The sequence below is a fragment of the Aedes albopictus genome, chromosome 2 (genome assembly GCF_035046485.1).
Source record: "Aedes albopictus strain Foshan chromosome 2, AalbF5, whole genome shotgun sequence".
Classification (NCBI taxonomy): domain Eukaryota; kingdom Metazoa; phylum Arthropoda; class Insecta; order Diptera; family Culicidae; genus Aedes; species Aedes albopictus.
Genome location: NC_085137.1, coordinates 221,276,873 through 221,791,634, shown reverse-complemented (window position 1 = coordinate 221,791,634; position 514,762 = coordinate 221,276,873). Strand labels below are relative to the sequence as shown.

Sequence of the window (514,762 nt, the reverse complement as noted above, 5' to 3'; positions counted from 1 at the left end):
ATTCGGGAACCCGTGTAAAAAAAAAACTAAGGGAAATCTGATAATATTTGAAATGTCCTCACCTTCAGATATCCGAGGATTGTTTTAGAGTTAATAAGGAAAGGGAGGGGGGTAGTAGTAAGGGTTGAATCTAGGGGTTAGTGGGGAAGAGGACAAGGAAGATCGCAGAGGATATTTTGAGGTGTTAAGGACTGTTTAGACGGACGAAGTGAAGGATCAAGTTTTACAGTCTCTTACAGGTCCGTGGAGCAAGGTGGTGTAGAGAAAGATGTTCCAGAACACCCAAGAACTTTTGCGAGTAAAGGCTTTAATATCTATGAGCGTAATCGATTGATTGTTGTTACATTACTGATACTGTGCAACATCCTACAGGTCTACGGAGCGGAGCATTGGTCTGTAAATAAATAATTTTCAAACACGACCTCCAATTTTGATCTCGAATAACTTCCGCTAGTAAAGGCCTGAAGATCTACAAACATAGCTAATGGTTTCTTGCTACATTACCGATGCGTTGTAACATCCCAGAGGTCCATTGAGCATTGTAGTCCAGAGTGTTCATTTCTAAAGATATGCTAACCCAAGTAACACCACTTGTTATATAATAGTAAAAATTCAACGTTTAATACATACTCTGCTGTATTTTTCTTGCATTATTAACTTGATTTTAGACACTTATAACATCAAAACAGCGCAAAAAATGGCGGCTTATAAAACATCTTACAAGTTATATAAGTTGTATTGTGATACACTTATAATACTATTTATGTCGTTCACACCTGACGCATCATCAATCATCAGTTACAATCAAGTTATTTGTCTGTCGTCAAAACTGACAAAATACTCAGATAATACAATCACATTCTTTAGTTAAAAATAAGCTAATTTTAGATAAATCAACTAGCAGAAAATACTTATATTACATAACATACTCATATGTTACAATTAAGGCAATTAAAAGCGATATAGCTTGTAGAATATCTTTTTGTAACAAATCGATATCTTATTTAAGAACCTCAATATTTGAAGCGAAGAAATTTTCCGAAAAAAAATCTAATAATAATATAATCTACACTTGCCAAGTGCACCAAAAAAAAAATGATTCATAAGTGATACTGATGACGTTAATGGCCATTTACTTTTCGGAAAATAAATTCTGAAATGCTTAGGCACAGAGGTGGTTATCATGTTTCACCATGCTGTTGAAGATTTATTGTGAAACCAATGATTTTACTTTTGTATAATTTGAGCGCCATTGAAAGGATTAAAAAATATATCAAAAATCAACGAAATAATCCTGGTTTGAAGATTTTTTTTAATCCGCGTGAAGGAAAAAAATATGGCGGACACTTCGTGAAGCTCACAGTGCCGATCAAAGATGTTGATAATAATTTAAATTTTGATTATACGCGTATGAATTGAAGATATGACGTAAAACTCTTGGAATTACTAATTATCGCTCATTTAAGATTTTCATATTTACATTAAAAAAAACAATTATTCATAGTTCTCACCAAGCAAGAAAATGAATGTCAACTTGCTTGACTTGAATTTTGCATCTACATATTTTTAGCCAGCACTGTAATCAACATTATTTATCATAGAAACAAAAACATTTCCACTAATCTTGTTCTTGGATTGTAAAAACGTAGTTAAAATAGCGTTAAGATTACATTCAGAGAGAATCCCAGAAATTAAATGCTATAGATCTTTAATCAACGTTAATAATACGTCTTGATAGCTTCTTTCCAACATAAACACAAATATGTTATTATTTGGATTTGCAGTAATCAACGCAACAGCTAAAAAACTGTATTACAACATATTTGTGTAGCGACTCTCAAATCTATCAAAACGTCAAAATGTGTTTTGTCAACAACCGCGCTGCTGCCTCGTCAGATTTTTTTTTTTAGTTTCTGTGAAATTTCTAGTGAGTAACCGCAAATAATTAGTCAATTAATCATTGGTATTATCCGTCCAATCACGAAAGTCCACCCGAATAAAATACTAAAATACTGAGGGAAGTTGGTAGTGCTCATTAAAAGAGCTCTTCGTGTGTAGAATCTGGGATCAATGAATGACGGCTCCGCTCATATTGATCCCAGTGCAGTTCAAATTTGAAGGGTTACTTCTATAGCTTGAAAGCTGCCGGGACAATTTGCGTTTACCGTTTCAATATAAGCAATACTTCACTGGAGTCGGAAGGTCATCAAAACACTGCCGGCAGAACACCGCATATGCAGTGGTATCCGATATAGTAGGCACATTTGGGATAAAAGTACGGAGCTGGCTTGCAGTGTTCCTGGTCACCTGGTCTTTTGGGAGGTACAGAATGTCGCTGGACCAGCTCAATGGACTACGTTGGCTGACTTGATCTTACGGAGATCAAAAGGCTGGGTGCATTGGCAGATTACTAAGTCAAAGTGTGTTTTTTTTTCAAAGTGATCAAAAGTGATGATTGATAATGAAACCGCTAAATGTGAAAACGTACATATTTTTAGAACTTGTATGCCTGTTGCTTAAGTTGTGTTGCATAATTGTATAACGAACATATTCCATACGTTTATAGATCCCATGAGCAAGACTGCGGTTGGGTTTTGTGTTTGTTATCGAATAACACAATTAGAGCTTGTTTATAACATTGATTGTTTGAGAATCCACTTATAGTACATTTATAAAACATCTTTGAGAATTTTTATTTCCAAAGATGTTTTCTGTGTTACTTGGGAAGTCTTCCATGAGCTTCCGCGAGTTAAGGCCTTAAGATCTACAAGCGTACTCAATGGATTATTCTTACATGACGATACGATGTAACATCCTACAGATCCATGGAGCATGGTTCTGTAGAGAACTACTTTACAAAGATAATCTAGGTCCTCCAAGAACTCCCACGAGTAAAGGCCTTAAGATCTATATACGTAATCAATGGTTTGTTGTTATATTAACGATACGTTGTAACATCCTACAGGTCCATGAACTATTTTTCTGTAAGGAACTAATTTCCAAAGATGTTCTAGATCCTCCAATAACTTCCACGAGTAAAGACCTGAAGATCTACAAGCGTTATCAATGTTTTGTTGTCACATTACTGATACAATGTAGCGTCCTGCAGGTCCAGGGAGCATAGTTCTGTAGAGACATAATTTCCAATGATAATCTAGGACCTCCAAGAATTTCCACGAGTAAAGGCCTTAAGATCTACAAGCGTAATCAATGCATTGTTGTTACATTACTAATACAGTATAGCATCCTACAGGTCCAGGGAGCATAGTTCTGTAGAGAAATAATTTTTCAAAGATGATCGAGGTTTTCCAAGAACTTCCACGAATGAAGACCTGAAAATCTACAAGCGTTATCAATGGTTTGTTGTCACACTACTAATACAGTGTAGCGTCATACAGGTCCAGGGAGCATAATATAAAATAACTTCTCTTCAGAGCTATGCTCCATGGACCTGCAGGATGTTACACCGAATCAGTAATGTAACTACGATCCATCGATTACGCTTATAGATCTTAATTTAATTTTTTTTAATTTATTTAATTGTATTGTATTTCTTCATCTGACCTCTGGAGTCTTAATGAAGTGTGGTTGGGAAAAGCCTTTTTAGGCATAAAAACCCACATCTTAACATATAACACATTAAAAATACAAATCTTAAGGCCTGTACTCGCGGAAGCTTTTGGATGCCTTAGAATATCCTTGAAATAACTTCTCATTCAGAACTATGCTCCATGGACCTGTAGGATCTTACACCGTATCAGTAACGTAACAAAAATCCATTTATTATGCTTGTAGATCTTTAATTATTTATTCGCGAAAATTCTTAGATGATCTAGAGCATATTTGGGAAGTAGTTTTCCACAGAACCATGCTCCATGGATCTGTAGGATGTTACACCATATCAGTAATATAGCAGCAATTAATTGATTACGCTCGTAGATTTTCAGGCCTGCACTCGCGGAAGCTCTTGGAGGTCCTAGAATATCTTTGAAAACTACGTTATTACAGAACTATGCTCTAATGACCTGTAGGATGTTGCACCATACTAGTAATGTAACTACAATCCATCGATTACGTTTGTAGATCTTAAGGCCTTTACTCGCGGAAGTTCTTAGATGCCCTATAATATTCTTAATAACTTCTCTTCAGAGCTACACTCCATGGGCCTGCAGGATGATACACCGTATCAGTAATGTAACGTCAATCAATCGATTACGCTTATAGATCTTAAGGTCTTTACTCGCGGAAGTTCTTGGATGCTCTAGAATAACATCTCTTCAGAACTATGCTCCTTGGACCTGTAGGATCTTACACTGTATCACTAATGTAACAAAGAATCCATTTATTATGCTTGTAGATCTAAGATTATTTATTCGCGGAAATTCTTGGATGACCTAGAGCATATTTGGAAAGTAGTTTTCTACAGAACTATGCTCCATGGTAGGCTACGGAAGGGGCCGGCAGGGACACAGGAAGGAAGGGAGCTTTGGTTCAGCTTAAAAAAGTTCGTTTAAGTAGGGTGGATCAAGGTAGGCTGGTGCGTGTTGTTGTCGTTCAAACTCGTGTTTGAACAAGAAAACTGAAAAAAAAAATCGAGGGTGGAAGCTCAGGTAAAATATTATCTCCTGGGCGCCCATTAAAAACACCACCCCCGGCGAAGATTGGCGCTCGAGCCTAGCTATTTAGCACTGTAGTTGGAGGAAATGCCAATGCAGAACCCGTAGCTTCCGGGAAGGTAAGCCCAGCTCCCTGGGTTAGTGGGTTGGTGTCAGGCCCTGCGAGCCAGCCGTAAAAAAGACTAGCACCGGAAAATCAACAAGAGAAGAATGCGAACCGATACCAATGGCGACGACCACAGCGACGAAAAGGGACTTGCGATTGGAAGCTCGGTACGTGGAACTGCAGATCTCTCAACTTCATCGGGAGCACCCGCATACTCGCCGATATACTGAAGGACCGCGGGTTCGGAATCGTAGCGCTGCAGGAGGTGTGTTGGACAGGATCTATGGTGCGAACGTTTAGAGGTAATCATACCATCTACCAGAGTTGCGGCAACACACGTGAGCTGGGAACAGCTTTTATAGTGATGGGCGACATGCAGAGGCACGTGATCGGTTGGTGGCCGATCGACGAAAGAATGTGCAGGTTGAGGATCAAGGGCCGATTCTTCAACATTAGCATAATAAACGTGCACAGCCCTCACTCCGGAAGCACTGATGATGACAAAGACGCATTTTACGCGCAGCTCGAACGCGAGTACGACCGCTGCCCAAACCACGACGTCAAGATCATCATAGGGGATGATCTAAACGCTCAGGTAGGCCAGAAGGAGGAATTCAGACCGACGATTGGAAAGTTCAGCGCCCACCAGCTGAAGAACGAAAATGGCCTACGCCTCATCGATTTCGCCGCCTCCAAGAACATGGCCATTCGTAGCACCTTTTTCCAACACAGCCTCCCGTATCGTTACACCTGGAGATCACCACAACAAACGGAATCGCAAATCGACCACGTTCTGATAGATGGACAGCACTTCTCCGACATTATCGACGTCAGGACCTATCGTGGCGCTAATATCGACTCTGATCACTACCTGGTGATGGTTAAACTGCGCCCAAAACTCTCCGTTATTAACAACGTACATTACCGGCGGCCGCCCCGGTACGATCTAGAGCGACTGAAGCAACCGGATGTCGCCACCGCATACGCGCAGAATCTCGAGGCAGCGTTGCCGGACGAGGGTGTGCTCGATGTGGCCCCTCTAGAGGACTGCTGGAGTACAGTCAAAGCAGCCATCAACAACGCAGCCGAGAGCACTATCGGGTACGTAGAACGGAGTCGACGAAATGATTGGTTCGACGAGGAGTGCAGAGCGGTTCTGGAGGAGAAGGATGCAGCGCGGGCGGTAATGCTGCAGCATGGAACCCGACAGAATGTGGAGCGATACAGACAGAAGCGGAAGCAGCAGACCCGTCTCTTCCGGGAGAAAAAGCGCCGCCTGGAAGAAGCGGAGTGCGAGGAAATGGAACTGCTGTGCCGTTCACAGGAAACACGCAAGTTCTACCAGAAGCTCAACGCATCCCGCAAAGGCTACGTGCCGCAAGCCGAAATCTGCAGGGATAAGGACGGGAGCCTCCTGACGGACAAACGTGAGGTGATCGAAAGGTGGAAGCAGCACTTCGACGAGCACCTGAATGGCGAAGAGAATGTAGGCACGGAGGACCAAGGCAGCGGAGGAAATGACTATGTTGGTGCAGCAGAGGGCGGGAACGAACCAACTCCCACGCTGAGGGAAGTTAAGGATACCATCCACCAGCTCAAAAACAACAAAGCGGCTGGTAAGGACGGTATCGCAGCAGAACTCATCAAGATGGGCCCGGAAAAGTTGGCCACCTGTCTGCACCAGTTAGTAGTCAAGATCTGGGAAACCGAACAGCTACCGGAGGAGTGGAAGGAAGGGATAATCTGTCCCGTCCATAAGAAAGGCGACAAGTTAATGTGTGAGAACTTTCGAGCGATCACCATTTTGAATGCCGCCTACAAAGTACTATCCCAGATCATCTTCCGTCGTCTTTCACCTAAAGTAAGTTACCAAGCCGGTTTCATCGAGAGTTCACGTATATCGGAACGGATTTTTTTGCGTGTGGACCGTGGAATGGGGAAGACGTTTCACGAACCAGCGGGATCAGATCCTGCTAGAGACACTGGCCATATTAGATGTCGACCTGGCTAATGTCGGTACCAAGATTATAGATAGTTGGATAGGCGCCATGGGGAAGTAACATTCCACCTGACTCTGGTCCTTTCAGACCGTGGTTGCTTCCGACAGTATCAACAACGTTTCGGTCATGCGGTTTCTCCTGCATGTCCGGTTTGTGCTGGTTTAGAGGCAATTTCGGAACACGTTCTGTTCGTGTGCCCACGTTTTCGCACAATGCATGACCACATGCTTGCCACTTTCGAGGAGGACACAACTCTGGACAATCTTGTCCAGAAATGTGTAGGGATGAGTTTGGCTAGAATGCCGTTTCATCGGCTATCATCCACATAGTCTTTGAGCTACAAAGGAGATGGCGCGTAGACTCGGAGAATGGCTAGTGTATACAAGATACAAGAGGTGGTCCAAGGGTTCGGAGTCGGCTACGTAGGTCATACCGGTGCCCTACAGTCGAAATCAACCCTTGCAGCGATTAAGCGGCCGCGGGGAGAACATCCTGGTAGCATTGCTGCAATGGCGTCGTTCTACTGGCTTTGATCCAAGCCCGCGGTTGGAAAGGGATCCTCGGCAAGGTCGGGGTTGTTGAAGGCCCCATGTCGGCACGTCCTTCTGTGTGCTGGCTGGTAGAGCCTTACTTACGGAAATATCAAATCGCTGTGCACGCGGTATCACTTCTTGATACTTGCTGTGCAATTGGAAACAGGCGTGGTGTCGACCCTGCCTGCCTTCCAAGGACAAAGGGAGTGGTAAGGGCCACTCGAGAAATTGGCTAAGCGTTAGCATGCTAACTACCTTGGTGGACTCCCCAAAGCGAGTCATCGATGTTCATTGCTACAGGTTACGCAGCTAACCTTGAGGGTGTGATATGCACTAGCCCCTCTCTGAAGCAATGCCTAATTTGTGATTCCGGTGAGACGAAAGTTTTGACGACCATTAGAATGTTGTTTAGTGGGTCGAGAAAACAGTAGTCCTGACTTTCACTTTTTTGTATAAGACGGTCCTTAACCCCACACTAGCTGAATCTTCTGTTCGGGTGTCTGTTGAACAGATAAACCTTTCTTGTACATGTACCCGAGTATCCCCAGACGCAGGAATACATACGGCACGTTTGAACGTGTTCCTTACATTTAGAGTCACTACTGCAGCGTAGCAATCTTACGCTGGAGTGAGATAGGCGGTCTTTGTAGCCAACAAGAAGCGACCTCCCTTTCCGGAGGTCGAACTGGTTAAACCCTCGATGTGCCTCAACAGTCTGTTGAGCACCTTCCCCGTCCTGTCGATCAAACATATTGGTCTATATGCCGACGGGACAGCGGGTGGTTTCACCGACTGTGGTAATATCACCAGGATTTCCGCTTCCAAACCTCTCTCTGGGAAGACTCCCTTGTCCAAACTTTTTTGCATAGCGTGATGATCCCCTCATAAGACCCTTTATTGGGCACAGGTACCTCTCAGCTCAGTTTCTGAGGGAAACCAGCCCAAAACTCCAGTCTGCTGGTCTAAGCCGACGGCAGCCTCCAGGGTGGGCACTCACGGCCTCGTTTGGAACCGGGTTTCAGGGCGACCGGATGGAGGGGAAGCTTTCGTAGGCGGGAACCTAACTTTTAACAAGATAACTTATGGTCAACCCGACTAGAAAATTGTAACAAAAATATAACATAATCCTAACAAACTATGATATTTATAACTCATTGTGATTTAATCATGTTCAACATTCTTGGTGGTTTCAAAACTATAACTCAATTATATCACATTATGTTATAAATATTGTTTGATAATTTATTGTATTATCATTTAGTTTGAAGTCTAGGACATTTGGAAAAAAATGTTACAAAATTGTACCAAATTTTGATAGAAACTAGTAATCCTGAGGCTAAATGTCATATCACATTTTGTTATAATTTTGATATGATTGTAACAAAATAGGTTATAATCTTGTTCAGGCTAATGTACTTTTTGTTACAATTTCAGTTATTTTAACATCATCCTGCATCTAGTTTATAATTAAATAAGTTATGAAAAAAATATTATAACATCATAACACAATATGATATAAACTTGATATAATTTTCTAGTCGGGAAACTTTGTTTGGCGCAAAATACGTCCTACGGTACTCTTCCTCTTAAACCATGCTTCTGAATTTAAAAAATGTTATAACTCTTAACATTTCAGCTGTCAAACTTCACACCCGCCAGTACAGACAAGACCATAACAGCGGATAACATAACATACGTAATACGATCTCAACGTCGAGTAAGCTGAGCACGTGGACAATGTTTACGAAGAAGGGAAATCCAAAAACACAATTTGTTCGCCGTTTCACTATAGAGTGTATTGTCGGATCTCGGGAAAGGATAACGAATTGCGTGGCCGACTACAGTCTAGGTAGAGGTAGGGGAACCTAATTTGCATTTTTCGTCGGTTTGTTTTTCCTGACAGGGAAGTGATATTGTATGATTTTCACATTCCTTTATAATACAAAGATGATGTTTGCTATGCGTTCTATAAACGGATTGTACCCGTGTCCAGGATAGGAACAATTTGCTGCCCGTTCGGACACAGGAAAACATTCGAGGGTTCCCATTTGTCGAAGTCGAAAAAGTGGGACGTCCCAAAGCGGCACGGCGTAATTTTTTCTCCGTCGTCGAGATTCTTATAGGAATCATAGCAAAAACTATTTAAAATATTCACGAAACTTTAAAACAAGTCTTTCGCGGGACAGAATCAGCTGTCCTGTCTAGAAATTTTGGCGGCCAAAACCAGTCACGCTAATTTGGTTCCGAAAAAATCCCTCATTCCCGCCGCCGACCAAACGATGATGACCAACAGCCAAGAAACTGGTCCAACTGGTTATCTAAGCATGCGAACGGCAGTCAGCAGCATCCTTCCCATTTTTCATCTTGGTCTGGCGTGTCCTGTGGCACACGATGCATTCGAATCCTGGCACGGATGGTTATGAACATTATCGTTACATACAGACGACGGCCGGATGAATTTAAATCTCCTCGATGCGCATGGGAACCGGTCCTATGAAAGTAAATTTGGAATTCAATTTGCCGGACGAAAGGATGTTCGATGATGATCGATGTTTAAAATCTGAGTGGAAATTAACGCTGAGCGACGTTCGGGATTTTTAATATGAAATGAATAAGCGCCAGGTAAAAGCACATTTGCCTTATATTACATGCGACGTATTCCCGAAAACAATCGTTTCATTAATTGTTTTTTTGTTTCTATTGTAATCGTGTTTTTGCGCCAACTCATATATTAAAAGTGTTCACAATTGGGTATGCTTCTATTTCTTCTCTTCTCCTGCTTCTCAGCTTAGTGTTCTATGAGCACTTTCACAGTTATTAACTGTGAGCTTCCTCGGCAGATGATCATTTTGCATGTGTATATCGTGTGCAAACAAAAAGATACTCTTAGTCCAAGGAAATGAGGGCAATTTCCATAACGAAGTTCCTAGACCGACTGGTAACATTTCTCTGGTATCAAAGACTTTGATAGTTTATTATATCATAGTTTTTGTAGGATATACAGTAGTATGGTACACGCTTGTATGGAAAAAAAATAAATCCTCGCTCCAGTCGACTTTTTAGATCCCACTTCCCGATCAGAAAGGCATAACAAAAATGTAACAAAATTATATCAACGGTTGATATATATATCAACGTTTGTTATATTTAGATATATTTGACAGAATTGATCTGAAAACCTGATATAATTATATCAGAATTATAACAAGATCAGTTATAATCAAAATAAATTCATGTTGATCATCTTTATATCAACATTATAACAAACTCAGTTATAGTTTTGAAAATGAAGTGTATGTCAAATGAATATGTTACAGGTGGTGTTTGGTGCGCAATTTCGCCGCTCTGTGGTGTACAGCCATACTCTTCACTCCCATACTAATTCTTCGTCTTGACGTAACGTCCCCACTGGGTCAAATCCAGCTTCTCAGCTTAAGTTATTAACTGAGAGCTGCCGCTGCCAATGACCATTTTGCATGTGTGCATCGTGCAGCAGGCACGAAGATACTCTATGCCCAAGGAAGGCAAGAAAATTTCCTTTATGCAAAGTTCCTGGACCCACCGGAAATCGAACTCTTCACACCCAGCGTGGTCTTGCTGGATACCCTACCCACGCCCTTACAGCTGTGGCTATATGGGCCAGCCACTACTCCTCACGGAGAACCAAAGTTTACACTTTTGCATGGCATTCATTGAACGATTAACATTTACACAAATTTCAAAATTACTCGTACGCTCCCATTTGACGACAAACATGCCTATAGGGGTTATCTGGAGATGAGAGACTCTCTTTAAGTCTCCTCTATTTTGATTACAACGTACTTGTATTTATGAATTTGGATTTTTCTCATGTCAGATGGTAGATAAAGCAACCCTTTTTTGATCTACACATAACAAATTGTAAAAATGTGACATCGTGATAATTTAATGAGAATCAGAACAAAGAGAGCCTCTCTTTTGCAGATTGGACCTTTAGGCATGTTTGTCGTAAATTTTTGTCAAATACCAACATGTTTTGGTATTCCAAGGTGATTTGTAAACCAAACGTGGTTCCCATGCCGAAATTATTGCAAAATATTCGCGTAAGTGGTTGCACGAGCTGATTTTCGATCTATGTAAGTCTTAGTCACTCGTTGAGCGCCACGGATTTGGTCTATTAGGGTTACACATATATTAGTGCTAAAAAAATTAAGCGTGCTCCACTGATATTGGCTACCTTTATTCAGGACACGAGTGCTACTAGTAGTACTAGAGTATCTAGACACATCTCAAACAATTATATGCAGCTACAGAAGCGTTTAATATTGATTCTAATCTATATGATAAGTGAGGCATCAAAAGGGATTTGAAAAGGATGATTGTCAACATTCCTGTAATAAGTTTTAAGTGTCACAATCCTCCACTGATCATGTTTGAATGATTTCGTTTAACATCCACTTACAATTTGAGAGCGGTATTCAAATAGGATTAAAGCAATGATACAAAATCTCTACTGAAATCAAACTGATGTAATAATTTTTGCAATCGTTTACCATTAGAAACTTTGATAGAGTAGTGTGCGGTGGTTCGGCAGCAGCAAAGCCATATTCGCATAAATGGGTGAGCTGGTTTCATGCTATTATTTTATCGTGAATGTTCGTTGTAAAATAACATGACTTAAATATATGCCATACAATTAACGTTCATAATAATTCAGTAGAAATACAGCTGCTGATCATCTGCAAACATGTAGATTAGCGTGGTTCAAAAAATCGATTTTGCTCCACACCGCTTATTCGATTTGTAACCAGAATCTATGTCTCCTCCCAAAATTTGAGCTAATTTGGTTGAAAATTGAGACTGCACAAGCCCTTCAAAGTTTATATGGGAATTACTACGGGAAAACGACGTTTTTCATTCAATCGACCGTAACATTTTCTCAACTGTCTAAGATGATTAATTGAACCCTGATACTCATAGGCAACTTTATTAGCTACAACTTTGCCGAAGACCGCTTTGAAATCGGACGGCTAATTAATTAGTTATCGATTTTCATCGAACTGGAGAAACTTTAACAGTGATCCTCCAGCTTCCCAGCAGGCAACATTGCTGCTGTATATGGGTCCAAAGATAGAACACAGAAATCATGGCTACTATGTTTCACTGCTAATTGCAGTGATGCCCATCAAATAGTTCAATCAGGGCGTCGCAACTGGTGATTTTTACGTGACTCCAATTTCATCATATTTCAACGACCCTGTTCCCCCAGTAAGCGGTGTGGAGCAAAAACGATTTTTTGAGCTAATATAGATATTACATACTTTCAAAGATGATGGAAGGCCGTTGGCACATATGGCTAACAGCAATGGTTCTGAAACCGATCCTTGTAGCACTCCCGATGGAATACCGATCGGGCTAGAATGATTTGCTTTAACTTCCTCTATTTGAAAGCGGTTATTCAAATAGGATTTACTCAGTGACACAGAATCTCAACGGAAATCAAATAGATGTGATAATCTCTGCAGCAGTTCAAAATGAGAAACCCTGTTAAAAGCTTTTGAAAAACCAATCAATAGCAGAATATTATCGATATGTTGATGGACATCGTCATGCATATTGAGCAAATGCCAAGGCAAATACCGAAGTTCGAAGTTGGAATACTTAGTATTTAGTGAAGTACCTAGTAGCTTGGAATACTTGAGGAAATTGCTAGTTGTGAGTATTTTTGCTGAAAATAAAAACATTATATGAGATCACGAGGCAAAGCAAAACTCACAAAGTTGCTTTAGTATGTCAATTCTTGTACCATATAATGTTTAAATTGGGCTTTAAACACTTATTTTTTTATTTCACAAGCCACCTAAATCTGACAATCTCCAGGAATGCATACTAACGCCACGAAGTGATGTAATTTCCAATCACAAGACTACTGCATAACTTTGCTAGGCAGGAACTTCCTTTATGGTGAGAAACATTAGATAATTATCTCGCTAGCGCCAAGAAAAGGTGAAATTGTATACAGTTATGTTCCGACTTTATCACCACCTCCACGCGTCAGACCTTCATTTTTTATTAATGCCCTGTTACATTTTAGGGAAAATCTCCTCCCTCTTCTTCAGGATGAAGTTTGTATGCATGCTTTCCAACGTTCAAAATATTGAAAACGCATATAGATTTTTACAGTGTTTGAAAACATTTATGGAAAGGGGGTGATAAAATCGGAACATTACTGTACCACTCTTTTCAATGTCTGAGAGCGATTGACTATCTTTACCACTTTAAAGAAGATACGACATTGATTTCTGGTCTGAATCACGAGACAAAACATGCTAAAATGCAGAGCACATTCTTGAGTTACAATTGTAACTAAATTATATCCACTTTTGTTATTATATCCTAAGATGACGTAATTGCGATCAATTGTATCAAGAATACTTTTATGTGACGTCATAGTTTCCCTCGCCTGTGCGTTGGACAAACGAGTCTATTTATAGACCAGCCACCAAAACGAAGAACCACTTGATCTTAAACCTTCCCTCACTTCAAGTGCTGCAATGGCCTCATGGATAAAGGCGCCGGATTGTAGTTGAAGGCTGGCGTCCTAGGTTCGATTCCCGTCTGGGTGTGGGTTTTTTACATACTAAGTGGGGCAAGTTTTTTATACAAAAAAAAACTTTTCGCTAAAAATAAATAACACTCTTAATAAAAATTAACCAAAAAATGAGTTAAAATTTACCCAACTCAATTTTTACCCAATATATTTATATCTAATTTATAACAACATGTGTTATAATTTTTCGATCATTCCAAGATTTATTATATCTCACGTTGTTATAAATTTGTTAAAATTGTATCAAGACCTGTTATAATTATGTTATGGCTAGAGCAATTTTTGTTATAATTTTTGTTATTTTAACACCTAACCGGCGAATTTTATAACTCATTCTGTTATGAAAATTTTTTGAAATAAATAACTCAATCGGTTATAATTTTGTTATGCCTTTCTGATCGGGTTAGGTCCCATATGAACTGTACAAAATTTCAGCGCAATCGGTGAAACTATAATTTAGCGCAAGCGGTTCAAAGTTTTCATAGGATTTACTATGGGAAAAGCTACACATTCAGATAAAAAATCCCAGAGGTCGTCCCTTGTCTCCTTAATTTCAATCGATCAATGTTTCTTGTAGAAAAATCAATTATGAAACTTTCCTTCCAAGACTGCAAAACAATTGGATGCTTGTGGAAAAGTTATTGATTTATTACCGATTAGTGATCCAACGAACAGCTTTTTATTTTGTTTTATCAGCAGCACTGCTGCTGCCGTTGTTGCATGGGGTGGCGGGAGGCATCACCACCCCCAGAAACAGCAGCAGCCAAGGCAGCAGATACAGTGCTGCTAATAAAACAAAACAAAAAGCCGTTCATTGGATCACTAATCGGTAATAAATCAATAACTTTTTTCACAAGCATCCAATTGTTTTGCGGTCTTCGAAGAAAAGTTTTATAATTGATTTTTCTACAAGAAACATCGATCGATTTGAATTAAGGAGACAAGGGACGACCTCTGGGATTTTTTATCTGAAAGTGTAACTTTTCCCATAGTAAATCCTATGAAAACTTTGAACCGCTTGCGCTATATTATAGTTTCACCGACTGCGCTGAAATTTTGCACAGTTCATATGGGAGCTAAATGGGATCTAAAAAGTCGACTGGAGCGAGGATTTGATATTTGTCCCATACTGTATATTATACAGTGGGCCTGGCCATTTTATTTCTTGTATCATATCATCAATATGCTGCAAATATGAATGTTGACAAGAAAATACCAGAAGAAATTTTGGTATTTCCAGGATGCTTTTCAATACTGGCTGTGCAAGTGCTTAGATTAGATTGTTTTTGTGGTATATTGGCTAATGCTGCTAGTTTTTACCGTTTCAGTGCGCGTTAATATTTTAGTCGCAATATTTACACTATATCGAGGTATGCTCACTTGTGTGTCAAGGTTAGTATAATTCAGCAAGGTCTAAGAATTCTATTGCAGGGCACCATCAGGATGTATCCTTTGTCTCCATTTGTAAAAAATTTTATTGTAAAAGAACAGAAGCCTTATTTTTCAATCTTTCAAGCACTGAATAAAATTTCAACCATCGCACAATGGGAAAAAATAGATATAAAACGCGAATAAATTCAATATCGGAGTGCTCGGAGTGGATGGATTCTAATGAAATTTTGACACAAACTGCAAAAATCCTTACAGTTTCAGATAAGCATGGTGTCATTCGCCGCACGATGCTGAAAAACGCTGTATCGGCCCCGTTTTACCCCACTCTCACACTTTTTCACCTTTTTGGAAAAATCTTGAAGTGCAAAATTAATGTTTTATTTAATTCGTGTTTGTGTAAAAACTTCCGTAGTATCGAATGGAGCAGGTTTGGAACACCGCACGGTCCTAAAAATTGAAATATCTGCAAATAACCCCGATTTCCCCTATTTCTTTAAACTTTCACATGCATCTCCGATCAGAGTGGAACGCAATCGATAGAAGCAGGACCAACCCTATGTCAAATTCCCGATATTATGGAAGGTTTTACACATATACGAGTTAAATATGGCATTTATTTTGCACACCAGTCCAGCATCGTGCGGTGTATGACACAATCCTTATCTGAAACTATAGAAATTTTTGCAGTTTGAGTCAAAATTTTATTCGAATCCATCCACTCCGAGCAGAGATATTGAATTTATTCGCGTTTTATACTTATTTTTTCCCACTGTGCATCGCGCAACCATAATGACAATGTCGCGTATCATCTCACTTCATCCGTTTTAACTTTCCCTGGTGTAGTGTATTTTAGCCAATAGAAGACCCTTATCAGAGTACCCCCAGCTCAAATCTGTTTCTACCGGTAAAATTGCACCAGGAGACCATGTCTTATGTTCCTAGACAGCAGTTTCATGTGGCTAAAATATAAACGACTCATAAGAAAGTGATCATTCGTCATAAATAATTCCAAAAGTCCCAGTGAAGAAACAGGGGTGTAAGCAGTAATAAATAACAAAAGTTCCATAAACAAATAGAAAAGTGCATAAATAAATCAAAAGTTTCCATAAATAATTGATTTTTGAGCAATTAAAAACGTCAAAAATGCAATGAATAATTCAACTGTTGCAATAAAAAAAGCCAATTTTCCCACCAAAAAACTTCGAATTTTCCATAAATAAATCCGATTTTTCCATAATAAATTGGGAAATTCACAATAAAAAATATCTAAAAAGCAATAAATAATTCAAAAATTGCAATAACAAAAAAATAAATTATCAATAAATGTCAAAAAAACGAGCAATAAACGTAAATGCATTTTGAGCCAAAAATTACATAGACCATGCGGCGAAGCCGCATAGAGGATTGAGGAACTGAGGCGGCAGAAGGCCGCCGAAGTTTCCGATATCCGATGCACCGCAACTGCATCGATTCGGTTCTAGGCAAACCACAGACTCAAGAATATGCCCGGTATAATGCAAACATAGGGATAACATCTACCTTTTTTTAGGTCCGACGACCGATAGCGAGTTCGGACAGCAAGCAATTGCTTGGTAAATTGCAATCATAGTTACGCAAGCTTTTCAGTCGATTCAATCATATAAGTGCGATTCAGCATTTCACTGTCTCATACTTTTCTGCATTTGTTTTTCATGGGCAATTTCGTCATTTTTTATTGCATTTTTTGAATTTTTTATTGCTTTTTCGATATTTTTTTATTGTGAACTTTCTAATTTATTATGGAAAAATCGGATTTATTTATGGAAAATTCGAAGTTATTTGGTGGGAAAATTGGCTTTTTTTATTGCAACAATTGATTTATTCATTGCATTTTTGACGTTTTTAATTGCTCAAAAATCAATTATTTATGGAAACTTTTGATTTATTTATGCATTTTTCTATGGAAATTTTGTTATTTATTACTGCTTACACCCCTGTTTCTTCACTGGGACTTTTCGAATTATTTATGGGAAATTTTGTATTTATTATGGAACGTTTAATTGCCTGCCGTTTCATGTGGTGAAACTTGGCTGGAAAGCGATGATTATGTAGATTAATGAAGTGAATTTGTAAATGAAAACAAATCTAGGGGACCGCTATTGGTAAAATCTAATGGGATTCACTGTCCACTACCCAATAGCGGACCCCAACAACCCAATAGTGGACCCCAACGATCCAATAGTGGACCCCGTGGGGTGCAATGAGGCATGCCGTATGGAGCTTGAGATCCTAGGTCTGAGGGTGACGGGTTCGATTCCCGGTCGGTCCAGGATCTTTTCGTAAAGGAAATTTCCTTGACTTCCTTGGGCATAGAGTATCTTCGTGCCTGCCACACGATATACGCATGTAAAATGGTCATTGGCAGAGGAAGCTCTCAGTTGTTAACTGTGGAAGTGCTCATAGAACACTCAAGCTGAGAAGCAGGCTTTGTCCCAATGAGGACGTTACGCCAAGAAGAGAGAGAGAGATCCTAGGACTGAGCGAAGCCCGTTGGCTGAACTTTAGAGAACACAGATTGACATCGGGCCAAATTCTCCTATACTCTGGCTTCCCAGACAACCAGTCATCGTATAAGATGTTGCATAAGATGATAAAGTGGAGGCCATATGCGTACATGCCTCCATTCAGGCGCATGTAAAATATACGCATATCGCCTCCACTTTTACATCCTATACAACATCTTATACGATGACTGGTTGACTGGGTTACGAGGTAAACACGCTTCTCGCCACCGTGAAGTTGGTTTCCTGCTCAGCGCTCACGTTCAAGCAGCGCTCATGAAGTGGGAACCTAATAATGATAGGATAACTGTAGCCAGATTCAGATCACGGGTTCGAAACCTTACCATGATCCAATGTTACGCGCACATCGATGCTGCCGAAATACAAGACCAAGAGAACTTTTATATCCAACTGAATACAGTCGTGGATATGATTCCGAAAAGTGATATCAAGATCCTCATGGGCAACTTTAACGCGAAGCTGGGTTCCGACAACTCGGACTATGAGCACGTCATGGGACGCCATGGTCTCAGAGAAATAAGCGATAACAGAGAGCTGTTTGCAGAGTTGTTTGCATCAGCCGAAAATGAAGATGGAGCCTTCTTGATGTGCGGAACAAACGTAGCGCCGACGTTCATCCGACAGCGTCCGACTATCATCTCCTACTCGGTGAGATTCGGCTGCGCATTGCGAGGATCTATCGACAGGAGGAGAAAATCGGGCGCCAGTTCAACACACGCCGACTGGAAGACGCTGAGGTGAAAAGGTCGTCCTTCGTCGAGGAGCTAGAGAACCGTGCTGCGGATATTCCAGAAAGTGGAAGCATAGAAGATAAATGGAGCGCCATCAAGAACGCCTTCATTGCCACAGGCGAGAATAATTTGGGTGAGCTATGCATCCGGAGATAGCAGTAGATCACATATGATACCTGGAGGAAGATAGAGGAGCGAGGAAGCGCCAAAGCCGTGATACAGCGAGCAAAAACACGAGGAGCCAAAGCTGTAGCCCACCAGATCTATTCTGCTCCCGAGAAGGAAGTGAAACGCTCATATAGACGGGACAAAAAGTATGGGCAGACTCCCTAGCTGACGAAGGCGATAAAGCCGCAAACCCAACAACCCAATAGTGGATCCGCCTCCTCTACGATGCCTCACGTCACCTAAGTGGACTAAGCTGTATGCTACGATGCCCGCAAAAGACACGTCTGATCAGTTGAAACGCTGGTCCGAGCACTTTGGACACCTTTTCCAAGTATCGACCACGCTATCAACACCCCGGCATGATCCGCCAAGGGTTCAACGTATTACCCGTGTCAACACCGAACCTTCATCAGTGCAGGATGATAGGCACGCCAGCCGTAGTATGAAATCTAACAGAGTCCCGGGGTCGATCGCATATCAGCCGAGATGCTCAAAGCTGACCCCGTAGTATCTGCACAACTGCTGCATCAATTATTCTGCAACAAATGGGGAACCATGACAATACCGGTCAAGGGGAAGGCATGACAATACCGGTCGATGGAAGACGTTTTAGTTAAGGTACCCAAAAAGAGCGACCTGACTGTATGCGATAATTGGCGGGGTATCATGTTGCTGTGCCTCGTTCTTAAAGTCCTTTGCAAAAGGATTTTAATCAAAAACAGATGCCACAATGTGGCTTAAATCCCAACAAAAAAAAATCAAAAACAGAAGAAGATTGACGCAACTCGCCTGCAGCAGCAAGCAGGATTCCGTGTCAGACGATCCTGTGTGGACCATATTGTCACGCTCCAAATCATCCTGGAGCAAATAAATGAATTCCAAGAGTCTCTCAACCTGGTGTTCATTGATTTCGATAATGCTTTCGCCAGTCTCAATCACGAAAATATGTGAGAAACCTTCAGGCGCAAGAGTGTCCCTAAGCAAATTATCAGCCTCATTGAAGCACAGTAAGTACGAGGCATTTTTGTGCAGAGTACTGCACACAACGATGTTTTGTCCGACCCCATCCGAGTCGTCGCTGGAGTGAGGCAAGGGTGTTTACTATCACCAGAGCCGTAGCGTGCGGTTGACCAGGTTGGCCCCCGCCAAGAACGAAAGTTTATTTCTAAAAATTGCTAAGCTCCCGAGCAGAGGATAATATCGAAATAATAACAACGGAATCACAAAACCTGTTTTATATCTTGGTTTGTTATTACAGTGGCGTTTCGGTTTTATCACTAGTCGTTTTAATCACTACTCGCCCGGTTTTCTATTCGATTTTAACACGATTTTCGTTTCGTTTTTATCACACTTGTTCTAAAACATTCCGAAATCAATATAAAACCAATACAGCATTGCCTACTCCACCAAAACTGTTAAAAATGTGAACTACGACTCATATATTTTGCAGCTGAATGACTTTGAATAAAAAATTTACATTTTTTTCTCGTTTCATCAAATTCACGGTTTCGTTTATATCACGGTAATTTTTTTTTTTTGATCGTGATAAAACCGAAAAACCACTGTATTAACTTATTGAGGCATCACCGTTATGATCGTGCTATAGGTATATTTTCTTTAAATTACATTTCAATAGCATGTTTTGTTGTAGCACAAATTCAGTTGTTATTGTGTTATTGTGACTGTACAAATATTTGATCATTAATAGTACAACCTAGAGTACAACATACAAGCTTTGCAATCAAAACAACACCATTCGAGATTTACGTTGTTCACAGCATTCCGTGAGGAAATATTATTCTCTCATCAGTTCCTCTTGTTCTCCTTTCTGACATTGAATTCTAGCTGTGACAGAGCCAACTTGTAAGCCTTTTGTTTTGTAAGCACTTTGAAAATATTCCTGTTTTTTGTCCCAGTTTCAGATAGGTACGAGTATAGAAGGTGTAATAGAGATATAGCCATTTTATGAAACGTATTGGATCAACTTGTAAAATTCCAGTCATCCAGTGAAAGTCATCAAGAAGAAGAACTCCATTGATTATTTTAAGACATTTTATTTTTATTGATTTCACTGCATTGAAGCCACTTAGATTCACTTGTGTTAATTTGGCTATCAGTGAGGTAATAATGTATATTAATTTAATAAACAATGATTGTACCACCTAATAAGGGGATTCAAAAAATTAGTCGTTAGTTTTTTATCTTAATTTGTTTGAAAAATATATGAAAACTATTGTTTCTCTCTGTTTTTGATAATAAATAGCTTGTGGCAACAGTAGGCACGCTGTTCCTATGATAGATTAAAAATTCAATTGTTGCGTATCCCATTGAATTCATATGGGACTTTGGAGGATAGGAACTCTACCGCAACAGTAGGTACAAAGCAAATTTTGTTTTCAGATTGTTATCAATAACTTATTCATAGCAAAATTTGTTATTGACATATTTTACAAATTCGCTATTTATTATTGAGTTGTTATTGAAACTAACAAAACGTGTTATTGAACGGGTCTTCCAGGAACATTTTTTTTTGTTCTTTTGCCGCTTATGACAGACAAGTTTATAACATGATATGTTATGTAAATAACATGACAATAACTCTTTCCGTCACTCAGTTATTTTGCCAAAACAACATATTTTGTTATGCTGTTGCTATTCCCTTCTGCTCGGATTGAGACTACTTCCAAGATTTTCTTTGCATTTATTGAAAAATAAAAAGATAACCCTTATTCCTTTCAAAATTCAGGGAGTTATCTAGGAATTTATTCCAAAGAACGTCAATGGATTCTTTGATGGATTCCTCCTGATACTTTTCTAAGGGTTTTATAAGATAATTTTCCATAGCATCGTCAAGGAGTTTAAGCAGATATTCTTCAAAATATCTTTCAGGGATTAATTTGTAAATGTTCTTTCAGGATACTTTATAAAATTGCTCTACAGATTCCTTCACAAATTCTTCATGCTTGTATTTTTCAATACTTCAATTTCATTTTTTTTCTTTGTTTTTTTTCCTGGAAAATCATCATTGAATTTCTTTAGAAATTGTCCAGAGTTTCCTTCAACAATTATTCTAGAGATTTCTCAAAAATATCTTCAAGGATTACTTTTAAACCCTTCAATAGATCATTTCAGTAATCCCGCCAAGGAATTCTATAGAACATCCTGCAGAGATTCTTTTAGAAAACCCTCCAGAGACTCCTTTAGCAATTCTCCCAGATTTTTTTTTTCTTGAAAATTGTCTATAGATTACTTTAGCATTTTGATTAAAGTATCCTTAAAAAAGTCTTCTACAGAATCTTTTAAAAAGAAGAAAGCTTTTAAATCGCTTAGGTTTTTTAAGTATTGAAAAAAAGATTCCTATGCAACATTATTATTATTTTTTTTTTGTCTTTATTATAGAGACTTTCAGCCTGGGGCTGGTTCGTCTCTTATGCAACATTAAATTAGAACGAGAGGAAATCTGTGTTCGAAGTGTTGTTCAGAATTCTTCGAAGTTCCTCAGATTTCCTCCCATTTATAACAAATTATGATCTGGCACCAATGTCAAACTGCAAAGTGTTGCGTGTACTGAATGAAAACTGCAGTTTTGGGGATGTCTCTCAACAAATTTTGTCGATCATCGATAAAAAGAATAACTCCGAAATTCTCAGAGTTGCTTTCGTTTGCATAGTCAGTCACAGTGTCTTGCCCAAAGGTACACATTAAGATCAGCTCTGTATTTCCTTCATCTTTTTTTGAGTTCTCAACAGAAGATTTAACTCAGTACGCTTGGTTATCCCTTTTGTTGAATACTCTATAAATGAGTTAACTAGTTCTGCAAATGAATTGTAAAAAAATACAGATGAACGATATATATCGTCACTGATGAATGGTTAATATTGATTCCCGATTGTATTCCGAGTGAACTCAGTAAAAAGAAGGAAAAAATACTGAGATAAGTAAAAAAAAATACTGAGCTGGAAAATCTGAATCTTATGCATATTTTAAGTAAGGAATCTGAAATGTCATTTCTTATTATTGTGCTGGCGTTAGTGAGATTCTTGAAATGCAAAATGTGTTCGTATAACAGAAATATAATTTGGAAGATTTTTGAACGATACCCATTGAAATTCCTAAAGAAAAAATGGACAAAAAAATAAAGAAAACAAAAAAACGGGGAATTTGTTATTTCAAAACACTGAAATCCAACTTTGAAAAAAAAATAATAACTACATTTTTTTGCAAATTTGCAAAGTCCAATTGTCGTGGGGCGCCAATCTGGATGCTTGCCAAGGGCACCATGGGACAACGCTACGGCTCTGACTATCACCGTTACTGTTCGTCATCGTAATCGACGAGATCCTGGTAGGTGCGATTGATCGTGAACCAAATCGTGGGTTGCTGTGGCAGCCCATTGCCATCGAGCACGTAAATGACTTCGAGCTGGCTGATTACATTGCTCTCTTAGCTCAACGTCGCTCTGGAATGCAGAGCAAACTCAATGATCTCGCGATCGCTTCTCAACGGCACGTCTTACCTGCAACGTCAACAATACCAAATCGTTGGATGTAAACACGGCCAACCCTTCCAGCTTTACGGTAGCTGAGCAAGCAGTGGAGAACGTTGAAAGCTTCCAATATTTTGGTAGCCAAATGGCGACCGATGGTAGCATCAAGATTGACATAGGTGCACGGATCAAGAAGGCGAGGGTTGCCTTTGTGAATTAAAGAAATGTATGGAAAAACAATCAGATTAATCGGCGCATCAAAATCCGAAGTTTCAACTCGAACGTGAAATCTGTGCTATTGTACGCCTGTGAAACTTGGTGCGTATCAGCGGAGAACACTCAACGGCTGCAGGTCTTCATCAATAGATTCCTTCGGTTCATAGTTCGTACATGGTGGCCTCATAATTGGATCGGAGCTCCATCGTCGATGTCATCAAAGGCCGAATGCGACAAAAAATCGGGAGCGAAAGTGGAGATGGCTCTGAGAAGCGGCGAGAACGAAATCTGCCAGGTTGGAACCTAGCAGGACATCGCAGCAGAGGCTCGTGGTGGCGTAGTCTCAACAAGTGAATAAAGGAAGTCGACAGAAATTTGACCTGGCCACAGGTCAAGGCGATGACGAGCAATCGCCCAGGATGGAAATCTTTTAGTTCAGCCCTCTGCACCACCACGGATGCCCAGGACTGAAAGTAAAGTAAGTAGTAAGAAACCGATGCTTGTTAGTAAAAAAAAATAACTGCAATCTGTATTTTATTTTCGGTGCGTACCCATTAAACTGTTTATGTTGTACGATTAAAAAATTACTATAAAAACTAATGAACTATAAGACATTTTTAAATGTCTGGACTTCGGCTAAATAAAGGTCTTCCAATGTATTATTGTACAGGCTATTATCAAGGATTCAATTGAGGATCATAAATATTTCGTAGGGAAAACTTTTCAAGTGTTTATGTTTAATGTTGCGCTGATTATTTTAGATCATTGCCATGCTGAGGGTGACGGGTTCGATTCCCGGTCGGTCCAGGATCTTTTCGTAAAGCAAATTTCCTTGACTTCCTTGGGCATAGAGTATCTTCGTGCCTGCCACACGATATACACATGCAAAATGGTCATTAGCAGAGAAAGCTCTCAGTTAATAACTGTGAAAGTGCTCATAGAACACTAAGCTGAGAAGCAGGCTTTGTCCCAGTGAGGACGTTACGCCAAGAAAAGGAGGAGGCTTTTTCTCTTTTTTTAATTTTTATTTTTTTCTATGTATCTTTTTTTATTTTATATCATTCCCAAGCAACACGACTTGTTGCTAACCCAGTAACAGCAACCTTAGTGCAATTTATACACTGTCCGTATTTCGAACACAATTGCTTCTTCTTTGAAACCCAAAAAGCGCAGATTCTGAATTCTTATGCAACATAAACGAGGAGGAATGATAAAAAAAGTTGGGAAAAGATTTTGTCCAGACTCGAACCATGGACACCAGGAGTATTATCTACTCACTTTGCATACTACACCAAAAGCTCTGTGAGAGAATTGATGCTCAACACACCATAAAAGCTACTGAAGTTACTTGTTACTTTATTGCACCTTCTTTGTCACAAGTTTGAGAACTGTCAAAATGAAAAGACGCTCAAGTTTTCTGTAACGCATATGAAACCTAATCTGAACAAACAAACCAGAGTTAGATGTTTCACGCATGTTACATAACACATTGAATGTAAGCTGACTGTATTATCACTTGCGAGCAATACGTAAGCTCCGCCTCCACAGATCGATGTCAAACATGTGGTAATTTGTGATTTGTATGAAACAAAGCCGCAACTTTACGGATTTCGGAGTTTAAATGCAACTCAATTGACAAGATGGAAGTTTCGTGTGCTTCTAGTGCAACTCATTTAGACCAATGCATAGAAAGCCACAATCTGCATGATGTTGCAGGTTCTGCTTGGGTTGCTAACGTTTCGATCCTGTGGTTGGGATCTTCATCAGGGCCTATTTATTTTGAAAAAGAAGGGGGTGGGGTTGTAGAATTATGTTGTTTTCATGATCAATATAACTACTCACTCGATGTGAATCAACTTGTTTTAGATTCGTGTTGATCACACGGCGAAGTGACGTTTTCTGTTCTGCACCGTACTTGTTTCACTGCGATTGGAAAATTTGATTATTATAGATATGGTTTTCGAATTACATTCGATCATATTTGGACCCTAGCACCTCGATTTAAATGGTGGGTGGGTACACAATTCGAGTCACAACACTTGGCACTTTGGAAACACTACTGTTCGTGCTGGCCTGCATGGAATTACTGTGGGGTATTAATAGTTGATGATGTGTTAATCAACGCTTTTCTGTGACTGAAAGCCGAAAATACCAAGTTTATGTTTAAGCTTGTTTTCATTGAAACCCCGTTTACTCCATTTTCCTTGTTATGTTAGGTCAGAGTGTTAATGTCAACCTAATCTTTTACTTATAAAAACAAATATTGATTCATCACTAACCGTTGGTCAATTCGTCTATAACAGTTTTGTCTTTTGTTTTTTTAAATTCCAATAAATTTGATCTCACCAAAGATAAGTTCCAGCTACTCGCCAATAAAAGGGGTAACGCTGGGCATTGGCAACAACCATCGCAAGTTCCGTTCTGCAGCCGGTCATTCGATCATCGTACACATTTTTCTTCGTCCCCTATCGGAGTGGTTATTGCGTTCTCTTCATACGCCGAAAGGCACACCGTCTTCCACTGTTTAGGCAGGGGTTTAACCATACACAAAGCAGACAAATTTCGGCACTATTGTAACTCTATCGCACCCGACTGGACAGTGGACATCCTCACGCGATGCGGTGCTTCTTGGGAAATTCACTCATCTCCTCTCGGACTAGGAAGATGCGTACGAGCAGCAGCAGCAGCAGCGGTGGGCCCAGCAGCAATCGGGGACGACGACAACGCTAGACAAGCAGCGGGATGATGATGGGTGATGGTGATGATGCATGCGCAGGCACAGAATCCAGTTTGGCGACTTCTTATTTTCGGATGTTTGGTCGCTTTTTTCGGTGCGAGGATGATGGGGAGATTTCGGTGCAATATGTGCGGCATAAGTGGACGTAATGAGCACTGAAGAGTTGATACGATGGGAAAATTTTTCATCTCCGGCTGACGGCTCCGTCCGAAGCTGAAAACCCGTCCGATTGACCGCTGAGGTCATCGAATATATTACGGAACGTTCGTCGTTGCCGCCGCCGTTGATCGAAGCTGGAAGATGCTGGTCCGGATGACGGTTATCTCGGGAAACTGGTTCTAACGGTGTGGTGCTGGTTGGCAATTGCCAAATTCTGGATTAAAAAAAAAACAGACTCTTTTCAGGAGAAAACTGGTGGTCATTAAAAATTCCGTTATTGGACAGTTGTACGGTTGTATAGTCCATTTAATACAAGTTTTCATAAAATGGGCAAACGCGACCTTCAAATTACTTTTCTAGCCCAGATAAACAGCTATGTTTAAAGACGGTGGTTCAAAAATCAACGATTATTGGTCTTTCATACATGTCCCATCTAAATATTGGACAATCATATAAAAAACTCACATAACGATCTTCTTTTTCTTCTTTATGGCTCTACGTCCCCACTGGGACTTAGCCTGCCCCGCTTCAACTTAGTGTTCTTTGAGCACTTCGAAGGGCTTTCTTTGCCTGCCATTGTATGAATTTGTATATTGCGCACTTCCCACCCCACTCGACCCCTTTCGCAGTTAGTATAAGTGCGGGATTTTAATAAAACTGCGATTTTGCATCGAATCGTGTCGGTGTCTTCTGCGCACTTATGCTTTGCAATTCGCAAACGGCGGGTTCGATTCCCTCTCCGCACATAGGCGTAAATGGGCCAAATTCCTGGCCATAAGTCGAAAAATTTTTTTCGGGGTTTTCCAGAGCTTAATATTTTTTTAAGATAAATGAAGTAATGCTTCATCATGTGGCAATCAATAAAATACTTTGGGATGCATATTTTTTTAAGAACAAAAGCCAGAATTTGACTATTTTCTCTACTGTTTTTTTTTTCATTTGCTTCATAACTCATCGGAAGTACTTCAATAATCGAAATATCGACAGTTTGAAAAAATAACTGAGTATGTAACACAGTTCTCCTGATAAGGGTGTATCACCTGGTTTTATTTATTTTGCTCTCTTACAGAAGAGTTTTCAAAATAATGTTTTTTTGTTAATTTTTAATCATTTTCAGCTTTCAAAAATTTGTTAGATTCTGCAGCATTCCGCGATCTGGACAAAATTACAATAAAATATTAGGCGTATCCTTTGTGAATCGTAAGAGAACGGGTACCAGAAAGCACCAGACGAGAAAATTAATCATTTTGAAATATACACCTTTTGACTAGTTTTTAGTAAAGCATTAATTTCGAAAAAGCAACTTAGTTTCGACAACTTATTCAATTAATGGCCACTTATTCTCGGTAGATAGATCATAGCAGAATACAAATCTGGTATTGTATCCCTTAACAAAATGTGTCAAATGGAATCAATTTAGTAAATTTAGGCAGAAACCTCCATCCACCGATAAACGCCTAAATGTATGCAATACAGTAGTAATCTAATGCAGCTAGAACTGTTATGTTCAAAATTTGGTATAAAAAATAACTTTTATGTAGGGTGCCTGTACCAGTTATCGCACTACCTAAGAAAAACTATTTCTACAAAAAATAAGAAGAAGACCGACGAATGTAAACAATAAGTCAAATGATTGATTTGTTTCAATACTTTACAGGAAAAATATAGAAACGGAGCCAAAACTACTTTTAGTATTTATTACGGCGTGTGCCAATGATAGGAACCCTGTACCAGTTATGGATACATTTGTTAATTTGGGTTCCACTTCGCACTATTTACATGCATTCCTTATGGAAGTTGCCATAACTGGTACACTATGGCGAAATAGGGTGCAAGGAGGCCGAAAAGTTAAGGAAAATGATTTATTTCTACCATAATTTGAGCAAATTGTGAAGTTTGAATGATTGCAATCATCTTTTGTGATCGTGATCTGTTGTTCACGATTTTTTTCTTGTTGATTTGTATCTTCAAAGGTTGAAAATCAACTATGGCGAATTTGAGGTACTATAGCCATAACTGGTACACTGAGCCTATATAATTTTAACATAATTCTATTTTTTATTCATTGTGGAGCCTCGTAGCCGTGCGGTTAGGGTCACCAAGCTTCTAATCGCACCATGCTAAGGGGTGAGGGTTCGATTCCCGCTCCGGGCGATGAAACTTTTCATGAGGATAGTTTCTTCTCCGTATCCACTGGTGCATGCTCTGTGTGTCCCTGGTCTAGTGTTAAGTTTCATTCAGTCTGTGCAGCCTCTGGCTGAAGACGGTGTCCGCGTCTTTTTATAATTCTATTTTTTAATCATGTTCATACTCCTAAAATTTCAATCCATGATAAATTTTTGAGTTTTGATGTGTTTTCCAGGGCACTATAAAAATTGCCCAAAAATAAAAATGTGATTCCCTAAATCTCTAGAAAAAGGTACAACATTTAAACTGAGTTTAAGGGACCGTTAAAAAATAATGGCCCATATTTCCAAAAATTGAGCAATTGAGAATTGTTCAATAAGTTTCCCAATTGTGACACTCCTTACAACTTTGCTGAAGACATAAACACGTTATCTACATTTATAAAAAAATTGAATTTCTCTAACACTTCTAGGAGAATTTATATGAAATGAGGTAGCCCTTGTTTCCAAACATTTTTTTATGGAAATATAATCATTTTTCAGTTTTCTGTTGTCGAATAAAAATGCTCAACGCTCAAAGCGTTTTTTGGGGGTGAAACGTTGTCCTTAGATAGGTTACAAGGAATCATTTCTAACCTTTACGTGGATTAATGAGGCTATTTATATTCCAAAATGTATCCTAACTATATAAATTCACAATTTGTTCGCTAGTACATACCTAATACACCATAAAAACGTGTTAAAACTTGTTGGCCATGAAATGGACCCTGCTACTCCAGTGTGGCTCCGGCTGGGAACTTTTCTCAAATTCCTCGACATTCCCAGAGGAATTTGTGATGCATTCCCTAGAGAAATTCCGAGAAGAAACTTTGGGAGAATTCCTTGTGGTAATTCCTGGAGGAATATCAGAAAGTTTTTTTTGTATCTGTATGAACGAGATTGAAAGCTCTTCTAGTATGTAAATACTGACATATTTAAAGTAAGCCACCTGCACTGCCGTGACTCTTCTGTGACATGTGTGTTGCTTGGAAAAATCCCTGTAGGACTTATTGTAAGAATTTCTGATGGTATCCTTGAGCAAACTCCTGAAGAAATTGTTGGAAAGATGCCTGAGCCCCTGGAAAATTTTTAGGCAATTTCTTGGAGAAATTCCAAGAGAAACGTAAAGAAGGAAGGAAATTCTTGGTGAAAGTCCTGTAGGAATCCTAGGATAAGTCCAGAAACAATCGTTGGAGAAAACCCATGAGGCATTCCCGGAGAATTTCTGAAGAAGCCCCTTGATTAATTTTTGGTATGAATAGTGAATAGATGAAATTACTCACACGAGTTATTTTATTAGATCGTTAATACTTTGTTGTTAAGCATCTACTAAATATGAGCACATCTTGATGATTTTGTGGCTATATCGGTCTCTTTCTACTCATAAGTATAAGGGAGTAGAGATCCAAGTGGATAATGAAATGATAGATATGATAGAATTCGCTAGGTAGCGAACAAGTGTGAAAATTTTATAGAAGGTGAAATTAGGCAAGTAGGCCATGTATTGAACGAATACATCGAATGCGTGAAACTTCTGCCGTGCGACCTGTGCTTTTAAACAGATCGGCTTGGTTGGTAGTTCATACCACCTTACCAAGACTGGCAAAAGTTTCAGGCACCCGACTGCCTAATGTATTGTTCTGTTTTCATCACAAATTCTATCGATCGGTAGCTTTTTCGGAATTCGCACTCCGTTCATAGAGGTATGTCTATATCGCGGCGTGTTCTTCCTATTAGCTTTTTCGATCTTATAGGATAGAACACTTTTCTTTTTGAGCCAAACTTTTCATATCATGTACTGATTTATCGACCGTATTCTATAATTAACTTGATGATTTTGTGGCTATATCGGTCTCTTTCTACTCATAAGTATAAGGGAGTAGAGATCCAAGTGGATAATGAAATAATAGATATGATAGAATTCGCTAGGTAGCGAACAAGTGTGAAAATTTTATAGAAGGTGAAATTAGGCAAGTAGGCCATGTATTGAACGAATACATATAGCGAATTCTATCATATCTATCATTTCATTATCCACTTGGATCTCTACTCCCTTATACTTATGAGTAGAAAGAGACCGATATAGCCACAAAATCATCAAGTTAATTATAGAATACGGTCGATAAATCAGTACATGATATGAAAAGTTTGGCTCAAAAAGAAAAGTGTTCTATCCTATAAGATCGAAAAAGCTAATAGGAAGAACACGCCGCGATATAGACATACCTCTATGAACGGAGTGCGAATTCCGAAAAAGCTACCGATCGATAGAATTTGTGATGAAAACAGAACAATACATTAGGCAGTCGGGTGCCTGAAACTTTTGCCAGTCTTGGTAAGGTGGTATGAACTACCAACCAAGCCGATCTGTTTAAAAGCACAGGTCGCACGGCAGAAGTTTCACGCATTCGATGTATTCGTTCAATACATGGCCTACTTGCCTAATTTCACCTTCTATAAAATTTTCACACTTGTTCGCTACCTAGCGAATTCTATCATATCTATCATTTCATTATCCACTTGGATCTCTACTCCCTTATACTTATGAGTAGAAAGAGACCGATATAGCCACAAAATCATCAAGATGTGCTCATATTTAGTAGATGCTTAACAACAAAGTATTAACGATCTAATAAAATAACTCGTGTGAGTAATTTCATCTATTCACTATTCATACCAAAAATTAATCAAGGGGCTTCTTCAGAAATTCTCCGGGAATGCCTCATGGGTTTTCTCCAACGATTGTTTCTGGACTTATCCTAGGATTCCTACAGGACTTTCACCAAGAATTTCCTTCCTTCTTTACGTTTCTCTTGGAATTTCTCCAAGAAATTGCCTAAAAATTTTCCAGGGGCTCAGGCATCTTTCCAACAATTTCTTCAGGAGTTTGCTCAAGGATACCATCAGAAATTCTTACAATAAGTCCTACAGGGATTTTTCCAAGCAACACACATGTCACAGAAGAGTCACGGCAGTGCAGGTGGCTTACTTTAAATATGTCAGTATTTACATACTAGAAGAGCTTTCAATCTCGTTCATACAGATACAAAAAAAACTTTCTGATATTCCTCCAGGAATTACCACAAGGAATTCTCCCAAAGTTTCTTCTCGGAATTTCTCTAGGGAATGCATCACAAATTCCTCTGGGAATGTCGAGGAATTTGAGAAAAGTTCCCAGCCGGAGCCACACTGGAGTAGCAGGGTCCATTTCATGGCCAACAAGTTTTAACACGTTTTTATGGTGTATTAGGTATGTACTAGCGAACAAATTGTGAATTTATATAGTTAGGATACATTTTGGAATATAAATAGCCTCATTAATCCACGTAAAGGTTAGAAATGATTCCTTGTAACCTATCTAAGGACAACGTTTCACCCCCAAAAAACGCTTTGAGCGTTGAGCATTTTTATTCGACAACAGAAAACTGAAAAATGATTATATTTCCATAAAAAAATGTTTGGAAACAAGGGCTACCTCATTTCATATAAATTCTCCTAGAAGTGTTAGAGAAATTCAATTTTTTTATAAATGTAGATAACGTGTTTATGTCTTCAGCAAAGTTGTAAGGAGTGTCACAATTGGGAAACTTATTGAACAATTCTCAATTGCTCAATTTTTGGAAATATGGGCCATTATTTTTTAACGGTCCCTTAAACTCAGTTTAAATGTTGTACCTTTTTCTAGAGATTTAGGGAATCACATTTTTATTTTTGGGCAATTTTTATAGTGCCCTGGAAAACACATCAAAACTCAAAAATTTATCATGGATTGAAATTTTAGGAGTATGAACATGATTAAAAAATAGAATTATAAAAAGACGCGGACACCGTCTTCAGCCAGAGGCTGCACAGACTGAATGAAACTTAACACTAGACCAGGGACACACAGAGCATGCACCAGTGGATACGGAGAAGAAACTATCCTCATGAAAAGTTTCATCGCCCGGAGCGGGAATCGAACCCTCACCCCTTAGCATGGTGCGATTAGAAGCTTGGTGACCCTAACCGCACGGCTACGAGGCTCCACAATGAATAAAAAATAGAATTATGTTAAAATTATATAGGCTCAGTGTACCAGTTATGGCTATAGTACCTCAAATTCGCCATAGTTGATTTTCAACCTTTGAAGATACAAATCAACAAGAAAAAAATCGTGAACAACAGATCACGATCACAAAAGATGATTGCAATCATTCAAACTTCACAATTTGCTCAAATTATGGTAGAAATAAATCATTTTCCTTAACTTTTCGGCCTCCTTGCACCCTATTTCGCCATAGTGTACCAGTTATGGCAACTTCCATAAGGAATGCATGTAAATAGTGCGAAGTGGAACCCAAATTAACAAATGTATCCATAACTGGTACAGGGTTCCTATCATTGGCACACGCCGTAATAAATACTAAAAGTAGTTTTGGCTCCGTTTCTATATTTTTCCTGTAAAGTATTGAAACAAATCAATCATTTGACTTATTGTTTACATTCGTCGGTCTTCTTCTTATTTTTTGTAGAAATAGTTTTTCTTAGGTAGTGCGATAACTGGTACAGGCACCCTACATAAAAGTTATTTTTTATACCAAATTTTGAACATAACAGTTCTAGCTGCATTAGATTACTACTGTATTGCATACATTTAGGCGTTTATCGGTGGATGGAGGTTTCTGCCTAAATTTACTAAATTGATTCCATTTGACACATTTTGTTAAGGGATACAATACCAGATTTGTATTCTGCTATGATCTATCTACCGAGAATAAGTGGCCATTAATTGAATAAGTTGTCGAAACTAAGTTGCTTTTTCGAAATTAATGCTTTACTAAAAACTAGTCAAAAGGTGTATATTTCAAAATGATTAATTTTCTCGTCTGGTGCTTTCTGGTACCCGTTCTCTTACGATTCACAAAGGATACGCCTAATATTTTATTGTAATTTTGTCCAGATCGCGGAATGCTGCAGAATCTAACAAATTTTTGAAAGCTGAAAATGATTAAAAATTAACAAAAAAACATTATTTTGAAAACTCTTCTGTAAGAGAGCAAAATAAATAAAACCAGGTGATACACCCTTATCAGGAGAACTGTGTTACATACTCAGTTATTTTTTCAAACTGTCGATATTTCGATTATTGAAGTACTTCCGATGAGTTATGAAGCAAATGAAAAAAAAAAACAGTAGAGAAAATAGTCAAATTCTGGCTTTTGTTCTTAAAAAAATATGCATCCCAAAGTATTTTATTGATTGCCACATGATGAAGCATTACTTCATTTATCTTAAAAAAATATTAAGCTCTGGAAAACCCCGAAAAAAATTTTTCGACTTATGGCCAGGAATTTGGCCCATTTACGCCTATGTGCGGAGAGGGAATCGAACCCGCCGTTTGCGAATTGCAAAGCATAAGTGCGCAGAAGACACCGACACGATTCGATGCAAAATCGCAGTTTTATTAAAATCCCGCACTTATACTAACTGCGAAAGGGGTCGAGTGGGGTGGGAAGTGCGCAATATAGATATGATAGATATGATAGAATTCGCTAGGTAGCGAACAAGTGTGAAAATTTTATAGAAGGTGAAATTAGGCAAGTAGGCCATGTATTGAACGAATACATATAGCGAATTCTATCATATCTATCATTTCATTATCCACTTGGATCTCTACTCCCTTATACTTATGAGTAGAAAGAGACCGATATAGCCACAAAATCATCAAGTTAATTATAGAATACGGTCGATAAATCAGTACATGATATGAGCACATCTACTTTTTCAACTAGAATTAACTTGCTTGATTACTTGAAGTTCATAACAATCTGTATATGCAAAGCCATGACACTTCCCGACTGGATTAATTCTTTTTAGTGTTCTCATATCTGCCATCAGTTGTTGAATCGGTAATTAGCTTCGATTGTATTTACCTATACCCACCACCGCTTATCCTCGTGAGTTACTGTTTTACCGATAAAAAAAGCACAAAACAAACCTTTTAATTTTGTTAAAGGTTGAATTATCATATCTACTACTAATGTTTATTCTTTCAGCGGTAACCAGGTGAATGATGGAACTAAATTTAACCTTCACGTACCCGACCCCTGACATCTCATTTTCAAAATGCAGACATTACGTCAATTTTCATCCGATTTTTTTTTTTTAAGTCGCCCTTAATTGATCATAAATTGGTGATATTTTATTACACTCAAGTGGCCATGTAATATCCGGAACCATTCCGGAGATATTCCGGATTGTACTAGGGTCAGGAGGTGAGGGAGGGGTCTGTTTTGCCAAATGGCTAAAAGTGATTCTTTCGTGTGTTATTTTGTTTGAGAGGCCCCCGCGGAACCTGTTCAAAGTGCTCAGGAATGGCCACATCAGTTGATACATACTACAGTCAATATTGTCTACCCCTCTCCTCTTCTCCTCTTCTTGGCGTAACGTCCTGACTGGGACAAAGCCTGCTTCTCAGCTTAGTGTTCTATGAGCACTTCCACAGTTATTAACTGAGAGCTTCCTCTGCCAATGACCATTTTGCATGTGTATATCGTGTGGCAGGCACGAAGATACTCTATGCCCAAGGAAGTCAAGGAAATTTCCTTTACGAAAAGATCCTGGACCGACCGGGAATCGAACCCGTCACCCTCAGCATGGCCATGCTGAATACCCGTGCGTTTACCGCCTCGGCTATATGGGTCTACCCCATTCTCTCGAAATCATGAAGGTTGGTACGTCGCACTGCATGTTTTGGTTTCAAACCAGAAGTGTCCTCGATGACACCCCCGTGGAACCTGTGCTAGATGTTCCGGGGTGATAAGACTTCAGGGTATCGTTTCTGACTCAGTCATTCAAAATTATGAAGTTTGATATGTCGCACGACATGTTTTGGATGAAAACCAGTAGTGACCCCAATGAGGCCCCCGTGGAACCTGTCATGGTGATCCGGATGGGTCAACTAATTCAAATCTGGTTATCGAAGTTGTGTTTTATTGTTCGCAATAAAAATTTAGCTAAAAACCAATGATTCAAGCACAATAACACACGAAATAATCACTTTTAGCCATTTCGGCAACCTCCCCCCCCCGATCACAGTACATTTCGGAATATCTCCGGAATGGTTCCGGATATTGCATGGCCACTTGGGTGTAATAAACATGCACCAATTTATGATCGATTGAGGGTGATTTAAAAAAAATTGGATGAAAATTGACGAAATGTCAGTATTTTGAAAATGAGATGTTGGAGGTCGGGTACGTGAAGGTTAAAAGCATTTGCCGTACGCTTTTTCGCCAAGGAAAGCATCCCTTAAAACCCCATCCAACTTCCAACTCCAGATATCTATGAAGTGGCCCAAGTTCTTGGACATATTCTGAATAGATATCTAATCAAAAGTTCCTCCCCATCCCGCTAATTGTAAGGAGCTGGCCATGCTATGCTATGGTATGCTATGCTATGTTAAGCCCCTTGAAGAATTTTTGGTTGAATCCCTGAAGTACTTTCTAAAGGAACACTTTTAAAACATCCCTGGAAAAACTCCTATAGGAACCTCTGGAGGAGTTCCTTAAAAATCGATGGATAACTTCTTGAAGGGTTTCTTCGAGAAAGTAAAGAATCTCAGGATGTATTCCTGAAAGATAGGATATATTCTTTACAGGAGCTGCAGGAGTGTATTCTTGAAGAAATTCATGAACGGATTACTGAACAAATCGGGTGGATGAACATTTAAAAAATATCCAGAAGATAATTATAAAAAAAATTCTGGATAACTTCTTGGAGAATTTTCTGGCTCCTGTATGCATCCTTCTGAAATTTTCTTAAACAATTCTAATACAATTCACTGAATGAATTCCCTTGAAAATGCTTGAATTAATTCAAAGAAAACGTTATTTTCAAATGACATGAAACACAAAATGTTATCCAATTATTGATTACAGCCGTCATTGAAGACATCTTAAGCCCATCTGCTATCATTTTAACACTGTTCAAAATTCCTGGATAACCCGGTATTATTTGTATAGCCAGCCAACCAATTTAGTAGAACTAGAGGACTAGAGGCCCCTACAGCCACAGCTGTAAATGCGTGGGCATTCAACATGACCATGCTGAGAGTGACGAGTTCGATTCTTGGTCGATCTAGGAACTTTTCATAAAGGAAATTTCCTTGACTTTCTTCTGAATAGAGTATATTTGTGCTGCCACACGATGTACACAATGCACAATGGTCATTGGCCGCGGAAACTCTCAGTTAATAGCTATGGAAGTGGAAATGTTCATAGAGCACTAAGCTGAAAAGCTGACTTTGCCTCAGTATTGGGGACTTTACTGCCCATAACTGCATATTTGTAACATTTGCAGTTTTTGTCAATATTGAGTTAATACCGGGGATCATCTCCAAATCATCATTACTTTCATTCACCCAAATGAACTTGACAAGTTTGTTCTACGAAATGTGGAAAAAATACCAAGTCGTTTTGTCTCATTATCAAATATTCACGAATGTAACCGCATAACAGTCACACTGGGAATACACACTGGTCTCATAGCGTACCACCAATCATATTTTGGTCTAATTATTTTTTCAACTATTCGCCCAGCATAGAAAAAGAGCTGTACAAGATTTCATTTCATAGAGATTCATTTTGAATTTTTGGCAAATTTTTGAAATTTTGATCCTTTTCCATACTAACGCAAATTGCAAACTTTGGGCTTCATTTTCTCCCATGCCTACTTTTGTCGAATGTGACTGTTATGCAGTTATGGGCAGTTTACGCAAAGAAGAAAAACAAGAAGAACTCTTGGACCGCAATCAGGATATCATTTCAGTAAAAAAAAATATCGTAAGCTCTGTTGAATAAAATGATTGTTCTATTTATTGGGTATGGACTTCGATTAAAAACGATGTCTCATCATTAAACCAACCAATAGCTACTGCGAAGAGCCCTACGATCTACCACAACACCACAATTTTGATGAATTGCATAACATTTTACTCGCAAAACACCCGTTTATTGTAAACATTCTTCTAACGGTAGCTCAACAGTGATAAGGAGTGCATCGGAAAGTAGTTGAAAATGTTCAGGATGCTCTATCTCGAAGCTGGGTTGGTCGACCATGGTTTTCATCAGACAACGAGGTTAAAAATTCTACTGCAAATTATTTTGTTACAAAAATAGCATTTGAAATAAAAAATCAAAAATTTTGATTTCCGGGTGAAATTGATCAGTCAGTCAAATGTTTTTGTGAGTGCTGATTTTTTTCTTTCTGAAATAACCCCGGAAAGCGAAAATCTATGCAATTTTTTTACAAAGTTGCTTAATTTTTGGTTATTTAAGTTTGAAGTTTAATAAATCTTAATAAAACGCCTGAAAGTATGCAATTTGTATACCAAATATGTTATAACTTCCGGAAAAGTACAATTTTAAGCATAAATTTAAATATTTATGGAACTTTTGATTACGAAATTGGGTTAAGCGAATAATTGGCAGCTAGAAACATTCATTCGAATATTCATTACATTTGCGCTACAGCAACGGTAACAAAAGTTTGAAAGTGTCTTTGAAGTTCGCCTGACAGGTAGTTTCGGAAAATATTGAATTTTATACAGAAATATGTGACTAATTGGCTGTTAAACATGTAAACTCATCATTCAATAACTCTTGAGCCATCAGATGAACATTTTTTACAAATCGTTTTAAGTTTAAAGCGTTATTTTTAACAAATAAAAATGGCGCTCTCGTCGATCATTTTTACCCCACCCAAGTAACATTGTTTAGTCAAATAGACTAGAAGAAGTTTATGAAATCATCATAAAACCAAACTAAAAGGTATTATGTTTTATAACGGTTCTGAAACCCGCTACAAGGCTTGTAAGCAATCAAAATGCTACTTCGGCACTGATCAATTTCACCCGAAATCACGGTACGGTAAAAAATCTGGAAACAGTCGACATCCGACGTGTCTCGTCCATCGTAGTCTGTGCACATAATAGGGTATGTTACCATCAGTAATCTCACGCTCCCATATTCATCCTATTCGAAAACAAGCGATTGCGGCACCGATTGAATCCATTATTTTTGTTTTCATGGGTGCTCACTTCTAACAAAAAAACACAAAAATAAGAAGAAAAAAAAACAAACATCGCTTCAATCCTTTGCTTTTCGTAGGATGAAAATGGGAACCACATGCTTAATAAGGGAACCAATACCCTATAATTATTAGGGGAACAAAGTCCAAAATTCCAAGAAGGGGTAAATTGGCCCAACTCATAAAATCATTCCTGAATAAGATTTGATCATTACTACTACGCAGGTGAATGGTGTCAAGATATGTCAAAACATTCTTCTACAAGCTAGTGCCGTCAAACCCACGGAAAATCTTTTGATTTCCCAGTGAAAATTGGCAACTTCCGGTTTTTCGTGCTTGCAATTAAGCTTTCTGGTGATTTTATTACCAGCCATGGGTTTCTAAAGAGATTGAGAAACACATGGAGGCGCATGGTTGGGGGTCATTCAAATATGACGACCATCGTTTAACGGTGAGGAGGATGACAGTCCTTGTATTGAATATACGGATAAAAGCGGGGCAGAGAAGGAAAAGGGAGTTGAAAATGCCCGAAAATATGGACGTAGTTTTTGAATGTTTTCATGAATTCGCATCTTACCCCATGTCAGATGGCCTTTTTGCACCACTTCCGTTTTACGAACCAGTTTATAAAATCGCTAAAAAAAACAATGAAAATGCATTAGTTTAGTGAATGTTTTTGCTGAAGTATCAAGCTCATATCGCTGCAACAATTGGTGAAATTCAAGGTGTGCAACAATTGGCGATTTACTCTATATATTAGAAGAAAAAAGAAATTGAAAAGCGGCCTACTGGTTCAAAAATCACGGTTGTTTTTTTTAATTTGAGATTTTGGAAAACTTGATTTGAACAACTACCCATCAAGTATCAAGATATTCGGAGTTCTACTGTTCCGATTTACTATGGAATGGCTGTGTATGCATGTACTTCGCTTGGCTGTTTGAAAATATTATCAATACAATTTTTCATATTAAGAAAACTTAAGAACTAAAGTTACACTCGAAAATATCGCTCCCTTGGAGCAGAGTGTGTCAATAATTTATCAATGATCATATAGAACTTCAAAATTACAACAGTCAAACGACGAGCTTTACCTTCATGTAGCGTTAGCTAGTATGAACGTCATTCCCCTTCTTTTATCGAAAGCGCAGTGCCGTTAGTACAAAGCAAGCTTTATCCGACAGCTTTTAGCGGTAAACAGAGCGCTTTTTCATAAACGGTTTGCTCTTGAGTCTTGAATAGTCGAATCGGTAAATCTGTAATATTTGCGTGCCACTGTAAACAAGTAGATATGTAGTTTAAATTTCACGTCTGAAGTTCAAAACATTATTTTCAAACATGTGAATGGAGAAATTGTGAGGATCTACAGTTCCTTAGTCTGTAAGTTCCATAGGAATATGACGATTGACAATACATTACGTACATACTATTTACTTCATTTCAGCCCTCACCATGTTTGGAAGATAATGAATCATACACTGTTGTGCATAATTGATCGAAGAAACGCTGATTTTCATACAAAATGGCCAAGCTTGCGTTGCTGTAACTGCCTATTACTTTCTTGGACGGGTTGAGCTCAATTTTTGACACGAAACTAAAAATATGTTGAATTTTACGTGTACGAAGTACAACATGTTTTCGTTCACAGGTCTGGGCGTGACAAGGCGTTTAAAATGTGAAAAAGTGGTCGGACAGCGGCACGCGTGTAAATCAAAGAGGTACCGTTGTCCGATCACTTTTGCGTTTTTTCAATTCAGCATATTTGTAGTTCCGTGTCAAAAATTGAGCTCAATCCGTCAAAGCGAACCGGAACCATAGTTACAGCATTGCAAATTTGGCAATTTTGTATGAAAATCGGTGTTTGTCCGATCAATTTATCAAACATAAGATGCAATGATACGGCAGCCTATTTATTGCACCCATAAATTAATAGAAACGCTCCATAGAAAATCAAAAAGCGCTCCATAAAGAATGAACATATGTACTTATACTTATGGAGTATTTGTCTATTTTCTATGGTGCAATTTCAATTTATTATGGTGCAATTTAATTTTTCCATGGAGCAGTATTCAATTTTCTATGGGTAGAATTTTAATTATTTATAGAGCATTTGCATTTTTCTATGGAGCATTTGTATTTTATTATGGAGCATTTCAGTATTTTTTATGGGTGCAAAATTTCACTTTTAATGAGAAAATTTTATGTTATACCGGTACATTTTTTATAAAGTATGGAACGTTTTCAATTATTTATGGGTAACATTGCACATTTTCATGGAACATATGTTCATTCTTTATGGAGCGCTTTTTGATTTTCTATGGAGCATTTGCAATTTGTTATGGTTGCAATAACCTTTTGCCGCAACGATACTATGGAATAGCTTTTCACGAAAATAATACAAGCTTCAAGATGAGCATGGGCATATCAATTGATGCGGGACTTGAAATTGTTTGAAATACTAACCAAGATCGGATAACTAACTATACTAACCAAGGCTGATCGAAATCAGCCATTTTCAGTCAAGCAATATTTTCAAAGTCGGTTTTCATACACATTTAGAGGAAAGATCAAGGTATCTTCTATTTCTCTCCTGGTGAAAAATGTTTTTCGTCTTTTTTAAAGAAACCATTTTGTTGAAAATTTTTGTTTAAAAATGTTTTTGTAAAAACGAAAAACATTTTCACCATGAAAAAAGGAGATACCTTGATCCTTCTTCTAAATGTGTATGAGAACCGATTTTGAAAATATTACTTCATTATTTAATAAAAAATCTAAAACCAAAAAACGAGGAAATGCATCAAGTTTCGCCTTAAGAAAATGCAGGCGTGCGTTTTATTAGGAAAGTGGGATCTTCTGGTCATTTGGTCTCCAGTTAGCCTAGTGGTTAAGGCTATGGATCGCCAATCCGGAGACGGCGGGTTCGATTCCCGTTCTGGTCGGGACATTTTTCTCGACTTTCTGGGCAAAGCTTACCATTGTACTTTTGCCACACAATATACAAATTCATGCAATAATGGCAGGCAAAGAAAGCCCTTCAATTTAATAACTGTGGAAGTGCTCAAAGAACACTAAATTGAAGCGAGGCAAGCCAAGTCCCAGTAGAGACGTAGAGCCGTAAAGAAGAGGAAGAAGGGATCATTTAGGCAGGGCTTCTATTCCCAAGCAGAAGATAATATCAACATCATAATAAAATATGTTGTTTTTTCATAATAACTGAATAATGTTATCAGTAAATCTATTCAGTAAATTAATCAACATAATAAATTAATAACATGTCTGTCATAAGCGGTAAAACAACAAATATCATAACTGAAGAATGTTCCTGGAAGACCAATTTCTTAACATGTTTTGTTAGATTCAAAAACAACTTAATGAGAGTGAATTTGAAAACTTGTTATTTTGTGATTGTTCATGACATATTTGTACATTCTCAATAGGAGAGTAATAACTAAACTTGTTCTATAACAAAATATGTTGTTGAAATGTTATGAAGGGGATGTATCCAAATAACGTGACTTGATCATAATCTTATTTTGTAGTTTTTTGTGTTTTGCCCAACAAAACATGTTATAGAAAAGTTATACATTGATAAATAAATAATAACAAATTATGTTATAAAAACAGGCTACGTGATTCTGTGTCATCATCAATTTGCTATTCTCCACTGCTCTGCTATCCCGCATAGTGAAATACAATTGACACATTCTACGGGCCCCGTATCATCAATACCAATTTTTCAAAGTTGAGCTATGGTATATTTGACATTTTTATCACATTCTACATTACTTTTGCCATCCAAAAATGTATTCGACATGATATTAGTATAACAATAAATATAAATTGAACGACGATTAAGATTAACATTAAAATCGTGATTTTAAGTCATTTAGGCACACTTTTCATCCAAACTATCGCATTTTAAACACCAACAAACTGATTTTTCAAAAGTCTTCCATCACTTGTAGATAAATGTATGTAGATTTTATAGCATAAAAAGATTTTTAATTGGAAGACTTTACAACTCTGAAATATGGCTGATCATAGTATGGGTTTTTATTGCGTTGTAACGTCACGAAAAATCAACATTTTTAAATTTTATTCAAATACGGAAAACGCTACAAACATGGAATTTTGTATGCTCTTTGTACTCAAAAAGATCTTTCAAGTGAGACTAAAAGAAAGAAAATCGGTTCACGGAAGCCTGAGTTTCACCTGGTTGAAGTTTGCGTTGTAACGTCACGAAAAAAAGTTCTGTGGAAAAGACCAAATCTTTCTGGCTTGGGCAGCTTCTGAATTGGACAAACGTAGTTCTATATTCAAAACAGTTTCGTTCTCGTTGTGTATGAGCTCTTTTTCAAGATATCGTTTATAATCTGCGTACCATTGCCCGTTCCTGAACTACGTAGACTTTTGAAGGACGGGGGGGGCAAAATCTACGATGTAATTGTACTGTGATATTGTAAATTTTTTTAATCGTAATCAAATACCACTCAAACCGAAAATTTCTGTGATATCAGTAGCCAACAGACGAAACACTGACGAAATAACAAAGTAATTAGTTGGTCAAAGACTTACAGTTGATGGATAGTTGGATTTAAAGTTCCACCCACAGGCGGCACTACAGAACTTACAAATTTTAAATTTCATACATATCAGGATCCCTATTACATAGAAATACGATTTCTTCGGCAAAGTTGTTTGGTAAGTAAAGGACTTGCAGTTGATTTACCAATAGATGCGAGATATTGCCACCAGAAGACGTTAGTTTCCATTTTGCAAAAGCAGTAAAGGGATTAGAATTTTTTGAAAAGTATTTTACAAGCTGCAACTTTTTTCACTTTAGACACATTGTATTCAAATCAAATAGTAATCAAAGATCAATATATAATTCTTAACTTTCAAAATTTAATTTGATTTGATTCACTTATTCCAAAGATATAAGAGTTAATAGAACAACAGTCAAAAATATGATTCTGCTTAAAGCGCTCTATATTTGTGTAGAGTCAACCAATCAAGTCCAAATTTGTAGAAATTACAGATAACAAGATGAGGAACTATCAGTCAAAATTTTTGATATATTTTATAAAAAGTTACGGCTTGTTGAATGTGTTTTGGGTAATTGAAAAAATTGGCATACTTTTGAAAATTTGCAACTACCACCACTGTGTGGCAGACATTTATACCATACGGCTATTAACCCTTATGTGGCCGGCAGGGAACCCGGGTACCCAGCACCCATTTAAAATACACGGTGTAGAAAAAAGCAAAAAGTTTGCCGGCCACATAACGGTTAAACTGAAAGTCCTTGATCTACAAAACAACTTTAATGGAGCAACCATCTTTCCAATTAATCACCATCCTGAGATAAGTAAAACTAAAAATGTGTATGCCCTCTAGCGCCTCCTAGTGGAAGGATTTGAAATCATACGGCCCATCAATTGAAAGTTCTTGACCAGCCAATTTTGTCGAGGACACCAACTGTCTAAATAGTTAGATCTTGAAATATATGGAATGGATATTACGTCAGTGTTACATCTTTTTTTGATATAACAAGAATTACCGACAAACAGACGTAACACCTACGAAATTAAAACTCATATATCTCAGGACTCTAATTACTTAGACTTTAGACTTTTAGAATGTTGATGTCTTTGGAAAAGTTGTTTACTTTGTCAAGAATTTTCAGTTTGAAAGCCGTTTGGTTCAAGTTTCTAACTGACTAGTAGTAGTCGAAATTTTGAAAAATAATGCACTTTATATTTATTCAAAAAATATTCAACATGTTGTAACTTTTTATAAAGTGCCCAAAAATTTTGCCAAAAAATAGTTTCTCAATTAGCCAAAATTTGTTTAAAACTTTTTGAGAAATTCTAATCGTTTGTAAACTATTGTAAACTTTTAGTTAGCGTCGCCCAGTTTGTCAGAATCCCACATCCAATAGTAAATCAGCTGTAAGTTTTTGACATATTAAACAACTTTGCCGCCAAAGACACTAACTCTCTAAGTAATTATGACTCTGATATATATAGTATGGGTTTTTTTGTCTATTTGTCTCTGGAATCACAGAAATTGATGCCCCTAAGTGGTATGCAGACCCTCAGGTATGTCTTTGGTTCAATAACTGCTCGCACATCTTAAAGCGTTTTTAATTGAATCAATGACATTGCATAAATTATTGAAAAAATGTTTCATTCGACGACGTGATTAGTTTTATGCTGCAAAATCTAAATATCTGGCGGTGCGAAGTAATGAATATCAACGGTTTAGTCTTTGGGACAAAATTAGATGAATATGGGTATTAGGCCGAAGATGGGTACCATTAACCTGCATGATGGAGTTTTCATACTGCTGATAGCAATAACTTGGCGCTCCGAGCCATTTATCACAAAACGGATTTTCAATAGAATAAATTTGCTCTTGGAGCAGTGAAAATAATGCAATAATATATTCACAAATTCGGGCAATTTTGTCTGATTATTCTGATTCTAAAACGATGTGCATTTTCATGACGTTATAACGCGAGCAGAACCCTGTTTGAAACTGAACGAACGTTCTAACGTCACGAAATGTAAAAATCCAAAAACGAATCCGAAATGTATATGTTTTATTTCACTGCATTGAAGAACAAACCAATAAATTTCAATGGTGGGAGAAATTTTCAGTTTAAAATAGTAATACTACCGATACTAAAGTGAAGATGGGTGCCGGTGTCATTAACCTTCATGAAGGAGTATTCATAATATTGATAGCAATAACTTGGCCCTCCGAGCCCCCAAGTAACAATGGTAGCTGAATAGTGAGAGTCAATGCTGAACAATGGTTGGTTGATGGTGCCAATAGCTGAATAAGCCGGAAGCTGAACATCTAGTTGAAAAGTAGCTTGTTGAGTTTACAAAGCATCTTTTGTTCAGCTTATCAAAGTATGCTGAATATGATACTCAATAGAAGATTATCCAACTTCTCTATATCCATTTATCCAGCCTTTCTACAATATTGAAAGTTATGCGTTAGGACTCTTTTATTCAGCCTTTAATGATAATAACAAACCATCAGTGAGAAAGTTGTGCGGATCATAATAATTCACAAAAATGGATTGTAAATCAAAAATAACATTCAAAATGAATGATACGTATTACCGCAATTAAGTAAAAAGACGTGAGAAATATAAAAAAGTGTTGAAGACCATATTTTCAGGGTGTGAAGAATTAGCCTAAGTTAAAATTCACAAATAAAAAGAAATTTAAAAAAATATATATTTTCTGAAAATAAAGAATGGGGTTTTGTCAAGGACTTTGTCGTCTCCAATTCTCCAATTTTGAAATTACCTGGTTTCGACATGATTAAGGATTTTGGGGTAGCAGATTCCCTTCATTTGCTTGAGCTTGGAATTATGAAACGGTGTCTAATTGGATGGCGAGATGGAAGTCTCGGATACGAAGGAAAACTGTGTGCTCGGGACATTGAAAAATTAACAACTTCCCTCATAAATACCCAACTTCCATCAGAAATTCATCGATCTATGAGAGGAATGAAGTGCTTATCATTTTGGAAGGGAGTAGAATGGAGAAATTTTCTTAATAACGTAGGAATTGTTGTCTTGAAAGATATTCTAAATGAGCGTGTTTAAAAGCATTTCTTGTTGTTATTTGTTGCAGTAACTATTTGTTCAACTGATGCTCATTAACAACATCGAAAAACTGCTCAACTGATTTTTTTGCTCAACTGATGTTTGAGAAGTATATTGAGGATTTCAAAACTATCTATGGGGTTGAGTTACAAGTAGCATTCATAATTTAGAGCATGTCGTCGGTTTTTCCGCGTTCTACCTTTTCGACAACGGCGAAACAACCAGCGTTCTCTAAAAATAGATAACAGATACTTGTTATCCACACCGTGGAATATTAATTATGACTATTTACCTGTATTTCTGTTCATTTCCTCTGACTGCAGCGGTGTTTTGTGATAAGCGAAGCGAGGAGCACTGAATTGTAAACAAAACAATGATGATTTGACAGCTAGTCCATGCATTCGTAACAAAGCACTTTCACCGCTTATTCAACCTCAACACAGCCTTTGTTCAAAATTGTTCAACCTTTATTCAGACATGACGGTATAGCTTGTTCTTTCACAAATCACTAAGCTCGTACCATTTCAGGTAGAGCAGATGCTAAGGTAAGTGACTATGAATCAGTGCACCGAAGTTCGATTCTCAATTATAATCAACATTTATATATTTCAATTTCAGCAGCTATGAACTACTATTCTACATCTAGAACAAGAGTCCTGGCAATTCTGGCTTAAATTCTGTGGGACTTATTTTTTTTATTTGTAGTGCTGCATAAGTGATGATGAATTGCTGAACTGAAGATGAATAAGCGACTCTAAAGCTTCGACTGATCCTTATCTGTTCTATAAATAGAATCATAAATCATTCCCATTTGCTGAATAAAGGCTGAAAAGCGTTCTTCGCTCGGATATGAGCGCTTCTTCAACCTTAATCCAGCTTCATGGAGAGCTCAAATCAACCTATGGTTGGATAAAATCACCAAAATTGGATGTATAAGAGCTGAACAAATGTTTACAGTTCTTTTGCTCAGCTTTTGTTCAAATTAAGGCTGATTAGCATAAGTTAGAGAAGCGCTTAATCAACATCAAATTGTTACCTGGGCCATTTATCACAAAACGGATTTTCAATAGAATCAAGTCCCCCTTGAAGCAGTGAAGATAATGCAACGATGTATTCACAAATTCGAGTAAATTTGGCTGATTATTCTGATTCCAACATGATGTGCATTTTCGTGACGTTACAACGCGAGCAGAACCCTGTTTGAAACTGAACGGACGTTGTAACGTCACGAAATGTAAAAGTCGATTATCAAAAAACATGTCCGAAATTAAAATGTTTTATTCCATTGAATTGAAGAACAATCCAATAAATTTCAATGGTGGAAAAAAAATTCAGAGTATCATTAAAATCCGAGCAGATTTTTTAAGATGTTGGTAACGCGTTAGAGAGGGTCGGATTCTAGCGCGTTGTAACGTCACGCTACAAATACGCATTTTGAACACGTTTTTCTAATGAAAACTAAATGTTCAATAGGTCAAATATATCAGAAATTTTACAAGGAATCCGAATATGAAAAAATATTTTATGGTTTACGCTCGTTTTCATGAGTTATAGTGGAAAATCTCACTACGAATGCGTCAAAACGTTGTAACGTCACGGTAGAATGTGTCAATTTGACATACATTTCAAACAGTAAGTTTGTTCTATGCGGTAAGGTTAATGTGTCACGAATGGTGGCTTTTATGTTCAACAACATGACACCCAAAGCTAGATACAGTAAATAACAGTTTGAATGCCCCATACCAAACTTTAACCATTTATTATAGTGTGCACACATTGTCAAAGTATATGAACATGGAAACTCGTATTAAATGGTTGCAATGAGCAATCACACTATGTCAAACGGTTGATTATTATGCTCGGGCAACACACTAACACAGCCTAGAACACAGCTATATTTCACAATGCATAACTCTTGCTTAACAGCATGGCAAACAGTTCCGCATATTCGTGTTTGTGAACGACATGATCCAGGAAGCGCATCGTTTCTTTGCAGCTTGTTTCTTAATTTCTCGCCAAATAATTTACGAAGATCTGTTATCTCAAAACTGCAAACTTCAAAATAATGTCATATATTTTCCCTATTTTCGAGTATATGTTTTAAAATTGTTTCGCGTTACTTTTTAATGTAGGTGGTTGATTCACCATTGATTGACATTGAAATTTGTGAATGAAAATTACAAACTTATTAATATTTATTTATACTTATTTTTATCGGCACTGGACTGGAGCTTGTATTTTAGCAAAAACTTAAACAAAATGCATGACAAAATGGCGAAAAAAATATTTATTCGAAACTTGATTATAAATTTTGAGAGTAGGACCTTTTTAAATGTTACGCGAGATTCGCTCCCTTTGAGTTTACAAAAAAAAGAAACACAAACATCCCATCGCCGTCGTCGCAGGAACACCGGGAGAACCAAATAAATCAGTAACACATTTTGAAAACGACGTATAATCAATGGTGTAGCATTGATTATACGTCGTTTTCAAAATTTGTTACTGAAATGATCTCTTTGTGGGGATCAGAATCTGGTCTGCTGAATTTATCACCTGCAGTGAACCTGAACAACAAAATAGCAAATCTATTGTCCAACCAGAAGTATAAACATCTTAGAGGTAAGTTTTGTGCATCGGATGATTTCAACCAAAATCTTATCTAGGTATAAATATCTGATTGCAGATCGATTCTTGGATTGACCGACGGGTATTTGGATGTTTGGTGCGGGACAGGGTGCGGGAGGAGAAGATGCTAGAGGATCTCCACTGACCTCCCAAGGGCAACTCACAATCCAACCGCTCATTGCACCGTCGTTCTGGCAGTACCTAGGGAATCGCGCCACTTGGGCGGTGGCTTCTATATTCGTCTGTTTTCCACTATAACTCAATCAAATTTGAACCAATTGACACAACTTTTGGAATGTGGTGAGATAGGTATAGTTTCTACTCGTGTACAACATTTCAAGTCAATTGGTTCAAAATTGACTGAGTTATAGTGGAAAACAGACGAATATAGAAGCTACCACATTCGAGTAATCGGGCTACGTGGTATATCAACACGCGCGCGCTACTCATAGTTATTTTTTCGAGTTTTCGGCGAGTAACCTTTTCTTTAAATCACCAAATTGGTGACTACGGGATCGTCTTCGCGTGTGCTTTCATAAACATAGTGAAGTTTTGCTGAATTACTTCGTGCCTATCGATAAAACTAAATTAAAGTTTAGTGCAACGAGCATACGGTGGTGCTACGAACAATAACACTACCAATACAAGCATCGCGGCAACTGCGTGGATCGTGTGAATTACCTGCAGTGTCCCGAACGAAAGTTGGTGTTAAAACATAATATAATTTAGCTCAGCTTGTGTAGTTAATAAAAGTGAAACTCCAAAGTGGATCCGAAAAAGTGGTGCAATAATCCGGTCAAATGACCGGTAAACCTCCCGCCCCCCCCGAAGGGACCACCAGATAATCCACCCGGATACCATGGCTGCGGAAGAACTCCGGAATGGATGCGACAGAAGGACGATATGGGTCAAACGGTAGTGCTACGGTGCAAAATCGACGACGACGGGACAACCACGAAGAGAGAAGTACGGCTCCCAGAACCATTCATCATCGGATCATCAGTCCAAGTAGCTATTGGAGAGAAAGAAGCCCGAAGTGTAGCTGCATCTCGAGAAGGTCGTGGGTCACGTTATCTCCTACGCACCAGCTCCAGGAGTATTGTTGACAAGCTGACTAAACTAACGGAGCTTATCGACGGCACGCAGATAGAAATCTTTCTGCACCCGACACTCAACACGGTTCAGGGTCTTGTTTTCGAACCAGACTCTATAGATACTGACGAGAAGGTAATCGAAAAAAATCTGAGGTCTGAAGGAGTACAAGCAGTACGACGAATTAAAAAGCGCGTAAATGGCAAACTGCAAAATACACCTCTGTTGGTCTTGTCATTTAGCGGAACTGTTCTACCTAGCTACGTTTTCTTCGGATTACTGCGGATCTCTGTGAAGCAGTACTACCCTTCACCTATGCTCTGTTTCAAATGCGGAATGTACGGCCATTCACAAAAAATGTGCCAACAGCCAGGTATCTGTTTGCGATGCTCACAACCGTTGCACGTGGCCGATGGAGAGCAGTGCAACAATACGCCCTATTGCTTTCACTGCAAGAACGGGCATTCTGTAAAGTCACGAGACTGTGCTAAATTCAAGGAGGAGGACAAAATAGTGCATCTGAAAGTCGACCAAGGTATCTCGTACACCGAAGCAAGACGTCGGTACAACGATGACAATAAACGAGAAACCATCGCTCGCATCATTCAAGACCAACTAAAACAGGAGATTGCCACCAAAGATCAACTGATAGCATCGCTACAACAACAAGTTGCTACCTTAGCAAAAGAACTCGAGTCGCAGAAATCATCGCTCAACCTTCGAACGCCGTGTTTATCCCCTGCTGCATCGAATGTACAAAGATCATCAAAGCACCACTCATCGCAAAAACCACCAGCCACTACCACCCAGTCAATCCCGACCACAAAGCATGCCGAAACCCGTGAATCGAGAAAAGACGGTGCCTTCTTGGAGCCACCGCTTGATAAAGCCGACCACATTCGCGTCCTTAGATCTGGTATCGTCCGTAGTCGAAGCCGAAGTGGTAAACGTCAAAGCGAAACGTCGCCACACGACACAAACAGCAGTAGAGGTAAACGTTCGCTGACTCAGCCCACAGCAAGCCAGAACACAATCGACATAGACGAATAATGGCTGCCCACACCCTATCAGGTATCAGGTATCAGAAGGCCGGCTCCAGAGGCACGTTATCCTCCATTTGGGACATTTGTGCCATCGCCATACATATAAGCCTATTTCATCATTTACCTGAGGGAGAAGGGGACAAGGGATGGAATGGGATTAGGAAAGGGAAAGGTGATGAAATAGGAAGGGGTACCCTAGAAGAGGGAATGAACGCATAAGCGCAATGAGAGCTCATAGCCCATACCACAATGGGTTTATTAAGTGCCCTGAAAAGGACACTGTAAAACGCATAAGCGTAAAAAGAGCCTATAGCTCATTGGAGGTAGCTTGTGACATCATGCGACTTTCAATATGACATTGAAAGGCACGTCATCGAAAGCATCCTCAATATTCAAGAAATTACCGCCAAACCTACGTTTGAGCGAGTACTTTCTTGAAAACATATACAACTTTGTGTATAAGAGTCACTGTGGACATCCTAAATTGGGAGGCATGTGAGTTCACATGAGTAGGCATGTCAGCCAGACGAACATCACAGATGTGATATTCGACAATGCGTTTCAAGCATTTCAGAAAGAACGAGGTAACCATATAAATCTGAAACTCATTCCATTTTTATACACCGCACGCACCCTTTCGGGGTGAAACTACAAAGTAAATTCACGCCATGAAAATACCCCATAGAAAACTACAAGAGTTCAAAACATGTTTGAAATACTCAAATCCATCTGCAGAAAAATAGGACAAACCCCCATTTCCTCCTGAAGATTTGAATTAAGCAGAGCTTTTTAGGGCCCAGTAAGTCGATTATACAGCTATAATTCTCAAGCGGAAGCTAGAGATTCGTAACTATACAAAAGAATGGTTTATCCGAAGATATTTTGAACTTGAACAGATTAGAGTTCCATTCAGGAATACCTCTTGCAGTCCACACAGACCGTAGAGGACAAGCTTCTTTCAAAGCAATAGTTATGGTATACCACAATGGAGGGCGTTGTAGGTACAAAACCACAATGAAACTCTCTTGGAGTAGCAATGGAAGCGAGTTATCCACAAAATGAGGTCGCAACCAATTAGTACAGGTTTCCTAGTTCGTTAAACAGGGACGCCTGAATACGCAAGTTTTGCGAAGGAACACTTAAAAGTGCAAAGAAGGTCAAATGGAGACTCCTCATCTGACACATTCCAATCAGTCAACTCATGACAAATTCTGCTCATGCAGAGATTGGTTAGGTGCAATTCTATGTTAAGTTATCCATGAACTGTACTACCTAAGTAATCCATCAAACTGAAGCATCTCAAATTAATGTTTGAGCTAATTCAGATGATGTAATCATCGTAGCAATACTGCCAAATATCAACGAAAAATTGCTGAATACAAGAGCTTGCTTGAAGGCATCCATAAAGAAAGGTTGAAACATACTGTTAAATGAACTTTTTGAAGTAGAGCCACTTGGGCCACGCACGCTTTTTACGCTGAAAATTGATCTGAGGTTTCCTAGCCGTAGCCACTACCCAAACTAGACTGGATTGCACTCTTCACAATCACAGCACCAAAAGGGAACATCAGCGACAAACCAAATCGGTGTCAATTGATAAAACGCCAATGGCGAAAACGCATTAAGCGAACCCATATAGGTAGGACTAACGCAAAGTTTTGGTACTGACCCAGCTACCGACCCTGACATGACAACGGAAGAACGAAGCATACCAAATAACACAAGCATTGACCCCCGCAATACCCAAGCTGGACCTGACCCTGGACATCGATTATACACTACGCCAAATGATCGCGAGCGGTTTGAAGGAGGGGAATGTGCAGTACCCCCTTCACTTCCAAAAGAGGAAGCGTGGCTGTTGAGTGAGGAGATCCGGGACGCATTCCTCCAACCTGTTGATCACCAAACTCCCAGCCCGGCCGCTTTGCCACCTACAGTACTATCCAACTCTGAAGAATACGACAGATATAGAAACATAAACTGTGTTTCTTCGCGCAGCAGAGCAGTATATGATTCGCCAAGTGCGAGGCCTCACACGTCGACCCTGACCAGGGATGTCCCGGATCACTCCGATGAGCCTCTGGCGGCAGTCGGCGTGTGTAACTCCAGCTCCCCGGCAAGTATCACTAAACATTTGTTTAACAAAACCCAGTCAAATTCCTCAAGCGCTTTCTACAACTTAGGCCCATACATCGGCGACACAAATCCCCGCACCTCTGCCTCAACAATCGGACGTTCTCGACTAGGGGAGGGAGAGCGTGTAGTAACCTCCCCCCTCCCAAACCCGGGAGTGGATGTCCGGGGGGAAAGGAATGGGGCCAGTCACGAGCGCCTTACATTCCTTCCATCCTCCTGGAATACAGTCGAGTTGGCCGAAAACTGCACCGAGAGACTGACGGAAACCCGAAACCAACAACCGCTAACAACACCCGTGCGACTAAACGTACCAACTGCAAGATCAACCTCTATGTCATCCAGTGTCTCCAACAATGGAAGAGTAATGCTTTCGCCAGCCTTCGCCATACAGTGGAACGTATGCGGTCTACGATCGCACCTTAACGAACTGCAAATACTGACATCGAAATACCGTCCAGCTGTGATCTGCGTACAGGAAACGAACTTGGATTACCGCAAATCAGTGGAAGGGCTCCTTGGATCAAATTACCAGCTATTCGTCAGTAAGGGATCTGCACATGGTAGACAAGGTGCTGGTCTCGCCATCAGATGTGGAACTCCCTTCCAACGAATTTCAATACAATCCGACGTACAAGCTGTTGCGGTACAACTTTTTGTGCCTGTGAAGATTACTGTCGTCTCATTATACCTACCTCCGAAGGATAAGGAGGCTACGAGGCTACTTGCAGAACTACTACAAGAAATACCCAAGCCTGCCCTACTTCTGGGAGACCTCAATTCACACCATACAGCATGGGGTAGCAGGATATGTGCTTCTTCTTCCGAAGCTAAGAAAAGGGGAGACCAAATCCTAGAACTTGCTGTCGACAACGATATGGTGGTTCTCAACGATGGCTCTCACACCAGAATTGATCCAGCTACTGGGAACTCGCATGCTCTGGATATATCCATATGCTCTTCATCTGCTGCCGCCAAATTCACGTGGAGCACAGAAGCGGACTGCTCGGACAATGATCATCTACCCATAATAATCAACACACCAAGCTATTCGGATGAAACACGTCATCGAAAAAGATGGACATTTGACCAAACCAACTGGAATCTCTTCGAAGATCTCACAAGGACAACCCTGTATCCAGGACACTCACTGTCAGTACAAGAGTTCACTGACAAAATCATCTCTGCCGCGGAATCCAGCATTCCGCGAACTTCTGACAAAAACGGGCCAAAGTCAGTAGTATGGTGGAACGAAAATGTAAAAGCGGCTGTTAAACTTAGACGTAAATGTCTCCGCGCTCTTCGCCGGCTCGATGCTGAAAACCCTAATAGAGCATTGGCACTTGAACAATTCCACAAGGCGCGTTCGGCATGCCGGAAGCAAATCAACGAAGCAAAGATGAGTTGTTGGGAAGATTTCGTTGAAAGCATCTGCCCATCGAGCCAATCAAGTCAAATCTGGAACAAAATCAACAGGCTCCAAGGGAAAAGAAAAAGCTCTACAATCACGCTTAATCTTTCAGAAGGAATGACCAATGATGGACAAAAAGTAGCAGAAGCCCTAGCGGATGAATACGAAAGCAAATCCTCCAACTCAAATTACCCTGAAAAGTTCCGGAAACAGCACTGTAAGGATAATAAGCCGTCCACTAGAAATCAACGCCCAAATCTGTACAAGCGCTATAATGTAGATTTTTCAGTGGAAGAGCTCATGTGGGCTCTAGATCGAAGAGGAGGATGTTCAACCGGAGCAGATAACATAAGTTACGTAATGCTGCTGCGTCTCCCATTTACTTCGAAAATCGCGCTACTAGAACTGTTCAATCGAATTTGGAGTAACGGAATTTACCCAGCTATATGGAAATTAGGTACAATAATACCCATACCGAAGCCTGAAGCAAATCGAAGTAAACCAGAGGGCTATAGACCCATAACATTACTCAGTTGTCTAGGAAAACTATTTGAAAGAATGGTTAACCGCCGCCTTGTCACTGAACTGGAGACTACAGGAAAGCTAGATCCACGACAGCATGCCTTCAGAGCAGGTAAAGGCGTCGACACACATCTCGCCAGATTAGAATCCCTCCTTCAACTTGGACAGGACGACCACGCGGAAATAGTTGCCCTTGATATTGCCAAGGCATACGACACAACTTGGAGACCCGGAATTCTGCGTAACCTCACGAACTGGAAGATAACAGGTCGGATAATGAACATGGTCTCCAGTTTCTTATCCGATAGATACTTCCAAGTAGCTTCCAACGGACATCTTTCAAGCATCAGAAAAGCGGAAAATGGAGTACCACAAAGATCCGTGTTGTCTGTGACACTGTTTTTAGTGGCTATGCAGCCAATTTTCGATAAGATACCTCCCGGAGCAGATATCCTGCTATACGCTGACGATGTAATCATTATAGTTAAAGGAGAAAACTATTCTGCAGTCAGAAAAAAGTTACGACAAGCCGTCAACACAGTGAACGACTGGGCTGTAAGCGTTGGTTTCTCCATAGCACCAGCTAAATCGAAATTACTCCACGTTTGCTGCACACTGCACAGAAAACGAGGACGTGCCATCATGATAAACAACATTCCGATTCCCATGGTAAGGAGAATGAGAATCCTTGGCATTACAGTAGATTCAAAGCTTCAGTTGACATCCTTTGCTCTAATCGATCGGACGCGTACACTTTTCGCTCGCACTCTTCGTTTCGAATAAAATGAGTATTGTTAGGAAAAATACTCTCGTGATCGACCTCAGCGTTCTTCCAGCGAGGCCTGACGCTGGGCAGGTTCATCAATTCCTGGAAAACGAGATCAAGCTACAACTCTCGGATGTTAGAAGTATACAGCTTCACAATTCCCGTAAATGTGTCTATATAGAAATGGTGGACCATGATACCGCGATGCGTTATCAAAAGGCACACAATATTAGGCGAATTTTTGTTTTTAACAACAAAAGGTTCAAGATTCCCGTCTACGTCGACAGTGAGGCAGTGACAGTGCGGGTACATGATCTCCCATCATCCGTGCTTCACGCCACCGTTGCTGCTTTTATGACTCGGTTTGGAGAAGTGATCTCTATCCAAAACGAGCGTTGGAGACAGTTCTTCCCTGGGATACCCAACGGGGTAAGACTACTACAGATGCGGCTTAAGGCTCAATTGAGAATGGCAAATGTTCCAGAACTAAAAAAGCACTTTTTCCCAAAATGATACACAAATCGAAGAAAATAAGAATGTCCGATTGTTTATTTAGTCAATTACGACAATCGGACACGCTGGTTTTGTTCGCTTTTTCGTCATTCTGGAGAAAAGTGCTTTCTCAGTTTTGGATAATATGCGATTCTCATTTGAGCCTTAAAGGCTCCATTCCATCGTACGTCACAATCGAAAACGAGATCTGTTTCGTTGAGCACAAAAATCAGCTCAAAACCTGCAAATGGTGCTCCAGGGCTGTTCATCCCAAGCAGAAATGTCAGGAGATAGCTGCAGCAGAAAAAGCGAATACAACGACCGAACACGAAACAGCGAAGGCATCCAAATCAACCAATCCATCAGCACAAACCGAAAAAATATTCAGTGACAGTGATTTCCCACCGATGAGCAGCAAACCGTGTTCCTCCAATAAACACATAACGGAGACGCGCAACAATGAGGCAAGCGACAAAACACAGGCTGAGTCAAGATCAGTAAGCGTACCTACGGAAACAATACAGAGCAGAGACGATGAGAGCTATGACGATGACGACGACGACGATGACGGCGGCAGCGGCGGCGGCGGCAGCTCTTCCTCGCCGTATGAAGCTGACGATACCACCACCAAACGAAGGATGTTAACTCGAAGCATGAAGGAGTACAAAAAAAGGTGTATTAATCAGGGTTCGCAGAACGATTGTGAATCCTAATGGTATTATCGGCCCAGTTAAGCTTTCGGGCGTAGTGGCCTATAAAATAAACGATTTGAATAAAGATTCAAAGCTTAACTTCACCCACCATTGCATGGACGTTAAGAAAAGTTGTGGTAGTAGAATGCGTATATTGAGGATCTTGGGTTGCCGATTGAAAAGAAGTAGTCGAACTACCCTGCTAAATGTAAGTTCAGCGCTAATCTTTTCGAAACTATTCTTTGGACTAGGTTTTTCCACTATTGAAACTATTTAGCAAATATTATGCCCAATATACAACGACGTCGTTCGCAGAGCATCAGGTGCATTCGTGACCAGCCCAATTACCTCAATAATGGCTGAGTCTGGTTGTCTCCCTTTCCGCTTATCCTTAATCCAGCGGTTGTCACAGATAGCTGTGCGACTCTTAGAAAAAAACCCTGAAGCAACCGACTATCCGGTAGTAAGACGAGCAAATTATCTGCTTCAACAAACTACTGGAACCACACTTCCGAAAATCAGCAGCATAATAAGGTCTTCCGACAGACTATGGTACGCTACGACTCCAAATATAGACAACAAATTAAGAAACACCGTCAAGGCAGGTTCCAGCCAAAATGTAGTCGTGCCGGTCTTCCAAGAGCTGATTGCTGAAAAGTATCACTCCCATCTACAAGTTTTCACCGACGGCTCCAAAGGCAATGGCTCTTGTGGCGCTGGGGTAGCGATGCCCCACGAAAAGCACTATTTCCATCTACCAAGCGTCTGCAGTGTATTTTCCGCAGAAGCTTTCGCCCTCAAAATGGCAGTGTCGAATATCAGCGAACATGAAAACGTTGTTATTTTCACAGACTCAGCAAGTTGTCTCGACGCCCTACGAAGTGGCCGCTCCAAACATCCTTGGGTGCAATTCATAGAAAAAAACATCGGAAACAAGAAAGTAACCTTTTGCTGGATCCCAGGTCATGCCGGTATTGCTGGCAACGAACTAGCAGACAAACTTGCCAAAGATGCCAGAGATCAACCGCTTCTCGATACCTCCATTCCAGCGCAGGACGCCGTTCTTGCTATAAAAAAGGATATTTGGGCAACATGGGAAGCACAATGGTATCAATGTCGAACACAACTTAGACAGATCAAACAGACGCCAAGGAAGTACACGGATTGCGCAAACGCCTCGGATCAACGCATACTAACGCGTCTCAGGATATGACACACTCGATTGACCCATTCGTACATCTTGAAAAACAATTCTCCCCCAAAATGCACCTGGTGTGGCGTCCAACCGTCAATCGCGCACATTCTCATCGACTGCAGAGGATACACTCAAACCCGGTCCAACTGTAGAATCAACGGATCAATTACGGATATTCTAGAGAATAACGCTGAAAAAGAAAAATCAATCTTGAAATTTATTAAGGAAAGTAATTTGTATAGTGAAATTTGAAAAATAATGTTCTAACAATGTAATATGCACTATATATTCCCTCATGACACGAATGCCACAATAATGGTAAAGTGTCGTTAATAAATAGTAATAATAATAATAATAATAATAAGAAGCTACCGCCCAAGTGGCGCGATACCCTATCCTCAAAGAATTCCACCTGAGAAGCATCCAACGCATGTAGGCCAACACGTACGTTCCGACTAATGCAATCTTCCGATTCAATGCACACCAGATGACTCGCCAGAGGAGCATGAATTCGTATTTGATGTCGAATATGATCGCTGGTGTCGATAACAACTTGAAGTATGTCCACTTTGAGCACGTTAGCATTGTATCATCATACGGACGGATTGGAGGCTAAGAAATGTTCGAGAGAAAGCTAGCTTAAACAGAACCACCAAGAAGAGAACTTATTCATTTGTGAATGTGATAATGTTATTTTTTAAAGCTGTAAGTCTGGCCGACCTTAATTTCTTCTTTTGTTTTTATGAAAATTCTTTTTAATTATCTGTATGAGAGAGGGATAGAACAACCACAGGAACAACAATTCCATGTAAATGTATTGTAACTACCTTTTCATTATAAATTGGTTCATATTTAATTATCAATAAAAGTATGTTAAAAATTACAACTTTTAAACAGAACTGTCGTCTTGATTTATTATATTAATTTATTTTAATAAAACAAAAGTATTAGTTTTTAACGGTTTGAATAAAGCAGAACCATAGAGCATACGTTTAAAATACCATGAAAGACCATACATCAATCATAACACATACATTGTTCGTTTTCTTCCAAATTTATTGTAAAACTGTTCTCTAACCATTTGCTAAGCAGTGAATTGTCTGAAAAACTGGATAATATATTGATCATATCCTTTACTGGTTTGCGAGAAATTTGTTCGAGAAAACGAGCGATTTTTTATGGTAACCTATCTTAACCGCCTATTCCACATACTGTAATTTGGCGGATTACCATTTGCCATACTGGCAAATCTGTACATGGAATGGTTATCTTACTGTAATCTAGGATAGTTTGAGAAATGGTTCAAGGACAATTGCAAATAGTCACCTACAGTATGAGAAACGTTGCATTTACAGTTAGTGATTATGCGGGATAACAATTGGTTTGAATTTTGAGAGACAATAACACCGTCTTCGGCCAATGGAGAATTTACCGTTTGACGAAAAGTTTTCCCCGACTGGAGCGGGAATCGAACCCACACTCCGTGTCTTACGAGTTACCTAAACGACTGACGCCACTAACCGCTCGGCCGCCGAGCCCACTAAATTTATGGAGTTATTGCGGAAAGTACCCAAAATTAAAAGTTCGGACAATACACATGAATATCCCTTTCGAGACAGAGCGCAAAAAAGTGATATCTCCATACAAATGACTCTCCAGAACTCTTAGATTTTCCAACAAAACGACAATTATTATTGATTGAAAGAACTACTCTCTGTCTTTCGATTTCTAGCTTTGACTACCTAGATAAATCGGAAATAAAAAAAAATGCGACAGATAAAACTTTTTCATGTTTTACGGTTTTTGTCTTGGTTTTTGTCCACTTTTTATTTACCTTGTTTTGGCAAATCTCACAGGCAACGTAAACAAAAGTTTGTTTGCACACATACATGTATAAGTAATGGCTGAATTATTGAAAAAGTTTACATCATATTAAACAAAATCCAAACAGACGAAAAAAATATGCAAACTGTTACCGCTCAACAGCACAATTTTGCTGGTTCGTCACGAAAGGGATATGGAAAATTTAGCTAAAAAGATTATTTTAGGTACTAACAAACGGGAAAGCAGCCTAATAACTTCACTATTAGGTATTAACAAAAACTAGCCAATTTCGTTGAATAACTCATGATTGTCAGTCATAAAAATGTGCTTTCATGCGAATGACAATAAAAGACGATATGCAATCATTTTTCTCGAGAATCAAGGGCCAAGTGTCACCCAGTTAAGCTCAGCTGTACGGACTGCTGCTGCACATATTTTATAATCACTCATTGACCATCGCCACCGCCGTAGCCACGGTGGTATCGGAAATCACATTTGGGATGGGGGTTAATTGATTGAACTCCACTCCGCGCCGACACATTCACACTGGATCATTGAATTACTCGGTCATCTCATCTGTAACAACTGGATTCGTCACATCGTCACTGCATCGGAAGAAATGGTGTGCTTCGAGGCACTGGGTACATTTTTTTTCGGTCTTGATTAATTTAATCGAGTCTTCCACTTGGTGTAGGTCACGCAACATTAATTGGTGATTCAGTTGGAGAACATGCTAGCTGTCTTACTAACGGTTGCATGGTCTAAGGTTTGATACTGAGATAAACACATTCACTTAGTTAAGCATTACAAGTGTAACGAACTGACACATGAGTAAGTATATTATGCAAGTACCCATCATAGACTGTATTTGTTTCAACGTCGCTTTGACACCTTTCTTCTTGTTTATTGGAAATAGCATACCATAATCAGACAGTCTGGTGTCAGATCAACAGGTTCTTCGATTTAGTTCCCAACTGCTGGCACTGGCATTATATCAACATTTGCAGGCACCTTTGCCTTTACATCGAAGACTATCATCTCGGCAATCAGTACACGGTTACTACACACGGTATTCTCAGTAATAGAGCCACACTAGTGGCGAGTGTATCGATTTAGACAAATCTGATGATGGCTGAAGAAGAGTAAGCCAAAACGCAATAAATCGAGGCGTTAGTGTGTAGCAATCACCGAAAAATATCAACAACCGATAAATATACCATTGGACGGTGACTAAAATCATACAGAAGGATGGTAAAAGCTTTAAACCTTTAAACAATAGCTTGACAGTTTGTGTAACTTGTAGAAATTTTGAGTGACAGGCAAAAGTCTTAAAATGTTGTCTTAAAATAGTTCCTTGAGTTAATTTTTTAATATAAAATCAAGAAGGAAATTATTGAGTTAAAAGTTATAAAACATGGTTTTCATTTACGCGGATTTTCGAATTAACGTGGTTTTCATTTAAGCGGATTTTTTAATTGACGCGGTTTATTTTTACTCGGATTTTTGAAAAAACGCGGTTTTTTAACGCGGTATGTGTACCCCGCGTAAAAAAACCTGACTGTACCTACGTTATTTTAGTGTTGACACGCAACAAACTAGCAATTATAAAAATGATTGAAAAATACTGAAAAATATCTCAAAAATAAAAAATAAATTGTATGGTTCAATATTTAGATTATTCAACAACAAATTGAATATAGGGTGACGAAAGGTATTATCAGCAGGTTTGTTCTTTTCGTCATGGGGGGTTTTTGTGGGCCGAATTGCCTGAAATTTGGGCATATAACTCAGCTTGGTTGGGAAGGATTTGAGGCCAACTCTGAGACCTACAGGTTTCAAAAAACCCACCTTGACGAAGAGAACAAAACTGCCGAGAATAAGTAAGTTCCCCTATTCCTGTTATCAATGAAAGCAAAATAATAACAGTTTTTGATATCAGTAAAAATCGTAAAATGTAGAGTTTTTCGATTGATATCAGAACATAAATACGAAAAATAATTGCACTATTAGTATATCTTAGAATTATTATACATGATTAGCTGAAAGTTTAAAACATACATAAAACTAAATATTCATGATATTTTGACTTAAGAGGTACCTGTAATAATATGATATAATGTTGCTGTTAACTTTTAGTCAAGTTTCCTATTGTTTATCATTTTATTGTTGGACGTAGCTCGTGATGTTTTAGCAGTGGTTTTTAAAAATCTGCAAATTTCATGAAAAAAAGTCTGATTTTTAAGCTCCTAAGAGCTTAACAGATACTTATATAATGCTGTTGTTATATACAGCTGTGAATTGGGTGCCAACATTTCCAATGGGCGTAACTGCTTTTGGAAATATTAGTTCCTTTAAAGCTGTGGATCGTTAAGCTTGTCATGCATTCAAAATTAGTACTAGACAGGAAAAATGCTTGACTTGCCGGTAGTGATGATGGACGGATGGATGAAACATGGACGAAATAAATACCCCATCCAGAAGTTGGTGCCTACTACCGATGAGGGCTTCGTGGTCGTCAAAGTGAACGGGGCCTTCTTCTGTAGCTGTTATGCACAGTGGTCGATCGAACAGTTTACGCAAATGGTGGACTGTATGATGACTGTGTTAACAGGGTGAAAGCCGTAATAGCGGGGGACTTCAATGTCTGGGCCATTGAATGGGAATACTAGTTTTCGCAGCAAGGTGCAGAATGAAGATTTTTACAGCAGGAGTCGTAAATTTATCCAACGAGGCTTACCGAGTTGGATAATTACGACAAGTGCTGTAAAAATCGAGTTCTGCACTAAGTTGTGTACAGCGTTTTTTGCATTTTTTTAAATTATGGCTTGAGGATAGTTTTCAACAAAACTCTTTCATCAAACTGCACACTGATGTTGATGGTCATTAGGACTGTCGAATTTTTCAAAAATAGTCTCTGATTCTCAAGTCCACCCCCATATTTTGATTGGCATCGTAAAAGAAGTAACTGGTCAAAATTTCAGCCAAATCCATTGAAATTAAAAGTTGCATCAAATCAATTTTGTGTTTTTCGACTATTTTTGAACTTCAAAAAATCATAACTATACTAAAACAACGTAATCAGAAAAACCAGGAAAGGTTGATTTTTTGATAACGTTTGGTATACGTTGTTTGAAAAACTTGTAGCGAACAAGTATATCTTTCAATTTCTGCCAAAAGAATTAATTTTTGACAAGTCTTAGTATAGTTCTGATTTTTTGAAGTTCGAAAATAGTCGAAAAACACAAAACCGATTTGATGCACCTCTTAATTTCAATGGATTTGGCTGAAATTTTGACCAGCAACTTCTTTTAGGATGCCAATCACTTGAGAATCAGAGAACCTTTTTGAAAAAGTGGACAGGCTTAATGGTCATGTTTAAGAGAGCATTCGATCACAGCAAGTTATATCGTGCAGTTGTCAAAATTTTTCAAGACGGCGTCCAGAAAGCATCAAGAAGTTGATCGAAATTGAAAACAGTGCCGTAATGGTTCATTACGCAACGCAAATCAGTGCTGTAATGAACCATTACAGCACTGTTAATTTGGTGTGGGAAAGTAGGCCTTTTCCGGGCAGATTTGCGTGAGGTAAAATGGCATATTACAATGAGTAATTGCAAAAAGCATTTTTACGAACCAGCGGGTCAGATGCTGCAAGAGGCACTGGTCATGCTAGATGTCGATCTGGCTGATGTTGGTACCAAGAGTACGTTTAGTCGGAACGATGCGGAGTCAATTATTGACGTTACATTTTGTAGTCCTGGCGATGGTTACACTCACAGCGATCACCAGGCGGTTCGCTACAGCATCGACTACAAGAATAGCAGGCAGTGGGTAGAGGAAGAAGTGGCTAGGCCAAGGCCAAGTCCTCGAAGGTAGAAGACATCATACATAAGGCAATCTACCGTTCATCATCCTTCTCTCTCAAGCACATCCAGTAGATAGCCATTTTTTGTTTAATATTTTCATACGGAAACGTTTCCGTATGAAAACAAACCTATCCTCATGGGGAGAGAAACAGAGAAAGGTGATCAAAAATCAAATAGCCTTGTACGCTCCGCCGTGAGTGAAACCTACTTGATTTAACCGGTGACGAGCTAATAGCGGTACTCTCACGTGCGTGCGATATGATCATGCTTAGGCAAGTCCACCTTACCCCACGTCTCCACTAGACAGAAATGTCTTGCCATTTTGCTGCCAGAAAGAGAAAACGTAACAGAAATGATCAACACCGCTGCTTTCCATGCAAACAGCGAGAGAACATTTCTGTCATGACACATCTGTCCAGCAAAATGGCAAGACATTTCTGTCTAGTGGAGATGTGGGGCAAATGGGAGACCACTGGCCTACTGGTGGACTCAAGCGATTGCGGACCTGCGCCGCGCCTGCGTATATTTCAGGCCATAGCTGTTCCCTACAGTATCTGCATCGTTTCGGTCATGCGGGTTCTCCCGAATGTCCAGTTTGTGCCGGTTCAGAGGAAACGGCGAAACACGTTTTGTTCGTGTGCCCGCATTTTCGCAGAATGCGTGACCGCATGCTTCCCAGCTTACACTAACAAGGGAAGGTTATGTGGGTGTCCTCCGGAATTTCAACTGGTCTATTTTTGTTGGATTTTAATTATGGAAAAATGAATAAATCCAAAACCTTTCGGGTGATGGACCAGTGGTGTAGTCAGGAAGTTCGGAGTCGACTACATAGGTTATGTCGGTGCCTGCGGTCAAAATCGACCCTTACAGCGATTAAGTTGCCGCGGGGAGAACATCCTGGTAAGGTTGCTGTGGTGGCGTCGGTCTACTGGGTTGGAACCGAGCCTGTGATATGAAAGTGGTTTCCGGTAAGGGCCGTGGCAGATGGAGGCCCCACTGTCAGCAACTCCTTCTGGTGCTAGCTGATAGGGCCTAAGCTTTCAGCAGGTCAAATCGCATTGAACGCATGCATCAGTTCTTGGTGCTTGCAAAACAGTTGGGTGTGGGCGTGATGGTTAATCCGTTCACTAAAAACGTTATATCTCAGCTCCCAGACATGATATTTCAAATCTTTTTTTCTCAGAATTATCTCATATAGGGGAACTTACGTATTCTCGGCAGTTTTGTTTTCTTCGTCATGGGGGCTTTTTGAAACCTGTGGGTCTCAAAGTTAACCTCAAATCATTTCCAACCAAGCTGAGTTATATGCCCCAATTTCAGACAATTCGGCCCACAAAAACCCCCCATGACGAAGAGAACAAACCTGCCGATAATACCCATCGTCACCCTATATCAGATAAAATTTTCATAAGGCTGACATAAATTTCGATTTTCTCTTATGTCATCCCGTCGTTCTGAAATCGATTCAAAAACTATGAGTTTTCAATCGGAAGTTTTAAGATAAGGGTAAAATTTTAGATTTTACGTATGTTCTGAAAAAAAAAGAGTTCAAGTTGTTGCTTGCAGTTATCATTTTCTGTTAGACTTACACGCCAGTTTCAGCAATTAAAATATAAATAAGAAACAAAATCAGAAAAAAATATACCAAACTTCAACAAGAAGCCTAACAATTCCCGAACATTAGTAAAGCTCAACTTCTGTGAAAATCAGATGAATGTCGATAATCTGAACTTTAACAGAACAACTAAAAAGGGATTTAAACATAATTGGAAATAAAAAGTGTGTATGCATCTTTTTACATTTCAAAAGGACTCATCTGACCATCCAGCAGTACTAAAATTTTGAAATCTACTAGATGCTCACCCACTCGCTGTGAATATATATAGCATTTACAATCGATATTTAGTTTTAAAGTAGATTTTAAAGTTCTGCAGGAGCATCAAATTACCACTATATCTGGAGCCTGGTTAAATATATTAGAAACTTGGAATCTCAATTTTTTAAGACTACTTTACTTAGACTTTTTCAAAAAACTTAAAGAGCACTATAAATAAACAAAAAAAAACCTTTTTTTTAAGTTCGAGGGCTGCGTAACCTAAGTTTATCACAATCTATGAAAGTAATAGAATGTTTTTATTTAAAAAGGCAGTTAAAATTTACAAATAATGACTTATTTTATAAATTTTCGTGCTGGTGGGTCGCCAAATTTTTTGAAAATAAAAAGTGGGTTAGAGAACCCCTGCTCTAGAGGGGCCACACGTAACGCTGCTCGAGATTCTGTGCGTATGCGGTGGCGACATCCGGTTGCTTCAGTCGCTCTAGATCATACCGAGGCGGCCGCCGGTACTGTACATTGTTAATAACGGAGAGTTTTGGGAGCAGTTTTACCATCACCAGATAGTGATCAGAGTCGATATTAGCGCCACGATAGGTCCTGACGTCGATAATGTCGGAGATGTGCCGTCCATCAATCAGAACGTGGTCGGTTTTCGATTCCGTTTGTTGTGGTGATCTCCAGGCAGGCATGGGAATGAGACTTTTTTCTGTTTACCGTTCATCGATACTGGCAGTAAAATAAAAACAAAACAACGGCAGCACCAATACCATCAGACGCCGCGCCGACGGCAGTCGAGCAGACGCTTGACGGTTTTTGGCTTCCCCACGAAATTTTTTATGAGCAGTCATGCTGAGGCGGGTGATCGCGAAAAATGTCAAATATTTTCAACTGCTAATAACTCACTTGTTTTAACAAATAACTTAATTCAATTTGCACAAATAGCTAGAGCACACTCCTAGCCTTGTGATGCATGTAAAGAAGTTTGTCTAGAAGCGGTTTGAAACGCAGAAAAATGCGAAAATGGGAAAGACAGAAATTTCTGTCGTCGTTGTGCTCGAGTACTGGCGTTCTCACACTTGGAAACCGTTTCGAGGAAGAAGGCTGCAGGAAAAAAAATGTTATGACATTTATTTTTCGAACAGTTTGAGTTTGGCTGGGCCTGTGATGTTCGTGTGGAAAAATGTCAAATGTACAGCCGGTAATTGTTTTTTCCAGTACATTTCTCATCCCTGTCTCCAGGTGTAACGATACGGGAGGCTGTGCTGGAAGAAGGTGCTACGAATAGCCATGTTCTTGGAGGCGGCGAAATCGATGAGGCGTAGGCCATTTTCGTTTTTTCAGCTGGTGGGCGCTGAACTTTCCAATCGTCGGTCTGAATTCCTCCTCCTGGCCTACCTGAGCGTTTAGATCTCCTATGATGATCTTGACGTCGTGGTTTTGGCAGCAGTCGTACTCGCGTTCGAGTTGCGCGTAAAATGCGTCCTTGTCATCATCAGTGCTTCCGGAGTGAGGGCTGTGCACGTTTATTATGCTGATGTTGAAGAATCGGCCCTTGATCCTCAACCTGCACATTCTTTCGTCGATTGGCCACCAACCGATCACGCGCCTCTGCATGTCGCCCATCATTATAAAAGCTGTTCCCAGCTCACGTGTGTTGCCGCAACTCTGGTAGATAGTATGATTACCTCTAAACGTTCGCACCATGCATCCTGTCCAACACACCTCCTGTAGCGCTTCGATTCGGAACCCGCGGTCCATCAGTATGTCGGCGAGTATGCGGGTGCTCCCGATGAAGTTGAGAGATCGGCACTTCCACGTACCGAGCTTCCAATCGCAAGTCCCTTTTCGTCGCTATGGTCGTCGCCATTGGTATCGGTTCGCATTCTTCTCTTGTTGATTTTAAGGTGCTATTCTTTTTTACGGCTGGCTCGCAGGGCCTGACATCAACCCACTAACCCAGGGAGCTGGGCTTACCTTCCCGGAAGCTACGGGTTCTGCATTGGAATTTCCTCCAACTACAGTGCTAAATAGCTAGGCTCAAGCACCAGTCTTCGCCGGGGGTGGTGTTTTTAATGGGCGCCCAAGAGATAATATTTTACCTGAGCTTCCACTCCCGTTCAAAAATGTCTAATGAAAATGATCCAGAAAAATACAAAATTTAAAAAAAATGAGAATTTTTATGAAAAATTGTATTTTTTTAAAAATTGCCTTAGTTTTAAATAATATCTCAATAAAATCGAAATTTTTTGCAAAGTGCTTTACACATGCATATTAATTAGACTGGGTAAAAAGGTCGATTTTTTGGAACAAAGCTTTTTTGACTCTATTAAATGTCCAAAACTTGTTTGTATTTTTCGCATAAGGTACACCGGGGCAAGTTGAAACGGGTGGGGCAAGATGAAACAGCGGGTTAACATGATGTTTCCTATTGATGATAAACAATTTGATCGCCATAAAACATGGTTTTTGATTCAAGCAATCTTTTAGCGAAGGATAAATTTCAAAACTGTATTGAAATCTATATCAAAACTTCGCGTTTCATCTTGCCCCACCCGTTTCAACTTGCCCCGGTGTACCTTAAGTTGAAAAATTTTGTCTGAAACCATGTAACTAATGACGTCAAACTATACTTTCTCGCTCTTTTTTCATAAGATGATTAATTGTTTTCTTTTGGATATGCCGAAAAACTTTGTCGAAGACCTATTGTGAAAAAGTTATACAATTGGTAATTTGAGCCAAAAAATGAGATTTTATTATTGATGTGATCCTACGTCATTAAAGAAATTTAAAAAGTTTATGGTGGAATTAGTGTCACCCAAAAAAAATCTACACAAATCCGATGAGTTTAACGAGTTTGTCTAATTGTTTGTTTGAGTGTTTTTTCACCAAATTATTATTTATAAAATCTCCCCCCCCCCTCCTAAACGAGTCAGCGAGCACTGTCACAGAAGAAGAAAAAGATAGGTACTTGTTCTGGCCTAATTTATCAGACATTTGTCAGCGTCAAGGAAACGATTAGTTTTTGCACATTTGTATTCTTTGTTTTGCCCTATTCATCTCATGCTTTTGACATGGTGATCATATTATCCCTTTTTCCTCTATCGCTACGCAAATGATTCATCAATGGCTGCCTGTTCGCGTATTCCACCGCGTTCGGACCATTCAAGCCACCCTCGCGTATAAGTCTGTAAGTAGGTAAGCGCCCAACTCGGCGGCACTCAGCACGCGAACCCATCCCCCATACAACCACGCTTAATGACTGTGTAGCGCTTATTGCGGTTGGTGTTGACTTCGGTCCGTTGCCAGGCTTCGCCCGTCAGTCGTGAAGTTCATCGTTCAACCTGCAGACGTGTTTTCTCGTTACGCGCGCCTATACGTTCAATCCCGCGAAGTGCTCGGCTCAATCATTACTGAGACTGGGACCTGGGGGCCAGTTAGCGGTAGCGCTGGCCGTTGTTGCGTTGTGTTGTATGGTAGCCGTAGCAGCTCCGAGTAAGTCAGTCAATGGTAGCACAGGGCGTTGGCAATACAAGCACCTCAGTATAGTGTGGTATGGTGGAAGTGACCGACATTTGCTGGGGGTTCGAAGCCCAGGGAGAAAAGAAGACCAGGGCCCTTTCGCGTTTTCACGGCCCTATTAGGCGCAAGTTTTAACCAATGTTGGCGAAATGGAGCAGAATCTTATCGGAGACGGCTGAGATAGATAGCGAAACTTGCTGATAAGCTGGCTGGTGTGTGTATAGTTCCAAGTGGAATAACGTAAAAAATCAATAAAATACAGGTGAATGAATAAGCATTGACCGTGCTGTTGGGCGCAGACTGGCTTGCATTGTGAATTTCAACACGCACTCCCGCGGAAATTGTGCAACAGTGATTTGAGAAAATAGTTTAGAAAATAAAAGTTTATTGTTAGGTGCATGGCTAGCAGTTTTTTCAAGTTTACGCATGGAAAACTTCGGAAGAAAAGTGAATGGAAGGTCTGATTCAAGTCCGTTATATCCCACGATGAATAATGCAACAAAAGCCAGCAAACCGTGAGAGTAGGGCTGGAAATTAATCCACTGGTTCAACGAATAGATTCATAATCGCAGAAGGTAAGTCCCCACAAGGTATGGGAAAATCAAACACGTTTTAAAAAATGGTGACGTCACGTAAACCCATCAATGCAGTAGCCTACATGAAAACTTCATCTCTCGAAGCATTTTAATCTTAATCGAACGTGAAACGTTATTAAGTCTGGAAGAAAGGTAAAGACGGACAGCGAAAAGGTTCATACAAAGAGCTCTTTTTTATTGGTGATGGAAGTCAAAAACCTGTTTTTCACCTTTTTGCGCTTGGTTGCGGCGAGGCATCAGTATGAGTGCTATCCTCTATAACCCACGCCATCGCAGCCAACAAGCATTGCTTTATTCGGTTCACTGTTCAGGTATTTATTTATCTTTGTGTACAGATGGAACGTTACGTTAAACCAGGTTGACTTCTTGTGGAATCAAATGTAGGCAAACAAAAAAACCGGTGCGAACCAGAGTAAAACAACTCAGCAGGTTGCTCCGGGGAACCAAAACACCGTGCTGAGGTTTGTTTTCAATTATGATGGCATCTGCTTTATCATTTGCGCAAGTGTAGATCCCAATGCCATCTAATTCAACAATTATTTATCAGTAGAAATATGTATCAACCGCAAGACTGTTAAAAGTCAACTTTCGGGGAGACTTTCCTCAGTGCAACTGAAATATCAACTAATATTCGAAAATTATTTATTAATGCAAAAAAAAAAGAAACCAGTATGTTTTAGGCAAACATAATGAGATTTAAAGGTTATGAAGTTTCGAATAATAAGAAGATGCTTTCACTTTAAGTGTCATAGTTTTCTTAATTTACAAAGATTTTCAATATTTTATAAACTTGTTGAGCATTTTTTTTTTCTAAAATCACGCGAAAGGTGAGTTTTTTAAGATTTCTTTTATTTTTTCCTTCTTTTTACTCAAAACTTCAACTGCAGGGCACGATATTTTTGCAATTGCTTGATTATTTTAAAATATTTTAGAGTGCCTTTGAAGATATGTTTGTTGCCTTAAAATGTCATGAATAATCTGTACCTATAGAAAATTGTTTTAACGTGGATGATTATCAAAAACCGTACAAAAACACGCATTTTACAATAAAATGATAATTTCGTCTAAATGTTGATAGTTTCAGTTTCAGTCTCAAGTGAGTGAATTATGATAAAAGATATGGAATTTCGAGCAGTTTTTCAACCGGAATCCGAAGTTAAAATTTTGAGTAAAAATAAGAAAAAAAATTCTTAAAAAACTCATGTTTTGCGTGATTTTGGAAAAATGCAAGTTTACACAATACAAATAAAGTTTAGAGTGATTCATGTAAAAAAAAATTGAAAGTATTTTGAAAATTGAGAAAGTTATGACAATTGAAAAAAAGCATCTTTGCCATTTTTTCTCGATATTTTTCATTTCGAATGAGATTTTGTTCAAGCGCTTCGTGAATCATATACTTTTGCATAAACACATAACCTTTTTTTCTCACCTAACTTTCGAAAAGGGCATATGAAAAATACCTAATGTTCTGCTTCAAAAAAATTTAACTCAAAACCGATTTGTTGGATTGAAATAGTGTTTTCGAAGATGTTTGATAATACAGGTAATCTTCGATATAACGTACTCTCGATATAGCGTACCCTCGATATAGCGAATTCGATATAACGTACATTTTGCTTCGATATAACGTACAGCATTGATTTTTTTTTATTTTTCCGAGGAATAGCCCTTAAATAAACTACGAAATCACTCAAATCAATGCAGCATTAGCCTTGTTACCCAGAATAGGCGAAATTTGGGGAAAAAATTAGTGTACGTTATATCGAAGCAAAATGTACGTTATATCGAAGCACAAAAAATTTATGAATCTCACCGAAATCATTATTTGGGATTAATTTCACGTCGAATACATCAATACTAGCATAAAAAGTATTGCATTTTTCTCTGCTTCGATATAACGTACACTTCGATATAACGTACAAAGAGAAAACTTTTTTTACGTTATGTCGAAGAATACCTGTAATTTGATATAATATCATTTTTCCAGAAACCTTACCCTTCGATTTATCTATTTTTCTGTAGAATGCTGACTTCCATCCTCAAAATTTACTTAGCCTAGAATAGTCAAACGCTTCAAACTGTTTTTTCTCGAATTTTCATTTCTCATCGATTTGCAAAATAAGCTAAAGCAAACAGTCCTTGAGATTTTTTTTTATATCATAAATAGATTCTACGTACAGGTTTCAATAAAAAAAAACTATTTCACATCATTTCGATCGAACAATTCGTTTTCGAGTTATATTTTTTAAGAATAGTACCATAAGCCGGGGTCAAATTGATATCCGGGTCGAAATTGATCGGACGTGTTTCCATTAGATCAAGCATACTTTCAATAGTTTTCTTCCAAGTATCGTGATGTACTGCCGCAATTCTGCAAAGTGACGTAAGCGACATTGATAGTTTTGCCCATTTTTTGGTTATTATGCATAAAACTCTTGCTCATTCTCTAAGTTTCTTTCCGTAGATGATAGATTACGACTAGATCTTGCATTCTAAAACAGCAGACATACCGCAGTGTTATTTTTACATCAGATAGTATATATAATATACCAAAAAATATCGACATTTTGAATGGCGCTTACGTCACTTTGCAGAATTACGGCAGTGTAGGAATCAGATACTAAAATCAATATTTGATCCCTTGATTTAAGCCCTTAATATTTCGGGAGCTCCCGGGCCCTAGTAACCCCAAAAGACTTCTCTAAAACTTTTCTGAGCTCCCCTGAAATACCCTGAAACCCACTGAAACACCTTAAAGCGCATCCGAAACCACCATGAAGTTTCAAGCCTAAAGACTCTGAAAACCCCAAGGATACTCCCTCCAACCTCCTGAAATGCCTTTAAGATATCTGTAACAACCTGACACACGCTTCTTTTTTTGCTACTTTTTCCCCACTACTGGGAAGAAGGGTGCTCCAAAGCTTAGTGTTCCATGAGAACTCCATAGTTAAGATTTAAACTTTTTTTTTCTGACAATGACTATTGTTATGGATTTTTTTAGTTTTTTACTTACCATCATCTATAGTTTTTTTTTGCTTCGGAATGTTGGCTTTGCAGTCTTTTGGGGGAATCGAAAACACTAGTTTATGATTTTTCCCGACGTTTCGGTCCGTATGGGACCTTTTTCAAGGGTTCAATCGGTCAAGGTTTCCTAGTCAAGATGGCTTTGCTAAACTCAAAAATGTCATGCGGAAGTTTTGGTATAGATTGAGTCCGTTCGGTTTTCAAGAGTGGTGCTACGCCATCCGGCAGGGATTCAATGACAAGTGCGTGAAAAGTGTTTAGAAATCTGAATTGGCATTTTCTCGGGGCCATAATTACTTCGATTTCGCTGGTGTTCCGGTCAGGATAATGTGATGTGATGTATCGCGAAGTTGCGTGATTCGGTTTTGCAACCAGTGCAGTGTTTTTTAGCAGATATAATCTGATTTCCCTTGTGTCGCCATTTTGCTTACATTTTTTACGTTTAGCAATTGTAGATGTGTTTTGAGATGCTCGTGACATTTTTTCGCATCCGCCCGTTTGTTACGCTGACGATTCAGATTGGTGCTACGCCATCCGGATGGTTTATCCCGCGAATGAATGGTTGTGTTACGTGTAATTGCTACGCCATCCGGAGGTGTTTTACGCGTGATTGCATGCCATTGCTCGAAATTGGTGCCGACGTTCGTATCGAGAGTGCCGACATTTATACTCAGATTCGCGTTTTACCATCTGGTACTTGATTCGGTAGTTTTTCGGTTTTAAAAAGTTTGTAGTGTGACTCATTGACAAGCTCCTGATTTGCGTTGTGTACGTCTATGGCTGTGATATGCCAAGCTATCAGTGATTCACGTGTGTAGCCAGATCAACCGAGTAGCTGCATATCCGATGAAGCGACGATTATTCTAATGATGACGGATAGTGCGACGGAGGCAAGACGACGAGCAAACTTGACAGAGCTGTTAAAACGTTTCCATGGTGATGGAAGCGCTACCTGGATGTTTTCTGGTGAGATTGTTCTAATTACATTTTATTACCACAAAAATTGAACTAAATACGCGCCAGATTCAAAGATTATCTTTGAAACAGGAAGTGTGTTTGCAATATCATTATCCATTTGATAACGGTACTGCACACATGCACACATACTGCACATATTCATCTAATTTAACTTGTTTTGAGTTCGACGAAAAACGTTGATGCTTAATAATATAAACAAAACATAATATATCAATTCTGGTGGGATCATTTGGTACTGTAATGTTAATTTTAATGTTATAATTTTTGATAATTTTGAAATATGTATTGCTGTAATAGGGGGGGGGGGTGTTGATTAGTATTTTCTTTTCGTTTCAGAGAGCGAGTAAAGGCGCTTAAGCCTAAGCATAAGGGCCAGGGCATCAGGGGTAAATACCTGTGTCCCATCCCAGGATTCCAAGGACCAAGGAGTGACATTAACCTTCTTAGCAACTTCACTCCCACCGTTAATATTTCATATTCATGCTTCGTATACGGAACGGTTGGTACGAGATGTCCCCGTTCTTTGATTTCAATAACAATAACAACGCTGCACAGTAGGCCTGGCCGCTTTAATGTTCATAATAAATCTCAGATGTGCTGCAAGGATTAATAATGACAAGAAAAATGATGGAATTAGTCGATTCCACCATTTTCCAGGATTCTTTCAATGAATGGCTGTGTATGTGTAGACTAGACTAGACTAGACATTGAGTCCGTTCGGTTTTCAACCGTCGTGATGCGGACAATCTCACCATTGCTTGGTGGAAGATTCCAAAAACAGGGACCGAATTCTAGACCGCCCAATAGGTAGGAGATTGTCCGCATCACGACGGTTGAAACCCGAACGGACTCAATCTATACCAAAACTTCCGCATGACATTTTTGAGTTTAGCAAAGCCATCTTGACTAGGAAACCTTGACCGATTGAACCCTTGAAAAAGGTCCCATACGGTGTTTGTGTTTTTTTTTTTACGGAAATTCTCTGTAGAGCCTAAAAGCAGCAAGCTGTTAGGTTGAAGAAGTTGATGGGCACTCAGCAGCGATGTGCGTAGACATTTTTTATGTTTTCATTTATGTGTATTTTAACTTATACACTTCCGATCAAAAGTTCGGGGTCACCCCCACAAAAACATGTCATTTTTTTAGGCCCATATCTCCGCCAATTTGCGTCCGATTTCAAAACCCTAGGTTTCATTCAAAAGATAATAAGTCAAAGAAACTTTGAACATGATTTAAAAGAAACTTTTTAAAAACATTTTGTATGTAAACTTAACCCAAAGTTACCAAATTTTCTAAAAAATGAAAACAAACTTTCGGCAGTGTCGCTGGAAATTGAGTCGACCAAATTTTAAGATGAGGGCGGTAATATAACCCATTTTCTATTAGCTTTCAACTGCTTTTTACAGAACTTAGCTAAAAAATCTAGAAAAAAAGTTATTGAGTAAATTAACTTTTCATGTCATTGACCAAAAGTTTGGGGTTACCACTCAATATGATGTATCGGCCAAAAGTTTGGGGTCACTTTCGTAAAACATGGAAAAGTGATTTGGTGATATCTTCGTCATCTATAGTTCAATTTTAATTCTTTTTGGCTCATTTCAAAGATAATTAACTAAATTTACGTTTGATGTCGTTAACTTAACGTATTTAACGATTTTTGTTTATAAAAATGTTATGATAAGTTAACACATTTCACCACACTTTAAAAAATGAGGCAACTTTACGTTAAGTATTAGTATGCGAATTTCAACAAATATGTGTGGTTCAATGTCTATGCAGTAAGTATCATTTATTTTGTTTCAAATAAGCCAAGAAGAATTAAAATTTAATGAAAGATGACAAAGATATCAACAAATCACTTTTCCATGTTTAACTATAGTGACCTCAAACTTTTGGCCGATACATCATTTTGAGGGATGACCCCAAACTTTTGGTCGATGACATGAAGAGTTAATTTACTCAATAACTTTTTTTCTAGATTTTTTAGCTAAGCTCTGTAAAAAGCAGTTGAAAGCTAATAGAAAATGGGTTATATTACCGCTCTCATAATAAAATTTGGTCGACCCAATTTCCAGCGGCACTGCTGAAAGTTTATATTCATTTTTTAGAAAATTTGACAACTTTGAGTTAAGTTTACATACAAAATTTTTTGAACAAGTTTCTTTTAAATCATGTTCAAAGTTTCTTTGACTTATTATCTTTTGAATGAGACCGAGGGTCCGAGGGCCCATATAGCCGAGGCGGTAAACGCACGGGTATTCAGCATGACCATGCTGAGGGTGACGGGTTCGATTCCCGGTCGGTCCAGGATCTTTTCGTAAAGGAAATATCCTTGACTTCCTAGGGCATAGAGTATCTTCGTGCCTGCCACACGATATACACATGCAAAATGGTCATTGGCAGAGGAAGCTCTCAGTTAATAACTGTGGTAGTGCTCATAGAACACTAAGCTGAGAAGCAGGCTTTGTCCCAGTGAGGACGTTACGCCAAGAAGAGGAGAGGAGAGGAGGAGACCGAGGGTTTTGAAATCGGAGGCAAATTGGCGAAGATATGGGCCTGAAAAAATGACATATGTTTTAGGGGGTGACCCCAAACTTTTGATCGGGAGTGTAATTCTACACTTGTGCGAAGTCATTGTTTACCAATGCTTACATGCCCTTTCCAAATGTTGCTCCAGAAATCACAACTACACAGTAAAACCGCTCAGCACTAAAATGTGTAAGCCCTACTCGTAAGTGCATGATTTCCAGACCACACAAAAATGTATAACAGTTACACATTCTCAAAAACAGCTCGTACACTCGTCTAGATGCGAAATTTCGATATTTTTTTTCGATGATCCACATCATTTTTTTCCAATTTTCGAAAAAGTTCCTGCAACAAATGTCGATACACAGATAAAAATAATGAGGATTACACGTCATGTAATCGTCATTGAAGTCATTTAAACTTCATGCTATGATGGTTTACATGATATATCATGTAAATTTGTGTTATATGTCATGTAATAACTCTGAGTCATGCTGAATTTACATGCTTTACATGCTTTACATGAATTTACAACTTCATGGAAGTTTACATGATATTCTAAGACATTTACATAATGACTGTTTCAGCAATTATAAATACACTTTGTTTTTCTAATAAAAAGATGTGTTTTGATGATTTCAACCAATTGTTCTCAAAAAACAGTATATTGCATTCCACATTTTTACGTTTCATGTAAACTGTCATAATATTTTGAAACACAATCGAGTTCTTCAATTATATACTGCATGCTTGAAAAATTAATTTGCACAAGGGTGTTTTCAACAATATTCCTTACTAAATTTAAAAAATATCTTACAGTTTATCACATTCGCTACCTCAATAGCGTGTTTAAGAAATGCCGTCATCAAAACCTGGGAAAAATCATGAGGCCATTTCCATTTCATTGGTTTACAGATCTCGATTTTCTATCTTTTGCACGAAATGATAACAAAGTTGGTACTATTTGTATCCTTAGAGTGTTTACTACATGACCTATTAGAAACTTTGCTGTATATCACTCTAAAATTAAAAGGACAGTCAATCGTTAGTGTATTAATAATTTCTGAAACAGTCTATATGTCATGTAATCTATTGTGATATCCCACGCTCACATTATGTGCATTATATGTCGCAGAATTTTACACTCTTTTTTCGATCTGTATAGATCGTATAGATTTCTTAACCTTCCGTAACTCGCGTTAACTACCTGCGTCAGCACCACGCTAATGATGAATACAAAAAGCGAGATTTTTTCAACGTGTTGTACAAAATACAACAGCGCGATTGCTCGAGGGTTAAGCTAATAAAACGTCTTTAGTGATGTTTTGAATTACCTGGCAATCGATTGACTCATTTGTCCACAATTCATTTCTGCTGCTTAATATCAAAATGTGGTATTCAACCAACTTGTAGGGTAGTGTTTTCCTACAATTATCACCATCACATCGTAGCAATAAGCTTCTAAACTTAGTTATAGGCGAATGAGCCAAAGATTGCAAGAAGACATCCTTGAACGTCTTACTTAGTGAAATTCCCCAGAAAGAAAGATATTGTAAGATTGCTTCACAAATTTCCTAACCACCAAAAAATTCCTTCGATGATTCATCCATAAATACGGAAATTCTGTATTAAAATCATAAGGAGATTCATATATTTCGTTTGATCTCAATATCTATCAGAAACCTCGAAAAATTAAGAAGTTCCAACGTATCCCTACAATAATTAAAGGAAGCTCTTCAAACATGTTTTCCAAAGTTCAATCAAAACAGCTTTTGAGGGTATACTTAATTGCACTCTAGACATTTCACAATTATTTATCAAATTTAATTTAGTTAAAGAGCTACCTGAATTCCTTGTTAAAAATTTGGTAGATTTGGAAATTTTTCAATTATTTATGGATAACAATACACATTTTCATGGAACATATGTTCAATTTTATAGATCATTTATTGATTTTTTACAGAGCGTTTCTAGTTTTTTTTTATGGGTGCGATAAATAGGCTGCCTCTAGATACTGTACGTATCTCACCGAGTTCCAAAAATTAAGTTATTAGGTATGAAACTGACTTAGTTATAACGGCAAGGTACACCTGCCCAAATGGTTCAAGACCCTATGCCCAATGGTTTTGCCTACACAGCAAGTGTTATGTAAGCCGGTACGACTCATTTCTTCAAAACAGTTTCGCTTTTACCTGCCCGTTGCAATCTCTTTCCAAAATATGCTAACGACATACAAACCTCGCCGCTGCTTCCTTATTCAATATTTACTTTGCACCGTACGCTTTGCACTTTTTGCAGAGTAGCAGCGCGCAGCGTCCCGAAGCGAATGATGATTGCAACGCCTAGGTATCTGTATTGGAACGGTATGCCACACGGGCCGATCGACTACGTCCGACCGACCACGAGTAACATTTCCGATTTCTTTCACAGAATAAACACCTCACTAGGTAAACAGCACCGCTGCTAACCTACATTCCCCCTTCAGACTCGAATAACATTCTACCATCGTCGTCGTCGGCAAGGTAAACAGGGCCTTACATCAGAATGCAGTTTACTGTGCGCGCCGCGCAGGTTGTTGTGAGAAATCACACAGGTGCTTTTGCTAGCCACCACGCTACCGGGTTGCATTGGATGAATCACAACCTTCCGATGAGGAAGTTTAGTTTCGATACTGTCTCTCTAGGTCACAAAAATATCGGCAAAGCCGATTACAGACCTTGGCCTAGTTCAATTTTGCGGAGTCGATCAACTACACGGGCAAGTTTAATGTTGTTTGATGGATGTTTTCAATTGCGGAGCTAAGGTTAGCCTTTTCAGTGGCCATTGATAAGAGGAAAGCGGACTTTCTTTATCGTTATAAAACTTGACCGAGAAAGTTCTGATAACGGAACCAAAGCATAGATAACGAAAACCTACAAAAACTATCGCTACATAACCTTGCAGCCTGCAAGTTGCAGGTAGCCATGAAACTGCATGTTGTGCTATGTTCGCGCCTTACTTATCTTACCGATCAGGCTAAGGCCGGGGTGGCCTCTGCTGCACATAGTAGCCGTCTCCATTCCACTCGGTCCATGGCTGCTTGTCTCCAGTTCCGCACTCTGCGTAGGGTCCGCAGATTGTCCTGCACTTGGTCGACCCACCTAGCTCGCTGCGCTCCACGTCTTCTTGTACCGGTTGGATGACTCTCGAGAACCATTTTAATCGGGTTGCTATCCGACATCCTGATGACGTGACCTGCCCACCGTAGCCTCCCGATTTTCGCGGTATGGACGATGGTTGGTTCTCCCAGCAGCTGATGCAACTCGTGGTTCATTCGCCTTCTCCAAGTCCCGTCTTCCATCTGCACTCCGCCGTAGATGGTACGCAACACCTTCCGTTCGAAAACTCCAAGGGCGCGTTGGTCCTCTGCACGTAGGGTCCATGTTTCGTGCCCATAGAGGACGACTGGTCTAATAAGCGTTTTGTAGATTTTTTTCTGTTCGGGCGAGCCACTGTGACCAGTATTTAGATCTTTTGTGGCATTACCCGTATCCTTAGTATTACGTGCATGTCGTACTACTCCATTGTCATTGAGAGGCAATGAAGCATCGATTTCTGTACAGTTCCTGTTTTGTTATCCCAGAGGTGCAAGAAATCGATTGCGATGAAAAGGTCCCGTCATCATTGAGATTTAAATCCCTGTGAAAAAGCGCCCCTAATCAAACACAATCTATTCCAATTCTGAGAAAAACAAAACGGTGGTACTGATATTTATCCATGCATTGGAACTCTAGCCCATCCATGTCTTGCTTCTAGTTTAGTCCCAGGACAACAAAGAAAAACCCGAGACTTTAGGCTAGTTGCAAAACTCTGTCAAATTAGAGAATGTGCTCTGCAATAAGAATGCACGTGAGTCCTTGAATTACCACAACTTAACAGTCCTTGATAGGTTAGTACGCAATCAGATACGTAAAGTATGTTTGTTTTCCTAACATCAAGTGTAGTCTCGGGTGGGCAAAGTCCGATTCTTTAACTATCAGCAAGGCAGAAACTGTCACCAGTAACAAGGACTTTGTACCATGAATCCATATTACCAAAACACATTACCCTAACTTGACAAACCGGATGTCACTAGGGTTCGGTTTGGTAGATCTTGAACCGTAACGCAACACATAAAGGCGATCTACCTACGTTACGGGCTCCGTTAAAGATCGAGCATATTTTAAACCCCCTCAACCATTCATCCATCAGCACGGGTCGCCTGACACCTTGGATTGGGGTTCCCTGTTTAGTGGACTTTTACCCCTGGAATAGGTGATCCGTAGTGTTATTCTTAGCCAATTGAGACAACCGCTACCGACACTACACAGCTATCTAGGCTGATCGGGAAAAGAAGTTAACATTGATGGTTAACTTCATATGGACCCGAACAGCCGGCAAGATAGTTAACTTCGTGTTACGGCGAACTTTATTCGATCGTAGGGTTCTGCGGAGTCCAAAGTAAGCACGATTTCCTGCCACAATGCGCCTCTGAATTTTTCTGCTGGTGTCGTTGTCGGCGGTCACCAGTGTGCTCAATTACACGAATTCTTCAACCGCCTCGATTTCATCACCGTCGATATAAATTCGGGGTGGCGGGCGCGGGGATTCCTCCTTGGTGCCCTTTGCCATCATGTACTTTGTCTTCGACACATTAATGACTAATCCGATTCGCCTGGTTTCACTCTTTAGTCGGATGTATGTTTCCACCATCGTCTAAAATTTACGAGCAATAATATCAATATCGTCAGCGAAACCAAGCAGCTGAACGGACTTCGTGAAAATCGGCTCACTCTTGTTTATCCCCGCTCTCCTTATTGCACCCTCTAAAGCAATGTTGAACAGCAAGCACGAAAGACCATCACCTTGCCGTAATCCTCTGCGAGATTCGAAGGGACTCGAGAGTGTCCCTGATACTCGAACAACGCACATCACTCGATCCATCGTTGCCTTGATCAATCGTATCAGTTTATCCGGGAATCCGTTTTCGTGCATAATCTGCCATAGCTGTTCTCGATCGATTGTATCATACGCCGATTTGAAATCGGTGAACAAGTGATGTGTGGGCACGTTGTATTCGCGGCATTTTTGCAACAGCTGGCGGATGGCGAACATCTGGTCCGTTGTAGCGCGTTCACCCATAAATCCAGCCTCGTGGGGCAATACGAACTCTCTTGCAATCGGTCATAGACGGCGGCATACAATTTGAGAGAGTATCTTGTAGGCAGCGCTCAGTAGTGTGATCGCGCGACAGCTCCCGCAATCCAACTTGTCGCCCTTTTTGTAGATGGGATACACGATACCTTCCATCCATTCCTCCGGTAATACTTCCTCCTCCCAAATCTTGGTAATGACCCAGTGTAGTGCTCTAACCGGTGATCTGCTCCAGCAGCTTTGTTGTTTTTCAACTGACCAACCTCCTCCTCAATCTCTTGAAGGTCAGGGGCCGGAAATCTTTCGTCCTGTGCACATACTCCTAGCTCTGTTACTACGCCACCTTCAGTACTTGCAACATCGCCATTGAGGTGCTCATCGTAATGCTGGCACCACCTTTCGACCACCTAACGCGCGCTCGTGAGAATATGTATTTCCGTGATTATCTCGGCACATGTCGGCTTGTGGCACGGAGCCTCTGCGCGAGCGGTTCAGCTTCTCGTAGAACTTTCGTGTGTCCTTAGCGCGGTACAGCTCTTCCATCGCTTCGCGATCTCGTTCTTCCTGCTGGCGCTTCTTCATCCGAAAGACTAAGTTCTGCCTGTTCCGCGCCTGTCTGTAGCGTACCTCATTCGCTCTCGTACGGTGTTGCAGCATTCTCGCCCATGCTGCATTCTTCTCGTTTTTCAACTGTTCACATTCGCCGTCGTACCAGTCGTTTCTGTGATTCGGAGTCGCGAAGCCTGGTGCTGTAGCCGAGATACTATCTATGGCGGATCGAATATCCCTCCAGCCATCTTCAAGCTGCGCCAAGCTGCTCTTCCGTTGGTAGGGCCACTGCTAACTGCTGCGCGTAGTCATGAGCAGTGTTGGTAAAAACTCAAAATCTCGAAACTCATGGTTGAGTTTTTTCACGCGCGATTCTTGACTCGCCAAACTCACTGCCGTAAAAATCAAGCATGATTTGACTCATGATTTCACTCATTGCTTTATTTCTCGGTTTGTTTATTATTTGCAACGAAGTGTTGACGGTTGTATGACAGAAAGAGACCATATCTTGCATGTAAAAACATTAAGTGTCGTTTAAATTGATTTGGATTCGTTTTACAAGCGAACGAGTTTTCGGCGCTTGACTCGCGAGAGCGAGATTTTGCATGAAAATCTCGCGCGTGAGAAAATGATTCAGAATCGCGCGCGAGTTTGCTCACGCAGGAGCGGTTCATGAGTGAGACTTGAGTGTGATTTTACCAACACTGGTCATGAGCCACTTCTACGTTACGCAGCTGCTCGATGTTGAGCAGTGGTGATAACTGTCAAAAGTTTTGAGCGCATGCATACAGCGACTCAGTAATGATCCGAATCTATATTCGCACTGCGGTATGCGCGGACATTGATTATATCCGAGAAGAATTTAACGTCGATTAGAACGTGGTAGATTTGGTTTTCTGTTTGATGGTCGGGTGATCTCCAGGTGGCTTTGTGGATATCTTTGTGGGGGAAGAAATGCCCGCTTTTCCACACTTTCTGTCCAGTCCAACAAAGTGCCTGTAACGCCACGATGTCGAAATTGCGGGGATGTAGTTCGTCGTAAATTATCCTGTCACATCCTGTGAAACCTAGTGACTTGCAATTCCATGTTCCAAGTTTCCAATCGTAGTCCTTGTTTCGTCGCGTGGGTCTTTGCCGATTGTATCGAGTCATATCTTCTCCTATGTTATTCGCAATGAAGATTTTTACGGGTTGCTTATTAAGCCTACGCCAACACTCCTGCCTCGCCGGAGGGCCATCGTGCCAGTTCTGTTTAACGTCCCAACCAACACTGAGATGACCATGCTGATGGGGCTACCACCTTGGATCTAGCTGGGCGTGTGTATAGTGTTGTTCAAATTTGACATTAAAGCTTTACATAATTAATTAGTTGTGATGGTATACGGTGCTTCCGGGGAAATCTTGTAAAGAATTCCGGGGAAAACCTGACATAAATTCCAGGGGAAATCTTGTCAAAAATGGCAAGGGAATCATGACAGGTATTGCAAGAGAATCCTGACAGAGATAACAAGAAAAAACCAAAAGGAATTCTGGAGAAATCTTAACAGAAATTCCGAAGGAAACCTAACAAGAGTTCTGGAGGAATCCTAACACGAATTCCAGAGGAATCCTGACAGAGATTCCGAGGGAATCCTGACAGGGTTTCCAGGAGAATCGTGTCAGGGATTCCTGGGGAATCGTGACTGGGATTCCGGGGTGTGGGAATTTGGATCTCGATGAGAATCGCCCAGCGTAAAGACACGATGCACTGCAGCACGTCTGACGTGGTCGAACGCTGATCGAAGAAAGAGGCAGAACCGTGGCCTGCTATGATCTCGTCAGCAGTTGTCAGTCGACTGCGTGGGCGTTACCCCGGATGGGCAATGTGCGTGCATTATCAATTGTCTGTTAACATATTGAGGGAAAAGACTCTAAACACACTGAGAGATGATCATTGTCGGACATATATCACACACGGGGGAATTTTGGCAGGGATTCCGGGGAAATCCTGGCAGTGATTCCGGGGGAAACCTGCTTGGGATTCCGGGGCAATCCTGCCTGGGATTCTGGGGAATTCCTGGCAGAGATTCCGGAGAAATCCTGGCAGGGATTCCGGGGAAAGCAATGCTAAACATGGGTTTAGTTCCGCTATATAGACTGTTTCAGAAATTATAAATACACTTTGTTTATTAAATAGAATGAACTGTGTAGATGATTTCCACCCACTTCTTTCAGAATACAACATATTGTACTCCACATTTTGTATTTTCAGTTGTCATGATATGTATTTTGAAGAACAGTCGAATTATTTAACTTACAAGTAACATTATTCTCCAAGTTTGATTTTCACAATAGTTATTTATGTGAACTGGTAATTGAACGACTGTAGGGTTAATTTAGAGTTTTCCGGCTACGCAGTCTTTAATAAGCTAACGACGTTTGTTGTTATCCCACCAAGCGTCGAAACGTTGGGATAACAACAAACGTCGTTAGCTTATTAAAGACTGCGTAGCCGGAAAACTCTAAAGTTATTTATGTGACGAGTTGCAAAAAGTTGTTTTTTTTTTTCAGCACGAGTCGTACATTTATCCAGCGAGGCTTGCCGAGTCAATCGGTGCCGTAATCGCTTGTTTTCGAATAGGATGAAAATAGGAGCATGAGATTATTGATGGCACACATACCCTATTATGCTATATTATTTTACCACTGTGTGCAACTTCAAATTTTAATCATCTAGTTTTCAGAGCCCTATTTTCTAGCTTTTACAAGAAACATCGACAGAATTAGTATTATTTGCTTCGTTAGAATGTTTACTATAAGAGCTTGAAGATGCATTGTTCAATGCTACTTCATTTAGAAATACTCCCTTACGTGTCGCTCTACATAAAATTCCTCCAAGCATTCAAATTTCATTCAAAATCAATTAACATGATTGTTCAATTTTCAGATTACTCATCGATGTCCATCGTACACTACCGAGAATTTTATGAATGAGCTAGCCAACCCAGAGAACGACCTCAATTAACGCTCACTTCTATGCATCAGAATCTTCGTAGTGACACATGCGTCACACCTGACGGGGGGCAATAAGGCAATACGTGATAACGTGACAGTGGAATCCGAAGTGGTGTTGAATTAGTGAACCGATACCTGCGCTCTCGTAGAACGACCGGAATGTGACTAATAGATTCACCGTTGTGTTATCGTTGCTTGTTTTAAATATCTAAGTTAGTGTTCTGTCGCGCATTCAATAGCCAGCTGCCCGTAGCTGCCGAGTTACTATTGTTGCGAAACATAAACAGTGATATCACCTTGAAACTTGTTATAAGAATAGTAGTGCGCCAAGTAATAACAACGTGAGAAAATACTACGAATACTCATTGCTCCATCGTCGTCGCTGGGGCGCGCACCTAAACACGCAAAGTGGGCTAAACGGGGGTGAATCATACCGCACAATTACGTTCCAACCACACCGGCAATAACAGTTTATAGTGTAGTGAGTCGCAAACACCCAGTCTTGTGGATGGTGCCATCGAATCGACAAATGTGTTGCACTGCTGTTACTGCTGCAACCCGTTTCGCGCATTTCAAGAATGGCTTTAAATACCGGCTGCGAGGCAGCAAAGCGTTACCAACAATCGAACCATTCGGCTAAGGCTACCAACAGCAGTTGGTACGCCCAAGGTGGTTGTAGTGTTCGGAAAAAATGTGTTCATCTGAGTTCCAACATCGGTGGTGCGGGGGTTCACGGGAAGACTTACGTGCTTTTGCTATGCGCTACGGTGTACGTGAGTTTAGCCAGCGGACAGTACCACACGACTCGCGATCCACGATGGTATTCTCGTGAAGGAGACTACAGCTACCATCTACCTAACCCAGGAGATCCGGATTACAGGTATGACTTTTACTTGAGAATATATTTAGTAACAGATAATTGTTTGATCCTACTAACAATGCTGCCCATGGCAAGGAGTTTGTTTGGGACTAGCTATGGGTAAGTTTGAAAATATAAGTGGAACTAGAACGACGACATCAGACATTTGCGCTGATGTGGTTTAACAAGTCTTATATTATGTCGAACATTTTCCAATTGAGCTTTCGCTTATTAGAGCTTCGTTGAACAACCGGTATGAAATATTTCGTGACTTTTGATCTAGGATATTCCAATAAAGGCACCTGAACCCATACATACTTCAAAATTGTCAACAGAGGATTAGGGGTGGTATCAACATAAAAAAACAAACTATTACGTTTAGTTAGAAGAGAAATAAAAACCTTGTAAAGTGTTCACACAACTTTGCGATTTTTTGTAAAACATAACAAATGTTCAAAATAGATGTAAAATCTGTAAATATGCTTCATCTGATACTCATCTGAAATTCATAAACACATTAAAACTATACCTAGCATAAACCTACACGATAGAAAAGTAAAGCAGGTGTGAGTAACATTCAATTAAAACTGAGCTATTCTGACACAACACATAAACTGTATTAAATGCTTAGATCTTAAATATAAATACAGTTATCTAGGCTGTAGTTGATCGTCACTATTAGACTCTAATTTAATAAACGCTACGGAAAGTATAATTTCAGGTCTCGACGTAATTCGATAGTTTGAAAATTATTGATGATTTTGTGATAATTTGTTTGCCAATGAGAGCTTTTATGGAATTGGAGGTTTTGAGTCCTAACGCATGAATTCTTTTAGATAGACATACGATTTCAAATAATAATGAAAATTTCTCTAAGAGTTCAATGGAAGTTCTACATGTCCTCTGATCAGGCAATATAGTGGTTTAATAGTACCAGCCAGCTTATTTTGGATGACGACAAAGTGCTACACCCATCACAGAATATCCAATTGTGCGCATATAAAGCCTGTATCCGCAATAATCGGGACACAAAAGTACGGCAGTAACTCTGTACTGAATCAATAAAAATTGGTCAAAAATTAACTGAGAACTCTTTGGTGTATGTTTATTATTTGTGTAAAATTTCATAAAAATCGATGCATTACTTTTAACTGTGGATGAGAAACAAACAGACGACGTTTTTAAGATTTTGTACAATCATCACCAATTTTCATTCGCATACTAGATGGTTCTTTTCCGCTACAATTCAAAGTTCTGTGAGGATAATTATGAAACTTCGTGAGCAGTCATGATACTTATAGAGACAATTTCTTGCAAAATTTCATCAACTTTAATCAATTGGATTGAAAGTTACTAGTGTTGATAGGGGATAGTGTTAGTGAAAATGTTTCATGTTTTTTATGTGCGATGTTTGCCCATTCATAACTTTTGAATATCTCTGTCAATTTTCATGAAATTTTCACAGAAGGTAGTTGATTATGTGTATATTATGCCTGCAAAATTTGATGATTATTGGTGTAGTACTTTCAACAATACAATCGAAACAATAATGGGTGCTCACTAATTGTTGTCTGAGGGGCTAAAATCACGGTCAGCCCCAATATATGTTTCGACTATAAAATTGTTAATAGTGCATCGATTTTTTTGAAATTTTGCCTGTGTAAGTAAAGTAAATTCAGAGGTTTGTGTGCAAAATTTCAGTCATTTTCTTTATCAAATTCAAAAGTTACAGCGCTGACAAGCTAAACCAGGGGCTGTACAAAATTCAATTGCTCGCGTTCTACTGTTTCATTGCTACAACAAAAGGTACTTCACCGATTCACATTAAATTTTGCAGGTGAAATGAACACATCTTAAGATATTATCAGGCAAAATTTGAGCAATTTAAATGTATCTATTGCAGAGTTACAGCCATATTTCTATGTCCCGATTATTGCGGATACAGGCTTTATTTCAATATAACTCTTTATGAATTCCTCTAGGATTTTTTTCGAATTTTTTTTCAAGGATTCCTTTAGGAATTTCTCAAGGGGTTTCTCCAGGAATTTCTGCTTCGTGAATTCCTCCATGAACGTCTTGTAGGATTACGATAGTGATTGTGTCAGAGCTTGTTCAAACAAAAGCTTTGGGAATTACTTCCACGATTCCTTCAAAAATTCCGCAAGAATACATCGAAGAATTCCTCCAGCATTTTTCCCATAGCTCCATTCAGTAGTTCCGTCATGGATTCTTCCAGAGATTCCTTTAGGAATTCCTCTTGGGATTTCACCAGACATTCCTTCGGAAATTTATCCTGTGATATCTTTAGAGGCTCCTCCAGTGATGGCTCCAGTGCGTTTTACGAGGATTCATTTAAGAATTTCCCCCAGGGATGCCTGAAGGAAATTCACCAGAGATCTTTTGAACTATTTCTGCAAGTATTCCTTCACAGATTTTGTCATGGATTTCTCCATATATGTCTTCAAGAATTCCACTAGAGATTACTCCAATAATTCCATCTGGAATCATTCGAAGCATTTCTGAAGGAATTTCTTCCAAGATTTTGTTCATAAAATTCTACCATAGATTATTCAGAAATGAATCCAGGAATTCCTTCTACAAAAAAAACCTTTGGAAGTTCATCCATGGATTCTAGTCGTCCAAAAATTACTGCAAATACAATGGATTCCTCAGAAAAAGGACCAATAAAGGTCCGAAACGTCGGATCAGAGTAAAAAAATACGTTTTAGCTGGTCTTCCGACTGCAAATGCCGAAAACAATTCTAATACATGGATTAGGGTAATTTTTTATCCAAGCCATACACTACGCCAGCAAGCTGATCCCAACGTGATGCAAAAGGAAGGCTTAAAATCTCTCCTTGAATTTCCATAAGATTGCTTCCAGGATTCCTCCTTGGATTGCTTCAAAAAATTCTCCATGAATTCCTTTACTAACTGCTACATGGATTTCCGCAGAAGTTTTTTCACGAACTCTTCTTGCGATTTCTGCAGGATTTTTTCAAGAATTCCTTCTGCGATTTCTTCTGTACTACCTCCTTCCTTTTTATTCTTTCAGTACCGTCAGGAATTCTTCTTGGGATTCATCCATGAATTCCTGCAGGCATACCACCAGGGAATCATCCAGGAGTTCATGCAGGGATTCCTGTAGGCAATCGTCCAGGAATTTCTCTAGGATTTCCTTCAGAAATTGCTCCAGGAATTCCTCCATCGGTTCTTCCAGGAATTTCTCTTGAGAGTCCTCAAGGAGTTATCCAAGGATTCCTCCATGAATTCTTTCAGGAATTATTCCAGGCATTCTTGCAGGTTTTTCTTCAGGCATTCCTTCAGAGATTCCTCCAAAAATACCTCAAAACATTCCTCCATGAATTCTTCCAGAAATTTATACAGGAATATCTCTAGGGATTTCTCTTGGGATTCTGGCAGGAGTTCCTCCTAAAATTTATCCAGAAATTCCTCCAGGATTTAACCCAGAAATTTCTCCAGTGATTCCTTCATGAATTTCTGCAGGAATTTCTTCAAGAATTCCTCCAAGAATTACTCCAGGAATTCCTTCAGGAATTTCTCCAAGAAATGATTCAGGAATTCTTCCTGGTATTCCTCCCGAAATTCCAGAGATTCCTTCAGAAATTCTTCCAGGTCCTCGAGGATTCCATCTAGGGATTTCTATCGGAATTTCGCCAGGGATTCTTCCAGAAATTTATCCCAGAATTCCTTTAGGGATTCCTCCAGGAATTCCTCCAGGCATTTCTCCACGAATTCCTCCAGTAATTCTTCCAGTAATTCTTCCAGGAATTCCTCCAGAGATTCCTTCAGAAATGTCTCCCGAGATTCCAGGAATTCTTCCAGTAATTCTTAGAATTCCTCTAGCGCTTCCGCCAGGAATTTGTCTAGGTATTCCTTCAGGGATTCCTGTTGGCATTCCTCCAGGGATTGCTCCAGGCATTCCTCCAAGCATTCCTCCAAGAATTCCTCCAAGCATTCCTCCAGGGATTCCTCCAAAGATTCCTCCAGGAATTTATCCAGGGATTCCTCTAATAATTCTTCCAAGGATTCCTCCAGGACTTCTGCCAAGGATTCCTTCAGAAATTCCTCTAGAGATTCCAAGAATTATTCCAAAAAGTCCTGAAAGAATCCTACCAGCGATTTCGCCGGGAATTTGTCTAGGAATTTCTTCAGGGATTCGTGCAAGCATTCCTTCAGGAATTCCTCCACGGATTGCTTCAAAAATTCATCCGAGCATTTCTCCAGGGATTCCTCCTCCAGGAATTCCTCCAGCAATTCCACCTGGCATTTCTACAGGAATTCCTGCAAGATTTCCTCCAGTAATTTCTTCAGGAATTTCTCCAGTGATTCCTCCAAGAATTCCTAAAGGTATTGCTCCAGGAATTCCCTTTATGATTCCTTCAGAAATTCACTTCGGGATCTCTTAAAAAGAATATTCAGGGGTTTCTTTCCAAGGATGCTCTTTACAATTTTTCCCCAGGGGTGCCTCCAGGAATACTTTCAGATATTTTGATTTACTTCAAGGATTTCTAGAGGAATTCTTCCAGCGTTTTGAATAGAAATTCTTCAATATAATTTTAGAGGGATGTATACAGGAGCCAGGTAACTCTTGAAAAAGTTATCCAGGAATTCTTCTATATTGTTTTATCCAAGAAAGAAGTTGATCCGCGAATTTGTTCAGGAATCCTTCTATTTTTCAAGAATACTCCATGCAGCCTCTGCAGAAGAATTCGTTCAGAAATTCTTCCTGCTATTCTTTCAAGTATACATCCTGAAATTCTTTTTTTTTCTAAAAATCCTTCAAGAAGTCATCCTTGGAAGTTTTTAGAAGTTTTTCCAGGGATGTTATGAAGGTGTTCCTGTAGAAAGTCATTGTCAAGGGATTCCTTCACAAGTTCTCCCGGGAATTCCTCGAAAAGTTCCTTCAACGATTATTCAAGGATTTATCATGGATTTTATCCTAGGATTCCATCAGGAATTCCACCAGGGATTTATTTTCGAAATTTGTGCAGAGATTTCTCCAGAATTTTCTCTTGGAATGTCTCCAAAAAGTTTCCTAATATTTTTCCAGGGATTGCTTCGGGAATCTTTCCAGCAGTTTATTCAGGAATTCCATCAGTTTGGAGATGAACCAGCCTCGTGCTGAAAATTTCCCTAATAAAGCTAATAATAATATTTCCATCAGGAATCCTTACAATAATTCCTCCAAGGATTCTTTCAGAAATTCTGTTGGAATACGTCCAGGGATTCCTGCTGGTATTTATCTAGGGAATGCACCAGAAACTTCCCTAGGAATTCAATCTTGAATTCCTCCAAATTTTTTTGTTTGAATACATTCCAGCGATTCGTTAAGGAAATCTTCAGGTGGATTCTTTTTTTTTTTCAAGGATTCCCTTATTTGAGTTTTTCGGAAATACCCCAGTAGACTGTCCCAAAAAAAATCGATGTTCGAAAAGTCAAGGTGCTCAACCCTTAAATCAAATATACTATATTAATAATATAACCCACTTCCAGCTTTTTCTGGCGACCCTTCATCCTGTTCTTGTGGCGCCGCTTGTGACGAACGTGGCAACTAAATATTACACTCTAAAAACGTATGCCCTTCAGAATTACACACGCTATCAAAATTAATGAACTAGGGATGTCAATAATCTCTTTAGGGTCTGTGTCAATTGGCGAATTAAAATTAATTTTCACTTAAATTTGACAGTTCGATTATTATTTCCTTAGGAAAACTGTCAAGTTTAAGTGTTGAACTGTCAAATTTAAGTAAAAATTAATTTTAATTCGCCAATTGACACAGACCCTTAGTTATCGATAAATAATATCAAAATGATCAGGGTTTGAATAAACAAATCATATTCTTTGCGTAATAGTTTCTGAACACAACATACCTTTAGTCAAAATGAATCAACAAGTATCCCCATTAGCTATAGCAAACTTCCAAAACAAATAAGCCTCTGGAAAAAGATGACAATTGCGAAACGTCAAATTGTGTATGTTCCATCACTGATATACAACAATATAAACTTAATATTTGCTTTGTCTTCAGTATCGCAAAAACAGACTAACCCTAAAAGAACATGTTCTGATTAGCGTTATATCCACTTTTCCAGGAAATAGAATATGTGAATTACACGCTAAGAAAAAGTTACTCTAAAATGAGTAAGATTCGCACAAAACTGAGCAAAACTGGAACAGCTCAAAAAATGAGTAAATTGCATTTCCAGCGATGTGAATTTTCTGACCGTGTATATCTAAATTTTTCGCTCGAGATCCAAGTTATTACTCAACGAGATATACGGATCTAGTATCATGTAGATACTTTCAGACGATTTTGTTTGTTCAAATTGAATCTTGTACATTTTACAATTGAATCTAAATATGAATGACGACCTTAACAAAAGGAAATATCATGTGGTTTAATTTAAGGTTGATTGCCACGTTTGGCGCTAGATGGTGCTGTAAGCTGTTCGCCAATTCAATGTATGGGGAATGCAGAAGTGAATCATATTGTTTACATAATATATTTGCTTAAATGAAAGATATGCAGATTTAAAGCATTTTTGTAGAATATTTCGATTTTCTAAAAAAATCGTTTAGATGTTTCGCCAGGGCAATTTTTGAAAAATGATCTTTTTTATGAAAATTTTCAAAAAATATGTTTTACGTAATTGATTTGATTTTTTGTAAATATTTTTGTATTTTTCTATGTACTTATAGCCATTCTTTATGAGTATTAGTTTTTGAAATATTATGTTTATATTGACGGTAGAACCTTTTTTGTGCTGATAAAAGGTCTATTTTTAAGCATTCTCTTCAAAATTTGCTCAAAAATACAAGTACTATTTTTTTATTTTCAACCATGGAAATTTCACCTGATAGTACTATTCATATGCGCCATTTCTCTAGAAAAAAGATTTAAAATATCTTGTCTAGAAGCTGAGATATTACGCTTTTAGTGAATGAACAATATTTCAAATATTTGAAAAACTTTGTAAGTTGGTCTTTGTGCCACTTTAATGTATGTATATCAAAAAGATTGGAAGTAAGTGGATTTTTCATCCTGAACATTGCAGGTAGAATCAATTCTTTTTTTTTTAATTTCAACAAAAATTGAGAATGCAAACGGTATGGGAGGAATATGCATACATTTAAATCACAAAAAAATATGTGTAATTTGTGAAAAATGCTGTTTCTCTGTTAAATTTTAGACTATTCAAAGCAAAACAAAACTTCATACAAGTCAATGCATCAGTAAGTGTCAAGGTAAATGTCCGACATTGTGGTGCATAGTTGATTGGACAAACGCCGTTTGTCATACAAAATTGCCAACTTTGAGATGCTATAACTATATTTTCTTCAATGAAATGAGTTCAAATTTTGACACGAAACTACAAATAATGCTTAATTTCGCGTATGAGAAATACTAAACGTTTCTGATCACATATATTGGCGCTGCAAGGCAACTAAAATGTACAGTGACCCCACACCGATGCATCACCTTAAATTTTGTACACTATTTATGAATCACCATGTTGATCAAACGGAGTGATCCATAAACTGTGGTCATTTTTGCCGATTCATAAATTGTGGGGTCACTGTACAAAACTGATCGGACAGCAACACACGTGTATATTAAAGAGCTGCGTTGTCCGATCACTTCTTCATATTTTGGTTGCCTTGCCACGCCCAAACTTTTGATCAAAAATTACAGTTGACTCTCTACATCTCGATATCGAAGGGATCATCGAGATCAAGGATCGGTATATTCGCCTCACTCCATTCATATTCACTCCTCTTTGCTGAAGCGAATCGAGAAAGATGCAGCAAACGGATCGTCGGGATCAAACACGCAACCCCATCACCAGTGGGAAGCGATGAGCCAGCTGCTTGACATGAATATTCGTTGCCATTTGTCGCAGTTTGGATCGCAAGCGAATGAATGAATGACGAATGGTGAAGAATGCTGGTGAGCGATCGAAGCGGCTATTATCATAAGTAGAAGAGAATTTCTGCATGTAATGCATACATTTTTACTGTATTGTTGCTGAAATGCTAGATTAGCAAAGAAAATAATTCGAAAACATCAATAATTATAATTATAATTATAATATAATTATAATTATAATTATAATTCGTATGATTCGTATGCACAATATCAATCGCATCACTCACGAATCGCATTCGCTTGCGATGCGAATGTGGACGAATGAATAATTTCCAAGTGTGGCTTCCCACCGTTCGCCGGAGTTTGCTGTCGTCGCTGACAAGCACACACACAAATTCAAGCGACAACCGTTCGCTGCTGACTGTCTTCGAATGTGGAAGAAGATGAAAAGTGGAAATCAGGAACCCTGATCGAGATAGGGAGAGATCGAATAGTAGGATTTATTTGTAATGCACACTACATTGAAAAAGCCTTCATTACTAGGAAAAACCGTCAACAAACAGATGTCACCTCGCCTTTTCATAATGTTTTGCACCTAGAAAAAATGGTCTAGCAACCTGTGAAAATGGCCATATCGACATATGGAGAAAAAATCTATAACAAAACCAAATTAGATCGCATCGATATAGGGAGATATCGAGATAAGGAGGTATCGTCATACAGAGAGGTTAAATGTATGCAGATTGAAGGGACCGATCAGATCATCGAGATAGGGAGAGATATCGAGATGTAGAACATCGACATGTGGAGAGTCGACTGTATTTGTATTTTGTATCAGCATATTTGAAGTTTCACGTGAAAATTTGAGATCCTTAAGCATTGAGGAATCAATGTTTAAACATCAGAAAACTAAGTATTTCCAAAAAAATAATTTATATGGTCTTTAACATTATAAATTTATTTAGAATCAATTTTAACTTTATTAGGGTTTTTATATTAATACCACTGAATAGAATGATCATTCCTATTCAAAAAAAAAGGGCGCAGTAGTCGGGGATTCCATGAAATAATCTTGAATTAAATACGTTGCTATCAGTAATCACGACACCCGTCAATGTTGTAGTTATTCACATAAAAGCTTTTCATGAATCTACTGCCAACCATCCCAGAATAAAAAACAATCCATGTTTGAACCATATACCAAGTAAAGCTTTTATTTTGAGCCTAACCTTGTTTAATATACATACATTAAAGTGGCACAAAGACCAATTTACAAAGTTTTTCAAATATTTGAAATATTGTCCATTCGCTAAAAGCGTTATAGCTCAGCTTCTAGACAAGATATTTTACATCTTTTTTAAAAGAAATGACGCATATGAATAGTACTATCAGATAAAATTTCCATGGTTGAAAATAAAAAATAGTACTTGTATTTTTCTAGCAAAATTATTTCAAAAACTAATACCCATAAAGAATACCTATAGGTCCATTCTAAGAATGAACTCTACAACTAAATTGGGATTTTTCAACAAAATTTCAAAAGGACTTACGACTTCCTTGTTGAAATATTGTCTTCTATGCACAATTAATACTGGACAGTCACATAATAAATGTTTTGAGGTTTCAATTTCACAGTTACAAAAACGACAGATATCAATTTGAAACCGGTTAATCTTTTTTAAACGATATCTGGCCGGGCAATGTCCTGTGAAGAGCCTAGTGATTATGCTCAGAGATTTTTTATTTAGATTTAGTATTTTTTCTGTAATTTTACGCTTTATAAACAGTTTTGACTGCTTTGCATTTTCCATTGTGATCTAATTCGACTGTATCATTTATTGTTCCCATTTATTTAATTTCCAACTGTATTTCACATTTAGAAACACCACAGAAAGGTTCAGGCCCCATGAAATGAACACCTGAACCTTCTCTAGCAAGTGAATCATCTTTTTCATTACCATGTATTCCACAATGACCTGGAACCCAGTACAGATTAACCTGGTCATAACGGACAACTTTTTCAGCAGTCCTATACATTCCCACAGTTTGGACTGGCATACATACATTTCAAAATCATTCTTTATGAATTCCTACAGGATTGTTTTTTTTTAGGAATTCCTCAAGGCAAGGGGTTTTGTCAGGAATTTCTGCTTCGAAAATTCCTTCATGGACGTCTTGTAAGATTCTGATAGTGATTGTTTCAGGGTTTGTTCTAACAAAAGCTTCAGGAATTCCTCCAGTGATTGTTTCAGTGATTTTTGAGGATTCATCCAGAAATTTCTCCAGAGATGCTCAAAGGAATTTCATCAGAGATATTTTGGAGTATTTCTGCAGGTATTCCTTTACAGATTTTTTCATGGATTTCTCCATATGTTCCTTCTAGAATTTCGCTAGAGATTGCTCCAATAATTCCATCTGGAGTCATTTGAAACAGTTCTGCAGGAATTTCTTCTGAGAATTCTTAAAGAAAATTCTACCAGAGATAATTCAAAAATGAATCTAGGAATCCCTTCATCCTAAGATTTCATCAATATTTCGTCCAAAAGTTATTGGTTTCCTTCTGATTTTTTTTTTTCAGAGATTCCTACTAAAATTCTTCCCAAAAATTTATTTAAAAATCTCTCCTGGGATTTTCTAAGGAATTACTCATGGGGTTGTTTCCTTGGGTTTCTTCATGAATTCTTGTAGTAACTGCTACAGGGATGTCTCCAGAAGTTTTTTCACGAACTGATCTTGGGATTTCTGCAAGATGTTTTCAAGAATTCTTTCTGCGATTTCTTCAGTACTACATCTATCCTTATTGTTCCTTCAGTACTACCTCCTGGAATTTCTTCAAGAATTCCAACGAGATTTCTTCTGGAATTCTTCTTGGAATTCATTCATGAATACCTTCTGGAATTCCTCTACAGATGCTAACAGAAATTCCTCCAGAAATCCCTCAGGCATTCCTTCAGGATTTTATCCAGGGAGACCTTCGGAAGTTCATGCAGAGATTCCTCTAGGTAATCCTCCAGGAATATCTTTATGGATTCCTACAGGAGTTCCTCGAGAGATTCCTCCAGGAGTTCTCCAGGGATTCCTCCATTAATTTCTCCAGGAATTATTCCTGGCATTTCTCCAGGACTTCCTCCACGAATAAATCCAGGCATTCTTGCAGGGATTCTTTCAGAGATTTCTACAAGAATACCTCAAAGGATTCCTCCAGGAATTCCTCCAGGCATTCTTCCAGAAATTCCTCCAGGGATGACTGGAATTCATTCTGTCATTCCTCAAAATATTTCTCCAGGAATTCCTGGAGAGGCTCCTGCAGAAATTACCTCAGGAATTTCTCCAAGAAATGATCCAGGAATTCTTCCTGGCATTCCTCCCGGAATTTCTACAGAAATTTCTCCAGGAAATCCTCTAGAGATTCCTTCAAAAATTTCTCCAAATTCTCCAGGAATTTCTCCAGTGATTCATCTAGGAATTCCTCCAGGGATTTCTCCAGACATCCCGGAATTTCTTCCCCAGGAAGATCTCCATGAATTCTTCTAGTGATCCCTTTAGTGATTCCTCCAGGAATTTCTTCTCTAGGAATTCTGCCAGGGATTCTTCCAGGAATTCATCCAGGTATTTCTCCCTGAATGTATCCTAGGGATTCCTCCAAGAGTTCAAAAAATCTTCCAGAGATTCCTCTAGGAATTCCTCCAGGGATTCCTTCAGAAATTCCTCCAGAGATTCAAGGAATTCTTCCAGTATTTTTTTCAAGAATTCCTCCAGGGATTCCTCCAGGAATTCCTCCAGCGATTCCGACAGGAATTTGTCTAGGAATTTCTGCAGGGATTGCTGCAGGCATTCTTTCAGGAATTCCTCCAGGGCAGTTCTTCTGGGATTCCAAGTATTCCTCCAAGGACTCCTTAATGATTTCCTCCAGGAATTCATCCAGGAATTCTTTCAGTAATTCTTCCAGAGATTCCTTCAGAAATTCCTCCAGAAAATTTAGGAATTCCTCCAAGAACTCCTTCAGTGATTCCGCCCGTATTTTATCTAGGAATTTCTCCAAGGGTTTCCGCAGACATTGCTTCAGGAATTCCACCAGGGATTCCTCCAAGCAGATCTCCAGAGATTCCTCCAAGCATTCCTCCGGCCATTTCTCCAAAGATTTCTCTAGGATTCCTCCAGGTATTCCACCAGGCATTTCTACAGGAATTCCTCCAAGAATTCTTCCTACATACATTCCTCCAAGAGTTCGCCCAGAGAATCATCCAGGAATTCCTCCATGCATTGCTCCGGGAATTCCTCCAGTGATTGCTCCCGGAGCTACCCATGATTCCATCAGAAATGCATCTCGAGATCCCTTCAAAAATTTATTCACGGGTTTCTTTCCAAGGATGCTCCTGAGAATTTCTCCAGGAGTGACTTCAGGTATACCTGCAGATTTTTTGGATTACTTCAAGGATTTCTAAAATAATTCCTCTAGCGATTTGAATAAAAATTCTTCAAGATAATTTTACGGGGATGCATACAAAAACCAGGAAACGTTCCAAAATGTTATCCAGGAATTCTTTTGCAATTTTTCCAAGAAAGTAGTTCATCAACGGATTTGTTCAGGAATCCATCCATGAATTATTCTAAGAATACCCCTGCAGCTACTGCACAGTAATTTCTTCAGAAATTGGTCCTGCGACTCTTTCAAGAATAGGTATATCCTGGTATTCTTTTTTTCTCCAAAAATCATTTAAGAACTTATCCGTGGATTCCTTCAGGCAATCGCCCAAAGATTTTTTTCTTTTAGAAGCTTTTCCAGGGATGTTTTGAGGGTGTTCCGTTAGAAAGTCCTTCTGGAATTGTTCCAAAAAAATTTCAGTGGGTTCTTTCAAAAGTCCTTCCGGGAATTCCTCGAAGGAACGATTCCACCAGGAATTTCACCAGGGATTTCTTTTCGAAATTTGTGCAGGGATTTCTCCAAGAAATTTCCTAAAAAAAATTCCAGGGATTGCTTCGGGCATTTTTCCAGCAGTTTCTTCAGGGATTCCATCAGAAATTCTTACACTAGTTCCTCCGAAGATTCTTTCAGAAATTTCTTCAGGTGGTTCTTCAGGAAATCATCCAGGGAAGACTCCTTTCGAATTCTTCTAGGGATTCCTGTCGGAATTTCTCTAATGAATGCACCAGCAATTCCTTCAGAAATGTCTGTTTGAATACATTCCAGTGATTCGTTCTGGAATACTTTTAGGTGAATTCATGAATTTTTCCAAGGATTTTATTATTTGAGAGTTCTCCGGGAATACCTCTAGGAAATAATTCAAGAATTTTTCAAGGCATTCCCTTTAGGAGTTCCTTCAGAGATACCTCGATGGTTTCCTCCATTGATAGTTATAAGAGCCATATAGCATTTATAGGAATGCCTTCAAGAATTCTTACAAGCTTCCTTCCGGGAATACGTCAATTGATATTTCTATAGGATTATGCTCTGAGCTGAGTACATGCAGTATATGAGTTTGCAATACAACTGAAGGTCTATTGTTAGAGAAACATAAATCTAAGACATTTCAAAATTTTCAATAGGCATTAGGCATCCCTGGACGCTGTTGATTTTTAGCATTTGATTATGTATATACAAAACACTGATTGGTCATTTTGCCCCACCCCCAAAACGCAATTTGAAAACTTTAAGTTTTGCAATATTTATAGCTCTATTCGGCTTTCAACGATTAGGTTTTGTTAGTTAAAGTTCAAATGAAGATTACGAATTGAAATTACACATTAATTTCGCTTAATGTACTAGATTTGGTGACAAAATGGTTAAGCTGCTCACTATGCACCGCCTACCCCTATGTTCTTTTCTACACCTAGTAATCAATCAAACTCTACCCGTTTCATTATTACAGAACCTACACCTATAACAATCGACGGTATGGATACTACCAACCGAATGGATACGGTCAACAGTATCCAGGCCAAAACTTACCGGGTCAGTATCCGCAAAACACTGGCCTCGGAGAAGATCGATTCAAGTATGATCCGGTAAGTACAACCATAAAATGCCTACAAAAAAGTTATTTATCATTGACCTAGTTGCACATCCCAAGAACGTTGAGAATGAATGTATTCTATGTAAAGGCTGGTCGACCAAGCGCCGCGTTGCAAATGACCCATGCATAATTAGCAATCTGTACAAATGATTCATTTTCTCATTCATCTTCAGTCATAATAAGCTAAAGCAGATGTATAGTAAGTCCTACAGCTGCAATAAACTGCCCATAAACGTACTTACAGTAGATTGCATTCATCTACTGACGACGTGGGTGTAAAATTACATCTTTAGCATCGTTTTGCATTACCTTTCGATCCGTCGGCGGAACAAGCTGTTCGCCATTCTGAATGATTGTTTTACATCCTATATACATCATACTTTCCATCTCAATCGTCGTTGAAAGTAAAAACTAGTAATCTGCGATAACAATGCTCCTCATTCTTATCGCACCAACGCATCACGTTTGAGATAATTTGCTGATTTCCCAACGGACGGCCGCATTAAACGATGCCGCGCATACGTTCAGTTTTCACACCGACAATGGTATTCAATGCTACCTCAGACGAGTTTTTTTTTTTTCGTTTTTCTTCCATCTATGTATGCTCTCGATGATGAACCATCATAATTATCGTCATGTAGTATGAGTTGTTTGCATTCTGATTAATTCCACATGTGCGCAACCACCCGCGCAAGACTCGATTGCGAAGCAGTAAAGCGGTGTTTTGTCGGGTGCTTACATTAATGGCACACTCATGTTTTCCCCATTTCAGACCAACCCAAACAACGTCCAGACGCCGTTCCCGGGTGTGCTCGGTGGTTGGCGCGACGATCTGCAGGGTAAACTGCGTCGGGACTCCATCCAACTGGATCGAGATGTATTTGTGACGACTAACTACGGTCAGGTGCAGGGCTTCAAGGTGCATATGTACGACAGTCCCGATCCGAAGTCGTTCTTTCGACCTTGGCACAGCCCTGTCGATCGGGTTATGGGCACCTGTTCGACGTTCTTGGGTATCCCGTATGCACTGCCTCCGACATTTGAGGGACGGTTTAAGCCTCCGCGACCACACAGGGGATGGCAGTTGCTGCAAGCGGTAGACTATGGACCGGCGTGTCCACAACCTGTCCAGTACACCGGAGCTACCAAGGGAATCCGCGATATGGATGAAGACTGCCTGTATCTGAATGTGTTCTCACCGAACGTAAGTATTCAGGAGAGCTTTAGGTCAGAATAGTAGAACTAACCTTTGGTTTCACCACGCAGACTCAATCCGGTGTTGCTCAACGGTTTCCTGTGATGATCTACATCCACGGCGGTGAGTTCGTTCGCGGGGCTTCGAATGTGTTTCCAGGGCACATGCTGGCCGCATTTTACGAAGTCGTGGTCGTCACGTTTAACTACCGTCTAGGTGCACTCGGATTTCTCTCCACGGGTGATGAGAATTCTCCGGGCAACTACGGTATCCTAGACCAGATCATGGCGGTTCGCTGGGTGTACGACAACATAGAGGCCTTCAATGGGGACCGGAATTCGATAACATTGTTCGGACCGGGTGCGGGAGCTGCGTCCTCCGGATTGCTGATGGTGGCGCCCCAAACTAAGGACATTGTTACTCGCGTCATAGCACAATCCGGAGCTGCAGTTGCTGACTGGGCACTGATCGTGGATAAGTATCGAGCGCAGAATACGAGTCGAGTTTTCGGTCAAATGGTTGGATGCTCGATCGAAACTTCGTGGAAATTGGTCAACTGTATGCGACAAGGACGAAGCTTCTTTGAGCTGGGGAACGCAGAGTTTGCTCCACATGTTGGACTGTTCCCGTGGGGACCGGTTCTGGACATCAATTTCACCTTCCCGGGCGACGAATGGTACGAGGGATGGAGGGAAAGAGATTGGCATTTCCTGGCTCAAACTCCTGAAGAGCTCATCAAAAAAGGACACTACAATCGTGGGTTACACTACATGAGTGGTGTGACCTTACAGGAGGCTGCTTTCGTCATCTCTCAGAATGAGTCGTTGGCTCCATACTACGAAGTTGATCAAAAGTTTTTCGAGCAGAAAGTGTGGGAGCTGGTCTACCGGTATAACTACACATTGAATCTGAATGGCACGTACGAAGCCATTAAATATATGTACACCCATTGGCCAGATCCTAGAAACACAACCTACATAAGAGAGCAATACATCAATGTAAGTGTGATTGAACCTCCACTATGATCAGCACATCTAACCTCTCATTATTTCTAGCTTCTCTCGGATTTCCTCTACCGTGCTCCGGCAGACAAGATGACCAAACTCCTGGTTGAGCGACGTGTTCCAGTCTACAGCTACGTTATGAATACCACCATCGAAGGACTTAAGCTTCCCGAATGGCGAAAGGTCCCTCATGACATCGAGCATTACCTGCTAACGGGAGCACCATTTATGGACGTGGAGTTCTTCCCCCGGAAGGCTCGTCTCGATAGACTACAGTGGACCGATAACGACCGCAACATGAGCCACTTCTTCATGAAAACGTTTTCGGACTTTGCACGCTACGGTAATCCAACGCCTCAACAAGTCCTTGGACTGTTTTTCGAGCCGGCCAGGAATGGTGAGCTAAAGTATTTGAACTTGAACACCACGTATAACTCTTCGATTAGAATGAACTTCCGGCAAACGGAAAGTGCCTTCTGGACGCAGGTAAGTTCTTTCGACTTGAATGTTCAGGCCTTTAGAAATTCATAGCATTTTTTATCCCTAACAGTACATTCCAACGGTGGTCGGAGTAATGGTGCCAACGTATCCACCCACCACGGAGTTCTGGTGGGAACCGAAGGAACCGCTGCAGATCGCCTTCTGGAGTATGTCCGCTGCGTGTCTGCTGTTGATCGTCCTGGTAGTTATATGCTGCATACTGTGGCGAAACGCAAAGAGGTACGGATAGGTAGGAGATCTTAAAGTTCTATTAGGCTTGCGCCCCGCAGATGAATGGTAGTTACTGCACGCATCTCACAACTCGTTCGCTATGGGTTCCGTAGGTTGGCAAACTAATGGTTTTGCTATTTTTGTTGTAGATGTAGATGATATTGAGTTTGATAAATGCTTTTATTTTTAGTGCATGGTTTGATCACGAATTCCCAGAATAATCAACTAATGACTTCTATTCTTTTCTACTGCTAGACAATCTGACCGTTTCTACGACGATGGTGTTTTCGTGGTAGACAATCCAGAATCTGAACGTGACGTGGGTATCGACAACAACGTCCTGCAAGCCCAGCCTCTTCGAACGCGGGACAACATCTACGAGTACCGTGATTCTCCGACGAAATACAAATATCCACCAACCGACGCTTCTTCGATACGGGCACCCAGCTCCCTCGCGATGACCCAAACCACTGCCAAGTCGATCTCCGGAAGTCAAAGCTCGCTGCGTAGTGCCATTTCGATGAAGGAATCGACCAACATTAGCCCCATTCCCAGGTCCGAGTCGAACTTTGACCGGAATATCAAGTACGCCGAACGGGGAGTGGACACCGAAATCAACAAAAATGGCAGATATCCCCGCACGGATTCCAGGGGAGCCCTTAGTGATACGAAATCGAGGGAGTTTTCCGCCAGCACACCGATCGAGCCGGCTCCGAGATCTCAACAACCGACGTCGCAACCGGCCAGCCGGGGTGCCAGCCGAGCCGGGTACGATCGCAGCAACAATGCAAGTCGAACGAATTTAATCGAAGGAATTCCACAGACCGAAGTTTAGGTGGTAAGAAATGGTGAGATGATATACGTAAGGTTAACGTTAAGTTTAGAATAGTTCAAGTGTAACGAAGTTTACCAGTTACAAAATGCCACGCGTCCCCATCACAAAACAAAACGACCTTGATAATCGCAACATATCAGGTTAGGTACGTTATTAAAAAGAGCAGACAACGCTGCTCTAGTTTTAAGACAATCGAAGCCGTACTGTAGTAAGTTTACAACAAAAAAATCTACAATAGATTGAAGTAGTCGGATAAGTGAAACGAAAGCACCAAGTGCCTTGAATTTTAGGTTAGGTTTAGGAAACGATCAATTCATCGATGCTCGTTGAGGCTGGGTTACAATTGATTTCTATATTCAGGGTGACCAGTATGGTGCGGCTTACTTTTTAAAAAGTTGTTGAAGCCTGGAATTCGTATGCTCCTCTGGATTCAATTCACATAAAAAGAGAAACCTCTGAGTTTCAGCCAAATAGGGTGGGGCGGGGCAAGATGGGTCACCTAAGGATGGATCACCATAACTTAGTAAATACAAATCCTATTGGTTTGTATTCGTCCGCTACTATTTAATACACTAGTAAGCTATGCTAAAAGTCGATAAAAAGTTCATTAAATACAAAAAATGATGTTGAACAAGCAGTTTTAAAAAGTGATCGATTTTGAGCCGTGAAAAAAATGCGGGGCAAGATGGGTCACTCTCTCTCTCTCTCTTATTGGCGTAACGTCCTCATTGGGACAAAGCCTGCATCTCAGCTTAGTGTTCTATGAGAACTTCCACAGTTATTAACTGAGAGCTTCCTCTGCCAATGACCATTTTGCATGCGTATATCGTATGGCAGGCACGAAGATACTCTATGTCCATGGAAGTCAAGGAAATTTTCTTTACGAAAAGATCCTGGACCGACCGGGAATCGAACCCGTCATCCTCAGCATGGTCATGCTGAATACCCGTGCGTTTACCGCCTCGGCTATATGGATCACCTTTTAAGTAATTCACATTTTCTCAACGAAAAATGTCAAAATATAAGTTTTGTTCCGCATTCATATATGCTCCATATCCATACTGAGTGAACAAGAGCTACTAGTAAACATTTTATAAATTTATTTGGAATATAAAAAACTTTACGATTTGAGTGGTCCTAAGGCGACTTGAAAATCGATGTTTTCAATCAAAAATTATCATAATTTTATGTTATAATTTTGAGCGTTCATTCCGCTTGATTGAAGTCATTTATGAGATAGTCTTGTAAGACCAAGCCCACTCGTGGGCTTAATACTACACACGCAACAGCACGTCGTTAACGATTTTTAATTTCGTTATCAACCCATTTTCGCACCGGTCGTTCGTTTCCATGTGAGTAAAATAATGATCGGTCGCCTTTGCGCACCGGTGGTCTCTATTCTCTCCGTACCATCGGTTTTTTGCACTTCTGTAAATCATCGCAATATTTTGTGTATTTCTATGGGGTTATTGCAAATTTTATTCAGTATAATAATTTGTGCTCATATTATGAAAGATGGGGTTTTGGATAAGACTGAAAACTGTTAGTAAAAATTGAATTCAAATAAATAATTCCCTTGGAGATTTGTATCAGTATTGGTGCGTTTAAAGATATCATTTTCTCAATAATTTATGATTGTATTTAATCCCGGAATTCAAGAAATCTTTTTTTAAATTATATGTTTGTTGCTTACTGTATGACTGGTAGGTTAAATTTTTATCTAAAATAATATCCATCTCTTCAATATTCATGTTGCCTTTGTCGCAAGAAATTTATCTGAATTTGAGATTATGAGCATCTTTTTTATTAATTAGGTTTATTGAATAATTACATCCCTTGCATTTCCAACACATTTATAACGTAGTTGCCTCTTTTACAACTTCGCGTAGGTCAAGATTCTTGAATCCTGGTCATAGTAGAAGCTGTCTTCTAACAGTCTGCGATAAGTTTTCGCAACCTTTTTTCATTAACGTGTATTTTAACATCAGCTAATTCTATACTCAGTCACAACCTTTTAGTTACAAAGCATCACTCGCAAATCTTAATATATATTGCGATCTTTTGGATGCTGTATATGAATATTTTGTTGGAAGCAGATTCTATGCGCTTGCAGTAGACTGCGTATTTGTCAAAGTACATAATGGGCCTACTCTCCTTTTTGGCACTTCATACAACAATTGTTGTATTTTAACCGTTATGTGGCCGGCAAACTTTTTGCTTTTTTCTACACCGTGTATTTTAAATGGGTGCTAGGTACCCGGGTACCCTGCTGGCCACATAAGGGTTAACATCCAACGCCTTGCTTTTTCTATAACGAGGAACCTACAATATGGCAGTCCTGCACACCGCCTATTTTAATTGGTGAAACTTGGCAGCTCGACTACATTTTTTAAGATTTTTATCGGTATGATTTAGTTTTTACAAAAAGAAATAACTGTAGTGTTTCTATGATATCTGAGTTGAGTTAGGTACAGTCAATGCATCTTTGAAAAATCGTAACTACTCTTATCTAATCTCATACATACGCGGAATCACCCTGGAAAGCAATCGTGTTACTTTTCTTGTCAATACTGATGCTTGCAGCATATCAGAGATATGACGCCATCCACAAATTACGTAACGCTCTAGGGGGAGGGGGGGAGTAGGACCAAGCGTTACGGTCCATACAAAAAATTCAGGATTTTCATACAAAAATGCGTTACGGTGGGGGGAGGGGGGTCAAAAATTGTAGATTTTAGCGTTACGTAATAAATGGACGCTGCCTATGACACATGCATCAAAGCGGTCTGGTCTACTGCGTTGTATTTACACGCAAAGATGATTCTTCGAAATACTTGGAGTACAGAATATTTTATTTCGGCAAGGTACTTCTCGAATTTACAGGGGAGGAAGGATGCGTGGACGGTGAAGTTACCCATTTCGCACACTTTCTTCCTAATGTCTCGTTTATTTAATTTATATTTTTAAATTTATATTTAATAAATCACCCACTGACGACCACCATTTTCAAAAACAGCAATCAAACCAAAACTCTTATGCCTTTTTGAAATATACACGACAAAACGAAGCGCGAGGCACAGCTCTTTCAAAGCGGAGGATCTCAGCCCGGAAAGTGAAGAAAGAAAACCTTGTGGTCACTTAATACCGTCAAATAGTTTCTTTTCGGGTTAGAAAATACGCACATCTTTTCACCGGAATATGCGTCGGATGACGATAATTTTGAAACTTGTCGGAACGAACTTCGCGAGTTATTTATTTGGACATTTTTCTAAATGTGCGAAACTAAGCTTTACTTGCTGCGTAGAAAACCCGGCTCAAACATGTACGTGTTAAAACAGCAAAACTCACTGAATCACTATACATTTCTTTAAATATTAGTTTCGAAACGATCGGCCGAATCAAAAACTAAAGGTGCGATTATGAGCAATCGTAACTATTTTTAAGAGAAAATCAATACATTTTCGATATGCATGATCCTAAAATTGGCGAAGAAGCGAATTCATAACATACTTAAGCAAAGCTTGTCAATTTAAACCTATTATTTTTCTGCGTTTGTATTGTCACTCTATCACAATTCTTTGTCAGACAATTTGTTGTGTTATTCGTGTAACGATCTATGATATTGATTGGTTGAAAATTTCAAATATTTGATGCAAACTAAAATAAATTCCTACCTATACAAAACAAGAAAATCATTCTCTAGAAACTATATACCGGGCAAGAAATTTATACTCATGTTCTTTCGTCTCCTCTTTACGCTACCCAGAGAGCTAAACGCGAGAGAGCGCACGAGCCTACGGATAGAGACCGTACTTTGCGTGTCTCTATATTCTAAGCCCTGCTACGAACCGTACGTAAAATTTTCGCTTTCGAGCCCTACTTAGCAGCGACCGGTGCGGTTCGCTTCTTTGTTCGGGGCTCTACTTAACGTTAAAACGCTTGATTGAGCCCATGAGTGGGCTTGGTCTAATAAAAAATAATTATCTTTTGAATGCTCCAAAAATACATTCAAAATTAAAGGTGACCCATATTGCCCCGCGGCCGTTTATATGGAGATTATATGGAATGTATCGCATAAGAAAAATGGCTAAAAACCATTTTATTTTTTATTTCCAATGAGAGTGAATTTTTTTTAATCAATGCCCTAAACTTTTGTATATTCATGCTGGTCATCTAACAAAATTATTAACATAATCAAAACATGAGTAATGAGCCAGAAAATGGCACTGACCCATCTTGCCCCGCGACCCATCTTGCCCCGCCCCACCCTACATTAAGATTTGAAGGTATACAGTTGATTATTCGGGAAATAAATAAATGCTTTCATTTTAAGTGTCAAAAGTTTCTCAATTTTCAACCGATTTTCAATATTTTTTTCAAAAATCTCTTTTATATTGAATTTCGAACAAACTTGTAGAACTTTTTGAGCATGCCAAATATGAGTTTTTTTTAGATTTCTTTTATTGTTACTTATTTTTATTGAAAATATCAACATTAGGGCTCGATAACTGTTCAACTGTTTGACCAATTTCAAATCTTTTAGCGTGCATTTGCAGATGCCTACTTGGATGCCTACAAATGTTGTGAATGTATAACATGGACACATGCACGATATATGCACGTAAACACGTATTTTACAATGAAAATAAGAATTCCGGTAAAATTTTGTTTTCATGCAAAGTTTCAGTCTTAAAACTTAAAAAAATATTCTAGATTAAAATATGGATACCTAAAACTTCAATGTTTGGGGTGTTCTGAATTGAATCTGATGCAAGGTATCTAATTTTCAGCAAAAGCTGCCAAAAATTGTCCTATAGGAAACTTAAAACTTAATTTTACATGAAAAAACATGTTTTAGGCATGCTTTGGCTGTTTTTTGGTGAAAATTATCAATAATGTGTGACACTTAAATTAGAAGCACCCTTGGTATGTTCCGTTTTTTGTCAACACGGTCCGCGATTTTCAGTTGATAAAATCGGAATACCTAGTGACAAAATGGAATAATTTTCATTGACAATATATTTTGCAACATTTCAATAAGAACTGAATGTTATACTCTAAAAACACATTCCTAAAGTAAAGTCATGCTGTTTTTTAATAAAGCTTGATTGTTCTTTGATATGAAACTTTCAGAACGTATTGGTTACACTGTTCAGATTACAGGTTTTATACGACGTCGACAAGACATTTTTAACACCACATTTGTGACAACATTTTTGGGAATCTAAGAAACCAAAATTAATATATCTGTCTATTATCGTTAAATTTAAGAGTGACGCATATAATAGTTCCAGTATCCGAATCGATGTTTTCAAAAATGACACTTCCTGGAATGAACGGAACGTCCCTCTTCCGAAAGGCATTTCTACATGAGTGGGTATCTTCTGAGATTCCTCCAACTATTTCTTCACAGATTCCTGTAGAAGTTTATTTTGGGTTACTTTTATGAAATCTCAAGGAATGTTTCTTTGCAATCACTTTGGAACTTCTCTAGAACTAAGGATTCCCAAAGAAGTTCCTTCTGGAATTTCTTTAAGTTATCTCTTACTATTCCGCTTACTATCCAGATGTTCCTTTTTATTTTTTTTCTGGAGCTTCATCTGGAATTCTTTCAGGGTTTAACCAAGACATCTGAATTTCATCTAAGAATCTTTCAAAAATCCTACACACGCTCAGAAAACCGTTCTGATAAACGTGAACAAACAAACGCAAATATGAGAACAAGCAAATATACACCGTAAACTGGAACTAGTTCCAGCTGTCAATATGGGCGTTCTAGAAACCGTGATATCTAGTTCACGGTGTACATTTCTTATTGTTGTTATCGTTGCTATGCATAGTTCCCGTTTGTTCCCGTTGCCGTGACTGAGAGTTCACGTATACCGGAACGGATTTTTTTTGCGTGCAGGAGTTCCTCTGTTTATTCAGAATGTCCTACGAAAATACCTCTGTAATCCCTCCAGAAATGCTTTCTGATATTCTTCCAGGAGTTATTATAAGGTTGCTCAAGAATTTCTTTCTTGGATTCATTTGAAAGTTTTTCTATGATTTCATCCGAAGCTCTTTAAAAAGTTTCTTTTGTTATTTTTTCAGGAAATCCTTCTTGGACTCATCTAATAATTTTTACATTAGTTTTTTGAAAAATTCCTGCAGGGGTTCTATTTGATACTTGTGTGCAGCATAAGTTACTTCTGGAATTTTGATTTTGAATACTTCCAAAAAAAAATACCGGATTCTGTCTTTCTTCTTGGTAACTTCTCCTGGGTTTCTTACTGCTTTTTCTCCAAGAGTTCCTCCAACAGTAGAACCCTCCTGGAGTTTATTCTGGGAATTCTCCAAGAATTTCTGCCTCAAATTTTCCAGAAATATCTTCTGGATGGCCTCCTGATGTTCCTTATAAAAATCTCCGGGAAGTTATTTTGTTTTAAATCTTCAAGATTTTTTTGTGGAAATCCATCAGAAATTCCTTGTAGGAATACAGTAGAAGTTCTTTCGTGAAATCCTCAAAGAAATACTCTTGGGAAATCTTCGGAATTGATGGAATTCCTTTAACAATTTGTTCTGAAAATCCACAATTTCTTTTGGAAACTTTCAAGGGTTCCTGGAAAACCTTTAAATCGGTAGAGCTTCTGGCAATAAATATGGTGAAATTTCGAAAAAAAAATGGCATTTCGCAATATGACGGGATTCTCGAAGTAATTCATGCATAGTTTGCAGAAGGAACATTCTGTAGAATACAATGGATATACGAGAGTTCGACTGTTGGATCTATGTTCTAGGTTAGGGAATTCGGCTTATCTCGGCTTTTCTTAACTTAATTAACAAACACGTATTATAATATTATAATACGTGTTTGTTAATTAAGTGCTTTGTGTCGGAAGTTTTTTGTTCGGATGTTTGTATGTTCTGTGACTACTGCTCAGCAACTAGAGCCACCTGACAAAAAAGCTAAAGTTTCTAATCCTTGAAAAAGATGTTAAATATATCGAAACGTCGGACATAGAAACAAATTAGTTTTTGATTTGTGGAAAGACTGCTACGCCGCCAACATATCATTGAAAAAAAGGAATGATAAGCCGAATTCCCTAACCTAGAACGTAGAATACAATGTTTGTAAGTCAGCTAAGCATTTATTTATGAAAAGTGAACCGCTCAGTAGCTCAAGATTAGAAATACGTTTAAAAAAGTTTGCAAATCGATCAACTACTTCTCAAGACATCGTGATCACCGTAACGGCACTTTTTTAAAAACGTAATTTCGAGATAGCATAACAAAGAAGAGAAGATAAACCTCTGCTGTCGCTATATATTCCATAAAAATGTTGAATGCTATAGTAGATGTTATTATGATTGAAGTTGAACATTGTTGCACTGTCTAGATCACTCTAATGCCCTATTTTGCCCCATACTACTTATCAATTATGTAAAATTTGTTTTTTTTTTTTTAAATAGATTTTCAAGCTGTTTTCGATGTTTCCATGCTAACCATAGGAATCATGAGGCAAATACTGTTGAAAACGACATAAAATTGATTTTCATCATGGATGGTGCTCAGGCTGTGGCCTATTTTGCCCCAATTCTTCCCAATTTTATGTTTCGGTACAAAATTTGACCAAAAAGCATGTGCACATCGCCACTGAAGATCTGCCATGAGATCTGCGTTAATGAAAAACTTTCAATATTTTAGAAAAGATAATTCACAGATCGGGTGGATCATTTTCTTGTTGCCCAGATCACAACAATGTACTATTTTGCCCCATATTACTTAAAAGCTATGCTCTTTTTTATAAGTTTTCAAGCTATTTTAGATGTTTCCATGTAAATTACAGCAATCACGCTTAGGAAACAAGATGAAATTGATTTACACCATAGAAAAGCACGAGATGTGCTCTGTTTTGCCCCAATTGGGTTTTTAAATTAAGAAAAATTCAATGATTTTTTTTATTTTTGAACAAAAGAGCACCTTTTTCTGAGCCGCTATGATTTTTTTCAGATTTTTAGAACTTTATTTTGGTATCTAAAATCAATTTCAAAGAGATTTTTCGAAATCGCCTTTCGATAGCTGGGCAACTGCTTGACAGCTCCGCTCAGCACAAAATGCGACAAATCGCTCCCATACAAATTTCAGATTGATTCTTAAATAGGTTCCCGGGCACCAAAATTGATGAAAATTTGGATTTCGGCTCAGTTTGGCATGCAGATTTAGAATATGGAATTATCGCAACACCACTAAAGAAGCCAATTCGCCTTTATTTTCATGTTTTTGTGTAAAACTTGACCAGAAAGCATATGAAGATCTCCGCTGATGATCTACATCCATTTTCAGCAAAAAAAAAAATAACAAAGATAATTTACAACGAGGGTGGAATATTTTCATGTTGCCCATATCACGCTGATGTACCATTTTGCTCCATTTTCCTTGAATACTATGAAAAATTTGCTTTTCCATAGGTTTTCAATCTGTTTTCGATGTTTCCATATAAATCATAGCCATCACGATGCAAATACTCTTAAGAAACGAAATAAAATTGAGTCCACCATGAATGAGCACGGGATGTGACCTATTTTGCCCCATTCTCCCTAATTTCCGTGTTTCGGTGCAAAATTTGACCAAAAAGCATATGGAGAACTCTGCTGATGATCATGAAAAACATCCATGAAAAACTTCAATATTTCAACAAAGATGATCCACAACGAGGGTGGGATATTTTCATGTTGCTCATATCACGATAATGTCCCATTTTGCCCCATATTCATTAAAAAGTTTAAGAATTAGTTTTTTTCATGAGTTTTCAAGCTGTGTTTGAAGTTTCTATGCAAATTATAGTAATCATGACTCTAAAGAAACAAGATAGAGTTCCACCATAACAGAGCACGGAATGTGACCTAAATTGCTCCAATTGAGTTTTTAAATTAAGAAAAATGTATTGATTTTTTGATTTTATACAAAACAGCACCTTTTTCTGAACCACCATGATTTTTTTCAGATTTTTAGAACTTCATTTTGATACCTAAAATCGCTTTCGAACAGATTTTTCGAAATCACCTTTTGACAGCTGGCCAACTGCTTGACAGCTCCGCTCAGTACAAAATGCGACAAGGGGTGATTCGACAAATCGCTCCCATACAAACTTCAAACTGATTTTTAAATAGGTTCCCCCAATTTAAATAGGTTCACCCCAATTTTCATGTTTCGGTGCACAATTTGAGCATATGAATATGAAGGCACCTGCTAATGATTTACATCACTGGATTGAAATTTTGCTGTCAATTAAAATTCTGAATTTTGAAAAATTTATTGATTTTTTAATTTAATATAAAAGAGCCCTTTTTTCGTTTTTCTCAGATTTTTAGATCTTTATTTTGATACTTTCAATCAATTTCAAAGAGATTTTCTAAAAACACCATCTGACAGCCGGACAACTGCTTAACAGCTCCACCCAGTACAAAATCCGGCGAGGGGTGATTCAACAAATTTCTCCCATACAAACTTCAAATTGATTTTTAAATAGGTTCCCGGGCACCAAAATTCATGAAAATTTGAATTTCGGCTCAGTTTGGCCGAAGAAGCCAATTAGATAATCTGGAAGATTTTTTTTTTTATTCTAAGACAACTGAAAAATGTCTGACCACAGTCTCGTCTGGACAGAATAGATGGAAGAGGAGAAAGAACTCCGAAGAAAATTGTAGCGGATTTCAAGATTTAATTCAACGCAGAATTTTAGACCGAAAACCTGCACGAATTGTTGATGGAGTTTATTTTCAACTTGAAACCGTGAAGGAATTTTGAAAATTGCTTAACAAATTTGTATAGGTAATTCGTCAAACAGTTTCTGGAAATTTTGCTGAAGTCGCCTTACCGAAGTAGTCTTGCAAGCTTTTTAAATTTCTGATTTTTTTATTGTTTGGGATTCTACTAATAAATACTAAAAGTAGTTTTGGCTTCATTTCTATATTTTTTCCGCAAAGTATGGAAACTAAACTATATTTTAACATATTGATGACATTCTTTGGTCTTCTCGTTATTTTAGTACAAATAGTTTTTCTCAGGTAGTGCCATAATAGGTACAGGCACCCTATTAAGTTTTGGCAAACTTCGTTTTGAGAGAAATTGTAAGTAATTTAAAAAATCCTGACAAAATTAACGAAAAAAGAAACGTTGATTTTTTTTAAAGTATTTTTGAAGAATAATTACAAATTATTCTTAGAGGAGCAATTTTAGCAATTGGATGTTTTCGTTCGCTTTTTTCTCTTCGTCATGAGTTATTTTCTAAAATCTATTGAAACAAAACTGGCCTTGAATATGCATGTTTAGCAAAACGCTTGGAAATTACGACTGATGATTAAACAATGTAACTGATCAACGGTAGAAAAATGGTAACCCTACTTCAGCGAGTATTATTTACTAACTATTTTTAAGTTCAACAAAAAAAGACTCTCAAACACACACCTACGGCAGCGAAATGCGTTTGGAGTCAACTACGTACTGAATGTTATATGTTTAGCGTATAGTAATTAGGGAAAGTCAGTTTTAGCCAATTTTATTAGCAGTAGTATCCGTTCCGTGTAAATAAATGTGCTGTGCATGTCCATATGTTTCAGTGTCTCCGTCCAATTTTCGTTTTAAGTGTACCGTGTCAACGTGATTCCCTGTTCTGTTGTCCACGTTCAATTAAGTTTTATTCTCTAGTTTTTTTTTTAGTTAGTTGATTCACGTCTTATTCAATTTTGTTCTACTTAGCTCCTAGGTACTTATTTCACACTTATGTGTTCTTTCGCTTTCGCATGAATCAAAGCAGAACAAATTTAGGCCAATCCGTGCAAATATTCTTGTTAAGCCCACTTTGCGTTAGAATTGTGTACATATTCGTTTATGGTTGTCTTCCATTTCAATACATTCCCGAGCAACTTCAGCTTACACTTTCATTTACTCCTAAGCTGTCCATTTGTTTCATTAGACTAACTTACTTCGTTTATCATTTAGGTTTATAATGAAAAGCATTTAAAAGAACATACTGTACATATAGTGATGACTATTTTCGATTGATTACCATTTAAGTATTAATGATCATAAGTTTCGCTGCACAATTATTTGTGAGATAGCTACGAAAGTAATTATTTTTTAAGAGATTTAATGATAATGTAGTATTTACAATCGATGAATATTGAAATAAAGTGCTCTTTTATACATTTTTTGTATTGTTTTTTTTTAACGAAATCCGTTTGGGGAAAGGGCTGCAATTACTTCAAGCTCAATTTTTGCTACTACTAAGGGGCATTCAAATATGCCGCCCATCACTTAGGAGGGAGGGGGGTGTCAGAGAGAAAGAGAGTGACACTCCAAGTAATAGAAATACGATGAAGTTCATCCGGGAATCCGTATTCGTGTATAATCTGCCATAGCTGTTCTCGATCGATTGTATCATACGCAGATTTGAAATCGACGAACAAGTGATGTGTGGGCACGTTTTATACGCGACATTTCTGCAATACCTGGCGGATGGCGAACTTCTGGTCCGTTGTAGCACGTTCACCCATGAATCCAGCCTGATATTGCCCCACGAACTCTCTTGCAATCGGTGATAGACGGCGGCATAAAATTTGAGAGAGTACCTTGTAGGCAGCGCTAAGTAGTGTGATCGCGCGAAAGTTCCCGCAATCCAACTTATCGCCCTTTTTGTAGATGAGACACACGATACCTTCCATCCACTCCTCAGGTAATAGGGGAACCAACATATTTTGGACACAGCAACGCGCCAATATTTTTTGGACACTTACGGCAAAAACAAATGGAAGTTTCCAAAATATATTGGCGTAACGCTGTGTCCAAAATACGTTGATTCCCCTACTTCCTCCTCCCAAATCTTGGTAATGACCCAGTGTAGTGCTCTCACCAGTGCTTCTCCATCGTGTTTTAGTAAATCGCTTGGTAGTTGATCTGCTCCAGCGGCTTTGTTGTTTTTCAACCGGCTAACATCATCTGCAATCTCTTGGAGGTTAGGGACTGGACATCTATCGTCCTGCGCACGTACTCCCAGACCTGTTACCGCGCCACCTTCGGTGCTTGCAACGTCGCCATTGAGGTGCTCATCGTAATGCTGCCGCCACCTCTCGACCACCTCACACTCGCTCGTGAGAATATTCCCGTGATTATCTCGGCTCATGTCGGCTTGTGGCACAAAGCCTCTGCGCGAGCGGTTCAGCTTCTTGTAAAACTTCCGTGTGTCCTTAGCGCGGTATCGCTCTTCCATCGCTTCGCGATCTCGTTCTTCCTGCTGGCGCTTCTTTATCCGAAAGACTGAGTTCTGCCTGTTCCGCGCCTGTTTGTAACGTGCCTCATTCGCTCTCGTACGATGTTGCAGCATTCTCGCCCATGCTGCAGTCTTCTCGTTTTACAACTGTTCACATTCGCCGTCGTACCTACCAGTCGTTTCTGGCTGTAGCCGAGGTACTACCTATGGCGGATCGGATGTCGCTCCAGCCATTTTCAAGTGTAGCTGCGCCAAGCTGCTCTTCCGTTGGTAGGACCACTGCTAGCAGTTGTGCGTAGTGTTGAGCCACTTCTACACTCAGGCAAATAAACCTAAGATTATCATAAGGTCTAACTTATGAAATGGCCTTTAAAAAATCATAACGGCTAGAACGATTTTCATAAGGTTGGTCTATGACGCAGAATCGACTCACAGTTTGGCTTTTATACACATTTAGCAACACGATATTCTCAAGCGTCGATAGCCGCGTGGGTTGGGCACGGAGCTCAGTGATCTCGACGTTCATGGATCGATTCCAGTCTGCATCATTTTGTGATTTTTCTGCTCTTTTCATAAGTTTATCTTATGTAATTAGGTCATAATAAGCATGTTCAATTTTTATAAGGTATTCTTTTGGCATCCATACTTTACAGTTATGGCTAAATTTCATAAGGTATTTTGATGAATTTCGGTAGTTTACTTCGCTGAGTGTACGTTACGCAGCTGCTCGATGTTGAGCCGCGGTGTTCGACTTCGACGCGTGGTGATAACTGTCGAAAGTTTTGAGTCGCATGCATACAGCGACTAAGTAGTGATCCAATCTATATTCGCACTGCGGTATGTGCGGACATTGCACAATGGGTCCAGAGCCGTGTTTACGAAGACAAAAATGTTTGTGCCTAAACCATAAGTTTTTGATACATGGTGTCTTTGGGAAACTTTCTTCTTATTTTTCGACCTTTTTTCTCATTATTGTGAAATTAGGGTGGTCCCTCTAGTTTCGCGGATCCAAACATCTGCTTTTTAATAGTTTTATGTACGTTCACAAAATGTTCTACAAACTTGTAAAAAAACTTATTTAGAGCAAGTTTGCCGAAGAAACCATTATTCTATCTCTTATGGTTCCTAACTTATAATTTTTTTAAAGATTCATGTTAAAGTGATCCATAAATTTCAGTTTTCCTGTAATAACTTTTAATTCATTTGTTTCTCGTAAATACTTTGTTTCGAGCACTTTTAGAACTATCAACGACGTATATTTTTTCCAAAGAGCTCAAAGTTCTAACTCTCATAGTTAAAAAGATATTGGCATTTTTCTTCAAAAAATCACTTTTTTTTCAAAATGTCATATCTCAAAAAAGAGCAAATGGATTTTCTATCTACCGGTTGCATTGGAAAGACCGTACTCTGTTCTATTTATGGTGAAAAAACTGTAGGTACCTTTTTTGTTTAAAGCTTTTTATTGAATTTTGAAAATACGATTTTTTTAATGGAAAAGCAGTTGTAACTTTGAAAATCGATGAGATACAAACTTGGCGTCTTCGACAAAATTGTGAGTTTTTGGCTGCTGTAAAAGTGCCCAGAACAAAGTATTGCGAAAAAATCAACACATAAAATTATATTGAGTAAAAACAGATTTTCATATGGAAAGCGGAACAATTTCAGCAAACTCGACTAGTCTTTGTTAGATAGATCGAAGTAACCATGTCGAAAATATTTAAATTTGCTTATAATCCATAATTCGTCAATGAACTAAACTTAAAATGTGATTTTGAGCTGATTTCCGTCAATTTAATTTCAATTTCATCACTTCAATGTATGGATAGTGAAAATGTCAATCACTAGTATATGCTTAGGTTAACGTAAAAGCCTATCAAAGTTACATGATCTACAATATCTTATCAACATTGTGCCTAAATGGTGATGACAGTATAAATAAACATTGGTTCTACAATGAAATGGATGACCATTTACCAAGCTACTTTGATCTATCTAACAAAGACGAGTTGAACTTGCTTGAAATGTGTCATTTTTCATATGAAAATCTGTTTTTACTCAATATAATTTTATGTGTTGATTTTTTCGCAATACTTTGTTCTGGGCACTTTTATAGCAGCCAAAAACTCACAATTTTGTCGAAGACGCCAAGTTTGTATCTCATCGATTTTCAAAGTTACAACTGCTTTTCCATGAAAAAAATCGTATTTTCAAAATTCAATAAAAAGCTTTAAACAAAAAAGGTACCTACAGTTTTTTCACCATAAATAGAACAGAGTACGATCTTCCCAATGCAACCGGGAGATTGAAAATCCATTTGCTCCTTTTTGAGATATGACATTTTGAAAAAAAAAGTGATTTTCCGAAGAAAAATGCCAATATCTTCTTAACTATGAGAGTTAGAACTTTGAGCTCTTTGGAAAAAATATACGTCGTTGATAGTTCTAAAAGTGCTCGGAACAAAGTATTTACGAGAAACGAATGAATTAAAAGTTATTTCAGGAAAACTGAAATTCATGGATCACCCTAACATGAATCTGTTAAAAAATTATAAGTAACCATAGGAGATAGAATAATGGTTTCTTCGGCAAATTTGCTCTAAATAAATTCTTTTACAACTTTGTAGAACATTTTGTGAACGTACATAAAACTATTAAAAAGCAGATGTTTGGATCAGCGAAACTAGAGGGACCACCCTAATTTCACAATAATGAGAAAAAAGGTCGAAAAATAAGAAGAAAGTTTCCCAAAGACACCATGTATCTAAAACTTATGGTTTGGGCACAAACATTTTTGTCTTCGTAAATACGGCTCTGGACCCATTGTGCATTTGTTATATCCGAGAAGAATTTACCGTCGATTAGAACGTGGTCGATTTGGTTTTCTGTTTGGTGGTCGGGTGATCTCCAGGTGGCTTTGTGGATATCTTTGCGGGGGAGGAAGGTGCTTCGGACTACCATACCACGGGAGACTGCAAAGTTTACGCATCGCTGGCCGTTATCATTCGATACGGCGTGCAGACTGGTTCGCCCGATTACCGGTCTGTACATTTCCTCCCTTCCTACTTGCGCGTTCATGTCGCCGACAACGATTTTCACGTCACGTGGCGAGCAACAATCGTATGTTTGCTCTAATAGCGCGTAGAACGTTTCTTTCTCGTCATCAGGTCGCCCTTCGTGTGGGCAGTGGATGTTGATGATACTGCAGTTGAAGAAACGGCCCTTAACTCTTAACATGCACAGCCTTGCGTTGATCGGCTGCCATCCGATCACACGTTGTCGTATCTTGCCTGTAGAGAATAACGAATAATAAAACGACCATGAATATCAGTACGGAAATTGTCAGAGTATAATCCTTTAAATATTTCGGAGAAATTATCCCATCCACCTTGTCATAAAATTCCGCTGCGTTAGTTAAATGATGTGACTTATTTCCGCCTAAGAATCGCAAAAAAAAACGTCAATAGGGATTCTGTAAAAGTAAGCTACCAACATCTGTCTGATGACATGCTATATGGAGAGCCAGTTGAAAAGACGAATATCTTCCCGACGACGTGCAAGCGACAGCGCAGCGAAACAAACATACCCTAACCATGTGAGAAAAGGCGGGGTTGTCGCTTCGGGACGATCATTCCCCGACAACGTGCAAGCAACAGCACGACAAGGCAAACATCCCCCGACCGTGTCAGAGGGGGCGTGGTTGCTGCTTCGGAACGAACATTTCCCGAAAAATCCCAACTCCTTCACATCAGCCATAGTTTAAAAGGTATCTCCAAACTACCAGACCTCACCCTGAACAACACAATCATAAAACCCCAACAGTCTCTTAAAATTCTTGGCATTCATCTCGACCGGACTCTCAAATTTAGATATCACCTCGACACCGTCCGCAGAACCACCGAAAAACGCATGAACCTCATCAAAGTCATTGGATCCAGAATACCTTGTGCCCATAGATCATCCATAACCCAAATAATCCACAGTTGGCTTTTGCCTAAAATACTCTACGGCATTGGGCTATATAGCAGAGGGGGTGACTTGGTCAACAAAAAGCTCAGTCCCTTGTACAATAAAGCTTTCCGCCTGGCTTCGAGCGCATTCGTGACCAGTCCCATCTCTGCTATTATGGCCGAAAGCGGCCAACTGCCTTTCGCTCACTTTGTGACAGCAACCCTGATGACTAAAGCCATCCGGTGGCTGAGCCTAGGCGGTCGAGATGATGTGCCACTGATTAATAGAGCTAAACACCAATTTAAATCCCTTACTAACCACGATCTCACCACCATTGCTGTTCTACCCCGATCCAAAACAAGACCATGGAACCAATCACCCCCTCAAATAGACCTCTCACTCCTTGATCAGATAAAAGCTGGCGATCCTCCGTCTACCATACAACCACATTTCCTCAAACTCCGTACCGATAAATACTCAAACTACCAACATTTCTATACTGACGGCTCTGTCGCTAATGGTAAAGTTGGCTATGGTATTACAAGTAACTCCACACTCCCTGGTATCAGCTCTGCTCTCCCATCCCCCTGTTCCATTTTCAGTGCTGAAGCATATGCCCTACTGAAAGCTACAAACCTTTGTTCGTACTCCCCCAACCAACCCACCGTTATTTTTACCGACTCTGCCAGTTGTCTCCAGGACATGAAGTCTCTCTCCTTGGGACACCCCTGGCTTCAAGAAGCCGAAGGACTTGCACTGGCCAATGGGGTCGCTTTCTGTTGGATTCCGGGTCACTCCGGTATCCATGGCAACGAGGAAGCGGACCGGTTGGCTGGTGTAGGTCGTGGCGAGAACCCAGAGGATGTTCCAATTCCATCTATTGACGCTGTTAGATGGACCAGGGAGAGAATTCGTGAATCCTGGGACACCGAATGGTTCAACAGCCGAAACCTTGCCTTACGCATAATCAAACCTTCCACCCTCCCTTGGCCTGACAATAGAAACCCTAAACTCCGCCGAGCCATAACCCGGTTACGCATTGGTCATACCCGCCTTACCCATAGATACCGCCTAAAAAAAGAAGATCCACCTGATTGCTCCGTTTGTGGTTCCCCGTTATCCGTTCACCATATACCAATTGACTGTCGAAAATATGCCTTGGAACGCTTGGACTCAAACTTGGGCAGCACGCTTGAGGATGTATTGTCGCCACCAAATGAAAAACAACTAGTTGCCTTCCTAGAAGCTACCGATCTGCACAACCAACTCTGAACACCTGGGACAAGGGACGAATGACCGAAAGGTTAAAGTCCCTCTAAAAATCAAATACACACACACCGACACCGCACCAAGCCAAACGTTCCTCGACCGTGTGGAAAAGGGCGTGGTCGCAGCACGGTACAAACATTCGCTGACTATGCGCAAGAAAGGAGAATAAATAAGCAGTGCCATTGCGAGCACAGCTCATTCGTGTTTCTGACGGCTTTACGAACGGGTCTCCAACAGAAGAGAAGCAGCTTCGGGACGACTTTTCCCCGACATTGACGAGCACAGCGGCACAGCAGCAGCACCCGGGACGACCATTCCCCGGCCGTGCAAGAAAGAGCACGGTGGCAGCATCGGGAGGAGTATCACCCGACTTCGTAATAAAAAGCGGTGCTATTCCGAGCACAATTCATTCGTTTTCCGGACGGCGTAGCGAACGGGTCTCCAGCAGCAGAAAAGCAGCATCGGGTCGATCATTCCCCGACATCGGCAAGCGCAGCGATAGCAATCGGGACGATTATTCCCCGACAGTGCGAGAGGACGCGGCGCATCGGACTCTAGCAGACATAGCAGCAGCAACATCGAGTCGATTTTCCCCAACTTGGTGACTGTCTGCATTTCCTAAAGCTACTTGCTTTCAAGGTAGTGTTGCAGTTAAAAAGATTGAGGGGCTAATCGACATTCATGGCCCGTTTACATATTTGCTAATTCAGCGCGACAATTCATTTTCGAGCAGTATTGGCGCCAATTTAGCGTAATGTAAACACTTTTTAGCTGACAATAAAATTAGCATGACAAATTCAGAAGCTTCTGAATTCGGTGCTAAAACTAGTGGACAATAATGAGGATATTAGATTGTCCGACACAATTGGCATCATGTAAACGGTCTGCTAGACGAATTGTCAGCTAATTATGCCATCACGACAATTTTATTCGCAGATAGGGAAGTGTTTACATTACGATAGTTTGGTACCAACACAGTCGGACAATTTATTGTCCCAGATTTAGCAGCTAAATTTTTAGCGGCGATGTAAACGATACTAGCGTGGAATAAATTGTCCGACAGAATATTGTCACGTATTATTATCACAAATGTAAACGGGCCATCAAAGAGTCATTCTACTGTTCCTAAAAAAGTTATTCGATTTTCATAAAGAGTTATTTAGGTGTTCATCCTAAAAGAAATTATTTTCCTCTAATAGAGTTATTCGGAAATCTTTCCGTTCACACCACAAGTGCAGTTTGGCCGTGATGGACGATCACAGATTCGTCAGACCACCGACCGACCAATCATCCGAAAATCACGACATTGCCCAACACTATAAATCCTGTTCTCAGTTCATTGGTGCTGCCACAGCTTTGGTAGAAAGTAGCCGTTCGATGCCCGCTTTTCCACACTTTCTGTCCAGTCCAACAAAGTTCCTGAAAGGCCACTATGTCGAAGTTTCGGGGATGTAGTTCGTCGTAAATTATCCTGTCACATCCTGCGAAACCTAGTGACTTGCAATTCCATGTTCCAAGTTTCATGTTCCAAGACAGGACGCCAACAGTCCTGTCTCGCCGGAGGGCCATCATGCCAGTTCTGTTGAACGTCCCAACCAACACTGGCACGACCACGGGGGGTGGGGCTACCACCTTGGATCTAGCTGGGTGTGATGCAGCATTTCTTACTCAGCCGCTGGATGCCAGAACAGACGCTGTTTGAGTCGCATCTCTTTTGTGAACAGACGCTCGACTCGTACCTCCTCAATCTAGCTGAAGTCAGAAGGACAGCAGTGCCAACCAGAGCTATGTTGGACGCTCTCCTTATCGACTCACCGTTTTGCAGCTTAATTCAAACAATAGTGCATTTCATACTTCTGTTATTGTTCACTTGTAATAAGCTTCAAATTAGAAGCTCAGGTGTGCTGGTGTTGTTTTCGAAGAGATTTGTGCTTTCCAAATCGTGAGTAGGTGCCAAAGCCGGACATTTTGAGATTCTAACAAGTCTGTGCTTAATAGCAGCCTGGCTATCTGAACAGAAATATATTACTTTGCCCATTACGTGCTGCTGAAGTGCTGATTGCAATTCGCAAATAAGAGCAAAGATTTCGGCCTGAAAAACGGTGCAGTTTCTACCGAGTGAGTAAGACTGATGTAGCCTTAGCTCACGAGAGTAGACACCAGCACCTACTCGACTTTCGAGATGGGAGCCATCAGTGTAACATATGCGATGCCGTCTGAAATATTTCTCTCCAGATATCCAGATGTCTTCTCTTCCTGGGAAGGGAATTTCGTGGAAAATGTCTTATATGGGAAATTACAAGCAATTGTAAGATTACTTGGAGCAAGGACAACTTTGTACCAATTCACTAAACACACAACGATCTGTAGTTCACAAGAGTAAATCGAATACCCATAAACGGTAAGTGCAAGAAAGTGTAATCGTCGGCAAAACCATAAGTAGGAAAACCGCTATTATTGAGTTGCCTCAATAGCGTATCTGCTACGAGATTCCACAAAAGTGGTGACAAGACTCCCCCTTGAGGGCATCCACAAACACTCAATTTTATGTAGGGTGGGGCGGGGCAAGATGGGTCAGTGCCATTTTCGGGCGCATTACTTATGTTTTGATTATGTTAATAATTTTGTTAGATGACCAGCATGAATATACAAAAGTTTGGGGCATTGATTGAAAAATTATTCATTCTCATTGGAAATAAAAAATAAAATGGTTTTAGCCATTTTTCTTATGCGATACATTCCATATAATCTCCATATAAACGGCCGCGGGGCAAGATGGGTCACCTTCAATTTTGAACGTATTTTTGGAGCATTCAAAAGTTATTTTTTTTTATTACAAGACTATCTCATAAATGACTTCAATCAAGCGGAATGAACGCTCAAAATTATAACATAAAATTATGATAATTTTTTAGTGAAAACATCGATTTTCTAGTCGCCTTAGGACCACTCAAATCGTAAAGTTTTTTATATTCCAAATAAATTTATAAAATTTTTACTAGTAGCTCTTGTTTACTCAGTATGGATATGGAGCATATATGAATGCGGAACAAATCTTATATTTTGACGTTTTTCGTTGGGAAAATGTGAATTACTTAAAAGGGGTCACCTTGCCCGCACTTTTTTCACGGCGCAAAATCGGTCACTTTTTAAAACTGCTTGTTTAACATCATATTTTGTATTTAATAAACTTTTTATCGACTTTTAGCATAGCTAACTAGTGTATTAAAGAGTAGCGGACGAATACAAACCAATACGATTTGTATTTATAAAGTTATGGTGATCCATCCTTAGGCGACCCATCTTGCCCCGCCCCACCCTACTAATCGATGCTTGGCGCAAAGTCGAGAAGAGATATCGGTTTTTGAGCATTTGACCCCGTGCGGCTTCCAAGGCATCGCAAAGCACCCTCGATATCTAAGAAAACACCCAACAGCAGAACAATAGCAAAAACTTAGACAACATGAGACTCAGAGGACACTCCTCTCTAGACAATATTGGTCCAAAGCCAAGAGTGTTGCTACCAAAGATCGTATTGTGATGTCCGAGTTAGGACAAACTCTACTGTTATGTGAAAAAAAATGTCTTTGGTTGCTAACTTGGTGTTTTGTGAACAAATTGTCAAAACACAGCAGAGCTTGTACTAACTCGGACATCACAAAACGATAACGAGGAAAATGGCTGTTCTCTTTATGAACAAATCACAATTCAAATTCATAATTTAACATTTTTATTTTCATTTTCTTTTTGTTCGGCCTTAAACTTATGTTATGCTAAATAAAAGAGATGTATGGTTTATATTTATGTATTAACAAGTATAATAGCTTATCTAAAGTATCGATGTTTCACTGACCTAGGCTTGCTAAGAGTCTGACTAACTAGTTTCGGATAACAGTTTTAATTTATTTAATAAGCGTCTTCATTCTCTGCATAGAACATTCGAAAATCTACTTCACTTGGCTTCAACGTGGCCGCACTTCCACATCATATGTACACAAATTTATCACCCTACCAGGCTGTCAGGCTGAACAGAACAGAGATTATTGTCGTTATTGGGAGCAATAGTGCATCATTCTCTAGATGGTTCAATATCACTTTAACCCATCATTGTTCCACTCACGTTGATAATTTTCCAAACGTAGGAAAAATGGAGTGTTAGTTGTTAGTTGTGATGGAGGGTTCCATTTGTTACTTGATTATTGGGATAAGCGTGGAGATGGTTAAATTCACTTGGTCAGTTGGAGGAGGAATGCACTTTGGTTGAGGGAGCTTGACGTTAAATTGTTAGAAGCATTTTTCGGAGGTGTTAGCTTTTAGTGGGATCTTGTTGGACAGTTAGACGTTTTAGTTTGGATAAGGATTGTTGTTGTTGTTGTTGGAAATATCAACGTACGAGTTTTTGTACTAAATTGGATTTGCAAGGCAGTATGAATTGTAATACTTCGATGAATTATTGCTGCAATAAATATGTACATTTAAAGTCAACGATTTATATTACGAACTATCATGAATTTAAACATATACCTGCTCTAAAGTATGTGAATCGACGGTAGATTGCTAAAAAATAGTGTTACGGCTCTTATCAATCTATCGTCGATACAGTTCCGTACAATGTATCTCGCACTAGTGGAACGTTTATAAGAAAATTTGGTACTGTTTAAAATATCAATAGAACTTAACTGTACTTGAAACCTACAATCTATTAAGTCTTGTTAACCAGTTTATTTGTCCCCTCGAGTGGATTGTTTGCGTCGAGCGGTTTCCGGCTGGATGCCGGTGGAGTTAGCAGACCCTCGGGGTCCAGTAGTGGCGCAGGTGATGCTTCCTGTTGTATGATACAGGCTACAACCTCGAGATGTTCCCGGCGAAGAGACGCCCGATCCTAGAATGGAGAAGCAAACACATTTCGGTGATTAAGGTATGTTATTGATGCTGATTTACTAATTTTAGTTGTGCTCTTTTTGGCACTCCCACCAAGCAATGTACGTGTTTCAACGTAAAAAAAATGTAGATGGTTAATTTACTGCACTGAATTACGAAAACCACCAACAAAAGGCCACAAGGCGAAACAACATGGATAATCGCCTGGAGTTAGTGAAGCTGAAGTTTACACGGATTGTTTCGTCCTGTTCCTATATTATTATAGATTCGTCATTCCACATAGTTGAATAAGCCGGTGATTTTATTTTTTTTTTGCCGTTTGATAATAGCAGTCAGTCTTGAGGCTTCTTGAATGTTAGATTCTTTATTTACTTTATGAACAAAAGTGAGCATAACTGGTGAGCCCTTTTCATGTTATTTTTCTTTTGTTTTATTCAATTAGCAAATATTGTTCCAAATAAAAGTTATCACATATCGAGGAGACATGTAGGTACCTAGGCATTAACTTATGATCATGCTATCGAATCAACTTGTCGAAGTAAATCCTAGTCTCGTTTTGATAATATTTTTTATTCCCTAATCTCATAAACGGGGAAAGTCAAAACTTGAAGCTAATGAAGCGTTGCAAAATCAGACTGAAAAACAAAAAATGGAACCTACAACTACCCGAAAAAGTATTGAACCATGTGTGCAAACTTATCATCATCATTTATAATAAGCACTTACAAACATATCCAGCGAGGTACTGTGCGTTTGAATGATGTGGGAGCTGTCCGCCACCAGGTTGGGGCAAACGTGCGCCAGACCATAGCTGCCCTTCACCTGTTCGTTGGATTCGAGCAGCGCGAGCGGCGATACTTCGTTCTCGTCGCAAATCACTAGAAAGTACGGTTCCATCCACTTGGCGCACGGGGCAATCACGTCCCAGTCCAACCCGGACACACTGGTAGCGGTTTTCCTGCGGAAAAAACAATACTAGGTGGTTAGCGATTCCGGGTTAATGGAATAGTTCAGCGTTGAGTTTACCTATCGAAAGTATGACTAACGGCAGCCGCTGCAATCACAGAGTAGGGGAAGTTCGCCAGCCCAACGTCCAGCGAGCAAAGATCAATAAGTTGAGCGGTTTGTGCAAATTCCATTCCGGAAAATTGCGGATACACGAAGGCTTCATCCGGCTGAGGTTTCGCCGACGAAGGAACGCTGCTGTGCTGCTTCCGACAGGGATGCATCATCTCCATCTGCCGGCCGGTCACATTGACTTGCATGTACGTTCCGAGCCAACCCATCACCGTTACCGGGTTGATACTCCACTGGAGTTCACTGAGCAGTAGCAGTTCTTCCCGAAGGATGTCCTCTTCGGAGCAGGCACCGTCTGTGACGTAGGCGAATTCGCCAATTTTCGGCGGATAGATTTCTTCGACCTGTTTCGTAAGGTAGAGGAGAAGTAGTATGCACAGTTATAGCTGTATCGGGTTTTAATTACCTTTGCAGCAACGAACAGAGCCGTTATTCCCAGGAGCTGAAGATGGGTCTTCTTCTGTTCCTTCTTTCTGCTGAGAAACCGATCGATGTAATCAACCGCCAGATAGTACGTTTCCCGGTGTAGTTTGTACACTTCACACACCTCAATCAGCCAGTCTAGTAGGATTGCACGCATTCGTGGTTGGAGACCTGATGGAGCGGAAATGAAGGAAATAGGACGTTAAATGAGTAAAAGTTCTTCAATAGATAGCTTAACATGAAACGATAGGAACTAATCAACAAGAATACAATTGTTCAAAACGTTAATTTAAAACCATTTAACCCCGCACTATAATAATAATAAATCCTACCTGGATGCTGGTCGAACATGTTGGGCTCTCGCTCGAGCGATGCCTTTTCGTCCTTCCGGCACATCAGTTTCCACACCTGATTGGAGTCCGCCCACGCGAACCGTGGCAACGGGCAGGATCGCAAGTCCGACGACGGAGTAACACAACACGAAAGGGCGGGTACATGGGACGATGATTTGCTAGTACTATTGGTGCTATTTTCGCTGCTGCGCCGCTGGTTGCTGTGCTGCGAGGAGGACTTCCTGTTGGCATGTGGCGTGGTGTCACCCTTGGTGTGCCAACTGCCGTGGGACGCTTCACACGATGGACTGAGGATAATGCTGTTGGCCGAGGCAGGGCTAACCAACGGATAGAGTTCGAACTCTGCCGTCGTCGAGTAGCAATCCGATGAACTTTGCGTGTCGGACGTGTACTCACTGCTGCCAATGCTGATGCTTGGGACACTATTGCTGGATGCTGCCGAACTGGCCACGCTCGGAATCGGCACCGACGGAGCCGACGAGGCCGCAATCGGGGAAAGCCGTCGATCGCCCACATGTCTTTTGCTTGGCCGCTTATTTTCTATATCCTGTTTAGAAATTAAAAGCAAAATCATATAATTGAAAACTGTTTCGCCAGAATTACGAAGATCCTAACCAGATAGTAATCGACCACAAACAACCAAGTGAGCCACATTTCCTTCGACAACGTACAAGCTATACTAAACGATGGAGACTACTGGCAGAAGGATGCGTCGCCGGCCAAATCAGCTGATTGCAAAACTCCGGAAGCATATATTTGTACTCTTTTTCCCCGCAAACCGGTTCCAAAAATATTTACCAAATTTAAAGGGCTAAAACGAACTTCCTAGTTTCGTTGACGAAAGAACATCCTGAGCTCGACCACGATAACGAACATCATTGTGTTCCCCTGTCGCGTAAGGGGTGTTTCTTGGGAATCGTGGCGACCGACGACGGGCACAGGTAAAGCAGAACAAACAAAAGGACATCGCCGTCTCGTCAACGTTGCGCTGTGTGGAGAGTGCAGGAGCGCGCACATGGGTAACGGCATTTTTGAGGAGCGAACGTCGAAAAGGCAGCTGCCTTGATGTATATGTTGGCAGTAAACCTCCTATCGTTATTAGTCGGTAATAGAATGTTGGTTGAATAGGCATTTCTAGACATATTGTAAAGTTGGAGCCTGCTGGGAAAGGGCAGATGATATGCAAAACCGACGACAATAAGGTGTGAGTGATTGTTTGTCAATCAACCTATAACGGTAAAAGATGGTTTTCAGGTTTCTGAAGAAAAGGATAAAGGCGACATGCATCACCTTATTCGTAATTGAACTTAGCATGGTCTCGAGTCAACGATGTTAATCAATTTGTGAAACAGTGGTTGACACTTGGATTGACAGCAAGAACATTTTGAAGTATCGTCGATGTTTATCATGTCGCCTTACAAAACATGTTTCCGCTCATAAATGAAAACATAATAAAGTTTTTTGGCCTTAGCTCATTTCACGCTGAAATTGTTTGAAGATTTTGTTATAAATTGTCCCATGCTTAGTCACAAGTTGCCTCCCAAGAGAAGTTGCCACAGGAGATTCTTCAGAAGCTACGAGTTCTACAAAGCTATTTATGCAGCTGGAGCTCTTCTAGAAATCACTCAAGAACGAATCTTCAGGAACATCTTTACTCTTTTTTTTTTTCTTTCTAACAGTTTCGCAGCATTGAAAAATTACGCATTCCTTCAGTAATCTTTGCGGGAATTCCTTCGAGTACTTTAACAGGAGTTTGTTGGCGGATTGACTCCAGGGAGAACTTCTACAATAATTTCTGAAATAATTGCAGGAAGATTTTCTTAGAAGAGCAGCTAATCATTGGCGTAGAGTAAAGCCTTGAGGAATTGTTCCAGAGACGCCAAAAAATATACAGGAGCTCTTGGAGGGAGTTCTGGAGAAACTCCTACAAGAATTTCTAGCAGAAATGTTAGAGCAATTCCTGACATATTTGACTGTCCATAATAATGGTTGCTCCTCTGCGATTGATCTGATCTGGAATCAACCCAAGTAAAAATGATAGCTGAAAAACAGCTTATTAACCAAAATTTTCAAAATCAAGTTTAAAAGCGGCTTATTTATTTGCTGTACAACAATAATGTTTGTTGAGAATTGCACTGAGATCCAAATGAATAAGAACTGGGGCACCCAACGTGCAAGTTCTCAAAGTGCAAGTTAAGCAGCTTATATATTTATGATCAATAATTCCTCACAGTCAGTTGGGAAAGGAAAGGAAAAAAGTGTGGTTGTTGCTATAAACCGAGAGCACTCTGCGTCCCCATAACAAGCAAGGACAGTGTGTTTGTTACCCGACGTCTCCACTAGACAAAAATGTCTTGCCATTTTGCTGGACAGATGTGTCATGACAGAAATGTTCTCTCGCTGTTTGCATGAAAAGCAGCGGTGTTGATAATTTCTATTACGTTTTCTCTTTCTGGCAGCAAAATGGCAAGACATTCCTGTATAGTGGAGACGTGTGGTTAGAGGGAAAGGATGGGAGATCTGGGAGTCACCTTTAGTCGGTGATGCGATCTATGGATGGAGGGTATCGGTGTATGATGTGGACGTCAATCGTAAAGTGATAGATTTTGTGCTGATTACTATGACAGTGAAGAGGAACAGTTTTTTAACCGTTTCTGGTTCTATGTAGTGTTCGCTATGAACATATGAATATGAGTGGTAAATCACGCATATAATCCCATATTACATTAGTGGTAACATATTTTTTCGTGATTTAGACTTTTATGATACAACGTTTCGTTACTTTCGGCATGTCGATATGTTCGACCTTATGTGTGTTTGGCTTTTCGTAGTAGTCCCATTTCTGAGATGTTACAAGTTGTGTAGACCAACGGTTCATAATACCACAAGTCTTTTTGCTGATACTTTCACTTAGTCTTGCTTATCTTCTTCTTCCCAACATAACGGCTCTAATAATACAAGGCCTGCATCTTATTTTGTGTTCTGTGAATATTTCCACAGTTCTTGAACGTAAGCTTTCTCAATCAATCAAATTGTTGAATTCATATCTCATGTAGCATACGCAGTAATTCCAGAAAAGTTCTACAGTGTGAGTCACCAACGCCTGAGAGTTTATTGGTACCGTAATTCAGTAACAAGCCAATATCGCTAGCATATAAAATAACCATGTAAAATAACTATTGACAAATAGAAAAGAAGTTATATAAAACTGGGAGGTGATGTTATGGTGTACTAGAAAGATTCCAAGCAGACGCAAGCGTTCATCTCTTTGTTTTATCATCTGTTCCTCCTTCATAATCTTTTTCATTAGGGGCCTCGCAGAAAATCATGAAGTAATTCTTGACGGAATCCCTAGATAACACGCTTAAATTTTCAAACTGTTCTATGCCGAAAACATTCTATTGCCGCGTGTCCATGACACACACTTTATACTGGGAGCGGTTATGCCAGTAGCGGCAAAGAACTCTTAATCAGTGCGAGAGAATCCTTAGAGAAACCTCTTAAAAATGCCAGGAAAAAAACCATGATAAAATTCCAGTTGGAATTTTCGGAGGAATCCCTGGAAGAAAACATGTAGAAATTACCCGAGCAACTACAGAGAGGAAACTCTACATGAATTTCTGTAGAAATCTCTGGAGGCATCTCTGGAGAAATATTTATCTAAAAAATTCTGGAGTAATTCCCAACCCCTCCTTTGGCATTAGGTCACACCGTACACTAGGTCAGCGAGCTGCTCCCAGCGTGATGCAAAAGGAAGGTTACTGAATCATTGGAAAAAAACCTGTTCAAATATTTGAAGAATCTTTGAAATTGAGCATGAGCATGAGCATGAGCATGATTGACCGCCCGCGGTTGCTCCTCTGTTATTGCAAGGACAACTGCATTTACACAAAGAACCAACAAATGATGCTTGGGATTAGCTTTCTCTTCATTGTGTAAATGCTGGAATCCCAATACTTTTCAATAAGCAATACCAGCGCCGGCCGCGTCCGAATGCAGGTCAATTGAGGATAGGGAAGGAAGTGATGACATGATTCTCGCTTAGGCCAATAACCGAGGAATTCTCTGCGTTACTACGAGAAATCACTAGGAGTTTGGACAGGGGAAATGGAGATGTGTTGAGGATTTTGTCGTGGTAAACGAGTGTAATGTTTTGATTCGCGATTAATAATGCGCTCGCGAAGAAATACTCTTCTAAACCTTGGACGACGAACGCGATCTTTTGTGCCTCAAAACTCACCCTACATAAGTTATTCATTCGCAACTAAGGAGAACACAGTGCTAAACACCGACGCATCTGTAGTTTGCGTTTCCGCGCGAGACAATGCTGAAGGCGATCAATTCACAAGTATTAACAAAATAACACGTGATAAATAAATCAGAAAGATCTTACCGCATGGTTCGCCGTCTATCTTTTACCGACCCTCTCTTTTTCCAGAAATTCATGCAACCTTTATTTGAGTCAAAACATTTATTCATTTGGACTAAAATATTACAAATGTCGACACCGAAGATGACGAACCATTCAAATTTTTGTATTCATGCAAAAAACGAAAGGAAATATTTATTATCAACTAAATGTGCATTTGGAACTAGCGCCAACACATGATGTGACGAACTTTTCAATATTTGTTAGATAAATACACAAAAACCAGAGCTGCAGCATCTTCCAATAACTGGCCTCGAAATTACACTGAACTGCTACAACAACACACGGGTACGACGATGTGCACATTCAAATTGTCGACGACAACGCGCCCGATCCGAATGAAAAAAAACGGCACTTCATTTGCCTCCAAAAACACACTAAACCGCCTCGTACGAAGATGAGTACGCACACAGGGCGACGACGCGATGCAACGACGAACCAAGACGGGCTGAAATGTCATCCGCTGCTGGCATCACACGACCGACTCGCACAAAAACTAGTTTTTTTTTTTCTCTAAAAGCACGCACACAGAACGACGACGCGATGCGACGACGAACCAAGACGGACTCTCATGCAACCTTTACTATTGAGTCAAAACATTTATTCATTTTGACTAAAAAATTACAAATGTCGACACCGAAGAAGACAAACCATTCAAATTTTTGTGTAAATGCAAAAAATTAAAGAAACATATTTATTATCAACTGAATGTGCATTGGGGCCGACACATGACGTGACGAACTTTTCAATATTTGTTAGATGAATACACAAAAACCAGAGCAGAATTGTATAAATCCTTCAGCATTAATTATTATTATTATTATTATTATTATTATTATTATTATTATTATTATTATGATAAAATGGAAAGAGCTCACCAATAAACATCCTTCGAAGTGTCCAGTGCGTATGTGCTGCAGCATCTTCCACTAACTGACCTCTTCTCCGGAACCACACTGAACCGCTACAACTATATACGGGTACGACGATGTGCACATTCAAATTGACGACGATGACGACGCGGCCGGTCCGAATGAAAAAAGCGGCCTCTTCACTTCGCCACACAAATCACACTCGCGCGCGGGAATTTTCGTCACCACCGAGAAAGTAAAGTAAATGCACGACCAAACAGACACACACGACCCGACCGAACGACTTTGCGAGACCGACTTGAGTTGGAGCGCGCGGGAATTTTCGACACCACCGAGAAAGCAAAGTAAATGCTGGACCAAGCACACACACGACCCTGAAGAATCTTTGAAATTCTTGAAGAAATCCACGGAGGAACACCGGAAAAAAGTTGTGCGGAACTAGTTGAAACAATTCCTGGAGAAATACAAGCAGAGAAGACTTGAGAAGTTCTAGCATGAAATTCGGGAGAATTCTCAGCAGGAAACTCTAGGATAATTTCTGCAGGAATTCCGGAATAAATTACAAGAGAAATTCCTTAAGCAATAGCAAGAGATATTCCTGTAGGAATACCACGAGGAAATCCTATTGGAATCCCAAGACGAATTCCCGAGAAATCCATAGAAGAAACCCTATATGAAAATTTATATAGGAATCATGAATAAATTCCCTGAGATAAATTGTTTGATTATTTGCGTAAAAATAATGGAAGACATCCATAGATTTTTTTCAAAGAAATCCCTGGTTAGCGGACCTGGTTGGATGGTTTGAACACGTGACTATCACGCCGAGGACCTGGGATCGAATCCCACTCGCAACTAACTCACAAAATGTGAGTTCCTCCTTCGGAAGGCAAGTTAGAGGGTGGGTCCCGACATGAACTAACCTAGGGCTAAAGATCTCGTTAATACAGCCAAAAACAAATCCCTAGAGGGATACCCAGAGAAATCTCTTGAAGAATCCCAAGTAGAATTTCTGGAGAAATATCAGCAGGAATTCCTAAGGGATAACACGAGAAAATTCGGAAAAAAAAATCCTAGACAAATTCCTGGATGTATCCACGGTGTCATTCTAGGACAAGAGGACCAAGATGAGGATTTCCTGTAGAAATTACTGGGAAAAGTCCTGCAAGAATACCAGCAAGAATTTCTGGAGGAATCCCAGCAAGAGTTTCTAAAGCACCTTCTAACCCTCTGGACGCACCACAGGAGGATTGCATAGAAAAGTTCTGAGTGATATATCTGAAGGGATTCTTATGAAAATCTTTGGAAACATTCCTGGAGAAATTCTCGCAGGTAATCCTTGAGGAACACCAGCAGAAATTTCTAGTTGAACCGCAGCAAGAATTTCTGGAGGAATCCCACCACGAATTCCTAAAGAGTTTCGAATAGGATTTTTGTAGAAACTCCTGGAAGAACGCCAACAGCAACAAGCAATCCCAGCAAGGGGCCGTTCATCAGCCACATTGAACAAATTCTGGTCATCCCAGACTCCCCCTCCCCTGGATCGTGGACTTTCGTTCATACAAGAAGTTGAAAATTTGTGTGGAGCATAGTCTATGGCTGGACCCCCGATCTACGTGGTTTATGAACGGCCCACAAGTATTCATAGAGGCATGTCTGGAAAAAATATGCAAATTTTGCTTTTTTTTTAAATTTGAACGAGATTCAGTTATAAAATTATATTTGACTGTTTTCAAAAGTTAAGCGAGATTTGATCGTTTCGTAATTTCTATTTATATGACGCCAAAAGATATCAAATGAATTTATATTGATTTTAAAATGGCAGTGGTGAATCAAACACACTTTTATTTTTCTTGCTCAAAAAAGGGTGACACAAAATCGGTTAAAAAAGCTGACAAAATCGGATCACCACAGTATTCAAAAACCTCTCTTAAGAAAATTCTCGACTGCGCATCCTTGAAGGGCTACCGGGAGGAAGTTCTGCCCGAACCCGAAAAAAAGAAGAATACCTAAAGGATTTTGGGGAAATTTTTGAAATATTTAGAATTCTGGAGAAATCTCTGAAAGAATCAGGGAAAATCCCTGATGAAATCACAGAATTAACTCTTGCAGGAATTCTAAAAAAAACTCCGGAGAATGTTCGGGAAGAATTATTGAAGAGAATTCGGAAATAATCCATACAGTAATCTCCTACGAAATATCTGGAAGATTTAAGGGGGATTTCTGGGCGTACCACGGGAAGCCCTTCGAAAGGAGTGATGCTTCGAAGAATCCTGAAAGAACATTCCTGATGGATTCCCAAGAATATTTATCTAGACATCTCAATATGAGAAGAATCTTTGAAGGAATTTTGAGTAGAACCTATGGAGGAATCCCTGCAGGAATGCTGTGAAATTTTGGAAATAATCTAGAAGAATTCTGAAAGAAATCCCTGGAAGATTTCCGGGCGGAATCCATCAAAAAACCTCTAGATAAATTCTGGATAGGATCTCGGAAGAAATCCCGACAGAAATAACTGGAAGAGAACCTGAATAGATTTGTGGAAGTATCGTGGGATGAATCCGTAGAAAAACCTCGGGAGAAATTTCTGTGCAGAGGCAATGCCTGGATACCCCACTAGGCATATGGATTATTTGTGTGTCTGCCACACAAAATGCAGATGCATTGTCAGAGAGACCAGATCATATGATATTTTTCAGGCTCATCTCAAGAAACATTTTATAGTGAAATAGGCTAGAAGGGGTTCAAAGAACCTTCACAGAACCAAAACGAAAGGTAAAACCTCTTCAGGAGTAATAAGTCATCAAAATATTACTTGGGATATCTCCGCCAACTTGCGTTCGATATCCGCCAGTTAGCGGGAATTATGGGTTCGAAAAAGTACAATGTTCAACCTCGAACTTTTGAGCGGGAGTGTATTTAAAGAGTAAACAATTGAATTTTCAAAGACAGCAAAAATAATGGGTTCCAAAAACAGCACAACAAAAGCGGAACACTATATCATTAAATAAGAGCTAGCATTTAGCTCTACCACACAGTAAAACCGCTCAGCACTAAAATGTGTAAGACCTACTCATGAAAGCATAATTTCCATACCATTCATAAAATGTGTAAGAGATACACATTAACAAAATCTGCTCCTGCGTCCACAAAATCGCTAATGTTACCAATTTTTTTTGTATGGCAATCTAGCTAGGTTTACTAGTGACCTTGGCGAGCCAAAAAATATAGCCATTTCATATCTAGAATAGTGTACTAGCAGATTTTGTGAATGTGTAACTCTTACACATTTTATGAGTGGTGTGGAAATTATGCATTTATGAGTACGTCTAACACATTTTAGTGCTGAGCAGTTTCAGCGTGCAGTAGATAGTTGTTAAGAATAATATAATAATTCCAGGAAAAATCATAAGAGATAATATGTAAGACGATTTACAGTTCACGAAAGAAAAGCCAACAGCCTAATGAGCCATATTTCACATTCAACTCATAGAACCGGTAAACGTCAACCCCTCTGTAAGCGGTCGTTACGCAGCTCTACTATGGAGAGTACGGCACACTTTTTGGCGGGAAACTCCTGCGGAACGCCTCAAGGTTCGCGCCAACTTCAGCTTTCTCCCTCGACCGGCAGACCATATGCCGGTCTGTGCGCTTCCATAGCAGCACATAGCATTTAAGCCAACAACACTTTCGCGCAACAGCAACGACAACAACAACATCATGGGAGAGAACCCTCCGCATTCCGATGCAGCAGCACATTCATAATCATGCTAACGCGACGCGACGGCTTGCTACACTTATATAAATGCATTTAGGAAAATGTGTAAATGAGCAATGCATAAAAGCTAGCGGGTATCTGAACTAGCTCGCACTCCCTTGATAATATCCTTTCGAAGGTAATGGCATCGAACAACTACGACCAAAGTCAATTTGTTGTTCACTGTCTTTCGTGCCAATTTCTTTTAATATTGAAAACTAAATACCCGTACATAGACCAGTTTGGTAGGTGCAAACCAAGTAGATAGGGAAAAAGGTGGTAAAATGAACAACCATAAAAACAATCAAACTCTGAGAACTACTAAGGGTACAACAACCTATGATATATTTTTTACTTATTTTTCATTCTGTGTGAGGTCACTACATATCAGCTTGTTTTGGCAGTTTTACGGTATGCCCTGTTTTTTTTAAATAAGTACGAAGTGTTTGTTCTTACTTTATCACTAAGTACACAAATTGAAAGAGTACGAAGTTTATTTCGATCTTGGAGCCTGAACTTTATGAGATTTGTTTACATTCTCGACGGCAAAACGAGAAGCGTGAGTATTGTAGAAATAATCATTAAATTACGCTTGTTTTAAATATACGTAGTATGGATTTAACAGTTTGCCTGTTTCTCGAAGAAATGTATATAGTAATTCAAATGAACAACATTTTCATACGTGTTAATTTGCAAAAATGCGATCAAAACTAGCAAATTCATCTAGTCAAATTGCTATTATTGCCAACTTATTTCAAATTTCAACAGTTAATCCTTACATACGTGCTTAGCTTATGTTACCACATCTTTCCCCATTGTATAGCTCTGAGACTAGTCAGGATGCCTGACTGACTGCTGTATGGGTGCGCTTGTAATTCGAACTACACAATCTAAACTACCAAGAATAAAGTAAATAAACGGTGAATGGCGAACGACGAACGAAGGAAGGCGATGAAAGGAACGATCCCGGACTGCGGACAGACAGGATGCCCGCGCGCGCCGACGAACGATGGTAAAGTGCGATAGCGCGATAGTGTAGTGGATTGACGCGAATAAAACAACAAATCGCTCGCGCAAGGCGCAAGAACGCAGAACTGGAACTACCGCAGACAAAACCCAAATTCAACGACCTCTTTACATAATAATTCGGCTGGCTATGGGACCGCTTTTTATAAATAAATGATGGTGGGTGAAAGAAGGAAACGAATGAGTGGCGAGGAATGTACCTTTAGAGAGGAGCGGGTGTGTTGGCGGTATCCGGGACGCGTGCCTTGTGTTACGCGTTAGAATCGAAGGTGTGTTAGAAGGATTTAGGTCTAGGTTATTCGTCAGAGCCTTAACGTTACTATCGCAAGTTCAAAGTTATGCAATTTGAAACCAATACAAAACAACAAAAACAAAATAAAATTACAAGTAGAAGGCAGAATTGACGATGTTACGGAAGATCATTGTTTTGAAGATAATACTACGCAATTTGAACCAAGGTCAACTAACTAAATAACAGCCTTTGCAAGTATGTCTACACTTTAGCTCGAAAATCGTGCAAAGTTTTCACACAAACGATGAACACCCTATAGGATAGAGGGAAGATGCAATTTGGAATGTTCAATATAACAAAAAAAATCTAAAATAATTTTCGATAACACCACTAGTTATGACTAAAATAGATACTGCTAATAAGCGCTATTCAATGGTAAATACATAGGAGCCAGTATAAAAATATCGAGCATTTTTCATAATTTATTGAATTTCTTTGGCAACATTTAGCATCACTGAAAGATGTTCCACTTCCACGCATGAACATCCCCACCGACAAAACGATTCGGCCATCCAAAATACCGGTTCTCTATCTTCTTCATCAACTCGCAACAAAACGAGCCTTCTCGACGTTTTTATTTTGGTTCCTCATTCGTCTCAAGTTCTGATGGTACAGTCAGGTTTTTTTTTACGCGGGGGATACATACCGCGTAAAAAAAAACCGCGTAAAAATAAACCGCGTTAATTCAAAAATCCGCGTAAAAATAAACCGCGTTAATTCAAAAATCCGCGTAAAAATAAACCGCGTTAATTCAAAAATCCGCGTAAATGAAAACCATGTTTTATAACTTTTAACTCAATAATTTCCTTCTTGATTTTATATTAAAAAATGAACTCAACGAATTATTTTAAGACAACATTTTAGGATTTTTGCCTGTCACTCACAATTTCTACAAGTTACACAAACTCCCAAGGTATTGTTTAAAGGTTTAAAGCTTTTACCATCATTGATGACGTCAAACCTGACATCAACCTATCATTCACCTATTTTTATTTTGGTCACCAAACCCAACATGGACCCAATACTTGTTCGATGTTGGTCCAACAGTGGCCCAACATTCGATACAAATTGACCCGACTTTGACCCGACATTCGATATTTTTTCAGTCTGGCGGAATTTTGCAGGGTTTTCTCGTGTTTCGTGCCAAGCTACTCATTTTAGTGACAATGTATTCAATTGACAATGATTCGCTTCTCATTTGGCAGGTGCTCTGTTTGAATGAAATCGTTTTGAACATTAATAGAAGGAAAGATGACTAAAGCGATTTCAGGCCGAACATGTCTAAAGGTCCTATCTGCAGAAGAGCGGCTCTCTTTGGTTTCCCTCTCTTTCGTTAATATCTCAGCTGTTTATTTGTATTATGATTGTCTCCTGGCATTGAACGATGGTCAAAGCAATCGTCTTTTGATTTGTACTGCAAAAGTAGTTGAAAAGTGCACCATTACATTGCAATTATTGAAAGAGATAGTGAACAAAGAGAGCCTCTCAAATGCAGATAGGACCTATTGAAATGTTTGGCCTGATTTGTTGGTTAGTGTTCGAATGAATGAGATGAAGTTTTGCAACACTGGTTTAAACCGGTTCGTTGTAAAGGCTCCATCTCACAATTGTCGCATAACTATCGAAGTACAGACAGTAAATCATGTTCACTTAACCTTCCGTAACTCGCGCGGTTGCCCACCACCGTCAGCACCAGAAGACTTTCTTAGAAGAATTCTTAGAAAATTTTGGGATATTCCAGGTAATCCTAAGTGTTCTGGAACTCAGTTTTTAAAGTAGCCATAGACAGTTTTTTCTCAAGATAAAAAATAGTAACTATATATAATTAGACAGGGTTTAAATCAATAATTATTCCAAAATAGTTTGAAAATATTCCACATCAGCCAATTGAACAGCCAGAAATGGACATAATAGACATAATAGATATAATTATCTGATAAATAGATACAATAATAGATATAATAATAATCTCTGCACATTACAAATCGTAGATTTGTACAATGAAAAAAGTTCATGTATCTCAATCATCTCAAGAATGGATTGGATGTCCTTAGACATCTCAACAGATCTGATGCTGTCTATTAAACTTTGAGATGTTCAGTAAGTCATGAAAGATTACAAGTCGTAGTTTTATATTATGAATGAAGTTACCGGTACACCCGTAGACTTTAGGTTCTAAACTCCAGAATAGTTTGGATGACCTAGGATATCCCGACTGATCTGAAACTGTCTATTGAACTTTAAAAAGACTTACTGGGCATAATAGATTACAAATCATTGATTTGTATAATGCAAGAAGTTACCGTTACAGACGTAGACTTTAGGATCTAAACTCAAGAACAGTTTGGATGTCCTTGGATATCCAAAAAATTACTCTGCATCATATTCTACCTTTTTAACTCTGTTGAGCACCAAAACTACAGAAATATGTAGAAAAACTCTATAATAATGTTTGGAAAAATTCCGGCTTTAAATTAAAAATACACGTAAATGAAAACCGCGTAAATTTGAAAATCCGCGTAAAAATAAACCGCGTTAATTCAAAAATCCGCGTAAAAAAAACCGCGTTAATTCAAAAATCCGCGTAAAAAAAACCGCGTTAATTCAAAAATCCGCGTAAAAAAAACCTCGTAAATGAAAACCGCGTAAAAAAAAACCGCGTAAAAAAAAACCTGACTGTACCTTCATCGTTCCATTATGTTTTAAATTTCCTGCTGAGAGTCCAGAAGAAATCCAGAGCTCACACGTCCTCGTCCTCGTCGCCTCCGCCTGGTAATTTTGACCTCCTCTCCTACCTATTTATGTTCTTTCCAGTCCCACTGACAGTGCTCCTTGCCTGCTGTTAGCCTTTTAAAACTACCAAAGGCGAGCTACTACAGCACGGATACAGGGAGAAAGATTGAGCAAAGCACCGCAACGGGAGAAAAAAAAATCTGGAGGGAAAGCCTCGCCATAAACCAACGTCTTCTTCCCTATTATTGCTGTTAGGTACAGTCAGGTTTTTTTTTACGCGGTTTTTTTTTACGCGGTTTTCATTTACGAGGTTTTTTTTACGCGGATTTTTGAATTAACGCGGTTTTTTTTACGCGGATTTTTGAATTAACGCGGTTTTTTTTACGCGGATTTTTGAATTAACGCGGTTTATTTTTACGCGGATTTTCAAATTTACGCGGTTTTCATTTACGTGTATTTTTAATTTAAAGCCGGAATTTTTCCAAACATTATTATAGAGTTTTTCTACATATTTCTGTAGTTTTGGTGCTCAACAGAGTTAAAAAGGTAGAATATGATGCAGAGTAATTTTTTGGATATCCAAGGACATCCAAACTGTTCTTGAGTTTAGATCCTAAAGTCTACGTCTGTAACGGTAACTTCTTGCATTATACAAATCAATGATTTGTAATCTATTATGCCCAGTAAGTCTTTTTAAAGTTCAATAGACAGTTTCAGATCAGTCGGGATATCCTAGGTCATCCAAACTATTCTGGAGTTTAGAACCTAAAGTCTACGGGTGTACCGGTAACTTCATTCATAATATAAAACTACGACTTGTAATCTTTCATGACTTACTGAACATCTCAAAGTTTAATAGACAGCATCAGATCTGTTGAGATGTCTAAGGACATCCAATCCATTCTTGAGATGATTGAGATACATGAACTTTTTTCATTGTACAAATCTACGATTTGTAATGTGCAGAGATTATTATTATATCTATTATTGTATCTATTTATCAGATAATTATATCTATTATGTCTATTATGTCCATTTCTGGCTGTTCAATTGGCTGATGTGGAATATTTTCAAACTATTTTGGAATAATTATTGATTTAAACCCTGTCTAATTATATATAGTTACTATTTTTTATCTTGAGAAAAAACTGTCTATGGCTACTTTAAAAACTGAGTTCCAGAACACTTAGGATTACCTGGAATATCCCAAAATTTTCTAAGAATTCTTCTAAGAAAGTCTTCTGGTGCTGACGGTGGTGGGCAACCGCGCGAGTTACGGAAGGTTAAGTGAACATGATTTACTGTCTGTACTTCGATAGTTATGCGACAATTGTGAGATGGAGCCTTTACAACGAACCGGTTTAAACCAGTGTTGCAAAACTTCATCTCATTCATTCGAACACTAACCAACAAATCAGGCCAAACATTTCAATAGGTCCTATCTGCATTTGAGAGGCTCTCTTTGTTCACTATCTCTTTCAATAATTGCAATGTAATGGTGCACTTTTCAACTACTTTTGCAGTACAAATCAAAAGACGATTGCTTTGACCATCGTTCAATGCCAGGAGACAATCATAATACAAATAAACAGCTGAGATATTAACGAAAGAGAGGGAAACCAAAGAGAGCCGCTCTTCTGCAGATAGGACCTTTAGACATGTTCGGCCTGAAATCGCTTTAGTCATCTTTCCTTCTATTAATGTTCAAAACGATTTCATTCAAACAGAGCACCTGCCAAATGAGAAGCGAATCATTGTCAATTGAATACATTGTCACTAAAATGAGTAGCTTGGCACGAAACACGAGAAAACCCTGCAAAATTCCGCCAGACTGAAAAAATATCGAATGTCGGGTCAAAGTCGGGTCAATTTGTATCGAATGTTGGGCCACTGTTGGACCAACATCGAACAAGTATTGGGTCCATGTTGGGTTTGGTGACCAAAATAAAAATAGGTGAATGATAGGTTGATGTCAGGTTTGACGTCATCAATGATGGTAAAAGCTTTAAACCTTTAAACAATACCTTGGGAGTTTGTGTAACTTGTAGAAATTGTGAGTGACAGGCAAAAATCCTAAAATGTTGTCTTAAAATAATTCGTTGAGTTCATTTTTTAATATAAAATCAAGAAGGAAATTATTGAGTTAAAAGTTATAAAACATGGTTTTCATTTACGCGGATTTTTGAATTAACGCGGTTTATTTTTACGCGGATTTTTGAATTAACGCGGTTTATTTTTACGCGGATTTTTGAATTAACGCGGTTTATTTTTACGCGGTTTTTTTTTACGCGGTATGTATCCCCCGCGTAAAAAAAAACCTGACTGTATAGTTAGTACATTATATTCATAAAAGTGGCTTTCATCAATCTCTAAACGCTACGGTAAAGACCGCCAAATTTCAGCTGAGCGACGCTTCTTCCTCCTATACACCGGCTTACATTGAGATAGACGACATGGGAACAGCAAATAAATTCCTGATTTACATGCAGGTTGAAGCGATTCAACATCAATTCCGGGATTGATTACCTATGATATAGTGCTCGTACAGCTCTGTTCGTTATCTGTCCCAAAATCAAACAAACCATTTTTGATAGATAGGTCTCTGAATGGAACTTTTTAACCCGCGCAAATGCTACCACCTCGTGCCACATAAAATCTAAGTCATGGACACTCGCTTCAATTTAGACGGCTGGAATCGCCAAACTTTACGAAGCAACAACAAGCTATAGTTCAAGTTCAGTGATTCGCAAAGATCGACGAATCGTAGGTATGAGTGGCGAAAACGAAAACTTCTTCACCACTACCGATTGGAGTCAGTCCACTTAATACAAATACCTATACTTGAAGGGTAAATTATTCCACGTGGATATGGTGTGTGTTGCATATACCTAGGAACAACTTCTCCAAAATTATTCACCCCGCGACGCAAACTGGAAACTGTTACATCGCCCATCAGTAAGTATAGGCTCTTTAACTAGCGCAACATCTGCACTTTTCGGTTGGGCATCGGTAATTTTGTATTCTTTTTTCTTACGCACATCCTTCTGTCGTGCAAGGCGCAAGCAAGGACTCGCAAGGATGCAGTGTTGTGGTGTAACGGATTTCCCTTCCCATTTGGTGTCCTCGCACCCATCCACCCGAGGAATAATCCTGGATCAAATGGGAAACGTGAGCTCTGTCGGTTGTTTGTAGCAATTTGGATTCGATTGACGCCAAGAAAAGGGACCGCAACAAGGACTTACCGCATCGTCCGAAGTGTATTTCCGCTTCCGGCTGTTTCTGCTACGGGTTTCTGTAATCTCCGACGTTGACGATCTGCTGGCATCTTCGGAACTGCGAAAGATGGGAGAAGAATAATGCAAACAGTTATGTCGTTTTTCTTTATTATCCAGTTCCAACCTGGGTTGGAACTGGATCAGATCACAGTTTCAACCCCAGCCCGACTTCGGTTTCGCTTGTACTAAAGTATGTTTGACGTTGTTTGTTTACACATTTTCCGCCAATCCAGTTCCAACCCAGGTTAAAAAAGAAAAACGGCATTAGAAATTTTCAACAGTGGAAACATTGGAATTTAACAATGTCAATGGAATTATTCCCACCACAGTAATTCACTGGTTATCGTATTGGATTACATAATGCTGTCAACTTTAGTAGGGTAGGTAATCAAAAGTTGAACCAAATTGCGGCTTTCCGAAGTAGCGCAAATTTTGAGTGATGTTTTCTCCCACATGGAAATAAATTACTACGGCAAAATCTTATGTACATGAAAGCCACGGGTATAAGCTTTCTGTTAAGTGGCAAAAAGTTTGTATTTGCACCGAATTTCATTGAAAAATTCAATTATTCGTCAACAATGATTTTAATCTTAATTTGAACCATCGTAATCATAATTTGAACCAATTTTAATCTTAATTTGAACTACTGGCGGCAGCAGCTCGAGCACCTCCCACAACAGCCAATTTTGTGCTGAACAATAGAAAAACACATGGATCTGCTAATTTCCATAACTATTTTTCATTAGACAGTGGAATTTAAACTAAGAATGTTCTATCTAAACTCTTCAGGAACTTGGAACCTAAATTTGGAATTTTTCATCCCCCAAGAGTAAACAAAACAACCACTAGCGCAGTTTGCCGGCCAACACTGGAAGCTCGCCCCCGTTTACTAGTTCAAATTTAGATTACAAATGGTTCAACTTAAGATAACATTCTCCAAGTAAGAATTACTTTTTTTTTCCTGTTCGGGTGAGCCACTGCGACCAGTATTTAGATCTTTTGTGGCATTACCCGTATCCTTAGTATTTAGTGCATGTCGTACTACTCCATTGTCATTGAGAGGCAAGGAAGCATCGATTTCTGTACAGTTCCTGTTTTGTTATCCCAGAGGTGCAAGAAATAGATTGCGATAAAAAGGTCCCGTTATCATAGAGATTTAAATCCCAGTGAAAGAGCGCCCCTAATCAAACACAATCTATTTGAATCCCGAGAAAAACAAAACGGTGGTACTGATATTTATCCATGCATCGAAACTCTAGCCCCATCCATGTCTTGCTTCTAGTTTAGTCCCAGGACAACAAAGAAAAACCCGGGACTTTAGGCTACTTGCAAAACTCTGTCAAATTAAAGAATGTGTTCTACAATAAGAATGCACGTGAGTCCTTGAATTACCAGAACTTAACAGTCCTTGATAGGTTGGTACGCATTTAGATACGTAAAGCATGTTTGTTTTCCTAACATAAAGTGACCAGACGTCCCGGATTGTGCGGGACAGTCCCGGATTCAAGCAGCCTGTCCCGCATTTACAAGCGTCCCGGAAACGTCCCGGATTTAAACAATTAGGCAATTCATTTTTAAAATAAACTTCTATCTTTCAGCTGATTGAAAAAAGAAGTTGATTTATAGAATTCTGCTTAAGATAATATACAATTATGCTTTTTTGATTTTCCATGTAAAAAATCATTCCCATTGCAATTTGTTTAATATATTTTTTAGAGTTTTCGTCATTTCAAAGTCCTTCCTGCCTGATCATAAGCATTGTTATGGGAATTTTGAAAAATCTGAAACTTATGATATTTTTGGGATTTTTTTAAAAATTGGTGCAATGTTGTTGGGATCCCGCGTAATGTTGCAACATTTACTCCTGAGAAGACATCAAAAGGCTGTGCAAAAGGTGTACTGGAATTATTGGAAATACACAACTGCTACGATATTTATGAATAGTATTTGTAAAAAAATATTTTAAATATTCTGAGTCGCAATAAATATGGAACAGGTACTCCAATTGTTGGTTTTGTACATTGTCTTTTTTCATTATTTCTTTGTAGCCAGAGGGAGGGAATTTCGGGCTATGTCTCTCTAAGAACCCAAATTTGTGGAACAAATTTTTAGATTAAAACCCTTTCCGACTAAAAAAATTTTCGGCTGCGCCGCTTTCTCGCGATATCACTGTTGTATATGGCTGCATTCTTCGTTGCTGTTTACGAAATGTAAGTATTAAATTAAAAAAAAAATGTTATATTAGACATCGAAAACCAGCCCCAAATTTAGTCCTTACTGGAAAAAACTTACGTAAGTTTTAATGATTAACATGTTGTCCCGCATTTGAGAAAAATATATCTGGTCACTTTATCCTAACATGAAGTGTAGTCTCGGGTGGGCAAAGTCCGATTCTCTAACTATCAGCAAGGCAGAATAAATGCAATTTTAGAAACTGTCACCAGTAACAAGGACTTTGTACTATGCATCCTTATTACTAAAACACATTACCCCAACTTGACAAAACGGATGTCACTAGGGTTCGGTTTGGTAGATCTTGATCCGTAACGCAACACATAAAGGCGATCTACCTACGTTACAGGCTCCGTAAAAGATCGAGCATATTTAAAACCCCCTCAACCATTCATCCATCAGCACGGGTCGCCTGACACCTTGGATTGGGGTTCCCTGTCTAGTGGACTTTCACCCCCGGAACAGGTGGTCCGTAGTGTTATTCTTAGCCAGTTGAGACAACCGCTACCGACACTACACAGCTATCTAGGCTGATCCGGAGAAGAAGTTAACATTGATGGTTAACTTCTAAACGAGCCCGTTCAGCCATGAAGAATTACTTAAATTTGATAATTTTATGTCAAATAATGCGGAAAATTATTCGGTTGGTCGATTCTACGATAAATAAGCTTTCATTTGACGTGTTCACATATTGCATGTGATACAATGCATGAGCTGAACGAGTGCACCGAAAATGTGCTTTCTCTGGGGGGAAATGGGTGAAATCGCTGTGATTTTTCAATTGCCTGTTTTCCATGACAAAAACGCTTTTTTCAATGCTTTTAAAGTCCATGTTATCAGGTTATAATACGGAAAGCTGTTTAACATCTTTTTCGGGACAATATTTGCCTAAAAAGTACGTCGTTTTAATGAATTACAAAATGGTTCAAATTAAGATTACAATTTGACTAGTTCAAAGTTTGATTTCTTACCCTATTTTAAAACAACCATTTTTTTAAATCTTCTGTGCGTTATTGCGCTTATCGGAACCGAGTATGTACTAGGAATTTGTAGTTGATTCATAAAAATTTAGAAGATCTTTCTTTTAAAGTATTTCATAATTTCAAAAATATATTTACAGTTCTACACGTTACTCGTGGAGGGACGTATAAATTAGAAAGTAGCGAATTTTACTTCTTGTAGAGTTTATTACATTGTTGGTATGAATAAAATATTCAAGAATATGTAGTGTAGTACTTCTTTCGAACACGAGCTTTGAATATGTAGTACGCCAATGATTTCGATGAAAAGCTGTAAATTCCACGTAGACGCGAATAAATCTGGAAGTTTAAATACATCCAGAAATTTTCCAAGGAACTTCTTCAAAAATACCTCTTGGAATGCCTTTCAGAATTTCACACAGGTATTTCTTTTTTCACAGTATTTACAATTCCTTCTTGAATTAATCTCGGAAGTTCTTGCGTATTTCAACCGGCATTTTACCAAGATTCTAACATTTTTTTTCGAAGAGGAATCCCGCCTTGATAATTTTCCAGGATTACTGAATTCTCCTGCGGTTTTTAATGGGGATCCTGCAGAATGGCTTTCGAGAATTCTTCCGAGGTTTTCTCTGCATTGCTCCCAGAGTCCCTCGCGAGATTTTCTCGAAGTTCCTAATACGTTTTCTTAAAGAAATGTTCATGGGGTTTCTCTCAGGATTCATTCCGACATCTCTATAGAAGTTTCTCTCAGGATATTTCTCAGATTTTGTCACGGAATGTCTGCTAGAGTTCCTCTCGGGATTCATCTTGTACAATTTTATCGCGGTACCGTTCGAGATTTCTCCGGAATTCTTCTCTTGATTTCTCCAAGAGCTTCTATAGGGATGCATTCCTGGGATTTGTACTAGAGATCCTCCAAAGACTTTGCGCTTTCTGTAGTTGCTCGTCCGGAACCGTTTTCTCAAATCAAAGCTTTTTTGATTCCAATTTGGGTCCTGAGTATGTGTGCAAAATTTAAGCACGATCGGTTGCGTCTACACTTTGCGTATTGCAATTGAAATTTGTATGGGAAAGCAATTCTTTCTAGTTTCATTGTTAAAATAGTTTTTTTCAATAATTGTTGAAACAAGTAAGCACAACAAATTCGTTTCCAGTTTCATAAAAGCTGAATGGCAATTCATCCTGATAACCATTCGGCCTAATGACCATTCGGTCTAATGACCTTCGGCCTAATGACCCTGCATCGATAGCTTCCTATCCAAATTAGCTTGGACAAATATGAAAACTATCGTTTCTCTCTTTTAAATTAAAAATAAATCGCTTGCCACAATATTAGGCACATTGTGTCTCCAGTTAGTCTAATGGTTAAGGCTATGGATCGCAAATCCAAAGACGGCGGGTTCGATTCCCGTTTTGCTCGACTCCCTGGAAAATTTGCTCGACTTCCTGGACATTGTGTATTATTGTACTTGCCACACAATGTACAAATTCATGCAATGGCAGGCAAATAAAGCCCATCAATTAATAACTGTGAAGGTGCTCTAAGACCAAGCCCACCCGTGGGCTTAATACTACACACGCAACAGCACGTCGTTAACGATTTTTAATTTCGTTATCAACCCATTTTCACACCGGTCGTTCGTTTCCATGTGAGTAAAATAATGATAGGTCGCCTTTGCGCACCGGTGGTCTCTATTCTCTCCGTACCATCGGTTTTTTGCACTTCTGTAAATCATCGTAATATTTTGTGTATTTCTATGGGGTTATTGCAAATCTTATTCAGTATAATAATTTGTGCTCATATTATGAAAGATGGGGTTTTGGATAAGACTGAAAACTGTTAGTAAAAATTTAATACAAATAAATAATTCCCTTGGAGATTTGTACCAGTTTTGGTGCGTTTAAAGATATCATTTTCTCAATAATTTATGATTGTATTTAATCCCGGAATTCAAGCAATCTTTTTTTTTTTTAATTATATGTTTGTTGCTTACTGTATGATAATTTTTATCTAAAATAATATCCATCTTTTCAATATTCATGTTACCTTTCTCGCAAGAAATTTATCTGAATTTGAGATTATGAGCATCTTTTTTAATAATTCGGTTTATTGAATAATTACATCCCTTGCATTTCCAACACATTTATAACGTAGTTGTCTCCTTTACAACTTCGCGTAGGTCAAGAGTCTTGAATCCTGGTCATAATAGAAGCTGTCTTCTAACAGTCTGCGATAAGTTTGCGCAACCTTTTTTCATTAACGTGTATTTTAACATCAGCTAATTCTATACTCAGTCACAACCTTTTAGTTACAAAGCATCACTCGCAAATCTCAATATATATTGCGATCTTTTGGATGCTGGTATTTAAATATTTTGTTGGAAGCAGATTCGCTTGAAGTAGACTGCGTATTTGTCAAAGTACATAATGAGCCCACTCTCCTTTTTGGCACTTCATACAACAATTGTTGTATTTTAATATCCAACGCCTTGCTTTTTCTATAACGAGGAACCTACAATATGGCAGTCCTGCACACCGCCTATTTTAATTGGTGAAACTTTGCAGCTCGACTACATTTTTTAAGATTTTTATCGGTATGATTTAGTTTTACAAAAAGAAATAACTGTAGTGTTTCTATGATATCTGAGTTGAGTTAGGTACAGTCAATGCATCTTTGAAAAATCGTAACTACTCTTATGTAATCTCATACATACGCGGAATCACACTGGAAAGCAACCGTGTTACTTTTCTTGTCAATACTGATGCTTGCAGCATATCAGAGACATGACACATGCATCAAAGCGACCTGGTCTACTGCGTTGTATTTACGCGCAAAGATGATTCTTCGAAATACTTGGAGTACAGAATATTTTATTTCGGCAAGGTACTTCTCGAATTTACAGGGGAGGAAGCATGCGTGGACGGTGAAGTTACCAATTTCGCACACTTTCTTCCTAATGTCTCGTTTATTTAATTTATATTTTTAAATTTATATTTAATAAACCACCCACTGACGACCACCATTTTCAAAAACAGCAATCAAACCAAAACTCTTTTGCCTTTTTGAAATATACACGACAAACCGAAACGCGAGGCTTTCAAAGCGGATGATCTCAGCCCGGAAAGTGAAGAAAGAAAACCTTGTGGTCACTTATTACCGTCAAATAGTTTCTTTTCGGGTTAGAAAATACGCACATCTTCTCACCGGAATCTGCGTCGGATGACGATAATTTTGAAACTTGTCGGAACGAACTTCGCGAGTTATTTATTTGGACATTTTTCTAAATGTGCGAAACTAAGCTTTACTTGCTGCGTAGAAAACCCGGCTCAAACATGTACGTGTTAAAACAGCAAAACTCACTGAATCACTATACATTTCTTCATATATTAGTTTCGAAACGATCGGCCGAATAAAAAACTAAAAGTGCGATTATGAACAATCGTTACTATTTTAAAGAGAAAATCAATACATTTTCGTTATGCATGATCCTAAAATTGTCGAAGAAGGGAAAACTTTATTCATAACATACTTAAGCAAAGCTTGTCAATTTAAACCTATTATTTTTCTGCGTTTGTATTGTCACTTTATCACAATTGTATGTCAGACAATTTGTTGTGTTATTCGTGTAACGATTTATGACATTATTTGGTTGAAAATTTCAAAGCAAGTAAAAAAAAATTATAAATGTTTGATGCAAACTACAATAAATTCCTACCTATACAATACAAGAAAATCATTTTCTAGAAACGATATACCTGGCAACAAATCCATACTCATGTTCTTTCGTCTCCTCTTTACACTACCCAGAGAGCTAAACGCGAGAGAGCGCACGAGCCTACGGATAGAGACCGTACTTTGCGTGTCTCTATATTCTAAGCCCTGCTACGAACCGTACGTAAACTTTTCGCTTTCGAGCCCTACTTAGCAGCGACCGGTGCGGTTCGCTTCTTTGTTCGGGGCTCTACTTAATGTTAACACGCTTGATTGAGCCCATGAGTGGGCTTGGTCTAAGAACACTAAGTTGAAGATAGGCAGGTCAAGTTCCAATGCGAACGTCGAACCATAAAGAAGAAGACATTGAAACAATTTATTGGTGAAGGTCATTAATGACTTGAATATGATATAACAATAACTTCAATGTACACACTTAGCACAGATTACCGACTTCGGTAAATTATTTACCGAAATCTCAACAGCTGATCTTTCGGTAACGCGTTCGGTAAACTGAAAATTTACCGAACGATCTGTAAATAACAACCTGGAGCACAGCTGTCAAATTTACTGATCTTTCGGTAATCGTTTACCGAAGAAACTGTAATTTAGTCCATGAATATTGCTTTCCTGATATTCAATTCTAAAACAATCACAAAATAAATCAGCAACTTCACTAAGCTCAAGAATCATAGAAATTTATTGTACAAAGTCAATGGCAATAACAACTAATTAGATTGAAGTGTTGGATCGCGAATCAGGCCAACCGTGGAAGATGGTGTTGCATCTACGTGCAGAGATTGAAGGTGGAGATGGATCCATCGACGACAATCGCCCAACTTCAAAAGTGATGATGACGACGTACCGCAAGAGGATATCGGAAGCAAACAGCTACAATTTTTTATTGTTAATTATAATAACTCACGTTTTACTTACCTTTTTCCGAAGAATGAAGTGAAATAATACACGAAATCTTCTGAAAACTGATGACTGATGTTCACTGCAGCACAAGAAAACGCAAACACGATGATTCAATACTGCCAGCTGTCAAAGTTACCGATTTCGGTAACATAGTTCGTCCGTTACCGAAGTTTTGGTAAAATAATTTACTGAATTCGGTGATTTCGACGCTTTACAGACTTTTCGGTAATTTTTCTGACATGCACCAGGAAGTTTACCGAAATTCAGCAATTTTTGACGTAATGAGCTGTCAAAAACTGGTCGATTACTGAAACTTCGGTGAACTCACATATTACCGATCGATTTCGGTGAATTCCATTACCGAACGCATGAAGTCTGTTTAACTGTGTACGAAAATTGTAGTATTGCCTGACGATGAATAAATTAATGTTCGAAACGTCGGCTTAACTCAAAGGAATTGTGTTAAAATTTACATGCGGGCCGAAAACTCGCCAAAAGTTCCTTATGATCCCTTAAAACGGTTGGTAATATTCCATTAGCATTTCCGGGTGTTTCTCAAGGTTTTTTGTTCAGAATTTACTTCCATTATTTCCCCCGGGTTGCATCTTCTGGGATAACGTACAAAATTCATCAAAAGAAATACCCGGATTAATATGAGAAGGAATCCTGATGAAATCTGAAAATGAAAATTGATTGATCGGCCGTAGATGGTACGGAGTTTACTAGGATATATTGGAAAAATCTCCAGGGATTTCTCTTAGTAATTTTTCAGAATAGTTTCAAAAAGTTTCTTCCGGGATTTTCCGAGACTTCTGCTGAAGGTTTTTAAGAGACTTTTCTTCCGTATTTCCCCTTAAAAGCTTTCGAAGATCTTCCAGGAATTTTCCTACTATTTTCACTCGGGATTACGCACAAAAATGTTTCCGAGATGTCTCAGATTTCGCCCGAAATACCATGCGAGATTTTTCCGACTGTTCAGCCTGGAGTTGCTCGCAAGATTCCAGCAGGCCTAAGTCATATCTACGAGAATGTCTTACAAGCAATCTCGTAGCGTCAGAGGTATTCAGAGAAACAAAAATTCCTGGAGGAATGTCGACAAGAGCTCCCGGAGGAACTATTGGAGATATCGAAAAAAAAACAGCCACAGGAATACCGGAACAATTTTTTTTTATTCTTATTCACTTAACCTAATTTACAGCTCTATTGTCCACTGGGGCACTACGTGAGCAATTTCAATTGACAGCTGCACTTACATTTTGTATAGCGCCTAGATTCTATTCTACTTTATCGAACTGGTTTGCCTTTCTGCTGCTTTCACTTTTTCTACTTTATACCTAGTAGAATGATGAGCACAAGGATGATGATGGATGGCCGTTGTTCCTTTCCAGTCCGATTGGGGGTCCATTATGAGTAGCAGTTCGCCGATGTCCAGGTATCCGGGTTCGTTTGATCCATGAGGCTCAGAAGAGGGTCAGTGTCAGTTGCTCTCGGGGGAAAAGCAACTGACGAAAAATTGCAAGTGCCGGGGCTGGGAATCAAACCCATGACCATCCGCATATGAAGCGAACGTGTTAGTAACTTTTTTCCTAGATGTCCTATTGTTCGGCAGTTGAAAGCTAATAGAAAATAGATTATATTACCGCTTTCATCTTAAAATTTGGTCGACCCAATTCCTACACGGAAAATTCAAACTACCTAATATTTGGGTCGATTTTACCCAAAATTAGGTTGTTTTCCCTCTCTGGCTCACCGATGTTGTCAAAAACAAACAGAGATGCATCTAACCAATCCTTCTAACTAATCCTTGACCCCAATAAGCCAATTTTGGGTAAATGTCGGTTTCCTCAAAATTGAGTTGAATGAGGGGGGTCTTAGGTTGAATTTATCTACTCTTGAGTATATTTTTTAGCTGGGGGTAAAGGCAATCTACCCAGCGTGAGTTCGATTTACTCAAATTTTGGCTTATTGGGCCGAATCATGGAATTGCGTCAAAAGAACTCAATTTTGGGTAGTTTGGCGGTTCCGTGTAGCGACACTGCCGTAAGTTTATACATCGACAATGATTTTTCTTAAGGGCCTAACTGACTTGATCGATTTCTCTTCGTCGACTCTCTCTTTCGCTAATAACTTGATCAAAACAAACAAAATCATTATTCTTTTTGTTTCTAGAGCAAGATGTAGTCGTTGTCTTTGCATTCCAACCAAAAAATCTTTGGAAAACTTAATACACTTTCCGTATTAACACAAAGAGAGGATCGATGAAGAGAAATTGAAAATGTCAGTTAGGCCCTAATGAAGAATCAGTGTCGACATATTCATTTTTTAGAAAAATTGGCAACTTTAGCTTAAGTTTACATATGTACTAACATTTTTGAAAAATTTTCATTCAAATCATGTTTAAAGTTTCTTTGACTTATTATCTTTCGAATGATACCTGGGGTTTTGAAGTCGGACGCAAATTGGCGGAGATATGGGCCTAAAAAATTACATGTTTTTGAGGGGGTGACCCCAAACTTTTGATCGGGAGTGTAAACAATCTGTACGTATAGTTGAAATATTCTAAATATTCCACATAACTTAAAATTAAGAGAGGTTTGAGAAGCATCCACTAGACTTCTTGAACAAAAAACCACGCGTCTCCACAAAACCAATGCCTGCTTCCTGTAACTAACCATGCGCGCACCAAGCACATTGCGAGGCAGGCGTGCGACGACAAGACGGGGGAGACAATCATATGATCGACCACCAACTTTGGCGGGAGAACGAATGCGACCTACCCACCAGCGTGGGACAGAGAAAGCGCGAAAACAAACGAAGCGGGGGGACCCCCAGCATCGCGTGGCACCTTGCCAACACCCTCACAACAACGGGGGGACACCGGGATCGAGGGTGCACAGAGCAAATCAGAGAAGATGGGAGAGATTGTTTCGAGATTCGCGCGCTTTGAGGATCATTTTTGCTTCGCCTTTTTACATTTTGCTCGCTTTTTCCTACATTTTCGAAACAATAAAATTTTAATGAAACGCTCTCACTCCTCATATCCGCTAGTTTCGTTCATTCATCTTTTTTCTCGTGGCGAATTTCGATCCGAATCGCACACGAAGTGAGCGCGAGCAAGAGGGATGAGCGCAAAGCAAATCGCAAAAAAAGAGTGTGTTCGCGTGCTCCACTTCTCTCATTCGCGCGTTTTGCGGGTTGTTGCGATGCGAGATGTCAGTGAATCGTGCTCCGCGGAGCACCAACCGGTCGTCGGTCTTGTTGGCGGCAAGTGTTGGTTTTTGAGGGGGTGAGATTTAAATGGCCCGAGTCTCGTTTTTCGCGTTCGCGTGACGTATTTAAATGCACGAAGGCGTTGAATTCCACGACGACGGAGAGGCACAGTCAGCGTGCGCGAGTAACACAACTCGAAGAGCGGGAAATCGCGCGCGCGGAAAACTTTATCGTCTGCCCTCCTTCCTAGTTCTTCTTCTATTCCGATTTGGGCGACCTCGCCGCATCACCATCGATCCATCGCTAGGCCAGGCACTGCTTGCTATCATTGAAATGGGGAGCCCGCGCGCGCGAATCCATATAAAAGCAGTAACGCAACAAAAACATTGGATTGCCACACAGAAAGAGGGAAAACAGCGCGCAGCTCAAATCGAGCGCCAATATTGCCTCTGCTGGTGCTGGTGCCGGCCGGATGGTTGGCGTTTCGTGTTCGTAAAAAAATAGGAGGGAAAAGAAAGGCGATGATTAAAGTTCTGGCGCGCTGTCAACCAATAGAGGTGCGGCGGCGATGTGGTTTCTCTTGGCATTTGCCACGACTGACAACTTTTTTTCCGGGGGTGTTGTTGAACAGTGCAAATTTAAGGGTATTGTGAGGCTCATACTGAAAACAAAGACGTCCTGTGTTTTTCAATCGTCATGTTAAAAAGTTGATCAAACTTTTAATAAATATATTATTGTAAATACCTGGAGCAAATAAATTTTGTTGTAATTTATATAACTTTATTGAGAATCAGTTTCATAATTATGTATAATTTATCAATTTCTGTCAAATATAGTTTTTGTCTAGTCTGAAAATTATGCACTTATAGAGCCGATGCACACGGGCGGCGCGTCCACGCAAGTGCGTCCTGAGTTACACACAATCAAATGGGAGGATGCACACGAGAACGCAACGCTGCCGCACCGCAACCGCGCCGCACCGTGTGCGGCACGCAATGTCAACGCATGCCCCACAGGACCGCTGCGGCAACGCAGCGTGAATTCACGCAGCGTCAATCAACGCTCGTGTGCATCGGCTCTATGGTCTTACTTAGTGCTGAGCGGTTTTAGCGTGCAATATATCTCGAGATGTAAGATGTATCCAGTCCAGATGCATTTTCCAACATACAGGGAGTGGCCATAATGTTTGGGATGCATACATACACTTATTTTTTGTTCAACATCACATTTAAGACAAGACATAATTAACAATAGTACGCCACAAACTCGGTTTGTGGCTGCCGCTCTCCATCCTCGGTCGCGGCCAATGCTCGCCAGGTCACGCTCCACCTGGTCCGCCCATCGTGCTCTCTGCGCTCCACGCCTTCTTGTGGCAGCCGGATCAATTGCAAACCCCAGTCCGGCATTCTTGCAACATGCCCTGCCCACCGTATCCTTCCGGCTTTGGCCACCTTCTAGATGCTGGGTTCGCCGTAAAGTGCAGCGAGCTCGTGGTTCATCCTTCTCCCCCACACACCGTTCTCCTGCACACCGCCGAAGATCGTCCTTAGCACCGGTCTTATTAGCGTTTTGTACATGGTACATTTGGTGCGGGGGTGAATCTTTCTCGACCGCAGTTTCTTCTGAAGCCCGTAGTAGGCCCGACTCCCGCTGATGATGCGCCTCGGAATTTCACGGCTCACGTTGTTATCAGCCGTCAGTAAGGATCCGAGGTAGACGAATTCCTCCACCACCTAGAAAGTATCCCCGTCTAATGTTTGGGATAGGCAATTTTTTTTCTCTCACAAAAAAGTTCAATAAATTTTCATAGTTTATCAAAAAAAATCAAATAGTGAACCGAAATGAATGAAATTTTAAACGTTTATCAACATAGCATTAAGGCATTAATCACAAGTTATTAAAACATAGGTACTTTTTGAGCGTTGGCAAAAGTTATGATGCATTGACACTTTTTGGACCTTTCTCGAAAAAATATATTATTTTCACATTAATGTCATTAAATTTTAGTTTTGATATCCAAAGATTTTTAACTTCTTTTGTCTCTAATATGACATATTAGAGTCAATTTGGATAATAAAATAACACATTTAGTAATTTTTGTGTGGTATTGTAAATTTGACTTTTTTCCTCTATATGTGTGAAATTTTCAAACCGGTATAACTTTATTCGTCATGAGAAAACAGTACATGTTATAATATCGTATCGATATATTGTTGATAAACGTTCCAAATTTCATTCAGTTCGCTTTACTGGTTTCCGAGATGTGACAGTTCAAAAATTAGTAGTCCAAAAAAAATGCGATTAATGAGATTAATCAATCGAGCTCAAATTTGTACCAATTATGAACATATAATACGTTAGCCCGTAACGTGGGTAGATCACCTTATAATGGTGCGTTACGGCATAAGATATATCATAACCAATTTTGATATCGTAATTTTCCAGCTTCGTTTGTTTTAAATGCTGGAAAATTATAAGATCAAAATTTGGTTTACATACTTTTCTGTGTTTTTTTTATTTTTGTATAATGTTTTTCACTAATAATATACCATTTGTTTCAGTGTTATTTGTTGGATTTTAACTTCAACTTTAATAAAATAACATTTTTTTTCAGTGTTCAGGTAAATAAAGTTGTAATTGTAATGTAGGTCATTTAAAATTCTATGTATCATAATCATAATATTTATTGTTTCAGGTAAAATCAGGTAATTAGTTAGCTGTATAATTAAAAACATATAATTAAATTACATGTTACTTGGGATATTGGGAGGGGGCCTAAGGAAACTAAATGAACTGGTTTTTGGACAAATGTTCGTGGGGTGGCCAGACTTTGTCACGAGATAACAACCATCGTGTTGTCTTCCAAAGGTCTCCAGTAAATTTAGCTTACCCTGCTACAACAAACCATCAGGTAGATCATTCCCTTCCGGTATTACTCTGCAGCCATAGGTAATCCTTGCGCTGATGGTGGGTACACAATCATCATCATCATCATCATTATGCACATATAATACGTTTACATACAGTCCAAATTTAAGATTTTTTGATGCACTCTATGAAAAGTTACAGTTTGTTGAGCTTTTCATGTGAGAGAAAAAAGTTGCCTATCCCAAATATTTCCCATGTAACCACACTGTTGAAGCCGTACGTATTGCATATTTAACGTACATATATTGACATGCATTATGTACTATAAACCATAAGGTTCAATTAAAGTGGGAAGTGGATCCACTGTGGGGCACGTTCGGTGTAGTACTAGATTTGTAGTAATGAGCTGAATTTTTGTATGGTGAGAAGGTCAATTCTCCGTTTCTGCAATGAAATGGTGCAAAAAGCGCGGGTATTATGATTCCTTGCCTAATTTGATGCTATTTGAGCAAAACTTTGGGTAACAGTGTTGTTGTTTTCTCCATTTCTTGCCACATAAACAACATAGTTATCCAAAGTTTTGCTCTCACAGCATCAATTTAGGCAAGGAATCGTAATACCCACGCTTTTTGCACCATTTCATTGCAGAAACGGAGAATTGACCTTCTCACCATACAAAAATTCAGCTCATTACTACAAATCTAGTACTACACCGAATGTGCCTCATTGTTGAATTGCGATTATAATAGTTTATACAGGGCAATTCATATCAAAATATGCACAATAAATATGCAATACGTACGGATTCAACACCGTGGTTACTTGAGCTTTGGCCACCCCCTTTACTATTACTACTGAATATTACCGTCTTATCCCGCTTTTTCGTAACTCTTTAATATGGAACTTTTCAATTCGTACTCCGCTCATGCTACATTTGTCGAATCAAAAAATGATCAAATGTCACAGCGATGATGTTTTCCTCACCTGTTGGGGAAATTAAGCCACTTCGTCCAATAAGCTGAGCTTTTGTGGTATGTCCTGTTTTGATATAAGCATCTAGCTATCTAATAACCATGTGTCAAGTAATCAGCTTCTGCCACGACGCGTTGTTTCTCGGTCAGGTGCAATAGAATTTATAAACCCCAATACCTTCCCAGGTTCTGCAGGCCAGATCTCACTGGGCTGTAAGCATGCGTGTAACTACAGCTCTTTTAGCCCCTCAGCTCCAGCACGCTTGTTTTACACTACAGCCAGCGTGCACGGGTTTTAAGCTGAGGGGCCAAGCAGATGTTCCGAGGTTTCACGTTCAATATTACAGAAACGGCAGATATAACTCTGAATCTGGCCAATATTTTCCAAGTGATACATTGCTCGGGCAGTATCCAGTTATTAGGCCAGTGATATTTACACAGAGCTCTCTTGTTGAGCACTAAGAGCTTTTTAGTTTTACCACAGATAACAGATGTTTATGCTAGTACAAATTTTTCGCAGAATCCTGTGTAAATGTTCAAAACGATATACGTTGACTCACTACCGCCATCTACTCAACTGATTGCGACATTACATCTAACTTGAATGCAGGAATAGTTCAAAGTTCCACTTTCATTCAAGATCGAATACAATCTTGAATGTAAAATTGCGTAGTGCATGCAATCTTGAAAGCGATCACTGACCATCGATCACTGCGCCATCTCTAAATGATTGCCACATGAGTTTCAGCTGCTCGTTACATACAAAATGGCTGTTGAGCATTTTTACACACATTGCCAATATAAGCATAAACGTCTGTTATCTGTGGTTTTACAAACATTTGGTGTTATAAATCGTTTTGACTGATTGCAATATTTGACATCCATCCAATTGGATATCACCATAGACTAATTTCAAGACCTCCATGTACCCAATATCACCCTCTGCGCAGCCCAGCATTTCAGGTCCATTTTTATTTATTGTACAGTTTGATACATACACCGCAGAATGGTTCTGGGCCAGCAAACTGTAAATTGAAACCACTTTTTGCAAGCTTGTCTGCCATTTCATTCTCTTCAACGCCACAGTGACCTGGAACCCAGTATAAGTTTACCGAGTTCCGTTGGCACAACTTGTGCAGAGAAAGAATGCACTCCCAGACAAGCTTTGAAGTGCATTTGCAAGCGCACAATGCTTTTAGTGCAGCTTGACTATATGAGAAAATACACATTTTTGCATACCTATATTTTCTCTCAAGGCAGATAATTCAAAATAGCAGACTCTCTGCTTGAAACACCGTAGGATAGTGTCCCATCGCCATCGAAATTATAGATTTCTGCTTCCGTTTTTATTCAAACATTTGAGCCATATGTCTAGAATTTAATTGATCCTTGACGAACAGTGACACCTCCGACATCTTAGTCTGTGCGAGTTGTTTCCAGCAACTTGTAGGGTAAGAAATCAAACTTTGAACTAGTCAAATTGTAATCTTAATTTGAACCATTTTGAAATTCATTAAAACGACGTATTTTTAGGCAAATATTGTCCCGAAAAAGATGGTAAACAGCTTTCCGTAATATAACCTGATATCAATGACTTTAAAAGCATCGAAAAATGCGTTTTTGTCATGGAAAACAGGTAATTGAAAAATCACTGAGATTCCACCCATTTCCCCCCAGAGAAAGCACATTTTCGGTGCACTCGTACAGCTCATGCAGTGTATCATACGCAATAAGTGAACACGTCAAATGAAAGCTTATTTATCGTAGAATCGACCAACCGAATAATATTCTGCATTATTTATCATAAAATTATCAAATTTAAGTAATTCTTACTTGGAGAATCTTATCTTAAATTGAGCTTCCAGTGTTGGCCTGCAGACTGCGCTAGTGGTTGCTTTGTTTACTCTTGGGCGATGGAAAATTCCAAATTTAGTTTTCGAATTCCTGAAAGATTCCGAACGTTCTGAGCTGAAATTCCACTGCCTAATGAAAAAGAGTTATGAGAATTAGCAGATCCATGCGATTTTTAGTTGTTTAGCATGAAATTGGCTGTTGCGGGAATTGCTCGAGCTGCTGCCGCTACTAGTTCAAATCTAGATTAAAATTGGTTCAAATTATGATTACGATGGTTCAAATTAAGATTAAAATCACTTTTGACAAATAATTGAATTTCTCAATGAAATTTGGTGCAAATGTTAACTTTTTGCCACTTTACGGAAAGCTAATACCCGTGGCTTTCATATACGTGAGATCTTACCGTAGTAAATTATTTCCATGTGGATGAAAAAATCGATCGAAAGTGCCGCTGCTTCAGAAAGCCGCAATTTGGTTCAATCCATGATTACCTACCCTAGAGAACATCATGGTCCTTCACAGGTTTCATCCAGTCTTTAATCATTTTTATTATTGACCTGATGTGAAATGCTCAGGTGAAGAACACCAGTCATAGACTTTTCAACTCGTTTAAGTCTCAGCAATTCATTCTCTGCTTCTAATTACACGTACTCATGCAAAGGTAGCAGATTGAGAATCGCTTCTAAAGCTTTTGATGGAATGATGCACATCGCTCCTGAAACTGGAATGGACGCAAGACGTTGACTTTTCGCAAGCTTTGATTGCGTGATAGCCTCTTTTGTTTTGGCCACCAGACAATCGAAGAATACGTCACTTTTGTGCGGGTTGTAGCAGTATCAAATCCACATTATCATTTTGGTTTCAAGTCCCACATTCTGCCAATAGTTTTGGAACATAACCAAAACGCACTTGTTGCCTCACCGATCACGGACTCAATTTGAGCATTTCAGCTCGGTTTGGCATCCAGAACCAAACCTTAGTATTTGGCTCGATTATTAGAATGAATTTGTATCCCTCCAAGCCAAAAAGCTCTTAAGTTTTGCTCTTCCTTCTCCTAGTGAAAAAGACAATTAGGACTTTTGGCGGGTGGATGCTAAGGCCCTCCTTAATACACCATGAATGTGTATAGTTTAGGGCCCTTTGCATTCTTTCCGAAACAGTTTCGTCATACTTTCCTCTCACTATTATGACTATATCGTCTGCAGAGCCCACAACAACTTCGAAACCTCTTTCCTTCACGCTTAGAAGATCGTCTACAACTAAGGATCACATCAGTGGTGAGAGGACTCCTCTTTGCGGGCAACCCTTCGTTTCCCTTACTGTTATCACAGATAACAGATGTTTATGCTAGTACAAATTTTTCGCAGAATCCTGTGTAAATGTTCAAAACGATATACGTTGACTCACTACCGCCATCTACTCAACTGATTGCGACATTACATCTAACTTGAATGCAGGAATAGTTCAAAGTTCCACTTTCATTCAAGATCGAATACAATCTTGAATGTAAAATTGCGTAGTGCATGCAATCTTGAAAGCGATCACTGACCATCGATCACTGCGCCATCTCTAAATGATTGCCACATGAGTTTCAGCTGCTCGTTACATACAAAATGGCTGTTGAGCATTTTTACACACATTGCCAATATAAGCATAAACGTCTGTTATCTGTGCTGTTATAGAAGAACTTCCCAGCTCAGAAGAGATTCCTCTTTTTGCAAGCACAGTATAAATCCAATGTATAATACATTGGTCGAAGTTTTTATTCTCCATGGCTTGCTTCATAGATGAATAGGAGGCATTATCAAATGCTCCTTCTATATCTAAAAAGGCGCATAGAGCTGTGTCTTTTGCTGAAAATGTTTTTTGCCACCTTTGTTACTAGCGAATGAAGTGTCGTAACCGTTGACTTACCAGATTGATAAGCCGATTGGAAGTAAGATAAAACCCTTCAAAACCTTTGCCATAGTCTTCAACAAAACTGAAGAAAGACTAATTGGCCTATAGCTTTCGAAAGCGTCTTGTCTCGCTTCCCCTTTTGTTGGTATAAAGATAGCTTTTACATAAAAGTCTCCATTTCAATGGAATGTAATTAATCTCAAACTAGCATTGAAAATCTTAATTAGTGATAGAACCAACATTGCTTCTCCGTTTTGAATCAGTGCTGGAAATATTCCATAAAGTCCTGCAGATTTAAAAGGCTGATAAGATCTAATTGCATTTTCCACTCCGGCCTTCATGAAGATTTCATCAACTAAATCTGAGGCGGTGTTTACTGTACAATTGGACTCCGTGAAGTTTGAAGTGGGACATCCTTCACTTTCCAGAGATGTAGTATCATTGAAAACCACACTTAAAACCGAGCCTGGAAAATGGCTTTCCATTATTAAATCCAAAGTTTCACGGGGAGTTTTGGCTCGATCGTCACGTTTCAAATTGCCTTCATTTACATGATCTATTGCAAGCGCTTTTTATAGTCTTGCGACTACTGAAGTACTGAAGTACTGTTCATGTTTTCACATGCCTTAGGGTTAGACCGTCCAAGCTTGTTATGAGCGTTGTAAACCATTACTTGACGCATACTGGACCTACATTAGCGTAAGCTATGAACAAGCCGATAAGTTGGCAAGATTTGGATCAGCCCATCAATTCATAGGACCAGAACCATTTTGTGGTGTGTCTGGTTGTTTTCTCAGAATGGAGTTTAAAACATGGGAACATGATCAAATAAAATCCAACTGGGAAAACACCACTTTTGCGAGGCAATCGAAACGTTTCATAAAGCCGGACGTTTCAAACACTCGCAAACTTTTAGAACTTTCAAAAAACGATCTCAGTTCTCAGTTTTCTCAATTGGTTCAAAATTGGCTTAGTTATAGCAGAAAAGTGCCCAAAATAGGACCTCTACCGAGATGGTTCCACTTCCCTAGCAAAATAAAACTGGGGCATTTGTCACAATAGATCTTAAAACTGATCGCAGTAACTTATATACCCAACAAGGAATAAAAAAAAGCTATGATTAAGGAGCGAACTACTTAGCAACGAACAATAAACACGACACACGCTATGTCTGAACCAGCAGATTATAAAATTCGAATGTACATCGGGTTTCTCTCCACCAAACATCAGTATTCAAGCTATATTTTCATTTGCAGAAGGTTTCAAAATATTCTACCGATGAAAATTTTTCCATACATTTTGTATGGGAGGGAAATTAGCCGAAAATGAGAATTTCATGCAAATTTGTATGAAAACAGCTATTAAGATGAAGAAATCAAAATTTCCCCGATGAAATATTTTAAAAGTTTCTGCATAAGATAATATAGTATGAATTCTGATATACTATGGAAAGAACCCCGATGTACATTCAACTTTCATAATCTGCTAGTTCAGACAGTGTAGTTGTTACTACACACATCCGGTTTCGCCCCCTAATTAAGATTCCTTGGAAATCCCTCGGAACTTCCGTGACCCTGACCCCTACAATCTGGCGACGAGGATGGGACGCTGTCTTCATGGAAACATTTTTGACATTGTTTGATAAAATAGAGCTAATGTTTTTTACCCATGTTGGCAACATCACGGGGTAAATTTTATCTCGCCAAAATGGGATGTTGCCAAAATCGGTAAAAAAAAATGTTTTATTTTAACCCTCTAATACCCAATACCGCCTTTAGACGGGGTATAGTTTGAGCATTTTTGTAATTTTTGTTTCGTGGAAAATCAAAATTTTTATATTTTTGGCTGATATCTAGGACTGTTTTGTATATCTCAAAATGGTTTTTGGTGTATTTTAAAGCGTATTTACATTTTTGAAAAATCATTGAAAAATTGATGTTCTAGTCACCTTCTAGAAGTCATTGTTTATTTTGCATTTAATCACTGCAATTAACATATTTTAAATTTTTCCCAAATCATTCTGTCCTAGTTTTATAGTTTAAGGGAATCGAATACACTCTAAAATTATTTTCCTTAAAATTACACGGAAAATAAAATTTTCTATGAAAAAAATTTAAAATAAAAATATTTCAACAACAATCATAATATCTCAAAATGTTTTCATCTCAAAAAATCCGTATTCCAAATAGGCTTCCAGGAAAAATATAAAACTTAGGGGATGTTCAAAAATAAAAATTAGAAAAATCAAAAACTAAAATTCACGAAATTGAGAATTAAAAAGAATCATCTTCCAAAACATGTTTAAATCGATTTTGGATGACGAAAAATGATATTTAGATCAAAATCAAAAATTTGGGTATTAGAGGGTTAAACTAGTATGCGTTGTTTTGAGTTATTTGCTTGATAAGGTGACGTTCATAAACTTCGTGATGGTTTTGGAAAACTTAATGGTTTTTTATGAGGCTGAAAACATGACGTTTTAAAATGATTTATCGGCAAAAAAATGGTTACAGTTGTCACCAAAATAGGTTTGAAAATGTTTCAGAGATTTTTAAGGATCATATCCTTAAAAATCCATGAAAAAATATCTAGGTAATACTCGAGGTAAATGTCTGTGGGAACACCTCAAGTAGATAATTAATTCCTATGGAATCCATTAACAAATTTTGGTAGCAATTCATCGCAAAATCCATAGTTTTTGGAAATGAATCAAGCAGATTTTTCTTGTTGAATATGTAAAGCTATGTAGAGCAAGTTCTAGCGGCAATTTCCGAAATGGTTTCTGAGGGAGCTATTGTTTTGTACATATACAACTCTAAAGGAAATTCCACTTTTTTTCACCGTAATTCGCTTTTTATGATGATTTGTTTCTAAAAAGAGTTTTGTTGAAAAAAAGCTTTCAGGAAGTACTTGTGGGGTTTGAAGATGACGGAGTCCTAATATTCTTGATTTTCTTGGGCATAGAGTATCATCGTTCCGCCCACAAAATAAACTATTAAATCACACGACATACGATTGCAAAACGATATATTTGTAAAAAAAAAAAAAGCTTGCAAGAGATAAGCTTGTTTAGAAGAAGGCTATGTTCCAGTGGAGGAAACGTAACGCCAGAAAGAAAAAGTACATAATTCGTATTCCGTTGAGAAATAAATATATTTTGCGAATTGTTTATGTTAAATTTGCAAGATAATGATCATGTTTTAGTGTTGATGAATTAGGAGTGCAAATGCAGTAAAACTAGTGTAACCGGTTTATATAATTTCCAACTTGAAAGACATTATTTTAAGTCGATATCCTAGGATTATTAGTCGTCATATCCCATGTTTCATACCTAAGAAGAGGACTACTTATTGCCCTTACTCGTAAAAAAACATCACAGTCCTCTAGAAAAGGTTTTCTCATAGAAGTTTCTTTCCCATGATCCCATGAAAGAAGCGAAGGACTCAACGAAAAGGAAAAAGGATCACCTTCAGGTAGAAACAGGGACAAAACCATCGTTACGGAAGCCTTTTACTTACCTATACAGATCCATCATCCACGGGTCCAGTACGTAGCTTATTCCTTCAAAATGCCAACACCTCTCTTGGATCTGACCGGGGTGCTCGCTTGGACCGTTTCCACCAAACGCCTATCCCCGGAAATCCTGCCTTTTCCGTCGTATGGTAATCCACTTTTACATGAGCACACTGCAGCACTCCTTTTCTAGCACGGACAAGGCCTGGCGATTTCTCCCGCTTCCGAGGCTCGAGTCAAGCGCGTACTTCTTATTCCCGGTAAAATTCCTAGAGAACCGGCACCAAGATGGTTAAAACCTCTACAGGAATTTCGAACCCCACCACACACACGGACAAACTCTCGACGAAACAAGAAGAAAGGCAGGAGAATGAAGGAGGTGGAAAAATTAAATGGCTGACCGTGTTCCCGCACGGAAACCACCCTTCGAAAATCGGGATTTCTGCTCACGATAGTCCCGAAACGGTGCAAACTTCAACGGATCTGGGTGGTGCACTAACAGAGGAACCGTTTTTCCACCGAACCGGCTAAATCCGTCCACGCACTTGTCTCGAAATCCGTCCGCACAGTTTGCTTCAACGAGGCAACACGTTCGAAGTTCTAGCACCAAATGAGTTTTCACCTCTTCTTCCCCAATGAACCGCTACTGCTAAGCTGCTTGCGCAGCTCTCGAAGAATGTAAAAAGAGGAAGATGTTCACCGAAGTTAGGTCAATTTTGGCGCGTAAATTTTTCATGAAAATCTCGGAAAATCGGCACTTTTTTCACATCACTGGATAGGCCACTCCAGGCGGAACACGGAAATGTAACTTTCAATTGGATACGACGTTCCAAAGTCTCCGAAAAGTGGCCCGGAAAAACGCGCTCCCGCCAAAATTTAAAGGCCATATAGACACGTAATCGAATACCAAAGTTTAAATCCACTTACTCATTGATAAAAAGCACTTCTATCACACAATTTCACGGTCAGACTAATCAAACTGAATGTGTTTCAACAATAACCGAAAATTATTGGTTTTCCTCAGAAAATCAGCTCTTTTCCGGCTAATGAAACGGATTTGGACCGGGAAAGTTTCCCGCACTTTCACATCGATGTCACTGTCACAATTGCTCGATGAATAGATATTTTTCACTTTACCTTCAAGTGTTATAGCATTTTTAAACCGAAAAATCATTGATTAATCAACTTTAGGTGTTTTTCCAGAAGTTTTCATTCATGAATCGAAAGAAAAACACCCTCAAAAATCATTATCCCACCTTTTCTTGTTTTTTTCTAGGTTAGTCTCATGTTTGTGTCGAATTTCACTGAAATTTAACCACATAAATTTACCTCTTTCACAAAAATCCACCAATGCTCAAAACCTTAAACACTAGCAACTCTCATAGTTTACATTAACCACCGGTTTCCACAAAATTATTACAAATTTCCCATGATTTTCCGCTAGAGATCACAAAAAGAGTCGAAAAAAGCGCAGATCGTCAACCTCTTCTGACAACCGACTGACGATGATTGCCAGGCCAGCCGAAATCGACCGACAACCCGCCTGGGCTGGCGGCGGTAGCGGTAGATCTGTCAGCTGCTTCAGCTACCTCTCTCGCTTCCACTCGCACGGGCTTACCGATGTCGGGACGTAAACATTGAGCCTCTGTTTCGTTCACGCCTGTGCTTTGCGCGCGCTCTTTTTGGCATCGATGTTGAACCTCTGCTGTTGGTTGATCGAGCTGTCCGCGCATCAGCTTTCGAGGTTCATTCGTGAATTTCGATTACGACGCGTCGCGCGAAAGGCCAGTGTAGCCAGTCAGCCATTATGGATTACAATTTTTTCGACGTCGCATCATCAGAATTGATTGATGCACCAAGCGGTAAGAAGAAGAATTTTGACATCCAAGCGGTGTGCCGTTTACATCCATCGACCAATCAGCGACGAGGATCTAATCGACGGCACACCGCTTGGATGTCAAAACTTCTTCTTCTCTTCGCTTGGTGCATCAATCAATAGGATTTATGTCTGGAGCTCGATTTGAATAGGTCGTATGTGCTTTTGTCGATATAAAATTCGATTAGTTTATTATTTTAGTTATTGTAGCAATATGGAAGACATTTTTGAAATTTTTAATGATGGAACGGAAAGATTATTTTGTGATGATTCTGCTGTATGTATCAACTTTGTTCAATTTCAACGGTTTTCGCTATAATAAGCGAATCCAACTGATCGAATTTTTAATCGACAGAAGCACATACGACCTATTCAAATCGAGCTCCAGATGTATTTTGGACAGGCTGAGGACAATGTTGGAAAAATTGTCCCCTAGCTTTCTTAGAAAGCAATTGATTATTTTGCAAAGTTACTAATACGCTTATACATAATATGATTGTACTTTGCGTTCCTGATGACAAAAACCTTAACGAAAGCTGAAAAAATTACAATTTCCAATCGCCTATTCACTCAGCGAAAAAAACTAGCGAAATGCATCGAAATACATTATGAAAATTTGCTATAACTAATTCTTATGGATGCCATAAGAATATCTTATGAAAATTGATCGTGCTTGCTATGACAAATCTCATAAGATAGACTTATGAAAAGAACAAAAAAAATCTTAAAATGATGCAGACTGGATTCGATCCCTGAACGTCGGGATCACCGAGCCCGTGTTTTATCCACACGGCTACCGACGCTTGAGAATATCATGTTGCTAAACATGAATAAAAGCCAAGCTGTGAGTCGATTTTACATCATAGAGTGACCTTATGAAATTCATCCGAATCATTATGAATTATTTAAAGGCCGTTTCATAAGTTGGGCCTTATGGAAATCTTAAGCACAGACAAACAGACGTAACACTTCGAACATTTTTCGGTTCAAATCATAGTCACGGAAACATATTCGCCCAATGCTAAAAGGACTATGTTTGGCCGACCACCAACTAGGTGGCGGTAGTGAGCAAATGTCAAACTCGAACAAAACCGATGCGAGCGCCATGGTTGGGCAGTTGGCCAACTATTAAATTTTGAAAAAGACCGTTAAATCGGTGTACGATGGGAATTATCAGAGTGTTACGTCTGTTTGTCTGTGTCTTAAGGTTATTTGGCTGAGTGTTGGAATTGCATTTTGGACACCGAATATATCAAGCATAACTTTTCAATCCGACGTAACTCGAGAATGTAAACAAATCTAGGTTAACTGCTGCATGCATGATTCATAAAGCAAATTGAAGAATCCACATCACTGTTTGATAATTTATTGCTTAATTTGTTTAACTAAGCATATTTTTCGAAACGACGTATCTAACTATTTTGATGTTTACAACTTTACTGATAGATACACCGTTTTGGTATATGAGAAAACCAAACGACGTATCTAGCCAAAATCAAAAGTAATAGCACAGACAAACAGACGTAACACTTCGAACATTTTCCGATTCAAATCATAGTCATGGAAACATATTCGCCCAATGCTAAAAGGACTAAGTTTGGCCGACCATCAACTAGGTGGCGATAGTGAGCAAACTTCAAACTCGAACAAAAACGGTGCAAGCGCCACGGGTGGGTAGTTGGCCAACTATCATATTTTGAAAAAGACCGTAAATCGGTGTACGATGGGAATTATCAGAGTGTTACGTCTGTTTGTCTGTGGTAATAGATACACCAAACTGGCACCACAGACAAACAGACGTGTCACTTGGAAGAAAATGCGATAAAAATCATCGTCACGAAAACTTAATCGCCCAATGCTAATTATGCTGTGGTACGCAAATCTACTGAGTAGATGGCGGTAGTGAGCAAACGTCAAACAGGAGCAAAAACGATGCGAGCGCCATGAGCGAGCGATTTGCGAACTACGGAATATTTGAATAATCCGTTAAAAAGTGAAACGATGGGAAGTGAGTAGAGTGAGACGTCTGTTTGTCTGTGCTGGCACCATGCAAAAGCGACGTATCTGGCATGACGTATCTCTCAGGGGAGTAAGCTGGCTGTCAACTGGGAACAAATTACGCCTACCCTCTATTCAATTTTAGAACCATTAGAAAGACGTAACGGCCAACCAAGAAAATATCTATTTTCGGTCTCAAAATTGATTTTAACACCGTTTTATCTTGCTAAAAGCAAGTCAGCATGTGATTCAAGCATAATCCCACACATTTTATTTATATTATATTGAAAAATTTCATTCCGAATAAAATCTGTGTTTTGTTTTCGCCATTATGAAATATTTGCCTCAACTCTCGCTTGTTTTTGTTTTCGTTTTGTTTGGAGTGCGGAAATCGGTTGAAAATTGAAAACTCCCAGAGCGGTTCTGGTGCTTTAATATGAGAATAATTTAACGCTACAACTCAAGAAATTTCGATAATTACCTAAAAAACTGAGCATCAGCACCGAAAGGAAGAGAAAAACGCTAATGTTTTTACTATTGTTGATGTTTATAAACAACTAAACAAAAGATGTTTACAAATTAGAACCAACAGCAGATGGCGCGCAGGTAGGCATGTTTGGGTGGGCGTAGAGGGTAGGATCTACCACCCCTGGTATCTCTAACCAACCCGGTGTACACTCAAAAATAATATAAAACTTTGTTCGATTTTATTCGATGCCTTTTTTGTTTTTTCTGGATTTACACTTTGCTCAGTTTAAGAAGTATACTTGAGATGATTGAAAAGTTATTGAGTTGTCCAAAAAATGTCTCACGAAACCTAATGCAAGCCTATCCATATACATGAGAACAAAAGATGTTTACAAAGTTCTTACAGATAGATTAACACGTGAAATCTGAACACAAACCACTACCACACAGGAATTTGGATTGGTCAATACTGCGGTAAAATAACATGAGATTATTTTACGCAGTGTATTCAAAAACCAAATTTCAACATGTCGAGTCACCAACGGCCACAAAGTTGAAAAGGTTCTGAGGTTGTTTGCGCCGATTCCACAACCGATAATCCTATTTTACTATCGCGATGTTCGAAGTCAGTTGTTCACAGGTAAATATTTCCACCAAGTCCCCAAGCGGTGTAAGCTTATAATTCAGTTTTTCAGGCACTTCCGTGGGTACCCTTAGGGCCGGACAGCACAATTCCCCAGAAGACGCCCCAGCCTCCAATATCAGCGGAAATGCTTATAAGAGGAAATTGATGACTACGAAAGTTTCTGTTGATTGCTTTGCTCTTCAACCCGCGTCTAATACTGCTGATAAGTGTGCAAAAGGGAACCTGAATGCCGCCGTCATCGAGATGCTGTTTTCCGCAAGGATGTTACACTTACTGGCCACGGTTTCCATACTGCTGGAACTGGCACACAGTACCGAACACGGAAGCCACCAAATCGGTGAACACGGTCAAAATCTTTTGGAAACCCTTCCAGCAACATAGTGGCCTACGGCGGTGGAAGTGGCCTTAAGAAAACCAACCTGGATATGTTTATCACGGAAGCCCTGATGCCGCTGATCCTGATAATTTTTGGTGGCCACTAGGAAGTGATCGAGGAACAACCGCTTAACTATAGTTATATATCATTTACTAAAATAAAATATAAAATGTTTTAATTTCCAATATTTATGTTTTTTTCAATTTTCCTTAAAAAAAATCAAAACAAAACAAATTCTAGTCAAAATTAAATAAATCTCGGTTAAACTAGTTAAACGGCTGTTCGAGTCCGTATGAAGTTGATCATCAATATTAACTTCTTTTCTCGATCAGCCTAGATAGCTGTGTAGTGTCGGTAGCGATTGTCTCAATTGGCTAAGAATAACACTACGGACCGCCTGTTCCGGTGGTAAGAATCCACCAACAGGTGACCCCTAATTCATGGTGTGATGCGGCTTTATGCTTACCGTGCCTAGGAATGAATGGCTAGGGGGGTCTAATAAAAACCTAACCGCTAACGGAGCCTGTGGAGTACCAGGGCGCCCTCCACAGTATGTAGCCCTTACTGCGCTAACCGGAGCAATGGTGCAGTGGACCTTGTGTTTCTCCGAGACAATCAGCTGCCCTTCTTTAGTCTCACTTGAGGCTAAATAAGGGCGGGATTATGAAGATGTTGTTAATTAGTTTAAATTTTCACCTATATGGTTTCGCATTATGCGATTTACACAGTGTATTCTGTGTATCCTCGCCTTTGGCGTTTTCCAATCGATACCGATTTGGTTTTATTGTTGCTGTTCTTTGTTGTGCTGCTGTTGCGAAGAGTTTAATCTTACCTAGTTTGGGTAGTGGCTACGGTTAGGATAGCTCAGATCAATCTTCAGCATAAAAGAACAGCAACGATCAATCTTTGCAGACTTATGCAAAATGGTACAGCCCAAGTGGCCTTGGTACAAGAACCTTACTTTCGTAAGGGAAATTTCTATCTAGGAAACCTTGTGAACCCGGTGTTTGCCACTTTCAGTAAACATGAAATGGCAAACTCGCGTGTCATGCCTCGAGCCTGTGTGCTTGTCAACAACGCAATAGTTGCTACACTCATCTCTGAACTAACCACCAGAGATGTATGTGCTATCACAATTGATGTATCTGTTGGAAACCTCAACAGGAAATACGTCTATTGTTCTGTGTATTTACCACATGATGAACCATCCCCTACGGATGCTTTCAAACAAGTCATCGCATACTGCACTTCAAAAGGCCTTCCGCTAATTGTTGGCAGTGATGCTAATGCTCACCATATCATCTGGGGCAGCTCAGACATTAACTTGAGAGGCTCCAGTTTGATGGAGTACTTAAGTAGTACAGATCTTGCATTACTTAACATAGGCAACCGCCCAACCTTCATGGTATCTGCTAGAGAGGAAGTGTTAGATATAACGCTTTGCTCTAGCAGAATTAGTCACGAGCTGACCAATTGGCATGTGTCAGATGAAGAATCTTTATCTGACCATCGCTATATCTTTTTTGAACATTTAAATGTTACTTCGCAAACATTGCTGTCGAGTTCCCTCTCAATTACGTACACTTTCGGATACTGCAGAAATTCCGAATACCTCACTCAAGTAACGAACAGCGATTTATTATTCACTCCACTCTCTGATGTGGTTACACTTCTACTGCCCCAAGCTCGCATTTGCTGCCGCTGCGGCACCCAACTACCTCTCTCGTTTTCAATGTTTATTGTTCCTCCTCTTCTAAAGGCTTTTTATCGAGGGGTCCATCCATAGTGTTTACACAGACAAACAGACGTAACACTCTGATAATTCCCATCGTACACCGATTTAACGGTCTTTTTCAAAATTTAATAGTTGGCCAACTGCCCAACCATGGCGCTCGCATCGGTTTTGTTCGAGTTTGACATTTGCTCATTACCGCCACCTAGTTGGTGGTCGGCCAAACATAGTCCTTTTAGCATTGGGCGAATATGTTTCCGTGACTATGATTTGAACCGAAAAATGTTCGAAGTGTTACGTCTGTTTGTCTGTGGTGTTTATATACTCTACATTCCTCACCTGCTCCGAGAATTGAAATATGCTTAAAATTTAAAAAAAAATATTGATACCGGCATAGCGTAAACAAAAAAGAACCGAACCATTTATTATAATGCGCTAGCATTTTTGCGATTCTTCTGGGGCGTCTTGGTAGTGGCGGTTCGTTAAAAGTCGGGCTTCGAGTCATCTCGTTCTCGCTTGCTATTTTTGCGTCTGTCATAGATGGATCTGCCATAGCTGAATCTGACACAGTGGGATCTGTAGTATCTATATCGGTCGTAGCTGTCAAATCATCATGTGGAATGAACCATTTTTCCAAATGCACCACAGGCTGTCGATATTTAATTACATCGCTTACCAAGAACAATAACGTCACTTCCGCTTCTCTGAATCACCGAATACTTCTCCAGTCGTAAGCGGGGTTTCAATTTTCCCGTTTCATAATTTTTAATCATGACGGTGTCCCCAATTTCTATATCTGTCTGATGTGTCGTCGTTTGTCGGCGTACTACCTCTCTTGCATCTTCTTGATTGCATTCTTGTCCTTTGTTTCTTTATCTTCTTAGTGCAGGCAGCAGGTCCTTCACAGCCGCGCTTCCCAAACTCTGATTTCGCTCCATGTAAGAGTTTACATAATTGCAGAAAAACAAAAGTCCAATGCCAAATCTTGCCTAGCACGATCAGGCATTTCTTTACGTAGCATCCAGCTAACTCTTGCACACGATTTTTCACGGAACGGTCTATATATGGTCATCAAGCCTTCTCACGAAGGTTGCTTTTCATCGAAACAACTCCTAGATGGCCCCTATGTGCGATATCTAACGCCCTTTGCTGCAGATTTGTTGGAAGAATGATTAAATCATTTCTCACTGTCATCTATTACCTCCAGTTCCTTCGAGAAAACGTGATATGAATACAACTGTGATGGCCATACTTGCGATTCAATAGCATTCGCAACTTCTGTGAGTACGACTTCATTACTGTTTTTTTTTATTTAATCTCATTCAACGTGATGGCCGACGATCCTTCACCGACCTGACAAACATAATGTTCCGAAGTCTCATCGAATGGTAGATCTGTCTGCTGACATAGCCTCGAGAAGATGTCTGAGATATTGCCAGCTCCAAGAATATGCACAACTGAAAAGCCACGAACTTTTTTCTTTGTCTCCGACTCCCTAAAGCTTCTGATTGCTGTTACTTTGTCGTCGGCGGGACTGATATCATGTTCGCTGATCTTGAAATCAAGTATTACCAGCAAATAATTAGGAACACATCCATCTCTTCCATGAAAGACGATGCTCCGTTAGAATGTACCATCCTTATCGACCATTCCTCGCAAAGTGTCCCATCAATTCCCGGTTGTAGCATGTTAAATTGCGAACAATACAGTACTTGAAGTCTCTCTGGTGTTTCCATGATCTACAACAGCTACATTTGTCCGACCAGTGCCTTCGCACTTCTGCTCGCGCTTGAACTGCTGAGCTGAACTTCCGCCTCACGAAATAGACTTCTTCTCCCAGTCCTGCTTGACCATAGACACCGACCCAGTCTCTACCCTCAATGAATGTAATTTCTCCCCCGCCTCAGCAAAACTTCTCGCTTGATTTAACTCGCTTATCTAGCTCATCTAAATTCATCGTGCTCTCAAGGCTCTTGTCTCGCGCCCGCTTATCTATGACACCAACGGTTTTCTGCTGCAGCAGTAAACCTTTCCCACGGTCACGAAAAAAAAAGATTGGGAACCTCTGTTCCCTCGAACCAACCTCTCATGCCGCGACTCCTTTTTCTTTAGTTCCAAACAGAACCTCGCAAGTTTGATGCCATTCCTACCATTCCCGCCGAAGACTGGAGGAATCAGCAGCTGATGCAACTGGAAATGATTATCGGAATTCATTCGAAAAAATGAGAACACTAAACACCTGAAACCTCCAACTCATGACAGCAAAAGAAGCAACATAATCTGCAACAACGACTGAAACCTCGCCCAATATAAATTCTTTCAAACTAAATCCCCTTCAAAAACAACAAGTCTGCTGATGATATCTTCACTTCGACGAAGTTCTAAAACCCAACCAGTAGTGGTGTCACTCACACTCAAACAAAGCTCCTCACTGAATCCTATCATTTGCGATCACACTTTTCCATCCTTCTCCCTTCCGACTTACGAGCACCCACGTGCATCGCTCACTAATCAGTACCACATCCTTCTCTTTTGCAACTAACTATCAATCCAAACTCCTCCTCTCCCCGACCTCGACTATCAGCCCGTGCAACGGTCATCAAGCAGACGCGAGGGCAGACCTGCATCATGCGCTGCCCACCTTATCCGTGTATGGCGCTACGGTCATCAACCGGACTCGCATCTTTTCCTTTTCTCTCCATGTTGTGATAGCCAAAGATTCCACTTCATTTCTCGGTGTGTGCTTCGGTCATCAACCGGTGTCGCATCTTATCATGTCTTCTTTTTTTTAGTTGTGCGCTACGGTCGCCAACCGGACTCGCATCTTTTTTAATTTCACTTCGTCCTCGGTGTGCGCTTCGGTCATCAACCGAACCCGCATCTTTTCTTCAATGCTATTTCCTTTTTTTAGCCACCATTTTGGAATTCGCGACATCCCTCACGATGCCATGGAATTTCAAATCGTTCCCACAATCAATATCCCAAATCTTACAAACATCCTCTCAAGCAGAATACACACAATGATCACTGACGTAACATGGCTCACGAACTCGAAAACAAAACATCCATTTATGATCGTCCATCAGAGCTTGGAAGATTCATTCAAAAATGAACGAATTGCTAGTTTCCACGCTGCTTTGAATCACATTTTTCGTTCGCTCTCCTGGACTGCACACCATCGCACATCGCTTGCCTCACGAAGAACGGCAGAAGCAACTAAACAACACTCAAGTCCACCGGTGGGTGCGAATGCCTAATGCTGAAGTATATTCACGACCAACCGCGGCGATGAATGTTTATCACTCGTCGGGGCTGGCCGAAGCGAGGAATGCCAGTTCCACTCTCCTTTGCTTGTTGCGAAATGAACGAACCAAACGTACACACTATCAGCAACAGAGACAGATATATCCAAGCCACATGTAAGAGCGAGAACGCATGTGTTGCTTCACGGCGATAAACAAACACACACCAGAATATTCGACGCCGTCGTTTCCAATAAATAGGTGCAGCTCAGCAGCATTGTGGCATGGGACAAGCAATCTTCAACTTCTTTGTGTTGTATTTTTCGTTCGTCGTTTGGTTCGTTCACTGCTGCTCTGTTCAGTTAGGAATCAATATTCACGGGGTGCCGTAAAATTTATTCCTCGTGAGGCATGTATACTCACGAACGTTTTTGGGAACGATAATTGTATGTTCATGTTCACGGATTCATTCAGCCAAGCCCTGTCGTCCATCTTTCAAGCCTCCTCGCAACAAATCGGAACCGCAGTTTGAAAGAAACTTACCGTAGAAAAAAATCGTACCGGCTGCGCCAAATTGTCGAGTTCCCTCTCAATTACGTACACTTTCGGATACTGCAGAAATTCCGAATACCTCACTCAAGTAACGAACAGCGATTTATTATTCACTCCACTCTCTGATGTGGTTACACTTCTACTGCCCCAAGCTCGCATTTGCTGCCGCTGCGGCACCCAACTACCTCTCTCGTTTTCAATGTTTATTGTTCCTCCTCTTCTAAAGGCTTTTTATCGAGGGGTCCATCCATAGTGTTTATATACTCTACAATTGCGTTTCAGGAATCCTCGGTCAACAAACTGGGATCTTTATACTGATTTGGTTGCAGCCAAATTTCATGGATATTCGCCATCCATTGACACTCCAAGTGATTTAGATGATGCCGTTGATACTACAACGACCTTCATCATGGAAGCTTTTGAAGAAGCATGCCCTCTACGGTCTGTGAAGATCACAAGAGGAACCCCTTGGTGGAACTCTGATCTGGCGAAACTCAGGAAACAATGTAGAAAGAGTTGGAACAGACGACGTTCGGCTGGTTCGGAGGCTTTCAGGTCGGCTCGCATGGCCTACAGGAAAGCTCTCCGGTCTGCTGAACGATCCGGCTGGAAAAACCTTTGTACAAATGTTTCCAGCTTGAGTGAAGTCAGTCGGTTAAACAAAATCCTTGCAAAATCTAAGGATTTCCGGGTGAACGAACTTCGTTTGCCAAATGGCGATCTGACTTCCTCTGATGAGGAAGTTCTGGAATGCTTATTCAGCACACCAGAGCTTGGAAGATTCATTCAAAAATGAACGAATTGCTAGTTTCCACGCTGCTTTGAATCACATTTTTCGTTCGCTCTCCTGGACTGCACACCATCGCACATCGCTTGCCTCACGAAGAACGGCAGAAGCAACTAAACAACACTCAAGTCCACCGGTGGGTGCGAATGCCTAATGCTGAAGTATATTCACGACCAACCGCGGCGATGAATGTTTATCACTCGTCGGGGCTGGCCGAAGCGAGGAATGCCAGTTCCACTCTCCTTTGCTTGTTGCGAAATGAACGAACCAAACGTACACACTATCAGCAACAGAGACAGATATATCCAAGCCACATGTAAGAGCGAGAACGCATGTGTTGCTTCACGGCGATAAACAAACACACACCAGAATATTCGACGCCGTCGTTTCCAATAAATAGGTGCAGCTCAGCAGCATTGTGGCATGGGACAAGCAATCTTCAACTTCTTTGTGTTGTATTTTTCGTTCGTCGTTTGGTTCGTTCACTGCTGCTCTGTTCAGTTAGGAATCAATATTCACGGGGTGCCGTAAAATTTATTCCTCGTGAGGCATGTATACTCACGAACGTTTTTGGGAACGATAATTGTATGTTCATGTTCACGGATTCATTCAGCCAAGCCCTGCAGCACACACTTCCCTGGATGTGTGGATATTACATCTTCGGATGATCCTGATGTCTTTTCTTGTAGTTATGATTCTTTAGCTTCGGCTCGGAGTATTGTAACTATAGAATCGATTGAGTGGGCTCTTAATAGCTTTGCTCCTTTCAAATCTCCTGGGGCAGATGGGATTTATCCTATTTTGCTTCAGAAGGGATTTGATTATTTCAAACATGTTTTGAAAAAACTACTGGTTTGCAGTTTTGCTACAGGGTATATTCCCAAATCCTGGAGGGATATTACTGTAAAGTTTATTCCGAAAGTGGGTCGTGCGTCGTATGAAGAAGCAAAGAGTTTCAGACCTATCAGTTTGACCTCTTTTCTTCTGAAATGCTTAGAACGCATTGTGGATCATCATATCCGTGATGTTCATCTGGCCAACGTGCCTCTTCATGTGAACCAACATGCCTACCAATCTGGTAAGTCCACTGTGACTCTTTTACACAAGGTTGTTTACGATATCGAGAAAGCATTCGCTCAAAAGCAATCTTGTTTGGGTGTTTTCTTAGATATCGAGGGTGCCTTTGACAACGTGCCTTTCGATGCCATATTGGAAGCCGCACGGAGTCATGGTATATCTCCAATGATTTCCAATTGGATTCACCAAATGCTCAAAAACCGATATCTCTTCTCGACATTGCGTCTAGCAGGGATTAGGAAATTGAGTGTTTGTGGATGCCCCCAAGGGGGAGTCTTATCACCGCTTTTGTGGAATCTCGTAGCAGATACGCTATTGAGGCAACTCAATAATAGCGGTTTTCCTACTTATGGTTTTGCCGACGACTACCTAACATTGTTAGTTGGTATGTGCATCAGCACCCTTTTCGACCTGATGCAAAACGCCCTTCAGGTAGTTGAGGGTTGGTGTCGCCAATATGGCCTTTCGGTTAATCCGAGTAAAACATCTATTGTTCTTTTCACGGAAAGGCGAAACCGTAATGGCGTTCGACCTTTGCGTCTCTTTGATTCTGAAATCGATGTGACTGAACAGGTAAAGCACGTTGGAGTCATTCTTGATTCCAAGCTTTCCTGGACACCTCACATTGAGTTCAGAATCAAGAAAGCTTGTATGGCCTTCGGGCAATGCCGGCGTACTTTTGGTACAACTTGGGGTCTAAAACCCAAGTATATCAAATGGATTTACACAACTGTGGTTCGGCCTATATTGGCTTATGGATGTCTTGTGTGGTGGCAAAAGGGTGAAGTGAGAACGGTCCAATCAAAATTAGGCCATCTCCAAAGGATGTGCTTAATGGCGATGTCTGGAGCGTTCTCTTCAACTCCTACGGCAGCGCTAGAAGTTCTCTTTGACGTTGCCCCACTACACATTCATCTCAAACAAGAAGCCCTTTCTTGCACTTACCGGTTACGGGTACTCGGTCTACTAGAGGAAACTCCTGTGAACCGCACATCAACACACCTCGTTGTTTCCACTTTTGGTAAATTGGGACAAAATTGTCCTTGCTCCAAGTGATCTTACAATTGCTTGTAATTTTCCATATAGGACATTTTCCACGAAATTCCCTTCCCGGGAAGAGTGGACATCTGGTTATCTGGAAAGAAGTATTTCAGACGGCATCGTATGTTACACTGATGGCTCCCTTCTCGAAGGTCGAGCAGGTGCTGGTGTTTATTCTCGTGAGCTAAGGCTGTATCAGTCTTATTCACTTGGTAGACACTGTACCGTTTTTCAGGCCGAAATCTTTGCTCTTATGTGCGGAGTGCAATCAGCACTTCAGCAGCACGTAATGGGCAAAGTAATATACTTCTGTTCAGATAGCCAGGCTGCTATTAAAGCACTTGCTTCGGCCAACTCCAGGTCGAAGATAGTTATCGCTTGTCGAACTCAAATCGAGGAGCTGAATTCAGCAAACGCTGTTCACCTTCTATGGGTACCTGGTCATTCTTCCATCGCTGGAAATGAATTGGCTGATGAGTTAGCTCGCTCTGGAGCATCACATGACTTCATTGGCCCTGAGCCAGCTATTCCGATATCGAAGTGTTGGATTAAGCTTCAGATTCACACCTGGGCTGTCACTCAACACAGACTATATTGGAATAGTTTGGAGTCATGTCGTCAAACCAAATTGTATAGTGCTGAGCCATCTCTACGGGTGGCGAAGTATCTAACTAATCTGTCTAAGCAGAATTGCAGCATGCTGGTCAAAGCATTGACTGGCCACTGCCGACTCAGCTATCACATGGCGAATATTCAGCAAGCTGATTCATTTGCCTGTGATAGCTGTGAATCCGATTATGGAACTTCGTATCATTTGATATGTAACTGTCCAGTTTTCGCGCAACTGCGTTTCCGAGTATTCGGTAAACACTTATTAAGTGAAACTGACTTCAGAAACCTGAATCTTCAGGATATTCTGTTGTTCTTAACCCGCTGTGGTAAAGAGCTATAGGCTCTCTTTCGCTTTATGCGTTATTACAGTGCCCTTTTCAGGGCGCTGTTTGAACCCATTGTGGTACGCTTGTGCGTTAGTACCCTCTTCCAGGGTATTTTTCCTATTTCCCTACCTGTCCCTATCCCCATCCAAATCCTTTTTCCTTCCTTTTCCCTCAGGTAGATGATGAAATAGGCTGTTATTTTGGCGATGGCACAAATGTCCCAAATGGAGGATAACGTGCCTCTGGAGCCGGCCTTCTGACCTAGTCAAAATTAAATGAATCTCGGTTAAACTAGCTTCGGTAAGTCGAAGTTATACTAAAATATGTGTATATAAAAGTTATACTTAGCCAGTATATCCAGCACATAAACGGAGTCTGAGGTCAACCAGGCGAATAGTGATTTAGTGTGGGATTTATACTTTTTAGTATATATTTTTCTCTGAGTGTATGTGTATTTTTGTCAAAATTCATTGTGAAAATGATATGGAATGAGTAGGTTTTGTTTCTTAATACCTAGTGCGTGCTATATCCCTGGTGAAGTAAAGCACAACAAAAACTTATGAAAAGTCTTTTTATAAAAAAACTATTTTAGTGAAATGGTCGTCAACATTGACCATGAATTTACTCAGATCAGTGAAAAAGTTAGATACGTCGATTTGAAAAATTATGCTTGATATGTTTTGGACACCCTCAGGTATTGGGGGATTACGATTTCGTGACGATGATTTTTAATATAATTTGTTCTAAGTGTTACGTCTGTTTATCTGTGCTAGAGGTGACCAGGTTTACGCCAAGGTCTACAACAAGTGGCAGCGGGGGCCCGGCGTAATCATTGAAACCATAATGTGCTTCTGGAAATAGAGGTAATAAACTAGAGGGAGAATGTCGCTGGCGTCGCCGCCGCAACATCTCTTGCTGGCGAAGATAGGGAGGGATATAAGTGTCAAAGCAAAAAAGTATGCAGTTTGACAGATAGATACCCGGGATGTTTGCAAACGAGAACAAAGGGAACAGCAGTTTATTAACTCTATTCTTCTGGACGACCGGCGTGGACGAAACAAGCTGATAAGGGCTTGTTCACAAATGTTATAACGCTGGAGGAAGTACCGTGGAGGGCCCATATTCTGCGCACCTAAGACTTTTTCAATTTCAATCAGCTGTCATAAATTCCAAATCGAACCGATTTGGCTGAAATTTTGACCGCGCATAGTCATTAGCTTTGTAAATAAGGGAAAAATATCATTCTCATACAAAACACACAATTTTTATGTAGAATCATGGAAGTTCTAAAGTGTGTCTTTGTTCCTAATTCTGCGCACCCTTTTTTAGAATGTTCCTTATTCTGCGCACTAGTGTTCCTAATTCTGCGCACATGGGAAAAACTCTAAAAAGAGAACACATTGTAATGAGAACATGGTTCATAGATCAAAATTCAACCGAATTCTTCATTTTCAACTTTTATACGACATTACGACCATATTGGAACTTTGCATGTACCCAACATTGATACTACCCACTTTGATTACTAAGCAAAGTGAATTTTCATCATGATACACAAAAGTATTTGGTAGCATTAACGAATACTAGTATATAAAGCTTTTCAGTTATCCGCATAATATGTACACTCATTAAATTTTAGTAAAATTTACTTTAAAGTGCTTTTATAAAGGCAATACAAACTTTTTTGCCATGACAAGGTGGCACAATCTTTGTTTACAAACTGAGACTTCTTTCTGTTTAAGAAAATTCCATATGAACTCGCATTATATGTCGCATTTGACGAATGTTTGCATGAATACATAAATTTTCCTCCGAGGTTGATAGCAAATGTTTAAAACAAGTGAGACTAACCACTCGAACTATCGGATCAAAAATTCAAGAAGCATAAATTAGCCCTTAATGTTTCTAAACTAACTTGTTAAAACGTAATTACATTCACCGGATTGCTGGAAACAGAATATCCTAGTTATGACAAACTATGGTGGCATTTATATGACGTTTGTTTATTAATTATATGTTTAAAACGTAGTGTTGAAATGTCTGCGCAGAATTAGGACCACCATTTAATACCGGTTCCTAATTCTGCGCACCTAAGAAGAACAAGAAGATTCAGAAAAGAAGAAGAAAACTCAAATGTTTTTGTTGATTCTGATTCCTCGAACACAGCAGTACATGATGCACAAGAAAAAGCAGACATTATCTTCATTATTTATGTCGCAAAATGCTTCAGTTGATGAGGCAACTTCTTAGCAGCTTCACTAACGGACACAGATTTCAGGCAATTTCCAGTACTTGCAACACCATTTTATTTTTTAACAAAATAATGGTCGTTAGATTGAAACATTTTTCTTCACAAACTATTTTATTACTATTGAAACAATATTCAAAAAATATATTTGAAGCTAATATTGAACTAGCGTCCATGATTTTGTTGTATATATGAGAAAGTGCGCCGAATTAGGGACTGCGCAGAATTAGGGCCGGTCACGGTAGGTGGGTGTCCTTCATGGTGTTACAGCCCGAACATTTTTTTTTCTTCCCATACAAACTGTGTTACGAAGGGGTGGGCGGGTGTCAAAATAGGCCAATTTTTGCGTTATGATATTTGTGAATGAACCCTAAAGCACAGAGAAACAGACGTCACACTTTGCTCGCTTCCCATCGATCACCTTTTTAACAGTTGATTCAAATATTTAGTAGTAGGTCGATTGGCCACTCGCGACGCTGGCATCGTTTGTGCTCCTGTTTGACGTTTGCTCACTACCGCCACCTAGTGGTGGCCCGGCCAAGCACAGTATGTTTAGCATTGGGCGATTGCGTTTTCGCGACGATCTTTTTTAATTAAATTTGTTCTAAGTGTTACGTCTGTTTCTCTGTGCCTAAAGGTCACATTCAAATTCAAATTCCAATGAAGCATCAGTCGCAACGGATTCAACCACCTTGGACATCCTGGGAGACATGTTCTTGAAGGCCGAACTAGATCACCGACATCGCAAGTTCAAAGGGTTCAACCCGAGCAAGAGACGATTCCAATTCCGGCAACTTCCAACGTTCACATCGAACCACAGCTTTAAATTAATGTATACATTCTATAGGGCACTTCACGAAATTATCTCCTTTTCTTTCACTCTTACAGAAATTTTGTAAACAACAAGGCCAAGAAACGTCAAAATCCCATACAAAATCAAAACAGTGCGGTGCCCTATAGAACAACCCCCCCACTACTTGACAGATGAGCTCAGTTTCGCGTACCTACTTGCAAATCGCAGATGTCGCTACTGTACGTAAACAACGGGTCCATCCTTCACTGACGCAACAATTTTTGTCCATGCGAAAACATCTTTTTGTTTCGTGGTGAGTGGATGCCAACAAGAGGCTAGCGTTTCGTATCAAAAGGACGTATTCAACAGAAGTGCAAAAATTAGTGTTAATTAAATTCAAATCATTTTGATTTACAGCATCAAATGTAACACTTGTTTAAACGGTATTGCATATTGATTTGTAAATGCGCAGGGTAGATTAAACCGAGGATCAAACCAAAAAAAAAAACATCTGTTCTGATAATTTTTAACTTCCATTTTGGATTTTCCACCAGATATGCAGCTGTAAAATTACTACTTGCATGTGCATAATAACCGCACCAGAGGATGAGTTTCTAATTAATAGTATGAAAGTCGACTACCGTCTACCCCCGTTCGTTTGAACGACACCTCATGCAAACCAACGGGGTTCGTTTTTTAATTTGAACTTCTAGTGGACATCGAAAAACACACTGATGGTAACCGTTTTTGCTGTTTTGTTTTGATTCTGCGTTCCGTTTCACCCCGTTCCATGAGCAGAATGACGTTTGAACTATTTTTAGTTTGAACGATGTGCAGATTAGAGGGGGTCAAATTAAAAAGTGTTCAGATTAGATGAGGTCAAACCAACGGGGGTAGACGGTATTTTGCCTTCACCCGTTTTATAGATATAATTTTCACTTCTAGTAAACAAATTCATCATACCGCACTTAAATTGCATTTTCCTGCGCAAGAGAAGCAGAAACAACACATTAAGATTCTCTTTTAATATTTTAATATGTTTTGTGCGGTTTGTTATTCTGGGTTTTCGTCATTTTCAAAAGTAGCGCTTGCCGCTTTGAATCTGACAGTACCACCCGGACCAAAATTTTTAGGTACGCTGACGTTGTTCGGCAGCTGTCAAGAAGCTCCCGGGTTGCTATAGAATTACCAGGGTGACACTAGAGTCCCTATAATTAGAGTCTGGCGGACTGTCACTTTCGACCGGAGCCAATCGAGCATGACGTCATGGACTTATCCACCGATGAACCGAATTCATCGCGGTCCGAGAATTTTGACACTAGAGCGGGGCCGTTCCAATCAGAATTGGACGATTCTGATTGGAACAGACCCCGCTCTAGTGTCAAAATTCTCGGACCGCGATGAATTTGGTTCATCGGTGGATAAGTCCATAGTGTCCTCACCGTCCTCACCAATAAATGCTACACCGTGACGTCATGCTCGATTGGCTCCGATCGAAAGTGACAGTCCGCCAGACTCTAACTAGACTGACTCTAGGTGACACTGGTGCACTCGCGTCTTTAGGACCATTTGAAATGTGTTGCTAGATTTTTTTTATTTGCATGCACCAAAAGGTCAGAAAGTTTGAACATGGCAACTGATCCGATCCAAAATATCCGTAGAAATAATTTGATGATTATCGAAGACGGAAGTAATTTGAAACAATTACAACATATCCTGTTTGAAGTAAGTATCTCTAGTTCCTCTATTGGTTACATTTAGGTAGATAAAGCATTTTCTTTTATTTTTCTTCCTCAGACAGCTATTCGATATGCAACTGGAAACAAACATGTAATTTTTGTAACTGAAAAACCAATCGATAGTGTTCCACCAGAAGTCCTTAGCAACTACAGCTCAATCTACAAGAAAATTATATTTGTGTAAGTAGTTAGGGTAAAATTAAACTTAATCAATGATACACAACATATCCTACTGCAACCACTCCTTTGTCGTTCCAGTTATTCAAAATCGGCTGAAGCAATCCTATTGAAATTGAACGATATCAAAGCCTGGAACTTCACGCCAACGTTAATCATTGTGGAATCCATTCAGAATCTGCTGCGCAGGCCGAGAGCGGGTGAGGATCTGGCTTTCTCCTACAACGTTTTCCTCTCATCGGTTTTGGATTCCGTGTGCTACTATTCACGCAAGCAGGGAGACCGAACGCAATGCATTATGACGGTGGAAAAGGATGTAGTCGACACGACGCACTTGCTGGTGGAGCAATACTTCCAGGAGCAGAATGTGGTCGCTGGACTAAACATCAACTCGTGCTCTGATGTGCTGGATTTATTGAGAGAATGTTGTTGAACATTGCCCGTTTTATTTCCACGATTTGATCCGCTATAGTGGTTTCTGCTTTTAGTAGTGTTGCGTGTACGTACACGCTGCATTACACGAACACCACTTGAGTTACTGGTTGAAAATAGTAAACAAAGATCAGCTGTTCCCAGCAAAATTAAATGGGCATATTTTCAACCAGTAGATTTGCATTAGTGTTCGTGACACCGCGCTGCGAAACCACTATTTCCATGTTAGAAAAAAGTTGTTGGAAGTCTAAGTTTTAAGTTTTCTATTTCAGAATAAAATAATCGAATACAGGTTATTAAAGACTTCGCAAGTACCTTTTCATTAATAACACTAGTTTACAAAATAAAACGAAAGTCGTAAACTTCTATCAACGATCAAAATTCTTGAAGCATAATTTAGCGCTGATTTTGAAACCGTGCTCCAAAAAAATTAAAGTAGAACAGTTTTTGAGCTTTAGCTCAATATCGAGTTTTACAACTTTTTAAAATATGGAATATAATAAAATTCAAATATCTAGCGTTTTGTTCAACCAATTTTAAATCTTTTTCCATAAATTAAAAGCTGAATATAATACCATTCGATCATCTGAATGCAGGTTTTGCGTCAGATTAATGAAATTCAAGATATTGGCGAGTTTTGGTGACCATCTCCTTAATTTTTAGCAAAATTTCCAAAAATTTATGAAGAAATTTTTTTTTTCAATACGAAAAAAAACAATTTAAAAATTCTTTCTCAACGTTTATTTGACACGGTAAAAAAAATCAGCTCAATCGGAGCATTACGGAGAATGAGATGTGTGAAGTGAGCGACGTTGCTTAAAAATAGAACAAAAATCGATTTCTAATCATCAACCTTGTATGAAAAGTCGAAAAAAAATCCGCTCTACTGTAATTTTTTTCCTTCGCGTTTTTCGAACTCAGGGCATGATTCTACACCAAAAACGATCATCAGCTTACCGAGTTCAAAAATGCTGTAAACGAGTGTAATAATATCTGGCGTTTGATTTGAGTATGTCGAATCTACATAGGAATCACAGCAAACATACGACCTATTCAAATCGAACGCCATATATGTTTCCCAATCGTAAAATTAACCAGAGGCCATACTATAAGGCATTTTATGAGACGTTTCAAATCAGCTGTTTTTTGAATGTTTACCAGCTTTGAAGCCCACCCGGTGGGCCCATTTATTTACATTTTCGTTAGCATAACATGTGATACGGACCCATCCAATAAACGGGGTTCATTTATCTGCAAAAATGCGTCAATCCGCCCACTATAATTAATATCCGTAGACCGTGAGAATGTTTTTTCATCTGCTAGTGACATCATACAGCTCGGGGGATTGATACATGCCGCATTAGAAACCGAAACATCTCTGCCAGCAAAAATCTGATTGGCGCTCACCACATGTTATGCTACTTTTTGCGAAAACAAAAACATCAAATGTAAACAATAACATTGAGCGGCCCACCGGTAGAACGTCTCGTAAAATAGCTTATTAGGAAATCTTCTTTTTCTTTTTTCTGGCTCTACGTTCGCGTTAGAACTTGGCCTGCTGGAATTTGCATATTGTGTAATGTGTGGCAAGTACAATGATACACTAAGTCCAGGGAGTCGAGAAAATTGTCCCGACCGGAACGGGAATCTAATCTCCGGATTGGCGATCCATAGCCTTAACCCTCGAGCGATCGCGCTGTTGTATTTTGTACAACACGTTGAAAAAATCTCGCTTTTTGTATTCAGCATTAGCGTGGTGCTGACGCAGGTAGTCAACCGCGCGAGTTACGGAAGGTTAACCATATTAGGCTAACTGGAAACCCACTTTTAGGAAATATGATATTTATTTTAGTCTACTTAAAGCATAAATTTGGATATTTATTCAAGAAGTAATAGCTTTTAACTATTGTTCTAGTTTTATATTGTTATAGCGTGATGCTTGCGGTGTAATGAGTAAACCCACTGAAAGGGTTTTCATAACATATGTTATGAGAATATCACAGACAAACAGACGTATCACTTGAAAGAAAATGCGATAAAAATCATCGTCATGCAAACATAATCGCCCAATGCTAATTATGCTGTGGTACGCAAATCCACTGAGTAGATGGCGGTAGTGAGCAAACATCAAACAGTAGTAAAAACGATGCGAGCGCCATGAGCGAGCAATTTGCGAACTACGGAATATTTGAATAATCCGTTAAAAAGGGAAACGATGGGAAGTGAGTAGAGTGAGACGTCTGTTTGTCTGTGAGAATATGTTGTTAACAGCACTGAGTGCAATAGAAGAATAAAGGTTTAGTTCAGCTTATCTTCAAAAGATTTACTAATGCGCTCCGTTGTGCTAAAATCGTTTATAAAATTATACAATCCTATATCTTTGGGTGAGGTGCCCATATTTCGTGCACTTAAGAATTCTCGAAATTTGATAAACGGCTGAAATTTTACCATAAAGTATATCAGATTAATTTCTTCAATAATATTTAGTGCTGGCACTGTAGCTTCCAAGAAAAATATAAATTAGGCAACTTTATATTATACAAGATAGTTACAGCATTAGTTTTGATTTGTTACATACATACATTTATTTGTTCAACATCATTAACGTTGAACTTTTCGTCATTGAAATCATCGTCATCACCAAACATTTGAAAGAAGTTTTTTCGTTCAAAACAAAAGTTTTTTCTATGAAAATATATTCACTGTACTCCACATGAGGAATACAATGCAGTGAATATATTTTTATGATCCTTGTTTTGATTTGCAGCGAGAAAACTGCCTTTTATTTTCCGAAAAATGATGACAGATGCTTGAGCCTTAAGACAAGACATAATCAACAATAGTACGCCACAATACTCGGTTTGTGGCTGCCGCTCTCCATCCTCGGTCGCGCCCAATGCTCGCCAAGTCACGCTCCACCTGGTCCGCCCATCGTGCTCTCTGCGCTCCACGCCTTCTTGTGCCAACCGGATCCGTTGCAAACACCAGCTTTGCAGGGTTGTTGTCCGGCATTCTTGCAACATGTCCTGCCCAACGTATCCTTCCGGCTTTGGCCATCTTCTGGCTGCTGGGTTCGCCGTAAAGTGCAGCGAGCTCGTGGTTCATCCTTCTCCGTCACACACCGTTCTCGTGCACACCGCCGAAGATCGTTCTTAGCACGCGTCGCTCGAAAACTCCGAGTGCTTGTAGGTCCTCCTCGAGCATGGTCCATGTCTCGTGCCCGTAGAGGATCACCGGTCTTATTAACGTTTTGTACATGGTGCATTTGGTGCGTGGGTGAATCTTTTTCGACTGCAGTTTCTTCTGGAGCCCGTAGTAGGCCCGACTTCCGCTGATGATGCGCCTCCGAATTTCTCGGCTCACGTTGTTGTCAGCCGTCAGTAAGGATCCGAGGTAGACGAATTCCTCCACCACCTCGAAAGTATCCCCAGAATGGTAGTAAATCCTGCCAAGTGTTCCGTTATAACGTTCTCCCGTAAGAAGCAGCCAATCGTCTTTGACTATAGTCTCCTTGGCACGATAATCGAGCGCGTGACTCACGTGAAGGACCTGGGTGTTATACTGGACTCGCAGCTAACTTTCAAGCAACACATTTTATTCATTATCGGCAAAGCGTCTCGGAATCTAGGATTCATATTCAGGATCGCCAAGAATTTCTCCAACATCTATTGCTTAAAAGCACTGTATTGCTCGCTTGTGCGCTCCACCCTTGAATATTGCGCTGCTGTCTGGAGTCCTGCTTACAATAACGGCGCCGAAAGAATTGAATCCGTTCAGCGTCGCTTTCTTCGGTTCGCACTCCGCCGGCTACCTTGGAGGGACCCGTTTCGCCTACCGAACTACGAGAACCGATGTCAGCTGATTGATCTACAACTACTCCGCTCGAGACGAGATGTATCCAAAGCACTGACCGTAGCTGATACGCTCCAGGGTCGAATCGATTGTGGGGCGATTCTGGAGCAAATCGGTTTGAACGTTCAGCCAAGATCGCTTCGAAATAGTATCATGCTGAGACTGCCTCTACGTCGAACGAACTATTGATTGATGCACCAAGCGGTAAGAAGAAGAATTTTGACATCCAAGCGGTGTGCCATTTACATCCATCGACCAATCAGCGACAAGGATCTAATCGACGGCACACCGCTTGGATGTCAACACTTCTTCTTCTTTTCGCTTGGTGCATCAATCTATGGGATACACGGTGCGATCAGCGGCTTGCAGCGGGTATTCAATAGAGTAGCTTCGTTGTTTGATTTCCACTTCTCCCGTGAGACTATTCGCCGGAGGTTTTCGTCGTTCTTCGCAGGGCGAAATGACGGACGCTGATTGTGCACTTACTTTAGTTTCAACTCCTGACCAAGTTTTGTTTCGTTGAATGTTGTCTCTGTATTATTATTTATTATTAGTTCCTTGACCATGTCATTGTATCATACTTCTTAACCATCATTGGGGCTACACCCAGCCTGTTGATGAAATTAATAAACAACAATCAGGAGATGTCAGCGAATCCGCTCATCGGAGCACTCTTTCCTCAACATCTGTGATACTAGTTTTAAGATAATCTGAGATCTAGGGTTTTTCACATTCGTTTCTCTAAAATGGCCGAAAGTAGCTAGTAATTTTTGTTCTGTGTATTTATGTCTCATAATATGAATTGAATTATTCTCTCAGTTGAAAGGTAAACCAAATCTCTGAAGTGTAAATGTGAATAGTAGATATAAGAAAGTTGAATTCTGGACAAATAAATTAAATTGAATTGAATTGAATTGGCTCGGCAGGTTAGTAACCAACTGTTGGCAAGACACTCGTCTATTATTATTATTATTTTTCTTTATTATCGAGATTTTCAGCCCTCGGCTGGTTCATCTCGTACACTCGTCTAAATTATTTATAATAAAAGTCGTGAGTTCACAGCTCACCTGAGCTGTGAATTTTTTTTCCTACCTTAACCTAACTTCATATATACCTACGTTGAGTTTAATTGAAAATGATAATAGACCACACGGATTGACATTGACGAAAATTCGAGTCCTTTCTACATTGTTCCCTAAACTTGGCCAGAACAGAGGGCTTTGGCCACCAAAGGGTTCCCCTTGAATTCTTCACAGATCGCTGGCTCGCCCTTCGGAAGCTTCTATGATGAAAGACGTTACAGTATCAACGACATCATCTACATCACTTGGGAGCGTCCCTGGACTGTTGAGAAACCGTGAACTTTGGCCGCAACCAAGTAAAGTGATCCAAGTTATTTGACCGGGGGTTCTTGATTGCAAAATGACATGCAAATGTTCAAAAAAGATGTGGCAATGGTCAGATAACGATTCGTCATGTATGGACAATTGTTATACGCTGCCAAAGTTGCGCTGAAGACCGAGATAAGGCCAAAGCGAATCCGTGTGGTGATGCCTACAGAATCGTGATGGGCAGGACAAGAAATGTGCTGGCTTCTCCAGAACTGTCTCTAATAATGTTGTAGGGAATCATCGAGATGCTCCTTCCACGTCATCTAGGATCATGACGGATCATCCTTGGCCCTCTTTTGTAGGACCGCTATAGGGACTGGGGCTGGCGATGGGTAAGTCCTTAGATCGGGACGGAGTTCCGAACCTGGCATCAAAAGTAGCATTGCATAGGCTCCCGGGATGTTCAAATCTGCTATGTAGAAATGCATACACGAGGGAGATTTCCCAAAGGGTTGGAAGCGGCGGAGCCTGGTACCACAGAGAAACAGACGTAACACTTAGAACAAATTTAATTAAAAAAGATCGTCGCAAAAACGCAATCGCCCAATGCTAAATATACTGTGCTTGGCCGGGCCACCACTAGGTGGCGGTAGTGAGCAAACGTCAAACAGGAGCAAAAACGATGCCAGCGTCGCGAGTGGCCAATCGACCTACTACTAAATATTTGAATCAACTGTTAAAAAAGTGATCGATGGGAAGCGAGCAAAGTGTGACGTCTGTTTCTCTGTGCTGGTACTATTGCCAAAGGCGGGGAACTCCCGATCCGGTGTAATGGAAGGGCATGTACGACGTGGTGTTGAGGTGAAAGTTCACCGTGGGAGTGGCAATCGTCGGCTTCGCTGACGACATTACGCTGGAGGCACAGAGAAACAGACGTAACACTTAGAACAAATTTAATTAAAAAAGATCGTCGCAAAAACGCAATCGCCCAATGCTAAATATACTGTGCTTGGCCGGGCCACCACTAGGTGGCGGTAGTGAGCAAACGTCAAACAGGAGCACAAACGATGCCAGCGTCGCGAGTGGCCAATCGACCTACTACTAAATATTTGAATCAACTGTTTTGTAATTTGTAATTTGTAATTTATTTATTTAGAAAACGGCAGCCTGTTAGTTATTACAACTTTTGCTCAGGTCAAGGAAAGTTAAAAAAGTGATCGATGGGAAGCGAGCAAAGTGTGACGTCTGTTTCTCTGTGCTGGAGGTCTAGGGTGAATGACTGCAGCCCATTCAAACGCAGTTGTGCAGGAGTGGATCAGCTGATTATCACACCACTCCTCTGCAAGCAGTCGTCAGAAGCAGACCACAAGAGAAAATTGGCAAGCCAAACGTCAAGTGAAGTGAAGCTTTTGAAAACGCGTGCGAATTTTTCTTTTCATTCCTAATTAATCTATATCGGTTTTAATTTTCGTTCAATTAATAGTATTATTTTGGTGATAAGTTTTTAATTTATAAGTAAAGAGTAAAAATCCGTAATAAAGTGCTAGTGTATAAGTTGTAAATAGTAATTAAAAAGAGAAAAAACAATAGTCATTAGTTAAAGCTAAGGTTAAGTGAAAAAAAAAGCCAAGAGGGAAGCCAAGCGAATGCTTGGTTGACTCCAAAATGGCTGCCGCATATACAGACGACCCCAAAATTCCACCGGACAAAGGTAAGGATTGGATGGAGGTTTCTTTACCGCATACAGACGAGGATGATCCATTTGATGGTTTCTCCGAATACGAACAATCACAAAACGAATACCAACAACGCAAACGACGAGAATTAATTCCACCCCAAGAAAAGCAAAGCAAAATACTCAAAACATCTCAAACACAACACAATACAAGATCACAAACACAAAAACAAACAAAAAGCACAAACGGAAACCAAACACCAACCCAAAACAAGAACACCACAACCGAAAAAAATCTACAATCAAACAACCACAAAAATACGAACAAAACCGATCAAACAGCATGGGTCCAAAACAACCAACATAATGTACTCTTTATCGAACCAATTTCGATCAAAGAAGGTGAGAAGCTACTCGAACCTATGGAGGTAGGAAAATTCCTACACGAAGTAGAGCTAGATCAGTTCAATGAACTAAGACGAGCAGGACAATATCGATACAAACTAATTTACAAAAATCCAAAAGACGCTGAAAAAATCCTAAACTCAACACATATTCTCAAACAAAACAACTACAAAGCATTCATTCCACGAATGTTGCTTGAAACCACAGGAATCATCAAACAAGTACCCACTACACTAACAGAGAAAGAAATATTTCAAAACACAATTTCAGAAAAAAAGATTTTACGAATTGAAAGAATTAAAAAACGAAGCGACCCAAAAGACCCGAAATCCCAACTAACCGACACACGTACTATAAAAATCACTTTCGAAGGCGCTGAACTTTCCAGAACAGTCTCAATCTACGGAGTAATTAAAGTCCCGGAAATGTACATCTACCCAGTACGAATTTGTACAAAATGCTGGAGGTTAGGTCACAAAGACATAGCCTGCAAAAGCAAAAAAACCTGTATTAAATGTGGGGAATACGAAACAGAAAATCACACACACGAGGACGAACAGAAGAAAAAATGTCGAAATTGCGGGGGGGACCACCTTCCTACTAACAAAAATTGCCCAGAACGTATCAGAACAGAACACATAAACATCGCAATGACAGTTAACAAAATGACCTACAAAGAAGCTGAAGAACTTTATCCCAAATCCAACATAAGAACATCAAACAAGTTTGCATTGCTTGAGTCTACCGTTGAATTCCCACAGTTGGAACAACCCAGTAGAACAAACTCACAATTCAGACACATTAATCACACTAACCAGTCGAAAATCGATTACAGAACAATTGTTAATAAAATTAAGAACAACACACAAGATCAACAAAAAAAGCCCAAACCAACAATACACAGAAATACATTCCCAACTACAGAGATTTATCCCGAACAAGTTCGAGTGATTGAAAATAATCCACACAAAGTAACAGAAACAGAAAAACTACAAACTGAACAAGAAAAACTAACAAAACAACTAAAATACATTTTTGAAAAAATTACAGATAATAACACAGAAAATAAAATCGAATCAGACGTACTGCTCATCGAAATAGCTTCGATGATACAAAACTTGATACAATTAACAAATTCTCATCATAAAACATGATAAACATCCATAACTGCGACAATTATGGACAATTGCTTTAAACAAGACCTAAATATAGCCCAACTAAATATCCATAGCATAAGACCCATACATAAAAGAGAAACAATCAAAACTTACTTAAAAACCAAAAACATTCACATCTTTCTAATTCAAGAAACTTGGCTCAAGCCAGACGAGAAATACAAATTTCTCAATTACAAATTCGCCAAAAACTGTAGACCTGATGGCTACGGTGGTACAGGAATACTCATTCACCCAACACTGATATATGAAGATATAAATCTCACAGACATAGACTTAGAACTAACAGCAATAAAAATAAAAAACACGAAACAGCCAATAATTTTCATATCAACATATATTCCACCTGATACACCGATATCGGAGATCAAAGAACCGCTTGAAAAACTATTTCACTTCATTTCTAACAGCAACACACCAGTTTTCCTGGGTGGTGACTTAAATGCTCATCACCCAACCTGGGATAACGTCTCAAAAAGAACAGACGGAAGAGGAGAATTAATAAGTGAACTAATAGACAACAACAACGTAGTTATTTTAAATACAGGAGTAGCAACAAGATGGGAAGACTTAAATTGCAATCCATCTGCGATAGATTTAACCTTCACCACACCAGACATAGCACCGCACATACACTGGGACACAAGTACAGAAGATTTAGGATCAGATCACAAGCTCATAGAATGTCACATAACATCTTACAACAAATTTAACAACATCTCGGCAAGAACGATAATAAGCAAACAAAAAGCTATACAAAACCTTAATCAAATAAATCCAAACTCAATAACAAATGCAGAAAATCTAAACGAAAAAATAAACAATGCATTAAACAATGCAACATACACCATATTTTCTAACAGCAAAAAACAAATTAAACCATACTGGAACGATAACATCAAAAAATTATATGAGATAAAAAATAAAAAACATATTGAATTCAGAAATAACCTATCCTTAGAAAATAAACATGAATTCAAAAAAGCAGAAAGAAATTTCAAAAAAGCCTTAAAAAATGAAGTTTTTAATTACAGGAACAAAATGATAGAAGAAATAAACGAACAGACTAGTGTAAACCAAATGTGGAAAATCGTCAGATGTATTAGTGGTAACTTCAAAAACAAAGATAACACAGAAATAACAAACAATAAAGAATTAGCAACTAAATTCATCGATCTCAATTTCAAAGAAATTAATAACATCGAGCCAATAGTACATACTAACTTCGATGTAACAGAAGAAAAATATTTAGCTCCATTAAACATAAAACAAATGATTGAAAAAATCAGACAGAAAAAAGACTCATCAGCAGCAGGGCAAAACAAACTTTCTTACTTTCATCTAAAAAATATCAATACTAATCTTCTAATCAAAATTCTTGAAATAACAAATAAAGTATGGAAAGACGAAATAATACCCGAAGAATGGCTATTAGTCAAAATAATACCCATTTTAAAACCAGGAAAAGACAAACTTAAAGAATCGTCATACAGACCAATAGCACTAATAAACGTAAATTTAAAAATTATTAACAACGAAGTAAAACAAAGACTAAACCTATTTATTGAACAACATGAACTATTACCTAGCTTATCATACGGTTTTAGAGCAGGCTACTCAGCCATAAACTGTGTAAACCATATAACCTCAATAATAACAGAAGCAAAACGACAAAAACAAAAAGTAGCAACAATATTCTTAGATCTAACAAAAGCATTTGACTCAGTAGATGTTAACATCTTACTCAAAAAACTAGATAATATAAAAACACCGAACAAAATCATCAGTTGGTTAGAATTGTATCTTAAAAACAGGAAAATAATAATGCAAACATCGCAAGGAGATTTTACACAAAACACTAACAAAGGACTACCGCAAGGGTGTCCTCTATCACCGACCTTATTTAATATTTATACTAAAGATCTACACGAAATAACCACAGATAAAGTCATTCTGGTGCAATTTGCAGATGATTTTTCGATAACGATTATAGGGGACTCGTTAGAAGAAATAGAAATGACATCTAACATAATCCTGAGAAAAATAAGTGAACAACTAACAACACTAAAAATCAATATAAATCCGGACAAATCAGCCGTAATATTATTCAACTCAAAAACCAATGACAAAATCAACATCCAAATAAATAACATCCAAATAGAACAAAAAGAACAACATAAATACTTGGGATACATTTTAGACGAAAAACTATCACATAAAGCACACATAAACCATGTTAACAATAAAGTTAAAAAAAGACTAAATGTATTGAAAATGATTTGTAAAAAGAACAAAGGTGCTCACCCCAAAACAGCACTAAAAATAAATAAAGCTATTATCAGATCACAAATAGACTACGGGCTAACATTATACGGAGGAACAGCAAAATCTAACTTATTGAAATTAAACTCATCATTTAATACTTCACTTAGAACCTGTTTACGTTTACTTAAATCGACACCAATAAACGTGCTTTATTCAGAAGCCGGCGAAATTCCAAATTACATACGAGCGAAATGGCTAGCTAAAAAAGAAGTAATAAACACCTTTGCAAACAATAAACCAATAACGCAAATTGTATCAAAATTTTTAGAGATTAATAACCTTCCCAAACACTACACATTCTTAAAACTAATAATATTTGAAAACAACTATCTAATAGTATTAACAAGCAACTCCACCAAACAAAAAGAGAATATAACAATTAATCTAAAAAATATGATAACAGAAGAAATAACAGATATAAATACGACTAATATGAACAATAAAACAATTAAATATATAACCAGTCATTATATTAAGGAACACTACTCAGATTTCAACAAAATTTATACCGATGGATCCAAAACATCAGAAGCCTGTGGAATAGGAATATGGTGTGAAGAAAATAACGAAAAAATAAAATGCCAAGTAAACAAAGCCATGTCTATCATGAACGTAGAACTAATGGCTATTAACATAGCTATAGATGTAATCGAAACAAAAGAGAAAGAAAAATTTGTAATATGTTCGGACTCTAAATCCGCTCTTTCAAGTATAAAAAACGAAAACAGCAAAGACAATTTCATAATTTACAACATAATAAACAAACTTAATAAAACAAACAAAACAATAAAACTACAATGGGTGCCAGGTCACAAGGGAATAACAGGAAATGAAAATGCAGATATCCTATCTAAAGAAGGTTGCACAAGTGAACAAATTATACACACTAGAATCCCACTAAATGATACACTAAACCTAGCAAAAACAGAAGCCCTTCAAGACTGGATACAAGAATACACATCAATATCTACCGAGAAAGGTACGAAACATTACAATCTAATGAAAACACCCACATTCAAACCATGGTTCGAAAAATTAGAACTAAACACACAACAAATAGTAACGATCGGACGACTTAGATCATTCCACACTGCAACAAAAGATAAACTATACATATGGAAACTAATACAAGATGATAAATGTGATCAGTGTGGGGTAAAGGAAGACTCCAACCATATCCTACTCATATGCCCAAAATATGCACATACAAGAGCCAAATACAAAATACTTACATTACACAACAACATAGAAACTTTACTGAGCCAAGCTGCCACTAAAGACTACGAAGATATTTCAGAATTTGTTAAAATTAACAACATTACGATTTAACCTAGCACAAAAAACGGTTTTTTACTCTATCTAAACTAATTACAGTAATAACTGACTAAAAAGATCAGTTCCACTATTAATTGTTTGACAAAAAAGATCAATATAGAACGCGACCGATATTAAATACAAGGGTGATGGAGATGCCCTTAACACGCTTCATGATACTTGACAACCCTTGGCAGTATAGACTACATCAGTCTGGCCACCCCTGAGGAGTAGAAGAAGAAGAAGCTGATTATCATATATTGTGCATTGCGTTTAGTCTTCAGTGCAATATTTCTTTGAACTACTTATTCTACAAAGCGCTCCGAAGACATCAGGTTGGTGTGATGCAATTACGCCCTTTTGTCCCACCTTATGCACTCTTCTGAATGCTCTCAATCCTCACAATGCAGTCATCAGAATTAAATCGCAACAATTTGCAACGCAATTATAACGTACATTTTCGCTCATAATCTACACAAATCAAAGGTTTAACCATATTCACCTATATCGGAGACTGCTTAAAGCCACGGGCAGCGTAATCGGCAGGGCTCGAGCGCTGCGGGAAGTTAGGATAGCCCTCGTCGCCAGGAACAACAGCCGTCCGGGAGTGGATCACTCTCCAACCGCCCTTTCGGGTCCAGTCCTATAAAAAAGTATCATCAAAACAAAACAAGCAATGACTTCTCTGCGACTGGTCCACTTCGGAAAATAGCAAGGAATATACATACATTTTGATTATACTTGAAGTAGTAGGCTCCGGCGTAGATGCTGAACCCAATCAGAGCCATCTTGCCGGTCCAGAATCGGATGGCATGAGCCCACTCAACTCCCTGTGAGAAGAAAACCATTCCATTACATAATCGCATCGCTCGAATTGCATCTCCTTTTAAACATACCAACACTGGCGTCAGACCCTTCTGCACCAAGTCCAGCGGAGCCCGGTAGAAGCGGCGAATCGGATTCAGTCGCTCCTTCCAGTACTCCGGTACGTGACGCGGCTCATGGTGGGACAGCTGTTGATCCTTCAGCCACTGAGCTCGCCAGGCACGTTCCTCCGGGGACATCCCCAGCAGGCGCTCCCGCTCACGGACCATGCGGCCCGTGATGGTCATGGGTTTTACACCACCGGTATTCGATGCCATCTTGCCGTGGCTGACTGTCGGGCGGGAAGTTCGAAGGAAAACTCCGGATTTACTACGTTTTTACGCGAAAAAACCGAGCCGAAAGTGTTGCGTCGATCCGCGGATGGAAGTGTTTTTCTTTCGACGAAGCAGCGAGGCAGCAAAATGTCAAATTGCAGATTTCGAGCACTTACCAGCTGATCGAATCGAGCAAAAAAGACCGAGCTCGGTCTAGATCTAGAACTGAAGTCACAATAAATAACCCACCTTATTTACGCTGGGCCCATCAGTTGAAGTTTGACAGTTATCTTGTGTGTGTGACATCGCCTTTCGAGAAAATTTCGGAAACAAAAACGCGTGAAGGCAAACCAGTCAAAAATCGGACGAAAAATCGTCAATCGTCGGTAGCAAAAGAAGTAAACGAGTGTGAAAAGTGGATTTACCTCACCGTGGCACAGCACGGCACACAGTGAACATTTCAAAAGACTGGAGAAGAAAGATTCTAGTTGTAGTTGTCGCCATTGCAAATTCCGAGTAGCAAAAAAACGCGCTTGGGTGACCTCGGGCCCGAAGGAAAGTGCACTTCGAACGAAACGGCAAAGTGCGTCGCTGTTTCTCCTGGGTGTTGCATCCTTCCCCTCGTCGGTAGCTGCATCGCAGGTAAGGGCCAATCAGTCTCAGCATGGAGCATTTTGTTTATTGAGCTATTTTTATGTAACTCCTCACCTCCCCGAATCGGAACATGTCTATCGCATTTGGCCAAGGGGAAAGGGGGGTGAGATCTGTTCAGTTTTGTTGCGGGTTGGGGCAAAGCAGGCGAGGCAAGACGAGAATGTGACACGAGACACGGACGATGTCGATCGTCGTGCACGAAGGCAGCCGAACGGCAAGGTTGCCAGTTTGGTTGCTCTGCCTGGATTAAAAAAATCATGATTGTATTGCGATTTTTTTTTCGACTTAGACTTTGATGCGATAAATTTCGTCGTACTCATATTTCGCTTTCGATTTCGCTGTCAATCTCAGTCGCAGGGTTTTTGCAACTCGCCCGATAATGTGACAGTTTTCGCCGGCCGTCTCAATGTTTACCATTAAGGTCTTTTGTTCCCGGTCCACCAGCTGGTCATGTTTACACAACAAAACCAGCTGGTTCACCGATGTTTACGTTCATCCTCATTGTTCTCGGCTACCAGCTGTTTATGTTTTCACTAGCTGACCCGACAAACCTTGTATTGCCCATTTTAAATGTGTTGGTTTATTTTTTTTAACAATTGGCTTCTTTAGTGGTGTTGAGATAATTCCATATTCACAATCTACATGCCAAACTGAGCCGAAATCCAAATTTTCATGAACTTTGGTACCCGGGAACCTATTTAAAAATCGATTTAAAGTTTGTATGGGAGCGATTTGTCGAATCACCCCTCGTCGCATTTCGTACTGGGCGGAGCTGTCAAGCAGTTGCCCAGCTGTCAAAAGGTGATTTCAAAAAATCATTTTGTAATTGAATTTAGGTATCAAAATAAAGTTTTAAAAATCTGAAAAAAATCATACTGGCTTAAAAAAAGGTGCTCTTTCGAATAAAATCAAAAAATCAATATATTATTCTTAATTTAAAAACCCAATTATCTACCGCAGTTAATATTATTTTGTTGTGTTGTTTTTGAAATTCGCATCTCATGCATATTTTAGTAATGCCACATTTTCTTTTTAAGAATAAATTATGTATTTGATTTTCCCAATTGAATCGTTCAAAAAATCATGCCTATCGTTCTAATATTTCATCGACTACAAAGGGTATGCAAAGCCAGTTTTGTCCTATAAAATGTATTATGGATTTAAATTCGTTTTCCAAAGACTCGTGCACCAACAGTAGGAGGCCAACAATGTTACTCCAATATTAAATCCGGCAGATCCTCAAGAATCCATTCCATTTCGTAGGGTTTCAGGTTCGTGTTTACTAATACCTCCTATGCTTTGCTGCTTCGAACAGAAACGGTGAAATTTGATGCTGTTCTGACCTCGGTTCTGGGGTTCCGACATCATTGAAGATGTCATCTCGTGAAGTATTCTACTGAAAACATTGAGGCCGTTACAGAAGCAAATAATGATTTTGATTGCAAAGTACTAACCTGAGAAGATAAATGAATTCATTTAATTATTGTTGCAATCACCATTAGTATCACAATTGCCCTGGATAGCTTTAGGACGCTGACTCATTCAGTCCGTCGTCATTGCTACGTCCTTAATCCGATTTTGCGCTGATACCCGGAGTCAAAAAAGCTAGCAATTGAGGTGGTTCTGAGATGTATAATTCAGGTTTCAAACACAACTATTTTTTTTTCACGCTACCGGCGCTACCTGTCCCGTCAAAAGTCGCACTGCCTGCCTACTGTGTTTTTTGGCATGCAGCTCCATAGGGACGTCTCCCGTGAAGTCATCTGTATGGGAGCCCCCTGTTCCTAAGACCGGAGAGGTCTTACACCAGGCTAAGAACCTTCCCCGGTCCCAAACCCCCCTGCATACAAAATTTGAAGCCGATCGGTTCAGTAGTTTCCGAATCCATAGCGGTCAGACAGACAGACAGACAGAAATTCATTTTTATATATATAGATAACAAAATCAGCTGGTTTTGCCTGAATCGGGGAAAGAAGGCGAAAATGTGTCATAAATTTTAGGTTAGTACCAGATTAGGGCGAGTTCAATTTCGTCGTCAAAGTCTGATTATTCGTAAAAAATACAATATCGTACTTAACATTTCTTCAATTCACCTTTAAATAACTGATCTTTAAATTTTGTATAAATAAAAACTTGTATCTCAATTATTTTCATCATATTAGTTTTCTTTTATTTCAGAATTTTTAAAGCATTATGGTAGAAAGAGTTGGTGTCATGATCCATGCAAAACTTGAAACTGAAAAACTCCTTATTTCCCCCTATGGGTTACAGTATGACCCATAAAAAAAATGTGACATTCCATTTTTTTGCAGTATTTGATGGTTTTTAATGAAATAATCCCAATGAATTAAACTTTTTTGGATTAGGATACAATAAGGAGGTCATTGTCATACAGGATCTCTAAAATTTTTGTCAAAATATTCATTGGTTACGTATATGGGATACCTTATAATTGTTAACAATTTCTAAATAAAATAAAGTTTTCCTATAATTTTCATAGCAAAATGAACTAAGATAAAAACTTTTAAACACATGGAAACCACGAAGAAATATGTACTCTTTAATACGCCCATGTTTGAAAAATATTTTAAAAATAATTTCAAATGTTTAGGAAACAAAAACTAAAAAAGGTGCTACATATTAAAAACCGTATTTAAGATAAATTAATAAAAAACTTAACACTGTTAGAACATTTTTCAGAACATTTTTTTGTCGATGAAGGCATATATACCTACCTTTATGATAGGTACAAATACTATGTACTTAAAAACAATTTCATGCTTAAAACATAATATTTTCTAAAAATTATCATTTGTCAAATAATTCAATTTTCACAAAATGTCTCTTAATTTATAAGTTAATATTTTTTTCGTGCTTGTCCGACGAACCAACCAACTCCTGAAGACCTTATCCAGCCATAAAAGTACTATTTTGAAAATAAAATTTGATTGAATGTGATTGAAAGCAATTGAAAGAAAATTATATCCTTAAAAAACGGCCTCTGGCGCGTGGATGATTTCGACATCCATATGTTCAACGTTATATTTCCGAAGGTATTTGCATGGAATCAGTCTATGTTCCTTTGCCATTATAAGATTAGTGGCTCTACTATACTATCCAATAGATACATGCGAGGTTAATCAGTTCGAAGTAGGGGAACGATGACTTTGAAAACTGTCGCATTTTTTTATGGGTCATACTGTATAGGGAGGAGCGGGACATTCGAGCCTACTCATCAGTGGAAAGGACTTGCTATGCTAATCGGTTTAGCATAGGGCAGATACAAGTCTGGTAGACGTATCGCCCAGCGATTCAACGCAGATTGGCCACGGCCAATCGTTGATTATTATGGGGGTGCGTTGATTATAACAGAATAACAGAATAACAGAATGCGCGTTGAGCTCATAAAGCGCAACCGCGCATAAGGAAATGCCCACAGAAGAAATATAGTTGATTCTTATGTAGTTTTCGTTTTTGTGACGGTGCTACACCGCTTCGTGCTACACTTTTAACTACAAAAACGAACATTTTTGGTGCAGTTGCATTGGTGTGCGTGAATAAAAACCAAAATGTTTACAACTTTGCAAACGTTGATTGGTGGACACGCTGTACACCCGCTCCACTCTCAAATTTTTGAGTGCAGCACTATCTTGAGCGGTGCAGAAAAAGTGCTACACCGGTGCAGCACGAAAATCAAAAACGAACACTTTCGGTGCAAAAGTGCTACACCGGTGTAGCTCCACCGCAAAAACGAAAACGACATTAGTTCATTTATAAACTCAAGAAACACCAGAATCTTGCTGGTGATACAAAATACTCACCATGGGCGGACGATGCCGAACCGTCCGGATGCTGCCCGATGTTGTTTTGTTTTAGCGGCCACCTGTAGGTCACTGACGAGGACGATCGCTACGCCTCCGGGTGGAAACCGTTTCCGACTACAAAATGAAAAGATAAGCGCTGTTTGCAGTTCAGAAGGAATTTTTCGGCCTATCTTGATGCATGAGAAATTCCTTGCCTGAATCGTCCAAGAAACCGTTTTTCAAGGTTGCGACCATTCATTTGCAAAGATTTACATTCATATGCTATTATCTCAGTTCAGAAGCATGCTATCGAAAAACAATGTATGGATGAATTTAACCTTGTAGTTTTATCTGAAAGTTTGTCGAATAACATTGGGGTCGCAAACGTATACCAAAGTCGTGAGCGAGCTGTGAAGGCAACTTTCGGGTCGATAAAGCAGATCTGTGAAATGTTCATTATTCACTGTATCATAAAGTTTATGATACAGTGATTATACTACTAATCTTTCCACAAAATTTTTGGTGGAGAAAATGAGCATTTTTGAATGGTAACGATACTTAACCCTCTAATACCCAACCCCGCCTTTAGACGGGGTATAGTTTGAGCATTTTTGTAATTTTTGTTTCGTGGAAAATTAAAATTTTTATATTTTTGTCTGATATTTAGGACTGTTTTGTATATCTCAAAATGGTGTTTGGTGTATTTTAAAGCGTATTTACATTTTTTAACATATTTTAATTTTTTCCCAAATCATTCTATCCTAGTTTTATAGTTTAAAGGAATCGAATACACTCTAAAATTATTTTCCTTTAAATTACACGGAAAATAAAATTAAAATATTTTAGTAAAAATCATAAAATCTCAAAATGTTTTCATCTTAAAAAATCCGTACCCCAAATAGGCTTTCAGGAAAAATATAAAAGTGTGGGGATGATCAAAAATAAAAATTAGAAAAATCAAAAACTGAAATTCACGAAATCGAGAATTAAAAGGAATTATCTTCCAAAACATGCTTAAATCGATTTAAGATGACGAAAAATGATATTTAGATCAAAATAAAAAAATTGGGTATTAGAGGGTTAACAATCCATTCAGTCTATCATTGAAACTCTGTAAACGATAAATGCTATCATTAATATGATTCGTTGAATCGTCGGTTTATAATCCAGTTTATGATAACACGAATAATTAGAAAATGATATCCTGTACAATTTCTGTATCATACCGTTTTATTCGGGAAGTTAAAGTATTCAAAAAAAAAACAAATCAGGCAATCAAGGATTTAAAAACATTCAGTTCAATTAAACCGTTGAAAACTTTGTTTTTTTTGGGAATTTTTACCTAGGCTATTTTTTCCCACGTCGGGGTTAAATGAAAGGGGACCTTTTCAAAAAATTATGCTAGGGAGGGTGGTCCTGAGGGGGCTGCCTTTGAGCCCAACCTAGGGGTCTCGCCACGAAAATTTTGTCTTATTTTGCACCTTTTTGAGAAAGACTTTGAAAGTTACTCAAAGAAGTTTTCCTCTTGCAGTTGCTTTGTTTAAAAAATAAATAAATTATAACTTCCATTTTTTATGTTACCTATACAATATGTAATTCATAAAGTTTTAAACTTTATTTAAGACAAAAGTTATGAACTATTTCGAAGAATAGCTAAATGATTCCCTAAAAACATTCAAAATCACTGTATTCAATAAAAAAACAAATAGAGTGCCTGTACCAGTCATCGCACTACCTAAGGAAAACTACTTCTACAAAAATAAGAAGAAGACCGACGAATGTCTTCGATATGTCAAATGATAGATTTGTTTTCATACTTTACAGGAAAAATATAAAATCTGAGCCAAACCCACTTTTACTATTTATTACGGCGTGTGCCAATGATAGGAACCCTGTACCAGTTATGGACATACTTTTTAATATAGATAGTAGAGTAAACATAGATCAGCGGACACCGCTGACTAAAATGTTTCAAGCGTGTAAGTAGTAATTTTCAAGAGTGCGACGGTTGAATATGACGTCATGCGCTCCATTGATGTTGTTCAAATCGTGACGTCATGCTCGTTTGGATACAGATTTTGACAGTTCGTTTGGATACAACGGATTCATCAACACGGATCTATGTTTACTCTACTATCTATACTTTTTAATTTCGGTTCCACTTCGCACTATTTACATGCATGCCTTATGGGATTTGCCATAACTGGTACACTATGGCGAAATAGGGTGCAAGGAAGCCGAAATTTTAAGGAAAATGATTTATTTCTATCATAATTTGAGCAAAATGTGAACTTTAAATGAGTGCAATCATCTCTTGTGAACGTTATCTATTGTTCACATATTTTTTCTTGATGATTTGCATCGTTAAAGATTGAAAATTGACTATGGCGAATTTGAGGTACTATAGCCATAACTGGTACACTGAGCCTATTAATAAAATCTTTATTTTTTTGTTATGTCCACGTGGTCATTAGGGGAGGGGGTAGGGGGTCAAAAACCTTGATTTTTATGTCCACGTGGTATATTGACGGCTCCCAAAACTGTAAATCACTATGCGGGCTAACCTCATCGAATTCTCATACGATTTGTAAACATTGCCCTCAAAATATATAATATTTTTGAGGGCAAGGACGGCTTTATGGACCGACGCCGAAGGAAAGAAAGAGAAGCAGACAATGTTGACGTCACTGTGCAAGCGCTCATGCTGGCAAAATTCTTTTGTTCTTTAACTTTTACTGCGAGCTCTGTTTTGGTGCTGTCCTGCCCACTCTCACAGGAATTTTGAACACGGTGCTCGCAGTAAAAGTCAAAATCTCACAGCATGCAGAGGCTAATTTTGAAATAAAAAGTCTGAGCCAGTAAAAAGAGAAAAAAAGTCCGAGATTGGATAGGTATTTATTTATTTAGTCTTTTCTGGCGACACTGCTCTATCAGACTGCAGCGCGAGCAACGAGTCGACAAGAGGCAGCCCAAAGTCAGTCAGAGTCGAAAAAGGCAAAAGCGAATGAAGATTGATCGGATCTGTGTGTCGTTTTAATTTCATCGCAAATCAAGTGGTGCGTTGATTGAAAATTAAATTTTCGATTAATTTTATCTGCGTGAGTTGTAGATCAGTTTGATAATAGTGGATTGTTTGTTCTCGTTTCAGATTAGAGCAGAAGTAAATCGTCAAGATAGTGTCGATTTTGGTGCGTTTTTCGCTGGTGGCAAGGGAAGAAGAGAAAAACAGCAGGAAGAAAAAGAAGCAAGAGTAAAATTTTCTGCAGCAGCTGTACTCACACAAACACAAACGTAGCAGGCAGCGCCATTACACAATACATCGAAACAACCCATCGTCGTGGGCCCCGTGGGTCGGCCGTGTGTGGATTTTAAATAATACAAAGTAGCAAGGGAAGACGAACGAAGTGTTGTGTTGGTCTCCAGCTAGGGAAAAAAGTGCGTCGAGGTGTCAATTTTAGTTTTGTCCGCCGAGGAAGGTCGTCGCAATCAGAGAACGATGCATATAAACAATCCGGATGCGTTGAAGACGTGGCTGACCGAGGTTCTGGAACCGCTGTGCGATGCCGATCCAGCAGCCCTGGCCCGATATGTGTTGGCATTGTTGAAAAAAGACAAACCCGAAAAGGAACTGCGAGATTGCATGAAAGAACAGCTGGATGTATTTCTGGCCCACGAAACAGAACCATTTTTGGAGCGATTGTTCCGAGCGATCAAAAGTGAGGAATACATCAAAATAGTGCAAGCGAAAGAAGCGGCCGCTGCGGTGGCGGCGGCGGCTGTTGCGAGTGCTGCCGCGGCAGCAGCTGCTGCAGCAGCAGCAGCAGCAGCTCAACAAGAAAGTGTCCACCCCGCAACCCAGTCACAGTCTTCTTCCACTCCGGAGGAGACAACTACCAACAGCTCCAAGGTGCGCATCAAACGAGAATTCACTCCACCTCTGCAGGAAACCAACAGCAACGTTAAACCACCCAAAGAGTCATCGGCGACCACTTTAGGAGAGAAATCGTCTGTCACCTCCTCTAGCAGCAACAGCAATAGTGCCGTGCATGAAACTCCATCTGAACTTCCCAGTAGTGCCAGTGGGGGAGCGATTTCGGCACCTTTGGCCTCCAACAATGTAGGTTCTATCCAAACCGCATCCGCTGCGGGAGGAAAAACTCCAGCAAAAAGCTCCAGTAGTAAGGATGAGCATGTAAGTATTTTCGAACGTTTTTTTTTTCTTTTTCGGGTGATCTTAATCGCCTACATGATTCTTGAAACTACACGTTGCACACTCGGCTCGTCGTCGATGCGTTGTTTGTTGTATTTTTTCTGTGTCTATATTTATCACTGCTTCTTGGGTTTCGTATGACTCTACGCCATGTCAGAGTGTGTTAAAAAGACAAACGAACTATCGGGCGATGACGTCACTGAAAATTCTCGATCGCTTAGTGGCACATATATTGCATATTTATTGTGACCGAGTGTCATCGTGGATAAGTGGGAGCAATTTTCATTTGCCTTTTAATCGTTTGATTAATAATTGCAAGTAGGTAGGTGGTGCGTAGGTAGTCGGTTTTGTCGCTCAATTGTGATACCCACGCGCAACACATTGTGTGTTTGTTAACTCACAACTATTGATGCTGTCACCTATATGTTTTGTAATTGTTTGTAACTATTTGAGCTGAAATTGCAGATGCACCGAATGTAGGAATGTTTCGGATCATTTAGACAGAGTTTTATCAGTTATCCTTAATTCACTATTGAGTTGTCCAAAAAAAGTCTCACGAAACCTACTGCAAGCCTATCCATATACGTGAGAACAAAAGATGTTTACAAAGTTCTTACAGATAGATTAACACGGGAAATCTGAACACAAACCACTACCACACAGGAATTTAGATTCGTCAATGTCTATATCAGTTAGTATCTCCCTTTCCATAGCAATATCCAAGCGTATCTGTAAGCGGTTGGGGAGTTGTGAAACGAAATTTGTGAAGTTATACCGTACCGTACACTCAGCCAAATAAACCTAAGATTATCATAAGGTCTAACTTATGAAATGGCATTTTTAAAAAATCGTAACGATTAGAATGAATTTCATAAGGTTGCTTCATGACGCAGAATCGACTAACAGATTGGCTTTTATAGGGTAAAAGCTCCCTTAGTGGAGGTAGTACCAATAGTGGTGGTAGTGGCAATTTAGCACTATTTCGACCAAAAAGCTTGCAAATGACATTTTTAATAGATGCATCATACCTAATTAATAACATTAATTCAGTTTTGTGTTCAGGATTTGTCGAAAACCCTATTTTAAACAATAATTTTCCTTAATTCGACACTGATTTTTCATTTGGGCCTGACTGACATTTTCTAGTTCTCTTCATCGATCCTCTCTTTGTATTATCACAGAATGTGTATTGAGTTTTCCAAATATTTTTTGGTTGAAATGCGAAGAAGACAACTAAATGTTGCTATAGAAACAAAAAGAATAACGATTTTGTTTGTTTTGATCAAGTTATTAGTGAAAGAGAGAGTCGATGAAGAGAAATCGATCAAGTCAGTTAGGCCCTTATGAAAAATCATTGTCGAATTGTTTTGCTCCTTTGCACCTATAGTGGTGGTAGTGTTCCTATAGTGGTGGGTCCCATAAGAATTCAATGGGATGCGCCACTATAAGAACCAATGTTAAGTTTTACCTCCATAATAGGAACCGTGTACCTATAGTTGGTGCAAGTGATTTATTGATAAAAACTGAAATAAACAATGGTTTTTAAATTTTTCCTAGCAAATTTAAGTGAAAAACTATCGATTAACGTTTTCAGACTTTTTATTTAGTAGTATTATCAGTTTTATTCAATTATTTTACTACAAGGAGCTACTAATACCACTATTGGTACATTTACCCTACACATTCAGCAACACAATATTTTCGAGCGTCGATAGCCGTGTATTTTGGACACGAGCTCAGTGATCTCGACATTCATGGATCGATTCCAGTCTGCATCATTTTATGATTGGGATTCTTCCATTAAGAGTTCCTGTATGCATTTCTTCGGGAGATGTTTCTTGTGGATTCTTTCAGGAGCAGGTTTTTTAGACATTCCTGCAGAACTGTTACAGGTACTGCTGAAGAAGTTCCTGGTGAATGTTCTGAAGCATTTCCTGAGGGAGCTGTAAGGAAATCACACGAATAAACGCAACGTGAATTTTAATATCCCAGTTAGTATTGTCCGGTGCGCTGAATATGATTCACCGCGCGGCCTTTGTAATGTTCCAAACGCGCATTTGCACGAAATTCCACGCGGCAAATCATCTTGGAAAGGAACAGTCGCACTTGAGGAAACGCCGCAATGTTATCTCCCATATGAATGAAGTAAAAGGAGAGCAAAAAACGCGACTGTTTCTTTCCTCAGGGATTTGCCGCGTGCACTTTTGTGCAAATGCGCTAATATTGTAATACGCCAATATTACTAGGCTGGATGATTACGAAATGACATGACGATGAACGCTAATGTTCATATCATTTTGTGACTGAGGTTTTCCGCTCCTTCCTTTGTCGGCCACGACCAATAACAAATACAAAATGTAGTTTTGGAATTGTCTGAAACTTTTTCACGATGCAGTTCAGCAAGAATATTTGCGCACTATGTAAGAAATAGAAGCCACAATGATCCATAAACTAATCGAAAATCTTTAAATTTCATTCCTTCACAGAACAAAGACAGTCGCAACAGAGGTCGCCGGATATCGAACCGCTCTCGTTCACGGTCGCGGTCCCGGTCTCGATCCTTCGAAAGAAACCGCGAATCTCGTCGATCTCGCTCCCGGGATCGTGGTCCGCAGCGAGGGGAATCCAACCGGGACAAGGTGAATCGCCAGTATCGTACCAACAAATCGCCGGCAGGACGTGGTGGCGAATCGTTCCGCCGATACGACCGCAAGAACCATGGCTACGAAAGCCGCCGCGGTGGTGGAGGAAGCGGTGGAAGTTCCGGAGCTAGTGGTGGCAACCGAATGATCAACAGAAGTCAATCCGGGAGCCGATCGCCTTCGCCGGTCGTCGATCGTAGGAAGATGGCGCGTTCGGAATCGCCCGTTACTGCGACGGCACCGGCCATTGTCCCTACACCTGCCCTGGAACCTATTGTTGAGGCGGGGTCGTTGAATGCGAAAAGACAGCGCTGTAGAGATTTCGACGAGAAGGGCTACTGTATGCGAGGTGAAACATGTCCCTGGGATCACGGCGTTGATCCGGTTGTATTAGAAGATATCAACAATCCGGCATTGATTACGATTCAATCGGCGGCGCAGATGCGAACGGGTCCAATTCATCCGGAGTACAGCCCAGATGCTCCAGAATTGTGGAACAGACCACCAAGTTTCCCACCAGGAAGACCCTCCATAGCACAGAGGCTAGGAAACATTGCCGGAGTTGCTGGATTTGGACCACGCGGGGCGCTGACCGGGTCCTTCCGAGGTGTAGCTCCCGGGTTTCCCACCGGCTTTCCAGGAAATCCAATTGGCGCGACACCCCTGCAGAGGGAGCTGATATCTGTGCCAGTTGTAGATGCCAACAAAGGAGGAGATGTGTCGGCGCAACAACCAAAGCGTCGATTTGAACCGGAAGATGCCGTTGCTGTGGCAGACGCTCACTTAAAGAGAAAACTTCCAATGAATAACCGGTTGGGACCTAGGGTGGCCGGTCATCCGGCAAACAATGGTGGTATTGTAAATCCGCAGCAAAACTGTTCGCTAGAATTGAGGAAGATTCCAAGAGGACTCAATGCCATCGCTCATTTGAATAATCACTTTTCCAAATTTGGAAAGATTGTCAACATTCAAATCAGCTACGATGGAGATCCGGAAGCAGCCATTGTGACATTCTCAACTCATGCAGAAGCAAATGTCGCCTATCGTAGCACGGAGGCTGTTTTGAATAATCGTTTCATCAAAGTATTTTGGCACTCGTCGCCAGTCGGAGGGGAGCAGCCTGCGATAACTCCGGGTGCCAAGACGGAACATTCACTCCGTAGAACGTACCCGAATCAGTACAGCATCAACAACAACCTGAATATTACGCCAGTTGTCCCCACTCCAACGCCCGTAGCGCCAACGGTTTCCAAGGAGCCAGCAACTGCCATCGTCGCGACCAGTTCCGCCGCATCTTCCGTTGCTAGCGGTGGAGAAAATGTAGCTCCTACCACGACTGTTGTAGCTACCCATTTGACGAACACCGCTACCAAACTGGTCAATACCAGCGCAGCTCCGATCGTGACGGCCAACCAGCTGCGAATGAAAAACGCAGCTAAAATCAACCATGCCAAGTCCGATCTAATGCGGAAGACGCAGGAAATCAGCCAGGGTCTGCTTAAGCGGAAATACGATCTTCTGCAGCGCTACCTAAAGGAGCTGCGAACGCTGGTGATGATGGTGGAAAAGTTCGAAGCGCATGATCCCAGTCGGGCCAAGCTGCTGTCCTCCATCAAGGAACTGGAAGGCAACATCGACAAACTGAAGCAGGAAATTGCTAGCGATCAGCATCAAATCGCTCCCCAAGTGGTTCCGAAGCGTAAAACCAAGGAACAGCACGAAAAGGAAATTCTGGACGCCGAGCTGGAACTGATTGCTCAGGAACAGCGTGTTCATCGAGTTCCTGGAACTGGAAATGGGCCGATCCCAGTCGCAGCTAATACGGGAGGTCCAACTGGAAAACCACAGCTGTTTGGTCCGCAAGGTGCTCGAGCAGCTCGTTCAATAAACCGTGTTGCTCCTCTGGGATCGACCAGCGTGGACCGACGTCCAACGACGATCGCCGTGACCGGATTCTCGCTGGAGGACGCCGATGCTCTTCTCGGACATTTCAAGCATTTCGGAGAGATAACCAAACATCAACTAGAGGAAGCTGTGCCATCCCTGTCGATAACCTATTCGATCCGTCAGAATGCTGAAAAGGCGCTTGTCCGTGGGAAGATGTTCCGTGACGTGACGCTCCAGATCGGATGGGCGGCGACCAATGGCAATAACAACGCGGCCCAAGCCGCAGCCCCAGTCGAAAAGTCGGAAAGCAAGGAGAAATTTGCTCCGGTCGGAAATGCGGCCGATGCGGAAGTCTTGACAAAAGCGACAGGAAAATTGGATGAAGCAGCTGGTGAAACGGTCGTACCGGTCGTAGCTGCTGCGGATACCAACTCGGCCACTTCGATGGACACCTTGGCCGAAACCGCTTCCATGGAGGAAGCATCCGAGGTACAGATGGCTGAAGAGGAAGAAGAGGAGGAAGACATGGAATCGGAGGATCGTTCTTGGCGCCGTTGATAATCGCCGGAGTGGACCATAAGCGGAACTAGAAAGCCATCACCCCTAGGGAGAAGCAACAGCCGGAAGAGGAAAATCAGCTTAATGAATTGAAATATCAACTTTTTTTATTTCATTTTTGTCCTTACCTTCTAAGTGGATTTTGTTCTTTCCGAATGTAGCAAGTAAGAATTCTCCACTCTACACGCAAAATGTTTTCTTTTTGTTATTTACCTTTGTAGTCAAATGTTTTGTAACGTTTGGAATTGTTAGAGATCTGTCGAGCGCGAAATTTTGATTCCCAAAGCAGCGAAGTCGTAGTAGAACGAGGAGTATTTCCAACTGAATTACAAGCAATTAGAGTTAGATTTTATTGTTCAAAGACCTTAAAGTTTACAGTATGAAACCCATTTTTAAGCTGGTAGTCTACTATTAATTAAGTCGTTTGACTAATCGTACAGAACCAAAATTATTGATTATGAAAGTTTTATTTTGATGGAAAAAGGGGCACGCATCGAAGCGAAATCTAGCGGCTTTCAAACAAACAAAACGATGATAGTTTTAGCGAGAAAATCTAGTAATTAACTATAAACTAATTATGAAGCAAATTCAAATCTATACAAAACCTATAGATACAAAAAGCTATAAGATGATAACAGTAATAAACAATAAGTGTACATACAGTGATTTGTAATCCTAGAAACCAACCTAAACGAAGGAAGGGAAACTAATTTAATATATTCAAACAACAAAAAACCAACAAACAAGCGATTAGGACCTTGAAGAAATTATTTAAACAATCGTCGTAGCGTGGAAGGATTTCCCTGGACAAACGTTCATCACACTAACGAACAGCCGCGACTACATTGAGAGGTGGCAGTAAACCTTTTTGAGAGTGCTTGTGCCGCCTGTCGCAACCCCACCCCGCGGATCGGACTCTGGACCAGTCAGCAGCAAGTTTCTTTTGTTTTCTTCTATTTCTTGTATTTCTTTACAGATGAGATAACTGTTCCCAGTGCGACGTTCGGACTCAGCAACCATGATTGAGCCAGATTGTACCAGAGCCCCTTTATGTAGCATGTCCGTAGTTGATAAGAACTTATGAAAAAAAAAAATGTTATCAGTAAATTTGTGGAAATGTAAGAGATAGGTCAAATTGCTTAAAAGATACATTGCAAAACAGAAAAAAATAACAAGGAACTCTGATAAAAAAGATGCCGAAAAATACAATGCAAAAAAAAAATGAAAAGAAAACAAAGCATGCAAAAGATACTCAAAAAATTCACAGAGTAAAAAATGCACAGTCGGCACAACGTTTTGAGAAGGTTTACGAGTGATAACTAAAAAATAAAGTTGATTTCAAAAGATGAAAGATTACGGTAAACTCGTACGCAGAGTTCATGATAGCTATAACATTAAAACTGGTGTTTTATTTTTTCCTGCATCGGCTGCCCTCCCTCTCCATCCATACCATACCTACGCTGCCGTGAATCGCATATCAGTCCCATCTTTGCTGGATTTCCCATGCAAATGGGACAAATATGCGATTCACGGCAGTACGTGTTGTCGCTATTCTCCGCCTCGAAAAGTGCGTGGTTGATTATGCAACGAGTTGCGATACGACGATTTTTACAGCACGAATTTTATTTGCTATAATGATCTAATTTGCAACTTTTTGCCTAAATACCTATTATTGATCTCCTAAAGAGAGGTTAGGTTTTTTTAAAATCCCATTTTGTATTTTGATCACCGACAAACTGACGTGGTGGCTAGAACAAGTAGCTCCGCAGAAAACATCCAAAAATTCAAAATAAAATACGTTGGAACACTAGCTCCATCTATTGAATTTGGTAAAGAAGCTCTTTGGCATTTAAATATCAAATACTCAAATCGAAAACTATGCAAAATCGTTAAAAAAAAGTGATATTTGTTTTACTCATCATTAGCATGTGTCGTATAAAAATGTGGACTATTTTTGTAAAAATCTGCTGAACTAAAAATTTTTTCGCTTTTCCAATGCATTATACATAGCTATTTAGGTTTCTATAAATCAGAAACTTTTTTTAAAAATCAACGAATTTAAAAAAATACTTTAAGTATTTTACCCACATTTGATTAGTTTGCGATCTGCGTGTATTGTTTTCATTTGTAAATCAGGTTTCATTTTCGCGTCAATTTCGCCGACCAATCCATTACTCCAGTAAACGTAGTGCAATCTGACCGGTAAGTTTATGGAATTTTGTAGATTTTGTTTGTCAAATTAACAATTTTACTTTCCCAATAAAAGATCGAGAGCGCCCTGGGTAAGAGCCGCATAAATATGGTGCTGCAGCAACTGATATTATCGTGCTAACTTGAACAAGCCAGCGAAGGCGGAAAGCCGAGAAAGGAGCAGATTGCAGATTGTTGATGCTCAGGTTCGTGGTGGTCGACAGGACAACAACCAGATTTAGGACATTAACAAGTAGCAAATAGAACGGCCAAGTCGTGGCAAGGTCGCGGCCTATTAACCAAGGGGAATGACATATCCTTTTCTAACCGGAATATCCGCATTTATCCGTTTCTAACCGTCGCTAACCGTGTCTAACCGCTGCTCACTTAGCAGCTCGCTTAGCAACGGTTAGAAACGGATAAATGCGGATGTTGGAGCGGGGAGAGATTCAATCACGACACTGTTTTTACAGCAGATCCAAAGTCGGTATTTTGTTGATCAGCTTAAACTAAATAGATTTATTCATATAAAATTCATTTAAAGCTAATTTAATTTTACTCACAATTCTCAGTGCTTCCTTCCGCTGGGTTTCAAACCATTTCTTCAACTACACTTTTAATTTATTATTCTATTCTTGAGGCTTCCTTTCTATTCCTTCCTCTATCGACGATCTTACTCTTTCATCTATCTCTTCTACTGATCTTTCACTCTACTTTTTTGAATGTAGGGTTACCAGTACTCTTTGCCGCGCCAACATCCCCACCCCCGTAACACTACATATTGGATGAAGTTTTACTAGAATCAATCATGCGCGCATCTCACTGGTCACCCTATCAATTACGAACTTGATGTAGCAATGGATGGTGCAACAACTGACATCGATCTGTTCCACACTCATACGCATGTTGGCAGACCCTAGTAGCATGGCGACCTAGACAACATCGGCATAATTTCAGTTCTCCTATTAAACGCCAACGATGAGAAACATCTAACGATTGAAATTGAGCACAATCCTGCACACGATGACTTCTTTCCCTACAAATAAAACAATAGCTATTCTGGCTTCCTACTATCGAATCTGTTTCGCATATTTCATCATTCTGCTCTCGATCGGTTCGAGCTTTTGAACCCGTGGAAAAAACCTCGCAAGCGACTTCTACTATTTCAATCATGAAATCATTCAGCGTCTTTAGCGAAGACGGAGAATTCTGTCGCTTGTATTTTGCCCACTGCAATTTCATTTCACTGGGGAGCTTTATCTCTAACTCCTGCAGAAGAGTTGGATTTCGCAAGTGTTCCAACTGATTCATTGCTTTCATATGATCAAAAAGGTTTTGAATCGCCATCCCATAGTCGATGATGGTGTCTAAACGTTCCATCTCAGGCGGTGGCATCGATCGCACCTTATTGACCAATGAATTGATAATTACCGTTGGTTTTCCGTATAACATTTCTAACGTATTAATTACCTTCGGAACTAATTCAGGTAATAACAAACGACTGCGAACATATTCTAGAGCTTGCCCTCTTAAGCATCGTTGCAACCTTACCAAGTTTTCCGAATTATTGTACCCGCACGCCGCGGTGGTATTCTTAAACTGGCTATAAAACACGGGCCATTCTTCAGGGTCTCCGGCAAAGATTGGTAAATCCATTGGCATTACCTGGCGGGCACTGACTTGCTGGGGAGTTGGCAAACACTTTGACGTCATCGGTAGGTTCCTTGTTGGAGAACTGCTGGTCGATGGAATGTATTCAAAGGCATCAGGTATAGACATTTCATCTGCACTGTCGTTAACATTCATCCTGCCCGGATTGGCATCATCGAAACTATTCCCATCACAACCATTCTGCAGTTGCAACCGGGATTTCATTAGACAATAACTTTTTCGGGCAACAGCTAGCTCTACTGCCTCCCTGTCCGCTATGGCTTTGAGTTTAATCGAACGTTCTTTCTGCAGATAATCTAACTCAAGCTCTATCATTCCAACAGTTAGCGCAGCAGCCGAGGTGCCCTCAGTGGAGCCATTGTTTGCCTGGCTCTTCTTGTTCGCATCAACTTCGATGCGTTGTTGGTCCGCAGGCGCAGATCGCTTTGAATTCTTTCTACTCATTTCACTGTATGTAGCGGTTGAAATGAGAATTTTTAAGTTTGTTGGAGCGGGGAGAGATTCAATCACGACACTGTTTTTACAGCAGATCCAAAGTCGGTATTTTGTTGATCAGCTTAAACTAAATAGATTTATTCATATAAAATTCATTTAAAGCTAATTTAATTTTACTCACAATTCTCAGTGCTTCCTTCCGCTGGGTTTCAAACCATTTCTTCAACTACACTTTTAATTTATTATTCTATTCTGGAGGCTTCCTTTCTATTCCTTCCTCTATCGACGATCTTACTCTTTCATCTATCTCTTCTACTGATCTTTCACTCTACTTTTTTGAATGTAGGGTTACCAGTACTCTTTGCCGCGCCAACAGCGGATATTCCGGTTAGAAAAGGATATGTCATTCCCCTTGCTATTAACCGCCAGATGGGAATGCCCATGAGGCCACCTTCAATGATGCCCCTCCTTTCCCAGTAGCTATCAGTGTTCCACCAATACCATATGGTGTCCGACAAATACTACCGGCCCCTAACATGCCTGAAGGCGAACCGGGAGCTTCCGGCCAGGATGGAGGAGAACCTGCTCCCAAAGGGTGGACCGCCGACAAGAAGTCCTACGCCGAGAAGTGCGCGTTCCTGTAGTCCCCCAAGGGTACTTCACCATCCAGGTGCAGTGCCTAAATCTGACCGAGAAAAGCGAGTGGACACTCAGTGGATCATTTCGATACAGCGGCAGCTGAGCGACGCCGTTAGCGTACGGAAGAGTTAACTTCAGGCGAAAAGCGGAATGCCACCCGGCTAGCAGAAGATTTGCTGCGAGGGAGTTTTATTCAAAGTGCATAACATCGTTGTGTACTGTTGTCTGCTGAGCGGTGTGGCAGTCAAACTGCAGTTCAAGGAACGTGGCGGACGTAGAAAGTAAACCAACAGATAAGACCATTTGATACCATGTTTCTTGAAAAGCTTGAGAATCAAAATATTATTAAACTGGTATGTATTTTCTCATTTCATTTTGCGTTTGTTTTACAATCTGATGTTATCCGAAAATCATTCTTACTCTGATACAGTTTTCAACGGTAAGCACATGCGACGTGCTTTTCCTTTTCTTTTGAAAGTTTTATTTTTACATTTGGTAGTTGTTGATTTCAATTGCTTTAGAAAACCCTGAATAAGCGTGTTAAAAATCTTATCAATCAATAATTCGAAACATCTTTTACACACGTCAGCTTCAAATAGACGGTGGCTGATATGTTTCTTCAAACGTTGTTTTACATTGCGATGGTTTTGATATAAGTATACTTTAAACTTTTGCTTAAAAGCTGCGTGGCACATAATGCCAATCCGGTACAGTTGGTTGCTTGGCAATACAAAAGACCTACCATATACGGACTGCTTAACTTTACAGAAATTGTAAGCATCGTTATCAGGAAGATTTTCGTTTTGATCAGCTTTTAGTTTTTTTATACATTTTTCATGATAAAGTTTCCGGGTGGCTGCTCCTGCTACATACATGAGTGCATTCAGTTCTTTTACGGGAACTTCCATTGGGGTCGTTAAATCCAAAGGGATAAATTTGTATGCATGAGACAGTCTAGCTCCGCCACATTTCTTCGTCTTTGCATTTATGTCCGGTTCGGCTGATGACAATAATGGCACTGAACTATCCCTTTCGCAGTTTGATCCTTCTTGAGGGCAGCCACCAGCTTCAATACAAGCGTATTTGAATGCTGCGCCGAACTGCAAACAATCTGGCGTGTCGTTACTTCCACAGCGCCGCCGGATTTCCGAAAAGAGATTTTCTAAACAATCTTGGCATATGTTGTTTGTACACAGAAACGTACAGCCGAACCTTTTCACGAGTTCATCCCATAACATTTTCAATGCATTTATATTATGAATGAAACCTCGGACATAGTTAGGACATCTTTGTCGTGCCGTTAGACCTCGGGACTCTTCTGGTGCCTGAAAATCAAATATTCGTTGCACTACAGTATGCACATTTTAAGAAACTCATTCATTTGATTACCTTACATAAGTTGAAGCACATTTTATTCGTGAAGTACAGTTTCTCCAATGACACTTTCGTATTGTCTAAGAACTCCCAATGACATGAATGCTCTTTGAGTGCACTTTTGAATGGCTGTATTTAGTACAAAAATATATATTAAATATGTTAAATCAGTAGGCATAATTTATGTATTTTGTTACATTACCTTTTCAGTGCAAGTTTCTTGGCGGCTGTTAAAGGTGTCGAAAAGATGGTCATGAGTACTGATAAATTTAACAGATTCTTGAACGCGCTCTTCCAGTTCACCGGAAGCTGCATAATAACTCAGTGCACCAGCGACCGTTTGACTCAATGTCCTGGTGGCCAGCGCGACATTCATTGGAGAAAACGGAGGCACCTTGATATGCCTTTCGGATAGCTTGGGAACTAATCGTGGATTAGCTGTTGAATCGACTTCGTACAGTTTAACCAGGGCCGGATTTAAGGGGGGGCCATGGCCCCGGGCCCCCACATATCAGGGGCCCCCACAAAATGTTACTTCAAATGGGAACCGAAAAAAAGTAGTGCTAGAAACATCTTGATTTAATTTTTATCACAAGTACTCTCAAGATGTGTGTGAAATATTGTGCATCAAATTAGAAAGAAGTAGATGTCTGCTTTTTAATAAAATTTTAAACTTTTCCAGAAAGTTGTTAAGATTTTTATGGTTTGAATTGATGACTCTTGTGAATTGCACAAGTAATTGTTGAGTGTACAACACTGCTGCCTATTGCCCCCACTTTTATTGGCACCACTGTGCCTGTTTTGCTTTTGACGTTTCATTCAATTCGATGTAAAACTTTTAACTGAATAAACACGTTTTTGTATTTTGAACTCGCAAATTCGCCCCCAAAACGACGATTCCACCGCTTGGGAGTGTTGTCGTCGTCGTGTGATGCTTCCCGAAAGCAATGTCAAATTCGTTCGGGGTTTCAAAACATTGGAAAGAAATTCATTATTTTTACAGTCAGAGTGAGATTTATGAGTAAATAAGTGTGATCCGAAGGTATAACTGTTTATTCTGAGCATAACAGTATTTTTTACGGCAGCGAAAACTAATTAGAAGTACGATATTTCTGGGTTTGAAAATCGTTCAGGCGAAGTGGACAGCAAATCTAACCTAGAATATCCTACATTTCTAACCTCAACTCCTCACTTGCACAAGCCGGATCTCATTTTTCACGGAAATGGTGGAACAAAATGCAAAACTAATGTACGTGCGACCGAGGGAATCAAAATTTCTACCATTCCCACTTAAAAAAATTGTCGGATGTGGGTTGTAAGTAGGAAAAATAAAATAATTCCGCCAACAGATTATGTTGATAGGTATGTAAAAAAGGTAAATCATCAGTTCGGTAGTTGCGCTACCGAAACAAAGATGGGTAACAGTATGTTTTGTTTTGCCCTTGAAAGCCAATCGTTTTCTCGCAAGTTATTTCTGCTGTGGCAATTCCCATAACTCTGTTAGGTTGTGTGCCCAGTAATTCCGGTTCGGTTCGGTTCGGTAGTGATTCCTACGATGGAGGACGACGGAAAAACGGAGCGCGTCTACATGTTCGACGGCAGCAACTACATGGCCTGGAAGTTCCGCACACAGGTGCTGCTGGAAGAGCACGACCTGTTCGTATGTGTGGAGCAAGAGGCGGAAGAAGTAGAAGAGCTGCAGGAACAGCCTGGCGACACGCAGCAGAAGAAGGACGAGAAGCAAAAGTTGCGGGAGAAGCGGAGTAAGCAGGATCGGAAGTGCAGATCGCTGCTTATCTCGAGGATCAGTGATAGCCAGCTCGAATACGTCCAGGAGAAGAAGACCCCCAAGGCGATTTGGGAAGCACTACGACGGGTGTTTGAGAGGAGGAGCATCGCTAGCCGCATGCATCTGAAGCGACGGATGCTGAGCCTGCGGTACGAGGGTGGCTCGCTCCACGAACATTTCCTGCGTTTTGATCGCCTCGTCAGGGAATACCGAGCTACTGGAGCGGAGATGGAAGAGCTGGATATCATTTGCCACCTACTGCTTACGTTGGGGCCAGCGTTTTCGACGGTGGTGACGGCCATCGAGACCATGCCGGAGGAAAACCTCAACATGGAATTCGTCAAATGCAGGTTGCTTGACGAGGAGGTGAAGCGCAAAACAGTGGGTGGTGAATCGAGCAGCACGGCAAAAAGCGATTCGGCAGCGTTCTCGGGAGGCAAGCAGGAGAAGAAGAAGAAGAAGGTCTTCCAGTGTTTCGGCTGCAAGCAGGAGGGCCACAAGCTCGCCGATTGCCCGAGGAAAAAGGAGGGCGAACAGAATCGGAAACAAAAATCGAAGGCACATCTCGCTGAGGACGGCGGCGTGTGTTTCGTCGGCGTGAGCAGTGACGTGGATCCACCGGACGAAATGAGTCGGCTCCAGTGGTTCATCGATTCCGGCTGCTCCGACCATCTCGTGAACGATAAGGCGTTGTTCGACGAGCTGAAGCCGCTGGAGCATCCAGTGGAGATCGCTGTGGCGAAGAACGGCGAAACGATTCTGGCGAAGCATTCCGGCACGGTAAGGGTGAAAGCTCTTGTTAAAGGTAAATATACTGACTGTTCTGTGCACAATGTGCTGTATGTGCCTGAGTTAAGGTGCAATCTTTTCTCGGTGATGAGGGTGGACCAGATCGGGATGAAAGTGACGTACCAAAACGGGAAAGTGTGGATCGACCGGGGATCCGAGCTCGTCGCGTGTGGCTCGCGGTATGGAAAACTGTATCGTCTGGATTTCTTTACGGACAAGCACGGCGCGAGTGAGGCATTGTTATCCTGTGGGCGTATTTCGAAGCATCTCGAACTGTGGCACCGTCGATTTGGCCATTTGAATACGAAAAGTGTCGAAAAACTGATTCGGGACCAAATGGTCGTCGGACTGAAAGTGAACAATGACAATTCGGACAAGAAAACTGTCGTGTGCGAGGCTTGTGTGACCGGTAAGCAAACCCGGAAGCCGTTCGTTGTGCGGGACGCGAGACGATCGTCGCGAGTGCTGGAGTTGATACACTCCGATGTGTGCGGGCCTGTTACGCCGGTCGGCCTAGGCGGGGTGAAGTACTTCGTCACTTTTATAGATGACTGGAGTCATTTCACCATGACGTTCCTGATCGAGAGCAAGGATGAAGTCTTCGAATGTTTCCGGCAGTACGAGGCTCACGTGACGGCGAAGTTCGGGAAGAAGGTGTGCCGCCTCCGCTGTGACAACGGCGGTGAATACAGAAGCAGGGAGTTTGAGCGGTTCTGTGCAGACAAGGGTATCCAGGTGGAATGGACGGTTCCGTACACCCCAGAGCAGAATGGGGTAAGCGAGCGGATGAACCGCACTCTAGTGGAGAAGGCGAGGTCTATGCTGGAGGATTCGAAGATAGACAAGCGGTTTTGGGGTCAGGCGGTTCAGACTGCAGCTTTCTTGGTAAACCGAAGCCCGTCGAGTGCCCTGGATTCAAATGTGACGCCTTTCGAGCTCTGGGAGGGCCGGAAGCCAGATGTCAGCAAGCTACGTGTCTTCGGCTGTCCAATGTTCGTGCACATTCCGAAGGAGCACCGTAAAAAGCTCGATGCGAAGGCCTGGAAGGGGATCTTTGTAGGGTACACTCACAATGGCTACCGTGTGTGGGATCCTGTAGCGAAGAAGATAGTCCATGCGCGGGATGTGGATTGCATTGAAAGCGATACGGTGAAGAGCGGAAGCAAACCTCGTTCCAATGGTTTCGTCAAGGTTCCAGTGATTCGCGAACCGGAGCCAGAGGAAGATGAAACGGAAGAGGAATCCAGCGACTCGGAGTACGAGGATACCGGAGACGAGTTCAGAAGCTTTTTGGAGGACGATGCGGTTGAGCCGGCCGCTGAAGCACCAGCTGAAACGCCGCCTGTTAGCAACGCGGAAGGAAGACCGAGGCGACAACGAACTGCTCCGGCGTGGCACGAGGATTTCGAGGTCGATTATGCGGGCTACGCTCTGAATGCGATGGATTTTGTGGATAACCTTCCAACCACTGTTGCGGAGGCCAAGAAGCGGGATGATTGGAGTAAGTGGGAAGCTGCTATGCGAGATGAGATGGACTCCCAGTCGAGGAACGGAACATGGAGGTTGACCAAGCTGCCTCCGGGGCGTACCGCAGTGACCAATAGATGGGTGTTCCAGATCAAGCGAGGACTGAACGGAGAGCCGGATCGCTACAAAGCTCGACTTGTGGCGAGGGGCTTCAGCCAGAAATTCGGCTTCGATTATTCGGAGACTTACTCGCCTGTCGCCAAACTTGACACTCTGCGTACGGTTTTGGCTCTGGCGAACCACAACAAGATGGTGGTCCACCAGATGGATGTTTCCACGGCTTTCCTCAACGGGAAGCTCGACGAGGAAATTTACATGGTGCAGCCTGAGGGGTTCGACCGAGGGGACGGTCGAGTGTGCCGGCTGGAAAAGTCCCTCTATGGGCTGAAGCAAGCGGCGAAGACATGGAATGATCGATTCGACGGCTTCATCGTGCAACGGCTTGGGTTTACGCGAAGTGCAAATGACCCATGTTTGTATTGGAAGAAGGTTGGACAGGACACCGTGTACTTGGTCGTGTACGTGGATGACGTGATCATCGCTGGAGCGAACTTGAAGATTGTGGAGACGGTGAAGCGATGCCTGGCAATGGAGTTCAAGATGACCGACGGAGGTGATGTGAAGAGCTTTCTCGGGATGCGTATTGAACGTGACGTGGAAGCAAGGATGATGAAGATCAGCCAGAAGCGGTTCTTGCAAGATTTGCTCCGAAGGTTTGGCATGGAGGAGTGCAAGCCTGTCTCCACTCCCATGGAGGTGCGGCTCAAGTTGGAGAAAGGCACGGAGGAGAAGCGGACGAAACACCCGTATAGAGAGCTGGTGGGTTGTCTGACGTACGTGTCGCTGACGACGAGGCCGGACATTGCGGCAGCTGTGAACTACTATAGTCAGTATCAGAGCTGCCCTACCGATGACCATTGGATTCATCTCAAACGGATCTTGCGGTACATACGCGGGACGCTACCCGCATAACAAATTACAATTTGCCATAATCTCCAAACAATAAATGTCTCGTATATGTTAATGTTAATGTACCACACACAGTTGCTTTCATGTTCAACAATATGAAGTTCTGTGCATTCAACTGTATTTAATGGTTCAATCAACCAATAGCAAGTGGTAACAATGTATTATATTGTGCAGATGTTGTTAAATTATATGAGGACGAAATTTTGCGAGAAATGGTTGCAATATAGAAGCACACTTTGACAAATGGTTTATGTTCATATTTGTACAACACACTGACACATGTGCATTCAACTACATTTTACTCATGTCTCACAATATGACAAACAGTTGCACACATTGGTATTTGTGAGCGGTTGAAACTTGCTCGAACCTTCTTGCAGCTTGTCATTTTGCAAAGAAAAAAAGAAAAACAATGGAATTTATTTTGATTGCTGGTGGAGTTTTGGAAAAGCTGTTCCGGGATAAATCTGAAACGGCAGATTTTATGCAATTCGGTAAGTAGTCTGTTAAGCGTTCAATACCTGGCCACAGGTTTGGTGACAGACGGTGTTTTTTCAACCAAAACATCGATCTTTTCTCTTTGCAGTCGTGAACGGATTTTACCCGGAGGCATTCGCAGATCCAGCCCAATATCTCCCAGTACCGATGACCTCCGACAGCTTCAACTTCATCATCGTTGAAAACCTCCGGTAGAGCTGAAGACGAAGAAGAAGAACGGTGTCCTTTAACAAAATTTTGAGGTGAGTTGCAATCGATACCAGCAGCTGGTGATCCACTAACTAATACGCATTGTTTTTGTGTTGTAGGCATAGTTCCGGTATTCCACGACTGCTGCTGATGGCCAGTGGAGCATAGTGAAGGATGTTGTAGCCTAGGTTTTTTGTTCTATATTTTTTTCTTGGTTAATTCGCATTTTCCCATTCTATTGGGCTCTTCCCACCAAGTGTGTGATCGTAAATTAAACTGCGGTTTTCTCTCGAACCAGCAAAACCTCAGTTTAATTTCCGATGCCACACTTGGCGGAAAGGATCTAGTAGGATGGGAATGGTTGCTTGGCATGATAATTGGAGGGTAAGAGTCTTAGGGTCGGTGATAGATATTTGGTGAATAAAAAAATCTACAGTAAACGCATAACCGCCTTTTTATTTCTAAACGGTTTAAATACAGCAGAACCACATTTCATAAGCTTAAAATACATTGAAAGACCATCAATCAACAATAACACATACAGTGGTCGTTTTCTTTCAAATTTATTGTAAAATTGTTCTCTAACCATTTGCTTTGCAGTAAATGCTATGAAAAACTGGATAATATATTGACCGTATCCTTTACTGTATTGCGAAAAATTTGTTCGAGAAAACGAGCGATTTTTTATGGTAACCTATCTTAACCGCCTATTCCTCATACTGTAATTTGGCGGATTACCATTTGTCAAACTGGCAAATATGTACATAGAATGGTTAGCTTACTGTTATCTTGGACAGTCTGAGAAATGGTTATATGTCAATTGGTAATAGTCATCAACAGTATGAGAAACGTTGCATTTACAGTTAGTGATTATGCGGGTAGACCTGTGTCTCGTGTACCAAGCCGACAACGCAGCAGCTACGCTTGAAGTGTTCACCGACGCGGATTGGGCGAACGACACTTCCGATCGCCGGTCGATAAGCGGCTGTATCTTCAAGGTACTGGGTTGCACTGTGGGGTGGATTACTCGGAAGCAGAAAACCGTTTCGCTGTCATCCACAGAAGCGGAGCTCAACGCTCTCTGCAATGCAGCTTGTCATCAGATGTGGATGGTACGGCTTCTGAAGGACTTGGGATGTAAACTGGTTGAACCAATTACCTTCTACGAAGACAACCAGTCCACCATTCGGATCGCGGAAAATTCGAAGGAGTTTGGACGCTTAAAACATGTAGATGTCAAGCTACACTTCCTGAAGGACCTGGTGCGAGAAGGACGGATTCAACTCGAGTATCTTTGCTCGGAAAACCAACCAGCGGACATCATGACGAAGAGCTTGCCGGTTGGAGCGTTTCGACGTCATCGTGTGGGCATCGGCCTTATAGACAGCAGCGCTTGAAGGAGGGTGTTGAGTGTACAACACTGCTGCCTATTGCCCCCACTTTTATTGGCACCACTGTGCCTGTTTTGCTTTTGACGTTTCATTCAATTCGATGTAAAACTTTTAACTGAATAAACACGTTTTTGTATTTTGAACTCGCAAATCGTTTTCTCGCAAGTTATTTCTGCTGTGGCAATTCCCATAACTCTGTTAGTAATTTTAACGAAAATATATGAGAAAATCTTCACCTGATTTCTAAATGAAATCTTAAACGCTATAGAATAGAGAGTCAAAAAGTTTCTGCTGAAAATTCGTGTTTATTTCTATCAAAAATTATTGGTGTTATTAAAAAAACTGAAAAGCACTTTTCACCAGAATGACGAAAAAGCGAACAAAACCAGCGTGTCCGATTGTCATAATTGACTATATAAACAATCGGACATTCTTATTTTCTTCGATTTGTGAATCATTTTGGGAAAAGTGCTTTTTAGTTCTGGAGCCTTTGCCATCCTCAATTGAGCCTTAAGATTTGCAAGTGTTCCCATCAGAATAAAGAAAAGTTTTCATTGTTGAGTTTGATTTCGCTTACCAAACTTATAAATTATTCAAATCGAACTCCAGAATTGTTTAAATATTTCTATGAAGGAACAAGTAAAAATTTTAGGACGGATTTAGGCGGAGATCAGATCCGATTTTCTTCAATATGATTAAATCCATGACGAATTTTTCTTCCTGGATCTAATGTGTAATTTAAGGCGAACTCTTAACAAATCCATATGAAAATTGCAGTAGATATTTGTGGAGAAATTTTTGAAAGATCCTGAAATATTTAAAGTTTTCTAAACAATTTTTGTTTGAATTGGCTATAAATTCGTCCGCCGAAGATTATTATGAAATTTAACTTATATTTCTATTCAAAGTAAAACAGAAATTCCATCAGGAAATCATTATCGATTTCCGATGAAATATTTTCAACAGCTTTCAGTAGAACTTCCGCTAAAATACCACTATGGATTTTTAACAATTATTCTGCACGTTCACCAGAAACTCCTCTCGAACTCGCGTTAGGAATGTTTATGCTTCCACAAAAAAAGAAACCTGGTAATCGGTCAGCAACTCTATAGATGTCATCAATGATTCCGCCAGAAATTCTATTTGGAGGTTGGCCCCAAAGATAGCGCTGTAAATTTTATCTGAAATTTATCGAAAATGTATCCTATGAAATCTATTTTTAAATTTGTTAAAGGACTTTCTCATGAATTTCGACTTGATCAATGGAATCTAATACTATGAACACTCTCGGATAAAGCGTTATTTACTTGATAAAATTTCTTTTATAATCATGTTCAGACTAGATTTTCATATCTGGATCTCTGTTATGCTTAGTTTATAGTGGATGCCTTAATTATGCTTACGCTTGTTGAGCTAGATTATGATTTCTTCAATAACAACCCTTATTTTTGGAATAATTTTCCATATTTTCTGGATTTTTCTACAATGAGAAAAAAAAAATATCCTCTAAAAAGAGGGCCCCCACAACACTGTGGCCCCGGGCCCCCACATTTGTAAATTCGGCCCTGAGTTTAACAATGTCCTCGAAGCTGGCAATTTCGTTTTCATAAACGGCGTTGTGCTTTTTGAGCATGTTACGTGCATTCTTTATAAGGTGTGGTGTGTCCCACATCACAAACACTTTACGACCATCAACGGAGAAGTATGGTTTGTTCTTTGTAACTCCGATTTCCTTAACCATTTTTTGATTAGTTCCAAACTGGTCCATCACCAATGCAACCGGATCCAATCCAACTTCTCTTACAGCTCGAATCGTTTGTTCAATGATGTCCATTTGCTCTTCACTTCCCAGAGAATTGTGGGCTAAGAAATATCCTAAAGCCTGGAAGTTCAAAATTAAGTATTATAAAATTATGCCTACAATCTGTAGTTTTTTTTTCTCTATTTTTGGCAAGTTTTTGTTTAATGCTGGTTCTTTACTTCCAGTCCGAATGGCCCGTTGGTTGCAGATAAGCATTAATAGTAAAATTTAAAGGAATTTGCTCGTCCTTACTAGTTTTTTGTTTTGTTTTAAGTGTTTCCTCTTTTATCATTTACAAAAGTTGATTGAAGTTTTTAATAATAATCGAATGTAATTCTTTGCAAGTGAATGATCTCATCAATATAGCCCACTGTTGTAGGCATGATTGTCCCATGTTGTATACGAACCTCTTTGTACATGGGACAAATATGCGTAGAACTCACAAAATCTTAAATTTTATTTAAAGTTAATGTATGTTTTCTAAAGTTACCTGCTTGAAGTTACTGAAAACTCCTTTCACCATTACTGTAACCGCTTCTGTTGCCAAATATCGAGTATCGTTTTTTTCAATTTTCCTATCAAGGCCGTCGTCCGGAAAACAAAAAAACTCGTCACTTTTCGCGATGTAACTCAGCGATGGCTTCACCTTCATGCCGTCTATAGCCAAAATTACTGCACGTTCTTGCTCGGTAAATCCTTTAACGTTTGCTTTGACTTGTTCAAGGATGGCTTTATTCAATCCAGGGCCGATATGGACATCTTTCGTCCAACGTTTTATTGTCCTTTTGACTGGCAAGCAAATCACCTTCGATTTCTTCATCATGCGGTACACACGAGGTCCGCATAGATAGGAGGACAAGGCGAACTTCCTGAGCTCTGCATTGTACCGCCTTGCTTTTGGTTTTTTCGTTGCATTACTCAGGCTATTCCAGATAGCCGGGTTTTGCTCAAGGTTTGCCAAAAGCATTTGCTCACGTCGGGTTTTTTTTCGGACATGTTTGAGATTTTTGTCCAGGCTCGCAATCTTTTTCCGCAGAGATTTTATCATCATGAGCCGCCTATCGCATTTTCTTTGACTGGCGCGAAGTTTTTCTTTCAATTCCTTCACTTCTTCTTTATGTTTCAGTTTCTTCTCTCTTTCTATTTTTAACAAGGTTTTCAATGAAACAATTGTTGCTTCTTTTGAGGCCGTTTTTTGATGCACGTCGACAGACTCGGAAATGCCATCTGCTGCAGTGTTCCAGTTTTCCTCGGAATGTGGATGCTCCAGCAATAGTTTGTTGCTTCCGTCCATTCGAATGGTCTGTCCATCGAATAGTTCTCCGAGACCAGTGATATTGTTGGTTTCGCATGAATTTGTAAATGTACCCGTCGCTAGGGATTCCCACAGCACTATGTCATCTGCGTCTACATCTCTCGGGCTGTTCATGGTGTCAGGGAAGTTCATCGATTGAATATGCGACATCGATAGCCCAATATCTGGATGCACGAGCGACAGTTGATCCTCTCCATCATCACAGCGGTCCAGATCCAGGTATTCAACATTACAGTAATGCGGAGTTCCTTCTGGCACCAAATTTTGGGCTGAGCGATCTTGGCACTGGCAGTCGATTTCCGTTGTGCCATTTACGAGTAAAGATGGAATCGCCCCAACTTTGAGGCTGTAATAAAAGAAAAGTTTGCAATTTGAGATATCAATCTGAAGCAGTGTTTATCTTACCCTCTATCTCGCCGTGTTGGATCACGTAAGGATTCGGAAGAAAAATGATCCGAGCAGATGATTTTTCTCTGAAGAGCATTATATCCAGATTCCCGAAGTAATCTGTGGAGATCCGGCGAACGGCAAAATTTCACCCACAACCTGCATCTGTAAAATGAAGTAGCAAGAAAATGAGCAAATATTTCTATATATTCACGAACGCATACATGCCTTTCAATGTCGTTAACTGGAAACTTATAAAAGGATTTATCTAAGTTTCGCACAGTATTGCTTAAACAAGAAATAACTTCACAAAATCGACCCATCGCGATATCGAAAGCACCGAATCGCTGCAATGTTTGTTTACAAATGCACTGATGAAAGTGGTCGCTGGATTGAATGTCACTGTTGCGTCAAACTTACCAGTTTGACATTTGCGGCCACTCGCATTTTGAAACGACCGTTACATATTTTCGGTTATCGTCCGGATTCAAGAGTCACGTCAGTTCGTCGGTGTTTTAATCATCACCTGCGTTTTTCATGAAAAATGTAATGGTTGCATAGCTTATTGGAAAACGTCCATAAATTAGGGAGGTCATACAAAAAAAAATAACAGTTTTCTCTGTCCGAAACATAGGTCCGGTAAAAGATCCGGATCCAATCCTCTATTTACACAGGGTCAAATAAATATGTCAAAAAAGAAACCAATGCTCAAACATCTTGTACGACTCCATCGAATTCTCAAACAAATGTTTCTTGAGTTCTTGTCAAATGTTTGAACCTGTATACTACCGTTCTATGCCTAATTGCCCCATGTTATATGGGAATCCCATGTAACATGGGACAATTATGCGTAGAACGGCCGTATACTTGATGCCTATAACAATCAGTCTTATTCTGCGCGGCGTGTAAGGTGAGACGGGCGGTTTCGTCTCACGTGACGTGAGACGACTAATGCAAATCAAATGAGATCGAGTCGACTTTTGTCACCTCATACGACTCGTCTCACCTTACACGCCGCGCAGAATAAGCCTGAATAAATAATTATTGGCGATTAAAAGTAGAGGTTATGTTCGGAAAATTTGTATGTTTGAAAGGGACCAGTCCCCTTCCAGCTAAATCATCATTTTTTTGGCAAATTTATTGATAAAACGAATTTTCTATCCCGTTCCCACTAAAATGATTATGAAACGATTCAATCATCAAAACACCGACGAACTGACGTGACTCTTGAATCCGGACGATAACCGAAAATATGTAACGGTCGTTTCAAAATGCGAGTGGCCGCAAATGTTAAACTGGTAACATAAAGTATTTTTTTAAATTCGTTGATTTTTAAAAAAAGTTTCTGATTTATAGAAACCTAAATAGCTATGTATAATGCATTGGAAAAGCGAAAAAATTTTTAGTTCAGCAGATTTTTACAAAAATAGTCCACATTTTTATACGACACATGCTAATGATGAGTAAAACAAATATCACTTTTTTTTAACGATTTTGCATAGTTTTCGATTTGAGTATTTGATATTTAAATGCCAAAGAGCTTCTTTACCAAATTCAATAGATGGAGCTAGTGTTCCAACGTATTTTATTTTGAATTTTTGGATGTTTTCTGCGGAGCTACTTGTTCTAGCCACCACGTCAGTTTGTCGGTGATTAAAAGTCGGACTAATGGTATTCGGGCTAAACGTAAAGAGCCCATAGTTTTTTTTTTTTCTCTCCCTTATTGGCACAGACCTACTGGTCCATATTGACCAATCCAAATTCCTATGTGGTAGTGGTTTGTGTTCAGATTTCCCGTGTTAATCTATCTGTAAGAACTTTGTAAACATCTTTTGTTCTCACGTATATGGATAGGCTTGCATTAGGTTTCGTGAGACATTTTTTGGACAACTCAATATCGAGCCCATAGTTTTCTGATGGCGCATGAACACTCAGAAATAAATCAAAACTAAATAGTTTAAATCCCACGCTAAAATGCTATTCGCCTGGTTGACCCCAGGCTCGGTTTATATGCAGGCTATACAGGCTCAGTATAACTTCGATATACACGTAGTCTAGTATAAGGGAGCTATACCTAAGCTAGTATAACCAGGATTTACTGAAACTAGTTTAGTTTTGATAGATTTGGTTTGTTTTTGTTTATAGAATGATAAGAAAGGAAGAAAAATAACGAAAATCAAACATTTTGTATATTTAAAATAATTTCACATAAAACGTTATCTACACTCGGATCCAATACACATTTGCATACGTACTATCCAAAGCACTATACACTAGAATTGTCCTTGAATCTGATTTTTCGATTCATGTCTGATCCTGGCATTGACATGCACTTCCTGTCGCATCTCCTCCGGGTTGTAATTTTCGTGGAAACCAGTTAAAAGAGCATCCGACCTTGAGCAGATTCGTGGTCTAGTCCTGGGGAAGCCTTGGGGGAAGTCATCATTTGCGGTTCCGAACGGTGATGGATGGTTGTCCCTGCAAGGATGGTAAACGATGAAAATGAACTTTTTGAACGCCCTTACATTGAAAGCTATTTATTACTTACATTATTTTGCTGATGGTCGCTGGTGGAGTCCGTCGAAAATCAAAATATTTAACAAGAGCCAGGTCCGCTGACGTGAACAGTTGATGGAGGCTAGTTAAGAACTTGTTTTTCTTTTACTTGATTTGGACTTTATGTCTCACGCAATTATGAATTCAATACAATGAGAAAAAATGTTTGCGATAACGTTTTAATCCTGATTTCAATTAGTTTCGCGGTTGAACTAGAAATTATCGAAGATGGCGGAGGTAACGACTTTTTTCGACGAAGGCGGTTGAAGTAGACATACAAAAAATCGAGCAAAAAATATTTTTACTTTATTTGGAAATACATAGTATAACTTTCAAATCTACAACAGTATTTTTACTATACTGAGCTAAGTATATATGCATGGTATGACAAAAAGGATTAAGTTTAAAACTTTCTTTGATTACAAATGCTTGAGAAGTGCATTTTTAAACCAAATCCGGCAACACTGTACACCGGGAGCCGATGGTTCGAATTTTTGACATTTCTTTCGAAACGTCAATCGTCAGCCGAAAACACAAACACGCACGGGGCACGCTGTTTCACATTTTTTTCCGCACTGCTCGTGAATTTTTCTCGTATTTTGTGCAATTTCCATCGGCAGTGACGATAATTTCCGTTAAAAACACGCCAAAAGTGAACGATCATTCTTCGGAAAACTATAAATTGATTACATAGGACCGGAGAACCGCGTGAGGAGATGGCCGATGTCGATGATCTGTTCAACTTGTTCGACGCCGACAACGACGATGAGGACGACGCAGGCAATGTGCCCATCGTGGTGGAGGAAACCGACGACGGCAAATCCGAGTCGCACCGGAAGGATTCTCCGGCGCTGGCTAAGGAGTAAGTTACCTAAATGAATTCTTAACATTTTTAGTCACTTAACTTAAACGTTTTATTTTCGTCACAGAGAGCCATCTGGAACAAAGCGGGAATTAGAAGATGTCGAAAATGATGATGATGAGGACTTGGAGTCCAGTAAGCGAGCAAAAGTGGAATCGCTTTTGGATGACATCAAGTAAGAATAGGTTAAAATTTGATCATTGAAGAGTAGCTTATCGATTTATTTTCAATTTTAAGCTTGGATAACATCGAGTCCCGGATCAAGGTGCACACCATCCAGTCACCGGAAGCTTGTACACATGAAGTAGCCGTGTACCCTGACCATAAGTACATGCCACTGGTTCCCCCTAGCGGCAAGCCGGCCAAGGAGTACCCCTTCGTGCTAGATCCCTTCCAAAAGGAGGCAATCCTGTGCATTGAGAATCAGCAATCGGTTCTGGTATCGGCTCATACATCGGCCGGAAAAACGGTCGTGGCGGAGTACGCAATTGCCAAATCGCTCGCCGCCAAGCAACGTGTCATCTATACAACTCCCATCAAGGCCCTGTCCAATCAGAAGTATCGAGAGTTTCACGAGGAGTTCAAAGATGTTGGATTGGTCACCGGAGACGTAACCATCAATCCGTCCGCGTCCTGTTTGATCATGACCACGGAAATTTTGAGGAACATGCTCTACCGGGGCTCAGAAATTATGCGTGAAGTTGGATGGGTCATTTTCGATGAAATCCATTACATGAGAGACAAGGAGCGCGGAGTGGTCTGGGAGGAAACGCTTATCCTCTTGCCGGATAACGTGCATTACGTGTTCCTTTCGGCCACCATTCCCAACGCTCGGCAATTCGCTGAATGGGTTTGCCACATTCATAAGCAGCCGTGTCATGTGGTGTACACGGATTATCGTCCGACGCCACTGCAGCACTATTTGTTTCCGGTCGGAGGCGACGGAATCCACCTGGTTGTAGATGAAAAGGGCCAATTCAAGGACGACAATTTCAATACAGCGATGGCTGTGCTGCAAAACGCCGGAGATGCTGCCAAAGGGGACCAGAAGGGCAAGAAAGGAGGTTTGAAGGCAACCAATTCGGGCGAGACGAACATTTTCAAAATCGTAAAAATGATCATGGAGAGGAACTTTGCTCCGGTTATTATTTTCTCCTTCAGTAAGAAGGACTGCGAGATTTATGCGATGCAGATGTCCAAGTTGGATTTTAATTCGACGACGGAGAAAAAGCTGGTAGACGAAGTTTTCAACAATGCCATGGATGTGCTGAGCGAGGAAGATCGACAGTTGCCTCAGGTGAGTTTGGAGAATATTTAAAATGGTATCAATTGATTATTCCCGTAATATTTCCTCGAAGAGTGTAACTTCTCTTCTTTTAGTCGGTGGGCTTGATCTACATATATTCCAGGGAGCATTTGTTTTAGGCACATTGTTGATGTGCTTCCCAGTTATTATCGAATTTTTATTTTCTACTGTTGGGGGGATATACCACTGCAACGATTAATTTAATCTTGGTGTAATCCTTTTATCATAGGAGTTGCTAAAGTGTAAAATCAATGACACAATGACAGTCAAAACTAAAATTATGAAATACAGTAAGGTCCCGATTTTGTCAGCCCCATTTCACGACAAACTTTTTGTACTCGTTATCGGACGGTGAAAATTTAACCAATTCATCCATGTTTATCACCAAACTAGAAAAAGCTTGAAAACTAATGGTCACAGGGTGACTAAGTATTATCGGCTGGTTTGTTCTCTTCGTCATGAGGGGTTTTATCAGCCATACATACATACATTTATTTGCTCAACATCACATTTGAGACAAGACATAATCAATAATAATAGTACGCCACAATACTCTGTTTGTGGCTGCCGCTCTTCATCCTCGGTCGCGCCCAATGTTCGCCAGGTCACGCTCCACCTGGTCCGCTCATCGTGCTCTCTGCGCTCCACTCCTTTTTGTACCAATCGGATCAATGACAAACACCAGCTTTGCAAGGTTGTCCGGCATTCTTGCAGCATGCCCTGCCCACCGTATCCTTCCGGCTTTGGCCACCTTCTGGATGCTGGGTTCGCCGTAAAGTGCAGCGAGCTCGTGGTTCATCCTTCTCCGCTACACGCCGTTCTCATGCACGCTGCCGAAGATCGTCCTTAGCACGTGTCGCTCGAAAACTCCGAGTGCTTGCAGATCCACCTCGAGCATGGTCCATGTCTCGTGTCCGTAGAGGACCACCGGTCTTTTTAGCTTTTTGGACATGGTGTATTTGGTGCGTGGGTGAATCTTTTTCGACCGCAGTTTCTTCTGTAGCCCGTTAGTAGGCCCGACTTCCACTGACGATGCGCCTCCGAATTTCACGGCTCACATTGTTGTCAGCCGTCAGTAAGGATCCGAGGTAGACGAATTCCTCCACCACCTCGAATCCCCGTCTATCGTAACATTACTACCCAGACGGATCCGGTCGTGTTCGGTTCCGCCTTCCAGCATGTACTTTGTTTTTGAGGCATTCACCACCAGCTCGACCTTTGCTGCTTCGCGTTTCAAGCGTGTGTACAGCTCTGCCACCGTTCGAAATTTTCTGACGATAATGTCCATGTCGTCCGCAAAGCACACAAATTGAGCGAATTTTGTGGAAATCGTTCCCCGGTTGTTGAGCCCGGCTCGTTGCATCACATCTTCCAGAGCAAAGTTGAAGAGTAGGCATGAGAGTCCATCGCCTTGTCGCAGTCCCCGACGAGATTCGAATGAACTGGATAGTTCAACTGAAACCCTTACGCAGTTTTGCACACCGTCCATCGTTGCTTTAATCAGTCTAGTCAGATTCCCAGGAAAGCCGTTTTCGTCCATGATTCTCCATAGCTCTGCGCGGTCGATACTGTCGTATGCCGCCTTGAAGTCGATGAACAGGTGATGCGTAGAGACCTGGTATTCACGGCATTTCTGGAGGATTTGCCGTACGGTGAAGATCTGGTCCGTTGTCCACCGGCCGTCGATGAAGCCGGCTTGATAACTTCCCACGAACTCATTTGTTTTAGGCGACCGACGACGGAAGATGATCTGGGATGGCACTTTGTAGGCAGCATTCAAAATAGTGATCGCCCTGAAGTTCTCACATTCCAAATGGTCGCCTTTCTTGTGAATGTGGCAGATTACCCCTTCCATCCACTCCTCCGGTAGCTGTTAGGTTTCCCAGATCCTGACTATCAGCCGGTGCAGATATGTGGCCAATTTTTCTGGGCCCATCTTGATGAGTTCAGCTGCGATACCATCCTTACCAACTGCTTTGTTGGTTTTGAGCTGGTGAATGGCTCCACGCCGTTCAGGTGCTGATCGAAGTGCTGCTTCCACCTTTCGATCACCTCACGTCCCTCCGTCAAGGTATAGTGACCAGATATGTTTTGCTCTGATGCGGGACACAGTTTTACTAAACCAGGATGTCGACTACCTGGAAAGCCAGGGACTATTAGGGAATTTATTTCTGGGCTTGGAAAATCAGAGAAAGTCAGAGAATTTCACAAGAAATTTGGTTGATGATCAGGGAACTTTTTCACGACACTTAGGGAACAAAGTATTAAATCTCAACAAGGAAATTATGGAATTTGGAAAACTAGCTTAAGATTTTTTTCTTCTAAATGTCTGAGTTTTTTTCATGGAAAATTTCTGCCAAAACATTGAAGAGATAGCTGGAGAAAATTCAGGAATGAGTTTTTGACAAAACTATGGGAATTTTTTAGTTGCATTCAAATGTAAAGTACTGGTGGAGTACTGAAGAACATTTTCCAAAACATTTCTTGGAATGTATTCTGAAACAATTCTCCAATATTTTCATCACAAATATGAAGTGTATATCTATCAAACTTTATAAGAATATACGTTCCTAAAAAGATATTTGTTTCCTGGAATTCTTTCAATTTGTCAATTCTATAGAAATCCTTCGATCATTTCCAGGGTGTCTACTACCTGAAAAAAAACCTGGAAAACCGGGAATCCTCAGGGAATTTTATTTAACAGGGAAAAACCGGGAATCCTCAGGGAATACCTTGAGTACTCAGGGAAATTTTACTCCGATAAAAAAAAAAACCCGATTTAATCCACCTATGGTGAACAGAACCCTTCTTACACTTATTAAAATTATTGTTGTATTATTTGTATTTAACATATTTGTTTTGTGGAATTGACCAAAAGTTCTAGAAAATATTGTGGATTTGGCATCTAGTGGATTGGTTTCCAAAATAGCATCATGGACCATGGACTAAACTACCAGAAATGCCAGACACTTCCTAGAGTCTTGTATGGAATGTTTAAAAATAGCTTACATATTCTGGAATTTTGTATCTTTTATTAACTGCTAAAAGATCTTGAAACGATTAACAAATGGGTAAGAAAATCAACGAGATACACTTTGTCTATATCAGTCAATTAAGGACAGACTTGTTAGAATCCCAAAATGGCCGCCACAATGACCGACTTTAATACCTATTCACGATTTCGAGCGCACAAATCTCTTCGTAAACAAAACCAGCGCACCTGATCTTCTTATTTTAAGCTTTTTACAAGTGAGCAAGAACAGAATAATCGAATACACTGTTGTTTGATGCTTGCCTCTTGAGATTTGTGCGTCTGAAGTTCTGATGCACTGTTAAAGCGGGACTTCAAGACGTTTGTCCTTAAAGTAGCTCCGAAGTACTTGATATTCATGGTTATGGTGTAAAAACGACAAAAATGATATATCTACTAAGTTAATCAGTTTTGGCATTAGCTAGTTATTTTGGCTGTCTGGTTCTTCAAAGCTTTCATTTAACATATTGTTAGTTTCCATAAAATTCCTGTGTATTTGTAATTTGTTATTTATAATTTTGTTGAAAACAATAACCTGCTAGTATACACTTTGTATGAGGTCAGCATCATTTATTGAAAAATAATTTCCCATAGACTGGTCAAAAACAAATGCAAGATAACAAGTGAATATAATAAAAAAAAGAATTTATTGAAATACTCTTCGTAAGATATCTCAGTAATCAAATGTCGAATCGAAATAAAATTTCCAAATCGGTTGACAGACGGCTGAGATATTTATTATGGTACCCTTGGTCAAAAATCTCTCAAAAAGTTAACCTGTATTACTCCCAAGTACTCTTTGAAAGATATCTCAGTAACCAAATGTCCAATCCTAATGAAATTGTATAGGGTTCTACCAGAATGTTGTAGCTTTTATTTGGTGCCAGGATAACCGAAATCGGTTGACAGACGGCTAAGATATTTATTATGATACTTTTGGTCAAAAATCTCAAAAGGTTTAGTTGTATAAATCCGAAGTACTCTTCGAAAGATATCTCTGTAACCAAATGTCCAATCGAAATAAAATTTCCGGGCGATCTACTAGGATGCTGTTGCTTTCATTTGGTGCCAAGAGAACCCAAATCGATTGACAAACGGTCGAAATATTTATTATGATACACTTGGTCAAAAATCTTAAAAAGTTTAGAAGTATGACTCATAAGTACTCTTCGAGAGATATCTCGGTAACCAAACGTCCAATCGAATAAAAATTCAATAGCGTTCTACTAGGATGTAGTAGCTTTCATTTGCTTCCAAAAGAACTCAAATCGGTTGACAGACGGCTGAGAAACGTGCGTGACTTTTTTTGTAACGCACATACACACATACACACATACACACACACACATACAGACATTTGCTCAGTTCGTCGAGCTGAGTTCATTGGTATATGAGACTCGGCCCTCCGGGCCTCGGATCGAAAGTCGGTTTTTCGAGCGATATTTATACCCTTCTTATGGGTGTAAGAAGGGTAAAAAGGCTTTTCCTACATACATTCAATGATATTTTTGCTACTGTTTATTAAGCTCAAATATTACAAAGAGATAGTAGCTTTTATGTATTTGATGCAATTGCATTTTCATGTATAACTAACTTGTGTAACCAAATATGATCATAAAAAATCTGTTGACAAACGGCTGAGAAATGTATTATGATACATTTTATCAAAAATCTCTCAAAAGCGTAAATTTCATTACTCCTTAGTACTCGTGGAAAGATATCTCAGAAACAAAATGTCCAAACGGCATGAAATTTAATAGAATACTACTTGGATGCTGTAGCTTTCATTTGATGCTGAGAGAACTCAAATCGATTGACACACGGCTGATTCATTTATTATGAAGCATTTTGTCAAAGACCTCTTAAAAAGTTAAGTTGTATTACTCCAAAGTACTCCCCGAAAGATATCTCGGTTACAAAATGTCCAATCGGAATGAAATTCAAAAGCGTTCTTATAGGGTGCAGTAGCTTTCGTTTCGAGCCTTAAGAACCCGATTCGGTTGATAGACGGCTGAGAAATTTATGGTGATACACTTTGTCAAAAATATCTAAAATAATTAAGTTGTACTACTCCCTAGCACTCTTTGAAAGATATCGCGGTAACCGAACGTCCAATCAAAAAAAAAAATTCAATAGCGTTCTACTAGGATGTAGTAGCTTTCGTTTGGGGCCTTAAGAACCTAAATCGGTTGATAGACGGCTGAGAAATTTATGGTGATACACTTTGTCAAAAATATCTAAAATAATTAAGTTGTACTACTCCCTAGCACTCTTTGAAAGATATCTCGGTAACCGAACGTCCAATCAAAATAAAATTCAATAGCGTTCTACTAGGATGTAGTAGCTTTCATTTGCTTCCAAGAGAACTCAAATCGGTCAACAGACGGCTGAGAACCGTGAGTGAAATTTTTTTGTAACATACATACACACACACATACACACACACACACGCACATACAGACATTTGCTCAATTCGTCGAGCTGAGTTGATTGGTATATGTGACTCGGCCCTGCGGGCCTCGGATCGAAAGTCGGTTTTCCAAGCGGTATTTATACCCTTCTTATGGGTGTAAGAAGGGTAAAAACATTTGGTCGGACATTGCAGGTTTTTTATTCATAAAAACCTGGTAATCAAAATCCATATAGAAATTTCACTACAAGGATTTTTTCCAAAAATTCCGTCTGCGTTTCTTTTTGGAACTTTTTAAGAAATACCTCTTGGAATGTCTCCCAGGTTTTCTTATAAAATTCCTTCCGTATTTTCACGCTATTTTTCTTGGTATTCCTTTTTGATTTTTTTCCGGAAAGGTATACTTCCGGATTCCTTCCAGGAATCCTGAATTCCAACCGATTACTCCTGGAGTTTTTCACGAGGATGCTATTTCTTCCCGGTGTTGCTCCCGGAGTTCCCCCAGTGTTTTGCTCAAAGAAATCTTCGTAGGATTTCTACCAGAATGTATCTCAGATTTTCTATAAGAATTTCTGTCGTGATAAATCGTGGAATTTCTTTCGGGATTCCTCATGGTGATTTTACGCGATTCCTACCGGTGTTCCTCTTGGGACTTCCCCAAAACATCTCCCCAGAATTTCTGTCAGAGTTGCTAGAGGAGTTATTCCTGGGATTTTTACAAAAGCGCCTCCAAGGGTTTCTGAAGGATTTTTCACGAATTTTCTGCAAGAGTTCCTCAAAAGATGTCTTTCATTTATTTCCTGTGATATCTTTAAACAATTTCTGTAGACTTTCTTCGAGATACCCATCCTGGTCTCCTACAGGAATTTTAGCTTAAAAGTTATCGCGAGGTTTATTTTGAAGTTTTAACTGAGATTTCTCTCGGTGTATCTCCTGGAAATTCTCTCAGAAGATTCCTTCCGTAATGGTCATGAGATGTCTCTCAGAGTTTTTCTGAATTTACTCTGGACTTTCGCTTAAGATTTTTTTTTTTCAGAGTGCTTTCGGGATTTCCACAGGAGTTATTGTTTATTTTTCCCATAGAATTCTTCTCTTGAATTCTTTCAGAGCCAGGCTGTTCCTGAGATTGTTTTTACAAATATTCTATGCCTTAATCCCAAAACTCTTCCCGGCATCTTTACCAGAAATTCTCCCGAGATTCTGAATACTCCTTTAGGGATTTCTCCCAAAGTTATTGCAGGGATTCTTCTACCGGCTATATCTATCTCCTGAGATAACTTACTAAATACCTTATAAGATATTCCTGGAGACATTTTCGAGGGAATTCAAATAAAATCTTGCGTGAAACTCCGCAAAGTCTCATTGAAGAAATCTCGACAGGAACTTCAGGAAAAACCTGACAAAATATGAGACATCTCGAAAAAGTTCTAGGTCGTAATATATTACTATAGTAATCCCGAGAAGAAATATTAAGGACATCCAAGGAGGAATTCTGAAAACCTCATAGTATCCTGAAAGCAGTTACGAACAAAATTCCGCGAGGAAAACAAGAGAAATATCGGAAAACTATCGGTAAAAATCCCGACATAAACTATTGTATAGCTATCCCGGAAAACCACTAAAAAAGACACGAACACTTTCTTCAGCCAGCGGCTCTACCGACTGAACGAAACTTAACACGGAGTGGCTACGAATAAGAAGCTATTCTCGCGAAAAAAATCATAGCTCGGAGCGGGGGAATCGAACCCTCACTCATCCGGATGGCTACGAGGCTCGACCAATGATATTCTTGAAGAAATTTTGATTAGTTTTGGATGGATCTTCAGGAGAAATCCAGCGAGAATCTCTGGAAGTATCTATATCGGGAAACCTTTGCAAGAAACATCGAGACGTACTCTAACAGATATCTCGTGAAAGAATCCTGCGGGAATCCAGGAAGCAACTTTGGAAGAAATTCCAGGAACCACGCTCAGAAATCTTAAAAAAAATTTTTGAAGGGTGGGGGAACTTATTTTCGGCAGTTTTGTTCTCTTCGTCATGCGTGGTTTTTTGAAACCTGTTGAGCTCAGAGTTGGAATCAAATCCAGGGCTGTTACAACAGTCGCGGATTTCGCGGTTTTCGCGAAAATCGCGATTTTCGCGGATTTGTCGCGGATTTATGTGCCACGACGCGCATTTTGCGGATCCTTGATATTTGGTCGCGGTTTTCGCGGTTTTGTCTAATTTAAGTCGCGCATTTCGCGGATGCCTATCTGTATGGCAGTTGTAACTTACTTTAAAACCATTTTTAATTTCTCTTAAACTTATTTCCATCGAAGCTTCTGTCAAACGTCATCTTTTGCAGCTTCTAAGTTTCTGTTTCAAGAAAGTTTTGAAAACTACAAAATATATTGAAAGCCGCAAATGCAAATTTCTCCAACAAATCAAATGTTTTTTAAATGGAATGACAGTAGATATCACGATCACGAATGTTTGCGAAGCAAAGGTCATGCAATTTTGTTAAACCGATCTTATATCTTCGTAAGAAAAACCATATGAAAAGATTGATGATTTCTCTAAAATTTCTCTAGATTCTGATGGTATTTTCCAAATTGGTTGAAATTCTCTGCTAAGATATCGCAACTCAGTTTTTTGTCTTGTACCTACACAGGCTTATATTTAGGATTGAGATCTTTCAATTCGGTTCTCTGCTCCACTATGGGTGATCAGAACTAAACATTCCAATTTTGAAAAATAGATTATACCGAAATTTTCGTAGAAACAAGGACAAGCACAGATTTACTTATAAATGCTTCATTTCAATTCATGTCAGTTTATAGAATATTCATAGTTTAATCTCGTAAATTGATTAACAGTAGAAGCTTTTGTCATATTTATTTTTAAACTATTCGCAAAAAATACTCATTTCCGTGTCTTGTTTTTTTTTTCTGCACTCTCTTATTAATCGTGCTGAAAAAATCAGCCTTTTGCAACTCGTTACATAAATTGCTATTCATTCCGGGATTCAGCATCAGATATTTGTTTCCAAAACTGATTGTGGGAAGAATCTTATCAACAAATTACATATTGCTAAAACTCACCTTTCATGTTTTTTTTCACTTCGATAAGCGTAGGAAAACTCTGATGGTCTACTTCAAAGGTTATCACAACTTTACAATTATATTTTCTCCTGTGACTAAAATAGCTCGGCTCATAATTCCTTTTTGTAGGAAATGGTTCTTCTTGTCCAGCATCGTCGTTATTTATATCTGGTTAACCAAGGTTAAAAAACGTTGCCCTTATTCAAACTATGAAGTATTTCTTAAGAATAAGATCACTCGAATACAAAGATGATCGCCTTGCAGTTTACTTGAATCTGCCTCACAAAATTAAATTAATCTGAAAATGAAACTCGTCGATTGTACATATTATTTTTCTTATAACTTGGACTAATGAAACCAAATCATTGTGCTTCCTTTTTCTGGAGCAACGTATGGTTGTTCAATGGCCCTGAGTCATTGGGCGGAATCCGCTTCGATTTATGTTGCTCTGTAAAATGCAACTGAGCGAATTTTTGGTCACTCGAATCACTTCAAACTGGAATGTACTTCCCCCTAAAAGCCAACCCAAGCTGCTCGTCATGATAAACCCCAAGAAAATCCAACAACTATTTGGTCTCAACATCTACACCGATCTAATAGCTGGACACTGCCCCTGCAGATACTATTTACAAAAGATCGAAGTAATCCTAATTGTCGCTTCTGTGACGAGGAGACAGAAACATCAGAACATATCCTCTGCTATTGCAGTGCACTCATCTATCGTAGGTTCAAGGCTCTTGAAAAACCCTTCTTAGGGATTGCTGTCATATGAGTCTTATTCCCCAAGAACGTGATTGGCTTTATAAAGCTAGTCTCACCAGAATGGAGGAACACACTGTTATTCATCAATAAGCTGGTCTTGAGTTCAATCGATACTAAGGTATCAGCAACAAACATGTTACTGAGATACTTCGCAGAAAAATGGTTTATCACAAAATAATTTTAAAATCTGGTATCAGGTCCAGATACAGTTGTTCCTGAAGCTTCGGGAATTTCGATACGTTTTCTGTAATAACCCAAACAAAGGTTGACAAAAAATGTGGCCCTAATGAAAAATCATTAAAAATTTAATAGGATCTACGACACTAATTTTAAAAACATGTAATTATTCAGTACAAAATCTGGTTCAATATTTATGTTCGTGTCGGGGATTGGTTTCTCGAGTCGCGGATTTTATTTCCGAAGTCGCGAATTTCGCGGATGATATTTTGGAAATTTTGTAACAGCCCTGCAAATCCTTCCCAACCAAACTGAATACATATGATCAAGTTTCAGGCACTTTGGCCTACACAAACCCCTCATGACGAAGAGAACAAACCTATCGATGATACCCTAAGTCACCCTTCATAATTTTTAGAAAATTTGGGTTATTTTTTTTTAATTATAAACTTTCAAAATTTCATCTGGAAAATCCTGGAAAACTCAGGGAATTTTAATTTGAGTTATGAGTAGACACCCTGATTTCCGAAAACCCCCGGGAAAATCTGACAAGGGGAATCCTAACCTCCCACGAATCAAGTGGCCATTTAGGCATGTTTCTCTTAGGAGTTTATCTGACGGGTTCTAACAAATATTTCTACAAGAAAGCCCTGTGGATTGTTACTGGAAATTCATTTGAAATTTTTGAAAAAAAAAATGAACAAAAGTTCTGGTGAGACATTTTTAAAATCACTTGCAGAGAATCAAAAATGTTGAGTCAGCTCTCAATTAATCCACTTCAGTGTGAAGTGCTTATGAAAATTAAATTTTACCTTCATCCTTCTCCCAACAACTCTGCCTTTACTTTATACAATGTCAGATTTAAATCCTCAAAATACTTAAAACAATAATTGTAAGCCTGGTTAAATTTTGTTTTTGCTATTTACATTTGTCTAAAAATTGATTTTCAGAAGAACAGAAACAGTTCAACATGTTTGTCAAGAAAATGACATTTTAGCCGATTGTTGAAATCCAAGACATTTCCGGGACACTTTGCAGTGCGGGACGACTAGCTTGAATCCGGGGCTGTCCCGCACAATCCGGGACGTCTGGTCACTTTTCAAGAGGCCTCCGTCTTTATCCCTGCATATTTCGGCTCGCGGCACGAAGCCTGTCGGGGTTATTGGAAAGAATAGAGGAAAAGTAATCAACTAAAACCCCTCTCCCCCAAAACTCGTCTCGTATCTTTAAAAATTATACCAAAGGAATTTCAATTTTAGGTGGAAAACGTGCTTCCCTTGCTGCGCCGAGGAATCGGAATCCATCACGGTGGCCTGCTGCCGATCCTGAAGGAAACCATCGAAATTCTGTTCGGCGAAGGATTGATCAAAGCGTTGTTCGCTACGGAGACGTTCGCCATGGGCCTGAACATGCCGGCCCGTACGGTTCTGTTCACCGGTCCTCGGAAATTTGACGGTAAGGACTTCCGTTGGGTGACATCCGGTGAGTACATTCAAATGTCCGGTCGTGCCGGTCGGCGTGGTTTGGACGACAAAGGTATCGTAATTCTGATGATTGACGAGGCGGTTTCGCCGGCGGTGGGGAAAGAGATTGTGCAGGGCAAACCGGATCCCATCAATTCGGCGTTCCATTTGACTTATAACATGGTGTTGAATCTGCTGAGAGTGGAGGAAATCAATCCGGAGTACATGTTGGAACGATCATTTTTCCAGTTCCAAAATCAGTCATCTATTCCGGAAATTTACAAAAAGGTGCAGCAAAAGCAGAAAGAACTTGAGGGCGTTCACATCAAAGATGAACAATCGATCGTATCCTACCACCACATTAGAGATCAACTGGACACTCTGGGAAAACAATTCAGGGACTACATAACGAGGCCCACCTATTTGGTTCCTTTCCTGCAGCCAGGTCGAATGATTAAAATTCAGTCGGATGCCGGAGAATTTGAGTGGGGTATTATCGTAAACTTCAAAAAAGAAACCGTTGACGCTAAGGCTAATCCTTTGAAAGCCGAAACAAAAGTCATCATCGACGTCCTTCTACATGTCGACGATGGTTTCGAGAAGGAGGGTGTCCCCAAACCATGTCCCGCAAACAAACGCGGTTCTGTCGAGGTCGTACCGGTCCTTCATACCCTCGTACATCGGGTAAGCTCGCTCCGAGTCTACTATCCCAATGACCTGCGACCAGCGGACAATCGCCGATCTGTGCTGAAGACCATCAACGAAGTCAAGAAACGGTTTCCCGATGGACCGCCACTGCTCAACCCGATCAACGACATGCACATCAAAGAGAAAGACTTCCAAACCATCGTGGACATGATTGACAAGTTCGAGAAGCGTCTGTTCTCCCATCCACTTCACGAATCTCCAGATCTTGACAAGCTCTACACAAAGTACATGGAAAAGCTAGAACTGGAACGTCAATTGAAGCAGGAGAAGAATGCCTTCCGGGAAGCGAAGAGCCTGCTCCACATGGATGAACTGAAACACCGAAAACGGGTGCTCCGTCGACTGGGCTACTGTACGACCGCAGATGTCATCGAGTTTAAGGGACGTGTCGCCTGTGAGCTGAGTTGTGCCGATGAACTTCTACTCACCGAAATGATCTTCAACGGAACCTTCACCAATTTGACGACCGCTCAGGCGTGTGCCCTCCTTTCATGCTTCGTGTGCGACGAAAAGAGTGCGGAAGTTCCGGCCGCCACAGAAGAGCTTTCCGGACCGCTCCGGCAGATGCAGGACCTCGCCCGGCGGATAGCCAAGGTATCGAACGAGTGCAAGGTGGAGCTGGACGAAGAACGGTACGTGGAATCGTTCAAACCTTTCCTGATGGACGTAGTGCTGGCGTGGTGCAAGGGGTCCTCCTTTCTGCAGCTGTGTAAAATGACGGACATTTTCGAGGGGTCCATTATCCGGTGTATGCGGCGTCTGGAGGAACTGTTGCGGCAAATGGTTCAAGCGTCGAAAACGATCGGTAATACTGATTTGGAGAACAAATTCTCCGAAGCGATTCGGCTTCTCAAGAGGGACATTGTATTTGCTGCTTCACTGTATTTGTAATGGAAGAAAAGATAGTTTCTTTCTGACATGGATTAAGTTTTAGACTATAATTGAAGAAATTGATGATAACATAATAAAATAAATTAGTATACCTCGGAGAAACTGTCGCTCAGTACTTTTTTATTATGATGACCTACCCGACCTACATTATAATTAATGATGGTCAAGGTGAGCAATATTCATACATTAAGTTGATTATTACGCAAGAGAAATATTTGTTATTTATTTTACACACATATACGATAGATTGAAGTACAACTAATCATCTGGGTCTATAATCAAATTTACATCTAATAAGTTTGTTACATTCAAATCTAATGTTGCATTCAACGAAGTTAACATTTGATTTTCGCCAAAATTCTCCCTTTTTTGCTGTAACCGTCGTTTTTTATAATCTTTATAAACGCGGTGATTTTTTACGTTTTTATCTGAGTATGCGTCCTGGTTTACATGATTTATACTTACTTATATTCTATATGACCGATAGACTCTAATTCTAATTAGACGTAGAATTTTCTGTGGATTCCTCATTCTCTGATGTTTGGGCTCTTTTCCGCTGCGATCGGGGTATTCCTGAATCCGGGGACATGTAGGAAGAATTTCGTCTTACCAGCCTCTCAATGGCATCGGGTTGTGCCGAATGTTGATTGAGAATTTCGCCACCCAGGCTGAGTATTCCGATTTTGTAGTTTCTTTTCTGCACGTCGGACATCCGCTTCAGGTCTGGCAGTAAACTCATTAGAAAAAGAACATCACTATCCCTGTAGTCGACGAGGTCTTGCGATGGGCGAGGTCTACTGCTTTCCTCTTGGTCAGCGTGTTTTCGTTGACACATTCCAGAGCTATTCAATCGTCGGTGCTTGTCTTGCATTGTTACGAAATCTGGATCGTAAGACGCTACCCGTTTATTTGAACTATGTTTGCGTTCTGCATCGTGCATATGATATGACTCGTATCGGTCATGACCCAATCGATCATTGCGATCCGCTTCGCTAGGAGCTCTAGTTGGATATTTCAATTCAATGTCATTTGCTTCTGGTTCCTCTCCTTCTACGGGTCTGTCCGGAATTGAGGAATCGATTTCCAAGAATCGTGAAATGTGATCTTCAAATGGTGTGTCGTCGTCTTCTCCCAACTTTTTAGTTTTTGTGAAAGGAAGCAAAAATTCCAAATGTTCTGCCAAGTAATAGGGACGCTTATGGTTTTCGACGGGATCTGACGACGTATAGCTTCTCAAATGCTTAGTGAACCTTCCTCGCAAGTTCCTCCACCTGGCTTTGCATTCTTTCACAGTCACTAAAAGCAGAAAAAAGTATTGTTAAAATCCAACCCTGCGCAACATATCACAATCATTCCCACCAGTTGGGCCAATAGTCCGCGCGATTGTACCCCAAGCTTGGTCTTGGACATGTCCGCGATAGTAATCATCGGTGGTTGTATCATAAAGGCAGGGCTGTGCCTCGACAAGCTTCACAAAGCTTATGTTGAATTCGGATACGTCTTGCATGTCTAAACGCTTGAGGAATTTACAGAGATTCAAACAATTCGCAAGAATGTTATTAAATATCTAGCACTAATTTCAATCATATATATACACCATATAAGATAAATATTGACTGGAAGTTTAAATTGTTGTGTACACTGTCTGTGTCTCTGATTCGTATACAAACAAGAAATCAAACAAAAAATCTTTAAACTTGATGTTTTTATCCTTTTGTATCCAATTTCTTGTATGCAAGTAAGTATAGGGTAAACTTACGATATGTGAAACTAGATTCTATGCATCACCCTATCATGGGCGAAACTACGGACTTTTGCCAGGGGGTGCCCTTCAAACAAATATTCATTAGTTCATCCATTTTGAATTCATCGCCCATATTTACAGCAAGGCATTCAAATTCTAGGGGTGCCTGGCACCCCCAGTAGTTTCGCCTATGGTTAAGATCCGTGGCATTTTTTGAAACAGTATAGAATCCTGGTCATGTAGGTAATCCTTATCTCCTCGTCGAAATAAAAATAACTAGGACAAAAAGTCAAAAATACAAGTGGTCAAAAAGTCAAAAGGTCGAAATGAAAATATAACTAGGACAAAAGGTCGGAAGGTTGTAATAAAAAATTACTAGGACAAAACGTCGAAAGAAAGAAGGTTGAAAGGACAAAAGCTCAAAGGCTGTAGCTAGTAATACATCTGAAAGAACTAGTATTCGTTAGGTTCAAGAAGCGGATTTCAAATATATTCATGTATCGTGAGGTCGCCATTCACCGCTCATTTAACGGCATTTTCGTAAAGTTTAGGACATTAAAAATCGACATTGGCGAAAATTGCACATTAATTTTCGTCAACAACTCAATAATTATGTTGTTATTATAGAAAAAATATAAAACGATCGTAGAATATGTTTAAAACCGAAAAAAATAAAATTAAAATGTGTTGTCTCTTGGCTCCTATTACCGTTCATGCATCCATTCACCGCTCACTGGATCTGGAGGGGAGGGGAGTGATGACTAAGGGGCCGTCCATTAATTACGTAAGGGTTTATGGGGGGAGGGGGGTCTGAGAAATCTTACGTGCCATACAAATTTTTTTGGGTTCTCATACAAAAAATCTTACAAGGGGGGGAGGGGGTGTCGGAAAATCGCTAAAATTCCCTTACGTAATTAATTGACAGCCCCTAAGAATGATTACGCTTTTATTTACTCACACGCTATCTACATCCAGCATTATTAAAGACCATCAAATACAACTAACTCTTTGATCCTTAAAAATAAAATAAAGGCAAAAAACGATCGTGAAAAACATACAGTATGATCCATAAAAAAATGCGAAAGTTTTCGAAGATATTGCTCACGTGCTTCCAATCGATGAACTTTGCATTTTTCTATTGGATAATATAGTCAAGGTACTAATTTATCAACGGCATAGGAACATTTACTGATTTGAATCATAAAGCTTTGAAAAAAGTAATGTTGAAGATAACGATCTCAAAAACGTCCTCGCGCCAGAGGTGTTTTTTTAAGGTGGTAATTTTTGTCAAATTGCTCTCAATCACATTCAATTAAATTTTATTTCAAGAACAGCACTTTCATAGCTAGACAAGGTCTTCAGGAGATCGTTGGTGATTTAGACAGGTGAAAGAAATTATTATCTTATAAGTTATGTGATATTTACTGAAAACTAGAGTGTGCGACAAATGGACATTTTCAGAAAAACAAATGTATGAAGTATCAAACTCTTTTCAAGTACTACGTACTTGTGTCTATTATAAACGTAGGTTTATGAGCCTTCATTAGCAAGAAATTATTTTGATTTTTTTTCAAACAGGGTGAAGTTATTTATGGATCTGTCTTATCTAAGGGTTTTGAAATATGCCACATTTTTTGGTTTTTGGTTCCTAAGCATCTGATATTGTTTTCAAAAAGTTTTTCAAAGGGCCGCGTTTTTAAGAGTACATATTTCTGCATGAGTTACATGTATTTAAAAGTTTTCATTTTAATTCGTAAAGCTCCAAAAATTCGAGGAAACATTTATTTTTTTCAGAAATTGATGGCAATTATTAGGTTTCCCATATACGTAACCAATGAATATTTTGACACTTATTTGAGATATCCTGTATGACAATCACCTCCTTATTGTAGCCCTATCTAAAAAAACTGAATTCATAAGAAATATTGCAACAAAAATTACCAATGAAAGAAAAAAATGGATTTTCGCATTTTTTATGGGTCATACTGTATAACAATAACTACAATACAAACCATTGCTCATTGGTTTTCCTAAATTGATCGTTTTTCGATTCATCTTAATCGTTAGAATTGCTCTAAAGAGTTGGAAGCAATCTCTTCACGAACTTAAAATAATGTATAACTTTTGATAGTCATCTATAGAATATAAAAGGAATTCACTAAACGGCGTAAAACGCTACGTGAAATATTTTTCTGCGTAAACGTCGCGATCCCCAAGGCAATCTTTGATTATTTTTCTCGATTTTTGTATTCAAAAACATGAAGTTTTATTGTATGTTATTCATGCGTTTTCTTAGAACACATTTCAAGTTGCTTTGGGTGCTCGTCTATAGGAGGGAACCTGAGAATAGACCACGTCTTGTTAGCCAACATTGTTTGTAACTGCATTGATCCATTGAAAGAAAATGTAGATAATCAAATTTGGACCACCCTAACAGCAAAAAATACACAATTATATGTTAAAAGTTGGTCAAACTCTACGTTCAAAAAACGCATCGTTTTAGCTTATTATCGATAACTTTTTATAACTTGATGGTTTTGTGGCTATATCGGTTTCTTTCTACTCATAGTATATAGGAGTAGAGATCAAAGTGGATAATGAAATGATAGATATGACAGAATTCGATAGGTAGCGAACAAGTGTGAAATTTTTTTTTATAGAAGGTGAAATTAGGCAAGTAGGGTAATATTGAACGAATACATCGAATGCGTGAAACTTCTGCCGTGCAACCTGTGCTTTTAAACAGATCGGCTTGGTTGGTAGTTCATACCACCTTACCAAGACTGGCAAAAGTTTCAGGCACCCGACTGCCTATGTATTGTTCTGTTTTCATCACAAATTCTATCGATCGGTAGCTTTTTCGGAATTCTTTTTTCGGATAACTTTTTACATACCTCCTATAACACAGCGTAACAAAAAATAACTTTTTGTCTGTCTCAAGAGCAAACTTATGTGGCTCCGAAGGATTTTGGGCCGCTGAATCCAAATCCGGGCTCAGATTTGTTCTAACACGTCACAATTTTGAGCTATATCTCAATTTATAGGGCAAAATATGCGATTTTGGGCTTTTTTGACTGCAAGCCATTAAGCTTGGAAATATTTTTTTTAAGCAATCAAAAGGTTAACTGGTCAATTAACATCTAAACTAACGACTCATGCAAAATATTTCGTTTTACCAAATTGAATTTGATAGTTTTAAGCGATTTATGATAGGTACGATATTTCCCATACAAGTCACCCTCCAAAAGTTGCATGCAAGTTTTCATACTAACATAAAATGCTTAAATCTATCAAATTTGATTGGGTAAAATGAAATATTTTGCATGAGTCGTTAATTTAGATGTTAATTGACCAATTAACCTTTTGATTACTTAAAAAAAATATGTTCATGCTCAATGGCTTGCAGTCGAAAAAGCCCAAAATCGCATATTTTGCCCTATAGATTGAGGTATAGCTCAAAATTGTGACGTGTTAGAACAAATCTGAGCCCGGATTCGGATTCAGCGGCCCAAAAACCTTCGGAGACACATAAGTTTGCTCTTGAGACAAAAAAATGTTGCGCTGTGTAATCAGCAGATTTCAAAATTTTGAACTACCCTAATATAGTAAAATCAAAATATATTAAAAGTTTCATATCAGAAATAGGTTTAGGGCACTAAAATCATCATAACCTGTGAGTTTTAGCCATTTCGGTCAACATTCGAGGTTTTATCCGACCTCTGTATGGAGGCCCACCACTGTGCCATGGTCGGCATATTTTTTTTTATAAAAAGAGAAAATCTGCGTCTACAGATACCCGAGAGGTGGGTCCTCAGGTTATGTGGGGTCGACACTAAAACCTCTCTCTCTCTCTCTTCCTTACCTTCGCGGTACGCCCGGTAGCATATGGTCATGGCAGTGCCGGATTCAGGAGGGGGGGGGGGGCAGGGTCCCGGGCCCCCACATTTTAGGGGCCCCCACAAAATTTTGTTTCACGAAAAAATAATGTGAAGCAAAAAAGGAGAAGTCCCATATGAATAGGAAACCTAGCAAAGATGGGACTGTTATGCGAGTGGCGGCAGTATAGTAGTATAACAAACTTCTCTCGATTTAATTTTTTTCATAAGAACTTCACATGACTGTCTACTTGCAAGATGTATATAATATAGACTGTTTCAGAAATTATAAATACACTAACGATTGACTGTCATTTCAATTTTAGAGTGATATCCAGTTAAGTTCTTCTAGGTCATGTAGTTACCATTCTAATGATTCAATTATGTAATACCAACTTTGTTGCTTTCTCTTGCACAAGAAAAAAATCGGGTTCTATGAACCAAAGCTTAAAAAATGGAAGTTGCAAAAAACGGTCATTAAATATAAGACAGTGCGATATAAAAAAACACATAAAAAATATCTCGATAAAATCATGGAAACTACTGTATCGATATAAGAAAAGATGTTTTCTAATTGGTCAAAGTTATTTTAGCCTGAGAAAAATGTCGAGAACCTGAAGGCCTGTAGCCTTAATAATGCAAACATTTTAGTTCCAAAAATTTGAACAACACTAGTTGCAACAAACGTAAAATATACGAAGACCTTAACTACTGTTTATTGCATTCGTTTTGATGGTATGCTAAGCTTTGACGTCTTGAGGACAGGATATGCTTCAAAAATAATATAGTTGTAATTAAATGTATTCAAAAACGCTAAGAAACGTTGCACAGGAAGACCTTTAAAAAATAAGAATGCTGATCTCAACAGAATGCTATGGAGATGACCTTATGAATTTTTCCCAGGTTTTGGGGCAGCGAATGTGGTAAAGAATTAGATTATTATTGGGATTCAGTAAGAAATAATGTTGAAAACACCAGGGAGAATGGCACTTCCTTTGCTAACCGGAAAAATCCGCATTTATCCGTTACTAACCGTCGTTAGTCTAACTCCTGCTCAGTTAGCAGCGGTTAGCGACGGTTAGGAACGGATAAATGCGGATTTTCCGGTTAGAAAAGGATATGTCATTCCCCTTGTAAAACACCCTTGTGCAAATGACAATTTTGAGCATGAAGTGATTAATTGAAGAACTCGACTGTTTTCCAAAGTATCATGATAGTTTACATGGAATGTAAAAATATGGAACACAATTCACCCTATTGTAAAACAAATTGGTTAAACTTATCTAAACAATTTTTGAAACAGTCTATTTGTTTTGATTCTTTTGAGAAAGACTGCAAGTATTTATCCAGCTATTTATATTTTTTTTTAAATTTTACCAAAAAATCTGACCAAAAAATTGACTGAATTTCAAAACTAAATTGAAGAGTCAAACAGTTACTGCTGAATTTGGTTGTTTTTTCTGTCTTATGTTTTTGAATTCATTTTGAGGAATTTGCCTACAGCTTTCTTCGAAGAATAAAAGGATTTTTTTTTTCGAAATTTGGGAATGTTTTTGGAACTTTTGAGTTTGCTTACTTTTATAGAAAAAATATATGTAGCATGAATTCGAGGCAGATTATTTTCGAACTTCTTGAGTTGAGAGATTTGCTCACTAAAATAAGGATGAATCCATGGCGAACTTCTGATGGAATCCATAGATTCCTTGAGAAGAAAGAATGCTGTGGAGAAATTGATCGAAAATTTGTCCGGATTTTCCGCAAAAAACTTAGAAGACTTAAATATTTCCTCCTCTCCTCTCCTCTCATCTTCTTGGCGTAACGTCCTCACTGGGACAAAGCCTGCTTCTCAGCTTAGTGTTCTATGAGCACTTCCACAGTTTTTAACTGAGAGCTTTCTCTGCCAATGACCATTTTGCATGTGTACAGTGACCCCACACCGATGAATCACCTTAATTTTTGTACACTATTTATGAATCACCATGTTGATTAAATGGAGTGATCCATAAACTGTGGGCATTTTTGCCGATTCATAAATTGTGGGGTCACTGTATATCGTGTGGCAGGCACGAAGATACTCTATGCCCAAGGAAGTCAAGGAAATTTCCTTTACGAAAAGATCCTGGACCGACCGGGAATCGAACCCGTCACCCTCAGCATGGTCATGCTGAATACCCGTGCGTTTACTGCCTCGGCTATATGGGCCTTAAATTATTTAATAGACTTAAAAACTTAGAAGGCTTGAAGATGTTTATTAGGGAATTCTACTGGAAATTAGGTCAGAAATTCTACCAGGAACTTATAATGGATTCCCCAAATATTTCTTTCAGCATTTTCTAATAGAATTTCTTCTATAATATCACAGTTTTGTTGAATTAGAGGGCGCCAAAATCTCCCCTAGCAGTTGCGTTAGAACAAGTTTTTATTAAGTGTTCATTCTTTACGATGATCGAATATCAACTTCTCCAGAGATTGCAACTAGGATTTCCTAGAAATTTTTCTTTCGATTGATGATGATTATGATGATGATTGAAGTGTACCCACCATCAGCAAGCATTACCTATGGCTGCAGAATCACTCCGGGAGGGAATGATCTTCCTGATGGTTTGTTGTAGCAGTGTGAAATTATCTTTCGATTTCGCAAAAACGACAGCGCAATCGGTAGGTTTTGCTACATATTATGCCTCTCAAGAAAAATCCGAATATGGCGATTATCTGCCTCTGGCTTCTGATATAAGCGTGACAGTCACTAATCATAACAGCGTCACCAGATTTAAAAGTATATAATTCCATTATATGATGTTTGACAGCAAGAACACTCATTCCACTGAGCCACTCTTGCCGTTCGTCACAAATACATTCAAAAACATCTGTCACTTCGCGAAACCCACGTGCTTTCGATTTTGGCGGGAACACTTTCTTTTGTTTTGCCTTGCGACTGTCATGCGGCGGTATGCCTTGCGACTGTCATGCGGCGGTATGCCTTGCGAGCGTACGACCGCCGCGGGACTCTAATAAAAGATAAGCGCGACAATATTTTATTTGAAACTTCTCAAAAAGGTCAACTATAAATTATTTTTGCAGTTTTTCTATGAACTTTGGCATAAACTTCTACTAAATCTGGGATCTAAAGCCGCGAGCACACTCGTGAAAAGCATTTTTTACTTTATATAAATTTCTTTCATCATTGTTTTTATTCTACAATTTCAAATCTCTTATGAATAAATTAATAAATGAATAAAATAAGTGAATGTCAACATTTTCCACAACTCTGCTTTTTGTTCTAGATTCAAATTCTTTTACAACGGCATTGATACCTTTATTATTACATTTTTTGTAAGAATGATTAACATTTTTAGATTTTTTTTCATGTTAAATGGGCAAACATATATCCTCTATGGTCCACTGCACGAATTTATGCTGGCCTGCTTACTCTCACAGAAAATTTGCCGTATGAGCGGTGCCGACACCGCTCAAATGTCAAATTTCGTGTGAGAGTAATTAGGCCAGTATAAATTCGTGCAGTAATCCTTATGGGGGCCCCCACAACACTGTGACCCCGGGCCACCACATTTGTAAATCCGGCCATGGGTCATGGTCATCCGTTAGCCTACTCACGGTGTGCCAAAAACCGTTATTAACAGATAAAAATATCCACCCAAATGGCACCCGGCTTTCGAAAGATATACTATTCTAGTATCCCGTCTGAAAATTTGAAAATGTTTCATCGAGGGAAACAAAAGTTTTTGTTATTTGAAGATTCTGAGCTTTTTCTATATGATTTTCTTATATGAGTAAATATGCACACCCGGCATGCGAAAGATATGCCATTCTAGTATCGCCTCCGAAGATTTAAAAATGTTTTAACGAGGGAAACCAAAGTTTTACTGTTTAAAGATTTTTCTCTATTTTCATAGAATAAGCTCATGTATGGGAATATTGTCATACGGTGCTCTTCGTATCATAAACAAATAATAACATAACAATAAAAGTTTATATTATGAGATGAGAAAAAAAAACAGGGTTATGAAACCCTAGAAGTGTCATAGTGAAAGAATTTTCGAAAAATATTGGAACGGGACTTCACAGTTCAAAACCGAAGCTCGAATTGAGAACATGGGGTGTTCAATTGATATACGCATTAGGGTTTCCAGGTCTCAAACCCCTATTACTTTTTTTTTCTCATCCCTTAACGCGAACTAGTGTTGAACGGTGGAATGAGTTTCACAAATTCCAAAAGTACAATATTAAAGCAACTTCTCTGAAAATTTTACAACATTTCATTCAGAGGAATGTCAATTACCGTGGTTTGATAATCTAATTAATATTCCATAGTTCTGCCTACTACTCTAATACAAATAAAAATGTGGCACGCCGTGAGCATTGATTACATAAACTTTCTAAAAGTTTGGCACCCGTTTTTTGTTTGTTTTCAAGCACGTTATATGTTGGTATCTTGTCGGTAAATTTTAAAACGTTTCATGGTGAAACGAGATTAAAAGTGAATTAATAGCCCAAGGTGTTGGTATTCCTACGAAGCTTTGTAAATCGTTGGTATAATGTTTAATCTATTGAAGCTTTTGTAGTAAACCTAAATACTAATCGTTTTACTAGCCAGCTTTCATACATACTTCATATTACTAACGTGTTTTCCATGAAATTAGGAATATTTCATTTGAATGATCATCAGTACCTAACAACAATTTTAAGCTTTGATTTCAATTTCATTGGAGATATGCATACTATCGCTTTGTCTATAAACACGCTAAAACACCTATACTGAGTTTTGTAGCAGTATCACAAAAAATGTGATATATAATCAAAATTTTAGACAAGTTACAAAATATATATTCATTGCGAGGCATGATTACCATGAGAAATTGAAATAATATTCTATGAAGTTACTACATTTTCAATATACTTCATTTTATTATGAGCGCACCTAGTTGGATGGTTAGCACACGTCACTATCACGCCGAGGACCTGGGATCGAATCCCACTCCCGACAAACTCACAAAATGTGAGTTCTTCCTTAGGAAGGGAAGTAAAACGTGGGACCGAGATGAACTAGCCCATGGCTTAAAATCTCGTTAATACAGATAAAGAAAATATATACTTTATCATATCTTATATTTTCAAACCACTGTAATTTGCGTCGTTTCAATGAAATGTTGTCAAATATTCAGAGAAGTTGTTTTAATGTTGTATCTTTGGGATGGTGTTTGTAAAACTTATTAATATTTGTTTATGATTTGAAGAGCCAATGAAACATCCTATGACAATATATATTGCCATATATGAGCTATTTCTATGAAGATAGAGGAAAATCTTCAAACAATAAAAACTTTCGTTCATTTCGATGAAACATTTTCAAATTTTCTAGGGTGATGCTAAAATAGTTGTTGTGGTGATATTGTCAGTGAAACTGGCAACACTGAATACAATGAGAAATCAGGAGTAAATCGTTAATTCTCTAGGTTGGAAGGTTGTTCCCCTGAATAAGCACGGAAAATACCAAATTGTATGTACACTACCCGTCATAAGTATGGACTCACAAAAAGTATTGCAACAATATTGCATCACCCTGACTCACCTCGATATCTCTAAAACCAGAACACCTACAAAAATGCCGCCTTCAGGAAAGTTGTTGCTTTTGGTCTTCTGAATAACTTTCCTAAAGACAGCATCTTTGCAAGTCCTCAGGTTTTGGAGATATCGAGGTGAGTCAGGGTGATGCAATATTGTTGCAATACTTTTTGTGAGTCCGTACTTATGACGGGTAGTGTATATATTGATTTGTATAATTGCTGAATATTTCTAATAATAAAGTGAATTACAGCATTGAAGCTGACATCAAGAATGCTGCTCTCAATATTTGTGTTCGTGCTAAAGGTGACTGCAACTCTTCCCAACATTCTTCAATGAATTTGGTGGACCTACTGCATGCTACAAAAGGTGCGGTATGGAAAGCGCAATTCTAAAACTTGCACAGCTCGAAGAGCGAAGCAAGTTGTGGCAGAAATATTAGGAGGAGGAAAAACGTATCGAAGACGAATACGACCGTGGACTGGCTGATATCGAAAGAGCATATAAAAAAGCTGCCAAAAAGATTCAGTTAAATTTCCTCGCCAGAAAAGAAGCAATAAAAAGAGAGTACTATGCAAAAGATGAAATCGAGACAAAAACTGTAAAATCTTCATCCAAATGCACATCACCGGACTCGACATCTCCGAAAGTTGTGTCCGATCAACCGTCATCAACATCGAAGCCGAATTCATTCGACGACGTAGAACGAAATAAAAGTCATGTAATATCAGTGGAACGCACATTACCGCTTGCTTGTGCAGTGTCTAACCAACGAGGCATCATCATGGATCATACACGTGAAGGTGCAAAACAACAGAAAATTGTAGTGGTAGAACGCAATTGGATAGAGCTACAGCTCATTTGTTTGCTTCGTTGTGATATTGCCCACGGATGTGACCAAAACAGTTTGACAAAAGAAATAGTGCTTATCGTTTTCGATCCCGGCGGTGAACAATGTTGTCCATACTCTTCTGTTTTTCAATGTGGCGACTACAACCCGCCGCTGCAAGTAACCGTGTTGCTGCTCATCAGATGTTCGTCATTCCATGTCAATAAGGCAATCGATTGTTCAGATACGTTACCAGTTTCACGGGCGGGGGTATGTTGTGGTGATATTGTCAGTGAAACTGGCAACACTGAATACAATGAGAAATCAGGAGTAAATCGTTAATTCTCTAGGTTGGAAGGTTGTTCCCCTGAATAAGCACGGAAAATACCAAATTGTATGTATATATTGATTTGTATAATTGCTGAATATTTCTAATAATAAAGTGAATTACAGCATAGAAGCTGACATCAAGAATGCTGCTCTCAATATTTGTGTTCGTGCTAAAGGTGACTGCAACTCTTCCCAACATTTGTTGTGGTAGTTTTACGATTCTTAGGTGAAACTGGCAACACTGGAAACACTAGCACAATATTAACAAAATTTCTGGTAGAAGATCAGTATATATCGTGTAGGGGAATCAATTAGTTCGGGATGAAGATACTAGAAAGTAAGTGTTAAACTGAATTTAAATATGTATTAAGTTTAATTGAAATAATAATAAAATTACAGCTTTGAAGCTGATCGTCAAATGATCTGCTGTCGAAAAGTATTCATTCATTCTGAACGAGATTGCCCCAACAATAGTATATTCGAATGCCGGGTGTCAATATGGTGAATATTTTTATTTGTTAATAGTGGTTCCAGGCACACCGTGTGCGCATATTTACTCATATAAGAAAATTCTATGGAAATGGCTCAAAATCTTCAAATCACAAAAACTTTAGTTTCCCTCGATGAAACATTTTCAAATTTTCAGAGGAGATACTAGAATAGTATCTCTTTCGAATGCCGGGTGCCATTTGGGTGGACATTTTTATTTGTTAATAACGGTTTTTGGCACACCGTGTACTATGTACCTAGGGAACGTTCAAAAATTACGTCGAACATTTGGGGGAGGGGGGGTTCTAGAGAAGTGTGACAGTACGTGTATTAGGTATAGGAAAACAGCGTGACAGAGGGGGGAGGGGGGGTCTAAAAATCCCAATAAATGATGGACGTAATATTTGAATCTTCCCCTACGTCTCGGATCCTGATATAAATAGAACGGGGGGTTATGCCATATCGGTTTTCGAATTTCCTTTCCTTTGACATTGACAGGACTAACACTAAGGATCTGTCATAGTTTTTCGAACCTGGGAAAATTTCCCACTTTCGGGAAGGGCCCAACGAGCGCCTGCGTACATTAGCCGCAACTCTCACATATTGTACCCCCTAACCAACATTATTGGCGCTCCACCTAGCATGGAAGGATTTTTCCTGGCACTTTCTCTCGCTTGTCGGGTGGTGGGTGGTGCGGTGGGTGGACGGACAGTCGAAGTTATCCTTTGGCTACTACGCGCGCTCTCGAAAATTATCGCATGTCGCATGTTATGCTCAGTTTTCCACTCTCAAACACCACATGCGATGGCTATTAAGTGGGGCGGGAAGGGGGGCTGGGGTGATCTAGTGTATTGTAGTATTTCCAATATTCTCGTAATACGACACGGTCGTCGCCGTCGCCATTCGGTAGCGGATTCGTCTCGGGAGAGGTACGTTGTGTGAGCGCGCGCGGAAAAAAAGGCGAATCTTTTCTTCTCTGAGGCTGTGGCATAGAGGCTAGTATCGGCCTAGAGTACTACTGAGTGCGGATCGAGGACTCGTCGTCGAGGCGCGATATTGGGACGTTGTACACGGCAAGCGTTAAATAATAGGATTTTGCAGTCGATTTTTTCTTGCGCTTTTCTTCGATGGAGGAAAACTTGCTATAGGCGAAGTGTGCTGCACAACTAGGAAATGATAGCTTAATTAATTGTTGCAGTGCAGTGACATTTTCCTCCCCGATACTCGAATGGTTTGCGTGTGAAAAGATAGATTTAGTGTTTGAGCAGTCGGCCCTTCGAGACGGAACGTGAAAATTTTTGGCCACCCGTGTCGTGTGGGAAATTTTTGGGAGGCGTTTTACGAGAAAAAGGAAAACTTGCTCGGATGAAACGGTGAAAATTATCGATGGAATTCGCGAAGTGAGAACGGTCTGGCCTAGCAGGAAAAATGCAATTTTGGCCTTGAAGCCGTGACCTGATCCTGAGAGTGCGTGTGAGGATTGAAAATTTATTACCTGGTGGCACGCTTGCCAAGATTTTTTTTTGTGCTTTTTGTCTGGTGTCTAGTGAATAAATTGTTGAAAGAAGAAAACCTTTATCGTTTCGGAAGTTTTGTTGGTTTATTAAATGTTATAGTTGTAATTTCCTGGTTGGAATAGCTGTGTGCTGAAGATCGTAAGGATTATGGATTTAAGTCTCCGTAATTGATTTAGTGATTTTCATGATCCTACTCTTATGGCATTGAAATTTTGCCCCTGGATAGACATTCGAGAAGTGAAATTGAATTGAATTCGCCAAACATAAAAAGGATATAAAGGAGAACAAGTGAATGATGCCCAACGATGAAGGAGTGGAAAGCAAAATGACCAAAGCATAGTGCAATTAGAAGGAAATCGACCTAGCAAGAAAGGATAAAACAAGTACTACTTGGTAATTAAATTTCCTTCTTTGGGGATAGTAAAAATTTCACCCTCTGCTGTCTTGGTGTGAACGGTGAGAGCAGAGTTGTATGTGCAATTTTTGGTGTAAAATTTTCGACAAACGACACGCGCGCGTCTCCCACCAAGTCTGGCGGTGTATGTGTTCCGTTGCGCTTCCGACAGTCAGCCAGCAGCGTGTTACAGTGGTAGTGGTGCTCGAGAAGCTTTTCCTACTAGGACTCCCACTCCCACCCCCATCGAACCTCGTTCACTCCAACCAAACCCAAAGCTAGAGATAGATGTTCCTCCATACACGAAGGTATAGCTGCCCCTTCGTGTGAGAAAGGCAGTACTCGCTGCAGCAATTCTCGTATTATTCAAAGCCTGGAACAAAGTAAATTTGTACGGAGTGGATTATCTGATTGATTTGGAATCGAATTTGGGTAGTTCAGGATTATCTGATGATGAATGTCTTGTCTGTACTCTTTCTGAATACAAACATAGATTTCAAAAACATTGTGGTGTGGTGCATACGACATGTTGGGTGTGACCGTGAATTGATAAAGGCTCCTGAAATGGCTTTAGGACATTACCCGGATCTCGTTACCCTGAATTATCCATAACCTCGAATGGCCTATTACCCTGAATGATTTATCCGTAAGCCCAGAGGTTCCCAAACTGCTATTACGGCGCCTTTGAAATGTTCGAAAATGTTGCGGCGCACCTACATCTATTTACAGAGAATTTTCTGTTCAAAAATTAAATGTTAAATAATAGAGAATTTGTAGTATACCATGTTTTCTCAAAATCAAATAAAATTCAGTTTTTCTTTAAGAAAAATTACTTATTATTTCATAAATATTTGTTGAATTTCAAATATCATATTTATTTATGGCACAATCTAAATAACTATATCGAAAATTTAACATTAATAAGCAAGCTAAAAATTCATAATAATTCAACAAAAAAAAACAGTGAAACTATTGCAATACTTTGATAATTTCGGGTGAATTGAAATAATTTCACAGAATTTCATGAAAATCTCAGATTTCTGCGGGAATTACAAAACTTTCAAATATAGGGAAGTGGAACCATCTCGGCAGGGGTCCAATTTTGGGCACTTTTCTGCTATAACTCAGCCAATTCTGAACCAATTGACACAATTATTGCAACGCGATGAGATACGTATAGTATCTAGCCGTGTTCAAAATTTCGAGTCAATTGGTTTGGAATTGACTGAGTTATTGCGAAGAGTGCCCAAAATACCGGCCGCTGCCCAAGTGGTTCGCTACCCTAGTTAGTGGAAAATTTCAGAAAACTTAGATACTTTGATAGTTTTCCATCAAGAATTTGATTGATAGATTTGTCTTTATTAAAGAGACTTTCAGCCCTTGGCTGGTTCGTCTCTACCCCATCAAGAATTTAAAAAATAATCAATTTTGAGATGTGACCTACTTGAACGAAACCTACAATTTGCAGAAGTATTCTGTGATAGTGACGTAAGTGAAAAATGTCGTCCTGAAAAGCAGGAGATAACAAAAAGACCGGCGGACTGACGTCATTTATTCTGGAAAGAACTTTAATAAGATTTACTTTTAAATACAAGCTCTTGGTAGAATCGAAAACTTAACGGAAGTTGTTAATATTATTAACAGAGATTTTACCTTCTTTTAATTTATTCTGTTCTTTAAGTTATACTGTTATATAGAAGAGTGGCATGACCACATAAGCTTTTTTTTCGGGCATATGATCCGAACCATTAAAGGGTGGTACCGTAAACCGGGGTCAAATTGATCATTTTACATCGTCTGATTCGTAGATGTCTAGAGATTAGTGTTGACTTTCATTTATTAAGAAAAAAAGTTAGTTTTGCCTTATTTTTTTAGGAATTTGCAATGTATTTCTCATTTAGCTGAAATCGTTGCTACTAAACAATCGATTGCTAATAGGACTTACCGTAAATTCTCTGTTTTATCATTTTTGTGGAGCCTTAGTTGGGAAGTTATGTAGCCATTCTGAACATGAAATAGTTAAAAAAGATCATTTTATGATAAAATAGTCATTTATTGTGATAGAATTCACTTATCTCAAGTTGAATTGCCTACCTTTAGGCGTTTAAGGGGAAATTTTAATTTGCATTTTAAGTATTAAATTCACTAGTTATAAGATTTTAAACGCTTTATTCGGTTTTAGAAGAGCAAAATTAAGCGGAAAAGGAAATTTTCCTTTCCAACCTATGCTTATGCATTTTTCGTCATCTAAAATCGATTAAAACATGTTTTGGAAGATGATTCTTTTTAATTCTCGATTTCGTGAATTTCAGTTTTTGATTTTTCTAATTTTTATTTTTGAACATCCCCACATTTTTATATTTTTCCTGGAAGCCAATTTGAGGAACGGATTTTTTGAGATAAAAACATTTTGAGATTTTATAATTATTGTTGAAATATAATTATTTTAAATTTTTATCACAGAAAATTTAGTTTTCCGTGTAATTTTAGAAAAAATAATTTAAGAGTGTATTAGATTCCCTTATACTACTAAACTAGAATAGAATGATTTGGGAAAAAATTAAAATATGTTAATTTTAGCGATTTAATACAAAATAGACAATGACTTCTTAAAGGTGACTAAAACATCAATTTTTCAATGATTTAAAAAAAATGTAAATACGCTTTAAAATACACCAAAAACCATTTTGAGATATACAGAACAGTCCTAAATATCAGCCAAAAATAAAAAAAAAATATTTTCCACGAAACAAAAATTACAAAAAAGCTCAAACTAGACGGGGTTGGGCGGGATTGGGTATTAGAGGGTTAATTGTATACTGATCAATTCCGCCCCACAGAGGCATTTCCATTTTTTGATTTTTGAAGTTATTTAACTTAAAGTTTAAATTTGTTGAACAAAATTTTAACACATGGTTCCATGGAGAACCCAGTGGTTTTACAGAAATTCATTTGGCAATATTTCAATTGCCACTGATGTTATGCGCAAAAGTTGTTTTAAAGTGATCAATTTGACCCCGATGTACAGTACGGTCATATTTTGACCATACATTTTTTTCATAACTTTATACTGCGTACACCAAAATAGCTGATTTTTGGACCAGTAATGGTACATTGTATGTAGCTTATACCATAAAATTTTCATCAAAATCGGTTTAGTATTTGCGGAGATATTGTTGAATCCTGAAATCTGCAATTTTAAAGTTTTGTACAAAGAGGATTCAAAAATAAGAACACATTTTTACTGTTTTATTTATATAGCCAGAAAAAGTTAACCGATTTGAATGAACATTTTTCTGCTTGTAAAGTATGCATGTCAAAATGTTGTGTAAAAATTTCATTCAATTTTATCTATCCGCTACAAAGTTATATTTTTTAAGTGGCACCCGGTCAGTTTTTTTGTCATATTCAAACTGCTACAAATTTGAAAGTATTCATACAAAATGGCTCAAAATATAACTAAGAACATATTCTTATAATAGTATAATACTGTAAAATTTTCATAAGAATCGGAGCAGCATTGGTAGTTCTATAATCGAAATTGTGCTTTACTGTCCTTAAATTGCCAAAAATTTACTATGGAGCGCTTTGTACACTGAAAGGCGGCTTGCAGTAATGACAAGCATAACAGTGTTTTTAAATTTACCATGGCAAAACATGATCATCAACCCACCAACGCTTCTTGTGTGCGTTTTGTTTCTTCTCACATCAACCGGGTCGATAGCCGAGTGGTAGCGTGCGAGCCTGGTGATGTCAAGGTTCTTGGTTCGAATCCGGTTGCCAACAGAAACTTTTTTTAATTGAAAATCGAGTCCATGGTAAAATTGAAAACATAATTCTGTTGAATTGAAACGAAAATCAGTCTGCACAAATTTAGTGGCGTTGAGTATTTAAATTGACCCTCAGAATAGTAATTTTCACCGCAAGCCGCCGTTCAGTGTACAAAATTTTAAAAAGGCAGGTCGTTGGTTTTATCTATACATCAACCAATACTTAATGGATTTTGATGGAAATTTTATGGTATAAGCTACATATAATGTACCATTACTGGTCTAAAAATAAGCTGTTTTGGTGTACGCATTCTAAAGTAATGAAAAAAAAAAAAAAATGGTGTGACCATATTTTGACCGTACCACCCTTTAGTTCAATAGATATGTTTTTAGTTATTTTGGATATTCCCCGTTCTTTTAACCCTAAAAGGGATACCTTCATGGCCTCAGTTTCGTCATCTCGCTGAGTGTGTTCCATCAAAAAACGAGCTCTCAAAGGCGCCTGGGGTCCAATGGACCCCAGGTATCCCTTTTAGGGTTAATCATACTGGTTGAACAATTTCACAAAGGGTCCCAGAAGCTTGATTTGCGTAGGGCCTGTCCGTAATCTACGTAGACTTTTATGGGGAGGGAGGTGTTTTCTGGCCAATGTTTACTATCTACATAAATTTCGAAAAATGTGTATGAGCGGAAGTGTACGAAAGGGGAGCGGGGTCTGAGATTGCCAGATTAGAGTCTACGTATTTAGTTTATGGACAACTCCTTAGATTTTCTCGCAGCAAAAAAATATGTTTATTTTCCACAAAGTGTTTCGGTTCCATAAAAGGCAGAATGAAGTGTTATCATGCTAATAATAACATTTTTTTTAATTGGGTATTTATTTCAATCCATTGAAGAGGTAGTTTTACCAGAGAACGGAATTTTATAACCTCTGAAGATATTTAAAACAAAGCGTCAAAGTTCGACCAAAAAGTAGGTGTTTTTTGGGATAGACCATATTCTAAATGTTGGAGGTTTTTCTATCCAAAATAAGAACTTTAAAAGTCGGGATTGAGTGATATGTTATGTGTACGTAACTGCTAGTAATAATAATTATTTTTCAGATTTTTCCTCGTACAAAATTTTTTCGCTGCAATTTATTGAAACGTTAAAAAATTAAAAAAAAAAAAATGTAGTTTGTACAGATTGTTATTTTGTATGGTATACTCATAGAATCATATTTTCAATAATACTAAACATTTTTCAAATTGCTTCAAGCTGTTCTAAACTTAACTATATTGTTAAGATTTCATAGAAGAACCGAAATAAAAAGACCAACCGTGCTTCGAGATAGGGCATCTTGAACGTTTATAGTTAATTTCCGATACAGTCCTTAGCTGCCTCCATTCCACTCGGTCCATGGCTGTTTGTCTCCAGTTCCGCACTCTGCGTAGGGTCCGCAGATCTTCCTCCACTTGGTCGACCCACCTAGCTCGCTGCGCTCCACGTCTTCTTGTACCGGTCGGATGACTCTCGAGAACCATTTTAGTCGGGTTGCTATCCGACATCCTGATGACGTGTCCCGCCCACCGTAGCCTCTCGATTTTCGCGGTATGGACGATGGTTGGTTCTCTCAGCAGCTGATGCAACTCGTGGTTCATTCGCCTTCTCCAAGTCCCGTCTTCCATCCGCACTCCGCCGTAGATGGTACGCAACACCTTCCGTTCGAAAACTCCAAGGGCGCGTTGGTCCTCTGCACGTAGGGTCCATGTTTCGTGCCCATAGAGGACGACCGGTTTAATCAGCGTTCTGTAGATGGTCAACTTCATGTTACGGCGAACTTTATTCGATCGTAGAGTTCTGCGGAGTCCAAAGTAAGCACGATTTCCTGCCACAATGCGCCTCTGAATTTCTCTGCTGTTGTCGTTGTCGGCGGTCACCAGTGAGCCCAAGTACACGAATTCTTCAACCGCCTCGATTTCATCACCGTCGATATGAATTCGGGGTGGCGGGCGCGGTGATTCCTCCCTGGAGCCCTTTGCCATCATGTACTTTGTCTTCGACACATTAATGACTAATCCGATTCGCCTGGCTTCGCTCTTTAGTCGGATGTACGTTTCCGCTATCGTCTCAAATTTACGAGCAATAATATCAATATCATCGGCGAAACCAAGCAGCTGAACGGACTTCGTGAAAATCGTCCCACTCGTGTTCATCCCCGCTCTTCTTATTACACCCTCCAAAGCAATGTTGAACAGCAAGCACGAAAGACCATCACCTTGCCGTAACCCTCTGCGAGATTCGAAGGGACTCGAGAGTGTCCCTGATACTCGAACTACGCACATCACTCGATCCATCGTCGCCTTGATCAACCGTATCAGTTTATCCGGGAATCCGTATTCGTGCATAATCTGCCATAGCTGTTCTCGATCGATTGTATCATACGCCGATTTGAAATCGATGAACAAGTGATGCGTGGGCACGTTGTATTCGCGGCATTTCTGCAACACCTGGCGGATGGCGAACATCTGGTCCGTTGTAGCGCGTTCTCCCATAAATCCAGTGTGATCGCGCGATAGTTCCCGCAATCCAACTTGTTGCCCTTTTTGTAGATGGGACACACGATACCTTCCATCCATTCCTCCGGTAATACTTCCTCCTCCCAAATCTTGGTAATGATCCAGTGTAGTGCTTTCACCAGTGCTTCTCCACCGTATTTTAGAAGCTCACCTGGTAGTTGATCTGCCCCAGCGGCTTTGTTGTTTTTCAACCGGCCAACCTCCTCCTCAAACTCTTGGAGGTCAGGGGCCGGAAGTCTTTCGGAGTATGTCCTGTGCACATTCTCCTAAATCTGTTACCGGTACTTGCAACGTCGCCATTGAGGTGCTCATCGTAATGCTGCCGCCACCTGTCGACCACCTCACGCTCGCTCGTGAGAATATTCCCGTAATTATCTCGGCACATGTCGGCTTGTGACACGAAGCCTCTGCGCGAGCGGTTCAGCTTCTCGTAGAACTTTCGCGTGTCCTTAGCGCGGTACAGCTCTTCCATCGCTTCGCGATCTCGTTCTTCCTGCTGGCGCTTCTTCATCCGGAAGACTGAGTTCTGCCTGTTCCGCGCCTGTTTGTAACGTGCCTCATTCGCTCTCGTACGGTGTTGCAGCATTCTCGCCCATGCTGCATTCTTCTCGGTTTTCAACTGTTCACATTCGCCGTCGTACCAGTCGTTTCTGTGATTCGGAGTCGCGAAACCTAGTGCTGTAGCCGAGGTACTACCTATGGCGGATCGGATGTCCCTCCAGCCATCTTCAAGTGTAGCTGCGCCAAGCTGCTCTTCCGTTGGTAGGGCCACTGCTAACTGTTTGATGGTCGGATGATCTCCAGGTGGCTTTTTGGATATCTTTGCGAGGGAAGAAGGTGCTTCGGACTACAATACCACGGGAGGGTGCAAAGTTTACGCATCGCTGGCCGTTATCATTCGATACGGCGTGCAGGCTGTTTCGCCCGATTACCGGTCGGTACATTTCCTCCCTTCCTACCTGCGCGTTCATTCCAACAAACATTTTTGCTGTACAAGAGTGGAACAAATTACTTTTAAGCAAACTTTAGCTTAAGAAACTATTATTCGGCTAGTTCTGTTACTTGGGATGTCGCCGACAACGATTTTCACGTCACGCGGCGAGCAACCATCGTATGTATGCTCTAACTGCGCGTAGAACGCTTCTTTCTCGTCATCAGGTCTCCCTTCGTGTGGGCAGTGGACGTTGATGATGCTGTAGTTGAAGAAACGGCCCTTAACTCTTAACATGCACATCCTTGCGTTGATCGGCTGCCACCCGATCACACGTTGTCGCATCTTGCCCAACACTATAAATTCTGTTCCCAGTTCATTGGTGGTGCCACAGCTTTGGTAGAAGGTAGCCGCTCGATGCCCGCTTTTCCACACTTTCTGTCCAGTCCAACAAAGTTCCTGCAACGCCACGATGTCGAAGTTGCGGGGATGTAGTTCGTCGTAGATTATCCTGTCACATCCTGCGAAACCTAGTGACTTGCAATTCCATGTTCCAAGTTTCCAATCGTAGTCCTTATTTCGTCGCGTGGGTCTTTGCCGATTTTATCGAGTCGTATTTTCTCCTATGTTATTCGCAATGGGGATTTTTACGGGTGGCTTCTTGGGCCTACGCCAACACTCCTGTCTCGCCGGAGGGTCATCGTGCCAGTTCTGTTTAACGTCCCAACCAACACTGGGACGACCACGCTGATGGGGCTACCACCTTGGATCTAGCTGGGCGTGGTGCAGCGTTTCTTATTCAGCCGCAGGATGCCAGAACAGACGCTGTTTGAGCCGCACCTCCTTGGTGAACAGACGCTCGGGTAGTACCTCCTCAATCTAGCCGAAGTCAGAAGGACAACAGTTCCCAGGCTGCACTACCAGCTAAGCACACAACTCTTAGCTGGCGGTCTTTGTCAACGTTTGACCCGTGGAAGCATGAGGTAGGAACTTGTGAGGACCAGAGCTATGTTGGACGCTCTCCTTATCGACTCACCGTTTTGCAGCCCAAGGTGTTCCAAAGACCTTGTTAGTCCTGTCAGTCCATGTACCGTACATTATTAATAACGTGATGTTTTGTACACAGCTTTACCAAGTACTGGTTCCAGTCGATGTTAGCGCCACGATAGGTTCTGACGACGATATTGTCGGAGATGTGCCGACCATCAGTCAAAACGCGGCCGATTTGCGATTCCATCTGCTTTGGTGATCTTCAGGTGTAACAATAAAGGAGGCCGTGTTTGTAAAATCATTTCTTGTACATTCCAAATTATGAAGACTAGAAATGTATTCCCCATAACAGGATGCGTTTTGTTTTGATGTACTGAATTATTTTGTTCCAGGCTTCAGTAGAGGGAGGTTGATAGACATAAGTGTGTTTCGCTTTCGCCACGGCGCTTATGGTGTCATTTATATTTAAATTGAATATTTTATTGATACACACAAGAAAGAGTGAAAAAAGCTTCGAACCATCGTAAAATGATTTCGCCCTGGCATGCTTGCCTCGTTTGAGTCCTGTACTATACTATTTTGTGAGTGGGCATTAGCCAAAAGAAGAAGAAGAAGAACCGTCACGAGTAAGAAAAACGACAAGAAGAAAAGTTAATCGAACAACCAGAAGAGACTGTGTGAAATATACAAGAAACATAAAACAAGTAGATAAATAAATCATAAAAAAGCTCGTTCCTAAGAGGACAAAACCTCAGAAAACAGCTCGTGGCATATCGAATATCCATCAGTATCGTACGAGTGCAACGAGCAGGAACGACGATGACGATGGATCCCCCGATGAAGCAGAGTCCTGCGACGGGGGACCGTCTTCGGATTCGTTTGTTGACTCGGATAATGGCGTTTGTCTTGCTGGTGACGCTGGCGACAACGGTAGCGACTGTGGCAGCCGATCCGGATGAGGACATCCCGCACAATGAGTAAGTATTCACTGATAGTTTTAGTTACACTACGCCAACTTTTTTTTTCTTCCATTTACAATCGTAGCGGCCGGCTATGAAGCTTGTTGCATTTATTTTTTTTCTCAATAATCACAGACTTAAGGAGAACTTAAGTTATTTTCAGTAGCTCTGTACTCCCCGTCATGGGGTGTTTTCTACAACCTGTTGAACTCCTCATTTACCTCATAACTTTGGTAAGGAAAGTTTTGGATCACTGGATTACTGCATACGGCCAAGGTTCAGATATCAATTTAAATGAATTTCTGATAAAGTCTTACCAGTCTTAAACAAATGTTTTGTGTAAACATTTAACAATGATTGTTCCAACTAATGGGTATGGACGGTAAGGTGTCGTATCCCTCGCTCGGCAGTTCGAGGATCGACCGACAGAGAGGAAAACGTCAGATGATATAGCTATAAGGCAAAACGTGAAAACCATATGCAATTTGATGTGCTTTATGTGCGGGGAATTATTATTGAATTATAAAGAGAATTTGGGTGATTTTGTGCATATTATACGAATTATTGATAGCAATTGTGCAAAATAGTTGGTGAGTGGGAAGATTAGGTGTATTTCTGGTGAACTCGGACCTAATTGCATAATGTTTATACTGTAGGTTAGATTCGGTTACAGATAGTTGATGAGATACCTTAATTGCGTTTCCATACGTTTACTCATATACGTTGAAAGTCTACAAAATTCATTATTAAACTAGCTAAACCTAATATTAAAACTATCTACAGTAGCGTCTGCGATAAGACATCGGCCTGAATCTCGTGCGTGAACTTGTCTGGAAGGGGAAAATTAATGTAAGACCTGATTATACTTAACCTTAAAAAGAATGAACTCTAAAATACATTATCCCTTTACAGCTTTGAGCGAAATCTCAAAAATCGCTTCAGAGAAGTTTTCTTATCACTCCTAGTCCGAACAATGATATTTCTGTTTGTTTTACTTTGAGTATTATGGATAGGATAATCCATTGACTATACTCCTACTTATCTAATTCTGTGAGTAAGACATGTCCTACGTGGTAGTTAATGGGTTGTTGATGCCATGTAATTTACATTTTAATTATTATTAACATCAACATTCATCTTGTGTCCCAATGATGACCTTTTAAATACTAAACTAGTAACACAAAAGTACTATTTGAAATACAAGATAAAAAAACCTAACGAATGGTAATGCAAAAATGAAAGATCAAATACAGTGACAAAACAATTTAAATCACAATTAGTTATTTGACACCAATGCACTCTTGGTGTAAAGTATCATTAATTTAAAAAAAAAAAACTTTTCGTTATTGTTCGTAAAATTTCCGTGGAACTTGTTCCGTCAAACGATGCATCGTTGGCGATGCATCAGATAATATCGTTTGGCGGGTCAAGTGGAAGTAAAATTGGCAGGCAGCTCTATTGAATGGAGCTTGGAATCCAATCAACGACATGTGTTGACCATATTTGGTGCATCTGCCTTTCCGATAACCAACGCAAAAAGTTCCAGGTTTTCTTCGATTTAGCAATTGAGTAACTCTCGCTGAGACCGGCCCACTATTTACACCTTGTCTTCAAAAATGATTAAGGTGACGATTTTCTGAATGCCCTCGCTAAAAAAGTAAGAAAAATGCATTTGGTTGCTCAAATTGATGGACCCCCCGTTAGTTAAAGCCACAACAATTTTTGCAGATCCCTCGATTTTGGTCAAATGGTGGCTCATTTAAACCGTTATAACTCGAAAGTTTCTCCAAAAAACCACTTCAAAACGAATTGTTGATGAAAAGAGGAGAGATAGAGTTACTATTTACAATAATAAAAAGTTGGGTCTTCCATATTGATTTTGACCGCCATCTTGGATTTTTATATTAAAACATTTTTTTCACCATGAGGGCAACCACCAATTTTCAAAATTTTTGCATCAATTGAATGCTAAGGCATTTATACATAACATATCAAAAAAATAGAGATGTCTTTTTTTCCTATCAAAAGTTATCTGCAGTTTTGTAAATTAAGCCACGTTTTCTCCATACATTTCCGCGCACCGGCAACGACATGCAACAGCATCCGAGTTTACGCCTGCATGTATACACAAAGGCGCGTGCCGCAAAATTTGGCCAAATCGGAGGTTCGTTTCCGTTTTTGACTGTTTCTCAATGATGCGGGCATTGTTTTCATAGCTTTTATAGTGTTTTGAAAAGCTTGAACCTTCAGCTTTCCATTAGTGGACTCAGAATTGAAATTTGTGCTCGTAAACACTGCGAAATAACGCTGCATTTATGTAAACGGCCGGCACCGAGCCCAATGCGCAAAAGTAGCATGATTTACAAAACGGCAGATAACTTTTGAAAAAAGAAAAAGACATCTCTAATTTTTTGATATGTTATGTATAAACGTCTCAGCTTTCAAAAAGCAAAAAAATTGAAAATCGGTGGTTGCCCTCATGGTGGAAAAAATGTTTTGGTATAAAAATCCAAGATGGCGGCCAAAATCAATATGGCCGACCCAACTTCTTATTATTGTAAATAGTAGCTCTATCTTTCTTCTTTTTCAACTACAATTCGTTTTGAGGTGGTTTTTGGAGAAACTTTCGAGTTATAACGGTTTAAGTGAGCCACCATTTGACCAAAATCGAGGGGTCTGCAAACATTGTTGTGGCTTTAACTAACGGGGGTCCATCAATTTGAGTAATCAAATGCATTTCTCTTACTTTTTAAGCGAGGGCTTTCAGAAAATCGGCTCCTTAAACATTGTTGAAGGCAAGGTGTAAATAGTGGACCGCGGCCAATTGCGATGGCGTGATCAATTTTAACGAAGGCCGTGGATAAGTCAGTACAGATGACATTTGCCCGCGGCAAAGCTGTATAGGAGCGAAGGAACGCCAAAGTTGCGATAGAGCGAGCGAAAACACGAGGAGCCAAAGCCGTAGCCCGTCAGCGCTTTTCGGCTCTCGAGAAGGAAGAGAAGCACTCATGTAGGCAAGACAAAAGAGCGTAGGCGGACTTCCTAGCCGACAAAGGTGAGAAAGCCGCAAATACCGGCGGATGAATGCTACGATGTCCGTGAAAGACACGTCTGGACAGCTATTAACCGACTAGGCAGACCAGCTGGAACGCTGGTTCGAGCACTTTGGAAACCTTTTTCAAGTGTCGGACACACCATCAACACCTCAGCATGATCCACCTAGGGCTCGACGCATTACTCGTGTTAACACCGAAGCTCCATCAGTGCAGGAGATGGTATAATATCTGGCGGCCGATGGCGGCACCAAGATCGACATAGGTGCACGGATCAAGAAGGCGAGGGCTGCTCTGCGAGTTTAAGAAATGTGTAGAAAAAAAAAACAGATTAGTCGACGCACCAATATTCGAATTTTCATCTCTAACGTGAAATCTGTGCTGCTGTACGCCAGTGAAACTTGGTGTGTATCAGTGGAGAACACTCAACGGCTGCAGGTCATGATGCCTGCGGTGTATAATTCGTACGTGGTGGCCTCACAACAGGATCTCCAACGTGGAGCTCCATCGTCGGCCACACTCTACGCAGGAGCGGGAACGAAATCTGCAAGCAAGCGTTAGATTGGAACCTAGCAGGACATCGCAGCAGAGGCAGACACAGAGGCTCATAGTGGCGCAGCCACAACAACGAAATCAAGCAAGTCGATAGTAATTTGACCTGGGGCCACAGGTCAAGGTGATGGTTGCCAATCGCCCAGGATGAAGATATTTTAATTCGGCCCTCTGCACCACCACCATGGGTGCTCAGGACTGAAAAGTAAGTAAGAAAAGCGGTCAGCAATGTCAGATGTGAGGCACAGGAGCTTAGTATAGAGGTGGATCTGCTCATGATGAATTCATGTTATGTTCTGTTCAGATACTGTTTGCAACGGGACAGCAGTGGATCCATCAGAACTACTTCAAACAGTTTAGAGATATGTAGCACATTGAGACGAATTACCCCGATAGTTGTTTACTTGTTGTCGTTCCCTTTTTTTGTACACAGGAAACAATGTAGGTGTCTTCCAAATTTATGGGAACCATTGGACAACGAGAGATTTAACACGTCCTGAATGAGCCGAATTTCCATGAGGTTCGGACTTCATAGATGTCTTCAACTGCGCAGCAGCTTCCCAAAACATTGTGGCATCGACGTCGAAGTTAGCTGAAGTGACCTCGACAAAAGGAACGTTATTTGCAGCTTCAACAGCATACGTAGCAGGAAGAATTTCATTACACAAAATGGTCGAGAATTGTTTGGTTAAAAGCTGACAAAAAGTGTCCCTCTTCTTCTTATTCATGAAACTTTAATAATCTTTTGGTTTAGATAGATTTAGCTGCAGTTTGCACTGATGTCGATTAAAACTAAGACGACTAGCGATCTTGTGAACCGAGTTTAGTCTAGTTCTAGTATAATACTCTCGGAGAGAGATGGTCCTATATTTCGAATAACGCTTAAGTACTGCTAATTTCGTTGTCCTTTCGTCCTTCGACCGTTGTCTTCATCCGCAGATCTTGAATTCGGCATGGATGGTTATTGCTGGCACGATTTTTTTTTTTGAACACGACATTGCCCAAAATGTGTGAGAGTGTCCGCGCTGCATTGTTCATGTCATATTAATCGTATTCCAAGTCAATAGCTGCCAGATATTCGATAACGCTCTAATGGTCGGCTTTACGAAAATCATACTCGCCTTTAGAGACGGAGCTTGCAACACCCCCTCTCCACACTCATACACAGGACAAGGATGGCTGCATGACGTTGGCAGGAAGGGCTCGACCATGACGAGGAAGTTAGGGGCTCCCGGTGCTCAAACCACTGCAGAACTTGACTGACATATCAACGATCGTTCGAAAAATTAAAGTACTGGATCCAAAACCAGTGCGAAAAGGACTGCTGAAAGTGGTGCAATTTACCGAAATAAAGTCAACGCTCGATTGCTTCAAATCGGGTTTTTTTTTAATTAAAAAAATGTATTGATTTAGTGGTTTTATACGAAGGAGCTCCTTTTTTAAGCCAATATGTTTTTTTTTTCAGATTTTTAAAACTTTGTTTTGGTATCTAAAATCGATTTTAAGAGTGGAGCGGACCTGGTGTGATGGTTAGAACACTTGACTATCACGCCGAGGACCTGGGATCGAATCCCACTCCTGACAAACTCGCAAAATGTGAGTTCTTCGGAAGGGAAGTAAACAGTGGATCCCGAGATGAACTAGCCTAGGGCTAAACATCTCGTTAATACAGATAAAAAAAAATCAAAGAGATTTTATGAAATCACCTTTTGATAGCTGGGCAGCTATTCGGCAGCTCCGCTCAGTACAAAATGCGACGAGATGAGCGGTGATTCGACAAATCGCTCCCATACAAACGTCAAATTGATTTTTAAATAGGTTCCCGCACACTTATTTCTGAATTGCCTGTTCGGTACTTTTTTGACGAGATTAGAACAGCAGTACGATCTCGGTAGTTTCGGTAATCAATTTTACTGAGGTTCAGTAAATCACCTGTCAAAATCGTATGGAAAAGGTAAACAATGCCTTTTTGCTGAACAAGTTCGGTGCTCAGCAGTTTTAATCTCGTCAAAAAATTACCGAACTCGGTAGTCAAAATTAAGTGTGCGGGCACCAAAATACATGAAAATTTGGATTTCAGCTTAGTTTGGCATGCGGTATTGGAATTATCTCAACACCGGTAAAAAAAAAGCCAATTATCGTTTTAACGCTTTTTTTACTACTATCGTGTGCAGCATGTTAATAGGGATTCCCATAATATAACCACAGACGTAACATTTGCGAAATTTCCATCGACCACGCTTTTAACGATCATTTTAAATTTTCATAGTTGTGGCTTTCACAACCAGAGGCGCGCGCTTCATTTTTCTATGCGTTTGACGTTTCACACTAGCGCCTTCTGTTGACGATATTGCACAACACAGTGATTCGTGCAACTTTTCCACCAGGTGATGGTAGTGAGAACTGGGCGATGGATTTCCATGAAAATCGTTCAAGGTGTTACGTCTGTTTGTCTGTGATATAACGTTCGAAACAATATTTTGGTAAAGGGTATTGCTATTATTATTATTGTTGGGAGCAACCCCGCGCCACTGCCAACCGATAGCGCGCAACACTGTTTCATGTCACCAACACTCTCGCAACAGTTAGGTGTCAAATATTGACAGAAGCCATCTGACGCAACTCCTAAATTGATTAATCATTCTCAAACCTCCTCTTTGATTAGTGCACAAAAAGAGTAGAGTAAATAATAAGTTGATATTATCTATGAATTAGACCGTCATCCTGTTGAATTAAAGTTAATAAACCAAAGGAGACCAGTTGTAAGTTTTCGAAATTATAAAATATATTTGCAATCTAATGAATATACCTAATTAATACAGATTTGAGCTCGCTAAACTTAACCTAAAAACGGCGTGCTACAACTAAGGAATCCGAAAACGTTCCAACAATTATTATTACTTTATTATAGAGATTTTCAGCCCTAGGCTGGTTCATTTCTCATGATAAAGGGTAACTTACCGAACTCTATTGAAATCTTTTTCAAAACTTCACGGTTTTTCTTGTCCCACCCGTTTTAACTTGCCTATTTCCGTACTATGCATATTAGAGTGGCCAACGTTGTATGGAGAAAATTTAAATTTGATCGCATCAACCCGAAATAAAACTTTTTTAATGTATGTTAGCGTCCAAAACAACTGTACAAAATTTGGAAGCGAATGGTTGCTTCCCCGTTTTCCGCATTGCGATTGAACTTTCTATGGATTTTAGTATGGGAAAACGTACTCTTTTGCATTTTACTCATAAGCTGACTTCTTTTGTCTAATAGGGTATCGCGCCACTTTGGCGGTGGCTTCTATATTCGTCTATTTTCCGCTATAACTCAGTCAATTTTGAACCGATTGACTTGAAATGTTGTACATGGGTAAATACTATATCTATATCACCACATTCCAAAAGTTGTGTCAATTGGTTCAAATTTGAATGAGTTATAGTGGAAAACAGACGAATATAGAAGCCACCGCCCAAGTGGCGCGATTCCCTACCATGTAAATAACGACGTTAAAGTATAGCCTAGGATATGCCGAAAAACTTTGCAGAAGACCGCAAAGTGATCCGACGCTTGTGAAAAAAGTTACTCGCTTGGAAACTTAGGCCAAACATTGAGATTTTACTACACTAGTTTACAGTATATTTGAACTCGGTAAGCTGATGATCATTGTTGGTGTAGAATCATGCCCTGAATTCGAAAACGTGAAGGAAAAAAATTACAGTAGAGCGAGATTTTTTCGACTTCCCATACAGGGTTTATGATTTGGAATCGATTTTTGTTCTATTTTTAAGCAAAGTCGCTCACTTCACACATCTCGTTCTCTGTAATCAATGCTCCGATTGAGCTGAATTTTTTACTGTAACTCGCCTACATATGATATGTCAAATAAACATTGAGAAAGAATTTTAAGATTGTTTTTTTTTTCTTATTGAAAAAAATACATTTGTTCATATATTTTCGGAAATTTTGCAAAAAATTAAGGAGATCTTCTCAAAAACTCGCCAATATCTTGTATTTCATCAATCTGATGCAAAACCTGCATTCAGATGATCGAATGGAATTGTATTCAGCTTTTAATTTATGGGAAAAGATTTGAAATTGGTTGAACAAAACGCAAGATATTTGAAATTTAGTAAATTCCATATTTTATAAAATTGTAAAACTCGATATTGAGCTAAAACTCAAAAACTGCTCTACTTAAATTTTTTTGAAGCGCGGTTTCGAAATCAGCGCTAAATTGTACTTCAAAAATTGTGGTCGTTGACAGAAGTTCACGACTTTCGTTTTATTTTGTAAACTAGTGTTATTGATGTTTTTCCTTTACATGTTAAATTCTAAGCACCACCGGGCAATCTGTACGTTATAAGTTTTTTCACAAGTTTCTAATCACTTTGCGGTCTTCGGCAATGTTTTTGGCATATTCTTGGCTATCCTATACGTCACTAGTTGGATCATTTTAGACAAAAAATTTCAAATTACATACATAAAATACTAGATTCCATACAAATTTCAATCGAAATGCGGAATACGGGGATGCAACCAATCGCTCCCACATTTTTCACAAGTGTCGAATCACTTTGCGGTCTTCCGCAAAGTTGTTCGGCATATCATAGGGCCTAGGCTATACTTCAACGTCATTAGTTAGATCATTTTAGACAAAAAATTTCAATTTATGAGAAAAATGCAAAAAACACGTTTTCCCATACTGTATTCTGTAATCCATACAAATTCCAATAGCAATGCGAAATACGGGGATGCAACCAATCGCTCTCAATTTTTTTAAGATTGTTTTGGATTTTTGTTCCGAAAAATCGACGTTGTTGACCCAGTGCAGTGTAATGCATGTTGGGATTTAAAATATACTATTCGATATTGTCAGAAACCCCTATTATGAAATCAATTGAAATGTACCGATGAGTGAAATAAAGATCAGTTTGAAGTTGAGCGTCTGACAGATCGAACGTAATGATCTGGTCGGTTGATTTAAATAGGTGTTTTCGCGTGCTATAGTCCGAAAGAATGGATGATTGGAGTTATTTGCCTGGGATCCCAATATGCATATATTAATGTAATCAGGCTGTATTTTTTGAAAATGGTTAGCTTATTTCAATCCCTAACTACGCACAAAAAAAGAATCAGACGAAATCGACGTGCGCGTGTTATATGAATCCCGACTGTAAATGCTGCAAAACTGCTCAAATTTTACCCAAAACAACGCCCTACTACCGAGCGACCCCTTATCCATGTCAATGACCAAACAGTACAACCCACACAAAAGTGCTTCGCTCCGCAAGCAAAATGAATTCTTCAAAACTTATCACCACACCATACCGTCGTCGTCGACGTCTTGGTTGAACTTTCCCAGTGGACGTGATACTGTGCGGTAGCCACTGGCACACTGACTGAAACTCAACCCGTACGTACGTTGCTAAATAGTTTTGAAGTTTAAATTGTTTAAATTATCTCGACAAACTCTGGCGCTCAAAAATGCCACGCTGCCCCCTGGAGAGGATCCATATTTATTCACGAGAAAATACATAAGTGCTTCTCTAAACTTTGTACTCTGCTTTGGAAAATACCACTCTGCACACAGTATGTGAAGCGCTCTATGTCGGTTTGTATCAGACGCATATCACCACCAGTCATGCTGATAATAGGGGGAAATGAGGGGGGTTGGTGCGAGAAGCACCAAAAATTTCAAGTACCACACTTTCGAAGTATGAGATTGACCAACTAAGGATATTATTAAACAAGAGAAGAATTTTTAAGTTTTGCAGTTTACAAGGACGATGCATTGATTGCTACATATCCAAAACAGCTTTTATCGAATGCAAATTGAAGCTAGCAATATGGCAAAACCGTAGAAATTCACCATGGCTAGACCGAATTCATTGTCTATCCTCTTCAAACCCATAATTTCGACGGTCTGTTCCCAACTCGAGCTGTGCTACTACTTCTGCCCCCATAAGCCATCTGACTGACATCTGTTCTGGTCCAAAATTGAAGGTAGATGCGAACTGCTGGGACCACTGAACCGTCGTCGTCAATGCCATCATATTCGCCAAGGGAAAACACCAGCACTTTCGAGAGCAGGCGTCACCCTTTTGCCACCCAACACTCACTCAAAGATGGAGAAACACACTCAACCACCAACTGGTTCTGCAAACGGCTGGATGCCTGCAGAAGTGCTCTTTGCGGTGGTGTCCCATGATGAGGCAAGTTCTAGCCATAGGTACCTCCTCTGAATGGGGGGCACAAGAAAATGCAGTACGCAGTAAGCATCATCGTCGTCGCCCAGATGAGCCGGATGAGCATTCTTACAAAGCTCTTATAAGTTTTGTCGTTCTTCATTGTCCCATATAAAGGACCCGAATTGCATTTAACTTTTATTAATAATTGCACAAATTCGGGCTCTGAATAATGGGAAAGGAAGATCGTATCGATTCGTAAAACGAGTTTGCAAAAATTGGTCGATGGCCCTACCGTGGCGCTTGAATAGGTTTTGTTAAAGTTTTGGCATTTGCAAATTACCACCATCAAGTTCATTGATTGGGATGGTGAATATGTGTTCGTGAATACGTTTTGTATATATCTAAAAAAAAATCGAAATGTTACTTTTTTATCTGTGTTGTTCCAGGCCGTGCATAACGTTTGTAGTAATAATTACAATTTATAAGATGGAAATAAATGTTAGTTTTTTTTATCAAGGAATCGAATGCCGGTTTTCTCTTAAACTTTCAGGACGCAGGCCATCAAGCAGCTGAAACTGCACCGCGCTCGCGCTTTGCTAGGATTTTTAGTAGTGTTGTAGTTTTACAACGGCGCACGTCCTGATGGGTTAATTGTGAAACATCCCCTATTTCCCTAAATGTTCCTCTTTCAAAATATCGGTTCGAAGAAATGCACAACTTCGATAAAGACATTTAAAAATGATGGATTCTTATGTAAAAAGTGTTTAATGAATCGAATGTATGTACACTACCCGCCAATAATATGGAATCGTTGCAATACTCAGTATTGCAGCACCCAAAAAGTTTGGCATCACCCAAAATAAGGAGGAAAAATAGAGTAAACCTAGTACCAATTAGGTTGTGGGTACGAGTTGCATTTTGAAAGAGAATAAGGGGGATCATAAATGATTTGTGCCTCAAAGACCTGAAATAATCACATTTTAGGGTGATGCTAAACTTTTTTAGGTGCTGCAATATTCAGTATCAGTGTTGCAATATGCGTTTCCATATTTATGGCGGGTAGTGTATTGTAAAATATCTTTAATCGTTATTGTAATATGTAGATCGATATTTTCAAGTAATTCAACTTATAGAGGAATAGGGATTAATTGGGCCAATGATCGATGTTGGACTATAAAGGGGATAGCGGCATTTCATTCCTTAATATTTTTTACGTAAGGTACCATTAAAATGCTGGCATTAAAGAAAGTTGCACCTTTTTTAATCGATATTTGTAAAGAGATTAATTTAAAGGGGAATACGGGTGAATTGGGCCACTTATCGATATTAGACAATAAAAAGAATACCGCCATTTTATTCCTTGGACTTTTTTCATAAGGTACCATCTTTATTGGATGTCTTTATCGAAGTTGTGCATTGTAATAGATCGATATTTTCAAGTAATTCTACTTATAGGGGAATAAGGGTGAATTGGGCCACTTATTGATGTTTGTCAATGAAGGAGATAGCGGCATTCGATTCTTTGAACCTTTTTTACATAATGTACCATCATTTTTAAATGTCTATCAAAGTAGCGCATTGTTTTGAATCAATATTTAAAAAAGGTCAACTTATAGGAGAATAGAGGTGAAATGGACCACTTATCGATGTTTGCCAATAAAGGGGATGCCGGCATTCGATTTCTTGGTCTTTTCTACATAAGGTACCATCATTTTTGATTGATTGTGTCTTTTTAAATCGATATTTGTAAAGAGATCAATTTATAGGGGAATATGGGCGGATTGGGCCACTTATCGATGCTGGACAATAAAGGGGATACCGACATTTTATTCCTTGGACTTTTTTATCATAAGGTATCATCATTTTTGAATGTCTTTATCGCAGTTGTGCATTGTGATAGATCAATATTTTTAAGTAATCCTACTTATATGGGAATAAGGGTTAATTGGGCCACTTATCGATGTTTGGCAATTAAGGAGATACCGGCATTCGATTCCTTGGACATTTTTACATAAGGTACCATAATTTATGATTGCATTAATCAAAGTTGTGCCTTTTTTAATTGATAGCTTCGAAGAGATCAACTTATAGGAGAATAGGGGTGAATTGGGCCACTTATCGATGTTGGACAATAAAAAGGATACCGGCATTTTATTCCTTGGACATTTTTACATAAGCTACCATCATTTTTGAATGTCTTTATTAGAGTTGTGCATTACTCTGAATCAATATTTTGAAAAAAAGACCAACTTATAGGTGAATTAGGCTACTTATCGATGTTTGGCAATAAAGGGGATAACGCCATTCGATTCCTTGGACTTTTTTACGTAAAGTAGCATATTTATTGCATGTTTTTATCTTGGGCATGCTTTTATATGGCCCTACATATCAAAATATGTCTAATTTATAGGGAAAAGGGCAAAATGTTATTTTTCCGAAAAGGGGTTGGGCACCATTGGATTCCCCGCAATTTTTTACACAACATACACTGTTTTTCATAAACTGGAAACGCGTTTCTGAAATGCGTCCTTTTTTTGTTTGAAATAAGCCACCCAGTGGGTGCTCCGTGTGTTGTCCGTTGCCTAATGTTAGTGATCGTTTAGTCTGTGCAACCACTGGTTTAAGACGGTGTAGTGTAGTATAGTGTGTAGTGTCCGTCTCTCAAAGGGAGTGAAGCCGATACTAGTTTTGCCAAGACGAAATATCCAAAAGCATGATCATGAGCATAGATGACCGCACAATTCGTAGTTGCTACTCCGTGATTGATCAGAGCAATCGAAATTGCACAAGGAATCAATGAATAGAGCTTGGGACTAGCTTACTATTCTCAATATGCACAGTTCGAGAACTCTCAAGTAATGTCAATAACGGCGCTGGCCACGTCCTTACGGTAATCGAGGAGGGAAGGGATTGTTAGTAAGACAACCGTTGTTATAGAGACCGAAAATCGCAGTGTATCCACGATTGTCTTGGGAAGGAATTTTTGTTAGTAGGGTAGGGTACATTGTCAGGTCTTAGAGTCACCTGTGGTTGGTGATGTGATCTGACAATGGATCAATAAACTTTCGCGCACAACCGACCACTTTTCAATACGAAAATATGTCTAATAAAAGAAATGCTGTCGCGTGCCTCCACCCCATTAGGGAGCAGAAGCTTTAAGCCCATTCCACAGGAATGAACTGAACGCGACAAAGGAGAAACCAATGATCCAAACTATATGCATTCACAACAAGAAACAACACCCAACACGAAATATCCCAAAAAAGCCGAAAAAGACGAAAAGAACGGTAACTTTTGTTGGAATATTCAGCGCAGTGAATCCGGAATATAGATCGACCGCATACTAACCGCCGCGGGAGTTATTATACGCCGAAGAAAGTAACTTTCACGGGGTACGGTTTGACCTATCTTGACAGTGAGATTCCAATATTGTCAGCCCCCGATTTTGTCAGTTTTTTACTATTCTTTTTTAATTTCCTCTGGAGCAGAACAAACAATAAGCGTTGCCTGTGGTTGTGATTACAAGTCTACACAGTACGAACAAAATCTGTAAATTTATGACGAACTGAATGTAACAAATTGACCTCCATCGTGTTCGATAGAAAGTTATGTGTGATCTTAAAATTACACTGCTGATTGCTGAGAGAAAAGTGTTAATTAAGCATCGACTTTTCAGAGAAACTTAAAAAAAATCTTTATACGAGAATCGAACTCTGATCTTCCGAATGAGAGTTCACGCCTAACCCCTCTAGGCTGTCTCACCAAGCTGAAGAGAAGGCAATCAAAGATAAACATGTTCCACCATAAAGGAACCAACTGTTGTATCGCTTCGGCCACAGAGAGCGAGAGAGTAGTCTCCGTAGCGAGGCAGACGACTGAGCGTAGCTGTTCTCGTTTACGTTATTGCATGTAAATTTCAAGCGAATATGTCTCAAAAAATGTCAACAGTACGCATGATTGGCTGATTACTGAGCGGGTAGTATCATCTCTCGGTAAATAGCTGTAATTTTGAAGCTTCTGCTATAATTTTCAGTCGATGCTTAACTTACGTGTTGTTTAATTTTCATGATTTCTTTCTGTGTACCAATTTACTTCTACTTTCCGGCATCTCTGAGATTCCTCCAGGTTTACTTGTTTGGATTACTCCAAAACTTTACGATGAGATTGATGTTGTAGATTTTGTTGGATTGCCTCAAGAGTTGCTTTCGAGAATCTTTCAGGGATTTATCCATCAGAAGTCCTTAAGAAATTCGTGGTGAGAAAATTATGCTGTGATTCCTTCAAAAATTTCTGTTTCTGTTCTTGTAGGTATTTTTGCTGGTGTTTCTTCTAAAATTTCGCCGAAAACTCTTGCAGGATTTTTTCGGAGATTCCTTAACAATCCGTTCAGATGTTTCCCTTTCCATGCATTCCTCCTGTGATTCCTCCACAAGTTTTTATTGGGATTCTCTCAGGAACTCCTGCTGTGATTCCTCCAGAAATTCTTCATGGACTTTTTTTTCCAAAAATTGCTACATGAACTCCTACAGCGATGTACCCAGATGTTTCTCTAAGAGTTTCTCCAATAATTCCTCCTAGAATTACTTCGTGTATTTATCCAGGAATTTTTCGAGAGCTTTTCCTAGGGATTCTTTCAAAAAATCATACTGAGATTTCTCAATATATGTCAGCTTTGATTATTCCAGAAATTTCTGCTGGAGTTCTTCCAAGATTTTTTCTGTAAAATTCTATTAGAACCCTTTCAGATATTTACCTAAGAATTCATTCATCATGCATTCTTCCTGTGTTACCCCAGGGATTCATGCAGGAACTCCTGTTGGGATTCCTCCAGAATTTCTTGTTGGTATTCCTACAGGACTTTTTCCAGTAATATCTGCAGGGGCGCCTCTTGTGATGTATTCAGAGATTTCTGTAAATATTTCTGCAATTGTTGCGGACCCCTCGACTCTGGAGCGATGTAAGCCCCACGTAGGTATGGTGACGTTTGTCAGTGTCATTGCTGACCTGTCATTCGTAAACTGTCAGAGAGAATGAGAAGCAGTTGTTGAAAATTGTAGAAGACAGAAGTTTATTTCATCGATATCAAGTATTTTGTGAATTTTTCTTCCATAAATTTTTATTACATTTTTGTTATATTTTTGTAGATTCCGTAAAGTATAATTATTTACCCTAGTTCTAAGTGTGAATTGAATTGTAGTCGGACACTAAGCTGTAAGAACATACATGAATTGAGAAATTAGAATGGATTAATAAAAAATACTTATTGCAGCTTTAGCAATACCCAGCAAATAAAAGCGAGTTGCTTAAAGACGCCCGAAAGACGGAATTCACACGAACAGAAACTAAAGAGCTTACGGACTCATCGCGATACCATGAATCGGACATCGGTCGTAAGGCAGACGCGATCGCGGGCTCGAGGTGTAGCAGCAGATACACCTAACCTCCATGACGACGAACAGCGTGAGAATGCATCCGCGAAGTCATCGGAGGCCAATTTCGAAGCATCCGTAATCGACGACGAGCGTGCGGATGAGCGTGATTGTGGTGCTTGCGATCGTCCTAACAAGGCCGAGTGGTTTATGGTACAGTGTGGAGTTTGTGCGAAGTAGTACCACTTTTCCTGTGCCGGAGTGACTCATAAAACAGTGCACTCGAAATCGTTCGCTTGTGCGTTATGTGAACCTCGCATACTCATGCCTCCTCCAACCTCAGTATCTGCCCGGACAAGTTCGTCCAGTTCACGTAGAGCACGACTGGCTCGTGAGATACAACGCCTTGAGGAAGAACGTGCCTTGCAGGAAAGGATCCAACAAGCGACATTGGAAAAGCTGGAGCGCGAGAAAGAGTACATCGCTCGAAAATATGAGCTTCTGGAGCAGCAGGACGAAGCTGATATGTCGAGCTTGCGAAGTGATAGGACCAACCAAACTAGCCGAGTAAAGGAATGGGTCCTCGAACAAAATAGTGACGTGGGAGCCATCAGTGCCGTTCGTGAACCTGGTGCATGTGTTGAGAGCAGTCACACAAACGCTAGGACTTCGGATACCCATAACAAGGTCCAGATCACTTCCACACCTTTGAAGACGGGGTCTAGTGCGCTCGGTGGAAATCCAAAGGGCGGTAACAGTCACCCAGTGTCCAGCATAAGTGGTGTGGCTGATAGTGAAATGGAGATAACGTTCGGTAGCATAACCATCGATAGTATTGAACGTCCCGTGGAATCTGGCGGCATGATGGGCAACGTACCGCTGGTGGATGTTCAGCCATTAGTAGATCTTCTTGAATACTCCCCAACCAAGATTCCCGAGAAAGGTGCGCGCCCCAAGAACCCGATGCCTCTGTACGAAAAGTGGCGTAGAGAGACCGAGAACCTCCGGAAAGAACACAACGAGAGGCAACAACAGCACGAGATGGAAATTGAGATTCGGCGCAAACGTGAGCTGGATCTTATAAAAAAAGTCAATCAGCTGAAGCATAGCCAAGAGGAACAGTTCGAGCTGCAGCGTCGACGCGAAGCCGAGCTTTTCCGTCAACTGCAGCTTCATGAAAGAGAAGAAGCAGAGATCAGGAAGCGAAGTCAAGAAGGCCTTAAGGAACAGGATGCAGAGTTGCAACGTTTGCGGGGAATAGAGAGAGCGTTCCTGGAAATTCAGATTTCGTCGCGGCAGAAGCACCAGTCTGGTGCGGAAGACCATAATCCAAACGACGTAGCTACAGCGGAACCAGTACATGAGACCACCCGAGCACCGAGAGAGCGGCCGCGGTTGCCAGATTGTATGCAAGTAGGCAAAGGTCAAACCATCACGGGCCAATCTACTCCCTTGGTAAGTGTACCGCATTTCTCTTCCATGCCTTTGGAATCAATAAATACCACCCCCTCATACACCCCTCACCGACAAAATGAGCTGGACGAGCGTTCGATGATCACTCCGATGGGTGGTCGATCTTTGTACTCCATACCGATTAATCAATCAGTGCCAGTATTTACCCCTTCTGCCACCTCTCCTCAGCATGAACCACCTCTGAGTTTTCCCATGTTCCCCCCCATGCCATGCCTCCACATGAGCGTCGTCAGCCTATCGTTCAGGAATGCCCATCTGTCGCGAACTACGGTCCACTGCAGTTTCAGCATGGCCCAACACCGCAACAAGTGGCAGCGAGACAGGTAATTTCCAAGGAACTTCTGTCGTTCACGGGGGATCCTATCGAGTGGCCAATGTTTATTAGCAGTTATATTGCTGACTGCACCCCAAATTGGACTGACACAATAGTGTGCACACACCTTTAAAGTGTGATTGCAGCGCAGGGCCACGTCGGATCGAGTTGAGATCTTCGGTGCACTTATTCCTTGTAAATGGAGGAATAAGTGCACCGAAGACGTCGAGACGATCCGAGGCAAATGTGCACTTTTATCACACTTTTTAGGCGTACCAAAAAAAGTGTGATAGTCCAATTTGGGATGTAGTCTGCAATATGCATTCAACGAGCGCGTGTGGGTATACGAACTCCGAAAACCTACTGAGGCTTCAGCGGTGTCTCAAGGGTACGGCGAAAGATGCAGTTAGCAGCCTTCTCTTACATCCAACGTCCGTTCCGCAGATCATATCGACATTGCAAACCTTGTATGGCCGACCGGAACAAATAGTGAACAACATGGTCTCCAAGGTGCGTAATACTCCTGCTCCAAAACCAGATCGATTGGATACGTGGGTCACCTTTGGGTTGATGGTGCAGAACTTGTGCGGTCATCTCAAAGCGGTTGGACTAGAGAACCATCTGTCCAACCCCATACTGATGCAGGAGCTGGTGGAGAAACTGCCACCTACTGTGAAGTTTAACTGGGCACTTTATCAACAATGTCTACCTGTCGTGGATCTCAGCAGTTTTGGAAACTATATGGAGAAGGTGGCCGCCGCCACAAGTAGCGTTGCCACGCCTCTGATAAGCCAACCGAAGACGAGCAAGGAGGATCGACCAAGGGGCAAGGATAGAGTGTTCGTTAATGCCCATGCAGAATTCAACCAAGAAGATGACGATCTAGGAGTACCAATGGATAGACATCAACAGTTACACATCGCAGCGAAGAAAGCCGAACCAGCAGCGACATGTTTGTCTTGTGGCGGAGGAGGTCACCAGGTGGCGAACTGTTCAACATTCAAAAAACTTTGCCTGGATGACCGCTGGAAGGAAGTGAAGGAGAAGCAGCTCTGCAGCCGGTGTTTGACAGCACACAGCCGCTGGCCGTGTAGGGGAGAAGTCTGCGGAGTAAATGGCTGCCAGAGACGCCACCATCGATTGCTCCATTCCGAATTGCCTAAAGAGGAGAAGAATGCTATTGTTACTGTCCATCGTAAGCCGACGTCGTCAACATTATTCCGCATGCTACCCGCAACACTCTACGGAAGAAAAGGACAAGTTAACACTTTCGCCTTTCTGGATGATGGTTCGTCCGTTACTATGGTAGATCAATCGACTGCAGAAGCGCTTGGACTGGAAGGAAATTCTGAAACCCTTTGCATCCACTGGACTGGAGGAATTCAGAAGAAACTAAGCGCCCAGCAAGTTGCAGTAGAACTTTCAGCAGTCGGCAGTGATAAACGGTTCAAAGCATCAGAGGTGTACATTGTTGAAAATCTGGGCCTGCCGAAACAAACAGTAGACTTTCAAGAAATGGAACAGCGTTTCGCCTATCTCAAGGGATTACCGGTGAAAAGTTTTACAGCAGCCGTCCCTGGGTTGATGATCGGATTGAACAATATCCACTTGTTGGCTACACTGAAGCTGCGTGAAGGTCGGATCGGTGAACCAATAGCAACCAAGACACGCATTGGCTGGGCTGTGTATGGAAGCGTACGTGGGGGAGTCGATCAACTTCCGCACCGTCAAATGCACATTGATGTACGACCCTCTAATGAAGAATTGCACTCCTATGTCCAAGAGTTTTTTGCACTGGAGAGTCTGGGAATCTCGGTGGTGCCGGAGGCAGAAACGGCGGAAAATCAACGGGCTCGGCAGATTCTGGAGGAAACGACAAAGCGCATCGCAAGCGGAAGGTTTCAAACGGGTTTGCTCTGGAAGAACGACTTTATTCAGTTTCCGGACAGCGAACCGATGGCTAAAAAGCGGCTTATGTGCCTCGAGAAACGGCTTTGCAAGGACCCGGAGTTGTACAATACCGTTCGTCGACAGATAGCGGAGATGCAGGAGAAAGGCTATACGCATAAAGCAACCACCGAAGAATTGGACAACTTCGAGCGTCGACGTTCCTGGTTCTTGCCACTAGGAGTAGTACTGAACCCTAACAAACCTGGAAAAGTGAGGCTCATCTGGGACGCCGCAGCTAAGGTCAAAGGTGTTTCGCTAAATACGGAGTTATTGAGTGGTCCAGATCTTCTCGCTCCGTTATTGAGAGTAATGTTCGGGTTCCGTGAGCGAGAAGTAGCTATATGCGCGGACATTATGGAGATGTTCCACCAAGTATTGATTCAGGAAAACGATCGCTGTGCTCAACTGTACAAGTGGAGAGACTCGCCGGATTTGCCGATGGATACTATGGTAATGGACGTCGCAATCTTCGGCGCTACATGTTCTCCAGCGCAGTCGCAGTTTATAAAAAATAAGAATGCCGAAGAACACAAAGCCGAGTATCCCAGAGCTGCCGAAGCGATCCAAAAGAAACATTACGTCGATGACTACTTGGACAGCCTGGATACCGCCAAAGAAGCAACGGAGTTAGCACTGGAAGTGGCACACGTTCACGCCGCCGGCGGTTTCACTATTCGAAACTGGATCTCGAACAATCACAGCGTACTGGAGCGAATAGGTGAAACGAATCCAACAACGGTCAAAAGTTTCACGGGAGAAGGTCAAGCTGAACGTCTACTTGGAATTGTCTGGCTGCCGGAGGAAGATGTTTTCATGTTTGCACTAAGCTTTCGTCAAGATATCCGCATCCTGATTGAAGGTGTATTGGTGCCATCAAAGCGAGAAATGCTACGAGTGGTGATGAGTGTCTACGATCCCCTAGGACTTGTTGCGGCATTCGTGATCCACGGAAAGGTTCTTATCCAAGACGTTTGGAGAGCAGGCGTTGACTGGGATCAGAGAGTTCCTCAAGACATATTCAATAGATGGAAGTTGTGGTTAGAAACTCTTTTGAAGATGAGTGAAATAAGGATTCCCCGATGTTATTTCCCAGGGTATGATCCGGATAGCTATCGCTCGCTGCAGTTACACATATTCGTAGATGCTAGTGAACAGGCCTTTGCTGCCTGTGCATATTTCCGTATTGTCGACAGAGGGAGAGTTCGCTGCTGCTTGGTTGCGTCGAAAACTAAGGTAGCACCACTTAAGCCGCTATCAATCCCGCGACTAGAGCTAATGGCAGCGGTGATAGGAGCTCGCTTGAAGAGGACAATTATTGAAAATCATTCTCTGGATATTCAGCATACGTTTTTTCATAGTGATGCCGGAACTGTTCTCTCATGGATCCAGACCGATCCACGTCGGTATCGTCAATTTGTGGCGTTTCGCGTCAGCGAAATTTTAAGCTTGACATCTGTTGAGGAATGGCGGTGGGTTCCAACTAAGCTCAACGTCGCTGATGAGGCCACGAAGTGGGGAAGAGGTCCATCGTTCGAACCCGGCAGCAGAATTTTAGTTGGACCACAGTTCTTGTATGACGATCAAGGTGAATGGCCCAAGGATTGCCGATCCGAGGTCAAAATCACCGATGAAGAGCTCCGGCCAGCGTACATTTTCAGCCATTTTCTAGCGAAACCGCTGGTGGAATTCAACAAATTCTCCAAATGGGAGCGACTGCTGCGGTGCGTCGATTACGTACATCGTTTTGTGGAAAATTTGAAGCAGCGCTACAGAAAGGAGCCTGGAACGGAAGGAGGACTAACGAAGCACGAGTTGCAGCGAGCAGAGCTTACACTATGGAAGTTAGTGCAGTCTGACGCGTATCCGGATGAAGTAGCTACGTTGAGGTACAACACTCGAGCCAACAAGCAGCGCCTGGAAAGGCTGGAGAAACGCAGCCTTCTTGCAAAACTGTCGCCGATGATGGACGAGGACGGAATTATTCGTATAGATGGACGCACAGCTCACAGTGACTACGTAACCCACGACGCGAAGTATCCAATCATTTTAGCGAAAGATCATACCATTACAACACTTCTTCTGGATTGGTATCACCGCAAGTTTCGTCATGCTAACAACGAAACCGTGGTCAACGAGGTTCGCCAGAGATTCCATGTTCCAAGCGTGAGGAGTCAGGTTCGTGCGACGAGGAAGCGGTGTACGTGGTGTCAAGTATACAAAACCTTTCCTGTGCCACCGAAAATGGGACCATTACCACAAGCGAGGCTCACACCGTTCAAGCGGACCTTCACCTATTCCGGAATCGATTATTTCGGACCATATTATGTCAAAGTTGGGCGTTCTGCGGCGAAAAGGTGGGTCGCTCTATTTACTTGCTTGGTCACACGAGCGATTCACTTGGAGGTGGTGAGTAGTTTGTCGACGGACTCGTGCAAGAAGGCGATACGGAGGTTCATCGCGCGCAGAGGGGCCCCCGTTGAAATTTATTCGGACCGAGGGACCAACTTCATCGGGGCTAGTCGTGAGTTAACCAAGGAGATTAAACGTATCAACGTAGAACTCAGCAGTACCTTCACAGATCAGCAAACGCAGTGGACATTCAACCCACCGGCTGCTCCGCACATGGGGGGGTGTTGGGAAAGAATGGTTCGGTCAGTTAAAGTGGCTCTGGGTGTACTACCTTTCGAACGGAAACTCGACGAAGAATCCTTGGCAACATTCCTTGCAGAAGCCGAGCACATGATCAACTCGCGACCATTAACGTTCGTACCAATCGAGAGCGACGATCATGAGTCACTAACGCCGAACCATTTCCTGTTGCTGAACTCGAGTGGTGTGAAGCAAGCGGAAAAGACACCGGTGGACGTGGGCATGGCGTTAAAGGGAAGTTGGAATAAAATTCAACACACTCTGGACAACTTCTGGCGGCGCTGGTTGAAGGAGTACTTGCCGACTATAACTCGGCGAACTAAATGGTTCCACGACGTTCGTCATATCAGAGAGGGTGACTTGGTGGTAATTGCGGATGAGGGGGTGAGAAATCGGTGGCTCAGGGGTCGTGTGGTAAGGACATATCCGGGAAGAGACGGCGTACCACGGCGTGCAGATGTACGAACTTCAGACGGATCGGTGATGCGGGATCGACCAGTAATCAAATTGGCCCTACTAGAGATTTCTGCCAGAAGTGACGCCGAACCGGAAGTTCTAGCGACACGTGGGGGAGAATGTTGCGGACCCCTCGACTCTGGAGCGATGTAAGCCCCACGTAGGTATGGTGACGTTTGTCAGTGTCATTGCTGACCTGTCATTCGTAAACTGTCAGAGAGAATGAGAAGCAGTTGTTGAAAATTGTAGAAGACAGAAGTTTATTTCAACGATATCAAGTATTTTGTGCATTCCTCTATAAATTACTCCGTGCATTCATCCATGAATAAATCTACGGATGGTACAAATTTCCACAAAATGGAGGAGAACGTGCCTCTGGAGCCGACCTACTGATGAATAAGTTTAGGGCGCTTCCTTGAGATTTTTTTTCAGGAATTCGTCTTATGCCTCCTTCAGGGATCCTTCTAGGAATTTCTTAAAATGTTCCTCTATAAATTCCTTCAGTTATTACCCCTATATTATTCCTCTTGAGATTCCACTAGGATTCCTCTATTAGATATCCACATCCACTATGGATTTCCCGGGGGTTCCTTTTGTGATTTTTTCGTGGATTACCTCTTGATATTCCTATTCGAAAATCTCTTGGTATTGCTTCAGAAATTATTGTTTCGAATTTTCCTGGAATTCATACTGGAGTTTATCAACGCATTTCTGATATGATTCCTCCTGGAACTGTTTCAAGTATTTCCCCAGTACTTTTTTCAGGAATTCATCCATAGCTTATTTCTTTATGAATTTCATCGGATATCTTAACAGAGATTTCTTCAAAGATTGCAATAGTAATGCCTTCAATGATTTTTTCTGGAATTGTTCCAGGAATTCCTCCAGGGATGCCTTTAGTGATTTCTTAACCCTTTGGAGCTGTTACACTAATACATATACATACACTTATCAGTATTATCCTTATAAAGGGGTAATACAACAATCTAATAGTGGACCCCCGGGATGCATCGTGGGTTGCTGTAGCAGCCCATTACCATGGAGCACCGAAATGACTTCGGTAATACAACAATCTAATAGTGGACCCCCGGGTTGCATCGTGGGTTGCTGTAGCAGCCCATTACCATGGAGCACCGAAATGACTTCGAAATGACTGATGACGTTGCTCTCCTAGCGCAACGGCGCTCTGATACCTATGCAGAACAAGCTCGATGATCTTGCCAATCGCTCCTCGGCGGCAGGTCTTACTATCAACGTGAACTAGACCAAATCGTTAGGTGTATACACGGTCAACCCTTTCAGATTTACGGTTGCACGGCAACCAGTGGAGAATGTCGAAAACTTCCTAAATCTTGGTAACTAAATGGCGGCACCAAGATCGACATACACTGAAAAACGGCAAATATTGTATGCATGTGTCGCACACATAGATTTTTACAATTTGTCAAAAATATAATTAATATGTGTATCGGCACATAGATAACCCTATTGCATGTGTAGACACACATAGTATATAAGGTCCATCGATTTTATGAGTGATTCAGCGTGGAAAATGAGTATGTGTGCATACATAAAATTTATAAATCAAATCTATGGATATTAGGGTGGGTCAACGTTGTATGAGAAAATTCAAAATTGATCAGATACAATTAGATCAATTAGATTTTTAAGATGCCCGTTGTGGTCCCAAATAACTATGCAAAATTTGGGCATGATTGGTTTAGCCTACATTTTGCGCATCGCGATTGTAGTTTGTATTGGATTTTACATGGGAAATCATACTTTTTCTTGAAAGTTGCTCAAAATTGTCCTATACCATATAACCATTCATGTTAAAGTATAGCCCGTGTCGAAAAACTGTGTCGAAGATCGCAAAGCGATCCGATGCATGTGGAAAAAGATACACTCTTCGAAAGTTAGGCCAAAAATTGAGATTTTATTATTGATGGTATTCCTTTACATGTTAAAAGATAAGCACACTCATGCGATCAGTTGGTTATAACTTTTGTTACAAGACTCGGATCACTTTGCGGTCTTCGGCAAAGTTGTTCAGGACATCTGAGGCTATACTTTTACATAATCGGGCCAATACTTTCAGAATAATTTTATTCTTTTACAAGAAAAATGCAAAAAAGTGAGTTTCCCCATATAAAATCCCATACAAATTTCAATCGCGATGCGCAAACTGTAGGCATGACTGATCGTGCTCAAATTTTGTACTGTCGTTCAGCACCCGAAATGGAGTCAAAAAAATCTTGATCTGAAAAAACGACCTCTATGACCCACGCTAATGGATATTTGCCAACAAAAATGTGTGCAATTTTTTGTAGTGTAGGTACACGAATCAAGAAGGCGAGGGCTGTTTTTTCAACTCGATAAAACTCAACGGCTGCAGGTTTTCATCAATAGATGACTGCGGTATATAATTCGTGCATGGTGACCTCACAATTGGATCTCAAACGTGGAGCTTCATCGTCGTTGTCATCGATAGCCGATAGCGATAGAAATTCGGGAGCGGAAGTGGAGGTGGGCCGGCCACACTCTACGCAGGGGCGGAAACTAAATCTGCAAACAAGCGTTAGATTGGAACTCAGCATGACATCGCAGCAGATGGCAAACCCAGAGGCTCATGGCGGCGCAGCATCAACAACAAAATAAAGCAAATCGACAGAAATTTGATCTGCAACACCGAGGGTGCTCAGGACTGAAATGTAATGAGTAAATCGTATGAAGTCTTAGAACTAATATAAGTGCTGTACAAAATTAACTTCAACGCGTTCTAATTTTTCAGTTCTACAACAAAAAAACTGCAAAGTTGACCTTGTCCACTATAGGATAATTTGATCGAGATTTCAAATGATAATTTTATGAGAGATATAAGGTGTAGAAAATATATAGAACTTATTGCGAACTATTGGTTAAGGCAATTCAATTCGGATATCATACTAATTTTATGATCAGAAATAATTTCAGCTACTAATGGGTCCACCGGTATACTATTGGTTAGTTAGCGAAACTATTGCGCCACACAGTACACATTACTTTGAATATTATAATACCATTTTCATTGAACACGCCTCTTTTGAGCAAAGAATGAGCATTAATTTAAAACTCCACTAAGGCTGATACAAATTTAATTTTGACTTTTTGTCTCCCCCCCCCCCTTCAAAATTTTTTGGCTCAAAATGGCATTTTGAGGGGGCAGATAAAAACATATTTATCAAAATATCGAGTCTTGCTAAAAATTCTTTAACGAATCCGATGAGTTTTTAATATTTTTCTGATTAAATGCTTTATTATTTTTATCCCCCCCTCGACCAGCCAAAAAGTGGTGGGACAAAAAGTGAAATAAATATTTGTAACGGCCTAATTTGAAAAAAAAAATGTTATGTAAGTTGCCAGAGCAAATGAAACGTTAACCACCATGCTTATAAAGCTACACGCCCCAAATTCTACATATCATTTCATTATCAACATCCGGTCGCGATAATGACATTGATCTGGCACACCCTTGCGGTTTCGGATGTTTCTGGGATGATCCAGATACATACAACCAACAACCAGCCGGGAAGCATCCATTTAATAACTGCCACATGGCACCAGCCCAGCCAGCAAGCCAGCCAGCAACGCTGAGCCATTGTGGAGGAGTTCCCACTTTCCAAGAACCGGGGACGATCGGGTATCCTTCGCACAAGCAAGCCAGCAGCGTGAAACAACCCCGGTAAAACGATAACAATGTAGTAATATCTGTCAATCTGGGCCAGGAAGTGGAGTGGCGTGTTCGAAAGCGTGTATATGCTGAAATTCCTTCTATTTAAATACCTGCATAAATTTTGTCGTCAGCCAGCGTCGAGATTTTGTGCCACACCGAGGCGCTTTGCCACTTGTTTATGGCAGATTCGCACTGCTGCTTGCTAGTGCTGCTGTTTTGTCCGTTGGTTGTTGGCTGGCATCATCGTTTCACGTAGCGGAACATAAGCCAATCGACGAGTTTTGGAATTCTTCGATGATGCCACTGTTTCTCTTTTCCCCAGCCAGCGCCAGCGTGTGGGAATAAACCAACCGTGAATACTGAGAAAACTCCTTGTGTCATCCCAGTCACCAGCTTATGCCAGGCGATATTGATTCTATGTATAGCAATATGTTTTAGCGTAGTTAGTAGGAAAGAATTATAAGAAATTGCAACATATAGTTTAAATTGGAAGAAGTTTCATACATACAATCAAGTCAAGTTTAGAGGAGTTTTAACCCTTTGGAGCCGGAGGGGTCATATATGACCCTGGCGATGAAACCGAGCATAACAAACGTGTTCGACACCAGCGAGGTTGCGTCGACAGTGGCGAAAAAAATCGGCTCCAAAAGGTTAAGGAGAGTTGTTAGGAAATTTGGTTTATTATAAGCAACTACACCACAGAGGACAGACATCCAGGTATCAGGTATCAGTAGGTCGGCTCTAGAGGCACGTTCTCCTCCATTTGGGAAATTTGTGCCATCGCCATGAACACGAGCCTATTCATCATTTACCTGACGGAGAAGGGAAGGAAAAAGGATAGGAGATGGGAAAGGACAGGTAAGGGAATAGGATCGTCATACTCGCAAAAGCGTACCACAATGGGTTCACATAGCGTCCTGAAAAGGACACTGTAATAACGCATAAGCGTGCCACAATGGGTTCAAACAGCGCCCTGAGAAGGGCACTGTGATAATGCATAAAGCGTAAAGAGAGCCTATAGCTCTTTACCACAGCGGGTCAGGAACAACAGAACGTCCTGAAGATTCAGGTTTCTGAAGTCAGTTTCACTTAATAAGTGTTTCCCGAGTACTCGGAAACGCAATTGCGCAAAAGCTGGACAGTTACATATTAAATGATACGAAGTTCCATAATCGGATTCACAGCTATCACATGCAAATGAATCAGCTTGCTGAATATTCGCCATGTGATAACTGAGTCGGCAGTGGCCAGTCAATGCTTTGACCAGCATGCTGCAATTCTGCTTTGACAGATTTGTTAGATACTTTGCCACCCCTAGAGATGGCTCAGTACAATACAATTTTGTTTGACGACATGACTCCAAACTATTCCAGTATTGTTTGTGCTGAGTGGCAGCCCAGGTGTCAATCTGAAGCTTCACCCAACACTTGGATACCGGAATAGCTGGCTCAGGGCCAATGAAGTCATGTGATGCTCCAGTGCGAGCTAACTCATCAGCCAATTCATTTCCAGCGATGGAAGAATGGCCAGGTACCCATACAAGGTGAACAGCGTTTGCTGAATTCAGCTCCTCGATTTGAGTTCGACAAGCGATAACTATCTTCGACCTGGAGTTGGCCGAAGCAAGTGCTTTAATAGCAGCCTGGCTATCTGAACAGAAGTATATTACTTTGCCCATTACGTGCTGCTGAAGTGCTGATTGCACTCCGCACATAAGAGCAAAGATTTCGGCCTGAAAAACGGTGCAGTGTCTGCCAAGTGAATAAGACTGATACAGCCTTAGCTCACGAGAATAAACACCAGCACCTGCTCGACCTTCTAGAAGGGAGCCATCAGTGTAACATACGATGCCGTCTGAAATACTTCTCTCCAGATAACCAGATGTCCACTCTTCCCGGGAAGGGAATTTCGTGGAAAATGTCCTATATGGAAAATTACAAGCAATTGTAAGATCACTTGGAGCAAGGACAACTTTGTCCCAATTCACCAAAAGTGGAAACAACGAGGTGTGTGTTGAACTGCGGTTCACAGGAGTTTCCTCTAGTAAACCGAGTACCCATAGACGGTAAGTACAAGAAAGTGCTTCTTGTTTGAGATGAATGTGTAGTGGGACAACGTCAAAGAGAACTTCGAGCGCTGCCGTGGGAGTTGAAGAAAACGCTCCAGACATCGCCATTAAGCACATCCTTTGGAGATGGCCTAACTTTGATTGGACCGTTCTCACTTCGCCCTTTTGCCACCACACAAGACATCCATAGGCCAATATTGGCTGAACAACAGTTGTGTAGATCCATTTGATATACTTGGGTTTTAGACCCCAAGTTGTACCAAAGGTTCGCCGGCATTGCCCGAAGGCCATACAAGCTTTCTTGATTCTGAACTCAACATGAGGTGTCCAGGAAAGCTTGGAATCAAGAATGACTCCAACGTACTTTACCTGTTCAGTCACATTGATTTCAGAATCAAAGAGACGTAAAGTTCGAACACCATTACGGTTTCGCTTTTCCGTGAAAAGAACAATAGATGTTTTACTCGGATTTACCGAAAGGCCATATTGGCGACACCAACCCTCAACTACCTGAAGAGCGTTTTGCATCAGGTCGAAAAGGGTGCTGATGCACATACCGACTAACAATGTTAGGTAGTCGTCGGAAAAACCATAAGTAGGAAAACCGCTATTATTGAGTTGCCTCAATAGCGTATCTGCTACGAGATTCCATAAAAGTGGTGATAAGACTCCCCCTTGGGGGCATCCACAAACACTCAATTTCCTAATCGCCGCTTGACGCAATGTCGAGAAGAGATGTCGGTTTTTGAGCATTTGGTGAATCCAATTGGAAATCATTGGAGATATACCATGACCCCGTGCGGCTTCCAATATGGCATCGAAAGGCACGTTGTCAAAGGCACCCTCGATATCTAAGAAAACACCCAAGCAGGATTGCTTTTGAGCGAATGCCTTCTCGATATCGTAAACAACTTTGTGTAAAAGAGTCACAGTGGACTTACCAGATTGGTAGGCATGTTGGTTCACATGAAGAGGCACGTTGGCCAGATGAACATCACGGATGTGATGATCCACAATGCGTTCTAAGCATTTCAGAAGAAAAGAGGTCAAACTGATAGGTCTGAAGCTCTTTGCTTCTTCATACGACGCGCGACCCACTTTCGGAATAAACTTCACAGTGATATCCCGCCAGGATTTGGGAATATATCCTGTAGCAAAACTGCAAACAAGTAGTTGTTTCAAAACATGTTTGAAATGATCAAATCCCTTCTGAAGCAAAATAGGATAAATCCCATCTGCCCCAGGAGATTTGAAAGGAGCAAAGCTATTAAGTGCCCACTCAATCGATTCTAAAGTTATGATACTCCGAGCCGAAGCTAAAGAATCATAACTACAAGAAAAGACATCAGGTTCATCCGAAGATGTAATATCCACACATCCGGGGAAGTGTGTACTGAATAAACATTCTAAAACTTCCTCATCAGAGGAAGTGAAATCACCATTTGGCAAACGAAGTTCGTTCACTTGAAAATCCTTAAATTTTGCAAGGATTTTGTTCAATCGACTGGCTTCACTCAGACTGGAAACATTTGTACAAAGGTTTTTCCAGCCGGATCGTTCAGCAGACCGAAGAGCTTTCTGGTAGGCCTTGCGAGCCGACCTGAAAGCCTCCGATCCAGCCGAACGTCGGCTGTTCCAACTCTTTCTACATTGTTTCCTGAGCTTCGCCAGATCGGAGTTCCACCAAGGGGTTCCTCTTGTGGTCTTCACAGACCGCAGAGGTCAGGCTTCTTCAAAAGCTTCCATGATGAAGGCCGTTGTAGTATCAACGGCATCATCTAAATCACTTGCAGTGTCAATTGATGGTGAGTATCCATGAAATTTGGCTGCAACCAAATCGGTAAAGAGATCCCAGTTGGTTGACCGGGGATTCCTGAAACGCAAAGTTTGCGAAGTAAAATTCACATGTTCAAACAAGATGTAACGATGGTCAGATAAAGATTCTTCATCTGACACATGCCAATTGGTCAGCTCATGACTAATTCTGCTAGAGCAAAGCGTTATGTCTAACACTTCCTCTCTACCAGATACCATGAAGGTTGGGCGGTTGCCTATGTTAAGTAATCCAAGATCTGTACTACTCAAGTATTCCATCAAACTGGAGCCTCTCAAATTGATGTCTGAGCTGCCCCAGATTATATGGTGAGCATTAGCATCACTACCAACAATTAGCGGAAGGCCTTTTGAAGTGCAGTATGCAATGACTTGCTTGAAAGCATCCGTAGGGGATGGTTCATCATGCGGTAAATAAACCGAACAATAAACGTATTTCCTGTTGAGGTTTCCAACAGATACATCTATTATGATAGCACATACATCTCTGGTAGTTAGTTCAGAGATGAGTGTAGCAACGATTGCGTTGTTGACAAGCACACATGCTCGAGGCATGACACGTGAGTTTGCCATTTCATTTTTACTGAAAGTAGCAAACACCGGATTCACAAGGTTTCCTAAATAGAAATTCCCCTTACGAAAGTAAGGTTCTTGGACTAACGCCACTTGGGCTGTACCATTTTGCATAAGTCTACAAAGATTGATCGTTGCTGTTCTTTTGTGCTGAAGATTGATCTGAGCTATCCTAACCGTAGCCACTACCCAAACTAGGCAAGATTAAACTCTTAACAATCACAGCACAAAAAAGAACAGCAACAATAAAGCCAGATCGGTATCGAATTGAGTGCGCCAAAGGCGAGGATGCACAGAATACACTGTGTAAAACGCATAATGCGAAACTATATAGGTGAAAATCTAAACTAATTAATAACATCTTCATAATCCCGCCCTTATTCAGCCTCAAGTATGAGATTGAAGAAGGGCAGCTGATTGTCTCGGAGAAACACAAGGTCCACCGCGCTATTGCTCCGGTTAGCACAGTAAGGGCAAATACTGTGGAGGGTGCCCTGGTACTCCACAGGCTCCGTTTGCGGTTAGGTTTTTATTAGACCCCCCTAGCCATTCATTCCTAGGCACGGTAAGCATAAAGCCGCATAACACCATGAATTAGGGGTCACCTGATTAGTGGATTCCTACCACTGGAACAGGCGGTCCGTAGTGCTATTCTTAGCCAGTTGAACTAACCGCTACCGACACTACACAGCTATCTAGGCTGATCGGGAAAAGAAGTTGATATTGGTGATCAACTTCATACGGGCCCGAAAAGCCGTGGACAGTGGCGAAAAAAATCGGCTCCAAAAGGTTAAGGAGAGTTGTTAGGAAATTTGGTTTATTATAAGCAACTACACCACAGAGGACAGACATCCAAGTGATTGCAAGTAATCGCAGAAGCGTGTGAACCAGCTATCAGGCGAGAAGCTACCAAGCGGGGAGGTTGTTAACGCCGGAAGTAATGCCGGAAAGACGGAGCCCAGCCAGGCTTCCCAGAAAGCTGGGAAGGGTGGGCCTGGAAAGGCCGACCCGGCTCGGATCGAAGGGAAAAGGGGATTGCGACAATGGTTAGGTCCTTAGCCATCACAGATTGGGGCGGGTCAGGTGGAGGACGCTCCCTGGAGCCTAGCTGTAGGACAATAATTGAACATCGTTGTATTTTTTTCCATGGTTTACTTCAGAATGGTCCTCTAATGTCATTTTTCCTAATCAAAGTCTACGTCTTATAGATCTATTGACCACAGTCTACTACACTAGTGGACATGAAAAAAATGAAGCAGAAGATATCGGAGGTGCAGGAGCGTAGGGACACCTGGCCAAAACAAGGATGACTCGCCCGTAATCAAGACAGAAGAGTCCAGGTATTTTGAAGTCTTGAAGGCGATGAGGAATGGGAGCCGACGTACGCAGTGTTAGACGTACTCTTATGAAAAGGCCCGTCAGGGGCACAGATGGCATTGGTTATATACTTATAATGGACGCTAACATCCGTTAATGTAGGGAAGGTCAAGGTGGACTGGGCAACGCGAATGGGCAAGGAAAAATGACGGCGATACGTAAATACCAGTTCCAGGAGATGATGCCTACTTTTTACGAGGGTATCGTGGTCGCCAAGGCAAACGGGGTCTTCTTCTGTTGCTGCTATGTGCCTCCGCGAGGGTCGATCTAGCAGTTCATGCAAATGCAGCACTGTATGACGTTCGAACTGATAGGGCAAAGGCCAGTGGTAATAGTGGGGGACTTCAATACCTGGACCGTGGAATGGCCGTGGAAGCCGTTTTACGAATTAGTAGGGTCAGATTCTACAAGATGCACTGGTCATGTTTGATGTTGATCTAGCTAATGTCGGTACCGTAAACTGGGGTGTAGTTGATAAGTGGGAATCCCACGGATATCGACTTTCAATGAAGTTACCATTCCATTTTCATATTTCATCATTGGATTGCGAATGGTTAAAAAATAATTGTTGCTTCCTTGAAAGTCTATATCCGTAGATATTTGAGTGATCAGGTTCACCCTACTGATCAACTACACCCCAGTTTACGGTACTAAAAGTACCTTTAGTCGAAACGGAGCGGAGTCGATCATCGAATTTTTTGTTGTTGTCCTGGTCTGACAAGCAGTTTGAACTGGTGTGTAGACAATCTCCTCCATGTAGCCCTCTCTATGTATCAATCTGTCACAATTTTTTTTTTTGTAATTATTGTGGAACGGACATTCTTGCAGGACTTTCTCAGCAAGAATTCTACTGGAGATTGCTCCGAGCGACCGAGCATTGTTCTTTTAGAATGTATTCCTGTCATGATTATCTCCAGTAACACCACCAGAAATAACTTTGAGGATTCTTACAGGACTTATCAAAACTATTACGGTATTTTTATCTCGCTGGATTTCCTAGAATGAATTCAATAAGAGCTCCTCCAAAAAATTTTCCAGGTATCCCTTCAAAATGTATTTCTGTCCATGTGTTTCTTTGAAAATTTCTCCGTGGATTGAGATTGCTTTCAAGAATTTCTTCAGAAATTTCCTTCAGCATTTCCTTCTGGGATACTTTTAGGAATTCTTAAGGGAATTCCTATAAATTTTGTCACATAAGCTCGTGTATGTGTTTCTTTATGTATTTCTTTAAAAATCTGGGAAGGAACTCATGCAGGAAAATCATCAGACTTCCCTTCAGGAGTTCTTAGGATTTCTTTTGGAATTCTTCTAGAAATTTCTCAGAAATACTTCTAGAAATTTTTCTAATGGTTTCCCAGGAATTTTTCCAAAGGCTTCTTCAAAAGTAGCAATTCCAGGAGTTTTTTTTTTCGATGAAATTCGGAGATATTTTCCAGAAATCACTGTAGAATATTCTTTTAGAAATTCTGATATTTTTCCATGAACTGTAGGAATGTCTCAAGAGGTTACTTTAAGTAATTCTCTATATTCCAGGTTTATATCAGGAATTTATTTAGACATTCCTGTAGACTATTCTTAAGAGATTTTTCTGCCAGATATTTCAAGTATTTCTTCGGTGGTGCTTCAGGAATTTCTCCAAAGATTCTCTCAGCAATTCCTGCAGAAATTACTCCAACATCTATGCTTTGCCATTTCTCTAGGAATTTTCAAAACAAAAAATCTTCCTTGAGTACATACAGAGGTTTCTCCAATTCTGGAAGAATTGTTTCAAAGACTCTTTAAAAATATAAATTTTTTCCAGAACTTTTCTCAGAGTTTCCTTAAGAGACTCATCCGGGATTATCCAGCTGGATATCCTTTAGGAATTTCTCCAGGTGCCTTTAGGAATTTTATATAAAATTCTTCCAATAATATCTCCAGAGAAGCATGAGCACTCCAGCACTTCATCCAAAGATCCCTTCAAAAAAGGTTTATGCAGGTTATATGCAGGCATTTTCATAGCCATTTCTTAAGAAACACCTTCACCGTTTTTCCATGAATTTCTCCAGAAATTTATCAAACCATTTTTCGTTGAAATTACTTCCGAAGCTCCTCCAGAAATTTCTCATACTTTTTTATATGATTTTTTTTTATTAAAGATATCTCCTTATTTTTCTTCATGTGTCTTCTTCTTCTTTAATTTTCCTCGACGTTCCGACTGGAACTTGGCCTGCCGCTCTTCAACTAAGTGTTCTTTGAGCACTTCCACAGTTATTAAGGACAAACGGCATGAAATCCCGCTTCAACATTGCATCAGAACTTCAGACGCACAAATCTCAAGAAGCAAGCTTCAAGCAACAGCGCATTTTATTATTCTGTTCTTGCTCACTCGTAATAAGCTTAAAATTAAAATCTCATGTGCGCTGGTTTTGTTTACGAAGAGATTTGTGCCCTCGAAATCGTGAGTATGTGTCAAAGTCGGCCATTGTGACGGCCATTTTTTTTATGTCAATAATATGACTAAACTTTCCATTTATTTGCCGTTTTTAGTTAGAAAAACTACACAGACCGATACTTAATCCTATTTTTAAACTCTATTCTACTAACATTAAAATCAAATTCGTCATAAACAGCATTAAATAATTCACAAGACCTGTCCAGAGGATTATTACGTCCATAATCAGTTCTATGTCCGGGAATCCACAAAAGGCTAGCAACGCGGAGTTGTCGGTTGGGTGCATGGAAACTGATTCTTTGGAGCAAGCAGCTACAGTCGATGCGGTTGGTCAGCATGTCAAAAATAAACATTCTCCGCAGGAAAGTTAGAGTCTGCAGTCAAATTAGAGCGCACCTGTGTTCATACGGTGGTAGGTTTCGGGCATCAATCCAGGGCAGTTGGCGTAATGCAAATCGGACGAACCGTTTCTGAACATTTTCGATTCGTAGTTCGTGAACACCGCGATACGGGGCCCAGATTTGAACTCCATATTCAAGGCCGCTGCGAACCAGCGAACAATACAATGCTTTTAGAGCGTAGATGTCATCGAAATCAGCGGTATTACGGTGCAAGAAGCCAAGCATTGAATTGGCCTACGCAATGGTCTTGGAAATGTGCTCATTAAACTTCAGTTTGCTATCTAGAGTTATTCCAAGGTCCTTAATGGAGTAAACTCTCTGCAGCATCGCAGAGTCCATCGAGTACTCAAACCGTATCGGTTCATGCTTTCGGGTGTAGGTGATGACTTTGCATTTTGATGGATTTGTCTGCATTCCATTCATTCGACACCACGATGTCAATCTGTCAATATCAGACGGAAGAGCACAGCAATCCAGCACTGATTTGACTATGCGATAAATTTTTAGGTCATCAGCATACAACAGCTTGCAGGAACACAAATGGTCACACACGTCATTTATAAATAGAATAAAAATTAGAGGTCCTAATAGGCTTCCTTGTGGTACACCCGAAGGAATATCAAAGACGTCGGATCTGGTATTGCGGATCTTGACAAAGGCCTTTCTGGAGGACAGATACGAATCAATCCAGGTGACTATCCATGAAGGAAGCCCTAGTCGGCTCAGCTTTGCGACAGCGAGATCGTGTGGAACCTTATCAAAAGCCTTGGAGAAGTCAACATAAATAGTATCAACTTGATGCCGCTTCTCGATGGTGTTGGTAGCGGTGCTGGTGAATGCCATTAAGTTTGATATGGTCGAGCGTTTTTTCACGAATCCATGCTGAAATTTTGATATCGCAGGTTGAACTACTGGGTACACCAAGTCATGTAGTAGAGCATTGTCCAGTTAGAATCCGGACGCTGATAATCACTTATATCTCAGAGGTGGAATAACAAACAGAAAAGGTGAAGCCCTCAAAACAAAGATAATTTACTGTAGTTTTATGGAAAAATATCATTAAAATTCTTTAATTTGATTTTTAATACATTTTCTCATTTTTTCCGTGATTACTTCCTTAAAAATCTGCACAATGGTAGTAAATTTTAACATCAACCCCTTCGGCGGATTTGTTTAACAATCAGGTCATCTCTGTAGTGTCCTAAGACCCTCTACCAATCTGATTAGGATTCCAAAGAAACTTTGCCAAATATTTCTCTTCTTGCGAAATTAAGGGCTATTCAGTGAATTCCAAAGAAGCGAAATTTGAGTGTTTTTTCGTTTATTAACACTATCCAACAGTGATGACACCACTACACATCTCAGGCTGTCGTGATAGCTCACCAAATTAGCTCAAACCTCTACAGATCCCTTGTGGCATTTTTGAAAAGCAGCACGCGATTCTTGAGGTTATCATCTTTGTACACATTTGGTGTCAAAATCGTGATGTGAGAAAACGATGTCCAGAACTCGAACTTCCTGGCAAATCTTGGAATTCCAAGCAGATTAATCCATGAACATAAACTTCAATCTTCCTTGGGCACTTCCTTATGGCATGGTTAACAACATCTGTGCACATCACACATAATGGTTATGGAGACATTAACATTTTTCGCGACTGTCGTACCTGATCACGCTTAATTTTCAGCGTGTTTGTGCAAGATTTTTTTCCTTCACTTGTCTTCAATCTGAAATAACTTTTCACTCGTAGCAAGAAAATCGATGAAATTTTCACCATCAATAGAGGACTTGTTTATGATCAGACTGCTGTAAAAAATATGATTATGATCATTGAGAGCGTCACAATAAATTATCCTTTGCGTCCGGATTCTAACTGGACAATGCTTTAGACCTTCCAAAACTTTGGCCAAGCAGTTCAGAATCGAGATTGGGCGGTAGTTATCAACCACATGAATATTTCCAGACTTGGTAATGGACGCGGGTTTCCAGGCATCTGGAAAAATACCTTCCTTAAGTGAACGGTTGAAAACAAACATGACGGGCGAGGCCAATGATGCTGCGCAGGTTTTAACGAAAGATGGCGGTATATGGTCTGGTCCAGGTCCTTTCGAAGCATCGACTGCACAGAGGGCTTTGTATACAGTATCCAGGCTGAAATCGGACTGTGGCAAACGGATGTTGTAACTAGGTAGCTGGTCGATATACTGCTGCGACGGAAAAGTTTGACTGGGCTCAAATACGCTTTTAAAGAAATCAGAAAAAAGTTTAGCGGAAGCAGCATCGGTGGGACTCTAACAAGTCTGTCCTTAATTGAAGGGCTTTCTTTGCTGCCATTGCATGAATTTGTATATTGTGACTGTGAGGCAAGTACAATGATACACTATGCCCCGGGAAGTCGAGAAAAGTTTCCGACCGGAACGGGAATCGAACCAGCCGTCCCCGGATTGGCGATCCAAAGCCTTACCACTAGGCTAACTGAAGACTTCTTTTCTTCATGTATTCTCACAGGAATTCACCCAGGAATGTCTCTAAGAGATAACTTCCGATATTCCATCAGGATTTTTTGTCCAGGAGCCTTTCCAGATTTTTTTAAAAGTTTCTTCTAGGAAGTTTTTTAAGCGACTCCTTCAGACAATCAGCCAAGTATATCTTTAGAGATTATTGTTTCAGGGTTTTTTTTTGACAAGAAATATTCTAGTATTTTTTTCATTTCTGTAGTCACTGCTTAAAAACCCTAGATGTGAATCTGAAACAATTCATGTAAGAATCTCAGTCGGAATCTCTAGAGTAATCATTATAGGATTTTTTTTTCAGGAATCCCTGAAGAAATTTACACAAAAAATCTTGAAGGAAGCATTTGAAAAGGAATCTCTTCTTAGATAAATTTCTAATAATGGAATAACTTTTGAAGAAATGCTTTGCTGAAATTCTTGAAGATCCCCAAAACTTTAAAGAAAGTTCTGGAGATATTCTGGAGAAATCCCTAAAGAAAGATAAGAAGTGAAAAAATCCGAGCAGAAATTTATAAGGAAATTTCAGGAAGTACTCTTGAGTATATCTTAGGATTTTTTTTGAATAAATCTCAGAAGGGTTTCTGTAGAAGCTCTCGGAAAATGTCCTGGAGAAACTTCTTGTTAAACCCTTGGTGGAAATCCTAGAAAAGATTATTAGGAAATATTTAGGTACATTCCCGGAAATTGGGAATCCTACAGGAAGTTTTCCAGGGATTTCTCCTGGAATTTTCTTAGGAATTCTTCCTGGGATTCCTCCAGCGATTCCTCTAGAAATTCTTCCAGAGATTCCTTCAGGGGTTCCTATAGGAATATCTCCAGGGATTTCTTCACGAATTCCTCCAGAAATTCATTCAGGTATTCTTCCAGAAATTCCTCCAGAGCTTCTTCGGGAATTCATCCAGGATTTCTTCCAACAACTAATCCAGGGATTTCTTCAGGATTTCTTCAAGGGATTCTTCTAGAAATTCTTCCAGGGATTCCTTCAGAATTTCCTTCAGGAATTCTCCCAGGGATTCCTCCAGGGAATTTCTCCGGGTAATTTTCCCGGGTAATTTCTCCAGTAGTTTCTCCAGGACTTCCTCCAAGAAAAACTGCTAATTAATCTAGGAATTCATCAAGTGATTTTCCAGAAATCCCCCCACGGTGTCCTCCAAAAATTCTTCCAGGGGTTCCCGGGGTTCCTCCAGGAATTCCTGTACAAATTCATTCCGGATTTTTTCCAGCCATTCCATCAGGGGTTCTTCCAGGAATTCCTCACAGGGATTCTTCCTGAAATTTTACCAGGAATCTCATCAGTCATTCCTCAAGGAATTCCTACATGATATATTCCAGAAATTCCTCCAGCAAATAATCCAGGAATTCCTTCAGGAATTACTCCAGAAATTCGTCCAGAAATACTTCCAGGAATCATTCCAGGAATCTCTCCAGGAATAACTGCAGGAATTCCTACAGGAATTGCTGTAGGAATAACTACATGAAACTCTCCACAAATTTCTCCAGGAAATACTCCAGAAATTCCTCCAGGAATTGCTCCAGGAATTACTTCAGGATTCTTCCAAAAATTCCTTCAAGAATTCCTCCAAAAATTCCTTCAGTAATTAATCCAAGAATTATTCCAGGAATTGTTCCGGTAATTACTTCAGGAATTTCTCTCGTGAATTCCTCCAGGAATTGGTTTAGGAATTCTTCCAGGAATTACTCCATGAATTCTTACAGGAAATACTCCAAGAAATCCTCCAGGGGAAATTTCTGAAGGATTTCCTGGTGGAATCTCAAGACGAATATATTAATTGATTCCTGAAGGAGTTCTTGGGGTAATTTCGGGAGGAATTCCTTGAGATTTTTTCGGAATCCCAGGAGTATTTTCTTGAGGAATTTCTAAAGGTTTCCTGAAGGATCCGGGAGGTATTCATGGAGGATTTTTTGGAAGAATTCTTTGAAAATAATCTTAAAAAAATCTCTGCCGGAATTCTCTGTTGAATTTCTCTAGGATTTCCTGAAGAAATTCCTGGAGAATTTCCTGAAGTAATTCTTAAAAAATTCTTCACGAATTTCTGGAGGAATTTCTGGAGAAATGCCTGGAAGTAATCTCGGATGAATCCCTGGAGAAATATTTGAAGAATTTCTGGAGGATTTCCTTCAGATTTCTGGATAAATTCTTCGAGGAATTTCTAGAGAAATTCCTAGAGGTATTCTCGGAGAAATGCATAGAAGAATTTTTGGAAAAATTCCTAGAGAAAATCTTAGAGTTGTTCCAGGAGGAATGTTTGAAGAATTTGTAAGTAGAAGTCTTGTAGGAATTCCTGGAGAAACTCTTGGAGGAATACCTAGAGAGATTCTTCGAGGAATCTTGGCAGCATTTTTAGAGGAATATCTGGAAAATCTCCTGAAGATAATCCTAGTAGAATTCTGGAAGAATTCTAGGAGAAGTTCTAGGAGGGATTCTTGTAGGAATTTCTGGTGCAATTCTTGGAGTAACTGCTGCAAGAATTTTCGAAGAATTTCTTGAAAAATTCCTGGAGAAATTCTTCAAGGAATTATTGACAGAAATTCTTGGCGGAATGCCTGGAAAGATTCCTTGAAATCTCTAAAATTCTTGACGAAAGTCCTGGAGAAATTTCTGAAGAAATTTTTGGAGGAACTTCATCGATAAAGTAAAGAGAATATAGCTTGTAGAGCTTGAAGGTCTTAATTCCAGAATCGTTTGGATGACTTAGATCACCAAGTGAATGTTGCTAAGTTATCAGAATTGCTCTCTGATGCTCTAGAAATAGCGTAGTTTAGACTCCTCGAGCATTCACTACAATAAAAATATCCTAAGATTTACAGATATTGCGACCCACAGAATTATGCCGATGGAGTGGAGAAATCGAAGTTCATAATCCCAGAATAGTTTGGAAAGCCTGGAATATTTCATGAATGTACCAAAAGCATCATAGTTGTGCACTGAGGCTTCATCAGCAGTATATACTACATTCCACGAATGTTTTTTTACAATTATAGCATGATAAAGTACGTAGATATCGTAACCTTTAACTTCAAAGTGTATTGGAAGCCATTTGTATTTCACGGAATGTCCAACTACCACAATATCGAGCTGCTCGTAGAGCATTGTGAGGTCTAATGGACATCAACGTGACTATTTTTCTTTAACAGAGTGAACACAAATGATGGTAGATTTTGTAGATCTTAAGAAAATGCATTCCAGAGTAGTTTGGATAATCTAGATCATCCAATTCATGAACCATGCTTTGAGGCTTTTTGAGTACCGTAGAATATGTTCTGTGATCATTCATAATCGTGTATAAAATTTTGTTTAGAATGTTGGATTTGTGACACATACTTCGGAGTACTTTGGAGGCCTTATAATAGCTCTGGGATCAAAACTTCAATAGACTATGATAGGTAATTTTTATGGCTACAAACAAAAGGGGGAGGGTGCAAAATGTGCAAGTACCATACATTTTTTAGCACAACTATTTCCCTTGACAAAAAAAAAATACTCGAGGGTAAAATGTTTTAAAACAAAGAAGTAATTGCATTTCTACCAGAAGAAGATCGTCCCGGGTTACAGTCGGCTATCGGATATTTAGGCTTTTTACTAGAATCTTTCAAACTTCATGTAGAATAGCCCGATCTTTCCCAATTTTGGACCATTGATAGACACTATTTGATAAAGTTGATAACGAAAAGTTACAGTTAGTTGGTCACTATTTCAATAGCGGAAATTTTGCCTATCCCGATCATTTAGTCTATTCCCTATTTTACCAATTAAAGAAAAAAACCCAGGTATTCTATAACTTTATCCCATCTCATACAAATTGACATTCTCTAACTGACCAAACATTTCCCTTTTCCATTTCCAGTGTCCGAAATTGGGCCATCCGCTTCGGAGTGGATCTCTGGGAGTTCGGCCGACAGTTTACCAAAGTGAACGAAATCAGAAATGTAAGTATATTATTAGATTTACAGCCTTGAGCCCTAACCTGTCACGGGCCCGGACAGCCGGTTGTGTCAGTTGGGTCGGATCGGAAGAGGTCTATTTTGTGCCCAGTTAATGCCCAACTAGTTTACTGGTACATACTACGATGCGATGGTGTCCGATGGATGGTGCCGAATGGGGTTCAGATTATTTAAAATTAATCATGCCGTTGTTGTATCGCTGCTAACAGAGGAAGGGCAACAAACGGAAGAAAGCCATCGTTTACGAGCGACATCAACAGCACACATACACACAATAGGCATAGAGAACGAGCCTGTTGCGAAAAACCGTCGGACAGCATCGGACAAGGGCAAGGGCAGGAAATCTAATTTACCTATTTTGGAACGATGGCATTATCCTTGGACGGCAGCATGCTCTCTTCGGTTATTTTTTTTTTTTGCTTCGTTGAAAAGGGTATGGGTAGCATGGGTTATTTAAACAGGATGTTCGTTTTCAAGGGGTTTCAACCGATGATTTCAACCCATTCTATGAACTTATAGTTTTGTATTCAACGTTCGGTCTTACACGTGTTTGTACAGAGTCAGTTGAATAAGAACATTATAATCAGAAAAACCCTTTTAATAATTTATAAGTTTTTAATATGTTTGAATATTTGAACAACATAGAATTAAAAAGTAAACATGATTTAACTTGAATGAACCATTCCTTGATAAATGTCAGCTAAAGAATCTGATGTTTAGCTAATCCTGTTTCTTGGATATCACACTTAGTCAAGAACTAATTATCATATAATGAACTATATTTTGGCGCTGAAAAAAAAAATTGACTAAACAGCAACATACACTCAATATATATATATTATGCGTAGCTTGTACCGTCCTTTTTGCTCAGCCATTGCTGAGTATGCACCGTGGTGTAGTGGGAGGCCGTGTACGCTTCCGTAACAATTTCATCCATCCTTCCAAAATGGTAGGACTGCTGCTGTGGTTTGCTCTCTGCTCGATTGAGGAACGTTTTGGTTAAATTTACCTGGAAGGTATTTTTGGTCCCACATAAGTGGGTTTATGCGAGCTTCTTGTAGTTTTACGAGCTTGGCCTTATTCAGGTGTAATCCAGCTGTAGTTGACGGCGGCGGTGGCGGCGGCTGAGGAGCCAAGCAGCCCAGGGCGGAATAAAAAGGAAAACTTTTTCCTACACGCCCTCCCTTCCTTCTGGCGCGCAAAGCCGAGAGAGGATAGCTCTAGCTCTAGGTATGTGGGTAAAGGTATGCCAGAAGCACATAAAATCATTTTCAGAGGTGGGAAATTGCCTACCACATCCACCAGGTACTGCCGCCGCCGTCGCTTCCAGCAAACGATGGGAACGGATTTTCACGGCAAGGAAGAATCGATTTTATGTCTTCCCGAGTTGGTCCGTATAGTGGGGTAGCAGCTACTCTATCATTAGTTGGGAAAACGTTTTTGGCCTCGACGACGTAATGCTCTTCACACATGGCGTCGTCTTCGTGGTTGTTGGAGGGATGCAAGTCAGTACACCGACCGGATTCGGGGAAAACGTGAACCACATACGAGGTAACTGGAGCTAGATGAGTATGTGCAATTCTGATTATGACTATGAGAGTGTTGAATGAGCTGTAAGTGTAGATTTTATTTCAACTTGGCTATAACAACAGAAATGTTCTTGAGGTAGAGATGGGAAACTGATTCAATTTGGAGAGTGAATCGCTTCTGATTCACTCTCAAAAAAGATTCGACTCTTTTGACCGATTCAGCAACGCATTTCCGTAACTTGATAAAAAATGCCATTTTTCGATGTTGGCCACCGACTCCTTTTTTGTATGTTCAGTTTTCTAGGAAGGTATGAACGTCGACTCAGTAAAATACAGGATACACAGATTTTCGTTCCTTACACTAAATAGTCGAATCACTAGGACGAGCCGGCAATATAATACATATGAATGAAATATGAACAAGTGGCAAAGATTGCGATGTTTCTGTGTCGAATAATCAAGAACGCAGTCAATCCAACTATTTTCGGCAACTTGTTGTACTCGTTATGAACTTCAGCGAATCGTAACTCTTTTAAAAAGAATCGTGGTTCACTCACTCGGTTTCGCGAATCGGTTCTTTGAGTCGACTCGCGAGTGAGTTACCTATGTCTATCTTGAGGCCTCTATTTTAGTCCTTGTGAACACAGGTGTATAGGTAGTTTGATTACGATATGTATGAAGTTGGAAATATTACAAGCTACAAGGTGGTCACATTTGTTTATTGAAATGATAGTCTAGATGATGTATGTGCTGAAAATGTCATCTGCTTTCACAGTCGCTTCAGCACACGTTTTTTTTAACATTTGAATAATTTGAACAATGTTTTTGGAACTTTTGGTGTTTCTGTCGGAACATATTTTAGTAGATGTATTATTGTGGTCTACTTACCTTTTCTTAGCCTCGGCCAGCAGATAGATTTGCAGCAAAGGATGGAATTGTCAGGATTTGGGAAACCGAACAGCTACCGGAGGAGTGGCAGGAAGGTGTAATCTATCCCATTCAAAAGAAAAGCGACCATTTGGAATGTGAGAACTTCAGAGCGATCACAATTTTGAATGCTGCCTACAAAATGCTATCCCAGATCAGCTTCCGCCGTCTGTCACCTAAAACAAATGAGCTCGTTTGAAGTTATCAAGCCGGCCTCATCGACGGTTGGTCGACAACGAACCAGATCTTCACTGTATGGCAAACCCTCCAGAAAAGCTGCGAATACCAGGTCCCAACGCATCACCTGTTCATCGACTTCAAAGGGGCAAACGGCAGTATCGACCGCATAGAGCTATTAAAAATCGTAGACGAAAACGGCTTCACCGGGAAGCTGATTAGACTGATCAAAGCAACGATGAACGGTATGCAAAACAGCGTAAGAGTTTCTGATGAACTATCCAGTTCATTTGAATCTCGCTGGAGACTGCGATAAGGTGACGGATTCTCATATGCCTACTCTTAAACATTGCTCTTTTTTCCTCCAAACCGTGGGAGGAAATCTTCTCAACAGACACCCGAACAGGAAGGTCTGGGTAGTGTGGGGTTAAGGCCGTCTTCTACAACAAAAGTAAAAACCAGGACTACTCTCTCCTACCCACTAAACACATTCCCATGGACGCCAAACCCAACGTCTCTCCGTGACGACCAAGAAGGCATCCTCACCACTCCCTTTATCCCCGGAAGACGGACAGGGTCAACCCCACGTCCGTGCCCAACTGTTTTGCAGGCATCAAGAATTAAGGCGTACGTGCAACCAGATTTGATCTGCTAAAGGCAAGGGTATCACTACCCTTCAGGCCCTATCAGCTGTACCAGAAGGTTGCTGACAGTAGGGTCTCCACCTGCCCCGGTCCTTAATGGGGACCTCATTCCAACCGTGGGCTTTGATCCAACCCTGTAGACCGATGTGACGACAGCAACGTTACCAGGTCGTTCTCTCCGAGGCCACTTAATAGCTGTAATCTTGTGGATGCTATCGACTGGTAATTTTGTACTTAGGGGTTTTTCGGCCTTGCAGTCTCCGGAGCAGTCAAAACGACATACACAGGGGATGGCCAAAATGTTTGGGATAGGCACTTTTTTTCTCCCACAAAAAAGTTCAACATGCTGTAACTTTTCATAGAGTGCATCACATTTTCTCAAATTTTGACTTTTGTCAACCTATTATATGTGCATCATTGGTACAAGTTTGAGCTCGATTGGTTAATCTTTAGCGGAGTTATAAATGTTCTGGTGAAACACTATTTTCTAGACTACTAATTTTTGAGCTGTCATATCTCGGAGACCAGTGAACCGAATTGAATGAAATTTTGAACTTTTATCCACAATATATCAGTGCTTGAAAACCATTTAAAACATGGGTACTTTTTAAACGTTAAAAAAAAGTTATGATGGATTGACACTTTTTGGATCATTTTCGATAAAATGCATTTTTTTTACATCAATGTCATAAAATTTTATTTTTGATATCCAAAGATTTTCTACTTCTGTTCATAAGATATCTATAAAAAGATATATTAGAGCTTATTTTTATTAAAGGAAGGACACATTTAGTAATTTTTGTGCCGTAATGTAAATTTGACTCATTTTCCTCTAAATGGGTGAAAATGTCAAACCATCATAACTTTTTTAAACGTTTGAAAAGTATCTATGTTCTGATGAATTTTCAAGCATTATTATATTGTTAATAATCGTTGAAAATTTCATTCAATTCGGTTCACTGGTCTCCGAGATATGACAGTTCAAAAATTTATAGTCTTAAAAATAGTGTTTTACCAGATCAGTTATAACCAACCGAGCTCAAATTTGTACCACTGATGCACATATAATAGGTTAATCAACAGTCAAAATTTGAGAATATTCGATGCACTCTATGAAAAGTTACACCATGTTGAGCTTTTTTGTGAGAGAAAAAAAGTTGCCTATCCCAAACATTTTGGCCACCCCCTGTATTTTCGATGCCCGACGTTTCGATGGACTATGTCATCTTTCTCAAGGGTTCTATTTAAACAAATTGGACGTAGTACATATTAAAGACAAACAGAAAAACTGGTGAACACAACTTACAGAAATATCGTTCTTCGTCTGATGGTATGAATTGCACATGAATTATAGTCAAATTTCGGACGGACTTCATCAATTTCCTACAATTTTACAAACAATGATTAACATAAACAATTTTACATAACATTTAAGACATTACTAACCATTTTTGTCAGGAAAAACTGAGAAGTTTTGTATGGTGGGTCACTACTCTAATCGTCAATATGCTATTCTAATTTTCAACCGTCAATTTGATTCCAGTCAGAAATTTGTTTGAATGTTGCGTACAAGTTCTGTGGGTTTTAGTTTTCTGTTGGGTGTCATTGTCGTTAGTGTTAGTGATGTTAGCGATGTAAGGGTTAATTTCGGTATTACCTACGAAGCCGACTCCGAACCTCTGAACCACCTCTTGTATCCAATCTGAACAAGCCATTCTCCGAGCCCACGCGCCACCTCCTCTGTAGCTCCAAGACGATGTATGTGATAGCCGTTGAAACGACATTCCAGCCAAACTCATCCCTGCACATCTTCTGGACAAGATTGTCCGGAGTTGTGTTCTCCCCGCATATGACAACCCGAACTGGCTTCTCGAGAGACCATTTACACCCTCGGTGTGCCTTAACATCTATTGAGGATGATCTTTTTGAGCACCTTCCCTGCCGTGTCGATCAAGCATATTGGTCTATATACCGACTTGTTTCCGGGTGGTTTCCCCGTCTTTGGCAATAGAACCAAGCTCTGCCTCTTCCATACTTGTGGGAAAACTCCCCCGTCCAGGCATTTCTGCATAGTAGATCTGAACATCTCGAGAGTCTCTGGAATAGCTACTTTTAAGGCCAGGTTCGGAACTCCGTCCGGACCAGGGACGCTAAGGGACTTTGTTATCCCCGCAAGTGCCACATCGGTAACTCCTCATCGCAAGCCCCAACCCCCGGCTGTTCTACGAAAGGAGGCCAAGGGTTAGGATCATGACGCGGAAAAAGCCATGTCACCAGTAAGCCAGTGGACTCCCGTTTTTAAGGTGGATTCGCCTAGGCATGGCCGCATCGCACGCATGCGAGAGCACCACTACCAGCTCATCGCCGTCTAGACCGAGAAGGTTTCGGTCACGGCTGAGCGCCTCCCTGAATACCTCTTCGTCGAAGTATGATGCCTTCCACCTGCGAAGGCTTGGCCTACTGCCTCTTCCTCTACCCGCTGTTTGCTATTGTTGTTGTCGATACTGTAGCGAACTGCCAGAGGATAGCTGTGAGTGTAGCTATTGTCTACTCTCCGGTTGAACTACTTGTTAGGCCAAGACTACAAAACGTAACGTCAATAATCGACTCCGCACTGTTCCGCCTAAAGGTATTCTTGGTACCGACATTAGCCAGGTCAACATCTAGTATGGCTAGTAGTGTCTCTAGCAGGATCTAATCCTGCTGGTTCGTGAAACGGCTTCCCCATTCCACGGTTAAGGCAGTCACACTCTATTACTTCCGGCCTTCGCCCTGTGAGCACGGTCGTCATACAGTCCAGCATCTGCGTGAACTGCTCGATCGGCCACTGCGGAGGTGCATAACAGCTACAGAAGGAAACCCTGTTTACTTTGCTGCCGTTCTACGCATATTTGTCCCATGTTATATGGGATTCACTGCAGCTTTCTTGAAGGCCGGGCACCTTGGGCTACCCGTAGAATGCCTGTTGTTCACGATTTTTTTGGTACAGATCAGACAAATGTGAGGACTCGTGCAGCTTTGTGCCTTATGGCCTTCGGTCCCGCATCTCCTACACAGTTTACTTCTGTCAGGGTCTTTGCAGTAGTCCCATGACTTGTGTCCTGGTTCCAGACACTTGAAACAAACCACCGGTGGCTCGTGGAACGTCAGATGACATGCGCATCAGCCTACCTTAATCCTCCCTATTTTACCGGCCTTTTTTACGTCCACCACAGGTAGCTGAACCAACCTGTGTCCCTGCCGGCCCTTTCCGTAGCCTAACGGCTGCGGCAGCCACCTGCACCTTGCGCTGTTGCCGAGTTCGTCCAATTCGGTGACCTCGTCTAGGTATTTCACCTTCGCCTCTTGTGTGGGAGCCCTCACCTCTACCCCTTCGCACAGGTACCCCACAGGCTCCGTTCATGATCGAGCATCTTTTTTCATCCCCTCGATCTCTCATTCCTCGACAATAAATTGGGGTTAGTAGTCCTATTCTTAGCCGGCGACTACGTGACAGTAATCCCTGCCAGTGCAGAAAATGTCATTTCATCAAATTAATCAAATTCAACCACATCCACCTTGTTTTAGAAGCTTATCCCAAAAATATGGTATATGAAAAACTTGTGCGGCTAGACCAGCTCTACAAGAAAGTCATGGAAATCCGATCTTTTTCGAATATTTAATAAATGTCACGGACTATCTTCGCAAAATTCCTATTAAATTCATGGTGAAGTTTTTCATATGCCATATTCTCAGGTTAAACTTCTAAAATCAGCTGGATGTGGTTGAATTGAGATATGTCGAAATTACATTTTCTGCACTGATCACTGCTGCCCTACGGAGAGGAGAATGGTGTGCGACGGAGAAGCATGAACCACGAGCTCCCTGCACTTTACGGCAAACCTAGAATCGGGTCTTTAGTTAGCCAAGTGGTTAAGGCTATGGATCGACAATCCGGAGACGGCGGGTTCGATTCCCGTTCCGGTCGGGACAATTTTCTCGACTCCCTGGGTATAGAGTATTATTGTACTTGCCTCACAATATTTATACAAATTCATGCAATGGCAGGCAAAGAAAGCTCTTCAACTAATAACTGTGGAAAAAACTCAAAGAACACTAAGTTGAAGCGAGGCTGGCCAAGTCCCAGTGTGGATATAGAGCCATTAAGAAGAAGAAGCATCCAGAAGGTGGCCAAAGCGCGAAAGATACGGTGGGCAGGGCATGTTGCAAGAATGCCTGATAACAAACCTGCAAAGTAGGTGTTCGCTATTGAAGCAGTTAGCACGGCACAAAAAGGCGCGGAGCGCAGAGAGCAAGATGAGCGGACCTGGCGGAGCGTGACTTGGCGAGCATTGGGTGTGACCGAGTATGGAGAGCGGCAGCCGCAATCCGAGTATTGTGGCGTACTATTGTTGTTTATGTCTTATCTAAAATGTGATGTTGAGCAAATAAATGTATGTATGTAGCTTATGCAAGTTTATACATAAGTATGCACATCCGCGCCTCTTTGACTGACAAGGCAAAATCTAATCTTAAGCAATCATAACAGTCTTTGAAAGATAACTTCTGTTATTAATTAACCAACCCGAATCAAATTCATTGACAGGGACACCTGTCAATAATGTCGTATTGAAAGAACAGTTTCACGGAAGACGGTTTCTCCCCCATCATCGCAATCCGGTGACGGCGCCTTTCCTTCCAACTGGTAGGTGGTGGTGATGATGAGGGAAGATCCCACCGAATTAACTTTCCACCGTTTCTAATTTCTATTCCAAACTACCCGACGAAAGGCACCCCGGTTCCGGTCTGAGAAAGATGAAGACAATAAAGAAACCCAAGATATGAAGCACAGCTAAACGATTGCCGTCCCTCCACCAACGACGACTGGCTGCATGAAAGAAAGCCTGTCGGAAAAGGGAAAAATCCTGAAATTGTCTGCAGCGCCTAATGGTTGGGAAAATTTTTTCCGCTTTTAACCACCGCGTAGCCGACCATCTGCTTGTACCCGGCACAGTCCTACTCGCCTACCTACTAGGACGATTGTCCTGTATACACCAGACATGACGCCTACCGGTCTACGAAGTCAAAAAGTTGTTGTAATAGAAAAAAAAATCTACTTGCAATTATAACCACAAATTTTCATTTGCCAATAGTAATTTTGTACTGAAGTATTATGAGTTCAGCCTAAGGAATTTTCAGGATATTATGTTTCTTGATTTCTTTGCGCATACAACTGGTTGCACATACTGAGAAAAACTTGTAATTAGAAGGACTTCAATGTTCATGGTATGGCTTCGGAATCAGTTTGGCTTTTTATTCCACAGAATCGTTACTTGTTCAGTGCCTTAGTAGGTTAAAGCGCCGATCTAGCGAATACGGAGCCGTGGGTTCAAATCCCACTAGAACGCATTTTTTTTTACAAATTTCATCTCTCGATTTGTCAATTAGCAACATTATGTGCCTTCTAATTACAAGTTTTCCCAGTATGTTTCAGACATATCAGAAAATCTGGTAAATGCCAGTATAAAGCAATATTCATCATTGTAAAATATTTAATGGTTGAGATTTTGATAAAGTATTAAGGACAAACGTCTTTAAATCCCGGATCAACAGTGTATCAAAACTTCAGACGCACAAATCTTAAGAAGCAAGCTTCAAACAACAATGGATTTTATTATTCTGTTCTTGCTCACTTATAATAATCTTGAAATAAGAAGCTCAGGTGCGCTGGTTTTGTTTACGAAGAGATTTGTGCCCTCAAAATCGTGAGTAGGTGCCAAAGTCGGCCATTGTTGCGGCCATATTGGGATTCTAACAAGTCTGTCCTTAACGGAGTCTGTGATTTTTTTTAGTCTGCATAGCATATTTCCCACCACTACACAAATAACTATTATGATGAAAATTTTATTACTGGTTATAACTGCGGAAATTTTAACGAAATATCAAGTTCAGTAACAGGGGCTCATCTAGTAAAAATAGCGAATTCTTTTTGTTTTAATGATGCATTAGAATAGTTGAATTATATTTTTTCTCATTATGATACCGCCAATTATTAGGTTCATCGTTGTTTTTCTTTCAATTGCGTGTTGTGTACTCTATGGGCATGTTCAAACGGCCACCATAATCGACTGTGCGCCATTCATAGCCCTTTGCCGTATTGAACGGAACCGGGGGAAAGAAAGCTTACTCAATTGCGTTTTTGATTGTAATTAACAGAAATTTGCGTTTTCTTTCGGCTTGTTTTTTTTTTTTCGATTGCCGACCGTCGAGTGAAAATGAAAGGCAAAAGATAACGGCAATAATGGTCAACAACAAACGCCACGGCGATGCGGGCAGGAATCGGGATATTTAAGACTAAAAAAGCGAAAAGAATGATGCTTTAAAAGGGTTTGGTGCTGGTTAGGGAATCGCGCCACTTGGGCGGTGGCTTCTATATTCGTCTGTTTTCCACTATAACTCAGTCAATCTTGAACCAATTGACACAATTCTTGGAATGCGGTGAGATAGGTATAGTATCTACCCGTGTACATAATTTCAAGTCAATCGGTTCAAAATTGACCGAGTTACAGTGGAAAACAGACGAAAATAACAGACGAAGAAAACCACCGCCCAAGTAGCGCGATACCCTATATTCGGACGGAACAATATGCTTGTGGCGATTCTAGACTTCTGAACAAAACAGGGCCACCTCCGGAGTGCGGGATCGAAACGAGAGTTGTTAAAATTAGGCAAACAGCAATCAACATTACTGCCATGGTTTCGGGATGAATGATAACTAGTGGTCATTACGTAGAAGATATTGGTCGGAAGCGGTGCGTTCAACTGATATTTTTAAAGCGTAGAACGTTTGTTCACCGAAACACACTAGTTAAGATTAAAAACACTTTTGCAAAAGAAAAATTAAACAAAAAAACTTAAAGAAAAACATGCAAAGTACGAACATTTTTTTTTAATTCCACTATTTTGCTTATCTTCGGACGGTAGGGTAAGAAATCAAACTTTGAACTAGTCAAATTGTAATCTTAATTTGAACCATTTCAAAATTCATTAAAACGACGTACTTTTCAGGCAAATATTGTCCCGAAAAAGATGTTTAACAGCTTTCCGTAATATAACCTGATAACATGGACTTTAAAAGCATTGAAAAAAGCGTTTTTGTCATGGAAAACAGGCAATTGAAAAATCACTGTGATTTCACCCATTTCCCTCAAGAGAAAGCACATTTTCGGTGCACTCGTACAGCTCATGCATTGTATCACACGCAATATGTGAACACGTCAAATGAAAGCTTATTTATCGTAGAATCGACCAACCGAATAATATTCCGCATAATTTGTCATAAAATTATCAAATTTAAGTGATTCTTACTTGGAGAATGTTATCTTAAGTTGAACCATTTGTAATCTAAATTTGAATTAGTAAACGGGGGTGAGCTTCTAGTGTTGGCCTGTAGGTTGCGCTAGTGGTTGCTTTGTTTTCTCTTGGGGGATGAAAAAATCCAAATTTAGTTTCCAAATTCCTAAAGAATTTCGAACATTCTGAGTTGAGATTCCACTGCCTAATGAAAAATAAGTATGAGAAATAGCAGATTCATGTGATTTTTCATTGTTTAGCATGGAATTGGCTGTTTTGTGAGTTGCTCGAGCTGCTGCCGCCAGTAGTTCAAATTGGTTCAAATTATGATTACGATGGTTCAAATTAAGATTAAAATCATTGTTGATTAAAAATCAAATATTTCAATGAAATTCGGTGCAAATACAAACTTTTTACCATTTAACAGAAAGCTTATACCCGTGACTTTCATGTACAAACGATTTTGCCGTAGTAAATTATTTCCATGTGGGAGAAAAAATCACTTAAAATTTGCACTGCTTCAGAAAGCTGCAATTTGGTTCAAATTTTGATTACCTACCCTAATAGTTGTGACGAGTAGCAAAAAGTTGATTTTTTCAGCACGAGTTGTACATTTATCCAACGAGGCTTGCCGAGTTGGATAAATACGAAGAGTGCTGAAAAAATCGAGTTATGCAACGAGTTCCATACAAAATTTTATGCAATGATATTTTCATTATACAACTCATTTGAGTTGCATAATGTTAGGAGGTGAAGGATTCCATTCACCAGCTGGTTAAGATGGTATCATTGCTAAACTCCTACATGGGTCCAGAAAAGTCAGCAACCTATGTGCACCGGTAGATGGCCAGGAGAAACTTCCTTTTTGTAAGGAAGGATAGGAAGGGTAGTGGAGCGGATCTGGTGTGATGGTTAAAGAACGTGACTATCACGCCGAGGACTTGGGATCGAATCCCACTCCAGACAAACTCGCAAAATGTGAGTTCTTCCTTCGGAAGGAAAGTAAAGCGTTGGTCCCGAGATGAACTAGCCTAGAGCTAAAAATCTCGTTGATACAGATAAAAAAACATTAACCTCACCGATCCAAGCCAATTTAGCCAAGGACTAAAAATCTCGTTAATACAGATAAAAAAAAAGAAAAAAAGGAAGGGTTATCTGCTGCGTTCAGAAGAAAGACTACCATTGAGAATCTGTAAATTTCCTAGCGATCTCTATTTTAAAAGCCGCCAACAAGGTGCTATCCCAGATCAAAATTACGCAAAGTCGAAAAACTTACAGATGATGAGTTGCGAAGTTCGAAATTCCTCCACTAGGCAGCGCTAGTGAGCATGTACATTTTCAAAACCTCATATCCCAGAATCCCGATAAGTTGGTGTCTTCGGCAAAATTGAGTATTCGTGCATAATCTGCCATAACTGGTCTCGATTGATTGTAGGTATCATACGCCGATTTAAAATCGATGAACAAGTGATGTGTGGGCACGTTGTATTCGCGGCATTTCAGCAACACCTGGCGAATGGCGAACATTTGGTCTGTTGTAGCGTGTTCGCGCATGAATCCAGCCTGACAATGCCCCATGAACTGTGTTGTAATCGGTGCGGTGATAGACGATAGGCATAACATTTGAGAGAACCTTGTAGGTAGCACTCAGTAGTGTGATCGCGCGGAAGCTCCCGCAATTCAACTTGTCGTCCTTTTTGTAGATGGGACCCACGATACCTTCCATCCATTCCTCCGGTAATACTTCCTTCTCCCCGATCTTTGTAATGTCCCAGTGAAGTGCTCTTACCAGTGCTTCTTCACCGTATTTTAGAAGCTCGCTTGGTGTTTAGTTGATCTGGTCCAGTGTACCACGAACGAGGGGGGGGGGACCAACTTAAAAGTGATCGGGAAAATGTTTCACTTAGATTTGCAAAAAGAATAAGTGTAAAAATGTGCTAAATACACGAAATGAATGAACGAAGATCACTTTTAGAAAAGTTAATCATAGTCATGCCCCATAACGCCAAATGAGCTAGGTGCATCCTTGAGGTAAAAACAAAACAGCAGTAGGAGTTCCTGCTCAAACACCATCAGTTTTCCCTGGGCTCGAGCATTGTTGAACATTTTCGGCAAGCAAATCACGTATCGTTGGGACAATCGTCGTTTTTTTTTCCGCGATTTGGCTGCCAAAAAACGCAGGTTTATGCCACTGACTATCTAGAGAAAAAGGCAGGTACATAGAGAAAGCGCGCACAACGTGCAAAGCAATGCCGCCAGAGAATAAGTTTGCCCTCCTCACTCACCCCAGAGGCCTTGGCATGACCAGAAGAAAACATCGAGGGCAACGACTACAATGGCGCGATATCATTAATCTACGGCTTGGCGGATAAAATATTCAATAAATATTCGTTTGTTAAGTGCCGTAGCCCGAAATATTTTATGCACTTGTAACCTGTTAAGCCGTAAATGAGATTGCCGGGCGCACGCTGCTCTCTTCGTGGATCCTACGATGCCTTTCGACGATGCCTGTCACAACTCTGTCGGAGAAGCGCCCCTGTACCGGTGTGCGAAACCGTTGTGGGATTTCGATTCAATTAGTCACAACTGGTGGTAAAGGTGGTCATATGGGTTCGGTTTTTGATAAAAAAGGGCGAAAACCAATCAGACACGTGACTGGGATGTGGAGCGGGTGGGGTTGTTTTGTGGCGATGGTAGTAGGTGCACAGTCCTCGAACGAAAAGGATTCGGAAATGGCTGTTATTGTTTATTTTAAATTACAAGTAGGTATATTTGAACATGTGTGATGTTTTGTTTTTGAATATTTTTTTTATCTTGTTCATTATTATGTAATATGTGTGATAAATAAACGTGGGCGATTTTGTTTGATTTTTTAAATATGTACACAAAGAACAGTAAACGATTTTTTAAGTCGAGAAATATTTTCTCATGAAACAGATAAAACGAGTGTCGCACAATACCTCAAGATTCCAAGAACATATGCACCATTCGCTAAAAGTCACCCATTCTACAAATCCACATATTGCGTGGCAAGCCAGCCCACAGCCGAAATGATAAATCGGTTTTCTGTGGAAAAATAGAAAAGAACTTTTGGGGTCTCCTCGTCCCGTCGATATGTCGTCAGCAGCAGCAGCACGTTTCCCAATCCATTCTGTCCATTCAGTAGTGCCGCCGATATTGTTCGATAACAATGGCCAATGGAGGAAGGTCCCCCAGAACAGCGCCAGCGCAGCGCTTGGTTGGCACAATCAACCCCATCGGGGTGACCAATCGACACAATAACACATATTCCAGATGGTCGTTGTCCACTGACCATCGCTGTTCGTTCGGAACCTTGATCCCCCGCTGTCACGAGTGCTGGCTGCCGGTTGTCCGGTCGGTGATGGTCACCGAGACACGTCGCATTTGTACGTACGTATGTGTAGGACGATACGTTTGACCGGACCATTATCCACCAACCAAACGCCATCCGTTCGGTACCCGTTTGATGACGGTGGGGGAGAGTTGTGAAAAGTAACTCATTGGGCATCATAGTTTCCTGCTCCCAAGTAGAAAGCTCAAGTAAAATTCTTCCTTTTTCCGTAAGTAATTTTGACATTTGTTTAACTGACAGCATTTTAACGAAACTATGCTGTAAAAAGGATGTGAAATAAAGGACACCAGGTTGTTAACGATTTGGACTTGGAATTTTATAAATTTCGTTCGTGTTCTCAAGAAATGTTATTGAAATGTACACTTTCGCGCGCGTGTCCCGGAAATCCTTCGGAGATTCCTCCCGGAATTCCTTCGGAGACTCCTCCCGGAATTCCTTCGGAGATTCCTCCCGGAATTCCTTCGGAGATTCCTCCCGGAATTCCTTCGGAGATTCCTCCCGGAATTCCTTCGGAGATTCCTCCCGGAATTCCTTCGGAGATTCCTCCCGGAATTCCTTCGGAGATTCCTCCCGGAATTCCTTCGGAGATTCCTCCCGGAATTCCTTCGGAGATTCCTCCCGGAATTCCTTCGGAGATTCCTCCCGGAATTCCTTCGGAGATTCCTCCCGGAATTCCTTCGGAGATTCCTCCCGGAATTCCTTCGGAGATTCCTCCCGGAATTCCTTCGGAGATTCCTCCCGGAATTCCTTCGGAGATTCCTCCCGGAATTCCTTCGGAGATTCCTCCCGGAATTCCTTCGGAGATTCCTCCCGGAATTCCTTCGGAGATTCCTCCCGGAATTTCTTCGGAGATTCCTCCCGGAATTCCTTCGGAGATTCCTCCCGGAATTCCTTCGGAGATTCCTCCCGGAATTCCTTCGGAGATTCCTCCCGGAATTCCTTCGGAGATTCCTCCCGGAATTCCTTCGGAGATTCCTCCCGGAATTCCTTCGGAGATTCCTCCCGGAATTCCTTCGGAGATTCCTCCCGGAATTCCTTCGGAGATTCCTCCCGGAATTCCTTCGGAGATTCCTCCCGGAATTCCTTCGGAGATTCCTCCCGGAATTCCTTCGGAGATTCCTCCCGGAATTCCTTCGGAGATTCCTCCCGGAATTCCTTCGAAGATTCCTCCCGGAATTCCTTCGGAGATTCCTCCCGGAATTCCTTCGGAGATTCCTCCCGGAATTCCTTCGGAGATTCCTCCCGGAATTCCTTCGGAGATTCCTCCCGGAATTCCTTCGGAGATTCCTCCCGGAATTCCTTCGGAGATTCCTCCCGGAATTCCTTCGGAGATTCCTCCCGGAATTCCTTCGGAGATTCCTCCCGGAATTCCTTCGGAGATTCCTCCCGGAATTCCTTCGGAGATTCCTCCCGGAATTCCTTCGGAGATTCCTCCCGGAATTCCTTCGGAGATTCCTCCCGGAATTCCTCGGAGATTCCTCCCGGAATTCCTTCGTAGATTCCTCCCGGAATTCCTTCGGAGATTCCTCCCGGAATTCCTTCGGAGATTCCTCCCGGAATTCCTTCGGAGATTCTTCCCGGAATTCCTTCGGAGATTCCTCCCGGAATTCCTTCGGAGATTCCTCCCGGAATTCCTTCGGAGATTCCTCCCGGAATTCCTTCGGAGATTCCTCCCGGAATTCCTTCGGAGATTCCTCCCGGAATTCCTTCGGAGATTCCTCCCGGAATTCCTTCGGAGATTCCTCCCGGAATTCCTTCGGAGATTCCTCCCGGAATTCCTTCGGAGATTCCTCCCGGAATTCCTTCGGAGATTCCTCCCGGAATTCCTTCGGAGATTCCTCCCGGAATTCCTTCGGAGATTCCTCCCGGAATTCCTTCGGAGATTCCTCCCAGAATTTCTTCGGAGATACCTCCCTGAATTCCTTCGGAGATTCCTCCCGGAATTCCTTCGGAGATTCCTCCCGGAATTCCTTCGGAGATTCCTCCCGGAATTCCTTCGGAGATTCCTCCCGGAATTCCTTCGGAGATTCCTCCCGGAATTCCTTCGGAGATTCCTCCCGGAATTCCTTCGGAGATTCCTCCCGGAATTCCTTCGGAGATTCCTCCCGGAATTCCTTCGGAGATTCCTCCCGGAATTCCTTCGGAGATTCCTCCCGGAATTCCTTCGGAGATTCCTCCCGGAATTCCTTCGGAGATTCCTCCCGGAATTCCTTCGGAGATTCCTCCCGGAATTCCTTCGGAGATTCCTCCCGGAATTCCTTCGGAGATTCCTCCCGGAATTCCTTCGGAGATTCCTCCCGGAATTCCTTCGGAGATTCCTCCCGGAATTCCTTCGGAGATTCCTCCCGGAATTCCTTCGGAGATTCCTCCCGGAATTCCTTCGGAGATTCCTCCCGGAATTCCTTCGGAGATTCCTCCCGGAATTCCTTCGGAGATTCCTCCCGGAATTCCTTCGGAGATTCCTCCCGGAATTCCTTCGGAGATTCCTCCCGGAATTCCTTCGGAGATCCCTCCCGGAATTCCTTCGGAGATTCCTCCCGGAATTCCTTCGGAGATTCCTCCCGGAATTCCTTCGGAGATTCCTCCCGGAATTCCTTCGGAGATTCCTCCCGGAATTCCTTCGGAGATTCCTCCCGGAATTCCTTCGGAGATTCCTCCCGGAATTCCTTCGGAGATTCCTCCCGGAATTCCTTCGGAGATTCCTCCCGGAATTCCTTCGGAGATTCCTCCCGGAATTCCTTCGGAGATTCCTCCCGGAATTCCTTTGGAGATTCCTCCCGGAATTCCTTCGGAGATTCCTCCCGGAATTCCTTCGGAGATTCCTCCCGGAATTCCTTCGGAGATTCCTCCCGGAATTCCTTTGAAGATTCCTCCCGAAATTCCTGGAGGATTCTCCAAAGGAATTATTGGAGGAATCTCCAGAGAAATTCCTGGAGAAATCTCTGGAAGAATTTTTGCAGGAATTTCCGGAGGAATTATTGGAGAAATCTCAGAAGGAATTTCTGAAGATTTGCTACAGAAGATCCTCTGGTGATTGCTCCAGAAATTCCTTCGACGATTCCTCCGCGAAATTCCTCCAGGAATCCCTCCGGGGAAGTCCTGCAGGAGTGCTGGAAGAATTGCACGGGAATTTTGAAGGTACTCCTGGAAAATTTGCCGGAGAATTAATGGTGGAATTTTTGGTGAACTTCTGGTGGAATTCCCGAGGTAATTTTAGATGAGTTCCTGGGAAACTCTTGGAGGAATTTCCTGTAAACCCGTTGGGGAATTCCAGGGAAATTTCTGTAGGAATTTCCACGGAACATCTACAAGAATTCACGGGGAACTCCTGCAGAAATTCTAGAAAATCCCCTTGATGAATTCTGCTACTGTTCGAAGATACTCTATTTTTTACTGATATGTAGTGCGAAAGACGTTTCCGTATGTGTGGGAGTTTGCTTCTGTGCATTGCAATGGAGATGGATCGTTCAATGGCTGAATGCTACAGGCAAGCTGGGTTTACCCAAAAAAAATCCCAAAGTAAATCTCACAGTAAATCCCAAAGAAGCTGAACGAATTTCAGAAGGATTCATAGAGAAATACCTGAGTGTACTCGAAGAAGAATCCTTGAAGGAATTTCTGAAAGATCTCCTGAAAAATGTTCCTCGAGGAACCCCTAGGAGAATACCTGAGGTTCCTGAAGAACTACCTGGAAAAACTCCTGGAGGAATTACTGAAGGAATTTCAGGAGAAACCACATAAGGAACTCATGCAGGCATTACTGAAGGAACTCCTGGACGAACCCCTGATGGACCTCGGATCATCAAGAAGAGCAATTTAGATGAACTTCATGGGGAACCTCTGAAGGAGCTTTCGGAAGAATTCCTGAAGAAATCCTCGAAGGAGTCCCTGAAGTAGTCTCTCAAGAGGAAAAATCCTCAGGGAACTCAAGGCAAAATCTCAGAGAATTCCAGGAGGAATTTGTGGAGGAATTTCGTGAAAAATTCCTCAAGGAATTCCTGGAGAAATCTCAGAAGTAGTCGCTGAAGGAGCTCCTGCAGAATTTCACAATTGGATTCCTGGAGAAATCCCTGAAGCAATTACATTGTATAGGAAAATCCCTAGAAGAGTTCTTGGAGGAAACTTTGAAGGAATTCCTGGAGAAATCTCTCAAGCAATTTCAGGCGAAAAATCTTATGAAATTACTGGAGGAATCACAGAGAATTCCTGAAAAAGTTTCTGGAGAAATCCCTGTAGCAGTTCCTGAAGAAATATCTGAAAGAGTTTGTATAGAGGAATCTCTGAAGGAAAATTATCTTTCCAGCAATTACAAGAGAATTTTTTCCAGCAATTGTAGGAGAAATCTCTTAAAGAATTCCAAAAAAAAACCCTTGAAGGATTTGAAGAAGAAATTCCTGTAGCACTCCCTGGATGAATCCTTATATTAAGAAATCCCTGTATCCAGCTTTTTACGCTATATTTAATGAGGGGTGATTCAATTTTGACAATTCTTGCAGCATCAGAGCTCATCAGAGTAGCCGAAAATTTCAGTTCAACAACAGCAAAATGTCAAAAGTTTTCACCTTGGATGTTTTCAAGTTTTTCTGTATGAATTAAAAGTTTTTTCTACAATTTTAGGAGATTGCCGACCATTTAAAAAGCCACAATAAAAGGAATAAAACTTGTAGAGGAAGGAACTTGACGTCGAAGATCCGAATGGTTTCGTTCAAATAGTCACAATGTCATCAACCGACTACAAATCCAACCCACTCTACAGAAAAAAAACCTACAATTATGACACTCACCATGCTAATAATCTAGCGGAATCCTTGACCGTTTTTTTAATCCTTGGTGTTGATCTCTCTATTTTCCTGAACCCACAACCCATGCAAGACCCTATTATGATATCGATATATGCAGTGAATTCTACAGATTTAGACCAATTTTTCTTCAGGTCTGACTGTTGGAAGACGATTCAAGTTATTGAAAATCTCGACGTTTGAAGAAAAGTGGTTATTTTCTACCATACCCACTATGTCCATGTGACGCATTTGAAATTAGGTTCCCAAAGTCATCGTGTTTTGTATTGTGATAACCTTTGGCATTTTATGCAAGGTTTCTCTAAAAATCCCTTCCCGCAACGTCTCTGTCCGCAACTAAGATGTTCTAGAATGTAATTGACGATATCAATTTAACTATTCTGGATAATTCCCTTTGGAAATCTCAGATATTGAAACAACTCTTACGGGATAGGTATCATGCTACAAAATTTCCGACTAGTTCCCACATTTTTTTATATTCCTCACGAAAAAACTGAGAGGGAAATTTCATTCGGCCGAGCGTTAGGAACAGGTTAGGTGTTATTGATTGATGAAGTTACGGTCATAAGAATCATTTGATGTTTTGAAGTCGACTCATGATATTCCCTCTACTTTTTCAACTCAATTAATTGTGGTATTACAAATGGCTGCAATCACATACCTAAAATTAAAGAAAATACATTTATTTAAATAACTCATACAGAAAAAACTCAGGAAAAACTTGAAAACATCTAAGGTGAAAATTTTTGACAGTTTGCTGAAGTTGAACTGAAATTTTCACCTACTCTGATGAGCTACGATGCTGCAAGGGCTGTCGGCAAGAATTGTCAAAATTGAATCACCCATCATCATAGCGTAAAAAGCTGGATAAGTTCCTGGAAGGATTCCTCAAGAAATTAAAAAAAAACTCAAGGAACTCCGGACGAAATACCTCTAAGAATTCCTGAAAAAATCCTTCAAGAAGTTCGTAGAGGTATCCGTGAAAAAATTCTAGGAGGAGTCCTTCCAGGATTGTTCTTACGTTGGCACCATCAACAAATTGTTAGCTTCCAGGAGCTTCAGCAGATATCCTTGAAGGAGTTTCTGGAGAAATCATTAAAGAAGCAAACTTGCAAAAATCCTGGAAAAATCCATGTAGAAATTCCTAGAAAAATCCCTGAGATAATTCACTGAAGGAGTTCCCCGTGGAATTGCTGCAAGAGATTAATGGAAAGTTCAGGAACTCCAGGAATAATCCTTGGAAATATCTCACAAATAAAGATATTCCTGGAGGAATTCTCGAAAAATCCGTAGAGAGAGAAATCCCACAAGGAATTCCGGGAAAAATCCCTCAAAGAGTTACTAGAGAAATCTCTGAAGAAGTTCCTGTAGGAATCCCTGAAAAAGTTTCTCCAGATATCCATCAATGAGTTCCTGGAGAATACTCTGAAGGAATTTGAGAAGACATTCCTGAAGGAGTTCCTGGAGCAAACACCACAGTAATTCCAAGAAAAAATGCACAAAGATTTGCAGGAAAATCCCTGAAGTAATTTCTGGAGGAATTCAAGAATAAAATCTTAGAGGAATCCCGGTAGAATTCCTGGAAAAATCAGTCAAGGAGTTTCTGGAGGATTCCATGATGAAGCTTATGGATAAATTCCTTAACCTTCCGTAACTCGCGCGGTTGACTACCTCCTTCAGCACCACGCTAATGCTGAGTACAAAAAGCAAGATTTTTTCAACATGTTGTACAAAATACAGCAGCGCGATCACTCGAGGGTTGAGGAATTCCGAGAAAAATCCTACAAGAAATTCTAGGAAAAAATCCTAAAGAAATTCCTACAAGAATCACTGAATAGTTTCCAAAGAAGTCTCTGGAAGAGTCCCGGGAGAAATCTCTGAAGGAGTTCCTGAAGAAATCCTTCAAGGAATTCACGAAGAAATCCTCCAAGCAATTTCAAGAGAAATTCCTAAAAAAATCCAGGAAAAATATCTTTAGGAATTCCTAGAAAAAATCCTGGATGAATTCCTGAAGGAACTACTGGAGGAATCTCTGATGAAATTCCTGGTGAAATCGCTAAAGTATTTCATTGAGAAATTCCCCTAAGAAACTCCAGGAGCAATCATTGAAGAACTTTCTGGAAGTTTTTCTGAATGAACTTCAGAAGAAACCCCTGCGGACATTTCAAAAGAATCCCTGCAAATTCACGGATCTCTGAGTCGATCATCCCTGATTCGATCCCTGAGTCGAGCATTGGCTTCCAAGTTACTAGAAGACATCAGATCCACAAGAGATGAGTTTCTGGATCTGAAAATCCGCAACGAAGGTTGCAAAGGAAGAAAGCTCTCACTAGGGCTAGGGCAGGGCAGAGAGGATTGTGCGGGCTGGGGTGAGTTAGCCAAAGTTAGTCCGAACCCTTCTGCGGGATCTCAGACTTGTAAAAATGGGTCTGAATGGTTAGTCAAATCACATCAACATGAAATGCGTTTCCCATTACGAGCCATATAGGGCCCATATAGCCGAGGCGGTAAACGCACGGGTATTCAGCATGACCATGCTGAGGGTGACGGGTTCGATTCCCGGTCGGTCCAGGATCTTTTCGTAAAGGAAATTTCCTTGACTTCCTTGGGCATAGAGTATCTTCGCGCCTGCCACACGATATACACATGCAAAATGGTCATTGGCAGAGGAAGCTCTCAGTTAATAACTGTGGAAGTGCTCATAGAACACTAAGCTGAGAAGCAGGCTTTGTCCCAGTGAGGACGTTACGCCAAGAAGAGAAGAGAGAGAGATTACGAGCCAATCCGAAAAGATCGTCGCACTTCACAGGAGGGTATATTACAATAGTCGTAACATCCGGACGCAGTGTTCTTTATCCAGCAAACGAGAGTAAATTCTCCTTGGCTTGACTTATTTTTTGAGGCTGGTCATTTCATCACACGCTCCCTCAACCCAGGCATCCTGCGAGGAATATGAGTTAATTGCCGTTCGGAAATGGCCCACGACGGAGAGGGGTACCCCACCGAAACTGCGAAGTGTGAGAAGAGACGTGCGGATTAGCGTATATGTCCACTTGACGAGTGGTTCTGACGACAACAAAGGCCATAATGAGATGTAGATATGTCCACCGTATAGTACATAGTATGTAGTATTTAACGTGTAGACCACGCTCGCTGCTATAGTAGAGGAAAGAACACGTAGCTCGACGATGGAGACAGCCGGATGCGTATCGCATTTCGTTGATTGGTGGATGTAGTCGAAATGGTGCGGTGTAGGGATGTTCACTTTTTCTGGTCTACATGGTTTAGTGTGGGATGTTAGTCTGTATCAAGTGTGTACTCTGAATGTATAACGAAGAGATTTTCGGAGTTTTGAAAGAATCAAAAACATGTTAAGAGATGGAAGGATCTGACTTCTCCGAAAAAAAATGCAATGTAGTGCAAAATGTGTTTGTTTTTATTTATTCTTATTTGCTACTTCGAATGAATTCTTGGTGTTTGGAAGCTTCGTAATTAAAAAAAAGACAATTCCAAAGGAAAAACATTCATCAAGTCAAGCTAAGTCTAACTCTTGTATCACCAGACTGCAATAAAATGATGTCACATTTTGCCCACATCCCTAGTGAGAAAGTAGTGCATCAGAACGCTACTGGCATCACATGGCTCGGCTTGCCACACACGTCCGGACGTTTTCCGTATTTGCTTAATTGATAACAGATATGTGATAATATCCGATTGATAATTACATTAATCCATGGTTTGACACTAATTTGTTTTATAATTTTCTTGCTCGGGCCTAAAAGGCACAAACCACCCACCAGCGGCAGCGAGAACCAGAGGACCAGAAGATTGATGCGTCACGTCTGTCCGTGACCGAGTCCGGAGACCGGAACGAATAATGCCCGCACGCGGTTTCCCTTCCAATAGCTTGCTGCGTGTCATCGTATAAATTGATTGAGATTGTTTGTTCCCCTGCCTCTTCGGTTCTACCCCAATCCATCATTGGCCACATCCGGGTGACTCGTTCGGGCGGTTCACATTTTAGCTTTACGCTCATTGGCAAAAGTTTTCAGGTTCGGAGGCTCTTAAAGAGTATAATAAGTTAAATATAGTACATAAATAAGTGCATATTTTCCAATGGAAAGGCAGTAGTATAAGAAGCAGTAGTAGAAGTAGAACAATAAAAAGAAGAAAATAAATAAGTAGAAGGGAAATGAGAAGAAAAGAAGAAAGAGAAGAATTATAAGAAGCAGAATAATAAGAAGGAGAAGTAAGGATCCGTAAACTTTACTCATCTGTCATTGATTTTCGATCATAATAGATCGTAATAGAGAGCCATAGTGAAAAGATTTTTGAAAAATATTAGAGCAAACCAAACTAGAGGCGTTTAATTCTGAAGGGGGATTGTAGATGGAATAGGTTGTGTTACACAGCGCAACATTTTTTTTTGGTCTTATGAGCAAACTTATGTGTCTTTGACAGATTTTGGTCCGCTGAATCAGAATTCGGGCTCAGATTTGCTCCATCATGTCACAATTTTGAGCTATAAACGAAATATTTTGCCTGAGTCGTTAATGTACATGTTAATTGACCAATTTACCTTTTGATTGTTAAAAATAATACTATGCTTAATGGCTTGCAATCAAAAAAGCCCAAAATCGTATATTCTCCACTATAAATTGAGGTATAGCTCGAAGTTGTGACGTGCTGGAGCAAATCTGAGACCGGGTTCGGTTTCAGTTGCCCAAAATCTGTCAGACACATAAGTTTGCTCTTAAGACAGACCAATAGTTAATGTTTGTTTCGTTGTGTTATCAGAGATATTAATGATATTTTGTTTTTATCTGAAAATATTCAGAATCACTCTGATAACACAGCGTAACAAAAATTCACTTTTGGTATGTCTCAAGAGCAAACTTATATGTCTCCGACAGATTTTGGGCCGCTGAATCCTAATCCGGGCTCAGATTTGCTCCAACACGTCACAATTTTGAGCTATACAGGTCGGACTCGATTATCCGGAGTATTGATTTTTATTTCACTCCGGATAATCGAATTCTCCGGATAATCGAATCACGAAAAAAAAATTAAATTTTAATTTAAAAACTATATGTTTTTGTTATTTTATGTGCATGAAGCTGTGACGTAGCCAGAAATTTAAATTAGGGAACGTCCATAAATTACATAACACATTTTTTTTTATTTTTTATTTCCTCCTAGCCATACTGCTTTAATGAGACCCCTGAAGTTTTCGTATTGGTCATCACACAATGTTGAATTCCTCTTCTCCTCGTAAAGCGTGACGTAAGTTATAGGCGTTCCTTTAGAATATTGTATACAGTGGGACCTTCATAGTATTTTAGGCTGACAAAATCGACATAGTTTTTTTTTGTGAATTTTGAACTCCATAAAAAGGTTTTGATTCTATCAAAGGAAACAATACAATTAAAGGGGAAATCAGATTTTAAACGAGAATAAAATGTAATGAATAGGGGTAACTCTCGCTGAGACCGTCCCACTATTTACACCATGTCTTCAAAAATGTTTTAGGTGGTGATTTTCTGAAAGCCCTCGATAATAAAGTAATAAAAATGCATTTGGTTACTCAAATAGATGGACCTTCCGTTAGTTAAAGCCACAACAATTTTTACGGGACCCTCGATTTTGGTCAATTGTTGATTCATTTAAACCGTTATAACTCGAAAGTTTCTCCAAAAACCACCTCATAACGAATTGTTGTTTAAAAGAGGAATAATAGAGCTACTTTTTGCAGATATAAAAAGTTAGGTCGGCCATATTGATTTCGGCTGCCATCTTTAATTTATTTACAAAAACTTTTTTTTCACCATGTTGGCAACCACCGATTTTCAAAATTTTTGCACCAATTGAAAGCTGGGACTTTTATACACAACATATCAAAAAATTAGAGATGTATGTTTTTCCTATCAAAAGATATCTGCATTTTCGTAAATCATATCACGTTTTCTCCATACATTTCCATACGCACCATTAACGACACGCAACAGCATCAAGGCAGGCGTAAAGCATGCACACACAAACACACCTGCAACAAAATTTAGGAAAATTGGAAGTTCGTTCCCGTTTTCAACTGTTTCTCAATGATGCGGGTATTGTTTTTAAAACTTTTATAGTGTTTTGAAAAGCTGAAACTTTTAACTTTTCATTAGTGGGTTCAAAGTTTCAATTATTGTTAGTAAACACTGTGAAATAACGCTGCATTTATATAAACAACCGGTGCCTTGCCCAGTGCGCAAAAGTGACATGATTTACAAAACCGCAGATAACTTTTGATAGGAAAAACATACATCTCTATTTTTTTATATGTTGTGTATAAATGCCCTAGCTCTCAATTGATGTAAAAATTTTGAAAGTCGGCGGTTGCCAACATGGCGAAAAAAAAGTTTTTTTAAATAAATTCAAGATGGAGGCCGAAATCAATATGGCCGACTTAACTTTTTATATCTGCGAAAAATAGCTCAATCATTCCTTTTTTAAACAACATTTGGTTTTGAGGTGGTTTTTGGAGAGACTTTCGAGTTATAACGGTTTGAATGAGCTAACAATTGACCAAAATCGAGGGGTCCGTAAAAATTGTTGTGGCTCTAACTAACGGGGGGTCCATCAATTTGAGTAACTAAATGCATTTTTCTTACTTTATTGTCGAGGGCTTTCAGAAAATCACCACCAAAAACATTTTTCAAGACATGGTGTAAATAGTGGGACGGTCTCAGCGAGAGTTACCCATAGGGCTGTAGTATTAGAAATGTACTTTTGCTATTTATAGCGGAACAATTTTATCTTAAAATTTTTGTTGGCATGATATGCCTACTGCAACACAGTCTTCTCGGAGCTTATAATAATTGGCTTCTTCAACGAAGTTGAGATAATTCGATATTCTGAATCTGCACGTCAAACAGAGCCAAAATTCAAAATCAATACATTTTTATAGGTGAAATAGAACAGGTGTAGACAGCTTGAATCATTATTCATAATTGAGCGACAAATAAAAATAAACATCATAAAAAATATTTCCCATTTAAGATCAACGAGTGGATCCGTTTTCGTTGCCTTTCCGGGTTATATTACAAAGTATTCTAACCCAGAGCTTCTGCGCTAAGTCTATGATACACACGTAGTACTGAGAGCGGTGATGTCAATTCCGCAAAAATACGCTTAATACAAAAACGATCACAATCACGCTAAAGGAATCCTTGACTTGCCCCTGGAAAAATCACTGGAGGAATCTTTAGAGAAGTTTGAAACAAGTTTCTGAATCACTACGAGAATTACTGTAATTCATAGAAGGTTTCTGTAAAATTTTCTTGAAAAATCCCCAACATCATTAAGGTCTATACCTGAGCGGGAACGAATTAGATATCATACCAAGACAAGGTATTGAGTCATCGACAAAAATACCTCAACGAGTTATTGGTTTGGTATTGACGACTGCTTGAGGTTCTATTGAATTATAGAACACGCACCATTTATTGATCTAGGTTTTGCATATCTCAGTTTAATATTCTACACTAGACCTGTTCACTTTTTTTGACCTACCCGTGTCACATTAAATTATCAATCCACATGCAAAAACAAGGCTTCAGTCCAAAAATGAGCCAAATTGATAAAGGTTTAGAGGTGTATCAAATCGATTTTGTGTTTTTTCGAGCATTTTCACGAAAATGTTCTTCAATATCCTGAAAATTGCACCAAAAAGGTACCGAAAATACCGTTAAAATATAGTTAGAACAATACTCTACAACTTTGCCGAAGACACTACGGTGTTTAAATTGCGTATTTCAAAGTTATTCAACAATTTTCGTTAGAAAATCACGAAAAAATACAATATTTTTACGATTTTTCATGTAAAAGTCATGTAATTTTACATTGGTTTAAGTGACTAATTTTATGAGCTATTGCTCCTATGTGTTACGAACATTTCATCCATACATCATTTTAGTGTAGAAATTCGTTTTCATTGACTAATTATCAAAAGTTTGTCACGTTGATACTAAAAATTGTACAGAGTTGCCAGCATAAATAAATCAAAGTTACCCATGATTTAAACGTCATTACACTTCTTTGTCTCATCTGCATCAGTTTAAATTTGGTGCAGTTGGTTGAGCATGAGATTGTGGATTCGAAGATTCAAGGTTCGAGTCCTGGAATAGCATTTTTTTGCGTCTTGATCCTGCTATAAATTGATGAAACTACGCACTGCATCTCATTGCAATTTGGCATCATAGCATTGTTTCGAAACCGTAGAGTGCATAGTAAGAATGAAGTTTCCCTTCATCGTGTAGTTGTGCTGATTTGTGGGAGATAGATAACAAGTAAGCTGCACCCACAGTTGCAGTTGTCTGTAAAATGTTGCATCCAGAAGCAGTTCCATCATCGTATTGAATTGTTTTAGCTAAATTAATCATTATCAAACAGATGCTCAATATTTCGCTCAGCTGATCTCGTCGACACGATTTATTGTCAACAAGTATAAACTTAATATCTAGCTAGTCCTGGAATGAGCTTAATTGACAGGTCCCGATCATTATTATTTGGGAGATTACGTGTAAGTCATGGCAGATTCATCATCCTAATGCTACAAAGAAAGAAAAAAAAGTTTATCATGTATTTGAGCTTGAACCTGGGACCTTCTGATCCGCAGGCTAGAGCCTTACCATCTGCACCATTTCTGATACTTAAATCATAAGACATTAGAATACGATGGCATGACGTCTTAATCATGGGTAACTTTGTTTTAATTCGTGCTGGCAACTCTGTGCGATTTTTAGTATCAACGAGATATACTTTTGATAATTAGTCAATGAAAACGAATTCCTGCACAAAAACGATGCATGGACGAAATGTTTGTTACACAAAGGAGTAATCGCTAATTAATTTAGTCACTTAAAACAATGTAAAATTACATGACTTTTATATGTAAAATCGTAAAAATATCGTGTTTTTTCGTGATTTTCTAACTAAAATTGTTGAATAACTTCGAAATACGCAATTTAAACACCGAAGTGTCTTCGGCAAAGTTGTAGAGTATTGTTCTAACTATATCCTAACGGTATCTCCGGCATCTTTTCGGAGCAATTTTGTGAATTTTGGAGTAAATTTCTGTGAAAACGGCTAAAAAAACACAAAATTGATTTGATACACCTTTAAATCTTAATCAATTTGGCTCAATTTTGGACTGAAGACTTGGTTTTACATGTGGATTGATAATTTGATGTGTCACGAAGAATCGGAGAAAAAAAGTTTCAAAGTGAACAGGTCTAGTATACATCCTTGTCTCACTCCAGCAGGATGGGATCGGACAAAACACCGTTGTACAGTACTCCGCACGAAAATGCTTTGTACTGTGCTTCAATGAGGCCGATGATTTTCTCAGGGAGACCCTTGCGCCTGAGGGCTTCCCACATGTTTCCGTCATTGAGAAGGTCGAAAGCTTTTTCGTAATCAATGAACACCAGGTAGAGAGACTCTTGGAATTGCTCCAGAATGATACGGAGCGAGACAATATGGTCCACACAGGATCGTCCGGCACGGAATCCTGCTTGCTGCCGTCGGAGAGTTGCGTCAATCTTCTCCTGTATCCGGTTAGGGATCACTTTGCAGAGGACATTGGGAATGATACACAGTAACATGATGCCCGCCAATTATCGGATAGTCTGATCACCCTTTTTGGGTACCTTTACTAAGACGCCTTGCATCCAGTCGGCCGGAAATGTCGCGGTTTCCCATATGTTGCGGAATAATTAATGCGGTAGTTGTACGGTGCGGATACTACGTAGTACGTGGTCAGTTTTGAGTATCTCAGCTGATATGCGATCGACCCCTGGGGCTCTGTTGGATTTCATGCTACGGTTGACTGTTTCTATCTCCTGCACTGATGGAGCTTCGGTGTTGACACGGGTAATGCGTCGAACTCTTGGCGGATCATGCTGAGGTGTTGATGGCATGGCCGACACTTGAAAAAGGTTTCCAAAGAGCTCAAACCAGCGTTTCAACTGGTCAGCCGGGTCGGTCAGTAACTGTCCAGACGTGTCTTCCACGTGCATCGTAGCATTCATCTTGGTCCTACTAAGGCGACGTGAGACATCGTAGATGAGACGGATGTCGCCGGTGTTTGCGGCTTTCTCGCCTTCGTCGGCTAGGGAGTCGGCCCACGCTCTTTTGTCCCGTCTACATGAGCGAGAGCCGAATAGCGCTGACGGGCTACGGCTTTTGCTCCTCGTGTTTTCGCTCCTCGTGTTTTCGTTCGCTCGCGGCTTTGGTGTTCCTTCACTCCTCTATTTTCCTCCAGGTATCATCTGTGATCCACTGCTTTCTCCGGGTGCGTAGCTCACCCAAATTATTCTCGCCGGTGGCGATGAAGGCGTTCTTGATGGCGCTCCATTGATCTTCTACGCTTCCACCTTCTGGGATATTCGCAGCACGGTTCTCTATTTAGCTCCTCGATGAAGGACCTTTTCACCGCAGCGTCTTTCAGACGGCGTGTGTTGAACCGGCGCCAGATTTTCTCCTCCTGCCGCTGGATCCTGGCAATGCGCAGTCGGATCTCGCCGATTAGAAGATGATGGTCGGACGCAATGTCGGCGCTACGTTTGTTCCGCACATGAAGAAGGCTCCGTCTCCATTTTCGGCTGATGCAGTTGTGGTCGATTTGATTTTCCGTGACGCCATCACTGGGAACCCATGTCACTTTGTGCACTGGTCGATGATTGTTGCCATAAAACTCTGCAAATAGCTCTCCGTTTTCGCTCATTTCTTCGAGACCATGGCATGGCATGACGTGCTCATAGTCCGAGTTTTCGGAACAAACCTTCGCGTTAAAGTCGCCCACGAGAATCTTGAAATCACCTTTCGGAATCTTGGTCCACAACAGCATTCAGTTGACTGTAAAAGTTCTCTTTATCTTGCTATTTGGCAGCATCTGCTGGCGCGTAACATTGGATCATGGTAAGGTTTCGAACCCGTGTTCTGAATCTGGCTACAATTATCCTCTCATTAATAGGTTCCCACTTCATGAGCGCTGCGTGGGCGCGAGCGCTGAGCAGGAAACCAACTCCACGGTGGCGAGGAGCGTGTTCACCTCGTAGGCCAGAATATAGCAGAATCTGACCCGACGCCAATCTGTGTTCTCTAAAGTTCGGCCAACGGACTTCGCACAGCCCTAGGATCTCAAGCTTCATACGGCATGTCTCATTTGCTAGTTGTGCCAGTGCACAGTGGTTCACGAACCAGATTTACGAGGAAAGATGCATTCAACGCCTTCAAATGAGTTTTTAGGCAAATATGGTCTTCTACAAAGTTGTACCTAATAATAGGGCCCTCTTTCAAATGTGCATGGGGTGGTCCTTATTTTCAAAGAAATTGGTAATCCAAATTTTTAATTTGCAAGATTAACTGCATACATTCTTTAGGAAAGTTGTAGATCTATCAATTTTGAGCAAGTTTGCTGAAGACACTTTTTATGTACCTAGCTTTAAAATTGACCGATCTAGAGGTATTTTTCTGAATAAGCTTAGGGTAATTCAAGAAAAAACGGTTTTCTGGCGTTAACTTTTTCAGTTTCGATTTTTCATCAAAGTCGCCCAAGAAACACTTGAAGAGCATTTGAAGACGCGTCGTTTCGATCGCTTAGATGATCTTATCTCTTTTGGTTCAAAAGTTACAGGCGTTTTTCTTAAAAAATCATAGTTTTTTTTTATAAAAGGTTGGGGCCGACATAAAAAATATCTTTTGCCCGCATTCAAAAGAAGAAATGTTGTTATAAAACATATAAAAAAATTAGGGGGGTGTTATTTTTGTAACACAAGTGAAAAATACTTGAAAAGTGCCTGTTTTTTTTTTCTAGAAAATCATCAATATCTTTTGAACGGAGTGACGTAGCAACATTCTCAGCGCACGAAAATGCGCATTTTTGAAAGCTCTGGTTCTTAGGCGACATTGACGAGAAATTTGAAACAAAAATGATAAAACAATAAAAACTTTTGTTCTAGCGCCACCCTATGAAAACTATGGGAAAATGCTCCAAGTTTGGTCAAAACAGTTAAAACGCTTTAACGGGTGGTCACTAAATAACGGGAATGCTTTGAATGTGCTCTTAAAAATATATGATCTTTAAAAATGGCAATCTGAATTTAACTATCATAAAGGTTTAACAATGTACGTCCATGGAAAATATAAAATTTAAGAAAGTTGAACGTAGTAATTTGTACAGTATTTTTTTGCAGTAATGTTGGAGCAACTGCTTTGTACGACTTTTCAGAGTTTACTTTCACGCATTTTCTGCGTCTGTGAAATCGTTGGTCAAAATAAATGGTTTCTCAGCTACCTTTAGCATCTACACACTCAAACAGTAATAAGAAAAAATGGGGATACTGACTTGTTTTTTTTTTTTGCTTTGGTTGTAGCCTTTTCCCGTAAATGACATTTATAGAAATTTCCAAAAAATGTTATTTTTCTGTATCACCAAAACGTGTCGATGTAATTTGTGCACTGCGGTTCATTGTTGAACTTTTTTGTGCTATTTTTTTTATAACGAACCATTTACATGTTGTTCAATGTGTAAATGTGATTTGATGTAAATATTTGTTATTTAACAAGGCATTCTATTGATTTATCCAGCCCATGTCACAAAAGAAGATTTTATTATGTGAAATGATATCATGCTTATTGGTTTTGCTAGTTTTCCTCCATTTCCTTCAGGATCTGTTTCTTGGGATGCCGAAATGTGGAATTCATTCAAAACCGGGCGGGTTCTAGTTTTATAATGGTTTACTATTAACTTTTTTTACGGTTGTTTTGAGCAATCAGTAGAGCCGTCCAAGGCGTTTTGGTAGTGCTTCCTGTTTCAATGTCGTTTTCTGCAGAACAGAATAAGTTGACACAAAATAAAAAATACGCTGACTTTGTGGATAGATAGACGATGGTTTTGTCTAAAAAATGTTTACTCTATGGACGCTTCTATTGTTTTTAATCAGCTGCTAAAAGCATTCCCGTTATTTAGTGGCCACCCGTTATCATTTTTCTTTCAAATTTTTCATCAAAGTTGTCTTAGAACCATTTTTAGAGCTTTAAAAAACGCACATTTTCGTGCGCTGAGAATGTTGCTACGTCAATGCGTTCAAAAGATATTGATGATTTTCTAGAAAAAAAAAATAGGCACTTTTCAAGTATTTTTCACATGAGTTACAAAAATAACATCCCTCTAAATTTTTGATATGTTTTATAACAACATTTCTATGATTTTTTAAGAAAAACGCCTGTAACTTTTTAACCAAAAGAGATAGCGACCATCTCAGCGCACGGAACGACGCGACATCAAATGCTCTACAAGTGTTTCTTGAGTGACTTTGATGAAAAATCTAAACTGAAGAAGTTAACGCCAGAAAACCGGGTTTTCTAGAACCACCCTAAGCTTATTCAGAAAAATACCTCTAGATCGGTCAATTTTAAAGCTACATAAAAAGTGTCTTCAGCAAACTTGCTCAAAATTGATAGACTTTCCCGAAGAATGTATATAGTTATTCTTGCAAATACAAAAGTTTGGTTACCAATTTCTTTGAAAATATGGGTCACTCTAATTTTCATGTATATTGAAAAGAGGGCCTTATTTTTAGGAATAACTTTGTAGAAGACCATATTAATCTAAAAAATCATTTAAAGGCGCTTTCCTCTTAAATATGGTTCGTGGACCATTGTGCAGTGTACCCTGCTGGGCTAGGGTTAATACATTCCAAGTTTTAATTCTTGTCCGCTGTTTCGCGCTAAAAGTCGTTACCGTTGAATCAGTTCGTAACCTTTTATTTTTGGTTTCAGTAACGGTTTTTGGGTTTCGGAAACAGTAGGTTGTTGGCCTAAGGTCCCCTATCCACCGTGGTGGGGCTGCCACCTCAAGAATAGCTTCCGGTGGAGGAGCATTTCATACTCAGTCGCTGGATGCCAGCCAGAACAGACGCTGTTTGAGCCGCACCTCCGTGGTGAACAGAAAAAAATGGTAGATGACACGATATGTTTTGAATATTTGTACATAAGAAACAAAATGACATTCAGCATCTTCAGTTTTTCCCGATTCCCGAAGAAAAAATCGATATGTATTGAGAAACAGGTCGTAATATTTACCCTTTAACTCCCCTTCAACATTGAACACGCATACAAACTGTGGTTTCAAACCGTGGAGCCGTGCTCTAATGTTTTTCCAACATTCTTTCCGTATGGCTCTCTGAGGGGTCCTAAGCTTGGATAGTTTAGGTTTCATTGCATAGCGCGCTTTTTGAAAATTCAATTCATCCAGCATAAACCAGTTTGTTAATCTGTTACGATTAAAGTTGTAACTCAAAATTGATAACTTATTCAACTTTATGATTTAGGAAATTGTTTAAACATTTTGATCTGAAGACGGAACACATTGAAAGTACGCCGAAAACGTTCTTACTTCTCTGCAGGCTGCACACAGAGTAGATAACGTATTTTGGGAAATAAACCACACCACTCGAAAAGATCTGTAAAAGTACGGTAATCCCTAATCTTTCATAATGGTTCTTGTGTACATGCTCCTCTCGTTTTTGCAAATGTTTATTGCGAATTAGATCCTCAAAGAAGCTAGGGTTGTCAGATATAAAACAATATTTTTGTACTTGACACATTTTGCACATCTTTTGAACTGAATTTTTAAGAAAAAAAAACGAATATTGGTTTTACGTTTTTTACTTTTGGAGCCCAACGAAAATCGTTATTTTCAATTGCTATATTCCGTTTATGATCACGATTATCAAAAAATCAAATATTCTTCACTAACATACTTTTCATCTCCCCCATTCTGAGACTATTCCCCGGCCACCTATAATCAGTCCCGTATTTCGACTTAACGGCTTTTCCGTAGCGCACTTTTTAAAACGGTTTCCCGGTTTTCCTTTTCATCCACAGAAATACAAGGACTACGATCTGGACGTCAATCGTAAGGATGGAATCCTACTGCTACGTGAGCTGGCCACCGAGGTGAAGAATTTTATGGATTTTAAAATGAACGCTGTCATGGTAAGTACCAACGAACAATCGGGGCGTCTAAGCCGACGTCGTTTCGTCATGTTTCATACCGTCACTACCTACTGCTGTCTTTGCTTGATGATGTTCAGTCGGCGGGCCACCCAACCCACTGAACTTTGTGACTAGGAGTACGAGAGATGCTGAGAGTAGCAGAGCCAGTCAGCGACGGACCATTAGCGCGAGCGTCGTCGTTTCTCTAATACGAAGGCGGTTTGGGGCATCTGCATATTTGCCAAGAATTGTTGGGTGCCACTCGGGGGTATGGGGAAATTCTTTTGGGCTTGTTGAGTAAGTTTATGGTCTGGGTTTATAGCTGTTTTCACGATTAGGTTTAAAATACGTTAGGCTACTTGCTGGGGGTGATCCATCACTGTTGTATGGATGATGTTGATGAAATGGCTACACAGGAAGTGTAGTTTGTTTTACACAGAAAAACAAATAACAAAAGTCATCAAGGATCTGGCTGATGCTTCTTGAGACGGTTTTGAGATGGTTGCATTCATGATTTCAGTGTATAGGGATCCCAACTAGAAAGGAATAACTGCTGCATAACTGTATAAAGATAGACAAAAAAAATAGATACTTCAAAACTGTCGTACACTGTTTCCAAAAGTCTACATTATTTTGCACTCAAAAAACTAATTTTAGGGCATCTTTGAAAAAGTTGTTTGGATTAATAGACCCCTTCTTTTGAAAATACTATTCATTTGATAAAAAAAAATAAAAATATTAAAAAAGAAACAAAAAAATCTACCTATTAAAAAAAGAAACACATGTTTTGTTATGCAGAACAACTTTGTAAATCGTTTAAAATTTCGAAATTCATAGAAAAAGTAACTTTGGGGATTAATTTGCCAAAAATGACACTGATCAATTTTTGACAAGCTTGTTTGGTAAGTTTTCTTCTAATGATTTCGCGTCAAATCGTTTTCTGAGTTGAAGCACCCAATTTTTGAGTACATATTTTTGTGATAGGCACTCATACACTTTTTGGAGGATCTATATTTCTCAGCCGTATCCATTGAAAAAAATCGGAAATACGCTTTTTCAAAGACAGTTTAGATCACTATTGGAAAAACTTACATATTTAGTATATTTAGTGGATTTTTTTTGACAACGTCCATATGTCTAAGAAAGTTTCATTGGAATCTGAGAGGGCCAACTTTTTTTTTTCAAATTCTTTGTAAATTCCTTCGGTAATTTGAAGATTTTTTGGAAATTACTATTGTATTTTCTTGGATACCTTCGATAGGAATCTTTAAGGACAAACGTCATAAAATCCCGCTTCAACATTGCATCAGAACTTCAGACGCACAAATCTCAAGAAGCAAGCTTCAGTGCACAGTGCATTTATTATTCTGTTCTTGCTCACTTGTAATAAGTTTTAAATAAAAATCTCATGTGCGCTGGTTTTGTTTACGAAGAGATTTGTGCCCTCGAAATCGTGAGTAGGTGTCAAAGTCGGCCATCGTGGCGGCCATTTTGGGACTCTTACAAGTCTGTCCTTAACGGAAATTTCTTTAGAAATCTTCCAGGCAATTTCAGCCAAGGGCTGAAAGTCTCTTTAATAAAGTCAAATCAATTCCAGGCAATTTCTTTGTAAATTTAGGAACACCCAGATGAAGTGATTAAGAGATATGCAATTTGTTTACCCGTTGTGGAATTCATAAATATGTTGGCGAATGAAAAAAAAAATGTTGCTAAAGCCATTAAAGAAAATGATTGCCAATTTAATTTAAAAAAAATCTGGCAAGTTCTCAAAAGAATTGCTGAAGGCAGAGCATACACAGGAATTTTCCATATCATTTCCCAAAAGATATGACGAGGAAGTTTCTAAACAAGGAATCCTTAAAGGAACTGTTGATAGAATTGCCGAAAAAAAAATACCAAATGAATTATTGAAGAATTGTCGAAGAATTTTTCATAGAAATCACCTGAAGAATTACACGAGGAATTTTCAAAGGAAGCCGAATTTTCATTGCCTAAAGCATTCCTAAAGAATTCTCAAAGGAAATCTTCAAGAAATTGCCAGTTTTGGCAAGAAATTAGAATAAGTATCCAAAGCAATTATCGAAAAGTTCACAAAGAAATTGTCTTAAGAATTTTCATAGAAATTACAAAAGGACTTCACGAAGAAGTTGCCTCGGAGATGTACAAATTTATCACCACTGGAATTTCTTATGAAATGTCAAAAATAATTATCGAAGACATTCCAAATAAATTCCAAATACAGGTCGGACTCGATTATCCGGAGTGAGGTTCTGATGCTTCTCAAACATATATCTGGAGAACGGAATCCTCTACAAAGCTGAAATTTTGACATTTTGTTAAGCCAACCTTGATTAGTGATCATTCAAAATTTCAGTATCTTACAGCATTTCGTTTGCGAAATATTAATGTGGGTAGCGCCAGAACCCGACTCCGGATAATCGAGTCCGACCCAGCCAGCAATTTGGTTTCTATATCGAATTTGCAACTAAAATATTCACACATATATAGCACCAAAGAACTCGTATTCAATGCACGAAACAGGCATATACATACTAAAGTGGAGGCCATATCGAAACATATATACGATTACTGCGATTTCATCCAACATAATTTACGATTTCTCGAAAAAATTCTACGATTTCGCCGATTTTCTCCGTCTAAATATACGATTTGCATGATCTTATTACGATTGAGTGTACCGATATACGACTCAAGATTTTCAAGTAAAAAAAAAACAATTGGTGTTCGATGGGAATTGAACTTAGGTCCTTTGATTGATAACTGCGCGTTATCTGTATTGGCTATATTGCCAAGTTGGAAAGAGAGAGTTCAAAGTGAATGACATGAAACGAAAAAAAAATAGCATGATACGGTGCGAGACTTGTGGTGGGAGCGTTGTTGTTGTGCATTGAGTGGCACCAAAAGTGGTGCCGTGCAAGAGGCCCGGAATTGACATCGTTGTTGGAATCTATACATCACTTATTGTAAGTCATCTGCTGTATATAAATAGTATGAAAACCTATATATTTGGTTGAAATTATTGCTACCATGGTTGGAATGTGTCAACAACAACAAAAATACAAATTTGTGATGAATACCATTTTTTTTTCTTTTTCTCCATCATACAAATATGTAAACAAAACCATTTACGATTTCCGAGATTAAGATTCGACTATTAAAAGTGCAGTAACAATCATATGCGACTGTAAAAATCAATATACGATTTCTACGATTTCGTTCACTTCGTATACGACGCAAGTGTGACGCAAACGATCAATATACAACATTGTTATGGTTGTATACGATTTCACCGATATTGATCATACCTTTAGATAGCAAGCTCGATTTAGCAGATTCTTATACGATGTGAAGCGACGATTTCCTCGATTCAAAGAAATCATATATACGATGCTAGCGAACTTGCAGCTTGACACTAAGAATTTATGTTTTTTTCACGATTCTATCCGACTCTGTGCGATCCTACCGATAGTATCTCGCACCTTTTATGATCGGAGACGACTATATGATACAAAATCGCAATTCAAATTTAATTTGGCATGAAATGCGATTTGACGCAATCATTGTCAACAAATTTACATATTATTATACGATTCTGATTCAATATATGAAAATATACGATTTTTTCCACACAATGATTTACGATATGTGGTTGGCTGGGGACCTGTACATTGCCAGAGAAATTCCCCTAGAAATTTCTAAAAAGTTGTCGTATGAATATTCAAACAAATTACAGAAGTATATACACAAAGTAATTGGCGGGAGAAATCTCAAAAGAAATTGCAGAAGTTATCCTTATAAAAATTACTAAATGAATTGCCGACGGAATCACCAAAAAATTTTTTGGAGAATTATTGAAGAATTTTTTGAAGAAATTTCCGAAAAAAAAAACTCTCAAAGAAATTCGCATATTGCAGAAGAAGTAGATGGGGAATTCTAAAAGAAAAAGACATTTTTAAAGATATTGCCAATGGCATTGCATTGTAAAAAAAGATGCCGGAGCCATTTCCAGCCAGGGATGGCATTCACCATTTGCAAAGAGTTACATTCACTTGCTACTATCTCAGTTCATAGCCATGCTATCAAAAAACAATGTATGGATGACTTTTACCTTGTAGTTTTATCTGAAAGTTTGCCGAATATCATAAGGGTCGCACACGCATGCTTAACTAATAATTTAGTAATTTACATTCACAGCGTGGAGAGTTGCTTTCACAGCTCGCGCACGAGTTAAGCATGCGTGTGCAACCCTTATGATATTCGGCAAACTTTCAGATAAAACTACGAGGTAAAAGTCATCCATACATTGTTTTTTGATAGCATGCTTATGAACTGAGATAGTAGCAAGTGAATGTAACTCTTTGCAAATGGTGAATGCCATCCCTGTTTCCAGCAAATGTCGAAACAGCATCCAAAGGAATTGCCGAAAAAGAAGTTATCAAAGAGTTCACAAGGAAAATTGTCTTTATAATTTAAAAAAAATTACAAAAAGGAATTTATGAAGGAGTTGCCTTAGAAATATTGAAATTTAGGAAATTTTCATAGGATTACGTTATGAATTGCCGAAAATATTCCAAAGTGATTCCCAAAGACCTTAGCAGAGAAATTTCGAAAACAAAAATGTGGGGTTTCCAAATGAATTGCCGTAGAAATGATCAAATAAATTGCCGAAATGTCCTATACAAAGGAATAAGCGAGAGAATTCTGAAAAGAATTTTCAGTAAAAAAAACATTAAAAAGTATTTTAAAGTAATTGGTGAAAGGATTACCCGAGGAATCTGTCCGTCACTAGAATAAAAGATTCAAATGGAATTCTTGGTGTTCTTGTTCAAAAATGTTGCCGAAGGAATTGGAAATAACATTCGAAGCTTTTTTACAAATGAATTTCCGAAGAAATGGCAAAAGCAATTGTACCAATCATTTTTTCCGAGAAATTAAAAAAAAAACATCAGTGGAATTGCGAAAGTACTGCTGAAAAAAATATCCAACGCAATTTCAAAAAAAAAAAACAAAGAAATTGCCGAAGAAATTTTCAAAATTTCCGAAGTAGTTTCCAAAAGAATCGGCAAAGCAATTTTCAAAGGAATTGCCGGAGAAATTTCCAAAGAAATTACTGAAGAGGCCATGAGAAGAGGCTCAGAAGCGCTCAACGCATACTGAGTTTGCACCGATCATATGGTTGGTGACGAAGTATGTGTCAGTCGAGCTTCAATATCAACATTCTAAAAACAATACACGCACACTTGTTGTTCATAGGCCGCGAGAGTGCGGGAGATTGGCATCTAAGAGCTGAAAGAGAGATAAAGTTGTGAAAGACGGACCCGGTTTAGGGTGGTGCTTCGAATCCAGTTTGACTTTCTATTCTGCAGAGTTGTAACTTGTTCTGTAGCTTAGTTGGTTAAAGCGCCGGACTAGCGATAACGGAGTCGTTGGTTCGAATCCCACCAAAACAAGTGGTAATTTTTTCACAAATTTATCTCTCAATTTGCCAATTAAACGTACTTTGCCTAAACATACTTCAAGTTTTTACGTCCATGAAGAAATCGTTGAAATAATTTTCATAGATGCAGGCATTTCTAAAAAATAAACGTGCCAAAGCATTCCTGAATTAATTTATCAAGAATTGATCGAAGAAATTGCAGAAAAATGAAATTGCAGAAAAATGAAATGAAATTCGCCAAAGAAAATTCCAGCGGAATGTCTGATTTTTTTATTATTGTACAAATTGGGCCGAAGGGTCTCAGATTTTCATGAAACTTTTTTCACAGGCAGGGCTCATGGATATATGAACAAAAAAAAAAATAAGAAAAACTCAGGGTCACCTATTTTTCCTGAAAACTCAGGTGGGATTTTTTTCCCTGACACCACTTACTTTGAAAATTTTACTGTAGAAAATTTTGTGCAAAACTTTTTCCAGTTTATATTTTTTTGGATTTCTGAGAAAATTTGCTTTCATTTTCTCAAAAAAATCGTTTCTGCGATGTTTCGTTCTTGAGTTATGATTTTTCAAAGTAAGTAGTGTCAGGGAAAAAAAACATTCCACCTGAGTTTTCCAAGAAAGTAGGCGCCTGATTTTTTCTCTTGTTTTATTGTTTTATTGAGCACTGCCTGTGGAAAGAGTTTCATAAAAATCTGAGACCCTTCGACCCAAACCCGTACGGTAATAAAAAAAATCCCCCAGACTATTAAAGTAACAATCACTCATTCAACAAGCACCTTTATGACGAATTAATTAATCATGCTACTGAATAACATTTGGATAATTTTCAGGTACAACCAACCTTTGTTCGGATTTTGTTCACACAAATTTGGAGAAATTATAAAGCATAGTGGTGTGTATTAACTGAACTGTTTGTTGTTAAAAGCGTTTAAGAAACATGTAGTAAAGCTGTTATTCAGCTTTAACAAAAATGATAAAAAATAAATAAAATACATTGTTTTCTTTCAATTTCAATGAAAATTTATGATTGACACTTAATGTTATAAACAACTAATATGAAATTATAGCCACATATAAATTTGCCTAAATCAAGACTCGAACTCGAGACCTGTCGATTGCCAACCGCATGCTTTCCTATTTGCGTCAGCCTAGAAGTGATGAATTGAAGCACTCAAATCAAAACATAAACTTCCCGTGGTTTAATAATGATAACACTTCGACATCTATTCAGCAGTGGTAAATTAACACAGAACCACAGAACATTATGTTTAGCAATTGAACAACATATTAGCTCAGCTGCTGTTCAGTCAAAAAACACGTGTATTTCATCCTGTACTCTGAGTCGAAATATGATGAAACAAAAGCGCTTATTCTACTTGTGAAAAACACATTATACAGATAAATGTGCTAATTTGTACATTAACTTAACAGGAAGCAGAAAACGGTTTTGTTAAACTAATTCGTAAAGGAATTACGGCAAGTCGAATAGAAAACACATTAAAATCTTGAGAAGTGTTTTATTTTCTTCTTTCTTCTTTTATGGCTCTACGTCCCCACTGGGACTTGGTCTGCCTCGCTTCAACTTAGTGTTCTTTGAGCACTTCCACAGTTATTAATTGAAGGGCTTTCTTTGCCTGCCATTGCATGAATTTGTATATTGTGAGGCAAGCACAATGATACACTATGCCCAGGGAATCGAGAAAGTTCTCCCGACTGGAACGGGAGCGGCGATCCATAGCCTTAACCACTAGGCTAACTGGAGACCCCAGTTTAGTGTTTTATATTATCATTGTTAATCCCATTGATGCATTGGCTACCTTTTTAATTGAAAAATCATTTGTACAATAATGTGTACAGCATAATTTTAGTTCAGCTACCATTACTATTATAAAGCAACAGTTCAGTATACATGCTTGTTTGTGGCATGCGATTGTTAGTTGGGAAAGGCTCAAAAAACAAAATTTTGAATAGAATCAAGGGGAAACCGAGTTTCTAGGAATAACTCGGCTGATTCTCCAACATCATTTGATATTAGTAATTTAAGACATTTACTACAATATCGCTCAAGCCTTCTCGACCCACCAAAAATCAGTCCCCGGTCCATAGTTTATGAAACGCTGTGCTAATGTTGTATACAAATTTATTGGAGGGTTTCGAATAGAGAGCCTGGTTTTTGAAATGTGTTGTGGGTTAAATGTATTTACGGAATTTAATTTAGGAAAGTTTATTGCTATGGTAAGTTTATATACTCTTTAGAAAGTTAAAAAATTATTCTTAGTGTATTTTTGTGCAATCGACGTGATGTTTCAACATACATATATATTATATATACACAACAACTTTTTTCAGATGATGAATGTAATACTTGATTGGATTGATCTAGGAAAAAAAGAGTTCGAGTGCCACACCATTCAAATTCGTTTTAGTATATCGGAGTAATTCTCGCTGAAACCAGGCCGCCATTTACATAAAGAATGTGGTTTTGAATTTGTCTTGCTCATTCGCTAACTAGAAAATGATAAAAAGTATGAAAACCACTTTGGTTGGGTTAAATTGATGGACCCCTTGCTTGCCAAGGGGTTGAGAAGGTGACATGTTTTGGTAGCCATCTTGGATTTGGCTGCCATTTTTAATTTTCGCTGTGTTCGCAACCATCGATTTCAATTAGGAAGCTGAGACTGTAAGCTTTTCAAAACATTCAAATATTTAGGTGTACATTGACTGCACCAATGAAACATCAATGAAAATGTGAGCAACCCTCCCATTTTTCCATACATTTTGTTCAATGCACGATTTAATTATAAAATTCAAAATGGTGGCCACATCCTAGATGGCTGCTTAAAAAAATGAGCTTGTACTTGATTGACCGCCCGTGGATGCTACTCCAGTATCGCCAGACCAGCTACATTCACACAAGGAAACAATAAGATATCTACTGCTACTTGGCAGGCATCTTCAGTGTGTGATTGTTGGTGATCTTCTATTTTTTAGGCGACAATGGCACTTGCCACGTCAGGTTGCCGATCAATGTGGGAAGGGGAAGGAAGTGATGAATGCAATCGTTTGTATCCACAGCAGACCAAATATACCTATGCGTCTGCACACATTCATGCGGAGCGTTGGTGGGATATGAATGGCAATGAGTTCACACATTGGTGCGTGGATGCCAGGCGTAAGGAGATAGATTAGTGTCGTTATTACTCTGAAGATAATACGGCACAGTTCGCTTGATTGCATAACTCGTAGGTGTTATATGATAGATTGACACTGTGCTATAAAAGTTGGAAGGAAGGGAAACGGCTTTTTCAACCCGTTTCTGTTCTAGCGATGGCTATAAACATGTGAATATACATGAGTTGTATATGCAGAGCGAAGGGAGAAAGTATATAGAAAGATACAAAGTAGGAGAAAAATAACGGGTCAGGGATTGAACCCAGTACCTTTTGCATACGAATCAGAAGCGGTAGCCACTACACCACCAAGCCCATTGTTCCAAGATGACTGTCAAACAAATTTCAACTACAAATGGAAGGTGTATACTTTCTCTGCATAGAAATGTGAAATATATGTGAATTGTGAAATCCAATATCAATCTCAATCCGCTCAAATTCTAAAATGGATACCATATTTTGTGAAGCAGATTTTCTCGCGTAATCCTGCCGTTTTCCAAAAATCACCACGACTTGTATACTTGACGACGTGTGTCCTTAGGTACGTGCGTGCGTTTTTCGAATAGCTTGACAAGATTTGGCTCACTTGTGTGCCGCTGTCTCGTTCTTCTTCTAGACGTTGTCGTCGGTCGGTCGGTTGGTCGGTCGGGTCGGGTCGGTCCCACCGAACACGGAGCATATTTTAAATTGTCTCCACTCAAGAAGAAGGGGAGGGGCATTTTTGCTTTCCTTTTTGGAGAAAGTTATTTCTCGTTGGTAAGCGATTTACTTTTGATGTTGTTGCTGCCGTTTTCCTGCAGGAGATTTGCAACGACCGACGACTTGATGGGTTGGGGGAGGGAGAGACGATACTGACTGGTGAAGCAGTTCTCGCAGGTCTGAAGTGGCTGAGTCTGAAACTACGGGTAGACCTTCAAGAGCAGTCAGTCGAAAGGAATCAGGACGACAGCACGGGATAAGAAACCGTCGTAGCTTGAAGATGTGCGTTTTCGGACTGAGGAGGTTTGCTTGGAACGCCCAAATCTTCCCGCCGACACACTTGAAGGAGTCTATTTATGGAAGCGATCCTTCCGCAGTGGGAATAAATTGCCGAAAGTGTCGTATTTTTTTACCCTTGCACATGTTCTCATAATAGAGTCAGCTTTGGATTTTAACGCTTTCGATATGTAGCTCTTTCGTTCTGCAGTGCTTTGTAATGCGGGTGGTTTTAGCAGGGATTGAATCAGATTGGCTTTACCAGGCCGAATATTAAATCATAAATAAGCCAACACATAATTCATAACCTCCGTTCCGGTTGGCGGTATTTGGTTGTGTCCTTTTCCGAATGTGTAGAGGGAAACCTGTTCGCCATCAACACTGACGTTGGTGTCTGCTTCCCACACAAGTGTTCCGACTATGCTACGGACTTCTCTCCCACTGTAGCACTGATTGAATCTCGTGGAAAGGGTTCGCTGATGAGGAAAATCGATTATCGGTCATTAGTATGCGGCACGAGTTTGCAAGATAAATTTATTTCTCCACTCGGTTGGGGAGCAATGGGGAACGGAACGAGAACCTTTGTATTCCACTAAATGAATTTCATAATTTTAGGATTGGCCTATTGGATCAACTTTCGTTCAGATGTTATGAGCCATATCGTCGTAAATGACATAATGGTGTAGACTAAGGTCACGTTTATATTGATTTTAAGCCGGTCTGACGTCATTCCCAATAAGGTATTTCATCATTCATTTATTAACATTGTCTAGTTAGAAACGTTCATTGAGCCAAAGCGGTAAACGCGCGGGTATTCAGCAACACCATTTTTATGCAAGGAATTGGCATCCCTATCCCACCAATGCAATGTTTTCGTAGCCAGCATAACAGCGGCTCAAGCGTAGGGCTCAAGCTGACAACCTATCTTTCAACACAGCAGCATAATTTTAATGCTGGGTAAGAAAACAAGAAGACCATAACAGTCCCCTGTTTTTATGGTGATGGTTGAGATTCCCGGTCGATTCAAGAACAGCTCCTCGATTTAAGTTTGACAAGCAATAACCAACTTTGAGCTGGAGTTGTCCGAAGTAAGTGCTTTAATATCAGCCTGGCAATCTGAACAGAAATATATTATTTTGTCCATTACGTTCTGCTGAAATGCTGATTGCAATACGTACATAAAAGCAAAGGTTTCGTCCTGAAAAAGTACAGTATCTACCAAATGAGTAAGAGTGAAGTACCCTTAGCTCACGAGATCGGACACCAGCACCTGCTCGACCTTCCATCATTGTGCCATACGATGCCGTCTGAAATGCTTTTTTCCAGACAACCAGATGTCCAGTCTTCCCGGGAAGTGCGTTCCGTGGAAAATGTCCTATATGGAAAACAACAAGCAATGGGAAGATCACTTGGAGCAAGGACATCTTTATCCCATCCAACAAAAGTGGAAATAACGAGGTGTGTGTTGATCTACGGGACGCAGGAGCAGGGATGGCAAAAATACTTTTTTTTCTTTTCCGTTCATCGATACCGACAGTAAAATAAAAACAAAACAACGGCAGCACCAATACCATCAGCAGCCGCGCCGTCGGCAGTCAAGCTGGCGCTTGATAGTTTTCGCTTCCCCACAAAAATATTTATGAGCAGTCATGCCGAGGCGGGTGATTGCGAAAAATGTCAAATATGTTCAACTGCTAATAACTCACTTGTTTTAGTGAATAATTTGAATCTGTTTGCACAAATAGCTAGAGCACACTCCTAGCTTTGTGATGCATATAAAGAAGTTTGTCTAGAAACGGTTTGAAACGCTGAAAAATGCGAAAATGGGAGAGACAGAAATTTCTGTCGTCGTTGTGCTCGAGTACCGGCGCTCTCGCGCTTGGAAACCGTTTCGAGGAAGAAGGTTGCTGGAAAAAAAATGTTATGACATTTATTTTTCGAACAGTTTGAGTTTGGCTGGGCCTGTGATGTTCGTGTGGGAAAATGTCAAATGTACAGCCGGTAACCGTTTTTTCCAGTACATTTCTCATCCCTGCGCAGGAGTTTCCTCTCGTAAACCGAGAACCCATAGGTGGCAAGTGCAAGGGAGTACTTCTTGTTTGAGATGAATGTGTAGTGGAGCAACGTCAAAGAGAACTTCGAGCGCTTCCGTGTTAGTTGAAGAAAGCGCTCCAGACATCGCCATTAAGCACATCCTTTGGAGATGGCCTAATTTTGATTGGATTGTTCTCAATTCGCCTTTTTGCCACCACACACCTACGCAGGATTGCTTTTGAGCAAATGTCTTCTACGTATATCGTAAGCAACCTTGCGTAAAAGAGTCACAGTGGACTTATCAGGTTGGTAAACATGTTGGTTCACATGAAGAGGCACGTTGGCCACATGAACATCACGAATGTGATGATCCACAATGCGTTCTAAGCATTTCAGAGGAAAGAGGTCAAACTGATTGGTCTGAAAATCTTTCATGCTTCATACGATCACACTGGGGCAGAACGCTGTTATGGACAGACAAAACCTCTGGTGCTCTGGATATCCATCCTAGAGGTTTGGTATCTTCAGAGAAGTGTCTTGTAAGAGTTTTTACTAAAATATGGTTACTCAATATTTGATCTAGATAAGTAGCAACTGATCTAGATCAGTTTTAGCTTTTCGTAGAAGCGTCCTATAAGAAAACTTTCTTCTGCAAAGTTGTTCATTCTTCTATTTTTGACATTTCTTCTGAAGTCACTTAGGGGCTGTCCATAAACCACGTGGTCATTGGGGGGGGGGGGGGGGGGTTTCGGCCAATGACCATTTTGTATGGACAAATAAAAAAAATTGTATGGACTAATGACCACGCGGGGGGGTTGAAAAGTCCAAAAAAAATTACCACGTGGTTTATGGACAGCCCCTTATACTCTATAATGTACATAAAAGGCACAGTGGGTCACTTTACTAAAAACAGTTAAAAAAATCGACTTTGATCAATATTTCCAAGTAAACAAAATTAGAAAAAATGTTGAACGTCAGATTAGCAAAAATCTATAAGAGAAAGACGATTCCATAACAAAAACCTACATAATCACGGAAAATAAAGGTTTTTCAAAACATGCCAATACCACTAGCATCGACACTGTTAGGAAAGAAAAGTGGGGTAATTCGTTGTTTTTGTTAAACACTAGTATGAAAAAATCACGAAAATAAGTGAAAATTGGCAATTAAGATCAATATTTTGAGCACCAATCATTATGTAAAACAATTTTCCGAGTATTTTCTAATGTAACATGTTTGTAAAATAATCTTTCTCTTTAATTTTTCTCTAATCCTATTTTGTTTACGAGGAAATACTGATCAAAGTCGATTTTTTCAACTTTTTTAGTAAAGTGGCCCACTGTGCCTTTTGCGTAAATTATAGAGTATAAGTGTCTTCGGAAGAAATGTTAAAAATTGCAGAATGAACAACTTAGCAGAAGAAAGTATTCTTCTAGAACGCTTCTATGAAAAGCTTAAACTGATCTAGACCAGTTTCAACTTATCTAGATCAAATATTTCATAACCAGATTTTAGTAAAAACTCCTAAAAGACACTTCTCTAAAGACACCAAACCTCAAGGAGGCATATCCAGAGCATTAAAGGTTTTGTCTGTCCACAACAGCGTTCAAACAAATCTGGATATACGTTCACATGAAATAGGGTGACAAAGGGTATTATCGGCAGGTTTGTTCTCTTCGTCATGGGGGGTTATTGGCCCAAGCAACACCAAACTTTTTTTTTATTATTTATATGCTTCATCACAGTAATTATTCAGGCATGTTACATTTAAAAATAATCGGAAAATTGTTTTACATAATGATTGATGTTCAAAATATTGATCTCCATTGCCAATTTTCACTTATTTGCGTTATTTTTTCATACTAGTGTATAGCAAAAACTTCGAGTTACCTCACTTTTCTTTCCTAACAGTGTCGATGCTAGTGGTATTGACATGTTTTGGTCAAAAAATTAGCAGCCGCCACCTGCTGCTTCATGAGTTATCAAATAAATTGTAAATCACCGTTTTTTATTACAAATAAGTAAAACCTCTGATTTCCGTGATTATGTAGGTTTTTGTTATTATTATTATTATTATTTATTAGTGACACTTTACCTTTAGGAGGCATTCGTGTCATATTAATTAAGGTTTTTGTTATGGAATCGTCTTTCTCTTATAGATTTTTGCTAATCTGAAGTTCATCATTTTTTTAAATTTTGTTTACTTGAAAATATTGATCAAAGTCGATTTTTAAAACTGTTTTTAGTAAAGTGACCCACTGTGCCTTTTGTGTATATTATAGAGTATAAGTGTCTTCGGAAGAAATGTCAAAAATAGCAGAATGAACAACTTTGCAGAAGAAAGTTTTCTTCTAGGACGCTTTTGCGAAAAGCTAAAACTGATCTAGATCAGTTGCTACTTATCTAGATCAAATATTGAGTAACCATATTTTAGTAAAAACTCTTACAAGACACTTCTCTGAAAACACCAAACCTCTAGGATGGATATCTAGAGCACCAGAGGTTTTGTCTGTCCATAACAGCGTTCTGCCCCACTGCAGTGTGGCGATGCACGACCCACTTTCAGAATAAACTTTAAGTAATATCCCGCCAAGATTTAGGAATATTCCCTTAGCAAATCTGCAAACAAGTAGTTTTTTTCCAAACATGTTTGAAACAATCAATTGCTTTCTAAAGCAAAATACGATAAATCCCATCTGCTCCAGGAGATTTGAAAGGAGCAAAGCAACTTATTGCCAGTCAATCGATTCTATAGTTACAATACTCTAGGCCGGACAGAGAATCATAACCACTAGAAAATACATCAGGTTCATCTGAAGATGTAATATCCACACATCCGGGGAAGTGTGTACTGAATCTGCATTCCAGAATTTTCTGAACAGAGGAAGTGAAATCGCCATTTGGCAAACAAAGTTCGTTCACTCGGAAACCGTTAGATTTCGTAAGGATTTTGTTTAACCGACTGACTTCACTCAAACTGGAAACATTTGTACAAAGGGTTTTCCAGCCGGATCGTTTAGCAGACCGGAGAACTTTCCTGTAGGCCATGCGAGCAGGCCTGAAAGCCTCCGAACCAGCCGAACGTCGTCTGTTCCAAGTCTTTCTACATTGTTTCCTGAGTTTCGCCAGAGCAGAGTTCCATCAAGGGGTTCCTCTTGTGATCTTCACAGACCGTAGAGGGCATGCTTCTCCAAAAGCTTCCATGATGAAGGTCGTTGTTGTATCAACGGCATCATCTAAATCACTTGGAGTGTCAATGGATGGTGAGTATTCATGAAATTTGGCCGCAACCAGATCAGAAAAAAAGATCCCAGTTTGTTGACCGGGGATTCCTGAAACGCAATGTTTGCGAAGCAACATTTAAATTTTCAAAAAAGATGTAGCGATGGTCAGATAAAGATTCTTCATCTGATAAATGCTAATTGGTCAACTCGTGACTCATTCTACTAGAGCAAAGCGTTATGTCTAACACTTCCTCTCTACCAGATACTGTGAAGGTTGGGCGGTTGCCTATGTTAAGTAATGCAAGATCTTTAATACTTAAGTACTCCATCAAACTGGAGCCTCTCAAGTTAATGTCTGAGCTGCCCCAGATGATATGGTGAGCATAAACATTACTTTACTATTACTTTAGAGCTTTTAGTAGAACTTGTTACTTCAGACTCTAGTTTAATTTAAAAACATTTCACTAATACTTCACTTTTGCAAAAGAAAATAAAAAAAAAAAAATGAATAACTCTTTTAAAGAAAAACTAGAAAGGACGAGCAAATTCCTTTTAATTCTACTACTGTGCTTATCTTCGGACAGATAGGCCTATTTCGTCTGTGACTTACAGACTTCTTCAGTGTCAAGTGCTCGACTGTTGAGCACTTGACACTGAAGAAGTCTGTAAGTCACAGACGAAATAGGCCTATCTGTCTGAAGATAAGCACAGTAGTAGAATTAAAAGGAATTTGCTCGTCCTTTCTAGTTTTTCTTTAAAAGAGTTATTCATTTTTTTTTTATTCTTTTGCAAAAGTGAAGTATTAGTGAAATGTTTTTAAATTAAACTAGAGTCTGAAATAAACATTACTGCCAACCAGGCTTGGAAAGCGTCAGCGCCAACACGGGTCGTCACGCGAATTTTACAGAAGTGCCTCTCTCAATGTCATCGAATAGGGAGACAATGACCAAGAGAGTCTAACAATATTCGCTCATTTTTCAGTCATGACGGAGCGTGACATGGTTGTAAATAAAACAATTACTACAACATTCATGAATTTTGTCATTGTTTAAATCCGTCAAAGCATGAATGTATGTCCTCTTTATCTGTTAAATACAACGGCTAGCCTAAATTTGATTGGACCAGGTGAAAATTTTAATTTGAAAGCAATATGAAAGTTTCCGTCATGACGCTTGATCGTTGCAAAATAACATGACGAAGTGCGTGAGTGCTCGTTTTGTTTTGTGACGATGAAAGGGCCTACTTGTTCATCGTCATGGAAAGCTCACGACCAATAACAGCGCTGCTGCCAACAATTAGCGGAAGGCCTTTTGAAGTACAGTATGCGATGACGTGTTTGAAAGCATCCGTAGAGGATGGTTCATCATGCAGTAAATAAACCGAACAATAGACGTATTTCTTGCTGAGGTTTCCAACAGATACATCAATTGTGATAGCACATACATCTCTGGAGGTTAGTTCAAATGAGTGTAGCCACTATTGCGTTGTTGACAAGCACACAGGCTCGAGGCATGACACGCGAGTTTGCCATTTCATGTTTATTGACAGTAGCAAACACCGGGTTGACAAGGTTTCCTAGATAGAAATTCCCCTTATGGAAGTAAGGTTCTTGGACCAAGGCCATTTGCATAAGTCTGCAAAGATTGATTGTTGCTGTTCTTTTAAGATTGATCTGAGCTATCTTAATCGTAGCCACTACCCAAACTAGGCGAGATTTAACTCTTCGCAACTACAGCACAATAAAGAACAGCAACAACAAAACCAGATCGGTATCCATTGGAAAACGCCAAAGGCGAGGATACACAGAATACACTGTGTAAATCGCATAATGCAAAACCATATAGGTGGAAATTTAAACTAATTAACAACATCTTCATAATCCCGCTCTTATTTAGCCTCAAGTGAGACTAAAGAAGGGCAGAACACAAGGTCCACTGCACCATTGCTCCGGTTAGCGCAGTAAGGGCTACGTACTGTGGAGGGCGCCCTGGTACTCCACAGGCTCCGTTTGCGGCTAGATTTTTATTAGACCCCCCTAGCCATTCATTCCTAGGAACGGTGGTAAGCATAAAGCCGCATCACACCATGAATTAGGGGTGGACTCTTACTACCGGAACAGGCGGTCCGTAGTGTTATTCTTAGTCAATCGCTACCGACACTACACAGCTATCTATGTAGGCTGATCAGGAAAAGAAGTTAATGTTGATGATCAACTTGCTTCTTAAGATTTGTGCGCTTGAAGTTCTGATGCACTTTTGATGCGGAATTTCAAGACGTTTGTCCTTAACGGCGCAATATTTTCAAAATCGTTTTCCATAAAAGTTTAGAAAAAGGATGTGGCTTCGTGGCCGTGCGGCTAGTGTCACCAAGCATTTAGTCGCATCTAGCTAGGGAGCGCGGTTTCGATTCCCGCCGCAGCTGTCAGGAAATGTTTTCGGCTGTGCCACTGGGCGTTGCATGCTAGTCCGTTGTCTAATGCCGTGCTTCCTTCAAAGAGCGTACAGCTCACTGGAAGCATTGAACGTGTCCGTGTCTTTTACAAGGATCATGGTAATCTCCTTTTTTTTCTAGATGGAAAAAGTTTTTCATTTTGCCGAAAACCAGTTTTTTTTTTGAAAATTTGTTTAAAATAGTTTTTATCAAAATTAAAACGAGTATTGTAAATAAAAAGAAAATCGCGTAAGTTATGTTCCTTTGAATTCCACTAAGAATTTGCATCCTTTGACAGATACGTATTTCGACCTCAAGTACAAGACACTGAAGACGACCTTACAGTTGAGGTCGAAATACGTATCTGTCAAAGGATGCAAATTCTTAGTGGAATTCAAAGGAACAGTACTTAACGCGATTTTCTTTTTATTTACAAATATTCCCCTAACAAGCCCAGGTTAATCATCATCACGAGTATTGTGTTGTTCTTTGCTGTACATGCATCGCTCCTGTAAGGGGTATCTCAGCATAATCGATCGCGTTCGCTATTGTCTCGAGTGAAAATCAAAATTCCCAGCCAACACGAAGTCATATACATATGATGCTGAATAGGATGCTCAAGTGGAGGCCATATGCATACATGCTTCCATTTGACCGCGTGTAAAGTGTATGCATAACGCCTCCACTTTAACATCCTATTCAACATCATATGTGATCGTGTATTGACTGGGTTGTTTAGTGTTCAGTATTGTGTTGTTTTTACTGTGTAGTGTCGAAAAATAGTGTCGCACGATTGTATCGTTTTAGCGATAGCTCGACGGGTGGTCGAATGAATGATTGATGATCAGTTAGTTTGTTCCTTGTTTTTCTTTGAAAAAATGCAGTAAATTCATCTGTTAGTTTAAAATCATCCTTCATATATTTACTCAACCAGAAATGCAAAGTTCGTCACTTCAAGTGTCGACCAAATTTGTTAATAAAATTGTTATATTTTAAATAAATTCTCCTGTATTTTTGTACAGTCCGGCACCTTTCGGTGCTGGCCACACTGATGTGATTCGTAATTATGCGTCAGTATTTTGCCTAAGTTTGTGTGGTCCGTCACTGACTGTTAGTGTCGGCACAATCTTTTGTTTCAATACTTTTCATTCCATAAATTTTCATGGTCTAACCATTCTTCCAAATTGTGAGGTGACACATTTGTGTGTATTGTGTACGGTTACTTGGATCGCATCGCTTACCAAAGTGTATCCCTGATCTTTGTAACTATCAATCCCTCCCTACTAATACCGTGACAACTGTGGAGGGTCCAGTAGTACAGACAACCTCTAGTAGCAACGGTAGTCGAACTAACATTCCTTCCCTTCCCGTAAGGACGTGGCCAGCGCCTTTTATTGACCCAATAAAATCTGAGCTGTCCAAACGTGTACATTGAGGATGGTGGCAAATCCCAAGCCCCAACCTATCGGTTGGCAATGTCGCTAGCTCAGGTCCATCACGCAGTAGCAACTACGAAGTGTATGGTCACCAATGCTCATGCCTAAATAAGTTTTTGTTAAAATTAAAACCTTTTTCGGCAGGAAAAAAAAATCTGGAGATACCTTGATCCTTCATCTAAATGTGTTTGAAAACTGATTTTTAAAAATTTTGCTTCGTCATTCTGTAAAAAAATTTATACTTAAATATAAGGAAATGCATCCAGTTTCACCTTAATAAAAGCATATTGGACAATATTACTATTATTATTTTTGTGAAATTAAAACCTTTCCGTGCACTCCCATTCAACAAGAAATGCGAACAGTTGTATCTCAATCAATACAAGCACAACCTCTTTCGCATCCTGACAGGATGAGTGCGGTGCCGAGTTATAAATTCAATGCAACAGACTCCATTCATAAAGTTCTAGATTTTCACCATATCCAAAACTCAACACACCGAACAGAAAATGCACTTCGTTACCATATTTCACAAACTAAGTGCATCCCCCGCACCGATCCCTCATTTCTGCAGTGTTACCACCACCGCACCACACCGGCAGAAGAACACGACGACGAAGCTTGCGTTCGTTGTGCGGGACTGCACAAAAACCAGGAACTTCACGGGACACCTTGTTTCACTCGTTCACAATTCCGACCGTACATATAGAGAAACTATGCTTTTGTATGCACCGAATCCGACTCCACCACACCACGCAGCCAGCCAGCGCTCCGAAGGAAGCTCCACTTCTTTTCCCGTTCCGAAGAAAAAGGTTCAGACGGAAAAATTGTACATGTATAGTTATGCAAAGTGGGACTGTTCGTTCACACGGGGAGCCCAGCTTCAAGTAGTACCTCTAGCAAGAAAGCACCAATTGGCGGTCTCTCAGCAGTTGGAATCAGAAACAGCGCCAGCAACACTGCTGTCAGGAAACCAGATACGAGGATACGAGACGGGGGAGGATTCCCGTAATGGGTGGGTGGTGACGGGGATGTGCATTCGGGAGGTACGACTACAACACACCAACCAAACGACATCCACGTCCTTTTGCGGGAGATGGAAAGGTGGAACGTGGATATACTGTGCGGGAAGAAGTGCGAACAAAAAATCATTGCGCTTCCTGGGAGGAAAACATAAGGAAAAACGGTTCAAGATAAAGTTTACGATTGTTTGGCCTACCAGACCACCACGCCATCATACCCATCCCATTATCATTGTGTCGGGAAGAAATGGGAGAAGTTTGCGAGCCTCTTCTGTAGTGAATCAATTATGTAATCGTACAGATCGGTTTATTTTTAAATCTAGTTCGTTTAGTTATTGGTGTTAAGTTTAGAAAAGTTTCCGGTATTATCAATTTAAGTGCTGAAGAATAAGTTCAACGATACGATTGAGCCCCAAATAAACGAACTAGATAAAAAAAAGTTCAACGATGGATTAATTAAACAAAATGTTTGAGCCGTTCACTTTACAGCATGTATTTTTCTTCTTATTCTTGGCGTAACAGCTTCACTGGGACGAAACCTTTCTATGATCACTTTCATAGTTATTAACTGAGAGCTTTATCTGTCAATTACCATTTTGCAATTGTATATCGTGTGGAGGCACGAAGCTACTCTTTGCCCAAAGAAGTCGAGGAAATATTGACTACGAAAAGTTCCTGGACCGACCGAGCATCGAGTTAATCTACTAAAGAAAACTCTGGTTCGAATGCAAACAAAGAAACAAAGATGCAATATTACAATCAGTTAATAGCATTAAAAATTAGCATTAAATAAATAAAAAAAATAAAAAATAAAATAAAAAAGGAAACAATTCTAAAAACCCAATGTCCAGAAACAGTTATTCAGTAAAACTTTGATGAACGCGGCTGATTTCAAACCCCAATACTCAATGGAAGATCTTTCCAGACTGAAGAATTTCATGTCAATAAAAATGAGTTTGACGTTGTTCAAGACTTTTCATTCTATTTTAGAATTTTTTATTTTTTTTTAGATTTTTAACATAATTTGAATGCAGCAACAACTCTGCAACCACGGTATCTACAATGATTGACAAATATGGCACTTGCAACTGCATATTTACAAGAAGAAACTGAAGAAAATTGAAAACAGCGTAGCATGAAACACGGAAAAAAATCTACCATGTGTTACTGTGGTACCATTGCATAGTGACACATTGTTCGTGAGCAGTAATGCATACTGCCACTCTGTCACCCGTCGGCTGTCTGGAAGTGACTCTTTTGAATGCCGCTGTATCTTCTGTACAGCATTTCCTTGCCCGCCATCAATTCCATCATTCACCCACCTTATCCACTCCCACCGCCGGTTCCAGTGCAGCAAGAGAGGGATCCGAAGCATGGGAGATAAATCGACAGAATCTAAGATTCTTATTCTTGTGCGATGTGTTTTTCTCAGTGCGCACACATATTTATGGAATTTTCCTTGATTCTCCATACACATGACAAACGGTACAGGAATTGAAGAATTTATGGAGAACACCTTTAAAAAAAACTGGGGGGATTGGTGGACTAATTACTGAAGAATTTTGCGATAAAAAAAATAGTTGGAGTAACACCTTGGCAAACTTTTATAAAGATTCTTTAAAAATCTCTTGAGAAATTTGCAGAGGAGTGTCTGTAGAAATGTTTCGGAAGAATTCTTGTGTTTTTTTTTTGTGAAAATTCATGCAGGAATACCCGGATAACTTCAAATCCAGGAATACATTATTAGAGGAACATTTGTGGGAAATTCCTGAGGGTATTTCTAAAGGAAACCATAAACTAATAATTTTGTAATATGTAATGTGAACTTTAAGTGGCTACGCATTCTTTATTCTTAAACTAGTTTTTTATTATCAACCCAACGTTTCGGCACTTCGAGATTGTGCCTTCATCAGGATGAAAATAATGTTCTCGTTTTGTCTCTAGTTTTTCGGCTTCATTCGGTGTAGACTCACCGCTACGAGTTGTAGTCCATCAAGTATCAAGTAAGTAAGTTTTGGCTAACTCTTCCTGATGTAGACACCATTTCTAAGTGCCAAAACGTCGGGTAAATAATAAACCCGTTTCAAAAATAAAGCCACCAAATGTTCACAGTTAAGAATTTCAGACGATCTTTTTTTATTCTTAAACACATCGTGCAACAAAGCTAACAATATCACAACCTGCATTTGTTTGACAATTCACCCAATGCGACATAAATTTGTCCCAAAAGAATAGGATAAAGATCGCACACGATACGAGTTTAGAGATTTGTAATCCTTACATTACGATTTTCGACCGGTAATTTCAAGTCGATAAACACTACAACTCTTCGAATGAGTGTAATCAGTTATTGTGCCATTTAATTCCAGCGGATAACTGACGCTGAGGAAGATTACAAGTGGTAGTCGAAATACGCGTATCTGTCAAAAGATAAGCAAAGGAGGGCGGTATTAAGTGGTACGATAACTGATTACACTGACTGGAAGAGGGTATTCTGCTTAAAGGATTCGAAAAGTCGGTATAAGATCACTACACCTCTGTTGAGGATCTACCATCAAACAGTTTCGATGTTGGGCTAGTAATAATCGATTATTCACGAGTTGAAAAGTACGCAACAAATTCAGCTTCCGTTTTGTCTCTAACAAAAAATCGAAATCATAGGTATGCTTTCTTCGGTATTTTTTTTTTTTTTGGTAATGCAAAATACATACCTGATATGTGAATTCAATTGCTTCTTGGTTGAATAAAAACACGTTACTACATTTAGATTCCGCGTCCATTAGAGCGTTTGCTCAGAAGAGGGTCAGGTGTGTCAGCCGCTCTCGAGAGGAAGAGCAAGTGACGAAAAATTGCAAGTGCCGGAGCTGAGGTCGCACCCATGACCATCCACTTATGAAGTGAAGGTCTGACCACTACGCCACGGGCTCCGGCGTTAGACGACCCTTGTAAGCAATTATTTGTATTTTTTGTAAACAAAATTATCGTCAAGAAAGTTTCAGTCTGTCCAATAAAGATTGTTGTTGATTTTTAGGTCGAGGCTTGTAACATTTCTCGATAATTCTATGTACTCTGAGCAGAAGACAATGTTGTTATTGGGAGTGACGGTACCATTTTAGTGAAAAGAATCGCTTTTGTTTTGTCGAAGTTTGGGAATAAACCGTTGTCGATCGACCAATGTTCAACAGCTGCAAGATCCCCGTTGATTTTCGCCACGAGCATGTCGAGTTTGTCGATCGGATACCTAAGAGACGTAAAGCTGTTGGATATTGCACTCAATTGTTTCAGCTATGCTGTTTATACAGTAGACGTTCGATAACTGCCACATGTTTACGTATCACTTTGCGAACAAAACTCGATATCTGCAACATCTGACAGACGTCAACAACCCCACATCAATTGATGGGTTGTTAACGTAAAATTCATTCGAAAGTTCATTTGGGCTAACCTGGCGCACAATTTTGACGGTTGGCGGTGCAGGGCCTGCAAATTTATTGCACTTACCGGACTTGCGGTTAAACGGCATGGCAGTTAAACCGACCTACCGTACGTCTACTGCATAGCTGGTCTCAGTGGCGTGGTTTGGAAGTGTTGGCACAACTGTGAGATCAAAAGTGGCGTGGATGCGATGCAATGGCAATACACCAAATATCCCGTCCTTGGTGACAGTTGAAGGAAAAACACTACCCTAAAAGTTTGTCGAATATCACATTGTACTAATAAACTTCTGAAATCAGTTATAGACAAATGGGTAAGCCATTTGAATACATATCTGTTGAGAACTGTTTCCGCAATCGTAGTCACCGCATCGACGTTGTGAAAAACTTAGTTTTGAAATAATCGCGTTTAAAGCTTCAAGTATGCACTACGCTCCCGTAATGGAGCGAGGCGCTTTTAATGCTTGGATCTCTATGAAAATTTGACACAGCATTCTTAAGAATCCATACTTTAAGATAAAAGAATAAAAAAAATCGATTTTGTGCTCGACCTCAACATACACTACCCGTCATAAGTATGGACTCACAAAAAGTATTGCAACAATATTGCATCACCCTGACTCACCTCGATATCTCCAAAACCTGAGGACTTACAAAGATGCTCTCTTCAGGAAAGTTATTCAGAAGATCAAAAGCAACAACTTTTCTGAAGGCGGCATTTTTGTAGGTGTTCTGGTTTTAGAGATATCGAGGTGAGTCAGAGTGATGCAATATTGTTGCAATACTTTTTGTGAGTTCGTACTTATGACGGGTAGTGTATATAATCCCTTAAATATTTACAGCTTACGTTTTAATTCTACAAAGTTATGAACAATAATATACTTCAATCAGCACCTTCACATAATTAGGTCATTATATATTTCAACCCGCCCGGGGTAACTTCACCGTTGACACTGTCGGACGAGACCCATGGTTTCAAATTGCCCCATCATCCGGCAGGATAAGTAACGTTTCGCGTTTGCCTTCAACATTATAATCGATGCACACGACCATCAAGGTTTTCCTTCCGAGATAACCATCTCCCAGAAGGATCGCCTCTCATGCGACTGTCAATCATCAACCGTAACCGATGTCACCAGCACCCACATGACCCCCCGTGTGCCCTGAAGGTCCCTCTCCCAGCAGCCCAGCCTCACATGTCGGTAGCGGAACGAGCGGTGTAGGTATATGCGTGCGTGTGGGAATATGAGTCGCGCAAAAAACGCTGACGCGCTATAATATTTCATCCGCCAGCCAACAACATTTTATAGACGCCGAACGTCAATAACGTCCATATCCGATGACGATGCCAGGCCGGGCTTGTTGATCCGATCCCTGACAGGATAAGATGGATTGTTATACGCTATACCTCTCTCTTTCTCTAACTCACTAACCATATAGACGGGAGCAGCCCTGCGTCATATATCTAGTGATGTTTTACCACTGCTATTGCAACAGTGGTCCTACGGTAATACATACCGAATATAAATGTGAGATGCCACTTGAAATACTGAACTTTGCTCAAAACAAAAACATTTGAACTTTAGAGCAGTTTCAAGACACTTCGCACGTAAGGTACACCGGGGCAAGTTGAAACGGGTGGGGCAAGATGAAACAGCGGGTTAAGATGATGTTACCCAATGATGGTAAACAGTTTGAATGCTGTAACACATAGTTTTTGATTCAATCAATCTTTTGGCGAAAGAAAAATTTCGAAATCGTATTGAAAACTATTTCAAAACCTCGTGTTCCATCTTGCCCCACCCGTTTCAACTTGCCCCGGTGTACCTTAATAACATCGACTTGAATAAGAGTAATTACTCCTCTCAAGTTTGACTGGTTTGAATTGCTAATGTATTAGCTTCTATCTGTAAATGTTTCTCATATTGTTTGTTTTGTAATATTTCTCACTTTTTGTTTGAAAAAAAAAAAAAACTTATTTCCGACTACAAAAAAAAACGCTGAAGTGGATTAAAATGATATCTTCGAAGAATGGGGATATTTGAAGGACTTTAACACTTAAACTACCGAGGGGGTAAAAACTCCCGCGAACTACCAAGGGTCCAAAAAAAGTCGGAAGTCCAACTTTGACAAGGCATTTCTCGGCCGTTTTTCAACCGATTTCAAAACTTTTTTTTTGCGATGGAACCGGACAGGTTTCAAGATCATCGTCCATTTAAAAAAATATAAAATAGATGCGTCTACCCAAAGTTATTGAGCAAAAGGCACTTCCTAGTTTTTTTTGAGAGCGCATTTTTTGCGCACATTGATCTATAAAACAAAATTTAAAGCGATGACATATGGTTTTTTCGACTTTAAATCATGCGTACAGCTGGAGTGAACATGCTTATGCAAAATTAGTGATTTTTCAGTACACTGATAATTTACCTTACTCAAAAAACTGCTAAAATACCCTATTTTTCACATAAAATAAGCAATAAATCAAAATTCAAAGCGATGACATATAGTTTTTTTGGTCTTAAATTGTTCGTAGGATTGTACTCGACATTTTTGATGAACAATGAAAATGTTCTAATTACACTCTTATTTTGTTTTACCCGGAAAACTACGAAAGTTCCAAACTTTTTACACAAAGTAGTCAACAAAACTAAATTTAAAACGATAACATGTAGTTTTTTAGCCTTGAAATGTTTGTAGTAGTTTGGGGGACATACTTGAAGAATAATAGTGATTTTTTCATTACACTCAAATTTTGATTCACTCAAAAATACCACATTTTTCACACAAAGTGGTTAACAAAAATCATGGCTTACAATGCAAAGTAGTATTTTACCTTTAAATTGTTCGTGAAAGCGTACTGGACGTTCTTGATGAGTAATAGTCACGTTTTCATAACACACTTAATTTATTTTACTCGAAAAGCTACAAAAATACCATAATTCTCATACAAAACAGTCAATAAAACAAAATTTAAAGCCATAACATGTAGTTGTATGGCCCTAAATTTTCCGTTACAATGTTCTGGACCTGTTTTTGATAAAATGTTGATGTTTACATTACACTAATATTTTGTTAAAAAAAATGTACGAAAATACCACAAAAAAAGCGAATAAGCCGAAATTTAAAGCAATGATATGTAGTTATTCAACTTTGAATTTATCGTAGTAGTTTAGTGGATTTATTTGATCAATCCTAGTGAATTTTATATTACACTCATATTTTATTTCACTCGGAATACTAGGAAAATACCACATTTTTCACACAAAGTAGTCAACAAATAAAAATATAAGGTAATGCATTCTGGTTTTTTGGCTTGAATTTTTTCGTGAAATAATGAACGGTGAACAAAAATACCGCCTTCATGACACTCTTAATTCGTTTTACCAAACAAGTTTTTAAAATACCATAATTTTCTTACAAAATAGTCAATAAAACAAAATTTGAAGCAATGACATGTAGTTGTTAGTCTTAAAACTTTCCGTTGGAATGTACTAGACATGTATTTGATAAAATTTCGATGTTTACATCACATCCACGTTTTGTTTTACTAAAAAATCACGAATGTGCCATATTTTTCACACAAAATTCAAAACAAACACATGCAGATTTCTATAACTAACTTTTTTGTACCAGTTTCAGGTTATCTACTACCTGAAAATTCACCAGGGGTTTTTTAATTTATTTTTATTTGAGTCCATTTGCGTCTCCTGAACATGCAGTAGCAATCACAAAAAAAATAAACGGAAATCCCATGAAAATGAAAAAAAGTTACGAACTTTACTGGTTTCCAAAGTTAAGATTAGGTTATGTGTCTTTATTAGAGAGATTTTCAGCCTTCTTTCATTCCTGTTTCTTGGGATTCCTTTTCAAATTCTACTCGGAGATTCTTTCGTATTCCTATCGATGTTTTTACCCTAGATTAAAACAGTTCTTGCCGAAAAAAAAATCCTGGAGAATATTGCAGGATTTCTGAAATCCAAATATTGTCTCCTGAAGGTTTTTATGAGAATCCTATAGATTTTCTTTCAGAGGTTTTCCCATATTTGCTCTCAGCGTCTCTCGTTGGATTTTCCTCCTGCGTTTTGCCCAAACAAATTTTCGTGGAATTTATTCTTTTTTCTCCGGGAATATACATCAGATGTTGTCGTAGAATTTCTCTTAGAGTTTCTCTCGGAATTTCTCTTGAAGGTTTTTCCGCGGTTTCTTCCGGTATTCCTCTTGGTACATCTCCATGAGATTTTTCCGGGATTTCTAAGGTTTTTACAGAAACTATTGCTGGGATTTCAACTGAGGCTCCTCCCGGATTTTAAAGGTTTTTTTCACGAGTTGTCTGAAGAAATTGCTTCTGCTTTCTCCCGAAGTTTTAAGAAGTTTCAATGATTTTTTTCTGGAGTATCTCCCCGGATTTCTACAGAAGTTACATTCGGGATATTTTATAAAGGTTCTTGCGAAAGTTTCACCTGAGATTACTCTCGGAGTTTGTGCTCTAGAAGCTGAAATACAGAGCTCCAAACTTAAGCATTTTGTATGAAAATCGGTCAATGCGTATAGTACTGTACTTTTCTAGAAGTGTTTTTCGGGAAACCTCCTGCCTGAGATAACCTACAAAATTCATTGTTAAATAACCGGAGACATGTTGGAATGAATCCACGTGATTTTTGCGAGCAAATATGCAATGAGGAACGCGAGAAAAACTTCGGAAGAAATCCTGAGAAGAACTGGGAAATCTCAGACAAAAGCTCTGGTAGGAAATATTTAGAAAATTCATGAAAGAACTCTGAAAATTTCTAAGAGAAATCCCGGGAGAAACTCCGGATGAAAACCAGCGTAGAAATTCAGGAGAAATATCGGAAAACTCTTTGGCAGAAATTCCAGAAGTAATTATCGGAAATCTCTAAAAATATCGAAAAAAACACGGAAGGAACTATTAATGGGAGCAAATAAAAGAAAAACACTTTGCATGGGAACTAGGATGGAAACTTGAGAAAACTGGTGAAAGCCAGAAAAAAAAACTTCGAAAATGCTCCAGGAAAAAAAAGAGATTCCTGAAAAATATGATAATATTCTAAATGAGTCCTTGGAGAAATTAATCAAGCAATCGCTAGAGGGATTTCTGATGAAAACCCAAAGGAATAATACACGGAAACATTTCAAAAGTTTTCTAAAAGAATGCCTCGAGAAATAGAACCCCTAAATAAATTCCGCATGAATCCTTGATGTTTTTGAAAATATCTCTGAAGGAATCTCTGGAATATTTTTGAAAGATTTTCGAAAAGAACCCACAAAATATTTTGAAAGAATCTTTGAAAGATATCATAAAATATAAATGTACCTTTTGGGAAATTCCTGAAAAACAAATGTATATAGAAGAGTTTCTGATACAATACCGTAAAACGGGGTAGCATTGATAGTTTTTCAGCAAATTTCCCTAATACACAGCGCAACATTTTTTGTCTCAAGAGCAAACTTATGTGTCTCCGAAGGATTTTGGGCCGCTGAATCCGAATCCGGGCTCAGATTTGCTCCAAAACGTCATAATTTTGAGCTATACCTCAATTTATAGGATAAAATATGCGATTTTGGGCTTTTTTGACTGCAAGCCACTAAGCTTGGAAATATTTTTTTAAGCAACCAAAAGGTTAATTGATCAATTAACATCTAAATTAACGATTCATGCAAAATATTTCGTTCTACCTAATCAAATTTGATAGATTTAAGCATTTTATGTTAGTATGAAAACTTGCATGCAACTTTTGGAGGATGACTTGTATGGGAAATATCGTACCTATCATAAATCGCTTAAAACTATCAAATTCGATTTGGTAAAACGAAATATTTTGCATGAGTCGTTAATTTAGATGTTAATTGACCAATTAACCTTTTGATTGCTTAAAAAAAATATTTCCTTGCTTAATGACTTGCAGTCAAAAAAGCCCAAAATCGCATATTTTGCTCTATAAATTGAGGTATAGCTCAAAATTGTGACGGATTCGGATTTAGCGGCCCAAAATCCTTCGGAGACACATAAGTTTGCTCTTGAGACAGACAAAACGTTAATTTTTGTTACGCTGTGATATTATTCCATGTATTTTTCCTGATTTATTAATTTTTAAACAAGTACTGATGTCTCAGTTATAATTGCAATGTAAGGACAGTTTTAATTGTTTTGGGTGATCAATATTATTTTTTCATATGAGCGAGAATCACATTTTCATTTTGGGGAAACTTTGATAGTGCTCTGACAAACATATTAAATCCCAAAAAATATTACAGATTGCAACGTAAAGAGTATCAGCATGATGGGAAAAGCCGTATGAAACATGTTAGGTTAATTTATTGTATCAAAACATGAAGAATTTTATAAAATTATAAATAACAAATTGAGTCAGTACTCCACCTGAGTGAAAATCTCAGTGCTTTTAGCTATAAAAAATAATTATCTGTGTAAAAATATATTTTTTAGAGTAATGCGGGGCAAAAGTTCGCAGTGGGTCTTTTTCTGAGCACGAGTTAAGAATCCAAACAAATCTGTATGGGTTTTACACATAATCAGGTCAGTTACTCGTCAATAAAAATTGGAACGATTTCGTTATGGTGTGACAGAGTTATGCGAAAAAATGTGTTTCTAGGTATTATGATAGAATTTTTGAACCTTTTGGAATAAGATTTTTTAGTAACAAGAAGGAGAAGAACCTCATAACCTCTTGATGTCGGAGAATCGTTATTCCATAGTAGTTCGAGAAGTGCACTCGAATAAACAATAAACTACTAGAGTAGAGTGGGGCAAAAGTTCGAGTGGGGCAAGAGTTTCTTTTGAAGTTTTTGAGCTCAATTCAATTTATTTCTTTCAGGTGTCAAGGTTGTTCGAAGCCTTTTTAAAAAAGAGTCTTTCACTCCAAAAATTATGAAAATTGATAAATATTTCGAAAAGTTATGACAAAATGTTGGTTTTTGATCAAAAAATTGTAATATGCGATGGTCCTTCCAACACATGGATTGGAATTGTAATGAAATCAAATTCAGTATTTTGTTTGGGGCGTAACTAGGTATATTTTGAAGATGCTTTAGCATGTATAACTTTTTGCAAAGAAGATTTGGAAGTCATATTTTACACATACTGGGGCAAAAGTTCGAATTGTGGGGCAAGAGTTCGAGTCATGTGGCAACTTAGGGCAAAAACCTAAAATTCTGCAAAATGTACATATTATCTCTAAAAATGATGGAATTAGTGAGAAAATCCGATCAAAGTTGAAAAAAAATGTTGTTTTATCTAAATTTGACGAAAAACTACTAATTTTTGGTGTAGTTAATTTAACCCTGATTTGGGTAAAATCCAGATCGAACTTTAAAGTGTATTCCAGTTCTTACATCAAATACTAATTGATTTCAGGTATTCCTATTACCAAAGTGTCAAAAAAGTGTGCTACGGTTAGCGAAATTCCACAAACACTTGATTCGAACTTTTGCCCCAGTGGTGGGGCAAGAGTTCGAATGAAACGCACACATACAAAAAGTGTTGTAACTCAAAATTGAAAAGACATTTGAGGTGACTGTTTTCAGCAAAATTTTAGCTCATGGATGGTAGAATCATCATACGGTATTCATTTATTTTTATCTGCTTTGATTTTTTGAAAAAAGTTGTATTTTCAACTAGGGTCGAACTTTTGCCCCACCTTACTCTAGTGCTTCATGCAGAAAGGGACATTGTTAAAGCCTCAACAGTGGGGCAAAAGTTCGCAGTAGCTGTGGGGCAAAAGTTCGCACTAGATTTCTGAACCTAGTACATCAATATAATTCCATAATCTTTGAAGCAATGATGATTTCGTATAGAAACTACTATATATGTATAATATGTGTAGTATGTATCCTGAAATCGTTCCGGCAGAGGGTTTGAACTTAGTTTTGTAAGAAGATCGATTGTAAGGCAAAGATTATGTTCACTCATTTGAATAAAGAAATGAAAAATGACTAAAAAACATTTTAAAACATTTATTTCGTCATCCTCGTCGTGTCTTTTCGTATGTTTCTGAAGGTCTTATGTTCATCTACTTTACCGGGATCTTTAATTGCTTAGTTTGTAAATGCACAGTTATAATTCATCACCATACTGACGGACATAAGATTCGATTACGGTCTCCTTCAATAGTTTTGCTGCATATTATTATTTTTAATGTATTTTGTGCAACACGTATCTCTATGATTACCCCACAATGTATTTTGACAACATCAGTAACGCTGGAAAGAACAGCTCATAGGACAGCTCTTAGTTAATAGTTGTGGAAGTATTCATAAAAACATTGTCATTCATATTAGTGTAATGTAAACATCAACATTTTATCAAAAACAGGTCCAGAACATTGTAACGGAAAATTTAAGGCCATACAACTACATGTTATGGCTTTAAATTTTGTTTTATTGACTGTTTTGTTTGAAAATTATGGTATTTTTGTAGCTTTTCGATTAAATAAATTAAGTGTGTCATGAAAACGTCACTATTACTCATCAAGAACGTCCAATACGCTTTCATGAATAATTTAAAGTTAAAAAACTACTTTACATTGTAAGCCATTATTTCTGTTAAGCACTTTGTGTGAAAAATGTGGTACTTTCGTTGATTTTTGAGTGAAATTTGAGTGTAATGAAAACATCACTATTATTCTTCAAGTAGGGTATCGCGCCACTTGGGCGGTGGCTTCTATACTCGTCTGTTTTCCACTATAACTCAGTCAATTATGAGCCAATTGACTTGAAATGTTGTACACAGGTAGATACTATACCTATCTCACCGCATTCCAAAAGTTGTGTCAATTGGTTCAAATTTGACTGAGTTATAGTGGAAAACAAACGAATATAGAAGCCACCGCCCAAGTGGCGCGATTCCCTATGTTCCTCAAACTGCTACAAACATTTCAAGGCTAAAAAACTACATGTTATCGTTTTAAATTTAGTTATGTTGACTACTTTGTGTAAAAAGTATGGAATTTTCGAAGTTTTCCGGGTAAAACAAAATAAGAGTGTAATTAGAACATTTTCATTGTTCATCAAAAATGTCGAGTACAATCCTACAAACAATTTAAGACCAAAAAAAACTATATGTCATCGCTTTGAATTTTGATTTATAGCTTATTTTATGTGAAAAATAGGGTATTTTAGCAGTTTTTTGAGTATACTTCATAAGGTAAATTATCAGTGTACTGAAAAATCACTAATTTTGCATAAGCATGCTCACTCCAGCTGTACGCATGATTTAAAGGCGAAAAAACCATATGTCATCGCTTTAAATTTTGTTTTATTGATCAATGTGCGCAAAAAATGTGCTCTCAAAAAACTAGGAAGTGCCTTTTGCTTAATAACTTTGGGTAGACGCATCTATTTTATATTTTTTTAAATGGACGATGATCTTGAAACCTGTCCGATTCCATCGCAAAAAAAAGTTTTGAAATCGGTTGTAAAACGGCCGAGAAATGCCTTGTCAAAGTTGGACTTCCGACTTTTTTTGGACCCTTGGTAGTTTAGGAGTTAACAAAAAATACACTGAGAGTAAATTTCATCGCAGATCTTTGTTAACCCGGGAGCGGTCGCGTCGTGTACTGAGTACACGCGCCATGAAAAATGCACGCTAGTGATACACAGCGTGAACGTAGTACCGTTGCAGGTAGTCGAAGACGCGACTGCTCGAGGGTTAAATGAATTCCAATTTTTCAAAAATTTTACTCCTTGATTTTTTTTTAATTATTTTTCTTTTTTCTATGTCTTTACGAGATTTTCAGCCCGAGGCTAGTTCATCTCAGATTATATTTCTGTAGAAAGCTGATTTCTAGCCTCAAAATATATCAATTAGCCCAGGATAGAGAAATGTTTCTAACTATTTATTCTCGAAATTTTATGTTTCATCGATCAACAATCAAAAGCAAACGTCCAGTTTTTGGAATTATTCAGATTCAGATTTAAGTTTCAATGCAAAAACTGTGCATGATTTTTGAGACGGTCTGAAAAATATTATATCTGATTAATTATTAATTCTGTTTTGTTAAAAGCCATAAAATAGTTAAAAAAAATTCTCGAATAACATTCCACAAAGTTCCATATTTTTATTTTTTTTTGTTTTTTTTTTTGTTATTTTCTGTAACTTAAACATGGTTGGATGTAGAAAAACTATTTTTGTCATCAATAATTAAAAAAAAAAGGTTCAAACTACCCATTCATTGCAACAACCCCTGTGTTTTTGCTTGATAACAGACACAGTACATTTGCAGTGCATTTTCAGTTTTTTTTCACAGGGAATTTGAATTTCTGGTTTGAGCTTCTATTCATCGCGATAATACTTTTCCCAAGCAATAGTGAATAGTAATAAATCTTCATAAAATTACTTTCAACGAGCTTTGGTCTGGCTTGCAGGGATCGAAACGTTGGAGCCAAGAAAATAAACTCGTAGACCAATTTATTAGGACTGCAAGCCAGACCAAAGTTCGTTCAAAGTAATCTTCACAGTCGAAAATCGCAAGATTCATAAAATTACATATACCACAAGACATTTGCATTCTTGGTTCCAACACATCATTCATCACGACAACTCCTTTTTTTTTGCCAGAAAACAATCACTTGTACTCGAGAAATCTTTTTATAACAATCCTGAAAAGTATGAATAGTAAAAACAATACAATTTTAAAAAATAGTTTAATACAGAATTTTATATTTTCGGTTCGAATTCAGTAATAATTGCGACAACCTGGCCTAATACCGTTCTCATCCACTAGCGAATAAGGTACACCGGGCCAAGTTGAAACGGGTGGGGTAAGATGAAACGCGAAGTTTTGAAATAGATTTCAATACAGTTTGATAATTTATCCTTCGTCAAAAGATTGTTTAATTTAAAACTATGTGTTATGCCATATAAATTATTTAACAACATTAGATATCGTCATGTTAACTCGATGTTTCATCTTACCCCACCCGTTTCAACTTGCCCTGATGTACTTTAATTTTCCATGACAGTTGTGAGCACCGATGTAGATCATCTAAAAAATTTACGGAATTGGAACTTTCAGTTCTTTACGATTTGGTTGGTTATGGCATAGATTATAATCCATACAAATTTTCAATTTTGTCCATGAATCTAAGTCCATACGGGTGACGGCGGGTTTTTGGAATACCCTGATAAACCTTCAGCTTATTCTTTGAAAAGCATTTCAAAATTTCTTTGTAATTTCATGCGGAACTTCGCGTTTGATTGTTTTATTGTTCGATTTAATGTTTCGGAAACCTTCACACAATATCTTTCAATTTTTTTGAGTATTTCATCGAAAATTTCCTTCCTCCAGTTTTGGAAATTTTTCGGCAAATTTCTTCGGATATTCTTGTGCATTTTTTTTTGGGAATTCATCCAGCAATTTCTGTGGAAAATCCTTCAATAACGCTTTTGGAAATTAGAATGGCAATGAATTTAGGAATTTCTTTGACAATTCCTATGGATTTAATTTGGGAATTTCTTTAAAAAATCGTTTTTCACATCCTTTAAACATTTAATCACTAATTCATTTGGAAACTGCTTCTACAATTGCTTTAGAAGTTAGTTTCTTAATTATTTTAACAATTTCATTAGCAACCGTTCAGAATTTGTTTCACGAGTTTTTGCTGGAAATATTTAGAGAGTTTTGCAAGCATTTTTTTTTGGAAATTACTACAGCAATTGTTTTGGTAATTTTTTTTTAACTGTTTGGCAATTTTTTTTTCTGAAATTTACTCAGAAATTCCTCTGACAAACCTTTTGCGAATTCATTCGATGATGTCTTTAGTAATTTCTTCTGCAATGCCTCTGAGAAGTTTCTTGCAAACTTAGAAATTTATCCGACAATTCCTTTGGAAATCTCTTGGAATTTTACGTGAATGTTTTAGAAAATCCTTTGGGAATTTATTGTAAGTTTGAGGTTACTTAGAGGAAATAGCATGTGACTCACCTGGTGACTTCACTCTCCGGGGCTAGCCTTGCTTCCCTATCCGAGACGGGCAATTTAGGTTGGGAAGGGGTTCCTTCCGCCGCTCTTCAGACCGGTCTGCTCCTGGCACTCCCGCTCACGCGTGGCTCACTATCGGCTTGCTACCGGACCACTCACACAAACTTTTCTCGCCGAGGGGGGAGAAGGGCTCACTATTTCCACTCCCCGCGGCTCACGGTTTCACGGATGATATTCTCACTGAGCTATATCACTTCTTAGCTCCTAGTGGCCGCTTATCACCGGCCCAGAACTACCGACTTTCAGATCACACCACTTTGGCCAGTCTATAGCCGATCTTCAGCCCAGGGGCTCACCACCGCACTTTTTCGGCACTTTATCAAATGGCCTCACCGTAAAATCACGCACTTTAATCGCGGGGCAAGGTTCCGGAGGACCGCTTTCCGAATATTCGGCCACTGGCCCAGCAGGGTTCACTCCCGACCGCACTTTAATACTATAACGACCACGAGGCGGTCATATGGCGTTGGAAATTCACTCGCGGCGGGATCACTTGATCGATCTATCCTCATCGACGGTAAGGACACAAGAGAGCGCTCTGTTCGACGGTTCTTCTATTCGACCCCTCTTCACGATCGCTCGGGTCTACCTTGGGCGGAAACTCCCAACCGAAGTCTCGGTCATTGCGTTTTCCCCCTTATAATTGCCGTGGGGGGAGCAAACTCGCGTTTATCGCTGTCGGAGTGGAGTCCGGCGTTTCGCGGCATGTCAAAAAGAGGATTTTTATTAACAATTTAACGGTTTAACTCCTAAACACTCACAAAACAATTTTAATGTTGGTTATCTAACTATGGGACATTTATTTAAATGTAACATTATTTAGTAAATAATATTAATAATAATATTAATAATAATATTTACGATTGCCTTTGGCGAGTCTTTTAGTAATTCCTGCAAAAAATCAATGCAGAAGTAATTTACAAAATTATTAAGTGAATTCCTTCTGCACTTTCTCTCTCATTTTTTTGTGAATTCTGGAGTGATGCCTTTGGATTTTTTGTTGCAGATTCTTTGAGAATGCCTTCACCATTTTTTTTTTTGAACTTGCTTCGAAACATTCTTTAGGAATTTTATCGACAATTTCTTTGAAAATTTCTTAGGCAAATATCTTTGAGATTTTTTTTTCGGGAATATTTTTGAAAAATTATTCGGCAGTTCTTTCAGCATTACTGCAATTGCTTCGAAAATGGTTTAAGATATTCTTTGAAAATGCCTTTGGAAATTCTTTCAGCTGTTGCTTCAGGAATTTCTCTGGCATTGTCTCATTATTCCACATTTATATAGAAGGCTTGGAGGCATGACACAGGGAATATCAATTTAGTTCTAAATCTAATATGCGTTAGCATAAAATGTGCCTAATTTCAAATATGTAAAAATACGAAAATTATCGTTATTATTTTTATTACAGAGATTTCCAAACACGGCCTGTTTCATCTCCACAAAATTCAAAAAATAAAATAAATAAAAAGAAAATGTCATAGAATGTATTATAATTTATTCGAATCAGCATGTTTAAGACGTCTGTGACCGGAACAAGACGCATTATCGCCGGTTCCTGCCATTCATCGTGTCGGGCGGGACATCCTTGCGTGTTATCACACTGGCGAATAAGACAGACACAACAACGCAGAAGAAAAGGAACGTCGTCGTCAGTTGGATCCCGCTCGACCTGATATGGAAAATCGATTATACCTGAAATCCCTTACTACATGCGTACGCTACGCACACCGACGGGAGCTTAGTTAAAGCACCTTAGAAGACGTCATAGGAGGGAAATAAAATAATATCAGAATGCGGATACTGAGGTCAGCTTTTCCATTTTACGATCAGCGTAATATTAGCTCACACTTTTTTTTTATCAAGGCCAAAAAGAAGTCTCACGTTAGACGGTCTATCCAAATTCGAAAGTACAACGGGATTGATTATGACAAAACAATATGTAATTCTGTAAAGATACTTCCGGAATGTGTCGGATTGTCACCACTGACGAACTGACTGACTGACAAACCTCTTCTCAAATAGCAGCGACAAAAACAACCACTCTGGTCGGATGTCTCATATAACTTTCTACTTCGTCAACGCAGGCAGACTGACACCGAACTTTGCCTCTCCTGGTGAAACGTGTCAAATAAAGTGTCCTCTCTGGGCTGGCGCCCACTTCGGCAAACACTTCCCTCCCAATGAGGAATTGTGACTTTGCTGGCGATTTGCTTGCTGATCAGCGCGTACGCTGACTAGGGCAATCCGAGGTTATACGCACCCCCGGGGCAAAACGCAAGTGAAGTTCCGTCCGATGCAAGCAAACTAGACGTAAGATTGAGGCGGACAAGCCCAAGAATGACAATAATATTCGAGCGTGGAAAACGATGATTTTTCACATTTGGAAAGATTGTCTAATTTAAGGCGCACGCAATTTTAGCGATTGCGCGCTGATTATAGGGAATCACCCTATTAACTACCATCCGCCTCCTACACCTTCCATTTGCTGCCGTAAATAGTAAGATGGAGCCACCTGGTATTTCATTAGAACTCAAAGTGAGAATGCGTTTTGCCCCCAACAGTTTTTCAGAATCCAAAACGTAACACTTTTTCAAATTGTTAATTTGATTCGGTAATAGTAGTTTACGCAACAAGGTGCAGAATGAAGAATTTTACAGCACGAGTTATCGAGGCTTGCCGAGTTGGATAAGTACGACGAGTGCTGTAAAAATCGAATTCTGCACCGAGATGCGTACAACGTTTTTTGCAATTTCATAAATTACCACTTGAGGATAGTTTTTAACAAAACTTTTACATAAAACTGCACACTGATGTTCATAGCCATGTTTAAGAAAGTCTGATCATAGCAGGTTAAACTGTGCAGTTGTCACAATTTTTCAAACCTGCGTCCAGAAAGCATCAAGAAGTTGATCAAAACTGAAAACAGTGCTGTAATGGTTCATTACGCAACGCAAATCAGTGCTGTAATGAACCATTACAGCACTGATAATTTAGTGTGGGAAAGTAGGCCTTTTCCTGTCAGATTTGCGTGAGGTAAGACAGCCTATTACGATGAGAAATTGCAAAAAATTGATATCACACGGACCAAAAGTTGACGTCTCTTAGTCAAATAAGTAAACTAACTTTCAAAACGCAAGACACCCATAAAATCATATTAATCTTATGTAATTCTATGGCCACGTTTGATTAGGGGGTGCATATTACCCCACCTTCCCCTACCTAACTGGACTTGGTGGAGGAAGCCTGTCGAAAGATTTTGACTGTTCCGCATTGAGCTGAGTCCCCTGCATGCCCAATGTCAACCGACGCACATATTAATATCATACTCACGGCGGAAAGGGTTACACGGGGGATATGGAAGGTGGGAGAACTTTTATGCACGAGCTAAAGATTTGCCGTTTTATGTGACAGATGATGATTAATTGATTCTAAAGTGGGGGCGCATATACGAAACTTTTTTTCAAGAGCACGCATTTTGGGGAAAGTGATTTATACGTTTGTTTGGTATGCTATCCGTTTGGTTAATCTCTCTAGCCAGAAAGCCATATATTTTAATCTAGCTATTCAAAAAGTGTACACAGAATGATATTCTTAAAACTACACGTGACGTAAATATTAGAACTTTGAATTTCCATTGCATTTCATTCGATTTTACATAAAAGAATTTCTTTCATGCAAAGTTGTTAGCAACCGCCGTACTGCAGACAACCTGTAATTTTACAATCCGATGGAGAATTATGTTGAAAGCGATGGAGGTCATTTTGTTACAGCGAACTCGATACAGTGGTTTTTCGATTTTGTCACGGTTCTATTTCATCACGCTCCATTATATCACGCTCGATTCTAGCACGGTATTTTTTTCGATTTTATCACGCTATGATATTTGATAGAAATATTTACAAGTACATATTCCAAACTATGTAGGACATATGAATTGTCATAATTATGCTACTTTTGCTGGTTATGCTACTGGTTCGTTCACCAGTTTTGGTCAGTCTAAGGGAAACTATTCCTAAAAATACAAATTAATCAATTAAAACTACCAATATGCCAATTTGAAAGGTTTCAATCTGTATTATGGTTAAAACAAATGCTTCTACCCTAAGTGGTTTCAGTGGTAAAAATGATAAGGGATTTCAGACCGGGACTTGATTATCTAGAATCGCATTCTAAAACATCTCAAATATTTACCCAACAAACGAAAAGCTGTATAAAACTTCAATTTTAACTCATTTCAATAAAAGTTGGTTTGACAAAATGTCAAATTGCAAGCTTTAAATGGAATTCCGTTCGCAACTTCATATAAGTTTTGGAAGATTCCTAGCATAAGAGAATCCAAAGATGTTTGTCAGAATAGAAGACCATTAAAATCACTTAAACGGCTGTTATGAAATGATCAATGATCAATGTATCAATTACCGACAGCATGGATGTCATAACTTAAATAATACTCAAGACTGAAAATGCTACTCATTGCTTGCTCACTCGAGCAAACTTTTGAGTGCCATTTGAGACTTCATGCGTTCCATTTCATGTGGCTCTATTTCGTCTTCACTAAGTTAGTTGAGGCGTTGAAGGGATATCTTCACATTGCTCTACAATGCAGCATAAATACAGTCTAGGATGACTCCTTGATCTATATTGACAGTTGGCTTTTTTTTTTCAAAATGCTGCTTGAAATTTTCAATTTCCTTTGCGTGGTTTAATGTTTTGTTAGTTTTTTATTTGCTTTTTTTTGTATTTGGATGTATTTTGAGTAATAAAAACACTCGCAAAAATATGTTTCAATTTTATCACGCTCCAGTATATCACGCGATTATTTTTTTTATTCGTGATATAATCGAAAAAGTACTGTATAACAATTTAAAAATGTGTATTATATTGTAAATCCTTATAAAACTATGCATTGTATAGTATTTTTTAGTGATCACCGGTGTATTTTGTATGCAGGGTTTGTTGGGAAAAAGATGTCTTTACCCTTTATAAAGGCACTGGCAACTATATTGCCTCCTACTGTTTGTATTTTATTCTGTTTTTTAACAATCTATTCCGACCTTTTTTTGGTTCACGCTAAATTGGGATTACTAACAACGCCTGGTATGTTTTTTTGGTATTAAACAAAGCTTTAACAACAATTTGGGAGCCATTTTTAGTCTAAACATGGATAAATCTGACCGTGGGAAGAAAATTAAAAAATCCACTCTAAAATCTCTTTTCCGGCTTTTTGTCGAAGTCAAAAGAAGAAAAGTACCATATACGGGCAGTGGCAAGAATATTGCCACCAGCGCTGGTGGCCTAAACGGGCAGTGGCAACTGTATTGCCACCTACATATTTGAGAGTTTCTTTCATACAAAAATTGTTTTGTACATGTAACCATGTATGTAATCATTTCCATAATAGTATGCGTTGACAACTTTTCTAGTTTTCTCGGCCTTATAAAGGAATAACTAAATAAAAAACATAAATCTCTCATTGTTTGATATGTTTTGCAAAATTTTCTGATTAAAATATAAAAAACAGCACAGTTAAAAAATGTTACATCATATCACCTGTAACAAAAGGACCCCATCATATAACACACATTTTTCCATCAGTTTTAAAGTTTACAGGTTGCTCTCAATATGAAGCTTGTGTTCAACATTCCATACAAGAAATTGTTTAATGTAAAAATCAGTGAGATGGAATTGAAACTTACATGTCAAGTTGGTTTACGTTGGGTGTAATTTTCAGAAATTTTTAGCTGTGAGGGTAACTCTTTAGTCCCCAGACCTTGAAAACATGATGGCATAAAACACATTAAAAACATATTAAGGTTAGAGTGCAACACAATTCGGTCCTTCCATCATATTTTAATTAAAAACTACACATGAGTATCCTTCAAAAAAAAAAAAAAAAAATCGGCAGACTTGTTCAAAAGTTTTGATTTTCGGAAAAGTTTTGGTTTTGAAAAACCTTGAATTTTTGGCCACCTTATCTAAAATTGGCCACCCTAGTGACAAAATAAGAAATACGGGTCTTTTTATTGTTGATATAGGTACTACAAATCCAACAAATGTTGTGGATTAAGCACTAAAGTGGTGTCGCAAATAATTTTATTGACTTCCTCTATCTTTCCTATGCGTTTAACATAACGTCGGAAATAGTGCGCTGAATAGAGCATCAGATTTACTATACAGTGCACTACTTCCGACATTGTATTTAACGCTCAGGAAAAGTAGCGGAAATCAATGATTCCGATACCAATTTACCGCATTATTCACAATATTATTAATTCCAACGGATTGTTTGTATAGCTTCCCGGGTAGAGGAAAAGAGCTCAATAATAGCATATATTGATATTGAGATCAAAATGTGATATTGGTTTGATTGATATAAGAGATAAAAGATCTGAAAATAATTTCTAATATTTACTCCTGCAACACCATCATCAGATCAGAATTGAATCTTGTCAGATCTAACCAATAGCAGCAAGCTATTCGTATGATCTTGAAATATCAAATTTTGATATTGTTCAGATGTTCCAGGAACATTTTTCAGATATTATTTTCAGATCTTTTATCTCTTATATCAATCAAACCAATATCACGTTTTGATCGTCAGTATTTCACCTCTACCCGGGTTGAGAACCAATCAAGCAAATGGAACCAAATTTGGCATGGAGAGGTTTAAGAAAGCGAGATATGTTTTTTATGGTCAGTGTTCAATTAGCCTATCCCTCTGATGCCCAAATTTTTGATTTTGATTTGAATAATATTTTTCGTCATCGAAAATAGGTTAAAACATGCTTTGGAAAGTGATTCTTTTGAATTCGAGATTTTGTTTTTTGATGTTTCCAATTTTTATTTTTGAACATCCCCACAGTTTATTATTTTTTGAAAGACCCCGGAAGCCTTTCAAGGACGAAAACATTTTGAGATTTTGATTAATGCTGAAATATTTTTATTTCAAACTTTTTTCATGTAAAATTTTGTTCATGCTTGGAAAAACGATTAAAAAAATTCCACCATGTTTTGTATTTGCTTCACAAGGGTTCCTTGGGTAAAACTAACAGATCAAAATAAGAACGACTCTAAGCAGACGTTTCGTTCGGAAGTTAGTTGAAAATGACTTTGGTTTATGGCATGATTTTTTTTTTTCAAAAGAACCTCAACACTTTGAAGCAAGTAGGTCGTGCTAGAAATACTGTGGATGCCATTTTTGCAATGTGAAGCGTCGAATGTATGTTATTTTATCCAGAATGTAGTCCTGAGCATAGGCGTAACTACCGGGGTTCCAGTCACCCCCTAGAATTTGGATGCATTGCTGGGAAATATGAAGCGATGAATTATGAATGGATGAAGTCCCGCAAAGGCTTCGAGCCGCGAGCCGAAATGTACAGGGATGAGGACGAGAGCATCTTTACGGACGGACGTGAGGCGATCGAAAGGTGGAAGCAGTACTATGACGAACACCTAAATGGTGCTGAGGACGCAGACAGAAAAGATCAAGGCAACGCACAGTGGGGAAAAATAGGTATAAAACGCGAATAAATTCAATATCTCTGCTCGGAGTGGATGGATTTGAATGAATTTTTGATACAAACTGCAAAAATCTCTACAGTTTCAGATAATGAGGGCGTCATTCACCGCACGATGCTGGAAATCAGTGAATTTAGCTCGTTTTACCCCACTCTCTCTATCACACACCTTTTTGAGAAAATCCTCATCTATTCCCGACTGGCGTGCAAAATAAATGACTTATTTAACTCGTATTTGTGTAGAATCTTCCATAGTATCGGCAATTTAAAATAGGGTTGGTCCTGCTCTTTTCGATTGCGTTCCACTCCGGGCGGCGATACATGTGAAATTTCAAAGAAAAAGGAGATATCGGGGTTTTTTGAAGATATTTCAATTTTTAAAGCCGTACGGTGAGCCAAATCAGCTCCATTCGATACTACGGAAGGTTTTACAAAAACACGACTTAAATAAACCATTTATTTTGCACTTCAGGAATTTTCGAAAAAGGTGAAAAAGAGAGAGTGGGGTAAAACGAGCTAAATACATTGACTTTCAGCATCGTGCGGCGAATGGCACGTTCCTTATCTGAAACTATAGAGAATTTTACAGTTTGTGTCAAAAATTCATTCAAATCCATTCACTCCGAGCAGAGATATTGAATTTATTCACGTTTTATACCTGTTTTTTCCCATTGTGCAACGGGAGAAATGATCAGTACAGCAGGGAGCAACAACGAAAAAACATCCACTTTGAGGGAAGCTAAAGATAAAGAAGACTGGATAGCTCAAGAACACTAAGTCAGTTGATAAGGATGGTGGCACGGTAAAGGCTGGGTATGCTGCGCAATTCAGATCCCATTGTGATCCACTAGCCTCTGCCCAGCAACTCCTATCCTTACCTCCTCGTGGTACCGGCCGGAAACTATGAGCAACCTTAGGGAAGATCGGGTAACCAACCCCGGTGGGAACTTTGGTCGTAGGCTGACAGGGAAGGGGGGGGGGGTTTCTTTGGCAAACCTGAGCATCTGTTCTCCAGGAGGCGTGGCACACAACAGCGTCTGATCCCCATGTTAGGGGCGGCTGATCTACGTCTGAGTGCCAGGGAAGGACTCTAAGCTCAACTGTGCACTATGGTCCTCCGAAAAGTAGGGGGTTGGTGTCAGGCCCTACGAGCCAGCCGTAAAAAAGTCATTGTAACGGAAAATCAGCAACAGAATAATACGAACCGAGACCAACGGCAACGACCCCAGCGAACAAAAAGGACTTGCGATTGGAAACTCGGTACGTGGAACTGCCGATCTCTCAACTTCATTGGGAGCACCCGCATACTCGCCGATCTACTGAAGGACCGCGGGTTCGGTATCGTTGCGCTACAGGAGGTGTGTTGGACAGGATCCATGGTGCAAAAGTTTAGAGGTACCATCTACCAGAGCTGCGGCAACACACGCGAGCTGGGAACAGTTTTAATCGTGATGGGTGATATGCAGAGGCGCGTGATCGGTTGGTGGCCGATCAACGAAAGAATGTGCAGGTTGAGGATCAAGGGCCGATTCTTCAACTTCAGCATAATAAACATGCACATCACACACTCCGGAAGTACTGATGATGACAAGGACGCATTTTACGCACAGCTCGAACGCGAGTACGTTCGTTGCCCAAGCCACGACGTCAAGATCATCATAGGAGATTTGAAGGCTCAGGTAGGCCAGGAGGAGGAATTCAGACCGACGATTGGTAAGTTCTGCGCCCATCAGCAAACGAACGAAAACGGCCTACGACTCATTGATTTCGCCGCCTCCAAAAATATGGCCATACGTAGCACCTTTTTCCAACACAGTCTCCCTTATCGTTACACCTGGAGATCACCACAGCACACGGAATCTCAAATCTACCACGTTCTGATTGACGGACGGCACTTCTCCGACATTATCGACGTCAGGACCTATCGTGGCGCCAACATCGATTCCGACCACTATCTGGTGATGGCCAAACTGCGCCCAAAACTCTCCGTCATCAACAATGTACGGAACAAACGACCGCCACGGTACAACCTTACTTACCTTACCGGTCAGGCTAAGGCCGGGGTGGCCTCTGCTGTACATAGTAGCCGCCTCCATTCCACTCGGTCCATGGCTGTTTGTCTCCAGTTCCGCACTCTGCGTAGGGTCCGCAGATCGTCCTCCACTTGGTCGACCCACCTAGCTCGCTGCGCTCCACGTCTTCTTGTACCGGTCGGATGACTCTCGAGAACCATTTTAGTCGGGTTGCTATCCGACATCCTGACTACGTGACCCGCCCACCGTAGCCTCCCGATTTTCGCGGTATGGACGATGGTTGGTTCTCCCAGCAGCTGATGCAGCTCGTGGTTCATTCGCCTTCTCCAAGTCCCGTCTTCCATCTGCACTCCGTCGTAGATGGTACGCAACACCTTCCGTTCGAAAGCTCCAAGAGCGCGTTGGTCCTCTGCACGTAGGGTCCATGTTTCGTGCCCATAGAGGACGACCGGTCTAATCAACGTTTTGTAGATGGTTAACTTCGTGTTACGGCGAACTTTATTCGATCGTAGAGTTCTGCGGAGTCCAAAGTAGGCACGATTTCCTGCCACAATGCGCCTCTGAATTTCTCTGCTGGTGTCGTTGTCGTCGGTCACCAGTGAGGCCAAGTACACGAATTCTTCAACCGCCTCGATTTCATCACCGTCGATATGAATTCGGGGTGGCGGGCGCGGTGATTCCTCCCTGGAGCCCTTTGCCATCATGTACTTTGTCTTCGACACATTAATGACTAATCCGATTTGCCTGGCTTCACTCTTTAGTCGGATGTACGTTTCCGCCATCGTCTCAAATTTACGAGCAATAATATCAATATCATCGGCGAAACCAAGCAGCTGAACGGACTTGGTGAAAATCGTCCCACTCGTGTTTATCCCCGCTCTTCTTATTACACCCTCCAAAGCAATGTTGAACAGCAAGCACGAAAGACCATCACGTAACCCTCTACGAGATTCGAAGGGACTCGAGAGTGTCCCTGATACTCGAACTACGCACATCACTCGATCCATCGTCGCCTTGATCAACCGTATCAGTTTATCCGGGAATCCGTATTCGTGCATAATCTGCCATAGCTGTTCTCGATCGATTGTATCATACGCCGATTTGAAATCGATGAACAAGTGATGTGTGGGCACGTTGTATTCGCGGCATTTCTGCAACACCTGGCGGATGGCGAACATCTGGTCCGTTGTAGCGCGTTCACCCATAAATCAAGCCTGATATTGCCCCACGAACTCTCTTGCAATCGGTGATAGACGGCGGCATAAAATTTGAGAGAGTATCTTGTAGGCAGCGCTCAGTAGTGTAATCGCGCGGTAGTTCCCGCAATCCAACTTGTCGCCCTTTTTGTAGATGGGGCACACGATACCTTCCATCCATTCCTCTGGTAATACTTCCTCCTCCCAAATCTTGGTAATGACCCAGTGTAGTGCTCTCACCAGTGTTTCTCCACCATATTTTAGAAGCTCGCTTGGTAGTTGATCTGCTCCAGCGGCTTTGTTGTTTTTCAACCGGCCAACCTCCTCCTCAATCTCTTGAAGGTCAGGGACCGGAAGTCTTTCGTCCTGTGCACATACTCCTAGATCTGTTACCACGCCACCTTCGGTACTTGCAACGTCGCCATTGAGGTGCTCATCGTAATGCTGCCGCCACCTCTCGACCACCTCACGCTCGCTCGTGAGAATATTCCCGTGATTATCTCGGCACATGTCGGCTTGTGGCACAAAGCCTCTGCGCTAGCGGTTCAGCTTCTCGTAGAACTTTCGTGTGTCCTTAGCGCGGTACAGCTCTTCCATCGCTTCGCGATCTCGTTCTTCCTGCTGGCGCTTCTTCATCCGGAAGACTGAGTTCTGCCTGTTCCGCGCCTGTTTGTAACGTGCCTCATTCGCTCTCGTACGGTGTTGCAGCATTCTCGCCCATGCTGCATTCTTCTCGTTTTTCAACTGTTCACATTCGCCGTCGTACCAGTCGTTTCTGTGATTCGGAGTCGCGAAGCCTAGTGCTGTAACCGAGGTACTACCTATGGCGGATCGGATGTCCCTCCAGCCATCTTCAAGTGTAGCTGCGCCAAGCTGCTCTTCCGTTGGTAGGGCCACTGCTAACTGCTGCGCGTAGTCTTGAGCCACTTCTACGTTACGAAGTTGCTCGATGTTGAGCCGCGGCGTTCGACTTCGACGCGTGGTGATAACTGTCGAAAGTTTTGAGCGCATGCATACAGCGACTAAGTAGTGATCCGAATCTATATTCGCACTGCGGTATGTGCGGACGTTGGATTCCTCCAGAAATTGCTCCCGGAATTCCTCCGAGGATTCCTCCAGAATCTTCTTCGATGATTCCTCCAGGAATTCCTCCGAAAATTCCTCCCGGATTATCTCCGCCAATTTTTCCAGGAATTCCTCTTAGGATTCTTTCAGGAATTTCTTTTGGGATTCCTCCGGATTATCTTTGCTGATTTTTCCAGGAACTATTCCGAAGTTTTTCTCCAGGTACTCCTCCAGGAATTCCTGCGGAGATCCCTCCAGGAATTCCTCCGGAGATCCCTCCAGGAATTCCTCCGGAGATCCCTCCAGGAATTCCTCCGGAGATCCCTCCACGAATTCCTCCGGAGATCCCTCCAAAAAATATTCCGGAGATTCCTCATTCAACTCCTCCGGAGATTCCTCCAGAAATACCTCCTCGAAATATCTCCAATAATTCCTCTAAAGATTCCTCCGGAAATTCCTCCCAGAATACCTCCGGAAATTCCTCCCAGAATACCTCCGGAAATTCCTCCCAGAATTCCTCCAGAAGTTCCTCCCAGAATTCGTTCAGAAATTCCTACCAGAATTCCTCCAGAAATTCCTCCCGGAATTACTCCGGAGATTTCTCCAGGAATTCCAACGGATATTCCTCCAGGAATTCCTCCGAAGATTCCTCCAGGAATTCCCTTAAAGATTCCTGCGGTAATTTCTGGAGGAATCTCGAGAGAAATTCCTGGAGGAATCTCCGGAGAAATTCCTGGAGGAATCTCCGGTGGAATTCCTGGAAAAATCTCCGGAGGAATTAGTGGAAAAGTCTTAGAAGGAATTTTTGGAGATTTGCTTCAGAAGATCCCCTGGTGATTGCTCAAGAAATTTCTTCAGGGATTTCTCCGATAAATTTCTCCAGGAATCCATCCGGGGATTCTCAAGGAACTTCTGGAAGAATTTCTGGGGAACTCCTGGATATACTCCTTAAGGAATTAACGGGGAACTTCTGGAGGCATACCCGAAACTCTCGGAAGTTTTATCGGGGATTTCTTAGAGGATTCACCTGAAAATTTCTGGATGATTTCCTGGGAAATCCGGAGGAATTTTCGGAGCACTCCTTGATGAATTCTCGGGGAACTCCCTAGAGGAATGCCCGGGGAACTTCTGGAGGAATTCCCGGAGAACTCCTGGAGGAACTCCCGGGGAACTCCCACGGGAATTTCCGGAAAACTCCGGAGAAATTCCTGATAATCTCCTGGAGGAAGAACTGGAAGAGAACTTCTGGATGAATTCCCGTGAACTCCTGGGGGTCATTCTGTAGGAATCATCGAGAAACTTCTGATAGAACTCTTTTAGGAATTTTCGAGAACTAGCCAGCTAGTTCCTGGAATTAAGAGCTATTTTCATGAGGAACTTAAAAACACCATCTTTCCAAAACTCCCAGAGTCCCGAACTTTTTCAAAAATCATTAGCTTCTTTTGGACCCACATCTTCTTTGAAGAACTTGAGGAGCTTCGCTGAATTATTATTTTTTTAATAGTATTTCCCGCTTCCTGCAGAATCTCGGACAATACCCGGACTCTTATAAAATCATAACTTTCTTTTATGAGAATGGAATTCTTGGAATTTCCATCCGTATTAACTTTTTTATATCTCATGGATTGACCAGGTAGTTCGTTCTTAAAATCTTTGGATTTTTACTGCACTAATTTTCTCTCTATAATCCCATTATCGTCCCCAAGATCGTACCACAATTACCACCGATAGAGCGAGACAGAGCAAGAGCAATGCTGCAGATTCTCACATAATTACTTTCTTCCAGGAAACAAACCTATTCACCAAACTGAAGTTGTTTTGAAATTAACCGCAAGAAATCCCCGCTCATTGCGTTTTGTCGCAGTGGCAGAGTTGCGGAATTTTTTTGAGTACATACCACAGTGCTTCCGCATTCCGTTGCACTTCAAACATATGTTTTAATTTGAGTTCTTCCCTTGCCAAATCTTTAACCCTGTGTACTTTAGGCCTAAGGTCCCTGTGTACTAAAAGCTTCATGCACACCAGACATGGGCAAAACACCAAACCGTGCCGCACCGGTGGCGTGTTTGCCCGTAAACACACCACCGTGTGTGTTCATATCACCACCTTCGTTCAGCTTCTACTGATGAACACGCAGTGCGATTGGCGAAACACTCGTGTCGGTGTTATAACTCGAGCCTCAGTTTCGGCTCCGTGTTTCAGTTTTGGTTGGGCACGGAGGGCGAGTGTTTCCGATTGTATGAAACACCAAAGCAGTGAGCTCGGCCACAGTGCGTGGTAGCTTGGCTGTATCAGAGCCACTGAGTCAGAAGGGTCGAGAAAGACACAAAAGGAGCCGCCAAGTACTTCACTCTCGTCGTCGACCAACAGCATTTGCAACTGCTGCTGGAGAATGCGGCACCGAGCGCTTGAACTCGCACGAGTTTTTTGCATAATCGGAAACATTCGGGCTCCGTGTTACCCGAAGCGTCAAACACCGTGCCCAGTGCCTGAGCACCGCCACCGACACCGGTGTTGAGCCAGACACGGTGCGTGTTCGTTCTGAAACACGAGAGCTAGGTGGTGGCTTGGCACCCACGGTGGTGTGTTTAAGCATCGACTCCTCGTGCAGTGAAGTGTTTGGACATGTCAGCTTCATGCACACTGATGTCTTTGGTGCGAAAGAAGAAACAAAAAGAAAGAGAAAATGTCACTTTTACTCACGGAATAATACATCGACATATTATTCCGTACGGAAAATTAACAACATGACTGACAGCATCGCATGACAGTGCCATTTGTTGGCAAATCTTTTTGGCTGCGAATTACTTAACAGCTGCGAACGCTAAATTAATTTTGATTGCAAAAGTTTTACTTGACCATTACTTGTCCTATCCTTTTACACAGTACTTACCAGGTGGAAACTAGCCATTACGACGAAATCAGCATTTAGAAGGTGGCCAAAGCCGGAAGGATACTGTGGGCATGACATGTTGCAAGAATGCCGGACAACAACCCTGCAAAGCTGGGGTTTGCAACTGATCCGGTGGGCACAAGAAGGCGTGGAGCGCTGAGAGCACGATGGGCGGACCAGGTGGAGCGTGACCTGGCGAGCATTGGCGCGACCGAGGATGGAGAGCGGCAGCCACAAACCGAGTATTGTGGCGTACTATTGTTGATTATGTCTTGTCTTAAATGTGATGTTGAACGAATAAATGTAATGTATGTATTACTTCGAAATTATGAACTTATGCAACGACTACTCCATCAACTATTTAAGTAGATGTTAATTCTCACTCCACTGCATGAACTGTGAGACCGCTGCCAGCATACGAAAACTGCTTTCAATTTTAATTTAATATACCTACCGCACAAGATTCCCTCAGCTGCGCCACACATATACACAATCGCCATTAGGGAACGAGGTTCCGTTAGCTCTTCGTTCTCTGCATGATGATGTACCTATTTACCCTCCAACGTGTGTCCTGTTGTTGCTCGTGTAGTACCTAGCAAGTCACACTGTTTCATTTGGGGTTTCACTTCCAGACGTTTGGCCCAGATATTTGTATTCTTACCTCTTCCGCTCGCAACTTCGGTATTATTTCCAAGATAGGTGCATACACATGAGAAACCTTAAGAATTCTTTCCTATGGTTGTTGCCGTTTTTTTTTTTTGTTTTTTTTTTTTTTTTTTTTTTTTCGGTATATCCAAATTAATACTAATTAATGTAACCGCTGAATTGAGATTCAGCTATTTATTGCAAAAACGATATTTTTTGCCATTTCTCGGGAATGGGGCGTACGCCACCCTTTTCCCCAATCATTTGCAACAATTTTGCATTTTCGCTCATGCCAAAGTAAGAGAATGGGAAACCAACATTTTGGGATCTCGGCTTATCTTTTATGGCATAAACATCGGGCATGGTTTTCAACATATGTTGAAGCCTTCTGTGCCTGTATTCTGGGTGACGAAATTCAAGTACATACAGGGTCGTCTTGATGAAATAAACAATTGCCTAGAAATCCGATAGTAAAATGGGTTAAGAAGAATGATCTGATTGTTTTTGCAACAAGAAAAACCTTGGAAATGCATAACCTTCCCCGAAAAGAAAGGTAATCACAGACGACGATCATAATTGGATCGTAAAATTATGTTTTGAATCGATCGGACGACCGTCCACACATCCATGCTTAGAAGGCGTGAAAATTCTAACGCATGAGTGATCGTAAAACTAAGACGGGCGACGAAGAAAAGTAAACACTATAAATTTATGATCGCCCGGTGCGTTCATGAAAAATCAAGTTCGGGGATGATAATGATTGGTGTGGCCCTTGATGACTCAGCCACTAAGGCAAGAAATTTTGAGATTGAATTCGCGAGTACTTTCGCTCCCCTCAGAATTTTGATATGATCTCACAGATGTGAGAATGTGGATGGGGGATGCTATGATGCATCGGAGATTTAGCCTTTCTGTTTTGTTTTGGGGAGAGTTTTTGGGAGGTCCGAATCTCAGAGGAGAGAATAAATTGGCCATTCGTTCTGGAGGCTCAATTAATCTCGCGGATGTGAGATGGCGAAACGGGAGGCATAGAATTGCTCTCACGGATGTGGGAGATGCAAAGATTAGAAAAGAGCGTAATTAATAATCAATTATGCATGGGGCATTTGGAAATAAATTTCCCTCTGGTCTCGGAGAGAGTCCTGGAGAATTTTGATCGGATCATACTTATGATCAGGAGAATAAGAGTTGATGGTTAGGGAGAGGACCCTTATATAAGGGGTAGCAGATCCAAGGATCGGGGGGTCAGTCAGTTTGTGTTTAGAATTTTTCCATTGTTAATCTTGGAGCTTGAGCTCGACGCCATTTTTGGCTTATCGACTACTCTTGTTATCCATGTTAACTTGGAAAAATTAGTTGATACCAGTTTGCTTAGGCTTTTCCCATTTAAACTTGTGAAAAGTAGTTCAGTTCAGGCAGTTAGTGATTCAGTTTAGTGGTTTAGATAGTCAGTTAGTGTGTTTCATTTGTAGATGTTCATTTCTAATTCAGTGCACTCTGGAAATTAAAATATTTATATTCGGAAAATAAAGTAGTGTAGTTTTAAGAAGTGTTGGAGAATTTTTATAGATGATGACATATCTTTAAGTAAACGCGTTCGGTTGCAATTTGGAAAGTGAGTGGGGTGCGGGTCCCGTTACACCTGGCGAGCATTGGCGCGACCGAGGATGGAGAGCGGCAGCCACAAACCGAGTATTGTGGCGTACTATTGTTGATTATGTCTTGTCTTAAATGTGATGTTGAACGAATAAATGTAATGTATGTATTACTTCGAAATTATGAACTTATGCAACGACTACTCCATCAACTATTTAAGTAGATGTTAATTCTCACTCCACTGCATGAACTGTGAGACCGCTGCCAGCATACGAAAACTGCTTTCAATTTTAATTTAATATACCTACCGCACAAGATTCCCTCAGCTGCGCCACACATATACACAATCGCCATTAGGGAACGAGGTTCCGTTAGCTCTTCGTTCTCTGCATGATGATGTACCTATTTACCCTCCAACGTGTGTCCTGTTGTTGCTCGTGTAGTACCTAGCAAGTCACACTGTTTCATTTGGGGTTTCACTTCCAGACGTTTGGCCCAGATATTTGTATTCTTACCTCTTCCGCTCGCAACTTCGGTATTATTTCCAAGATAGGTGCATACACATGAGAAACCTTAAGAATTCTTTCCTATGGTTGTTGCCGCTGCCTGCTGGCTGGTGCACAGTCGTTGCACCGAGGATATGCCAGGGGATGCTGAGCAGAATTACGAAGACCAGCAGAGGAAGGTAGCCCTGCTACGGCCGGAAGTAAACCAACTGCAATAAAAATAATAAAATTAAAAAGTATACAAGTCACGCCGGGAAACATTTTCCTTTTTAGCGTTTTCTCCGGTATTGGCAGCAGGGTTTTTCTTCGTCCTGGGAGGCTGCCTCGGTCATAAATTTGTGAATGTTACACAGCCAAGAAGGGGGCATCTCGCCGTGGAGCCCCGTGCCGCGAGTTACTCTGTACGGGAAGGAACGACGACATTATTGGCGTGGGAGATCCGTGTATGTGCATCGGGTAGAATTTAGGTCGTAAGTTGGCGGAATGTTGGGAAAATGGTTGAAGTTTTGAAATTGTGTTATTAAAGATAGAGAAAGCACAAATTGCTTCTGGATTTGTTCCAGTGGGGTACCATTATCTGACCGATTCTGGTAATATGGGCTAGGAAAAAAAAGGTTTGATGCAAATTTCTGTTACCTTGAGCATCCAATTCTAATCCAAAGATGGTGGATGGGATACGAAGAATACAAATTGAAGATAATACAAATTATAATTATTTAATGAAGATGGTGTTGAAAGGAAGAAAGATGTAGAAGAAACAAACAGAAGAAGGTAACTGAAGTGTCATCCTTTCTCTAAGCTCATTCTCTTCCTATGAAGCATCACATCGAAAAAATATTTTCCTGTTACTATAAATACCATCAACAACTGCAACGGTATCCTCATATCCGTTTATCAGCCGAATGAAAGCTTTTACTCTAACAACCGATAGTTTTTCTCTGCCCATCCGCTCCAAAACTCAATTTCCTCCGGCAGTCACGAACCACCCATTATGTTACGCAACAGAGTGCTACACTTAGCCACCGCACCCACAACATCAAGGCACACCATAGTACTACTCGGCCCTTAGTAGTAGGTCCATTCCCCGCCCACTTTCCGAATGTACTCTATCGAACCCAATTTGCCACTCCATATTCCGTGAACTAACCATAACCATGTGTAGTTCTAGGTAGGTATGTAGGTTGTCGACCGCTCTGCCAGATATTGGCAGTGACTGTGCTCCACCGCACGACAAAACCGCATACGTAACGCAGCAGTGTCTACCCTATAAATAATGGCCAAAGTGGAAATGCAACAAATATGAGAGGCCATGGAGTTCCGCTAGCACAGCTCCAAAGGATTGGTGCACCCACCTACTAACCCACCCAAGGCTGGTTTTTTTTGTGGATTGTACGAAAAGTCAAAGGCCAAAGTATGTGGTGCAGTATGGAAAAAAATCGTGCTTGGTGTTTTGTTTCGTCGATAGAAATAGTGAATGTATTGTATATCTTGTTTTAAGTTCACTCGGTTTGAACACTAGACTTCCTTTATTTACAACAGTGATTCCCAACCTCGCCGGCGTTAATTCCTAAAAATGAATTTAACACGTTTGTCCCCAGCTGCGAAATAAAAGTTCAAAAATTCGCTAACAGTCCATTTATCACCAAATGCATTTTGAATAACTCGCGCATAACACTTTAGTTTTGGAAATATACGGAATCAAAATTTTCTTGGACTTCGTTATTCATTTATTTAGTTAACATAAAATTCATGATAATACTGAATCAACAATTTGCCGCCATAATATTCGATTTGCAGCTGCAGCTCTCCAACGTCGGTCACCCCCAACACTCGCCAGACCACGCTCCACCTGGTCCGCCCATCGTACTCTCTGCGCTCCACGCCTTCTTGTACCAACCGGATGGTTGGCAAACACCAGATTTGCAGGGTTGTTATCCGGCATTCTTGCAACATGCCCTGCCCATCGTATCCTTCCGGCTTTGGCCACTTTCTGGATGCTGGGTTCGCCGTAAAGTGCAGTGTGCTCGTGCCAAGGCTTGTCCTGTCTCGCTCAGTCCCACCTACCAGCATGTACTTTGTCTTAGCCGCATTCACTACCGGTCCGACCTTTGCATCTTCGCGTTTCAGGCGGGTGTACAGTTCTGCCACCGTTCCAATTGTTGTAGCAATAATATCCATGTCATCCGCAAAACAGACAAATTGGCCGGATTTCGTGAAGATCGTACCCCGGTTGTTGAGCCCGACTCGTCGCATAACACCTTCCAGGGCGATGTTGAATAGTAGGCAGGAAAGTCCACCACCTTGTCGTAGTCCCTGTCGAGATTCGAATGAAATGGATAGTTCACCCGAAATCCTTACGCTGTTCTGCACACCGTCCATCGTTGCTCTTATCAGTCTGGTAAGCTTCCCGGAAAGCTGTTCTCATCCATGGTTTTCCATAGCTCTGTGCGGTCGATACTGTCGTATGCCGCTTTGAAGTCGATGAACAGGTGCTGCGTTGGGACCTGGTATTCACGGCATTTCTGGTGGATTTGCCGTACGGTGAAGATCTGGTCCGTTGTTGACCTGCCGTCGATGAAACCGGCTTGATAACTTCCCACGAACTCATTCGTTTTAGGTGACAGACGACGGAAGATGATCTGGGATAGCACTTTGTAGGCATCATTCAAAATAGTGATCGCCCTGAAGTTCTCACATTCCAAATGGTCGCCTTTCTTGTGTATGGGGCAGATTACCCCTTCCATCCACTCCTCCGGTTCGGTTCGGTATCAGCCGATGCAGACAGGTGGCCAACTTTTCTGGGCCCATCTTGATGAGTTCAGCTGCGATACCATCCTTACCAGCTGCTTTGTTGGTTTTGAGCTGGCGAATGACATCCTTAACTTCCCTCAGCGTGGGAGTTGGTTTATTACTGTCCTCCTCTGCACTGGCGTCGTCGTTCCCTCCGTTGCCGTGGGCTCCCGTGCCTACGTTCCCCACACCGTTCAGATGCTGATCGAAGTGCTGCTTCCACCTTTCGATCACCTCACGTCCGTCCGTCAAGAGGCCTCCGTCTTTATCCCTGCATATTTCGGCTCGCGGCACGAAGCCGTTGCGGGATGCGTTGAGCTTCTGATAGAACTTCCGTGCTTCTTGGGAACGGCACAGCTGTTCCATTTCTTCACACTCCGCTTCTTACAGGCGGCGCTTTTTTCCCGGAAGAGGTAGGTCTGCTGTTTCCGCTTCTGTTTGTAACGTTCCACGTTCTGTCGAGTCCCTTGCTGCAGCATTACCGCCCTCGCTGCGTTCTTCTCCTCCAAAACCGTTCTGCACTCTTCGTCGAACCATTCGTTCCGTCGATTCCGTTCCACGTACCCGATGGTGTTCTCTGCTGCGTCGTTGAGTGCTACTTTTACTGCATTCCAGCAGTCCTCTAGAGGGGCCTCATCGAGCTCGCCCTCATCTGGCAACGCGGCCTTGAGATTCTGCGCGTATGCTGAGGCGACATCCGGTTGTTTCAGTCGCTCTGGGTTGTACCGTGGCGGTCGCCGGTACCGTACATTGTTGATGACGGAGAGTTTTGGGCGCTGTTTGGCCATCACCAGATAGTGGTCGGAGTCGATGTTGGCGCCAAGATAGGTCCTGACGTCGATATGTCGGAGAAGTGCCGTCCGTCGATCAGAACGTGGTCGATTTGAGATTCCGTCTGCTGTGGTGATCTCCAGGTGTAACGATAAGTGTTGGAAAAAGGTGCTACGTATGGCCATATTTTTGGAGGCGGCGAAATCAATGAGTCGTAGGCCGTTATCGTTCGTCTGCCGGTGGGCGCTGAACTTACCAATCGTCGGTCTGAATTCCTCCTCCTGGCCTACCTGAGCGTTTTATTCGTGACGTCGTGCCTACTCGCGTTCGAGCTGCGCGTAAAATGCGTCCTTGTCATCATCAGTACTTCCGGAGTGTGCGCTGTTCACGTTTATTATGCTGAAGTTGAAGAATCGGCCCTTGATCCTGAACCTGCACATTCTTTCATCGATCGGCCACCAACCGATCACGCGCCTCTGCATATCACCCATCACGATGAAAGCTGTTCCCAGCTCGCGTGTGTTGCCGCAGCTCTGGTAGATGGTATGATTACCTCTAAACGTTCGCACCATGGATCCTGTCCAACACACCTCCTGCAGCGCTACGATGCCGAACCCGCGGTCGTTCAGTAGATCGGCGAGTATGCGGGTGCTCCCAATGAAGTTGAGAGATCGTCCATTTTGTTCGCTGGCGGACCCCCCTTGAACGAAAGTCGAGCGGAAGAGGAAGAAGAAAAATTGAACTGACGTGTGCAGTATTAGACGTACGGGTGAAATGCCCCTAGAGCTCAAGCGCGGCAAGGAACGCAAGGGCGCCGCCTACAAAAGTCTGGTGGAAGAGGTCCTTGGCGAAGTGGTGGAGGTAAGGGCTCCTACAGCGGAGGCGACTCTGGAGGTGAAGAATCTAGACGAAATCACCGAGGCGGAAGAGATCGTCATGGCACTGCGGCAACAGTGCAAGGTGCAGGTGGCCACCGCAGCCGTTCGGCTACGGAAGGGCCCGGCAGGGACACAAGTAGTCTTCGTACAGCTACCTGTGGCGGACGCAAATAAGTCCATTTAAGAAGGGAAGCAGAAGGTGGATTGGTCAATATGCCAACTGACCTTTCATGAGCCACCGGAGGTTTGCTTCAGGTGTCTGGAACCAGGGCACAAGTCATGGGACTGTAAAGGCCCTAACAGAAGCAAGCTGTACAGGCGATGCGGCGCCGAAGGGCATAAGGCACAAGGTTGCACGAGTCCACTCATTTGTCTGATTTGTTCGGGGAAAACCGTGAACAACAGACATCCAACGGGTAGTCCAAGGTGCCCGGCCGTCATGAAAGCCGCAGTGAACAAATCACAGTGTAGGTAATGCAGCTGAGTCTGAACCAATGGTGACGCAGCTCAGCAACTGCTTTGGCAGGCGGTTTATGAGTGGGGAACGGATATTGCCATTATAACGGACCCATTCCGAATATCCGCCGGCAACGACAATTGGGTAAACACCCCGTTCAGGAGTTGGTGTCTACTACCTATGAGGGCTTCGTGGTCGCCAAAGTAAACGGTGTCTTCTTCTGTAGCTGTTATGCCCTTCTGCGCTGGTCGATCGAGCAGTTCAAGCGGATGTTGGATTGTATGATGACCGTGCTGAGAGGGCGAAGGCCGGTGATAATAGAGGGTGATTTAAATGCCTGGGCCGTGGAATGGGAAAGCCGTTTTACGAACCAGCGGGATCAGACCCTTCTAGAGACACTGGCTATGATAGATTTCGATATGGCTAATGTCGGTATCAAAAGCATCTTTAGTCCAAACGGAAAGAAGTTGATTATCGACGTTACCTTTTGTAGTCCTGGTCTAAGAGTAGTTCAAACTGGACGATGTCATCCCGAGGAGGCAGGTAGAAATCTTATTCTCGTTAATCAGCGGTTGGCTTCAGAGCTTTCCAATCATCGATCTAAAGGTTTTTCTGGTTAAAAGGTCCAAATTTAAGGTGGTCAATATTAGTTAACGTAACGTAGAAGCTGCGCGTTACAGCTTTTATTGTATTAGCTGTGCTTCGAATAAGTGATTAAGTGAAAGCTTCTCATCGTTTAGAATTGATTTTTGATCAAATTTCCTCTTAAAGTAGCCTTAGGAGCAAATGTCGTTAGAATACCGGTATCCAGCTTCATTCCACCAAATGCAGAAGAAACAAATTTGAAATACGATCCTATATTCTTGCCCCTTCTTCGTCAATGTGCCTTGCTCGTTTGATTTCCTCCATCCCTGTTCCTTTTAACTGCACCAAATCAGAATCGAAGCAAAACTTGAACACATCGAAAAGATTTTCCATTCCAGAGTCCTTGGAAGGTTTTTCATTTCTTTTCCAACCAACACCCGCCCCCTTTTTCTGCTTTCTGGTTGCTGCCATTGGGATACCGTTTCACCGTTCGTGGTTCGTTGGCTTCCATTGCGCTGCTGCTGCTGCTGATGATTCCGCGTTCGGTTCTGGCAACAGTAGTGGCGGCGGATGGTAATTGTATCAAATTAAAGCACGCTTGTAAGCGGATGAAGCCTTGTTGCCATGGCTGGAGCCGGCAAATGGATGAACGAAGCGGAACGGATTCCGGAAGGAGATGCTTTAAGTTTCTCTGGGCGGTGTGGCAGCAGCACCCGACACGGCGATGCGATGGATGGACGGGTACCACTAACTGACTGGCTACCGCCGGCGGCAACGTCGGTGGTGGCGGCGTTGCGAAGGATGAAATGGTGTCAAAGTGATTTTAGCTTCGAGATAAGTTATAGGAAAAGTTTTCGGTGCGCTAATGGGATGCAATTTGAGCACTGTAAGTGAAAAAGGAGTGATGCAAAGCGGTGCGCGTGATTGCAAAACGTTGGGGGATCGTTAGTTCGGAAGAATAAGACATGGCACTGCGGTAGTTGAACAAAAGCGGAATTATGAGCTTGGTTAGGCTAACAAATCGGTTACATTAGAGTTGAAGTTAAAAAGTCGTTCAGAAAAGAACTGTCGCTTGTGATCAGTTTGGAAGCTACGTTTTTATAAAAGCACAGATTGCGTTGGATCTAATATAGCCGAAGCGATAAATGTGCAAAAATTCGGTAAGTCCAAGCTAAGAGTGTCTGGGTTCAAACTGAAAGCTGGCTTCACCACCATCAGCACCATGTTCGTTGGTTTTGGACGATGTTCCTCCAATTTGTACCCCGAAAGTTGGGGGTTTCCAGGTCTTCTTCAATCAGGTGCAGCCAGCGCCAGCGTATTCATGAGTGCTTACAAAATCACCATCTTCTACCAGGTGCCATGCTGAATGTTGGTTTCGCTATTCTTTTCTTCAGCATCCGAACTTCGCGCCCACTGAAGTTTGCTGCATTTTATTCATCTCACAATACTGTTTTCTTTGTACACCTAACACAGCTCGTGGTTCATGAGTCTGCGTCACTCACCATTTTCTTGTTTCCCACCGAATATTGTCCGAAGTACCTTGCGCTCAAAAACTCTGAAACCTTTCAATTTCCTTTAACATCCACGCCACGTGACCGTAGAGGTCCACTGAAAGAATCAGCGTCTAATACAGAGCGAAATTCGTTTGCGTTTGCAAGTTACTGGACCTAAGCTGATTACGTAAACTACAAAACGCCCTATTCGCAGATGTAATACGCATTTTCACTTCGCGGGAAACGTCATTGTAACCAGTCACATGTCACAAGTGTTCCAACATGAACAAACTCTTCAACAACTTCAACCTGTACCTTAGCGCTAACATCACTAGGCCTGCCTCTGTCTCTATCCGCAATCATGTACATCTTCTTGATCGAGTTGTTCGTCAAGCCCATCCTCGTTGTTTCCCTCTTAAGAGGAGCATAAAGCGTCTTCCACTGCTCAATGATCGATGCCGCTGTTGATGTGATTCGGCCGCAAAGTCAAGGAGCATGTGTGGCCGTGTGATGATAGTGCCATTCATGTGCGGCGTGACCTCATATTCGCTGCTTCGAGTAGGTACAATGCCACGGTGTACAACATTTAGAAGGTGATACTTTCCAGAAATCTGACAGTTTTTTGATGACGTAATTCAAATCGTTCAGAGGCGATCTAGTACTCCCCATCAATTTGATCATGTGAAGAACGATGAGAATGTCGTCACATGTATACATCCAAAATCTATGTTTACATGGGTTACTACCCTGCCTTGTGATATTTATGCCGTGTACAATGCCATGTTGCAGGGCATGATGCAATCCCGCATAAATCTCGTTTGCAATCCATGTGTTCGATTTGATGTGTTTCGTTGATTCGTTTTGGTTTTAATTAGTTTCGCCGGAAAACCATGATCTGACATTATCTAACGAAATCTCATTTGTTTTCAATGAATCGTACGCTACTTTGAAATAAATGAACAGATGGTGAACCTGCAAGTTATGCTCTCGAAATTTGCCAAGGATCATCCGATATGGAATTCGCCGACAAAGGACTCCTGAACATGTTGAAAGTTATATGTAACAGTATCTTGTACGCCGAATTAAGAATAAAAAGACGTTCAGCACACACCAATCTGTGCTTTCTATTGTAGATGTGACATAAAAAGCCATCCAACCAGTTAGAGGGTGTTTCTTCATCTTCCCATTCTTTTATAACAATCTGATAGAATGATAGAAGTAACCTTGGAAGTAACTCTTCGCTTCCACGCTTAAAAAGTACGACCGGGATCTCGTATTTTCAAGCAGTCTTGTTGTTCTTCAGCTCCTTAAGGGCTGTAAGACGTTAAGAAGTTTGCAGTGTTGCTGGATCCACTGTTTGACCGATATCAACTATGTTGATCCTGATTCTGGGTGCACCTTCATTATTACCATTCAGAAAATCTTCTAAGTGCGCTTTCCACCCTGTAACACATCCTGTTGAGCCGGGTACCTGAGTACTGAGCAGTAACGAATAACTGCACTCTTAGAAAAATCATGTAAATTTAAGTTAAATTGGCCGCTCCAGCTTCACTCAAATTTACATATTCTATCACAAATAAAGTCGAGCTAACAATCGCTAGAACCGAACCGACAGATAAAACAAATGAATTTAAAATATTGAAGTGGATTCGAACACTGGTCAGCCGATTGAGAGGCACGGACTTTACCACTCAGCCATATCACCGAGCTGTTTGATTGACGATAAATGTGAAACTGTTTCTACGCACCTGGTCAGATAAATTAGGTTAAGTGGTTAAGAATAAAAAAAACTGTGGCATACCAAAAAGGGTGACCCACATTTATATGAAAAATAAAAATTTTGAAAAATGCCAAGTCTTACCTCCTGAATCGGTTTTTTGGACGTACAAAATTTGAGCGAAATCGATTGAGCCGAAGGGGGCGCTCAAATTGCTTGAAGTTTGTATGGAAAAACGTGGCCATGCAGAGTGTGTCGTGGCTCGGCAGCTCGAGAGCCAGAATCGCGCGCGTTTTGCTTTCGGTAAGTCGATTTTTTTTTCTGCCTTCGGATTTGTACATATGTAGTGTGATAGCGAGAGGTCCAGCGTTCTTCAGTGTGTGGTAGCCCAGCATCTTGAGAGCCAGAATCGCGCGCGTTGAGCCTTCGGTGCTTCATTTTTTTCCCGACTTCGGATTTGTACATAGTGTGACAGCGGAACGAGAGATCTATTGATTTTCAGTGGCTCAGCAGCTCGAGAGTCAGTGGCACACACAGAAAACCAGTTGAATAGGATCCGGTGAGTTCGTTCTTTTTTATTTTCTTTTATGTGCATTCTGTTTTCATTATTGTATAACTTTATTATTTTAGCGCAGGTGATAACTTGTATCTAGTTAGTTTAATGAGTGTATGTTTACTTTTGAAACAGTTTTCAAAGAATTTATATAGTTCATCACTCGTCGGTTTTTTGTTGTTTTTGATGAGTAAACATATATGAGGAATTCCACGGAGTCATGTCAGTCGATCCTGAGCGACCATTTCAAAAATATCTGAAACATTGCACAGTTTTTCAATTTCATCTAAATCGCCATTTTTCGATATCAAACCTTCATATTCACTCACGACTAACTTTTCAAAAGGGTGTATGCGAAAATAGTTCAAAAATATTCTAAAAGCTGTACAGCAAAAACGGATTGTTCGATTGTTATGAATTTTTCAGCAAAGTTAGATAACTAAATGATGATTCCTTAGAAAATATACACTGTAAAAAATTTCTTTTTTTACTATAAAAAAATATGATCTTTGTCACAAAAACTCAAATATCTCAGAACCCTATCTTTTTACCAACGTCAATTTTTTAGGGAAAATGGCCCATTATATCAGCTATCTACCATAAAATTTTGGTGATGGTAAACTGATAAACAAAAAAGTTATGACATTTCAAACATTTCACAATTTTTACATTTAGTAACAAAAAAAAACAAAAAAATTTTTTCTGTGTAAATTATTTCGAGAACTATATTTTGATGCTGATTTTATTGTAAAGGCTACCGCATGAATTAAACAAGTTGTTTTCATGATATTTTTGTTTGATTATTTATAATTACTATAGTATCTATTTGAACCTTACACGCGATCCAGTGTTGTGATCAAAAATATTGAGATTGTCATATTTTTTATTGTACGTGACTGGTGAAAAAATCCCTTGATAGTGTTGAAAAGCTGTTGATCATAAGAAAAATGGAATTAAACTTATTTTGAAGACGAAAGCTGCATAATAAAAGTTTTATATATACGCGTATACGTCTAGTTGATCTGCAAAAAAATACCTCTTAGGGGCGATTTCTTCACCCTGGCTTAAGCGTTAAGCCAGGTTTAACTGTATGGGTAAGCCTGGCTTACCGGTTAAGCCGAGGTGAAGAAATCGGCCCTTAGAGAACAGACTTTATGATCGGAAAAATGCGAGTAACTTCAACAACAACAAATGCATGAGAGGTACATACCACAGACAAACAGACAAAACGCCTAGAACAATTTTCGTGAAAATCCATCGCCCAGTTCACACTACCACCACCTGGTGGAAATGTTTCACGAAACACTGCGTTGTGCAATATCGTCATCAGAAGGCGCTAGTGTGAAACGTCAAACGCAAAGAAAAACGATGGGCACTCTTCTGGTTATGAAAGCCACAACCAAGATTCAAAATGATCGTTAAAGGCGTGGTCAATGAAAATTTCGTCAGTGTTACGTTTGTTTGTCTGTATACTAGGGTGGCCCACACTTATATGAAAAACAAAAATTTCGAAAAATGCTAAGTCTCACCTCCTAAATAAGTTGTTTTGGACGCCCAGAAGCTACGTTCAAAATTTGAGTAAAATCGGTTGAGCCTAAGGGGGCGCTCAAAACGCTTGAAGTTTATATGGGAAAACTTGGCCAAATGTATGTAGAAATTTTAAGTTTTCTAATTTTGCCGCTAGGTGGCGCTGTAAGCGTTCAATAATCAAACCCTTTGGTATTATTGTAGGTGACTATATGCCAAACAACTTTGTCGAAGACCGCAAAGTGATCCGACGCCTGTGAAAAAAGTTATACCCTAGGCAAAGTGAGGCAAAGTATTGAGATTTCATTATTGATATTATTCTTTTACATGTATTGGAAAAACAACAATAAAGTTTATCCTCACTTTACCAAGGGTATAACTTTTTTCACAGAAGTTGGATCACTTTGCGGTCTTCGACAAAGTTGTTTGGCATATAGTCACCTACAATAAGACCAAAGGGTTTGATTATTGAACGCTTACAGCGCTACCTGGCGGCAAAATTCGAAAACTTAAAATTTCTGCATACATTTGGCCAAGTTTTCCCATACAAACTTCAAGCGTTTTGAGCGCCCCCTTAGGCTCAACCGATTTTGCTCAAATTTTGAACGTAGCTTCTGGGACTCCAAAACAACTGATTTAGAAGGTAAGACTTGGCATTTTTCGAAATTTTTGTTTTTCATATAAGTGTGGGCCACCTTACTGTATACATACCATGAAAATGCTCACGAAAAAGCAAAAAAATACTACCGCTATGGATATTAAAATATTAATATTAAATTATTAAATTTTATAGTAAATTTTTTCTTCGTCCAAGCAAACAACACCAAACTAGTCAGTTAAAACTAATAAGTGATTTTGTTTATTATAATCTAACGAACAACATGAACAGTCGCTTTCTCAAAGGTCTTCAACTCAACGCTCTCTTGTAGACCACTTGTGAAAAAAAAATGTTCAAAAGAGTTACGAAATCTCATAGATAAACTGAAAGAGACTGGTTATGCCCAAATTGAATACAAATTTACGCATTTGCACGTCCTGCCGTCTAGACTTTGACAAACGAGCCATCTGTATATCATCGGTAAAGCAGGGCGCAGGAAGTTCGAAAACGACAACAACTGAGAAATTGCCAGAAGTGCTAAGTGCAGAGAGTCATGCCACCGTACCATCAGCGACATCTGTTTAAACAATTTAATCACGCCTCTTTTCAAAAATGCTTTGAAATATACTTCAACATTTATACCCATTTCAATATTTTTAACGTTGCAAAACACGCTTTCAACATTCATCTTGAAGAAGAGGGAAAACACTTGTCCTCAAATGTAACAGCAAATTAATCAATAAACGACTAATGCGCGGAGGGCGTGATAAAATCGGAACAGTACTGTACATATAATATACATAATACATAATAAAAACAGATTGTTTTACTCACGCAAGGCCATTAACAATAAAATCAGCTTCAAACTGCGCTTTCCGGCCGAAATAATTTACACTAAAAAAAATTATTACTAAATGTGAAAATTGTGGAATGTTTGAATTGTCATAACTTTTTTGTTTATTAGTTTATCATCACCAAATTTTTATGGTAGATTGCTAATACAATGGACCGTTTTCCCTAAAAAATTACATTGGTAAAAAGATAGGGTTTTGAGATATATGAGTTTTTGTGACAAAAATGATATTTTTTAATGTTAAAAAAAGATTTTTTTTTTCACAGTGTACATTTTCTTAGGAATCACCATTTAGTTATCTAACTTTGCTGAACAATAAAATCTGCATCAGAAAAAAATATTTACCAAATGTGAAAATTGTGAAATGTTTGAAATGTTATAACTTTTTTGTTTATTAGTTTACCATCACCAAATTTTTATGGTAGATTGCTAAAACAATGGACCGTCTTCCCTAAAAAAATTACGTTGGTAAAAAGATAGGGTTTTGAGATATTTGAGTTTTTGTGACAAAAATGATATTTTTTAATGTTAAAAAAGATGTTTTTTCACAGTGTATATTTTCTTAGGAATCACCATTTAGTAATCTAACTTTGCTGAAAAATTTATTGCAATCGAACGAACCATTTTGGCTGTGCAGATTTTTGAATATTTTTGAACCATTTTCACATACACCCTTTTGAAAAGTTAGTCGTGATTCAAAATAAAAATTTGATATCGGAAAATGACGATTTAGATGGAACTTAAAAACTGTGCAAAGTTTCAGTTCAATAGAAAATCATGAATTAAAAAATTTCCTTAATTTTGATGCTGTTGCTTGGAATCGCTCTATAGCATTCACCCGACGAGGGTGATCGATTGTTTGCTTCCCGAGTGAAGGGATCAAGAGTTAGTCAGTTTTTTATGTTGTGTCGCGTCTTTTGTAGCAACACTGAACGATCACCTGACGTGGGTGACGTGAACAATAGTGCATCAGTTTGCAATAGTGTCATTTGCAGTTAAATATTTGACTCCGCGGTTCGATTGTAATAAATATTAAGCGACCACCTGATGCGCACGGTGTGTTGAAACACGATTATTATCGCACTTTCATGAACCTAAAATATTTTTTCGTTATAAGTCAGCCTTGGCTGTGTAGATTAAGATTCTGGAGGTTAAAAAATCTTTCATCGGGGAAAATGAAAATAAATTCGATTTTAGTATTTTACCACTTTTCTCATATAATATGGTGTATCACGCAAATCTGATGAACCTAAACTACGCGACAAAAAGTCCACTTTCTAATAATGAATTTGAAATCATTTAGAGAGAAACGAATGCAAAAGTCTTTACCACGAGCTTAAATCTGTTTGGCGTTCGTTTCATGTGTCCAGCCTATTGCAGTATGCCGAAAGTCATAAATCATTAAACAAATATGGGGACTTAATAACGCTAAATTTTAAAATTTATGTAAACTGTCCAATTAAGTTATTTTTGAGCAAGTTAAGCAGAAATACTGATAACTCTTCGAATATAATAAGAACTATTAACCCTCGAGCGATCGCGCTGTTGTATTTTGTACAACACGTTGAAAAAATCTCGCTTTTTGTACTCAGCATTAGTGCGGTGCTAACGCAGGTAGTCAACCGCGCGAGTTACGGAAGGTTAAGTATACTGTGCTCTGATTTTACAAGGCTCGTTGTTTTACTAACAAGTGAAAATTCATCCTATGAATACTTTTATTCGCATGTTGGACACATTGGGCCGATTTCTTCACCCTGGCTTAAGCGTTAAACCAGGTTTAACTATATGGGTAAGCCTGGTTTACCGGTTAATCCGAAGTGAAGAAATCAGCCCTTAGAGAATAGCTTTTAATTACTCTTTCAGCACACGCCCTTGATAAACGTACTTTAAACTAAGCATATGTAATCATTTTTTTTTACAGTGAAATCAATCAATTTGGTTTTAAATATGATGATGATGAACCTGGGCGTGTTTTTTTATTTTTTATTCCGTGTCGGGTATTTCCATCACTGCGACCAGTTTTTTTGATCTATTGTGACATATGCCCCTGATAAGTTTTATTATAGCTATGTATATCAAGATGACGTACCATTATTGTGAGTGATCGCCATCGTTTGATTAATAGCATTAACCCAGCACGGTTCGACATTTCGAATGAACTACACTACCGTAGGGTATCGCGCTACTTGGGCGGTGGCTTCTATATTCGTCTGTTTTCCACTATAACTTAGTCAATATTGAATCAATTGACTTGAAATGTTGTACACAGGTAGATACTATACCTATCTCACCACATTCCAAAAGTTGTGCCAATTGGTTCAAATTTGACTGAGTTATAGTGGAAAACAGACGAATATAGAAGCCACCGCCCAAGTGGCGCGATTCCCTACTAGGTGTTGTTCTCCAAATGCCAGAGGGTCGATTTTCTTTTTACTTAGTTTTAGATATGCTCATGTTACATTGTTGTTTATGCTGAGAAAAAAATTAATTAAATTTACAGATAAAATAAAAATTGAAAATGTAGAACAAGATTAAGAAGACATCAATGATTTGGAAATATCAGAAAGTATAAAAAAAAAAAACAACAAACAGTGATGCGCAAAGAGAGGCAATATAGACGCAATTTGAGATTTCAATACAACTTTTTAAGAACTGTTATTAGTTCTTCTGTGCTTCATTTCAGAATCAATGGATGGTATTGATACATTTTGATTGCTTAATAGTTATAATATAATACATGGAAAATGGTTGGAAGGTATCGAGTATACGGGTAACTTTTGTAATTCAACTCTAATGGATAGTTTCCACTTTGTAAATACAGTGCAGTGGTCTTTGAGTTTTCTGACTAGTCGTTTTAATCACTATTCCTTTTTCATTTCGTTCTTATCACGCTTTTCAAGAACAAGTGACATTTCTCCCCATACTGAATCAGTTGTCAAACTCACTTTGCAAAAAAGAAAGGAATTTTACTTGAGAAAAAGAAACTTTATTTTATGCAATCATAATATTGAAACCATTAAAATGCATGAAGTTTTTATCAAGACCAAAGTGTTTTATAAAAAAAATGCTTGATAACCCAGACGAACATAGAAAAAAAATCACTGCACGAGACTACCATTATTGAAATTTTTCAGGTTACTTGCAAATTTATTTGTTTCCAATATATTTTATGCTTATACTATAAGATGTCATTCACATTGACATATATTAAGCATGCGTTGCATTCGGTAGGGTAAATTCTTAATAAATACTTGTGATGTTTTGAAAAAGATTTAAATAAAATTTGTATAATTTTCCTTGAACAAATGATTGTTTGATTAAAACAAATTGTTATGACATTCAAATTGCTTATCATGACTATATAATATCATGTTAACACGCTGTTTCATCTTACCCCGGTGTACCTTATTTTAAACCTAATGTTGAATAATCATTTTTGAACACATTAACATAATATGACAACGCCAATCTTATGAATTATTTTAGTATTTGAGACTCAACAGCCCATTTAATCCTAAAGGTATCATTTTATAAGTAACAAAGAGATAACTGCGGTGAGACTATTCACTGAACAAAATCCACAGTCTTTAAAAATTTTAAGATTCTGTATGGACAAAAGTCCTCAACAGATCAGAGGCAGAACTTTTACAAATACGTCACACTCGCTCAGTATAGTCGACTCATACTTTTTGGCAAATAACCATGTGGATTTTGTTTGACATGCAAAGTATGTGCAACTAATACCCGCCATTTCAGGCAAATTAGCACATGAAGAATATGTTCTGCAAATGGTATAAGTCACAGGTGTATGGTGCTTCCTCAAATGTATGAGTCGCACTAATGGGAGGTATTTGTTTACCTCCATTACGAATACTTATGTACCAGACATATGGAAGGAATGAAGAGTTTTATGATTTATGACTTTCGGCAGACTGCAATGGGCTGGACACATGAAACGAACGCCAAACAAATTTAAGCTCGTGGTAAAGACTTTTGCATTCGTTTCTCTCTAAATGATTTCAAATTTATTATTAGAAAGGGGACTTTTTGTAGCGTAGTTCAGGTTCATCAGATTTGCGTGATACACCATATTATATGAGAAAAGTGGTAAAATACTAAAATCGAATTTATTTTCATTTTCCCCGATGAAAGATTTTTTAACCTCCAGAAGCTTAATCTACACAGCCAAGGCTGACTTATAACGAAAAAATATTTTAGGTTCATGAAAGTGCGATAATAATCGTGTTTCAACACACCGTGATGATGCGGGTGGTCGATTGTTTGCCTTCCGCGTAAAGCAAACAATAGCACGGCAACCAGCATGGCACCAAGGTCATATTACTTATCAAAGTGAATCCAGACCCAACGTTACCTTTCCTACTAACAAACATTCCTTCCTGCAGCCTTTGGTGGAGTCGCAGCGGTAAACGCGGTCCTTCACTTAACAATGGTTGTTACTAATATTCCTTCCCTCTTCCAACCTGACTGCAAGGACGTGGCCGGCGCCGTTATTGTATCGTTAAAGAGAGTCTCTTCAGCAACCATAGATGTGTGCAGTCAGTCTAAGCTAAGCTAAGCTAAGCTAAGCTAAGAAAACGTGGCCATGCACGTTAAGTTTTCGATTTTTTGCCGCTAGGTGGCACTGTAAGCGTTTATTGATAAAAACCTTTGGTATTATTATAAATGACTGTGTACCAAACAACTTTGTCGAATACCGCAAAGTAAGACTTGACATTTAAAAAAAATGTTTTTCATATAAGTGTGGGCTACCCTAATACCAAAACATAATACCATACTAAAACAAGGTATTCATTGGTTTTCCTGGTATTAAAATAGCTTATTTTGATATTGTGCAGCTACTAAGTTACCGACAAAAATAACTTAAGGAGTTATTCAAATCTATGACTGAAGGTCGGAGAAGAAAAGGTCGAATGGGCAAAAGATCGAAAAGACAAAAGGTCGAATGTATTTTAAATTAAAGATGGTAAAATTCCGACATTTTGTCCATTCGGCCTTATTTATATTCATTTTTTTGTCCATTCGGCCTTCTGAATTTCGACCTTTTGTCCTTCGACCTTTTCTCCAAAAGCCATCTAGTGTACCTGAACTAGTGTGAAACTATCCCGTTTAAAACCATCTACAGTGGTAGACATTCATTTAGTCGAGGCATATTTTTTCATTTTTTTTCGCAACTGTAATAATTTTATGTTCTTTTTATCAGTTTTTAGAGAATTTTCTAGGTAATTTGCATGAGCCAATGGAATGAAGCAATATGCATATTATTTATTTTTTGGCCGTAAAATGCAAGAAAAATTGAAAATTTGCCTAGACATTCGTTTAGCCAAATTGTACATTTTTTAGAATTCTGTAATAAAAACTATCAAATTTCGAAAAATATCCAACACAATCATTTTGTATGCTGCCCTGCGTTATAGATCGGCTTGTAAATTATGAATTTGATCTTTTCAGGATGTGTTGCCATATTAATTTTAAGGTGGAGCGGACCTGGTGTGATGGTTAAATCAAGTGGCTATCACGCTGAGGACCTGGGATCGAATCCCACTCCCGACAAACTCGCAAAAGGCGAGTTCTTCCATCGGAAGGGAAGTAAAACTTGGATCCCGAGATGAACTAGTCTAGGGCTAAAAACCTCGTTAGGACAGATAAAAAATATTAATTTTACATGCATCTCATATAACGATGTTATAATATTGACAAAGTTTCCAAACCGGGATTTGTTGTAGTTATTTTCATCGGAAGTGTTTCAAAAAATTCTAATAAAAGTATCACGACGAGTGCAGGTTGAGAGTCTACGAAAAACAAAGTTTTTAACAGAAAAAATGCCGCAAACCATTAAAAAATAACGTGTTTAAGTATTGTTATGAAGAAATATGAAATATGAAATCACAGCGTTTACTACTATTACGTTTTCTAATAGCTCCTAATATCTTCCAATCTGTATTCTGGTTGAAATAACATACATTGGACGCCTCACATTTTGAGAAATGGCACCCAAAGTATTCAAATTTCTAGCATGAACTACTTGTTTCATAATTTACACGTCCTTTTCAAATGAATCATATTGAAAATGAATGTGATGATATAAAAAAAAACTCCTAATTTCTTTGGACTTTTTTTCCATTTTAATGAAATTTTCAAAATAATTCCAGGCATAATTTCTCATTTCTTTTCGGGCAAATTCTTCCTGGAAATTCGGATGGAGCTATGGAGTTTACAGAGTAGCTATCGACCAGGGTATCTGTAAGGTACACCGGGGCAAGTTGAAACGGGTGGGGCAAGATGAAACAGCGGGTTAATATGGTGTTTTCTAATGTTGATAAACAATTTGATTGCCATAACACATAGTTTTTGATTCAAACAATCTTTTAGCGACGAATAAATTTCCAAATTGTAATGAAATCAATTTCAAAACTTCGTGTTTCATCTTGCCCCACCCGTTTCAACTTGCCTTTGTGTACCTTAGTTGACTGCACTTTCGCTTCATAAGCGGGTGGCAATAGGTTTGATTTCCAGTCCTGGCCTTTGACGTTTTTCGTTCAGTCGCTAAGCGGACTGACCTTGTTCTGCATTCATGGCTCCATCGAACATGAATACTTGGATATCGGCGAACAGCAACTCATAAAGGGCCCTCTGTTGGACTGGAACAATGGATCAACAGCCACTGATAGCATAGCAATAGCATAGCAATAGCATAGCAATAGCATAGCAATAGCATAGCAATAGCATAGCAATAGCATAGCAATAGCATAGCAATAGCATAGCAATAGCATAGCAATAGCATAGCAATAGCATAGCAATAGCATAGCAATAGCATAGCAATAGCATAGCAATAGCATAGCAATAGCATAGCAATAGCATAGCAATAGCATAGCAATAGCATAGCAATAGCATAGCAATAGCATAGCAATAGCATAGCAATAGCATAGCAATAGCATAGCAATAGCATAGCAATAGCATAGCAATAGCATAGCAATAGCATAGCAATAGCATAGCAATAGCATAGCAATAGCATAGCAATAGCATAGCAATAGCATAGCAATAGCATAGCAATAGCATAGCAATAGCATAGCAATAGCATAGCAATAGCATAGCAATAGCATAGCAATAGCATAGCAATAGCATAGCAATAGCATAGCAATAGCATAGCAATAGCATAGCAATAGCATAGCAATAGCATAGCAATAGCATAGCAATAGCATAGCAATAGCATAGCAATAGCATAGCAATAGCATAGCAATAGCATAGCAATAGCATAGCAATAGCATAGCAATAGCATAGCAATAGCATAGCAATAGCATAGCAATAGCATAGCAATAGCATAGCAATAGCATAGCAATAGCATAGCAATAGCATAGCAATAGTGCAACGCCTAAATATTCCCACGCCTTCCGATATTCTAAGTCAATTCAACTGTGAAAGAAAAAGATGCATTTCCCCCCCACACACTCCCGTTAGAGTAGCTGCCTGGGTGTGTTTTTATTTCAATTTTTCACCAACAGCTACGCTCTAGGTAGGTTCTACCCACCTCACGCGCTGTAAATTGGAAGCAACGGGAAACATACACGGAGCCGCCAAACTACCCAAACTTGAGTTCTTTTGACGCAACCCCATAGTTTGGCCCAATAACTCAAATTTGAGTAAATCGATTAAACTCACACTAGGTAGTTTGCCTTTAACTCCAGCAAAAAAATATACTCAAGAGTAGGTAAGTTCAACCCAAACGTGAGTTTTTTCAACCCAATTTTGACAAAAACGGCATTTACCCAAAATTGGCTTATTGGGCCAAAGTACCCCCGGTGGGTCGATGCAGCTCGCTTTGTTTTTGACAACATCGGTGGGGAAGAAAGAGAAAACAACCTAATTTTGGGTAGAAAGTTTAATCGATATACTTACTTTTGAGTAAAGTAAACCCAAAAAATAGGTAGTTTTAGTTCTCCGTGTACCATTCGTTACTGACTTTGTTTTTATGACCCATCATCGCACCCGGTGATGGCCGGGTGCGATCGTGTTCAAACACGGGAGTCGAGCCGGTAAATCCACAATATGCTTGGTGGGTCAATGGTCGCTGGGTTTGATTGGCGGCGACCGCTTCAAGGCTCAATTGTAAACCTGTAAAGGTTTTGTTTTTGATCTAAAATGTCGTACTGGACGTTGACCAAAACAACATCCGTACGGTGTCCTGGTTTCGCGGGGCAGCGACCGCGCAGCGATGCGTTTGTTTTGTTTTTCACGATCATACATGTTGGGTCCGGTTGGTTTGGTGCAGCTCTGATTACGCTCGGTGGGCCGTCGATAGGAATGCCATGGAACGGATACCCTATCGATCGCGCTAGAATGTTGCGAAATCAAGGCGCCGTATTGGCCGCCTATGGTTTCAGATAGCCCATATTGTTTTTGTTTTGAAATCAAGGTGTGGTTTCGGGTAACCGCAATTGTTTTTGTTTGTCTCGAAAATCGATGCGCCGAATTGGCCGCGTAGCCGTGGTTGGTTTTTTTTTGTTTTCACTGGGTTCGCTTTGAACTCAGGTAAACCCTTGCTGGAATGTTCTGAAATCGACACCGTATTGGCCGCATAGGGCGCCTGGCTTGTTTGCACTGGATTTGTTTTGTCTTCAAGTAAACCGAATGAAAAGAATGTTGGAGTACAATTTCAACCAACATCCGTGGCCGGGACCCGGCTAGGGGTCATTGTGCGCAAGCAAGGTTACATTTGAATAACAAGGCGGTTGCTTTGTTTTGAAGAATTGGGTGCCAAGTCCGAAAAGATGATGGGGCTAAGGATGATGATGATAATGATGATGATAATGATGATGATAATGACGATGATGTTGACGAAGATGGCAATGATGGGGGTCGACTTTGGATACGCCCAAGTCAGGCGTGGTTTTGGGGATAAGATTTTAATAGGTTTTGCTCAAACACGCCAAAGTCAGGCGTGGCTAAAAGATTTAGACTTGGGGATAAGATTTTCATAGGTTCTATTCAAACACGCCAAAGTCAGGCGTGGCTAAGAGATTTAGACTTGGGGATAAGATTTTCATAGGTTCTATTCAAACACGCCCAAGTCAGGCGGGGATGGTAATCATGACGAGAACGAGTAGGATAGATAGAGTTTTTAACTTTTAGCTTTTACATTTTTGGCATCGATGGTTTTTGGACACGCCCAAGATGGTTTGGGCAACGTTAGAAATTTTCGTGACTTCTTCGGGTATTGCTAGGAAATTTAGGCTATAAATACTGAGGCTTTGGCTTCAATCGGGGAGTTCGACGTTGCAGTTGTTGAAGAACAGAGTAATCGAGGAGAGTTCGACGTTAGAGTTGTTGAAGAACGGAGTTGTTGAGTTCAAAGACAGTCAGTGAGACAGTGGGTCAGTTTCAACGCTAGAGTGTTCAATCTTGGTCCAGAAAAGACAGTAGTTGTAAAAGTTCAGTTTTTCAACGTAAGAGTAAAAGTCCAGTTCGGTTCAGTTTTTCAACTTCGGTGAAGAAATACAGAAAGGTGATATAAGAAAAAGTGAATAGTTGTAATATAAGTTAAGTGATGGTTTGTGATACTTCAATATAGTTTATCAAAAAGATATCGTCGGACTGTTATGAATTAAAAGATATCACATTCCGTGTAGTGTTTAGTTGAGCCCCTGGACGGTACAGGGCGCTTCATATGGTGACAGCGAAAACTGTTCGCTAATCAGAACATTGGAACGCCAAATTTCTGACGGGAAGAAAAAATCAGTGCCGAGACTAAGTGCCACGTTGAACACTAAAAAGTTTGAACAATTGTGAAGAGATCGTGTGAACAAAGACCAATCAGTTAAGTGGAAAGCAGTGACAACATCGCAGAGAGCGGACGAAAGGGGAAATCTGACGGAATTTTCCTATCAGCAATGCTGCTACAATCGATATCAGTTATAATTGGGTGAGTAAACAATGAAAAAATTTATGTAAATGTCAATTTTGGGCGAACCGACGTCGACGACTAGAATCGATTTTGAAACACTGGAGGAAATCAAGGACTACATTTTTAAAGAATTTGAAAATTTAAATAAAAACAAAAATAGGCCAAGATCACGGCAAGGAATTTTTATTAAAACAGAATTACTAAATGATGCATTTTTGAAATATGAAACAATCGTACAAAAATACGAAAATTTGAACGATACCAACACTTGGAATACCTTAACTGATAATTTGGAAATCGTCAGAAGGAAGTACGAAGAGTGTTTAAAAATTTTAAGCAAAACCAAACATACGGGAAAAACTACAAATAATCAACACTTGGAATCAGGAAAAGTTATCAATTTACGAAGCAGACGAGTTACAGTCTGTGAAGATTCATTTACTGAAAATTTTGATATTTCTACACTTAACGTTTCCATTTCTGAAACCGATTTATATTTTGGACCAATCAGAGATCCTAATATTTTGTCATCAACTTTATATAACGCTGACTATAGCGACGAAGAATCTAAAGTCGAATTAATTAAAAGTTTACACGAGTTTAGTACTAAATTTGATTCAACCTACAAATCCTTTTTTAACAAAATGGCATACGTTTTTCCAACCGAAAAAGCAATTCAGGTAATCCCTGAATTTCGCGGTGCAGCAGCAGAGTTAGATGCTTTCATTTACCAAATTAAGCATTTTGCAGAAATAATAGAAAAGTTAGGTGAAAATGATGCAGCTAAAGAGGCAGAAACGGAACTTATTCATGTTGTACTGTCAAAATTGAAAGGTCCAGCAGCAATAAAATTCAAAAATATTCTTGCTGACACTTGGGAGGATGTCAGAGATAATCTTCGGAAGGAATTTGGAAGTAGCTTCAAATTAGAGGAATTATTTCAAAAAATCGAAACACTTGAACAAGGTCAACAGGAAACATTTCAGAGTTACAAAGATCGAGTTCTTCAATTTAAAAAGCATATTGAAGAATACGAATAAGAGAACTTTAAAGATCAAAAATTTGAATCTTATGCTCAAAGAAGTCTTAGAATTCACTTTTTAGCAGGTTTGAAAAACAGGAGTCTGAAGAATTTGGCAAAAACTAAAAAAGACGAATCATTAGAAGATTTAATCGATTATTTGGAAGAAGAATGCATCGATGTAGAACAAATTGAACAAATCGAACGAAGGTTGCAGGATTCACATATCGCAGAATCCCAAAGATTAAGAAATAAAGATCAAAATTTCCGACCTCCCCGAAGAAACTTTGATAATAGGAATAAGGATTATGATCCAAGTCCAAGGAATTATCAAAGAAGGTTCGAAAATAACAGAAATCAAGGATTTCAAGAAGATTTTAATAATGACTATCGGAGGAATTTTAATAGAGGAACACAGGGACCACAAGGCGGTTTCCGCAATGAGTATCGAAGGAACGACTACAGCAGAGGACAGAACGACTATAGAAACTTCAACAGAAATAATGACAACTATCCAAGAAATGACAGGAATCGATACGAAGATTCATACAGAGACGATAGAAATCGATTGAACAATAACACTCAATACAGATATGAGAGAGACCATTATGACAACTATCAACACAATCGAAATGACAATCAAAATACTCGAAATGAATATCAAAACACTCGTAGAGATTTCAACAGAAACGAACCCCCACGACAAGAGAACAGAGGCAGAAATGACTATTATCAAAATTCAAACCAGAACGTTGGAAGATTCGACCACCCTCGCGAAAACAACTGGAACAACCGGAACTTTGGTAACAACCAGGAACGAAAAAACTAGAGCATGGGGGTTTGGATAGGAAAAAGATAGACGAATCCCATTGTTTTTACATAAATACACATGCTGACGATAGCAATGAAAATCCACGAAAGCTTTCCAATAGCCCAATGTATGGAGGGTTTTCTACAGGATTTTATTGGAAATTATCAATATGGGAAAATGTTGATTATATTGGAAAATATTACCTTGATACTAGCATTAACGAAAACTTGATTCATAAAAGCGTAGCGTTAAAAGTTGGGGCAACAAAGATTGTTCCACAAGACAAACAAGGAAATGATAGAATAAGTATGGGTTTTCAGTCGTTAGGAACTATATGGATACACTTAGCAATAGGAGAATTAAGCTTACCAATAAAGTTTTATGTAGTGAATACATTGGAAGTTCCCGCCAAAGTTGGGTACAAATTTGTAAAGGAACATGTTGACTCGATACATAAAAACTTTGAAGAGACAACGTTTAAATTGGAAAGAACGAGAAAATACAATGTTGCATACGATTTAGTTAGCAGAGATCTACTGGAATATTGCAACAAACACAAGTACGAAAAAGACATTGAAGTAATTTTAGATCAAATGAACGATGATTATGAGTTTGAAAGCGATACTGATTCAAACTCATCTGTTATAACAGAATCTGAGCAATCTGCAGGTTTAATATGTTTGTCAAAAGACAACGAAAGGGTTACAGATGAATCTGGTAGACTTGAAATATTTGAAACACCACAAATACCTCTTTGGAACCCACATATGGATGGTCTAGAAAATATTGATTTTAGCCGAGATGAGAAAGACGAATACCTAAAAGTCTACTCATTTAAAGATTTTTCTAGAAACTTTGCAAAATATGATCCAGAAAAAGTAAAATTCAGCGATAAAATACTACAGAAACATGAGGTAGATGGGACATTCGTGATAGCTAACAGCCGGTCTGTCTATAAAGAATTGAACGATTTGGTAGATCTTCCATACGGATTGAAACAGCACTTGAATGGCAGAATATTTTCTATTCCACAAGAAAAACTGTGGGGACTGATAATGAACGGTACGAGAAAATCAGAGCACGATTCAGAAGTACTCAGAGAAGGATTAATCGATGGATTTCACAATTGCCCAGAGTTTGTTCTCTCGGCCAAAACTATTCAAATTGTCTCATACAGAAAATTAATGGATATATTGGGATTGAATATACTGAGATACATAGCTTATAAATTCAACAAAACTCTCATACTGTATGCTCCAGATGAAGAAAATAATGGTGGCTATTTTTATGATGAAAAATTAGACAAATATAACAAGGAATTAGGTATGGTATTTCTTGCACAGCCAAATTCAGAACCACCTGCAAAAGGGGATAATAGTACCGCCGATAACGTATCAAGTCCACAAACGTTTTCAGAACAGATGATTTTTACCAATGACAAATTTTTCGTTGAACTACCAACAGCAAATAGCTGTAAGAACAAAATAAAGTTTTTGATTGACACAGGTTCGTCGATAAATTTGCTAAACTATGATCTACTAGATTATGCGGGGATAAAAGTAGTAGACTATTTCAAACATTATATTTTTAATCAAAAGTTTATAGTGTACAGTGATCATAGACCACTAGTTTCACTATGGCGATTAAAGGAAACGTCATCAACCCTTACTCGATTAAGACTCAAACTGCAGGGTCTAGATTTCGAAGTTCGTTACAAAAGCGGGAAAGAAAATGTAGTCGCAGATTTCTTATCCAGACTCCCTAAACCTGAAAATCATCCAGCAGATGAAAGTAATACCGCAAGGTCGCAATTAATTGCTGTGGTCACCCGACAGCAAAAGAAAAAAGCAGAACAAGAAAACATATTCATTCATCCAAACAAACAGCTGATGGAAAAAGACACCGTTCCGTGCCGCAGTAACGGGGGCGCGATCGCTGACCGTGACCTAGAAAGCGAAGGAATCAAAACAAAAACGCAAACCATGGGCCGTATGAATGATAGCGTAAATAATAATTGCACGGTTTCCGACCTACACGGCATAAACAAGGTGTCAAATTCACCTCCAGCAAGTACGAGCGCAGTATCGGACGAGGCTGAAATTGAGGAATCCATTATGGCCGACGTTTTCGATTTATGCAATAACACGCACACTAATGACACATTTGCGGCAAGCGCATATGATGAATTTTTAGAGATGTTCAAGAATAATCCAATTGATGTAAATCGTTTAAAAATTTCTAGGAATTTGAAAAATGCAGATGCTGATTGTAACATTGTAATTTTGAATAGCAGATCAGCATTTAATGAAATTTCAAAAATTATTAATTTACCCCATGGACTGAAAGATTTTTGCGAAGATGGAGTTGTTTCTATTCCAGATAGTAATTTATTCGGAATTATTGTGGAAGGCAAAAGTAATTCAATGATTAATACCAAAACATTCTTTTACAAACTTAGCAACTGCTTCAATCAAAATAGAGCGCCGATAACAGCGTCCAAAAATATTCATTTGATTTCGTTCAGAAAGATTAAACAATTTGAAGTACTTGAGATGATTCAATTTTTAGCTTTGAAAAATAAAATAACGCTAAGCCTTTATAATTCAGATTCCGAGCGCACTGAAATACATAATGACAATATCGAAACAATTCTTCGAGAGTTCCATGATGCTCCTTTAGGCGGACATGTTGGAGCAAGGCGAATGCGAAAACGCATTGGTCTTATATTTAATTGGAAAAACATGAGAAAGGATATCGAAAATTACGTAAAACAATGTGATTCATGTCAGAAAAATAAAATTTGTAAATCCAACAGAATTCCGCTAAAAGTAACTACAACGTCATCCGAGCCATTTGAAAAATTATATATGGACATTGTTGTTCTCCCAGAATCTGAATGGGGCAATAAATACGCGCTGGTCATGCAGGACGACCTTACAAGATTTTTGGTAGTAGCTCCAATGGACAATCAAGAAGCGGAAACTGTGTCTAAAACTTTTGTTGAAAAATTCATTTGTAAATTCGGTACTCCGTTGGAACTTGTGACAGACCAAGGAGCAAATTTCATGAGCAAATTTTTTAAACACGCATGCAAAATTTTGAAAATCAAAAAAATCAATACAAGTGCTTATCACCCACAAGCAAATCTAGTAGAACGATCAAACAGAGAATTAAAAACATATCTGCGACAATTTGTCGGAGGAAACCCGCAACAATGGGACCAACATCTTGATTACTTTACTTTTGAATACAATACTACAAATAACAGCTCATCCAACTACAGTCCATTCGAACTTTTATATGGAAGAAAGGCAAGGATTCCTACCTCCATATATACTTCAACAAATTCAGATCTAACATATAATGACTATTTTTGCGAAATGAAACAAATTCTTAAAAATTTGCATGAAAACGCCAAAAGAAATTTGATTATTTCCAAAGAGAAACGTAAAATTATTTATGACAAGAAAACCGAAGAATGGCAACCTATGTGGGGCGAATTGGTTTTAGTACAAGCAATCCCAACAGGAACAGGTCAAAAACTTCAAAGTAAATGGAGAGGCCCATACGTAGTAGTTGACCTACCCAGCGAACAAACTACAATTATTAAAAATGGAAATAAATTGGAAAAAGTCCATAACAATAGATTAAAAAAATATAACGATTGATCAGCTCTTACGCATCAGAAAAAATGTATAAAATTTTGTAAATATAATATTTTCCATACTTTAGTTACTACATGTTTTGTTTGAACACAAAACAGTAAAAAAAAATATATATATACAAGTGTAACGGTTAGCATAAGTCAAGCGCAGGTGTCGATTAAAATAAACTATAATTAATTAATAAATACATTCAGTAGACAAGGAATACAAATGAAATCTACAACAAAGTGACTGATTATCAAAGAATATATGAGGAATATGTTGAATGATTGAAAACATGAAACAAATCAATAATGACATATTGAGAAGATGGAAATACATCATAAAGGATTAAAAAAATACGAGGAATAAAATAAATGATTTTTGGGGATATTTTATACAGCTAAATTATAAACGTTTATTTGATATAGGCATTGATGTTAAGGAATTGAAAGATCAAAGAACAGTTCTACAAAATATGATTAATGCTCCTTTAGAAAACCCTTGGTTTACCACAACAACTATAGCAATTATAGGAGGAATAATTGGAATATTTTTCTGCTGTTTTAGAGGAGAAATTTCGTGCTGTGCGCGAAAACTTGAATTCAGTCCTCAAAAACAAATTAAAGTGGTAGAAAAACAGAAGAAATGCGACAAACTAAATAAAGAGAATCGAAAACCCAAACAAAAGAAAACAAAAACAGAAAAATTTCATCCCAACATAACGGAACAGGAATCATTTTGCACAGACAGTCCCAAAACTGCAGCTAAAGAGGAAAATATAACAAAGGAAATTATTAATAAGGAAAAGGAGAATACTAACACAAAGAAAGGCAACGAACCTCATACAGAAATAACAATTGAACATGAAAAAATCAAAGAAGAAAAGACTAAAATGAAAACTAAGCGACAGGGAGGTGCGTTTTACTGAATCAATTTACACGACCTTAGGCATGACCAACGTACGAAGAATTGACGTCACAATGCACAACAATTTTGAATGGACATCCATCAAAACCTTAGCATAAGACGAATAGGTATCCTACGACGGTAAAGAAAAGGTAAATGTGAAAATTAAAAGAAAGAAAAGGACTTGTGACAAAAACGCAAAGTAACAAAACGGCAAATTAACAAAGAGAAACAATATGGAGTATAAGGGAAATATTATACAAACGAGACAGTTAAAAGAGTAATGGCGAAAAGTGTATGAAAATGCTTGAATTAAGGTACAAATATAATACCATCTTTTAATAATTATATATTTTTTTCTTTTTATATCATCTCGTTTTAGTTTTTTTTTAGAATAACCATAATACATAGTATTTTATTACAGAAGTAGATCCCTCATCAACCAACCGTAGCAAAGCCTTCAAAAGGGGGAAAGGAGGAGTGATTTTGTAGAAAAATCTCAACCGCAAGCCTTACCCACGGAACCGGAAGGTGCAGACAGGAGATGCGTAAAGGAAAAGCAATAATGACACTTTTTATTCCGCACAGGTAAACAACAGTAACAGAAAACAATGAATTTATTCAATTTAAGCCAGCCCCAACTTTTATTCAAAAATCTGAAGTTTGCAATTGAATTATTCGGTAATTGCATCTCAGTAAAATTCCAGAGGATCTACCTCACAATATTATAAATGCAAAAAAAAAAAAAAATCTATTACAAGAGTCATCATCAAATGGGTTAATTTTGTGGTCCTATGAGAAATTGAAAAAAAAAAATGTAATTAAATGAGTATATTGAGCAAGAAACAAAAGAAAACAACGATGTTATTATTTTCGATGGAATTTAATGTCATGTTTGAATACATTATTTTGACAAAATCTAAACATAACTTCCTCGAGAGATGACGCGGGAGGACAAGACGAGAAGGCAACATCCGGCGAGAGCAACCAGAGGAGCAGTTCAACGGTACCTCTATGAAAACGTACCACAGTCAAATTGGTACGAAGACGAGAAATAACAGATCGGATGGAACGTTGAAGGTCAAAGGTGCTGGTATGGCGGAGGAGAGGATTCAGCGAACATAATTTTTCACCGGAGACGATTCAAGGTCAACTCGGGTGGCACATCGAGACAAATATTATTGTACATCTGCGAATCTGCTAATATGAACCAACACAATGCAGAGCATCGGGAAAAACTACAACAACAACGACAACAACAACAAAACAATAACAACAAAAACAACAACAACAACAACAATTCATACAGACATATGATGAGAGAAGGACGTCTTCAACCCAAATTAACCGACATAATGTAATGTTCACCAACCGCATTACATTCACCATTGAGAAAGCACTTACTCCGTGCTTCTTACAACAACAATTAACAGTAACCATAACCCGGAATGCAACATTTCGACATCATCAAAAGGTTTGGAATTTAAGCCAACTAATTACAAACTCTTTAAAGAATGTGCAACAGTTCCACAATTTGCACCAGGTCAAAGACAACAATATTCGCATCACTATTGAGATTGATCTAATACCAACAAAATTCAGAAGGCGGGCGATAAGTAATCAACCATAACACCGTAAATGACAATGATAAACAATCCAGTTCGGAAGGCAACTTATGACACTATTTCGAGAAACAACAGAAAGCAACAGTAAAACTAATTCTTCTGTCTGCAAACGACAGCGCGGGAATTACCAGCAGGGAAATACGATTCAACCGAGGTAATATCCGGATACCAAAGCTTCATGGTCACGTTCCCATAGGAGACGACATCAACTGAATCAACTACATCATCTTCAAGACAAGCCAGTACAACAGAAAAGCAACGATACCATTCATCTGAGACCTGAAACTAACCAATTGATCTGGACATTTAACAAGAAGAGGTAGAAATCAATGGCAGACGAACAACCCCTACGACGAATCAAGAGGAGCAGCAGCGAGTACCAAGGAAGTCAATCTCTTGAGGAAGAATGTAAGAAGGCTAATACAAAATTTAAAGTTTCTTTGGGATATTCAGATCAATCAACTGTAGTGGAAAAATATTGTAAGACACTTACTGGGAAGATAAAGATTAGTTTAGCAGTTTCAGTTTAGAAAATTAACGATCATCGTTAACGTCATCATCTAAATGAAGTTTTGGGGATACATTTTACCCACATCCTTACATTTGAACGTGATTTTATACACGTTCAAACTCCGCTAAGTGGGAGGGCATGCAACGCCTAAATATTCCCACGCCTTCCGATATTCTAAGTCAATTCAACTGTGAAAGAAAAAGATGCATTTCCCCCCCACACACTCCCGTTAGAGTAGCTGCCTGGGTGTGTTTTTATTTCAATTTTTCACCAACAGCTACGCTCTAGGTAGGTTCTACCCACCTCACGCGCTGTAAATTGGAAGCAACGGGAAACATACACGGAGCCGCCAAACTACCCAAACTTGAGTTCTTTTGACGCAACCCCATAGTTTGGCCCAATAACTCAAATTTGAGTAAATCGATTAAACTCACACTAGGTAGTTTGCCTTTAACTCCAGCAAAAAAATATACTCAAGAGTAGGTAAGTTCAACCCAAACGTGAGTTTTTTCAACCCAATTTTGACAAAAACGGCATTTACCCAAAATTGGCTTATTGGGCCAAAGTACCCCCGGTGGGTCGATGCAGCTCGCTTTGTTTTTGACAACATCGGTGGGGAAGAAAGAGAAAACAACCTAATTTTGGGTAGAAAGTTTAATCGATATACTTACTTTTGAGTAAAGTAAACCCAAAAAATAGGTAGTTTTAGTTCTCCGTGTACCATTCGTTACTGACTTTGTTTTTATGACCCATCATCGCACCCGGTGATGGCCGGGTGCGATCGTGTTCAAACACGGGAGTCGAGCCGGTAAATCCACAATGAGCGCTTGCACGCTGACGTCATCACTGTCTCCTTCTCTTTCTTTCCTTCGGCGTCGGTCCATAAAGCCGTCCTTGCCCTCAAAAAAAATTTGAGGGCAATGTTTACAAATCGTATGGGAATTCGTTGAGGTTATGTTTTTGATGCAAGCCTCTATATGCTTGGTGGGTCAATGGTCGCTGGGTTTGATTGGCGGCGACCGCTTCAAGGCTCAATTGTAAACCTGTAAAGGTTTTGTTTTTGATCTAAAATGTCGTACTGGACGTTGACCAAAACAACATCCGTACGGTGTCCTGGTTTCGCGGGGCAGCGACCGCGCAGCGATGCGTTTGTTTTGTTTTTCACGATCATACATGTTGGGTCCGGTTGGTTTGGTGCAGCTCTGATTACGCTCGGTGGGCCGTCGATAGGAATGCCATGGAACGGATACCCTATCGATCGCGCTAGAATGTTGCGAAATCAAGGCGCCGTATTGGCCGCCTATGGTTTCAGATAGCCCATATTGTTTTTGTTTTGAAATCAAGGTGTGGTTTCGGGTAACCGCAATTGTTTTTGTTTGTCTCGAAAATCGATGCGCCGAATTGGCCGCGTAGCCGTGGTTGGTTTTTTTTGTTTTCACTGGGTTCGCTTTGAACTCAGGTAAACCCTTGCTGGAATGTTCTGAAATCGACACCGTATTGGCCGCATAGGGCGCCTGGCTTGTTTGCACTGGATTTGTTTTGTCTTCAAGTAAACCGAATGAAAAGAATGTTGGAGTACAATTTCAACCAACATCCGTGGCCGGGACCCGGCTAGGGGTCATTGTGCGCAAGCAAGGTTACATTTGAATAACAAGGCGGTTGCTTTGTTTTGAAGAATTGGGTGCCAAGTCCGAAAAGATGATGGGGCTAAGGATGATGATGATAATGATGATGATAATGATGATGATAATGACGATGATGTTGACGAAGATGGCAATGATGGGGGTCGACTTTGGATACGCCCAAGTCAGGCGTGGTTTTGGGGATAAGATTTTAATAGGTTTTGCTCAAACACGCCAAAGTCAGGCGTGGCTAAAAGATTTAGACTTGGGGATAAGATTTTCATAGGTTCTATTCAAACACGCCCAAGTCAGGCGGGGATGGTAATCATGACGAGAACGAGTAGGATAGATAGAGTTTTTAACTTTTAGCTTTTACATTTTTGGCATCGATGGTTTTTGGACACGCCCAAGATGGTTTGGGCAACGTTAGAAATTTTCGTGACTTCTTCGGGTATTGCTAGGAAATTTAGGCTATAAATACTGAGGCTTTGGCTTCAATCGGGGAGTTCGACGTTGCAGTTGTTGAAGAACAGAGTAATCGAGGAGAGTTCGACGTTAGAGTTGTTGAAGAACGGAGTTGTTGAGTTCAAAGACAGTCAGTGAGACAGTGGGTCAGTTTCAACGCTAGAGTGTTCAATCTTGGTCCAGAAAAGACAGTAGTTGTAAAAGTTCAGTTTTTCAACGTAAGAGTAAAAGTCCAGTTCGGTTCAGTTTTTCAACTTCGGTGAAGAAATACAGAAAGGTGATATAAGAAAAAGTGAATAGTTGTAATATAAGTTAAGTGATGGTTTGTGATACTTCAATATAGTTTATCAAAAAGATATCGTCGGACTGTTATGAATTAAAAGATATCACATTCCGTGTAGTGTTTAGTTGAGCCCCTGGACGGTACAGGGCGCTTCAATAGCATAGCAATAGCATAGCAATAGCATAGCAATAGCATAGCAATAGCATAGCAATAGCATAGCAATAGCATAGCAATAGCATAGCAATAGCATAGCAATAGCATAGCAATAGCATAGCAATAGCATAGCAATAGCATAGCAATAGCATAGCAATAGCATAGCAATAGCATAGCAATAGCATAGCAATAGCATAGCAATAGCATAGCAATAGCATAGCAATAGCATAGCAATAGCATAGCAATAGCATAGCAATAGCATAGCAATAGCATAGCAATAGCATAGCAATAGCATAGCAATAGCATAGCAATAGCATAGCAATAGCATAGCAATAGCATAGCAATAGCATAGCAATAGCATAGCAATAGCATAGCAATAGCATAGCAATAGCATAGCAATAGCATAGCAATAGCATAGCAATAGCATAGCAATAGCATAGCAATAGCATAGCAATAGCATAGCAATAGCATAGCAATAGCATAGCAATAGCATAGCAATAGCATAGCAATAGCATAGCAATAGCATAGCAATAGCATAGCAATAGCATAGCAATAGCATAGCAATAGCATAGCAATAGCACAGCTTAACAAAAATTAACTTTTAGTCTGTCTCAAGAGCAAACTTATGTGTCTTTGACAGATTTTGGGCCGCTGAATCCGAATCCGGGCTCAGATTTTCTCTAGCACGTCACAGTTTTGTGCTATACCTCAATTTATAGGACAAAATATGCGATTTTGGGCTTTTTTGACTGCAAACCATTAAGCATGGAAATATTTTTTTTAATCAATCAAAGGAAAAAATAGTCAATTAACAACTAAATTAACGACTCATGCAAAATATGTCGTTTTACCAAATCAAATTTGATTGTTTTGAGCGTTTTATGTTAGGTACGACATTTCCCATACAAGTCACCCTCCAAAAGTTGCATGCAAGTTTACATACTGACATAAAATGCTTAAATCTATCAAATTTGATTTGGTAAAACGAAATATTTTGCATGAGTCGTTAATTTAGGTGTTAATTGACTAATTTATCCTTTGATTGCTAAAAAAATATATTTCCATACTTAATGGCTTGCAGTCAAAAAAGCCCAAAATCGCATATTTTGCCCTATAAATTGAGGTATTGCTCAAAATTGTGACGTTCTGGAACAAATCTGAGCCCGGATTCGGATTCAGCTACCCAAAATCTGTCAGAGACACATAAGTTTGCTCTTGAGACAAAAAAATGTTGCGCTGTGTAGCATACACACCATTTTTTTTTTAAATGCTTCCAGCACAACTTCTGTTTTGGTTAGATTTTTGTCATTAGAACTTCAAGCAACTGTGATATGTTGTGATTCGTTTCAGCAAGACTGCAACTAAATATTTGTCCAGCTATTTGTGAAATTATAAATTGTTTCCTTAAAACTTCTTACATTTATATTTATTTGTGCAATTGCTCAAGATAAATTACCAGAAATCATGTAGAAAATCTTCGACTGAATTCTAGATAAACACCACACCACAAATCTCCATTGGCGTGAATAAGGGGTGGCCAGGGGGCCTGATTCACGAGATTCAGGCAATAAGAATATTTGGAGCAGTTCTGGAGTATAAAAATCTATACCGACATGGCCATGGCCCTTCCTAGACTTATGACCAAGTTACGCTTAAGCAAAACTCTGTAAATTAAAGAGTCAAAAAGTTCCTGCTGAATAAGTTTGTTTTTGTTTTCTTGGTTTTTGAAAACAATTTTTAAAATTTTTCCTCAGAGTTTTTAGAGGAATTGAAAGATTTTTTTTCGAAATTTAGAAATATTTTTGGAATACTACAGTTTGATTTTACTCAAATCGGAGAACACCAAAACCGTAGCAACATTTTCTGGAGGTTATCTAGCTAGAATATAAGGCAGATTGTTTTGAATTATTTCAGTCCAAATTTCATGAGTTGAGAGATTTGCTTACTGAAATTAGGATGAATCGTTGGTGAACTTTTGATAACATCAATAGATTCCTTGAGAAAATTATAGAAGAAATTTGTGGAGAAATAGGCCAATCATTTGTCCAGGTTTTCTGCAAAATATTTTCAAGTTCAATAATATTTTATTTCCGTAACTACATTATGAATTTATCATGGATTCCCGGCAAAATTTCTTTAAAATTTTTAATAATCCTTTTCATTTCAAAGTTAATTTGAAAATTCTTTTGGGGGGTCGCCAGGACTCCAGCAGTAACATTAGAACAAATTTTTGTTAAGTTTTTATACTTGACTAGCTGTCCCGGCAAACGTCGTACTGCGTGCCTACTGTGTTTTTTGACATATAACTCCATAGGGACGTCCCCCGCAAAGTCATCTGTATGGGAGCCCCCCGTTCCAAAAACCGGAGAGGTCACACACCGAGCTAAGAACCTTCCCCGGTCCCAACAGCACTCACGTACAAAATTTCACACCGATCGGTCCAGTAGTTTCTGAATCCATAGCGGTCAGACAGACAGACAGACAGACAGACAGACAGACAGACAGACAGACAGAAATTCATTTTTATATATATAGATAAACTTCTTTTGCTCTTTATTCAAATTGTTTCACAACTACAGTAATACCTTTATTGATACATTTTTATCAGAATTGTTGATGTTTTTTAGATTTTTCCCATGTTATAACTGTAAAAACATATCCTCTGTATAGAGGGGCCCCCATAACACTGTGGCCCCGGGCCCCCACATTTGTATATCCGGCCCTGTTCAGAGTTCACCGGTGGGGACAGTCTCAAAGGCACGCGATCCAACGTACCTTTGAATTGAAATGTGGAATCCTAATAAATCAAGATAACGTCGGGCAACGCAAAAAAACGGATTCTCAACTCATCTAAAACTTTGCTGGAGTTCCGAATCATTTCTAGAATCATATGAAGAAGCCTTCCCACAGTACCATTGCAATCGAACGGACGGACGGACGGACGATTCGCTGCTTCGCGGCTCCGGCACTGTAAGTGAAGATGCCACCAAAAGGAAAATCATTATTCTATGAAATAGCAAATTGAAATCAGAAGATTACATCGAAAATATGAGCGAAGCCTCCCCATCCCCCCTCGTTTTGCTCATTCCGCATTCAGTCGTCTCGGCAGTCAACTTGGGTGGAAGCCGGGCATGGAAGGGAGACTATCGTCTCGTAGCGCAATTTCCCTCTCGTGTTCGCGATCTTCCGCTTCCGCATGGTATTCCTGCTGCTGTTCCTTTTTTGCCTTGCTGCTCATAGCGTGGAAGTGCATTTCCTCTTTTGTGCACGGAAGGTCAAACAGAAGAATGATTGGCAAAAAGTGGGAACAAATTTGCGAAGTACCTACTTTGAACAAAATATGTTTGTTAGTTTGCCGATTCATTAAAGACTTCGGACTACATTTAGGACCCCAATTTTGAACTTAATTGGAATTTAGATAATCTGTTCCTAAGCTAGCACAAATGCTACTTTAGAACAGCGATGATTGTTTGTATTTGCCTATTTTCAAAAATAGTAGTACTCACAGTAGGTGAATTATTCCAGTTTCTTTTCCCTCCACCATTTTCCGAAGAAAAAAAAAACTTCGATGTTCACACAGAGGAAATACTTCAAGACGTCTGCAGTTCTTGTTCGCCTTTCGGGTGTACCGCTTGCTGCGTACTACATTCTTCCCGGCGACGTAATTGCTCTGGGGATTGCATTTTCTCCGTTAGGTTGGTTACATGAAAAGGAAGCGCTGCAACCAACCAGAAATCAGCAATCCGGCAAGGTTCACTGTCTTCTCATTGCACTACTGGCTTGCCTGCCTGGCTGCTGGTTGCTGCCTGCTTTTCCACTTCCACCAGCTACTGCTATTTAAACAAGCGTGCAAAGTGGCAAAAAAGTAGCTGTAATGCAATTTTCGTTTCATTCGCTGGAAATTAAAAGTTTTTCTTCCAGTTCTTAGGGCTGCTGCCATGTGTCTATCTGTATCTGCTACTAGGTACGTAGAATGCTAAAGTGGAAGTATTGTACGAGGGATTCACACTTTACTCTTTTGTATCATTGTAGTTTCTGAAATACGGATAAACAAACATTAACGTAACTAACTTTTAAATTAGGACAACCTGGAGTAATAAAAATGCTGTCCCGCTTTTTACTACGTTTATGTCATTATGGAATAAAGATACGCTTGAACGGGAAATTGGCACCGGAAATGATGGAAATGTCAAAACATTAATTTCATGAAATTCCTTAAAATTTCCATCCCTGCTCCTGGTCTAACTCCAAAAGGAATTCGTGGAAAATCTCTTAAAAATGTCCAGGAGTAATTAAATTACCATTAAAGGCCATCTTAAAGAATCCCTTGAGTTATCCATGAGAAAATCCCTGAGGAAATCCCTAGCACTCATTGAAGAATCATTAGAAGAATCCCTGCAAAATCGTTAGAAACATCTCTTGAGAAAAACATGAGAAATATCGTGAGGGTTTTCTGAAGAAAATCTCTATCCAGCTTTCCACGCTCGCCATAATGGCGGATGCCATAAAAGTTTGACAAGAACTGTGCCCAAAACACTGAACTGAAAATAGAAAAAAATATTTTCAGCAAGCTTTGGTTTCTAAAAATAACCGTTCTGTTGCTTGCTGTCAAGGCTGGGTTTTTCATTTTTACTTATTATTCCAAATTGCGTTATTTTAGGTCATTAGGTATTAATAAATTTAATTCCTATTTTAGGAAATGCTACATGAGACAAGTTATTCGCATGTATTATTTAGGCTTGAACGGGAAACGGAAATGCTACTTGGTATTCACGGATGGAATTGTGTCTTGTGACCCTCTTGGTGCTAATCGGTCTCGGCAAAAATCGGTCGGTCATCAAACACTACCCCTTACTGTCCTGCTCCCGGCCTTGAAACCTCAATGCAAGTTCACATTGGTTTTATACCAACATTCAACCCATTTTCTCAAACCACCGTTGTATTTCAAATAAATTAACATAATTTTTGAAGACATGAACCCAAGAGGTTGATGCCTCGGGAAAGAATTTCTAGATGAGTAGTAGGAAGTAATAGTTTTATTCATTTATTTGCTTTTCTTTAATATGTCTTAACGTCCGTGGAATCTCGCCAAGGGCTCCACCTATTTGTGTACGTTTTTATTGCTCTCTTCAAAGTAACGTCGTGAACCGTCTAGTTGGTCTAGTTAGATAGGAATTGACACGTGAGTAGGTGGTTTTGAGCCGACGACGTTTTGAGAACCTATAACAAACGGATTACTACACGAACTTGTGTAAATTTTTGGTGTAGGTAAATCACGGACCTCAGTGGAGCAGCTAGGTCTTGTTATCTTGTGCAGGCAGTAGCATTGGTTCATCGGGTCTTGTGTTTGATAGGTCGAGCAGGTATCAGGAATACCCATACGCAATCACTTCCGAAATGTAGCAGACTGTTAGCGGAACCTGATAGAACTGATACAAATAGCAAGAGTTTTTTGATTTAGGTTTGCATGTCCAGTGAGGTTTTTTCAGATCACAAAACCAAGAAGTGGTTGAAAAGACGCTGCGATCACGGGAACTTTGAAAAAATGAAGACGTTGAACATGAGCGGATTGAGCTCAAGTTCATGAGAATTATTTATGTAACGAATCCGTTTTGCTTTCAAGGATTATAAATAGCATATGCGAATAACTTGTCTCATGGGGCATTTCCTGAAATAAGAAATAAATTTATTAGAAAAAACCTTAAATAACGCAATTTGAAGGAAAAAGTGAAAATGAAAAACCTATCCTTGACAGCAAACAACACAACGGTTATTTCTAGAAACCAAAGCTTACTGAGAATATGTTTTTCTATTTTCAGTTCAGTGTTTCGGGCACAGTTCTTGTCAAACTTTTTATGGCATCCGCCATTATGGCGAGCGTGGAAAGCTGGATAGTAATTGCTTAACAATCCTTGGAGAAATGTCTAGTATCATTAGAAGAATCTCCGAGGAAATCCGAAAGAATAATATTTGGAGGATTCCTAGATATATCCCTTATGTGGTTCATGGAGGAATCTGCAGGAGAGTTTAAGAAGGAGTTTCAACAGGAATGCTTGGTGAAATCTCAGTAGAAATTCCTACAAAAAATTCCCGGAGAAATTTCTGGAGGAGTTCCCAGAGGAATTTCTGAGGGAATTCCCGGAGAAGTTAAAAGAATACACAGATCGAAAAAAGAGTGTATATTTCTGTGACATATAATGCACATGATTGGAGCGTGGGATATCACAGGAGTTTACATGACATATCATGTAAAAATCATAAAATATCATGTAAACTTCCATTACATGTCATGTAATTCAGCATGACTCTGAGTGTTTACATGACATATAACACAAATTTACATGATATATCATGTAAACCATCATAATGTTACATGACCACAATGAAGTTTACATGACGTGTAAATCTCATTATTTTTATCTGTGTAATACAAGGAAGAGTTGTTGTAAAAAAATCCTTTTTTATCTTCATAAAAATCCTGATGGGATTCCATCAGGAGCAGACTCCGGTAGCCATTCCAGCAGACATACCTAAAGAAATACGGTTAGGAACAAGGGCATAGCCAGCTTTTCGGTCAGGGGGGGAGTGTTTGGTCAAAAAACCTTAGCAAATTTCTACCTACTAGCGTTTATAGCTAAACGCAACACGATGCAATTGAATATAATAACATTATATTCTAAAAGCATTAGCATTCAGCAGTCACGCTGTTGTATTTTGTACAATACATATGTTAAAAAAAACCCAGTCAATTCACCTAGCGGTGATGGCGCCTTTCTCGTGCCTTCGAAAACACATTTCAACACAACTCAAGTGACATGTTGATGAATATCGCACTTTCATACGTTTAACAGGAATCCATTTCATGGCATCAGAGATCATATCGTTTATCTGATTATTGATTTTTGAGCTGCAATCTTGAAGTTTGATTAAAATACGGCAGCTTGGAAACTCTGGTCTCTATTTTTGGTCTCTATACTTCTTCCCCATACCAGATACACCCATATTGAATGGTTTTAGACTCCAAAACTCCATTAAACAGCTGCTATTTTGAATGTTGAGATGCTTTCTTGGATATTCTGGTAGCTATTTTTGATCTCCGGTTATCTTCCCCATACCAAATATACCCACATTGAAAGGTTTTAGAGCGTAAACCTTCATTAAACAGCTGCAATCTTAAAGTTTATGCCGCCATCTTGAATGTTAAGACGTCATCTTGGATATTTTGGTCGCCATTTTGGATATTTTAATCGTCATTTTTGGACTCCAGACTTCGTCCCAATATCAGACACATGTACCCATATTGTATGGTTTTGAGCCTCCATTAAACAGAAGTCATTTTAAGTTTTGAGCTGCCATCTTGGATTTTAGACCACCATCTTGGATACTCTGATTGTAATTTTTGGAGCCCAGATTTCTTCCCCACATCAAATATAACCATATTGCATGGTTTCAAGTCCTAAAACTCCATTAAACAGTCGCCATCTTGAATTTTGAGACGCGATCTCGGATATTTTGGTCGCCATCTTGGATATTTTAATCGTCATTTTTGGACTCCAGACATCTTTCCAATACCATATATACATATATTGCATGGTTTTAGAGCCTGAAACTCCATTAAACAGCCGCCTTATTGAATGTTGAACCGCCATCTTGGATATTCTGGTTGCCATTTTTGGAGTCCAGACTTTCTTCCCCATACCAAATATACCCATATTGTATGGTGTCAGGTCCTTAAACTCCCTTAAACATTCTCCATCTTGAATTTGGAGCCGTCATCTTGGATATTAGGCTGTTATCTTGAATTTCGAACCAAAATCGTGGAATTTCTGGTCTCCAGTGTTCATTTCCACATAAAATGCGTAAACCATGCTAAAGGTTACAAAAATCGCCGCAGTGTCGCATGATGGTCCTTGGTTCAGTTTTATATACGGCTAGTTCCACCGATGCTGGTCCGAATCACTGAAATGGCCATAACTCCGGAACGCCTCGACCTATCTTGTTTGTTTGTATTTTTAATAGCAAACAATGCGGTAAAATTCCGGTTCAATTCGAGCTAAAATCCAAAAAATTCGCCAATGGGAAATGCCAAAAATATGAGTGAACTTTTCTTGCACACGGTCATACATACATACACACATACAGACATCATCTCAATTCGTCGAACTGGGTTGACTGGTATATGTGACTTGACCCTCCGAGCCTTCTATCGAAAATTGTTTTTTTGAGTGAACATATAGCGTTTCAGTACACTTCAGTGTACGAGAAAGGCAAAACAATACTTTCGAGCTTATTTGTTTTAGAAAACTAAGTTGTTTAACTAAACCAATAGATTGAAAGATTCAAAGATTTGATAGACAATTTAATAAATTTTCTATTTAGGGTTGAAAAGCTGCGATAAGTTTGACCATTATCAAGTAATAGCCAGTTTGAGGCAAGCTAAGGATAAAACATGTAAAGTTCAATTACTACGTAACGTTTGAGATTTGACCATATGCGTACACATTTTTTCATCATTTATGATCCTCTACCACTCCTTAAAAAGTTTGCATTCATTCATCGGGACCACCCGGAACCGGTTCCGGAACACTACCGGTTCATATATGGCCTGTTACTGTTTCCCTGCTAACCGTTTATCAGGTTATCGAAAATGCCGCTGTTTGATGCGTCGCATGCATGGGTTTGGATCTCGCATGCATGGTTTGGCTCTCTTTTATATTTGACCACTTCCGGCGGGACATCCGGAACCGGTCCCGGAACACTTCCAGTTCAGATATGGTCTGAGACTATTTTCCTGCTTTCCGTTCATCAGGATATCCAAAATGCAGCTGTTTGATGTGTCGCATGCATGGGTTCGGTTCTCTTTCATATTTGGCCACTTCCGGCGGGGCATCCGGAAGTGGTTCCGGAACACTACCGGTTCAGATATGGTCTCATACTGTTTTTCTGCTAACCGTTCATCAGGTTATCGAAAATGCCGCTGTTTGATGTGTCGCATGCATGAGTTTGGTTCTCTTTTATGTTTTTCATCTTTTGGTGAGATATCCGGAACCGGTTCCGGAACACTACCGGTTCTGATATGGTCTGAGACTATTTTCCTGCTTACCGTTCATCGGATGATCAAAAATGCCGTGGTTTGATATGTCACATGCATGGGTTTGTTGCATTTTCATGTCTGGCCCCTCCCAGGGGTACCGGTCCGGAAAACCTAAATGGCCATAACTCCGGAACGGATGGACCGATCTGAACCATTTTCAATAGGAAACAATGGGACTATATGCCGCGTCGAATGAACCGTCGGTCATTAGAGTCGGTTAAGGTTTACTGCCAAAAAGTGATGTGAGTTTTGGTTCACACACATACACACACACACACACACACACACACACATACACACACACACACACACACACACACATACACACACAGACATCACCTCAATTCATAGAGCTGAGTCGATATATGTGACTCGACCCTCCGGGCCTTCTTTCAAAAAGTCATTTTTGGAGTGAACATATAGCCTTTCCAGTACACTTAGTGTGCGAGAAAGGCAAAAAGTTCGCCTGACCTACACAAATCAACATGGTGCTGGTAGCGGTGACCGATTTCTAGAAGATTAAGAATATTAATTTACTCATGTATTATTTAGAAATTATTAAGAAATTATAGCTGAACTCTTTTGGAAATTCCAAACTCTTTTGAGGACTAACCAAGAATTTCCTGATTCCTGTATGCGTCCTATTTGTATAATCTTCCCATTCGGCACCAACATTTCAGAAGGGCGTAACTGCATTTGGAAGTAATACCTTCTTTCAAAGCTGTAGGTCGTACTGCCTCCCTTACACTCAAACCACCGTGGTTGTCGGAAAGAGGAGAGTTTTTCCCATCTGGTACTTGTTGTGAAAAACATGGAAATCATAACACATGATCCGCAGCTTTAAAAGAAGGTGATGATTCCAAAAGCAGTTACGCCCTTTTGAAATGTATGTGTCGCATTCTGTTCGCTGGAGGAATTTCTTTAGAAATTCTTGAAAAAAAAAATCAAATATCTCATCAGGTAATCCTGGAGAAATTCTTGGGTACATTCCCGAAAAAAATATTGAAGGACTTCTGAAATTTCCGAAGGAATTCCTAAATGAACTTTTGAAGAGAACCTGAGAGGAATTTCTGAAGAAATCACTTGAGGAATTCCCGGAGAAATCCCTGGAAGACTTCCTGAAAAAATCCGTGAAGAAACATCAAGATGAATCCATGGAGCAATTCCTACTACAGGAATGCCTAGAGGAAGCCATGTGGAATCCATGGAGGAATGCCCGTAGGAATCGCCGGAAGAATTTATGGAAATATACCTGACCTGGAGGAATTCTTGGATAAATTATGGGATGAATACCCAGTGAAATTCCTGAAGAGATCTCATGAGGAAGTTCTAGATAAATTTCTGGAGGATTCCTTGGAGGAAATTTTGGAGAAATTCCTGGAGAAATTCTGCGAGGAATGCATAGAAAAATTTCATAAGAAATGTCTCTAAGAATTCATAGAAGAAATCTTCTGAAGGAATCTTTGGAGGAATTCTTGGAAAAATTTCTGAAGGAATCCGTGAGGCAATTCCCGGAAAAATCTCTAAAGAGAATCGTGGAGGAATGCCTGGAGAAACTTCTGAACAAATTCCTAGAGTAATGCTTGGATGAGACCAATCGGGAATTCCTGGGGAAATTCCTTGAGAAATTTCTTAGATAAATTCTTGGAGCAATCCCTTGAAGAATTCCTGGAAAAATCTCCAGCGCAACTCTGGCATTAATTACAGGAGAAATTTCTGAAAAAAAAAACCTTGAGAAATTCCAGGAATGAATTTCTGGAGGAACCTCTGGAGAAATTCGTGGAAAAACCCCTGAAGCAATTTCTGGAGGAATGTCTGGAGGAATCCCTGAAAAATTCCTGAAAGTATTCCTGGAGAATCTCTGAAGAATTCCCTAGAGGATTTCCTGGAGAAATTTCTAGACGAATTGCTGACATAGTTTCCAAAGGATGCCAGGAGCAATTCCTGGAGAAATTCTTGGAGGAATTCCGGTAGAAATTCCCGGAACATTTGCTGAAGGAAATCCTGGATAAAATCCTGGAGTAATAAATTAAGGAATTCCTAGAGGTATTCCTGTGGGAATTGCTGAAGGAATCTCTAGAGGAATTCTTGAAAGGATTACTGGATGAATATCTAGAGGAATCTCCAGAGAAATTCTGGGAGATTTCTGTTTCTATTTCTGAAAAAATAAAAACCATTGGAAAACTCCTAGAGGAATTTGTAGCGGAATTTCAGGAGGCATTTCTGGAGAAATCCTCAAAGGAATTCCTGAAGGAATCCTTGAAGAAATTTGTGAAGAAATCCCTGGAGGAATCTCTGGAGAAATTCCTGCAGGAATACCTAAAGGAACCACTTTAAAATTCCCGAAGGTGTTCCTGGAGAATTTCCTGAAAGAATTTCTGAAGAAATCCCTACGAATTTTTTGGAAGAATCCTGAGAGGAACTGCTGGAGGAACCCCTGGAAAACCCCTGGAGAAAATAATAAAGAAATTTCTCGAGGAATCCCTGAAGCAATTCCTGATGGAATGCCTGAAGCAATTCCTGATGGAATCTCAGGAGAAATTCCTGAAGAAATTCCTGACATAATTTTTTGAAGGTTGTCCAGGAGCAATTCCTGGAGGAATTTCTGAAGAAATTTCTGGAGGAGGTCTTGGAGGAGTTCCTGGATAAAATCCTGGAGGTATTTCTGTGCGAACTGCTGGAGGAATCAATGATGGATTTCCTGGAGGAATCACTACAGGAATTCTTAAAATCCTGGAGGAATTCCTAGTGGAATTTATGGAGTAATTCCTGGAGAAATCCAAGAAGGAATCTCTGAAAGAATCCGTGGGGGAATCCTTGAAGACATTTGTAAAGAAGTCCCTACAGAAATCTTGATAGAAATTCCTGGAGAAATACCCGGAGGAATCCTTAAAAAAGTCCTTAAGGTATTCCCCCTGAAATTTCTTGGAACAACTTCAGAAGAAATCCCAAGAAGATTTGCTAGAAGAATCCTTAGAGGAACTGCTGGAGGATTTTCTGGAGGATTCTTCGAGGGATTTCCTGGAGAAATCCCTGGAGAAATTCGTGGATGAATCCCTGGAGCAATCCCTGAAGCAACTCATGAAGGAATCTCAGCAGAAATTCCTGGAGAAATCCCTGAAAAGTTCCTGAGGGTATAACTGCAGAGTTTCTTGGAAGAATTTCTGAAAAAATCCTCAGAAGATATTCTGGAAAAATCCTCAGAAGATTTTCTGGAAAAATCCTCAGAAGAGTTTCTGGAAAAATTCGTGGAGAACTTGTTGACATAATTTCTGAAGGATGTCCAGGAGTGATTCCTGAATTAATTTCTAGAGAAATTGCTGGAGGAATTCCTGAAGAAATTCTTGGAGTAGTTCCTGGAGGAACTCCTGGAGGAGTTCCTTGGGAAATTTCTGGATAAAATCCTGGAGGAATTTCTGGAGAAATTCCTGAAGGCTTTCATTGGAAATTGCTGGAGGAATCCTTGAAGAAATTCGTGGAGAAATATTTGGCGGAATTTTTTGCAACAATTACTGGGGGAATTTCTGGAGAAATCTCTAGAATGGCTCTGGAAGAAATTTCTGAATAAATCCCCTGAGATTTCCGGAGAATTTTCAGTGGAACTACAGGAGCAAGAAGAGTTCCTGGGTGAAGCTTTGGAGGATTTTTTAAATTTAGTTGGAAATAATCACAGATGGAATCTCCGAGTAAAGCCCTGCATAATTTTTTAGAGGAATCCCTGGAGGATATCCTAATTAATTGACTGTAGAGGTTAACGGAGGAATCTCTAGAAATACTCCTGGAGGAATTTACAGAAGAATTCCTGGAGGAACTTTTGGAGGAATCTCTAGAGGCATTTCTGAAGGAAACCCTGGATGAATTTTTAGGGGCATCTTTGTAGCAATTCCGAGAGGAATTCCCGGAATAATTCCTGAAGGAATCTCTGAAGAAATTCTTGGAGAAATCCCAGGAAGAAATTGCTGGAGAAATCCTGAAAGAATTCTAAGAAGAGTTTGTTCGCAATCCTATTAGTATGTATATGGACGGCCTAGTAGACACGCAATGTAAAAAAATAAAATAAAAATGCAATACATGGGAAATCCGTTGGTCTGAGACGTTTACAGGGTTTAAAATCCGCCAGAAGAATATCACGAAATTCCAGAAAATCACATTCCCGCGCGTGCCGGGAAGCCATTTTATGGGTAAACAGAAAGCTTTATTGACGGAACTAGACTAAACCGCCCCTACTCTACGCAACGGGTTTCATACACGCGCGTACGATTTTCAAGACTTATCATCGGCAGCAGCCCCATTCGATGCAACTTCCCAGTCGTCCCATTATCCTGCAGATGCATCTACAACAAAAACACTTTCATTCAGACAGACAAGTTTGCCATTTGAAGCGTAGGAGGCAGCAAATAGCAAAATACAGGAGAAGAAAAAAAACAAAACTCTCCCCTAACCGGTACCGGACGTGATGTGTACTATACTAGCAGGAGTTACGCTTCCAGCAGTAGCAGCAGCAGCAGCAGCACAGTGCGGTCCAATTCGTATTGCCATAAACAGACATGACTTTGAGCTGTGCTTTCGAGATGAATGCGTTCACGTTGGCGTAGCTAGAGGGAACACTGGCGGTCCCAAGTTCCCTCTAGATCGGAATTGGCATTAATAAAGACGGCATTAATTTTGACACGCAAACACTTCAGCAAGTTTACAAAGAGTACATCAAAAACATCTGAAAATCATAGTCGCTTGAAGGTTGTATAGGAGCCACACGTAGATGAAATCTTCCACTACCTCGAACGTGTCCCCGTCTATCGTAACACTGACTGCTGCTTAGGCTTGTCCTGTCGTTCGTGGATCCGCCTGCCAGCATGTACTTCGTTTTTGACGCGTTCACCATCAGTTCGACCTTTGCTGCTTCACGTTTCAGATGGGTGTACACTACAGTACTACCACCGTTTCAAATGATCTAGCAATAATATCTATGTCATCCGCAAAACAGACAAATTGGCTGGTTTTTGTGAAATTCGTTCTCTGGCTATTGAGCCTGGTTCTGCACATAACACCTACCAGGGAGATATTGAACAGCAAACATAAGACTTTGTAGGTGGCATTCAGAATTGTGATCGCTCGGAAGTTCTCACATTCCAACTTGCCACCTTTCTTGTTGATTTGGCATATGACCCCTTCCTTCCACTCCTCTGGTAGCTGTTTGGTCTCTTAGATCTGAACTATTAACCTGTGCATGAAGCTGGTCAACTTTTCCGGCCTATCTTGATGAGTTCCGCTCCGATACCATCCTTACCAGCTGACTTATTGTTTTTGAGCTGTTGCATAGTAATCTAAACTTCTCTCAGTGTGGGAATTGGTTCGTCGTTGCTCCCTGCTCTACTGACGTAGTAATTTTTCCTGCTGCCTTGGTCCTTCAAGTTTGTGCTCCCTGCACCATTCAGGTGTTCGTCGTAGTGCTGCTTCCACATTTCAATCCCCTTCCGTCCTGATCCCTGCAGATTTCGGCTCGCGGCACGAAGCTTTTGCGGAATGCGTTGAGCTTCTGGTAGAACTTCCGTATTTCTTGTGAACGGTAAGACAGTTCCGATTCTTCCAGGTAACGCTTTTTCTCCTGGACGAGGTGGGTCCGGTGTTTCCGCGTTCTATTATATCATTCCACGTTATGCCGAGGATTCCGTGCCGGACGATCCTGTGTGGACCATATTGTCACGCTCCTTATCATTCTGGAGCAAATCAATGAATTCCAAGAGTCTCTCTACCTGGTGTTCATTGATAACGAAAAAGCTTTCGATCGTCTCAATCACGGAAACATATGGGAAGCCCTCAGGCGCAAGTGTGTCCCTGAGAAAATCATCGGCCTCATTGAAGCACAGTACAGAGCATTTTCGTGCAGAGTACTGCACAACGGTGTTTTGTCCGATCCCATCCGGGTCGTTGCTGAAATGAGGCAAGGATATATACTATCATCGCTACTGTTCCTCATCGTAATCGACGAGGTTGGAGGTTGGTGCGATTGATCGTGAACTAAATCGTGGATTGCTGTGGCAACCCATTACCATGGAGCACCCAAATGACTTCGAACTGGCTGATGACGTTGCTCTCCTAGCTCAACGGCGCTCTGATATGCAGAGCAAGCTCGATGATCTTACCAATCGCTCCTCAGCGGCAGGTCTTACCATCAACGTCAACAAGACCAAATCGTTGGATGTGAACACGGTCAACCCTTCCAGCTTTACGGTAGCTGAGCAGTGGAGAATGTTGGAAGCCTCCAATATCTTGATAGCTAAATGGTGGCCGATGGCGGCACCAAGATCGACATTAGTGCACGGATCAAGATGGCGAGGGCTGTTTTTGCGAGTTGAGGAAATGTATGGAAACATAACCAGATCAGTCGATGCACCAAAATTCGAATTTCTAACTCGAACGTGAAATCTGTGCTGCTATACGTCAGTGAACCCTAGTGTGTATCAGCGGAGAACACGCAAGGCTGCAGGTATTTATCAATAGATGCCTGCGGTATATAATTCGTACATGGTGGCCTCACAATTTGATCTCCAATGTGGAGCTCCATCGTCGATGTCATCAAAAGCCGATAGCGACAGAAATTCGGGAGCGCGGGTTTTAGCCATTTTTTTTCGGCTTTTTCGGAGATATTTAGGCTTTTTTTTCCTTTTAAACCATAGGGGGATAAATCTGCTCATCAGACACCCTAACAGGAAGGTTAGGGTAGTGTGGGGTTAAGGCCGTCTTCTACAATGCTGGTAGAAGCCAGGACTACTCTCTCCTCGACCCACTAAAACACATTCCTATGGTCGCCAAACCCTACGTCTCTCCGGAACCACCAAGAAGGTATTGCTTCAGAGAGGGGCTAGTGCTCTCTGGAGAGCACCCTCAAGGTTAGCTGCCGTAGCCTAGCAGCAACGAACATCGATGACTCGCTCTGGAGAGTCCATCACGGTAGCATGCTGGCGCTTAGCCAGTTTCCCGAGTGGTCCTCGCCACTCCCTTTGTCCTCGGAAGGCGGGCAGGGTCAACCCCGCCCGCGCCCTACTGCTGAGCGGACATCAAGAACATGCAACCCGATCTGACCTGCTGAAGGCAAGGGTATCACTACCCTTCAGGCCTTATCAGATGCATCCGTAGGTTGCAGACAGCAGGGTCTCACCTACCCCGACCCTTGCCGGGGACCCCTTTCCAACCGCGGGCTCAGATCCAACCCAGTAGACTGACGCCACGACAGCACCCCTACCGGGACTTCCTCTCCGCGGCCACTTAATCGCTGTAAGGGTCGATCTCGACCGCAGGGCACCGGTATGACCTACGAAGCCGACTTCGAACCCCTGGACCACCTCTTGTACTGCATCTGGACTAGCCATTCTCCGAGTCCACGCGCCACCTCCTCTGTAGCTCCCAGCAGTGGTGTCATCGTGGTTACTCCAAGCTACTCACTGAGTAACCAGCTCTTCAGTTCAAAAAAAAAATTTTTTTTTTCAGGATGCAAAATACAGGTATGTTCCGTTTTTATCAACACGGTCCGCGATTTTCAGTTGACAAAAACGGAATAGTGACAAAAACGGAATAATTTTCTTAGACAAAATATTTTGCAACATTTTTATACAATTTGGACGTTTTGTTGTAGAACACATACCAAAAGTAAAAATATGCAGTTTATAATGAAATTTAATTGTTTTTGATGTCTTTTAGCACATCTTGGTTGCACAGTTCAAATTACAGTTTTCTGACTGTGACGTCGACAAGAGGTTTTCATAACCATCTTAACAGATTCCTTTGAAAGTTTCAACTAGGATACTACTTGATAATTCATCCACTACAACTCGTAGCGGTGAGTCTACGCCGAATGAAGCATTCGCCTCCACTAGTCTCGGCCCTGGGCCAATCGCTTCCAGTCACCCTCAACGTGTAGAGCCCTTAGGTCCTCCTCAACTGCAAAAAGACACCGTGTGCGCGGCCTACCACGAAGCCGACGGCCTCTACCTGGTTCTCTGCTGAATATGGTTATAGCTTGTCGTTCCTTCGGCATACGAGCTACGTGCTCAGCCCACCGCAGCCTGCTGTGTTTTATTCGCTTCACTAGGATACTTTTGGGAATCACTAGGATACTTTTAGAAAACCTTCAGGAAATTTTCTAAGCAACCACTTGTATTTTCTCCAGAATATTGGATTCTCCAAGAAGTTCCTCCAGAATTCTTGTAGGTTACCTTGTACCATGCCGCTTGTTTATCTTTTGGAATTCGATGAGGGTTGTCCATAAATGACGTAGCATATTTTAGACGATTCTTGACACCCTCGTAGCCTATTTTCCCATGCATAAAACATGGTTCGTAGCATAATCAGAGGCTCCCCCTTCTCTCCTAAAATGCTACGGCATTTATGGACGGCCCCTAAGATTTTTTAGAGAAAAGAGGTTCTGCCTCTTATGATTTCATCAGAAATTTCTTCTCGGATCAACCTAGATGTTTCTTTTTAAATTTCTTTCGGAGTTTCTTTGGGGATCCCTTCAAATATTTCACCAGGAATTGGAATTTATTAACCATACTTATGCATTATGTTGGGAACAGCTGCTGACGTTGTGTACGATTTGAATCTGGAATGGCTCTAATGCACAAGGTGGGCTAAGAAAATCATTCTGGGATTTGACCTAGGTCCTGATTCATCAGTTCATTCAAGAGTTACTTTGGAAATTTACCAAGATTTTACTTTTGAAAGATAGGAGTTTCTCCGTTTCTTAAAAATTTCCTACGAGAATTCTTCCAAGACTGCTTTCTGAAATCCTTCCTGGTTTTTTCCTGATATTTCTCCAGGGGTTCTTTCTAGGATTCCATCAACAGTTTTTTTTTTCTAGAATTTCATCAGAAGTTCTATCTTGGATTCTTTAAAGATTTTCTCATGATATTTTTTTGACTTTGTTTTGGTATTTATGAGCAGTAGAAACATTTACACCTACTGGAACTTTCAGAGATTTTCCAATACGATTCTATCTTTCATCTTTGTTATTTCCTCATGCTTACTAGATGAACCAGCCTTGGGCTGAAAAACTCGTTAATAAAAATAATATTGCAATAATAATTATCCCCGATTTCTTACTGCGTTTTCTGGGAATCTCCAAGATGTTTAGTCTAGTAATCTTCCAGGAGTTCTTACCTAAAATCCCCCAGAAGTTTCTGCAGGGATGATGTTCTGTATAGAAATCTCCGGGGATTTATTCCTGAGGATCCTCCAGAAGTTCCTTGTGGGAATCCTTGAGAAATTCCTTCTAGGAATCCTGTATATTTTTTTTTCAAGAAATCATCCAATTGTTCCTCGAGGGATACTTTCAGAATTAAAGGGATTTATGTAGGATTTTTTGGGAATCTTTTGTTTCTTTTTGGAATCCTTCAGGAGTTGCTGGAGAAATCGTTTCCAAGATCCTACATAAACTCCTCTTTGAGAAACTTATTTCTGAAAGATTTAACCCTACTTAACCTAAAGGAGCTTCTGAATTATTTCCAGAAGATTTCTCGGAAGAAATCCATTAAGGGATCTGGAGGAATACAAGAATCGCTAGTAGGAATTACTGAAAAAAATCAAAACTGCATTTTTGGAGCAAACGAAAGATGGAATCTCGGATAAAATTCTATAGTAATCTCTTGTTAGGTTAGTCAATATAGCTGTTTTGATCTAGAAAATTTGGACAGGGTATCAAGGATGACAAGAGAGATCTCTGGTAGAAGTTTGAGCCCCGTCGGAAAGAAATAGCGGCCAGGAGAGAAAAATTCAGCACATCGCATAATTTCAAGAAAACGTTGATTGATTGATTTGTCTTCATTTAAGAGACTTGCAGCCCTTGGCTGGTTCGTCCCTCAAGAAAACGTGTACAAAATCACGTGAAATTTATTTCACTTAAAAAAGGTTTTGTAAAAAAGATTGTAGTGTAAATAAATATTCAGGCAAGGACAGGCAAAGAAAGCCCTAAACTATTCAAGTTCTCGAATAACACTTGAAGTGGCAGGCCAAGTTCCAGTTCCAGAAGAAGGAGAATAATAATAAGAAGAAGAAAGGAGAAGAAGGATCTTCAGAAGGAAGCTTTGATTGGTTTAATTTTTCTCATTTTCAAATAAGAAGTAAAATTATGCTTGAGAGAAAGCATGAATTATCATTATTTATAGCTGATTTTGAAATGTGTTGAAAGCTACTGTGGCGTATACGTCTCCTATGTCATCATTGGTAGTTGTTTCAATTTCATTCATCGGTGCATTGCCTCAATATTAATGTTAAGCTTTAAATGACTCGTGTTCGAGGGAACAATTTTGACAAAAAGTTTAGTGTTGACAAAAACGGAATGAAATGTTGACCAAATCGGATAGTGACAAAAATGGATAGTGATTAAAACGGATAGTGACAAAAACGGAACATACCTGTATAATAAAATGCCAATTTTGGTTATTTTGGGTGCACACTGTTGACGCCCTGACCACATCAGTTTTAGTGAATATGGATTTTTAAACAATTCGACATTCTGGACCGCCCCCTCAGGAAGCGAAATATTATAAAATGCCAATTTTGGTTATTTTGGGTGCACACTGTTAACGCCCTGACCACATCAGTTTTAGTGAATATGGATTTTTAAACAATTCGACATTCTGGACCGCCCCCTCAGGAAGCGAAATATTATAAAATGCCAATTTTGGTTATTTTGGGTGCACACTGTTAACGCCCTGACCACATCAGTTTTAGTGAATATGGATTTTTAAACAATTCGACATTCTGGACCGCCCCCTCAGGAAGCGAAATATTATAAAATGCCAATTTTGGTTATTTTGGGTGCACACTGTTGACGCCCTGACCACATCAGTTTTAGTGAATATGGATTTTTAAACAATTCGACATTCTGGACCGCCCCCTCAGGAAGCGAAATATTATAAAATGCCAATTTTGGTTATTTTGGGTGCACACTGTTGACGCCCTGACCACATCAGTTTTAGTGAATATGGATTTTTAAACAATTTGACATTCTGGACCGCCCCCTCGCCAGACGATATGGGTGATAGCCGTTGAAACGGCATTCCAGCTAATCTCATCCCTACACATTCTCTGGACCAAGTTGTCCGGAGTTGTGTCCTCCCCGCATGTGGCAAGCATGCGGTCACGCATTGTGCGAAAACGCGGGCACACGAACAAAACGTGTTCCGCCGTTTCCTCTAAACCATTGCATACTGGGCATTCGGGAGAATCCGCATGCCCGAAACGGCGTAGATACTGTCGGAAGCAACCATGACCTGTAAGGACCTGTGTCAGGTGGAATGAAACTTCCCCATGGCGCCTATTAATCCAACTATCTACCCTCGGTATCAACCTATGGGTCCACCTTCCTTTGGTGGAACTGTCCCACGCGCGCTGCCATTTGACCACAGAGGCCATCCTGACAGTCTTGCGTATGCCTCTTGTGCCGCGCATTTCGAAGCACTCCATGTCCTCACTGATAAGAATGCTGATAGGCACCATACCAGTAATGACACAGAGAGCGTCGTGTGACACGGTACGGTACGCGCTTGCAACCCTCAGACACATAAGCCTGTAAGTACTTTCCAGCTTCCGTCGGTAGCATTAAGTACTTAGCGCGGTACCCCACGCCGGGCCGCCATACCTAAGTATGGACGTAGCAACACTAGCCAGAAGCTTGCGCTTACTGGCGTACACCGCTGAGCTATTGGACATCATCCGGGACAGTGCCGCAATAGCTGTGGAGGCTCTTTTACAGGCATAATCGACGTGGCTACCGAAGGTAAGCTTATCGTCGATCATCACGCCCAAGTGCTTGACAGAGCGCTTCGACAGGATAGTGCACTCTCCTACACTGATCTCCGTCTGCTGCGCCGACTGCATGTTGTTAACAACCGTCACCTCTGTCTTGTGGTGAGCCAGCTCCAGTTTTCTGGACCGCATCCACGCCTCCACAACCTTGATCGAGTGGTCGGTAGTCAACTTCACCTCCTCGATCGTTTCACCGTAGACTTCGAGCGTAATATCGTCGGCAAATCCAACAATCACCACTCCCACTGGGTACTCTAACCTCAACACCTCGTCGTACATGACATTCCATAACACCGGACCCAGGATGGAACCTTGCGGGACTCCTGAGGTTATGTGAAAGCACTTCCGACCCACCTCCGTGTCGTAAACTAGTACGCGATTCTGGAAGTAGCTTCCGAGAATCTTGTACAAGTACTCCGGTATCCCCAGACGCAAGAGCGCATCGGCAATAGCAGCCCAACTGGCGCTATTAAATGCATTCCTTACATCCAGAGCCACTACCCCGCAGAAGCGAATTCCCCTCCTCTTAGGCTCGAGTGCTTTCTCGGCGGTTTTTGTAACCGACAAGATAGCGTCTACGGTGGACCTCCCCTTGCGGAAGCCATACTGGTTGCTCGAGAGACCATTTACGCCCTCAGTGAACTTCATCATTCTATTGAGGATGATCTTTTCGAGCACCTTCCCCGCCGTGTCAATCAAGCATATTGGTCTATATGCCGACGGGTCTCCGGGTGGTTTCCCCGCCTTTGGCAATAGTACCGGGCTCTGCTTCTTCCAAGCTTCTGGGAAAACTCCCTCGTCCAGGCATTTCTGCATAGCAGACCTGAACATCTCGGGAGCTTCTGCAATAGCTACTTTTAAGGCCAGGTTCGGAACTCCGTCCGGACCTGGGGCCTTACCTACGCTAAGGGACTTAGCTATCCCCGCAAGTTCCACATCGGTGACCCTTTCCTCATCGCCAGCCCCAGTCCCCGGCTGTCCTACGAAAGGAGGCCAAGGACTAGGATCATGACGCGGAAAAAGTCCTCCAATGACCCCCTCCAACATCTCTGGAGATTGCTCTGTAGGAGCCATCACACCTCTCGTCTTGGCCATAACGATCCTGTAGGCGTCACCCCACGGGTTCGTATTGGCACTCTGACAGAGACCCTCAAAGCAGGCCTTTTTGCTTGCTCTTATCTCGGTCTTGAGCGCGGCTTTTGCAGCGGCGAACACCACCCGCCGTTCGTTTCGCTCTTCCTCTGATCGTGCTCGCTGCATCCGCCGCCTAGCCCGTAGGCAGGCGCGGCGCAGGTCCGCAATCGCGTCGGTCCACCAGTAAGCCGGTGGCCTCCCATTTCTAGGGTGGACTCTCCTAGGCATGGTCGCATCACACGCACGTGAGAGCACCGCTACCAGCTCGTCGCCGTCTAAACCGAGTAAGTTTCGCTCACGGCGGAGCGCTTCCCTAAATACCTCTTCGTCGAAGTATGATGTCTTCCACCTACGAGGGCTTGGCCTTGGCCTAGCCGCCTCTTCTTCTATCCGCTGTCTGCTGTTGTTGTAGTCGATACTGTAGCGAACCGCCAGGTGGTCGCTGTGAGTGTAGCCATCATCTACTCTCCAGTTCGAACTACTTGTTAGGCCAGGACTACAAAAGGTCACGTCAATAACACTAGTTTACAAAATAAAACGAAAGTCGTGAACTTCTGTCAACGACCAAAATTTTTGAAGCATAATTTAGCGCTGATTTCGAAACCGTGCTTCAAAAAATTTAAAGTAGAACAGTTTTTGAGTTTTAGCTCAATATCGAGTTTTACAACTTTTTAAATTATGGAATTTACTAAAATTCAAATATCTTTCGTTTTGTTCAACCAAATTTAAATCTTTTTTCATAAATTGAAAGCTGAATATCATACCATTCGATCATCTGAATACAGGTTTTGCGTCAGATTGATGAAATTCAAGATATTGGCGAGTTTTGGGGACGATCTCCTTAAATTTAAGCAAAATTTCCAAAAATATACGAAGAAATGTATTTTTTTCAATGAGAAAAAAACAATTTAAAAATTCTTTCTCAACGTTTATTTAGCATATCATATGTAGGCGAGTTACAGTAAAAAAATTAGCTCAATCGGAGTATTGGTTACGGAGACTGAGATGTTTCAAGTGAGCGACATTGCTTGAAAATAGAATAAAAATCAATTTCAAATCATCAACCTTGTATGGAAAGTCGAAAAAATTTCCGCTCTACTGATTTTTTTTTCCTTCGCGTTTTCGAATTCAGGGCATGATTCTACACCAAAAACGATCATCAACTGACCGAGTTCAAAAATGCTGTAAACTAGTGTAATTGACTCCGCTCCGTTTCGACTATAGGTACTCTTGGTACCGACGTTAGCCAAGTCGACATCTAAGATGGCCAGTGTTTCTAGCAGGATCTGACCCCGCTGGTTCGTGAAACGGCTTCCCCATTCCACAGCCCAGGCATTAAAGTCACCCGCTATTACCACCGGCCTTCGCCCTGTTAGCACGGTCGTTAAGCGGTCCAGCATTTGCGTGAACCGCTCGATCGGCCACCGCGGAGGCGCATAACAGCTACAGAAGAAGACCCCGTTTACTTTGGCGACCACGAAGCCCTCATAGGTAGTAGACACCAACTCCTGCACGGGGTATTTACCCGTCGTCCATATCGCCGCCATTTTCCTGGTCCCATCCGAGGCCCAATTGCCGTTGCCGGCGGGTACTCGGTATGGGTCCGAAATGAAGGCGATATCCGTCTCCCACTCAGAAACCGCCTGACAAAGCAGTTGCTGAGCCGCATCACAGTGGTTCAGGTACAGCTGCGTTACCTGCACTGTGATTTGTTGTTCACTGCGGCTTTCTTAAAGGCCGGGCACCCTGGACCACCCATCGTATGTCTGTTTTTCGAGGTTTTCCCGGTACAGATCATACAGATGGGTGGACTCGTGCAGCTTTGGGCCTTATGACCTTCAGCGCCGCATCGCCGACACAGTTTGCGCCTGTCAGGGCCTTTACAGTCCCACGACTTGTGTCCTGGTTCCAGACACCTAAAGCAAACCTCTGGTGGCTCGTGGAATGTCAAAGGACATACGCACCAGCCCACCTTTATCCGCCCTACTTTAACGGACTTTTTAGCGTCCGCCACAGGTAGCTGAACCAGAGCTATCTGTGTCCCTGCTGGCCCCTTCCGCAGCCTGACGGCTGTGGCGGCCACCTGAACATCGCACTGTTGCCGCAGTGCCGTGACGAGCTCTTCCGCTTCGGTGATCTCGTCTAGGTCTTTGACCTTCAGAGTCGCCTCATGCGTAAGCGCCCTCACCTCCACTCCATCACCAAGGACCTCTTCTGCCGGCCTCTTGTAGGCGGCGCCCTTGTGATCCTTCTCGCGCTTAAGCTCCAGGATCATTTCGCCCGTACGAGTACGTCTGATACTGCGTACGTCGGCTCCAAGACCCTCAAGCTTGGCGTCGCACCTCATCGCCTTCAAGACGTCCGAGTATTTCGACTGTTCGGTCTTGATGACGATAGCGTCACCTTTTTCGCGCCTGGCACCTGCCTTCCTACGCCTTGGCTTGGCGACCTGCACTTCTACCTGCGGATTCACCTTCTTCTTCCTCTTCCGCTCTACCTTTGTCCAAGGTGGGTCCTCTCCTTGGATCGCCCTGCTCTGTGGCTGCTGAGGGCCCACCATTGGTCGCAACCCCTTGTTCCCATCATTCCGGGACGGGCCGGCCTTTTCAGGCCCACCCTTCCCAGCTTTCCGGGAACCCTGGCTGGGGTCCGACTTTCCGGCATAACCACCGGCTTTCGGGGTTATTATACGCCTGGCCTTGCGGGCACCGCCAGACAGCTCCTCACCTGACGGCTGCCTCTCCCGCTTCTGCGAATGCTTGTCACGTTTGTCACGAGCATTCGCTTCCACACTCTTCGGACTACCCGCGAAAGAGAAGGCCTCCGTTTGCGTAAGCTTAGACGCTTTCTCCTTTGCGGGTTCCGCCGCTGCCGCAGCCAGCAACGCGACCGCGTGCTCCTGCTTGGCCTCATCGACTGACGCTCTAAGCCGAAGCAAGGCCGTTTTCAGGTCCTTACTTATATTCGACTTAGTTGTCGCGAAGTCAATAATTTTGCCAAGCTGCTGCTCAGCTACCTCCAATGCGGGCCGTCCTTTTCCTGCTACTTGGCTGATGGCCCTCAGCAACCATGCTCCGTCCATAACCTCCGCCGGCTGGCTTGCCGTGGAGTGGACAGGAGCTCCCACGCTTGAGCTGCGTCAGCAGCTTCCAGCACCTGACTCCTCGCTTCTCCTTGTTGGAGACCGCATCAACCCGCTTCTTGCGAAGGGGTTGATCGCACCACTACTACCTGTTACACTTGTTTTCGAAATTTGTTTACTCATATTTGATTCCCACGAGTCGCACGAGAAAGAATGTCCACCACGCCTGAGCTCTGCATTAACGCGGTAAGGGACAGCTTACTGTGGGGGGTGCCCAGGTGCCCCACAGGCTCCGTTGAAGATCGAGCATCTTTTTCACCCCCTCGATCACTCATTCCTCGGCACGGGTCGCTTGACACCTTGAATTGGGGTTAGTAGTCCTATTCTTAGCCGGCAACTACGCGGCTGACTCGCAAGCGGGGGGTGCGTCAGGCCCCAGGACATCCGTCCCTGCTGCCCCAGATATTTAGGCTTGGCAAAACTAGTGTCACCCATTGGGTCAACTGGTGTTTTTTATTGCTAAAAATAATGGTTAAGCACGCTGTAGTGATACTTTTGTACCTCATCATCCACTAAAGGCAACTACATTAGTGGACTAATACCACTTCGGCGCATTCGGCAAAGTTCCATAATACCTACCTAAAGTGTTGCAATTAACAATGGTTAGTTTTCTAAACCCAGTTATCTGACTGGTGAAGCATGGCAGCCTAAGCTTTAATCATTCATTAATGCAATCAGACGTTACTTGAACTTTGTCGTGAGTGATCCGAATGTTTTAGGAACAGTTCAAAATATAGAAGCTGGATTCGTTTTGGGGCTTGTTTCCCTATACAATCTTTTGCATTTAAGCGCTTCGAACGGTCTTCAAATATAGGTTCGCTCTTCAAGCCTTGTAGGAAATCAAGTCTTTTTACAAGCTGTAGTATATTGAGTGTTTAAGTGCTACACTAATGGTTGAGGATACTTTTGTACCTCGTAACCCACTAAACGCAACTACATTAGTGGACTAATAACATTTAGCGCGCTCGGCACAGTTTCGTCATGCCGCTTATAGTGTTGCCACATATAATGCTCAGTCTGCTGAACCCTGTTATCTGACTGTAGGGCATGGGAGCCTAAGCATCAACCATCAATGCAATTAAACATCACTCGATTTACATGCACACTTATTTCTGAATTGCCTGTTCGGTACTTTTTTGACGAGATCACGAGATTATAACCAGGGGGATGACGAAGGGCCAAAATCATCTACCCAGCATTCGATTAAACATGGCGTCCAATGTTTTTGTTTTGATTGCTTAATTCATGGAAAAAATGCGCTGTAAACATCGACACTGCTTCGCTGCTACATATAATATCGTGCAAAGTGATAAAGAAAGAGAAACAACCATCAAAAACAACAAGTTCGTTCGAAATGTGTAATTTCCGAAATAAGCACTAGCAACACACGAGCCACACACCCGAAAATCAGGAACAAGTTAGGGTAAACCGCCCAGAAAGTGGGTACCAAAACGCGCCGTACCAAAAACGATGATGGGTGAAGCGGCGATGTACCGAGTTTGACAGCTGTGTCACCCCACTGATTATAACAGCATCAGCAGTACGATCTCGGTAGTTTCGGTAATCGATTTTACTGAGGTACAGTAAAACAACTGTCAAAATCGTATGGAAAAGGTAAACAATGCATTTTTGCTGAACGAGTTCGGTGCTCAGCAGTTTTAATCTCGTCAAAAAATTACCGAACTCGGTAATCAACATTAGTGTGTGAGTAATCCAAGTATTTGATAACACAAGTTTACAAAATAAAACGAAAGTCAAGAACTTCTGTAAACGACCAAAATTTTTGAACCACAATTTAGTGCTGATTTCAAAACCGACCTTCAAAAAATTTTAAGTAGAACAGTTTTTGAGTTTAAGCTCAATATCGAGTTTTGCAACTTTTCAAAATATGTAATTTACTAAAATTCAAATACATTGCGTTTTGTTCAACCAATTTTAAACCTTTTTCCATAAATTAAAAGCTGAATACAATACCATTCGATCATCTGAATACAGGTTTTGCGTCAGATTGATGAAATTCAAGGTATTGGCGAGTTTTAGGGACAATCTTCCTAAATTTTACCAAAATTCCCAAAAATTTTTGAAGAAATGCATTTTTCCAATAAGAAAAAAACAACTTAAAAATTCTTTCTCGACATTTATTTGACATATCATATGTAGGCGAGTTACAGTAAAAATTTCAGCTTAATCGGAGCATTGATTACGAAGAATGAGATGTTTGAAGTGAGCGACTTTGCTTAAAAATAGAACAAAAATCGATTTCAAATCATCAGCCTTGTATGGAAAGTCGAAAAAATTTCCGCTCTACTGTAATTTTTTTCGTTCGCGTTTTTGAACTCAGGGCATGATTCTACACCAAAAATGATCATCAGCTTACCGAGTTCAAAAATGCTGTAAACTAGTGTAATTGTTCGATATGTGTGCCGAAAATGTTGCTGAAAATATACAAGTTTCTAGTCCAAATGCATAATGATAGTTTAATTTCGCTTAATTCAGAATTTTTGCAAGCAGTTAGTAACAAAAACAAAAAGTAGAAATAGATCAGACCATTCTATAATGTTCATATTCTTTTGCAAAATTAAACTATTCCATAAAATCAGTATTTTCTGTATGACAATAGAAAACAATTCCAAAATAATTGAATCTTATATGAAACCAGAAAATAAAGACAGTCCTCAAAGCAATTTGTTTACAGTACATTTCACAGTCTTAAACATAAGAATCTTCTGTACCACAATAAAAACCAACTCGCAAACCATTGAATCGAATGCGGAATAAGTAATTAAATTACTACTCAAAATATTACGTTTATCGTGCATACTACTGTTTGAAACATTTCGAAAACATAAGAATTTTCTGTATCACAATAGAAAACCATTCCTAAACCATTGAATCTAATTTAAAATCAGTTTAAAAGATAATGTTCTCGGCATATTTAAATGTTCAAAGCAATATAAATACATAAAAATGTACGATATATTTGATTCCACGCATCGGTATTAACAACATTTCATTTACATTTGAACTTTCAGTTTTGTGCACCATTTTTATGGAAAAAAGTTTTTTTGTATTGTTACGATACCTTACAACGCGCAGAAAAAAATGTTAGCACAATTAAATTCTAGTTCGAATCAACCGATTTTTTAGTTGAATACGATCATATACGTGAATTTGTTAGACGGAAAGGATGGAAGATCTGGGAGTCACCGTTGGGTCGGTGATGCGATCCATGGATTGGGGGATGTTCGTAAGGTGATAAATTGTGTGGTGAATACTATGAAGTACAAGCGGTACAGTTCGCTTTGGTTGCATAACTTGTAGGCGTTATATACACTGTGCTGTGGAAGTTGAAAGGCACGGAAACGAATTTTTGCAATTTGTTTCTGGTTCTAGCGATGGCTATGAACATATGAATAAACATGAGTTGTATATGTAGAGAAGAGATAGAGAAAGAGAGAAAGTGTGTAGAAAGATACAAAGTAGGATGAAAGGAACGGGCCAGGGATTGAACCCATGACCTTCTGCATACGAATCAGAAGCGGTACCCGAGCAAAGGCGGATAACTAAGTGATATCACTTTGATAATGAACTCTCTCTCTCTCTCTCTCTCTTCTTGGCGTAACGTCCTTATTGAGACAAAGCCTGCTTCTCAGCTTAGTGTTCTATGAGCACTTCCACAGTTATTAACTGAGAGCTTCCTCTGCCAATGACCATGTTGCATGTGTATATCGTGTGGCAGGCACGAAGATACTCTATGCCCAAGGAAGTCAAGGAAATTTCCTTTACGAAAAGATCTTGGACCAACCGGGAATCGAACCCGTCACCCTCAGCATGGTCATGCTGAATACCCGTGCGTTTACCGCCTCGGCTATATGGGCCCTTAGATAATGAACTATGTTATCGGTATTATCATTTTGTTATTTTTGTTATCATTTTTACCAATTGATGATAATCAGATGATAACAATTTTAGTTATCAATAATTTTGGTCTGTCGCGATAACATAACATAACATCTAGTATTTGACGATAACAAAATATGTTATCAGTTTTCAAACGCACATTTCAAAGTTTTCGCAAAGCTGAGGGTCTGGTGGACCTCAAATCTAAAAATAGATTCCGCTTTCCATCTTCAATGCGGCTGCAGTACGAAAGCGTAGCCTTCAAATACTCTCCCTCGCACTGAGTCCCGTTGGTATAGGGGCTATCGGCTGTGACCGGTAATCACTCGATCAGGGTTCGAGACCCACTGGGCGCAATAGTTGAAAACATGGGTTATAATTATAAGAAACTTTTTCCAGCTACTAACTATGTCGGTGAAGTAGATTTTTACTATTTTAGTCGATAAAATAGCCCTGAATGATAATTAAATGATAATGATAACAAAACCTGTTATCAATCAGCTGTATTTTTTCGTGCTGATAACTTAATGAAATATTGAATAAAATAGTGTATAACGCAACTAGTTAGAAATTGTTGACAGATTTTGTTAGAACAAACAGAGATTTGGTAGTTTGAACATAAAATAACGGATTGGTTTAAACGACTGCACATTTGCCACTAACAAAGTCGCAATGTGATTGTGTTGGTGACGGCAGCTCCTGTGGCAGTTCGGAAATCTATTTTTAGACACTCGGTAAGCGGATGGAAGCGAGGACGAATAAAAAAAAAAGACAAAAAGGCGAAACCGACCAACTTATGGTGGGTGCTGTCTTGAGTACCTGCGCATTATCCATCACGGCCAAAACTGCACTTGGTAAATTTTCTTCGTTGAGGCGATGTTGGGGTAAGATTTTTAAAGATGTGTGAGTGCTTCCAGGCCCTGTTTGTGGTCCCCATTTTGTTGAAACAAATGAAGTTTTTAACGTAATATGGAATGATGGGAATTGGTTGTTTTGATCGAAAAACTCTAAGTAAGAACAAAGAAATATAACTTTGGAATAAATAAATGCTCAGTTTTAAAATCTACCATGCGTTTTATTGTTTTAAACAAGCCTCATTTTTTTCTGCGTGAATCTATACAATTCAATGTGAAATGGCCGGGGTTCTGCTAAACCGAACTAAGCGCCAAAAAGTTTATTCCGAGATAATTAAACTTAAAGTTCAACCATTCACAAATAAACAACAGCGAAGATTATTTGAAACTTTTCCGCACATATATAACTTACAAGCCTTCATTGACCATCAGAGATGAAGAATACATGTAAATTATTTGAATTCATCGATATAATTACATTTCATTCCTCGGTACTTTGCACTCAGTTCACTCTGGCTGATCAAAAACATTAGAAAATGGTTTATAGTTCAGTTTGGCTGGATGTGTTTTTTTGTTTCAGGTGAAACCAGTTGGATTGTGAAAAAAAATCTCGATTTTTCATCGTCTATTAAGTTGAAATCGATATCACTCACAATTCCTTACATGAATCAGAGAGGACGCATATAGTATGGTAGCACGGAGGTCTCAAAATAGTTTGAAACCTGAACGGCGGAGGCCCTCCCACCTCAGCCCTTCCCACCCATGCTTTTTTTCATAAGCGGTGCATGTGCTGGCATACAGTAAGAGTAACTATGTCAAATGATGGCCTTGCATGCCCTGAGGTCCTGAGATGTGAAAGTCGAGCAATTTCTGTACTTCAAAATTATGCTGGTCGAAGAAAACCATGAAAATGTTCTGCCAAAGTGCACTAAGTTCAAAACAGTTTTCAAAAATATTAATGAGATTCGAACTTGGATCATCTTAGTGATAACCAAGCGCCTTACCACTAGGTCATATTACCTAGCTGAAGGTCAGTCGTCAAGTCTGAATCAAGTTCTAAACATTCTTCTCAAGGATGGTTTTCGTGAAAACGACATTTTTCGATCAGCCAAAGCGAACCAAGTGTTTGACTTTTTTCAAGCTTTATTATTCTAATTAGCCTTTTCGTTCAATGACGGCTCCTGTGTTAAATTATCAGTATGAGGTGTAGCGACATAACGCAGGTATTCAAAACCAGTTGGTTTTTGTACTGTTGAGAATAAATTGATTCTTATATGTTGTGGACTTGGTTCGGTCTGGCAGAATTTGATTTGGAAAAATGGCAATCAGCGCCATCGAAACATAATTGATTCCTCCAACACCCGTATTTTTAATAACTTGTTCATTTCTCTCACAGATTGTTACTATGAGTCGGTTAGAAGTTAGAAATCTGACAGCGATGAGGAGAGCTTGAAATGTTCATCACCTGGACCAAAACTAAAACATTTAGCTGATTCTATCGAATGGTTTACAGTTCACTCTGGTTGGATGCAAAATAATGTTTTGAATGTTCTGCAAAACAGAAATTTTGAATTTACTCCACAAAGAGCTGTCAGAATTACTGGATTTTTACATGGAAGGAAGATAATCATTTTCTTCACCCAATGGTTAAGAAAACTCAATTTTTCAAAAAATGGTCTTTGGTTCGGTTTAGCAGAACCCCGACCAAATGCTCATTCACATTGTATTCTATTGCTAGAAACGTTTGATTGTATTGTTTTTCTATTGTTATTTTATCGAATACTATTGTAAGAGCATGGTTTTTAAAGGTACTGTTACAGTTACATTAGAAACCTATGTGTTTTATTGTTCTTTTAAATATTAAAAACCTAGTTTCGCCACTGTCCATCAGCCATAGATACATACAGAGGAGAAACGATACAGTCGCTGATGGTGATACTGGTCTGGCTGGCTCTCTACTCCGTTGCTCCGTTACAAATGGTTTTCATTGAATCGAGTGATATGTTTGCCTTTCATACATGAAAGCGTTTGTAGTAAGTAGGAAATGTTGTGCCTCGTTCCCGTAGCCAAAGATAAATAAAAGAACCATCCCCCCGCAAAGAAACGGGACAAAGTTTAGCGATAGTACACATCTGTGTGTGTGCATTTGTGGGCTACCTTTGAGAAGACAGTTTCCTTTCAAAAAATGGATTAGCTAAACTTAATGCGATTTTCCACTTTTTTGCGCTTTTCTCCTTTTTTCCAATCCATGCTTGGCGATGACATCACGGGATGCAATCCGAAAACAGCGAATAATGGACTCGGCCGAGCAGGCAGCACTTTCCGAGTCCGATCCGGAGAGCGGCGGTGCGTCCAAATCGCACGGCAACGGCTTCTACGACGCACGGCGGATAAACGAGTATCAATCGGACGGACGGTTGGCCGAGGGCTCTCGACAGATGCTGTTGCGGCACATGCGACGCTTTGAGGGCTATCCGGTCAATATCAGCCTTAGCGCGGTGCTGATGGCGAACGGGGTGAATCTAGAAGGTATGTAGGTGATTGGACACATAAGCATCGGGACATGATTGGAAGGATGCCATACGCGTATTGTGACTGAAAATTTAGCTGTTGAATTGATTGGATAGTATAGGAAGCTATTGTTATATGGAATATAAATCGCATAATAAAAACTAGGTTCATACTTAAAAATTCATCTCACGCAAGGAAAACACTTAAAAATTTGAATGTTTTTAGTTGAAAAACTAAGAGATGCATTTATGAAAAAAAATAGTTTTGGTGGGATCCGAACCTACCACTTCGTATTTCTAGTCCAGCGCTTAGCCACAGAACAAGCCAAGATGCGGAATATTGCTGTGTGCGTTCAAGATGCAAATGGTGCCCAAATGCGCTTCAAACGCGGTAACACATGTTACCAAAGGCAACGTAGCAACCATAGCCAATGTCACCGCCAACCTAGGATCCGAAAGCTCCCACTGACATCGGGTTACTTGTTAGAAAATCTTACCGCATTTGGTGCTCCCGCATTTGATATTTGCATTTTGAATGCACACAGCAATATAAAGCCAAACAGTTTGAATGCCACCCGAACCAAACGGATTTTTTTTGCACAAAATCATCTATTCTAAAATTTAAAGTTTACATACATTGCAACACGTCGATTTAGAATGCCAATTGGTACCACGTAGACGGAAATCTACATTCACAAGATGAGTGCTATGTTATGCCATCGATCGAAGCGTTTTCACTAATATGGTGTCGCATGGCATCTAGTAGTTGTACGAGACTATCTCCATTACAATCCACAGAACTTGCTAGGTTATTTTTCAACAAAATGTCGATAGATGATAAGCATAAGTCAGTCATTTATCACATGTAAAACCCACCTGATCAATTGCATACGAGTTTTTAAGAGCAACGTAGTAAATTAAGTGTATCATTAAAAATGGAACATGTAATTCGAATAATATATCTATTTGTAATCTTTCTCCCATTTCAGACCCCGAAACGCAAGCCGCCATCAAGTGGTCCTCCCATTTGGACCCCTTGTTTGCCAACAACATCGAGCGGGATTCGGCTTTGTCGTGGCAATATTTCGGATCCAGTTCTGGGTTTCTGAGGCGGTTCCCGGGGACAGCTTGGCCACCGGAAACCTCCTACGGCAGTAAGGAAATCAGTGACTTTCGGACGGAGGACTGGTTCATACAGGCGGCTTCCTCGCCGAAGGATGTGGTATGTAGAAGTTGTTTATCAGAATCTGAGGCGATGAACTACTTTATTTTCGTGAATTTTTTTTTGCAGATGATTTTACTCGACTCATCCGGATCGATGAGCGGAAAAGAATATCAGCTGGCAGTTGCCACTGCTTCCGCCATTATGGATACCCTAGGAGACGATGATTTCTTCAATCTCGTTTCGTTTACCGATCAACCGAAAGTGATAGTGCCGTGCTTCCAAGATAAAATGGTTAGTCTCATATTTTCTTTTTAGAATAGCTGGCTCAGTTTTTTTTATTTCCAATAGGTATTATTTTTTATTCATATGCAAAGTTTTGTTTCAGGAATGGACAGTATGGAAATGTCCCATGCTCATTTTTACAACCCTATGTTATAATCCACCCCCCACCCGATCAGACTATGGCTTGGGTGGCGTCTGCTGTACATAGAAGCCGTCTCCATTCCACTCGGTCCATGGCTGTGTGCAGGGCAGAATCTAAGGGGGGAGAAGTGGCAGGGCCCTGGGCCCCCACATTTTAGGGGCCCCAAAAAACCGTTTTTGCTTGCTAAACTGTGACTATTTTAAAACCGGGCAAGGTCTCAGTAACAAGAGACCCCTCGAGCTGGGTCTCAGGGTCGGCTTGCCACCGGGAAAGCTGAGGGGCTACGCGAACAAGAAGTGTAGTGTACAGTCACCTGACTAGGACTATTGTGGAGAATGGACTTAAAAAGCTTAAAAAGCAAAGTCGCTTACTTCACACATCTCATTCTCCGTAATCAATGCTCCGATTGAGCTGAATTTTTTACCGTATCTTGTTGAGAAAGAATTTTTAAATTATGTTTTTCTTATTGAAAAAAAAATTACATTTCTTCATATATTTTTGGAAATTTTGCTAAAATTTAAGGAGATCCTTCCCAAAACTCGCCAATATCTTGAATTTTATCAATCTGATGCAAAACCTGCTTTCAGATGATCGAATGGTATTACATTAAGCTTTTAATTTATGGAAAAATATTTAAAATTGGTTGAACAAAACGCAAGATATTTGAATTTTATTAAATTCCATATTTTAAAAAGTTGTAAAACTCGATATTGAGCTGAAACTCAAAAACTGTTCTACTTAAAATTTTTTGAAGCACGGTTTCGAAATCAGTGCTAAATTATGCTTCAAAAATTTTGGTCGTTGGACTTTCGTTTTATTTTGTAAACTAGTGTAATCTGCCATAGCTGTTCTCGATCGATTGTATCATACGCCGATTTGAAATCGATGAACAAGTGATGTGTGAGCACGTTGTATTCGCGGCATTTATGTAACACCTGGTGGATGGCGAACATCTGGTCCGTTGTAGCGCGTTCACCCATAAATCCAGCCTGATATTGCCACACGAACTATCTTGCAATCGGTGATAGACGGCTGCATTTGAGAGTATCTTGTAGGCAGCGCTCAGTAGTGTGATGGCGCGGTAGTTCCCGCAATCCAACTTGTCGTACTTTTGGAAGCACACACGATACCTTTCATCCACTCCATCCACCCCTCTGTTATAATATTGATTTTAATATTACACCTAGTTACACCAGGACTTAAAAAGGCAAAATCAGGCGATACGGAACAAACAACTTTTTGTAATCTGAACGAGACGAATAAGCGTAATAAATTTTGTACCTTGTAATTCCACCCTCTAGAAGGTTTGAAAAGTTGGTACGAGATGATAATTCTATTTGTACGTCATTTCCCGGTAATCCATTTAACGGAAAGTACAATTTCTCCGAAAAATGGATGTTAGAAAACTTCATTTCTATCTGTGTTAGTTTATTTTCAAAACACTACTACAGTATGCGGCAGAAAAAAAATGCGAAAGTGTTTCTCAACTTCAAACCTTATTTTCGTCCATTTGACGTTAACCAATCTATGTTTCAACGTTCCATGATCTCTAATAGGCTAGTTTTCTGAAAATTTAATTAAAAATTTTCCCATTTTGGTCACTAACCTTTACAGGGTGGCGCCTGAAGCTGAAGACAATCAGAATTTTCAAACCGCAGAAAAGTACACAGGTCGCTAAATTTCGTATCTGATAAAACAAAATTTTCAAATTTCTCTACAATATCATCAAATATATGTACTTATTTCATCTAGTATGTGAAACTAGATGGCTCTGGATCAGTGTGGTCAGTTTATTGATACCCGCTTATTAGGCTTACATTATCACATGTTAAACATCAAATATGTTTATTTTTATTTTGCAGTGCTAGAATATAGACATTGACTGATACACTGCCATGAAGAAATAGTCATATATATCCCATATTTAGCGTGTAATAGTGCTTTGAACTTTTCGCATTTCTCCTGCCGCACCCTGTACATATAACATATCAAGTTTATCACACTCTTAAGTATTCGTCGGATGTGTTACGTTCTTCGTCTAGCAGAAGTATGAGTACGTTGTTATTGTCAGATAGAAAGGTGCGCATCTACGCCAGAAGCGTACGTAACAGGTCCATTGCGGGAAATGATTTTCTGGGAAACGTATTTCCGGGAAACCGAAATTTTTTTCAAAATAAGAGTCAATTTTTTCACACTATGATTGGTTGATCCAGCTCGTCAAAGGTGATGCTTTGCTCTGAAGTCTTATTTCTTTTTTAATCACTAATTAAAGATAAAAAAATCTAGTATTATAAATTTGAACCGCAAAATTGGCTCATTGAGCTTCACTACATGATCTAAAACAAGATGACTCATAAAATTCCACCAGTAGGGTGTGTAATATTTGCATTACCCATCGGGTAGGCTCTGTGGTTCTGTCACGGTCGCCATATGATGTTCATAGCTCACTTTGTTTGGAGAAAGCTTTTTTTTTATTTAGCTCTTCAGTAGCTGAGCTAGGGCGGACTCAGAAGCGTAAATACTGACTCAGTACGGAAGGCTCTCCGAGTCGAGTAGTATTGTTAATCCTCCTAAGCACCACGCTGGCGTAGTATACGCTTAACGTGCTTCTCTGGGTCGTATTGACCCGTACATTTTACTAGGGTTAATTGTCTTAAGGTCTCTACAGACACAGCTATAAGGGTAGGTGTGGATATTTTTGTTTTCGTTTCTCCCTTGTGTGCGCGCTTTTTTCGTTCGTTTCCCGCGAATTTCTGTTCAGTGTTGGATTGGCTAGCGACAACGACCCGTCGTCAGTGCGAAGAATAGACTCAAACAAGATTCGAGAGATTCATTTCTCCCTCGTGGGTTGATGTGATGGGCTTTTCTGGTGAGCTCGTTTCATGCTATTGTTTCATTGTTTTAGAGCTTCACTGCATTATCTAAAATAAGATAATTCCTAAAAATTCCGTAGGGTTTTTGTAATATTTTCATTCGCCACCAGGTAGATCCTGTCATGGTCGCCCTGTGATATTTGTATTTCCTTCTAATTGCAGAATACTTTCTCTGTTAGGCTAATCGATAGCTGAAATAAGGCGAACTCGGTAGGGAACATAATCTCATTATATCTGCTATGTGTTTACATCGATGTGAATGAAATATTCAATTTATTTGTATACCGTAGGAACAACAGTTATTGATTGGGCTTTCTTTGCCTGCCATTATTGCATGAATTTGTATATTGTGAGAAATGCACAATGATACATTATGCACAGGGAGTCGAGAAAATTTTCCCGACCGGAACGGGAATCGAACCCGCCATCTCCGGATTTGCGATCCATAGCCTTAACCCCTAGCATAACTGGAGACCCTTAGACTTCGAAACTACTTAACCGATTAGCGTGAAAGCTTGCCTGTGGTAGTTTGTTTGTTTTTTTTGACGGGAAAGGCTCTTAACCTATTTGCGCCCAAGGTGTCTTACAATTCAAATAAATTTGTTATTATTAGTCAAGTTCCAATAAAATAAACATGATTTCATAAAAAAAATGAAAGTCTATGGTGCAGTTAAAAAAAAACTTGTCAATGTAGGTCCTGATCATCTGATATTTTTTTCATTTTTTTCTAAACCAGCACAACTTTCATACTATCGTTACATTCTGATCCGTATAGGTACAAGTCAACTTTTAACGAGTGGTAGAGATAATAACCACTTAAAAATAACTTTCTCAACTTAATAACTGTCACATTAGACTATGGCTTACCACTGAAAAGTCTATCTAATTATTTTTTTTTTTTGTATTTTTCTCTTGTTTGATCTAATGCAAACTTTTTTGGACCAGCTTCTTTTTGTGAGGGAGAATCCATAAATAGCATTGATTTTTTTATATTAATTTTGATATTTTCCTGCCCTGTGTAGCATATTTAAAAACATACTCTCGTAGGAATCTTATGTGGAGAAATCTGGCCTGAAAAACATCCCTGGAAAAATCCTAGGAGGAATATTTAAAGAAATTACGAAAGCAATCCTTCGAATAGAGATTCTCTGAGGAATTCCCTGAAAGAAATCCCTGAGGGAATCCCGGAAAAATATCTGAAGGATTCCTCGGCGGAAATCCCTTCAGGAATTCCAGGAAGTATCAAGTAGATAATTCCGGGAGGACTCAATGGAGGAGTCCTGGAAGCAATCTCAGAAGTAATCTATGAAAGAAGCGCGGGATGAATCCTTAAAAAAAACTTCAAAACAAATCTTCTTGAAAGTCTTTGAGAAATCCTGAAAGATTTCTAAATGAGTTCTGGGGGAATCCAAGCTGAAATCCCCGAAGGAGCCAATTGAGGCAATCCCTGAAGGAATCAAGATGAATTTATATAAAAATTTCGGAAGAAGTCCCTTAAGAAACCACGGGATAAACCCAGGAATAATCCCGAGAGGAATTCTTAATGGAATCCCGGAAAATATACATGAAGGACTCACGGAAAAATTTCATGAAGGAATTCCGAGAGGAATCAATAAATGTGCCTAACTCCTAACAAAATTTCAGTAAGCATTTCAGGAGGAATTTTCGACAGAATTCAGGAAATATCCCAGGATTCATACATATCTAAAGAAAACACAGGAAGAACCGAAGAAGGAATCTCGAAAAGAATATCGAGAAGAATCACGGGGAAAACCTCGGTAGGAATTCCGGAAAACATACCGGAAGAAAGCCGAATGTCGAAAGAAATCTCGGAAAAACTCTCTTAAAAAATACACTAGTTTATAGCATTTTTAAACTCGGTAAGCTGATAATCATTTTCGGTGTAGAACCATGCCCTGAGTTCGAAAACGTCAACGAAAAAAATTACAGTAGAGCGAATTTTTTTTCGACTTTTCATACAAGGTTGATGATTTGAAATCAATTTTTGTTCTATTTTTAAGCAAAGTCGCTCACTTTACACATCTCATTTTCTGTAATCAATGCTTCGATTGAGCGGAATTTTTTACTGTAACTCGCCTACATATGATATGTCAAAAAACGTTGAGAAAGAATTTTTAGATTGTTTTTTTCTTATTTAAAAAAAAAACCAGATTAATCCACCTAGTGGTGATAGTGCCTTTCTCGTCGAACATGTACTCATGATCTTTCCTTGGTTGGAATACGACTGGGATGATTTTGCTTCAGAATGTTGGCTTCAGCCTTTTGGGGGAATCGAAAACACTAGTTTATGATTTTTTCCGACGTTTCGATCTGTATGGCGCCTTTTCAAGGGTTCAATCGGTCAAGGTTTCCTAGTCAAGATGGCCTAGCCTAACTTAAAAATGTCATACGGAAGTTTTGGTATTTATTGAATCCGTTCGGTTTGAAACCGTCGTGATGTGGACAATCTCCTACCTATCGGGCGGTTTAGAATTCGGTCCTGTTTTTGGAATCTTCTACTATTGTTTGTTAAGCTAGTTTCTGTGCTAGGGCCATCATTCCGAAGCATGATCTTTCCGTCGACGTAATGCGAACTGTTCCTGAATCCTGAGAATACCTTATTTAGAAAAGCAATAATTTTAATAAAATTGGGAAATTTATTAATTGAACATATTCCGACGTTACGTTAAACGTATAGACTGGGCTGAAAAATATCAGAATTTTCAGTTTACCCGTTCTCACGGCAAATCACAACACTGACATCATTTGGGTCATAAAATGTAAGCAAGAATTCTTGATTGTTTTGCAAAAATCACCCTGAATACTTTTTTTCTGAATTTTGCCGAACTGCAGGTTGCAGCAAACAATTTGCGGAAATTCAGCAAACTTTCCTGATTCGTTCAGTAAACTCTGCTGTTCAGCAGCAACGTTTTTCTGAAATTCAGTAAATTTTGCTGAAATTCTGCTTCAAATTTGGCTGTACCTTTCAAGTTTAAAATTTTTAAATTAATGTATTTAAATTTTTTAATCTTTGAAAATTTTTAACACCTCTACCTATTTCGAGTTTATTTTTAATATTAAATTTTATTTAAATATGAAATATCTTCAAATATTTCAATCCTTGGGCCAAGTTTCATTCATTGATTTCGCGGGCCGTATGTTGGACAGCCCTGCTTTACGGTCTTCGACATAGTTTTTTCTTCACACTTTAGGCTATATTTTATTATCATAGGTTACAAAATTCATGTAAAATTTGACAAAAAATGCAAGCAAGTGAAATTGCCCATACTAAATCCCATAAAAAAAATCCCAGTAGTTTTAGACGGAAAAGAGAATTGAAAAAACTTTCTCCGGGGTTAATGCGGTAATTTTCTCATATAACGTTGACCTATCCTACTGTATATTTTTACACCTCAGTGATTTGATGAGATTGCTTCAGTACAGACAAACAGACATATCATTCGTAACATATTGCTATTATATTCATCGATACGAAAAAAAATAATCGCCAAATGCTAATCAGGTTGCGTTTCACTGCGGCTTGATGTTGGTAGTGAGTAGACGTCAAACAAGCAACAACGATTAATACATATTTGTTTCAAACGTTGAGAACAAAGACGATGGAGAGTGAGTAGAGTAAGACGTCTGTATGTATGTGGCCTTAGTTCAATCAAGATTTTGTTTTCTTACACATATTTATCGCTTGCATTGACTTTGTTCATTTTTGAAGTTCCTGCGAAGCACCCTAGGAAGCACCCAATGCTGGTTTTGCATCACTATCGGTAGCCTCTATTGTGGTCTGCGCCTATTTTCTTGCTAATCGTTCCTCATGGTTTAAAAAAAGACCGCGGTTCGATGTGTCGCATGCATAGGTTTGGTTCTTTTTGGCATTTGGCCACTTCCGGCTGGACACCCTAGATCGGTCCTGGAACACTATCGGTAGCCTTTATAAAGATCTTCGTTGTGGTCTGAGCCTATTTTCTGACTAATCGTTCATCACGTTATTTAAAAAGCCGCTGTTTAATGTGCCGCAAGCATGGGTTTTGATATCTACTACATTTGACCACTTCCAGCGGGACATCGGAACCGGTTCCGGAACTCTATTGGTTGATCCAAATATGATCTGAAACTATTCTCTTTTATAAACCGTTTATCAGGTTGCCTGAAGAGCTTGCGATTTGATGCGTCGCATGTAAGGGGTTGGTTAACTTTTATACTTGGCTAATTCCATCGTGACATCTGGAACCGGTTCAGTAACACTACCGGTTCCGATATAGTCTGAGAATGTTTCCCTGCCCACTGTTCATCAGGCTATCGAAAAAGCCGCTGTTTGTTGTATCGCATGCATGGGTTAGGTTCACTTTCATATTAAGCCTCTTCCGGCGGAACATCCAGAACCGGTTCCGGAATACTACCGGTTCAGATATGGTATGAGAATGTTTTCCTGCCTACTGTTTATCAGGTTATCGAAAAATCCGCTGTTTGATGTGTCGCATGTATGGCTTTGGTTCACATTCATCTTTGGCCACATCCGGCGGATCACCCAGAACCGGTTCCGGAATACTAGCGGTTCAGATATGATCCGAGACTATTTTCCTGTTTACCGTTCATCATGTTTTCGAAAGTGCCGTGGTTTGATATGTCGCATGAATGGGTTTGTAGCGTTTTCATATCTGGCCCCTTCCTGGGGTACCGATCCGGAACACCTAAATGGCCATAACTCCGGAACGGCTGGACCGATCCGAACCATTTTCAATAGGAAACAATGGGACCAGATTCCACGTCGAATGAACCGTTGGTCAATAAAATCGATTGAGGTTTACTGCCAAAAAGTGATGTGAGTTTTTTTTTGTACACACACATACACACACATACATACACACACACAGACATCACCTCAATTCGTCGAGCTGAGTTGATTGGTATATGTGACTCGACTCTCCGGGCCTTCTATCAAAAAGTCATTTTTGGAGTGAACATATAGCCTTTCCAGTACACTTAGTGTACGAGAAAGGCAAAAATACATTTCTTCATATATTTTTGGGAATTTTGCTAAAATTTAAGGAGATCGTCCCTAAAACTCGTCAATATCTTGAATTTCATCAATCTGACGCAAAACCTGCATTCAGATGATCGAATGGTATTGTATTCAGCTTTTAATTTATGGAAAAAGATTTGAAATTGGTTGAACAAAACGCAAGATATTTGAATTTTTGTAAATTCCATATTTTAAAAAATTGTAAAACTCGATACCGTCGTGCGGGGCTACTTTTGAAATGCGGGGCTACTTTGGACACTTTTGAAAATGGATTTTTTGAATTCAAAATATGGTTCAAATCTGTTTGATGTTTTTGGGACTATTGTGAAGCAATAGTTTTCGCTTCATTTGGTTAAAATTATTTTTCAAACAGACCGTTTATTGCTTGTCAGGACGCGAAAAATCATCGAATAAACCAATAAAATATACATAACGTATCAGAACATTTGGTCTGTAAGCATTGTTTCTACAGTTCATAAATTTCAAAGGGTTGATCAATTCATCCAAAATGTATCAACGTAGCATATACAATCGAATATTTGTATCGTTATACATTGTAAATGACCGTTTCACCTAAATAAAGGATTGATGGTCCCTTTTTTCAGGCTATCTATATAGCAATATCACGCTGCTCATAATACCAAAGGTAGCACAGAACCTTCTTAAAACGCATATTTTTATTGAAATTATGTATGATACAGTATACTACAGTATTGGTACAAAGTAGTTTTCTAAATAACCCTGAAATTTGAAATGCAGTATTGTTATAGATAACAATGTCCAAAGTAGCCCCGATCCGGTTCTATATGACATGTGTCCGATTGGTATATGAACAACTTTTTTGTTTATTGATGGATTTAGTTCAAATTTTGCATACTTCCTACATACATACTCACAATTATTATGTCTAAAAATTTTGGAAATCCATTCACTACTCTGGGAGTAATAATGTCATAAAGTTGAAAAACAATGAAAAAGTGTATAAAGAAGCCCCGCACGACGGTATTGAGCTAAAACTCAAAAACTGCTCTACTTAAAATTTTTTGAAGCGCGGTTTCGAAATCAGCACTTAATTGTTCTTTAAAAATTTTGGTCGTTGACAGAAGTTCTCGACTTTCGTTTTATTTTGTAAACTAGTGATATCGGTGTAAATCCTAGAAAGATTCCCTCAACGAGTCTTGGGAGGAATCCCTAAAGGAAATTCGGGAAAATCATAGACTAATGTCCGGGACTTGAGCAGTATCGATCTAGGTATCGATTGAAGAATCCTGGGAGGAATTCCTGAACCAATGCCAGAAAATATCCCTGAAAGAATGGCGGAAGAAGACCCAAAAGGAAATTATGAAAGAATTCAAGGAGGAATCCCTGATAGGATCTCTGGAAAAATTCGTGAAGAAAACCGGAAATAATTTTCAAATGCTTTCACATTCATGAACACAACGGAAATACGTGTTTGCTGAACAAGTTGATATTTAAATTGCGATAATAGAACCACGTTCTCCGGTGGACGGCCGATGGCACACTGAAGCCATTCCGATAAGTCATCGGTAGACACTGCCCAAAGCTCTGTCAACAAAGACATATAAAAAGTGTTTACCTTGATTCGATCCGTAGGAGATTTATATTGTGAAAAAATCAACCTATGAGCGAGAGTGGAATCGAGTTTAGTCTACTCCTTCAGTGGATGGAGATGGTCCAGTGGATCTGTAGCTTAGAGGAATAGAAATGCTCGTCTGACGAAAAAGGAGTCGTGGGTTGGATTCCCCCCGGAGCACGTGGAATTCTTTTCGCAATTTAAAACTCAGTTTGTTCATCAAATACGTGTTTTGTTATGTACATAAATGCTAATGTGTTACAACATAGTAATTTTCACTTAGCTTCGTTAACCTAAGGAAAAATCGAGAAAAGAAATTCCGGCCAAAAATCTCTAAAGAAATTTCCTGAGGAATCAATGGAAGAAGGAGGAATTTCTAATAGGATTCCAAGAAATAAAATACTGGATGAATCTTTCACAGAATCGCTGAAGGTATCTCGGAAAAAATCCCTCAAAGAATCCTGGGGGAAATCGCGTACCGAATTACAGGAAAAATGATAGAAAAATGTCTATAAGAATCCCGGGGAAAAGATTTGAGAAATCCTGGGAAGACTCTCTGAAGGAATCCCACGAGAAGTCCTTGGTGGAAACCCAGGAGATATTTTTAAAGAAATCTCAGGAGAAATCCCTGAAGGAAACCTGTGAAAAATCTGGTAAAAAGCCTTGACAAAATCTCAGAAGGAGTCTCTTTGAGATTGCCGGGAGGAGAATTTAAAGAGGAATTCTGAGAATAATATGTAGAAGTATACTTGAAGAGATCCCAGGAAGCATCCTGAGTGGAATTCCGGAAGGAATTCCAGCAGAAATCCTTAAACGAATCCATACAAACTTCAAGGAGGAATTTTCCGAAAACACCAGAATTGTATTTTTCAGTTGGGCTGAGGTATTATTATATCAAATCAATTATACTATAGCACCATCTTATGAGAACATTTCTAATTAGAAATCATTTGAATAAAAGAACCACGTCCATATGAACAAGATCTAGTGAACCAATTCTGAAGTTGGTGAACACGTATTAAGCATGGATCGACTGAAAAACTTCACCGAAGACTGTATGTATGCCAACATATTGTGTTATTCTCAAGATATTCACTTCAATAGTAATGTCCTATAAACAGGACGCTTGGTGGGTATGGATTAAGATGATTGGAGATCCCTTCTTCTTCTTTTTCTTTGTGGCTCTACGTCCCCACTGGGACTTGGTCTGACTCGCTTCAACTTAGTGTTCTTTGAGCACTTCCACAGTTATTAAATGAAAACCTTCCTTTGCCTGCCATTGCACGAATTTGTATCTTGTGAGGCAAGCACAATGATACACTATGCCCAGGGAGTCGAGAAAACTTTCCCGACCGGAACGGGAATCGAACCCGCCGTCTCCGGATTGGAGATCCATAGCCTTAACCACTTGGCTAACTGGAGATCCCCTCCTTTCTGGAAAGAGGGGCTCCTCCCATGCAAATGAAACAGAAATTTCAGCAAAACTCGAGAATCAACCAAGTCAATGCAACCACATTCAAATTTGCCATGCGAAGGTTTTAAAAGGCAAGACATGTTTCTAACATATGGAACATAAGTCCTTCGTAATATTTAGTAATATTAGGCTTGCTGAGGTGCATCTCTTCTTCGTTTGTTATACAGAATTGTAAAACTTCTATTCCAATATGATTCGATTAACCTAAGCTTATGAATGTCAATTTCTTGATTTTGCTTTGGCTGACCAAGCCATGTGGGAAATTACACTGTTGAAAATGCTTTGACATCCATGTGCACAACAGAACATGTGCTCGATGAACAAATTGAGATTTGAAATTATGAAAAGAAATCCACGTACTCCGGTGAGACTCGAACTCACGACTCCCAATACGCTAGACGGGTGCTTCTATTCCTTCAAGCTACGGAGTCACTCAACTATCTCCGTCGCCAGCAGGCCTAGAACTGAACTCGATTCCACAATCGCACATGGTTATTTTCTTTTCACAATCCAAACCCCCTTCGGATGGGATTAGATGAACATCTAACACATTGTCTATTGTGCACATGTATGTCAAAAATAACTTCCTCTCCCGCTTTGACATACATGTGCACAACAGACAATAGTCCAGTTCAACGACGCAGGTTGAACTTGCTCGAAGTTGCTGCATCCTGCTCTTACTTATTTGTCAACAAACGGGTAAGAGCAGGATGCAGCAACTTCGATCAAGTTCAACCTACGTCGTTGAACAGGACTAATGTGTTAGATGTTCATCTAATCCCATCCGAAGGGGGTTTGGATTGTGAAAAGAAGATAACCATGTGCGATTGTGGAATCGAGTTCAGTTCTAGGCCTGCTGGCGACGGAGATAGTCGAGTGACTCCGTAGCTTGAAGGAATAGAAGCACCCGTCTAGCGAATTGGGAGTCGTGAGTTCGAGTCTCACCGGAGTACGTGGATTTCTTTTCATAATTTCAAATCTCAATTTGTTCATCGAGCACATGTTCTGTTGTGCACATGGATGTCAAAGCATTTTCAACAGTCTAAGTTTATGACTTTATTTGGGTAACTGCTACAGAAGTTTAATCGTTAAGTTTTATTTTGTTTATGGGATTTCTGAGCTCTTATAATTGTAAGGTAATTTATACATCGCTTCGTAGGTTTAATACAAATAACTTTTATTATAGGTTCGCGCAACTCCCGACAACATCAAAGAGGTAAAAACTGCAATCCAATCGGTAGAATGTGAAAATACGGCCAACTTTTCTGCTGCGTTGGAGTCGGCCTTTGAGTTGCTTCGAAGGGTGAGTTACATAAATTGAAAGGAAATCTTTTATGATAATAATTGCTGTTTTAACTGTTTTTCCAGTACAATCAAAGCTCCCAGGGTAGCCAGTGCAACCAAGCCATCATGTTGATTACCGATGGACCAAGTGACACCTTTGCCGACGTGATCAAACATTACAACCATCCACATATGCCGGTGAGGATCTTCACCTATTTGATCGGAACGGACAAAAGCAGCGGGAAGAATTTGTACCAAATGGCTTGCGATAATAAAGGTCGGTATTCTAAAACGCACTTGTCAATGATTCTATAGGAATTCTTGGTTTTAGGGTTCTATGTTCAGATCAACAGCGTTGAAGAAGCCAAGCGGAAAGTGGTGGAATATGCACTGGTAATGGCTCGGCCGATGGTTCTATACCAAGCGGACCATCCCGTTCACTGGAGTCCGGTGTTTACCGGAGGTCGAAGTGGTATTCTGGGACGCGAGAACGAGAACAAACGAAAACTGGTGACGACCGTGTCGACTCCTGTCTTTGACCGAAGGAATCACTCATCTAGGGCTGCTAATTTGTTGGGGGTTGTGGGTACCGATGTTCCTATAGAGGAGATTCAGAAAATGATTCCACAGCATAAGCTGGGTGTAAATGGGTATTCCTTTATCGTCGATAATAATGGACGAGTTCTGTATCATCCAGATTTACGACCAATGAGCGATAACGGACAGTACAGTGCATCTCTGAAGCATAAGTATAATTCGGTTGATTTGACCGAAGTGGAACTGCCGGAGGCGGAAAACCCTAGCAATGGAATCAGTGAACGACACGAGCATAGGTTTACCAATGTTCTTCAAGAGGTAAGATGACTTCACCTTGGAATATGGTGTAAATATTAATATTCTGTTTTTGACAGTTACGAAACGAAATGGTCCTTCAGAAAGAAGGTGAAAATGAACTGACCGTTCTAACTCATATGGACGGAATGAAGCGCGTTACCTTGAGGCCTCAAAAGTAAGACGATTTGTTAATGTGTTTTCTATTGCAACTGTAAAACATTTATTTCGTTTACAGGTACTTCTATGGCCCAATAGATGGTACTCCATTTTCATTGGGAATTGCTCTTCCCGATAACTACGGTATCCATGAGTTGAATGCCCAAATTGAGATAAGGCATTCACACAACAATGGTAACACGTCACGACCTTTTTCCAATCGCTGATATTCTAACACATAAATTTCATCCCCACAGTTACCGAACACTTCCAAGGCTCCAACTGGAAGGTTCACCCGGATTGGGTGTACTGTGAGTACAACAGTCTTAAAGACGTGGAAAACAATGGTGAGAGTACGACGGAATCCACCTATCGGGACAAGGACGAAAGTTTCGACACACCTGAAGAGCAGGTGCTTCATTTTCTGGCCCGCGTCGGTAGGCCCGGCTGGAAATGGATGTCGGTAAGCTGCTTACAATTTTTATCCATGCCATTTTTCAAACATTTCGCTAGTTTGTTTTGGATGACAACGGGACGATCCTACATCGAACTATTTCTCCATTCGCAGGTACGTCCCCGGTCGCCACAGCCACACCATGGCCATGGTGGGATTCCGGTTGGGCACTTTGCCCAGCATCACTTCAATTCGCAAGGTTCTCGCAAAGCTGAACCGTACTATTGCGATCGTACTCTCGTGCAAAGTTTGGTGCGGGACGCGATCGTGACGGATGGGTTGGATCGGGCGTCAACCCGTGCCGGCCGGATCGAGGATAGAAAGTATGAGTTTGTTTTCTATGTTGAAGTTTTATTGTGTATGTGGAGCTCTTATTTTATAAGTAATTTTCTTTGGTAATTTCTATTACAAGATGGGGGAAACGTTCTATCGTTTGACCCACCTGGGTGTCGCCCACTCACAGAGGTCAAATGAAGCTGTGCTATCTTAGTTGACGCTGATCATTTGGTTGGTTACCCAAACGGTAATATTAGCCCTCCAGGACGCGCGCCGTTGTAAAAAGTACACCACTGCCAAAAAAAACCTCACCCGACGTAATACAGCGTGCTATTTTACCATTAAAAAGGCTCGCGTCCTGAAACGTTAACGACGTGTAGTGGCAGCAGTCATCTACTGCCTACCCCGGGTGTGGTGGGAGAAGGAATTAGGAATATGTATCTAAAAACTAGCCTTTTAGTTCAATAGTTGGGGTTTTTCATTGAATCAATGGAGACGCACGGTTTTTTTTTACTTGTGGATGCTATCGACTGGTAATTTTGTACTTGGGGGGTTTTCGGCCTCGCAGTCTCCGGTGCAATCAAAACGATGTATATTTTCGATGCCCGACGTTTCGATGGACTATGCCATCTTTCTCAAGGGTTCTATTTAAGCAAATTGGACGTAGTACGTACATATTAAAGACAAATAGAAAAGCTACAAAGGTGAACACAACTTACAGAAATATCGTTCTTCGTCTGGTGGTATGAATTGCACATGAATTTTAGTCAAATTTTGGACGGACTTCATCAATTTCCTACAATTTTACAAACAATGATAGAAATAAACAATTTTACATAACATTTAAGACATTACTAACTATTTTTGTCAGGAAAAACTGGGAAGTTTTGTATGGCGGGTCACTACTCTGATCGTCACTATGTTATTCTAATTTTAAACCGTCAATTTGATTCTAGTCAGAAATTTGTTTGAATGTTGCGTACAAGTTCTGTGGGTTTTAGTTTCCTATTGGGTGTCATTGTCGTTAGTGTTAGTGATGTCAGTTATTTGCCTATCTACGTGGTTTGTTTTGGTTCTTGTCTTTAGTGTGTGTAATATTCCTGCATATATCATACTTAAGCTGTCGCAGTCGCTTCGTTTGTTTACCGTCCTGTCTGTGTTAATAATGTGGCACACTTCTAGAACGGGGAGAGCAGAGAAACGTCGATGGCAGTCGAGTATCTCCGTTCTGTCCAAATCGATAACAAACATCGTTTCGATTTGGACAGAACGGAGATACTCGACTGCCATCGACGTTTCTCTGCTCTCCCCGTTCTAGAAGTGTGCCACATTATTAACACAGACAGGACGGTAAACAAACGAAGCGACTGCGACAGCTTAAGTATGATATATGCAGGAATATTACACACACTAAAGACAAGAACCAAAACAAACCACGTAGATAGGCAAATAACTGACATCACTAACACTAACGACAATGACACCCAATAGGAAACTAAAACCCACAGAACTTGTACGCAACATTCAAACAAATTTCTGACTAGAATCAAATTGACGGTTTAAAATTAGAATAACATAGTGACGATCAGAGTAGTGACCCGCCATACAAAACTTCCCAGTTTTTCCTGACAAAAATAGTTAGTAATGTCTTAAATGTTATGTAAAATTGTTTATTTCTATCATTGTTTGTAAAATTGTAGGAAATTGATGAAGTCCGTCCAAAATTTGACTAAAATTCATGTGCAATTCATACCACCAGACGAAGAACGATATTTCTGTAAGTTGTGTTCACCTTTGTAGCTTTTCTATTTGTCTTTAATATGTACGTACTACGTCCAATTTGCTTAAATAGAACCCTTGAGAAAGATGGCATAGTCCATCGAAACGTCGGGCATCGAAAATATACATCGTTTTGATTGCACCGGAGACTGCAAGGTTTTTTTTTACTTCACCACTGAACTGATCATTGCTTCTCGTCGAACTGTAGGGTTCGTCACTTATGCGTTGAAGTCTTTGCTACATTACGTCTTCAAATGGGGACGCACTATTACGCACCACGTACGGAACCGCACTTCTGTGGAATGATACCCAGGCAGCAACCTTCTGGTGCAGCTGATAGGGCCTGAAGGGTAGTGATACCCTTGCCTTCAGCAGGTCAGATCGGGTGGCACGTGGGCATCAGTTCTTGATGTCTGCAAAGCAGTTGGGCGCGGGCGGGGTTGACCCTGCCCGCCTTCCGAGGACAAAGGGAGTGGCGAGGACCACTCGGGAAACTGGCTAAGCGCCAGCATGCTACCGTGATGGACTCTCCAAAGCGAGTCATCGATGTTCGTTGCTGCAGGCTACGCAGCTAACCTTGAGGGTGCGATGTGCACTCTCTGCAGCAATGTGTTCTTGGTGGTTCCGGAGAGACGAAGGGTTTGGCGACCATAGGAATGTGTTTTAGTGGGTCGAGGATAGAGTAGTCCTGACCAGTGAAGAGAATTGTCAGACAAAATAGGCACAAAACAAGCAACAAGCGGTGATTAGTCTTTATCTCAACTGGTAACAGATAATGACATGATCTCGAAAATTTTTGTTGCAGACAAAACGGAAGCTGAATTTGTTGCGTACTTTTCAACTCGTGAATAATCAATTATTACTGACTCAAAATCGTAATTTTTTGTTGATCCATATTCAGCAGCGTTGCAGTGTTTACCGACTCGAAGTTACCGCTCGAAAATCACAATGCAAGGCTCAAAAATCTCTAAACTGGTGGTGCACGATCTTTGTCCTATTCTGTTCAAGTTGGGACAAACCTATGTCGCATTGGGTAGAATGTCGCAACAAATTCAGGTTGCGACATTGTCGTTATTGTTGCGCGATGGTTGAATTTTGATTCACTGGTCCTGACTTTTACTTTTGTTTTAGAAGGCGGCCTAAACCCCACACTACCCCAACCTTCTTGTTAGGGTGTTTGTTGAGCAGATTTTCCTCCAATGGTTTAGAAAAAGAAAAAAAAAATACCCAGGTAGGAACAAGCAAAAAGGCCCGCTTTGAGGGTCTTTTTCAGAGTGCCCATGCGGATCCGTGAGGTGATGCCTACAGGTTCGTGTTGATCAAGACAAGAGGTGTAAGTGCAGTCTTCAGAGATATGGGAGGGGATCTTCGAGGAACTCTTTTTGCGTCTTGGGACTATTGGCCTCCTTTCGAAAGACCGCTGGGAACAAATTCTGGCTATGAGGGAAGGGTCATCAATGAGCGTAGTTTCGAACCTGACCTTAAAAGAAGCTTATCTGCTATACAGAAATGCCTGAACGAGGGGGTCTTTTAAAAGTTTGGAAACGGCAGACCTGGTTCTATCGCCAAAGGCGGGGAAACCACCTAGAGACTCTTCGGCACATAGACCGGCGGGGAAGCTGTTCGAAAAGATCATCCTCAACAGAATGTTGTGGCACACCGAGGGTAAAAATAAGCTTTCGAGCAACCAGTTCGGCTTCCGGAAAGGAAAGTTGACCGTAGACGCTATCCTGTCGGTAATAAAACGTGACATGGGTGATGATGCGGGAGGTGCTATTTGAGGCAAACAGTGGGTCGGTTCACTCACAGCAAAACACGACAATTAATGTCTCAGCTAGCTAAAATGCTAAAAATATAGTTTATTACACTTATTAAATACATTTACCTTATAATTAGCTTTAAATTTCGGTGACCTGCCATGAGAACATCTCCTCGCTATACTGATAATCCCTATTCAATAAGTATTCTTTCTCGTCTAGCTGTATAGCATTCCACCCCAGGGGTTCTCAAGGGTAATTACGTTAGTCTTAAAATTTAAGATACGCGACTATGCGTAACAGGTGACTTTAATGCGAAGATTGGTTCCGACAACTCGGACTATGAGCACGTCATGGGACGCCATGGTCTTGGAGAAATGAGCTATTACGGTCAGTTATTTGATGAGTTTTGTGGCAAAGATGACATGGTGATTGGGGGAGTGAACAAAGTGACATCGGTTTCCCGTGATGGCCTCACAGAAAATCAAATCGACCACACCTGCATCAGCCGGAAATGGAGACGGAGCCTTCTTGATGTGAGGAACAAAAATAGCGCCGACATTGCGTCTGACCATCATCTCCTAATCGGTGAGATCCGGTTGCACATTGCGAGGATCCGCATCAGGCGCCGATTCAACACACGCTGCCTGGAAGATGCTAAAAAGTTCCTTCGTCGAGGGGCTTCAGAACCATGCTAAGGATATTCCGAATTATGGAAGCGTAGAAGATCAATGGAGCGCCATCAACAACGCCTTCATCGCCACCGGCGAGTGTAATTTGGGTGAGTTGCGCTCCCAGAGAAAGTAGTGAATCACACATGATACCTAGAGAAAGATAGAGGAGCGAAGAAACGCCAAAGCCACGATAGAGCGAGCGAAAACACGAGGAGTCAGAGCCGTAGCCCGTTAGTGCTATTCGGCTCTCGAAAAGTAAGTGAAGCACTCATGTAGGCAGAACAAAAGAGCGTGGGTGGACTCCCTGCCGACGAAGGCGAGAAAGTCGCAATCACCGGCGACATTCGTCTCCTTTACGATGTCTCACGTCACCTTAGGGACTAAGATGAATGCTATGATGCCCGTGAAAGATACATCTGGACATCTTTTGAGCCTGACCAGCTGAAACGTTGGTTCGAGCACTTTGGAAACCTTTTTGAAGTATCGGCCACGCCACCAACACCTCAGCATGATCCGCCAAGGGTTGGACGCATTACCCGTGTCAACACCGAAGCTCCAACTGCTGTATCTAATATTCTGCGACATATGGGAAACCGCGACATTTCCGGTCGACTGGATGCAAGGCGTCTTAGTAAAGCCCAAAAAGGGTGATCTGACTGTATGCGATAAGACTAATTTACAGCATTTTTGAACTCGGTAAGCTGATGATCATTTTTGGTGTAGAATCATGCCCTGAGTTCGAAAACGCGAAGGAAAAAAATTACAGTAGAGCAGAAATTTTTTCGACTTTCCATACAAGGTTGATGATTTGAAATCGATTTTTGTTCTATTTTTAAGCAACGTCGCTCACTTCACACATCTCATTCACCGTAATCAATGCTACGATTGAGCTGAATTTTTTACTGTAACTCGCCTACATATGATATGTCAAATAAACGTTGAGAAAGAATTTTTAGATTGTTTTTTTTCTTATTGAAAAAAATACATTTCTTCATATATTTTTGGAAATTTGGCTAAAATTTAAAGAGATCATCCCTAACACTCGCCAATATCTTGAATTTCATCAATCTGACGCAAAACCTGCATTCAGATGATCGAATGGTATTGTATTCGGCTTTTAATTTATGGAAAAAGATTTGACATTGGTTGAACAAAACGCAAGATATTTGAATTTTTGTAAATTCCATATTTTTAAAAGTTGTGAGCTAAAACTCAAAAAGTGCTCTACTTAAAAATTTTTGAAGCACGGTTTCGAAATCAGTACTAAATTGTGCTTCAAAAAATTTGGTCGTTGACAGAAGTTCACGACTTTCGTTTTATTTTGTAAACTAGTGTAATTGGCGGGGTATCACGTTGCTGTGCATCGTTCTCAAAGTCCTCTACAAAGTGATCCACTCTGGCGCAGGCCCAATATTGAAGCAATGTAAATGTTAGAAGAAAGTAATTGCAGTTCACAACAATCATTGAGCAAATATAAAATAACTGGCTTAATTACCTCAACAGCTGTCGATCACAGGTAACACATGGGACTACTCTTAGTAAAATACATAATTCGAAAATAGCTATCCAAGCTTGACAGTTTATTCTCCGTATACTCTAAGTTCTGTGGGAACCGTGTCGTGTATTTTCATATAACTAGTGGATCATATCACCTACCAAGATCCACACGTTACCCTACCCTACTAACAAATACTCCTTCCCGAGACAACTGTGGGGATGCTGTGGATTCCACGGTTTCTCCAAATTTAAAATTTTTTGTAGGACAAAAGTCTTCGAGGGGGGAGGGGGGGGGGGGTCTGAGATGGCCAAATTTTGGGCTACGTGGTTTATGAACAGTCCCTTTCGAGCCCTGAAGATGGTCCAATAGCCAGACCGAAACGTCGGCGATGATAAGTAATTGATCAACGCAAATTGTTAGACTACAGATATATCTCTTCTTTGAAATAATATATAATTTTCTATATTAATTAACGATAATCGATGAGATATTTCATGTTCTCCGTCTTGACCCAATCTTACCTTCCAGACACATCGTCATACCCATCGACGAAATTGAAATAAAATAAGAGCTCCACCTTTTCACTTGATATAATTGTATACTTTAGTTCATTAATTAATTCTCTTACAATATCAATCAAACAATTGCAACTTTTCAACAGCACGTAAAAATCAACTCACAACTAACCTTTGCACTTTCGATCGTTGCACTCTCTTCCGTATGCGCGCGTTTCCGTTGTATTTTTTTCTCTACAAATTTATAAATTTTGTTAGCCCAATTGCCACATTGATGGCCTTATTGCACAGGTAAAATCGCTAGAGATGCACTTCCAATGACTTTTTTCGTTTCTTCCCGATAGTGTTAGTAGGCACTTGAGTTATTTTCATTAATTTTTCACACTGTGAAGGAGTAAGTATGGTTGACTAGTAAATATGAGCCCCAATTACGGGATCAGCTGTTAACTCCGGAGGGACCGGAGGGCTATTAAACTTTTCTTGCGACTGGTCCGGGGAAGATCGGCGCCGGATGATAGCGGTTTATAACTTGTCATTAGCGGGCTATTAATATAATGCTTCTTTTATTTCTCTCTCTCGGTATCGTTGAATGTTTCAGGCAAGGAATTTCGATGTTTGATGTGCAGACAACGTTCGTGGCAACACGGTCCGGATTACTTAGGTGGTTTGACCATTTGCCGCACAACGACAACTCGGAACCGTAAGATTTACTTTAAAACGTGGCACTGAATGTTTGAGGTTATAATTGTTTTTCATTATTTCTCAGTCACTTCAGCGAGACCAATGCTCGGGCAATGGATATGAGTTGGTATAAGCGAGCAGTTGACCACTATTCGATCGAACCAGATGGGTTTGTGTTTAGTGTGCCTTTCGATTCTGGGTAGGTTTCAAATTTGGAGCAATGCGTAGGATTTTTGAATTTTATATTCCGTTCGTTGCAGTTATTCCGGGAAGAACAGTTCAACGCTAGTCACGGCAACCCACGCTCTATTTATCGATCACCGAGGTCATAAAGCTCCAGCAGCAGTTGTAGGATTGCAGTTTCATCATGATTCGCTTGCCAAGCACTTCAACATGATAACATCAAGTGTAAGTTTCTAAAGTGACCAAAGACGATTCTTTACTAAATTATTACCATTCATTTCAGTGCATTGGTACGGGGTCTTCCTGCAAGAAGAATTGCGCATCCGATGAACTGGATTGCTACCTGCTGGACGACAATGGTTTCGTCATATTGTCCGAACGAAACGAGCATACTGGGAAATTCTTCGGACAAATCGATGGGACCATCATGGATTCTTTGGTGCAGGATCGCATCTATAGGCGGATAGCCTTCATGGATTATCAAGGCATCTGCTCGGATCGAGACAATCCATACACGGCAGCTGGAGAACCGTTGAAACCCATTCGACCCATGTCCTGGTTGTTGAAATACATCGTTTCATTCGCTACCTATTGGCTATCGATCCTACCAACTCCGGTTGCTTCCTGGCATCAGAGTAACAGCTACTACGACACGGACAATGATTTCGAAGAGGTTTACGAGTACGAGAACAACTACGAAATGCCGGCGGAACACAACCCGTACGACTTCACTACACCAGACTATGAACTGCACTCCACACCCATGCCACACCGGTCACAAGCTACGTCCGGACCGCGGGTTGTTCCCGATCCGGCCCACGCCAGGCCTTGCGATCTGAAAACCGACTTGTATATTCTGCAGCCGGACCGGTTAAATTCCAGCGGGCAGAATAACCCGCTCAAGGTGCGACACTTCGCGTGAAACCTCATATCACAATACTAACAAAAACCATCAATTTTAGGGTAAACTTACAAACTGTCACTCGTCGGGTTGTGAGCGACCCTTCAGTGTGCAGAAAATTCCCCATAGTAATCTGATTCTGCTCGTAGTGGACGTTCTGTGTCCGTGTGGTTCCAAGCAGTTGGACATTGAACCGCAGGAGGTGCATGGCGGGGCAGGTAAGTTAGGTAAAGAATGAAACATAAGATATTACTGCGTGATTGGTGGCAAGGTTGCGACCATTCATTTGCAAAGATTTACATTCATTTGCTATTATCTCAGTTCAGAAGCATGCTATCGAAAAACAATGTATGGATGAATTTAACCTTGTAGTTTTATCTGAAAGTTTGCCGAATAACATTGGAATCGCAAACGTATACCAAAGTCGTGAGCGAGCTGTGAAGGCAACTCTCCACGCGGTGAATGTAAATTTCATTCACGCTGTGGAAAGTTGCCTTCACAGCTCGCTCACGACTTTGGAATGCGTGTGCGACCCCAATGTTATTCGGCAAACTTTCAGATAAAACTACAAGGTCCAATTCATCCATACATTGTTTTTCGATAGCATGCTTCTTAACTGAGATAATAGCAAATGAATGTAAATTTTTGCAAATGAATGGTTGCAACCTTGATTGGTGGCACTGCTTTGGCCGCTTGATATGAGCACCCATTTTTCTTTTATTTTTTTCGTACATATGTATCTATAATTGTATAAACATCTCACCAACAATAAACTTAAACGGTAACAGACTAAAAAAACAGAGGCGTGTCCCAGATCTTGATGAACCTATGCACATATTCATCGCATAATTCCCACAAAGTTCCTTGTCGAGTAGATCTGAAGGTTTGCGAAGCTTTCTATTGCGCATTGCGAAGTTAAAAGTGCGACGAGGAAGTGCGGAATCTCAAATAAAAGTGCGATTTGGTGTCAGATCGTTTCGATGTCTTCACCGCACTTATTCATTAGCTCATGATTAATACCTTTGGCAATAGCGCAGAGCAATAGTGTTATATTATAAACAAACACTTATAATGCACTTACGCTGAAAACAACCAAGCCAGATGCAATAAACTCTAGCTCCCAGTTTTATCCCCTAGGTTTTGGTTACGGTTATAACAGCTGGCGACGAAAACAAAAAGTTTGAAGCCACTCGAAGACCCTCAAGAAAGAACCCCGAAAACATCAAGAAAATGCTCGGCGCGAATCTGAAGAACACCATCCTGCAGCTCACCAATCCCATTGAGGGGCAGAAGCACCAGATTAAAGCGCAGCAGCAGTAAATCGAAAATCAGGGAATCCGTGACCACCCCAGCTCCGGTAGCGAGAAAATCATCGAGTCTTTGGCAACCGCCATTCGATTTCCAGTACGATTTGGACGGTGGAGTTTTCTTCGTTGGCTGGTATGCGAGGTACGAGGACGTCATCACGAAGGACGGCCAAGCCCTGGACGACGCCACCCGTGTGTGGTTGCTTCTACGCAAGCTAAGCACACCTTTGCACGAAAAGTACGTGAATACCATTCTTCCCAACCACCACCGGTACTTCACCCTGGACTAGACCGTCACGAAGCTGAATAAACTGCCATGGTGAACAAACAATGTGAATGTGGACATCCGAACAAGATTGATCTCGCAGCTTAAAGCCAACGAAACCGCAGTCAAGGAGAAGCGGCCAGCAAGGTGACCCTGGAGTACCTCGTGGGAGAATTCCATTGCGTGGCCTTGAGGTTGGCAGGACACACTGATGGTGGAGAACAAAGAAGCACGCAACGTCAACATTGTCTCCCGCAAACCGAAGAATCCTGTGAAAAAATCGAAAAGTACCCAAAACACCCTGCTGGAAGTGTAGTGACCAGCACTACGTACGCGATTGTCCATTCGCTTCGCACACCTGTTCCAGATGCAAGCAGCAAGGATACAAGGAGGGGTACTGTTTAAGCAACAAGCCAGCACCCTCTAAGCCATTCAAGCAGACGAAATCCAGAGAGAACGTGAAGACGAGGAGCAGCCATACCATTCGGAACGCCGGAAGCAAGCGGAAGTTAATCCCGGTCGAGCTTCAGCACGACATGGCGTCCGACATCACTGGACAGCCACCCACTCAACCGACGAAGGAGGCTGCAGTAACAGCTTCTGGTGGCAACCTCAATCTTCTCCAATCCGAGATCACCATCAGGAATGTGACCAAAACCGGACGCATTTTCATCTCGGACAGCACTGAACTCAACGTTCTCAGAATCGACACCACCCAGCCAACACACGATCGCATATGTTGTTGAATAGGATGTTGAAGTGGAGGCTATATGCGTACACTTTACATGTGGTTAAATGGAAGCATGTGCGCATATGGCCTCCGCTTTAGCATCCTATTCTACATCATATACGACAACCCGATGGATACGTGAGTATCAATCAACTCAAGCAACACTTCCCGGAGGTTTTCCGAAGCACGCTGGGTAGGTGCACTAAAGCTCAAGTGAAGCTGTACCTGAAGCCTGATGCACGTCCTTCCTATTGCCCGAAGCGACCCGTAGCGTGTGCTGCGCTTCCCAAGGTAGATGAAGAACTCGAGGCCAGGACAATGGTATCATTTCTCCGGTACAATTCTCGGACTGGCCAGCTCCAACAGTCGTCGTGCGCAAAGCGGACAACATTTCGGTCCGCGTGTGTGGATTGAACGACGCGCTGGGATGTGACCGCCACCCACTGCCTCATCCTGACGACCTCTTTGTGGAACTGGCCGAAGCACGTTACTTCACACACTAGAGGTGGGTAAAACGGCTCACTTCAGTGATCCGATCCGAACCGGATCCATCACATTAGTGAACCGGATCTTTTGAGCAGATCAGCGGCTCAGTTATGGAATGAATGACCAAGCTCCACCGAACCAAATGGGATTGTTTACTTCCAGTTTATTCTCTCAAGGGGACCCCACGCGAGCATCAATATCGCTACTTTTTGACGAAATTTCCATCAAACCTTGAGCTTAATCAAGATTTTTCAAAAATACATTGGGAAACCACGAGTTTGACGAAAATTCCAAAAAAAAGGTATCGATATTGATGAAGTATTGATGCTCGTGTGGGGCCCGCTTCACACACAGCAATCGACACTCATTCTCTTGATTTGTTTTAACATACCCGCATTATCTCTCTCCCAGCGCCAGCACCACACAACATACTGGATACTGCTGAAGAACCGAACGGAAGAAGTGATAATGTGTGAGTTCGTGTTCGAACGTTCGGATCAGATCTGTCCGCTTGAGCTGAAAGCGAGAGATCGTGTGCGTTGTTTGCGGCTGCTCGGCCAGGGGGAGGGAAGTGGACCACCGCTGTTGGTTGTGTGTGCTTGGCGCGTTTCGTAGAGCTGTGTTTTGGAAATGAACCAGAGCAAAACAAAGAGAACCTATCGGTTCTTTTAGGCACTTTCTCACGGAAGCATGTATACTAGTGACCCGGCTCTCTCTGTAAAAGATCCACGGTTCACTCACTCACTTTACTGATACGAATCTTTTGAACGGGTCCGGATCTGATTGCCCATCTCTATCACACACCTCGACTTTTCTGACGGTTACCCACCATGGCCTATTCCAGTACAATCGATTGCCCCCTGGGGTCAAGTCGGCACCCGGCGCTTTCCAGCGCATCATCGTCAGCATGGTGGCCGGCATCCCTGGATTCAAGCCGTATCTGGAAGACATCCTTATCGCTGCTTGGACCAAAGAGGAATACGACCGCAATCTCTACGCCGTTCTTAAGCGTGTACGTGAGTATGGATTCCACTTACGTCTCAAAAAGTGTCGTTTCGCTCTCTCCCAGATCGAGTTCCTCGGGCATATCGGTGACAAAGATGGCATCCGCTCGGACCCTTATAAAATGGATGCCATTTGAACCTCCTAAAAATGTTCAGCAGCTCCGTTGCTACCTCGGAGCTGTGAACTACTACGGTCGATTCGTTAAGCAGAGGAAGAAGCTCTGGCCCCCCTGGACAACCTGCTCAAGAAAGATGTTCGATGGAATTGGACCGACGAAGGCCAGCAATACTTCGAGCAGTTGAACTCTCCGATATGCTGCTATGTCCCATCCAAGGAGATCATCGTGCATCAGTCATCATGCATCAGTTCCCGACCGAAGCAGTGAAGGCAATCGCTCATGCCCCTCGTTCACTGATCCCTGCAGAGATGAACTACGGACAAGTGGAAAAGGAAGCATTGGCCCTGATTTTCGCTGTCACTCGCTTTCACAAGATGCTGTACGGACGCCACCATGGACGCCACTTTCTCCCGCAGACCGATTACCAACCGCTCATCAAGGTTTTCAGTTCCAAAAAGGGTATTCCTGTTTACACCGCGAACCGATTACAGCGTTGGGCCTTGACACTCCTGCTGTATGATTTCGACATTAAGCACGTTTAAATGGCAAACTTCGGCTATGCAGTTATTCTTTCGCGGCTGGTGTCATCGAAACGAAGGCCGGATGAAGATTATGTATGTGATAGCTGCCGTATGCGTCGAATCTGAAGCAAAAGCGATTCTCGAAGAGACCATCAGCAACCTTTCAGTCACCCACCAAATGATTGCGGCTGAAATACGAAAGGACCAATTCTCCAGCAAGTGGTGAACTTCCTCAAGGAGGGTTGTCCGGCCCAACCGAAAAATCACAAATCACAGATCCAGATGTCGAGAAGCAGCGAAGTCTCCGACAAAATCAAGCCTGGAGTCGTGGCCTCTTGCAGTCAAGCCGTGGCAACGCGTTCACATTGATTTCGCTGGCCCAATCGACGGTTATTACTATTTCGTCCAGTACGCACCTCTTTGGACCTTTTGAAGAAGCCTGCTCCTGTAGCCCCAGGTGCCAAGAACCTCAAGCAGAATGAGCAGTTCAAGAGTCGGCATGGAGCAATCATGCGCGACTTCGAAGATGACCTGGTGTACGTTGAACAGCATTTCCTGGAATACTAAGTCATGGATACCAGGTCGAGTCATCGAACGGAAAGGTTTCGTTCATTACATTGTGTCGCTGGAAAACAACGGAAGACCGAAGCTGATTAGATCGCATGTGAATCAAACGTGCTCTCGCTACCATATCACTGTTCCAGTGCCAACACCGCAACTACCATGGGAAATATTGCTCGATGATGTACATCTACAAGCTATAGCACACACTTAAAACAGAATGCCGAGATCGGCTGTGCAAATCTCGGTTAAAGTTCATTTGCTGAATCTCGGCTAAAAACTTAACGTTTGAAGTTGGATGCCAGCGGCACGGCACCCATAGGTGCTGCTATGAATAAAATTGAGTTTTTGCCGATATTTCAGTTAAATTTAGGTTGCCGAGCACTCGGCTGTGCGGATCTCGGCAAAAGAATGAAAATTAGCCGAGCTCAACTAAGTGTGCAGTACTGGCTGATCCCGAAGAACAGCCTGATATTGTCGAAGCTCCCGTTTCGGTTGTCACTCCGTCACTGGTCTTCGAAGAAGCTGCTGATCCGGTACAAGCTACGTCTGGCATTCCACCGATGGAAGATGATGAAGCTCTGACCGTACCACCGCCGCCCGGTACCATCAGAATCAGTTGAAGGATATCTGCGACGTTCTGTACGAGAATCAAAAATTCCAAGATGGCTGTAGTCCTTCAACATATTCTAAGGTGCCGGCCAGAGTGGACGCGTCACGCGACGCGACGCGGAAATTTGTACGCAAAGGAATAACAATCAATAAAAAGGAGCTGTCAAATCGTATGGGAAAACCACGTCGCGTCGCGTGACGCGTCCACTCTGGCCGTACCCTAAGAAGGGGAGATGTAGCGGAAGAGTGATCGATGGAATATGGTGCATACCCAATTAAAATTTGAAATAGAAATTTGATTTCACAAAATTCCGTCGGAATGTTTTTAAATATCTGAATGAAATTCTATTCAAATACTAAGGCAGACTTTTATCAAAGCTCACAAATATATTTCAATGTATTTTTTAAAGCATATATGTATAAAGGGCTTCTTATAAATAGTTATAACGGAGGCCCTGATGAAACCTGCTAGAAAAGAGGAAATAATTGCAACTATTTAAAGACAGCTATTTAGGCGAGCTTATTTCAAAATTCCAAAAGACATTAATTACAAATTTTATCAAGCAATTTTGGCATAGGTCACAGGAGGATTTTACTTCTAGGGATTTTTGTGAACTTTTTGCAGGTTTTTAAGCGGTCATATGAGACCGACTACTATTACGACAAAAACATCTCAAGGTATGCTCGGAAATTATATTATTCAGATACTACGAATAGCCCATTTCCCACACACTTTAGCTCATTGGCTTTAGGCCAATTCAACCCAGTCTTCGGAGACGGAAGCTTTGTCGTAGAAAACAGTTTGATTAACTAAAGGCTCTATAGTCTATCGAAAACTGCCAACTTCTCATCGTACGGTTCCCTTACAAGCGTTCCGGGGTGTTTTTGAGGCCTTGATAGGGTTCCTGGTAGGATTCAGGGAGTTTCAGAGGCGTTTCAAAGCGTTTCATGCCAGCTCAGGCCGTTTCAGAGAGTGTTTGAAGGTTTTTCGGGGACTTCAAAGACTTTCAGGTTAGCTTTAGGGTACTTTTTAAAGGGTTTCAGAGGCATTCCAACGCGTTTCAGGACGTTTTCGGCGTTTGAAGGGGCTTCGGAGGGAATTTACGTGTTTTCACATGAAAAAAAAAAGTTTCACGGCAATTTCAGGAGGTTTCAGAGGGGTTTGAAAGCGTTTCTGGATATTTAGAGGATTTGAGAGGGTGCCGGGGAATCCAGGGCCTTTTGGGTGTACTCTAGAGTGCTACCAGTGATTCCCCTGAAAGTTTCAAGGCGTTTTAAATACATCTTAAAGCGTTTAAGAAGGTTTCAGAACGGTTCTCGTAAATGTTAGGGAGCTTAACTGGTTTTCATGAGAGTTCAAAAGTATTTGATTGGGGTTTCAGAGGTATTTCAAAATGTTTTGAGGTGTTTCAAGGCGTTTTGGGGGTTTGTAATGTCCCCGAGGGCTATAGCAGGCTTTACCGGCTTTCAAGTGAGCTTCATTCAGGTTTTAGAAGCGTTTCAAGGCGTTCAAGACTTTTCAGGGGGTTTCAGGACGTTTCAGAAGGGTTCTTGGAAATTTTAGGGGTTCTCAGGGGTTTCAGAAGATCTTAAAGAACTTTCAGACACAAGAAAGTTTTTGGAGACCCCATTCATACAACCCTCACCATCACAAATACTGTCCTGCAAATAACAAAAGCATGGATCTCGTCATCCAAACAAAACACAAAGCTGTAAATGCTACCCATGGATTGCTTTCGCAAAATAATAGAGTGACGATTAAGTGATTTCCATTAAAGAGTCATGGTACATGCCACATGATCATTCGTAGCTACCTGAGTCTTTATAAATCACAAGCCAGAAGTCCCTTCAGAATTTCTTTTGAATTATCTGAGGAATTCTTCCTGGGGTTCCTCGGAAACTCTTCCAGAAGGTCTTCCCCAAGTAACACAGAGTCACGGCGGCGCAGGTTTTTGTTGTGCAAAAGTTACAGTGAATTACTTCTAACAAATAAATACATACTTGCTAGAAGTAAGTCACAGTGACTTCTGCGCAACAAATACCTGCGCCGCCGCCAGTGACTCTTCTGTGACAAGTGTGTTACTAGGGTCATGAATTCCTCTTGGAGATCCTTGGAAATGTCTCCAGCAGGACCTCGAGAATTCCACCAGGAGTTCATTGGGAGTTCCTTCAAGAGTTTTGTTTTTGGAAATTCTTCCAGGTGTTCCTTGGAAGTTCCTTCAAAAGTGCTTCAGGAATTCCTCTAGAAGTTGCTTGGGAATTCCTTTAAGAGTTCTTAGGGAATGCCTTTTACTGCCGTTCTACGCATAATTGTCCCATGTTATAGGGGATTCCCATATAACATGGGACAATTGGGCGTAGAACGACAGTTTAGGAGTTCCTCGGAGTTTCCTCCAGTAATTTCTCGGCAATTTCTCCAGCAATTCCTTGAGAATTCCTCCAGAAAATGCGCTGGTACGCTTCCTCTAGTATCACGGAAATTCCACTAGAAGTTCTTTAGAGATTCATCCAGATGTTCCTCGGGAATTTTTCCAGGAGTTCTTCTCGAACTTCTCCAGGAGCTCCTTCAGGAAATTCTCAGTAAATCTTCAGGAGTTCCGGCAAAAGCTTCTGGAGAATTCCTCTAGAATTTTCTCAGGAATTAATTCAGATGTTCCCTAAAAATACCACCGGGAGTTTCTCGGAAATTCATCCGAGCGATCCTTGGGAATCGCTGTAGGAGTGCCACGAGATTTCCTCCAAAAGTTCCTCAAGATCAGTGATCCTCAGCCTAACTGTCTTTGCGGGCCAAAATTGAATTTTGAAAAGCGACTGCGGGCCGCAAGTCATTTAGTTGCTATTTTTAGGAGTCATTTAGGAGTTTATTTAAAAAAAAATCAAGATTTAATACAAAATCGTTTGTTTGATTTGTTTAAGCTATTGAACCATAGCAAGGAACTAAACAACCTGTAGTTATCAGCAGATTTTATTTCACTAGAAAAAAGAGACGAACCAGCCAAGGGCTGAAAGTCTCTCTAATAAAGACAAATCAATCAATCAATCACTAGAAAAAAACACTGAAAATCGTAGGAAATTAAAAACAGGATGCAATGACAGTAACATTTAGGTTTAGTAGTTCTTAGTAGTTCTTGTTGTCCAAATTATTTCAGACTAGGTACTTGAAAGTTTTACGAAAAATAAGCAATAGCGATGTTGGCGAGAGCAATATGGACCTCTTTAAGAATGTTGTGGATGAACTTACAGTGCATAACTCCTAGACCCGAACACGGATAAATTTCTAGTATGATGACTTTTTAAAGTTTTTCTTGAGTAATTTCTTACGATACCAATGAAGATAAACCTGCAGACATAATTTCCTGAGCAATGTCTGCAAGTATTTGTAGCCGATTTAGAAAAGATGTTCTAGATATTTTTTTAGAGGAATTCCTAAAAATATTGCAAGGGGAATGAAGAGTATCTTGCCAAATCCGTGAAGTTTTCAGCGAAATAATAAAAGTTTGGGCAACACTTCCTTTAAAAAAAACTTTTATTTTCGTGAAATTAAACAAATTACTAATGACGAGTTCTGCCACAAGTCCAAAATCCATGGCAGAGAATGTGTAAATTTAGCCTAAACTCAATATTTAAGCGAAACACACCGTTCTTACCAACAGTTTCGAATATTTTTGGAACAAAATTCGAAAAGTAGTCTTTTAAAGTTTGTTAAACTTTCAAAAATCTTACATCTTTTGAAAATCTCTTCCAGGATATTGGCAAAGTTAATCAGTAGTTAGTATTCATTCTCATGAAGGTTTTGAAATATGGTGATTTTCATTATAGAATTTTTGAGTGGGCCACTTACTATTACATAAGGGCCCATATAGCCGAGGCGGTAAACGCACGGGTATTCAGCATGACCATGCTGAGGGTGACGGGTTCGATTCCCGGTCGGTCCAGGATCTTTTCGTAAAGGAAATTTCCTTGACTTCCTTGGGCATAGAGTATCTTCGTACCTGCCACACGATATACGCATGCAAAATGGTCATTGGCAGAGGAAGCTCTCAGTTAATAACTGTGGAAGTGCTCATAGAACACTAAGCTGAGAAGCAGGCTTTGTCCCAATGAGGACGTTACGCCAAGAAGAAGAAGAAGAAGAACTTACTATTACATTTCAAAATCAGTTCGCGGGCCGCACAAAACCTTGTCGAGGGCCGCATGCGGCCCGCGGGCCGCAGTTTGGTGACCACTGCTCAAGATTTTTCCTGGGGTTCACAGCAATATTCACACCCACGCCCACACAAGACAATGGCGAACATAATCCTTTATCCCGGGAGTAGGCGCGTCATGTACTGAGCTCACGCACCATGAAAAAAAAAGCACTTGCGGTACACAGCATGAGCGTGGTGTTGCTGAGGGTAGCCGAAGACGCGACTGCTCGAGGGTTAATCAGTCACAACGTTCTATAATGACTTTTTTTTTGTTTTCTAACGATTGCTAATAGTAGTGTTTTAGGCTTGTTTACAACACGCTTCCTACAATATCTAACCTAAATCTATCCCTCCAATTGTTTTTTTTCCAGGCGCATGCGGTGTTCGGCGGATGGCCAAGGAAAAGATGCTCCGGAAGCGACCGAATCGCTGCATCAGCTATCATCCGGAGGAAATCGAAATCAAACAGTGCGGTACCGCTACCGGCCTTTTCCGAGCGTCAATCTTCTCGACGATAGCGACGTTTGTGCTGATATGGGTACTAACCAGTGTGTGATAAAGCACATCCTTGGTAGCTTACTAGAGACCACGACGACTAACTACTACGATGCTCGACTAATACTCAAAACCTAGTCAACTGACGGACGACTTTACGCGGGATGATTGAATAATGTGTAGAACAAAACCAGAATCAACGTCGAAAGAGCGAACAATTGGCTTATCCGAGAAAGTGTTCAATTGGCCAAGGGTATTTTTTACATGAACATTATATTAGATGGTGTAAGTTGCAAAGCCAAAATCGATGAGTTGTGGTTGTTTTTTCCTATTTTTCGAGATAGAATTGGGGACGGGGTCTGCGAGTTATAAGACAGAGAGATGTTCTAGATGTATACACATAAAATAAACTGGTAACAACAAACGATTAAACATCAAGCTCCGACTAACGATAATCGAATAACTACAAATCCCACACACGCAGAATCGATGCCACCAGTGTTAGACTGATGCAGATCACAAGAACAAACGTCACTTAAAGTTAAAGCCTGGTTCAGAACCAAATTGGCCAAAGCACGAATCACTGAAAACTAATGTGAATGCTGCACCACTTGTCTAGGTAAACCAAATGTTAATATGACTCGATGGAGAAGAAAACCAACTCAAACGTAATGGACAATACGATGTTTAAAACTTTAGCAACTATGAAGAAAACTGAATCAAATTTGAATTTTAAGGGCAAAACAAGCAAGAAAGAAAAATACAACTGTCTGTGGTACGTTTTTTCGATTTATTGATCACATTTTAAGAGAAACAAAAAAAAACGAAACTTAATTCTATTCGTAAAAATACATTGTTAAGACAAGTGAATAAAACATCCTATTCTATTTGTCAGAACCGGAACTGTAACAGCAACTAACAAATCACCAAACTATGACACGAGACAGGAAAGGGCAGGATCGCGTATCTGTCCGGTAACAGCGGAGAGGGCACTGTAAGATATAGCATTGTATAGGAAGAGGGCAGATTTTAGAACTGTATTATAGTTACTAAATAAATTGTAGCGTTAGCTGTCAGAGCAACAGAAAAAAACACCCATAGGAACATTTTTGTTGACAAATAGTTGAAATTTTGACAGAGTGTATTGAACTATTAGCGTAATTAAGTTGAATTTTTCCGTTAACTGAATTGTACCTATACACACAGGAACGGCTAGATGAGCAGAGTTAGGCAGCAGACGATGTTTTACCCTTGTCGATTCGTTTCTTCATTTTGGTTTTGTAGTGAATTTTAAATTATCTTAAGAGATAGTGCATTAGTTCATCGGGAGAACCTGAATCCGGAAAGAAGCGAGCTTAATTTAGAAGAAGAAGATTGCATTCGTTATGATTTCGATAGTTTAAAGGAATGAACAAAAGAAAAGTTATCAAAATCTACTTGAAAATAGATGTAAATTTGTGCTTTATGTAATTTATGTTATACTACTTGGAAAACTCTTAATCTATTCCTTTACTGTTTTTCGTCCGTCGCGCTACTGACCAAAGTTTAAGTAAAGAATCGAGTAAGTTTAAAATCTATTTGTGATTAGTTTTATATATGTAGATTAGGTTGTCCCAAAATTGCACATGGTCGAAAAGCTTGGGGGCTCACCCTGCAACTGATAGCTAAGGGTGTTAGAAACAAACTTTTGTATGACGGCAACCTTCAGAAATGACGTTTAGAGGTCGCCCCGGCGAGATTTTTGAAAAATGGCCATTTTTCGTAATAAATTTCATACAAATATTTTTTACCGTACAAAAATTGGCAATACTCACTATTTTTATATTTTTTACAGATTGATATGGATTCAAACTTTTTAGGAAAAATAGTTAACGACATGTTTTGCAGGTAACTTTTTGACACTGAATTTTTGAATTTACTTAAATTTGTCATTTTTTGATATACTGTGCATTTTACCCATCATAAAAAGTATCTGAACCTAATGCTAATTTGAAACAATTTCCTTAAACAGATTGGAAATTTTATGAGGAAAAACTTTGCCGAAGACAGCATTGCGTTTTTTCTATCCGTTTAAGAGTTATTCACGATATACTATTTGGTGAAATTTTGATTTTTAGGTATTTTTTTTAATCACAAAAGAACTGCCCAAAAACACATACAAAGTAAAAAATTACGTATACTCGACAAGTTTTTGTCTTCATTGTGTTTAGGAATTATGGTGGCATCATTTATTGAATTTTGATTTCCGTTGACAAATCCATTTTCTTAGATATAGAAAGGTACCTACTAGCGATAAACTTTATCATTAGGTATCATTTTGAGATGCCTCAGTAGGCCATGGCATTTTTAACGGTTATGTACTGACAATGGTTTATACGAGCATAATACACAATCAAACGCACGGCACATTTTCCATATCATTTAGAAGGTGATACATTCCGCAAAACATGCTGGTTTTGGTTTTCAATGATGTTGTCCAAATCGTTCAAAGACATGAATAAATCGTTCAAGTAGTCCCTATCATTTTGATCAACATATAGGATGTCAAAAATGACATCACTTGTTTACGTCAAAAACTGTTGTTTACTAATAATAGCCTACCTTGTCTTATTGTATGCCGTGTATGTGTTATGGAAATCAAATTGTTCTTACCTTCGATAACATTACGTTAACTCACTGGTTCATCTTATCCCACCCGTTTCAATTTGCCTCGGTGTTGAAAAGATAGTTCAAGTAAGTAAATATAAACAAGGCATGCTCTGCTTTTTAGAATGTCTTGAATTGGAACTAAGTATCTAAAAATTGGTATTCTTACGTAAAATGTTCATAATCGCGATTTGAATGTGGTATGGATAAACGTATTCGCCTTTATTCACTTTGCCACTGTTTCCTGGGCTGTTTCACTGGTCCAGGACTCATACGTCTCCGTGTAGAAAAATAATTGAGAATTTTGGCAGGAAAGTAAGATAAACGCGAAAATATGGCTCAACATTTTGTGGAAAATATCTTTAAAAAATCAATGGGCAGTACGAAGCTTGTCAAGATAGCAAGCTTTTTAAGAAATCTTTGCTAATTTATTTCTATATGAAGGGATTGAATAACAAAAAAAAAAATCAAATATGTTGACACCATAATTCCATAACACAATTAAGACAAAAACTTGTTGAGCATACGTGATTTTTAACTTTGTATGTGTTTTTGGGCAGTTCTTATGTAACATTTTTAAAAAATACCCAAAAAAACAAATTTCACCAAATAGTAAATTGTGAATAACTCTAAAACAGATAGAAAAAACGCCATGCTGTCTTCGGTAAAGTTTTTCCTCATAAAATTTCCTATCTTTTCATGGAAATTGTTTTAAATTAGCACTAGATTTAGATACTTATTATGATGTGTAAAATGCATAGTATATCAAAAAATGACAAATTCCAGTAAATTCAAAAATTCAGTATCAAAAAGTTACCTGCAAAACATGTCGTTAACTATTTTTCCTAAAAAGTTTGGATCTATATCAATCTGTAAAAAATATAAAAATACTGGGTTTTGCCAATTTTTGCACGGTAAAAAATATTTGTATGAAATTTGTTACGAAAAATGACCATTTTTCAAAAATCTCGCCGGGGCGACCTCTAAACGTCATTTCTGAAAGTTGCCGTCATACAAAAGTTTGTTTCTAACTCCCTTAGCTATCATTTGCAGGGTGAGCCCCCAAGCTTTTTGACCATGTGCAATTTTTGGGACAACCTAATGTAGATTGGTATGGAACTGAAGATATTATGTTCATATTTTTAGACATTTGAGAATAGTTCAAATATTTAGCGAATACTTTATTTTTTTTTAATGGCTAAAGAAGAGTTCGTCTGTTGTTGATTCAGAAATTTACTGACAAAAGCAAGTTCTGCTTTGAATGTTTTTGACGTATCTAATCTTTTTAATTGAGAATTTGTCAGTTTTTTTCAGAACTATAACTGTATTTGTTTGTACCAGATTTGCTGAAACCAGTGACGGCAATTGTCAAATTACGGTCGTCTACACCGACGCCCAACGGCGCCAGCGTCGTTGATTTGTTTTTGTTTTGATAGTCGTCTTGACAACCCGAGCGGCATTCTCAGAAATGTATGCTTTCGAATTCTTTTGATTGCTGTCTGCTGAACTTCAACCACCTACTGATACTCAAAGTCATTATTTTCAATTTCAACTGATTTGTTTTAATTGAGCACGATGCAGAAGCAAAAAATGCAGTTGTTTTGCATCACTCACCAAAAGTTACTATAATGCATTTAATTAAGGTAACATATCGGTATTTGCATGCCTAAAACCAATTTTAAATTGAAATATTCAGATTCGAATCCATCGAGCTGAAGTTCAGCTGAACTGAACTTCAACTACAGTGGATGACACCACAAGACGCCGCTTTCATTGTCTCGTCTCTTCTTTGTCATGTTCATACTCGGCCTCGTGTCTATGGGTAACTGTGTTTGTTTATTTGTGTTCGTTTTCGCACAAATTGAACATCATTGTGCTGATTTTTTTCGACACTGGCTGAAACATACTGAAAACTTGTAATAATTACAAGTTTTCAGTATGTTTCAGCAATTCAGTAATAGAAAGTTGAGGTTTGATGAATGCTGCTTTTTGAACGAGTACAGGCAGAGTTAAGATTCAGGTTCGATACCTTCCTGATTCGTTGTTTTTGAGCTGGTGGATGACATCCTTAGAGTAAGGTGGGTTAAAATTTCGACCCAGTTGAATTTTTTTTTCCTAAAATCAAAGCAGATAAAAATAAATGAATATACCTAGTTACGCCCCAAAATTAAAAACCGAATTCGAATTTATAAGTAAAGTGGGGCAAAAGATTGAGTGGGGCAAGAGTTTCTTTCGAAGTTTTTGTGTTCAATTCAAATGATTTCTTTTGGGCGGCAAGGTTGTTCGAAACCTTTTAAAAAAAAGAATCTTTCACTCCGAAAATTATGAAAATTGATCAATATTTCGAAAATTTATGACAAATTGTTTGGTTTTTGAAAAGAAAAATGCAATTTGCGATGGTACTTTCAACGCATGGAAAGGAATTGTAATGAATTTGAATTCGATTTTTAATTTTGGGGCTTAACTAGGTATATTTTGAAGCTGCTTTGGCATGCATAACTTTTTTTATCTGTATTAACGAGATTTTTAGCCTTAGGCTAGTTCATCTCGGGACCCACGCTTTACTTCCCTTCCGAAGGAAGAACTCACATTTTGTGAGTTTGTCGGGAGTGGGATTCGATCCCAGGTCCTCGGCGTGATAGTCAAGTGTTCTAACCATCACACCAGGTCCGCTCCACGCATGCATAACTTTTTTGCCAAAAAGATTTGGAAATCATATTTCACACATAGCGGGGCAAAAGTTTGAATTGTGGGACAAGAGTTCGAGTCATGTGGCAACTTTAGGTTAAAACCTAAAATTTCGTAAAATGTATATATTATATTTAAAAATTATGTAATTAGTGAAAAAAATCGATCAAAGTTGAAAAAAATTGTTTTATCTGAATTTGGCCACAGAGAACAGGCATCCAAGTCCAGTTCGGAAACTGTGTAAGGAATTTAACGACCATTTGAAATCGGCAACACAAGTAGCAATACCGTGGCGCTGCAATCGGTTCCCTTTCCTGAAAACCATCGCCAAGTGTCTCATTTTGGCCATTTTCCCCTAAATTTGTCAAAAATACTTGAATATAGCAAACTTAAATCCAAAAAAGTTGGGAGGAACCCTGAATATTTAAAAAAAAACTCATGTAGCAATGTTAGACAACTTGATTTAGTAAATGTTTTTCACCTTTGATCACAATAAGTGTCTCATTTTGTCAAATATCCCCTATGAAATGAGAATATTTGTGAATTTCTGATGAATTTGAACAAAAAATCATGCAAAGTCGTTAAAAATCATACTACTGCATGGAGGAACGCCAAACGGGTTGTGTCTTGTCCATCACATTCTGAGATGATGTCCCATTTTGTCCAATATCCCTATAAATAAGGAATATTTGAAAATTTCGAATGAATTTCAATAAAAAACCATGCAAAGCCGACTTTTGAACGTGATACTGAATGGAGAAACTCTAAACAAATCATGTCTTATCCATCGCATCCAGTGATGTTGTTTCATTTTGTCCAACATCCCCTATTAATTAAGAATATTTAAGAATGTCAGATGAATTTCAATAAAAACCGTACAAAGTCGTTCAAAAATCAGATATTTTTTGTCTTTGAATATTTTTTTTGTATTTTTCAATTTGTAGGGGAAAAGGACAGAATGAGACATCATTTCTGAATATAATAAACAAGAGATGATCTGTTTGGGGTTTTACCATTAAGTAGCACGACTTTGCACGGTTTTTTTTTCATGAAATTCATGTGTGAAGAATTAGCTAAATTTTAAAATTCACAAATAAAAAAATGAAATTCATCTGATATTCTCAAATATTTTTAATTTATAGGGGATATTAGATAAAATGAGACAACATCATTGAATGTGATAGACAAGAGACGATCTATTTGAGGTTTCTCCATTCAGTATCACGACTTTTGAACGACTTTGCATGGTTTTCTATTGAAATTCATCTGAAATTCTCAAATTTTCTTTATTTATAGGGGATATTCGACAAAATGGGACATCATCTCTGAATGTGATGGACAAGACACGATTCGTTTGGGGGTTTACCATTAAGTAGCACGACTTTTGAACGACTTTGCACGGTTTTTTGATGAAATTCATCTGAAATTCTCAAATATTTTTAATTTATAGGGGATATTAGATAAAATGAGACAACATCATTGAATGTGATGGACAAGAGACGATCTCTTCGGGGTTTCTCCATTCAGTATCACGACTTTTGAACGACTTCGCATGCTTTTCTATTGTAATTCATCAGAAATTCTCAAATATTCTTTATTTGTAGGGGATGTTGGACAAAATGGAACATCATCTCTGAATGTGATGGACAAAAGACGATCTGTTTGGCGTTTCTCCATACAGTAGCATGACTTTTGAACGATTTTACATGGTTTTCATTGAAAATCATCCAAACTTCTCAAATATTCTCATTTTATAGGGGATATTGGACAAAATGAGACACTTATTGTGATCAAAAGTGAAAAATATTTGCTAAACCAAGTTGCCTGTCATTGGTACATGAAGTTTTTTGAAATATTAAGGTTTTCGCCCACCTTTTTTGGATTTAAGTTTGGTATGTTCAAGTATTTTTGACAAATTTAGGGGAAAATGGCCAAAATGAGAAACTTGGCGACATTTTTCAGGAAAGGGGTTGGCACCATTCGATTCCCCGGTGTTTTTTGCTTAGAAATGGGTATCTGTCGATTGCTTAGCGACTGGAACTGAATTGCGTCCGTTTTTACGCCCGAATTTGTACACTGTGCAGTGGTGGGACAAGAGTTCGAATGAGACACACATATACGAAAAGTGTTGTAACTCAAAAATGAAAAGACTTTTGGCGTAGCTTTGCTCAGTAAAATATTAGCTCATGGATGGTAGAATCAGTACAGGGTTTTCATTTATTTTAATCCACTTAGATTTTTTGAAAAAAAAACCCTAATTAATCCACCTTGCGGTGATGGCGCCTTTCTCGTGCCTTCGAAACCCCATTTCAATAAAGCTCAAACGAAATGTTGATGTATATTATACTATTAACAGAAATCCATTTCATGATACCAGAAATCATATCGTTTATCTGGCTTTTAATGTTTAAGCCTCAAACTTTTAAGAAAAATATGCTATCTTGAATTTGAAGCCGCCGTTTAGGATTTAAGATTGCCATCACGGATGTTCTGGTCAACATTTTTTGTGTCCAAGCATCTACTCTACAAAAAATATACTTCATTAAACAGCCGCCATCTTGAATTTGGAGCCGCCATCTAGGATTTAGGACCACCATCTTGGATATTCTAGTCGCCATTTTTGGAATCCAGACATCATCTCCATACCAAACATACCAATAATACATTGTTTCAGGCTCTAAAACTCCATTAAAAAGCCGCCATCTTAAATTTGGAGCCGCCATCTTAAATTTTTGATCGCCATCTTGGATATTCTGGTCGGCCTTTTTGGACTCCGGATATCTTCCTCATACCAAATATACTCATATTGCATGGTTTTAGAGCCTTAAACTTCTTTAAACAGACGCCATCTTGAATTTGAAGCCACCATCTTGGATTTTTAACCGCTATCTTGGATATTCTAGTCGCTATTTAAGGAGTTCAGACATCATCCCCATATCAAATATTCCCATATAGCATGCTTTAAGAGCCTAAATCTCTATTAAACAGCCTCCATCTTGAATTTTTCCCGCCACCTTGAACATTTGGCTGCCATCTTGACTTTTGGGCCGACATCGTGGAGCTTCTGGTCTCCAGTGTTGATTTCCGTACAAGACTCGTCAACCATGCTAAAGGTTAGAAAAATCGCCGCAGCTTGATGTTCAGTTCAGGGGCTAGTTCAGTTTAATATACGGCCAGTTCTACCGGTGCTGGTCCGGATCACTGAAATTCAAGCCATAATCCGAAAAATCGACCAATGGGAAGTACCGTCGTGCGGGGTGTTATTGGGCTAAAGCGGGGTGACATTGGGCCATTATTCCGCACGTTTAGAATACTACGGCAATGCATATTGTGTGCTAAACTATTAGAAAAAATACATAATTCTAAGATACTTTGCATCCATCGTCGGATTATCTGGCTTATATTGAATGCGTGGGATCGATGGACCAATGTTACCCTCTAGGCCCAATGTCACTCCGAATGACGGTACCTTAAAAGTGAGTGAACTTATTTTGCGCACAAACATACATACATACACACATACAGACATAATCTCAATTCGTTGAACTGAGTTGATTGGTATATGCGACTTGATCCTCCGAGCTTTTTTTTTTTTCGAAAAATCGTTTTTTGGGTGAACATATAGTTTTTTAGTACACTGAGTGTACGAGAAAGGCTAGTGACGAAATCGATGCGTCATTGGCGGTTTTCTTTAGTCAGCTGGTGGACGCTGAACTTTTCTACCATCGATTTGCTTTCCTATTCCTGGCCTACCTGAGCGTTTAGATTTCTTATGATGATCTTGACGTCATGACTTGGACAGCGGTCGTACTCGCGTTTGAATTGTGCGTAGAATGCGTCCTTATTTATCATCATCAGAGCTTCCGGACTGTGGGTGTGCACGTTATTTTTGCAGAAGTTGGAAAAACGACACCCGATCCGTCGATTGGTCACCTACCGATCATACGCCTATCAGGAAGAAAGCTGTGTCCAGCTCGCATGTATTTCCGAGTCTCAGACTAAGGCCTGAGTGTCCTCTGCTTTACATAGAAGTCGTCTACATTCGACTCGGTCCATGGCTGTGAGTCTCCACACGCTCAGAAATCCGTTCTGATAAACGTGAACAAACAAACGCAAATATGAGAACAAGCAAATATACACCGTTAACTGGAACTAGTTCCTGCTGTCAATAAGGGCATTCTAGAAAACGTGAAATCTAGTTCACGGTGTACATTTCTTATTGTTGTTATCGTTGCTATGCATAGTTCCCGTTTGTTCCCGTTGCCGTGACTGGGAGTGCACGTATTGCGAATCTTTTCTGAAATCCGCATACTGGCCAACAACTTGTGCGCCGACAGCCCATGCGCCGGGTTGTGCGCCATACAAAATGTAAATAAACAAGTGTCAAAATGGTTCGCGCCAAGAGCTCTATCTCTCTTAGGGTTCGGATCCATGTTTTGTCTAAAACATTGAACTTCCTAATGTCTGGAAATATGGTACAATAAAGATATTATTGACGGTATCAACGCTTTTACTTCATTAAACCACTGATTAATAGTGATTTGGCTAGTGAAAAACTTGGCGCGTAGGCAATCGGCGCGCAAATTGTGCGCTGGTGTGTGGATTTGAGTTAATCGTCGCGAAGTGCCCAACACACATTATACCCTGGCGCGCAACCAATAGGTCGAAGAGAAACTTGACGAAATGCTAAAAATTCTCGAGAAGCTCAATATATCGGAACGGATTTTTTTGCGTGCAGTTCCACACTCTGCGATGTGTCCACAGATCGTCCTCCACTTGATCGACCCATCGATCAATGAATCGATGAACAATTGATGTGTGGGCACGTTGTATTCGCGGCATTTCTGCAATACCTGGTGGATGGCGAACATTTAATAAGAAAAAAAAAATTGCGAGCAACAGATCACGTTTACAAAAGATGGTTGCACTAATTTAAACTCCACATTTTGCTAAAATTATGATAAAAATAAATCATTTTCCATTAAATTTCGGCTTCCTTGTACCCTTTTTCGCCATAGTAAACCAGTTATGGCTAATCCCATAAGGAATCCATGCAAATAATGCGAAAAGGAACCGAAGTTAAAAAGTGTAACCATAGCTTGTACAGGGTTCCTATCATTGGCACACGCTGTAATAAATACTAAAACTAGTTTTGGCTCCGTTTCTATATTTTTCCTGTAAAGCATAGAAACTAAGCTATCTTTCAACATACCCTGGTAACCAATAACCATTTGAATAAGCCGTAGTTCTGTTTTATTTTTGCATTCGGCCTGCTTACTGCCGTATCACCGCAGTTCGACTGCTAAACTGCCCTATATTATCAATTCAAATGCTACTTAAAATCTGACAGCAATTTCGTAACATTTCAAATATACGGTATGTTTTGATCAATAGGCATCATAACTGCTACTTTATTGCCATGAAACTGCTAAGAGAGATGAGTGATGCTAAAACCATAAAACATTTCCACTTTCTGATTGACGTGCCACGGCTTTAGAAGACATCATCATTCACATGTCCATTCAATCATAGATAACAACGAAGAAAATCAATGGGAAAACATGCCTTGGCAAATTATTCCATGGTTGGTTTTCTATTATCGATTTTATTATCAGCACCTGCCTCATAACATAACGAAGTAACTGCCGGTGTAATACTCATACCTTAAATAGATCAAAAATCTAAAGCGCTCTATCTGTGTAGCTTCATCTATAGCTTACCCTGTAGAGCGGTTCGGGACCATCGTCAACCCGAGGATCGAGGGATCGATTCCAAATTTGGCCGAAAGCAGCAACAAATACAGCAACAGCAGTTCAGTACATGCCGAAGTCTTAAAAGTTCCGAGAAAAAAGAAGAGAAAGGGAAGCCGTAAAATGGGCAGGAGAAAATATTTGTTTTTATTATTGCCAATCTGGGGGATAGGATGGATAAGCATTTAATCAACCGTATATTGGGCCAAAACATGCATTTAATTAGCACTAATGGTGCATAGAGTAAAGTGGGGCAAAAGTTCGAGTGGGGCAAAAGTTTCTTTTGAAGTTTTTGAGCTCAACTCAAATTATTTCTTTCGGGTGTCCAGGTTGTTCGAAGCCTTTTTGAAAAAGAGTCTTTCACTGCAAAAATTATGAAAATTGATCAATATTTCGAAAAGTTATGACAAAATGTTGATTTTTGATCAAAAAAAATGTAACATGCCATGGTCCTTCCAACGCATGAAATGGAATTGTATCAAATTCGATATTTTGTTTTGGGGCGTAACTAGGTATATTTCGAAGATGCTTTAGCATGTATCTTTTTGCAAAAAAGATTTGGAAATCATATTTTACACATAGTGGGGCAAAAGTTCGAATTGTGGGGCAAAAGTTCGAGTCATGTGGCAACTTAAGGTGAAAACCTAAAATTGTACAAAATGTTCATATTATCTCTAAGAATGATGGAATTAGTGAGAAAATTCGATCAAAGTGGAAAAAAAGTTGTTTTATCTGGATTTGGCGGAAAACTACTATTTTTTGGTGTATAAAATTTATCCCTGATTTGGGTAAAATCCAGATCGAACTTTAAAGTGTATTCCAGTTCCAACATCAAATATTAAGTGGTTTCAGATATTCCTATTACCAAAGTGTCAAAATAGTGTCCTACGGTTAGCAAAATTTCACAAACACTAGATTCGAACTTTTGCCCCAGTGGTGGGGCAAAAGTTCGAATGAGACACACACATACAAAAGGTGTTGTAACTCAAAATTGATAAGACATTTGGCGTAGCTTTGTTCAGCAAAATTTTAGCTCATGGATGGTAGAATCACCAGACGGTGTTCATTTATTTTTATCTTAGATTTTTAGAAAGTAGTTGAATTTTCAACTAGGGTCGAACTTTTGCCCCACCTTACTCTATACGGCAGATTAGCATTTAATGACCTGCTGTAAAGGCGCATATAGTGCCGAATTAATGCCATTTTAACTGGTTACCTGGGTATTGATAACATTTGTTGATCTTCGCGTAATTTTTGTACAAATAGTTTTTCTTAGGTAGTGCCATAATTGGTGCAGGCACCCTATAGGCTTTAATTTATTTTGATTTGTTTGTTCCGTTGTTAGATTAATCCACCATGCGAGCATTCCCAGAGAAGGCACTTCCACTTCTACTCGAGATTCAACAACAGATGATCTAAATTCTAATCAAACATACCTTTAATTTAAGGTTCTTTATGTTTTAATAAGATGAAACGAACGAATCGAATACTACAGCAGGTCACGAAGCAAACCAACACGAATACAAATTATGATCAGCAATAAGCATGTAAATTCTATGATTGTGGAAAGAGCTATAACTAAACGAAACCGAACAACCTACAATCCAACCAAGAAGAACTTCTACCACTTCTACCCATCGAAGGGAGCAATGTGTAGAAGGGGTGTGTATAAACAAAACAAAAAAAAAGTGGCAGAGTGTCAAGCAATTTTATTTGGAGCTGTAATTTACGCTATCGGTTCGCGTTCGGGTGAATGAGTTATACAACAACAAAAAAAAAAAAAAAAAATGAATGAGTGAGAGAATCTCCAAGAGAGCGGTGAGTGCTAAAAAACCGTCTGAATATATGAGTCCACATTTTTCCATGTCTCTCGTGTTAGCCTATGAAACGCTATATATATGTTTTTGATTTTGTCTGTCTGTATCATTGCGAAATGGGCATATTAATGACTAATGAAATACGAGAAAAATGAACACGTTTTATATGATGTCTTCCATATAGTATTAATGAAATGAAAATTATTGATTTACTTTCCGATTATGTGCGGTTGCGAGCAGTAGGCAAATGGGCGGAAAAGAATGGCAAGCTAAATGATACCTTGAAGAGGTGTTTGTTTATTTAAAAAGTATATATAGAATCTATGAACTCTAGTTAGCATGTAAGCTAAGAAGAAGAAATATTTTAAAACAACTAAGTAAGTAAAACAGTTGAATCCAAAACCAAGACCTGAAATCACTTAGACAAAAAGAAAAGCATGAGATGGGGTCACGCTAACCGTGAACTGAACAGGGAAGTGACATCTCTCCAAACTCTCTACAGCAGTGACTTTCACATCATGTGTAAAAATCGCTCTAGTTCTTGTTAGTTGGCAAAGCACTGCAGGTCGAGGGGTAAGAAAATTGTCCTGATTAAAAAAGAAATAAAACACTGAAACCGTTCTGTTTTGGATAAAGTTTTTATTCAAAATTAAAAAAAGCATTCTCGGACAGAAATTCTCGGAGCAAAACAGAAAACAAAAATCTATAAATATGTTATATATCAGTGAAATATTATATCAAAAATGGATGAAACCAACCTTAGATAGTTCGATATCATAATTGCATTTACCGAAGTAAGATCAAATCATTACCACTACACTACACAGAGTCATGCAAAACCCCCCCATCAACAATCGGAGCAAACTTCGGCAGTATGTGTACATATCGAATCGAAGCCAAAACATGTCATCTCGTTAATACGTTCAGAAACTACGAAATCATGCCAATTTCTCATTCGGGAAAGTTTATGCTATCGAAACGTTCTCGCTGACAGTTCATTGTAAGTAACCAACCCATTGTTCTATTATGCCACTATTGTCCTGGGCGAAAGGTACATGTTTTTTTTTGTTTTTGTATGATATTGTCAGAAAAGAGTTGTAATTTGCAAGGAATCTGTATGACCGTCGAGCCGGAACCGTTCGTTGTATTCCCCTCCCTCAATCCAGCAAAAAAGTACATAATAATGGAAGGAATTTAAGTACATTCTTGACATACATATATTTCATCGATGTGAATGCTACTTTGTTTTCTTGCTTTCGAGTGTTTTCAGCACATGTGGACTTTAACATTTTTTTGTTATTTTCTTAAGGAGAAACATCAGAGAATACAAATATGGCTGCCACAATGGCCGACTTGGACCCCTACTCACGTTTTCAAGAGCTACAATCTTAAAAATTCGTAAACGAATGCGCTCGATTTGGAAAACCTGTTTCTTTTTGCAAGTGAGCAATGCCATGATAAACAAGTACGGCTTGATTCGATGCTTCGTTTGTCAGATTTGTGCCTCTAAAGTTTGTATGCAAAATTGAAATGCGATTTCTTGATGTTCCGCCTTAAGGCGAAACTGGATCCATTTCCTTACTTTTTGGTTTTTGATTTTTTATAAAATAACGGAGCAATATTTTCAAAATCGGTTTTCGTGCCCATGTAGAGTATGGTCAAGGTATCTCCTGATTTGTTTTCCAGATGGAAAATGTTTTTAGTTTTTGCAGAAACCATTTTTAAACTAAATTTCACAAAAAATGGTTTCTGCAAAAACGAAAAACATTTTCCTCCTGGAAAAAAAATCAGGAGATACCTTGATCCATACTCTACGTGTGTACGAAAACCGATTTTGAAAATATTGCTTCTTTATTTTATAAAAAAATGAAAAACCAAAAAAAATAGAAAATGCTTCCAGTTTCGACTAAACCGCGGAGTGCATTGCAATGCAAATTCGTATGGATATGTAGAGAAAGCGCGAAAAATTGAAAATAATTCACAGCTCTTGCGAGGCACAAGTTCACCATCCATTGGTTAGTATCTCCAAATTTCCCGGTTTGTTTAAGATGACATTTAATTGGATTGGAAATACATCCGCAAACAATAATTTAATTATTCTGTTTACGTCCAAAAAGAAGCATTAAATCAAAATTTAAAAAGATCAGACAAAACGCACAATTAGAAAAGGCAAGAATTTCAAAATTCTCGAACACTTTTTTTTTATTTCGATAACCGCGATATTACATCAAAAGCAACAAAACATTCCCACCAAGAAAATCTTGTTATTGCCATTACCCTACAAAAGAGATCAATGCGTAGGCAATATCCAACTGAACCCATATCAATGCATGTGCACATCTTCAATTATAAACACTATCATATCTTTCGTTATTAAATGTGCCATATCAATCGTTTGGATTTTATGAAACTCACTCAACTGCAATACACATACTAGTACCAGGTATCGAACAATGTCAAAGCAAAACTGCAATTCATAAAGTATTTCAAGCCAAGATGTTCGACGAAATTGATCAACAGAAGTCCGGTTTCGCGAACATTTCGTCTTGGAAGTACTTCAAAAGCGCCACCATCGGCAATTTCAACTGATTTCATGGTTCCTAAATTGAAAGTTATCGAAGAAAGCAAAATAAAAATTCACACACACTTGTAAGATCTCATATTCATCAAAAAAGTTCATCACACAAAACGGACAAAAATTGCATTTCTGACTAGTAAATATCACTCGAAGCTCTCTTTCACTCGATAAATACCATTCTATCAGTTTCCCACGTTGTATCATACTGTTCAGAATTTCTCACATTTAGCAAACTCACAATCCAGTAACAGCCACCCACGCGTGCGCGAGAAACAACTCGAAACTCGAAAAACTCACCCCGAGAGAGATTGACCACGTGCAAAATCAGAACACAGAAAAAAAAAAAACTGGAGCAAACCATAAAACAGATTCGCCTAGAACTATAGGAACCATCATCTTAATTAATGACTACGGTAAGAATTAAGTGAACTAAGTGTAACATATGGTTATAAACTAATTGAACGGAAACCCGACTAAAACCGGCAAAACGGAACGGCATGAAATGGTTATACATGGTTAAGGGTTGAAATGAAAACAAAAGAATAAAACGAAGAATTTCGCACGTACATGCGGTAGGTACAACGGATGAACGAAGCGTGAGTGGGAAAAATGGCGGAAAATGACAAATAAAGAAAGAAAAGAAAAAACTAACGTGGAAGCAACTAATGATGTAATTATTGGAATAAAAATAAAAAAAAACACGATTGGTTGGCAGTGGTTTGATTGTATCCGATTTCCGTTAACGTTAAACAATTTGTCATTGAATTCATCATCAAACATTTGAAAGTGTTTTGTTTTTCTTCAAAACTAACGTTTTTCCTATAGTGAATAAATTTTTGTGGTATATGTTTTGTTTTACCGTGTAAAAACTGCTTTTTAATTCCCGAACAATGATAACGCTTGCTTGAAACCTAACCCTCCGTATCCCTA

At 40.0% G+C, this 514,762-nt stretch overlaps 11 protein-coding genes and 3 long non-coding RNA genes across 24 annotated transcripts; 8 read left to right on the top strand and 6 right to left on the bottom strand.

Moving 5' to 3' along the window:
• The first annotated feature begins 49,679 nt into the window (after positions 1-49,679).
• LOC134286366 (uncharacterized) lies at positions 49,680-50,918 on the top strand. Its single transcript, XM_062847978.1, has one exon. The coding sequence runs from the start codon at positions 49,680-49,682 to the stop codon at positions 50,916-50,918; it is 1,239 nt and encodes a 412-aa protein (XP_062703962.1).
• Positions 50,919-68,954: 18,036 nt separating this feature from the next.
• LOC134287927 (cholinesterase) lies at positions 68,955-114,708 on the top strand. Of its 2 annotated transcripts, none has more exons than XM_062851183.1 (8): positions 68,955-69,742; positions 84,942-85,889; positions 99,633-99,768; positions 100,549-100,980; positions 101,043-101,969; positions 102,027-102,461; positions 102,526-102,705; positions 102,942-103,078. In XM_062851183.1, exons 2-7 carry the CDS (start codon positions 85,588-85,590, stop codon positions 102,703-102,705), a joined length of 2,412 nt encoding a protein of 803 aa, XP_062707167.1. In that variant the 5' UTR covers positions 68,955-69,742; positions 84,942-85,587; the 3' UTR covers positions 102,942-103,078. The 2 variants fall into 2 exon arrangements, with proteins under 2 accessions (XP_062707167.1, XP_062707166.1); XM_062851182.1 differs by having other exon boundaries at positions 68,956-69,742; positions 102,526-102,695; positions 102,942-114,708.
• A 10,303-nt stretch (positions 114,709-125,011) lies between these two features.
• Positions 125,012-168,049, bottom strand: LOC134287925 (G1/S-specific cyclin-E). 3 transcript variants are annotated; one of them, XR_009997641.1, is made up of 9 exons: positions 167,595-168,049; positions 166,271-166,534; positions 144,073-144,163; positions 127,701-128,268; positions 127,352-127,539; positions 126,895-127,289; positions 126,595-126,826; positions 125,512-125,869; positions 125,012-125,443 (listed from the first exon to the last, which is right to left on the bottom strand). XR_009997641.1 is itself a non-coding variant. In XM_062851168.1 (8 exons), exons 2-8 carry the CDS (start codon positions 166,285-166,287, stop codon positions 125,690-125,692), a joined length of 1,671 nt encoding a protein of 556 aa, XP_062707152.1. In that variant the 5' UTR covers positions 166,288-166,534; positions 167,595-168,049; the 3' UTR covers positions 125,012-125,689. The 3 variants fall into 3 exon arrangements, 2 of the variants coding, with proteins under 2 accessions (XP_062707152.1, XP_062707153.1); XM_062851168.1 differs by having other exon boundaries at positions 125,012-125,869; XM_062851169.1 differs by lacking the exon at positions 167,595-168,049 and having other exon boundaries at positions 125,012-125,869; positions 166,271-167,569.
• A 2,881-nt stretch (positions 168,050-170,930) lies between these two features.
• On the top strand, positions 170,931-171,816 carry LOC134287028 (uncharacterized). Its single transcript, XR_009996966.1, has 2 exons — positions 170,931-171,247; positions 171,303-171,816. It is a non-coding gene; the product is annotated as an uncharacterized LOC134287028 (long non-coding RNA).
• A 12,090-nt stretch (positions 171,817-183,906) lies between these two features.
• LOC134287027 (uncharacterized) lies at positions 183,907-187,762 on the top strand. The gene is made up of 5 exons (XM_062848737.1): positions 183,907-184,081; positions 185,222-185,232; positions 185,576-185,764; positions 185,837-185,958; positions 186,037-187,762. Exons 3-5 carry the CDS (start codon positions 185,669-185,671, stop codon positions 186,386-186,388), a joined length of 570 nt encoding a protein of 189 aa, XP_062704721.1. The 5' UTR covers positions 183,907-184,081; positions 185,222-185,232; positions 185,576-185,668; the 3' UTR covers positions 186,389-187,762.
• Positions 187,763-198,897: 11,135 nt separating this feature from the next.
• Positions 198,898-199,750, bottom strand: LOC134287924 (uncharacterized). The gene is made up of 3 exons (XM_062851167.1): positions 199,361-199,750; positions 199,193-199,294; positions 198,898-199,107 (listed from the first exon to the last, which is right to left on the bottom strand). The coding sequence occupies exons 1-3, from the start codon at positions 199,604-199,606 to the stop codon at positions 198,967-198,969; spliced, it is 489 nt and encodes a 162-aa protein (XP_062707151.1). The 5' UTR covers positions 199,607-199,750; the 3' UTR covers positions 198,898-198,966.
• Positions 199,751-199,875: 125 nt separating this feature from the next.
• On the top strand, positions 199,876-214,757 carry LOC134287922 (zinc finger protein swm). 2 transcript variants are annotated; one of them, XM_062851164.1, is made up of 3 exons: positions 199,876-200,245; positions 207,209-208,252; positions 210,757-214,757. In XM_062851164.1, exons 2-3 carry the CDS (start codon positions 207,557-207,559, stop codon positions 213,355-213,357), a joined length of 3,297 nt encoding a protein of 1,098 aa, XP_062707148.1. In that variant the 5' UTR covers positions 199,876-200,245; positions 207,209-207,556; the 3' UTR covers positions 213,358-214,757. The 2 variants fall into 2 exon arrangements, with proteins under 2 accessions (XP_062707148.1, XP_062707149.1); XM_062851165.1 differs by lacking the exon at positions 199,876-200,245 and adding an exon at positions 206,960-207,116.
• Positions 214,758-215,763: 1,006 nt separating this feature from the next.
• Positions 215,764-219,443, bottom strand: LOC134287923 (uncharacterized). Its single transcript, XM_062851166.1, has 2 exons — positions 217,835-219,443; positions 215,764-217,780 (listed from the first exon to the last, which is right to left on the bottom strand). The coding sequence occupies exon 2, from the start codon at positions 217,660-217,662 to the stop codon at positions 216,382-216,384; it is 1,281 nt and encodes a 426-aa protein (XP_062707150.1). The 5' UTR covers positions 217,663-217,780; positions 217,835-219,443; the 3' UTR covers positions 215,764-216,381.
• A 5,287-nt stretch (positions 219,444-224,730) lies between these two features.
• On the top strand, positions 224,731-226,310 carry LOC134287921 (uncharacterized). The gene is made up of 3 exons (XR_009997640.1): positions 224,731-225,234; positions 225,327-225,480; positions 225,547-226,310. It is a non-coding gene; the product is annotated as an uncharacterized LOC134287921 (long non-coding RNA).
• Positions 226,311-229,537: 3,227 nt separating this feature from the next.
• Positions 229,538-230,802, bottom strand: LOC134286365 (uncharacterized). The gene is made up of 3 exons (XM_062847977.1): positions 230,340-230,802; positions 229,595-230,280; positions 229,538-229,542 (listed from the first exon to the last, which is right to left on the bottom strand). Exons 1-3 carry the CDS (start codon positions 230,642-230,644, stop codon positions 229,538-229,540), a joined length of 996 nt encoding a protein of 331 aa, XP_062703961.1. The 5' UTR covers positions 230,645-230,802.
• Positions 230,803-232,488: 1,686 nt separating this feature from the next.
• On the bottom strand, positions 232,489-233,275 carry LOC134287920 (uncharacterized). Its single transcript, XR_009997639.1, has 2 exons — positions 232,870-233,275; positions 232,489-232,799 (listed from the first exon to the last, which is right to left on the bottom strand). It is a non-coding gene; the product is annotated as an uncharacterized LOC134287920 (long non-coding RNA).
• Positions 233,276-233,416: 141 nt separating this feature from the next.
• On the top strand, positions 233,417-247,669 carry LOC134287918 (exosome RNA helicase MTR4). Its single transcript, XM_062851162.1, has 4 exons — positions 233,417-233,739; positions 233,807-233,914; positions 233,977-235,036; positions 245,765-247,669. Exons 1-4 carry the CDS (start codon positions 233,594-233,596, stop codon positions 247,565-247,567), a joined length of 3,117 nt encoding a protein of 1,038 aa, XP_062707146.1. The 5' UTR covers positions 233,417-233,593; the 3' UTR covers positions 247,568-247,669.
• Positions 247,644-249,268, bottom strand: LOC134287919 (uncharacterized). The gene is made up of 2 exons (XM_062851163.1): positions 248,927-249,268; positions 247,644-248,863 (listed from the first exon to the last, which is right to left on the bottom strand). Exons 1-2 carry the CDS (start codon positions 249,072-249,074, stop codon positions 248,064-248,066), a joined length of 948 nt encoding a protein of 315 aa, XP_062707147.1. The 5' UTR covers positions 249,075-249,268; the 3' UTR covers positions 247,644-248,063.
• Positions 249,269-260,809: 11,541 nt separating this feature from the next.
• Positions 260,810-514,536, top strand: LOC134287926 (voltage-dependent calcium channel subunit alpha-2/delta-4). 7 transcript variants are annotated; one of them, XM_062851173.1, is made up of 21 exons: positions 260,810-262,327; positions 271,074-271,554; positions 312,312-312,393; positions 346,124-346,234; positions 464,285-464,525; positions 465,496-465,728; positions 465,798-465,962; positions 478,261-478,377; positions 478,443-478,635; positions 478,690-479,213; positions 479,270-479,367; positions 479,428-479,543; positions 479,606-479,811; positions 479,917-480,125; positions 486,560-486,592; positions 486,900-487,001; positions 487,068-487,181; positions 487,243-487,390; positions 487,449-488,069; positions 488,128-488,293; positions 498,230-514,536. In XM_062851173.1, exons 2-21 carry the CDS (start codon positions 271,397-271,399, stop codon positions 498,412-498,414), a joined length of 3,822 nt encoding a protein of 1,273 aa, XP_062707157.1. In that variant the 5' UTR covers positions 260,810-262,327; positions 271,074-271,396; the 3' UTR covers positions 498,415-514,536. The 7 variants fall into 7 exon arrangements, with proteins under 7 accessions (XP_062707157.1, XP_062707155.1, XP_062707156.1 ...); XM_062851171.1 differs by having other exon boundaries at positions 270,970-271,554; XM_062851172.1 differs by having other exon boundaries at positions 260,810-262,523.
• Positions 514,537-514,762: the final 226 nt, after the last annotated feature.

Coding starts and splice junctions, on each gene's coding strand:
- LOC134287924 (XM_062851167.1), bottom strand. CDS start 199,606: ATGGCATCGAATACCGGTGGTGTAAAACCCATGACCATCACGGGCCGC. Junction 199,295..199,360: donor AGGGTCTGACGCCAGTGTTG/GTATGTTTAAAA, acceptor TTCTTCTCACAG/GGAGTTGAGTGGGCTCATGC. Junction 199,108..199,192: donor ACTTCAAGTATAATCAAAAT/GTATGTATATTC, acceptor ACTTTTTTATAG/GACTGGACCCGAAAGGGCGG.
- LOC134286366 (XM_062847978.1), top strand. CDS start 49,680: ATGGGTCAAACGGTAGTGCTACGGTGCAAAATCGACGACGACGGGACA.
- LOC134287923 (XM_062851166.1), bottom strand. CDS start 217,662: ATGAGTAGAAAGAATTCAAAGCGATCTGCGCCTGCGGACCAACAACGC.
- LOC134287927 (XM_062851182.1), top strand. CDS start 85,588: ATGGCTTTAAATACCGGCTGCGAGGCAGCAAAGCGTTACCAACAATCG. Junction 101,970..102,026: donor TAAGAGAGCAATACATCAAT/GTAAGTGTGATT, acceptor CATTATTTCTAG/CTTCTCTCGGATTTCCTCTA. Junction 102,462..102,525: donor AAAGTGCCTTCTGGACGCAG/GTAAGTTCTTTC, acceptor TATCCCTAACAG/TACATTCCAACGGTGGTCGG.
- LOC134287925 (XM_062851168.1), bottom strand. Junction 128,269..144,072: donor AATACACTTCGGACGATGCG/GTAAGTCCTTGT, acceptor ATTTCTAAACAG/GATATAGAAAATAAGCGGCC. Junction 127,540..127,700: donor CATGTTCGACCAGCATCCAG/GTAGGATTTATT, acceptor CCGCTCCATCAG/GTCTCCAACCACGAATGCGT.
- LOC134287027 (XM_062848737.1), top strand. CDS start 185,669: ATGGCAACTGATCCGATCCAAAATATCCGTAGAAATAATTTGATGATT. Junction 185,765..185,836: donor TACAACATATCCTGTTTGAA/GTAAGTATCTCT, acceptor TTTCTTCCTCAG/ACAGCTATTCGATATGCAAC. Junction 185,959..186,036: donor TACAAGAAAATTATATTTGT/GTAAGTAGTTAG, acceptor TTGTCGTTCCAG/TTATTCAAAATCGGCTGAAG.
- LOC134287919 (XM_062851163.1), bottom strand. CDS start 249,074: ATGCAAGACGTATCCGAATTCAACATAAGCTTTGTGAAGCTTGTCGAG. Junction 248,864..248,926: donor GCGGACTATTGGCCCAACTG/GTGGGAATGATT, acceptor TTCTGCTTTTAG/TGACTGTGAAAGAATGCAAA.
- LOC134287918 (XM_062851162.1), top strand. CDS start 233,594: ATGGCCGATGTCGATGATCTGTTCAACTTGTTCGACGCCGACAACGAC. Junction 233,740..233,806: donor TCTCCGGCGCTGGCTAAGGA/GTAAGTTACCTA, acceptor TTTTCGTCACAG/AGAGCCATCTGGAACAAAGC. Junction 233,915..233,976: donor TCGCTTTTGGATGACATCAA/GTAAGAATAGGT, acceptor TTCAATTTTAAG/CTTGGATAACATCGAGTCCC.
- LOC134286365 (XM_062847977.1), bottom strand. CDS start 230,644: ATGGGTCGATTTTGTGAAGTTATTTCTTGTTTAAGCAATACTGTGCGA. Junction 230,281..230,339: donor CCAACACGGCGAGATAGAGG/GTAAGATAAACA, acceptor CTTTTATTACAG/CCTCAAAGTTGGGGCGATTC.
- LOC134287926 (XM_062851173.1), top strand. CDS start 271,397: ATGACGATGGATCCCCCGATGAAGCAGAGTCCTGCGACGGGGGACCGT. Junction 312,394..346,123: donor AAGTGAACGAAATCAGAAAT/GTAAGTATATTA, acceptor TTTCATCCACAG/AAATACAAGGACTACGATCT. Junction 478,636..478,689: donor AATGGCTTGCGATAATAAAG/GTCGGTATTCTA, acceptor TCTTGGTTTTAG/GGTTCTATGTTCAGATCAAC.
- LOC134287922 (XM_062851164.1), top strand. CDS start 207,557: ATGCATATAAACAATCCGGATGCGTTGAAGACGTGGCTGACCGAGGTT. Junction 208,253..210,756: donor CCAGTAGTAAGGATGAGCAT/GTAAGTATTTTC, acceptor ATTCCTTCACAG/AACAAAGACAGTCGCAACAG.